Source organism: Triturus cristatus, chromosome 7, assembly GCF_964204655.1.
Source record: "Triturus cristatus chromosome 7, aTriCri1.1, whole genome shotgun sequence".
In the NCBI taxonomy this organism is placed as follows: domain Eukaryota; kingdom Metazoa; phylum Chordata; class Amphibia; order Caudata; family Salamandridae; genus Triturus; species Triturus cristatus.
The window spans coordinates 1,452,027,943-1,452,604,658 of NC_140590.1; the positions used below are offsets into that span (position 1 = coordinate 1,452,027,943).

General features: G+C 45.0%; 2 protein-coding genes across 5 annotated transcripts in view; one reads left to right on the forward strand and one right to left on the reverse strand.

The window, feature by feature from the left end:
• Positions 1-66,105: 66,105 nt before the first annotated feature.
• Positions 66,106-436,557, forward strand: VSTM2L (V-set and transmembrane domain containing 2 like). The gene is made up of 4 exons (XM_085619196.1): positions 66,106-66,417; positions 358,450-358,619; positions 408,390-408,440; positions 435,372-436,557. Exons 1-4 carry the CDS (start codon positions 66,300-66,302, stop codon positions 435,747-435,749), a joined length of 717 nt encoding a protein of 238 aa, XP_085475322.1. The 5' UTR covers positions 66,106-66,299; the 3' UTR covers positions 435,750-436,557.
• A 107,613-nt stretch (positions 436,558-544,170) lies between these two features.
• Positions 544,171-576,716, reverse strand: part of TTI1 (TELO2 interacting protein 1) — a 171,463-nt gene continuing 138,917 nt past the window's right edge. For all 4 annotated transcript variants that reach the window (XM_085619197.1, XM_085619199.1, XM_085619198.1 and 1 more), the window contains exon 8: positions 544,171-544,859. In XM_085619197.1, coding sequence (XP_085475323.1) covers positions 544,676-544,859 — 184 coding nt within the window. In that variant the 3' untranslated portion in view covers positions 544,171-544,675. The remainder of the gene's footprint in view (positions 544,860-576,716) is intronic.

Genomic DNA, 576,716 nt, shown 5'->3' on the forward strand with positions numbered 1-576,716 from the left:
TTTTAACGCAGTCCTTGATAATATGCCACAGAATTTGTTAAACTGAAATGACAGGTTTGCAGGCGATCAGTCACATAAGGCAGCGTTTATATTCCAGGAGTGAGGCCCCAATTGATGAACTTTTTGTACCCATTACAAAATTCAATACTGATGCCGAGTTTAAGTTGATCGAGTCCTTTTCTATTGACCATCATTCGATGGATCAAGCACACAGAAAACCATAAGCACCAATTATTTAACCTTGAATTATAATCATAAACTGTGGATGGCTCAGATGAAATTCTGCAAGAATTATTTGCCGCTCACTTTAGACCTTGCAGTTTAAAAAAAAAAAGCTAGCGAAAGGTACCCTTTGGGCTGGTTCGATGACGAATGTCACTTAACAAGGAAAGTCTTTAATAAGCTCCACTAGCAATTTATAAACAAGCCTTGTAGACTAGTTAATTTGTTGCGGAACCTAGAACTAATTGCAATACAATTTCTGTGAGTGGATTTTTATTGAACTTTTTCCATAGAAAACGATGGTGAAGAGTCTACCACTCTATCATGACGCGTTAATCCAATATGGCGGATTTTTCAAAATGGCTGCCCATTATTTGAGATATAGGGTATAACTGTTTATATGCCCATGTGTGGTATGATTTTATATGTTTTTAGGGACGGGAAAGTCAAAAATAACATCAAAAATTGTTTCTGATGACCATAATATCAAAAATTCGCGGAATATGTCAGATAGACAAAGTTTGTATAATTTTTTCGTTGACTTATATGACAAAGTGTGAAGGAACGTAAATATTACAATTAACTTTTGAAATAAAAAGTTTGCTATTGTTTGTGTTTTGTTTTGTAACTTTGTTGTTATTGTTTGTTTTTTTGTTAATCAAAAATGTTTCATTTATGTGTTACAGGTTCTTGCGAGTTGCTGTGAGATACAGTGAAAATGGACGTAGAAAAGTGTTTCATTTGTGATGTGGTGTTTCAAGAAGATGACGATGTATCTGTACTCACTGACGGAGGAGTGACTGGAATTCCAAAAACTTGCAAGGAGAGAAAAATATCTAAGTTTCATGTTTGTGTTGGGCAGAAAGTTCACAAGAAATGTAGAGCGCGTTTTGTTAACTTGAAAACTCCGTTCCAGGAGAAAGAATCAGATCCCACAACTTCTCGTGTTCTACGGTCGTGTGAAACCCCGTTTGATTTTAGAAAAAATTGTTTTTTCTGTGGTACTGAGTTAAGTTTATACTTCAGGGAGAGGAAAAAAATGCCTGGTTTAATGCACTAACAGTTGAATTCAAATCATCAGTTTTACAAAAATGCAACAAACACAATGATGAATGGGCAGACAAAGTTAAGAGACATATCCAAAATGTGTCTGATTTACATGCTGTAGATGCATGCTACCACAAACAGTGTTACGTCAATTTTTATACTGGAAAATTCATTCCCGGGCAGTTCACTGATAACCCTCCAATATCTTCAGGTCGACCAGAGGACTCAGTTCGCCAGGAAACTTTTCTTCAAGTAGTTAAATACATGGAGGCAAATGATGAAGAACAAACTACTGTTAAAGAACTTGTTAATAAAATGCAAGCATTACTGCCAGAAGATAGCGAACCATACAGTTCGAAGTATATGAAACAAAAACTCAAAGAGCATTTTGAAGATGAAATCTTCATAGGAACAGTTGCAGGGACTGCTGATGTCGTTACTTTTAAAAGTACAGCTGCTCATGTATTGCAAGGGTACCACAGTCATAGCCATGAAGATGTTGAAGAGGGTCGAAATAATCTCCTTATGGCAGCTGCTGAAATAATAAGAAATTATATTAAAGACATCCCTGTAGAACCAGAAACATATCTACCCATTGAAAACATGAGTAGTGTTGACTATAATGTGAGCTATATTCCTGATTCGTCAAGGCTCTTATTATCAGTTATTGTTACTGATAAAACCAACAGAGAGAAAAGTAGCCGTATTAGGATGTGATACCACCTCCAAACCATTTGGATTAGGAAAACATGACTCCATAAAGTTGCCAAGAAAATCAGGCAGCTTCAAAGAAAGTGTTGCCGTATTCCAAACTTCACAAAAATCAACAGAAGAAATTGAAAATGCTGGTCTTAATGCTATTATAGAGTTGTATGGAGGAATAACAGGAGACAGCACACTACATGATATGAGACTTCGAACTTTCACTTCAAAGGCAACAAAATCAACAATACATGTGAAACCGGAAGTCTTGCCTCCTACAGAGGATGCCTGCAAATTTCATTCACTCAGAGTATATCATCAGGTGCAGCAGTGGATGGGTATTCATATGGATCCATTACAGTGGGGATTTGAAGTAAAAGATGGAAGATTGGCTCCCATTAGAATGAGTCAAGCACCAGCACCAGATCATTTATTAAAATTTGTGAAATGTGGCTGTAGCAAGAGTCAATGTGCGACTCTGCAATGTATATGCAAAAGACAGGGAATCGTGTGCACAGATGCGTGCACGGATTGTCGAGGAATAAGCTGTTGCAATTCCATGGAAGTGGACATGGACGATGATTGAAATCAAACTATTCTTATACTGAGAAGTGCTGTTTGAATTTATCTCTTTAACAATTTTCATTTGTCAGTGTCATATTGAGAAGTGCTATATTATCTAGTTGAAATATGTTTATCCTTTTCAAATGATGTTAAAAAAATGTAAATAAAAAATAATGCCAAAACTATGTTTGGCATATTAACATATAATTATCGTTGTTTATTGTATTAATCCCAATTTGATATTATGGTCATCAGAAACAATTTTTGATGTTATTTTTTTACTTTCCCGTCCCTAAAAACATATAAAATGATACCACACATGGGCATATAAACAGTTATACCCTATATCTCAAATAATGGGCAGCCATTTTGAAAAATCCGCCATATTGGATTAACGCTTCATGATAGAGTGGAAGACTTTTCACCATCGTTTTCTATGGAAAAATTTCAATAACAATCCACTCACAGAAATTGTATTGCAATTAGTTCTAGGTTAGCCCATTTTTTTAACTAATTTGACTAGACTATTGGAAAAGCCAATATTTCGCGGATATAGAAGAGCTATTGTCTTTGGCAATGTGTTTTTGACATGTTGTACACCAGTGTGGCTCCAGTTCAGCATGGCTAAACGTTAGTGGTATGGAGTGTCTTAGAGTGGAGTGGAGGAGTAGAGTGCCGTAAAGTACAGTTGTTACAGTAGTGTGTTGTAATGTGGAGTATGGGGAGTAGAGCTGAGTAGAGGGGAGTAAAGTTCAGTGACAGAGAGTGTCACAGAGTGGAATGGCGTTAAGTGGGGTGGATTAGGTGGGGTATGTTTTAGTTGATTGAGGTAGTGGGGTAGATTGGATTGGAGTAGAGTGGGGTGGATTGCATTGTGGCAGAGTGGGGAGGAGTGTGGTGAATTGAAGTGGGTGGACTGGATGGGGTGGGCTGGATTGGAGTGGTGTGGATTGAAAAAAGATGAGGTGCATTGGTTTGGGGTAGATTGGAGTGAGGTGGATTGGATTGGAGTGGAGTACACTGGAGGTTAGTGGATTGGCTCATGGTGGATTAGACTGGAGTGAAGTGGGGTGGATTGAATTGATGTGGGGTGGGTTGAATTGGTGTGCGGTGGGGTGGATTAAGGTGGTATGAATTGGAGTGGTATGGATTGAAGTGGGTGGGTGGATTGGAGTCAGGTGTATTGGGTTGTGGTGGATTGGACTGGAGTGGGGTGGGATGGATTTGAGTGGGTAGATTGGGTGTATTGGAGTGGGTTAAATTGGATTAGATTTGAGTGGGCTGGGTTAGATTGAATTGGATGTGGTGGGTTGAATTGAAATGGGGTTGCTTGGATTGGCTTGGATTGGAGTGGGGTTTGGTGGGTTGGATTGGTGAGGGTTGCATTGGACTGGAGTGAGGTGGATTGTGGTGGATGCAGTGGAGTGGACTGGGGTGGTTTGTATTGGATTGGAGTGGATTTGAGTGGATTGGGGTGAGTTGGATTGGATTAGAGTGGGGTAGATTGGACTTGGCAGGATTGGATTGGATTGAATTGGATTGTGTGAAGTAGATGGTGGTGGATTGGAGTGGGGTGAATTGAGATGGAGTGGGGCAGACTAGAGGGGGCAAACTGTTTTGGATTGGAGTGGGCCTGATTGTCTTGGATTGGAGTGGGTCAGATTGTTTTGAATTGGAGTGGGTCAGATTGTTTTGGATTGGAGTAGGGTGGATTGGGGTGGACCGGATTAGATTGGGGTGGAGTGGGGTGAATTGGGGTGAAGTCGGATGGTGTGAGTTGGATTGGGCTGGATTGGTGTGGATTCGATTGGTGGGTGGGTTCGATTGGTGTGGAGTGGATCAGACTGGAGTGGGGCATGTTGGGATGGAGTGGGTGGATTGGATTGAGGTGAGGTGGATTGTATTGGTGCAGATTGTTTTGGATTGGAGTGGGGCAGATTGGAGTGGGACAGATTCTTTTGGATTGGAGTGGGGTAGATTGTGGTGGATTTGATGAGAGTGGAGTGGATTGGGGTGGATTAGATTGGGCCGGACTGTTGTAAAATGGGTAGATTGTATTGGGGTGAGGTGGATTGGATTGGAGTTGTGCAGATTGTATTGGAATGGAGTGGGCCAGATGGTACTGGGGAGGATTATTTTGGATTGGAGTGGGGCAAATTGGAGTGGGGCAGATTGTTTTGGATTGGAGTGGGGCAAATTGTTTTGGATTGGAGTGGGGCAAACTGTTTTGGATTGAAATGGGGCAGATTGGAGTGAACAAACTGTTTTCAATTGGAGTGGGGCAGATTGTTTTGGGTTAGAGTGGGACATGAATTGGAGTGGGGAAGATTGGAGTGGGGCAGATTGTTTGGATTAAAGTGGGGCAGATTGTATTGAATGGGGTAGATTGTTTTGGATTAGAGTGGGCAAATCGAGTGGGGACAATTGATTTGCTTTGCAATATTTAGAACAAGAAAATACTCATCTTTTGAGAACAGCGTCCATGATCAAAAACAAAACAGACCATGAGTGAGAAAAAAAGACTTGGCAAACTAAAAGAAAGTTAACAATAGAAAATAAAACTTTGCCATTTTGTTTGTCCTGCTGAGCACGTTTTTGCCCCAGACACATACAACACTGGGCACCGAAGGCTTGACAGCTTCAGGTCACAGGTCCAAGAATAAGAGAGAGTTGTGCCTACATTATTTAATAACAACACACATGCCAGTACTGATACTTGATCAACATATTACTCAATCAGATCACACGTGACACTCAATGTGACCAAATAAACTATTCTTGTTTTATTCTTTGATTTCAAAAAAGAATTTCAAATTAAATTTTTAAAGTAAATCTCATTGATTGACACAATAGTCCATTGATCAGTTTTTTAATAGACCACACATATTACATCAGATACATTACATATATTACATATAGTATTCATCACATATATTAAAACAACACTAAACATAACATAGACAACAAATTCATACAATTGATAAAACGAATACATGAAAAATAACAAAAATGAAAAGGGAAAAAAAGGGGGAGGGAAAAAGCCTAAATAGGTTGAAAATTATTTGAAAACACAGTATTTTTCCAACAAAGCAACCCTGGTCTGGGCATTGACCAAACAGTGTACCATTCAGGTAACCCAAGCAGTTTCATCAGTCTTATTTAAAAAATCAGTCCCAAGTGCAAAAGAGGGTTAGCCTGATAGTAAATGTGTGTTCACTTGTCTGGTCACTAAAAACACGAGTACTCATGTGACGTTCTCTTAACCAAATGAACAAGCAGAGATGGGGGGGTTGGGGGCACGGAACACGTGCCCTCTAAAAACAGCGTCTGACATTTGATATTGGTCTTTGAATGCTTAGCAAATGTGACCAGATAAGAACAAGATTTACAAGCTGGTTTACAGAAATAGAGCTGAGCGAGTGAAAACAGGAAAAATCATGTGATTTTCTCATCAAGAAAGAAAAAAGTAGTTCATAAAACACATGCTAAAATGTGACTGTTGGATTGATATGAGGAGAATGTATAGGAAAGCAACGACGGAGCAAGCAAATGGGAGGCCTATGGGTGGGCTGAAGCCCACAAAGTATAAACAACATGCTTATTGTGAGAATTCAAAACTTAAGGTCAATATAGATAAAATAAAAACCCTTATCTTCTCAAGAAACTAGAACAAGGTTACCGACGAGCAACTTAACTCCACCCTCACCCGAGACAACCACACCAGGGCACCCAGCGCAAACGTTGGACCCAGAGAACTTCACACCTGGATCTCCGACTGCGCAGACGCGCTCGCCCCACTACGCAACCCCGACAGACAACACCCCAGGAAAGCTGCCTGGTTCACCACCGCTCTCCAAGAAGCCAGACGCACCTGCAGACGCCTGGAGAAGAACTGGAGAAACACCAAGACAACCGAAAACCAAACCACCTACAAGAACACCATGACGGACTACCACAACCAGATCAGAGCCACCAAGAGGATCTTCATACACAATAAAATCCTAGCCAACTCCACCAACTCCAAGGGACTTTTCAGTGTCATTCAAGAACTCACCAACCCATGCAGCGAAGCCACAGACATCACCCCATCCCAAGACCTCTGCGACAAGCTTGGAACCTATTTGCACCTAAAGATCAAAAACCTCTATGACAACTTCATCGACCATCCAGCAGGCACCACAGACGGCCCCTGCCCCCCAGAAACACCAGCCAGCCCACCATCTCCAACTGGACACCAATAACGGCCAATGACACAGCCTCGACCATGAAAAGCATCAACTTGGGGGCCCCCACCGACACCTGCCCCCCTCACATCTCTCACAGAGCTGCGGCCACCATCGCACCCAAACTACAACGCACCATCAACACCACCTTCAAAACAGGCACCTTCCCAGATGACTGGAAGCACGCAGAAGTCAGACCTCTGCTCAAGAAGTCCACAGCTGACCCCAATGACCTCAAGAACTATCGGCCCATCTCAATCTTTGCAGCCAAAGTTGCAGAGAAAACAGTCAACAGGAAACTGACATGATTCACAGAAGAGAAAGCAGTCCTCTACCCATCCCAGTCCGGATTCCGAAGCAACCCCAGCACAGAGACCACCCTACTCACAGCCACAGATGACATCCGCACCCTCCTGGACCAAGGCCACTCCGCAGCCCTCATCCTACTCAACTCATCAACGACCATCAACACCGTCTCCCACCACACACTAGTCACTAGACTACACGACGCAGGCATACAAGGATCAGCCCTGGACTGGATCCGATCATTCCTCGCTGGAAGAAGCCAAAGGATCAGACTCCCATCTTTCCTCTCTGACCCCACAAAAATCACCTGCGTAGTCCCACAGGGTTCATCCCTGAGCCCCACCCTCTTCAACATCTACATGGCCCCCCTTGCAGCCATCATCCAACAACACGGCCTCAACATCGTATCCTACGACACCCAGCTCATCCTCTCCCTCACCAGACCCCACCACTGCCAAACTCAACTTGCAGAAAGGAATGCAAGACGTCGCAGTCTGGATTACCAACAGCTGCCTGAAGCTCAACGCCAAGAAGACAGAAGTCCACGTCATCGGTAGCACTCCTTCTGCCTGGGACAGCACCTGGTTGCCGACCGCCCTCGGAAGCCCACCTACCCCCTCACACCACGCCAAGAACCTCGGCATTGTACTAGAATCATCACTCACCATAAACCAACAGGTCAACGCTGTCAACTCCAGCTGCTTCAACACCCTCTGCATCCTCTGCAAGACCTTCAAGTGGATCCCCTTCAGTCACCCACGCACTATGGAAATGCACTCTCCGCCGGCATCAACGAGTCCCTACTCCGCAAACTGCAGACAATACAGAACACCGCCGCCAGACTTGTCCTCTGCATCTCCCAACACAAACACATCAGTCAACACCTACGAAGTCTCCACTGGCTCCCCGTGTAGAAAAGAGTCACTTTAAAAATCCTCACTCATGCCTACAAATGCCTACACAACAACGGACCCAAATACCTCAACAACAGAATCAACTTCCATGTACCCAACAGAAACCTCCGATCTTCCAGCCTCGCACTGGCCGAAACCCCATGCATCCACAGAGCCAGAGCAGGCGGAAGATCCTTCTCTCACATTGCAGCCAAGAACTGGAACGAGCTACCGGCAGACTTCAGACGCGCCCCCTCCCTGAACACCTACAGGAAGACCTGGCTCTTCGGCTAAACAGATCTGTGGACCCCCCCCTCAGCGCCTTGAGACCATCATGGGTGAGTAGCTTGCTTACAATTCCCTGATTGATTGATTGATTGATTGAAGAAATCCAAAGAGGATTACATGGCTTCTTAAAACGCCCCCCTGGGGCAGGTGAAGGTCTATAAGTACCTAGGTCTCTACTCTGAATATTTGCGATGGAACATATATAGGAACATCCTAAAAACTCATTATTGCCCACCACTAATGCTTTAAAAGAATTCAATGCCCAATGTGGTGGGTTATCAGCAGACCATTTAATAATGGCTACCCAAGGCAAACTCCTATACGGGACCGAGTTGTTATGTCTTGGTAAACTTGTTAGCTATGATAGCATGAAAAGGAAGGGGCAGATTTACAAGCCATATGTGCTACATTTACGCCGCCGTTGATTCACTTCTGTGACACAGCAGTGGCGTAAACCATGTGCCACATTGCGCCTTATTTACAATGTGACACATCTAGGGAGATGTGTCACGTTGTAAAGCCCTGCGCCACATGAAACCTGCGTTAGGTTTCATGTGGCCGATCCGGCGCAGGGTGGGCGTTCCGTCGCAGGAACGCCTCCTAAAAGTGACACAGTGAAATCCACAATATTTCACTGAGTCACTTTTATGTCCATGCTACGTCAAAACCCTGCGCCTGCTTGAAGCAGGCGTAAGGAGTGATGCGGCATGTTAGGCATAGGGCGCCCCTGAGCATTGCTGGAGCCGCGTTGCGCTTGCGCCACGCTGCGCCGCATTGTAAATGTGACGCATTTGTGGTGGCGCAGGGAGGGAATTGCATGTCGCATCTTTTCTGGCGCATCCCTGCTGATTTGCAGAGATGCGCCAGAACTCGTAAATAACCCTGGGTGTAGGACTACGCTACGCTCACGTAGTTTGCGTAGTTTGCGCAACTATGCGCTACGCGACTTGCACGTAGCACAGTGCAAAAACACGTAGCGTAGCAGGCATTTTTTGCTTGCTCGCGGCCCTCAACGTCAAGTTGGCGACCGCGAGCGAGCAAAATAACATCCCGGCGAGACTTTTTCCTCGTTCGCGATAAGCAACATCAAGTTGCCGATCGCGAGCGTGGAAAATAAACCTCCCGGCGAGATTCTCAACGCGGGGAGGTCAGGTTTCTCATTGCGAGTGGTCGCGTATGCTCGCAACCGCTCGTGATGAGAAACTACCAGTCCGCGTTGAGAAAGCTGCCACTTGAGTACAAATCTACTCGAGCGGCAGAAAACGACCACTTGCACTGTGCAAGATGCCTTTTGCAATGATTGCACAGTGCGGACAAGCATCCGGCACTGTGCAATCAGTGCGAACAGCATTTTGCACAGTGCACTACACAGTTTGCGTAGCTATGCATAGCTTGCGTAGTGCGAAGTGCACTTCGCGTAGCTACGCCTAGCGCTACTACACAAACTACGCCCAGGGTTACTGATGAATCTGTCACGAAATATCTTAAGAATGTATTTTTCTGCTTTGCAATGATACAAACCCTACACCATGAAATAGGCTTGACTTTATGGAACTCACTAGCTAAACCTGTGCATTGAGATTTTTACATTCTCTGGTAAAAAACAGGGATAACCCCCAATTTTTTTGTCTAATTTGTGAAGGATGTTCAGTCTCATCCAGACTGCATCTCACGCCAAATTTTTACATGTTTTTCCAATTCCTAGCTTGGGCTAGATATTTTCAATCCCAACAATCAAATGAAATAGGTAAGGTAAAAGCTTTGCCTAGTGAATCAACAAGTGTAGTAAGCCTATCTTTAAATCTGTGTTAATTACTGACTAAGAAATCTGTTTAATCGAACATTTGGGAACTGAAGGAACATTCTCTTAACCTTACTAAAGTTTAAATAAGTGATTGAGAAGCCAAATTTTGCAGATATGCACAGTCATAGACCCCATTTGGTGAATATCCCTTCTCCTAAGTAGAGTTTGTGGCAATAATGGTTTCTATCCATGTAGGCTAGGTGTGAAATATAATGTAAATCACTTGTTACTTGATTGATTGTATTTTAAAATGAGGTAACAAATCTTTCGCCCAATTTTTTAAAGCCACAGAGTTTTAGTAAGAATAAATTCACGAGGCCAGGCTTCTCCAACGAGTAGCTCACGAGCTACTGGTAGCTCTCCAGCTACCTGTAAGTAGTTCTCCTGTGTCTAGCCCAGCCTACTGAATTAGAAGCTTTTGCTCAGCTGAATTAATATATGTATACCAAAATTGAAAAGTGTGCATTCAAGACAAAAATGTATTTTTTCGGAACTCATAAGAAAATGATTGAGTTTCCAAAATGCATGTAAAGCTTACTAATAGTATTACCTTGGTGCCAGGGGCATTCAAGCTATAGTCATTATGCATTACTTATGGAAAGGCATTCCAAAGTGATAAAGCCTTTTTCCATTACTGCGGCTAATCTGCTGGATGCACTGAGGTGATCATGGCTAGCAATCTCGAATGGGATGGCTACAGTTGCAATCTTGTCTGATGTGGGGACTATTACAACACTAATAATATTGGTAGCTTGGAATGATGTCCATTGATCATAAGTAGCTCTTATCACAGAAATGGTTGGAGACCCCTGCACTAGGCACTTAATTTGGGATGAAATGTTTTGATATTTTAATAGTTCTTGAAAAATGCATTACTGCAGCTAAAAAAATGACAACCTTATAAGTATAGTTTATTTAGAGTTTGATTTGTTTTTAAGGTTAACTCTCGACATGAAGCGCTGGATCACTATGGTCTGAGATTTAATGTTAGGTTTTAGCAAAAGTAAGACTGAATTAATTTTCTGCCTATTGTAAATAGAATGAAGTCCTAAAGGTAGCGGAGCATGGTGCACTTTTCTTTTCATAGTAATGTTCTGGTTAAATCGCTTTTATCTATTACAAACATGAAATTAACTCTAGTGATTTGCAATTGGATTTTATATATGAAGATGTTACTTGTTTTATATGTAATTGTGTAATATTTCATACAAGATGAGGCATTTTATATAATGAACGTTCTCATGGTAGCTGAGCACAGTGCACTTTGTTCCCACTACTAATTTTCAGGTTAATTTGCTTTTATCTATGAGCAATCACCACAGAAAATCCTATAAAATTTAGGAGACCCTGTTTTTTTTACTCATAGACACACTGACCACCCTCCCCCGCTTGTAGCGTTGATTATTTGTTCTAATGTTTGCTTCTTTGAAAGACTATATTGATAAAACCTACTAATGTACTTGTGTTCATCCGTCATCTGACCAGTCCAACTGGATTTGGAGGCGACACTAAGGGGGTCATTAGTATAGTGGGCAGATCGCCACTGCCCGTATGGCAGTGGCGATTCGCCCCCTAAAAATCACCGCCCACTTTCAAATTCCCCCTGCCACATTACCATGGTGGGGGTGACCCCGGCGGATGGGAAAACCGTCCGCCAGTTTTCCGCTGGTAGGCAATCTGCCCGATTGCCTACCGGGCGAAAAAGCATTTTATATGGTGTCGGTGTCTGGTAGACACCGCCATTCATATTACAATGCAGGCGGGGACCTGCCTTTGCCGCCATGGAAAGGCAGGCGGTGTTTGACATTGGGGGCCCGTAGCGGACCCCCAGGGATTCTGTGGAGGGGGCTGCACATGGGGGTACCTATGGTACCCCCCTGCAGTCCCATGCACAACATGGCAGGCACCGCGCGGTGCCTGCCATGTTGTGCATTGAAGTGCTCGACATGCCTTCTTGGCATTGCGGCGGGCAGTGCTGAGAGCACCGCCCGCCGCAATGTCAGGAATGCAGGATGTGCCCGCCAGTGTGGCAGGCGCATCCTAACTTCACCTACGGGACCCCCGCACCAATGGCGGGCGGTCCCATTCCACAACAGGATGGCGGGCGGACAATCCTAATGACCCTCTTAGTGCCTGATTATAAGTTGCTCGGTACATTCCGACCTGAACGTAAACCCCTGCTCACAGAAAACGCATGTTATTCCCCAATAACTCATAATAGGTGTTATTTATTGCAGCCGATAAACCCCTGGGTATCGTTATTTACCAGGACTCATAAATAGCACCTTAACTTGCAATCAAGCCCGTAGTGTATTATATTATGCTATTATTATGTCAAATGTAATGAGTTACGGTACTTATGTATATTGTTTCTCTGTTGTAACCTCGAACAAAATTGTGCATGTGAATTTAATTCCATAAGACGGTAGGAAAAAAATGGTACCCAGAGAACACAATGTCAATAGAGGTCAAACGCAGACCGATGACTGCACGAATACTCGTGCTCTGTGCTTGTGGGATGCCAGGGAATACTTGAAGTGCGCCTGTGTTGGCTAAAATGTCTTTGTACAGATATAGCATCATAGGGGCAGATTTACAAGCCCCCTGCGCCACCACTACGTCACCTTTCGTGATGTACTAGTGGCGCACGGGGCTCCTCCATATTTACAAGGAGAGGAAAAGCCACCCTGCGTGACTTTTCCTCTCCTCGTAAATATGGCCCCTTCACATGCAGCCCTGTGCGTGGAAGGGGCGTTCCATGGGTGTTGCTGTGGGTATTCCCACCTAATACCCATGGAACAAGACACATCTCCAGATTTACGAGAAATTGTAAATCTGGAGATGCGTGTGAATGCTGCGCCACCCTAGAGGTGGCTTAGCGAGGCGCAACGAGGAGAGATGTTTTCATTTCTCCTCGTTTTTTCCTCTTTCAATGCGTGCTGCATTCTACAGCACGCATTGAAAGAAGAAAAAGCCTCTTGTGATTGTTTTTGTGCAGGAAGGTGTCCCTTCCTGCACAAACACATTTCCCCCACGACGCAGGCATCCTTGCACCTTGGTGCAAGGGTGCCTGCGCCGGCGCATGGCAGCAGTTTGTGCGCCAGCGCAGGAGAAGCACAGTGATGCGGCATATTCTTGTAAATATGTTGCATCTCTGTGCTTTCCAAACTAACGCAGCACGGCGCAGCAAAATGACTTGCTGCACCGTGCTACGTTACTTTGTTGTAAATCTGCCCCTAAGTTTCTTAGAGGTATTACTTTTAAAATCCTCTAATTGTAACATCAAAGCTCAATGACTATAACATTGTGAGTAAATTGAAAGAAAGAGCACAGTATAAACAACCTCAGCTTTGAGGAAAGGCATCTGAAGCATTTAAAAATGCAAACAGCTCATCTTTCCTAAAAGCAAATGAAGCCATTCTAAACCACTCTGTGCCATAGACCGATAGAGCAACGCAGTGCACTGTACAGGATGAAGCATCCAGTAATGCCACTGAAATGTTTGAAGGAGCAAACCAAACTAGCAAAGTGTTCAAAGTCTAACAGACCATCAAAGTAACAGAGTCCATAAAGAATCATTCTGTCCAAAAATCAGCCTTCTTGATTTTGTGATTCCTTGTCACATTCCTTTGATAATTTGTACGAGGGCAGTGGGCTCAGGGGAGTTGTTTTAGCATCTCATTCCACCCAGCTGCTTGATAGCTGCGAAAACATTCTGCCCTCCACAGTATGGACCATGAGCATGGCCAGTATACCAAAGGAGATCAGCTTTCCCTCTGTCACCTCACCTCAAGGTGCCACATTGCTTTTGCCCAATCACCAAACAAACCGAACGTCTTAAGAATTATATGCAAGATCAAAATATGGGCCATGGTATTCTAAAATGCTGATATCACAACACAATCCCATCTTTTCTTGAAGTTTTGTATAGAGCAAACTTGACATGAAGGCAGTGGAGCACTTTGCATGAGCACCAGTTAAATAACGCACGGTCACATTCATTTTTTGTAGACATGAGGAGATGAAGTGATTTGCCCGAAATCACGGGAGGTTGAGCCAACACAGAGACTCATCCTTAGTTCCCCAGTTCTAAAGTCGGTGGCTCTGGCTGTATGCCACATCCTCTCCCCTAGATGTGCTAGGATTTCAGGTCAGGAACGAATTGGAGAGGGGAGATGGAAATAATTATACCTTATTAGGCCTGTTCAGACCTATAGTTGGCAATCACAATAGTGTCAGAACAATCCATCCTTCAGCAATAGAATCACACAAACTGTTCAGACAGGGAAGGGTCTGAAGACCGATGAAGACTGGACAGTGACATATGAGGAACACTAGGCTGCCAACTGTAGCATCCTCCCCAGCCCGGTAGCATGCAAATGAATATACCACACATGGAGCTCTGCATTGTACATCTGTATTCCTCAGCATACAATCACATTCTGTTCTCTGACTACCTCATAACTGTCAATAACCACACTTGAACCCCTCCCAGCAAGTTACATACTTCCTCTATTGAATCCGCCCAGAACTGCAAGGGTCCAATCACACAGAATCGTACAACACTACATCTCCCTGTTATTTAAATAAAAAGTGCAAACAGCATGTATATTTCATTTCTTGGATGAGTCGTCGAGGGGCTCGCACTAATCGAGCAGATAAAGCGGCCTGAAGTGGTTGGGGTACACTCTGTTCAGACACTGATGGTACAAGTTCTGATGCTTGATCTGGACTGTCAGGTGGGATGGTCTCCTCTCTCAGGGTAGGAGTTAATGATCACAGGGGTAGGTGCATGAAATTTGACAAGTCTTGTGTGATAGACTGTCCGGTATGATGTGCAGTCACCATATGTCCTTTGAATGTCACAACCCTCAGAGTATCGACAGCAAATGGAGTGTCTGTTTTCTGCTTTCGCTTCTGCTTGACCAGGACTAAGTCATCTTCATTGAAAACTGCCTCCTGTGCTCCCCAACGTTGATAGGGGTATGTCTTCATCTTGCACTTTCGAGAAGCGTCTGTGACCAGAACTCTGTCAGCACTCAAATCTCCCAAATCATAAGGTGACAGGACTTTCACCTGCAGTGGAATGAGGAGTTGATGGATAAGCATGGAGGGCTTGACATAGGGCTCGCTTTATTTCAATCCTTTCATGGGTGCTTGCTGAATAACCTTTGTTAAGGTACCCATAAATCGTTCCATTACACCATTTGTTTGAGGCCACAGAGGTGTAGTCTTTTGATGCTTGATGTTCATTCTGACTAGGAACTCTCTGAACTCTTCTCTGTTGAATGGAAAAACCGTTGTCATATTTGAGAAAGGCTGGGATATCTCACGCTGCAAGAAGATGTCCAGTTGCTTAATGACCTTGTCATGGGTCATTGATGATAACTCCTCTGCCAAAGAGATATGTGAATATTCATCAATGACAACATGGAGATGATGTCTGTTTCCTAGAGGCCCACAGAAATCGACTGCAATCCTTTTCCAAGCCTTTGTAGGAAGGTCAGACATGGTCGGTGAATGTTGAGTCACTTTGGGAACAGGCAGTTGCAAAGATGACACTCTTTGAGTTCCTTCTCAACTCGCTTGTCGAAGCATCGGAACCACACTTAGTCCCTTCGGCCTCTTTTGGTGGCTACAATGCCATGATGTGCTTCATGCGCGAGTTCAATGACCCGTTGTCTTAGATTTCAAGGTATGACAATTCTTGAGCCTCACAATACAAAACTTTCTTTGGTCACAGACAGTTTATCCAGTACATTTTTTATTTCTGAAATTCAATATCATCAAGAGGTTGAACACTTCCTTTCTAGGATTGAGTCAGAAGTATGTCTTTGAGGATCTGCATATCCTTGTCAGCATTAGTGACCTAACTAATCCATTTGATTGATATGGCCACTGCCATACTGGACTTCACAATGAAGTTGATGTACTCCTTAGCTGCTTTGGATGTCGAACAATATAGCAGCACTCGTGAAAAGTAATCAGCAGGGTTCTTGGTCTTTATCCGGCTTGTGAATGATTGCATAATCATACTCTTGAAGTTCAAACCCCACCTCTTCATACAAGAGGGGCACTTTGGTTTTCGGATTTCCCAAAGATGGTGAGCAGTGCTTGGTGGTCTGTTATGATAGTGTAGCGTTTTCCACAAAGAAACACATTAAAATGTTCACAGGACTACACTACAGCCAGACTCTACTTCAAATGTTTACAGGCCTACACTACAGCCAGACTCCACTTATCCAGCTGAGAATAGACACGTTTGGTGTCAGATAGGCTCTGTCTGGCAAAGGCCATAATGTATCTCTAAGCATTCGGCCGAGCATTATGTTGAGCTAAGATTGACCCCAGCCCCACCAGTCTTGCATCCACTGCAATCTCAATCTGTAGTTTTTGGGTCAAAGAAGGCCATCTTGGTTGCACTCTCAATTGCATATTTTATTTGTTTGAAGCTTTGGTCACATTCACCAGACCAATTAAAAAGGACATTTCCTTTTGTCAACTCTCTCAATGGGGCACTTACAGTGGTAATATCACGAATGTACCTTGAGCAATAACTGACGAAGCCTAAGAAGGATCACAGCATAGTGACATCATGTGGGGGGTAAGTTGTTGAAAATGCTTTCACTTTATCAGGGTCAGGTGTCACTTCTCCATCAGAAAATATGTGTCCAAAGAATTTGAGTTTGACCCTGTGAAACTCAAATGTTGCTGCGTTCAGAGTGAGACCTGCATCAGCAAGTCACTGGTACACTGGTTTGAAAGCTTTCTCATGCTCCTTTTGCGAAGCTCCCAATACCAGTATATCATCATTGTAATTAAAAGCATTTGTAACAGTTTGAATTATGCTATGTATAACAACCTGAAATATTTCTCCAGATGACGACACCAAAACTCAAACCTTTTGTGTCTAAACAAACCAACATGAGTTGAAAAAGTAGTGATGTACCTGCAAATCTCTTCTAACTCAAGTTGATGATACCCCTTGTTCAGGTCAAGATGGGAGAAAACGTTGGCACCGTTCAGTTGAATGATCATGTCCACTATGTGTGTGGACCAGGATGTCTTTCTCTCTCAATTGATTTGCTTTTTCTTGTTGGTGGAAAGCAACACTGCGATGCCTTTGGGCAACAGGGTGAATGTCCTCATTGATGTGAAGTTGAACTTTCATTGTCCTGAGCCTGTGCAGGCTGTGAAATAATTACAGGAACTGACTCACAACTTCAGATCGAGTGTGGAGGTTCTAATTGCTAGACATCAATTGAATGTTAGCAGTGGTGTAAAAACTAAGTAGACAAACTCTGAATAAAGCTTCTTGAAGAACACGAATGGGCACATGCACTGATACTGCTTTATGTTTCAAAGCCACTGTGAATGATCCTTGACTCTGCAATGGTTTAGAAGCGGCCCATGTATATACTTTTAGGGATTGATGGGTTGAGGCGTGGCAATGGAGTTAGGGTCTTGAACTTTTTGACTGGTATGATGTTCATCGAAGCACCACTGTCTACAATGAAGGTTATGGGGCATCCATTAACCTTTACCATAATCTTGGGGCAAAGTACAAAGGCGTTTTGTTGTTTCATTTGGTGGTTGTCCTCTGTCGTTGGTTCTTTCTTGCAAGCAGCCAGACTTACATGTGCCTTTCTATTGTTGGTTGATGCCATCAGTGCACATCCATCACTGGCGTTCGATAATGACGTCAACGAGCCTCAGTAGGATGAACTTGATGACGATTGACTTTGTCTGGTTTTGACCTGTCGCAACTGATGCCGCCATTTTGTTTTGTGGGTGTGGTGAAAAGGCTTCTGGAACTCTCTGGTGTCCATTTTCATTTCTCGCTGTGACGTAGGTAGTTTCTCATTCACTTTGCAAACCTTTATGAAGTGGTTCTCCTTACCCCAGTCGTTGCACATTTGTCCTATGGCTGGATATTTGGCTTCTTGTGGAAATAAAAATCCAAATCGGAAGCACAACCTTTTCTTCTTTGTAGATGGCGACTTACATGTGTCTACTCAGGGTTTGTTCTTACTCTTAATGACCAACTCTGATTCACTTTTCACTGTTCCAGCTTCCATGTCAGTGGCTTATTGATCTGCTCTTTCCTCATCTTTGGTGGCCATTAGCACTTTCTCTAAACTGAGTGTCTCTATCATCATCCGTCTTCTGAAGGAGTCTGAGAGACATCCATTGATGACTTGAAGAGGCATGGCTTCTTCATCATTAAATTCACTAAATTTGCAGTATTTGATGAGCACATCAAGTCTTTCAACAAACTCATCCATTGTTGCACCAGCTTTCGGTCATGCTTGATTGAAAATGTACCTCTCATAGTCTACGTTCAGCATCAGATTGAACTTGGCTTGCAACGCTTCCGTGATTTGACGGTATGATACTTCTGCAGCTTGTGATATTTTCTTCAACACTTCTTTTACTTTATCCCTGGCAAGGTTATTTAGGTACTTAATGATTTTCTTATGATCTACCTCCTCTAGGGAATCTATGAAATCATAGAATGTCTCAAACCATGGAGTCCATCTGGCGCCAATATTCTGCTTTTCAGCGGTGTGGAAAGGCGGTGGTGGTTTCTGAAACAAGCCAGCACCATACTTCAGGCTTCTTTTGGCAGCTATTGAAAATGTTCACTTTTCTGAAGGCATTTCAGTGCACTGAAGCGGCTTGACCGGGCCTGGTCGGCACACGCAATTCAAGGTTGTGTGGCGCTTTCCTTGTTCTTGCTTGTAAGTAGTTTTGCACTTTTGTACCTGGTGATCACTGCCCTTAGCGTTTGCTTTGCATGGATAATAGCTCTGTGTTTTGATGCAGTGTAGTATCTCTTCTCTAGGATTTACCAGTGGTTTTCTGGTGGGCTTCAAAATTGCTCCTCATAGGGCCTTCAACAACTTCAAGGGCCATATATGGGCTGGAGTGGGGCTTTGATTTCACACACGCCAACTTTGAACTGCTTGTCATCTAAATAGGTTGACGTGGGACAAACTAGGAGTTTGCCGTAGTGTTGCTACATCCAGGGAGACAAACTAGGAGTTTGCCGTAGTGTTGCTACATCCAGGGAGAGCAGTCTTGTTTCTTCGGAGCACAGATTCCACACTCGTCACCAGTTGAAGAATCCTTCCCAACCCGGAGCATGCAAATGAATATGCCACACATGAAGGAAGCTCTGGATTGTACATCTTTACTCCTCAGCATACAATCACATTTAGTTCTCTGATTACATTGTAACCATTAATAACCACACCTTAATACCTCCCAGCAAGTTACGTACTTACTCTATTGAGTTCGCCCAGGACTGCAAGGGTCCTATCACACATAGTCTCACAACACTACCCCAACCACAGTGGTGGTTGGATTTTCCTCGATCATCGGTTCACACCCATGTCAATAATAGTAAAATCAGTACTTAACCGCACTGTACATATGTCTCTGCTGAAGGACTGGGTTATTCTTAAGACCCAGCGGTGCCAGGGGACAACACCTGAAACCTTCGTGGGTTACCTGTTCTGGCGTACCAAACACAGAGACACGGGACACTTCCAGCGACGTCAGAGATCAGCGTTTATTACTGCAGGGATACAGAGGTCACAAGAAGTACACAACGTGTAGGTTCTCGGAGACTGCTTCAAATTCGTAGAAGTGGGTCGCTCCTTTTATACACGTTTTTGCCATAGCACAGTATGGCGAACAAAGGTTACAACTCAGTTCCCACAATAAACTTCAAAAGGGTCGCATTCATGTTTCAGGAGGCCGGAACATAATTACAACAGTCCTGCCGGTTCCCAACTGTAAAAACATATCCCATCCACAATAAACACATTCCATCCTAACCATAAAAGCATTAAGGAAGGACGAAAAACAGAATGCGAGGATGCACATCAGGTTAGAAAAGAGTGTTAGGGGCAATAAAGGAAACTCGATAGAGGGGTCAAAGGCCTCGTGTCTAATGTATGCGTGACTGAAACAATAGACCGGAGCGGCAAGATGAGCCTCAAGCAGGGCCATCTGCCTTAGTCGTGTCATTTCCCTCATCATAAAAGTCACCTCAAAGGAACATGTGTCCCTCGTGTAAGCTTGAGAGTTCCAGGGTCACGAAGCGGACAAAAAGCCCGTTCGCTGGCTACCTGAGGGCAAGAAACAAAATGGACGCTGTATCTAAAATGGAACCCGAGGGTTCGGATGAACGAACCCAAAAATGAGACGAACCATACGTGGCTGCATAGCGAAACTTCGTACACCCACTATACTCGTCATTTGCGGTTCATAGATACCAAACTCATCCATATTCGTCACCACTCAAAAAGTGCCGTCCCGTCTCACACGGAACCTCAGACGCTCCTTTTGCCCTCATGTAGGCAAGCACTAGTCAAGATCGGAATCTATATCAATATTCATCAGATCGTTCAGCTGCTGCTGGAACATCATTCTATCCATCAACGTCTCCTTGGTAACAGATGGCCGCCTTATACACGTTGCAGCACATAGGCCACATAAGGCAGGACCACACTGTACACAAAGACAACACGTGAACAGAAACGCTACAACAGCCCCTACGATCATTAGAATCTTCCAACCCCAAGTTGACATCAGGCCCCAAAACCATCCTAGGAGCGTCCAATTACCTTCGTCCACGTGTATGGACTCGGAAATCTTGTGCAACTTCGAGATGGCTTGATAAACAGTTGGAGCATTGTCAGGAATAAAAATGCAACAACTCGAATGGATAATTTTACACACACCCCCTCTATCTGCAAGAACAACGTCTAGAACCATACGGTTCTGCAGCGTCATGAGTCTATCCGCCTGTAGTTCAGCTGTTAGATTACCAAGGGCATTTGCAGTAATATTAGCAGTCGACTCTACCACACGGGTCAACTGTCGTAGGTTCCTACTATTAACCATAGGTCCCCAAAACGGCAAGAAACCCTTAAAGAAGTCTCCTGCTTCTTGACCAATAGTATCCTCTTTGCTAATAACGCCTCTCACGACTCTAGTTTTGTGGTAGTCTGAAGCAACTGTGAAGGTTGGAGGCAAAAGATTCGCAATATAACAGGTACCCGAAAAATCGCGGGGTAACCATGTATATGCGCGTTCATAACACACAAAATAGGTGCCCTTAGCAGTCAGAAAAACAGGGGAGGAGAGCATCGGTAGGACATACGTTTCAGTGCAAGCACTGTTCCCAAGTTGTGCTCTCGGATTTTGACCCAAACCCTGCAAGCAGAAATTTCCAAGGTGCGGTACAATCCATATTGGGGACGAGCTCTTAAGCTGTCTATCACCCACTGATGTACTATACTCAGTCTCACTCAGATCCTTATAGGCCTGCACTTCTTCATCTGGAATGAGTGATGCATCGAAAACATCTCTGTCCAAATCTGCTATGGCTATCGCCAAAGGCTTGTGGTACGGCCCAGGACCGAAGTTGACAGACCGTGGCTCTCGACTGGGGTAGGAATCTAGTGCACTGCGGAACATAGTTTGGAATGCTCGAGCTGAACCCTGGGAGCTGTATGGAAGGACCAAATACGGAATACCCCTATCCATAGTGTGTGGCATTAACCCACATACCCAACAATTGGTGGTATTCACCACCAACTGATGCTGATGTAGGAGTTGAACAAAGGAATTATTCATGAATTCCGCACGTCTAACCTGCTCATGTTGAGGCAAAGGATGAAAGGAATGTGGGGAGACAGTGGTGAGGGAACTTGAGTCAGGAGAAGAAGTAGGTGAAACAGAAGGAAAGAATTGTGATACTCCGAAATACACTCCACCCACCAATAACATAGATACAGTTAGGAACAATAGAAACACCTGAAACAAAAAACATTTTGTTCGTACAACCCTCCATAACTCTGATCTCTGCGCTGACACCCTTTCTTCGTCCACTAGCTTAGAGATTGCCATCCTCTACAAACCGTCCGTGACGTACTTGACGCACTTCGTTCTGAGTAGCGATTATCAATCCCCAGGAGTTCCCAGAGATCGACAAAAGTAACCAACCTAACGTCAGAAACCTGCTAAGCAGAAAGAAGTACCCGCACGGCCCTACGGTAACCCGGATGGCGAGGTTTCCTTGAAACGTTCAAATTTATTACAAGTCTCTTAGCAGCGGAAAGCACAAAAACTCAAAAAGAAAGGATGTAATTGTTCATAATGTTCGTAACGTTAAAAACCACTATACTGTTAATTTTTATTAGTCCTTGAACGAAGAAAGTATCGACTTCTTCCAGGTCGAGTTTGCTCTACGAACAATTGTTCAGATGGCGCAACAGTGTTCAATGAAACAGATGACGAGTCGGACCTTGGGTTCTCTGCTACTAATGACTCCACTTGTGGATCTGACAATGACGAATCCTCCTCCACAGGTTGAGCGTCGCTAAATGGCACAAAGCGCGAAGGAGTCTCAATTTCTTCGGCCGAAATCCCAGTTCTCACCCAACCGTCGGTTGGTAAGGGGATCGGTACCTTCTTTGTGTGACTGGCATGGACCCAATTTTTCCGGCCCTCCAGTCGAACCGCTGTCCTCGTCGTCAACAAGACTAGGTGGGGTCCGACGAATCTGGGCTCCAAGTTACGCTTCCGACCGAAGTTTCGGGTGACCACCCAATCTCCTGGCCGGAGCTGATGTCCAGGACCCTCTGTCTGTGCTGGTAGAGCTTCAACGACCTGTTGATGAATTAACCGTAGTTTAGTGGTCAAATCATGCAAGTAATCAATCAACATTGGATATTCAAGACTATCAAAAGCCCTAGGTCTCGGGACTCCCCAAATATTTGCAGGGCGACCGAACACAATCTCATATGGGCTGAGCCCTACTCGAGAGTGTACAGTCGCTCTGGTCGATAGGAGAGCCAGAGGCAAGGCATCAGGCCATGACAGACCAGTCGTAGCTTGAACCTTAGCGAGTTTCAGCTTCAGGGTACCATTGTACCCTTCAACCAGACCCGCTGCCTGAGGATGATTAGCACTGTGGAATTTCTGACGAATTCCAAGGCCCTTACACACACTCTGCATTACACTTCCCACAAACTCACTCCCATTATCCGACCACACGATCCGTGGCATTCCATACCTAGGAAAGTATTCCTTCAACAGGATTTTTGCTGTGGACAGGGCAGTATTATCTTTAAGAGGATAGGCCTCAATCCATCTGGAGAACGCGCAAACCACAACCAAAACATACTTCAGATTATTGCATCTCTCCATATGGATGAAGTCCAGCTGGATAACCTCAAAGGGACAAGCAGGAGGAGCGAAATGACCAGGTGGAGTGGGGGTGCCTTTTCCGGGATTGTGCATCAAACACACCATACAATTCTTAACCACTCTTTCGGCACACTTAGCGATACCATCATTCCTCCATACAGGAGACAAGAACTTACATATTCCTTTCGCACTAATATGTGACAACCCATGAGCCATCGTCACAACAGCTAATACATACGCGTCTGGTAACATCCACCTCTGACATTCCGTCAGGTCAACCCAACATCCATGCATATCCAATTTCCCTGTACTTTCTTTCCACTTGGTCTTTTCAGCTTCAGTAGCTTCGTTCTGAATTTCTTTCACACTTTCAACAGTATTTTCACACATACCAGTCTCCGTCGGCCACCTTACTGAACTCGTGACATACATTCGAGTCGCAAGATTCTTAGCCGTTTCCTTAGCAATCTCATCCGCAAATGCATTACCACGACCAACATCATCCGTCACTTTCCGATGTGCACTACATTTGACGATCGCCACTTGTTTAGGCAACGTAAGTGCATCCAGAAGATCATTCACGAGATGCCCGTGCTGGATCTTTGTACCATGCGATGTCATAAATCCTCTTTCTCTCCACAATCTTCCAAAATTGTGCGCAACACCAAATGCATACTGACTGTCCGTAAACACATTCACTCGCTTTCCTTTCGACAGAACACAGGCTCTTGTTAATGCAATTAATTCTGCTGCTTGTGCTGAATTCTGGTTCAATCTCGCAGTTTCCACAATCGTGCTCAACGTCACCACAGCATACGCAGTCGTCACATCGCCATTCGGCAATTTAAAGCAAGAGCCATCCACATACAAAGTACCATCAGGATCTGACAAGGGGGTGTTTTTCAGGTCCACACGACCTTTTGTTTCTTCCTCAGTCCGCAAATAACAATCATGGGGCAGGACATCATCTGATCCCATATTGATCGGCAACAATGTCGCCGGATTCAGTACATTACAACGCTTGATCTGTATATGACTTGCCAAAAGGGTCAGCTCGTACCCGGACAACCTTGCACTCGTCAGATGTTGAGTCTTTGTCCGATTCAAGAGCGTATCAACTGCATGCGGAACCATTACTATGAGCATATTGTCCATGACCAGACCTGCGGACTGCCGAATAGACGCCGCAGCTGCCGCTGTCGCCCTCAAGCAACTTGGCAACGCTCTAGCCACCGGGTCTAAGGTCGAGGAGAAATATGCACACGGACGCTGCTTATCACCAAATTGTTGCGTTAGAACACTCAACGCACAACCGTCCCTCTCATGGACGTATAATGTGAAAGGCTTGCTGTAATCAGGAGTACCTAACACAGGAGCCGAACACAGCGCATCACGTAATTCAGAAAAACTTTTCTGGCATTCCTCCGTCCAAGGCAAAGGAGTTGAAACGTCCTTGCACGTGAGAGCTACCAATGGCTTCGCTAACAGTGAAAAGTTCGGGATCCACTGTCTGCAGTATGACGTGATACCTAAAAAGGCACGCACATCTCTCTGAGTTGCTGGCACAGGCATTCGAGCAATTGCTGCAATTCGTTCAGGGGTCAACCTTCTTCCCGCCTTTGACAATAAGTGACCGAGATAGGTAACTTCTTGACAACAATATTGTAATTTAGAAGGTGACACTTTATGATGTAACGCACAGAGATGCCGTAACAAAGACACTGTAGCGGCTCTACAGAGCTGTTCAGTGTCAGCAGCAACCAACAGATCATCAACGTACTGAATCAAGGCTGCACCAGCCGGTAACACAAATGCATCAAGCTGACTTTTAAGAGCTTGGCTGTAGATTGATGGACTCTCACAGTAGCCCTGTGGAGCGCGTTTGAATCTGAAGCTATGACCACCTAATGAGAAACCAAACAAGTCTCTGCTTTCCTCAGCAATCGGAATGCTAAAGAACGCATTCTTCAGATCGATGACCGAAAACCATGATGCAGTGGCTGGAATCAGAGTCAGTAAAGCTGTAATGTCTGGCACCACAGGAAACTGCGGAACAACGACTTTATTTACCTCCCGTAAGTCGATAACTAGACGATACACGGGAGGTTTGGAGGGATCCGTTCGTTTCAGAATAGGCAACACGGGACTATTGCACACATTACCTCGTGTCTCCTCAATAACATCTTTGCCGATCAGATCGTAAATGATCGCTAACAGTGCCCTTTCACCATCGAGGGAAATACGATACTGAGGTATATGTGGCAAGCGCGCACCAACTTTTAGTTGGACAACATAAGGTGGTATATCCAACAGGCCCACGTCATTGGGACCTGTCGCCCACAAGGAGTCTGGGAGAGATCTCAATTCCGATGGGAACTTATCGATCGATAAATACATAGGGGAAATCACGCTCTTACCCAACGTAAGCTCCACACCCGCAGGAGAACAGTACAAAGTCGCATGTAACCTTTTCAACAAATCTAGGCCCAAAAGATTCTCACCACAACCAGTAGTCAAAATTAAAGGAGCTTCCAGCTCATGAGACCCAATTGTAAGGGGCAAAGGGCTAGAAACTGGATTGCTAACGGGGGCGCCAGAGAATCCAACGGAAACATTCGTTAAGCCAGACAAAGGCGCGCCAGGGAGTTTCGAATGCATGATGGAACTTTTTGCTGCACCAGTGTCCAACAGAAAAGGCTCAACAACGCCCATAGTGGCTACTGCAACATATGGCCCTCTCTGATCAACCGGAACTGATACTTCTCCCTTCCTTTGTCTATGGCTGTCCTAGTAGATACCGTCCGCATCAACATCACACTCAACATAACAATCATCTACATGATACTGTGTAGACCGACCGGACGATGGTTCGCGCCGATCGAAACAATTTTGCGAATCCGAAGACGTCGCAAAGCGTTCGGCCTGATACTGGGTAACTCCGCGACCTCTACCACGAGAGACCTGTTGAGGACCGCTACGTCCTCCCCGAGCCGATACGCCATTGGCCCTATCACGGAGAACCGGACAGTCAAACTTCAGATGGCCTTCCCCACGACAATACGCGCACTGATTATATCCCAGCACAAAGCGAGGCGCAGGCGAAACATTGCGCGGCTGTGGTCTAGAGAACTGTGATTGCGATCTGTTTGGCTGCTGTGCATCACTGAAATTCGAACGCGGTGGATAGGCTTGCTGCAACAAGACCTTAGTTTTGAGATCCTTAGTTTTCTTTTCTGCACGCTCACTTTCCTCTTTTTCTCTATTTTCGTAATATTGGGCCGTAGCCAATATTTGGGCAGTGGTAGAGACAGCCCACGCACTCTCAGAATTCTTCAACTTGTTGCCAAGGTCGGGTGACAAATTTGATACAAATTTATCAACGAACAGCCGCTGACCACCCTCGGAACCCATGTCCTGACCACTATGATCAATGAACGCTTCCTCAAATCTTGTAAAGAAATCAGAAACACTTTCATCCCTCTTTTGCCTGCACGCCGATAATTTGTCCCAGTTGACGCGCATCGCTGGCATAAGTGTTTTCATGAGGGTAATTATCCTCTGGGGCAAAGCCACAATAATCTGTTCGGGTTTAGCCCCACCAACCTGCCGGGCATCTGCCGCTGTAAGGGCAGGCCAGTCACCGCCTAACTCGGCTACGTGATTCTCGTGCCGAATTTTCGCCCAAATCGGCTGAGGCACCACATTGCCGAACAACATATCAATATCGGCTAGGTTCATAACAGTAGCATCCACCAATTGGGACAGCTCCTTATAATAACCCGCAGGATTCTTACGGGGATCAGGTAAGGATTGCTTTACTTGTAACACTTCCGATCGTTTCCAAGGGAGGTGTATCCACACTCTCTGGAAATGGCCTGGGACAGGAGGGATAGCCGCAGCATCACCTGGCATCCACACCGGGGGAACTTCCCGCATAGGATATTGACCAGGTTGTGCCATCCATTCCGCGGTCGCGTCCTTAAACAGCGCACGTGGTTGCACTGTACATCGAAAGGATAACAAGCGTTCCAGAGCCTCTCGAACTTTGTCACCTACAATTATACCCGTGGCAAACCGAAGCTGTAGCTCGGAAACCTCAGGTGGTATATCATCCACTATATCATCGTCCCACTCCTCTTTCAATGACTTACACAATTCTTCGAACACGAATCGCTGCGTGGGCACATTAAACTGAGAAAACGTTTCGAACACTACACGTGGGGTGTATTTAACAGGGTTACGAATCCATCTACGTGCCGTTTTCACCAACGATTCACGTTCCCTACCATCAGGAAGCTGGCTGCGTCTTTGAGCAACGTCTGAAAGAGTTGAACCAAGTATCGGCCCAAAGAGCGGAGAATAAAGAGAAGCAACAGCAGTCATGAGACGACTACGAACAGAAGGAGAAGAGGAAGAAGATGCAGGCGTAGCAGCCATAGGGGTGGAAACAGTAGAAGTAGACGCAGCAGCAGGAGTAGCGGGAACGACAGGCTGAGGAGGGACTTGGAAAGGCGCAGTAGGGAGAGAAGCCGGGACAAGAGGATGTACGATCTGTGGCCCCAGGGGATTCGGGAGTACGGGAGGAACGGCGGGCTGACCAGCAGCCGCCAAATCAGCGGGTTGAGGAAGAGGTGGACGAGCGGGACCCATAACATCGGGAGCATAGGGAGGTGGCGATTTCATAAGATAAGACAAAAGCGAATCTTCCACCGATTCTTCTCCTGCCTTATCGATCGTAGAAGGTAGCGCCGGATAACATTTGTCCACTGCCATATGATGAAGCCGAGCACTAACTTCCTGCTCTTTCTCATCTTTGTCTAACTGATATTGTTCAGCATTTCGCATCACCGTAATAACACCTTCTCGTTTATTTTTCTTATTCTGTTTGATTTCTTTCTGTTTGGCCTCTTTCCGCCATAACCGGAAGGAATCAAACATGGCCGGCCTAGCTTTCTTTTTAAATAATTTAGCTTCCAAGTTATCTAAAATGGCAGTCTCGAAACTACCATGAGGTGGCCAACTAAGGACGCCATCCTTTTTAGTGTAACAAACCCAATATTCATTATATACGATGGGACCCACGCCATGGCGACTATAGAGCTCATAAAGCGGAGTTCCAGCCGGAGGTATCGGACATGAATCCTCCAGCCGGGAATCCATGCTGCAACATTTGAGAAACCCAAACAAAGTACTACGGCCAGGCATCGTGCACACTAGCCAAGTATACAAACTTCAAGGGCTATCGAATTACGATGTCCTCGCAAAGATGCAAGACCCTCGGTTTTTGGCAATTGCAATCGTCAAATAAAACCCAACAACGAAGAACCACGAATGCTATGGAACCATGCAAACAACAAAGCAACACTGGGAGCGACCCACAAATACTTAACTGAGAGAACAATGGCGTCACCAGGAAGGCCCGTTGATCGTCTCGCCGTACAAAGGACTACGCCAGGTGCCAAAACAGGTCGACAGTCAGGGCATCGGTCCGTCGCAGCCGTCAGGAGGCGGGGATCTTCGCGGGAAAAGACGTCGGGCCACTTATTTCGACAACTGGATCGATGAAGCGGGGTGCACCTTCCCTCGGAGATTTCACACGAAGTTCCTCACGATCGTCGGGCTTTGGACCGGTACCGTTGATGTCGCCCCACGTTGGGCGCCAACTGAAGGACTGGGTTATTCTTAAGACCCAGCGGTGCCAGGGGACAACACCTGAAACCTTCGTGGGTTACCTGTTCTGGCGTACCAAACACAGAGACACGGGACACTTCCAGCGACGTCAGAGATCAGCGTTTATTACTGCAGGGATACAGAGGTCACAAGAAGTACACAACGTGTAGGTTCTCGGAGACTGCTTCAAATTCGTAGAAGTGGGTCGCTCCTTTTATACACGTTTTTGCCATAGCACAGTATGGCGAACAAAGGTTACAACTCAGTTCCCACAATAAACTTCAAAAGGGTCGCATTCATGTTTCAGGAGGCCGGAACATAATTACAACAGTCCTGCCGGTTCCCAACTGTAAAAACATATCCCCTCCACAATAAACACATTCCATCCTAACCATAAAAGCATTAAGGAAGGACGAAAAACAGAATGCGAGGATGCACATCAGGTTAGAAAAGAGTGTTAGGGGCAATAAAGGAAACTCGATAGAGGGGTCAAAGGCCTCGTGTCTAATGTATGCGTGACTGAAACAATAGACCGGAGCGGCAAGATGAGCCTCAAGCAGGGCCATCTGCCTTAGTCGTGTCATTTCCCTCATCATAAAAGTCACCTCAAAGGAACATGTGTCCCTCGTGTAAGCTTGAGAGTTCCAGGGTCACGAAGCGGACAAAAAGCCCGTTCGCTGGCTACCTGAGGGCAAGAAACAAAATGGACGCTGTATCTAAAATGGAACCCGAGGGTTCGGATGAACGAACCCAAAAATGAGACGAACCATACGTGGCTGCATAGCGAAACTTCGTACACCCACTATACTCGTCATTTGCGGTTCATAGATACCAAACTCATCCATATTCGTCACCACTCAAAAAGTGCCGTCCCGTCTCACACGGAACCTCACTGCCTGGCAACATTTTGTGGTTTTACTTTTATTGGCTCTTTGTTTTAGCTCAATATGTACACTCAATCATATGTCTTTTCACCCTTTGTTGTTTTCCTCCTCCCCACTGCCCCCAGGGCTCTATGGGCTGGTCTTTTCTCTTTCCCTTCAGGGTTTGTTAGCTTATCTTTTTTATATGTTGTTTTGCCCACCATTTGTCTGTTGCTGTCTCGGAGTCCTCTGCTCCATGTCATTTTGAGATTCAGTGATGGTATCCTGGTTAACATATGGTCTAATTTCTGGCAGCACCACCCTGGAGCATAGCAAGCTACTCCTTCTAATTCTGGGTGACTCCTCTTTGCACATGCTCATATTTGGCATTTCGAAATCCCTCCATTCACCTCCTGTGGTCACGTCTGTACTTTATACTGTTAGCAGACATCAGTCCACGGTGGATGCTCCTGACAATGCAGCTCCCAGTAAGCACTGTCTTTTCCTTGACTTCTCTGTTTTCTCCATCTATTTATAGCGAGTTATTTGAGTTTCCATACCATCTGATAGACTCTGAGGAGGCAGGGATTCTCAATGAACCTACATCCTTTGCTCAAGCTTAACAAGATTGAACAGAGCAATAAAACATCTGTATGCTTAAATCCAGATGATTGAAGCATTCAGACTAAAAACATTAGAATGCAAGGTTCCCACCTTTGGATCTCTCTGACACTCTCTCTGAGATTCCACACAACTCAGAGCTTCTTCAAGAAATCTGGAGAACTCCCCTTTTCAATAAACTTTTCACACTCTCACTGACTTGAATTGGACACCTTCAACAGAGAGATCATTCCCTGGCAAAGACAGGCAACCCAGTTGCTATTCACACTCAGACCGCCTGCATGAGAACCATTGACCAATAAAAAATCCCTATGGTTAGTTGCCAGAGAAACAAACTTCAACCCTTGAATTATTTATATGGCTCACAAGTCTCTAAAATGTCTCTAAAATGCTAGCAAGATGACATAAGGTAGTCTTCAAAGAATGTGATTAAATAAACATTGTGACAGTTTTCCTGAATTCAAGGCCTGCCTCAAAGGAGCAACACCCATAGTCATTGTGCTTGATAGTTGTGAGTTCTGCGCTTGAGTAAATCTCTCAGCCTTTTGTCTTGTACCTTATACAGCACAGAACTCATAAGCCTCTATTAATAGCTCTATAGAATACAGTTGGGAGTAAATTATTCTATGGGGCATATTCACAATTGAATTTTGCAATTAGTACTGCAATAGTACTACTCATGTACTTGAACATGCTATTCACCAGCCTATGGGCGGAGATCTCTGCCTCTCCTATCTTTTCTCGGTGGAGACATCCACCTCACCTACCTTTTCTGTGTTAAGAGTTCCAGGACCATGGGGAGTATGGAAAATGGGGAGTACTTATTACAAAAGAGGAGGCCTTTAGGGAGGGAAAAGTAGGGGTTCAGGGAAGGTCATGTTAATATCAACACCCACCCACACAAAGAGTAAGAGAGTTGCTATTCATAAAGTTTACTTCTACTACAGCCTAAAAGGCCACAAATCAGTCAAAAATTTACTTGAGCCCAGCCTTGGACTCTGTCTAGTGCCACACAAGGCCACTCACAGGTAATGCAACACACTTCCATAAAAAAAGAGGCAAGGCCTTAAAATTACACCTCATAGGATATAACACTAAAATAATTACAGTTTTTTACCTTTAGAATAATTATGCATATAATTGTTTATAGTGTTAATAGGTTATATGACATTTAAATGTAAATAGTTTATAATTTGAAGAAATAATATTTAACTTATTTTAAAAAAAATAAGCTTTAAAACTTTTAATAAAATGTTCCATATTTGAAATTGACTTATACTTAAAATGACTACATAATAATTAAATAATAAAATGCTAGTGTTTTTTAAATATTATTTTATTCAAAAATGTAATAATGTGCTTTCATAATTACATTTTTTATGAACATATAGTTTAAGTTAATGTGCTTTAACATTTTATTTAATTAGTTCTAGGTTAACAAATATTTTAGTTTACATTCTTATGTTACATTAAAATATTGTTAATATTTATGATTATGAATTAATAATGTTTATTATTTTTCCCATAGCTTACCAAGGGGGAATCTCTGACTCAGTAACGGAGATCTCTTCCTATGTGTGCAATGTTACTAGTAGTAATTGTGCACTTGTATATTCAGTCTTAGATGTCTACATCCTCTGAACAAAGGGGGTAGGAATATATACATTTGTACTTAGGTGAAATTCTACACTCAGAAATGGTGAATAGCAAAAAAGTGTAGATGTATAGCTAAGTGCAGGAGAACATTTACTTGCAGATAATTCTATATGTGGAAACTTACCTTGAGCAATAGGGCACTATATGCATGGAGCGATGGTACCAGTTGTGAGGTATGCAGGTGGGTGTATGACACAATATTGTACAGAAATATTGTCTGACAAAAACTAAAATGAGTCTACAAAAGTGTCATCCCTTAAGTGAAGTTTGCATCAAATGAGGGGATATTTTGGAAACAATACCTGACACAATATTTATGTCAGACAATTTCTGGCAACGGAATTCTGGGACCACACATGCAGGTATCCATAATGAGGCATAGCTGCTATAATTGTTAAATAGACAATTATTTAATGGCTGCAATGAGGGCAAATATACAAATCTGCTAGTCTGTGTGTCTTATGGTTACCTAGTGACGTAATAGCAAAGGACCTTCAATATGGTGTGCTGTGGCCCAAGAACATTATTTTTAGTGCCTGTATTTCTTTACCCCAGCATCCTTTCCTGAATGCTGTGCACTGTTTGTGTCTGGCTCCTGGATGATTTGGGATCTTAACTGTTAGTTCAGTTCAAAAATAAAGCAAATAGATCAGTAAATGCATGAGTTTATTAAGATTCTTTATACGCCATTGATTGGTCCCAATAAATGTTTCATGGGATAAAATGAACAGTAATGCATCTAATTGCTCTGGGTCCTTTGCTATGCTCCAGTGTCCAGCTGCAGGACACCTGATGAAACAGTTCCTCCAAAGTGAGTAATCAGCTTAATTATAGAAAAGTAAAGAAAGCATTGTCAATGACAACTGTTTTGGCTTTTATATGCTGAAAAGATTCCCCCAGGCTTGAGTAATATCCTGTTCTTAAAGTGTGTGTGTGTGTGTGTGTGTGTGTGCATGTGTATGTGTGTGTGTGTGTGTGTGTGTGCGTGCGTGCGTGCGTGTGTGTGTGTGTGTGTGTGCGTGTGTGTGTGTGTCTGTGTGTGTGTGTGTGTGCGTGTGTGTGTGTGTGTGTGTGTGTGGGGGGGGGGGGTGTGGGTGTGGGTGTGTGGGTGTGTGTGGGTGTGGGGGGGGTGGGTGGGTGTGTGGGTGTGTGTCATGGTTTTCTGTCTGGCAATGTTTGGGAATTTAAGTAGCTGGTAGTTGCTAAGTCTCTGCCTCGAGGGCTGTGCTCTGATGAGGCTCACTTTTAAGTGACTGGCTAGCATCAGATTAAACTCTGTTCTGTTCTGCTGTCCATTGCCTCTATAGACCAGATAACTATGGGACATGTTGGATTTGTTTTGGCTAATGTGGTGAGCTCATGCAGGGTCCTGCTTCTGCCCCACAGAAGAGTTAGTGACATCTTTATCAAGGATTGCACTGCATTGGCACCATGCAACGCAGAAGTGACGCAGCCTTTTAGGATACGATTTATCGACCCATGCAAAGCCACCTTGCATGGCCCAGAGTGACTTGATAAATCCAGAGTAATGTTTGCATTACTCTGCCCCTGAGAGTCATTCCATGAGTGGTGCATGGGTTTTCTCACACAAATACCATGGATTTTTTAAGCAATCCCAGATCTATCATAAGTGTCAGTCCTGGGAATTCACCATAACTGCTACGCCTCCCCAGGGGTGGTATAACAAGGGGAGATATGTTTATTTTTCCTTGTTTTTTCATCTTTCCATGTGTGCTGCATTCTGCAGCACATATAGAAAGAGGATTGCTTTTGTGCAGGAAGGTGCCCCTTCCTGCACAAAAACAATCCTGCTAACAACGTAGACACCCTTGTACTATGGAAGCCTTGAGCAGCTCATTGTGTACCCGTGCTGGCAAAAGGCCGGAATGCACCATACAATGTTAAGTGAGGCACATTCCTGCCCTTTTCCTATCATGCAGCACACCAAGGTGACGTGCTGCACTGTGTGATATAATGATAAATATACCCCCTAGTATGTGTCAGTGGTTTCCCGGCGTCAGATGCTCTTAGATTTTGCCTCCCTGCTGCTGTGGTTTGTCGTGTGGGATAAGATCTGAAACAGTCACCTGACTGACCGCCTTTTTAAATGTTGCTGGAGAAGTTGTAAGGGTGCTGTCTGAGTTTTTGACCTTCTATGGCACTGATACTCTTTGTCCATGCATCACGATGGTGAGTTGGATCTTTCCAGAAACACCAACTGCAAGAATCACAGTGTCTGCAAAGCCTCTGGTCTGTGACATATGTTATTTCCTCAAAACTGGATAAATGTTGAAAGTGTGGCTAAATAGCCACATCTTGTAAAGCAGTTCTAGACTGACTTGCGATTATCTGTTTAGAAGATCCGCTACCCACCCCTCTTGGTTGAGATGGGAGGTCTGGGTCACAAATACTCAGTGCCATAGTTATCGAATGGTTGCGTCACTTTTGCCTCATGCAACAGGGTGCAAGCACAACGCAACCCTTAAGTGCGATTTATCAAGCCACGCAAGGCCACCTTCCGGAGTAGCTTGATAAATCCAGTCTAATGCAATGCAGTGCAAATCACTGCATTGCATTAATCTGCCCCAGGGAGGCATTCCATGGGTGGTGTGTGGGTGTCCCCACACAACACCCATGGATTTTGACGCATTTCCAGATTTACCATAAGTGGTAGACCTGGAAATGCACTTGTAAAGCAGTTCTAGACTGACTTGCGATTATCTGTTTAGACGATCCGCTACCTACCCCTCTTGGTCGAGATGGGAGGTCCGGGTCACAAATACTCAGTGCCATAGTTATCGAATAGTTGCGTCGCTCTTGCCTCACGCAACAGGGTGCAAGCACAACGCAACCCTTAAGTGCGATTTATCAAGCCACGCAAGGCCACCTTCCGGAGTGGCTTGATAAATCCAGTCTAATGCAATGCAGTGCAAATCACTGCATTGCATTAATATGCCCCAGGGAGGCATTCCAGGGGTGGTGTATGGGTGTCCCCACACAACACCCATGGATTTTGACGCAGTCCCAGATTTACCATAAGTGGTAGACCTGGAAATGTGCCAAAACTGCTACGCCTCCGCAGGTGAGGCATAACAAGGCGAAATATGTTTGTGTTTTCCTTTTTCTATGTGTGCTGCAGAATAAGAGGGAAATGCCTCAGGGAATTATTTTGTGTAGGATGGAGACCCTTACTGCACAAAAGCAATCTGCTTACAATGCAAACACCCTTGTGCAAGAGTCCCTTTGTTGGTGCTTACTGTGCACAAGCACCAAGGCAAGAAAGTGCTGTATTATGTTAAATACGGTGCATTCCTGCCCTTTCCATTTCGTGCAGCACAGCGCAGCAAGTGTGGCTTACTGCACTGGGTACCATGATAAAAATGCCCCTCACTGTGTTGCTGCACCACAGCCTTGGCAGGGGTAGAGGGTGATGACAGCAACGCCACCCTGTCTATCTGGCCTGCTGGGCTCTGACGCTGGCAGAGAGAAACGCCGGAGTCAGCATGAGCATCAGAGCCCTTGCTAATGCCTGGTTTAATGGGTTTTAAATACAATTGTGCTTCGATTGAGGATTGCAGAGGAGGATTTCAGGGCTTTTACCACATCACTAAGGGAAAGGGAATTGTTAGTGCTTACATTAGTTAAAGGCTCTGGGGAGGGAGGAGAAGATTGAGGTGTTTGTGCGCATGCGTGTGTGCATGACAAGGGCCAGGGAGATATATGTGCATGAGCATATGCATATGGTATTGCAAGAGCAGGAGTGTGCGCCTGTGTGTGTACGCTCGTGTGTGTTGTGTATGTGTGTGTATGAGCCCGAGGGGAGGGGTGTTTGTTACGTGTATGTCTAAAGAAAGCAGGAAAAGAGAGAGAGGAGCGAGAGAGAGAGAGAGAGAGAGAGAAAGAGAGAGTGGGAGAAGAGAGAGAGAGAGAGAGGGAGAAAGAAGAGAGAAGAGAGAAAGAAAGAGAGAGGGGCGAAAGAGCGAGAGAGAACGAGAGAGAGAGAGGGTGCCTCCATGCTTGGGAAAAGCCACTGGGAGGAGGTTATTTATATAACTATCCGTCTTTGTATGTGTGTCCGTTTGTGAGCATGAGGGTGTGTTTGCAAACGCATCTGGAGGTCTGTGTGTTTGTTTTTCCGTGCAGCTGCTTATATTCCTACCTGTGTATGTGTGTGTCTGTGTGGAAGGGCCTGGGTAGGGAGGTTTGTATATGTGTGTATATCTCTCTAAAGGTCCAAAATTAGGGTTGTGTGTTTGTAAATGTGTGCTTATGTGTGCGAGTATTAATCTAAAGGCCAGAAGGGAGGAGCGTGTGTGCTTGGGTGTCTGTGTATGCGCCAGGGTGGAGCAAAAGAGAGAATGTGTGTGTGTGCATTTGCGCGTGTGCGTGTGTGTGTGTCTGCGCACGCACACTCATCCTAGGACCATACGGGGAATATTTATGTACAAGTGAAAGATCAAGTGGAGGTGTGTATGTATGTGTGTTTGTGTAGGTGAGCCATGTGTGTGATAGATAAAAGGACACATTTTAAGGTAAACTAGCATACTTTAAATTCAGCAGTTGTAATGTTAGATATATTGCCGATTTCTGACAGGCACACAAAACTCTCTGTAACAAACATACTATTGCAAAGCCAAAGTTAACTTTTTTTTAAAATATATAAATATTTGCTTGATATCCAGGAAACCTCTGAAGAATTTTGGGAGCCCTGCGTCAAACACATTTTGGGGCCTCTATTCAGAACAGCTTTGAGTTTATGATTCAGCTTCAACTCTTTCCTGCTCTTTTTGGCTAGGTCACTGGCAGTGCACAGGCACACTCTTTCAAATTCTTAGGGGCAGATTTATATCGGATTTGCGCCACTTTTACACCGCTGTTGCGTCACTTTTGTGACGCAGCGACGGCGTAAGCCCTGCGCCATGTTGCGCCCCATTTACATCGTGACGCATCTATGGAGATGCGTCACGGTGTAAAGCCCTGCGCCACATGAAACCTGCATCAGGTTTCATGTGGGCGTTTCAACTCAGGGGGGGCGTTCCGTCGCAGGAACGCCCCTGAAAAGTGACTCAGTGAAATCTATAAGATTTCACTGAGTCACTTTCCCAACGCTGATGCGTCAAAACCCTGCGCCTGCTTGAAGCAGGCGTAAGGCTTGACGCACCATGTTAGGGATAGGGAAGGTGGGAACAGTGCTGGAGTTGCGTCGCCAGTGCGACGCAGCTTCAGCACTGCGCCAACCTTACGCCGGCAGATGCGTCACGTATCTGCTTGTCCTTGCGCCACGATGCGCCGCATTGTAAATGCGGCGCATCTGCGGTGGCGCAAGGGCAAACTTGCATGACGCATCTTCCCTGGCGCATCCATGCTGATTTGCAGGGATGCGCCAGGGAACATAAATCTGCCCCTAAATGTGTTTACATCTAATATTCAGGGATAGTTACATGTGTTTTCAATATTGTCACACACAGCAATTCACTAATATCACTGCAAATACTCTGTGATACCCTCCCACTTCTCAAATGTGAGGTCCTGTTTTGATCTAAAAGAAACTTTTTTATGGCTGTTGCATGAAACATAAACACATTTCTCGGCAGAATGTCTGTAACTGATGCTCACACATTACCCACATTAAAAATATTAATAAAGGAAAAGGGTATTTAAAACAATCTTTTTAAGAATTATTCAAGGTCATCAGGGCAAGAGTATTATTTTATATATAAATACTCACTATGGGGCATATCAGCAACACCCGGCGATAATTATCGCTCAGCGCTCTTAGCGTGAGGATAATTATCACCGGGTAACGTGGATTTTTATCGCTGAGATAGCATGCTATTAGCAACGCTTATCTCCTCAGCGATAAAAATCCTCACGCTAACTGCCTAACGTGAGATTCTCGCTGGAAACCCAGCAATAATCTCACGCAATGTGGCGTTAGCTTGCTGATAGGGACTCACAAACTTAGCCATGATATCCACCTTCCATAGGATATCATTGCTAAGTCAGTCCCGAAGCAGGCGTAAGGAAACCCTGTTATCGCTACTTTTCCTGCCACTATGCTTCATAGCGTGGGGCTTGATGATAGGAGAAATGTCACTTAGCAACATTTTTCCTGTCATGTTAGGTCAGGAACGCCCACTTTGCATCTCATTAGAGATGCAAAGCTGGGCGTTAGGAATCCCCACGCTAAAGCAAGGTTTCACGCGTTAGCATGGCCTCGCTAATTAGGCGATAAAATTATCGCTGCTTTTCGGCCAAAAACGTCCGCAAAAGCGGCGATAATTTTTTATCGCCAGCTTGTAAATATGCCCCTATATCCCTTAGACAAAACACTTATGGACATCAAGAAGCATCAGGATATGAGGTGAGTATGAGTGTGAGTATGTCTGCACAATATTTTTATCGGAGTATATTTTGATATTTTTAGCAATTTGCATCAAATAAATATTTTTGGGGGGCGTGGCCTGCAGCCGGAGGAAATGGCCGCACACTAGAGCGGCTCCGTAGCCCTAACCAGCAATCCGGTCAATTATCCTGGTTTTGCCTCTTGAAACAGCGCTCTCGGAAGCGGAGACACCGACCCCAATGCGTGGGGATCTGTGGTAGGGCAATAACTCCGAGTAAAAGCAGTATCCTAGTCGGAGAAAGCTCCCGGGCCTGCAGCGGTGGAAACGGCAAAATGGAGGTGGCGGACTACGCAGCCTGAAACAGCCTGGCTGGAGCCGTGAGTGAAGCCGATCACGCGGGTGTTTCCTTTGATGCGAAGCGGCGTGAGAAGTGCGGAGGCTGCCCGGGTCCCGCCGGTCAAGGGATTGGCAAGATATCTGGTTTCAAAGAGGCGCGGGGAGAAGTGCACCCTGCCGCTGCAGTGCTGGGCCGGGTTGTGGTGTCTGGAGAGGAGCCGCGGCGATATATAACTAACGTGTGGCCTATGGCGGTTGACCAGCGCCAACTGCGATATCGGCCCGGAGGTGAGCGCGACCCTGTAATTTACGGCCTGGGGCGCAAGCAGTGGAGTTGGGGCTTCTGGAAATGGCGGCCTAGAAGGTGCGGCGGGCAGGGGAGGCGCCTCCTGTGACTGGCGGGCCCTGGCGACTGGCTTGCGGGAGGAGCGGGACTAGGGCATAGCCCCGCTAAAGGACACTGCGCCTGAGTGCACTGCTCAGTGGTGAGCCAGGGAGCCGCATCCAATGTAACGGACCTGCAGCGCCAGCGAGGGGAGACAGTGTTCAGCATAGTATCACCCGCCTTGTGTCAGCTGGAATACTTTAACATGGCCCCAGGAGATGCAGCAATCAACTTGACCTGACAAGGAGGGCCCGTGCTTGAAGTGTCCGGTAAGGTGTGGGGGGTCTGACTCTTTTGCACTAATGACATGGTGTTGACGGCTGGCATCTATTGACGGGAATATAGGACTGTTGGAGGATATGACTATCCCCTCGCTGGGCCCCTGAAGATACTGGGTATACAAGTGCCTGCTGGCTCAAAGCCTCGTTGCTCAAGCCCTAGAGACAGCACCATTGCTTTCCCGGGCGGACGATTTCGGCATAGATTGGACACACTTAAGGTTCGGGGAAGACTACTATAGACTGAATTCAATTATTACGCCTGCAGCTGGCATAAAGTTTCATTAGTACCATCGAGCCGGACGTCTTACGTACCCTCTTTTTCCATTGCCACGCAGTGCCAATCTTGGGGGAAGTAGTTTGGCGCAGCTCAGGGGTGGCGACACTGTAAAACCCGACAGGCCACTGGCAGACTTCGTCCCTTGGGCAGGCGGCAGTGAGTAGCAGGTTGGACCCTCGGTCACTTGGCCCCAAGGCGCCTGCAAGTGGAGGTAATGACAGGAGGAAGGGGTGCTAAGAGTACAATGCAGAGCAAGCTGGCGAAGGTTGCATGGGACAAAACGGGGGAAGAGAAGGAACTGACTCTCCAAGAGTTGTCGGGCCAGTCAGATTCCCCCCAAGCACAGCAAGAACCAACGCTTCAGGATATCATGGTGGCGATCGACGGAGTGCGTACCTCTCTTGAATCCCGTATTGATTCCGTAAATGTGGAGGTCTCCCTTATCAGGGCTGATCTCTGGAAAATGGACAATAGAGTAAAGGAAGTGGAAGATACCACTTCTGAGCACCATAAAGATACCTCCACTCTTAAACAAAAAGTCCTTCAATTGCAAGATAAACAAGCAAAAATGGAACAGCAGCTCGACGATTATGAAGGCAGGGTGCGACGCAACAATGTGCACATCTTGGGGGTACCAGAACACGCAGAAGGTCCTGCCACTGACCTATTCATGGAATATTTCATATTAAAGCAGCTCCAACCCAAGAGCCTTTCTATCTATTTCTCCGTGGAGCGAGCTCATCGAGTCCCGGGTGGCAGACCTAGACCGGGTGCTCCCCCTCGCCCGATAATTGCTAGAATTTTTTATTTTAGGGACCGAGATGTCATCTTTCAAATGCTCAGGGCTAATCCGCCAATCAAGTTGGACGATAGTGCTGTCTGCTTTTTCCCTGACTTTACGACGAAGTCCAAGCTCAACGTCGCAGTTTTTTAGCGGTGAAAAAGGCATTGCGGGATAAGGAAGTGAAATATGCCATGATGTTTCCTGCGAAGCTACGAGTCGAGAATGGAGGCAAAGCTTGGTTCTTCTCTACACCATAGGAGGTATGGGACTGGATTGATGGCTGGCGGAGGGCGGAGAAACCCCAGAGAGGACGACCAGTGCAATCAAGACACGACATTCCAGCCCATCTTCGGGGGTCTCAGAATAACTCCCAAAATACAGCAACAGACTCGACATCTCGAAGCTAATGAAGAGATGGCTCTGGCATAAGCAGTGGACTTCGTGGATCACAGATAAGTGACTCTTGGGGGGGGTCGATTATTCTTTTCATTGGACCTAGATATAGCCTCATTGTTCCTGGAAGGGGCTCAACCGATCCATATGAGTATTCCAAGAAGTCGAACATTTGTGAACATTTGTCATTGGGATGATGATCGAAGGCAAGGTCAGGGGTCTCCCATGACAACTTTTGTCTTGGCAAAACATGTGGATTTAGTGGGGGAGGGCTAGTGACTGTAGACCAGGCACTCTCAGATGGGGGGAGGGGCGACAGGCACTCAGCCATGTTTGAGAGTGGGTAGTTCAAAATCCACAGGCAGTGGGACAGGGAGGGGGGAGTTGTGAATTGGGGGAGGGGTAGTTTCTGGGAGTGTGGAGCTGGGGGGGATATGTTTGGGGTTTTTTAATCTAGTCACATGGTTTTGTGCAGTAACGTTTTATGTTTGTTTTTTAATCACAAAGTGTCGAAAGTTAGATTTGGTTGCCCCTGTTCTCATTTCAACTGTAGGGTATGCAATCAAGTGGTTCTTTAGCTGAGCTGAGCATGACGGTCCTTCCATGCCTTTTCACCTGGTCAAGATGATGTCGAATATGGCAGCTGCCCCTCACAAGGTGCCCATAGGTTTTCACATGCTCTTTGCGTGTACTCTATGGCTGGGACTCATTTAGAAACGCCACTATCCATTTTAACATGGAACGTAAACCGGTTGTGGGACAAAATAAAGCGCGGAGTTGTGTTACAATATCTTAAGAGACAGGCCCCGATCTGGTTTTGATGCAAGAAACGCACTTAGTGGGTAATAATTGTAAGGCCCTTACGCGGTGGAGTTACAAATTGCTGGTCCATGCGAGGTTCACATCGGGCTCGAGGGGTACTGGTATTCTAGTTCGAAAAAGCCTCGGACTCACTCCCGCACGCACATGGGCAGATCCTCAGGGGAGGTTTGCAGTTCTAGAGGCCAGCTGGGAAGGGAAGCCGTTAAATGTGGTCTTGGCATATCTTCCCCCTGCATTGGGTAGGGAGGCGCTTGTGGACTTAGGGAAAATTTAGGTAGATCTCCCCTGCTGCACTCTAATTTTTGGTGGGGATTTTAATATGACTATGGACGATCAAAGAGACAGGCATCTATGACGTCCCCTGACGCGCCCCAATACGCAGATGGAGAACTTCTCGCGAGCTATGGGCCTGACAGATGTGTGGCGTGCCCTACAGCCAGACTCTACTCACTATACTTACTACTCCAATGCACACAAGAGCATGTCCCGCATAGATTACTTTCTTTCACATCTAGCAGATATCGGACTTTTTAGTCATCCACATGGTCTGCTGAGAGGCATCTCGGATCACTATCCGGTGTGGATTGAGCTTACTTATCGAAAAACATCGTAACACTAGTGTCCTCAATCCCTGGTTGCTCAAAATTCCAGACATAAAAGAGACTCTGCTTACACCGACAGACCACTATTTTAATGAAAACATTGGCTCCGTGGAGTCGGCACAGACAATATGGGAAGCCTATAAGGCGGTATAAAAAGGGCAGACCCTGGCGCTGAAAGTGGGATATGTCAAGAAACAAAATCAGCACCTTACCCAGCTGGAGAGTGAACTCCTGCAGCTGGAGGTGCTAAATGCCTCCTCACCCAGTGAGGACACCATGCATCAACTAACTTTCAAGCAGCTAGAATACAAAACACTGGCGAGGGAGATGAAGCGGGCTAGACTACTACAAACGCAGCATAGGGTCTATGAGATGGGAGACAGGGCCGGGAAATGTTAGCCTGGCTGGAGAAAAGGGAACAAGGGGAACAATGGGTACCCAGACTGACCATCAACGGGGTGGAACAGGTCTCAGATCCCCAAGACATTACCGAGGCGTTTGCTAACCATCTAGAAAAAGTCTATACCTCCTCCACTAAATATACGGCCGAGGACTCCCGTCAATTGCTGGCAGATATTCGCTTACCTACCCTGTCAGAGTCAGAAAGGAAAGTCATGGAGGAGGATCTGACAGATGAAGAAATATGCAAAGCCATATATAGTATCAAGTCAGGGAGGGCAGTGGGGCCCAACGGAGTCCCTATTGAATTTCTTAAGTCCATGGCCCAGCGGGTCGTGCCTCACCTTCACAACATGTATACCGAAAGCCTTGAGAAAGGCGTTCTGCCAGAAGATCAGTGTCTGGCTACTATTGTTGTCATTCGAAAGCCGGGTAAACTCGCTGACAGTTGCAGATCCTACCGACCGATATTGTTACTTAATGTGGAGGCAAAAGTGCTGGCAAAGGTCCTGGCTGCCCACCTGGTGTCAATAATTCCCTCATTGGTCCATGCTGACCAATCTGGTTTTATGCTGGGGAGGAATACGGCCCTAAACATTTGCCGCATTCACAATGTTCTGGGGTGCCAAACCTTTATAGAGGAAGATGCAGTTGTGCTCTCTTTAGATGCCTCCATGGCATTCGACTCTATAGAATGGCCGTATCTCTTCGAGGTGCTGGGACGCCGGGGTTTGGCCCGAAGTTTCTAGGGTGGATTAGACTCCTCTATACGGATTTGCGGGGTAAAGTGAAGGTCAACAACCGCACGTCCCAAGTGTTCCCATTAGGCAGAGGCACCAGACAAGGCTGCCCCCTATCCCCCCTGATTTTCTCCTTAATCCTTGAACCGTTGGCATCCTGGGTGAGAGGGGATGTCTCAATCAAAGGGCTGAAATGGGCGGAAGGACACAAAGATAAGATCTCGCTATATGCGGATGATATCCTGGTATATCTACCGTCCCCATATGCCTCAATACACCGCCTATTGAATATTTTTATACATTTTGGCAAATTCTGTGGGTATGCCTTCAACTGGACCAAATCGGTGATGTTTGTTCTTCGAGGTCCGGTCCCCAGGCTTCCTCCGGGATGCGAGATTGAAATAGCCTCATACGGATTCTGCTACTTAGGGGTCTATGTTACACCGGATCCCCTCCTCTTTTATGATAAAAATCTAGCCGTCCCCTTAGAACGACTGCGTAATGATGTCAAATACTGGAGAACTTTGCCTCTTTCTCTGCTAGGCAGAGCCGCCCTGATTAAAATGCTGGCTCTCCCGCGATTGTTGTATATCCTTCAAAACTGCCCTTATAAGGTCCCAGACTCTTATTTTTAAAGTATAGAAAGTGAGGTCCGATCATTGTTATGGAACGGGGGAGCACCTTGAATAGCGCTGCAAAAACTGACTAAAGGGTGGTATGATGGAAGGATCACACTTCCGGACATACGACTTTATTATTGGGTCTCCCAATTAGTGGCTATAAATCACTGGCTATACCGTTCTCCGATGGACCCAGCGTACATGTTAGACAGATACCAGATGGGAAGAGAGGGGTGCTTAGGAGCTCTCTATATGAAGGTCCGGAAAGGGAGGTACGTGGGCCCTACTGCACAAACGGTCAGAATTTGGCATCAGGTAACTAAACGTCTGGGTTGGACCGGGGTATTGACTCAGGCCACACCATTATGGTCTACTCCACAACTCGGGCTCCTGGACACACTTGGAATATCCACCATAGGCCATATAGTAAAGAAGGGCAAAATCCTTACATTTAGTGAACTACAAAAGAAATATGACTTAGCTCAGGGGGAGATATTTCGCTACCTGCAGATCCGCCACGCACTTACAACAGCACTTCCAGACCTAGGTAACCTGCCGGAATCGTCCCCCCTGGAGGACCGACTGCTCTCTGAGCCCATTCCAGACAAAGCTATATCACTGACGTATCTCAAACTCTGTAACAACTTGCCAGATTCCTTTCAGGCTCTTCGGGACAGGTGGCAGACCGACATTGGACATGTTGAGGACGAGGACCGGCAGACAGCACTGATGTCTCCAAGGGAAGCAGCCATCCCTCTTTGTTTTCGGCTAATCCAATTAAAAATTCTTCACAGAACGTATCTCACGGGGGTGACCTTAGCAAAAATGGGAACTAGACAGTGCTTTATGTCTGTGTGGCTGTCATCAAGAGGCAACCTTCTATCATACTATATGGAACTGTCCACTCCTACGCTACATATGGGATTGGGCAACGACACACATGCAGGAGGCAACTGGGAAACAAATAACACTCACACCACCGCTGGGGCTTCTTAACATTTGGGAAGCTACTGATCTCACAGAAGTGGAACAGCAATTTGCCACACTAGGGTACAGGTTAGTCAAGAGAGCAGTCGCAATGAAATGGGGGGCAGCGGAAAGACCATCGACTAGGATTTGAGCGGCTGAAATGTATAAATGCATGATTGCTGAAAAAGAAGTGTATAAATCTAGAGGATGCCCTAAGAAATAGTATAAAAAATGGGGCTGTGGAATGCGCACAGAGGTGACTTTTGTATATCCCCAACTGTCGAACTGGAAATTGCAAGGCGCAATAGACATTTATCCGGATTGCTGGACTGATTGAATATGCACTGTTTTGCCATGGCTACACAATGTAACATGCTAGAAGATATGCAGACTGATGTTTTGTAATTCTTTACAGTTTGAATTCAATAAAAAAATAAAAATACAAAAAAATATTTTAAAAATCTACTTTTTAGAATAATACACAGCATTCAACATGTTCTTTTTTATGTTTGTTATTGTTTGATTATCTCATTCAGTCAGTATTGCTGTGTTTTGTGCCCATAACTTGTTTGTGTATTCACTTGCTTAGGATGTTTTCTGAGACATCAGGGCAAGACTCTGAGGAACAGAGCTGGCTGTATAGGATGCCCCCTGAAAGGCTGGGCCGTGGGCCAGAGGCCAGTTTCCCCATGCCTTAAAACATTTCTGTTGATAAGTGCCATACAAGTGACGCTAGTGTTTGAACTTACTGGGCTAAAGTGCGATGAGGGGGCATTATAGATCAGGTATTAAATACAGGGAACATAGCCTTATTTCACACATTGATGGCTTTGCAGCAAACAACACGTGCAGGCTAGGGTTTTTGGGGCAGATTTATGTTCCCTGGCGCATCCCTGCAAATCAGCATGGATGCGCCAGGGAAGATGAGTCACGCAAGTTTACCCTTGCGCCACAATAGATGCGCCGCATTTACAATGCAGCGCATCGTGGCGCAAGGATAAACAGATGCGTGACGCATCTGATGGCAGAAGGGCGGCGCATTGCTGGAGTTGCATCGCAAGCGCGACGCAGCTCCAGCAAGGCTCGGGGGTGCCCTATCGGTACAATGCTGCCTCAATCCTTACACCTGCTTCAAGCAGGCACACGAATTTGACGCAGCATGGCCGGAAAAGTGACTGAGTGAAATCTTGTAGATTTCACTCAGCCACTTTTCGGAGGCGTTCCTGCGCCGGAACGCCCCCCCTGTGAAGGTACGCCCACATGTGGCGCAAGCTTTACAACGTAACGCATCTCCCTAGATGCGTCACATTGTAAATCTGCAGCAGCATGGCGCTGGCTTTGCGCCGCCGCTGCATCACAAAAGTGATGCAACGGCGGCGCAAAAGTGTCGCACAGGGCTTATAAATCTGCCCCAGAGTGTTCATACTTTGTAAAAGTCCGAACTACAATTCCCAGAATCATCGTGTTGTTGGCTTAGAAGCTCAAATCTCATTAACTTCCAGCTGGGTCCAACACAAATGCCTCACTTAAAAGGCCAAAAGGCCTTCTTTTATTTGAGTCTCACTATGGCTAGGAGCCATTTGGAGTCCTACAGACCTGTGCAATTGAGGGAGACAAAGGCACTCGGTGTGTTATTACTTAACAAGTGGGTGAGACAAACTATGATAAAGGGGTAGGTTTTTTACTCTATTCGACCTCTGTATGTAGGAGAACGTCAGATGTATCTGTGCGTAACAGTAATTACAATAATAATTTAAATAACACTTACTAATTCATTTAGTTATTTACTTTCTTCTACAGCGATGCTCACCCCAAATGCAAGATATTAAGGGTTTCAAGTTGTAGGAGTCTAATATCAGCTATTCTGGTATCTGCATTATATGGTAAAAGTGCTTCGTCTGGAGAAACACAAAGTTAAGATTTAAAACGTAGAAGTGGTTGAGATTGTTTGTACTAAGACTTGTTATTACCCAAATAAATCCTTTTTAACAACCTTAGAATAGTGAATGATTGAGAAAAAAACCCAATAAGGTTCTGGACCTATGCCTTGCAGTTTCCGTGTGTGGCCTTGATGCCTGTTCGTAGCACAGAATGCAATATTAAAAAGATTGGGACTTAAATGCAAGTAGAAAAAAGATCTGTGTAACACAAGCAGTAACTCACTGAGCTCTCTACATAAGATACACATTTGTAATTGATTGCTCCACGTTGTACTTTGAAGAAACATGATGAACCTAAGCTGTGACTCAACAAAACACAGATCTCTCCAGCAAGTGCTTAACCACCAGAGTTATCTTACCACTATTATTATCCATTGAAAATTGGTTGAAACAAAAAGATCTCTGCAGCAGGTGCCATAACTCCTAAAATATTTTATAATGCTTCCTGTTTATGACCAATAAAGTGAGTTGGAACAGATCTATCATCACACAAATTCTGCTTTTCATGACTCCGCCGCTCGTGGACTCACCCCCTTTGTTCGGCCACACCATGAGTTGCAATTTATTGGCTTGCAGGGAATTTTTTTTACATTTCCAGCACTTCACTTTCCAATTATATCTAGGGCTTTGCTCACAGCATTACGTACTGCAATTCTGGCCAATTCATGCACGAGTGCCGAGATTATACACACACCATGTGGTGATGAGGCTCTGATGAGGCTCTGGTCTGAGCCATGTCCACAATGCATGGTTCTGAGGCTCTAAACTGTGTTCCCTCAGAGTTTGTGGTACTGAAACTTCTGCGTTTTGTCCAGATCATATAGTCAGGGGTACTGAAATTATGTGATCTGGCGAATGCAGCGTTTTCCACGTGATTATGATTGTTTCAGCATTTGCCACATAATTCATCACCTGCTACATAATCCGCAGATTTTAACAACAAAATGATTCTAGCTCAAATGGACTAATCGTTACTAAAACATGATAAAACGTAGTGCAGTGCAGTTGAAGTTCCTTCACAAAGGTGGCCTGGTCACCTTTCTGTTGCTTGTTGCTGTATTTGAATGCCACACTCACTCAGGGGCGGCTCATCAATTATGGCGGAGGAGCGCTGCCCCACTGCTGACAGCCAGCAGAGGCAAAAGTGAAAAATAAAATGATAATAAAACAATCTTATTCTCATTTTATTTTTCTCTGAGCCAGTCTTAGGACGGCCAAACCAACATGCACACTTAGAGGCCCATTTGTCCGCCCGCCATCGCAAGGGAGCCAGGGACCGACCGCCGAAGGTGCGGCAGTCCCACCAGTGGCATTAGGATGCGCCCGCCACACTGGCGGGCACATCCCGCATTTTTTACATTGCAGCACCCGCCACAAGGTAAAAAACCTGAGTGCACCCCCCACCCCCGAACACCCTGGGGGCCCGCAAAGGGCCCGCTAAGGCAGAAACCGCATGCCTTTCCATGGTGGCAACGCGGCCATGGAAAGGCACGTCTCCGTATTCATCCTAATATGGATGGTGGTGTCTTGCAGACACCACCACCATATTGGAGCCCCTTTCCGCCCAGTCGCCTGTCCGACCGGCGGACGGTCTTTCTGTCTGCAGGTGTCCCCCCCGTCATCGTAATATGGCGGGGGGAAATGGTAGGCAGGTGGTGGGAATTGGCGGGCGTATCGCCCGCCAACCTTATCGACCCCTTAGCATTTCTCCAACCCGAGCAGTGTTGCACAGCTGGGTGGAGAACAGACACAGGCTCCCAGACCCTGTCTGAGTGCCAAACCCAGCTGCTCAGACCAATCCCAGCATTTCTCTCATGCTGGGTTATAGCATTCCCATGAGAGCAGTGTTGGGATTGGCATCTGGGAGCCTGCACAGTGTGCACCAGTCCGTGGGAGTCGAAGATTGGGAGAAGAGCAAGGCAGTGGCTGCAGTGGCAGGTAAGCACTATTTTATATATTTGTATTTGTCTGTTTTATTATCTTTGTGTTTCTCCCACGCTACCCCACTACTTCACCACTTGTTACGCTGGTAATATTGAGGTCAAATATTTGCCCAGAAAGTGGCAACCTGCATTATTTAGTCAGCACTGCCACATAATTTGGTCCTCCCCAGCCTCGTTATTCCAGTGGCCCTGCACATGGAGCAGGGTACTATCATGGTCGACTGCCCTGACTCAGCGTAGAGACGAGCACCTATTTCTACGCTCTTGCATTGTCTGAAGTGCATTTATTTTTCCTGATCCTTTCTCCGAGTTCAAGCATGATTTTCAGCCGCGACAGTGTTGAAACTATGAGCAGGGATTGCCACTTTCACCTCAGAGCTGTGCAGTCTAAAAATCATGCACTAATTGGGAGAAATATCGAGTTAAGTGAATTCCCTTTGGAAAGTGCAAGCACATAAAACAGGCTCTGCTCTGCGCTGAAGCGCTAGGCCGGCCTCTCTGCGCTACATGTGATGTCAAAGCTTTAGCTTGTGCGCTTTCCAAGCCGTGTGGTGCTAGGCCGGCCTCTCTGCGATGCATGTGATGCTGAAGTGCTCGCCTGTACGCTGTCCATGCTGTGCAGTGCTGAGGGGTTTGTACAGTGTATGCACTATCCATACCATGGGGTGCTGAAGGGCCATGTCGGGCTCTTTGCCCTGCATGTGATGATGAAGCTTTAGCTTCTGTGCTTGACAGGGCTGGTGGCGCCGAATCTCTTTGCTTAGAGATGTCCACAGCGAGAGATGCTGAGGAACAAGGCCGGGCTCTCGCCAGTGTCTGCTGAAACTCTCGCCTATGCGCTGTCCATGCCTGGTGGTGCTGAAGGGCCATGCCGGGCGCTTTGCCCTGCATTTGATGATGAAGCGTTAGCTTGTGCGCTTTCCGTGCCTTGTGGTGCCGGATCTCTTGGCTCTGAGCTCTCCACAGCGAGAGATGCAGAGGAGCTCTCCCCAGTGTGTGTTGAAACGCTCGCCTATGCACTGTCCATGCCTGCTGGCGCTGAAGCTCTTGCTCTGTGCTGTACAAGGAGGCGGGGAGCTGAGGACCAGGCCGGACTCTGTCTGCATGTAGCGCTGAAGCACTCTTTTCTTCGCTGTCCATTTCTGGTGGTGCTGAAGCTCCTGTGCCGGCTGTGCGCTCCGGTACCCACACGGTGACACGCTGAGAGGTCGGGCCTACTCTCTGTGCTGCAGTTCATGCCTAGGCGCTGTAAATTTAAAGAATAGTGTCGGATTAAATGGAAGTGGAGACACAACAAAATAGAGTAAAGAAAATGTATTTCAGAGAGGATAAAGCACCATAGAAATAGAAAAACAGAAAATCCATGAAAAGAAGCAAGAGAGAACGATGTAAACAGCAAAAAACACAGACGGTAGAGAAATCAGAATACACGCCTAAATATTCACAACAAAGTCTAATGAGTAAACAGATTATACAGAGACATTGGCAATTAGTTGAAATCGATAATGAGCAACACATGTTTTTAATCTTTGCTTACAAAATGGTGGCAAGCATCTAAAATTAGTGATAGGAAACATTACTCGGATAACAACACAATTGGCATTAAAATAACACTAAATGGCACATGAAAATTCCACACATTGTGCAAATATAAAAAAGTGAATATGTCACACACCCGAGAACTGTGAAAGAAAACCAGATAAAGATCTTTCAGTCATGTGGTAAATCTAATTCTGTTCACTTTATAAAGTGTCTATATGACAAAAGTTGTATATTAAAAATGAAAAGCTAAAAAAAATGGTGGGAACATAAATCAAACATCAGATGTAACAACGAAAATTAACTGGTGGGAACACACTTTATGGAATAACAACGTACACTAAGTCATTTTTTATCAGATTAATAAATTGTTATTACTAACTTAACAATGCAGAAAGTATGAATGATAGAACTTAGATTAAAATGCTTTAATAGTACATGGGAGTTTGTAATCTCTTCTTAAAAGTCTATCTCTAATATCCTTATTAAAGTTAAATTGTGACACCTCTAACCATTTACATTAACAAAATGACGCAGTAGCTCAATTGTAACGAAGGCGTTCAGGAGAGTTGTGATGTCATATTTCCTGCTACCAAAGGGAAAGGAAGGTTCCAGAGCATCATTGCAGCTGCAGTCTAAACAATAAATAATGATCAGCAGAAAGGAAATATTTAAGACAACCATATTATAGGTTATTCCAGGATTGATGTTTTTCATCTGATTTACTTTAAACGTATTCTAAAGCCTTTTTGGTATCTGCTTTTGGTTTGTTTTAATTTCACACAAAAACTTTGGTTTTGTTCTTTCCTCCTCAGGTCTGCAATTGCACTATCTCTTTTAGTGGGTTGTAAAAAAAAGTGATGTAGTGACCATGTATTATAAGAAATAAAATACCCTCTGGTGTACATCAAAAGGATATTGTTTGTCACCTCGGTGTTCCATGGTCATGAGCCACGACCGCCGTGTGCTCATGACGGAGTGGTTCCGTCATGCTGCGGCCGTTGGCGGCCGCTCTGCCCACGCGGCACTGATTCCCCGCCTGTGCGGGCGATCAATGCAAGTGGGCGGAGTCATGACGGAACCACGCCGTCATGAGCACAGCTCGCCTGTGACTCATGACGGCGTGGTTCCGTCATGAGCATGGCGGCGCCGCGCTGACCCCAAACCCCCCCAGCGCCCCGACGGAATTCGTGCCGCGGCGAAGGGGTTAAAAAAGAAATGAGATGCCACAACACTGCCGCATTATTAGATTTTTATGCAAGAGCTGGGATAGTGGGTGCCATCATCCTATGGCTGGATCAAACTACACACTCTCCTTCTCACTCACTGGCTTGAGTTAGCATTAAATCCTATTAGACAACTGTGGGAGCGGTTATTACTAACTGCACTAAGATGTTAAAAAAAACACAACTTTCCCATGAGGAACAAAACAAACATATACAATAATGTAAAGGTGGCTATAATGCACCCTTCCTGGTTTCCTCCAAGGGGAGAATGGGCTTTGGAGGGGTGCAACTTTCTACCAAGAGCTTCACTACATGTTGTACTTGTGCTATTTAATGAATTGTTGTTTTAATGTAATATGTTTTTTATGTAACTTTTATGGTTTTATTTCTGTGATACTGAATAAAGTTTATTTGACTTGGCCTGTATTTGATCATTGACAGGGCAATTAGCAAATGATGGTGTAATCTGTGAATTATATAGACATTTATGTATTGGAGGAAGGACTTCAGACTGTATGTTTGAGGATATTACTAGTTACCAATAGGCATTGTGACCAAATAAAGGGACTAGTGTGAAGGGTAAGTTCCTTTACACGGTCGTTGAACTTCGATGGGACTTGCAATATTTTGCATGTATTTAAAAGGTTCTTTAATTTTTATAGTGGTTTAACCCTGCCCCCCCCCACACACACACTCCCCGATTTCTCCACCCACCACATTAGGTCCTTGATTTCTTGCTCTTCCCAACCTAGGAGATATTATTGCAAGTACATTTTACTATATGTAGAATGGAGGCTTCCAGAATAAACAGATCAGTGAGCAGTTGCAATTTCATGCCCTCGATGGATCTGAGGAGGCCTGTGAGGTATGTCCAAGCAGTTCTTCTCTTCGGCTTTAGATGTAACATGCAATAAATGCTCGGTCCCCTTTAATGAACCCCTGCAGTGCAATAAATAAGCATTTTACCTAAGCAGCTAATGACTGGATTTGTAGTATAGAAAGTTAAAAAGCGGTCTGAAAAGCTAGTCTTCCTTTTAATTAAGTGATAATGAAGCGGCTTAAGAAGCTGTTTTTCACTTTGTCAGTTGGCTCTGACAGGGGGCACACTGATGCCACAACTCAACAGTAATAAACTGTTACACTAGACTAACATAATAACATAACATGTGTATTTGTAAAGCGCACGTTCACCCAGAGGTCTCTTGGTGCTGAATAACAGATGTTCATTGTTACCCAACTTAATGGTACTCATTTTATCGACCTCAGATGGATGAAAGGCTGAGTGGACCCCCCGGGATTTGAACCTGTGACCATGAGGTCAAACACAGGGCCCCTGCAATGGACGCATTAGTCCACTGAGCCACCAGACCGTAGACTAGAGGGGTCATTATCTTATTACAGGTTACTAGTGAAGTCACAAGTACACTCTAATAGGAAAACTGAAGGCATGCTTTATACAAGGATGCCAGCTATCAAATATTATAAAGAGGTTAACGCTAATAGCTGATTTACTTTGAAATAGTATTCAAATGGCTCCAATCAGTTGCCTGAGACATATGAGGCTTATCGGTTGTGTGCTGTACAATGAATACAATCATTGTATCTTGATGATGGAGAAACCAGTGGTACGCAATACAATAGCGACACATAGTACGGTGCAGCATAATAGGGGAAAATCAGTGATGTGAAATACAACAGTGAAAACCACTGGTGCATCATAGAATGTGGATAATCAGTTATGGGAAATAAAATGGGGGGAATCAATGGGGTAGTACAATAGTGATAATCAAGGTGTGAAATGGAATACAATAATCAGAGAAGTGCAGTACAATTGTGATAATCAGTGATGTGTAATACAATGGGGGTTAGTTAGTGGTGAGTATTACAATGGTGATAATCAAGGCTTGTAATAGGCTAGAGTAATCAGAAATGTGCAGTACAATGGTGATAATCCGTGACGTGTAATAGAATGGGGGTTAATCAGTGGTAGGCTTTACAATGGTGATACTCCGGGTGTGAAATTAAATGGAATAATCTATGGTGTGCAGTACAATGGTGATATTCGGTGATGTATTATAGAATTTTGCTATTCAGTCGTGGACATACTATTGTAATTATCAAAGTGTCCAACAGAACGGCGCGAATCGGTGATGGACAGTAGAATGGTGATAAACAAGGTGCTCAGTAGAATGGAATAATCAGTGGCCGTGCAGCACAATTGTGATAATCAATGGTGTGCAATAGAATGAGGCCAGTCAGTGGTGGGCAGCACAGTTATGATAAATTGAGGTGCGCAATAGATTAGAATAATCAGTGGTGGGCAGTACAATGGGTATGAACAGTGCTGTCTAATAGAATTGAGTTTCTCAGTGGTAGTCAGTCCAATGGTGATAACCAATGTGTGCAATAGAATGGAATATCAGTGGCCATGCAGCGGATTGCTGGTAATCAGTGATGTGCAATACACTGGGGATAATCAGTGGTGGGCAGTAGAATGGGTATAAACAGTGCTGTCTAATAGAATTGAGTTTATCAGTGATGATAAGTCCAATGGCGATAACCAATGTGTTCAATAGAATGGAATATCAGTGGCCATGCAGCAGATAGCTGGTAATCAGTGATGCACAATAGAATAGTGTTTTAGGTGCCCGATGCGGGCAGCCCTGTCAGGCAATGCGGTGCAGCGCAGTACGGGGGCACCACGCCGCAGTCTCCGAGAGTTACAGCAGGCTTTTTCAGGCTAGAAGCAGGATATTTGGCGGGTCGGTTGCGGATCTGACTAAGAAGTGTCTGCCGCCATCTTGGCCATGCCCCCCCAATGATGTGCAAAAGATTAGGGATAATCTGTGGTGGGCAGCAATGTGGTGATAATCATGATGTACAATAGAATGGGGATAATCTGTGGTGGGCAGTAACGTGGTAATAATCATGATGTGCAATAGATTAGGGATAATCTGTGGTGGGCAGTAATATGGTGATAATCATGATGTACAATAGAATGAGGATAATCTGTGGTGGGAAGTAATGTGGTGATAATCATGATGTACAATAGGATGGGGATAATCTGTGGTGGGAAGTAATGTGGTAATAATCATGATGTGCAATAGAGTGGGGATAATCTGTGGTGTGCAGCACAAGAGTGATAATCAAGGTGCACAGTAAAATAGTATAATCAGTGGTGTGCTCTCCAGTGGTGAGAATCAGTGATGTGTTATATACTCGAGCTAATTAGTGGTGGGCAGTACCATGGTAATTATCAAGGTGAGTAATAGAATGGGCTAATCAGTGGTGGGAAGTAAAACAGTGATAAAGTGTGCAATAGAATGGAAAATCAGTGGCTGTGCAGTGCATTGGTGCTGATCAGTGATGTGCAGCAGAATGACGGATATTCAGTGGTGGGCAGTACAGGGCTGATATTCGAGGCGTGCAGTAGAATAGAATGATTAGAGATGTGCAGTGCAATGGATATGATCAGTGATGTGCAATAGAAGGCCGCTAATCAGTGATGGGCAGTGCAATGTGATATGGTGTGCAATCAAATGGAATATCTGTGGCCGTGCAGTATATCGGTGGTAGTAATGTGCAATAGAAACGGGATAATCAGTGGTGAGCTGTACCATGGTGCTAATCACAATGTGCAATAAATAATCTGTGGAGTGCTGTGCAACAGTGATAATTAAAGTGTGCAATAGAATGAAATATCAGTGGCTGTGCAGTGCATTGGTGCTGATCAGTGATGTGCAGTAGAATGATGGATATTCAGTGGTGGGCAGTACAGTGCTGATGCTCAAGGTGTGCAGTAGAATAGAACAATTAGAGATGTGCAGTGCAATTGATATGATCAGTGATGTGCAATAGAATGTAGCTAATCGGTGATGGGCAGTGCAATGTGATAAAGTGTGCAATAGAATAGAATATCTCTGGTTGTGCAGTACATTGGTGGTACTATTGTGCAATAGAAAAGGGATAATCATTGATGACCTGTACCATGGTGCTAATCAAGATGTGCAATAGAATGTGGATAATCTGTGGAGTGCAGCTTGATAGTATAACAAGGTGTGCAAACGAATGAGGTAATCAGTGGTCGGCAGTACCATTGTAATAACCAAAAAGCGGATTAAACTGGAATAATCAATAGTTGTGTAATACAATGGTGATAATCAGTGATATACAATAGAATCAAGATAATCAGTTGTGGGTAGTACAATGGTGATTATAACGGTGGAGATTAGAAGGGAATAATCAGTGGACGTGCAGTACATTCAGGACCTGCTTTAGCGCTGGTGGCGCCCGGTGCGACAATCTTCTTCGGCACATGCTCCCTTGACCTCTTTCTCCATGAATCACCTCACCACCATCCAACAGTGCTTCTCATCTCTCCATAACCCCCCTCTCCCAAATGCTTTAATGTGTTTTGTATAGCTATTCATACCAGTGTAGGGTGTCAAAGCACTTTACATCACACATAAACTATATAGAGACAATCAATCATACATGTGTAGATCAGTCTGTTGGAAATGATACATATGGCAATGCTGATGGCAAGGTGTAGGAAGCAGATGTCATCCATACTAGTAGGCAGTATATTTCAAGAGTGTTTGGTCTGGAGAAGCACAAACTCAGGATTTAAAACATACCACAGTAGTTAGGGTTGGCTTCACTAGTAAGAATATATTTCTACCAAAACCAACCTGGGGAAAACACATAACTGTATACCTATACTATGCAGTTTGCATGTAGCTCTTTGATGGCAGTTCATAGACCACTGTGCTATATTAGGATTGTAACTTATGACCTGCAATCAGCAATAGGATATCAGTGACGGAAACAGTAACCTACTGAGCTGTCCACATAAATACAGTTCTGTGATCTGCACGGTACACGTTCTTTACAGCAGACATATTAACCATCTGCACTACATTATGATGAGTCAAAACTGCCACTAGACAACAATTCAATCTTTTTCCGGCAGGAAAATGAATCATCAACATTATCTTGACATTTTTATTGTTGCCTGACAACTGCTGGACAAACAGGTAGCTCTGCTGCAGGAACTTTTAAATCACTAAATTATTTCATAACACAGCACCCCTGAACTCAAACCCCCTCCTCACACATTCAGCGCTAGGTCCGACTGCACTGGTCACACTGCCCTAAAGCTGGCCCTGAGTACAATTGGACTAGTGATTGCACAATAGAATGGAAATATTTGGTTGTGGGCAGTGCAATGGTGAGAATCAGTGTTGCGCAATGGAATCGAGATAATCAGTGGTTGGCAGTACAATGGTGAGGTTCAGTGATGCACAGTAGAATGGAGATAATCAGTGGTGGGAAGTACAATAGTGAGAATCAGTGTGGCGCAATAGAATCGAGATAATCAGTGGTTGGCAGTACAATGGTGAGGTTCAGAGATGCACAGTAGAATGGAGATAATCAGTGGTGGGGAGTACAACGGTGAGGCTCAGTAATGCGAAGTAGAATGGAGATAATCAGTGGTGAGAAGTGCAATGGTGAGGATCAGTAATATGCAGTAGAATGAAGATAATCAGTGGTGGGCAGTACAATGGTGAGGATCAGTAATGCGCAGTAGAATTAAGATAATCAGTGGTGGGCAGTAGAATGGTGAGGTTCAGTGATGCACAGTAGAATGGAGATAATCAGTGGTGGGAAGTACAATAGTGAGAATCAGTGATGCAAAATAGAATGGAGATAATCAGTGGTGGGCAGTACAATAGTGAGAAATAGTAATGCACAGTAGAATCGAGATAATCAGTGGTGGGAAGTACAATGGTGAGGATCAGTAATGCGCAGTAGAATGGAGATAATCAGTGGTGAGAAGTACAACGATGAGGATCAGTAATACGCAGTAGAATGAAGATAATCAGTGGTGGGCAGTACAATGGTGAGGATCGGTAATGTGCAGTAGAATGGAGATAATCAGTGGCAGACAGTTCAAGGGTGAAAATCATTGATGCACAGTAGAATGGAGATTATCAGTGGTAGGCAGTGGTAGGTAGTACAATGGTGAAAATCATTGATGCACAGTAGAATGGAGATTATCAGTGGTAGGCAGTGGTAGGTAGTACAATGGTGGAAATCATTGATGTGCAGTACAATGGAGATAATCAGTGGTAGGCACTACAACGGTGAGAATCCGTAATGCACAGAGGTATGGAGATAATCAGTGGGTGGCAGTAAAAAGGTGAGAATCAGTGATGGGCAATGGAATGAAGATAATCAGTGGTGGAAGGTACAACTATGATATCCAAGGTGCGCAACTCTTTACCATTAATAGGAACATAAGTGAGGGCCCCCGCATTAGCTATGCGTTAACGTCTAATGAGCCACTCTCTAGTGCTCTATAGGAGACAGCTGCGCTGTGCTGACTAACCTTTCAATTCGGCGTGCAACGCCCTTTGGGCTCAACGGGCTTCAGCCCCCCCATCGTATGTGAGAGCCCGGGCTGAGACAGCTTCCGGGGCCGACGCACAGACAGTTTTTGAGCAGCTAGTCGCACCCGAGTACTTCACAGGTCTTTAAAAGACCATTCACTTGTTAATGAGGCTTTGGTTTTTTTTCACCCCTTCTTAGAGCCCCTGCATCTCAGCTCTGCCTATGACTGGAAGAATTAGCCCCCCCCCCCCGAAATTTTTATCAGCCCCACCCAAAATGTTGCTCTAGTTGCGCCTCTGCTTTCAATATCTCTATGTATTTATCAAGGGGGGGTGGCGCCTGAAAGCTGCTCCCCTAAGAGGCCTTGTCAAACGCTGCTCTGAGCGGTTTTCAAGTGAACCGAAAGCGCGCGCTGTCTCTGCGCACGGGGAGGCCGCGTAGCGCCCACGTGAGGACGAGGGAATTTGTCATCCCTTTATCGATAGGAAAACTGTAGACAAGTATTGAATTCCATAACGATAACAAATGGCAACAAAAAAAGGCATCACACGCCTCGCCTGTTTCGTGCCCTTCTATCTTTTTACGTGGGGGCCGGTTAGACAGCTTCCCAGTGAAGGCTCCGGGGGCAATGCAAAACTGTAGCCACTCGGAGACCACATCTTTGAATCCAAGGAACAGTGCTTTAGGTGGGCAGGTACTCACAGGCATTGAGTACCTGCATTTTTTTTTATATGAAAGGGACAGCAGTACTTTTAATGGGAGAGTACCAGCACATCTCAGTAACATTCTGTACCTCTGTAATATTGAGTACCTGCACTTTCATATTTCCATTTCAACAACTGTCTAGGACTATAACTCAGGGGCATGGTGCACCTGCGGCATAAACTTGAGGCTTAATAATGAGAGCCCTGCATCACATTTGCACTATATAAACTGGTACAAGTCAGACACAGGGCTTGCATAAAAGATTTATGAAGCCACACAAAGCCACCCGCCGTGCAAATTGCTGCGTCGCCTTACTCCACCCTAGAGGCGTTCCAAGGGCATTGCAATGTAAACCTGTAGGAAGTGCCAAATCCATATGCCTCACCTCAATCCGTACGCCTCCCGAGGTGAGCAAAAATGAGGAGAAATAACTTCATTTCTCCTCGTTTTTTCCTCTGTCCATGTGTGCTGTATCCTGCAGCACACATAGAAAATGAAAAACACCTCTTATGATAGTTTTTGTGCAAGAAGATGCCCCTTCCTGCACAAAACCAATCCTGCCTGCAACTGAGGCTAGGCTGCTGAAAAGGCGCCAGCGCAGGCAGAAAGGACAGGAATGCACCGTACTGCTTAAAAACGTGCATTGCTATTGCTGCCCTTTCACTTTGGGGTAGGGTAGCGCAGTAAGCTGCCTTGCGCTGCCTTGCGCCGTTGCCCTACGCCAAATTGCCGTAAACGAGGCCCACTGTCTGTAAGTAGGTGGCAGATCATTTGGATGAGTCATTTCAAACTCAAATAATCTTTATTTTCGATCATTTAGATCATCAAAGATATAAATATTTAACAATTATTAAAATTTAGGAGTTTCCGATATTCTAGACATTTACATGTGAACAATGACTTTCAAAAATTTCATAAAACAAACGTTTAAAAACATGAGAAAGGGTGTTCTAAAATCATTTGACATTATACAACCCCCCCCCCTCTTTTAAAAGACTAGTTCGAACATGCCACATGGCCATTAAAAACTTTGCCACTGCAAAGACAATCGGAGGTGACAAATCAGATTTTAGTATTCTAAACGCAGGCAAAAATTTCCTAAAACCAATATTTTTAAGAATGGGTAGAAGCCAATGCTTCCTCGCTCTTCGATAGGCTTTGCAAAAAAGGACCACATGTAAATCGCTTTCCTGAGGATGTGTACAGGCTGGGCATTGCTCACTTGTTGGAGGCTGGGACCAAGAGCTGGTGAAAGCCCTCAGGGTAGAGAGCCATATCTCCACTGTAGGTAGAGCTTTCTTGCCATCACAGGTGCCATGCCATCCAAAACACTTTCCATTAGGTAGGAATCTTTTAATTGTATAAATGAATTAGTCAGTGAGCCCACCCGTGTGTTGTCTAAAGCGGTGTTCAGCTTTGACTGGTAGTAAAGTTTTGAAAGTGCCTTTCGAGGGATCCTCATGCTTGAGTTTGCAGGGTCGGTCCATAATTCCGTTAGACCTAAACTTTCACAAGATCTTTTTATGTATATTAGCCATGGGATATTACTAGTGTTCGGTAAGGCCAGAAACTCCTGTAACTCACTTCTATAATCGCTTAAATCCTGGCTACTCCATAATCGTTGCCAAAAAGTTAATGGTTTTAGGCCAAGTTCCTCGGCGATGGGCCTAAGTCCTAGGTCCAATCTCAGAGGAAACAATGGCGTGCTAGGAGGGAGAGCCACCAGCTGCCTGAGAAATGTGTTCTCTGTGCTTGTTAGGTTTTTAGCAGGAGTGTGGCCCCATAATTCGCCGCCGTATGTAACTGAGCCCCGAGCTTGGGATTTCTAAATCTGTATCATGGGGCCCAGTGGGCGATATGTAGATTTGCCCACCATTCTGGTAATACCACCCGCTTTCTGTGATAGCTTCTTGTTTGCCTTAATCATATGTGTCCCCCATGTCATTTTCTCATTCAGGGTTACCCTCAAATATTCGAAAGTGGAAACCCTCTCCAATCGCACTGTACCCAACAAGGGGTTAGGACGTGTTGAGGGGGTAGGGTTCAAAATCATATATTTTGTCTTGGAGGCGTTAATTTCAAGGCCCCTCTCGTACAAAATTGCAAGAACCCATCCACTATCCGTTGAATTCCCATAGGGGATTTAGACAGCAGCAGGGTGTCATCCGCAAACATTATGGCGGGCACCCTGCTGCCATTCAATCTTGGGGCGTCGATGTCTTCTATCCTGGACAGGTGGGCGATTACCCCGTTGACAAAGAGACAGAACAGGGTGGGTGCAAGTACGCATCCCTGCTTCACCCCCCTGTCAACGGGGAATCTTTCTGTTAAGCCCCCCATCCTGCCGCACCTGACCCGTGCGTAATTGTCCTGTTGTAGTTTAATCAGGATGGCCAGGATATCTGGCGGGACTCCCAGATCCTCAAGGACATTCCAAAGTTTGGATCTAGGCACCAAGTCGAAGGCGGCACGCAAGTCCACGAACATCGTGAACAAGCTGCCCCCCTCGACAAGTGCCGTCCTCCAATAAATAAGATTAAGGCGAAAAATTTGGTCCATGGTGGATACCCCCTTTCTGAACCCAGCCTGATATGGGCTCAGAGTGGCGGTTTCCTCTATCCAGTTCTGGAGACGATCTAAAATGAGCCTCCCAAAAAGTTTTTGGGACACATCTATCAGGCTGATGGGCCTGTAGTTGGATGGGAGCAGAGGCGAGCCTTTCTTAAAAATCGGAACCACCTCTGCGCCCAGCCAAGTACAGGGCACCTCCATCCCCATTAGAACCGCATTGAACAATACCAAGAGATAAGGGGCCCATATGTCTGGCTCCTGTTTAAAAAGGTCACCAGGGAGACCATCCAGACCGGGTGCCTTGCCAGTTGACAGGCCTAATATGGCAACCCGGACCTCCTTTTCGGTGAATGGGTCCCCTTCCGGATAATTATATACAAGTGGGGTTTTACAGTCTCCATGCCCTACTTCCACTGTATAAAGAGACTGGAAGTGCTCTTGCCATGACTTAGGAGAGATATTCGGTTCTATTGCCGAGACGAGTTCCTCGGAACCTGTATTAACAATTATCCAAAACCTCCGTGAGTCCATGGAGGCTAGGGAACTAGCAAGTTCTTCCCATTTGTTCTGGTCCCACTCACTCTTGGCATTAAAAACCAACTTCTTATATTCACGTCTCCTAGCTTGAATCTCAGACCTGCTTTTGCGATTCTTAATACTCGACAAAAGATCCCTCCTTGCCCTACGGTACGCTGCATTATACCATGTGCGCTGGGTCTTACCACCCGCCCTCCTTGGTCCATTATTAAATAAATCTGCAGTCAGAGTCTTAACGACTTCTTCATGCATCAACCAGATTTGTTTATTTTTCTCCCCTGAGCTGGGTTCATCATTTAGGGTGCCCATTTTTTCCAATATGGGGATAAAATTATTATAAAACCGAGGGAGCTTAACTGTGCTTGCAGCTAATTTCTCCCACTTGATTCTCCTCCTATTACTTTCTAGGGCCAGGTCCAGGTTTATCTTAGACAATTCTCTTTCCCCATGATCCCGGCCAGGAAGGAGAAAGTCCAATTCCAAGGCATTGTGGTCGCTATCTTCTCTGTCTATTACCCTAAAGTCAATGACTTGCGACCACGAGGATAATTGTACTAAAATGTAATCTAGTCTTGACTCCCTTCCCTTCCGGTTGAACGTGGGTTTGCTCGGGATATCAGAATTAACACGCCCATTACAGGCCCTCACCCCGTGTTTCAGAGTTAGGGCAGTAATCTGGAGTGCTAGTGGAGTCCAAGCTTTGGGGGGTATAGATGCTGTCGGTGGTACCCGCCATCTTGCATCTTCCTCTAGGGAAGCCCCATCCAAGAGACCAGCTAGGGGCTCGAAGTGTGAGTTCAAGTCCCCTCCCACTACAAAAGGGGTCCCCTGGGGGAGTTCGCCCAGAACATCCGACAGTTCTTCAATGGTAGGGGACTCCTGCGAGATAGTGACCGGCCTTGAATATACATTTACCACTGCTAGTCTGCAGCAGTTGGACCATTCCAGTATAACCACGAGTATGTCCTCTGATGCCACTGGGAGACACGTGGCCTGACATCCCAAATGGACTGCGACCCAAGTTTCAAGGCCTCCCGATGGGCGCCCCCTGCCCCCCCATTTCGCAGGAATGGAAAAAACTGCGAAACCCTGCCTTGGGTGTTCCTCCCTCTCCCATGTTTCCTGGAACATGCATAAATCTTTAGAGTTAATATATTTGATCCATTCCTGACATTTGGACTTATTTCCCAGGCCTGCCACATTCCATGACAATATTTTTAGTGGGAGAGGCCTGTTGTTTGCAATAGTGGTATGGATGGAATCATTCCCTTTATCGCTGGCCATGGTCTCTGTATATGCTAGGGGGTGACTTGTTTCTTCCCCCACATTGTTTCGTGACTCGCCAGTAAAATTACCCAAATCGCAATGATGTGCTTGGGCATCGGCCGGCTCTATCTCTAAGCTATTTCCCAACTCCCCCTCCCCTGATACAGAATTGCACTGGCTGCTTCTACGTGTGGATAGTCAGTCTACCATGTCTAGTTGGCTATACCTATTCTGCATTGGGAGATAAAATGGCTGGACAAAACTCCGGAGGTGATAATCTTGCTCATTAGAGCCCCAGTTGCCTCCCCTCCTATGGCAAATTTCCCATCCCTCATCATCCGTATTCGTGGTGTAGTGGGTTTGCTGATGTCTTCTGGAGTTGGGGAGTTCTCTCCATCCATTTGCCAGCCCCGCACCCCGTCTCTCTGTGTTGGTGCACTGAGCATTGATTTCAGGGCATCCTTGATATTGGCTTCGAGGATAATAGAAATCTCCCCTTCTTTTTCTGTCTTCCCAACCAGCCAGTGTTTGTATCCGAGGCCCCCAAATCTCGTCCTCTCTGTCATAAACCCGAGGGGGGTAAAAAAAGGAAAGAGGTAAGGATTGAATAGTGGTCCCCTCATCCTCTGATATCCATCCGCATATATGCTGGACTGTCCTGTGATCTCTAAAACTGACTATAACACTATCACCGTTTATGGATTTAATTGAGCTACCCAGCCAAGGCACCCTTCGAACCATGAGAACAATGCTCGATATGCCTTCCGGGAGTGGTCTATGTGTAGATAGCCAATTTATCACCTTGTTCTTAAGTGAAGCGGTGGATTCTTTGGAGGAAATGTTCAATTCTGGTATCCCTGCTAGAACTACAGTATATGGAGCTGCCTCTGGAGGAAGGTGTACTAGTCTAGGCTTCTTCCTATCATCCTCAGTCATTTGTTCTCCAGCATTCAGTGGTCTGGTGGGGGCGGGGTTATTATCCCTGGTTTGTTTAGCACTAGTTGGAGGAGAGGATAGGTGGTTATACTGTTCTGCAGGGTTTTTAGGGACAGAAGCCTCGGGAAGAATATTAATGCTTATAGGCGGAGTAGATTTTGCCTGCTGCGCAGTGTGAGTAACACTTTTGGCCTGGTTGGTAGCCTGGGAAGGTCCCTTTGTTGTCTCTCTGGTGGCAACCTTAGCCCCACCACTGCTAGTTCCTTTAAAACTATCAGCTAATTGCACTGTCGACTTTTCTATGGCCACTAACCTGGCCTCGATTTTAATTAGCCTTTCTTCCAGGGGGTTTAAAAGGTTTCTTATAAGTACGCCTATATCAGCAAGGGTGACATCCTCCTCAGTGGGCTCGGGAAAATTCTGATTGGGATAAATGCTTTTCTCCCCCGGTAAATTTGAGAGTGAGGCCTCAGCTCTAACAGTTTGAGTTCTTCCCCTAGTGTTTAAACATGGACTATTTAATAGCGGGTGCAGGGGAGAGATATTCAGCTTCCGACCACCCTTGTTCTTAGTCCCTCCTCTATTTTTCGGGATTGCACCTTCTCTAATCCCCTTCCGCTTGTTCGCATTAGGGCCTGTAGAATTAACCTTTTCAGGGTCAGGATTGAGGGTGGTAGTAAGTATAGGGTGGGGTTGAGCTGGCGGGAGAGTTAACATACTAAGATCTACGGAATCACTAAGATCCTTCATGCTTAACTGGGAGGTGCAATTTGAAATATCCAAAGTCCCGGAGGGGTCATTTGTGCCGTCTACCCCCATATCCAACACAATGAGTTCTGGGCTTACCTCAGGAGACTTTGCCTGAGCTAAGGGACCCATAGACGATCTCCTCACCCGGTCTAGTTCCTGGGATATTCGCCTCTCGAGAAGCGTAATGTCCTCTATTAATAGGGAGCCAGCTTTCACAAAGTAATTATCCAATGTTCCCTTTGTTGTAGCAACAGCAGCCAATGCGCTTTTGCTCCTTGTTTCCCTGGTCGTCATCTCTGGGGTAAGTAAGTCAACAATAAATACCCTTTAATTTCAGATACAATCCCAAAATGGGCCAAGGGGACTGGCCCAGGCCCAGTCTCTCCCGTCCTCTAACGGCCTCAAATGGCCTGCTCTTTGCCCGGTCTTCGCCCCGGGCTACGACCCGCGCGTGTCCCGCTTGCGCGCGGAAGCAGAGCTGTGCAATGAGGACAGGAGGTCGGAAAGGGAGGGGCCGGGAAGAGGAGACAGCTGCGAACACCGCCAAGCAGCCTGGTCCTCGCAGTCCCGGTTAGGAATAATCCAAGATGTTAACAGCCCCCAAACAGCATAGCGTCCTCAGGTGGAGCCCACAATGACCCACGAAGTCCAGGAACAGCTGCCCAAGTAACGTGCAAGCAGCGACAAGCCTACGAGCGGCACCCTGAGTCATTTTACAGTGGGTCACAGGGTTAATGCACCTGCTACAGAGACCTGTCTGTTAAACGCGGGTAATATGGTGGAGTCCTTACTTAACCCTGGTGGGCGAGAAAGAGAAGATGGGCAGAAAAGGATGCCAACGGCGCTCTTCGTCTGGGATATGAATACTTATTGAGGTTTGAATCTTGCATACACCTGGGCAGACGTTTTACAATAACCTCTGGTGTAAAAACGTATAAAGTAGAATCCCAGGACCACAAACACGTCAGACCTCACGTGGCAGCGGGGAGATGGTAGGTAAGGTTTGGGGTGCCAAGAATTGAGTAGCATCGGCACCTGCTACTATTAATATTATTATTACAAAATGAAAGATATGGCAGGTCTTCCAGATTCCCGGGACACCCACTCGCTCCACCTTTATGCACACAAAAAAACGCGCCAGCTTCAAAGTTGTCATTTATGGCTTTAAAAAATGTACAGCCCTGGAAAACTTTGATGATAAATCACTCAGTCAGATCCCTCCGCCTAGTGGGGATGCGGGACGCTTCACTGGCAGGCAGAGGAATGCTTCCGCCGATGGGAAGAAGTGCAGCAGCGGCAGCAGCAGTGTGGGAGCGCGAGCGAGCGGCTCGTGGCAGCTCTGGCAGGCAGGTCTCAGCCGCAGGCTGCTCTGGGGACCCCGGCTCTCGTTCCAACTCCCCCGGCACTCACTCCTCTGCCGCCTGATGTGAGACAGCGAAGACACCTGGGAGCAAGATGGGAGCCTTCGGAGTGACGCTGGGCATCTTACACTACCTGGGACTTTACATCCAGCTGAGTGTCTCCTCCAGGCAAGGCGGGCACCCACAGTGGGACAACCAGATCTCGGCCAATGGTGAGTGCAGCCGGCTAGAGCGGGCCATACCGGGAAAGGAGGAGGGTGGGTCGCTGGGGTTCACTGGGTCTGCGGGAGAATGGGAGGGGGCTGGGTGGGCTGCTTGCTGTCAGTTGAGGTCTGAGAGGTTGGGGATCCTGACAGTGGACGTGTGGGGAGGTGGCATGCAGAGGATGAGTGTCGACGGGATGAGGCCAAGAGACACTGGGGGCTAGGATGTGGGGAAGGGGCTTGGGTGACCTGTTGACATTAACGTCTGGGGGCTGACGGGTTGGGCCTCCTGCCAGTGAACATGTGGTGAACGACCTATCTGAGGCCAGGGGCCTGGAAAGGGATGGTGTGGATATGGGGATGGATGTGGTGGGGGGTGTTGGCAGAGGTAGGATGTGGGGAGGGGGATTGACTTCAGTCCTTGCTGTCAGTTGGGGACTAGACGTGCGGGTAAGGGTCTGGCTGTGGGCATGAGATGTGCAGGGGTCGGTGTAGCCAGGGGGCCCGCAGAGGTAGGATGTGAGAGGGGCTTGGGTTGGCCGAAGAGGTCCCTGCGGGGGAGATGTGCAGGTGGTGGTCGGTGAAGCTGTCGGCGGCACTGCCGCAGCTGCCTGTCAGTTGGAGTGCTTGAAGTGATAAAACAGAGGGGTGCAGACCCCGAGAAAGAGTCTCTGTCCGTCCCTTCTCGACCCTTCACCACAGAAGCACTCTCACATTCCGTCGTCCACCTTCTGTTACTCTCCCCTCTCCATCTCTTGTTCACGGCACTCTCTCCTGCTAGCCATAGCATTCACCACTCCCGTAGAGTCCCTCTCATGTCCACCCTCTCTAAACCACCCCTCCGTCTCCTCCCAGGCTTCTCCTCTGTGCTGTCCCCACACTTCTCCGTCCATTCCCCTGGAAGGCACCCCTTTACTCCATCCATTCCTTTGGCTCCCACATCCTGCCATTTACTCCTGCCCACCACTCTACTCCTCCATCATCCCGCACTCCATACATCGTTTATCCCTCACTCCAACTACATCACCTTCTACCCTCATCCCAATCTCGACTTCACCTTGTAGCCTCATCACTTTCCACCCACTCATCCTTTCACCATCATCTTTGTGTCCCCCCCAGCGCCCCCTCACCCACTCCATGCACAATCATCCTTCACCCCATCTCCGGTGCCCTCATCCTTCCATCTGAACACCCAGCACTCCCTGCCATGGCCAGTCCTTCCTTCACCCTTCCAATACGGTATTCATTCATTGCGCCGTCTATTCATTCATCCATCTATTCATTCGCTCCACCTGTTCCCTCGTCTGATTCCTCTGCTCATCGGTTTAATCTATTCCTGCACCCTTCTTCATCATGCCCCAACACCCTTCGCCACCGCTCTTCCATTCATCCACTCCTCGAACCTCTCCTCCGCGCCACCTCTCACCACAATCGCCAGGCTGCCTTCCTTCCACACTCCCTACTCTCCACTCTCTCTGCTCTCATTTATCATTCTCACCTCCTTTCCCTCCTCCCTTCCCTCCACCCCTTCTTTCCACACTTCCCTGTATCCCTTCTTCCTCTAACCTTGGCATCATATCCCATTCAGTCTCTTCCCCCCCCCCTCTGTCCCCGCCTGCCCCTAGATCATATTACACGTCTCACCCACACATTTATTCTAGTCCCTCTCCCACCCAGCCACGCCCCCCATCCACCTTCAGCCTCACCCCTGGCCTAGACCACATCCTCCTCCGTCACCCTAGTCACCCCCTTGCACCAACTGTCCCACTCCCTGGCCAGCTCTCTCCCCCCAGTCTTACCACCCGCCCCCCATTCTCTTGTCTTCCATCACCGCTACCGTCCATACGTATCTGCCTCGCGCTTCCTCCATTTCCGGGAATCCTTCCTTCCAGCTTCGCTTTTCTACATTCTTGCCACTCTACCACCCGGGCCGGACCTCAATCGCCATCTTCTCCTCTCTCCCAATCCTCAAACCGCTCCCCATTGGACTCTCTCACCCCTTCTCTAACCACAGGCTACGAGACCTTACATATGGGCTGCCAAATGCACATAACGCAACATAACATGACGTAACACATACCGTAATGTAGCCTAGCGTGACGTAGCATAACGGAACGTAGCATAACATAGCTTACCGCAAGGTAGCGTAGCGTAAGGAAACATAGCATGGCGACACAGCACAGCACACCACAGCATAACACAACAAAGCACAACATACCATAGCATAACATAAAACCTAACTTTTAGAACGTCGGATTTGTCCGTCCTTCAATACCCGCGTATTTTCCTTCACATTCAACCGTTTCTCTACCTCCTTTGCCCCCCGTTTCCAGGCTATGCATCTCTCCCCCCTCCCCCCCCACACTGAGACATCCAACATACTAGGAGACCCCGCTAATAATTGAGTTTGGAATCTGCGGTGTATGAACATCTCCGTTGTCTCTTCTTCACCCCCGTCCCTGTAGCCCCGGGGACGAGAGCCCCTTAACGCTAGGAGAGTAGACAGCCGCCCCCCCCCCCCCTCCTTCCGGGCCACCCCCAAACACCCCGGCACCTCCATAAGCGCAACGTTGCTACCTCTTGTTTCTGGGGCGCTGTCTCAGCACAGGTGCCATTCTAACATCAGGGCACCTCTTCCAGCAGGTGTGGGGTTGCGAGTACTTCCCCCGCCCCCACACTGGCCACGTGCCTTTTAAACTAACGCAGTTCTCACAGAGAGCTCCGCGTCCTGCAGACGGAGATTACCGTGCGTTGCTGCGCACCCAGCAAACGCGAATCCCCCGTTTCTCCTCACCGTCACTTTAACGCCCTCCCCCCACCCCCTTGTTGCCCCTTTGTTGTTCGCTGTCTCCATCGTCCGAGCACCCTTTTCTCTCGCGCTTCCCCGCCAACTCTGTGGTTGCGTTCTTTCGATGTCCTTTTCTTTATTCTGGTTATATTATTTCCCATTTTTCGATTCCTCGCCGTTCCCATCTTTTCTCTTTCCCTCTCCAACCGTCTCTCCCGTTTCTCTTCCGATGCCCTTCCTCTTTCACTCTATCTCGGGCTCAGCATTCTTTTCTTTCTCTCCTTTCTCTTTGTGTGACTTCCCCTAGTCTCTCCCATTCCCTTTCTTCTCACAATTCACATATTTCACTTTCTGCTTTCTCTTCTTTTCACAGTTATCGTCCATCTCTTTCTTCTTGTCTCCTCACCTTTATCTTCATTTTCCTTTCCCTCACACTCACCTCTTTCTTTGTATTCTATTGACTCTACCTTATATTACGTTTAATCCTCACTTCCCCGTGTTTTAGGAAATCTCACCCTCATTCATTTCATCCTTCTCTACACTTTCACCTATTCTTTTCTTTGACCCGCCTCTTTCCTTTGCTTTCGACTTTCTTTCCCTCTCTTTTGCCTTTCCCGTGTTGTCAATTTCCTCATTCTCTTCTTATCGTCATTTCCCATCCTGTCTTCGTTGCCCTTCCTTTTAGCCCTATATCTTTATCCTGCACTTTTCTCCACTTTCACATTTTACTGAATTTCGCCTCTTCTTTCCTCTTCGACATCCGCCTTTTCACACTTCCTCGTTCTTTGTCTTTCACTTTTCCTTTAGTCTATTTCTTATTTTCTATTTTTTTATCTCTCTTCCGTTGTCTCTCCCTCCACACCTCTAACTTCGCTGCGTTTTCTGACATTCTCTTGCAACACCGTTCCTCCTTGTCTCATGTTGTGACCTCTTCAGCCTCTCCTTCCCCTTTTCAACTTTCTCTCCTTCCCCAATCTCACTCTTCTGCTTTCGGTGTCTTTCTTTGTTTCCACCCCTCTTTCCTGGCTTCTGCGCTTCATTTCGTGCTAACCGGTTACCCTCCAGTGTCTCACTTCTCTTCCCTTATATTTTTCTATCTTATCTGCCCTTCTCATTTTCTCCTCTCTCATTTCTCGTGATTTCAAATCTGCCCTTCCTGTCATTTATCATTTCGTTCCGCTTTCTTTCTCTTTTACCCGTCTCTACCTCTTTTCATTATCGCTATCCATTTCTCTTTTTTTCAGTCTTTTCTGTGCCTCACCTCTTTCCACCTTTTCACCTGTGCCACCCTCTTTCGCTGTATGAAATAAACCACCCCATTCTACTTAGTCGCCCTAGCTCTGGATTCACTTCTCTACGCTCTGCCACACTTCCCTCTTACATCCATCCCCCTTAATCATTGCCCCTCTCTGCCCAGTCCCGATCTGTGCTCTATTCCACCCCGCCCACCCCCTCTCTCCTGCTCTGCACTTCTTGCCTCTCTCTACCCATATCTTCCGTTCTTCCCTTCCAGTCCACCCGCCTCTACTCTTCCTCTCTCTCTCCTACATCTTCTTTACTGCCTTTCTCTACCCAATCTTCATTCCTTAACTTATTAGGGTTCTTCCCCGTCTATCACCCCATCCATAAACCCCCTCTCGCATCATAATGCCCCGCACACGACATTTATTGAGGGGCCCCAGGCATTTTAGTTTGTGACGGCCACCTCCGAGATCAAAAATAGCCTTGGCCTAGCAGGTGGTCTTTGCAGAGAGGCCCTTGGAACGTAGGGGCGGAGAGGATCCACTCTTTGCCCCTCTCACCTCTCTGTAAAGCACTTCAGTGCTCTGTAAGGGCGCCGAGTGCGTCTCTGAGGTCAGATCTCCAAGGATGGCAAGAGCCCCAAGGACCCGTCCACGCCCCAGCTCGTGTCAGGCATTGTCACGCACTGGTGCTCACTCTGATAGCGCCTGAATTAAGGAAGCTGAACCTAGCGCTTTATATTTCAAGTCCCATCTGTCGACAGGCCGACGCCGCAGCGCTTTGCTGCTCACTCTGGCAAGTCCTGAATACTGGACGCTTCATATTTTAAGTCCCAGCTGGTATCAGGCCGCGGTGGTACTCGGCGGTACTCACTCTGGTAGCGTAGCTCCTGAATATGACGCGCTGGAAGCGTTTCATATTTCACGCCCCGGCTGATGTCAGGCAGCTTTGCTACAAGTCTCCTCTCATTCTGATAGCTGGTGCATTGAAAGTGTTGCATATTTCAAGTCCCACGTGCCGGCAGGCCGCAGCGCTACTCGGCGTGCCGCACTCTCATAGCTCCTAAAGGCGGGAAGGTGCATCAAGCGCTTCGTTTTTCACGTGGACAGTGAAGTCCTGCTTCAGCGAGCGGCCGCTCAGGAGTAATCAAGCCAGCGCTCCACGACTGCACGGGAAGCAGTGAGCAGGCAGTCAATCACTCGGTGCCCGGGGGAGCCAGTGACTTCCTGAGTGACGGACTGACAACGTTTGCAAAGCGCGCTGCATAGTGCAGCAGACGTCGAGCGGGATTACGTGCTTTGCAGTGGTACAATTTCCCTTTTCATGTCCCGTCATTACACATTGCACTGCATTCTTGCCCAGGCATTTGGACTTAAAGACTAATGCAAACAAAGATATAATTGCACAGGTCACTCAGTGCATACGCCGTTTTGGACCATATCCCGTGGTGCAAACGCCAGTGCACATTTGAACCTATGCAACCTGGAGTCTAGCATTGCTTGAATGAAATCAAAGCAATCCTGCCCCAGATGCAAATATGATCACACAGTCAGTCACTGAATGCTTGTAATGCAGCCCTTGCTGCTGCCCAGCTGTCAGGTCAGGCGCAGACACGCCGCGAACAAAAACACGCTTGTCAAAGGCTTTTCTGAATGTCAGGAGCTTTGTTTATTTCGTGGCTGGTTCGTGGAAGACATACGCAGAGCATCCGTGTTTTGATCGAAACAAGAACCTTCTCTTTTTGCGTGGCAGAGGTAGTGACGAGCGACTGATGCACCTTGTAAACTGTCCAGATCAGCTCAAGTGCTTCAAACTGGACACATTCACGAGTTGAGAGTTCAGCTAGCAGGCTTGAATGCGGTTATAGAGAACGAGTGGGGAGCTGGACTGCCATTAAAGGTGTCAACAAATGTGTTGCAGACTTAATATCAACTATGCAGGAGAGTTCTCTCCAGATGCATCATGGTAGATGTAGTGCCGAAACATCTGTTTGCTCACATTATTTCATTGCATTTCCTGATAGGTTCCAGGGCTGCATGTCCTTGGCATGAGAGTGTATCACACTTTTGGTACTCACCGGAAGTGAGTAGCCTCTGTGGATGTCATGCCTCGCCCTTTCGTTTCTATAGTCTAATACCCAAATCATAGCTGGCAATTTCCCCAGATCCATGCACGTTGAATTGATTGATGCAGGCCATGTTTTCTTCTTTGAACTCGGCACTTGTGGTCCTGTTTTATAATGGAATAAACTAGACTACAAGTCTCAGAATTCAAAGAAAAAAACCTGGAACTTGAGCAGGACATCGTATATGGACCCGAGAAACTTGGCAGGGGTGCGAAAGTTGCTCAGGTGCAGACCGAGGGGTCATGCAAACATTGCAGGCTCCCCCAGTGGGGAGGAGAACACATCACAATTCTGTGGTTGGACCACACACCTATTAGCAGGCCCGCTGCAACAGTTCTCTCAGGTGCATCTTGGTAGTTGTAGTGTATAGAAGTCTTTTTACAAAGTATTCTCTGATAAGTACAGCCGTTGCTGGACATCCCTTTACACAGTTTCATGTGCTTTGTTACTCGTCAGAAATGAGCAGTTTCTGTTGAGGTGCGTGACTTTCTGCTATAGTTTTTGTGGTCAAATTCCAAACAGCACCTAGGACCAGACCACTGGCTTACACAACTTTTCTGTCTTCTCCAGCGGAGAGGAGTGTATACCGTGTCTCAAAAGATGGGTCGCACACTAAGAGACAAGCCCGCAACACTCTTTCCTAAACGCATCATAGATGATGTGCGGAGCAGGTTAACTGAGCTATGCTGGTTTAGAGAGCCAGAGTTTCTGGCGATATCAGCTCTCCTAATAATATCTGCTCTTCCGCCCCAGGAAGCGGCTGGAACCCTTCAACACAGGCATCCTGAAGCAGCTATTAAAAACAAGACAGATACTGTTTCTTCTTCTCATTCAGAGAGTCCAATAATTCAACAAGAAATCCAGAAGACTGAGTCCTGGTAGAGATTCTATTTATTTCAATTTACATTCTTGGTCATTAAAACAATATTACATACAATGCGTTTCATTCAAAAATCAAAGAGCTTCTTCAGGGCTATAAACCAAAGAACACAATTGTATCACAAAGTAAAAATCTATCTGTTTATACAAATAAAATCGCAAGGAGGACACAACAGCGCAGTCTAACCGGCAATATCTAACAGACCAATCAAACTAGATCGTGATGATCATAGTCAGAACACCAAAAAGTGTAACATACATAGGCATATGCTGATAGTAATGAATATAACTGGCTATAGGGATTATGAAATGAGAACAAGTAACCATATCTATATTGTTTTTGTTCTCTCTATACCGAGTACATAATAGATAACCTAGGCAGTCTAGTGTAGTTACATGAGTTTAGGATGCATGCCGGAGATTCAGGATATCCACAAAGATTCTCTTTACATACTTTGAGCCTAAATGAGAATTTTTGACAAAGTTGGGGGATGTTGTATAAATCCAGAATGAAAATTGATTGTTGTTAGTCAATGCTGTAAATTTATTTGCCACTTACTTATTCATGCACTAGTTTTAAAAATAGGAACTTTTGATTTCCTATTTTTATTGAGGATCTAATTTTAGCTTAATTTATATATTTATTGTTCCATGAACTCTCTAACCAATTGTGTTATCTCTGTCCAAATTTTATGTCCTAGGGTCTATGAATTTCTAAATTTGAAATTGTATGTACAATCGTATTACTCTTTTAATTGTTGTTTTATAATGTACTTTTTAGGACATTTTGTCCGAAATAAAGTTTTTTTTGACTTGACTTGTATAAATCGTCTATGGATCCAACCCGCTTGGACCAATGTTGCGGATCTACCCAGCATCATTGAAGGTTCCATGTGCCGTGATAAAGTACAGGACTGGATTTAGGATTGAGAGCAAATATTGCTAGAACTCTGAGCTATATTGTGAGATCATAGAACGTCCAACTGTGATGTATTTTTCATATAAGCAGATAAATCAAGGGAATTTGATTCACAGTACCCTTATGGTGGCAATGATATGCTTATAATGTTTTAGTTTGGAATCATTTTATTGGTATTTCAATGGCGGTTTGTCTTTAGAACATTTTAAAGAAATTTTTTAAAGGATTTGGGTTTTAAAATAGTTGTAAAAGCTGTAGCACGTGGTTATAATCTAACACGCTTGATTTGCAGGTTTGAAACAACTGGGAATCTGAAATGAAATACACAAGTTGTGGTGGTAATGTTAACACGGAAGTATAAAAATGTAGCGATATTGGAATCACTTCAGAAAAAAAGTCAGAACATTGGAAAGGCATTGCGCTGAGGGAAATTAAGGAAGATTCCTTAACTACATATTTCCTAATGCCTTTTCTGAGCAAGCTTGATTTAGGGAACTGCGTTATTCAATTAAAGTCACCATTTCTAGATGGCCCGAGACCCTGTTACTTGACTATAAATATTTGAAATTGATGTATTTTTAATGGCTTATTGAAAACCATATTGACATACTTTTTGAAGGACCTCTTTTGGCTTCAATGTTGCCCTAATGGGTTGCTCCCTTGAGGAATGTATTCGCAGAGGGTTGGTTTCATGAGAAAGCCCCATTTTCATGTTTAGATCCACTTCCGGGTAATATTACTTGCCCCGATGTATGCATAGGTAATATATATTAGCACATTTTTGGGTGCAGTGCACTGCAGATGGAAGGCTGAGTCAAAACCTTAATCCAAAAAGTCTGCTCCTGTTCTAAATAGGACGTCTTTTAGGATTGGGGTAGATGTCATTAGTGCAGCAGGTGCAGATGCATTATGCCATGGGAGCAAGCGTCCCATTAACACCAATTATGATTCTCTTTTGCTACTTACTCAAGGGGCAGGGGCCCATTTTTATTGTGTGCATCAAAGTATATAGTAGATGTAAGGTACTGTGTAGGGGGAGATGGCTGAACTGTAATCCTTACAGTCTGTATTTCAAGGTGTTTTTTTTTTCTAGACCTTTCCTTCTGTATTGTAAAGTGAACATTTTGTCTTAAGACCGTAATGTGAATTATAAGAAAGAGAGCACTTTGCAATCCCTAAATTATATGTTGTACGGCAGCGTTACCTAACCTATGGTCCTCGGACCCTATGGGGATCGTAACTCCTTCTCAGGGGGTCCGCGTCTGCTCAGAAAATTAAATACTATTAACAGATTAATACCTTTTTATAAATAAAGAAGCAAAGTTGAAAATTGAAAAATATAAAATTTTCTGTAAATGTGAATTTGAAATTGGAGGCTAATTTGGTGTCCTCGGATTGATTTTTTTGAGCAGTGCAGTGCATCAAACTGAATATAGCATGGGCGATTGGTGACCTCAGTTACATTTAGAAAAGCCACAATTTCCCATGAAAATGAAAATTTGGATCTTTTAAATATTTGTTTGTGATTTAAATGAAATATTTCATAATTCATGTATTTGATGAATGCTTGTTTGTTTATTTTTGTGTATTGTTTTGAGGTTCAATTGATCGAAATCATTTTAAAGCAGCAGTCCTCAGCTTCCATTAATGACTCAGTAGGGGTCCTAGGTTTTGAATAATGATTAAATGGGGGGGGTCCCTTGTTTCCATTAATTAGTAAAGTGAGGGTTCACTGAAGTCAAAACTTTAAGAACCACTGTTGTAAGGTGTTAAAACCCTTTACAGGGAACAAGTCCACACAATATTTTTGTCTGATTGATGGGCCTCTTTTAATTATCTGGAAGAATTTTGTTGTGACACTTTTAGATATTTGTTTTAAGGTTATTTATTTTTCTGGACTTCCTTCAAGTGATTTTCCTTAAAGTTGTTTTTATACTTATGACCCGAAATTGAACATTTGCATTGGATGTATTGATAGGAGAGTGAACTGTGAAAAGCTGGAAAGTAAGTTTGCACTCGAACATTTATGAAATTCTCAGGAATGTTTCTCTCTTAAAGTGTGTGTGATCTGTCAGGCCTCTGAACATAAAGAAGGGTGGACATGCGCAGTTACATACAAGTAATGCCTCGTAGACAAATATTCCTCCCAGGCATTGAATACATTTGTTAGATCTCAGTGAAAGACTCGGTGTAGACTTTGGTGGAGATTTATTCTTCACAAGGACATCTCTTGGCTAGATCTGGAACAGTAGTCTGACCACCTCATGTATGTTCATATGTAATGCATGACATTGTTTCTGCCTTCATATGCAAAGACGCCAATGACGTCAAGAGCAGCTGATTTGGTGTATGTTGCTAATCATAATGACCTAATTTAAATGGTTTGGATCATGGCCACAATGGCACTTGCAAGTGAAAGCTTTCCTGGGGATTTCAGATTTTTTTTTAAAAGACGTGGTGTTACTTTTTGTTTTGAATAAAATATTCAGGACGCTCCCATACCATATATTTTTCAATTCATTTTTCTATGATGCCAAATAGGAGCCTGATGTGGTCTAATTCCATGCTATTATAACGCAGCCTTACCAATCTGAGAAATGATTGTCTCCTGCCTCAGACCCTCCATGTTACAGTGACGTCACCAAGGAAAATCACTGGACCACATGGGCTGTTTAACTTCCTAGTAAATCACATCCCACATTTAACTCCTTGTGTTCTGATTCTTCCTAAACACCCCTTTCTGTAAGATCCCTATATGACAAAACAGCATGACATAAACCACGTTGGAATATCCGCTGAGAGCAATAACATCGCGAGTTATTGCCCCTCTCCACAACCATTATTGGTAAGTAATAACATATTTCTATATATATCCCACGCAGCTAGGAAAGATGAAATTCCATTTATGAGCAACCTTCCAAGATCACGCAGTACACCTCTTCAGCAATGGTCGGTACCTCCAGCTGTTTGCAGCGCACAAACTAATCCAGGAAATGGACCAATCCTTATGATGCAAAGTGAGTCCACGCAGGGCATCCGGTCCAAGTGGGTGGCAGCTTCCTCCTAATGGCCCTGTTTGATCACGTCACAGCTAAACTAAGAGCCACCTTGTGAAAGGTTCTTTGTGGCGAGGCAGTAAAAAGTAACCTCAAAAGACTCACTTCACAAAGAACTCCCAGGAATTTGCCGCCTTGGCCAAGATTGAGACCCGCTTGGTTAGTGGTGAAAGGCTCTTAACACAGTCTCAGTCATGTTGAACCACTGCAGTGTGATACCAGATGTTGCTTAAGCGTGGGAAGAGTTTGTGGAGTTCAGCTACGTGGAGCGCCGTGAAGTGATAAAACAACTGCCAAGCTATGCTGAGGTCCGCAAGCGGAGGGGCGGGTTACCTCACGCCGTTCACACTGATTTTTAGTGCCGGGTGTTTGTCCCGTGCTGAAAAATCAGCACGAACGGCATCTTGTACAGTGCAAGAGGGCGCTGCTTTTTTCTGCCACTCGAGTAGATGTTCTGCTCGAGTAGCAGCTTCCTCAACACGAACGGAAGGTTTCTCAACGCGAGTGGTAGCGACCACCCGTGACCGTCCGTGTTGAGAAATCTTGCTGGGAAGTTGTCTAGCGTTGGATTTTCCTTGCTCGCACTTGCCAACTTACCGTTGTCAAGCGCGAGCAAAGAAATAACTCTGCACTTTGCAGAGCGGAGCTTTTTAGAACACTGCGAGCTCCGCGGAGTATGAAAAACACTGCAAACTCCACAAACAGAGGGAGTTCACCGCCCTTCAAATCCCACATCTGTGTCCTCAAAGGTTAATTTAATGGGCGCTAAAGATATATTTGTGAGTGGATATCAATTCGAAGTGACAGTTGATTTTCTGGCCTTGCTCTTCACTACCCTCGAACCTTGCTTCACCTAATCACAAGGACCTAAAAAGCAGCGAGAGGAGCAGAAAGTACACCAGCTATTAATATGACTGTTTATTGTATGGAGTTTTGTGTTTGACAATTTCTTAACCTTTCAGAGGCAGACAGAAGCCAGATGAAGGCACATTTTAGGACATACGGTCAACTCAGTGATGTAATCATGGACAAAAGGTGCATTATATCACTTCTGCCACTCGAGGTATTTTAATGAATTGACAGCCACCATTTTTGTGCTACTGTTTGGAGCGGTATAGATTTAAATGTGCTTATGCTTGTTTGTGGTATACCGCCTATTTACTCATAGTCTCTAATGTAACTAGGGAACAATCAGGGACATGGTATCTGCATGGATAGTGTCATGTTCATTCAAGTGTTTTCCTTCAGAATACACAGAGGAAGCACTGTTCCAGGAAAAGTTGTTTACATCCCCATCTGCATTCTGGCAGCAACTGAGGACATTTGGGGTGCACATATACTTCAATACAAAATAAAAAATCCACCAATTGGGACCAACCCATCTTATCTTTTGAAGCTGGGGATTAACCCTCTGTTAAAAAAAATGAGATTTCTTCTTTAATGTTTTCTCATCATTCTGAGCCTGGGCCACCTTTTTTCATGACTACTTTTTCCAGTTTTATGCATTTTTTTTAGCCCCGTTAAAAGTATGTGACTTTGATGCAGAGCATGTCACTTGTTTCTCCATCAGTTACGTCATGAGGATCCACGGCAGCTTATCCTTTTCATTTAACTTTTGAGGCCCACCGGTCTAAGACTCAGTGGGCACAAAATGGAGGCCATTTTGTTTGCCAGCGGCCTCCTTCTCTAGCGGTCTTTCGAAGATCCTGCTTTACACCCTTCCCTGGCAGTGCTCATGAGCTTTGGGGTTTTACCATGGGTGAAGGGCCACACACACACACACACAGTTGTCCTAACGTTGCCACTAAACGTGACATCCAATTATTCAGAGGATTGTAGTGAGGTCGCGGCTTTTCACACTATGACCTCTGCTCCCACATCTTCCCGCGGGAGCTCTCCGACAAGATTGTTGGCGTACTTTTATGATGTCTGTTGCAATGATTCGGTTTTCTCCTGTAAGTATACTATACTGATGTATACATTATGTTTATTGTCACTTTTAGTTTTGCGTTTTATGATATTACATAAACTACTATTTATCATTTGTTGATACTTGTGATAGTGCGTATTAAATGAAGTCATGACCTACCCAACCTTGGGCAAGCTTTATCTTTGTTACCACGTGACCTCCACGTGCAGGTTGCATTTGACGTGTTCAATTGTCTCTGTGTCTGGCTGGTACAAGATTCGCTTGTGTGATACAAGATCCATTTCATGTAAACCGGTCAGGCAAAAATAGATTTCCCCCTTAGAAACGTACGTTTTTCTACATTGGTGCGGAGGGATTCTGGGAATTGAATGTGTCTCTCATTAGCTTGCTCAGGTTTTTGCTTCTGACCTTACTTTTGATATCTTTTTTTTGGTAGTACTGCTTCTCTGCTGGTGCCAGGCAGCTTCTGCTTCTGCTAAGTGGTGCCTTCTGAAGAGCAGGCCATTCCCGCTGGCAGAAAAAGACTAGCGGTCTCTTCCGTAGGTCAGCCACTGGTCTCAGTTTGATCAGCGTCGCTTTCATCGGCAAAGTTGATTTTCCGAAGGGGGGGATTTAAATGGAAAAGACCGGGGAGAACACAGCAGGGGGTAGTGAATCTTCTGGACAGCCAGCTAGAAGCGGAAAGAACAGAGAGCCATGATATTATATTCCTCAAAATGAGCAAGTTTCTTCTTCCATCCTTATAAGTCATAGAAATGGATAAGATTCTCCTTATCTAGACACTATTTTCATTGCTTCTCCCCAAGATAAATGCCCGCTACCTTCTAGTCTCCAAGTACAGGAATTGATCAATACATAAAGGTCAAAGGGCAATCACTTCAAGGTGCCAATAATGTGGTTCTACTCACTAGCAGGCTGGCACAGTCATTAAAACAGAGAACTATTGTGTCAGTGTTTAACCCCATTAATGGTTTTCTCTGCCACACTATATTTGTGTCACAATTGGCTTTTTTAAGGTTTCGCCTACGACAGCGCATGCACACTCTTGCTTATGAGAGATAATGTATACAACAATGGGCTTGCAGCCTGCCCATTGCTTAGCATTAGTTGGCTTCACTCTTAATTTTTGCTTTGTAATTGGCCAATGCATGCTGGCTTCACCTCCTCTTCTTTCGGCGGGAGCATGGACCAAGTACAGATTGCTTCAGCTTAATTGCTGTCTTTCCACTTATTGCACTGCGAATGAGGTGCTACTTCTATTGTTTCGTCTTCCCTGTTGTCTTTGTTTAACCTCTTGCCATTTGTAGCTAAGTTTTACTATGCCACACACAATTCAAAGAAGCCCTTTACTCCTTTGAAATGAATGCTTGTGACAACATATGTTATTTGCTTTTATTGTGGCAACAGATGTTATCTGCTTCCCAGTGTATTTTCAAGACATGGGCAATTGCTTTTTTAAGGTGATAGGATTTTTTGCCAAATGTCATATATCTTTTTTCTGTGCATGGGGAGATTAACTGATTTGCTCAGATTCACAGGGGTATTGTTCCGAGACCTAACAAGCAAAGTCACTAGGTCTCGCCTTTGAAACTATTGTCTCTGACTTTGCCTTGTGCTTATGCTGTACAGCATGGGCAATGTCGACTTTGGGAATTATTTGTAAAGTAGTGTGGCTGCTCTGCAGCATGGCTAAAAAAATAGTAAAAAGGTCTATGATGCTTCCAGTGTTACTGCACTTTAAATAAAAGTGCATTCGCCCTGACTGTGTTATAGCACTTTTACTAAATTTGGTTTGGCCACACTGCAAAGCATCTGCCCTGATGAGCAACGTGGATACAAAACATTTCCAAAACCAATAGCTGTTATAGGCGAGACCTATTGGATTTGCCAATGCTTGTTGACATTTAGGGTTGGTAAACATTTCTTAATAACAAAATATTTGTTGTTTAGGGCTAGTCTCTTCATAGAGGCTAGGCATATGAATTAAGATCCTTCCTCTCTGGGCACACAAACTAATATTTTCCCCTTGATGGGAAAATGAAAAGTCTTCGTCCTGCATTGTGGGCAAGGCAAAATATTTCATGCTATGTCCAGAGTGTAAAACCAAACTGGAACAAATGGAAAGTCAAAGGTCATTCCTTTTTTGGATTGATGGTATTTCATTTGCTTCATTCATACAAAATGCTCCTGAGATAGTCGCAAATAATAATAATAATAATAATAATACTGAAGCTTATAAAGCGCGACAGCTACCCCAAACAGGGTTGTCCCGGCGCTGAGACAAATCACAGATAAGCACACAAACACACAAACACAGAAGAGTAGAAGTATAGACTGAGTGAAAAACAACAAGCAATAACTAATCACTCTGTGATGTTACCACCCCCCAGGGACTGAAGTTTACCTACGTACAGAAAAAAAAATCTACCTTTTAGCCACCGGACCGGGGAAGCGACCCAGGCCACCATCAACAATAGCAAGGGCAACATTATAGAAAATGTGTTTGTCTGAAATCCCACTGATATATTTAAGAATAGAGGTTCGTAGATCTTATAATTCTGCTTTTCAAATACTACAATGGACGTATCGTGCCTTACCGACAAAAGTGCAAGAGAACCTTGAAGAGCATTCAAAAATGGTGGAAAAGTTGGAGTCGAACCGAAAAGCATAGGATAAGAAAACGATGCCTCGGACATGAAGTTAGATAGTGGTGGTGAAGATGCTGAGATGTCTGTGAGCAGGAAACACAGAGAGGAAATGATGACAAGAAGCACATCGATACTAATTCGATGGTTAGATGAATGGATTTTGGAGGTCACGATGCCTGTTTGATGTGAAGTCGGACAGGAAGTGAGTGACCAGAAGGATCAGATGCTATCGATGGTAAAAGGAACAAGAGAGTTTGCTGATGGTCTTATAGCTGGAGGTCAGATTAGAGGGAAAAAGAACTGATCTCCCATGATCTGTAGGTCACAAGGTTGAATCCTAACAAGTCTGACTCACAATTTCATCTTCTGAGGTCTGGGAACTGAGCACCATCAACATTGACAGTAGTCACAGGCATTTGTGTCTAGGTAGCAGGGGATGGTTTTGTTTCAGTTTTTGGCACAGGCTTGACCCAATGACGTCAGAGCGCTTAACATTTTAGGTGCCACGAAGATTAAGTGATTTGGCCAGAATCACAGGTTATTGAGCTGACTCTGGGTTCCAACCCTGATTCCCCAGTTCCAAAGTTGGCAACTCTAGCCCCTTGGCCACATCCCGATATGGTTGTGATAGTAAAATATAGCCCCTCCCACCCCTGAAGAGGCATTGAAGTGCCTTGTAGTGAGCAACATGCTACTCCGGAACCCGAGGTTAGGGGTGAAAAGTTAGGAGATTAGTAAAAGTGCTTTTTCTGTTTCCTTGTGGAATAGTTGTGATAAGTGTGTTAAGTTTGTACCATTGAGCTAAAACAGATTTACTGTATTGCATTAAAAGGGATATATTGATTGAAGTGGATTGGTAAAGGGAGATCTTAGGTGTTTTTGGGAATGGCCGATATGTGTCCATGTTGGTTGGGTAAATTTGATAAAGGAGGGAAGAATATAGAAAGGATGTTTGGGATTCTAAAGTAATCAGAAATGTTTGGGATGAGTCAAAGAAAGTGAAGGTCCAGGCAGGGTTGAAAGGGAAAATATATTTGTTTGTGCTTGTTTGCTTCACGTAAAGTCACTTTTAACTTCCTACAACTAGCGTGAGACAAACAAAGCAGTGCTCCTAGGTGACCCCTTAAGGGAGAATGAGGGATAGAATGATGTCTGTGGATGTGGGTTCCAAGTGTATAGGGGCCACAGGAATAGCCGTAAGTAGTCACCCTGAACTCAGAACATGCGGGTGGCAGAGGGAGAGGACATATATGTAACATTACAACTGGAGGCACCAGTTGGTGCTAGGGAGCATGGCACATGGTGGGCACCAGAGGCAGGCAAGCTACCAGACAGAATGGGGATGGAAAGATTGTACTCTGAGCATTAGAAGTTAGAACCTTTCATCTAAATCTAAGACTTGAAATTATTATTGTCTAACAATAGGTTTAGCAACACAACAAGCTGATGGACGAAGCGCTGAAACTTTTTAACCACTCACCCCCAGTCAAGAGGTCTGGGTTTAATCCATTGTTCTTATGCTCATCGCGCCACCCCAGTTTGGCCCCAGCCATATGCAAATCAGTCGACTCTTGACCCTCCTCCTTATCGGAACAGTCCAGCCCAAATTGCCAGGCCAGTTCCTCCCTGGACCGAAACAAGCATCCGGGACCGGTACGGCTCAGTCATCTTGTGTTTGCTATGACAACAGGTTCAGACAACATTCATTTCAAATCTTAGGGTGTGGTGCAAAAGCAGCAAACCAGCAAATAGGAGAAATTAAGAGGGTCCATTAGACCCTGGTGTCAGGTCTCAAAGTTGGGATACAAACAGGAACGTGAATGAGAGCTCATGATCTGTGATGGTGCATGTAGACTCCAAACTGGCCTGGCATACCTGGGAGAAGTTGGGTCCTAAATAGAGAGCTATACGTGATCAGTGAGCATAGGGGATGCAGTTCAGGCACTGCACACTAGGTGCACAGGTGAGATCAGGGGAAGGAAGGGATGTAATGATCACCGAGAAGGAACAGCACATAAACGTGCCACAGGGGACATCGACCCTGGGGGTAGGAGGAGACGAAGATGGACTAGGAAGACTCCTGATGGTGGGCAGTTAAGGAAGAGGATGGGACGGAGCAGGAACATGCCAGAGATGGAGCATTAGAGGCCTGGATATCACAGATGGTTGGGTTGACACCCAAATGGTCGACCAGAGACTGGGCTCTAGAGAGTGTGGTATGAGAAATGTGGTACTGAAAAGAATGCAAGGGATAGGGGCATTGGGAAGGGTTCCCAGGGCACGGTGAGGTCACCAGGGATGACACACTAAGCAAGTTGCCCCAGAATAAAAGATATTACATGGTGCACCAAAGAATTGTGGCAGGAGGATGGTAAGAATACCTTGTATTCAAGGCGGCAGTCTCCTGTTTACCAGGTTCCTTTCTAGCCTACTGGTTCTGTCCGCAGAGGCAGCAAAGGCATAGGAGGCTGTGGTACCAACAACATGAGGAAATCAGAGATTGGGCCTACAGGGCAACAGCAGATTATGGGTACCACAGAGTCTCATAGCTTGATGTGTGGTCAGAGGAGGGGCATGAGATGGGTGGATATGGACAGGAGGAAAGGGAGAGGGAGAGAACGCATTTGGTACTATTCCATTCAGCACCAGAAGTTAGAGTATTACAGCAATTCCACTCACACTTTCATCATTCAAAGTTGGACAAAATAAATACCATAAATACTTTGAGCTTTTAATAATCTTTCATTTGAACTAGTGGGACGAAAGGGAAGGTGTCTTCACACGCTACAACCCTTGACCTCTTCCCCAAACTGTTCTATGACAATAGTCGAGAACTTCAGGAGTGCCCTTCCAGAGGCTGCAACTGTTAAACTAATGTAAGAGAAATTTGGGCTGTTAAATGAGTGACTCTCTTTTTCAGGTTTTCTCAGTGTAGATACTGTGAAGCTACCATTGATGCAGCAGGTGCAGTGACACCTGTGCCTATTGAATCCTGTAAATTGTTGTATTTTATTATGCCACTGAAAACCAAAGGGGAAATTTTCCTTAATTGTACCAGAACCCATGGTATCTTTGCTACGCTATTACCCTGAACCTCCTTTGAGCAGTGATTCATTTGTAAAAAAAAAAGTGCCGGGACTCTCGTCAGGAGGCAGCTTGCACCAGCCCATTTCTCCTGGTATGACGCCTAAAACAGACCAGACTACTAACCATGAAAGTGGGGAGAGGATGTGGAGTAATGGCCAGAGCTGTCAACTTGGGAGAGGGAGAACCAGGTCCGAGTCTGGCATCGGCTCAACATCCTGTGATTCTGGGCAAATCCCTGAATCTCCCCGTAAATGAATGTTTCCTTAACTGGTGCTCATTTAAAGCGCCGGTGTTGATGATTAAGTGCCGGTGCTGTGCACCAGAAACCACCAGCTCAAATTAAGCACTGCCTTTGAGGAAGGCAGGCTCGCTCGCTACAGTGTGACCGAAGTGAGCGAGAGGGAGGAGAGTCATGGGAGGAGGAAGCCTTTACAGAAGAGGAGTCCTGCTTCCATGTTCATGGGAACAAAGTCAAACCTTGAGCCTTGTCTGAGTCCTTTCTATTCTAGTCGCCATACTAGCCACATTCAGCTCAGAAGAAGCATTGCACTGGTGCTGTCATTTTAATTGGTCCCCTTAAGGTGATTAGCACATTGACGAGAAAAGGCACTGAAGTCCTAAATGAGAACAGTTAACCTGTGCTTCAATGAGAATAGCAGCGTTTCTATGGAAGCCTTTAATTGCCTTAAAAGATTTCTACTCCTCATTCCACCCCAGCGCTCTCATCCCTTCCTCCTCCACAGGTATCCGGGACACCACATCCTGTCCTCATCTGCTCCCTGCAGCAGCGCAAAATCAATTCTCTCCCAGGAACTGTGGCGCAACATCCGGTGTATCTGTAAAAAATAAATAAGTGAACATGCCCAAAGGTTTTTCTTTGAAGCCAGCCACTGGTGCTGACGAATGACAGGATTACTCATAATCAAGGTTGCCTCGTTTTGATTTCAGACGTAGCCTCTTTCTTCTGCCTTCCCACAATTCCTGTTCGGCCCTGCCAACTACCACGCATCAGGCGTTAGACCAACACATTTCCGTGTGGTGGTCCGCAACAACGAACTAAAATGCAAAGTCACGCATTATAGCGCCTCCCTAGCACTGTTCGAGCAAATCTGGTGCAATCCGCGCTGCTCACGGAATGGTTGCTGGCTCCGTTGCGCTCGCTCTAGCTACATTCACCCGCAGCATTCTGATTCATGTGACGTCATGTCACGAGTGTTAGAAATGGGGGTCTCTAGTTGGCAATTGCTGGCCACTGTCCAAGTAGGGACCCTTCTTCCTAAAATAGAGTAAGCAGACTACACCCTTTGATAACCCCTGCTCAACGCTGTGGTAACGTAGCACAAGCAGCTAGGCTTATCTCTGCGGCAGTGTGTGAAGCATTTATGAACATACACAGTAACACAGTAAGGAACACTACAAAGGGACACCACACAAGTAGTTATAAAAATAAGTATCTTTATATATAGACTTACACAAGACCAATAACAGTACAAATCCACAATACTAGAAAATTAGGGTGACTCTTAAAATGCTGCAAAAATAGTTCAAGGCGTGCAAAGAGGAGTTCAGTTCAAGGCAGTGGTCTCTGCGACCCTTTTACTCACAAGATACCTGGATTCTGTAGCAAAGCAACAAAAATGTCGCTAAGGAGTTGTAGCGATCATTTTCCTTACGCTAACCAGCGATGCGTTGAATCCTTGCCGCAAGGGAGGATGATGCGCTGGTTTGTGGGCAGGACAAAGCGACAAACTTCTGCACACTAAGCCAGCGATGCGATAAAATCCTTCCCGCGAAGGGAGGATGATGCGCTGAGCCTGTTGCGTGTGCGATCTTGTTACGATTAAAGAAAATGTAGCTCCGCGAGGGAGCGGCGATCCTGATGTGATGCGATGAAAATGGCGAACGCTCGGCATCCGCTCTGCGATGTCGTGAAGGATTGAACTCGATGTGAGGATCTTTGGTTAGAGAGCGTTTTGAGGGCCGCAAACATACAATGCGATAATCTTCGGGTTAGCGAGCGTTTGGCAGCCCGCAAACAGGTGATGCGATGATCTCCGGTAGCGAGCACTCAGCGGCAGCAGCGCGACGATTTTCCTTACGCTCTTCAGTTGCAGCGGCTCGCTAACGGGCGTTAGCGACGATTTTCATCACTCTCTTCTCCACAGTAGAACTAGAGGCCCTAGAACTCATAGGAGCCTCTCCTGCAGATAGAAATCCTCGCTGGGAGGAAGCAGGAGGCTGGTGGTAAAGTCTGATGTGCCTGAGACTCCTGCAAGAGGCTAGAACTCTTCTAGCCCTTGGGTGATTGCTGTAGCAAAAATAAAAGTTCCTTCAAAGTCCTTTTCCTCTTCTTCCAAGTCCAGTAGTAACCACTGCAGGCCAGTCCAAGAAACAGCACACAAGCACAAGGATAGTCCTTCAACTGCAGATTCCTTCAGTTACACGGACAGAGGTTCTTCTTGTTGTCCAGGAGCAATACAAATTGTAGGGGTTTGGGCACAGATATTTATACCCCAAAAGTATTTGTTCTCAGAAGCTACAAGTCACTGAACCCAGCCAGAACCAGTTCTGCCCAGCCCTGGAGCACTTTGTTTACCGGGCTGCATCCTTCCTTTCAGAAAGAGGGGGTCTGCCATCAGACGCACAGTGGGAGGTGGAGCCAGCATTCACCTTGCCAGGCACAGCCCTATTCGGGTCCAGGAGCTACCCTTCCCCATACTCCAATGCAGATCTCTCTATTCAACCCAGGTCTGACTCAGCCTGCCCTGTCCCTCCAAAACCAGACAACCAATACACATAACAGCAGAGCACACTGGAAGGCTTAGGTAAGAAAATACCTACTTTCTAAAAGTGGTATTTTCAAACACAGAATATAAAAATAAACTTCACTAAAAGATGTATTTTAATATTCTGAGCTCAGGCATACTAAATTAGTGTTTGTACCATGTTCTATGGGTCAGTTAGGACTATAGAATGTAATAGCCAAACCTCCCATTCTGGCCTATGTAGAACAGGTAGCCTTACAGTAGTGAAAAACGAAATTGAGTGTAATTCACTACCAGGACATGCTACACACATCAGAGCATGTCCTACCTTACACATACAATGCACCCTACTATAGGGGTGGCTTACATGATGCCAAGGGAAGGTTCAGGGGCTGGGAGGTGGGTGCACTTCACAGCCAAGATGGCAGTTTTGGACTGCACACAGACACGGCAGCGGCAGATCATAGACACACTTTACAAGCTGCTTCTGTGGGTGGCGCAAACCAGCACTGCAGGCCCACCAGCAGCATTTGGCTTACCAGCCCTGGGCACACACAGGCCACGCTACTAGGGACTAACAGGTAAACCAAATAAGCCAATCATGGATATACCAATTCACATGTCATCTTTACACAGGGAGCATTCGCGCTGTGGCACTGAATGGCAGTGGCACAGCGCCTAGAGCATCTATTACCAGCAAAAACAGGAGGCACAGCGATAAAATGGAAGGGGACTCACGCCAATGGTGCCAGGTCTAACACGCGTCCCCTCCAGCTGATATGTGGGGAGAACTACCCATCCCCTTGGAAGTTCTCATCACTAAGGCGGAAAAATCTGGACAGACCATCGGCATTGGCGTGTTCTGTACCAGGGCGATTTTCCACCGCGAAGTCCATACCCTGTAGGGAAATGGACCACGTTAACAACTTGGGATTCTCACCCCTCAACTGCATCAACCATCTGAGGGGCCTGTGGTCTGTCTGAACCCGGAAGTGAGTCCCAAAAAGGTATGGTCTCAGCTTCTTCAGTGCCCAGACCACAGCAAATGCCTCACGCTCAATTGCACTCCACCTCTGTTCCCGTGGAAGTAACCTCCTACTGATGAAGGCTACAGGTTGGTCTAGTCCCTCCTCATTCGTCTGTGACAGAACAGTCCCCACCCCATGCTCTGAAGCTTCTGTCTGGACAATAAATTCCTTAGCAAAGTTGGGTGCCTGGAGTACTGGTGCTGTAAACATGGCAGTCTTGAGGGCATCAAAAGCTTTCTGACAGGTGTCAGTCCAGTTCACAATCTTGGGCCGCTTCTTGGAAGTCAGCTCAGTCAAGGGTGCAACAATGTTGCCATACCCCTTGACAAACCTCCTGTAGTAACCCATGAGTCCTAAGAAGGCCCTCACCTGGGTCTGGGTCCTTGGGGGCTCCCAAGCCAGGATGGCTTCAATCTTGGGCTGCAGGGGTGCCGCCTGGCCACTCCCCACCTGGTGTCCCAAGTACTCCACAGAACCCTGCCCAATCTGGCACTTACTGGCCTTGATTGTGAGGCGTGCTTTGCGCAGCGCCATCAACACTTCCCAGAGGTGGTGAAAGTGGTCCTCCCAGGAGGAACTAAACACTGCAATGTTATCCAGGTAGGCGGCACTGAAATCCTCCAGCCCAGCCAACACCTGGTTGACCAACCTCGGAAAGGTGGCAGGGGCATTCTTCATCCCCAAGGGCATCACACAGAACAGGTAGTGCCCATCTGGTGGGGAGAATGCCGACCTCTCCTTTGCCCCATCAGTCAAGGTGATCTGCCAGTACCCAGACGTTAGATCAAACGTGCTGAGGTACCGGGCAGCCCCTAACCGATCGATGAGCTAATTAGCTCTGGGGATGGGCTGCGCGTCGGTCCTCGTGACCGAATTGAGACCTCGGTAGTCCACACATAACCTAAGTTCTGGAGTGTCACCAGGCGCTGCAGCTTTTGGTACCAAGACCACCGGGCTGGACCAAGGGCTGCTAGAGGACTCAATCACCCCTAGGGCAAACATTTTGGAGACCTCCTCCTTAATGTAGGCCCTTACCCTGTCAGTCACTCTGTAAGCCTTGTGCTTGACAGGAGGACTGTCCCCGGTGTCTACCTCATGGACGCACCAATCAGTGACACCAGGCACCAGGGAAAATAAATCAGAAAATTGCCCCAACAGCTGGTGGCAATCTCTCTGCTGTTCAGGGGTCAGTGTGGTGGAGAGGACCACACCCTCCACTGACCCATCCTTCTCTCCTGCCCACAGGAGGTCAGGAAGAGGCTCACTCTCCTCCTCCATTCCAGCATCTGTGGCAAGAAGCATGCCCACTTCGGACCTCGCAAAGTGGGGCTTCAGGTGGTTCACATGCAGGACCCATAAGGGCTTCATGGGAGACTTAAAGTCCACCAAGTAGGTAACTGGACTTTTGCGCTCCACCACCTCAAATGGACCGGTCCACTTATCTTGGACCACACAAGGCTCCACTGGGGCCAGTACCCAAACCTTCTGACCAGGTTGAAACTCGACCAGAGTGGCATTCTGGTCGTGCCGTTTCATCTCCTCCTGGCTGGCTTCCAGATTTGCCTCAGCAATTTTTTCGAAACGCTGAGTCTGGTTCCTGAAGGCCAATATGTAGCTAAATACATCTTGGGGAGGTTTCCTGGGAGATTGCTCCCAGCCTTCCTTGACCAGACTCAGAGGCCCTCTTACCGATGGCCATAGAGCAGTTCAAAGGGACTGAACCCTAAGGACTTCTGTGGCACCTCACAGTATGCAAACAACAGGCATGGCAAGAGGATGTCCCACTTACGCCTCATGGGCTCTTCTAGGCCCATGATCATGCCCTTCAAGGCCCGGTTGAACCTTTCAACCAGACCATTACCTTGGGGGTGGTAAGGAGTGGTGAACTTATAAGTTACCCCACACTCCTTCCATAGAGACTTCATATACTGGGAGATGAAGTTGGTCCCCCTGTCACTCACCACCTCTCTGGGGAAACCCACACGGGAGAAGATCCCCATCAGTGCACGTCCCACCACGGGCGCCGTCACTGTCCTGAGCGGGATGGCTTCAGGGTACCAGGTGGCATGGTCCACCAAGACCAGGATGTACCTGTTGCCCATGGCTGTTTTGGGGTCCAGAGGCCCCACAATGTTAATGCCCACTCGCTCGAATGGGGTACTCACAACTGGAAAGGCCTGGAGGGGGGCTTTGATCTTCCCCCACTCTTCCCACTTGCCTGGCAAGTCTCACAGGTTCTGCAATACGTATCTGAGCTCTTGCGCATCTGGGGCCAATAAAAGTGGGTGACCAGCCTCTCAAAGGTCTTGGTCTGCCCCAGATTTCCTGCCAATGGAATGTCATGTGCCAACCCCAGTAGGAAGGCTCTGAAGCACTCGGGTACCACCAGTACACGGGCTGACCCCGGCTCAGCAGCCTTAGGCTCGCTATACAGGAGACTGTTCTCCCAATAAATCAGATGTGAACCAGACATGTCACCTGCTGCCTGGGCTGCAGCCTGTCGCTGCACACCCTCAAGAGAAGGGCAAACTCTTTGCTGCTCACAAAACTCCTACCTGGTAGGCCCTCCCTCTGGCTGTTAATGGGTCAGCTCAGGCAGGTCCCCCAGGTCGGTACTCTGCTCCCCGGTAGGCTCCAGGGCATCCCCCTCAGGGTCTGCTCCCTCCTGGGCCGTGGGAACCATGGGGGAGGGCTTCCTGCGCCACCTGCCCCTTCTCTCTAAGGCAGGGACCTGGGCCATACTCTCAGGCTCCAGGTTTTTCTCAACACCCTCTTTGGCTGCCATGGACCGAGTGGTAGCACACGCCCACTCAGGCAGACCCATCATTTCCAAGTGAGATTTCCTCTCCACCGTAGCCCACGGGGAGTTCTCTAAATCATTGCCCAACAGACAGTCTACAGGCATGGCGGGCCTCACAGCCACCTGAAGAGTTCCCGAGACCCCCCCCCCCACTCAAAGGGAACCTGAGCCACCTCACATTGGCTCTCTGAGTTGTGTGAGGACACTACTGGGTAGAATGCATGGGGAACAACCTGCTCTTTGGACACCAACCGGGAGCTGACAGCAGTTACACTGGCTCCTGTGTCCCTCAGAGCCTCCACTCTATGGCCATTGATGGTCACCCACTGCCTGTACTTCTTAGTGTTATCAGGCAGTGCAGGCTTAGGGACCATCTCAAAGTCTCCTAGTGAGACAAGGGTCAATTCTACGGGTTCCCACCCACCTTGGGCACCCATCTCCTCCCCTCCCAGGGCTACACTAGCAAGCTGGCGGGTGGTACACGGGGTGGTGCAGGAGCATCCCTTTGAGGACACTGTGTATCAAAGTATCTGTGGCCCACTTGACCACACTTAAAACAAGTAAGGGGCCCCCTCTGAACAGGCCTAACTGTTGGGGGCACTGGCTTCTAATCTTGGGGAGGCTGGGACACCACTGCTCGGTTCCCTTGGGAATTACTTTGGGGCCCTTTGTGGAACTCCCTTGGTTTACCCCTGTCCCCCCCACCTCTCTGCTGGGGACCCTGCCCACCTTTGGCGAAGTCTCCCACTGGACCCTTGCGAACCCGGGTACTCACCCAGCGGTCTGCCTCCTCGGCAAGCTTCCTAGGGTTAGTTAGCTTGCAATCTATCAGATGCTGGCGTAGCTCAGGAAAACAATTACTAGATAAATGCTCCCATGCAATCAAATCATACAGTTGCTCAAAAGTTTCTACTTTGCTACCTTTTACCCAGCGCTCCATTGTTCTGCAAAAAAAAGACACATATTCAACTCACGTGGTACCCTCTAGCTTCTTGCAGGTTCTAAATCTCTGCCTGTACATCTCAGCGGTCAAACCATAGCGGGTAATCAAAGCTTCCTTCATGTGGGCATAAACAATCCTACTTTCTGGGGGTAGGTCCAACAAGGTATCCCTCCCCTCACTCACAAAGCGTCCCCACAACCCTGCTCCCCAATCCTTCTCAGGGACCCGGTGGGACACCATAGCTAATTCATAAGCAGCAAACCATTGCCCAATATCTTCACTTATATGGAAATCCTTAATAACCTCTTTAGGTATATACACTCTACTCTCAGTGTGCACTACTGGTATGCTGCCACCAGAGGGGGAGATCTCTATACTTTTTGCTTTAATCTCCAACTCCCTCAAAATTCTCTCATGCTCAAGTTTCACTTTCATCATTTCAAATTCGAACTTCTTATTCTCTAGGTCCCTCTGACCATCCAATTTAGGCGTAGCCATCTCCATATTATGCCGCCTATCTCTCTTCCTGTCCTCCATCTCTTCTGGAGTCAGACCCCTTGAGGACACACTAGTGCCCGGGCTGGAAACTGCTTTATCCACTACCAAATCTACCACTTCATCCTGCTGCTCTCCTGCATTCTCTCCCCCCTCCACAGGCTCTTCCATATTCCTAGGGGCATCCCTGGCTTCTAACCAGGCCTTCAGCGCCTTGTAATATTCTTCCCTTCTAGTGAGACCTGTGATAGGGACTGTGAAGCATTTGCAAAAACATTTGAGCTGCTTGGCATTGTAGGTTTCTAATTTCTCTTCTTCCCAGGAGAGATCCTCAGAGGCATTGAATCTGGGCTTGCCCATTGTAGCAATTACTGGCAATATCAATCAAAAATAGAACAAAAACCTCACAAAACGTACGTGGTTATGTTATGGTCTGCACTCACTAGTAGTGTACACTATAAGTACTGTATGCAATCATAAATACAAGTCTAGATCCTCACAGCTGACCACCAATGTTAGAAATGGGGGTCTCTAGTTGGCAATGGCTGGCCACTGTCCAAGTAGGGACACTTCTTCCTAAGTTAGAGTAAGCAGACTACACCCTTTGATAACCACTGCTCAACCCTGTGGTAACGTAGCACGAGCAGCTAGGCTTATCTCAGAGGCAGTGTGTGAAGCATTTATGACCATACACAGTAACACAGTGAGGAACACTACAAAGGGACACCACACAAGTAGTTATAAAAATAAGTATCTTTATATATAGACTTAACACAAGACCAATAACAGTAAAAATCCACAATACTAGAAAATTAGGGTGACTCTTAAAATGCTGCAAAAATAGTTCAAGGTGTGCAAAGAGGAGTTCAGTTCAAGGCAGTGGTCTCTGCGACCCTTTTACTCACAAGATACCTGGATTCTGTAGCAAAGCAACAAAAATGTCGCTAAGGAGTTGTAGCGATGATTTTCCTTACGCTAACCAGCGATGCCTTGAATCCTTGCCGCAAGGGAGGATGATGCGCTGGTTTGTGGGCAGGACAAAGCGACAAACTTCTGCACACTAAGCCGGCGATGCGATAAAATCCTTGCTGCAAAGGGAGGATGATGCGCCGAGCCTGTTGCGTGTGCGATCTTGTTACGATGAAAGAAAATGGCACTCCGCGAGGGAGCGACGATCCTGATGCAATGCGATGAAAATGGCGAACACTCGGCGTCCGCTCTGCGATGTCGTGAAGCGATGAACTCGATGCGATGATCTATGGTTAGCGAGCGTTTTGAGGCTCGCAAACATACAATGCGATAATCTTTGGGTTAGCGAGCGTTTAGCAGCCCGCAGACAGGTGATGAGATGATCTCCGGTAGCGAGCACTCGGCGGCAGCAGCGCGACGATTTTCCTTACGCTCTTCAGTTGCAGCGGCTCGCTAACGGGCGTTAGCGACAATTTTCAGCACTCTCTTCTCCACAGTAGAACTAGAGGCCATGGAACTCACAGGAGCCTCACCTGCAGATAGAAATCTTCGCTGGGAGGAAACAGGAGGCTGGTGGTGGAGTCTGATGTGCCTGAGTCTCCTGCAGGAGGCTAGCTCTCTTCTAGCCCTTGAGTGATTGCTGTAGCAAAAATAAAAGTTCCTTCAAAGTCCTTTTCCTCTTCTTCCAAGTCCAGTAGTAACCACTGCAGGCCAGTCCAAGAAACAGCACATAAGCACAAAGACAGTCCTTCTCCTGCAGATTCCTTGAGTTACACGGACAGAGGTTCTTCTTGTTGTCCAGGAGCAATTCAAATTCTAGGGGTTTGGGCACAGATATTTATACCCCAAAAGTCTTTGTTCTCAGAAGCTACAAGTCACTGAACCCAGCCAGAACCAGTTCTGCCCAGCCCTGGAACACTTTGTTTACCATACTGCATCCTTCCTTTCAGAAAGAGGGGGTCTGCCATCAGACGCACAGTGGGAGGTGGAGCCAGCATTCACCTTGCCAGGCACAGTCCTATTCAGGTCCAGGAGCTATCCCTCCCCATACTCCAATGCAGATCTCTCTATTCAACCCAGGTTTGACTCAGCCTGCCCTGTCCCTCCAAAACCAGACAGCCAAAACACATAACAGCAGAGCACACTGGAAGGCTTAGGCAAGAAAAGACCTACTTTCTAAAAGTGGTATTTTCAAACACAGAATATAAAAATAAACTCCACTAAAAGATGTATTTTAATATTCTGAGCTCAGGCATACTAAATTAGTTTTTCTACCATGTTCTATGGGTCAGTTAGGACTATAGAATGTAATAGCCAAACCTCCCATTCTGGCCTATGGAGAACAGGTAGCCTTACAGTAGTGAAAAACGAAATTGGGTGTAATTCACTACCAGGACATGCTACACACATCAGAGCATGTCCTAACTTACACATACAATGCACCCTACCATAGGGGTGGCTTACATGATGCCAAGGGAAGGTTCAGGGGCTGAGAAGTGGGTGCACTGCACAGCCAAGATGGCAGTTCTGGACTGCACACAGACACTGCAGTGGCAGGTCTATGACACACTTTACAAGCTGCTTCTGTGGGTGGCACAAACCAGCGCTGCAGGCCCACCAGCAGCATTTGGTTTACCAGCCCTGGGCACACACAGGCCACGCTACTAGGGACTAACAGGTAAACCAAATAATCCAATCATGGATATACCAATTCACATGTGATCTTTACACAGGGAGCATTCACGCTGTGGCACTGAATGGCAGTGGCACAGCGCCCAGAGCATCTATTTCCAGCAAAAACAGAGGAGACACAGCGAAAAAATGGAAGGGAGACTCACGCCAATGGTGCCAGGTTTAACAACGAGAGTAACTGCAATGATTTGCCCAATGGCTGAACAGCTGAGACACACTTATAGGCGGGCCACCTGCGGTGCGAGCAGGTGGCAGTTATGTTGAGTTTGACTGCTGCAATGGAATGTAAATGGCTGAGCATCCTGAGTCCTCATGCTGTATGAGAGAGTCCTGACCCGGACCCAACCAGTGGCTGACGCGGACTGCGGCCACCGCCGGAGTGAGTGGTGGTGCCTACAGGTGAGCCTCACAAATGCCGCGCGAGTCCTGACTGGACTGCGACCGCTGTGGGAGTCGTCACGGCTCAGCTGGCCCGTACCTTGGTGGCACTCGATCTGTCACTCACACTAGTGTCAAAGTATTTTTCTGCTAATTTTATTTAATTTAGTCAGAGCTGATCATCATTCTGAGCCTGTAAGTTACAGCTCTACTCACAGTTCTGTACTGACTATGCTCAGAACTTTGGCTGTTCATTAGTTGGGTTCTGGGATCTGCAGCGGTGGTGCATTTCTTTACGAGCTCTTTTACTTCAATATTAAACCCGTTAAAACTTACCGGCATTTTGGCATTCATTTACCACTACGAGGCCCTCCTGCCAAGTTACTGCCCTTCCATTTCTGGTGTTTTGTAGCAGTTTTAAGATCTTCTAGGATTTTCTTATGAGAAACTTTCTCATTGCTCAAATCTGTGTAATTTCTGATATCTTTCCCTCATCTTCCTTGTTTGATTTTGCACACGAAAAAGTGTCACTCAAAGTCGTTGAGTGTCACTCATAATTACACTGAAATTATGAAAATGTCACAAATTAGCAATCATGAAACCTTGACAGCTATGCCTATTCTTTTTTTATATCAGTCTTGCATGTTTTTGTAATTCCTTTCTCCTGCTGTCACATTTTTGCTTTACTTCTCTTCCTCCTTCCTTCTCCCTTTGCTCCCCTTCTCTCCCTTGCTTTAACCCCTTCGACGCGCATGACGGAATGGTTCCGTCATGCACGTCGGTTGCGCTGTGCGCATGACGGAACCGTTCCGTCATGGCCCCGCGCACGGAATCTTCAGCGTGGCGCGGAAATCCGCGCCGCGCTGAAGAGGTTAATGATGAAAATGATTTCATATATATATATATATATATATATATATATATATATATATATATATACACACACACACACACAGATTCTTTATAATTGCCGATTACATTTTTGAGTCTTTAATTTTGTACTGTACATTTTTTACATTTATATTTTCACATGGTCCACTTTCTGAGTACAAGATGCCTTGAGATCTCCAAAACGAGTGGAGGAGACCTTCATTTTGAAAGCGCACCCTTAGCTGTTCATCCCAGATCCAATCAAGATACAGCTCACGATCAATATTACTTTTATTTTCTATTTATTTGGTGGAAGGACAGACTGTGCTCCTTTCTCACGGCCTCACAAACTTCTCATGTCTTTCATTGTCTTGTAACTTTACTTAGGAGCTTGTTTAAAGTTTCAGGTGGGATAAAGGCCATTTTACACTCCTTATCTCCCGCGGCTTTCTTAATTGCTGCTGTTGCTGCTGTCACTGCTGTCAGCGGAATGCCTGGATTCGAGTGTGTGCACAAATACACCATGGTGTGATTGTGATTGACAGCAGAGGGCCTGAATGGACCCTGCTCTGTCAAACACAGGTGGCGGTGAACACCCGACTTTATGCAAATGTGGTCCCGCTGAATTGTTTAGAGGTGGCTCAGCTTGGGCTAGATACGCTTTGGCTGTCAGACAGCCTCGTTCGTGCTCGTGAGCACTAGCAACAATGAGCCTACCTTTGATGAGTACTGGTACTCTCCTTGGCAGCAGAGAAGTGCCGGTACTCAGAGCGGTAAAAATGAGCGGTGCCGGTATTCAGTACCGGTGAGTACCGGCACATTTAAAGCACTGGCTTTGGGGATATTCGCGTCTCACCTTCTGCCCACTCTACTTCCCCTTCCTACGAGACGGGTTGGCATGGTAGCAGCTCCCATCCAGCCATTCATCACAACGGAATTTATTTTTCACCATTGGAACACTCAGCATCTGGCTGCCCTTATTCACGATATATATGTTTAGGCTCGTAATACGTCTGGCAGAAGGGGAGCAGCTGGTCTCTTGCTGAAGTAAAGAATTGAAGTACTTTCCTTTCATTGATTTCTCCTTTGGAAAATAAAAGGTTCAGGTAAGGTCGTTTTTTTTGTCTTTTTTTCTACTTGACTTTGTGCAGGCCTTTGGAAGCGTGTCATTTGTTAGAGCTTAGCCTTACTGGGCCTTCGCCAACCGCGTTACCAGGGAGTCAGGACCCGTTCTATCTTTATTAAGTAATTGCAATGTGTAGGGATTTTAATGATTACACCTTACACGTAGGGAGCAGAATGATGGCTGCGAGGCAGCAATGGCTAGACCGCGGCTGTTGAAGTGCCGCCATTTTATTAATTACTTAGGGGAAGTGACGCTCCTGGTGAGATTGCAGTTTTATATTAAATGACTGGCTCCAAAGGTCTGGGTGAACATATACTGCTCCTATAACTGGAGAGTCCTTAAATACACTCTTTGAATGTTTTGATCACCTTTCGAGTACTCCTGCAGCCAGTGCTTGATTTGTCAACATTTGTGCAGGGAGCTATTATATTTCTTAGGAGCTGGCCACCAATGCTGGCAGATACGCTGTTTGCCGGGATACCCAGGCTATGTAGTATTGTATTGTATTGTATATGCTCTTATATAGCGCACAATCACCCTACGGGTATCCCGGCGCTTGACAAAACAGTTGATGAAATTAAGCTGAGAGGAATAGGCAGCGACGTAGGCAATCAGGCTACTGGAAAGAGCCAGGTCTTAAGACTCTTTCTGAATTCCATTAAGGAGTCTAGCTGCCTGATCCTCGGAGGGAGCTCGTTCCATATCCGAGCACCAACCACGCTAAATGCCCTCCCCCCCAGCCTGACACGTTTAAATCTGGGTTGTGACAGCAAATTAGCGTTGGAAGAACGCAGCTGTCTCGGGGGGAGATAGCGTGAGAATCTCTCCTGCAGGGGAATTGGACCCATCCCATGTGCTGCTTTATGAATCAGACAGAGAGATTTAAAAAGGATCCTTTCTCTGACTGGCAGCCAGTGGAGCTCGCGCAGCGCCTGAGTGGAAGAGGCGTCGCGTCTACGATTTAGCGCCAACTTTGCTGCAGCCGACTGTACTCTCTGTAATCCCAGCAGAATATACTGGGGTGCGCCCAGATACAGAGAGTTACAGTAATCCATTCTGCTGAGTACTGTGCTCCTTACAATCAGTGCGCGCATATCCCCTGGCAAGAATGGAAGAATCCTGCGAAGTACCCGTATTAGTCCGAAGCACACACTGGCAGTCTTGTTCGCCTGCGAGTTCAATTGCAGATCGTTATCGAACAAGACGCCTAGATTACGAATGGTATTTGATGGAACCAGTGGAGCCTCATCTGGAGCAAGCCTAAACTCCGACTGCAGATGGTGGATCTGGTTTAGTGGTGAGTAGAACAACACCTCGGTCTTATCACCGTTAAACTGCAGGGAGTTACTTCGCAGCCAATCTGTTGTCAGGCTCATGCAGTTTTGAAATTGCTCCAGAGATACCTCCTGTTTTCCCTCCATCGAAAATACCAATTGTGTGTCATCTGCGTAGTTTACCAGCTCAACCCCAAACGCTTTGATAATTGCAAACAGTGGTTGCAGGTAAATATTAAAGAGAATGGGGCTGATGCTGGAACCCTGTGGTACTCCATAGGCCACGTGGGATTTCTCAGAGGTAAACGACCCCAGTGTCACCACCTGCTGCCTCCCTGTCAGATAAGAGCGGAGCCACTGCAGTGCTCGGCCCTTTACACCCAGATCCCTCAGTCTTGCCAGCAGGATAGTGTGACTCACTGTGTCGAATGCGGCTGACATATCCAGGAGCACTAAAACCGCAGTGCTCCCGGTGTCAGCCCGCATTCGCATGTTGTCCAGCATTGTGACCAGGGCCGACTCCGTCCCATGACCAGGGCGAAAACCAAACTGGTCCCTATCCAGTAGCTGATACTCTTCCAGAAATTCCGAAAGAGATCTACTCACGACCCTTTCCAAGATCTTGATTGGGAAGGGAAGGAGGGAGATGGGCCGAAAGTTAGCCGGGTTAGTTGGGTCTAAAGAGGGCTTCTTAATAAGAGGGGCCACCACAGCCTGCTTCCAGCTTTCTGGAACCAATCCTGTTTCCAATGATTGGTTGCAGATCTGGCGCAGCCAGGGAAGTGTGAGATGACCATAGGTCTTCCACACTTTCTGGGGAAGAGGGTCGAGGGGTGAACCGGAGGAGATGCCACTGACCAGGGAGTCGAAAATAGAGGCCGACATAACAGGAAAGGAAGCCAAGGAGTGTTGGTGGTCCATGGTCCCCTTAGATGTCTTGTTACCCGGGTTCTGGGTTGTCACCTCGTTGTCCTTAAAGCGGACGACAATCTTGGCCACTTTGTCTTTAAAATAAGTGGCAATCTCGTCGCACAGATTTTGTGAAGCTTCGACTCTATTCTCCAGACAGGATGGGGCAGAGATGGTTCTAGCAATTCTGAAGAGCTCCATAATTCTATTTGGGGCTTGCAGGATGGATTGAGCATAGAAATTGGCCTTGCTTTCCAAGATGCGCGACTTGTACCTCCTCAAGGTTAACTTAAAGGTTGCCCTATCCTTATCCAGATAGCTCTTTCTCCATGTTCTTTCTGCCTTCTTGCATTGAAGTCTGAGCTGCCTCAGATCTTCTGTGTACCAAGGCGCTGAAATTTTGTTTCTAATTTGGAGTCTTTTTATAGGGAGCACTTCGTCTAATGCAGCTGTGACGTACTGCCGGTAGGTGTTGTAATTATCCTCCACTGTACCTAAGCTCTGAAAAAGGCTCACCGAGGGCGTTGGCAGGAGAGCGCCTGTCCTTGTTAAATTGGACCAGTTTCTCCCTTTTCGATACTGCACAACGGTGTTGGATTGAGCGGTGGGAAGAACTGACCGTACTGTGAAGAATATTAGGTAGTGGTCCGTCCACATTTGGGGAGAAATATTTAGGAGTTCCACCCTTGAGTCATTTGCGAATAAAAGGTCGAGGATATGTCCTCCCTGGTGAGTCGGGGAGGTAACTAGTTGTTGTAGACCAAGAGATTGGCAGGTGTCTGTCAAATCTCTGAGTTGATTTTTTGAACTCGCATTCTCCCACCAATTAAAATCTCCCAAGATGACCATATTGGAGTGAGATAGGGATAGGTTGGCGATGGTATTTAAAAGGGGCTGTAGTGCAGTATTACTCCCCGGAGGACGATAACACAGCAAGCCTGAAAGGAGATGACCTCTAGCTTCCTGAAGCGCGAATCCCATCAGTTCAATTCCCTCTATTTTGTCTACATGTAACTGAGTAAAGTGGAGGTTTTCCCTAAAAATCAACCCCACCCCACCTCCTATGCCCTCCTCCCTAGGTATATGTATGATTTTAAAACCGTCTGGACAGGCGAGACCTATCTCCACAACTGAATCTGCTCTGATCCAGGTCTCTGTGAGAAATAAGGCATCCAGCTTCATATCTTCGATTAGGAGCGCTATTTCAAAGTGATGTTTTACTAACGACCTACTATTTATTAACCCACAATTCAGGTATCCACACATGTTAGGGCGCGGACTCGTTGCTTTACACCCCGGGGCAATAGCATAGTCCCGGATGGTGTCAGCCACAGTCCCGCTGTATGCTTTCCCACCAATCTGTAGCAGCTGTTTCCTAGAGTAGACCTGGCGTACCTTATTGGGGGCATGGTATTCATCCGTTATCTGGTACTCGTCCGGGACGCGGACGGGCGCAGACGGGCTTGCCTCTGGCGCTACCGGCGCGCCGATGGCGCGCCCGCTGCGCGCGCGCGCTGCGCGCTTGCATTGGCCTGTTTTTATGCCCCCCCTCAGCGAGCATCAGCGCGCGCACCCCAAAATGGCGCCCAGCAACTGGATCCAGCCCAATCCAAGATGGCGCTCGATGATGTGGTGAAGGATGAGGCCCCGCTCTAAGCAGCAGGTTGGTGAGCTTTGTTTTATAGTGAGGGTATGCGGAATAAAAACAACAGTTTTAAAATATAACCAACATTAAAAAGACCGCGATCCGGTCGATGATAGTAGCAGTAGCAAAATTAGCAACAAAATATAGCAGCAGTAATTATTGACCAGCGACAGTTATTTTCAATAGTTTTCAGCGAATTACAGAGCCCAGCGGACCAGCAAAAGCCTCCGAGGCCGCCTACTCCTTAGCGCGTAGTGTTAAGTCAAATGCGCGCTTGCATTGGCCTGTTTTTATGCCCCCCCTCAGCGAGCATCAGCGCGCGCACCCCAAAATGGCGCCCAGCAACTGGATCCAGCCCAATCCAAGATGGCGCTCGATGATGTGGTGAAGGATGAGGCCCCGCTCTAAGCAGCAGGTTGGTGAGCTTTGTTTTATAGTGAGGGTATGCGGAATAAAAAGAACAGTTTTAAAATATATACAACATTAAAAAGACCGCGATCCGGTCGATGATAGTAGCAGTAGCAAAATTAGCAACAAAATATAGCAGCAGTAATTATTGACCAGCGACAGTTATTTTCAATATGTAGTCTTGATTCTCATTCCCCACAAATCCCCCAACCTATACTTCCTGTCTCTTTATCTCACCACTGTATTTGTAGATTCATTTTAATCAGGTGCGCAACACCCATTGGGCTCACCGGGCTTCCGCCCCCCCCCCCCCCCCCCCCCGTCGTGTGTGACAGCCCGGCTGAGACAGCCTCGCGGGCTGGCGTCCGTCTAATTGCAGCTGCACCAGAGTACTTCATTTACTCGTTAATGAGGCTTTTGTTGTGTTTTCACCCCTTCTTACAGCCACTCTGCCTATGGCTGGAAGACGTAGCCCCCCCGAAATCTTTTTCAGCTCCCCCCCGAAATTTGCCTCTAGTTGCCCGCCTGATTTTAATCCCTTTCTCCCCTTGTCACCGTTTTCTGGATTTCTCTTGCCCCTTCTTTCACTTATTTCTTCCATTCTCTTTCTTGTTATGGGTCAAAGTCTGATGATGAAAGCCCGGTCCCCAAAAATGAGTGTTGAGTTCCAACAGCACGATTAAAGACAGCCTGAATCCATTTGCATTCTATATAACATGTTGCGATCCATGCTCAGGACTGCTTCACGCCAGATCCATAAACCCAGAGAAATTTCCAGAAGAGTAGAGTTGATACTCGAATGTCTGGTTGAGTTACGTCTTCATAATCCGGCCTACCTCGGACGGGACCCACCATTCACATACCAAGCCCTTCTTTGATGCGTGAGTGCTGCACACGCTTGATTTTCAGCCACTTTGCCTTGCTGATGGTGGATATCTGAAACGATTGCCCACTTTTGAAGGGAAGCATTGGAGGTGGTGTAAGTCATAATCTGTCTTTGGACAGTTGACACTTGGGATGCTGGTCATAATGTCTCTTCTGAAAATCCAGTGATGCTGTCGGTCAAGTGTGGTATCTTCATGTCTGCCATGCATTCTCTCCTTAGTTATATATCCCCTGCTGTTCAGCCAGTGTGAGCCAGTTTTTTTATGTCCTACGTGCCATCTTTATTTTAGTATTCTTGTCCATAGACCAGGTCTGCTACTTGCCATTCATACTGTTATGGAACCAGTAGTTATTTGCAATAAGTTCTATCCATTTAGTCTCCCTGGTCAGGACATTTCCCCTCGGCAATGAATTTGGTGAAGATTATCTGGTTCCATCCTTCTGGTCACTGAACAGTGGAAAGACCGATATTTCTTCAGGAAACTACTTTTGCATTCTATATGTTTGCTGGATGATGGATTGGATTGTGGCCAGAGTATTTACAATTGTCTGACAATAATTCAAGCAATCCACCCATCACATTTTGGTTTTCTCAGTGTGTTGGGTATGCCCGTGGTCACTGTGCCAAATGACTCAATATGCACCTTAAGGATGGGCCCCAAACACCAGAAGCCAGTCTAGAATTTCTGGTGTTCCTGTTCAGAGGGGACCTGGCCTGATAGTTTGGACCAGATTGTTAGCGTTGGAGCAGGAACAAGGGTGATTTCCATATGGCTGGCACCTGTCTGAGGTGGAATGGTTGGCAATGAATCAATGTACAGAATCGCGATATATAGTAATTACTCATGGCTAAGAATAATTCAAGCAATCCACCCTTCATATTTTTGATTTCCGCAGTGTGACGCACTAGATATGGGTTTTGCGCCACCGTGTCACAGGACTCAAGCTGCACTCTGTTGACGGTGCCCAATTAGGTCAAAACTAGCCTGGGGTTACTGGAGTTGATGAGGGGCCCTTGTCAGATGGTTTGGACTGGACTTTTCTCCTGCAGCTGGATCAAGGCTGCTTTGAATATGGCTGGTTCCTGTGTGAGGTGGCATGGTGGGGGAAAAAAAGTGGAATGGGATGAAACCCAGAGTTAATACCAGCAGTAGGGATCACTTCAAGTAATCCACCCATCACCAACCATTTGTGTTGCAGTTGATATCACACGCTCATACTGATTTGAGACAAACAATTCATTGTGTAAAGCAGTTCTCTTTGGTGCTGGTGGTTGAGGGATGGGAGAGGAGTCTCTGGTGTAGTGGAGTCATGTCCATGGCAAAAGATCTGTCTGATGAGTAGAAGCATTGAATGAAAAGTGGTCACAGTTTATCAATCACCTTTGACGTTGCTGCTCTCCTGCCCACCGGACACAAGGTGTACTCTCCCACCCGCACTTCTTGTTCATTGGGAGTTAAATGGTTAAGTTTTATAAGTCGCAGTTTTAGGCTGTGTTCCTATTGTTATAATTTCTTAACAGGCCCGTGAGGATTGGAAATCAGTTGACAGCAATTGTTGGTAATTTGTTGCACCGTTATTTCATCAGCATTAGTTTTAGAGGAACTGGTCAACTTTTTCAATGGTGCACCCTGACATTGATGCTATGGTCTGCTGGTGCTGGGATGATGGGCCTGGGCTGAAGAACAAGGTCTTTAGTTGCCAAGCAACATCCACAGCAGGATGCTGGAGGGCTCCAGATACTTCTGACTTTGCTGCCTGGATACAGTCAGACAGTGTTTGTGGTACAGACCCCAAAGCTGTAATGAAAGTACTAATAGTTTACTAATACGTCCATTTTCTCCTTTTCCTTTGGGCATGATCTTCAGTTTGTAATGGAATGTGCTACGGTTTGTGTTAAAAAAATCACAGCCTAGTTGTGCGTTCTCAGATGTACGGTCTGTCATGGCCAATATTTTATCGAGCTTCTCTTCCCTTTTTCTCGGTTTACTTATCTGTAGCCAGTTAGGGATAACAAATTGACTCTGATGTTAGGAAATCTTTAATGGCTGACAAGCGGGAGAAGATAGATTAGTGTATGTTTGTGCCCTAGAGATCTAGCATTGGAAACACGTGACATGCTGATGCAGCAGACAGTGTGTATAAGTGCACACTTCTTGCCAGTACTGATGCATCATGGAGTAGGGGACCTCAGGGCATAACGCGGGGGAGGGGCAACCTTTAATTGGCCTCGCAACCATTCCAGAGCCCCAAGATGCAGCCCAACATCAATGAATATCTGTGAGATATGGGAAACGCAGGGTCCTCTTCACATTCTGTGGTTGCATCATTTTCTATTACGCCAGTGGGGGCCTTTATAGCATGCAGAGCCGGCTAAAAATTGGAAAACATTGGTAAGGTTGATTCATTAAAGGCAGCTCAGAAGATGCGGTGGCAGCCGTCCAGATGTCAATACTTGTGTAAATTACAGTGCCTTGATTTGTCGCATCCAGTTGCGTGTTTTACGGTCTTATCACCGGTAGGCTGACTCATTCGGTACTCGAGAGATTAAGGAGCCCGAGCCTGTATACCCCAGGGTGGTTATGTTAAAATGCATTCTCCTTTGTTGGTTGTGCTGGAAATTAGAGCATCAATTATTCTTATAAAAAGGTAACTTCTCTCAGGCATACTCCCCCTCCCTCCCAGCTTTCAGCCGGGACTGTGGCGCATGCTGTGTTTTTCGTGTTTGTCTGCCCAGTGCCACCCTGTGTCACCGCCTTTAGCACCAATCCTTGACAACGGGTACAGATACTATATGCCACCCCAGGAGAGTAGAGAGTAAAAACACATCTACTTCTGGCAGAAGTGTTATATCTTTACAAAAGAGATGTTATTGCACATTGTGAAGTGGCACCGCCATGGAGTGGAGTTTTGTAGCAATCACTGCAACTGCTGAAAATGTTACCACTTTACTTGTTATTGAAGTAATGTAGCCAGTGAGTTGAGTTTCTGCAGCAGAGATCTGTGTACAGCCCTGCAGGTCTGAAACCCTACTGGTCTCATCATACCTTTCCTGCTTTCTCTCAGGTCAATAAAATGAGTATTGCTGATTTTGGCATCACTGACAACTTTATTGAAATTCCTGATAGAATTCCCTTTTTTGCTGGTTATTATTTTTGTTCTCAGGTATGGGCCGGTGGGTGGTTTCTGCTGAAGCGGTGGAGAGAGAATATATTTATGCAAACCTACCACAGACTTTCTGTTATTGACACTAACTAGCTGAATGCGTGAGACAGGTCTGAGTCAAGCCCTCAGGGCTTTACCGTTGCCAAACAGCATCCTACGGATGATGGCTGAGGGCATAATGGGGACTGTCCTGCAGAATGCTTATTGCTAAATATCTTCATCCGGGAGACGAATAGGGCCATAGGTCTTTTAATAATCAATATATTCAAATATGCATTTTTTTCCTGTCAATACCATAATAATAAAATGATAGGATGATAACAGCGAACCAGGCTTTTCTCCACTGAAGAATGGTATTGGTGGTAATTTTGGAAACAAAAAGGCTATGATGGTAACTGCTCTGTCAAAATGGTTCCTGTTCATAAATGACTAACTTGTCAACAGGGTAAGCCATGGGTACTCAGAAACATAATCCCTGGGGCTGTAAAGTTTGGTTTTTGGTGTGACCGAGGGCTGCACTAATGCCAGTGGGGGAGGGGAGGTGTAAAGTGGGTTTAGAGGAAGCGAAGAATTTACATCTACTGGCTGAACTCAATTGAGCAATGTGAAACCAGAAAACCTGGGATGAATCCAGGCTTCTCCACTTGATCAAATGTGTGACTCTGGGCAATTGTTTTATTTCAATTTCCCTCCTTTTCCTTCATTATCACATATAAAAGGACCTCAAAATAAATAACTTCAGGATGTGTGCTGTACAAAACCACCTCCTGTGCTTGGATGTAATCACTAATGGCATTGTTGTCAGGTTGGGGGCGGGGTGAGAGGAAATGAGCATTTCTAAATTCATGTTTGAAAACCATCATTTAAAAAAAGAGTACTTCTGAATGCACGTCTATATTTTGATGTATTAAGGTGAAATGGTTCTATAGGTCAATGAAATACACTTTTTGAATTTTGAAATGACTATCAGATTTTTACAAGTTTGCTGTAATTAAAAATGAAGGTGCTCCTAAAGTTAAAGGCCTGGTTACTTCCTTTGTTTAACTGCAATTACCCTTTAAATAAGTGCTTGCTGCATATTTAACTTTTTGTATGTTAGTGCTAAGTGGAGTATACAGCAGCCCAGTGCTGCTGCTGCTCAGGGAGGTAAAGGTCAGGAGGGCCGCATGTGGCCCTCGGGACGTACTTTGAGTATCACTGGTGTAGGCCATGATTGCACTGGATGATCACGTGACACAACTTGGCCAATCATCTCGTTCAGGTGTCTTTTGATAAAAATGCAGAATGCTAATGCTGTATTTTCCCGAGATGAGCTTGATTCAGAATATAACTAGACCATGAGCTGCATGAGATGCCTCCTGCCTGCAGACTGAATGGTGCTGCTGGAGAACGATGTGCGGTAATCAGTAGCCAATTTGAATGGCTCTCCTGTTCACAGTCAGCCGTGTGCACCGCTCTGACAAACTACAAAATATGCAGGATCTCAAAGGCTGCTCATGCATTTCAACAAATGTAAAGGAATGATCAATTTAGATGAATTACTGAACAAGTAACCGTTTTTAGGTTTGGATTAATGTACAAATACTTAATCTCTCCAAAACACATCTCTGTGGAATTTGGTGGTAGATAACATATTTATATAATTTTTTATCACAGAGTCCGTGATAGTGGTTGTTAGGCCCAGCAGTTTCTGGCCAGCAGTGATGCATCGAAGCCAGAAAAAAATCCATCGTCCCAGACAGGATCAGTACGATACACTGGTCCGATAACCTGTGCTCACCCTTGGGTAGCTTGGCACAGACCAGTCAGGCTTATCCTTAGGGTCAAAATGTATAGTATTGGCCCAATGTCACCCTTGCAACACACTGAGTACACCCTTCAAAAAGACTCCACACCATATGTATAAAACACTGGATTTTGTATTACTCACACACTGAAATCAAAATGACATACACATTGGATATATACATTACACTTAAATGCAATTGTTGAACTCTCCCATTAGCTGTGCATGCATGTTTTTGATAATTATCATTACAATCATCAATTTTTCCGTGACGGAGAAGAAGTCCTGAAGTCCTTAGATCAAATATGGGTCCCTCATTTGTTAAAAACAAAGTCTGCATTCCTTCAACCAAGCAAGCCTATCTTCAATGGTAGGATTTCATTATGTAGCTCAGATTTTGGAGACGGTCGAGATCATCAAGCTCATGAAACATCTCGGCTATCACAGCTTTCTGTAAGTAGTCAGACCCCAGATCTGATCATGGATTGAAGCTGCTTTACTGGTTATGAGACAAAGTCTACTGGAGGTGGTGGCCCAAGAAACACTGCCACTATTACTGCTTCTAACCCTGTCTGCTGCCTTTAATACAGTCCTGTGAGTCCCAGATTGGTATGCAGAGGCAAAAGAAAATAATACTAACGCTCTATTTGTGATAGTGTAGGTGAGCAGTTAAGCTTATTAGAGGGTAGTGCTAAGCATTTGTTGGTCTCACAGAGCCAACAAATGAGACACACACTCAAGAATAAATCAGAGACCAGTTTATAAAAATAACACCACTGATTTTTATATAATTTTTCAGACCAAGAACTTCATTCTACAGTAAGTACTTCTTATGATAGCAATTTTCAAAGTCCGCAAAATGAATTACTTTTGTCTGCAAGTACACACCATTGAAATTAATAGGAGAAAATAGAAAAATGCATCTAAAATCACACAGTTGGAACTCAATGTTGACTCTGCACCAAGACACGCATCCTGCAATGGCAGTTTGCATGGTCTTGGTGAGGGGTCTCTTGGGTGGCACAATTGGTGCTGCAGTCCCAGTGGACCCTCTTCAGTACCAATGCCCTAGGTACCAGGGGTACAATTTACTAGGGACTTATAGGGGCTGCTGAAGTTGTGCCGACTGTGGTACCGTTTTAGGGAAAGAACACTGGCACTGGTAACCTGGTTAGCAGGAACCCAGTACACCTCAGTCAAAGTTGCATTAAAAAAACAGGCATAAAATGTGGGGGGGAGTACTGCAAAAAGACCCCAGTTTCCCACACAGTGCATTTGACATCTCTACATGACCTGTCGCGTTAATGTGGAGTGAGTATCACACATGCGCCAATGCCACTCAGTGGATTGTTCTGCTCTCTAATTGTATTGAGTAGGTTTCTCTGACACTGAATGGTATCATTAGGTTTGTACAAGAGTGAATGTCTGAGAACGGGTTTGCCCCTAATACCTAAAAAATGCGCTGTTGCCTGTTGTATACGAACATGCCTCACTGGTCCTGATTAATAGAACCTGTGATCCCTGGTTTCCAGACAGTTAAAACATTATAAACTAGATTTTGTGCCAGTGTAGTGTCAAAAAATGACTCAAACCAGCTGAAAGTCTTGATTAACTATTTACTAGACAGCACAAATCCTGATTTGCCCTGGAAAGTAGCTCAAAAGGAAAGCCCTAAAGTAGTGCTACTTTGCATCAAGGGGGTGTCCCATGGGTGGTACACGGGCATCCCCATGCAACCGTCTATGTATTTTGACTCAGAACCCTATCTACTAAAAATGGTAGATAGGACTGTGCACCAAACAATTATGCCTTCTCAAAGCAAGTGTAATGTTTGAGAAAATTTTCTCTTTTCTGAAAACAATTCCCACTTTGCATGTATAGTATAGTGCGTAGTACTGTACAGCACACATGCAAGCTTGAACAAATTTAAAACTATGTCAAAGCATAGTATTTCACACAGGAAGGGTACTTTCTAGTACAAGACATGTACTAGACATAACACAGTCGCAATCTCAAGGGTTTGTGCACGGCACACTAAAGTGAGTCAGTGCACAGAGAGAAGATATGGTGCTGTCCTGCACTTTTTGTTTACCGTACACAGCGCAGCTGCTGTGGTACTGCAATGCCTTGCTTGGTGTCTTAGTAAATTTGCCCCTGGGTGCCTGGCTTTGCACACAGCTCAGAATGGAAGGACATAAACTGCTACTTCTACATAAAAAACACTTGTGAATTTACAATTTGTTTAGGTGTGGCGAACCAAAGGGGACAAATGCCTGAGCTATCAGCTCAACCCACATCTTCTACATTTCCTTCTTCATTGGAGCCTCCATACTAGGAAGTAGCTCATTTTTTTTGTTTAAATATCTTTATTAGTTTTTTTCCCAAAAATTTCCCCATTTGCTCATGGTACATATCATAACAGTTCTTCAGAAAACAAAAATTAAATAAGAGCAATGTTTCCAAATATACATTGCATTTTTGCGTCAGCATTGTTGCGAGTAAACCACTCAGACTATTGCAGATCATAGTACAATGCGTTACAACATACACATTTTTCATCGAGTGAACTAGGAAGTAGCTCATCATAAAAATGTCTAAACTCATGCAGCGGTTTAGCTGTGGGCATCACAAGTCTTGCTTGTATCTCCACAGCTTCTACTGGTTACTTTGACTGACATCTGCCAGAAAACAGATGGAGTCTATAGGGCTGGAGGTTCGGGTTTAATGGGTTTTTTCCTCATTAAGTGCAAGGCCAAGGCACTGATTCCGTGTCTCCTTTTCTGCAAAACCTATTGGACTAGAAGCAGCTGGGGCTTGCCAAGGCCTAGCTGTGGGATCTACAGGAAGAGGATAAACAATCACAAAATTGATCATAAATTACAAATAAAAATTGAAAACTCTTTAGAATCATGTGACCAGGTTCCACCAGACTAAGAAACTAGCCGAAAACCTCAATAACATTTAGGCTAAGCCACAACATAGATGTTTTGGGATTTTTAATTGGAATGTCATTAAGGAGAAAGGCCATTTTCCCAAAGGCTATGTATAGTGAGTTCTAGGGACACAGGGGCTTATTTACAAGCCCCTTGCACTGCCAGTGCACCACTTTATTTGACGCACCGGCGGCTCAGTGTGCTGGCCGATATTTACAAGGCCACGCAAAGCCACCCTGCGTGGCTCTTCATGGCCTTGTAAACACGGCCCCTTTTCAGAATCACTTTGCGTGAAAGGGGGTGCCATGGGTGTATCTGTGGGTGTTCCCACAAAACACTCATGGATTCTGCCGCATTCCGAGATTTACAATGTTTGGTAACCTGGGAATGCGTGAAAATTCTATGCCTCCTCATGTGAGGCACAAGGAGGTGCAACAAGGAGAAATACTTTTATTTCTCCTTACTTTTTCTTTCTCATTGCGTGCTGCATTTTGAAGCAGGCATAGAAAGAAGAAAACACCATCAATTATTGTTTTTGTGAAGGAAGGTGTCCCTTCCTGCACAGCAACAATCATCCCCACAATGCAGGCACCCTTGTACCATGGTGCAAGGGTGCCTGCGTTGATACATGGCAGCTAATTGTGCACCAGCGCAGGGGAAAGCACAGGGAAGCGTCACATTGTTGTAAATATGATGCATCCCATTGCTTTTAAAATGCGCAGCTCAACGCAGCAAAATGGCTTGAAAGGCTGCACTGCATCATTCTGTTGTAAATGAGGCTCATAATTTCTTGGCACCTCCATAGCCCATACTCAATGGATACTCAGGCCATCTGTAAAGGATGCAGAGTGTGACCAAATGTCATGACCTGCCCCCAGTGCTGTTCTCTGCACATGGCCAAAGCTGTGTGCAATGGGTTCTGTTCTAGGGGATGAGGGCTATGTGCATGGCACAGCGTTTGGACACAGCTAACAACCAATGTTCACTCCACATAGCTGCAATGGGTTGTAGGTACTAGCAGCACACACAGGCAATGGTCCACTTCTCATGCCCGAAAGCCACAAGCAGAGGGTTAATGGTGTACTTGTGCTGGACAATAAATGTTTGATGACCAACGCCTGCACCCAGGGCCCATTGTTCATAGCACAGGCGTCCACAGCAGGTTCTTGGTATTTGGGGGTCTGGGGACATGACAGAAGACCAGTTACAATGACTCTGCAGCCCCAGAGACTTATTATTGGTCTGGAACAAAAACCCAAGTACAAATCTTGGCTGGGCAAATATTGTGGGTAAAAATCGTAAAATATCGAATTGGAGAACACGGTGCCGCTCACCCCAAGTCCATTTTGGAGTAGAGAGGCACTGAGCACTAGCCTCATCTGCAGCCTGGAACTACTGTAAGTTCCTCCACCCCCCGCCCCCCCCCCCCCAGTGCGACGCGAGGTGCGCACATCATCTTCACACCAGATTGGGGCCTATACTGAACAATTGTAGAACGAAGCTGAGGCGTTTGGCGTTGCATAGAAAGTGTGTACTTCGCCGAGTGAGCACTGCTGAGGTGCGGGCTCTCTGTGCTGGCCTCACATCACTGGAACCTCTCATTGCTGTCTTGTGTGGCCACAACTACTGCGGCAATGGGGAAATCAGACCACAAGCAGGCAAAACTTCCATTCGAGAACAAGCGCCTCACTCGCACTAATGACACTGAACCTGACCTAGACTCGAACCAGGGCTCTAAAGAACACTTGGAGAGTCCGGAGGAAGACATCCGCGCCACCTTGCTGGATGTGCGCTCCAGCATAAAAACTGTTGACAGTAAAATAAACGCTTTTGCCTCCAGCCTTGATGTTGTCAAAAAGTGTGTAGATGCACACGAGAGCCCTCTGGACACCCTCGAAAACAGGTTGTCGGATATGCAGGATGCGACAGCAGAAGCCAGAACTCATATCCTCAACATGGGAAAAGTATTAGATGTGATTAAAGCTAAGAATGAGGACTTGGAGGCATGCTCTAGGCACAATAACCTACGCATTATTGGGCTGCCGGAATCGACTGCCATTCCAAAAATGGAACCTTTCATCGAAAACCTTCTGCGGGCCTTATTTGGGTCGGTCCTCTCGCAAGTTATGATCATTGAAAGGGCACATCGCACCTTAGGCCCTAGGCCCCCGCCAGGAGCGAAACCGCGCCCAATAATTGCACGCCTACTAAACTACAGGGACATAGACGCCACCCTCAGAGCTGCAAGGGACGAAAGACCCATAATTCATCAGGGGAACTCCCTTTCCTTTTTCCCTGACTACACACTCACGGTCCGGCAGCTCATAGGGAATTTGTGCCTGCGAAGCGCATTCTGCTTCCATTGAGTATGCTATGCTATACCCAGCTAAGCTTAAAATCACACACGATGGAACATCGCATTTTTTTACCTACGCTAAATCAGCCCTAAAGTACGCCAAACATATTGGGGCAAAGAAACCACCCTCGCTGTCCTCATAACAAGCTACTTCAGAACAAAACCTAAATGATAATGTTTGAGGTGTAGTTAATCAGCTTTATATTGTATTATGCAACTATAGATGTTGGTGCGTTGGTAAGTGTGATGTAGTATGACATCCTGCCTATTCTTATTGAAGGTGTAATACATTGAGTTTTGTGGTGGAGCGCATTCTTTGGCGGAGTTCGTATAACTAGCCAACGTCTGGTCAACCTGCCACTGGGCAGGTTACAGCCGACGTCCCTAGCCCCCGAGGGAGTTCTCCCATGGGGTGTTGTTTTGTTCAATGAGTTAGTTGTAGGTGGGAGGGTGGTCATACGTCACAACCTGATTGGGAGGTTGCTGTGGGTGAGGGGTGGGAAGGGGGATACATAGTATACTCAGGTGCATGGTCCTTAACTATACAGCATATACTGATTTGATTTTCTCCTGCAGATTGTTCAAGCCTTCACTCTTTTTGAAATGTTATGTGTGGAATTCAGCATATTTGTTAATCTCCTGTTGCTCTATCACACACTCATCATACGGGTACACATTGCTTGCACCGTATCCATTAAGAAATGACCAAGACTAAATTTCTCACCTGGAATATCCGTGGGCTTAATGATTTTAAGAAAGCTCGGCTGATACACCCATATCTAAGCAGGCATTACATAGATGTGTGCTTCCTCCAGGAAACTCATCTAAACCGTGCCTCTGAACCCAAGCTAAAAAATAAATACTGGGGGAATACACTCGGCACCCTACTCTAATTACGCTACAGGGGTCGCGATGCTGTTCTGATGTCGCCTGGGTTGGGCGACCACAAATGTTCAGCTGGATCCTGAGGGTATATAAATCATTCTCATGGGCACTCTAAAGGCCACTAAAGTCACCTTAGTGGCGATATATGGCCCAAATGTAAACGATTCACAGTTCTTTCTCACTGTATGGGCTAAGCTGGCAGCGCTGGGAGGCGACACGATTATTTGGGGTGGGGACATCAATGTCACCCTCAGCAACAATTGGGACAGAGTTGGTGCCCTTCGTAACTCGCACCGCAAGGCAACATCACAATTAAATACTATTATACTTGAACACGGTCTCACAGACACTTGGCGTAGCAGAAACAGAACCAAGGGAGAGGGAACCTGAATTACATCATACCACAATACATGGTCACGAATTGACTATTGGTTGGTCACAAGTGATATTGCGTCATGGACCATAGACACACTTCACCTCGCACGCACATTATCTGACCAAGCCCCGGTGTTGATACAATGGAAGATACTACAAACTGTGCCTCGCGCATTTAGCTGGCGTCTACCACCACATGCACTCTGAGACGCCGCCTTTAGAGAAGAAATTAGAGCTGATATTATGCAATACTTCTCCACTAATGAAGGCTCGGTAAACTCAGCATCATCCTTGTGGGAGGCTTTTAAGGTAGTAATTTGGGGGGAGTGTATTTCCAAGCAATCAGGGGTTTTTAAATCTATTCGTACTACCATAGTGAAACTGGAACAAGAGATTAAAACTGCAGAACAACTGTTTTTCCAATCCAGGGAACTCAGTCACCTGGCCACTATCAGGAGTAAAATCTCAGAATTCGAGGAAGAGGCAGATAGGGAAACTAGTTTCTTGGGCGCTAATTCGAGAGCACACAGCAATGGTGAGGGTGATAGGCCCGGTAAAACTCTAGCCAATGCATTACGTCAGCACACTTCCTTATCCTTTATAGCAGAGCTATTGGATGGTGATGATTCCCCTATAAGAGGCCAAGAGGCTACACACAAACTTCTTACTAAATATTATGCCTCATTATATACAGCAAAAGACACACAATTGATGGATGGAATGTGGAACAAATCAAAACATTCCCCCCCAGTCAAGAGATCGGGGTTAAATCCATCATTCTTTTGCTCACCATGCCACCCCAGTTTAGACCTGGCCATATTCAAATCAGTCTTGACCCTGTGCCTCATGGGAAAAGTCCAGCCCGAACTGCCAGGCCACGTCCTCCCTGGACCGGAAACAAGCATCCTAGTACCGGTTTCAGGGTTTCACCCCTCTTCAGCCAGGATAGCTTGATTCCAGTGGCACAGTGAGCCCAGGACCCACGTCTGGACATACCCGGCGCACTTAGGGCGAGAAAGCAAAAGACACACAATTGATGGACGGAATGCAGAACAAATCAAAACATTCACCTCCAGTCAAGAGATCTGGGTTAAATCCATCATTCTTTTCCTCACCATGCCACCCCAGTTTAGACCTGGCCATATGCAAATCAGTCTTGACCCTGTACCTCATGGGAACAGTCCAGCCCGAACTGCCAAGCCAGGCCCTCCCTGGACCAGAAACAAGCATCCTAGGACCCTCAGATGGGCTTGGGATGGTTTGCGGAAAAAAACGAGTGGGGACACTATCGCTTTACGCGCCCTCTACTCTGATCGCACACCACCCTAATTTCCCCTTACTTAATGATAAGGGCTCCGTGGCAGGAGCGCATAGCATGAGTGTCACCACGTTGGGGGATCTATACCCGCAGGACACCTTTTTAGAGCAGCCACAGGGGGACGCTCCAGTGCCACTTCTAAATGTATTTCTATACTTTCAGCTCTGTGCCGCTTGTAGGACACTGAATCCTGCTTGTTCAGCCCTACTAGATGCGATGAAGCCACTAGAACATCTACTAACTACACCCTCACCCGGTAGATTAATTATCAGATTGTACAATCTCACACAAACTAACACCCCTTGGGTTGCTCCCAGGGCACTAATACAATGGAGAGCAGACTTGGAAGACCTACCTACAGACGAGCAGTGGTTATTTTGCTGCTCACAGTTGAGACATCTTTCCCCAAACTATAAGCTGCGACTAATTTATTTTAAATATATACATAGGATGTATCGCACTCCCCTCCAGCTACACAGACTGGGATTACATCCTGATTCACTTTGCTGGAAATGTAGACGTGAAGCAGCTGCCTTTTTACATGCTGCGTGGAGTTGCCACCCCATTGCTGAATTTTGGAAAAAGGTATATGATACTATTTAGGAAGTCACTGGTGTGTCCCTGGAGCCTACCCCGCTGGTGGCGCTGCTGGGTTATGTGTGGGAAATCCCACCCAAGAAACGCCGCTTGGTGGCCATGATGCTGTTGCTTGCAAAGCGCAGACTAGCCATTCGATGGGGCTCCGCTAGAGCCCCCCGAGTGGCCAAGTGGATGCGGGATGTCGCTTAATGTCAAGAGCAGCTGGGACCTAATGCCGACGGCATCCCGCCCGAGGTATATATGGAAACCTTTCACCACCTGGCTCATGGGACAAGACACTGATCTCCCCAATGTTTCTAGCCCAAATGGAGTTACTTCCCCGTCCACGTAACTTCATTAATCACTTTCCAATTGGCCCAGTTTTTAGGAATGCCCTCCGCACTTAGAGGGCAGCCGAGTCTGGGACTGGAGCTGAGGCCAAGTGGGGCTCTACTTCCCTTTTCAAATCTACTGGGTTTATAATCTGTCTGTTTACTTAGCCCACTGTCGATATTGTCATTGAAACAAGCTAACAAGCATACAAGAGCTATTTGAATGTGTTCTATAAATGTACTTGTTATGACACCGTGAGGACAATCTGTAATGGAGCAATGTACCTAATATAGTTTAATACTGGTGTTACATCTCATTGTGACGTTACTGCTTAAAATTAAGCTGTATAGTACTTCCATGCGTATGTACCTATGTTTATATATGCCTGAACAAAACTTCAATAAAAAATAAAAATCAAAAACAAATCGTAAAATATAATCGGTTAGAAAATTCAATCCCCTAAAAAATTTAGTTAAACGGATGTTAAAATCCAGACCCTAAAAAGATACTGAAACTCATCACCTATTGTGTGTCTCACAATCATACATCCCCCCATTTTAGTCCCTACACATGCTGCTAAGGATAACATCATAAATGAAACCTTTGATGACATCACTGGTGGCATCACATATCATATTGTGCTGTCATGTAATTGTAGAACATTGATACCATACTACTGTTATATATATCCTTTATTTATTGTTGTCTTTCTTCAAACAAAAACTACTAAAAGTGTGTGTGTGTGTGTGTGTGTGTGCGTGTGCATGCGCACGTGCGCACTTGTGTCGGTTTGTGTGTTCTCCGTCACTGATGGTGGTACCTTCATGCTGCTAACAGAGTAGTCGGCGGGCTCGCTCTCATAGGCTAGCAGCCCTTCCATCACAGTGTTGACAATGGAACGCCCTCCCTCTTATCTCTAAATGTCTTCTGGACAGTGATGTGTGACGGCCGCGCACGCTTCTCCACTTGGACCATGTCACTCCGCGTGATATCTTCGCTGCTGCAGCCCAAACACTGTCAGCGGTTGGCACGGCTTATAGGGAAGAAATGAAAATTGCATCATGGCGGTGCTATGCATCCCCTGTACAATCTGTGTGAGGCTAGCCAAACGTGTCAACACATGTGGGGTGATTCTCAGATCTGTATAACTAAAAGGACCAAGATATAGCAGAGATTAGAACTTGTGAAAGGAGTAATGGTGCAGCTTTTACATTGTTTTCTCACAGAATGATAGAAGTCAGTTTGTATCGGCCAGAAATATGTTTTCACAGTAGATTTGAATGTATCTTAGATGTGTTGTGCTAAGAATCACACATATATGTCTTGGAGAAGTTTACCATTTTAATTTAAAGACCTAATGTGGGTTTGCAGACTCCTGTTGCTTATTGAGGGCCTCATTCATGAAAATTGTCGCATCAGTGCGTGAAAACAGCCTTTCAATAGTTTTCGCTGCGCCCTCCTTGCAACATTGAAGAGTGTTGTAAAAATGCCCCCTTCCCTCAGTAGATGATGATGGTCCCACATTTCACGGATATTCATTAGCCTAGGGCTGAATGGGGCTCCTGAAGGCAGTGATTAGTTTGTAAAAAAAAAAAAATTCCACGGCTCTTGTCAGATGCCTCTGCAGCTCGCACCACACATTGCCTCTGCCAGCGCAGCAAATGACAATACCAACACAACTGCTAACCATCACACTCCTTCAAGTGTGCCAATACATACTATTTCAGGCCCCAAAGATATAAGAATGGCTTGGGCACCAGGAAACAGTCATTTGTAACGTATATTGAATTTATAATTAACTGTTGCTGTCGCCCTCTCTAAATTCGCCAGACAGCGCCACCTTGTGGCAGACTGGTGTTGAAAATGAACTGCCGGTGTCGAGCACCGGAATCCACCGGCTCAAATTAAGCACTGCCTGTAGGACTGGAGGACCCCCTGCACTGCAGGCGCTGTGTTGCACCCCTGTACTGAAAAACGTTTGCCTAAAGCAGTGGCATATGAAACACCACTTCTGGCTGGCAGAGAGATCAGGGCAGCTGCCGGAAACTGCATATTTCTGTGCTCCATGTATTTTTAGGTGAGTTGTGTGGAGAAGACGTGCCCTTACCAATAATATGCGATTTAGAACACCACACTTAGGCGTTCATATGTATACCCAGAGCCCCTTCCCTAACTAGAAGAGAGAGCCCAGCAGTGACATCACTGAATGGTCGCCACTATTCTCAGTTACCCACTCATCTAGAATAAAATAAAAATTATAAATATCAATTGCTACCTTAAAGATTAAAGTAACCATCTGGAAACAGAAAGTCTTTGGCGCAGGAACAATGTCCGACTTCAAAGTGGGTTCTTTGTGCAGTGCATTTGTCTCGTGCATTCCCACTCCCACCACCAACGACCCCAGGCTGGTGCACTTGTCTTTTTCACCCCTATATCTGCAGAATATACCCTTTGTTGCAATTTCAGTTCTTCCACTCTTCCTCTCTCTCACTTCAGCTGTTGAGGCTGAAGGCGGTGCAAGTTTCTCATGTGTCTGTCAGTGGGTCAGAAAGATGTTCAAAATGCTTGGCCTCACTGCAGGGTGCACAGAGCAATGGTCACGTATTCCAGTTGCAGTTGTGATTCTGTGCAAATATATGTGAAGGAGGTACACAGTTGTCAACCTTTTGATAAGGCAAAAGTAAAAGAGCTTGTGCTTACAACTGGGTGGGTCCATAGAGTGTTTGGGGGGTGGAAGTGAAGGAGATGCAAGGAAGGGCATTCACGAGATGTAGAAAGAAATAGGGCACCAACATTGCACCAAAATACACCATTTTTAAAAAGGTTTCTTTGGGAAAGAACCCCCATACTCCATGATAAGCGTTAGGCTTGTTCGATTCGCTCATGCCCAAAAATAGATTCATTGCCCTTCCGCCCCCCCACTTTCAAATTCCACCAGCCACCACTGATACCTATTACTTTGAACATAACCAGTTGTCTGCTATAAATATATAGTTTGATTGCTTATATTTCACTTGATGACAAAGAGTTGTAACATTAGTTGGTGTTAGACTCCATTGGGCCCGATTCACAAAGGGCCTTCATAGTCCTGGTGGGGTCTCTGTCTCGTGGCGGGGTCCCTCACTCGTGGCAGGACCTCCGCAATGAGAAACTGCAGTTCAAAAGTCCTGCCGTGAGTGCGGGCAAAAGGAAGAGAAAGAGAAAGATACAAAAACAGTGACAAAGGGGTAAAGAAGGGGGTAAAAAAGAATCTGCAAGGGTGAGAAAAGGGCGCAGGGAGTGTAGGGCATCGAAAGAAAGAGGCATGAGGTGGAATCAAGGAGAGGCAGCCTTGGAATTCCACAAAACGGGCATTCGGCAATGAGCTTCTAAGAAAAACTTTGGGTCCCTGTGCCTATTTTGTTCACAGATTACTCACTGGTGGACAAAGGTAGAATACTTCTGCAGTTGTGCTGGTTTTGGATGACAGGTTTTTGCATAAGTTATCCTAAAAATTATGAGAAATTATGCGTATTGACGAGAAATGCGAAAATGGAATAGGACGGTATTAGTTAGTGCTAAATATGCCCTTGTTTGAGGACTCATTTGAAAACCAGCTAAAAAAACACAAGCGACACCAACAACAACCACGTGCGTTCTGTGCATTTATGTTTTTTGGATGAGCTTGCGTTAAATATTTGCTGTCAAATGCATGTGATGTGACGCACCAGCACCCCGCGGAGAATTTCGCGTAACACACACGAGGCGAAATTACGCGATATTGCGACGTCGCAATGCACATTTCACCTGAGTTTTGAGGGACATTACAGGTCTGGGATGAGAGACGAGAGAGCGAGAGAAAGAGAGGGTATGTTCGGGGAGCAATGAAGTGAATTCAGAGAGAGTAAATAGTCTGCTCCTTGACATTGTGTATTGGGAGTGGGAAGCTGAGGTTTACCTAACACAATGAACATCTCCCCAGGCTTAGAAACTGTTTTGAAGATCTGTGACGGTTGGTGAGTGGTATCCAACCACAGAAACCCTTGACATGATTCTCATAAAGCAGTGCTTTCAGCTTCTGTCGACTGTAGTAAATGGGAAATGCAAATGAGTGTAATTAAGCAGCCTGGGGCTGCAGGACATTTTCTAATTTCAAATCCTGTTTGGAGACAACAGGTGGAGAGACATACTCACACTGCCACAGGTGTTGTCTCCCCTTATCCTCTGGGTGTCCTCGCCCCTTCTGCACCCACCTATCCTCTCTGTGTAGTGCCTTCTTGCTCTCTTTCTGCTGTGCCCCCTCATTCTGTCTTCACATGCCCCCTCTAGTTTGAGCAATAGTTGTGCATTTATGCCCAGTAATGTAGCAAGAGTGCAAACAGCCCTTATGCAACCAAAACAATAGGCCCTCTGTCTGATGGTTGGATAGTAAAATACATCCTTAATTTGGGTTTAGTGGTCCCCTAAGGTCCAAGGGCCACAGGAGAACTACCCTCGCTGGCAGTTCTACCGCCATGTTTGTGTTCTATTTCCCTCTGTTCTCTCACCCCTTCTACGTCCACGTACCTGCTGTGTGCTATGCTTCCCTGTTCTTCTTCATGCCCCCTCATTTTCTCCATACTATGTCTGTGCTGTGTTCTCGCCTCCTCTGAGCCCTCACCCACTGTGCCCAATCATCGATCGTGCCCTGTCATCCCATCTGTGTCTCAATGGCAACGGGGTGGGAAGTAAACAGTCACATTCTGAAAACATTGGTACATCCCCCAATACAACAGCCACATTATGTCCAGGACAAAACAAAATTCATAACTTTCCACCCAACAATATCCCTTTATCCACTAGATACATTTTTTGGGAAATTTTGTCTTCTGACAATCTCCAAAGATGACCAGAAAAAAACTATTAAATCTATATCCTTTTCACCAAATGCTTTAGGGTTGATATCAGGTGGCAGCAGCTCTGGCGTTTGAGACCACATCCGATCAAATGTTTGATCTGATAAAATAGTAACTGGTCCCCCAGAATCCGCAATAACCTTAATGCTTCTGCATCAATTTTGGTTTGACACAATGGCCTTGATTTGAATGTTACTGGGGTTAACATACACTCCTGAGTATCATCTTGTACATCACAATCATACACATTGCTGATTTTAACTCTAATAGGAGCATAATAAACTTGACAAGTACCTTTACAAACACTTTGGAAGTGGCCATATTAATGACATTGATTGCATCTTTTACCATGAGCGGGGCACAATGGATTGTTGCTAATATGATTATTTGACCCACAAAGCTAACACACCTGATATGGAGACCGAGTCTGAGCTTGCTGACCCCTCTGTAACTGCTGGCCCCTCATTAAATGCTGTTCCTTATTACATCCAAAACTTTAAGGGGTATATTTACAGGCCCCTATAACCACAGTGATGTTTCTGTGGTGATAAACCCTTTGTCTTATTTACAAGGTGGCATCAAGCCACTTAACTTGGCTTAACGCCTCCTTGTGAATAAGGCCCCCTTTAACCCCTTGGGTGCCAGGATTTTTCCCCCTCCTGTGCCTGGCGTTTCCCTAGCGGGTGGGTTTCATGACGAGATAGTCTCGTCATGTGCTCCATGACGAGACTATCTCGTCATGGGCACAGAAGAGGTTAATGCTACACTTAGTGTAAAAGGGGCGTGCAATGGGTTGTTGTGGTGGGCGTTCTGCCGCAACACCCATTGATTTTGACGCTGCCCCCTATTTACAATGGTGGTGTAAATAGGAGACAGTGCCAAAATTAAGACCAGGGAAAACCTGGTCTTAACATGGTGAAACGAGGAGAAATGTTTTATTTCTCCTCGTATTTGCTGTCTCTATGTGTGCTGCATTGTGCAGCACACATAGAAACAGCCAATTGCCATAAATGATTGTTTATGTGCAGGAAGGTTTCCCTTCCTTCACATAAACAATCATTTGAAAAAATTACGATTCACAACTTCTATGTGTGCTGCACAATGCGGTGTGCATAGAAGTTACAAATTGACATTCTGGATTGTCTATGCGCCGGAAGGGACACCTTCTGGCACATAAAAAATCATTCCCTCAATGCAGGCACCCTATAGTGCGAGGGTTCCTGCGTTTGCGCTAGGCAGCTGAATTTATTTATTGCCAGTACAGAGAGAAACACAGGGGCGCACCATATTATTGTAAATACAATGCATCCTTACGTTTCTAAAATGACCGAGCTGGGCGTTAGCAATTTTGGAGCTAACCCGTGCACCCCCACTTTCTTCTACATATGCCCCTTAGTAAGTGCTCACTCTACAAACCTCATCTCTATCTGCCAGGTAACAAACTGGGTGCTGCCCTGAATGATTAGACATTACATGTGTGGGTATAATAGACCTTTCAAAACTCTTCGCCACATCCATTGTCTCTGACAAAGACGGATTGCGACATGTTATCAAACGTTCTTGAATTCTTTTCGCATAGCTATTAAAGACAAATTGGTCACAAATGTAAATATCTACATTGTTGTCAAAGTCACACTTAGATGCCAGTACTCTCAATGTGGCAATGTACTCCTCAACAGTTCTATCACTAGACTGTTTGCACTTGGAGAAATTAAGGGGCATATCAGCAACAACCGGCGATAATTATCGCTCAGCGCTCCTAGCGTGGGGATAATTATCGCCGGGTAACGTGGATTTTTATCGCTGAGATAGCGTGCTATTAGCAACACTTATCTCCTCAGCGATAAAAATCCTCACGCTAACTGCCTAACGTGAGATTATCGCTGGAAACCCAGCGATAATCTCACGTAGTGTGGCGTTAGCTTGCTGATAGGGGCTCACAAATTTAGCCATGATATCCACCTTCCATAGGATATCATGGCTAAGTCAGTCCTGAAGCAGGCGTAAGGAAAGTAGCGATAACAGGGGTCATTGCTATTTTTCTTGCCGCTATGCTTCATAGCGTGGGGCTTGATGATAGGAGAAATGTCGGTTAGCGACATTTCACCTGTAATGTCAGGTCAGGAACGCCCACTTTGCATCTCATTAGAGATGCAAAGCTGGGCGTTAGGAATCCCCACGCTAAAGCAAGGTTTCACGCGTTAGCGTGACCTTGCTAATTAGGGGATAAAATTATCGCCACTTTTTGGCCGAAAACGGCCGCAAAAGCGGCGATAATGTTTTATCGCCTGCTTGTAAATATGCCCCTAAATCTTTCTAAATTAACGCTGGTTTATCTGAATATTGCTTCCGAATTCTCTCCTTTCCTTCTAAATATACATTCCAAGGCACACCTTCCCCTGTGCCTTGGAATGTATGTATGTGCCAGCGCGGGTGGTAATTTGTCAAAGACTCTTTGCCCAGCTACTCCCAAGTGGTTAAATAAAAGAGCCATTTTCCTCGCTGGTCCGTATCCCTTTGCATCTATGGCAGTTAGATCATTCTCAAAAATGCGCATCCATTCACTCTATTTAATTTCAGGTTTTCCAGGTTCCTGAAGGAAAGGTTGACTTGTAGCCATGATGATGACGATGAACAATGAGAAACTTTGAAGCGTATTAAAGGAAACAAATAGAACATGCAAACGTTTCTCTACTTTGCTCTACTTCTCAGTACAGGCCAGAAGATAAATAAATAAAAATATATATACAATTGTAATTGTTGTTGCAAAATAAGAATTGTAATATATATATATATATATATACATATATATCTTCCAGTCCTTTTTACTGAGATACAAACAGGCGCTGATACTTTGGAATTTCAACACCACATTTATTTTTCAAAGAGACCCTGACGCGTTTCGACGGTCAAGCCGCCTTGCTCACATAATGGGAACCTATGATTCAGGCTTACATATGCTTTCCCACACAGACAGATCATCATGGCAACACAGTAGCAGCATGGACATAGAAGAGTCCACTTCTTTCGTGATAAACATAAAAATTGTAAATTGAATTAAATGATAAACAATTTGGAGACTTAAATTCAGTCATACATGTGCTGGTGATAGGAATCTGCAATTTTATGTCATTCAAGAGAGGTGATGGAGGTGTCCGCTAACCAAGTTAAAGACGTGTCACTAGAAAAAACAACAGGGTATAGAAGTATCGATGACTCTATATCCAGACCTACTCTGTACCCAGGACAAACATTATAAGTGTCTATTGATATAAACACATGCAAACCGATAAGTAAGTGAGTAAACATTAACTCTCAAGTGAGTTATCAAACAACAATTGTATATATAAATATATATATATATATATATGTTACTGTTTCTGAGTGAGAACTTTCACTCCCCTTTTTTAGGTCGAGCCTGGGCAGCGCATGCGCTGTGCTGCCAGGCATGCTATATTTGAGTATGGACTTGAAGCTCTGCCCACTCTCCACCCATATTTTTCAATGGCTTGTGTCATTGTCCTTTGTGCTTGTGTTCATTTGTAAACTTCCATGAGGACTGACCCTTTTACTTCTGTTGTTACATGGTATGTCTTATTTAGTCTGTGAGCACTATTTTTTTAATAAGTGTCTCTTACTGCAGGCAGGACATGCTTTCCTGCAACATTCTGCGCACCATGCACGCTTTCACTTTCCAAGAAACCCAGACAATGGTGGTCATTTCTTTGAAATGCAGTAGGTATCCCATTTACAAGAGTCTGAGCTATTGGCATTGTACATGGCAATGCCTTTTATTTGTGTGTTAATTATCAAAACATATAAATAAAAGGCATTGTCATTCACAATGCCAATAGCTTCAACTCTCACAAATTCGAGAACTATTGCATTGCAAATACTTGTTTCTTCTTTCTTTCACTATATGTTCCTCTCTTTGCTAATGCAGTCAAATGCTGGGGATATAGGAGATACGATGCCTCAGCAGGTGTTGAAAACTCACGGAGCAGCGTTGAAAATTGCTGGCTCATCGCACACAGCATTGGTTTGGCCACAAAATGGCCGACTGTGCAAAGCGTCGCCTTACATCAGAAGCGGACCGTTAGTTATTCCCTCCATGGATCCTTTCAAGCACACTGATGCGTATTAGCTCTGTGGCTGTGATGTAACAATCTCTGTCCCTCACTCCCTTCTCCCTCTGATTGCTTTCTTTCTACAGTCCCACTCCCTCTACTGTAACTTGAGGCCTCCCTGCCTGCTGCAATTAACCTCAGGGAGGTTCAAAGCCAGTCTCCAAGGGCACCAGCCAACCAGGGAAATGCCTGGTGGAATAAAAAGCCCCTCCGTCCATAGCACCTTCCTACTTTCTCCCTACTCACACCTTGTCTGTCCCATCTATATCCCTTACACACTCAGGGGCAGATTGACAAGCCCCTTGCGCCTCTTTTACGCCACCGTTGCGTCACTTCTGTGACGCAGCGGTGGCGCAAAACCAGCGCCATGCTGTGGGGTATTTACAACGTGACGCATCTGGGAGATGCGTCACGTTGTAAAGCTCTGCGCCAGAAGTAGGCATTCCTGTGCAGGGGGGGGGCATTCCATCGCAGGGACACCTCCTAAAAGTGGCTGAGTGAAATCTACAAGGTTTCACTTAGTCACTTTTGAGCCCATGCTGCGTCAAAACCCTGCGCCTGCTTGAAGCAGGCGTAAGGATTGACGCAGCATTGTAAACATAGGGCACCCCAGAGCCTTGCTGGAGCTGCGTCGTGCTTGCGACGCAACTCCAGCAATGCGCTGACTTTACGGCACAGATGCGTCCCGCATCTGTCCGTTTTTGCATTGTAAATGCGGCGCATCCATGGTGGCGGAGCCCTGACACACAATAACTGGCGCATCCCTGCTGATATGCAGGGATGCGCCAGTTATTGTAAATCTGCCCCTCAGTTCTCACCTTCAGGAGTTTTAGTGAGAGCCTATTTAACTCCAACTTACACTGAAAGTTGTTAGAATACAAAAACTTTGTCCCTGACTGCACAAAACTGGTCATAACTGATGCATAAATAAGGCTGCACAGCGACGTTTTAAGGCGTGGGCAAAGTGGGCAATTATCTAGGGACCCCGACTTCCAAAGGGCCCCAATGGAAAGTGAACTTTCTCTCTAGCTCACCTCTGTGTATTTTTGTGTCTTAACCTTTAGAGTATAATTCAATATTGTTAGGCAACATAGGGCTTGAATTAGCAAAAAAGGGTAATAAAATACAAAGATATGCCAAATGACAGCCCCCCAAAATATTTCGTGTCCAGGGCCACCAAAATCCATAACATGATACTCAGGCTGCACTAACTAACTCCATCACTACATTTTATTACATTTTTTGTGGGAAACTAGGGCATGCCTCTGGGATGAAACAGAAGATGCACTAATGGAATATACAGAAATTAAATGTTTGCTTTTTTAGCCCAGTGCACTACTGCATCTTTGGGCAGTGGCCATGCTTTTAGATGCACAGTGCTGAAAATGGTAAAAGTTTACCCTGGAAACTATCCTTAATTCAGATGCCCAAAGGTGGCAGGGATGGTGCTGGTAGGTCATGGTGACAGGCAGCAGCAGCCTCAACAGGTAAACGCGGTGGGGCGGGGCAGGGCGCAGCAGGGGTTGGAAGCCGACAGACGACAGAATAGGTATTATTTATTTATTTAATCATCCCTATTCCATCGTCTGTCGACTTCCCCTCTCCCTCCCTGTCCAGCTCCACCGCCCCACCTCCCCACGGCGTTTACCTGTGCTGGCCACCGCTGGTGACACGCTCCCAATAGGTTACCTAAGTGAGTGGTAATTCAGGAACCTATCATGTCACCACTACGTTAGTGCTTGTATATCTCATGGCCGCCATACTTTCAATGCCACATTACCAGCAGCAGGGATGTTGTAGCAGCAGTTGGCACATAGTGGCAAGAATTCTGTGAACGTGTCCCTCTGTAACGAACCTGGTGCTCATGTAAAGCGCTCAGATACCCGATGACTCGGGTCTAGTTCGCGCTATATAAAACTGTAAAAAATCAAAATAAATTCTGAACCAAGTTTTTAATCATCTACTGAGACAGGACCGAAACCTCCATGTAGGGCTGTTTATAATGGACAGTACCAGCACTTCTAACCAGGGCTGTTATATGTGTAAGGAACAGTACCAGAAAAACTAAATGGAGCTTCTGTATTTTTAGTAGGGACAGAACTGGCACTTCTCGGGACAGCACAATGCTAACGATGGACTGTATTACACCTGACAGTCAGGCACTTGATTGAGACAGTACCAACACATCACAGCAGCGTTGCCGTACTTGTAACGGTCAGCACCAGCACTTTTCAGCACGACTGATATGCCTGTATGAGGCAGTACCAACATATCATAACTGGGTGGTTGTAAATATAGTGGACAGCACCAGCACTTTCAGCAGAGCTCCTTTATTTGTTAGGGAGTGTGATGGCCCGTCTAAGCAAAATTCCTATAATTTTATTGGGAAAGTAGGAAAACGTCTCATCAGAGTAGCTACAGTGATAATGGGCGGCAGCAACAGGGCCGGACTGGCCGTAGCAGGCACCGGGCATTTTCCCGGTGGGCCGGAAGGGTGAAGCCAGTTTTGTTACAGGTGTCCGGTTTTGCAGCAAGGCTGCAGTATCGGGCGCCTGTAACAAAAGTGGCAGTCAATGGTGGTGCTTCCCACTCGCACCCACCCCGCCTGTTGGGGGCCGGTTGAACTGTTTGCCAGGGCTGGTTTCAGTTCCCAGTCCGGGCATGGGCACCAGCACTTTACAGTAGAGCCAATATACTTGTATGAGACACCACACATCTTAGAGGGGCTGCTGTAAGTGTAATGGACAGCACCAGCACTTTCATTAGGCCTGCTATACCTTTTCTGGAACAGTTCCAGCGCTTGCAGTAGCGTAGCTATTATGATGATTTTTTGAATTATTGGGTATCTTTTATGATCCATTTTTGAGATCGAATAAAGATTAATTGAATTGAGTAGCTATTCTAGGAATAGATAGATGAGGTACCCGAAGAGAAGGGCAAAGGAGCCAAGAACAAGACCCATCACAGGAAAGCATTCCTGCCCAAAAGCTGGGAAAATTAGCCCTAGGCCCAAAGTGTTTGTTTTGAGAAAGGGGAATGTCCATCACCTCTCCCACAGTTGCAAAAGCCGAAAAAGAAGTCTAGGGCACAAATGCAGGAGACAGCTGTAGGGTCACCAGGAACCAACAAGAGGCCAACTCCAAGTCTTTCCTGCCTTAAATAGGGCTTGAGTCGGATTTTGTGGTCTCTTGCGGTGTCCTCTGACTGGCCACATTTCAAAAATACCAATAGTATTGCCATTGGACACCCCTCCACCACCTGTGTTGGTCCCACACCTGTCCACCGAAGACCCCCATGTGGATGCCCCCCCTGTTTCAGAGTCCCAGCACATCTCAGCAATGATGCTGTGCTTATAAGGGATAATAGTAACATGTCTTAATGGGGTGTAGAACTTGTAGTGGGACAGAAGTAGCATTTCTCTGCACGGCTGTTATATACTTAGTAGAACTGCACAGCGCCAGTGCTTAATTTGTAAAATAATAAGTGTCAGGGCCATGACCATGAGGCCACTGTAGCTTGCACCACCCATCACCCCATCATCGAAGTCAATGACGGTACCAAAACAACTACTCACCAACTCTATCACCTGCAAGGGCAACAGTTCAGATTGTTCCAGGTCCCCAAAGCTAAAGGAATGGCTGGAGAGGCAGGTATTAGTATATTTTAAGGTATATTGTATTCATAAACAACTGCTGTTCTGCTCATCCCTAAATTAGATGAGAAGCGCCACGGCAGAGTGTCATAAGTGTGACGATGACAATTTAGTGCCGGTGCCTAGAACTGGAAAACAATTAAGTGCCAGTGCCGAGCAGCGGAAACCACCGGCTCAAATTAAGCACTGCATAGCGCTCTACACTGGGACTGTTTAAGCCAGAACTAGCACTTCTCTGCAGCACGGATATACTTTTTTTTATTGAAGAATACCAGGGCCTCTCACGGACTGTTATGCATACCAAAAGCTGCTGAACTTCTATGTGCACAGCATCCACTCCTCTAAGTCAGTGGAACTGCCCCACTACTAGATCACAGCACCTCACAGCAGGACTGGTGTACATTTAGCAAATAGCATCACAAGATCTCATGCCTGCAATACATATAACAGCATTTCACAGGAGAGTTTCTATGCATCCAGTGGGACAACAGAAACTTCTTTGCAGAGCTCAAAATATTTTAAATGGACTGTACTAACACCTCTCTGGAGGGCTGACATACTTTTTTTTATGGAGCAGTGCCAGCATTTGTTCTGCAGCAAGCAGATGTTTAGTGTACTCTTCAGCACAAAAATTATGCTTAGACATAGTTTAAAAAATGTCCCAGCTTCGTACGTGTGTGCTCTACAGTACAGCACACCTGTAATGTTTGAAAAGTTTGGTGAAAAAAGACATTGCTCCAACTTTACGCCTGCCTCGAGGAGGTATAATATTTTGGTGCAAAGGCCTATGTACAAATGAGAATTGTTAGAAACGGGGTTTCTGGTTGGCTAGGGTATGCACCTAAGCCAGGCAGAACCCACACCCAAGCTAACTCTTACTCACCCCCTTGGTAGCTTGGCCAGAGCAGTCAGGCTTACCTCAGAGGCAATGTGTAAAGCGTTTGCACAACACAGTCACACCACTGATACAATAAAGACACCACAAAAGACACTCTACACAGGAATATATAAAAATATATAGTTTGTTGTATATGTCACAAAACATCATGAAACTGTGATTACTTCGCCAACTAGGCAATTGTCAAAAACATGACAGTGCGGGCAATTAAAGAATGACTGTTATGTGGCAAAACATCGGGAAAGAAAACTTTATTGTGCATATTATACAGCCGCTGAGGTAATACTCTTTCTCCTGACTAGTGCAAGAATCAAAAACAGTGTACTTTAGAGCCTCAGGGCATGAAATGCAGCAGGCCATCAGCATCCCACATGAGTCACCACAGATTACTATACATCACCTGTACTGTACAAATTACCAAAAGTATCTCAATACTGGTCAGTCAGTAACAACATGCCTGACTCGTTTAAGGAAACATAGGGCACGGTGAACGTGTGCTCCTATTATACTCTCTACAGTGAGTAAGCACTATCTGTAGGGCACGGAAGGCACGGTGGGCCTACTACAGCAATTACAGTAGTTTCAGTGTGTTCTCCCCCCCCCCCCCCCGCTAGGGGGGATTTCGAGAGACGTCTACGAAGGAAAATTAATTACTTATTCAATTTTCCTTTGTGGTCGTCTCTTAAAATCCCTCTGCCCCCCAGCCGGCCCCACCACCCCACCGCTCTTACCTGCAGCGGCCACAGCTGGCTACACATGCAACTCCCTCTGGACAGTGCAAAGCTGTTGGTGCCTTAATTAAGTCTCTGATGGCCCAAAAAGAGCAGGGAAGGGACAAGCCAACCCTTCTCTGGAGAGCACTGGGGCACAAGCAGGAAGTAGGCGAGCACATAGAAGCAACTGGCAAAGTGGTAGTCTATCCAGCAGCCTAGTATGGTAACCAAGGAAATAGTCTCAATGGCTGTCCCTCCTGGCAAAGTGCAGCATGTACAGTCAGCAGCGTCTGGGTACAAGTCCCACGCAGTGTCTAAAATCATGGGGTCAGAGCCCCTGTACTTATACTCAAAATGTCTTTGACATGGAGAGAACCCTAGAAGTACACAAAACCTCCATTCAACCCCAGCCCTGACTCCAGACATAAGGAGGGCATAAACAAGCCCTTTGTGTGAAGAGAGGACACAGCATATAATAATGTAAGTGTGCCTGCCTCCCTCTCTCCCAGCCCAGGAAGCCCATTCAGTCTGCAGATGAGTGCAGATGCAACCCTGGAAAGTATGCATAAAGCTCAGCTGCCACTCTACGCTAGACGTGTATTGGAGTCAAAGCACAAGAATCATAAGCACAGTGAAATGCCCACTTTCTAAAAGTGCCTTTTCTACAATAGTAATAAAATATCCGCCTACAAATAAGCAGGATTTATCACCACTATTCCAAACATACCAAACATGGCAATGCCACTCCTTTGAGATCAGAAATTACCACTTACAGACATATAAGGGAATTCCGATGCTATCCTATGAGAGGAGCAGCACTCAATGTAGTGAAAAGCAAAATAGGGTGCTTGCCACTACCAGAAAATTCTTTTACCTACACAGCATCCTGGCCATAGGGCTGCCTAATGCCTACCTTAGGAGTGACCGATATGTAGTAAAAGGCAAGTTTCAGGCTTGGCGAATAACTATAAATGCAAAGTCAATGTGGTAATGTGGCAGTAAACTGTGCATGGATGCTCTTAATTGGCAGAGGCCTGAGACAGGTTTGAAAGACTACTTCTATGGGTGGTACAAGCAAGCCTGCAGGCCCACTAGTACCATTTAATTTTATAGGGCCTGGGTATATGGGATACCACTGTACAAGGGACTTACAGGTAATTTAAATATGCCAAACAGGTGTAAGCCGATCATACCATGTTTAAAGGAGAGAGCACATGCCCTTTAGTCCTAAAGCCAACAAAAACAGGTCAGAAAAATTCAGGAGGAAGGCAAAATGTTTGGGGTAGCCCTGCAAAAAGGGCCAGGGCCAACAATAGCAGATTGGTCTTTGTGGAAAAAAATCCATGTGTGGTGGCATGGGAACGCCACTGTACCACCTGTGTGTTACTCCCACTACCTTGACACAAAGGAGCGCAGAGTAACACTGCTTTTTGCTACTTTAGGGCTACTGTCCAACACAAAACAAGTTATGCACTGGAAAGCAGATCCCAATTCCGCACTTTGTGTTTGTTCGAATTAATTTTGGTGACTCTGCACCAGCACAAAGTGTTGATAAATTTGGCCCATTTATTTATCTGTCAAAGGTTCAGTGTGCTTTAATTTCTTCAGGTCACTCACATGTGATAGGGACAGAAGCTCACCTACCCGCACCACATTTCAAAGGATTCTCCTCTTCTTCCAACATCAGTGATCTCGTGATTTTATTTAACCCCCTCCCTCAACCCAGATCACACTCAGGCCCAAAGCCAGATGTGGGAAACTGCACTCAAAAGTCACCAGATTAGAGTGGATTAGCAGATATCTGTCAGCGTCCCAGATTTACAAGGCATCTTTTACTGTATTCACAAAGTTTTGCACAAGCACAAATCTGGAGATACCAGGGGTATCTTTGATATTCTTATGCACATATATTTTCACAAATATGTGTTTGATCACAGATTGTAAATATAATGGATGTGTTCTTTTGCATTTTTTAATAGACAAATCATTGAATTTGATTGACATTTACCACCCTAGCGAGTTACAGTAATTTTAATGCATGTCACCTACATGACATTCACGAGCACCAAACTGGGCAAAACATGTCTATGATTGTCGAACGTGTTTCAGTTCTATCTACTTTTGTCTCATTAGGCCACACATACACTCACAGTTCCTTTAGTTTATGGTTTTATTCTAAGCTTTACGTCTGGAAGTTTGCTTTCTACATCAATAATTAGTTAATCAACTGATGCCTCTGCCATGATTATGTGGTGAAATGTAGACGTCCAAATACCATTTATCTTTTCGACTGCATTGAATTCTCCTGCCACTTAGAAAGATGCCTGGGCTTTGAACATGGACGTCAATTCACCAAAATGCCAAGGGTAGCGGAAGTGACATTACAAGCCCTTTGACCTCCACTTTCACTCACACACACATACTTACACATATGGAGAAGTGGCTCAATGGTTAGAGCGGCAGACCTTGATGCAGAGGTCTGGCCCGGGACCAGGGTTCAATTCCCGCCTCGGCGGGTCTTGAGCTCAATTTCCTCGGACCTGTTACTTCTTGCCTCAGTGCCTATTCTAATCATGGGTCCCACTCTGCAACTCTGGGCAATAGCTTGCTTAATCTCCACAATGGCCCCAACAGCGCTGGGATGCCTGTCTTCACCTTGGGGGTGCCCAGGAGTGGACATTTCACAGGGAAAAGCCAGGAAGGGTTCCACAGCGGTATGAGTACAGCGCCAGGACACCCTAGGGTAACAGTGCGCTATACAAGTACAACACATTTACATTCACACAAATTCACACATATATGCACACTCGCACACATAAACACACTTTCACCCGCAATCATGCACACAACATACATTTGAAGCATTTTGTACTTACCTCAGCTGCCATGGATTGGCTTATTCCAGCTCATTCTACTCCATTTTTATAACACTACTCTATTAGTCAATAATATATTTTATTTATTCACTATTAGTGTAATACAAAATGGACTGAAAAGAAAGGGAGTGGAGTCCCAGCTGCTCCTGTGCTCCTGACACTGAATTTGCCTCCTCTGAGGCCAGGGGTCGCAAAGGGCAAGCCGGGTGACGCAGCCGCAACCCCTGGCGACACCCACATGATGTCCATGGTTTTGAAGGTTTAATGAATATCAGAGCAAAAATAGGGATCCATAAATAGCGTTTATAAATCGCTATTTGTGGGACAGCAAGAGTGGCAGATTCAAGTGTGAAGTGTCACTACATGCAAATTACCAGCTTCACAGCTGTACTGCAGCACGTTCGTGCCTTTAAATGTGCTGTATCTTTTTGGGGAATGAAGTCAGGGCTTCTAAAAGTGATTTTGCCATGTTATGCAAAGTGTCAATTTGCCACCAATTCTGCTTGCAAAGGGGCCACATCTGCTATTCATTGCATGGTGTTGTAATTGCATTTATATAGCGCTCACTACCCCTGGCGAGGCATTGAAGTGCTTTATGCCAAACATCACCCTGCTCTGGAGCAAAGGCTAAGGTGGCTTTTCCAGTGGTTATTTGGATGAGTTTTGTGCACTCAAGAAATGAATTCCATGCATTGACTCCTATTTATTAAGTAGATTAAATTAACAGGAGTTCAGTGTGATCTTTAGTGGGAAGTGGTTATTGGAATCCATGGAAATGGTCGGCGGTATTAATAGAGGAGCCTCGGGAGATTGGGTATTGTTAGGCTGGCTTTTAAAGGAAAGGCTGTGATCTTTAGATGAAGTGTGAGCAATTTGCTGAAATACAATAATAGAGTAAGGCAAATATTCATGTGATTTAGAGTAGGCTGTGCTCAGAGAGAGGATCCATGCGAGGATGGAAAATTAGGGGAACTTATTTTTAACGAGCAGGAGAGGTAACAATTCAAAATTTCAAATCTAGGCCAATTTTAGAGGGATGTCCAGAGATTCGCCCACCCGTTTCCCTCTAGTGCCCTGTGCAACCCATGCCCAGCCTATACCTTTTGTATTGTGATGGGGCTCTATGTCTTGCTGCAATGGGAAACAACCATTATAACGCAGTCATTACAACGCACTACCTTTACAACGCAGTTATTACAACACAACATCTTTTACATCGCATACCATTACAACGCAGCCATTACAACGCATGTCACTACAACACATGCCATCACAACTCATGCCACTACAACGCATGCCATTACAACGCATTATAAGGTAAGTAATGGGAAACATTAATTTTTACTCCTACACTATCCAACACTTACCCTACTGTTGCACTCAATGGAGTGGGAATAGTAATTTGTACCCCTACAATATCCAACACTTACCCTACCGTTGTACTCACTGGTGTTGGAATAGTAATTTTTACCCCTACACTATCCAACACGTACACTACTGTTGCCCTAAAAGTATTATGCGTTGTAATAGTATGCGTTGTAATGGTATGCGTTGTAATGGAATGCGTTGTGCGTGCAGTTTGTAAAAATGCATTGTGATGGTATGCGTTGTAAAATCATGCGTTGTAATGGATGTTGCGATGGAAAAACCGCGTTGTAATGGCATGCGTTGTAAAAGTAGGTGTTGTAACGTGTCCTGTTCGCCGCAACAGGCACCAACTAAAGAGACAGTTCTTAACACTACCTTGTGAACAGGTTTCCCAGTACAAAAGTTGTTTAAACTCTTATGATCAGAAAATGTGGTTGTAAGGCATTAATCTTGTATACTCTGCTTGCAAGGGTTTGCTTGTGGCAAGAGGCATCTGACACTATAATAGAATTCACAAATGCCATTGGTCTATGTGTATGAGCAAAGGACATATGTTGTTGCCATCAGAGATATCTTAACATTAATTAAGGAACAGTGACATTTCACAAAGGAAACCAAGACTTTTTCCATAATCTAGTCTGAAAGAGAATTGAGTTCCCCTCTGCACCAGTTTAAAAAAAAAAATATGTCAGATTTCAGTGGGTCTATTAACTTATTATTTAGAGGGTTGACATGTTTGTTGGTCAGGCCTCTCCATTTATATGTCAAAGCCTACCAGACAGCACAGTTGTCTGGTTTGCTAAAGACATCTTGGGTACATGGGGAAAGCTTCCCTGGGAATGCATTCCGCCTGTTGCTTACCATTGGCTGTGTGGCTGTAATTTATTGGTTTTCCATTTGCTGGCTTTATCAGTTTTAGAATGTCCAGTGTGAGTTTGTCCCTTCAAAGGAGCAAAGCCTTTTCCCACTACCTGAGTGTTCCTTTCTGTAAACTGACCTGTAAATCTTGTTCTTATCTTGTCATATTTGCTGTGCATTCAAAGACAGAGGAAAAATGTCAGGCTCTGTCTTCCAAGGGAGCATGGTGTTTACGTTTCTTTCTCTGACTTCAAAATGATAAGATTTATGTGACAATCTTGCTCGATACTGAGGGTACGAAAAGGTTGTTTTCTAGCACACAACACCATTTAAATGGACTGTGCAACTATTGCAGAATATATCAGCAATAGAAAAGCACAAATCAAGCACATTTTTGTTGATTCTGAAGTGTGTTGGAAGCGACTGACTTAATACAATCAAAACAAATCAATACAGTAGTTGATGCCATTTCCACACATTATCGTTTGTGCGCTGTATAGTTTTATTAGTAAAACTGTGTATGCAAATGTAATGGTCATTTCAATTGACAATGTGTAGTCTGCAATGGAGGTGTTCTACCATACCATGCATACTCCACTCTACTTTGCGCCACTCCACGACACTGCACTGTGCACCACTGTGCTCTACTTCACTCTGCACCACTCCACTCTACACCACTGCACTCTATGTCTCTCTTCTCTAGTGTGCACCACTCCGCTCTATTCAAATGCACTCAACGCCACTCTACATCACTGCACTCTTTGCCACTGCACTCTACACCACTCCAGTCTAGGCCACTCCACACTACTCTGCACTACTCCACTCTACGCAACTACACTTTACCCACTCTGCAGCACTGCGCTCTATGCCAATGCACAGTCTGTACCACTCAGTTCTTTGCCCCTGCATTCTATGCCAGTCCACTGTATGCCACTCTAATCTACTCTGCACCGCTGCACTCTACACCACTTTACTCTACACCACTTTACTCTACACCATTACACTTTACCCCACTCTATTCTATGCCACTGCACTCTACCCTGCACCACTCCACTCTACACAACTTCACTCTACTATGGAACAATCTACTCTATGCCACTGTGCTCTACGCCACTCTACGCCACTCCACTCTAAGACACTGCACCTAATGCTACTCTACACTGAAGCACTGCACTCTGCGCCAATGCACTTTATGCAGCTGCAATCTATGTCAATGCACTATATGCCACTGCAATCTACACTGCACCTGTGTTCTGAATGCTCTCTATGTCACTCACATCTACACCACTGCACTCTGCTCTAATGCAATCTACGATAATCTACTGTGCAAAACTGCCCTATCCGCCTCTCTACTCTGCATCACTGCACTCTACACAACACCAGTCTATGCCACTCAACTCTGCACCACTCTACACCACTGGACTCTCTTCCACTCTGTGCCACTCTGCACCACTCCACTTTGCACCACTGCACTCTATGCCACTGCACTTTACTATGTGCCACTCTAATCTACGCCACAGCGTTTTTGATGCTGCATTGTATGCCACTGAATTCTATGCCGCTGCACTCTACGCCACTATACTCTGTAACACTCTACACCAATGCACTCTACACCAGTCAACTCTACTCTACGCCATTCCATGCCACTGCTCGTCACTCTATGCAACTGCACTTGCATTCTACTACACTCTGCAGCACTGTACTTCACCTGCCCTCTATGCCACTGCACTCTACTCTGCATCACTGTACTCACTGCCACTGCACTCTACACCACTCTAGTCAACACCATTCTGCTCTACACCACTGCATTCTATGCCAATGAACTCTAAGCCACTCCTTACCACTGCACTCTGCAACACCCTACATTGCAACACTGCACTCTACAACCCTGAACTTTCTGCCACTCTATGCTGCACAACTTTATTCTATGCAAATGCACTCAATACAACTGCACTCTATGCCACTCTACTCTGCATCACTCCACTCTATGCCACTGCACTCTATGCCACTGCATCTACAGCGCTATACCCTATTCTGCATCACTCTATGGCACTCTACTGTGCACCACTCTACTCTATGCCACTGTATTCTACTCTGCACCACTGCACTCTACACCACCGTACTCTATGCCAATGCACTCTGCACAATCCACTCTAATCTATGCCACTGCATAGTACACCATTCTACATGGCTCCACTCCATGCCACTACAATTCACAACACTCTGAACCACTCCACTCTACGACACTCTGCTCTTTGCTATTCCACTCTACGACACTCTACCTCACTCTCTTCTCCTCTATGCTACTAACTTGTAGCCATGCTGAACAGCAGCCATGCTGGTGCACATCAAAGCCAAACACATTGGCAAAGTCAATTGTACTTGCATAGATGAGACCTATTGGCTTTGCCAAGTCTTGTTAGAAATTCACTGCTTTTGTACACATTTCCAGAGCACTGGAGGGATAATTTTTAGGTTTATGTTTTTTTGTACTGGGAATGTTTTTTTTATGCGCTTAGGTTTTTGTTTTATGGTGTTTTGTAATGTTCATAGCTTTTTCATTGAAAGCATTTTTTTGTGCATATATGCCTTGAAGCTTAGCTCTATCTGCAGGGCCTGTGCTTTTCAGGGTACAAGCTAAAACTAAACCAGGCCTATGTTTGCTGAATCCTCAGTAGCATCAGATGTTAGTTATTGTTTTACTCACGCTTGACTCTTTCAGTGGTTGTCCAAGCCTCACACAAATGCAAGAACTTGAGTCTTAACCACAATCTCTGATGATTAGAGTGTCTCTCACATTCTGTTCAGGCTTAAGTGGCTTGTACCTGATTCCCCAGACCTTGCAGAGTTGGGTGCTTAGGGCTGGCCGCGCACTATTTAGCGAGATCCCCTGTTCACCTATTCCCATTGATCCGACAGTCATGTGGGCTGTGATACAGACCAGTAAGTGCTTGAAGAAAGACACCCAGCACTTCTGGTCAGAATTGGCAAACCCATCTACTGTCATTTGCTGACTGCTAGTGGTGCCACTCCATTAACCTAGTAAATACCCTTTCTATGGCCCTACCAAACATCTTCTCATTCAGATGCGGCTTTGATTACAGTATTGGGATTTTATCTTCCACCCATATCATTTCTGCCCAACATCAGCAGCCCCAAGAAGGCTTTTTTCAAGCTATTCACAAAGCCCCACAGAAGTTCTCCCAACAGTCACTGAGAGTTAAAGATACCATCAAACACTTTATCGTCATTTTATTTTTATTTTTTTGCAGTTTTATAAAGTGCAAACTGGACCCGAAGGTATCATAGAGCTTAACATGAGCACCAATTGCATTACAAATGAACACATTCATTTTTGTAGGCACGGGGAGGTTAAGTGATTTGCCCAGAATCACAGGATGTTTGAGCCTCCCCCCAGACTCAAACCTAGTTACCCAACTTCAAAGTCTTCCCCTCTTGAAAGAGTCATGGCTAAGAGCAACTTGTCTACTTATGCCATACGACCTGTGTGCCAAGGCTATAGAGGCACCCAAGAGGTTTAATCTGAGTGTCTCATATTTCAACTATGAACATTAACTTAACAGTGAAAGACTCTTGACACAGGTGTGATAGCCCCCAACATGCAGAGTGATTTTCACTAATCTATAGGCCAGAAGGCCACTCTCGCTAGACATGTTTTCGCTGATGTTTTTGTGGCTGTCAGAAAGCACCGACCTGGCTGAGATCTCAACATGTGAGTGGATCGCCCCAAAGGGCTAAGCCCGAAAAATGTTCTTCTGAACATTGAAGCCCGATCTTCTAAACATCTGGCAGCAGCCCCTTCCCATTCTGCGGCACATGCGTTAGATTTAATAAAGTGTCCCGATGATCATCACTTCCTCATTCATCACCACATTCTTGAATATACGTCCGGGCTCCATTGAGTCCCATTGAGCAGATATTCTCAGTACTTGCTTCAAAACTCTAGAACTTGTCTTACCTCTACAGCGGAAAAGTACCAGAGGCCACCTGGGGAGCAGTTATGAACCACAACCAGACATCCTGGCCCAACTTTAATCTGTAGACCACATCCTCCAGCAATTCTCTATCCTAACTGCAAGAAGCCACTGGGATTGTGAAGAATAACACCAATGTATCTTTTTTCACGTAACATTTAATCCTACAGTCTACCATTTCTAGGGTGCTGCAAATAATAGTGAATTTGTATGTCCCAATTTAGTTGCAATCAAATAGACAATATTGGAAGTATAGAAAGCAAACTTTCCCCTGTTGGAAATTGTGCCATGTTGGTTCCACAGAGTTTTCCATGTGATTTGATTTCACTGTAGTAAAATAATATTTTACAGATTTCATTAATTTCTTCAAGATTGATATCGAAGTAATTATTACCAGTACACTGATTAATATAATTGTTTTCTTTATATTGCAGTATCAATTTCATTTTAATCCGATTTTAATTTTGTTTTCTTCTATTATCGCTTTCGCCAATACTTTACGGTTTGGGAGCAGCTCCTGTGACTCCATTCATTTTGTTTTCCTTTTTAATAACTGGGAGAGACCTCTAATCCCCTTCTCTTACATTGTCCCACCTTTCCCATTTTCCTTTCATTAACTTTAGCCTTTTTCTTAACTGTTATTACTACCTTCTTGTTGTTCAGATTTATTTTATTATTCATCTTTTTGTTGCCGAGTTTTTCTCAATTTTTTTTGTCTCCAGAAATTAAGGGGCATATTAACAAGGGCCGGCAATAAATATCGCAAAGCGCGCTTAGCGCTTGCATATTTATCGCCAGCTATCTCTGGAATGTATTACCCGGTTTGCGCGTTATTAACAACACGCATCGCCGAGGCGATAAAAATTCCAGAGATAGTTGGGATATCGCCGTTTTCCATGGTGGAAAACGGCGATATCCTAGATGATAGGGCCTGTGGTCTTAGCCACAAAATCCACCCCCATGTTAAGTATGCCTTAGTCAGGAATTTAACAGACGTTAAATTCCTACGTTAAGGCATACTTAACGCGATTTTAAAAATCGCTACCCTCCCTTGTTAATATCGCAAAGCTGCCTTTGCGATATTTTCCAAAGGGAGTCTTGTCAGGCACGCCTTCTTTGCATCTCATTAGCGATGCGATCGGAGGCGTGCTGCAAACGGGCGCTAAGTCAGCAAGACACGCGATAGCGTGTCTTTGCTGATAAGGCGATGAAATTATCGCCGCTTTTCGCCCGAAAACGGACGCAAAAGCGGCGATAATTTCATACCGCCGCCTTGTTAATATGCCCCTTAATTTCCGATTTTATGACGTCCACAGCCCACAAATGCCAAAACACAGTTTATCTCACTGCATCATCTTTGCCGGCCTGTCAAGCTCCCCAACAACTTGCTGCGGTGATGTAAACCGTTCCAGACAAGTTGCTGATGAGTACCAGCGTCGTGTCTCTTTTCTGAGGCTGTGTTTATACGTTTTTTCACTCTTCAAGAAATCCTGCAATTTGAATTTCACAGCTGCAGACTTGCGAACCATCTCTGCCGTTTATTTGTCAGCGGCGTGTGGCGACAGGTGCCTCACAGAGGGACCGGAGATGTAAATGAAAACACTTTGCTCATTAAATTGACCTCATTCCGCTAGTTTCTACAGTCCGTAGATATGTCAGTCACAGTCAGCAGAATAGAGGCTGTTTTCCACGAGGGTCCTTTTGTAGCTAGACCCGCCATTTTGCGAATGACATTTCACCTTGCTCAAAACTTTGCAGCAAAACACAAGAGGGGAATTCTAAATAGTTAATATTAAAAATCCCACGGGTTCTCGTCTTCAATCTGAGGGGAGAGGAGTTGGCCTAACGGCTAGGGTGGTGGACCTCAAATCTTGGGAACTGGGTTTGACTCTCGGCAAGGACGCGCAACATCCGGTGATTCTGGGCGAATCACTTAATTTCCCCGTGAATAACAAAAATGAATGTATCCTCATGTAACGTAATTGGTGCCTGTGTAAAGCGCTCCGATACCCTCGGGTCAAGTTTGCGCTATATAAAACTCTGTAAAAAAAACTACACTTTTTCGGATCTCCCAGCCAGGGTCTTATATCAAAGCTCAGCATCAGAATGGATCTTTCCAAGTCTAGTACAGTTTTAGAGTGTTGGTGGTTGAGGGGACTGAAGTAGACAATAGCCATCAAGACATGGTCATAGCCTAGGTAGTCATCAGTAGCTTAACAATGACACCCACAGCCCCCTGGGTGGTGGGCCTGAGTTCCAGTAATCCCCCGCCCCGCACTGGTGCATGGGAGGTGGGTCCCTGGCTTGGGAGCTCCTTAATGGGTCCGGAGCGTGAGGGGTCCCCTCCATGTACTTTGCAGGGGCGCCCCCTCAAGACAATGTTTCATATAGTAATGCAATAATGCAAGGGTAGTGGGGTGGGAGAGAGAGTAGGTGAAAGACAGCAGTACAGTACAGACATACATCACACTCTTTGGTGTCTTACTCTCTGTACAACTGCATTGGTAATAGGTTCGTAGGTGTCCGGTCATGGCCTTGTTCATAGTGCCCAGTATCTATCGTCAAGAAGGTCTAGTTATCTATTGTCTATATGGGAAAAGCCGTGAGGCCGCGAAATGGCCGTCATGCCTGATAATTGATGGTTCTGGGAGGATGGGTTGGGTATATGAGACCTATGTGCTATGTTGCTTTTGGAAAGAATACTAGGTAGGGCGGATGTGACATCTGGTGGGACATGTCAGGGGTGCACCATTTTTTGGTGGAGCAGGGGAAGGGACAACTCTATGATAGGTGCTTGTCTGTCGTCACTTTGGGCGGTATCAACAGCAGTGCCACCCAATGGAGCATCAATGGAAGAGGGAGGGAGGGGGGGCTGCGCCCCATGTCAGTTCATAGTGTTCCGAAAGAAGGGTGCTCATGTCTGAAAGAATGTTTCCACTCTGTCCTGGAGGTTGTATATGGTGCGTTTGTAGGTTGCTGCCTGAAACATCGCCGCCAGCCATTCCTCGTGTTTGGGGGGTGTAGGGCAATGCTAGTGATGGAGAATGCATACCTTGGCTGTTGTCAGGGCTGTGTGTAAGAGGTGGCACAGAGTGCTGGGGAGGTACGGGGACATCCCCTTTCGTGCTACCAATACGCCGTCAAGGATTGTTATGTCACCGTTTAGCAAGAAGATGGGCCTGTAGCTGCCACACTGGAGTGGGACTCTTCCTGACTTTGGGGAGACCGCTATCACCACTCTGTTAGATATGGAGCCTAGTGGGTCGTCCTGTTCTGCCTCTTGGAAGGCGGCATGTAGAAATTCAACTACCTCCCCTCCCGCCCATTTGTAGAATTCTGCAGGGAAGCCGTCTTCTCCCAGGGCCTTATGGTAGAGGAGTCTGGCTATGGCATGTGCTATCTCTACCTTGCTGATTTCCTCGTCAAGTAAGGCCCGTCCCTCCTCACTTTAAGCTGGAAATGTGCAAGCCTTAAAGAAGGCCTCCAGGCAGTCAGTGCTAGCCGAGGTCTCTGGAGTATAGAGCATCCGATAGAAGGGTGCAAATTCAATAACTATGTCTTGTGGGCGGGTGAGGGTCTCTCCGTCTGCAGAGTGGATTCGGGTATGGCAGTGCAGCCAGGAGGTGGCCCAGCTTTTTCACCCTACTTGTAGTGGCGGCCTTTTAGTGTCTGTAACGCATATTCTGCTTTGGATGTGTATAGCACGTTGAGATCCATATGGGCCTTCTCCAGTTGGCGGCGCACCTAAGGCAAGAGCTTTACGGTATAGAGACTTGTGGGGATCATGATCTCTGCCTCCATTTCCCTCTGACGTGTCACTCTCCTCGCATTTGCCAATGCTGCGTCTCTCATATGTCACCTTTGTGGCTGCCCATAGAGTCCTATTTGATGAGACTGAGCCGTTATTGTCGCCAAGGTATGTGAAGGCGTGCGTGTGTAGTTGCGCTTTACCCTGAGGTGTGCGGTATCGCGCTATGTTCAGGCACCAGTGTTTGCGGCCTGGGGAAGCCAGACCCAGGTCTAGGGCAAGCAGGATTGGAGCTTGGTTGGAAAGCCCGCTTTCCATGACACAGGATTTCCAGCTGATGGCCACCTGGTGGGAGATCAGAAAATAGTCCAGCCTGGATTGGGTGCCGTGTATCGGCGAGAGAAAGGTATATTTCCTGTCCTCCTGGTGAGAGTTGTCAATGGTCCACAAGTATGTGGTCAGTGGACACATCCCCCAGAAGGACCCTGTCTGCATTGTTACCCATGTCCAGTCGTTCAGTCTGGTCCAGTATCGCATCACACACCAGATTCCTGTCTCCACAAATTACACATTGTGAGGCACCAATCTCGGTGAGGAGATAGTTGAGCTTGAGGAGGAAGGGGCACTTAAAGCCCATTGGTACATACACAGATCCCACACAAAACGATTGTTCCCTGAGCTTTATTTGACAAAGACATATCGGCCCTCCGGGTCCCTTCATGACTTTGCAATTGTGAGAGGCAGTGTCTTGCGGAGGAGGATCACCACTCCACATTTCCTTGGGGAGCCATTCCTCACCTCCGTCATCATAAGGAAGCTGTTATGGACCACTCTGCCCACCCATTCCCTATGCAGCTTTTTGGATTCTAGGTTGAAGAGGTGTGTCTCCTGCAGTAGGGCTATATCCCCCCCACTTGAAATGCGAATAGGACAGTACCTTTTTTCCCGCTTTATTTAGTGCGTTGTTCCATGTGCGTTGTTCCGTTGACATTCCACACAGTAGCTCCTATTGGGGGGCGGAGGTACAGGTATTATTGTGGCCGGTAGGGCATCCCCTGGGTGTGTCTGTGGCAGGGGCAGTGAGTCCCCAGCAAGGGGGGTAGTCCGAGAGGGAAAGTCTTTACCCCGCTATGGGTGACAAGGTGGGGGGATAGGAGGATATGGATTGGGGGATGCACAGGGAGGGGAAGCTAGGCAGAGGGCGGGGTGCTTGATTCCTTCTGACACGTCCCAGGAGGAGTTTTTATGGGTGAAAGTGGGGAGGGGAAAATAAGGGGCGGGGATCAAGATAGGGCAAAACGGAGGGGGGAGGGGAAGGGGAAGGACTAGCTACCCGCACTAAACCGAGATCAGTCCTTAGACTGTGGATAGTGAGTCTAGGCTTGCGGAGCCAACACACCGTTAGAGGGCCCCACAGGGAGGGGCATTCCACTAAGTAGGTAGTGGTGTTGATGGTATTAGTAGCAGTAGTACCGTGGGGGGGGGCAGCAATCAGGGTCGATCTCTTAGGTGGGAGGAAGGAGTCAGTGAGCAGTGTGCCGGGGCGTGACCCCGGTACCCAGCCTGTAACCGGGTGTGGGAGGGGTGAGGGGGCGCCTACCAGGTTCAATGGCGCAAACACAAGTATACACAAATATATCGTCACATCTTTGAGTTGGGCGGATTGGCTTGGTTTGGTTAGGGCCTACCCTGCTCTGGGGATATAGAGAACGGTTATGGACTAACAGGCCTCTTAATGTAAAACAATCATAATATATCAACATGTATCAAGATACATCAAAATACATCACAGCATGCAATGCTGGTGTTGTTGCTTGCAGGTACATAACATGCAATACATTGCAGCAGGGAACTAAGCACAGAGCACAAAGAACAGCGCAGTGGCACTAGAATTTTCACCCAGTCTCTATGCTGTTTTAACTACACAGGATGTAAATACAAGCATGCAGCAGGTTACTCATCCATCCACATTCGACAGGTCACGGCCATCGGTATTTGCCATTCTTCCCTTGTCTCGGCCCTCAGGCTGAACAGACTTCAGCCATGACCAGGACTTGTCTCGGGCTTGCTCCTACGTGATGGCTGCCACTGCTTTGAAGGGCAAGTCTCTATTGTCCTGGGATATGGCCGTCTTCTCTGGATCTCTTCCTCTGTCTCTTTTCCCGCTGTTGTGCCATCGGCCACCGGAAGCGGCAGGGAGGGGCTGGGCATCGGGAAGACGTGGGGCTGAGTGTGAGTCCTGCGGGGCAATGTCCATTGCCTGACCAGATAGGCCCTCCAGGAATAAGCATAGGGCATCCGGGTCTAGAAAGTCTTTAGATCTGCCATCCGCTGTGATCCATAATCGGGCTGGTTCAAACAGAAGGGCCAGACTGGACATAGCGGGCACCGGGTGTTTCCCCAGTGGGACGGAGGGGTGGGGGCGGTTTTCTGGCTGTGGCGGCTGGTTTTGTCACTGGAGGCCAATTTTGCAGCAGTGCTGCAATATTGGCCCTCAGTAACAAAAGCGAGAGTGGTGCTTTTTACTAGGACCCCCGCCCCAGGGCTGGTCGAGCAGCGATCTGCCAGGGCTAGTTGCTGTTCCCAGTCCGGCTCTGTCAAACAGAATATATTCAACTGGGGCTTAAAGCCAGAACACCCTCCTGCAATCATTTGTCTCTGGTGAGAAGTCTGCAGTGAAATGGATTTTGTGCCCCTCATGGTCATACGGGCTGTGTGAGCGGGCTGTGGTTATGAGCTGCCCCGCCTGTTCGTGCAGGATGGAGCAGTACATGATCTGGCTTGGTCACACCATTTGATCATGATGAATGGGGCCCATGCAGTGCCCCTATTGAAGCTCAACGTCTGGGGTGAAGGTCAGGCCAGTGAGGGTGGGTAGAAGGCTTTTGAGGAACGTCCTGGCATCCGTGCTTTCGGCATATTCTGGGAAGCCAAAGAAACAGACATTTTCTCGGTGACTCCTGTCCTTCAAGTCAATGATATTGTTCCTTAGGTATAGTAGCTCCAGGTCCCTCTCCTTTGTAGTATTGAGACAATCTTCTATGGCCGCGAGCCATTGTTCCATCCCATTCGTTCTGTTCTGGAAGCCTGCTATGGCCAAGCATGTGGATTTAGTTTCAACCGCCAGGTCTGATATTTTAGAGTCCATTACTTCCAGTCGGTGACCTACTGCTGTGATATCCTGAAGTACGAGCTTCCCTGTCTCTGCCAGTCTCTTCTCTGGTTAGTTCCCTGCTGGCGATGCATTCCCAGGTTGAGGGGGTGGCACCCTTAGGTCCGATATCAATGTTCAGTGAGGGAGGGTGGCAACACTGGACCCTCAGTCAGGTGTGCTTCTCATCCCAGCAATCTGGGTTATTACGAGCAAGGCCAGAAGGTGAGGTGATTACTCCCTTTGATGGCCATGTCTCACCTGGGATGGCTTGGTGAGATCCACAAATCAGACGTGGTTCTGGGGAGACTGTAAAGTGGCTACTGAGCCGCCAGTCAACCCTGATTTTTTCCTACAGCTTAGGCCTCCTGAGGGGGGCGTCAGGCCTGCATCTCCATTCGGTGGTGCCTCTTCACCTTCTCACCCCCTAAGACTCCGTGTGGCTAGCAATGGCGAGTTTGCCGATTTTGCCAGTTGGCCCCAAGATGCTTACGGTGATGATAACGTTTGCAAAGCTGACAATGTTGACAATGCGCACCCCCTGTGTGCCTCTCCTGAGAAGGGAGTATCTTTTAATTTTCACTCGCCTGGTGATTTCAACCTCTCATCAGGACCCCAACTACCTGCAGCCAGGCCTAGTGGCCCTTCAGAAGATGGTGGCCTGCGTCCTCCGATCTGCCCCTCCTCAGGATCGCCTGGGTATCTTTGAGGAGCCTGGATTTCCACTGGTGTGGGCAAATGGTGGTCCCCTGGGGGCCATTAATCACAAAAGGAGAGGGATAAGGAGCAGTTTTAAGGTTCAGCACCCATGCTCCTTAGTGAAGATATATATCAACAGAAGGGGGTGGCTGTTCCGATAAAGAGTGAAAAAAGTAAACGTTTGGAATATATGAATTGGGGGGATATTCCTTATTAGGAAGTGTTGCCCTCACACACCCATATGGGTGTCATGCTTCATCATCCCGCTTTTGCTCCTTGTGGGGCTGGCGCTGCAATGCCCCACGGGCCGCGGGAGATGAAGAATGACACCCATATGGTGTGTGAGGGCAACACTTCCTAATAAGGAAGATCCCCCTCAATTCCTATATTCCAACCTTTTACTTTTTCTCTCTTTATTGGCACAGCCACCCCTTTCTGTAGATATAGGTCTCCTGGGGGCCTCATGTGCAGTATGCCTTGTGGTTCCTATATTGCCAGGGAGTGTCATGGGCTTTGCTGTCTGGAGACGTTGTGGAGTACTAGGATCTCATTTTATTTTGGATTTATGAGTAAAGCATTTATCCTGTTGAAAAGTCTCAGTGCTGTCTTCACTACATCTAACTACATCTCACTCACCTTTGCATAGGCCTCATGCCTATGGAGCCAATAATTATACCGGTAATGTTGGTGCAACCCCTTGTGCCTCAAGGGGGGAAAGGGGCCCCTTTCAGTGTCACTCTCCTGCTGGACTCCTGGTGAGGTCAGACTCTCCTCATAACTTCAGCGGGCCGCAAACAGACCCTGTGGCCTGTGTCTAAAATAGCAGCTGCCACCCTCCGGTCCGCCCCTTCCTCAGTGTGGAGACCAGAGTTGTACTTATGCGGGCAAATGCGGACTCCTGGGAGGGGAGCTTCTTATCGGGTGTCTCGTAAATCCGGAGGATGGTGGAAGCCCCAGTACTGACTCCGCTCAGGCGTGCAACGCCCATTGGGCTCAAAAGGCTTCAGCCACCCGTCATGTGTGTCAGCCCGGCTGAGACAGCTTCCCGGGCACACACACAGCCGTACCCCGAGTACTTTACAGGTCTTTAAAAGACCATTTACTTGCTAACAAGGCTTTTTTGTGTTTTCACATTCCCTTCCTAGAGCCCCTGCATCTCCACTCTGCATATAGCTGGAAGAATCTGCCCCCCCTGAAATGTTTCGTAGACCCCCACCCCCGAAATTTGGCTCTAGTTGTACCTCTGCTATGCCTCCGTCCTGCATGCGAGGGTGGCGTACCTCACCTTCCTGTAGGCCTTCCTCCTCTGAGATCCCCGCCAGGTAGTCACGCCTCCATCTTTCTCAGAGTTGGCAGGCCACAATCAATTACAAGGCCTCCATCCATGACATCCATGCCAGGGAGCAATATACGGTTTATTACTGAAGCCCCAGCAGCTTCATAAGGTCTGCCACCTCCTCTGGGGACCCACAGGCGTGCGAAGCTCCCTCCTATAGCGGCAATCTTTTCTTGTGGCCAGACCCTGACCCCGGCCCCCTCAAGTTTTGTTACGCCACTGGTGGTCATTGCCACTGAAGCTCTCACCTACACTACAGCAGCAGTCTAGGTTTTGAGAACACTTCCCGGCCAATCAGCAATTCCATGGGCCACATCAACATAAAAAAGTTCCTTATTTGTCCATGTGTAATGCCAAAGCAGCATTGGTGTTATTGGCAGAGGTGTCCCCAAGGAAGAAACTATGTTATACCTCAAGCTATTATGCTAAAATGCCCCGGAAGAGGATCATTTTCTTTCCTAGCTCCAAGTCCCTAACATGCTAAGAACTCCTGTGAGTGAATCATTTGCCAACCGCTTACCTCTATGCGCACATTCTCAATACACTCTAAGCAAAGAGGCTGCCACCTGACTGATCACATTTCCCTAAAATTCTTTAGATGCACGAGGCTGCGATCATTTTCTCCAACAAATCCATGACCATAACTTGTTCAGACGCACAGGATGTGGTATTATCCTTTCACCTTCAAGTCTAGTACATGTTCAAATGTCCCAGGAGCAGATTTTCCCCCATGCACACAAGTTCCAAGTCCATGACATGCTAATCAGCACTGGGAGTGAATCATTTCCTGCAGCAGCCTTGTGTCTAGAACATGTTCAAGTGCACTAGGGTGGATCATATATGCACCTCCACCCATATGTCCATATCACAGTCAGATGCTCTGGTAGTGGCTTGTTTGCTCCCTGTCCATATATTCGTTACATGCTCAGGTACATTGGGAGTAGACCGTCCCCAACCCCCTCAAGCTCATGGCCTAGACATGCTCAGGTACACCTGTGAGACACCAGTGCCCACATACTGCCCATCCTCAGGGGCAGTGTGTCATTCCTATCAGTTGTTCGAGCTCAGATGGGACACCTAGTATACATGATAGCAAGTGCTTCCCAAAACCCCAGTAGTTATTATAAAACCTTAAGCGAAAGAGACCCTTAAAAAAGGTAGAAATTGGGTGCGATTCAGTCTCATGATACCACTCACACATTACACTTCACCCCTGACAGCAAAGTGGTCATTATACCAACTTATGAACACAACCAAACACAAACAACCAACAAGTGTAATTGAAAGAGATTGTGTACAGTTCGACACACGTGGGCACTTAGATGAAGAAAGTACTATGATGCATAATAATAGCAGAAACTACCATTCAAATCCAACAACAAAACACAAATGAAACAGTGCTACCACATTATCCCGCAATTGACACTTTCTTCAGCCTATGCTGAGCTGTTTACAGAAATCAACAAATGTAAACAAATTAAGGGGAGTGAAGAAGTGCTGTAGAGCATGGACTAACCCTCCTCTGACACAGAACCTATTAACATTGATGCCTCACCAGCAGAAATTAGTCAGCAACATAATTGTCATGCACTGTTTCTTTCTAACTCTCTCTCGTACATCAGTGCGTTACTATGGGGCATATTATCAACGGCCAGAGATAATTATCGCTGGCCGTACATAGCGATAGAAATATTATCGCCGGCTATCGCTGAATATTATCGCCATGATAACGCTATATTTACAACGCATAGCGCTATGGCGATAATATTTCAGCGATAGCGATGTTTTCAATAGAACATCGCTGGTTTTCCAGCAATGTTCCATTGAAAACAGCGATAACATTGCTGATAGGGCCCTGTGGTCCTATCAGCATAATCCATCTCCCATTATTAGTATGCCTTCGTCAGGAATTTAACAGACGTTAAATTCCTGAGTTAAGGCTGAGGTAGCGCGATTTTTTTTATCGCTGCACCTCCTTGTTAATATCGCAAAGCTGCCTTCACGATATTAACATGTGTTGTTTTCACAGCCACGCCTTCTTTGCATCTCATTAGCGATGCGAGGCGAGGCTGTGAAAAAACGGGCTCTACATCAAGGAAACACGCGCTAGCGTGTCCTTGATGATATTGCGATATAATTATCACCGCTTTTCGCCCAAAAACAGATGCTAAAGCGGCGATAATTATATCGCCTGCCCTTGCTAATATGCCCCTATGCTTTTTCTTTCTTGGCTCCCTCTGATTACACTACTAAATGAACTTCTCATACAGAATGTTTATTTACCAAAAAGGTTGTAGCGCATTTCTACCTTTTGTATTGTCTCACCTATTCTCATCAAATTAACAACGGTTGGTAAATAATTCAAAGTGTTTAATTTATTTTGGTGTACCTTCTTTTGTCAAACAACATTTATACAATTAAAAGACAAACTATTTCACAAAAAAATATTAAAAGTCTTGGGTTCACTTTAAAGAGTGATGAAATTGTAGATTCTTGAAGAATGTTTTAGAAGTTATCCTCATGCTGACTGAGTATCCCTCGGTCAGTGTTCCCTTCACTACATAGGTGACGTTTTGTTCTACAATGGGCTATTCTCCTCTCCTGAAATAAAGCGAATGGGGGACAGTGTGTTGTAGAAGGCTCACCTTTAAGATGAAGGAATGTTATTACCAAAGCCTGTGGCACATGCATTAAAATTGACACTCTAAAGCAAGGGTTCTCAGATAAAAAAAAAAAAGTTATATAACAAAAAGAAAGTTTGCCCTTTACAACTGGCATTCAGGAAAATGGCTGTCCTTTTTTATGCTCTTTCATAAACTGCACGGTTCACATAATTCACTTTGCAGTCATACTTGTGCTAAAAGCAAACACAATTGTCAATGTTGACTCTAAAAGATTTTTAAAAAAAATGTGTCAGACAAGCCAAAAACTTATGAATGGCCAACTCAATATTGGTAAACGTTTTCATGCACAATTGAAATGTCAAATAATGTGGGTATGAAATTCAATGAAGAATGGTTAATAGTTGAAAAATGCTGTAGGAAACAGGTAAAGAGGTCTTACCTTATGTTATTAGCATTTATAAAGTACCCTCTATGATTAGTAGGATACCTTCTTGCTTTCACTTTTTGTACTGTTCTGGAATTTCCACTGACCGATTAACAGTGTTTTTGGTTGTGTATTTGTATATGGGTAGCATAGATATATTAAATGTCTAATACAGTAATGGTTTGTGTAGACCAACACGAAAGTAAATTGAGTTTAATCCTGATAAAGATTGTTGTTGTATGTTATATACACTCAATGGTATGCCAAAGTATTTTATCACTTTTAATTTATCGCCAGTTGTTTACCTGAATTATATATACTGTCTTCTACATTACTAGTAAGGTAAACAGCCATGATGTGATGAGTGCACGTGATGGACTAGTTTGTTTAATCTAATTTTATCTAAATGGCTCAAAATTGTGGAAGTAGGAAAATGACAGTACTAGAAATAGCATGATGGGAGACATTTGAGGGTACTCAAATTCACAGAGGACCGCATTTTCATGTCATAGATGTAGTGGGAACACGGAAACAGAGACTAGTAATGTGCTTCTTTCGATGTAGTGGATGGAATTGCGCCTCTTGTCAATCACATTGCTTAAAAAGTATGTTGCATGGAATAATAACAGGGCTGCATATAAATTTGGAAAAAACCATACTTAAGGATACCAGTCCTAGGGAAATGTTCTACTCAATACCGTTTCAGATGATTTTTTTCCAAGTGAATGGCAGTCTACTGCCAAGGGGCACAATGTTTATCACATCTGGTTAGTTTGTTTATTATTTGTTTGTTTGTTTATTTATCAATTAATTTATTTATGTATGTGCTATTTTTATTAATATATTTGTCTGTTTATGTATTTATTTAACTGTTTGGGAGTGTTGCAGAATGCTGTGGGACCCCTTTTGGTTACTTCAGAACCCCAATCCCATTGTTATGGTCAATGAATTAATGGTTAGCTCTACAATCTTTTATAAATATGTGTAAATACAGATGTGTGTGAGACAAGGCTTGGGTGCCTCAGAAATGGAAAAGATGGGGCCTGCTGGTGCTGTCGATGGCGTTTAAGGCAGGCATCGAGCCAATGCTTGTTTCCGCTATCATAAAGCAGACTGTGCTCTGTTGATTTCTTTGTGCATCAACTTTGTCTGTATTAGAAATTGGGAAGGCCTAATGTCTCATAGTGTAACATGCCTATGCAGTTATCCACTGTCTCTGTGTCATTGAGGCTGGTTGTACTTGCCCCAACACACACTCTTCAACACTCGTGCCTCTCTGGCATACTGAGGGTGGTGCGAGGCCCGAATTACCCAGATTCTACTGGCATAAAATGGGCTCCATATTTGATGGGGGTTCTCCATCAATGGGTCAATGACTTGAAGACCATGGAATCCCTCTGTGTGTGTCCGAGCAATCTAGAGACACAATGACAAGCATCGTCCTTGTGGGTAGACCTATTATGTCATCTTTCTGAGGACCATAAACTGTGTATCATAGCATTGATTAGTAGTAACAACGATACAAAGTCACAAGGCAGAGGAAGCAAACAGGATCAGAAAAGAAAGTTATTGTCATTAATCGACTGTGGGCTTGGCAAGACTGCAGCTCGCCCCGCATGCTGATCAAAACACTCTTGGAAACCACTTGTCTGTTGGAAAGGGGATTGGGACATCTTTATTACAAATTAAAAACGTATGTTGGAATTCCAAAATGTTTTTGAGACTAGCATTGATATCTCATAAAAAAACAGATTGCGCTGAAAGTCATATGCTGATGAACGCACACCTCAATCAATGTAGATATAAGCCATGATTGATATATAAATACCTCATATAGTATTAGTTATCTCTGGATGCTATGGATCTGTCTGAGTGAGTAATTGCCATTTTATCTGAAGTTCCTGACTATCATTATTCGACCTAATGATCGATCCTTAAAGAGAATCGGTGCACAACCATGTAGTCACGGCAGTTGTTCAATGGCAACCTTACGGTTGAGAGCAGGGAATGGCTTAGTGTCTATGGCAACCTTACAGTGACAGGGCAGAGTTTTCAGTGAATGTAGATTAACCGCAGCCTTACAGTATTAGAGCGATCAAGGAGTAATGGTCAACAGCTAGCTTGCAGCGTCCGAGCAGTCAACGATGGGTGGTCAATGCTAACCTTACACTAGCAGACCAGTCAAGGATGTCATCTATATGGCAACCCTACAATGCAGAGAGGTCATAAGAAGTGATATGCGTCAATTTTAGAATGACAGTGCAGTCAACGAAGGGCTGTCTGTGTTGCAAGCATAGATTTGAAGAGTGTTTCAAAGCGGCAAGATCTATATCAACCTTACGGTGGCAGACTGGTTAACGGCTGAGGATTTACGGCAACTTTACAGTGGCAGAGCAGTCAACGAGGGGTGATAAATGGCAACCTAACAGAGAGATGAAACATTGACAAATATGGGTACAGCAGTCAACAAGCGGCGATCTATGCAACCTTCAAGTGCACAGAGATCAATGCGTAGGGATTAAATAAAACCTTAAATTGACAATGTGATCAAGTGGTGATGGTCCTCAGCAAACTAACTGTGGCTAAGAAATAAAGAAGTGAGAATTTTGGAAATTTATGGCTAACTTACAGTACAGAGCGGTCAGCAAAGGTTCTTTGACAATCTTGTAGTGCACAGCGGTCAACAGAGGCAATCTATGGCAAGCTTACGGCACTGAGCCATTAAGGAGATGTGATATATGTTAACTTTAAAGTGGTAGCACAGACAAAGAGAGTTGATCTATGGCTACCTGAATATTGCAGATTGGTCAAAAAGGGGAGATACAAGTCAACATGATAGTGGAGGAGGTGTAATTGAGAGGCAATCTCTGCCACCCGCATTGTTTCGATGTGGTCAACAAGGAGCGATCTAAGGCAACTTTTAGTGCAAAGCAGCATCCGCTGCACATGGCCAAGGGATCCTGGTCCTCACCAATTCAGCGCAGCCCCCAATCAGGTCCCATTCGACCCTCAGGCCTGGCTTTGCACCCCCCCCGCCACAAACTTGCATTTGGGCTGACTCGATATTTCTCGAACCCTCGCATTGACACTTTCGACAAGAAAAAGATGACTACTAGCCGCTGGTGTAAATTATGTTTTAACACTGACATCTATGGTTTTACCCTTAGCATGGGCAATGCGTAAGACTCCCTTTTACGAGAAACGATTTATCTTATTATATGTGCAATTCAGTACTAACGTACTCAAGGTTATACCGTTGGTGTTAATATTACAATGATTTTAGGTAACTGCGCAAACAAATGAATAAATTCTCAAACTGTCAGTCAGCGATGGCACATTTTTTGACTATACCATCCAGTAAGTATTTTGTAGAGTTGGCATGAGTGACTTTACATGTTCAATTCACAATGTATAGGTAAGTTCCTCCAAAGTGGAGGTGTAAGAAGAGTGACCTGAGAAATGGGTCTTTAATCTTTTTTCTTACTTATATTTGTTTTATTCATTCATAGAGTACATTTATCCAAAGCGCTATATGGGATTTGAGCCTCATTTTATAACCTAACGCAGCTGGCTTGGTGATTGTGGATCCAAAGGTGTGCTCACCTTTAAAGCAATTGTTTAAATAAGGTAATAAAATCCATCACAACATCTCCTTTTGACAAGCCTACATCTCTTGTTTTCCCTCTGCAGTCTATGTTCCCATATCTATTCATGCTCTTTCAAGCCTGGTGTGCCTGCCCTGCTAAAGTAATACAATATTGACATATAAAGCGAGCTGGTTCACAGAGCGGGTCAGGCAGAATACATTAAACTCCCTTCGATCTTGTAAAATGGAAGGCGATGCGGCGCCTTCAGCGCGGGTCAGATATATTCATGTATAGTTAATGGGAGAGCTGCTCAGCGTGACACACAGGGACGAGTGAATGATTGGATAGATATGTGTACAGCTGGATGGACTTTAACATGCGAAGGTAAACAAGGGAATTTAACCTGGGGTGTGAGTGACACCTGAGTGGATAAGGATGTACTGTTGAATAAATGGATGGACTGCGGATTGACAGGATATATATAAAAGGGCACATCATGGGTAAATGAATGAGTGGGAACATGAATGCATCAATCGCTTGATTAAAGAAAGAATGACTGAATGTATTAATGAAGGTAGGTGTTAAGGAACATCAGGAACCTTGGATGCATATGTTAACTCGCATATGACTGAATCAGTTGGTGAAAAGGTTACAGATGTTTCAAAACTTTCAGCTGATTAATTCAGAGGTTCATGGGTAACTGATTTCCCAATTCCGGTACTGAGTGAATGTAGGAGTGGATTAATACTTATGGGACTGTAGGTATACAAACATACTTGTTTATGGTCCGGGATGAATAGTTGCCATTGTGTGTTGATTTCTAATTCTAATTGCATTAATATAGCGCTTACTACCCCTGAAGAAGCGTTGAAGCACTTTTTCGGCAAGTAGCACGCTACTCAGGAACCCAAAAAGGATTAGTGGTGAATTAGTATAGGGAAATATGAAATTAATTTGAGCGGTGGACATGTTACTCTGTTATTTGGATTGAAAAGGATAGTGGAGAAATAGAAGAAGGAAGGGTTTGTAGTTATATAGCGCTTGCTACCCCTGATGAGGTGTTGAAGTGCTTTTTATCAATAACAAATTAATAGATAGCTGATGAATGTGAATAAAGTAATTCATGTATGTGTGGAATTGGTGAAAGAATGAATAATGAAATGGATTCATAGAAATTGACTTCAAACCATTTTTAAGTGACCGCTGTATCGGTTACTCCATTATCATCCCTTGCTGAGATATATTTATATTGTAAAGGAACGTGTCTGATGATAGTAGGCAGAAATTTGTTTGAATGCAGTGACTGTTCATATTAGTCAGTTAGAAAGCTAGAGAAGGAATGCAGTAACATGCCAGAGTAGAGTGAGCAATAATTAGTTGGTAGACATTTTTTTGGGGGGTAGTTTTATATAGCGCAAACTAGACCCGAAGGTATCAGAGCGCTGTACATGAGCACCAGTTTTGTTACAGACAGGCACAGTTGTTTTTGTTAGGCACTGGGAGATTTAGTGATTTGCCCAGAATCACAGAATGTTGAGCGTCCCTCCCAAGACTCGAACCCGGTTCCCCAACTCCGAGGTCGACGCCCTAGCCATTAGGCCACATTCTCTCCAGGATGTGGGCAGAGTTATATCTGGTCACAGTGGACTACAATGGCTCTGGCAGAGCAACTCCCCTACAATCTCACTCTGACTTACAAAAACTTTAGGAAGTCACTGAAAACCTGGCTATTCCCTCATTAGCGACCTGCTCTTCAGTTTCTCCATCAGCTGTTTTTTCTTACCTAGTGGTTATAGAGCCAGGATATCACTTTTGGTCACAGTGCGCTTTACAAATACATCATACAATACAATACAACTGGAATTATGTGAAGGGGAGAATCAAATTATGTGGCAGGTTTATTTAAGTTATGCGACAAAGCAGAAAAATTATGCGGCATAGTGCGGCACATTTTGGGACAGTATTATTTAATTAATTATTATTATTATTTTTTACACATGTAAACATTGTCTGGGCAAATGTTCACCTCAATAATGACAGTCTAACAGTCAAATACAGCAATATCTTGCGAGAGGTTATCATTAGGATGTAACACGTGTCACTGCATTATTAGTAACTTTTGATCCGTTTGAGCTAGAAACATTTTTTTTAAAAATCTGAAAATTCTGCAGCCGGTTATGGATTATTTTGTTTCAAACGCGGCAATTGTATAACTATGCGGAAATCGCAAATTTCCAGTGGCGCTGGTTTCTGGATACAGTGGCCTGTGCCATGGACTGCAGACGGTAATGTGGCACAGCAAGGTGAAGATGGCGCGGGCAGTAATGCAATGCAGTAAATAGAGCCCAAAAGGTGCTTTATTCTAGTAGGCTGTTTGGCGTCTGGGTGTAACGGGCAGAAAATCAATTCAGCGTCTCCAGAAGTCCTTTTTATTGATAATCTATGCTGCAATTTAGGAGTGTTCTTTCAGTCTTCCTGTCACATCTCGCCGTTTGCATTGACGGCTCTTAACCTGGTTAAAAGCTGGGATCTTCTAGAGTACTTTACGTTTTCTTGAGCTTTTTTGAAACTCACCAATCCTGTTGACATTCCCTCTATCTGCAAAGAGAAAAAAGTGCACAGGGCTTGCTCAATTCCCTTAGCACAGTGGCATGAGCAGTCGAAAGTTGTTTTCCGAATGTTAATTGCAGAAAAAAACACATAAAGCACATTCAGATCACATCGGAAGACGTGATATATTTGCACAGTTTTCTTCATAGTCAACGTTCCAAAGCTGCGGCGACTTGTCATCGTTTTATGAGCTACAGTGAAATAAACGTGCGTCCCTGACAGGAATCTAAGCGCTCATAACAACTGCGAACGACGTACTTTATCTCCTTGAGCCCGCAACTGTAGTTGCTAGGTTACCTTTGGACGTGACAGTTATGGCGGTCTTTTTCAGTGGGTGCACGTGAGGCGATCATTCACCTAGTAAAAGTATTCAGACACACATTCAACAGCACGCGATGCGAGCAAACTTTCTACTAAACATACACAAACACAGCAATGCATAACGATCCAAGCACCCACCTACTAAACGTACTCAAACACAACAATGCATAACGAGGCAAGCACCCACCTACTAAACTACTCAAACACAACAATGCATAATGAGGCAAGCACCCACCTACTAAACGTACCAAACACAACAATGCATAAGGAGTCAAGCACCCACCTACTAAACGTACTCAAACACAACAATGCATAACGAGGCAAGTACCCACCTACTAAACGTACTCAAACACAACAATGCATAATGACACACATTCAACAGCACGCGATGCGAGCAAACCTTCTACTAAACATATACAAACACAGCAATGCATAACGATCCAAGCACCCACCTACTAAACGTACTCAAACACAACAATGCATAACGAGGCAAGCACCCACCTACTAAACTACTCAAACACAACAATGCATAATGAGGCAAGCACCCACCTACTAAATGTACTCAAACACAACAATGCATAAGGAGTCAAGCACCCATCTACTAAACGTACCAAACACAACAATGCATAAGGAGTCAAGCACCCACCTACTAAGCGTACTCTAACACAACAATGCATAACAAGGCAAGTACCCACCTACTAAACGTACTCAAACACAACAATGCATAACGAGGCAAGCACCCACCTACTAAATGTACTCAAACACAACAATGCATACATTTAAAAGCATGCGAGCATCCACCTACTAAATGTACTCAAACACAATAATATATATATTTAACAGCACGTGATGCGAGCAAACCTTCTACTAAACATACACAAACACAACAATGCATAATGAGGCAAGCATCTACCTACTAAACGTAGTAAAACACAACAATGCATACATTTAACCCCTTCGCTGCCAGGCCTTTTTTCCTCCTGTGCCACGCCCTTTTTTGGCTATTTGGGGTAGTGCGCGCTTAGACCCCTGTAACTTTTTGACCACATAAGGTATCCACGCCAAATTTGCGTCCTTTTTTTCCAACATCATGGGGATTCTAAAGGTACTCAGGGTTTGTGGATTCTCCCAGAGGGGTCACAGAAATGAGCCAAAATACAGCAAAATTTTGTTTTTTTTTCGGAAAAATTGGAAAAACGGGCTGCAAATGAAAGCATCTGGGTTTTTCCCTGCAAATGTTATCAAAAACGGGTTTGTGGGGTTGAAATCACCATTTTCCCAGCTTTTCGGGGATACCAGACTTTTGTCAGAAACCCAACATTTTTTACACAGTTTTGGCATTTTTCTGGGACATAGCCTAATTTTGCTATTTTTTGTGCTTTTGACCTCCTTCCAGTTAATGGCAACAATGGGTACAAAAGCAATAATGAATCCTGGAAAGCTATACATTTTCGAGAAGAAGACAAAATTCTGAATTCAGCAAGGGGTCATTTGTGTAGATCCATCAAGGTTTTTTTATAGAAACTAACAGTTAAATATAGGATAAATTGAAAATTAGTTGTAAAAAAAAGCCTTTCGTGTCAACGTTTTCACCTGTAACTTCTTCTAATTATGACAGCTCTTTGAAAGCAATATACCATTACATCCGCTGGACATTACTGGTTGTGGGGATATATAGGACTTGTAGGTTCACCAAGAACCCGACGAACCCAGAGCCAAAAACTGAGCAGCAACTTGCAATGGTTTTTTATTATGTACCGCGTATATAGTAATTTTTCTGTAAAAATGTGTACATGGAAAAATCAGTATGAAAGACACCTATGTATTTCTGAAATGGGAACAAAATATAGAGTTTAGAAACAGTAGATATTTGCACATTTCGGAAATTGGGAATACTCATACTAGCATGAGAATTATCAGTCATTTTTTAGAAATATCTTTCATTTGGAAGGCAGAAATGCATCGAAAGTCAATAGATAATAACAGTTCCTTTACAAAACTGAATTACCCTAAGTCTCCCGATAAAAATGGTACCTCACTTGTGTGGGTAGGCATAGTGCCCGCAACAGGAAACGGCGCTAAACGCAACGTGGTCACAACTCAATATCGAAGGGAAAATTTACCCTTTTTTGGCAAAGTGCCTAGCTCTAGTTTTTGAACCCTAGCTCTGCGGGCACCTTGGGAAACCTAGCAAACCTATACATTTTTTAAAACAAGACACCCAGGGGAATCCAGGATGGGGTGACTTGACTGCCTCCCACCAGGGTCTGTTACCCAGAATCCCTTGCAAACCTAAAAAATTGTCAAAAAAACCACATTTTCCACACATTTCTGTGGTGGAAAGTTCCGGAATCTGCATGGATCCACAAATTTCCACCCACCCCGTGTTCTCCAAAGTCTTACGAGAAAAACGGTACCTCACTTGTGTGGGTCGGCCTAGTGCCCGCGACAGGAAACGGTGCAAAACGCAACGTGGTCACAACTCAATATCGCAGTGAAAATTTACCCTTTTTTGGCAAAGTGCCTAGCTCTAGTTTTTGAACCCTAGCTCTACGGGCACCTTGGGAAACCTAGCAAACTATACATTTTTAAAAACTAGACACCCAGGGGAATCCAGGATGGGGTGACTTGACGGCCTCCCACCAGGGTCTGTTACCCAGAATCCCTTGCAAACCTAAAAAATTGACAAAAAACACATTTTCCCCACATTTCTGTGGTGGAAAGTTCCGGAATCTGCGTGGATCCACAAATTTCCACCCACCCCGCGTTCTCCAAAGTCTTACGAGAAAAACGGTACCTCACTTGTGTGGGTCGGCCTAGTGCCCGCGACAGGAAACGGCGCAAAACGCAACGGGGTCACACCTCAGTTTCGCAGTGAAAAATGACCCTTTTTTGGCAAAATGTCTAGCTGTAGTTTTTGAACCCTAGCTCTGCGGGCACCTTGGGAAACCTAGCAATCCTATACATTTTTGAAAACTAGACACCCAGGGGAATCCAGGATGGGGTGACTTGACTGCCTCCCACCAGGGTCTGTTACCCAGAATCCCTTTCAAACCTAAATAATTTACCAAAAAACCACATTTTCCACACACTTCTGTGGTGGAAAGTTCCGGAATCTGCGTGGATCCACAAATTTCCACCCACCCCGCGTTCCCCAAAGTCTTACGAGAAAAACGGTACCTCACTTGTGTGGGTCGGCCTAGTGCCCGCGACAGGAAACGGCGCAAAACGCAACGTGGTCACACCTCAATTTCGTAGTGAAAAATGACCTTTTTTGGCAAAATGTCTAGCTGTAGTTTTTGAACCCTAGCTCTGCGGACACCTTGGGAAACCTAGCAAACCTATACATTTTTGAAAACTAGACACCCGTATGCTTCCAGGGAGGCATGGCTTGCGTGGATCCCCCAACGTTTCCTTACCCAGAATCCCCTGCAAACCTCAATTTTAGCTGAAAAAATCACATTTTTCACACATTTTTGTGTGGGAAAGTTGAGGCATCACCGGGCTGACACAAATTTCCTACCACCCAGCGTTCCCCCAGGTCTCCCGATACAAACGGTGCATCACTCGTGTGGGAGGCCCAAGTACCCGCGACTGGCAAGGCCCCAAAACGTATTGAGGCGACATGAAAATTGCCTACCTCAAAACGACCTGGTTTCGCAAGGGGGGTCACCTGGGTTTTTGGCCCGGTGCTCGGCGGCCACCTAGGGGAACCTACCAAACCCACACATTTCTGAAAACTAGACACCCGGGGGATTCCAGGGAGGTATGGCTTGCGTGGATCCCCCAACGTTTCCTTACCCAGAATGCCCTGCAAACCTCAAATTTAGCTGAAAAAAATCACTTTTTTCACACATTTTTGTGTGGGAAAGTTGAGGCATCACTGGGCTGACACAAACTTCCTACCACCCAGCGTTCCCCCGGGTCTCCCGATAAAAACGGTGCCTCACTCGTGTGGGAGGCCCAAGTACCCGCGACAGGCAAGGCCCCAAAACATATTGAGGCGACATGAAAATTGCCTACCTCAAAACGACCTGGTTTTGCAAGGGGGGTCACCTGGGTTATTGGCCCGGTGCTCGGCGGCCACCTAGGGGAACCTACCAAACCCACACATTTCTGAAAACTAGACACCCGGGGGATTCCAGGGAGGTATGGCTTGCGTGGATCCCCCAACGTTTCCTTACCCAGAATGCCCTGCAAACCTCAAATTTAGCTGAAAACATCACCTTTTTCACACATTTTTGTGTGGGAAAGTTGAGGCATCACCGGGCTGACACAAATTTCTGACCACCCAGCATTCCCCCTGGGTCTCCCGATAAAACGGTGCCTCACTCGTGTGGGAGGCCCAAGTACCCACGACAGGCAAATGCCCAAAACGTATTGAGGCGACATGAAAATTGCCTACCTCAAAACGACCTGGTTTTGCAAGGGGGGTCACCTGGGTTTTTGGCCCGGTGCTCAGCGGCCACCTAGGGGAACCTACCAAACCCACACATTTCTGAAAACTAGACACCCGGGGGATTCCAGGGAGGTATGGCTTGCATGGATCCCCCAACGTTTCCTTACCCAGAATGCCCTGCAAACCTTAAATTTAGATGAAAAAATCACCTTTTTCACACATTTTTGTGTGGGAAAGTTGAGGCATCACCGGGCTGACACAAATTTCCTACCACCCAGCGTTTCCCCGGGTCTCCCGATAAAAACGGTGCCTCACTCGTTTGGGAGGCCCAAGCACCCGCGAGAGGCAAGGCCCCAAAACGTATTGGGGGCAGAAAGACTGACATTTTGGAGGGGAGAGTGGGGGCATTGGCGTGCCCGTTTCGGGCAGCCCACACCCTAAAAACAATTGCGCCAAAAAAATCCCTGGTGTTTAGTGAGCTTTCTGCCCCCCCGAAGGGGCAGATTAGGGGCCAATGCCCCATCTGCCCCCCGGGGGGGGCAGAAAGACTGTAATAATTGGGGGGTGGGGTGGGGTGGGGTGGGGTGGGGGTATGGGGGTGGGGGTTGGGCAGCCCCCACCCCTATTTTTTTTTAACAATTCCCTGGTGTCTAGTGGGCTTTTTGCCCGCCCGGGGGGCAGATTGGGGGCCGATGCCCCATCTGCAGAAAGACTGTAATGGTGGCGGGTGGGCGGGGGCATTGGCGTGCCCATTGCGGGCAGCCCCCACCCTAAAAATAAAACTAAAAACGAATCCCTGGTGTTTAGTGGGCTTGCTGCCCCCCGAAGGGGCAGATTAGGGGCCAATGCCCCATCTGCCCCCTGGACTGTAGTAATTGGGGGGGTGGGGGTGGGGGCATGGGCCTGCCCGTTTTGGGCAGCCCCCACCCCTATTTTTTTTTTTTTACAATTCCCTGGTGTCTAGTGGGCTTTTTGCCCCCCCCGGGGGGGGCAGCTTGGGGGCCGATGCCCCATCTGCCCCCCAGGGGGGGCAGAAAGGCTGTAATGGTGGTGGGTGGGGGCATTGGCCCCCACCCTAAAAATAAAACTAAAAACTAATACCTGGTGTTTAGTGGGCTTTCTGCCCCCCCCCGGAGGGGCAGGTTAGGGGCCAATGCCCCATCGTGTCTAGTGGGCTTTTTACCCCCCCGGGGGGGTAGATTGGGGGCTAATGCCCCCATCTGCCCCCCAGGGGGGGCAAAAAGACTAAAATGCCCAAAAATACACAGGGGGGAGCAAAGGCCCTTGCCCAAGGGGCCGCTCCCCCCTCCCTGGTGTCTAGTGGGTGGATCCCTGCTTGGGGATCGCCCTCCTTCCATTTCTCCTTTCCAACGATACCTCTCCCGTCTTTGTACGTGCTCAGGGGGCTGAGATAGCCCCCTGAGCACGTACAAAGTGAAACCTGAAATGAGCCTCTTGGCTCATTTCAGTTTCGCTTTCACTGTAATGACGTCAGCGCGACGTGCGCGCCGATCATCATTGCAGTGAAAGGGGGGGGGGCCTCGGGTGCTGGGGAAGCTCTTCCCCAGCTCCCGAGGCTATTTGTGCAGAAAGGGAATCCCTCTGGGGCCCGCACCAGAGGGATTCCCTAGGGTATGCCTCATGACGAGCTGGACTCGTCATGGGCACAGCGCGACTGTGCTCCATGACGAGTCCAGCTCGTCATGGGCATACAAGGGGTTAACAGCATGCGAGGCAAGCACCCACCTACTAAAAGTACTCAAACACAACAATGCATACATTTAACAGCATGTGAGGGGAACATCCACCTACTAAACGTAGTCAAACACAACAATGCATACATTTACCAGCATGCGAGGCAAGCATCCACCTACTAAACAACAATGTATACAATAACAGTATTAATTTCAAGCATCCACCTACTAAATGAACTAAAACACAACAATGCATACATTTAACAGCATGCGAGCACCCATCTACTAAACATACTCAAATACAACAATGTATACATTGAACAGCACGTGCGGGGAGCATCCACCTCCTAAATTAACGCAAACACAACAACAAAGCGCACGCAATGTACATTGTTTTATTTAATTATTTATTTACTTCACTCCGTTACCCCGTATGCCGGAGTTTACTACCCTCCACTCTGCCCCTCCCCCACCCACCGCCCCACAGCACACCCTCAGCGAGCCGCCACTGTACAACTTTTTTTTTTAAAAATTTTTTTATTGAGAATTCATGTTACATTATGTCAATACAATATGAATAAATTTTAACTAAATAAGGAAGCTGAATGAGATATAAGCAGATTACAGAAATAGCAAGGAAATATGGATAAAGCAAGAACAAGGCATGTAGAAATCGGTTGACAAATTACATTTCTAGTATCTAATTGAGATTGGAGGTTGTGAATCATAAAATGGTGTGGCATAAATATGATGTTAAAATTGAAATGCATATGATAAACATAATGCCAGCTGCCACAATAAAAAGAAGAAAAAGAAGAAAGAGAAGGAAGGTATAGCTAATGAAGGTATAAATATTAGAGTATAAACGTAGCCATATTCTGAAGATCAGTAAGGTTACGACAATCTACTAGTGCGCCAAGCGGCCACTGGTGCCCAAATCTTCAACCCCAATTCTCTTAATTTTTTTCCCTTATGTTGATACAGAGCCCCCTCCACATTATGTATACCCAGAAATCTGGATAGCCACATTTGAAAGGTTGGGGCCTGTGTATCTTTCCAAGCTGCTGAGATTAAGATTCTAAGTACAGCAGTAGAGATAAAAATTAGGGCTTCAGTCTCAATATTTAATTTCAATTGACTTTGACATCCAATAATCATTAGTGTTGGAGACAAGGTTATCTGGGCATCCAGCAGTCCTGACCAGAATGATTCAATCTCTATTTTAATTGATTCTAGTTTCTCGCACTTGTAGAACATGTGAATAATGTCGGCTGGGCCTTTACAGCATCTGGGACAGTTGCTATCCTCCCGCTTGCCCCAATCATGAAGTTTAGAGGGGGTGTAATAAAGATTGAATAATGTTTTGTAGTGTTGAGCTTTTAAATTGGAGGAGCGTAGAAATCTTCTATCCAATTCAAGAGCTCTATCCAGGTCGATATCCGGATCTTCCAGCTTTGCAGCCCAGGCTGCCTCGGTTTTACCGATATCGTCCTGGGATTCCTGCAAAAACAACCTGTACACACCATTTATTCTAGGATCGCCAACCTTCAAATAATCCAATAGCTTACACCTCTCCCTTAAAACGATTCGGGGCCTTATTGATCTGATAATACTGACCACCTGAGCATATTTATAATCTTGTATACCCTGAAGGGAGTGCCTTAGTCTTAATTCTTCCAAAGTTCTACACTCATCTCTAAGAATTACTTGCCCCAGTGTCAGGATACCTTTTCCTGCCCAGTGTCTCCAGGACCCATCGTTGCTTAGATTGGGAAAGAGGCCAGAATTCCAGAGTGGGGTATGGTGATTATATTTGGGGATTGAAAATACTTTCTGAGTCGCGGCCCAGACCCCCCATATTCCTTCGAGTATCTTAAGTCTCGACTTGCTATAATATTTCCTTTCAGTTCTTCTTAGTAGAACACCAGTAGCCTCACTGCCGAGTAGTAATTCAAAGATAGATGGGATCGCGTCTTGTCCTCTCGGGAGGTTTGAGCTTCTTCCCACTGGTTCAAATAAGATAGCCATCTGTGTAAGAAGACAGGACCAATGATAGTATCTAACATTTGGCATTCCCAGACCACCCCTTTCCTGAGGTAGTGACATATGTTTTAAAGATCTTCTGACCTTACCATATTGCCACAGGAAATTCATAAAGATAGATTCTATTTACTTAATGATTTTCCCCTTTATTTTAAAGGGGATCGACCGAAATTTGTATAACACCTTGGGGAGCATAGTCATTTTGATTACATTGACGCGGCCAATTATTGAGAGTTGTAGTGTGTCCATTCTTTTCAAATTCTCCTTCATGGATTCCATGAGAGGGATGAAATTGTCTCTAATTATTAACTCCGGCTGTGCGTTGATCGTTATCCCCAAATAAACCACAGAGTCAACAAATCTGGCGTCTAGCTTATTTATGTTCTTGGAGCAGAGTACCTGTGTCTTGTCCACATTTAGACGATAGCCGGATTGTTCGCCAAACTTGCTCGTGGTATCCACTACTTCGCGCATAGCTGTTTCGGGATCAGTAGTAATGACAGCAAGATCATCTGCATATGCCAAAATTTTTGTTTGAAATCCATTTGTAACTACCGGTCTAATTGCTGTGTTGTTGATTATTTGGCGTATTAGGGGGTCGATGTATAGTGCGAATAATATGGGTGAGCATGGACAACCCTGCCTTGCCCCCCTCGTAATAAAGATCTTATCTGAACTCTCGCCCATCATTTGAATTTTCGCCACTGGGGTGGCATACATGGCTTGAATAGCCTTCATAAACCTTGGTCCAAACCCCAATTCGACGAGCACTCGCCACAGGAATTCCCATCTGACGCGGTCGAAAGCTTTCTCCGCATCTAGGAGGATCATTGCGACCCCTCCTTCCCCGGCAGCATGGATATCGAACAGCGTGATAGCACGTCTGATATGATCTGTGGTTCCCCTACCAGGAATGAAACCGTGTTGCCAAGGGGAGACCAGGGACCCAACGATCCGTCCTAGGCGGGTTGCCAAGATTTTAGCATATAATTTATTATCGGCATTTATTAAGGATATGGGTCTGTATGAGCCCGGATTTTCCGTGGGCTTACCTTTTTTATGAAACACCACTATATTGGTGTTCATCCATGACTCAGGGATTAAACCTGTATTTATTACCCCATTAAAAAGGTCTAGCAAGAGTATTGATGTTTCTTCGAAAAAGCTTTTGTAAAGTTCGATTGGTAGGCCATCAGGGCCTGCGGCCTTCCCTGCTGCTAGATCTTGTAAGGCATCTGAAAGTTCATCCATAGTGACAGGTTGTTCTAGATTTTCTCTGTCGTCATGGGCCACTTTGATCCCTGAACCTGTCCACTCAGCCAATGGCTCCACTCTCACCATATCTTCCCGATACAATATTTGGTAGTATCTTTTGAAGACATCTATAATATCCTTTGGCTGCTCATAAATCCTGCCAAGCTCTGCTATGCGTGGAATAATATTTTTTGACGTCGCTTGTCTGATACGTAGTGCCAGAGCTTTCCCAGCTTGCTCCCCGTCTCATAAATCTTCCTTCTCTGTGTTTGGTATTCAGAAGCAGCTTTTTCGGCTAATTGCTTTTGTATCTCAGCTTTGATAGTACTCACTTTTTCTAAGCTTATAATGTCCGACCTTCTGTCCAGTATATCTTTCCTATGCTGTTCCTCTGCTGCTATTAATTTATTCATTAATTGCTCTCTTTCTGAGTTAAGTCGTTTCCAGTTACGAGAGGTGTAGCTACTGGTTTCTCCCCTTAAGGCAGCTTTATAACAGTCCCAGACAGAGTTTCGCGATGCACTATATCTGTTAGCATCAAAAAAGGCCTGTGACCAATTCTTGATATATGCTATATATGTACTATCGGTTAAGAGCTTCTTATCAAAAGTCCATGGCCTCAATGATTTAGCCGCCACTGTACAACAATGCATACATTTAATACCACCCGAGGGTAGCATCTATCTTCTAAATGAGCTCAAACATAACAGCTTTTATACATTTAAAAGTAAGCGAGGCGAGCACTTATCTAGTAAACATACTCAAAACACAACAATGCATACATTTAACAGCACGCGAGGCAAGCATCCACCTACTAAACATACTCAAAACACAACAATGCATACATTTAACAGCACGCGAGGCAAGCATCCAACTACTAAACAAACTCAAACATGACAGCTTTTATACATTTAACATACGGGAGGCGAGCACTTACCTTGTAAATATACTGAATCACATCAATGTATACATTTAACTCCACGTGAAGTGAGCATCCGCCTACTAAACAAACTCAAACACAACAATGCATACATTTAACAGCACACGAGGCAAGCACTCACCTTGTAAAAGTACTCACACAGCAAGGCACACATTTACTAGCATGTGTCGCCAGCATCCACCTACTAAACATACTGAGACACAACAATGCATACGTTTAACAGCACACGAGGTGAGCATCCACCTACTAAGCGTGCTCAAACAATGCATACATTTAACAGTATGCGAGCATCCACCTACTAAACATACTCAAACAATGCATACATTTAACAGCAGGTGAGGTGAGCATCCACCTGCTAAACGTACTCAAACACAACAATGCATACACTTAACAGCATGAGAGGCAAGCACCCACCTACTAAACGTACTCAAGCACAACAATACATACATTTAACAGCATGAGATGCAAGCACTTACCTTATAAAAGTACTCACACAGCAATGCATACATTTAACAGTACGCGAGCATACTCCTACTAAACGTAATCAAACAATGTATACATTTAACAGCAGGTGAGGCGAGCATCCACCTGCTAAACGTACTCAAACACAACAATGCATACATTTAACAGCACGCGAGGCACGCACCCACCTTGTAAAAGTACTCACACAGCAATGCACACATTTACCAGCATGTGTCGCCACATCCACCTACTAAACATACTGAGACACAACAATGCATACGTTTAACAGCACACGAGGTGAGCATCCACCTACTAAGCGTGCTCAAACAGTGCATACATTTAACAGTACACGAGCATACTCCTACTAAACGTAATCAAACAATGCATACATTTAACAGCAGGTGAGGTGAGCATCCACCTGCTAAATGTACTCAAACACAACAATGCATACACTTAACAGCTTGCGAGTCAAGCACTTACCTTATAAAGGTACTCACACAGCAATACCTACATTTAACAGCACGTGAGGTGAGCATCCACCTACTAAACATACTCAGAGGCAACAATGCATACATTTAACAGCACGCGAGGCAAGCATCCACCTACTAAACAAACTCAAACATGACAGCTTTTATACATTTAACAGTTGGGATGCGAGCACTTACCTTGTAAATATACTGAAACACATCAATGCATACATTTAACACCACGTGAGACGAGCATCCACCTACTAATCAAACTCAAACACAACAATGCATACATTTAACAGCACACGAGGGAAGTACTCACCTAGTAAAAGTACTCACACAGCAATGCACACATTTACCAGCATGTGTCGCCAGCATCCACCTACTAAACATACGGAGACACAACAATGCATACGTTTAACAGCACGCGAGGTGAGCATCCACCTACTAAGCGTTCTCAAACAATGCATTCATTTAACAGTATGCGAGTATCCACCTACTAAATATACTCGAACAATGCATACATTTAACAGCAGGTGAGGTGAGCATCCACCTGCTAAACGTACTCAAACACAACAATGCATACACTTAACAGCATGAGAGGCAAGCACCCACCTACTAAACGTACTCAAACACAACAATGCATACACTTAACAGCATGAGAGGCATGCACTTACCGTATAAAAGCACTCACACAGCAATGCATACATTTAACAGCACGTGAGGTGAGCATCCACCTACTAAAAACATACTCAGACACAACAATGCATACATTTAACAGCACTCGAGGTGAGCATCCACCTACTAAACGAACTCAAACACAACAATGCATCCACTTAACAGCATGCAAGACGAATACTCAACAAAGCAATAATTTAACAGCACAGGAAGCGAGTACATACCTAGTGAACATACTCAAAACATAAAATGCATACATAACAGCACACGAGGCAAGCACTCATCTAGGAAAAGACCTCAAACACAACATGCTTATATTTAACAGCACGTGAGGTGAGCATCCACCTACTAAACGTACTTAAACACAGCAGTGCATACATTTAACAGTACACAAGGCAAGCATCTACCTACTAAACTTACTCAAACATAGCAATGCATACATTTAACAGCTCAGGAGGAGAGCACTTAATTAGTAAACAAACTCAAAACACAACAATGCACACATTTAACAGCACATAATCCGAACACTCACCTAGTAAACACAATCAAATGCAACAATGCATAGAGTTTAACAGTAGGCACACAAAATACTCACCATGTAAATGTACTCAAACGCACTCCAAAGCAACAACGCAACAATGCAACGCAACTGTGAATGCATGTAAGAGCAAATGAGGCGAGGCGTCACCTTGTAAAAATACTCAAAACAAAAATAAAACAGTGCACTCATTCAACAGCATGCATAGAGAGCACTAAGCTAGTCGACATACTCCAAAACACAAAAATGCATACGTTTAAGAACACACAAGGCAAGAACTTCTATTGCAAACGCAGACAAACAGAGCAATTCATTAACCTAGCAGCACAAGAGGGGGGGGGCATTCGCTTAGTAAACTTACTCAAACACAAGAATGCATTCATTTAGCAGAACTCAATGCAAGCATTCCTCTACTAAACATACTCAAACACAAGGCATACATTTAACAGCATATGGGGCATTACTAACCTAGTAAACGCCAACGTACTCAAACACAGATATGCATACTTTAAACAGACCTCAACAGATGACTCAGCTTCTACACCCCCACCCGCCAGCTCCGCTCTACCGGCCTCGCCCTCGCCACAGTCCCCCGCATCCAAAGAGCGACCTCCTGTGGCAGATCGTACTCCCACCTCGCCGCCAAGACCTGGAACACCCTCCCCACCCACCTACGGCAGACCCAAGACCTGCTGACCTTCAGAAGACTCCTCAAGACCTGGCTTTTCGAGCAGAAGCAACCTTCCCTTCTCCCCAGCGCCTTGAGACCCTCACGGGTAAGTAGTGCGCTTTACAAATTATATGATTGATTGATTGATTAAACAGCATGCGATGCAAACATTCAACTACTAAAGGTACACAAACACAAAAATGCATATATTTATCAGCACACGAGGCGAACACTAACCTAGCAAACATACTCAAAACAGAACAATGCACACATTTAACAGAAGACACTGTGCAGATTTACTCAAGCCCAGCTATGCATGCCTTTGACAACACACGAGGCGAGCACTCGCCGTGCAAATACAATCATAACAGAACAATGCGCACATTTAACAGCATGCAAAGTGAACACTCACCTGGTAAACACAGGGGTGTAGCTACCATTGGAGTGACCGGTGTAATGCACTGGGCCCAGTTGATGCATTTCAAAATCTGCCTGTTCTGATGTGTTTTTTAGGCACAGTGCATGCCAGTGGCTTAGCAGCGTTTACTTTTCTGGGTAGGGGTACAGAGGGAGTAGAGATAAGGGGGGGGGAAAAGAACAGAGAGGAAAAAGATTAAAGAAAAGGAGAGGGTGAAAGGAGGGCAGAATAAAAGGCATAGTGGGAGGATTAAGGTTGAGGAAGAAAGTGGAAGAAAAAAAGGATGAGCAAAGCGTGCAAGGGAAAAAGGAAGAGAAAGGAACCAGAAATAAGGAGAGAAGGGAGGAAGGCGATGAGGATGAGTGAGAGACTGAAGAGGGGGAAGAGACAGATAGAGGAAGATGATAGAGGGGAGAGCATTAAAAGGATGAAGGAGAGGAGAGAAGGGGAGAGATAGAGAGGAGAGATGAAGAGACGAGTAGAATGAGGAACTTAGCCCCACGTAGATTACATTAGTATGGCCACACTGGGGTCCAGGAGTGTGATGGGCGGGCGGCACCTCATTCATAGCAGTTTTTTAATGCCAGCTGGAGAGCCTGCGTTCATTGCTTGCACTAGGGCACATGACCCCCAAACTACGCCACTGAGTGTACATTCTCAAAAACACAACAATGCTTATATCTAGCAAAACACAAGGCTGTCACTTCCCTAGTAAATGTAGACAAACGCAACAATGCCTAGGAGGGGAGCATTCACTCAAAATACTCAAAAACACAACAACACATGCAATTAACCACAAGTGAGGCTAGCACTCACATAGAATACATGCCAAAACACTATAATACACACATTTGACAGCACATGAGACAAGCACTCCTTTCATATCCATGCCTAAAATACACTCAACAACACATTGAGCAACCACTCACCCAGTAAACATACCCTTTGATCTAGTAACAACCTGATAGCATGTCAAGCAGTGATACCCAGACCTCAAGGGCCATATTTACGAGTTTTGTTGTGCAGGGCAGTGCAGCAAGTCACTTTGCTGCCCTTCAACAGAGGGAATGGGCAGTAATGTTCCGTATTTATCCAATACTGCACATTACTGGACTTTACCCTTGCACCGATTTTGCAACCTAGTGCCAATGCAGGCACCCTTGCGTCATGGTGCAAGGGTGCCTGTGTTGTGGGCAAAATTGTTTTTGTGAAGGCACAAAACAATACTGAGAGGCTTTACCACACATAGAAAGAGGAAAATACTAGGAGAAATATGCACATTTCCCTCGTTACGCCTCCTTGGTGTATGTTTTTGGACCATTCCCAGGTTTACATGGTCTTATAAATCTGGGAATGCGTCAAATACCATGGGAGTAGCGAGGGAGCACTCATGCAACACCTACGGAACGCCTGCCCAGGGCAGATTAACGCAGCGATGTTGAGTTACTCCATATTTTTGGAGCCACTCAAAGTCACGCAAAGTAGCTTTGCGTGGCTTCAAAAATATGACTTAGAGTTTGTGCCACTCTTCCACCACATTGTGTGGTGTAAGATCAACACAAACCGGATCCAAAATATGACCCAAGAGTATCCAAAAGTCGCCTTTTTAGAGCTGTTCCTCTTGAAAAGCGTGTTCCATTTTCTCCCTGGCACGATAGAGGGAGGGATGCTGTTCATGTTTCTGGGACTACTTAAACTCTATTTTGGGTATTTGGTATAGCAGAAACCAAACATCCAGGACCAACAGAGCACTTGAAAGATCAAATATATATTGCAGGTGGAGCATTAACCACATACTGTATACTGGATCTTGTGTGAGGGAGGACATTCAGAGGTACATTTGAAACCAGATTAAATCTGATAGGATGTGATTAGGAGAGCACAAAACATCACAGCTGTTTTAGTTTGGCACGTATTTGTAGAAAATTACACCCACTTTTTATAACTTGAAACAAACAGTGATTATGTGCTTTGTCCAAAATCCCATGACTTTGATCATGATCTGTCCCTCTCCCCTCCTCTCCTCTCCTCTCCTCTCCTCTCTTTCCCATCATTTCCTTTCCTCCCTCCCCCTCTTTGTTTTCCTTCCTCTACCCCTCTAATGCTCCCTATCCTTTTACTCCTTCTCCTCTTTGATCACCTTCTTTTTCTTCTTTCCTTCATCTCCTCTCCTTTCCGGACACTGTTCTCTAATCCCACTCAGGACGGGATTGAAATCTTAATTTTCTGTGTTCATGCCAACTTCCTACTGCGGCCAGCTCTTTCCGGAGGCAAAGGTCGGTTTATTGAGGTTGAAGATGTGAGATTTATTGAGGGTGGAAGCTCGGATTCCATCGCTCAGAGGAGGTGCCATTGCAGCCAGTGCCCGGTGCGAGCTGCCAGCGAGTGCCCTTCATTTCACAGAGGGAACTGGCAGCGGCTCAGAACGAAGTGGATTGCTTTACCCAGGCACCCTTCCAGCAGCAGAGCTAAACAAGAGAGACCAGATGGCGGGCATCGCAAGCTTGGACCATCAGTCTGTCAGGGGGCAGAGCTCGCCACCACTGATAGGCAAATACACTACCTGCTGAGCAATGCCAACTCTTTCCTGCGAGGCTGGGTTGGCACAGTGGAGGGTCTGCTGCCTCAGATGCAACGAACCCTGGGCATGTGAGATGGAGCTGGTACCTATCAGCTGGAAAGCAGAGCAGTGCAAACCAGGTTAATGGGACAGAGATGGTGCCCAAGGAGGTAGTGCCAAAGCAATGGAATCCACAACAGAACTGGTACCTAGTAACGTAAGCTGTGTGCAAGAAGGCAGAACTTTTACCTAGGTCAATGTGAGTTCCGAAAGGTGAGGGAGAACTGTTACCCGGGACAAAGTAAACTCTTTGCAACGAGTCAAAACTGGTGCCAGGGCAACGTAAACTCTTTGCAGTGAGGCAGAACTGGTGGCTAGGGCAATGTGAGCTGCACGCAGTGAGGCAGAACTGGTGCCAGTGCATCGTAAACTCTTTGCAATGTGGCAGAACTGGTACCTGGGCAACGTAAACTCTGCAGTGGGGCAAAACGGGTACCTAGGACAACGTGAGCTGCACGTAGTGAGGCAGACCTGGTACCTAGGGCACTATGAGCTGCATACAGTGAGGCAGAACTGGTGCCAGTGCAACGTAAACTCTTTGCAATGTGGCAGAACTGGTACCTGGGCAATGTAAACTCTGCAGTGGGGCAAAACGGGTACCTAGGACAACGTGAGCTGCACGCAGTGAGGCAGAACTGGTATCTAGGGCACTATGAGCTGCGTACAGTGAGGCAGAACTGGTGCCAGTGCAACGTAAACTCTATGCAGTGAGTCAGAACTGGTGCCAAGGGCAAAGTGAGCTGAGTGCAGTGGGGCACAACTGGTACCTAGGGCACTATGAGCTGAGTGCAGTGTGGCAAAGCAGGTACCCAGGGCAACGTGAGCTGCACGCAGTGAGGCAGAACTGGTACCTAGGACACTATGAGCTGGGTGTAGTGGGGCAAAGCGGGTACCTAGGGCAACGTGAGCTGCACGCAGTGAGGCAGAAATAGTACCTAGGGCACTATGAGCTGCGTGCACTGAGGCAGAACTGGTGCCAGTGCAATGTAAACTCTTTGGAATGTGGCAGAACTGGTACCAGGGCAACGTAAACTCTTTGCAGTGAGCAGAACTGGTACAAGGGCAATGAAAACTCTTTGCAATGTGGCAGAACTGGTACCAGGGCAACGTAAACTCTTTGCAGTGTGGCAGAACTGGTACCAGGGCAACTTAAACTCTTTGCAGTGAGATAGAACTGGTGCCAGTGCATCGTAAACTCTTTGCAATGTGGCAGAACTGGTACCAGGGCAACGTAAACTCTTTGCAGTGAGGCAGAACTGGTGCCTAGGGCACTGTGAGCTGAGTGCAGTGGGGCAAAACGGGTACCTAGGGCAACGTGAGCTGCACGCAGTGAGGCAGAACAGGTGCCTAGGGCACTATGAGCTGCGTGCAGTGAGGCAGAACAGGTGCCTAGGGCACTATGAGCTATGTGCAGTGAGGCAGAACTGGTGCCAGTGCAACGTAAACTCTTTGCAGTGAGGCATGTGCCAGAGCAACGTAAACTCTTTGCAGTGAGGCAGAACTGGTGCCAGTGGAACGTAAACTCTTTGCAATGAGGCAGAACTGGTGCCAGGGCAACGTGAGCTGAATGCACTGAGACAGAACTGGTACCTAGGGCAATACGGGCTACGCGCAGTGAGGCAGAACTGGTACCTAGAGAAATATGAGCAACATGCAGTAAGGCAGAACTGGTTCACAGGGAACAATGAACACTATGCATTGAGGCAGAACTGGTACCTAGGAAATGTAAACTTTGCATTATGAGGCAGACCTGGTACCCAGAGCAACGTGATCACTGCAGTGAGGCAGAACTGGTACCCAGGGTTACGTGAGCTGTGTGCAGTGAGGCAGAACTGGTACCCGATGGCAACGTGAGCTGTATGCAGTGAGGCAGAACTGGTACCCAGGGAAGTGGGAATGCTAAAAAATGAGTCAGAACTGGTGCCAGGGCAACGTGGGCTGTATGCAGTGAGGCCGAACTGGCAGTCTGGCACCTAGGACAACATGCCTCAATGCAGTGAGGCAGAACTGGTGCCATGACAACATAAGCTGTGTGCAGTGAGGCAGAACTGGTACTTAGGGCAACATGCGCTCAATGCAGTGAGGCAGAACTAGTGCCATGGCAACGTGAGCCCTATGCAGTGTGGTAGAACTGGTGCCTAGGGCAACGTGAACTGTATGCAGTGAGGCAAAACCAGAGTCCAAGACTATATAAACTCTATACAATGAGGCAGAACTGCTGCCAGGGCAACGTGAGCTTTATGCAGTGAGGTAGAACCAGAGTCCAAGACTATATGAACTCTATACAACGAGGCAGAACTGCTGCCAGGGCAATGTGAGCTGTATGCAGTGAGGTAGAACTGGTGCCTAGGGCAATGTTGGCCATATACAGTGAGGCCCAACTAGTGCCAGGGCAACGTGAGCTAGATGCACTGGGGCAGAACTGGCTCCTAGGGCAACGTGAGCTGCGTTCCGCGGGACATAACTGGTGCCCAGGGCAATGCAGCACTGCACAGTGAAACAGGACTGGTGTCAGAGTATGCTTGGACGTGCAATCTCTGTTTAAAGGACAGTGATAGAACCACGAATTCGGTGTAAAGGTGATGCAATCCGTGACAGAGCTTGAGTTAGGGGAATACCATCTACGCAATGAGGCAGACTGGTACCAAGTGCAAAGCAAATTCAGTGTAATGAGGTAGAACTGTTTCTAAAGGCCAATGTGAAATCTGTGCAATGAGGTGGAATTGGCACACATGGCAATGCAGACTATGCAATGTAGAAGAACTAGTGCGGGCAATGCCAGCTCTGTGCAATGAGGTAGAAGTAGTACACATGGCAATGCAAACTCTGTGTCATGAGGCGGAAAGGGTGCCCAGGGCAATAGAAGCTCTATAAATTGAGGCAGATCAGGTACCAAGGGTAAGCAAAATTCTGTACAGTGAGGCACAACTGGCACTCAGGTTAATGAAAATTCTGTGCAGTGATGCAGAACCGATACACAGGTCAAAGCAAATTCCATGGGGCCGATTCACAGAACTAATGTGAGACAAAATCCTAAACGTAGTACTTATGGTATTCACAGAATGTACTTATGACTACTAACTTTACGTCCGCCCTCGGGCCGGAATTTCCACACCCGGAGCGGAAATTCCACACCGGGAACAGAAATCCCGCAATTGTTCCGGAATTTCTGCCTTTGGGCCAGAATCTCTGCTTCCAGGCCTGAATACCCACAATCTGGTGTTAATTGACTATATCTGATGCATGGTGGAGATGGTAGGCACTTGGACCAGTGATTAGCATTGAGGTAGATGCTCAACCGGCCACAATGCGGGTATTCCGGCCCGGGAGCAGAGATTCTGGCACAAGTGCGGGATTTGTGCTCCGGGTGCGGAATTTCCACTCCGGGTGCGGAAATTCCAGCCCGAGTGCGGACGTAAAGTTAGTAGTCGTGAGTGCAGTCGTAAATGCATTCTTTTAATACCATATGTAGTAAGTTTAGGATTTTGTCTCAGATTAGTTCTGTGAATCGGCCCCATGCAGTGAGGCAGAACTGGTACTCTGTGCATCCAATCTCTGTACAAGCTTGCATTGAGACAATGCAAACATCTTGAAATGTACAAATCTAGACCCAAGCTTACTCAAAGTCTACTCAGTGAGACAAAGCTGGTACACCACACTCTCTGCGATATTGCAAGGACTGCAAATTGTGCAGTATAAGGGAATGATACACAAAGGAGTGGCAAAGGGAGCACTGTGCCATCTGAGGGAGCTCAATCCCAGCCCAATGCAAAGTCTGTGCAATAAGATAGAGCAGTAACCAGAGCATGACCAATGAAATAAGGTGAAATTAGATGGACCTGGTTCTCGGTGCAATATGCGCTCTGTGTAATGAGACAGGCGTGGTACCCAAGGCAAATAAACCTCTGTGCATTATTGAGACAAAGCAGGTCCACTGACAGTCCAAACTGTATGAAATAAGTCAGAAGTATAAACTCTACAGCCTAAGCAGCCAATACTCAGAGCAATGAGAATGAGAACTCTATGCAGTGACGTGGTACTGATAGTTAATCCAAATGCAAAAATGTTTTCAACTCCACAACTATGATATGTGACTGACCATGTCATTAGTGATGTAATATGTGAGGTCGTAAGCAGTGCATTAAGGAGGCTTAAGTAATAGGTACCTCAGGTAACTATAACTTCTGAATTTCTAAGGTCTTGTGTGTGTAAAATCGGAGCCTAACTATTGCATTCAGTGAATTTCTAAGGTTTTTTAAATTCTGTTCCTTAACTAAAACATCCCTGTAACCTTTGTTTTTTTTCAGTGAATTTCTACGATTTTTTAATGTTATTTTCTAACTATAATGTGCCTGTAACATTTGTTTATTTTGTGAATTTCGAAGGTTTTAACATTGTATTTCCTAACTGTAGGTTGTAACCTTTGAGAGTGGGTGTGTGAGTGGGCTGTATGGGTCTGTATCTGGGTCTATGTATGGGTGTGTGAGTGTCTAAGTGGGTTAGTGAGTGTTTGTGAGAATGTCTGAGTGGGTCTGTGAGTGGGTGAAAGAGTGTCTGAGTGGGTTTGGGAGTGAGTATTTTAATGTCAGAGTGGGTGTGACCGTGTCTGAGTGAATCTGTGAATGGTTGTGACAGTGTCTGAGTGGGTCTGTGGATGGGTGTAAGAGTGTATGAGTGGGTCAGTCAGTGGGTGTGTCAGTGTCTGAGTGGGTCTGTGAGTGGGCATGTGAGTGTCTAAGTGGGTATTTGAGTGGGTGTAAGAGTATCTGAGTGAGTATGTGAGTGGGTGTTTGACTGTCAGAGTGGGTGTGTGAGTGGGTGTGACAGTGTCTCAGTGAGTGTGTCAGTGTCTGAGTGGGTTAGTGAGTAGGTTGGGGGAGTGAGTGGGTTTAAGAGTGTCTGAGTGGGTCTGTGAGTGGCCGTAACAGAGTTTAAGACGGTGTGTGAGTATCTGAGTGAATCTCTAAGTGGGTGTGTAATTGTCTCAGTGGGCCTGTGATTGGGTGTGAGATGGTCTAAGTGAGCCTACCAGTGGGTGTGTGAGTGTCTGAGTGGGTCTGTGAGTGGGTGTGTGAGTGTCTGAGTGGTCGGTGAGTGGGTTTGAGAGTTATGAGTGCATCTCTGAGTGGGTTTAAGAGTATCTGAGTGGTTCTGTGAGTGGCTGTGACAGTGTGTGTGTGAGTGTGTGTGTGAGTGTCTGAGTGGGTCTCGAGTGGGTGTGCAATTGGATCTGTGAGTGAGTGCGAGATGGTTTAGGTGAGTCTACCAGAGAGTATTTGAGTGTCTGAGTGGGTCTGTGAGATGGTTTAAGGGAGTCTACCAGAGGGTATTTGAGTGTCTGAGTGTGTCGGTGAGTGGGTGTGAGTGTGTCTCAGTGGATCTGTGAGTGGGTGTAAGAGTGTCTGAGCAAATATGTGAGTGGGTGCGTGAATGTGTGAGTGGGTACGTGAGCATCTAAGTCGGTCAGTGAGTGGGTATGAGAGTGTCTCAGTGGGTCTGTGAGTGTGTAAGAGAGTGTGTGTGTTTTTTTGGCAGAATTTGTGAATCTGCAGCAATCTTACATGGGGACCGTGCTGAGCATCGGGGCAGATTTGTAAACCCTTTCACATGAAAAAAAACATTTTGGGGTATTTTCTAACCCATCTGGGGCTCCATCGCAGGCCCCTATATTGTACTCATGGGGTCAGGGTAGCTCTACCCTGACCCCTTCTACTTCATTACATCTAATTTTTTCCAACTGGGGACAATTTTCCGATATCTGAAATGGCGGGCACAACTTTCTATTCAACTTGCGGCAGACTAATCACGGCAGTGCTGTTGGTGTGTGGATTCGCCAAGTGCTGTGAAGGATTCTTGTCCCTAGACATCTCTATTTATTTTTCAATTAATATCTAAAAAACCACTGAACAGATTTACACCAAGTCACAAAAAGATTTCTTACTTGACCAAGATCTAGCTTTCACCCTAATTTGGGGTCATTCCGTTCAGCGATTCCGGCGGTAGTCGTGTTTAAATTCACTATGGAAATTAACATGGGAAACACACTTTTTTTAATCCCCCCTTTTTCTCGACCCCCGCTTGACAGATCACCCCAAAACTTTCCATTCACAACTAGACAAAGTGGAGCACCTGTTTGGGGAATATTTTGTGAAGATCTGTCAAATGGCAAGCCAAAAAATGCTTTTTCTATGGGAACTAGGTCCTAACAATAACTGCCTACTGCCAGTGTGTGTGTGTGTGTGAAGTTAAGAATAGTAATTTTACACATATCTATATATATTTATCTTCACAATATTCTAGTGGTTGATATTTTGGCTTTGAAATTTTGATAGTACAGTATTTAAAACCAATATGCTTGTTGTTTTCCACCCAGGGCAATGCAAGGTTTGTTGAAATGAGACACAGCCGGTACTAAGGACACTGCAAATTCTGTGAAGAGACAGATCTTGCATTCAGGATGTTGCAAATCTGTGCAGGCAGTGCAAAATCTGTTCAATGCAAAAAGATGGTATTTAGGAAACAAATATCAAGCGATCTAAACACCAAGGAGTTTTCTTATTCAATGAGAATGAGCGGAGACCCAAGTCAATATCAGCTCACTGCAGTGAGAATCCTTTTGTTGCTAGGAAGCACTGTGCATTGTGAAGAATCTGGCACACAATACAATGTAATCTCGGATATGAAAAATATTTGTTACCAAGGGAAATATATATATATTATGCAATGGGCAGACCTGCCAACCCTGCATTTAGAAGATACTATAAAGCTGTGAAAATCATATCTGTGAATGGGGAGGAGCTGGTGCCATGGGCACCGCAGGGTCTGTGCAGAGCTCTTCAGGCTTTGTCCATTGCCGCTAAGTTGGCATGCTCTGGGTCTTCCTCAATGAATGCTTTGACTGAAACAAACAACAACATGGTAGAAGGAATGCTAGAACTAATCTCAGCCACTGGCAATTACTTTGGTTCACATTGAAATCCATTGCTTTTTACTCAATATGCCGGTCTAGACCGTGATTGGTCATATGCAGATCAGTCTTGGTCCTGCTCCTACAGGGACAGTTCATCTCATGCTTCAAGGCCCAGTTGACTCTGGATGGGAACACAAGCACATGTATTTGGCATGTTTGTCCCTCATCAGTGAGGTGCAGCTTAAGTCACAGAGAGAAAGGGACCCAAGTCTGGGCATAGCCATTACACTTTGGATGTCTGCTAAGGAATGCTTGAGTTCATCTGATCCACGGGTGATGGCTCGAGTTACATAAGAGACAACTGTTCTAACCCGCTGTGCCACTCTAGACAGAAACCAACCATACACAAATTAGTCATGGTCTTGCTCGTTGTTGGGCTCTGTTTTGGTTTTGTTCATCTCCCAGTCACTCTCAATGATGACAATGATGAGGTCAAAGGGAATTGTAAACTCTGGCGTGGGTGTAAGATCCACACACTTTGGAAATTCATAAGAGCCCACTAGAGCAAGGACCATGACAGGGGCCGAAAAAGGGATCTCCCGGGGTAACAACAATAATCACTAGTTAGCCCTAATCAGTGCTAAGTTTGTTAAATAAAAAATTTAAAAGAGTAAGTACAGGGGCCCAAACTGTTTCTCAGGTATTCGCCGCCAGCACTGCCGAAAGCAGTCTTGATTCCACCTCATGTCTCTTTCTTTCGCCGCCCTACACTTCATGACTCTTTATTGCACTCTGGCGGATTCTTTTTCATCCATGCCCTCTCCCTTCGTCACTGTTTTCCCACCTTTCTCCTTCTCCTTCCTTCTTCCATGTCTGCCTGTATCTCTCTTGCACTCAGCCAAAGCCTGTTCAAAAATAAGTCCCAGTTTTCAGGAATGAGTGCTGCTCCCCACAACTTGCAGCCACCGGCTCAAATTAAGCACTGCCCCTAATAGACATCGAAAAGTGGTCACAAAAGCATCATTGTTGCAATCTACAAAAAAAATTAAAAATGGATCATTAGTGTTTCTAATTGATGTCCATTGGGATGACTGTAAGGAGTGGGATCTGTGGGTGGGTGGAGATCCACTTACTGTCATGTTTTATGTTCCTTATGCAAATGCATAACCTCATTGTGCCAACCATTCAGCATACACTCTGAAATAAAGAACTGTGCACCAATTCACTGGGTTCTGTGCATTTAGTCTGTTCATGTGTGTTGGTGAGAAACAGTTGTGGAAGCCCTCTCATCTTCATTCGGTGCTGGGGTGTGTCTTAAAATAAAAGACTCTCTCTAACAGTCTTACATGAAATACCACTGGATTTCTTATTTGCAAGTCCTGTTATCCATTTTACTTTTTTAATTTTTGGTTCTTCATCCGTCTACAGCCTAATCTTATTAAATTTGACACTTTCAGAGACTGCCTCTAAATCCAGCTTTCCTTGTCCTTCTCATCATAGGAATAAAAGAGACTTAGTTTGTAGACCGTGAGGGATAATCTCCTGTACATTACATATTACAAACGAGAACATTTTATCACCTTACAAGGGATAATAGCCCTCGAAACACAGACAAGCAGGGACACCAAATGAAACATCCCAAAGCACGATAAATATATTCATGAAAAAAATTAATGTGTCCGAACCTCAGACATCCAATTAAAATATGCATAAATCACAAACCTGGGACTTATGCACAGTCAGCATTACCAGCAAAGATGATATTCGGTGTCCCCAGTGTATAAAAATCCACGTGGAAATACGTGCTGTCCATTCCAATTCTATAAGGCCAATTTAGATCAAACAAAAGCTTGAAAATTTGAAATTTAGATGTGAGGTGGGATTTGGGGCTCCTTAGTTTTTATAGTTAAAGCTGAAAAAAGAAAAATACAGGTGAACCCGTGACAGGATATGCGGCTGCCTGTGCACCCCGCCATTATATACTTCCTTCCATTACCTTGTCGCACTTTTGAGCCACTTTGGAGGGCATAAGATATTGGCTACCGATACATCCGTTGCCTACCTGGCGGACTTTAAAATGTCACCCCATCTGATAATGTGCTACACAATTTCTGTGCTTCAAGTGCTTGGCTTTGCCACACTCCAGCCCTGGTTCTAAGTATCTCTGCAGTAGGTGCTCTCCCCACTCAGCTACCCAAGCTGCCTCCTTTGGTCTTAATTCACCTTCTTTCATTGTTTCTGGATCATTGTCCAAAATGGCCTCTTGGGAGGGAGAAGTTTCATTGCAGGCACAGCTAGACTGTGGAACTCACTTCCAATATCATTGAAAACAGAAAAGAATCTCCTGGCTTTTCCTAAAGCCTTAAAAACTCAGGGGCAGATTTACGACTTCTGGCGCATCTCTGCTGAGTAGGGGCCCACCCGTGCGCCCCTACTGATGCGCCGCATTTACAATGCGGCGCACCGTGGCGCTCGGATGGGCAGATGCATGACGCATCCCCCGTCGGAAAGGTGGCGCATTGCTGGAGTTGCATCGCAAGCGCGACGCAGCTCCAGCAAGGCTCGGGGGTGCCCTATCCCTAACATGCTGCGTCAATCCTTACGCCTGCTTCAAGCAGGCGCAGGGTTTTGACGCAGCATGGCCTTAAAAGTGACTGAGTGAAATCTTGTAGATTTCACTCAGCCATTTTTAGGAGGCGTTCCTGCACCGGAACGCCCCCCTTGCGCCGGAACACCTACATGTGGCGCAGGGCTTTACAACTCCCAGATGCGTCACGTTGTAAATACCCCGCAGCATGGCGCTGGCTTTACGCTGCCGCTGCGTCACAAAAGTGATGCAACGGCGGCGTAAAAGAGGCGCAAGGGGCTTGTAAATCTGCCCCTCGGCTTTTTAACAACTAGCCCCTCCTCACTTTCCGCACTCCCTGCGCAGGCTTATAGATCACGAAGAGCCGCCGTGCCTAGGCACCACCGGGTATTAGCGTGCGTTATAAATCTAAATTTCATTTCATTTAATTTCTTCTTTTTGCCCTTTGACCATTTAATGGAGCATTATCAACCATCAGTAAGCACCTGCTGCATTCATTTCTTATTTTCAAGAGGACCACTAGCTATGCAAATGATTCCCTTTAAGAATGAGTGCATGTCAGTTTACCGGAGTGAATATCTTTGAAATCTGTGCAGGCTCCAGCCAAGATTGGACACCTCTGATCTAATAACTTACACAATCCACAATTACTTTCTCCCCTCGCTCCACTTTCCTTCTCTCCTTCATTTTTTCTCATTTCTTTTTTCTCCATCTCCGTTATTCCGTCTCTCCTTTTTAGTGATCCACCCTTTCCGGTCTATTTAGCCCTCCTTCATCCCCCCCTCTATATTCCCCACCCCCTTTTCTCATCACGAATTCAAAGTTTTCTGAGCAATAAGATCTGAAATTGCACTGGGGAACCATCTGAAATCTCACAACGTTTCCAGAGCCAGACTGACCGAGTATATTTTCTCCCCTCTTAAATCTCCCTAGATTTGTAATTCCGCTGCTGTCCTATCCAATCTTCCTGCAGCTGCTGAGAGGGCTGGTTTTGCTTTCCTTGCAGCTGGCAGGTGGGGGAGGGGTGGCTGGCGGAAGGGGGTGCACACACTGTAGAGGATCATCAAAATTTAACCATCCGCGGGGAAATTGGGACAATTTAAGCTTGGCAGGTGCTGCTGAGAGGCTGCCATGTCTGGGTAGATTTACTCACAGGCAGATGTGGGCCAGATACAGACAGGGCAGAGCCGAGCAGGAGCTGAACCAGGACTGGCCTTTCCTTAGGAGCCGAAGCAGCAACCAAGCCACTGAAAGGCCTACTAGGTCAACCACACCTTGGATGACGTAGAAAAAAAACACTGCAAGTTCAGTAGGAGGAGGAATAGACACGTTTTTATTATATTCTAAGTGGTAATGTGAGCAGCACCTTTCCTTCACTTTTCAGACTGTAGCTTGCTTAACCCCTTCGCTGCGGCGCGAATTCCGCCGCAGCGCTGGGGGGGTTTGGGGTGAGCGCGACGCCGCCATGCTTATGATGGAACCACGCCGTCATGAGTCACAGGCGAGCTGTGCTCATGACGGCGTGGTTCCGTCATGACTCCACCCACTTGCGCTGATCGCCCGCACAGGCGGGGAAACAGCGCCGCGTGGGCGGAGCGGCCGCCAACGGCCGCAGCATGACGGAACCACTCCATCATGAGCACACGGCGCCCGTGGCTCATGACGGAGTGGTTCCGTCAGAAGAATGCAAGGGGTTAAATCTGTATGAAGGAAGGAGAGAGAAGGCAGTGGCCTGACTCATCGGGGGCTCATCTTTTAATAGGGGCCTAGAGTCGGGCTACAGCCACATCAGGTTCGAGCCTACCATGCAAGCATGGTCTGTACAGGTAAGCACGGTGGGCGGCGGGGCGGGAATGGGGGGTGGAAGACGACATACGACGAGCAAGTAAACATAAAATAAATAAATAAAAACCACTTACCTTGCGCTCGCCGCATCGCGGCATCGCCGAGTCGGCGATGCTGCGAGCGCAAGGTACTTGGTTTTATTTATTTATTTTATGTTTACTAACCCATTGTATGTTGCCTTCCACCCACTGCGCTCACCTGCACGGACCGCGCCTGCTACCATGACTTGCTCACCTATAATACCAAGCTACCCCCTGACATGCAAGTGCTTCCCTCTCAGCATTTCAGTGGTATCAGTCACCATCTTTCTCTTCAGGACATTCCGCCTCTGGACATCCGAACAGGACTTCCCACCAGCAACATCAAGAAAACCTCCCTTTCCCGGATTCTAAGTCCTAAGCACCAGGCAGTGTTTCAACTCACAGCGTGCACTCTATAGATTGTCTTATGGAATATTGAGGCTAGAAATATCATACTTCACTTACTTCATGGTTGGAATATCCAGGGGCAAAATATCGAAAAGTGAATGCATATAGAGGAAGTGTAGATTAAATATATATATGTAAATACTATCAAGGTACATACAAGTGGAGTTAGGTATAGAAAATCTATGCTTACTTACCCTTTGATGTGTTGTCCTTCCATATTGTGGCCACGATACTTGGTGCCATGAAGATGTCTACCTTGATATTCCTCGGGCACACCAGCTCTATGCAAAAGGATACTCTATTACTTGTATTTTTCCCTTTTTGCTGTATAATGCAGACGCCAAGACCAGCCCAGGGGACTGCTTATCCATTCCCTTTGCACTGCTCCGCTGTGTCTGATTAACTGATCCCTACTACCCCATTCTAAACTTCCCATGATCTTGCTAAATCCAATATCATATTACACTGGTGCTGAAGGACGAAGGCTACACACCAAGTAGCAAACACAATTGGCTATCCTACCTAGAGAAAATTCCTGCTTAGGAGTAACACTGGGTAGAAAGAAACACAGGTTTCTTATGGGCGATTTATATCCATGGCAACTCAAAGTGGAAGCCATTACCTGGTCCAGATGACTTCAGATAGCCACAACCTTTGTGCTGTGTGTCCAGTATATCCTCCCACAATGGACGGTCGCTATATCATCGCATCAGTACGACATTGGCTCTTCGGTTAAAGTCCTTTATTTTCCCCATATACTGTACTGGCTGTAGGTTAATGTTACCAGGTGGCTATAGGTTATCAGGCGCCCCATATTCCGGTCCACTATTCTTTTTAACAATGCACTGCAGTCTAGTCTAAAAATATAGTCCAATTGATGCATCAGCAATACTTCTCCTAAAGTGCAGTTGGGTTGGCAAATGGAAGCCTAGTATCGGATCATGCCATAATTACAACATGATCACGTGGAGCTATCTTGTAGCCTTCCTTTTGGTGCTGTGCTTCTTCTAATTCACATCCTTCCTGTCCACAACTACAGCCTTTTGTGGAACAACTTTGATGCCATAATTGGTCTCTCGGTCCAACACTGTCTGCTTGGAGGTGAATAGGGCACCATGACATATTTGTGGCCACATGACCAACGGGAAAAGCTTCATTTTTCAGTTTCAAGGAAGCCCTGCAGGATAGCAGTGACTTTTTGATATTCAACATCAAGTGAGGCCTACAAGAAAATAGTCTGGAAGAGAAAATTGGCATCCTGTTGTCACAACTTGACGTCTGGACCTGATTACATATAGGGCTCTTCATGCTTTGACAGGTATTTTAACTAATGACAAAGGACCTCTCACTCACTTACCTAATGAAAAGAAGAAGCCCAGTATTTAAAAGGCCGAAACATGTTGAGCACTTAAAATGGCCACACTCACAAGTTTCTGCTCTAGTCCTCACAGTAACTTGAACAACTCTAAATGTATGAGTTACATGTCAGGCAAACAAATTGACTTATCTAGCATGTACAGCAAGGGACTAGGTGGAGGTCTACCTCGGGAGTACATGGACTTACAGCCAATTCAATGTGGTCGGCATTGTTATCTAAACTATAACAACGACTTGTGTGGCTCTCCTTAAAAGGAGCAATCTGTTAGACCTGGCATCTTTGCCGGTATTTTTCGTGTCTTTTTGCTTCAGACCTCCTGTTTAGGTTTCGCCTGACCCAGAGCATGCGCTGGTCTGGCGAGACTTATTGAGAGGGCTCCAAAAAGTGCTACCAGGCCAGCCTAGAGCTACAGTGCATGTGCGTGGGCGCGCGCGCCACTTTTACCGCGATTACTTTCACTTTCGCGATTAGGTCTCACGTTTTGGGACCTTATAAGTGTTTAGTTATGCTGTTGCATGGCTAAACACTTATAAGATCCCAAAGGCGAGACCTATTGGCTATGCCAATGCTTGTTTTAACTGTGTGCTGCATTTCGTTTTTCCTGTTTTAAGGACTCTCGGCACTTTACCACTGCTGACCAGTGCTAAAGTGCAAGTGCTCCCTTTGTAAAATGTATTGGTGATTGGTTTATCTATGATTGGCATATTTGATTTACTATTAAGTCCCTAGTAAAGTGCACGAGGTATGCTCAGGGCCTGCAAATCACATTCTACTAGTTGGCCTGCAGTACTGATCGTGCTACCCACTGATAGAGCCCTGCAAACATGTCTCAGACCTGCCACTGCAGTGTCTGTGTGTGTAGTTTTAAACTGCCATTTCGACCTGGCAAGTGCACCCACTTGCCAGACCCAAACCTGTAAGTCACCCCAAACATAGGCCTAAGGCAGCCCCATGGGCCGCATGCAGCGCATTTTAAAGCAGTGCTTAATTTGAGCAGCCGGTTTCCGGTGCTCGGCACTGGCACTTAACTGTCAGCACCTGGGCCTGTGACATTCTGGCACAAGTTGGCGCTGTCTGTCTAATTTAGAGAGATGACCACGATAACGGCTAAATTTTAACTCAAAATACTTTTAAAATGAATATATGACCTGTCACCCAAGCCATTCTTATAGCTTTGGGGGCCTGAAAAAGTCTGATTTGTCACACTTGTAGGAGTGTGAATGTTAGTACTTGTGTTGTTACTATCACTTACAGGACTGGCAGGGGCAATGTGTGGCACAAGGTGCTGTGGCCCTGGCACTTATGTTTTGCAAAGTAAGAACTGTTTTAAAAGGTAGAACATGTACTGGTGTGTTTTACATGTCCTAATAGTGAAATACTGCTAATTTTGTTTTTCACTATTGCAAGGACTATCTCTACCATCGGGTAACATAGGGATTACCTTGACATATCCTTTAAGCATAATTTCCCATTGGGAGCAGATAAGATTTGGAGTTTGGGGTCTCTGAACTCTCAATTTAAATGTACTTTTTTTGGTGAAGTTGTTTTTTAAATTGCATCTTTAAAAATGCCACTTTTAGAAAGTGGGCCTTTTCCTGCTTAAACATTCTATGCCTTTGCCTGTCTATAAAATACACGTCTGATTTGGCTGACAGTTGGGCTTTTGTGCAGTCACTCTACACTGTCACACAAAGGGAGCTGGGGTGTGCCTTGCATGTCCTCTTGGGCCATCACCAAGCTGACGGGCTTCCTGAGCTAGAGTGGTGGGAGGAATTATCACTGACACCTGAATAGGACTGTGCCTGTCCTCACACAAAGCTGTCTCCACCTCCCTGTAGTGTGTCTAGATCCAGGTCAGGGAAAGGCAGGGTCTTGTGCACTGCAAGGTCTTTCCTTTGAGGTTTGCCTACTTCAAAACCAGAAAGCGGTATAAGTATTGGACCTCTGACACCCAAACACTAGAACACTTCTGGACTGAGGACATTCTGCCAGGAAGAAGAGCAGGATGCTGTAGGAGGGCCTGCCACTCTTCCTGTTGCTTTGTTGTGTTGGCCTTCTGCTTCTGTTTTGAGAGTGAAAGGACCGGACTTTGCTTTCTACATCCTGCTTCCAAGGTTTTCCAAATGCTGGTGTGTGCTTGCCTCCTGTTAAGAAGTCTCAGAGCCATCAAAGTCGTCACCTACCAGTGCCTGGGCTCTTCTGCTGAGAGCCCTGACTCCTTATCGACACCGCAATGCAGTAAGGAACCAAGGCCGCGTGCCCTGAAACTGACTTATCACCACCCCTACCAGTAAGAAACCAATGCATCACCTCCCCTACCAGTAAGGAGCCAAAGCATCACCTCCCCTGCCCGGCAGTAGGGAACCGACTCATTACCTCCCCTGCCAGTAAGGAGCGGACACATCACCTCCCCTGTGTAGTAAGAAAACCAACTCATCCCCTTGATTTTCAGGCGCCACACTGCTCGCGGAGCAGGGTAAAAGAAAAAAGAAAATGATAATAAAGTAAGTTATTATCATCATATTTTTAATATCACTAGGTTAGGACGGGGCTTGGCTTTGCTCCCGTGATGTTCGGGAGGAAGAGTGGTTGCTGCACTCTAAAGTGCCCATGATGGTTTGGCCGGCTGTCTTGGCCCGGCCAAACCATCATGCACATTTTACATATTCTCCACCCAGGCTGCATTACAGCCTGGGTGGAGAACATGCTCAGGCTTCCATTCCCCGTCTGAGCGACGAGCCATGGCGCTCAGACTAATCACAATGTTGCATTGAGGCATTGTGATTGGCTTTGGGGAGCCTGGGTGCTTCCTGGTTGAGGAGCGGAGGAGAGACGACGTGGGAGAGATGGAGGAGAGACTTGGTGAACAGGTAAGTGCCACCCACTCTCACCACCCCATACCGTACCAGCCGCCACTGATTCTCTGAGTAAAACACCAAGGAGTAGGTAGGTCATGATGGCACATAAAAACATAACCAAACTCTTAAAGGATCTAAGAGTTACAAAATTTTGTTTCGGAAATCATGTCTTTGTTTTGCTCTCTTTGATGAAAAAGGAACACTTTCCAAAGAATCATAATTTGAGGGGTGAAGTTGCGTAGTTTTTCCGTCAAGAAGTACACGTATTTATATAGCGAGAAATATGAGTTTATATTCAGTTTGACTGTACTTACAAAACATTTCCTCTCGAATAAAGTCTTCTGTCGAAACCCATAAAATCTTCATATGACGTACAGTGCTAGCGAAATGCAACTCAAGTGACACATCATTTTTTACTGTTGCTTGGAGACATTTTCCTCTCCAACATGGCCGTGTGTCTAAACCTATCCATTTTCGGCAATGCAGCTTACGCAACATGCATCTGGCTTCTCTTTAACTGCAACACTTTTCTTCTCCAGTCAAGTCTTGCAGCACCAAACCTAGACTGCTGAAAACAACCAGTGGCAAAGCCAATAGCTCTCGCCTTTTAGTAACGTGCTACAGCAACCCTAGATGCTGTGCAACATGGTTTACAAAGACTAAATTAAAGGCTATGACGTGATTATGGGACATTTTGTGGTGTGCACACCTCGTACGACACATATGTACGCCAACATAATGAAGAGGGTGCTTTTATTTCCTTTTTTAACCATGTGTTGGATCAGACAATAAAAAGAAAAATACACACAAAGTCATTTTTTTTTATTTGAAAGGAGGTCGGGTAAGCAACATGGGGTGGTGAAGGAAACAACACGAGGGAGAACCAACACAGGGACAAAGGTGAGGTGCAAGCAACACAGGAGGTGAGATTGAGGGAAAGCAACACGAGTGTGGGTGGAGAAAAGCAAACAAATGAAATAAAGCAATATGGAGCTCGGAGGTGAGGACAGCAAATAGGTGAGAGAGACAGAATGCATGAACAATGTGAAGCTGAGTGGGGAGAAGCAAATGGGCAATAAAGAAATGAGGGAGAGAAAAATACAAGCATGAGCACATCAAGGGGCGGGGTGGTAGGAAGCACACAGACGAGAGAGAGCAACATGGAGCATGGGGCTGGAAAGAGAAGCACCCGAGAGAGAGAGTCGGAAGACACAAGCACTCTCATGGAGTGCTTAAGACAAAAGAAACAAGCATTGGCATAGCCAATAGGTCTCGCCTTTGGGACTTTATAAGTGTTTAGCCATGCAACAGTTGCTTAACTAAATACTTATAAGGTCCCAAAGCGAGACCTATTGGCTATGCCAAGCGGCCGTGCGGCCGCAAAAGTGAAAGTAATCGTGGTAAAGCGCGGCGCGCGCGCACATGCACTGTAGCTCTAGGCTGGCCTAGTAGCACTTTTTGGAGCCCTCTCAATAAGTCCCGCCAGACCAGCGCATGCGCTGGGTCAGGCGAGACCTAAAAAGTAGTTCCCTAGAACTGAGCAATGGAAGGATACAAGTACATTGATAATGGTCCAGGGAGGGACAGACACAAAAAGGACATGGCAAGCCTTTCTGATTTATTTTAAATGTTTTTGCTGGGCGAAACAGAAGCTGAGACAGGATCCTGTTCTTCAGAGCCCAGTGCCTAATTTTACGGCAAGGCAGTCCTGACACCAGTAAGAGTCCATACTAGGCGGGCCTCAGTCAATCAACTGCCTACATGAGGCCACCACAGATATAAAGAGTCCATAGCAGGCGGGTCTCAGTCAGTAGACTGGCTACATGAGGCCACCAATGATATAAAAAGTCCATAGCAGGCGGGTCTCAGTCAATCGACTGGCTACATGAGGCTACCAATGATATAAAGAGTCTAGGCGGATCTGAGTCATGCCAAACAATAGCAAGGAATGGGTGGGCTGCAGGCCCCTCTATGTTGTTGGTAATCCCACAAGAAGTCTTTTGCAAGCAGACGGGTGAGCTGTCCGGCTGTCCGGCAGACTCGACCTAAACAGGATGATTACACAAAATATGAGGGTCACAAAAATGTTGTACTGTGCTAGATTTGTCACTCCAAATAAAAGCAGTGCACACAGTACTAGCATTTACCATACAAGCAGCATGTCGTGCTACAGAAAAACACAAAAATGAATACATAAATAAGTCAGGGCAGATTTACAAGCCCCTTGCGACACATTTACGCCGCCGTTGCGTCACTTCTGTGACGCAGCTGCGGTGTAAATCATGCGCCACGTTGCGCCGTATTTACAATGTGATGCATCTAGGGAGATGCGTCACGTTGTAAACCCCTGCGCCACATAAAACCTGCGTCAGGTTTCATGTGTGCGTTCCAGCGCACGGTGGGCGTTGCCTCGCAGGTATGCCTCGTAAAAGTGATGCAGTGAAATCTACAAGATTTCACTGAGTCACTTTTACAGCCATGCTGCGTCAAAACCCTGCGCCTGCTTGAAGCAGGCGTAAGGATTTCCGCAGCATGTTCGCCATAGGGCACACCGAAGCCTTGCTGGAGCCGCATCGCGCCTGCGACACGACTCCAGCAATGTGCCACATTTCCGCCGAGGGATGTGACACGCATCTGCCCATCCATGCGCCACGGCGCGCCACATTCTAAATGCGGCGCATCAGTGCTGGCGCACGGGTGGTTTTGCGGGTCGCAAGTGTTATGGTGCATCCTTGCTGATTTGCAGAAATGCGCCAGACCTTGTAAATCTGCCCCATTATGTCCACATCAAAACACTTCCCAAATATGTGTCCTTGTCATTTCAACACTCTTACAACCAACACCTCCTACGGAGTAGCGTGCAGCTTATCCACTAATGTATTTTGACAGTGACACCTCACCAAGGGCATAAAGCGCTATATAAATAAAACAATACAACATGCAAATGCTGAATCTATTGTTCCATGAAAAACCAAGCAACACCAGTTTCTAGCAGAAGAAGATACACTCAGACAGCTACAAGATCATGGGCATTGATCAGTGGCATTGTGAACCCTCTGCTTTCACAGCTATTAACATTTATAGTTATTTATGAGCCTGTTCAGTCTGCAGCCCTGCAGACAAAAGCTCTTAAAAATACACCTTGAGGGAGAATCATAACAGAGTTTGGGATGCAAAGTCAATCACTGTAATGGAGGACCAGAACCTGAAATGATGAGAAAAAGAGAGGAAAATAGAGAGAGCGGGGGCAGGGTGGAAGAGTGAATGGAAGGACAAATAAAAAGAAGGAAAAAAGTGTGGCAAGAAGGAAGGGTCAAAAGGATGAAAGGTTGGCTGCTGGGGTGAAAGAACTGATGGATGGTTGGATAGAACAACATTTTCATGAGTGGGTGAAAGGATGGCTAGAATGATGAAAGATCAGATGAATGGGTGGATGGATGGGCAGAAACCTGGATGGAAGGGTGAATTGGTAAAAGGAGGGTGAAATGATGGATGAATACAAAAAGAATGGCTGTCTGGAAGGGAAAAGGGTGGATGAATGGCTGAAAGTGTAAACGAAGGATAAAAGGATGGCAAGAAGACTGTTATGATTAAACGGTGGATCGAAAGAATGGTAAAGGAAGGATGAATGGATGAAATGGTGAAGGAATAGATAAATAGAAACTTGACAATATTGATAGAGGGTTCGATGCATTAAAGGCTTAAAAGATAGAGAGATAGATGGACGGAATGTGGGATGAAGGACCTTATCTATGGTGGATAGGAATTACGTGCTTCACTCACTTAATAGCGTTCGAGGTATGGATCAAAGTGGGGGGTATTTTATTTTCTGGCTACTTTCTTCGAAGAGACCCAAGATGGCCGCTGGCTTTTTGTTGCATGGACATGTCATGCGATCAGCAGTGCCTTCGTTGGTTAGACGGGCTGATTAGGCTAATGAACACTATTGCTCAGAAATTCAACTCCCACACGGAGATCCTGCTCCACTCAACAGAATGTCTGCTGAATGTACTGCCCATCGAACCAGAAGGACTCTGCGGCTTCATTTCAAGCACACAGAAATTAACTTTTGTCTTTTTCAAAATCGATTTGTACAGCATCCACCTCCTTTGACAAAGGAGAACATCGCCGTCCTTGATCCCTCACGCGGGTTTGTGTTTGTCTTGCTTTGTGTTTATGTTTGGATTTTGACAATCCCAGTAAATCCATTTTCAGCCTCTCCCTGTGTGTGAAGCCAGCATGCACTCTGAAACCTCTGGGCTTGGTGAGCAGTCTGCCAGTTAAACTGCTTCCAGCTCTTTTCCTCTTCTCACCATGATCCCCGGAAGCATGGCACTTTGATTTATTTTAAATGTTATTGTTGGGTGAAACAGGAGCTGAGACAGGATCCTGTTAGTTAGAGCCCACTGCCTAAATGTAATGCAAGGCAGTCCTGACACTAAGAAGAGTCCATACTAGGCAGATATCAGTCAATCGACTAGCTGCATGAGGCCACCAGTGATATAAAGAGTCCATAATAGGCGAATCTCAGTCAATCGACTGACTGCATGAGGCTACCAGTGATATAAAGAGTACATACCAGGTGGATCTCAGTCAATCGACTGGCTGCATGAGGCCACCAGTGATATAAAGAGTCCATACCAGGCAGATCTCAGTTAATCGACTGACAACATTAGGCTATCAATTATATAAAGAGTACATACCAGGTGGAGCTCAGTCAATTGACTAACTACATGAGGCTACCAATGATATAAGGAATCAATAGTAGGCAGATCTCAGTCAATCGACTGACTACATGAGGCTACCAATGATATGAAGAGTACATACAAGGTGGAGCTCAGTCAATCGACTGGCTACATGAGGCTACCAATGATATAAGGAATCCATACTAGTCTGATCTCAGTCAATTGACTGACTACATGAGGCTACCGAAGATATAAAGAGTCCATGCCATGTTGGTCTTAGTCAATCGACTGACTACATGAGGTTACCAATGATATAAAGAGTACATACCAGGTGGAGCTCAGTCAGTCGACTGACTACATGAGGCTACCAATGTTATAAAGAATCCATACTAGGCGGATCTCAGTCAATTGACTGACTACATGAGGCTACCAATGATATAAAGAGTCCATATCAGGCAGGTCTCAGTCAAGCTACTGGCTTTATGCGGCTACCTCTGGTCTAAAGAGTCTGTACCAGCTGGTCTCAGCTAAGCGACTCACTTCACAAAGCCATTAATGGTATAAAGAGTCAATATGGGGCAGGTCTGTGTCAAGCAACTCACTGCAAAAAGCTACTCAAGTTATAAAGAGTATCCATACCCAGCGGGTCTCAGTCAAGTGACTCACTGCAAGAGACTTCCTGTGTTATAAAGAGTCCATATTGGGAGGATCTCAGCCAAAGCTGCTGAAGGTATAAAGAGTCTCTCTGTGCCGGTCTGATCTCAGGCGAGTGACTCACTACATGAGGCTATCCGTAGTCTAAAGTCTGTACCAGTCGGGTCTTCCCATAGCGACTCACTGTATGAGGCTATCCATGGCCTAAGCAGTCTGATACAGTTCGGTCTCAGTGAAGCTATTTGCTGCTTTGGGATATCCTTAGTCTAAAGAGTCCGCACTGATCACGTCTCAATGATGCTCCTTGCTGAATGAGGCTACCCATGGTCTAAAGAGTCTACATGTGGTTGAGTCTCAGCGATTAAACCGCCTACTCGTGGTGTAAAGAGTCGTAGTTATCAGGTCTCAGCGAAGTGACTCACTGCATGATGCTACCTTTGGTATATAGAGTCCGTACCGGTCGGGTCTTAGTGAAGCGACTCATTGTATGAGCATACCCATGGTCTAAAGAGTCCACATGTGGTTGAGTCTCAGCGATTAAACCGCCTACTCGTGGTGTAAAGAGTCGTAGTTATCAGGTCTCAGCGAAGTGACTCACTGCATGATGCTACCTTTGGTATATAGAGTCCGTACCGGTCGGGTCTTAGTGAAGCGACTCATTGTATGAGCATACCCATGGTCTAAAGAGTCCACATGTGGTTGAGTCTCAGCGATTAAACCGCCTACCCGTGGTGTAAAGAGTCGTAGTGTTCAGGTCTCAGCGAAGTGACTCACTGCATGATGCTACCTTTGGTATAAAGAGTCTGTACCGGTCGGGTCTTAGTGAAGCGACTCACTGTATGAGCATACCCATGGCATAAAGAGTCCATACCGGTCAGGTTTTAGTGAAGCAACTCGTACATCAATCTACCCATTGTATAAAGGCTCCATACTGGTCGTATCTCAACGATGCGACTCACTACATGTAGCTACACGTGGAATAAAAAGTACATACTGGTTGGGGCTTAGTGAAACGACTCTCACACTTGAGGATACCAGTTGTATAAAAAGTCTATAACTATCAATTCTTAGCGAACTGACTTGCTGCATTAGAGTACTCATGGGGTAAAGAGTCCATACCTGTTGGGTCTTATTAGTGAAGTGACTTGCTCCATGAAGCTACCTTTGGAATAAATAGCAATGTCCAGTGTAAAATCATCATGATGCTGTGGCATGCTTCGCAGTGATGTATCAGGCGTCTTCACTGCACTAAAACCCTAATGTTGTTTCCAAGCACTTTTGAGTGGGAACTTATTTTATTTACAGAAGCCCGCTGAGTTGATTTTTAAGAGTTTTCCAAAGTATTTATTTCAGGTAGCTGGGCCCGGTCTCCAGAGGGATGGGTCCTGGTGGAAAAGGTATAATGATGGAACTAGTGTATGGGAATCGTTCAGCCAATAAAGAATGACAAACGGGAGGGCAACCAATAATACAGTAGTCAGAGGTATGAAGCACTATACCTATGCAACTACAATTCTATGCAATACCTGGCTACTTCATCATGTTTCTGACCTCAAATACTTCCTATTTTACCTGAATTAGACTATCTATCATGTCTCCTGGTACGTAAACTGGCAGTGGCGTGGAAAGGATGCAACATGCCCTAGTGGAAGCTAAATACAGCCACAATTGGGGTGCAAACAGCTACTCGTACAACACAACACTGGTATAATTGGGGTGCAGACAGCAACTCAGATCAACGGGTACTGGCGCCACTGCACTTGCTGAGCTTGTGACGCCTTCAGGGCACAAACGTGCAGATGGCGTCGGGCCTGCCTTGGCGTATTGCTCTCCCCAAGCCCTCAAGACACCAGCGTTTCTATGTTCGTACATCCAGTCCTTTCCAGGCCGGTGCCTGCTGCCTACCTACAACATCTTTCATTCTGATTAAAGGAGAGCGGCGCGGAATCAACGAGGGAACGGCACATAAAGCGGCTGATGACAGCCGGGCCGGTTATTACCACTCAAACCTGGTCACACTCAGGCGCGCGAGGAAGCCAGCTCTGACAGAGGCGCGCGAGGCCTGTCACATCCGATCCCTCTGCCGCGCTTCCGGCGCCACGGTCCTGTCTGTACCTCACTGCTTGTAAATGGATTCCTTTCCCGGTAAATGATAGCGCTTCGCCTCCTTTGGGGAGTGGCAAGAAACGTGGCAGGTGGCTAGCAAATAAACAAAAATAATAAAATGGAAAAAAAATATTTAAAGCACATGTGTATATATTTAATATGCAGAATGTAATATATTACTTATTCTCAGTACGGAGGGAGGGTAGGGCCCTTACTCAGGAGAGGCGGTGCGCCGAGTGGGTCACGCTGCTCCTCCACAACAGTAAAAACATGGGGGCATATTTACAATAACTGGCGCATCCCTGCATATCAGCAGGGATGCGCCAGTTATAGTGCGCCACAGCTCCGCCACCATGGATGCTCCGCATTTATAATGCGGCGTACCATGGGGCAAAAACGGCACAGATGCGTGACACATCTGTGCCGTAAAAGTGGCGCATTGCTGGAGTTGCGTCGCAAGCGCGACACAGCTCTAGCAATGCTCTGGGGGGCCCTATCTTGTTCATGCTGCGTCAATCCTTACGCCTGCTTCAGGCAGGCGCAGGGTTTTGCCGCAGCATGGGCCTAAAAGTGACTGAGTGAAATCTTGTAGATTTCACTCAGCCTCTTTTAGGAGGCGTTCCTGCGCCGGAACGCCCCACCCTGCACAGGAACGCCTACATGTGGCGCAGGGCTTTACAACGTGACGCATCTCCCAGATGCGTCACGTTGTAAGTACCCCGCACCATGGCGCAGGATTTGCGCCACCGCTGCGTCACAAAAGTGACGCAACGGCGGCGTAAATGAGGCGCAAGGGGCTTGTAAATCTGCCCCCATGGCCTTTTACACTCTGTACATCTGCATTCATGGTTTATGCCAAGGCACATTGTATTGTGGATTTGCTTTAGAACTCGATTTCTAACAAAAAGCAGGATTTGACTGGTTACAATTGTGCAGGACAAAAAAGAAGTCACATGGAACAGGCAGTGACCACCAGGGGAGTTATTTTTCAGTGTCAAGTAATTTTTAATATTCAGTCTGAGCGGGAGTAAACAGTGTTTTACGGAACTCTGATAATAATATGGCATTTGATCTTTTGGGCAGTAGAAATAAATGTTTAAATGTGCTTTTATTAGTGCTGTTTCTCTAAATAACACGTTATCGGGACACATTTACCTTCACTGCCATACATAAGAGATTGCTGCGATAAAATGACCCACTATTGCTACGGAAGGGTTTTGTTGACATTAGTAACAATGAAGGATGAAGGCCAAGAATGTTGGAACTATGCGGTAAAGAGGTTGGGCGTGCGCCAAGTGAAGAAGTCCAAGGAATCAGTCCTTAGTTTTCAGTTAAATCTTTATTTGCAATCAGTTAATTCACTTCAAATTGGTGATTTGGCCGTAAAATCACCAATTTGAAGTGAATTAACTGATTGCAAATAAAGATTGAACTGAAAACTAAGAGCTGATTCCTTGGACTTCTTCACTTGGCGCACGTCCAACCTCTTTACTGCTTATGAACTGAACGACAGAGGCATCAATTGACGGCTGATGCCAGGGCTTGTTGCGCAAGGACATTCGATATATATGAAACTAATGTGAGGTGCAGAAACAGCAGTCCGCCGTCAAAGTATCTCTGGTAACAATGTTGGAACTATCATCAGAACCCGGTGATGGCAATATAGGATAATATTAAACTTGTTACCCATTTATTATCATTGCTGAGCATGAGGCGGGACCACAACTCAGGCGAGGCGAGGCCTAAAGTGAGTCGTGATGCCCAGGGCCGGCGCTAGGCATGGGCAGTGAGGGCAGCTGTCCAGGGCCTCGCACTCTGCCTACGAGCATGGGGCCCGCACAATTGCAACTCCCCACCAGTCGCCGTATACCCCTGCCGATCAAAATGAACGAAAGGCGTCTCTTTACAATTGGGCTCATGGGAGAGGGCCCTCTCCTTGGGCCTCTAAGGAATGGCATGAGAAGGTCTAGGTGAGGGGGACACCTCTCCGGCTGCCCATTCAGAGACTCCGCAGGACGCCCATTGTCAGCACTTTAGCCCACACAGGTTTAGGTTTAACTCTCAGCCCCCAAGCAATTCTCACACCTTCAGTCCGAAATGGGCTGTAAAATAGGAGCTTGAGGGTGGCTGAGAGGAGGAGCTGCGGCCCAGGTGGAGTCTGCACAAAGCAGCTTCCTAAGCCCAGAAGGTGTAACTTATGTAAATTTCAGGGGCCTCGCACATTCCCTTTGGCCCAGGGCCCCGAAACTCCTAGAACAGGCCCTGGTGATGCCCCTCGACTCCCTCAGCACTGGTAATAAATAACACTTTACACTCTGAACATCTTCATATATGGTTTATCCCATGGCATTTCAGCATGTGAGTTTGTTTTTAAACAGAGGTATTTTGCCAAAACTAGGATGCAAGGACTGACATTTGTGCAGTAAATTAAAATCACGTTGAAGGGGCCTTGTGGCTATTGAGAGAGTTGTTGCCATGTAGAAAGTAACTGTAGCATGGAATCTGGGAGGAAGCAAACATTTTTTCTCCTGTCAGTTTCTCGCTACTGTGCTAAACTGGAATATAAACTTTGCACCGTATTAATAAATGTGTAAATGTATATTATTGGGTCGCATTTCTATTCATTTTCAATATATTTATGCCCTGGCAGTGAAAATGGATGTGATCAAATATAACATTACTTGGGGCAAGTGTATCAATAAACACATGCTGAGGGATGCTTTACTACATTTGTATAGGTCAAAACCAATGTTTTTACCACAGTTAAGGGGAGTTTCTTCTGATGTTCTTCTGGCTCCTCATCCTCTAGGATCTTCACTGTTGCACATTATGGGCCTGTGCAATGAGATTCCAGCCCTGCCAAGTTTCCCAGGTCTATGCATGATGTGCTGCACAAGTCCAGGTTTTTCTTTGAATTCTGGGACTTGTAGTATTGTTTATTTCATTATAAAACAGGACTACAAGTCACAGAAGTCAAAGGAAAAAGTCTGGACTGGAGCAGTACATCACACATGAACCTGGGAAACTTGGCAGCTAAGAGAATCTGTTCTGGTTCTGATAAAATAGAGAGTAATATATGTTTATTACCATTGTTGAGGTGGGGAAGCAGCATAATTACCCTTTGAGGGTTCCCCCTCTCATGAGTACCATTGTTGAGGTGGGGAAGTAGCATAATTACCCTTTGAGGGTTCCACCTCTCATGAGTACCATTGTTGAGGTGGGGAAGCAGCATAATTACCCTTTGAGGGTTCCCCCTCTCATGAGTACCATTGTTGAGGTGGGGAAGCAGCATAATTACCCTTTGAAGGTTCCACCTCTCATGAGTCTTGCATATATATTATACTTAGCTATATAGCTATGAATATATGTTTTTTTAATAGTTTTGTTACCACATAATATTACCTCTGTGCTGTGCAGCCTGAAATGTTGCAGATATACACATACACCAAATACCCAGTAACTTTCATGCTTTTCAATGGCATTGATTGGAAGAAACATTGGAGTGAGAGGAACATTTTTAATGAGTTGAAGTACACATCAGTGGCGCAGTTAGGCCTATTGCCGCCCAGGGCGAATCCTGAGTTTGCTGCCAGGTGCAGGTAAGAGCAGAAGGGGGGTGGTGTGGGGGCGTGGATGACAGACTAGTTGTTTCAGGTGGGTGGGGGGGTGTCGACAGACAACTTGTTCTCAGGGGGGGGTCATAGTCGACAGATGACTTGCTTACCTCCACCACCCTCAAAAACAGTGTCGCCCGGGGCGGAATGCCCCCACCCATCTCCCCCCAGCTACGCCCACTGGTACACATCCTCCAGAGCTAACAATAAATTGGACTCACAGTTAACTCGCCCTAAAAGCCCTGGACCAGCAGAGTACAACTTGGTTTGACTTGTCCAGTGGGAAATTACACTATAGACCTACAGGCCAACTACAGCCATTAGCACAATTAGCACTTAACATACATAGAGGCACCGCATTTTTCTCAAGAAGGCCTCCCGCCACCTTAGTGAAAGAGGAGGGTCCTCCACCCAGTCGCCTAGGACTTTCTGAGGAATGTTTCAATCAGACAGGCCAAAACCCAGTAGATAACAGCTGTATGGGAGAAGACATGGCTTCATGGAACAAAAAATCCCTCATGCATCTAACGCCGACCTAGCCTTTTTTAATCCCATGAAAAACAAAGCTGGTGCTGCCACCAACCTTCTAGATCCAACCTCCTTCCCTGCAGTGTGTAGAGTATAAGCCTTTCAAGCTGGATGCAGAGCAGACCTAACCACTCAGCCACAAGCATAGGGTGAACCATTGAGCCAAGGAAGACCGTCCCCTGGTATCTGTACTCTGGACATACGTTACCAGCCAACTGGGCAGCAATACACACCAGTTCCACCTACGTCCTGTTGAAAGTGTGTGACATCGGTGGCTATTAACGTCCACAGAAGCATGTTGGCTTCTACAAGGTGAATTGCAAGACTCTTTTTATAAACTTGTGAGTTTGGGGATACAGAATAAAGTCAAGTTTCTCCATCCTTGCACAATTTTAAATCCCTACAGGTGAATGTTTGCTCTCTAACTCGCCTTGAGATGCTGAATGTGAGGATTAAGTTCAAAGTCCTCTGTATCACCCACAAGGCCTATGCCGAAAAAGGGCCAGGATACCTACAAAACCTGGCATCCCACTGTGGCCCAACACAAGCCTTCGTTCAATAACTGCAAATATCACCACCTAAAATTCCTTCAAGTAGCCGTAACCTGTAGGAAGACTTCTAGGAGTCTAGAGCCCCCAGGTTTGGAATGTAATGAACCTACATCTGAGATTAGATCCAAAACACAAGCAGTTCAGAAAAAGCCTAATATCTGAACTGTTTCTGACCCCCTATGCTGAACTCTTTGCAAATTAATATTGGACTATGGCTTCCTGGAGCCTACTGGACTCCAACTTCTGCATTATCACAGTAATAGACTGCTACTCGCACCCAGTGCTTTGAAGTATCTGAAATGTGACGTACTGCGCAATGAACATTTCTGATCTATAGAAAAATGAGCACACAACTGGTTATCCCTGGTAGGCCACACACCACCAGAAGCCCAAATCTGGCTGGAACCCAGCATTAAATCTGCAAGAAAGAATATACTCATAACAAGGTGACTTAGTGTATGCTCTGTGCCTCTGGAACAATATCCACCCCTTACACCAGAGCCACACCGCTAACTCTTACGATTGAGAAAAGAGCTAAGTGTATCCGCCATGGCTCTAAAATCTATCCTTCCCTTCCCGGTATTCCACCACAATGCAGACATTTTAATGTTGAGGCTCAAATGACTACTACTATGTTATTAAGGTATCATTCTATTTAGGTAACCAGCCGCCGCCCGTGCAGGTAAATGCGGTGGGGCCGCGAGGGAAAAATAATGATTAATTTAATTTTCCCTCATCATCGGCTGCCTAAATCCACCCCCCACCGGCCCCGCCGCTCTTACCTGCATGTGACGCGACTGTAGGTAACGGGTATAATGCAGGCCACCTACAGCCTCTCTGGCTCCGGAAGCCCCCAACCCTTGGGGGACCCTCTACCAGCCTTTACCGGCCCCCCAGTCTGCCCAAGTCCAATAAATATCCGTGAGATATGACAGACTCCGACACCTCTTCGCATTCTGTAGCGAGGCCTATCATTTTGTGTTGCTCCACTGAACGGTAAGTACAGATTTACTATTCTTAACTCCACATCTGCAAACCTTGAAGAGATATATCAGCAAGTTACATGTATACAGATTTACACACAGTAATTCCATACAGACCTATGCATAGCTGACTTCACAGCATTCGGTAGCCAATATTTTGCCCATTATATTTTAGTAGATCGATAGTAAGATCTTGATATTCTGACATGCAACCCCTGTCTCTGGCCACTGTCCCTTACAATAGAAGAATCTCCCCCTCACTGATATGCCCGGCCCCAAACATAGTACTCTCTCTCTCCACATTATAACCAGGGTTGGACTGGCCTATAGGACAAAGTGGCAGTGCCAGAAACGGTAGGCTGACAGCTGGCTTTGACTTTGTAGGCCTGTTTTATAGTCTTGTGGTGGGGGTTTTACTGCTGATCTCTGTGATATTACGACAAAAATTGCCGTCAGGAAGCACAAATTCATGCATTCTCCATTGCTCTGTAAAACACCTTTACAGCATATCTTTACAAGCTCAAAACTGCCCTGATTTGCCAATGAGGACCATATTTTGGGCTGTCTAATTCTCTAATTGTGCTACTTTTATTTTGGTGCCCAGGCCTATATTGTGTCTCATTCTGACCCTGATTATTACTGTATACAAACCTCTGAAGTTTTCCTGTACATTGTCCAACCCAACCAGCGAGCACAGCGCTCCCTTGCTGTAGCAGCTAGATTAGCTTAATTTAATTAACCTACCGGATTGCCATGCACCGTAATTACGGTAGCAAACACAGGGGGATGATGGACGGAGCACTGAAACTTTTCAGACACTCACCCCCAGTCACAGATCTGGGTTGAATCCATCATCATTCTTTAGCTCACATCGCCACCTCAGTTCAGACCCAGCTATATGCAAATCAGTCTTGACCCTGTGTCTCATGGGAACAGTCCAGCCGGAACTACCAAGCCAGGTCTTCATGGACCGGTAACAAGCATTCCTGGGACCGGTTTCAGGGTAACACCCCTCATCAGCCAGGCTAGCTTGAATCCAGTGGCAGAGTGAGCAAGGGACCCATGTCTGGGCATACCCTGCCAATTTAAGGAGAACAAAGCAAACACAAGGGGATTATGGACGGAGTGCTGAGACTTTTCAGACACTCACCCCCAGTCACAGATCCTGGTTGAATCCATCATCATTCTTTAGCTCACATCGCCACCTCAGTTCAGACCCAGCTATATGCAAAACAGTCTTGACCCTGTGTCTCATGGGAACTACCAAGCCAGGTCTTCATGGACCGGTAGCAAGCATTCCTAGGACCGGTTTCAGGGTAACACCCCTCATCAGCCTGGCTACCTTGAATCCAGAGGCAAAGTGAGCAAGGGACCCATGTCTGGGCATACCCTGCCAATTTAGGGAGAACAAAGCGAACACAAGGTGATGATGGACGGAGTGCTGACACTTTTCAGACACTCACCCCCAGTCACAGATCCTGGTTGAATCCATCATCTTTCTTTAGCTAATTACGGTAACCATTATTGTTATTACTTTGTTAGCCATTTATACCACAAGCAACAAGTCGTACTATCAACCAGCAGAGCTGGGTTCATTTTATCGACTTCGGAAACATGAAGGTCTTAGCGGGCTTGCCAGATAAAAAAGTGTAAGGTGCAAGTTATACACAGATCTCTGCATTTGCCAAGCTATTTTACAAGCTAAGCAAAATCTCGGCTGAAAAAATATCCCTCATCAAAATAATCCCTGCTAGAAATCTAGCGCTTTCATCGTATTTGCTCTTTTTTCAGCACTAACATTCTATGTATATTTTATGCAAAAAATAAATTCAAAGCGAACCGCCCTGCTATAATTACAAGGCTGCGTTTAGTAAGGAGAACCAAAAAACAAACAGGAAACTAATTCAGACTCCTGGGGATTCCTCCGAACCGTGTTACTCTAAATTTGCACATCTGTGCCGCTGCAAGGGAATAACATTAGCATATCAAGTGTCTTAAAACGGTGTGTACTTTATGCTTCAATCTATAAAATATGGAATATAAAATGCACAGGCTACATGAATATTTACCATAAAAATAAAATATGTCAGCACGCTACCGCTGTTTTCTGATGTCACATCTGCGTGGCACATTTTACATGGTGTGCGGGGGAGGCAGGATGTAATTTTTTATTTTTTTGTTTATTGCGCATATTTCTAGAGGTGGGGCTAGGTCAGGCATCCGAGTGTTCTGCAAGTTGTACAGTGCGTCATTGCCAGGCAAGTGTGAATTGCATTTGGAAAAAAAAGAGTGCAAATATTATTTGTGTTGAGTTTTGGAGTTATTTGCATCCGATTTGTAAAATAATTAAATGATTGCAAAATACAATACGTATCCTACCCACTGGTAATTGCCTATGCCAACGATGGCACTAGAAGTAAAAAAAATGAGGGCAAACACATGTAATACTGTTGGTGTGTTATTCAAGGCCATTTTACACTTATGTGTACGTTGGGCTCAAATTAGATCTGCATCATGGGACAAATGTTATTGGCGCTGACCTGATTTTGTGTCTGGTACACCTTGATATGCATTACCCTGTATTTGGCAGTGTTTCCATCCTGGACACTACTACGAATTCCTAATACACACCTCCCTTTTAACGATCTCTCGAGTCCCTTTCTCTGTCCCAGTTGCTGCCAGGGGCGACTCCTCCATTAGGGAGGAGGAGCAACGCCCCACTGCTTGAATACCATTTTATGTTTCTGCTTCTCGCGCTGCGAGAAAGCAGAATGGTATGCCTGGTTGGGGGTGGGCGGGAGGGTGAGCGGGTTGGGGAGGAGTAGCTTGCCCAAGCTGTGGGACCCGACTGTTTGGTCAGCCCTCTGGGGCCAACCAAACCAGTCATGGGCACTTGCATTTTCTCTATGTAGGCTGACCTACATAGAGTAAATGGCTTCCCTACAGGCACCTGGCTTGGCGCCGTCCTCAGCAATCACAGCGCTGCCAGTGCAGCGTTGTGATTGGCTTAGGGGAGGGGAGGAAGGATGCCTGCTACCTGTTACTGCTGAATGCAGGACCCAGCCAGGAGCGGATGTGGCGCGGAACCCGGTAAGGTAAGCTTTATTTTTTTTTAAATCGCCCCCGTGCGACCCCCTCCCCCCACCCGCGAGTAATGCGAGCCGCAACTGGTTGCTACTATAAATCCACATTGTGCACATGTGATCAATCGGCCGCGGAAAGATAATGGTAAAACTGGCCAATCGCTGTTCAAACCTGTGATCTGCAGATTAGACAAAGTTGCTTGTAGCAGCTGCATTAACCCACTGAGCTTTATTCAGTCTTGACTACTAGATAGCTCCAGTTGTCAGTTGGAGGACAGACCTACTGTGTGTCACCTTACAGTGGACTTCCAGCCTCCCCAGTGCTTACCATTGCGAGGCTTCATTGTCACTCTGATTTGCTTGCTTTTCATTCGTCAGCTTGTGTGGACTCTACTTCTTCGGTACTGTACCTCCCATAATACGCATGCTTTACGTCGCATGCCATTACAGCGTGGTTGTTACAACAACCGCATTGTTACATCGCGAACCATTACATCGCAAGTCTATTACAACGACTTGCTGTAGGGGGCGTGCTGGATTTAGAATTAGTATAATTTATTATTCCCACTACAGTTTTTGCAACAGCAGGGAAGGTGTTGGATTGTAAATCCAACACTTTCGGCCCCCTACAGCAAGTCGTCGTAGCGATTTGTGATGTAATGGTTCAGGGATGTAACAACACTGTTGTTGTAACAACCGCGTTGTAGTGGCATGCGATGTAAAGCATGCAATGTAAATGCTGTTTCCCCCGTCCCATAGAGCAGGCTGCATTATTGCATGGACGCATGACTTCTGCCCTCCCAGTGCTTACTTTTGGAGGTCTATTTCTATTTTTTATTTTGGTTAAGCACTCCACGAGAGTGCATGAGTCTTTCAGCTGTCTCCCTGGTTTACTACTATTCCACCTTCCTCCATTCTCCATGTCAAGGCCAGCTTTAGCGCTGGAGGTGCCTTGTGCGGCATTCTTTTTTGGCACCCTCCCACCCAATGTGACCTCCTCTTAGGATTCCAAAACTATCACCTAGCAAATGTGTCCCTCATCTTTACATAGCCGCTCTTCATCATACATTTAGTTTGTTTTAAAGCACTGGTAAAGGCTGGCTTTACTAATCCACTCAGCTGTCCACATAAATCTTTTCTTTGCAGCGATCATATTAACCCACTGCGCTACTACACGATGAGTTAAAACTGCCAATAGGCAAAACTCTGCTCTCTCTCTCTCTCTAGCAGGAACATTAATCATAAGATTTATCGTGGCATTTGTATTGCTGCCTGAAAGCTGGATGCACAAGTAACACTGCAGCAGGTCCTTTTAAATTGTATGTTATTGCTACACTTAGGGGCACATCTATAAGCAACTATCGCCACCACAGCGCCACTTTCAGTGATGTTGTGATGGCGATACGGGCCTTGCCTTATTCACAAGGCAGTGTTAAGCTTAACGTGGCTTAACGCTGCCTTGGGAAAAAGGCACCCTTTCACGCTGTATTTAGTGTGAAAGGGGAGGGTAATGGGTGTTGCGGTGGGCGTTCCACTGCAACATCCATTGATTTTGACGCTGCCCCCTATTCACAAGGGCAGCGTAAATTGGAGGCAGCACCAAAATTAAGACCGGGAAAATCCTGATCTTAAACAGGCGAAACGAGGAGAAATGCTTTATTTCACCTTGTTTTTGCTTTTTCCATGTGTGCTGCCTTGTGCAATGGTTTGTGTATGTACAGGAAGGTGTCCCTTTCTGTACATAACAAACCTTTTTTTTAAAATGCCATTCTGTTCCTTTCATGTGTGCTGCATAAAGCAGCACACATGAAAGTGAGAGAATTGCATTTAGAATTGTTTATGTGCAGGAAGAGACACCTTCCTACACATGAATAATCCTCCCCTGCACACAGACACCCTTGCACTCTGGTGCAAGGGTGCCTGCGTTGGCGCTAAGTTGTGAAACTTAGCGCCATCGCAGGGGGAAACGCAAGGATGCACCATATCCTTGTGAATAGGGTGCAGCCTTGCGTTTCAGAAGTGGCGGAGAGAGGAGTTAAGCCAAGAAGGCTAACGCCTCTCTCCGCCACTTCCTTGTGAATATCCCCTTTCATGCCCCCCACCCCCTAGGTCAGTGCCCCCAATCCTGGTCAGTGCCCAGAGCAGCCGCACTGGTCACACCGCCCCAGTGCTCCATGTTCCTCTCCCTTAACAAATCCAACTCAGATAAGTAAATAAAAAGACAAAAAGGCACCTGCGTCATTTTGTAAATACGAACATACTTGATCTGCAAGCCTACAAAATGATTTGGGCAAAAACGTTGTAGCACTCTTTTTCACTTTGGGACCACTGTACAGCAGAGCCAAAACCATTGACAAAGCAAAGGCAAACACCTTTTAACTTTGCCAATGCTTGTCATGTTTTCCATTCACCTTTACTTGCCAGGATCATATTTTTGCTTCTTATTTCTGGCTCTCGTTATATGAAACACTTTTCCACGTCCACCCCTGTTCTAAGTGCTTGCAGCTGATTAAATCAGACAAGGGGTGAGGTCAATGTGCCAGGAATCACACATTGATGTTTCCACTACTTGAATTTATGAATCACACACACTCCCATTCATGACCCTCAAAAAGAAGTACTGGGAAATGTTTAATTGCAGCCATATATTTCATTGGAGAACCATAGATAGCAGATTACAAAAACAGGCTAGGAAGAAACTGCTCCATGGAAACGCCGGCAAGGCACGATAAGGCAAGAAAAAAACAATACTCGATAGAGATTGATGGCAACCTGAGAAACAAAGGAACCACTAGGCTAGAGGATTATCTCAACCCCATGGAACCCCTACACCAAATTCCTAGCTTAAATATCTAATTGCCTACTGGGTTTTAGTATAATACTGTGTTCGTTTTGCGTCAGTTGCGCCTCAAATTTATAATGTAAAAAATTCAAGTCACCTCCTATTAAGTCGGAAAGATTCCAGATAAGATGATATAGTGTTCCAGGATCATCTACCATGAGGCTGTCGTATCGCACACAGCTATACCCTTGCTGTCCTACCTCAAGAGGGACTATTGACCAGCCGCCTGTGAATCACCTGTTATTGGCTGAAAGCCAAAATGGAGATTCTCATAAAACAATATGGCCACTACTCGAGAGTCCGCTTAAGTAGAGGAGAACAACAAATTAACCTAGCCAAGAGCTTTAAAGCATGGTCTCCTCTCTTCCGAAGGGGAATATCCCATAACATAACAACAGAAGGTTCTGATCCCTCAGCCATTGCAATATAGAATTGCGCTTGCACCTATTATTGATTTCATTCATGTTTAGGATTATTATTCAAAAAATTTCCATTTGCCCTCTGTCTTCGGGAGATATGGCCAGCTCTTCATACTTATCCCTACCTGGGGTTAATATCTAATTTGTACCAATTTTTCTTTTCCCTGCATCACACCACACAAATTATCATCATCAACCTGACACCCTTATTCCTTGCATTTCTGCTGTCCCCATCATAGTGCTTACAACTCTGCTCTGGGAGCTGCATCTTCAGGTCACCACCCCTTCCCTGTGCTGCTGTGGCATTGCTCCCAGTATTCTTACCTGACAGCTGTTGCAAAATGTCTAGGTTGGTGCCTAGATGGCGCTTGGATAAAACAGTTCTTATACCTAAAGAGACCTTTAGTAGTATTAGAGAAGAGAATTTACTTTTCTTACAAAAATATAGAAAGCACAGATCCCTCAGTAGTGTGGGAGGCATTTGAAGCTACAATTAGAGGGCAGCTGATATCTCACAAAGCCAGTCAAGATGCAATAAATGGACAGGCTACTCCGCATGTGCAGGAAACAGTAGATGTGAGTGATCAGCTGCGTACTTAAAAATAGAAATGCAGAAACGTATCAATCAATCTGATCAAAATAGGTAATTGCCGGCACGGCATTCATCTACGAATATTCATTATTTAACTGCAGTGACCGATTACTATTACACAACATGAACATCAGCCAATCTTATACTTTTGGATGGGGAGTAGGCGTTTGACCTTGTGAGCTGGGAATTTACTATCTTGATGTTTTATATATCACCCTCCAAGCTCTTGGTGGTGATCCCTTCTCTGTGTAGACAATCCACTGCTGCTTTGATTATTAACGGTTGCGCTACCGGTCCTATTTATATATCAAGGAGGATGTGACAGGACTGTCCTTTCCTACATTTTATGTGCGTTATTTATTGAATCACTGGCAGCCTTTATTAGTGCTTCTTCATTTTTTGCTCGCCTAGTTGCAAGAACATCTGATGTTAATTTAGATACTGACATCATTGTCTTATTTCTGTGGGCCGACTGAGAAGTGACTGAAGAAAGGATACCATCCATTCAATCATACCCTAAACTAGAAGGCTATAAAATAAATGGAAACAAGATACAGGCTCTGTGATGAATACTATTCAATCCCCTTACATTTGCCCATTAGCTAGGAAGGGCTGTGGTTGCCAAACCTATGTGTATATTCTTCTGCATTTGCAACACAGACTGTCTGTATTAGCAAATTTAATGCTGCAATTTTAGATATTTTCTATTTTGGATGTTTAGTGAAGGTCGATCTGCTCTTGATCTTTAAAGATTCACTTAATACCCAAAAAAGTTTAAGACTCTATGATACATGAGTGTAATACATTATTCTAATTGTCTTTTGAGAATTTCCGTGATGCAGGCCATAATTACCTTTTTTAGAAAGTGGTACCATTTGTACGGCTATCTTTGGGGCCACCGTACATAGGTGGTCTAGAATTGGTGTGAACAAGGTTGGTGATTTCTTTACTGATGGCTCACTGTGTCACTGGATTCAAGCTAGCCTGGCTGATGAGGAGTGATGCCTCAAAACCGGTCCCAGGATGCTTGGTTCCGATCCAGGGAGGACCTGGCTTGGCAGTTCGGGCTGGACTGTTCCCATGAGGCACAGGGTCAAGACTTATTTGCATATGGCTGAGTCTAAGCTGGGGTGAGAAAGTAGGCTAAAAAACGATGGATTTAATCCAGATCTCTTGACTGGGGGTGAATGTTTGATTTGCCCTGCATCCCGTCCATCATCTGCATGTCTTTTGCCTTCTTTACTGATGGTCACCTTAAAAATGTTGACAGCCTTCCACATCGAGGAGTTTGCCCTTTTCAGCTGGTACCGGTTCTCTTATATCAAGATTTCTCATGTATTCTCCAATTAACAAGCACAGACATAGATGAAACCACTGACTCAGTAGCAGCCCTTTGTCCATCTGGCTCAGGTGGAATGAAGCATGGGATGTAGTACTTGCTAACAAGGAATGAAATAGACGTTAGCTCTTTTATTAGAAGCAAATGGAAAGAGGAGACCAGGATCAATTTTAGTTCAAACGAATGACAAACCCTCTGCTCTTTGCCCATGAAACTGTGAAAAGATGCAATTTGAGGCGAATGCATCTCTACAGTTGCTGAATGTTGCATTATACACCAACAGTACTGGATCAGTTCAGAGATTGCGTTCCCTTTAATTGTCCGCGTTGTCAAGGTGCGCAAGGCGAAAGAGGCTCCAAATGTTTTGGGCTGATTTCCACCTTGAACAATATCAGTGCTCTATTTTTCCTTTTTTTATGGTCTCAACATCCTTATAAAATTTAATTTTATCTGAAACTTTTTTATCTGTGACTTTTAAGAAATAATGAATACATATTCTGTTAAAGACCAATGACCACTGTTTATGCCATGATTGTTGCCATATTCTTGTTTACTATCGGGCCGATTCACAGAACTAATCTGAGATAAAATCCTAAACGTACTACTTTCGGTATTCACAGAAGGCATTTAGTACTAGTAAAGTTTGGACTCCTAACTTTACTACTATTAAACTGAGACAAAATCCTAACTTTACGACTTTTGGTATTTACAAAAGGCATTTAGTAGTAGTAAAGTTAGGAGTCCTAAGTTTACTACTACTAAATGCCTTCTGTGAATACCAAAAGTAGTACATTTAGGATTTTATCTCAGTTTAGTAGTAGTAAAGTTAGGAGTCCGAACTTTACTACTACTAAATGCCTTCTGTGAATACCAAAAGTAGTACATTTAGGATTTTATCTCAGTTTAGTAGTAGTAAAGTTAGGAGTCCGAACTTTACTACTACTAAATGCCTTCTGTGAATATCAAAAGTAGTAAGTTTAGGATTTTATCTCAGATTAGTTCTGTGAATCGGCCCGATAGTAACCAAGAATATGGCAACAATCATGGCATAAATGAATCGGCCCCAAAATACTGAGAATCGAACTGCCCGCGCGCTTGTTGGTTCGTTGAGACGTTTAGAACCCTTACGAGGGGTTAGTGGTAATATTTGCATGTGAATATCCAGTGCAAAGACTTCCTTGAGTGAGAAGCTTCCAAGAATACTGTGATAAATCCTGATTAGTTGGGTAGGACTTCACTTCCTTGGGGAAAATTAGGATTTGAATTTTATTAATGACTGTTATGAACTCCTATATTATGTCCTGGGATAAGAGCCAGACCATTCTGACATTTTTTTGCATGTGTTTTTTAATACAGTGGGGAATTAATTAGAATTTGGAATCATGAACTTAACATTTTCAAAATTTTGTACTAGTTAAATATTATGTATTTCTGCATTAAAAATTAAGAAAAATAGACTATATTCTCAGTACACCAAATTGTGGTAAAACATAAAGTAAAATGCCAATCTTTTAGAAGAAGTTTTGTACTCAGGCACTACTGCTTCGGGCTAACCATCTATATCAGACACCCAGCAGCTGTAAAATTCCTAATTCTCAGACATTTAAAACCAACCATATCTTTTCTAAGATATAAACCTTGTAGCAAAATTTATTGTTTTTGGCAAACCATCCGCCACACAAATTATAATATGTTGCATTGGAAAAACCTGCAACAATAATATTTGCTGCTTTTTTTGGAGTAGAACGAAGACTAAGGGCCCTATTATGAGGTTGGGCAGAGGACACTCCGCCTGACATCGTCTCGGTCATGGGACTGACCGACACCCAGTCGGCGTTTGCGACCGACTGATTAGGATGTGACCGAACAATGTTCAGTTGCATTCCTATACTTTACAATGGGAGCATCTATTACGGCCAGAATGCATGCTCCCATTGTAAAATAGGAGGTGCAGTTCATCCCTGCACCCCGTGGCAGGCACCTCAAGGTGCCTGCCACGGGGTGCAGCGATCAACGGGGGGCACCATAGGCTCCCCCTCGACATCCAACAGGAGGCAGTGGACCCAAGGGGGCCCTGCTCAAGGCCCCCAAAGTCGAGATCCAGGCCAGCACGGAAAGGCTGCCAAAACCCAACATCCAGCCGCGGCCCGTGGAGGGAGTTCCGTGGGGCGGTAAGGCGGGGCGGGGGAGGTGCAGGGTGGGGGGTTCTAAAAACCGGAATATGGATAATTGCAGGTAAGTAAACAATTAAATAACTAAAACGAATTTCGTAGCGTGCGCTACGAAATTCGTTTTATTTATTTAATTGTTTACTTACCTGCAATTATCCATATTCCGGTTTTTAGAACCCCCACCCTGCCCCTCCCCCCCCGCCTTACCACCCCACGGAACTCCCTCCACGGGGCGCGGCTGCCAACATCGTAATCCCAAGGGTGGAAAGAGCCGCCCTTCGGATTACTCGCTGCAGACCAACTGGCGGACGGGCTCTCCGAGCCTGTCGGAAGCCAATCGGAATGACCATTCAGATCCCTTTACAACCGCCTCCATCGTAATGAGGCGGTCGGAAAGACTTCAACACGCATATTATGATGCGATACACAGACTCCAACCAACAGTCGGAGCCTTTTCCAACCGCATCGTAATAGGGCCCAAAATTTTCATAATTCAACAAATATTATAATTACCGAAAATTCCTGACCCTTCAGCTGCCTATTAAAGCCTCAAAGAAATTAGAAGCTTTGGCAACCTTTATAGTGTCTTCAATTCCCACATAGAACATCATATCTTCTTCTAATATCTCTTAGAGCTCTAATGCCTCTGATTGATGCATATGAACTTTCAGCCGTGCTTAATTTGTGCCAGTGTCTTGTGGTTATTTATAAACTGTGGCATGAATTTATGAGAATCCACCACATGGGTGGCACTGTTTTTTGTTTTTGTTTTTTTAGCAAAACATGATAAGACTAGGATCTAACCCTACAGTTTTAACGTGACATGTGGGTAGTGCCAGCTGCAGTGGCCCCATGTGAAATATCTTGGGACCTGGCATTGGTTTTTACAAATTACTTACTGACTTCAAGGTAAGTTCAGAATACTCCCACCAAGTCCGAAATTTTCCTCGGTGTTTTACAGGACCCATTAGATTGCGCAAATCAGACCAAGAAATTCAATCAGACTTTGCAGACCAAAATGTAAAATAATAGCCCCATAGTTATCTCCAGAGCCGGACTGATCACTTTTTTCAATATGGCATTTCCCTGGTTGGCTGGAGCAATAGGAGACTGCTGCTGGCACCTCTGCCACTTTCTCCAGCCTCCCCAGGTATTTACAGGAGTCATGTGGGGTGGAGAGGAGGGCTTCTTGAAAGAGAGAGAGAGAGAGAGAGAGAGAGAGAGAGAGAGAGAGAGAGAGAGAGGGAGGAGGAGGAAGAGAGCGAAGCCGGGCACAACATTTTATCCAGGGCTGATTTTGTATGTATGTATGTATGTATGTATGTATGTATGTATGTATGTATGTATGCATGCATGTATGTATGTATGTGTATGTATGTACGTATAAATGTAATAATGAATAGGTGCATAGGTATTACTGGAGAGTGGGGCTAGCGAGAGAGCAGCATAAAGGGCAGAAACCCCTATTTACTGTTTACAAGCAAGCAGGGTGTTTCAGGATGATGGCTCGGATCTTGCGCAGAGGGGTGCTAGGAACAACTTACATGCAACGGGGTACTGAAAATTCGCCACGAACAAGGACATGTTGAATTGGTCAAGAAGTGTTAGGGAGAGGTGTGTGGTCTCACGCGCCCTTACGCAGGTGCATATGTGCGTGCCTATACACACCTTCAAACACACCCACTTTCACTCCTTTTTAAATCAACTCACCTTCATTATTATCACCAGAGAACTCTTTCCATCTTTTACTTTCTCTCCCCGCTCTCTTTTCCCCTTCTCCATAGCGCCCGGACTCTCTCACTCTTCTAACTCTCGCGTGATCTCCTTCCGCTGGTAGTATCCAGGCCTGGGATATTTTTAGTGAAACAGAACGCCCTGTCTCTGGGGGGAGGGGTCGGGCATGGACACACATCATCCTCATCTGTTCAATTAGACTCGGATGTTGAGGGTGGTTTATTGAGGTGAAAAGTTCTCAGGCCAGAGAAATAATGGCAGCCGTTTACCTATGGACAGTGTTTTCATCAATTCTACAGTCCATAATTGTTTTGCATATAGATAATAACTATTGGACTTTAAATTGTTTTTGTGCACCTACAGATAAGCTATTGAATTTTACGCGTGGTGGTAATTTGACACTATGACATCACCTCTACTCTGCCCCAGAAATGTTCCTTTTTTAATGAAAATGTTGTTCACCTGTTCACAGAGGGGCTGTAAATAGCAATATATGCTATGCCAGCACATTAAGTGATGGATGGAATGCTTGAATTTCAGTCACTAGCAACGCTCGACTGCATTCCATTCTGCCGTTTTGAAGTTGCCTACGCCATTACTGATAGGGACAATCAGTCTTGGCTGACCCCAAAAGGAACAGCCTAACCCAAATACCTCGGGCATGTGTGCTCTGAGAAGGGACACAAACAGCCCCAGATCTGTGCATCTCTGTTAGGAGTCCGACGGGACTCTTCCAATGTAGATAGCCCCACGTAGAGAGCCCAGAAAGCAAAGAATGGAATGTCTGCATCAATCTACGCCACTGAGAAGTACATTGAGCCACATTCCATTCCATCCTTATTAAGCTGACCTGTCCCGTTACAAATTAGGGGAAGGAAGTGCACCACCTGGAACTCAAACTTCGCTCCACTTCAATACACAGTATGCATTGTTTTTGTATAAGTGTGAAGCTAGGCGCGTTTGATTTCACCTGCATGAATTCATCCAAAATAATGTCTGAATCTGAATAATTTTAATGCTGCATAAATAGGTGTGAGGTGAAAAACCCCATCATATAAATACTTTGAGCATAAAGTACATCAAAACCTGGGGCAATTACATAGGGGATGTCTGGTGAATTTGAGAAACCAGACACAGAGAACATGATAAGTAAATAATACAAATAAATCACAGTATGACAAAGAAGCACACATTATTGGCATAGTTTTCAAACTGACACTAAAAGAGCTAGATTTACTTGTTATGTGTCTCCTTGTTAAGTAGGTGTGATGTGAGGATCTGTTCTAGATTCACTGAGCAGAGGTGGCTCTGGTGTGGCACACAAGAGCAGTCCAAGCAGTTGGAGGATCTGAACTTTGAGGACCAATATTCCTTTCCTCGCCACATATTTGTCCCAAACTTTTTATCATTTTTTTAAACATGATATATCTGATACAATCACACTCAAAGCTTCTTTGTCAAACATCTTACGTGAAGCTGCACAAAGGTATCTGCATCTGTTACCCAGTGTTACTCATAGATTGCAACTCACAGTTGCTGTAGTGGAGACATCTCCAAGGTGCAGCAATAGATTCCCAATTACCCAAGGTCATGGGGGTCGCCTTTACTCTCTCCTGGTCTTTTAAGTCTGACTGCAGACAGCTTTAGCTGTCCATTGTGAAGACTTATGCTATTAAGGCCACGGCATTCTGCAGATGGTTACATTGTGTCATTTACTTTATATTATGGTAATTGCGATGTGGCAAATTACTTCCTCGCTGCACACACAGTCAGTGCAGATCTGTCAGTCGCAGAAGCAACTTCTCTGGTCCTGGTATGTGCGTCATACTGGAAACTCTCTGCCCCGGTAGCTGCACTGGCCAAGCCTCCTATCTCTAAAGCCAGCTCTGCCGAAGTAACATTTCCCAGGGCTCTGTGCTAAGTGCAAGCCAAATGCATTTGATTTGCCAATGCTTGTTTGGTTGGAATGCACACAATTTTAGATTTGCAGGCAAAAACCCTCCTTATGGAGTTCAACAAGCTAGGAAACTTGGAAACTTTGACAAATGTGACTGGGGTTCAAGTTTTCATTTGAATATGCTTTTGTGGTAGAATTTCCATGCAAAAGGGGAACATTTCACCAAAAACCAATATATGTGGTGAAATTCTCAGCCTAAAAAGTAGGCTTGTTGGGGGTTTCGACCTAAAAAAATGGCCTAAGGTAAAATTGCCAGCATCGTAAAGCTGGTGAAGTTTAAAACTTTACAAAGTTGAATTAGAAAAAGTTTCACAACGGTGGTGACCTCTTCTTTGAGCCAACACGGTTGTGCTGTCTGGGACATGTGGTTATTCTTCAGAGGCCTGAGGGCTAAAATTTCAAAAGTAGCAGAAACTGACACACCCAAGATAGTCTAAGGTCGCAGACATTCTAGAGGGTTCTTTCTAATTTATGTGAAAAGTCTCTGTTAGCTACAAAGTTCTACATGTATTTTTATGTTACTTATTATAACTAGAATATACTAATATCTAGCATCAGCACTTTAAAATGTAGTCTTGTCCAAGTTCTGCCTTCCTTCTATTGTAAACTTTGAACACTGAAAAAAATAATAACCTTAAAGTGTGATATTATTCTTGGTTTTACACCTTGTCATACCTTTGCTAATACCATTTTAAAGCTCCGTGTACGGATCGTCTTACCAAATTCAGGAAGGAGAACATGCCAACAATATGCTAATTCATTTAATTTAATATACAAATCCAACGTGGGCTGCAGATGTTGACAGGCCCGAACTTACCTGATATTGACTGGAGTATTATAGGGCAACAAGAAAGGGCACACCTCTGACAGCTATTAACAGAGCCCACTTCTGACAGGAAGGCGTTTATTATCACCTAGGCATCAATTTTCCCTTTTATACAGAAATATGAAATGCTGAAATATAGTCTTCTTATACTACATATCTTTTGTGACTCTAATAAAACTTTACAACTAAAAGAGATCGGATTCTAGTAGGTAATGCAATATGAGTCAGCAAGGAATATGTGACGTTACAACGCGATCAAAATGATCGCAGAACGTTACATCGCAGTTTTTACAACGCAAGCCGTTACAATGACTTGCCCTGGAGGGCGCTGGACTTAGGAATAGTATGATTCACTATTCCAACACCAGTCTACGTACAGTAGGGAAGGTGTTGGAATAGTAAATCATACTAATCCTAAGGTTAGAGCGCCATCCAGCGCAAGTCGTTGTAAAGACTTGCGTTGTATTACCCGCGATGTAAAGGCATTGCGATGCAATGCCCGCGTGGTAATGGATGTTTCCCGTCAGCAAGATGGATGAGTGAGGTGAGTGGTGACATCTTGGTAAATCTCAGGTTTCATGTTGAAATCCTGACAGAACCAACTTGGGCCAACATTTACAAAACATTTAGCAGCATTAACTGAAAAACTCTAGTGCTGCATTGCGAAAATAGGGAAATTTTTCAGCGCCATATTTACAGCGAGTGTCGCACTGATGATGTTATCGGCTGCAAGTTCGAAAAATGCCATTTTATGATTACCTTAGGCATTGCACCATTATGCAAAGGTGAGTGTGTGGTATCTTCCAATAGATACGAACTTGAGATATATAAATTTGTACGTGATGACAAGCAGGAAGAGCCATGTAAAGTATGTAATTTCAGAGAAACTAACCTGCTATGGATTAGAATATCATATGAATCTGCTTGATCATTGTTTACATTTGGTTTCATTTAGTGCTAGGATACAATGCAAAGGCAGGTAACGTTAGCTTTGTGGATATGACCTTGCTTAAGTTGGGACAGAGGAAAGTCCCCTGCAGGGCTCCAGAGAACATGCCTTGAACTCACTACTAGAACGCTGTAGCTTTTTCTGCACACACGATGATCACACATTTCAGCTGGAAGTACTGTCAAGACACACATTGAGACCCAGTGTATGGCTCTGTGGTTTAGAGAGGAAAATCATGTGAGCTCTATTTTGCGAATGTGACTACTGTAATTTCACTGGCCTGTAGAAGACCAACATAGGTGGCAGTGATAATGTGTATTGAGGCAAAGCAAGCCTTTTTAGTTTTTGCCAGCACAACGCTTGCGCTGTGCTTGTGAAATCTACTGTATTCAATATAAATCTTAAAAGGGGTTTACATCCCGTCCCATTACTTCTCACTGGTTCTTGTGCTTGCCACTTACTTTTCTTCTGTTTCTATTGGCTGTGGCATACTATTTCCTGTTGTTTCTCATGTGTTTGCTCTTATCAATGTCCCGAGGCCCAAGTACTGTATTCATGTGCCTTAGGGGAACTTTTTAAAATGTGTTTCAAAGTTTCGTTCTCCCTTGTTTTTTAAAGTCCACACCCCTTCCTCCTGCTCTTAGTTGTTTTTAAACCCATCCCGCCCTCCCTGTTTATTGACTGTAGCTTCAATTGCACGTGCACAGTAACAGCATGGAATGTGTGAAAAGGATTATATTTATGGCAACTAAGCAATGGATGCGGACTGGACTCCTAATTTCATGGAAAATATTAATGTGTTCAAATACGAGGTTTCACCTGCACAGGCTCTAGCTGGTACTTTAAAAACAAATTTCCGACATGCACTCTTAGTCTCGAAGAGTGCATGTCTGTAGTCTGTCTACTGCCCCTCAGTACCTCCTTCCCCCAACTTCCTAGTGTTGCTACCCCTTGTTTCTTTTCCTTTCCCTCCTCCCATGCGGCTTGTTGTTTTATTAACCCCTTCCCCCACTGTTTTTACATGGCTTAAAGGAAAACAAATGCTATGATGTTTTTTTTTTTAGTTTCTGGATGATCTTACGATCCGAAGGAGCTTTCCTTTAGGTTTTGTGCTCGCAAGATGTGTCATTTTCTCACGAAAAGACTGAAGGGTGGAAGTAGCCCACGATGAGCGCTGTAACCATGAAACTTATATCTAAATAAATCTCCCCACCAGCCCACTGTGAGCCTGATAATGTTTTCCAAACAGGATGTGGTGTGTTCCATTGTTGAGCCCATACAGAGCAGCGAGGCGTACCAGCGCTTCTGCACCACCTATTCCTGGTGGTATTCAAACCCATTGACTGGTAGGTTTATAATGACACTTAATTTTAAAAGGTGACACACAATGCTTTCCCAACTCGCTGCCTTCATTTTACGATTATGTTTTATCAATAACAAACACTGGCCACAGACAGAGAAGAGTTTTGTATCACCTGCTTGAAAACAGAGATCTGATTTCAAATTAAATGGATGCAGCGACCTCACAGATCATCAGTGAATTCTACTGACGCGTTGGAAAAATGTCCACAGTGTGCCATCCGTACATATAATCACTGAAATGAAAAAACAGGAGGATGGGGATTGAACGATCCCTTTTCAGTTTCAGTTCTGTGTTTAAAGCACATGTAGAGTGATGTATCTCTTCCATCGTGTTTATTTACTTGTGTACTTTTTAGATGAACAGGAGAAAATTGGAACCGCTGTATATTTTTTTGTTTCACCAGGAACTATTTGTATGCTTTTTATACTTGCTGTAACAGTGGTAGTTTTAACATCTTCAATAAATTACATTGTTTAAGCGTTATATTTTTGGGATGGGAGGCAGGGGCAGAGGAACTTCATTTTATTTCGCCATGTTTCCCAAGTATATAAGGAATGCGATTTTTAAAAATAATTTATTGAAAAAGTGCGTCATTTTAGTTATTCGTTGACTTGATCTTCCGTTACATTTTTGGTGATTAGTCTGATAAAAGGATTGTGCTGAAAATCAAGAGTCTAATGGCTTAAGGCTGCCGCGGCCGTGTTCCTTGATGCACCCAGTGTATTGCGTGCTGCTGTATACTTCTCTAGTCTGAGTTTTAAATTGAGCTTTTTTTTGTGTTTTGGTAGTTGAGAGAGGTTTCTTTTCAGAGGATGTGTGAGGAATGACTGGCTACAAACTTTTGCGACTGGTGTTTTGATATTTTTTTCCATCCCACCAATAACACAATTTGGATTTGTTTGCAGTGGAATTGTTTCCCTCGTGGTCAGTTTGAGTTGGTGTTCATGGGAGTGGCAGAGAGGACGCACTACTTTTTTTTGGTCAATTGTTGGTAAAAGTGACAGTGCTGAATACATTTGCACCTGGCTGGTACCTAAATTACATGCTGTAACTCTAATGGGGCTTTTCATTAAACCATGGATGACGTAATGCTGGAGGCGGGTAGATGGCAGACGAAAACTAGCAGGGTTAGCTCAATGCCACAGTTTTCTAGTTTTCATTGTGCCTACAACGGAGATTGTTTCTTTTCTGTTGAAGTGCATTTTTTATGATGCTCGACAGTGGGTTCCTACCATACGCAGGTAGTGTTTTCCTTACTACATTAATACAGGGGTCAAACACGGGAAAATGGGGTAGGTGAAAATGAGGACCCAAGTCTCCGAGTCAGGAACATGGGCCCAGTTCCTTCTTCCTGCTGCTGTGCAAAACAGCATAAGTGCCAGGGCTCTCGTCAGGAGGCCACTGCAACTTGTCCATACCACGTTGCCAATGATAGTAACAACACAACTACTAACTATTACCCTGTTACAAGCGTGACAATTCAGACTATTTTAGGCCCTCAAAGCTATGGCTTGGGCGGCTGGTAATAGTCCGTTTTAGCACATATTGAATTATTAATTAACTGTTGTTGTGGCCATCTTTAAATTAGCCAGACAGCACCACCTTGTGGCAGACTGTTACAAGCGCCGGTTTTGACAATTAAGTGGCGGTGTGGAGTACAGGAAACCACCGGCTCAAATTAAGCACTGGCTAAGTGGAAATCAGCTCTGAATGTCCAGCAGAAGACCGAGGCAGTGGCCACAAGAAAAGCAGATTCTTGAAACATTTTCTGAAGTATCAGGCAATATTGACAGTCTGCAGTTTTGTTCCTGTCTAACACTGCACTCCACCTGTCTCCACGGGTGCTTTACTGCTTTAACTTGTTTTGGGAGTTTAAATCCAGAAAGTGTGCATTCATGTCTTCTGCAGGTGAGATAGTTTTTGTATTGCCAGGCAGTGCTTCGCGTATCCCTGTGAATGCTTGTCAGAAGAGTAAGCTCTGTGGGATCTCTGAAACCTCCTTTTCATGCTAAAGTATATAGTTGATTTAAGTGAGGTGTTGAGACACTTCTCAAATGGTTGAGTTTCAGTCTTTCATTGCTATTCTCAAAGTAATTTATGGGGCGAAAAGGTCTCTTCCCAGGAAATATAAAGAAGATCGGACAACCCAGTGCATTTTCAGCACAATCTTCTTAAAATTATGTATGTCAATAAGAAATTTGTGTGCCCAGTACAAAATACTCAAGTTACCAATCAGGATTATATTTTGTGTGTATGCACTGGATGCAGTGTGGGGGGGATGGGCACTTTCACAATTTTCTCACCATTCTTTCGTTATTTTAACAAACCCTTCCCCCCTGCCCTTTACCTAATTTCCCTGCTTTATACTACCACCAGTAAACAGCACAATATATTGCCTTTCTCAATAAACAAGTCATAACACTAACAGAGTTTCAGTAACTTATATTGCACAACTGCTCACCAAGCTACAATTTACCACAAAAACAGCTTAATATTAATCATATAGGCGAAACCTATTGCATTTACCAATGCTTGTTTTTTAAGGTCACAGTTGTCTGTTTTGTTAAAGACGTCTTGGGGACATTCAGAAAGTTGACACAGGAATGCATTCCGCCGTTGCTTACCATTGGCTTTGTGGTTTGTCACTCACATTTTCTGGCTTTCGACTGTCCAGCTTGAGTAAGTCTCTCCCATTGCCCAAACTGTGTTTACTGTATTCTTACACAAACTTGCTTTCTGTAAACAGGCCTTTAAATTGTGTTCTTATCTTGTCACATTTGCTGTGAATTCAAAGACAGGGGGTCATATGTCCGGCTGTCTTTCCCAGGGACTTTGGTATTTATTTTTCCTTCTCTGAATTCAAAGTGAGAGGATTTATGTGACAATCATGCAAGTAACTGGGGCTGCTTGAGAAAGGTTGTACAATGATCTTTTTTCTAGCAAACAACAATTTAAATGTCTGTAAATTAACTGTGCTCATGATCAAATCAAAACATTGGATGATGACATTATCGTTTGTGGGCTCTATACTTGTATCAGTAAAACTGCATGTGAGTGCAAATGTAATGGTCATTTCAATTGAAGGCGTATTGTCTATAATGACAGTATGCTACTATACCATGTATACTCCATATTACCACTTCATTGCACTCTACGCCACCTCACACTGTGCCACTCCACACTCTTATCTGTAGGGGTGGGCGGAATTTGCGAAAGCGACTTTCGCAAATTATCGCGAAAATGTTTAAAATCTCCGCAAACACGCGGAAATATCGCGAAGATGCGGAAGTTTTTTTCCCGCCCGTTCGCGGTATTTTCTGCGTGTTCGCGGCTCACCAACTTACCCATGCGGTTGCTTGCGGGCGCGGCCATCTTGTTTTCACTCTTCTCGCGGTGCATGATCGCGAGAAGAAAGACGTGATCGCGTGACGCATGACGTCACTGCGGGCGCGAACTGTCGCGAGACAGCGCAAATGGCTAAAACAATACAACATCTCATGGAGAACGCGACCGGATCGGGAAAACTTGTCGGCGAACGCGGGGATTCAGGTAAGGCGATCGTGCGGGCGCGAGAATGTATTATTTCACAGCGCGAGCAAGAACCAAATTATCGCAAAGCTGCGGAATGCGGAAATTTTGACATTTCCGCGCTCTCCGCGGAACGCGGAAATGCCAAATTATCGCAAATTCCGCGAACGGAACGGAAATTTTGCCCAGGCCTAATCTGCACACAACTTCCCCTCTATGCCACTACTCTATGCCACTGAACTCAGTGCCACTCCACTCTATGCAAATACACTCTACACCACTTTACTCAAAACCAATGTACTCTATGCCAATGTACACTGCAATCTACACCACTATACTCTACACCATTGTACTCTGTCACTGCATTCTAGACCACCCTATTCTACTCTTCATAACTGTACTCTATGCCACTGCTCTCTATGCCACTCACTTTGCACCACTGCACTCTACACCTCTACTCTGCATCGCTTCAGTCTATGCCTCTACTCTGCATCGCTCCAGTTCTATGCCAATCCACTCTACGCCACTATTCCACTCTGTGACACTATTCCACTCTGCGCCATGTCACTCCACACCACTCTATTCTACATCGCTGCACTGTACCCTGCACCACTCCACTCTACAATCTACTCTATGCCACTGCACTCTGCCACTCCACCCTGCATCACAGTACTCTATGACAGGTCTCTGCACCACTATACGCCATTGGACACTACGTCACTGCACCTCTATATGCTACAGCACTGCTCTCTGCACCATTATATGCCACTGTACTATATGGCACGGCTGTCTCCACCATACTCTACGGCACTGCTCTCTGCACCACTATATGTCACTGTACTCTTTGGCACTGTCCTCTGCACCACTATATGCCACTGCAATTTACTCTGAAATAATCTACTCTGCACAACTACTCTATACCACTTCACCGCACTTTATTCTACACAATGCTCTCTACACCACTGTACTGTATGCCACACCATTGCACTCCAACTTTACTCTGCGTCTCTCTACTCTGTGGTGCACCACTGGACTCTATACCACTTCAGTCTAAGCAACTCCGCACCATTCCACACCCCGCCACTCCACTCTGCAACACTGCACTCTACACCACTACTCTATACTACTCCACTCTTCCCTGCACCACTCCACTCTAACACAATATACTCTAAGCCACTGCACTGTACCCCACTCCACTCTACCCTGCACCACTCTACACCATTTCACTCTACCTTGAACCACTCCAAACCAGTTCAATCTACTCTGAAAAAATACACTCTGCACCAGTCAACTCTATGCCACTGCAATCAACTCTATGCCACTGTAATCAACTCTATGCCACTGCATTCTACCCTGCACCACTGTACTCTACCCTGCAATACTATACTCTACCCTGCACCACTCTACACCACTTCACTCTACCCTGAACCACTCCAATCTATTCTGCGCCAGTCAACTCTATGCCACTGTAAACAACCCAATGCCACTGCATTCTACCCTGCACCTCTATACTCTACCCTGCACCACTATACTCTACTCTGCACTACTATACTCGACCATGTACCAAATTACTCTACCCTGCACAATTTCACTGCACTCTGAAACAATCTACACCACTTTACTCCACTGCACTATAATCTGTGCCACTCTACACCTCTGCAGGTTACGTTATGCCACTGTACTCTAAACCACTACCCTTTATGCCTCTATACCCTACAACATTCTATGCCACTGTTCTCTATACCATTGCACTCTATCTCACTACTCTCTACACCATTGCATTCTATATCACTGCTCTCTACGCCACTCTACACCATTACACTCTATGCCACTGCTCTCTATGCCGCAGAACCTTACACCACTTCACTCTAGGCTGCACTAATCCACTCTAGTTTACTCCACAACACTCTAAGAGGCACTTCTCCATTAAACTCTGCTCCACTGACTACAGCACTCTACTCCAGTATGCCATTCTACAACACTACTCCACTCTACGACGATCTACGCAACTCCCTCTATGCTACTTTACTCCACTCTGTTCTTCAACACTACTCCGCTCTATGCCACTTTACAATACTCTACTAGACACCCTCTATGCCATGACACAATTCTGACACTGTACTTTATGCCACTCAACTCTGTGCTCCTGCCACCCAACTCTATACCTTGCCACTCTACTCACTCCATGACATTCAACATTGTACGCTACTCCACTCCACACTATTCATCACTAACTTGTAGCCATGCTAAACAGCAGCCACTCTGGTGTACAGCATTGCTAAAGCATATTGGCAAAGTCAATAACTCTTGCATAGGGGTTTGATGGCAGGGAGAGACATTTGACGAAGTAAGTAACGCGGAGGAGGTATGGAGTTTCCTCTTCTACCCCCTGTTATCTTTTCCTAGAGATTTAAAAAGATACCCACTTCCTTTCTAGTGTGTGATTACAGGGCTCCCCTTAACTCTTCCATATAAGCCCTCTTGACCACTAGCATGTCTATATGGGTATTGGCATGGTTTAACCTCTTCTGCGCCCATGACGAGATGGTCTCGTCATGGAGCACAGTCGCGCTGTACCCATGACGAGACTATCTCGTCATGACACCCACCCACTAGGGAAGCGCCAGGCACAGGAGGGGGAAAAGGCCTGGCACCCAAAGGGTTAAAAGCTCTTTTACACAATAGAGAGTGAGGGAAGAGCCGATCAGTTGCAATCTCCCAATTACAGTCTCATCGCATATAAGCAACCGCTGCCTTGTGAATTCTCCTTAGGACTCCCATTACATCTATAGTTGAGTCCGCCCGGGTAGTACCATCTTACCCGGGTGTGCCTAGACGCCAATGATGAAGCATGTCACGATAAGTGAGTGTGGCGTCTACTTCAATATCTTTGGATATCCCAAACTACCAAAGATAAAGGGGGGGATATTACCACATCTTGTCAGAATCCTTGTTCTTCTTTTTTTTTTTTGTTAAATGCCTGAATTCCTAAGGAGAATTCACAGGGCAGCAGATGCTTATATGTGATAAGATGGTTTAAAAGCTAGCACGTTTGTCTACCAGTTTGCAGAGGCTTGCAGTGATGACTCACTGCGTTGATTTGTTTGCAGTGACACACAGGTTATACAGCATGTTTTAAACAGAAGACTTTTACCCCCCCCCCCCTCTCTTTTGTGCATGGCCTATATGCTGTCGTCAGAGATGTTGCATAATCAGTGAATGTTTGTCCTCTGACAGAAACATACTACTAGTACTGTAGGTATGTATGCTGGTGATGTATGTATGTAGTCAAGGAGTCAACTTAAGGAAACTTAGGGACCCCGGTTCTTGATAAAGTGCAGGACCCCCTGAAGGGGCACATACAAGGGCTGAAACATGTTGCCCGACCTGCTTTATGTAGGAGCAATAACCTCCCCAGTACATCCAGTCTGTTTTTAACAACCTCACTGCCATCCCATCATTAAAAGGAAAGTCTCCATTATAGGCCGTCGAGGCCTTCATCTCTTTCCTGTCTGGATCCTTTCCCTGCAAAGTACCCTCAATATCTTGGAAGGCCCGCCCGCCCGCCACACTAGAGGATTCTTTGGCGAGCTTGGGGTGACCAATGATGAAGCAGGACACCGAGGGCAGTATGTGAGATCAGCACATACAATTTTGAATGAAGTGAGGGTTCTAGTTGATGGCATTAGGGCGTACTTGGGTTCTCAATAATAGGGCATTTACCCGCACAGAGGACCCTGAGGTTCTCGTAGCCTCATTCATTCACATTTGCCATTTGTGGTTGCCATCTGGAGTCGCCGGATTACTGCATCTCTCTGTTTTTTATGCCACTGGTTTGATAAAGAGTCTGTAAAGCATCCAAAATGCGGCAGCCCGATTGGCTCTTGGTCTTTCGTGGCTCTCATCTGCTGCTATACACTGGCTTTCGGTATAGGAAATAATTGTTTTCTAATCTCTGTGCCATGTCTTTAAAGCTGTACACCAGACAGGTCCTCATTTGTGAGAGAACCAGGCGGTCTGGCTCTGGCGGCAAATAATTTTCAGTAATGGCTGACAATCTTTGAAACTAACTGCCCATCTCTCTTTGTAAGATCCATCTGCTGTTACATTTCAGGAAAGCCCTGATGGCCTGGCTTTTTAGGAGTTAAGGGGCTCTTTTTTGCTCCTGTGAATTACTCTCAGGCTCTGTCAGTGCCAGGAGGACATCAGCATAGGCAATTGCAGTGCTTAATAATTATTAAAAAAGGGGCGTCACCATCTATTACAAAAAAATCCTAAGCCAATAATTTAATTCAAAGAAACAAAGGGATGCCAGTATAAATTACAAAGAACTTCATTGGCCCCTTTAAGAGCAGGTAGGATCTGTCAATTTAATTCTTAATATGATTCACCCTTTTTAATTGGCAAGAAAGAGTGACCCCCAAATAACTGTATGAAATAAGTTCTACGGTCTGGCTAGAAAATTGTTTTTTTTTCTAGACCAAGGGTACCTGGATCATTGCTTTATCGCCAAAACTTAGATGCTGTTCTAAAACGTGCAAAGCTCTACTATATGCAGCAACCTCTACAAAGCTATTCCAGCAGCATCTAATAAAACAGTTATGTCAATATAAAAAATTTGAATATATATAAGAGTTTTCAATGTACCTAATTGCAACAGTGGCGGTTGGGGACATACAAAAATGGTGAGGCGCTTTACGAGCATAAATTAAAAAAAACATTTTACAAAGAAAAAATAAAAGTTTACCTTACCTTAGCTTGTAGCACGTCCTTGATGTTCTCCACTCACTGGCTCCAGACTCCTCCGGGCGCCTGATCCCAAAGACAACTCCCTTATCCAATCCAGACGCTGCTCTTAAGCTGTCAACAATGTTAAGAAGAATGAGTTAAGCGTCTAGATTGGCTGGAGAGGGGTGGCCTGCGCTCCAAAAGCACTGGAGGCCTTAGCCGCCTCTCCATGCCGCTGTCCATGACAGATGGGTTAGAGCGGTTTGAATTGCGCATGTCAGGCTGGCTATAGCAAGATAGCCAGCCAAACCGACATGCTCACTTCAAACAGAAGCGGCCACTCCTCACTGCTGCCAATCAGCAGCTATGATGCACTGTCCCCGCCCCTCCCCACACACACTCATTCGGCTGGCAGAGAGTAAAAAATTAAATGGCAATAAAATAGATGTATTACCATTTTATTTTTCACGCTTTCTGCGCAGCAGTGTGGCATGGGGTGACGCTCCTATGGAGGAACCGCTGCTGAATTGCGGCCAAAATAACCTAGATTGTTTAGATCTTCTCTTCTGGTAAGTGAAACGTAAAATTAACAAAAGAGCCACTATGGATCAGATTTGGACTGTGATGATAGGCCCTAAAAATAAATACTTTAGAAATAGCTGTGGTAATATTAGCATTACCCGCAACCACTATTACCACACATTACAGATGTTCGGACTATAGAACGACTAACAAGCGGCAACGATGTTTCTGTGATATCCATATCTTCACACCAGCGACCTTAACAGAAAAAAATCAAGAAATGGTGCAATGCTCTTCAAAAGTTATATTTCTGTGGCAAAAAGGCACAGGGGTGGCCATTCCTAGTGCATGTTTTATTCTCAGTGTAGAGTAGCTCTATGGTCCTGAGTGAGAAAAGTAACGATTGTTGGCAGACATTGCCGGCTCTCCTTAACCTAAAACCCCTGGATGCGCTAAACCTAGAATCGGTCAAGGTGTCGATATACCTCCTTTTATTCAGAACACCTACTAAATGGTGCAATTTCGTCAAATTTTAAAATCCTATGAGCAAAATTTGAAATGATCAGAATCAATATGTGCAAAGGAATGGTTTCTCCCAGGCTTTGCTCAAGGCATACATAAATACATTTTTAACATAATTTCTGCTCCCAGGACCGCTCATTTCGAATTACATCTTTATAATGTTCCTACATTGAACTGGGCACTGCTAATCGCCCGCTCTGCCATGCAGAGGCGTGCTCTATTCAAAATCTCATTCTCCAATTAAAATTGGATTGTCTCTTCGTAATAGAAACACGGATGACTGATGCCTGCATGCCTATATTAAATCATTTTATCCCTGATGGCTACGGCGTAAAAGGCTTTCACGAACACATAAAAGTAGACCGTGAATTAACTATCATTTTAAAAATCATTTAAAAATGGCCGAAATACGGTTACAGGATTACACTGGGAAAGTGGAATACTTGGTGGTTGCAGTTAATATTCATATAATTGATGAAATTGTTCTAAAACCCTGTTTTATGGACCTCTTTGCCCATTTATTGAGTTCTGTGCATCACTCTCAGGCATTCATTTCATCTCGTCCTGGTGTCTGTCGCTTGAACTGGGTGATCTAAAAATCTGTTCTAATGCCCAAGTGACAATTAGCTTGTAAGACTTATTTTTGGTTCCATAAACAATCTTTCCTTTCTTAGGGCTCCTCCACTCTCAAGGGTTATCTATCTTTTTAGTGATCTATAAGGTGGTCATCCTGAGGGGTCTTGATGAAAGACACTGGATGGTCATGAAACAACACGACATAGCAAGTGCCTAAACATTCCTTTTCCACCCCATCCCCAAGCCGTCTGGTACCAACCCCAGCAATTTACAAAAAAAATATAATATTAATGAAACAAGCCATTTCGCAGAGATTGTTCTGTCTGGAAACCTCACGTTGGTGGATACGTTTCCGCTTATTTTACGGACTGAGAATACCACCACCATTTTGTCCACCATATCCGTATAATTTGTGGTCCATTTTTTTACAGAAAAGGAAACTCCTCAGAAATTAAATTAAATATCTGATAATCCACCAGGGTCTTCCCTTTTAGTAAAATACAACCTGTTCAAACAAATTTAGATATTTCAATCTTAGAAAGTGTGCTAAGATAAAAGTACGTTTACGGAATGGTTGTTCACCTCTAGTGATTCAACATGCTTTAATGACATACTTGTAGCGAGCAGTGGAATGATTGGCAAAGCTTGAAAACTATTAGAAGAAATCTAAAACACCTATATTTTGATTTCTAGGTATTTATTTTATGTGTAGGTGGCACATGAGAGGCTAATGAAGTGCTTTACAATGTAACATTTAATGCTAAAGGAGAAGGAGAAAAAGGGGAGAAAAGAGTCACCTATGTTTAGGAAAAGATAGAGCACCTGAATATGCTAGATGGGATACAGTTATCTAGTGAGTACAGCTAAGATGACCTTGCTGAAGGTAAGTTGGGAGCTATTTAGCGAGGACATACGTCTTTAGTAGGTCACGTAGCAGGAAAAACGTTTGCAGAAGATGTTCTTTTTTAAAGAGAGGTATGAGGAGTTTTTCCTGTGGAATTTGAGGGTCAACCCAAAATACAGAGGGCCTTATTTAGAGTTGGTGGACAGAGTACTCTGTCACAAATGTGACGGATGTCCCGTCTGCTGTACTACAAGTGCATGATAGATTATGGCACTTGTGATGGTGGGTGGGATGTCCACCACCTTTTGATGGAGTATCCAGTCCACCAAACTATATATATGTCCTAGAGTTTGGAAGCCATTCAATGTGGTTTTTGAAATTTATCCGGTGGAAAGGTGATGCAAGATATTTAGGGAAGGATAAGAGCTATGCGGTAAGTCAGTGCAGATCTCGTAGAGGATCGGCAAAGTGGTCATAGCCTTAGACTGTAAATGAGGCAAGTGGCAAAGTGAAGCATGGCTTTTCTGAAGGAGGAACAAACAATCATGGCTACAAGTTAGGAGTGCATTTCCATAGTCAGAAAATGTTCAAGGCTTGGACTTAAAAACAGTAATGACATGTTGGTACAAAACATTAGATTTTGCACTAGGCATAGTTATGGAGAAGCCAGGATTTATAAGTCCTTCCAATGTTCAATGTTTACTTCGGCCAGTCACCAGTGACTTCAAAACATAACTTTCTTTTGCTCAGCAGGTTTTCTGGTGACTTATAATTAACATAGCACTGAATTAACTAAAAGATATTTGTTTGAGTGAGGCAAGCTTACATGGTGCCAACCTGCAGTCAACCTGAAACATTATTCACAGGAGATTTCTGAGTGCTTAAACCAGCAGTCTCAAAGTTTCAAAGGGTAATGGCGTGCAAATGACAAAAAATAGCCAATTACAGAAATGATGATCCTCAACCTGCTCAAAGAGCATGTGGTCCACTTAGATGTTTTGTCACGCGGTCTCTTTTCGTCAGGTAGACACTAGGACCTTGTTTAATATATGGCAGGCAGTACTCTGCTACACCACGCCAGAAGAGAGATGTACTCCATTGTCCTGGCGGAGAACATCTTGACATATTTAGAGATATCCACCAGGAAGGTAGACATCTCTGTGCCTTCCTCAGAGCTACTGCCACGTGACTCCTCATAAGGGCACTGTCAGTTTCCTTTATGGGTGCAGTGCTCAATGCACCCCGACAACAACGTTTGTTTCTCAAAAACAAACTCCCAAAGGAGGAGATGTTTTTAAAAACATAAAATTAATGGACTGGCTTGCTTAGAGTTTTCCCAAGTGCATGGGGGTCATTCATTATTTTTCTTGTTTGGGAATGCCATACTTTCCCTTGCAGTCCCAAACAGGAACTAATGATGTATGAGCCTAAGCCCTAAACAAGGCAGACTGTCTGATGTCAGTTGCCCGGGGGCACAATGTCAGTCAGGTCAAAGACTTCCATCTGCGGAACTACCATAGGGTCCGCCATCAGAAACATGCCTGTACTCCCAGTTCTAAAGAGTGCTGGATTTCCAGCGATAATCGCACATTTTGCAGCTATCGCTGGATTATATATCGCATTGGAGATAAGCGTTGCTGATAGCGCGCTATCTCAGCGATATAATCCAGCGATAGCCGGCGATATTTATCCTCGCACTAAGCGTGCTTAGCGATAATTATCGCTGACTGTTGCTGATATGCCCCTAAGTGTCTCACTAAAACAGATATTTATGTATATGTGTCTGTGTGTATGCATGTATATGCGATTTAAACATTTGCATTTCAGAGTAGTTTAGGAAGGGGAACTCCAGTTGTGTTTTTTAAAGCAAAAAGATTTTCCCTCCTGTGGCATCCCTCAGGTTCTTATTCGCTTTATACTTAAAAAGCCAAGGGGAGGGGTCACGGCTCTGCAGGGGCGGACTGGAGAGAGCTTTGGAATCCACTATAGGTCCCACGGCCCATGAATCTTGCCACCTACACTTCTCAACAACAACTGCTGACTGGGGTAGGCCCTATACAGACACTGACTACATTTTGTAACTTTAGAATGAACTATTAAGCCCACATCAACTGCAATTTTGCAAAGCATTTCACTGATATTGTATTAAGAAGTTCTTCATTCGGGAGCAACGTGTGTTCACCATACAAAAAAAGTACAACCACATAATGCCTTTCCAAGGAACCTTGACTGACTGCCTAACAAAGCCTAGATCCCAAAGCTTAATTTTTGCTGATGTTTACCAGTGCTTGGCACTGGCACTTAAATTGTGTAACTGACACATATTTTTGAGGCACTGTCAGTCTATTTAGTAAAAAGCACATGAGCAAAGCGTTTAACAATTCAGTATCTGATGAATGACGTGTAAAGCACTCTGCTGTACAATGGGTGTCCCGGCATGATTAAAAACAGAATCTCAGGGTGCTCAGACCATTCTCACAACTTTGGGTCACCTTCTATAGTCCAAATTGTTGCATTTTCATTTATAGGACTGTAATGGTAAGCAGGTGTCGTCGATAGTGGTATTTGGCAGCAATGGCAGGGACCCCAGGAAGTGCAACTGCTGTGACCTCTGGCACTTTTTATTTTTACAAAGTAAGCACTTTTGAATCTGCTTTAAAGTATGCATCCTTGCTCACTAAGGGGCTGATTACAACTTTGGCGGTGCCGACAACCTGCCGTCTGCCAGATTAGGAGTTTTCTCCTGGTCTGGCGGGCAGAGTTTTGGCGTTCCCACGTCGGTGCCTTTGGAAAGGCACCGCAATGGGAACGTCAAAGGCAGAACCTGCATGGCCTGGACTGGTGCAGTCCACGTTGTGTAGGTACTGGGGTTCATGCACAGAGGGGGGAACAACATGTGCCCCCTGCATGCACGCTATGGCCCTGAGGCAACACGGGGTCCTGCAGGGAACTTTCCGGCATGGTTTTCATGAAGTAGGAACCGTCATGAAAACCGTGGCAGAGAGGAAACTCGTAATACGCTTGGGGGGAATGCAGCGGTCCCGCCAAGCATATTGTGGCCTCAAGACTGCCGCGCCACCACCAGTGTGCTCTGATGCGTGGCGGTTGCGCCGGTGAAATGGTGGTCTGACCGCCACCTCCGCGCCAACTTGAGAATTATAATCCAGCCCTAAGTCACCCATGGCAATAGCCCACTCTGCCTGGTGGTCTTACTCTGCATTTCAGGAGGATCTAAAAGATTGAGAAGATTCCATGCTCCTGAAGTTCCCAAACTACTAATAGGAATGTAGACGTTTTGGGGCCACTACAAGTGCTCTTGTAAAAGAGTACTTCATTAGTATCATTTCCTGTAGTCATTCATGCTATAATGAATCGACCCATAAATCCCTACTTCAAAAAGTGCAAAGTAATTTTAGGACATTAACAAAAGATATTACAATATTTGAAAGAAGTGCGCTGAAATGGAGACATAAGGGATTAAAAATGCTTCATTTGAACTGTGTATGGTCATGAACTATATGGATGATAAAGGTACATTTCCTCAGAATTAAATAGATACCACAGCCATACTTTGTCAAACCCATACAGATACTGTAGGCACGATGTCACAAACATATGGATTAGAATGCAAGAATATTTTGGCAGAACCATATAGAAACATTGGGCAGAGTCTGACATGATCATATAGATGCTGTAGGTAGTCACTCTCTGAATAATGTAGATGCTTTGTACCTGCTCTCTCAAAACTGTGGCACTACTGCGGGCATGCTCCTTTATCACTAATCACATACTGAAAACCGGGGGTATCCAATATACATCCTCTGGGTAGGGTCTGATTCAGTTTTTCAGCCTGCATTACAATGTTCCCCCAGCTCATCCCAGTCGATCAGAATAAATTGATTGGCCAAAATGAAAAACATATCAACCAATCAGGTTGGCCTAAATGAAGAAACTCACGAAGAAACAAAGAACAAACTGGAGTATAACCACGATAAGGCCACCGTAGGTAGATGCCATACGTGGCCACTACAAGAGGACGCAATGGTGAGCCAGATTCCAAAAATGACCTTGTTAGTTGGTCGGTGAGAAGGAATGATCAAATGTCAAAGTGCTTCTTTGTCTGGGCATCAGAAAGCCATGCTCAGGGCTTCCCCACCCATGTTCTGAAAATCTGTATGCCTAGCCCTGGCTTTGGGAATGAGCTCTTAGATTCATAGACATAGCCTTGGCTTGGCCTCTCAGGATCAGTCAGATGCTGCTGACAACCTTTCGCAGACCTCTGTATATGCAGTGTCCATGCGGTTTAAGTTCATTGCCCTCACTCCCTTTGCATCCCCATCTGCTCTCGCTTCTGCTTCCTTTCAGCCTGGTCTAGCTCCCAAACGCCCTGAAGCCACCAGGCGAAGTTCAAACATGGCATTGATTCCTAAGTAAAAACCTATTACTATCCAATCATAACATGTTGACTCAGAATTTTCAAAGAAATGCTCCAATAGGGATCACCATAATGAGCTCAGAGGTGCTAATGAAATGCATTTCACATGGTGAAAGCACAGGCTACCATTTCTTCCTTTGTGCCTGTCTCATAAAGCATCTTCTAATGTTCATGTGTACTCCTCACTCGTCACGCACCGGGACTTTCATCATCAGGCACGCAGAACATCTAGGAGGGATAGCCTACTGGGTATGCTATGGGATCCAAGTAGATAGACGTTAATTTGGAGTAGCGATGAGTCGCAGCTTCTATTGGTGGCTTGCCATTGGGTACAAAAGCGTTGCTGTAGGAAGTCCCGTCTGCATTAATTAGTGTATAGTACCTCGATGGACTCTTAATAGAGTGTATGGTGCATCTGTCACAAAACTCTAAATAAAGTCTGCTGTATTTCCAGTCTTTGCCTTTGCAAATCGCTGCGTCCCCTTCCTCGCCCGGGAGGCGTTCAATGGGCGTTGCAGTGGGTTTTTCCATGCTACACCCATGGATTTCGATGCTGCTCCAGATATACAAAATCATGTAAACCTGTGGCAGCACCAAGTCTGTACGCCTCCCGAGGTAAAGCATAATGACGAGAAATATGTTTATTTCTCATTGTTGTTTCCTCTTTCTATGTGTGCTGCAAACATCTCTTTGGGGTTGTTGTTGCGCAGGAAGGTATCCTTTCCCGCACAAAAACAATCCTGCATGCAACGTAGGCAACGTTGCACCGTGGTGTAAGGGTGCCTACGTTGGCACTAGGTGTCGAAAGTGCGCCAGCACAGAGAGAAAGTACAGGAATGAACCATGTTGCATAAATAGGGTGCATTCCTGCCCTTTGACGTTGGGGTAGGGCAGCGCTACCCTACTCCAAAATCCCATAAATGAGGGCCAAAGTGCCTAGTTTTGTGTTGACTCTTGCTGGTTAAAGTGAAAGTAAAAAGGATTTCATCCAGATAAGTATGTAGTATATTACCTATATGAATGATGCGATGGAGAACATGATGCGCTGAAGAATATGATGCTAGGGCTTTGGTCAACAGGACCCCATTAAATTCTTACATATGTGAAAGCTCATGTTACGGCACAAATTGAAATTATGATTACTGCGGTCATTACGAACCCTACTGTATTTTTCCCAGATACATTTTATCAGGTCAAACCAGCCAAAATTTAACTGGGAAAAATGCCTAGAAAATTCTGATGCATGAGGAATTTAATTCCATGATTCTCTTGAGGGAAAATTGGAGCAAGTGAGATTTACAGCACCTGGTAAATACCTAACCCCTAGGTAATGATGTTTTTCAGTTGTGGTAAATGCATCTGGTGTATCTGGTGAACTCATACTCAGGCCCTTTGAGACACAAATCATTGTGCTCTCTGCCCTTTCAAATATCAACAAGTTAAATAGTTTATTCTGATTTGCAATATCAGGGCCAGATTTAATACAGTTTCATGTAACACAACACAGCAAGGAAATTGTTTTGAGTGAAAACAGAAAGAGGAGAGAAATATGTCATAACTACTGAGTTTTGGCGCACTTATGTTCCCTCCTTGTGCTGGTGCACTGTGCGCTGCCTTAGCCAATGCATGCACCCTTGCACCATGGTTTAAGAGAGCTTGCGTTACAGGCTGGATTGTTTTTGTGCAGAAAAGGATACTTTCCTGTACAAGAGCAATCCTAAGAGGCAATTTCCTCTTTCTAGGTGAGATATGGAATGCATAATGTATAGAAAGAATAAGTAACGAGGAGATATAAAAATATTTCACCTCATTATGCCATTTTCAGAAGAAACACCATTTTAGCGAAATCTAGGTTTTACTGATTTTAGTCAATCTTGGATTGCGGCAAGTTCCATAGGTGGATGCACGGGAATGCCCATGCGCCAACCATGGAATGCCTACCACTGCTGCGTTTGTGTTAAATATTTTCACAAAGTCACGCAAGGTGGCTCGAATCGCCCCTTGCACGGCTCAGTAGTTATCACTTAAGGGCCTGCGTTGCCTTGCATCGACTTCGGTGAGACAAGGACGACGCAAGGCCTTAGTAAATCCGGGTCCTAGTTTTTTGCATATGAAGCATCTTTGTTGTATTTGTTGTCCCATTTGTTGTCTCTTTTCAATGAAAGAGAGTTGTTTTCTTTATCTTGTAGGCGAATGCTGCTAGCTGCCTGTTAGTGACTCCCTAATTAAACATGGACGCCATGAAGCTAGACGTATGCGAAAAGACAGGGCAGGAGGTTACCTGATAAAAGTCACTGCAGAAAGGATAATTGGAAGAGGGGAAGCTTCCCTGTGAGGAAAGCTGTCTCGTCTCCTGTTGAAGTCTACAGTGATAAAACCTAACAAAGACAGGAAGACAGACAGGGCTTATAAACCTTTCACGCTGTCAATGTTTAAGTCTCAATTGCCTGTAAAAAAACAAACCAATGAAAGGGAACTTTCCTTATGCACAAGGTCACTGAATTATGCAAATCCATGGCTTAATACCTTTTACATAATTAAAGGTTTGTACTATTAGACCCATGATCCCCTGTATTAAATATAATCTTCAGATTTCGTGGAATTTTTTGTGATTCAATAAATCCATAAATCAACATCTATGTATTCACCTACATTAAGCACTCCAGTACCTTGTTTTTTGCAGTGTTTGATATTCCTCACCATTCAGGTCACCAGAATCCACAATATTCAGGCACCATCCACAATCAAACATTAGCAAAGCCAAATGGACTGGCCTTGGCAAGCTTATTTTGTTGTACTTATTTACATTTTTTTTAACAAACATGCAATTGACACTAAAAGTGTAAAAGTAATAAAAAATAAAAATAAACCACACACATCTAAAGGTGGCATGCATATGTTTCCAGCAAAAAGTGAATACAAACTGATACATCACAAAAAAGAAATGAATGAAAGCAGAGATTTTACCACCAGCCCTGGCGATAAAGCGAACTACTTTCTAGTTGGATGTGCACAAGTTCAAGGGCAAAATATTGTTACTCACAAGAGAGGCAATGTATGGAGTGGGTTGACCAGTTGCAATACAGTAGGCTGTTTTGGGAGGAAGCAAAATGTGAATGAAAGTTTAACAGATCAGTGATGAAGAGGGCTCACTGAAAGCCCCTCTGTATTTATGTATGACATATTTTTATTAGTATTTTCTTGAAGACATGAGGCTGGTTTGACAGCTAAAGCTGTATCTATGCCAGACCTGAAAGTACCACACAAGCCCACACAAGTACATATTGATTTCAAATCATTGTTATTTTCTGTCATGTGTTATCATTGGTACCGAATCATCAAGAAATCCAACAATGGATTGAAAAATGCCAATCAATGAACAACGCTATATGACTCCAAAGAAATTGATGAAGATTTGAGGTCAGTGCATATATACCTATGTGGGCTTGTGCAGTATAAAACAGTACTAAGTGCAGCTTTTGGAGAATTTCGTGGGAGTAATTGAGGGATTACTGTTTCGCCCACTGTTAGAAATAGGGGTATATAGTTGGCAGGTTGTTACTCTGTCCAAGTCGGGCCCTTCTTCATAGCCAGGGTAAGGGGGATACACTTCCAAAATAACCCCTGCTCACCCCCTAGGTAGCTTGGCACGAGCAGTCAGGCTTACCTCAGAGGTTGTGTGTAAAGCATTTGCACATAACCAGCAGTAATACAATGAAAACACTACAAAAGTACACTACACCAGTTTAAGAAAAATATCCAACATTTTATCTGTGCAGACCACGGTGCAAGCAGCGGCGTTGATGGAAGAGTGGAGTGTCGTCGCCGGGGATACCAGGGCGGTGGTGTAAAGCAAGGCAGGCAAACTGCGGTGCCCACAGGTCAAGGTGCAAGCAGCGGCTCAGTGGCGGCAGTGTTGTGACCAGGATTGCTGTGTGAAGTGTGTTGGTGCCCTCTGCGGTACCTTCAGGTCACAGAGGCAGCAGCGGCGCCGTTTATAGCATCACGTTGTTTTTTTCTTCTGTTCCAGCACAAAGCACCCAGTTACCTGTGCTGTTAGCAGATGAACTTGAAGTCTTTGATGTTCTTGAGACTTCTTGAAAAGGGGGCAAGCTCTACCTCATGCCCTTGGAGAAACTCAAACAAAGAAGTTGCAGGAAGTTTAGTCCAGTTCTTTCTCTGCTCAAGACAGAAGCAGCCACTGCAGACCAACACAGCAAAGCGCACATCAAAGTGGTAGTTCCACCTCACAGCTTCTCCAGCTCTTTTTCTTGGCAGGTTCCTTGATCCAAAAGAGTTCTAACGTCCTGGGATAAGGGTCTCAATATTTATACCACATCTTCTCTTTGTTCCCTTTGTGTCTGAGCTCAGTCCGAACCAGTTTGGCCCTCTCTGGCCCGGCTTCAATTTTGGAGGTGGAGACAGCATTGTACAGAGGGGACATTGCATATTCAGGTGCTAGTGAAAACTCCTCCCACCACTCTAAATGCAGACCAGGCCTATTCAGCCAACTATGAGTCACCTAGGAAAGGCAGGACACACCTCAACCCCACTCGTGGATGTCTACAGTGAATGCACATCCCTAGCCCCTGTCACTCCAAAACCAGACAGTCAATAAACAAACCAGCAGATGAGCACAGAATGGTTAAACAAGAAAATGCCCACTTTCTAAAGGTGGCCTTTTCAAACTCTCAGTTTAAAAACCATCTCCCTAAAAAGCTGTGTTATTAAAATCTGAGTTCGGAGAGTCTAAGCTCCATTCCCCTATCTTGTCCCAATGGAAAGTTGTACTTGTAAGATATCACAAAGCAACTCTGGGATAGCTAGCCTTTCAATAGTGAAAAACAGAATTGGCAGCATTTCACGATCAGGACACGTCACACACCAGGACATTTCATACCTTTCACATTAACTGCACACTGCGCATGGGGGTACCTTGGGCCTACCTGAGGGATGCCTTACATGTAAGAAAGGCGAAGGTTTGGGCCTGGCAGGTGGGAGTACTTGACAAGTCGACATGTCAGGAACAATTGCGCACAGGCACTGAAGTGGCAGGTCTGAGCCTCATTTGAAAGGTTGTTTGTGTGGGTGGCACAATCAGTGCTGCAGGCCCACTAGCAACAGTTGATTTACAGGCCCTGGGCACACACAGTGCACTATACTAGAGACTTAGTAGTAAAACAAATAAGCCAAACATGGAAACACCAATCCATAAACACAATTTACAAGAGGAGCACTTGCACTTTAACACTGAACAGCAGTGAGAACACGCGCAGAGACACTAAACCAGCAAAACAAAGTCCAACATACCATTAGTAACAGGAGGCCAGAAAGCAAAAAGACAGGGGAAACATGCCAAAAGATGCCAGGTCTAAAACCCATCTACATTTTTCTGGAATATTTCTAACTTAAAGAGATCAAAGTCTCCCAAGAATGCAGCCTATAGAATGAAATGTAGCTCCTGACACTGGAAGACATGTGCTTGACATATTTTAGAAGTCTGTGAGCACTTTGACCAGATGCCAATGTCCTTACAAATAGATTGGGGAAAGTCCTTTACTCTGCAGAAAGAAAGGGAAGTTCTCCATAGTTTTATATAGTTGGGGAACGAGGGAGAGAATCATGTGTTCTTTGTCAGTAGTCCAGGGGCGGCTCCTCCGTTGTGGGAGAGAAACATCGCCCCACTGCTGGAACCAGCAGAAGCATGTAAAATAAAATGATAATAAAGGACTTCATAAAACTGCTTTATTATCATTTTATTTTACTCCAGAGCCTCATCTGAGTCTTGGAATCAGGACTTCCGGCAGCAGGAGGAGTGGTGGGCTTAGGGCACTGCCAGTGAGCATGTCAGTTTGGCTGGCATTCTTAGGACGGCCAAACCGACATGCGCACTTGGATAACTCCAGGCTGCAGCGCTCAGAAGCATAGGCTCCCAGTCCCTGCTGGAGTGTGGAAACAGCCCACTCCACCCAATCCCGACGCTTCTCTCATGCTGGGTAATACCAGCATGAGAATAGTGTCTGGATTGGCGCAGTGGAGTCTGGGAGCCTGTGTCAGCATCATCGGAGCTCAAGAAGCAGCGAGGCTGTGGACACCAAGATGCAGATAAGTTTTGTTTTTATTAATTTTTCCCCCACGCTGTCCCACAGATTTCCCCAGCTAGTGGCCGCCACTGCAGTAGTCTAAGTGGGCCATGGTCTGCCAGGACTGAGCCTAGGAAAAGCAAGCAAAATAGACATTGAACCGCTGTTCGCGGAGACCTTCTATTTCTATACTTCACAGGCTGTAGGAAAAACCTGCCTGTCACAGGCTGGAACTGCAATGCAAAGCATCCCCTGAAGTGTGGTTTATGACACAGGGATGATGTGACATGGTGGACACTGTAATTTAACATTGATTGCCCAGGGGCTAGGACACTGCGCCATTCCAACTGAATAACCAAGTTGCTGTTTTCTTTTCAATTTATTGTGTCAAAGATTTCAACATATATGGCCCATAATAATGGGGTTATGGAAGTTTTAAATAAATCCCTCATTGCTTCCTGGTTTTTGGCAGAGACAACAGTATTAATAAAGGGATGCTATACTTTCCTATACATACTTAATTTCAAGAAATTTAGATGGATATTTGGGGCGCAGTATTTTTGTTCTCGAAATACCACCTTTTCATTTAAGCCACCCTTCTGCATCCCCCATCCCTCTTCTATCATCTCTCGATGCGCTGTATCCCCACACATCAGTACATCCCTCCAGTGTGCGCTGTAGAAGTTCACCTACATAAGATAAAAAGCCACGGACATACATAAATGAACGTACTAATTGGGGGCAATGGTTTTCCTGTATAACATTCTAATGGAATCAGGGCTGAGAAAGATGACGTTGAATTCTTCAAACTTTTTTTTCACAAATTAAGTAGTGCCTGATACCCATGCAAACCCTCTCTAAATTGAAGAGACACAATGGTAAATTATCATATCTCCCTTATTGTTGATGTTTAGATCCCTACTGCCAGTTCCATTAGGGGGGAAATATCACGAGACTTCAGTAACCCCACCACCGGATGTTACACTGCATTGGTCACCTAAAAGGTGAACTTTTGCAAATAGTCGGCCACTGCACACCACTCAGAGGCGTAACACAGGTCCCCGCATCCCCCGCGGTGCGGGGGGCCCGTGAGCTGCAGGGGGCCCCGCAGCCTAGTACTAAGGCCTTCAAGCGGGGGCCCTCCATGTACCTTGCAGGGGGGGCCCCTGAGCTTTTGTTACGCCACTGCACACCACTTTACCTTTGCAAGTAACTTTTGGTTCGTTTGAACATCCAGCATTTTTTGCTGAAATCTGCAAATTATTTTGCAAGTAGTGGAATATGTGGCAAGTGTGGTAAATCAATGATTATATCTAACATATCACAACCACAGAATTATGTGGTTTCTGTGTACAAGTATAAGACATTGTGTCCTACTCTGTCACTCATTCTGCACCTAAACTTTATTTAATTTTCCCAGGACACATTGTAGCTCAAAAGGCAAGGGCTCTTTCGCAGTTAAGGAACTGACACAATCGAATATGTTCACCAATCCAAAACAAACCAGCAGACATCAAAAAATAAAAAAAGTAATACATTCCTCTTCAAGCTTTGGCGTCAAACACATCTTTAGCCAGGAACTGCCTAGATGGTCTGGTGGTCTGTTGTGTGGTGCCTCAGGTGTCTTATTACCAACTCACTTTACAAGTATAATATTGGAATAAAAGTCAGAAAATCACAGAACATGTCCACATAGTTGATCATTTTAAAAGCCTACCGCTGTGATTTTGCTGTTCGACTTGTAACGTGAGTGTAGGACAAACATGGCGGCCAAATGAGCGCATTGGTTGGATGAGCTCTGCTCCGCATGGCCTCTCACTCCCTCTTTCAAAGGATATGTAATGAATATTATAAAATTTGACCTCTAGGACACTGTTTCACGCTCTGGCTGTACTGCTGCTCCGTTTATTTGATGTAAATTACCAGTCTGGTAATGGCGCTCCCGCAATGGCTGCCGCGCTTGGATCCGCGCGGGTGGTTGCTAAGCACGGCTTCTCCTTGTATACAGCTATTCCCAAGCTACCACAGAGCCCTGATTAAATTGCTATCTGCGGTGGGCGACATGCTGTTTCTTGCAGATGGGTTCAAAATAGCTGGCTGCTCTGCCAGGTAGCAGCACGCTACATGCGCACTCCCAGGAGCAGGTTTTCCACCGCGTTTGCATCCTTTAATAGTTGCTCTCACTTCATGCATCCAAGGTGCTACCTTGCAGAAGTGGCAAGGCCACTGGCCATTGGGAGCTCTCCCCCCCCAAACATTTGATCAGCATGATCGCAGCGGCCTCCTGAGGAAGTATGCTTGGACCAAAGTCTAAAAATAGCCAGCGGCAGAGTGGCCCCATTTCCGAGCTATCTTAAATGAGCCCCGCCCAGATCCATTTGGCCTGCTTGAATTTTTTTTGTATATTCTGATTGGTTGTATGTCAGAATATCGAGGTCATAAATAGCAAACCTACAAGAATATTGACTACAGACTATTGACTACAACTATGGTCCAGATTGTAAGGGGCCTGTTAACTCCGCGGGAGATACTGGGGCCAGAATTAATGATGCCAGGCAGTGGCTTCATGGAAGATAATGGGGATTAAAAAACATTTCCCCATTAATATAGCGGTTTAGCCTGCCGTAGTAGGCTATACCAGCCATTAGAGGCCTGCTCCAGCTTTCGACTTGGGCCTTCAACAAGGGGGCGGGAATTCAATGCCAGTATAGCCCATCTACAGAGGGCTATAAGGCTGTTAGAACATTCTGCCGCATTGTATGCAGCTTACATTTTAGGTTGTAATAAGAGCAATGTGAGGATAAGAACTCACAGTGGTGGCTGCTGCAATTCTTAAGTGGTGTGGTGGGGTGTGAGGGGGTCTTAGGGGAATAATAATATATATTTATTTTTTAAACTTACCTGTCTCTGACGCTGCCAGCCGCTTCGATGCTCCTCTCCTCCCAGCAGTCACTGAGGCGCAAAGCACAGCCTGCCCACCCAATCCAGAAGCTGCTCTCATGCTATAACAACCATAAGAGAAGTGGCTTGAGTGGGCTGGTCTGATGCTTGCTCAGGCAAAGGGAGCCTGTGCCATTTCTCCATGCCGGATGTGAAACACAACGGGGTTGGAGAAATATAAGTGCGCATGTGGGTGTGGCCATCCTAAGATGGCCGGTCAAACCGACATGCACACTTAGAGTGCCCATCACTCCTCCTCCCTGCTATGGCCCGACCCTGCCCTAGATTCCATGGCCCAGTCAGTCAGTGGAAAATGAAATGCTAATATTATTTTATTATCATTTTTATTTTTCGCTTACTGACTCTGAGCCGTGGGGCGATGCTCCTCCCCCATTACGGAGGAGATGCCCCTGAGATCGCAAACAGCATGTAGAAGCAAGTCATTGGTTGGACAATAGGTTTACGTTGAGACCTTTAATTGGCAAAAGCAAGCTCTTAATTTCTCTTCTGACTTCTCAATGATTTTGTTTGTCTGCTAGCCCCAAAGCTACTTCTCAGGTATATGCACTACATGAAATGGGTCAAACATTATTCTATTCAGGAACTCCCAGGCCTAGCTCTGAAGACTCCTAGGAGCAGAGAGAATCGGGGAAGGCGAAGGAGTGCCTTAAATGAGTGAGCGGCGACTGGAGAATCTTGAATACATTGGGGTATAAATAGCTGGCCCTAATATCATGGAGGGCAAGAAAGCGGTGCAAATATTCTCAGTGTGCAGTTTGACATTGTTGGCTATCATTTTTGCTACATATCTATAGCATCTTGCTTCACTTGCTTTCATTTTTCCTCCATACCAGTTCTAAATAGATTCATGCTCATATTTTATGACTGAGAATTAAAGGGGCAGGATGGAAGATAAATGAAAAATAACTAATCTCACAATCACAGTCCAAAGAAAGCAAAGATATTGACAGATTTAGAAACAAATCTCATAATTACTTGAGATACAGCTCAGGGAAGAGAACTCACCAGTTAAGCCTGCAAACATATCCCTTAGGTTACACAAATCCTAAACATTTAAGTTTCTTCCATCCCTAGTAATAATGTCCTAAACAACTATGTGATTATAAATAATGTAGTGGCACCACGCAAGCCTTAACAGAACTGCCACAACAGTAAAAACCCAATGTCACAAAGGAATTCATATGAGCACTAAATGTATCATACTGAGATAAAATATTAAACTGCAATATATAATAGCAATGCACTCAGCTTGCTCCGAAACACCAGATTGCCATTTTCATAAATGCAACCTTTATGACCTGAAACACGTATTTTTCGGATTTTTTTTTTTGCTAAGTAATTTAAATTCAATTTAAGCGGCAATTTGTTATTTTCTGAAAATGCACACACTTTACTCCCAAACGTCTGCTCATTTGGAGCCAACAAACTCAGTTCCTCCTACACAATCTTACCATGTACTGCAAACATCTTTTTGCACTCAAATGCTACATTTCATTTAGGTAAATACACAGGATTGGTCCCTGCGGTGTCATTTTTATCAAGTACTCACTTGTGCCACTGCCCACATGGACAGATCCTGCCACACGTGCCCACTTACCACCATCACTTGAAACAAATATCCATTTTACGTCAGGGTTTGCTACCAGATGGGGCTGTGCCTACTTGATGTCAGGGATGGCCAACAGAAGCGGTGAATTGACCCTATATCCAAGGGCTTGAAATCATTATGCAAAGGATAGCCACTGCAATGTCTAGGATGACCACAATTAGGTCATAGACACACACATGACTTAGAACCTGGCTTGCAAATGACCCTCGGACCTGTGTGGCAAGTGATCCCATAAAGCCAGTAGTGCTAAAACGACCATAACAATGATAGGCTGTGCTCTATACAGTTACCAGTATCATAACTTAATGGGACAAAATGTCAAGAATGGTCACCTTATTCCAGAACCACTATTTAGGCTAGGAATAACCACCAGTACCCTTTAGGATGGCTACCATTATGACATGGCTGCACACAATATGCCAAGCATTACTGCATTATGCCTTCCTGCCACTATGCCAGGAATGGCAACCATCAGTTCAGGAATACTCCCTATGCCTGAGTTAGACATCATTATGCCAGCGATAGTAACCAGAATGCACAGGATGTTATGTTATGTTAATTTAATTTATTAAATGCATGAATCAGCCCGAGGGGTATCTCGGCGCAACCAAGAGGTAAGGGAACAAGAGCAGCTAGATCAGAACAAGAATGTCTTAAGTACTTTCCTAAAACGAGAATGATACGAACAAATCTGAATATGGTGTGGCAATTTGTTTCAGTAATAGGGAGCCAGATAGGAAAAGGACCTGCCGTCAGATAAGGCACTTTTGACACAAGCAATGATTAACAATGTTTTATCACTCAATCTCAAAAGTCTCAACAGGCTTTAGTGTCTAAGTCTGGTAGCTAAATAACCAGGGCCATTACCAGTTAGAGCTTTATGTGTTAGACAACATATTTTAAAAATTATTCTCTTACGAACTGGGAGCCGATACAAGGTCTGCAGAAGGGGAGTGGAGGCAGCCCCAGATGGCAAATTGCAAATGAGGTGAGCCGCGGTGTTCTGTACCATCTGCAATTTTGATAGCAATATCTTGTTTGCCGACGCCAACTTACAAGGGCCTGGACCACCGTTTTCCTTGCTGAAAGTGGAGGGAAGGGAAAGGCTATTCTTAATAAGGGCAGGATATGGAAACAGGAACCTGAAATTGACATCACCTGCTCTTTCATAGTAAGAGGTTTGTCAAGGTGGACTCCCAAGTTCTTGACCATCCGCTTGGGTGTGGGAACAATCCCAAGTTCTGCTGGCCGCCAGTCAGCAGTCCATAGTTGTTGGGCCTTGCCAAACAGCACAATCCAATTGGAGACAGTTTTCTGTTATCCATGTGGAAATTGCTATAATCCCTTCTAAAAAGCTTTGTTTAGTTTTGACTAAATCTTTCTCAAATAATATATCAGCAAAATCATCAAGCTGTTATATCCTCCATATTGCCATGGAAGACCACAATATGCTACGGGTGGGGGTTGCAATTTAAGCCCAGGACAGCACAGCCACTCTTATTGCCACCGTGGCAAAATACTTATGCCAAGGATGCCTGAATACATGAACATTGATCACATTGTTTCGGGGCTCCTGTGACAGCAGAGAAGGCCATCTTTGCATTAGGGGTAAGCACCAGTATCTCCAGGATGGACATTATCATTCCAGTGATGAGTGTGATAATGCTATGAAGGCACCCAAAATACTAGGGCCCCCCAAGAAAGTTCACAATATACCATTTATGACCACCTTAGTCAGAGCCACAGTTTTACCAGTTATGGACACCGTGGTGCCACATTAAAACAAAGATGCTCACAATGTGCTAAGAATGCTCACAATGTGGCAGGGCACATGATGACAGGGTTGAGCACCAGAAAGCCCTAAATCCCCCCAATATGGTAGGAGGCTGTCAAAATGGCGGAGACAACGACAATATGCCATAGATCCCTACAATAAACTTGACACATTATTATGCCAGGGATGGTCACCATCGACAGGAGGAGGTCCTCAAAGGGCAAGGCTGGTTACTTGTTCATTGGAACCACCCGTAACTGCCTCCCAAAGGGTAGAGACGTGTCTACCGGACTGACAGAGTAAAAATCCATCTACACACATGCTCTACACATATAGAAAAACATATCATCCCTTCTAGACCTTACTTGCTATATGCATTCATCACTCACATGTTTACTGTGCGCTCCACAGACATGGAAGCTCTAAAGCAGCTCACCATCTAACCCCAACCCCCAAGTCACATGGCAGGGTGCTTGCCATCCCCTGAACTCTGGATACTCATGCTTGAAATCTTCAAATCTCTGCCTCTTTGGCACCAGGATGACTTGCACATCACCAAGGCAAGTCAGGTGACTAGGCAGATCAGATAAGCAGAGGACTGGAGCGTGACATGAAGATGGTGGCCACAAGAAGGCAGGGCGGGAACCATTGACTAATGAAGGAATCAATGTCTTCTGCATGTTCACTGTCCGACTGCAGCCCCAGCCTCTTCCTCTCATTGGATGAGTTTTTGTGAGATCATCCAATGAGCAGAGCAGAATGGAACGTATGAGAAAAGCTAAGCACCCAGTCCTCACCTCTCTCTCTTTATTCTACACACGCACGCACACACACGCACACACACACACACACACACACTGACAAACACACACACACATATGCACCCCCAGTCCTCACCTCTCTCCCTTTCTCTCTCTCACTCACACACACACACATATTCACCAGATAGTATCAAGTTGTACAAAGGGATCTTGAGTAATGACTTATTAGTATGCACACCCCATCATTCTGATTTGCATAAACCCAAAAGTGTCCTTGGGTTTGAACCTTAATAGCCAACGCCACAACCTTAGATGAAAGGACTGAAGTATTAACTTAAATAAAAGTTCAGCTTCTATAGAACTGGCCAGATCAGTCATTAACTTAAATAAATGCTAAGGTTCTATAGAACTGGCCCGATCAGGCCCTACGTAGAGTGGTATAGATCAGGTGTTCAGAAGGATAGGATACACTCCTGACTTCCTACCTCTTGTAGTGTTCATCTGTAGGCTCTCCGTGCCACCGCCCTCAGCCCATTACCTTAATATCTTTGAATCCAGCTAAAAAGACACATCTCTTATACAAATTAGGCAAGTTCCCTGGCGGTATCCCAGGATGCTTTGCGGCTAGAAAGGCACAGAAGCCAAACACTATTGAGAGCAGTTACAGCAGCCCTGAAAGTCCTTCCCATCTTTGAGGACAGCTGTGGCCTGTGGCATCACTTGCAGTGCAGCCTTCATAGTTAAGCCACAGGCATGGCCCAAAGCGCAGTTAAGACTTTTGCATGAAGATATTTCTTTACTGCAGTGGCCCTGGGGAAATTTCTTATTTATTCAGCAAGTAGAGGACGATGCACTATTGGGGCTGAGGACAATCTGGTTCTCTGAGATACAGCTGAGTTGACAGTGGTCAGATGGGACTGTGTAGAGGTTATTTTAGTACAGCCCAAACCCATTGCCTGTAACCTGGGGTAATGATGTGGACCCATAGCTGTTCTAGGCAATAACATAATATTCCTCAGTTCGCCAGGCTACCTCAGTGCTTCCCCGCCATATATTTTGTGTGTGTGTTCATTTCGGCCATATGTGCCTAAAATGTTTCTCTACGAAAGCTTTTGTTAAATCATAAAAGGGTTATTTGTAGAGCTCTGTGTGTACATGGCAACCAATACTTACCGGTGATCGAAGGTGGGGCCCACCAGCACTAATTTTTAGGGGACCAGCACATATTTTTCCTGAACAGACATTGATAGAGACAGAGAAAACCACAAAAGAGTGGAAAAAGGAGGGAAAAAAGATAGGGAAACTGTGGAAAAGAAAGAAATGCAGGGGGGGAAAAAGACCCCGAAAGAGTGAAATAAAGAGGCAGGGCGTGCCTGATGGTGGTTGAAAGAGGCATGAGGTGTAATCGAGACTACACAGTCTTGGTGTTCGGCCCCACAACCTTCCATAATGTCAGTTGCAGTCTTTTGAGCAAAACCTTGGGCCCTGGCACTTATTATTGTATAAACCAAGTACTGCAGGTATCTTAGCCATTTGAAAGGGTTCTCGAGCTATCCAGGGCTTCTGACATTTCTAGAACACTCCCAGGTCCTAAATGCAGTGTCATACAATGCCCACCACTTTTTAAAATATTCAAATGATGTAAAATGATTCACCAAAGCTTGGAGCTCAGAACATCTTTTAAACAATGGTATGTATTGCCTTGTTTGGCAGGGATATGGTAAACTGCCTTCTAGACACCACCACTACAATTGCAGAAAAATAAAGGGAAAATTAGAGGCTAGGGTCACCACTTTTGCTGCCAACCCAAAGTAAAGTCCTCTTTACAACTAATCAATGCTTAATTTGTGCCGGTAGTTGCTGACAGTGGGCACCGGCATTTATCTTTGGGTACCAGGCCTTATTTATCATCAACAATCTTTCACCCAGCAAGTGAAAGACAGAAAAGGGAGAAACGGGGAGTAATTGAAAGATAGAAAAACAGTGACAAAGAAAAAAAGCAGGGATGAAAAGGAGCCAGCAAGATCTCGATAACGAGACAGGAGTGCTGGTCCGTATAACAGTTTTTTAAAAGTTGAAGCAGAACAACCCAATTTAAAGAGAGCGCTTCAGAAGTGGAGAGAGGAGGAGAAATTATAGTTTGATGAGCTCATTTTTAATGTGTAAGATGGGGACCTTCCCAGGCTCTGCATGCTGGTGTCAAGGAAAGCCTCTGTGTTGCAGGATGAGGCCTGAAATTGGTCAAACGTTTTACTAGACTTGTCCAGTGGCAGAGGTGACCAGAAATTGAGGATCCTTGGTGGCAAAGGTGGATATTGTCACTGATGATGGAGCATGAATTGAAATATTGTTGTGAAGTGTGCTTATGTCTGTGATAAAAAAAAATGCAACATATAGCAATAATTGCCAAGATAGCTAATCCGCCATATTGTCTTTCAATCTCATAATGAAGGAGAAGACTGCTTTGTTTGTGCTGGGAGTTGATCAAATCCAAGAAGTAGAGTAAGTCTCTCTCTATCTCTCTCTCTCTCTCTCTCTCTCTCTCTCTCTCTCTCTCTCTCTCTCTCTCTCTCTCTCTCTCTCTCTCTCTATATATATATATATATATATATATATATATATATATATATATATATATATATATATATATATATATATATATATATATATATATGTCGTAAAAAGTTCCACTCTGCCTATATTCAGCAGAACCAGCAGGCACGGACTTCAGCCACACTCATGGACGGACATCCAGACAAAGTCTTGTGGAAGAAAGCAGTGTAGTTTATTGCAGTAATCCACGGAAATACACAGGCATAGTGCCTGCCATTATATATTTACACATATAGATATATGTATATATTTATATATTTATATATGTATAATGTCTTGTGACGTTTAGTTGCAGGAAGTCGGTTGAATGAGTTGATTGATCTCATTATATTCTTGGTGTTTTCTTGTATTTCTGGGCATTGATGATTCTGTGGTAAATTATTTTCTCCTGCTTTCTTTGATTCAGATCTTGCATTCATAGTTTCTAAAGAGATCAGTCTGGTTCAAGAGGAGAAAACTTACACCTTGGTGAGACAGAAGTGTGGTCTACTTAGAGATTTGTTTTCAGTTTAGTAAAGTGCTTCAGCAGAACATAGTGTTGGATAGTAAAAAGTCTAATCGATAAAATCAGATTCCATGGGAAAGTCAGTTGATGCTTATTTGTCTGATTACTCTTAATTCCTCACGATTGTTCTGCAGGCAAAGCGTAGCCTTCCAGTAACTGCTATCAAAATAAAGGTTGAAATCAAAGAACATCATTAGAAGAAAGCGGAGTATCATTAATTTGTGATATGGTATAATAATTCCGTTTGTATGCATATCTCGAAGAAGGCCGGTGGGGGTTCCAGTGTTAGTCTTGCGAACGCAGTTCCTCAGGGCAGTCTCCAACCATACTGATGAGGGACTTTGTTGAGAATATTTACCTTACACCAGTGTGCTAGTATATGGTGTACAGCTATCAGCTTCGCTATCTTTAGATCCGTAGGCCTCAATAGATTGATAAATGTGAGTGGGAATCCAGTAATCCACCAACGATATTGAAATTTGAAATATCCTAAAAACAGTCTTATGGTAGCATTTAAGATATTGTATGTTTATATTGTGATCTTGTGAGCCTTATGCTGCACTGCGGCTGTGCAAACTATTCAAGAACCGCTTGTAAAACATGCATTGGAAAAGCTAGCAAATTTCGCACTTAAATTTATTCAAGGGAGTAATTGGAGTTATGGGTAGTTTAACAAAGGGGGAGATGTGCTGGTTAAAGGGGCAATGGTACTACAGCACAATACAGGTATCATGAGAGAAGGGTTAGGAAAGTGAGTACAGAAGCAGGAGTTCTATGCTTCGTATTACCCAAATCATACAGGTTTAGGCTTCAAATACCAGATCAGACCCTCAGGTCACACAGATCTTAGAGTTCCAGCAGCTTTTACTACATCTGTCACTCGGGTTACTGAGATCTTACAGACCAAAGCCAGAGGCGGAAAGAGCTACCTCAGCATCCATGCACCCTACTGTGAGGTGTCTGGCTTCAAAGCTTTGTCTCAGACAGTTGAGCTTCAACACGCTCAGGCTCCAAAAAGCAGCTACACTTATGCATTAGCAGAAAGAGTACGGGCTCAACCCCCTTTCTGCAGAGCTATCCCATGCTCTCTCTCTTGCTCAAAAAGTTTGAGACTTTTACAAATTCTGTGCCAACCACAATCACTTACTGTCACACAATGTAACTCGTACAAACTGTCTCACACATTCTCTCAGGTTTCAGGTGGCACTGAGCATATTTCCTAACCATATGTGCGGATTCCTGGATCTTGAACCTGTTGTGATTTGGAACAAAGAAAGGCTTATGGTAGCACCCAAAAAAGTGATGCTTGTTATACCTATGAACAGTCTATTAGTAAAACAATTGCATTGTCAATTTGCCTTGTGGTGATTCAGTGGACAATGCATTCATTCCAGGATCTCTGTTTGACCGTATGGTCACAGGTTTGAATCCTGGTGAGACCTTCAGTGTTTCATGTAACGCATGGGTACTCACAAATTTTTCCCAGGGGCCACAAAGTTTGGTATGCGATGTGACCGAGGGCTGCATTGATGCTAGCAGGGTGGCAGTCGGGCAGTGGGGGCAAAGTGGGAGAGGGGTTATGGCAAGGTGGGTGTAGGGGAAGTGGAGCATATACATCTAGTGTCTGAATTGCACAATGTGAAACCAAATGCTATGGATAAATCGCAGCTTCTCCACTTAACCAAACTGTGTGATCTTAGGCAGCTGTTTTATTTCTCTTTTCTACCTTTTTCTTCATTATCATATACATGACTTCAGGATGTGTCACAAAACCTGTTTTTGATTTAATAAACTATAATGGTCATGTATTTTAGATTCCTAGGCCAACCAAAGAGTTCTCATAATGACTGACCTGGCTCTTAGTTAACTATTGGCACTACTCTTAGGGTAGGGGGAGATTAAGTGATTTGCCCAGAATCACAGGATGTTGAGCGTTGTTGCCGAGACTCGAACCCGGTTCCCCAGCTTCCAGGTCGACCGCTCTAACCGTAAGACTACTATTGAGTTGGGTAACAATAAGCATCTGTTATTTCAGCTCCAAGAAACCCCAAAACTTGGGTGAATGAGCACTTTACAAAAACACATGTTATGTAACCACCTGGCCTTTCGAGATAATTTCTATGGCAAGTAACAGCTTATTGTCTGGAGTCCACTAAATGGCAATGCTGTGCCAACACAGAAATGGATTGCACAGTTTAGGCCTAATGTGTCAAAGTTCATTGTAGAAGTTACATTTCTGAACTCGAGGATGCATAATAAAGGCAGCTAAACCACTGAAGTGCTGTTCCTTGGCTGTCTTTTGGCTTTCAACTGTCTTTTGGTTGGTGCAGCAAGGCAACCAATGCTGAAGCAGTCTCACAACTCTTTGGTCCATCCCACCTTTATGTTTGATAGAGGGCGGAGAGTCACTTGTCCAGCCTCTGTCCGTGCAAACACTTTTACTAATTACACATGACCACTAACAATATGTATAATATGCATTGTCAATGCCAATAGGTCTGGTTTTAAAAGAAGGTTGTATTGTATTGTGACACATTACAACTAAATACCATTGGAATGAATATGTATTTGTGTTGAAGCAAAAAAACTGTAGAATAATATTGGTGTACGTTAAAAGATCAGGTAACAGTTGTGTTGTCAAGCCAGGCCTAAAACTCCATGTAGGCTGATGGCTGCTCTTCTTCCATCCATGCTGCTGCCAGGGAAAAACAACATAAATTATCCAGTTATCTAAGACACTTTAATATAAAATTACAGAGTCATGCATGTGTGGCTGGTAAATTAAACAAAATGATCACAGCTGTGCGGAGGGCAAGCACTCTTTTGTGGAAGAACACAGCTTCTGCCCATTCAAAACATGCACTGCTGACTCCCAACAGGTGGGTGGAGCCAAAGCCCCTCTCTAGCGATGCTCACATCATTGTCAAGCCAGCTCATAAAATGGATCAGTCTGCCATGCTTACACCCATATGTACCACAGCAGGGAACACTCTTGAATCTGGAGGAAGAATGTAGAGCTTGCTATGCACGGTAAAGTGAACAACACCACTGTTAAAAAAAATCCTCAATCTAGTTAGGGCAGATAAAAAATCTTAAAATCCATGCAAAAATATAACCACTGCTGAAGCAGGCTTGAGAATATATACTGCTATGTAAATTTAGTTATTTGATGACTTGCTTGGTTTTGAGAGAGGGATGCTACAGTGCCTTACAGTTATAGTTTCAGGGAACAGGAGATAGTGCGCGGCACCTTTTTTTCTGAAAATGACCAGTAATTTAGGGCACGCTATCGGAACCATTCTTTGTATCATACTGAAATAATAGGGCAGATCCTTCAACTGCAAGGCACTGAAAGAGAGTCCTACTTTTATCACTGACCACATCAAACAGATCAGATTCCGAATTAGCCCTTGCGCGATAAAAACATATTTATATGTTGTTTTCTAAAGGGTTATGTGGTCTCCAGTACAATCTTCAATGCCTTCTCCAGGCCCAAGTCCAAAATTGAGTCTACTGCATTGATATTTCAATTGTAGGTCGATGGTACACAGATTGATTCAAAAGGGGGCATGGTACTGGTCACCAGAACATGATTGTTTAGCTGATTTATTGATTTCAACGCCTCATCAGGGGTAGTATGCGCTATATAAATGAATGCAATTAATGATATATTGACTGATTGATTGATTGACTGATAATGAGCAAGTCCCTACCACTCTAAGAGAAACACAAGGTTTAAACATATGTGCAGGGCCACTGGAATGATGCGATTGTTTCAACTGGGGCGATTTTTGCATAATTATAGATTTGCCGCATAGGCCACACAACCCATCATCTCCTGCATAATCTGCAGATATTAACAAAAAAACATTTTTTCTAGCTCAAATGGTTCTAAAGTTACTAAAAAAATGCAGCGACACATGTGCATGGTACTAATGAGGTGCAATCAAAGCCCAGACATTGTTACAAAGTTTTAAAATGATGAAATAATGAAGTAATACTATTACAAAATGTGCAGCATTGTGCTGCATATTTTGCCTTTTCTTGCTGCATAATTTACTCAACCTTGCCTCATAATTTGGCCCTCTCCTGCCGCATAATTCCAGTGGCCCTGCATCTGTGCCACCTAATGACATAAGTAGTAATAATAGTGATTACATTGAAGAAGATTGTGAAAGTGCCATTGTATGGATGAGGATAAGACAAAGTCAAAAGTCAACATGAAAAAACAAACATAAACATATACATGTTGTGCATCATATAACATTCTTTAGCTGATGTGACTAGTTAATTTTCAGGATTGAAGAGATCTGGTTGTACTATTCAATTTTTTGCGGGGTGCCATTGATGGAGGTAGAATTAATGGACCAGATGTACGACGATTGCATTTTGAGACTCGCAATTTGCGAGTCGCAAAATGCAATGTACAACAGTGTCTCAGACACTGTTCGCGATTCCCAATGGGCTCGTAAATTGCATGCCTCATCAATATTCATGAGGCAAGCACAATTTGCGACCCCATTGGGAATGGCCAGCACTCACAGGGATGGTAGCCTGCTGGAGTCAGCAGACCACCATGTCTGTGACTGCTTTTTCAATAAAGCAGGTCTGTTTTTTTAAATGCATCCTGTTTTCCTTAAAGGAAAACGGGATGCATTTAAAAAACAAAAATGCTACTTTTCAGTTTCATTTTTTAAGGGCAGGCAGTGGTCCCTGGGACCACTGTCTGCTCTGAAAAAATATTTCCGCACACACTCACAAAGGGGAAGGGGTGCCCTGGGGACCCCTTCTTGTTTGCGAGTGGTTTACCACCTTCTTGAAGAGGGTGATAACTGTGAGTGTTTTGCCACCGCAAATGCAGTCGAAAAACAACAGTACATTGCACGGTGACTCACTATTAGGATGGGATACCCCTTCCTAATAGCGAGAGTCGTAAAATGCTATTTTGCGAGTCAGTGACTCGCAAAATAGCATTTGTACATGCCTGGAACCTTTTTTGCGGCGCAAACAGACCGATCTCCTGTTTGCAGCCGCAAAAAAGGGTTGTACATCTTGCCCTTAGAGCCTTGTTAGTTGGGATGCAGGTAATGGCTCTTGCACAGTCAGGTTAGGGTACTCTAGCTCCGAAGGCGAGAGAGACCGAAGGATCCATATCTGGAAGAAGTAAAGTAAGTTTGACGCAAAATAAGATCTCTCCTAGCCAATCGAAGTGTTCTCGAGGTAGTACAGCAGGGTAAATTCTCACTAATGTAAACGTGAGAGGGTCTGTAGAATGATTAAAGTACTAGTGGCAGTAGTTTTTCACCTGGTGCTTTCAGTCTCAGATAGACTTCCAAACTGTTGCCAATAGTGACAAGTATGTACATATCTGTAAAGACTTAACAATGTACAGGTAGCAAAACTGATTATATTGTCAGAGGTGGTGAATACCAATAGTGTTCAGCCAACCCCTAGACTGGTGCAGTAGTCTATTTTACTCATGCCATGCCTATTGGCATTCTTCCACTACTTACCCCAGCAAAGCAAGTCCCCACAGCCTTTCATCATTTTTGATTTTTCACGCTGGTCTTCCATTTTCAATTTTTCCTGATCGTTTAGATACCCTTAACATCATGTTAGTCATCTTTGTATTCTCTCCGGTTACTTTTCTCTTTTATTTTTGCTACTCCTCGACAGATTTCCTGTTCTCTAGCTTACTTTACATACATGTTTTCCTAGATCTAGATGGCGATAGCAAAGGATAATGGAGACGAAATGGAAGAAAGGCTAATTGTGTTATTTTTATTTTGTTTTCCGTACTAGCAATGTATCACTTTTCTTAGAGACACTAAAGAGAAATTGATAGACAGAACAAGAAGACCAAGACAGAACAAGCATTGTCAAAGCCAGAAGCTATGTCTGGGTTTAAATGCGCTACCGCATGCAGCACACATGGTAGGGAATCTGTAGGACCAGAGAAAGAGATCTACAATTGTGAAGTAGTCCTTCATGCACGTCAATGCAAGCACTTGTGTGGAGGCGGAAGGATACATCCAAACAGCCATTGGCGTTACATGAGCGATGAATATTCCACTAGGGTCAACCAAGATGTGAATGGCAAAGTCTTAAGCCAATGGCTGAAAGAGGCTGGTCAAAGAAAGCCAAAGATTGGAGAGTGGTGACCCACAGCTCACTCTGTATATTGCAAACAATAGGTCGGTTTGACAAAAGCAGCACTGTGCAAACCCAGATCTAAAAATAAGAATAACACGAGAAAAGATGAAAGGAAAGATTTAGAGGACAGGGTGTGAAGGAAAGAAAATACTATTTATTTTCTGTCTACCTGCTCTCCCTCTCTGTCGCTCTCCTCCCAGTTCACTTTTAGCTTCTCTCTATTCCTTACCGTCCTTACATGTTGCTTTTGATGCAGAGAAGAAAGCTCCCCCACCACAGCCTGTTTACATCGCGTCCTTGATGGTCTTGTTGACAGATGGAGCTCGGCAGCCTTTAAGGGATCAGAACAGACTGTGCTGAATCCGAGCACCAGTAAACGAGAACCTGACAAGGGAGAATGAGGCGGGAAGAGAGCGAGAGAGAGAGAGAGAGAGGGAGAGAGAAGCTCAGGAAGACAAAGAAGGAAACATAGCTCCAGGCAAGGTAGATTGGAGGCACTCCAACAGCGACCACTGGGGACATCAATGACGAGCACTCTACTTGCAAGAGCTAGGGGCAGAAAGAGGTCCGAGAGACAACCAACATAGGAGAAGGAGGCGGGAAGAGCGAGAGAGGCAAGCTTAGCATCTTAGAAAGACAAAGAAGAAAACATACCTCCAGGCAATAGAGCATGGAGGCACTCCAACTGCTGGGAATAAACCTGGGAACATCAGTGACAAGTGCGGTCCGTGGATGAGCCAAGGGAAAAATGGACCATTCGCAAACCCTCTTGGTGGCTGGCATGCATTGCTTCAGTGAACTTATCTCAAGTGTCTGGGTCTGGCCTAGAGACGGCTCTCACTGCATTGCCAGCCGGTTTAATTAAAAAACATAAAAACTAAAAAAAATGCATTTGTGTACATACAAAAGGGGTGTGAGTCAGCTCTTTTTGTTCACTGGTCTGTTCAAGTGTCCTTCGCATTTCACTTATGCCCATCACAAGTTGTGCAATGGCAATGGCTGAGCCCCGTCTATCCACTGGTTGTACTGCACTGCGAGTGAGGGCATTTCTCCTCGATACGTGCACTGCTGCACAAAAAGAAGTGCTCTTCACCGGCCCAACCTTCCAAAGGTGGGTAGACAGCGCACTGGCAGACATCCCAGCACCAGGTTCACTCAGATGCATTATGGTAAATGTATTGCATGATAACACTTACTCCAATTAAAAGTAATTTGTTTTCACCGTAGGTAGTGCAACCAGTGCTAGGTAACACTAGACATGTTTCAGGAGAATTTTCCTTCTTCAGTAGAGCAACTCGTCATTTGTTCTGGCAAATGCAGCGCACACTCTTCGGTCTGTGTACCACTCGCTGAGCACAGCTGCACCAACCAATGCTCGTCGTCTCCCAGCTTCAAGGAGACTAATCAGACAAAGGGTTAGGGAGCACACTGCCTGACCTCCCAGCATCCAGTCCGCTCAGATGCATCATGGTAAATGCAGTGCATGGTAACACTTACTTCAATTAAAAGTGTTTGGTTTTCACCATAGTCGGTGCAGCCAATGCTGTGGATCTTCTGCAGACAGAGGCCCATCCCATAGTCTCTAGGAAAACGATATTACCGCAAAATACGCCAAATGCTAATCTCTTTAAGACCTGATCACGAATGTATGTCGATACTTCGCATACCATTACTTTGCATGATTTTAGTGCGATGTTTTTACTTAGCACAAACCATTACTTCGCACTAAAATCATGCTTACACTACACTACCTTACACTACTTAAACATCACTACTCTACCCGAAACCCTAAAACACTACCCCCTTGATGACCTTCCCCTTTCCCCCTGCCTGGACCCTACACTCTAACACTACACTTCACCCCCGACACTACCCTAAACCCTAATACACTACCCTACACTACACAAACACCACACCACTACCCTAAACCCTAAAACACTACTCCCTGCACGACCCTCACCCTTCCCCCAGTCCGCTCCCTACACTACAACACTACCCTGCATGACACTCCACCACTACCCTAAACCCTAAAACACTACCCTACACTACACAAACACCACAACACTACCCTAAACCCTAAAACACTACCCCCTGCACAACCCTCCCCCAACCCCCAGTCCTGTTCCTACACCCAAACACTACCCTGTACTACATCCCGACACTACCCTAAACCCTAATACATTACCCTACACTACACTAACACCACAACACTACCCTAAACCCTAACACACTACCCCCAGCACAACCCTGCCCCTACCCCGAGTCCATTCCCTACACTGAAACACTACCCTGCACGACCCCCCAACACTACCCTAAAACACTACCCTACACTACACATACACCACATCACTGCCCTAAACCCTAAAACACTAGCCCCAGCACGACCCTACACTACTCAAACACAACCCTACAACCTAAAAGACTACCCCTGCACGACACAAATAAACTACACTTACCTCTCTCTCCTCTGTGGTTCCTCTCTTCTCCGCCTTCCAGTGGCTTCCAGCGACGTCAGATCTGCACGTCGTTGTTTGGAAGCGGAAGCTCCTTCCAAACAACGATGTGAATAGCGCATACCATTACAACGCATGCGTTGTAACAAGGCTTACGATGTTACAACTTGCGTACTAATGCTACGCGTTGTAACATCGCAAGCGTAGTACCACCTGCGAAGTAATGGTATGCGCACTAGCAACCGCTCACTAAAGGCTGTTTACCCCTGATCACAGCTATCATCAACAGAAATGTCACTAGTTAACATATGCAATTACCTGGTGCTGCTCTGTGCAGCGTTTTGGTAACTTTTTTTTGCTGGAGCTTGAAACAGTTGTTGGGAAATGTGCAAAGAGAGGAGCAACTGTGGATAATGTGATGAATTCAGCAAATCCATAATTATGTGGAAAATGCTTTGACAGCAGAAATTCGTTATTTCATCGGCTCTGATCCCAGTAGTGCGCTATCTCAGTGGTGGTACACAAAATGGTAGTCCCCCCCTCCCAGCAGAATGGGATGAAGGGCCCATAAGTCTCCCATTATCCATATCTAAGCAGTGGCGTAGCAAAGTGGGAGGGGGCGGTGCGCCCTGGACGGCACGAGTTTTGGGGCATTAGCTCTCCCACCTGTTCTTGCCCGGGTCGGCAAACGCTGCATTTGTTCGCCTGCACCTCCCCCGCTCTTACGGGCGCCGCAGGGTGGCAAAGCCTGGAACCGCCACGGGTGGCAGAAGGCCTAGCTACGCCACTGTATGTAAGGGGCATATTAGCAAGGGCTGGCAATATAATTATCGCCTCTTTAGCGTCCGTTTTTAGGTGAAAAGCGGCGATAATTATATCGCAATATCATCAAGGACACGCTAGCGCGTGTTTCCTTGATGTAGAGCCCGTTTTTCACAGCCTCGCCTCGCATCTCTAATGAGATGCAAAGAAGGCGTGGCTGAGAAAACAACACATGTTAATATCGTGAAGGCAGCTTCGTGATATTAACAAGGAGGTGCAGCGATAAAAAAAATCACGCTACCTCAGCCTTAACTCAGGAATTTAACGTCTGTTAAATTCCTGACTAAGGCATACTAATAATGGGAGATGGATTATGCTGATAGGACCACAGGGCCCTATCAGCAATGTTATCGCTCTTTTCAATGGAACATCGCTAGAAAACCAGCGATGTTCCATTGAAAACACCGCTATCGCTGAAATATTATCGCCATAGCGCTATGCGTTGTAAATATAGCGTTATCATGGCGATAATATTCAGCGATAGCTGGCGATAATATTTCTGTTGCTATGTACGGCCAGCGATAATTATCGCTGGCCATTGATAATATGCCCCTAAATATCTAAGAGATACCCATTCACCTTGGCATAAAAGGGGGGCATCTTTTTTTTTTGGTAGATTTATATATCGCAAACTCGACTGAAGGTATTGGAGCACTTTACACGAGCACCAGTTACATTACACAAGGACACTTTTTTTTTTTTTTTACTATGCACGGGGAGATTAAATGATTTGCCCAGAATCACAGGATGCAGAGCAGACTCGAACCTGGTTCCCAGCTCCAAAATCGGCATGGGACCCCCCACCCCGCCTCTCGCCCCGCCTCATCCTTTTCCGTTTACCCGCATCCCTTCCTTTCCTGTCTCTCCCTATCTCTCTCCTTTTGATTGTTGTTCTATCCCTCTCCCTCTGTGCCTCGCCCTGGTCGCTCTCCCTCCATTCTTTTGCTTCTCCTCTACTCCCCCTTTCTCTTTACCTCACTCCCATCCCCCCTTTTGCTCCATTATTTCCCGCCTCCCCATCTTCTCGTATCAGTAATTTTTTGTCGCCTGTTTCTTCCGCTCTCTCTGATGCCTTCCCTGAGATGGTTTTATGAGCTGTCTCTGATAACTTGCCCGGCTGTCAATCACGCAGGGCCCGCCTCCCGCGCTCTGGGACTCCGGTCAGAGGACTTTAAGAGCTGCGCAGGGCGGCAGGGGAAAGGGAGGGGGCAGCGTCAAATGAATTATTCAACAGCGATAATTGAGTGATATATCTTCATTATTTATCCATCAGGTTGTCAGCAGTGGGACCTGGTTGTCCTTAGAATGGTCTCAGGGTACTAGTAATATGTTATTTTTACACTCTAACTCACCTCAACACTAGGCCTGCGCGAAATTCAAATAACGCTGGCATAATTGGTGTTATTTAAGATTTTTTTGTGTTACGCTTTTTACGCAATCAATCTAAAACTACGATATTACACCAGTTTGCACAATTATGCGCCATTCCCTCTAAAAACGGACCACAAACCCATGGGAACAACAGAATATGAGCGGTTGTTGTTTGTGGTGCTTTCCTGTTTTGTTCACACTTCTTAAAGTGTAAAATGCGTCCTTGTGTCAAAATTTGACGCACGGACACATTTCAGCTAAAAAACGGATTTGCATTTTGAATGATTAAATAATTTGGCATAGTTTTTCAAAATATTTCAATTATTATGTGCAAGAAAATTACACAAATTTCACACACTCCTACACAACACACACACACAGCACAATAAAAAACACATAATGATTGGCATAACAAACACATGAACTCAAGAACAAACGAGTAAAGACATGCCAACCCACACAGTATCCTCATGGTGTCAGTCGCGGCTGCCAAAATAAAGAGGTGGTGGGCGGGTTGAGAGGGCCCGGGGGAGAGCGGGAGGCAGAGCGCGTGGGGGGGGGGGGGGGGGAGCGTTATAGCAAAAAAGAAATTAAAAAGAAAAACTTACCTGGAGCTGCCTCCCGCCTCCTGGGTTGCGCTCGGCATAGTTCTTCCTGGTCCCAGCAGGCACTGGGGCCAAGTCAAGGACTCCCTGCAATCCCCGCGCCGCGGTCATGAGAGCAGCAAGGGGATTGGTCTGAGCGGGCAGGAAAGACGCTCTGCTCAGACCAGGGAGTCTGTGGGGTTTCTCAAGCCCGGCTGCTCAATGCAGCCGGGCGGGAGAAACCTAAGTGCACATGTGTGTTTTGGACAGCCGGCCATATAATTATGTGCACTTACAGAGTGCATATAGCACTCCCCCTCCCCTTGCCCCGCCCCTCCCTTTGCAAGCTGGCTCAGAGCCGGAAAATGAAAAATAAAACAATGACATTGTTTTAATTTTCATTTACTGGCTCTAAGCCAGGCAGTGGGGCTACGCCCCTTCACCATTGTGGAGGAGCCGCCACTGCCTCATGTGCCATGCAATATCAGTTCATTAACTTGGCCACCCGCTGAAGAGCCGATATCACATAGTGAGCTGGAAAGCCCTCAACAGGGCTCGTGCTGGCAGGCTCGCCACAGCTGAGATAGAATATTGAGTTTTGTAACCCACCCAGGACATGAGAAGACTGTGTTTTAAGGACAGTAGGAGGGGTTGCTCAGGCAGTCAGGGCCATAAGGCCCTGCCCTTCTTGGCCACACAGTGGCTGCTGAGGCCATGAAAGCCTCCAAGTCCCACCATCTCCAAGCCACCCCCACCCAAAGCCACACCTTCTTTCTCACACAGTGAAATTTGAAAAACATGCACGGTTGGCAGGTTTATAGGTTTTTTGACAAGGATTAATAGATTTTGGTGAGTAGCTCAGACCGGAAGGAGCCCATGACCACTGGTCCCATGAAAGCCAACACACAACCCCCATCTTTCAGATGACAATTCCTGACTCATAGAAACCTTACAGTTGTCACATGTTTTATCAGCTAGGCCGCATCGTGGATGGTATGTTTGCACACACCGGGCCTGATCTTTACACTTGGCCAAATGTACCAATTTTTCAGCTCACACCGGGGGCCGCAGAGACACACATACATTGTATCTCAACTGTTTTCATGATGCAGGGTGTTTCCAGCCAATTCTCGTGACCAGCTGCAAATGCAGAGATGGAGGCCTTTGAAGAACAACAGAGATCCATGTTTACATTTTCATGGAGCTGATATTGCAACGCCTGCACATTAAAGTAACAAGTTGCAATAACAGAAAAGTAGCTTTTGGAATAAGGGGCATGATGGGGGCAATGGGCATTTAGTTCTGTAAGTGACCGCTGTCTGCTCCCCTGATACCCACTACCTTCCTATACATAGTAGGAGCAGTTACCACATAGAAGCTTCCACCCAGCGGCACAGTGTGGGTTGCCAGCACCCTGGGCAAGGCAACTATTGCGCCCCTAGCCAGTTGACCGTTAGCACTTTCTGGTGCAAAATGTTAAAGAAAAAATATTAGTAATACCAATTTTTTGTCTTTTAAAAATTTTGCTCCCCCTAAGAATTTAGCACCCAGGGCAACCGCCCCTGTGCGCACCCCCCCCCCCCCCAACGCTACGCCATTGCTTCCACCCAGTGGCTTAATGTAGAATGATGGTGCCCCCCTGACACCTGACTCTCCGTGTCTCATAGAGATTTATGGATTTAGCCTGCATGGGCATCATTTAAAGGGGGGGACACCAGGGCTGGACTGGCCTTAGCGGGCACCGGGCGTTTCCCTGAGGGCTGGTTTTGTTCCCCCGGGGGCCAGCAATATCGCCCCCCTGTAACAAAATCAGCAGAAACCGGTCCTAGCAAACATCTCGCCCCCCCCCCCCCCTTTCCTGTCAGGGTGGCCGGTCGAGCAGAGTGCCGGGGGCGGTTTCGGTTCCCAGTCTGGCCCTGGGGGACACACTGCACTGTAAGGGGTGCAGTAGCCCGAGTTACAACCGTGCTTCTACCCTGTGAATGACTGCTGACTGACTAGGCCAGTTGGCAACCATTCAATGCTTAGCGACCACAACTCACAAGGAATTTCACACATTTCTTTGCAAATCTCAAAGTCATGCCCCTTTGCCACCTCCATTTCCTTGTTCTTTACAAAGAATGGCATGTGGGGGGCGAGTAATTAAGACAAGTGTCAATGGCAGCTATATCTGCCAATACACACGAAATACTTTTACTATTAAGAAACCTGCTCACATAAAAATGACAGAAACGAAACGTGAAAAAGTTATTTTAAAGATATTCTGGCTTACCTTTTTTATTCACAAATAGACTATGTTTTAACATAGCTTAGAAGGCTAAGGCTCCTGCTGTAGATGTCTGGGTGTATCCAGGGCGTGTCAGGATCTAATACTGGTCAAATAGCTCAGGTGGTAAATACACTTACCATAGAAATTCTTGTGTAATCTGTTTAAAGTTTTGAATCTTCATAAAGTAGATTAGAGGATTTATGTGCCTGCTGCATAGCACCGCGTTTAGGCAGGATATAACAGGCTTTAGTCTATGTAGGACAGCTGAGCGGGTTAATGCATTTGCTGCATGGCTCTTTGTAGGGATTATGCATTCATTGCACATAGCTTCATGTAATCTGTAACACATATATTTGAAAAGAGGTTCCGAATACACTCCCTTGCAGGCTGGTCCCGTGCTCTGCACACGCTTGCCAATGCACCTCGTATCCTGGCACAAGGCGAGGATTACCTTTAGAATGGGTGAAGAACTCGGTTCCAGAAAAAAACTATCTTTTCAGACCAGGTCTGGTGGGTTCCTGCTCTATGCCAGCACTGGACAGGAAGCAGAAGTGAAAGAATTCCTTATAAATGGAACCCAGTTCCAGAATAAAAATATATGTTGAGACCAGAGCTGGTGAGTTGCCACTCTATTCCTACACTGGCACAGGCAGCTGCAGTGTAAATTTCCTTATAAACAGATCATGTACTACACTGATGGGCACAGTGTCTGTGACATATGTCACGTAATGAGCAACACAGGCAGAGACTTGACTAGACTGGGGTAAAGGTGGATCCAAGAGGCTGGCACACTGGAGACTGATGACAGGCAGGCGGCACAAGCAAAAAGAACAAATGATGGGCGGAATGCTAAACAAATCAAACATTCACCCCCAGTCACAGATCTTGGTTTCATCCATTGTTTTTTTGCTCACCCTGGCTTAGATCCATCCATATGCAAATCAGTCTTGATTCTGTTCCCCATGGGACCAGTCCAGCCTGAACTGCCGAGCCAGGTCCTCCTTGGACCAGAAACAAGCATCCTGGGACCGGTTTCGGGGTATCAACCCTCATCAGCCAGGCAAGGTTAATTCCAGTGGTATAGCAAGCAATGTACCTACATCTGGGCATAACCTTCCCACTTACGGTGACAAAAGCAAAAAGAACAAATGATGGACAGAAGGCTGAACAAATCAAACATTCACCCCCAGAAACAGATCTGGGTTTAATCCATCATATTTTTGCTCACCATGCCAGCCCAGTTTGGACCCAGCCATATGCACATCTGTCTTGACCTGCTCCCTATGGGAACAGTCCAGCCAGAACTGCCAGTCCAGGTCCTTTCTGGACCATTTACAAGCATCCTGGGACCGGTTTCAAGGTTTCAGCCCTCATCAGCCAGGCTAGCTTGAATCCAGTGGCATAGTAAGCACGTGACCCATGTCTGGGCATACCCTTCTCACTTAGTGTGACGAAAGAAAAAAGAACAAATGATGGGCAGAACGCTGAACAAATCAAACATTCACCCCAATCACAGAACTGGGTTTAATTCATTGAATTTTTGCTCACCACCCCACCCCAGTATGGACCCAGCATTATGCACATCAGTCTTGACCTGCTTAATATGGGAACAGTCCAGCCTGAACGGCCAGGCCCTTTCTGGACCGTAACAAGCATTCCGGGACTGGTTTCAGGGCACTAGCATTTTCGAGACAATATCAATTAAGGCTAGCTTTCGACTCATCCAACTCAAAATTGTTCATCAAATATATTATGCCAGGGACCTTATGCACAAGTTTGGTAAGGCTAAAGGTGGTACAAGCTTGCAAAGATGTGAGGAAATGGATAGTCTATGGGACTTTCCATTAATAAAAACTACTGGTGAGAGATACACAAAACAATTGCTGGGCATAGAGCAGAGGGCACGCAGAGTGCTTGTGGGGACCAGGGACATAACAGACCTCCAGAGGTATAAAAATATATTGGCCAATCGGGGTTGGCAATAGCCAAGAGATAGGTTGGGTCACTAGAATTATGCAGCCGGGAGGACCAAATTACGGATCAGTGCTTACTAGGGGGCTCGTCTAAATCTCAGCAGAGCGGTAACTCCTGATGGAGTTCCCTCCTCCTCCACGTTATGGTCTGTCCGCCCAATTTAAATTCAGGCGGACCATAGTTTGATGACAGTGGAGACTACTCCGTCTCCACCGTGACCAAACTCCTGTGACGCTATGACGGAATAGGGCCATCAGAGGTTTAGCTGTATGTCCGCGCAGCTAATTGGTGGACATACAGCCATTTTTCAATGCCCGTCACCGTCCGCTAAAACCTGCAGTAAGGGGCATTGAAAAGTGCATAATGCTGTCATGGTCAGGAAGGGCATTGCTTTTTTTTATTTTCAAAAAGAAAAAAAAAAAGCGGGATTTTCTTTTGGAAAATAGAACAAAAGTTGTAAGCTTAACGTTCGGCTCCACATTGACAGGAACTGCAGTGACGGGTTACTTGCCAGGAATGTAATGAGACCCTAATTATGAATCAAGAAAAGGCAAATTATGTGGCACAATGTGGCATATTTTGTGATAGTATCACTTCATTATTTTGACACAGTTTGACACTGTCAGGGTAAAGGTTTCACCTCAGTACCAGTATAACATCCAAATATAGAAAAAAGTAACAGCAACCAGTCAACCTTTGCAAAGTACCTTCCTATTTTTTATTTTTTTTATTGCCAAAGAAGGAGCACAGCATCAATTACAATTACAAATTCATACCAACAGTACATTTCATGGGAGGCAGAAGTGATAAAAAGGAAGAAAAAAATCCATCCAGGCATATTTACTAACACTAATAGGCTGAATTACCGTACTTTTTACGAACTCTGCGACCTCTTAGCTAAGAGTAGGCTAGGCTACAGCGCCATCCGTCCACCCCCTCAATAAAGACCGAATCACCCTTCCCCACCTACCCGCCTCCTCCCCTTTACAATCATCTAGAGCACTCTCCAAGTTATACATATTCAACAAACGGACAAACCACTGTTGTACTGTGGGGGGGGGTTCGCTATCTTTCCATGCCGTCGCAATCAGCAGGCGTGCCACTGCCGTAGATAGAATCATAAAATAAAGCTGCCTAACAGTCCCAGAAAAAAGATGAATCCATCCCTAAAAACATTAGAGTAGGACTGATACAATCTCTCACTCCTAAAATCTTATCCCACCAATCTTCAATACCCTCTTTCAGAGCCTGCAACTTTCAGCAGCTATAACAAAGGGCCTTCCTTTGGGCTGCAACATGCATAGAGGAAGCCCCTTTCAGTAACTTTTCTTTCATTTATTTGACCTAAAAACAATGTTTTTTTGCTAAATTCTGTAGCTTATACAGCAGTTGGTCGATGATGTGGCAAATGCAGTAAATTCCTAATTATGCAGAAAATGCCGCTGTGGCAAAATCACATACTTCCAGTGCCCCCAGATATAGCTATAAACAGGATCAGCCCTGGTTTGCTCACATTCTGTGAATGGGATAGGGGCATTGATTGGCTCATGGCTGCAGAGTGAGTGGGGTACAAGGGCTAGTGAGTGCCCCAAAAGTTTGGAAAGGGGAGGGGCTTTTGGTCAGCATAAATAAGCACTGGCAGAGTATAATGAGGAAAACTTACTTACTTGTTCATTACCTGCAGCTGCAATCCTGGGGCCCATGAGACAGAAAGACAAACTGTATGGGGGAAACATGTAGAAATTAGACTCTACGTCAGTCCATATGTTCCTACTTTCCTGCCTGATAAAGCCCAGCCAGTATTCCAATAGTTTATCACCCACATTAGCAATCGCTTATAGAATGTGACAATTGTGTTTTTATCAGAGGTTGAAGTGGATGAAAAAAGTATGGGAACTATGGTGAGTGCAATGTGGGTGGGGTCAGTGAATTTGTGGGTGAGGCAACAATAGGTATGGGAACTGATAGTGTAAAAATGAAAAATAAATTGGGAACGTTCTGCCTAGTAGGTCCCGCCCACTTCAACCACTGTATACCATAACATTTTTTTTTTTTTTTAAAGAAAAAAAAAACAGAACAGGGAAAACAATTTCATTGCAATGTGGAGTACACTGACAGAGGAAGAAAATATATTCATGCTAGGAAACGCATGTACTGAGACACCAGCACCCACATGGTAGGCAAGCTCTTCAGCGCCCCCACATAGAGGTGGTAAGCGCTATATAAATGCTGCAATACAATAAAACACTATAACAAATCTTAAACAGATATCCTGGTCAGACTACTAAGACAGGGAAAGCACATTAGTGAGGAATCCATGGGCACAACAAGTTGGGCACAACGGGCCTGGCGAAACAGCAACACTGGGGCACAGAATGCTCCTACCTGGTGCAGGAAACACATTGGCACTTTAACATGGGTACGGTAACACTGTGTCAAGAAATACTCTGATTTGGGGTCAGGGAGACACCAGAATATGCATGGCCACCAACAATATATCACTATTCTGAACAAGACAACATGGTGGGAGTACTAGGGCAGGTAAAAACGCCGGGTCTGGAACAACTGGCACCGAGGGGTTCATACACCAGGACAGGGTGAACGCTGGCACAGGGTCAGGGAGGCACCTAGACTGCAAGAGGGAATACCCTGACACTGGTACAGGCACACAAAGACACATTCTGGGCTAGGGCACTCACTGACTTTGGGTAAGGGAGCACACTAACCCCGAAACAAGTGGTACACTGACACTGAGATAATGAGGGTGCGGGCACTGGGGCAGATAATCCGCTGGCACTGAGACTGAATGACAAATACATTGGGAAGGGCGCAGCAAGTGACTGCATACCCCATGCATGTAGACCCCCGTGTGCTCCTCATAAATGGCGCCCTTCGGGGTGCACTGACTGTGCACCACGTGTATGTGGCACACTATCAGTGTGCCTCCTGGTGGCTTATTTGCCTGCACACCCATGTCTTTAATATGGCGCAGGCGCAAAGGCAGAGGATTCCCTCAGTGCATGGAAGAAATCCCTTGAAAATGAGGGAATCCTTCCCCTGGCCAAATGATGAAACACTACCTTTAGATTGCAACAGTGCTACGTGTGCATCAGTGAGTTCTGCATCACCGAAGGGGTAGCACAAGCCTCTGCAACCCCCTTCTATTACACAAAAGTGCCCTTGGTGCGCGTAAGGGGCCACACACTCCCTTTGAACCCCCAGAGCACTTCTGGTACCCTAGCCCTAGGTTTTGCAACGCACATACCACGGCGTGGAGAACATATAAAGACAGAAAATATATTGATAACTGGATAGAACAAGCATTTGAAATGAAATAGGTCTCGCATTTTCGAGCGAGCGTTTAAGCTATTGGCATTGTAAGGACAATGCCGTTTATTTATCTGTTTTGATAATTAACACATAAGTAAAAGGCATTGTCATTTACAATCCCAATAGCTCACACTCTTGTAAATGCGAGACCTATTTCACTTCAAAGAAGCAGCCGCCATTGTTCCAGGCTGCTTGGAAAGTGAAACCGGGCATGGCGCACTGAATGTTGCAGGAAAGCATGTGGTGCCTGAAGGCGAAACTCATTAAACAAAATAGTGCTTACAGACTAAATAAGACATACCGTGTAACAACAGAAGTAAAAGGGTCAGTCCTCATTGGGAGGTTACAAATGAAGACAAGGCGGTACTAAGGAGGGACTAACAAGCCTATTAACGAACCAGAAGCCAGCATTTAGAAAGGACAATGACACAAACCTATGACAAATATGGGCGGGGAGTGGGCAGAGCTTCAAGTCCATACTCGAGTACAGCATGCCTCACAGAGCAGCAGATGCCCTGCCTAGGCTCGACCTAAAAAGCATGGATAGTGGGACAGTGCAACACAATGACTTGAGAGATAGGAAAAACACAGACACCTGGACATGTAAACATGTTAACTGGGGGAGGGACTTCATCGACACTGAGGAAGTAAATGTATTGCCACTAGCACAGTGAAAACAGTGGCACTGAAATGGAGTGGGGTGAGTATTGACACACGACAAATTAAACACTTACAAAAAGGATGATTGTACAAACGCCACAACAATGTGCCACGCCACTTGTCCATGGAGTTAATGACAATGGCGTGGCGGCTTGACATCTGTTGTGGCTTTTGTACGATCCTCCTTTTTTGAGTAATTAATTTGTTGTGTTATTGTCTTCACACAATGTGTTGATTGTTTATATATTTATAGTGTCACCCTAGTGATTATTTGCTTTAAGGTATGGATGTGGAAGAATAATTTGTCATTAAAATGAGGCTTGTATAGGGATTATTTTGTAGCGTCTTAAGGTTTTTGATGTGTTATATAACAATAAACATAAGACATTAAACATAAGACATTCGAGTACTTTAGGACAATGTCGGCACTGGGGTTCCCTCCAGTGGAGTTACAATAGCTCCCACATCCCCAACAGTGTGGGGGGGGCCGAATTACAGGGGGCCCTTCCGGCACTGTGCACGGGCTGTGGGGCCTGTTGCCTGAAAGCTCCTGAATGGTGTGGGTTGTGTGGGAGGCCCCTCTGTAAACTTTGCGGGGGGGCTCAAATCCAGTGCTTGAAATGAAACAAATAGAAGTGCTGGTACTCTGTACCAGAGTATCTGATTGTTTCTGAGAAGTGCCGGTACTCTCCAATTCAAAGTATTGCATTTCTCTTAAAAAGTTCCGGTACTGTCCCTTACAAAATAAAAAAGTACCGGTACTCCGTACCGGACAGTACCGGCCCATTTAAAGCACTGCTCAAATCTCGTTATGCACTGGTTCCCTCGGACTGTAAGTGCTGCATAAACCTTTGTGGGCGGCCCTGGCTACTGTGGAAGCTTAGGTGGAGACTAAGAAGTAGCTACCAATAGTGCAGCAGGTGTAGTGGCATCGGTGTACAAGAGGGTAAAGGGCTCGCTGCACCCCAATTCCAGCTCTGTCTTGAATTCCTAGCCCGGTTTGGGAGTCTCGTTTCACTTCGTGCGTTAGGTCCCACGAGAGCCTTGCTGGGCCACTCGTTACCTGAGGCAGCGCTTCCCGATGCTGCAGTTACAGCTTCTGGCCGACAGAGGGCCTCAGAGGGACCTTACATTGGCATGAGTGACCAATCAAATGAAGGAGCGAACTGTTTTTAACACTGGCCCTTGCCTGACTGGGAGAATCTACTGATGGTTGTAGGAGACTGACAAGCGAGTGAGCGAATTAATAAATAGGTGAGCTCTATGGGGCAGATTTACAAGCCCCGTGCGCCACTTTTGCGCTGCCGTTGCGTCACTTTTGTGACGCAGTGGCAGTGCAAAGCTAGCGCCATGCTGCGACAGATTTACAACGTGACGCATCTAGGGAGATGCGTCACGTTGTAAAGCCCTGCGCCACATTAAACCCGTGTCAGGTTTAATGTATGCAGGGTAGGCGTTACGTCGGAAAAAGATTCGGAAAAGTGACGCAGTGAAATCTACAAGATTTCACGCAGTCACTTTTCCGATGCTGGTGCGTCAAATCCTTATGCCTGCTTCAAGCAGGCATAAGGTGTGACGCACCATGCTAGGGATAGGCCAGGTTGGAACAGTGCTGGAGTTGCGTTGCGCTTGCGACACAACTTCAGCACTGCGCCAGCCTTACGCCGGCAGATGCGTCATGCATCTGCTTGTCCTTGCGCTATAATGCACCGCTTTGTAAATGCGGGGCATCGGCAGAGGGGAAAGGGCAAACTTGCGTGACACATCTTCCTTGGCGCATCCCTGCTGATTTGCAGGGATGCGCCAGGGAACGTAAATGTGCCCCTATGTGCGTTTGTCGAGGCACTTAAAACAGATATGAACAACAAACTAACAGACACAGGGAGACAGAGACACGAGGGCAAATTAGAATAAACTGGAAGAGGAGAACATGTACACTGGGACACTGAGGGAGCGTGTGCACTAGGACAGTAAGAGTGTCACATTCAGGCACAGAATACACAGGCACTGGAAATAAACAGGGACACGCTGACACAGGGACAGGGAATGCTTTGGCACAGAGTGGCATTGGGGCAAGGAATGCTGCAACACACGGACAGGTGCATACTGGTACTGGGACAAGGAATGCTGTGGCACAGAGATAAGAACAGAGTGACACTGGGACAGGGAATGCTGTGGCACAGAGACAGGAGGTCACTGACACTGGGGCAAGGAATGCTGCGGGTCAATGACAGGAGCACACTGACACTGACATTGGGACAGGGGATGCTGCGGCACAGAGACAGGAACACATTGGCACTGGGACAGGGAATGCTGTGGCACAGAGACAGGAGGTCATTGACACTGGGGCAGGGAATGTTGCGGGTCAATGACAGGCGCACACTGACACTGACATTGGGACAGGGGATGCTGCGGCACAGAGACAGGAACACATTGGCACTGGGACAGGGAATGCTGTGGCACAGAGACAGGAGGTCACTGACACTGGGGCAGGGAATGCTGCGGGTCAATGACAGGCGCACACTGACACTGACATTGGGACAGGGGATGCTGCGGCACAGAGACAGGAACACATTGGCACTGGGACAGGGAATGCTGTGGCACAGAGACAGGAGGTCACTGACACTGGGGCAGGGAATGCTGCGGGTCAATGACAGGCGCACACTGACACTGACATTGGGACAGGGGATGCTGCGGCACAGAGACAGGAACACATTGGCACTGGGACAGGGAATGCTGTGGCACAGAGACAGGAGGTCATTGACACTGGGGCAGGGAATGCTGCGGGTCAATGATAGGAGCACACTGACACTGACATTGGGACAGGGGATGCTGCGGCACAGAGACAGGAACACATTGGCACTGGGACAGGGAATGCTGTGGCACAGAGACAGGAGGTCATTGACACTGGGGCAGGGAATGCTGCGGGTCAATGATAGGAGCACACTGACACTGACATTGGGACAGGGGATGCTGCGGCACAGAGACAGGAACATATTGGCACTGGGACAGGGAATGCTGTGGCACAGAGACAGGAGGTCACTGACACTGGGGCAGGGAATGCTGCGGGTCAATGACAGGCGCACACTGACACTGACATTGGGACAGGGGATGCTGCGGCACAGAGATAAGAACAGAGTGACACTGGGACAGGGAATGCTGTGGCACAGAGACAGGAGGTCACTGACACTGGGGCAAGGAATGCTGCGGGTCAATGACAGGAGCACACTGACACTGACATTGGGACAGGGGATGCTGCGGCACAGAGACAGGAACACATTGGCACTGGGACAGGGAATGCTGTGGCACAGAGACAGGAGGTCATTGACACTGGGGCAGGGAATGCTGCGGGTCAATGACAGGCGCACACTGACACTGACATTGGGACAGGGGATGCTGCGGCACAGAGACAGGAACACATTGGCACTGGGACAGGGAATGCTGTGGCACAGAGACAGGAGGTCACTGACACTGGGGCAGGGAATGCTGCGGGTCAATGACAGGCGCACACTGACACTGACATTGGGACAGGGGATGCTGCGGCACAGAGACAGGAACACATTGGCACTGGGACAGGGAATGCTGTGGCACAGAGACAGGAGGTCACTGACACTGGGGCAGGGAATGCTGCGGGTCAATGACAGGCGCACACTGACACTGACATTGGGACAGGGGATGCTGCGGCACAGAGACAGGAACACATTGGCACTGGGACAGGGAATGCTGTGGCACAGAGACAGGAGGTCATTGACACTGGGGCAGGGAATGCTGCGGGTCAATGATAGGAGCACACTGACACTGACATTGGGACAGGGGATGCTGCGGCACAGAGACAGGAACACATTGGCACTGGGACAGGGAATGCTGTGGCACAGAGACAGGAGGTCATTGACACTGGGGCAGGGAATGCTGCGGGTCAATGATAGGAGCACACTGACACTGACATTGGGACAGGGGATGCTGCGGCACAGAGACAGGAACATATTGGCACTGGGACAGGGAATGCTGTGGCACAGAGACAGGAGGTCATTGACACTGGGGCAGGGAATGCTGCGGGTCAATGACAGGCGCACACTGACACTGACATTGGGACAGGGGATGCTGCGGCACAGAGACAGGAACATATTGGCACTGGGACAGGGAATGCTGTGGCACAGAGACAGGAGGTCACTGACACTGGGGCAGGGAATGCTGCGGGTCAATGACAGGCGCACACTGACACTGACATTGGGACAGGGGATGCTGCGGCACAGAGACAGGAACACATTGGCACTGGGACAGGGAATGCTGTGGCACAGAGACAGGGGGTCACTGACACTGGGGCAAGGAATGCTGCGGGTCAATGACAGGCGCACACTGACACTGACATTGGGACAGGGGATGCTGCGGCACAGAGACAGGAACACATTGGCACTGGGACAGGGAATGCTGTGGCACAGAGACAGGAGGTCACTGACACTGGGGCAGGGAATGCTGCTGGTCAATGACAGGAGCACACTGACACTGACATTGGGACAGGGGATGCTGCGGCACAGAGACAGGAACACATTGGCACTGGGACAGGGAATGCTGTGGCACAGAGACAGGAGGTCACTGACACTGGGGCAGGGAATGCTGCGGGTCAATGACAGGCGCACACTGACACTGACATTGGGACAGGGGATGCTGCGGCACAGAGACAGGAACACATTGGCACTGGGACAGGGAATGCTGTGGCACAGAGACAGGGGGTCACTGACACTGGGGCAAGGAATGCTGCGGGTCAATGACAGGAGCACACTGACACTGACATTGGGACAGGGGATGCTGCGGCACAGAGACAGGAACACATTGGCACTGGGACAGGGAATGCTGTGGCACAGAGACAGGAGGTCACTGACACTGGGGCAGGGAATGCTGCGGGTCAATGACAGGCGCACACTGACACTGACATTGGGACAGGGGATGCTGCGGCACAGAGACAGGAACACATTGGCACTGGGACAGGGAATGCTGTGTCACAGAGACAGGAGGTCACTGACACTGGGGCAGGGAATGCTGTGGGTCAATGACAGGCGCACACTGACACTGACACTGGGACAGGGAATGCTGTGGCACACGGACAGGTGCATACTGATACCTGGGCATGGAACGCTGTGGCACGGAGATAGGAACACACAGAAAATAGGACAGATTACACACTGACCAATGTTTGGGCCCTCCCTCCTTTCTCTCTTCACACGTCCCTTTCACTTTCATTTCTGTGCTGGAAACAAGACTAACTAAAAGAAAATGTTAATTTACAGAGTTTCATTGCAGTACTTCCGTAGGAAAAGAAATGCAAACGACTGAAAATCTACCTCATCTTCCTGCTAATTCAATTAAACATCTCGGAAGTAGTTCCTGTCCATAACATTTCCTAGGCAGGGCATGAGATGTAAACATAGAAGTGCAGGTATTCACTATGCCAGAGTACCTGCTTGTTCCAGAGAAGTACTGGAACTCACTCATTTAAAGTACTGACTGATGGGATGTGCAGTTACTCGCTATGCCAGAGTACCTGTTTGTTCCTGAGAAGTGCTGCTACTTTCCCATTTAAAGTACTGACTGATGGGATGTGCAGTTACTCACTATGCCAGAGTACCTGTTTGTTCCTGAGAAGTGCTAATACTTTCCCATTTAAAGTATTGACTGGTGGAAAGTGCAGTTACTCACTATGCCAGAGTACCTGTTTGTGCCAGAGAAGTGCTGGTACCTTCCCATTTAAAGTATTGACTGGTGGAAAGTGCAGTTACTCACTATGCCAGAGTACCTGCTTGTTCCAGGGAAGTAATGGAACTCTCTCATTTAAAGTACTGACTGATGGGATGTGCCATTACTCATTATGCCAGAGTACCTGTCTGTTCCAGAGAAGTGCTGGTACTTTCCCATTTAAAGTATTGACTGGTGGAAAGTGCAGGTGCTTACCATGTCAGAGTACCTGCTTGTTCCAGAGAAGTACTGGAACTCTCTCATTTAAAGTACTGACTGATTGGGATGTGCAGTTACTGACTATAAACCAAATGAAGCGTATCCTAGAGTTAGGAGACGTCCCCCTGTGCACAGCTCGAGGCCCCTATAATTGTTCTGAAACAATTTTGAACATCTTTATCGTTTTTGTACAATGTGAGCTATTTTCGTTTTCAATGACTTCCTGACTCTAGTGTTTTGTTATTATTCATAGATATGTCCCCTGACGAAGGTCCGTCCGGGACCGAAATGCATTGGGCTATTTTCCGAAATGTTTAACGTTTGGATGTAAAACGGATGAATATTCATTTGATATGATTTACTAAACATCAATTGAAAGACCTGACCAAAGCTTCGCTGCATCTTATTTTCTTACAATTTATGAACATTCAATGACTTAACTTTATCAACCCCGGTTTATAGGGGCCTCGAGCTGTGCACAGGGGGACGTCTCCTAACTCTAGGATACGCTTCATTTGGTTTATACGTTTCAACACTCCGGATCAGAGAGTGATACCCCAGTAGCACGCCACAGCTTCACAAACTGCTATAATTCCAGTTGTGCGCTTATCCATATCTTCGTTTGTACAGTTACTGACTATGCCAGAGTACCTGTTTGTTCCAGAGAAGTGCTGGTACTTTCCCATTTTAAGTATTGACTGGTGGAAAGTGCAGGTACTCACTATGCTGTAGTACCTCTCTGTTCCAGAGAAGTGCTGGTACTCTCTCATTTAAAACATTGTACTGTGATGGGAAGTGCAGGTACCCTGGACCTGACAGTGCCTGCCCCTTTAAAGTACGGCTCCCAGTACCGTCCGGGGGAACGCTCCCCCGCGCCTCGCCGGGAGTACGGCCAAGCATAGCTGCCCTTCCCCCGGTCACCTTGCTCCTCATAGGTGGCTCCTGTGCCAACTGAAAAAACCTTCCAAACTCGATAATAAATCACAATTTAGAGGGAACTCATGCGTTGTGGCTGAAGAATCAAAGTGTTGCCAAACATCACCCCTGAGTCTAACGAGTGGAATACCAAATGATCTGTAATATATTCAGGTTTCTGGCATACTCGCTCAGAAAAAGCAGCAGCTTTTTCTTTCTAGACCTTACATAACTTTGCAACTTTACCAAGCATTGATTTTCATTGCCCTGATGTTGTGTTTAATGAATCAGGCGCGCTGCCTGCACCGTCTGCACCCAGGTGTCCGGAACAGTGTGTCTCAATATTAACACCAGTACTACGGTTATAGTGGGACTATTTAGGAGCACTCGGAACAGCCCAGTTTAATTATTTCCACACCACTCTAATTGCACAATTCACAAAGGGCCTCCATACTCATGGCAGATGCCCCGCCCTCAAGGCAGAACCTCCGGAATGAGAAACTGCAATGCGAAGTTCCCGCCACAAATGCAGGCCCCAGCCACGAGTGCAGGCCCCAGCCACGAGTGCAGGCCCCAGCCACAAGTGGGGTCTCCGGTCATGAGTGCGGTTCTCCGGCCACGAGTGCAGGCCCCAGCCACAAGTGGGGTCTCCGGCCACGAGTGCGGTTCTCCGGCCACGAGTGCAGGCCCCAGCCACAAGTGGGGTCTCCGGCCACGAGTGCGGTTTTCCGGCCACGAGTGCAGGCCCCAGCCACAAGTGGGGTCTCCGGCCACGAGTGCGGTTCTCCGGCCACGAGTGCAGGCCCCAGCCACAAGTGGGGTCTCCGGCCACGAGTGCGGGTCTCCGGCCACGAGTGTGGGTCTTGGGCCACAAGTGTGGGTCTCCGGCCACAAGTGCTGGACCCCACCACGAGTGTTGGCCCCCGCCAGGAGTGCGGGCCCCCTGCCACGACTGCAGAGTGCAGAGGACCTTTGTGAATTGGGCCCACGGTGAACATGTTTAGATGAATGTTTTCATACGGTGATTCATATTTAACTCATTGCACATATGCAAGCTTAGTTTGTAAAATATAAGTGCCGGGGGTACAAAGTTTGCTAAAGAGCCCGAGTCTAGCTCTATTGAAATTCAGGTGTGACGAAACAGTAAGATAGCCTAGACATTTAAGTTTGGAAAGTGAATGTTTTGTGTTGCGCTAGTACATAGGTACTCCCAACATTTTCCCTAGGGCCACAAAGTTTGGTCTTTGGTGTGACCAAGGGCCGCACGGATGCCAGTGGAGGAGGGGGTTGTAAAGTGGGTGTAGAGAAAGCAAAGCATGTAAATCTACTGGTTGAACTCAATTGTGCAACGTGAAACCAGAAAACCTGGTATGAATCCCGGCTTCTCCACTTGACCAAATTGTGTGACCCTGGGCAATTGTTTTATTTCAATTTCCCTCCTTTTTCGTAATTATTATATATAAGAGGACTTTGAAATACAGAACTTCAGGATGCGTGCTGTACAAAACCATCTCCTGTGCTTAGATGTAATCACTAATGGCAATGTTGTCAGGGTGGGGGGGGAGGGTGGGGGGTTTGGAAGCATGAAAGTTTCTGAATACATGTTTGGAAGCCATCACTTTAAAAAAATACTTCTGAATGCACTGCTATAATTTAATTTACTAAGGAGAAATGGTTCTACAGGGTGATGAAATACACTTTTTGAAAGACTATCGTATTTTTACATGTTTGCTGTCTTTAAAAATGAAGGTGTTCCAAACGTTATGGGCCTAAATACTTCCTTTTGTTTAACTGCAATTAACCTTTAAATAAGTGCCTGCTGTATATTGCATTGGGCTATTTTCCGAAATGTTTAACGTTTGGATGTAAAACGGATGAATATTCATTTGATATGATTTACTAAACATCAATTGAAAGACCTGACCAAAGCTTCGCTGCATCTTATTTTCTTACAATTTATGAACATTCAATGACTTAACTTTATCAACCCCGGTTTATAGGGGCCTCGAGCTGTGCACAGGGGGACGTCTCCTAACTCTAGGATATGCTTCATTTGGTTTATACGTTTCAACACTCCGGATCAGAGAGTGATACCCCAGTAGCACGCCACAGCTTCACAAACTGCTATAATTCCAGTTGTGCGCTTATCCATATCTTCGTTTGTACAGTTACTGACTATGCCAGAGTACCTGTTTGTTCCAGAGAAGTGCAGGTACTTTCCCATTTTAAGTATTGACTGGTGGAAAGTGCAGGTACTCACTATGCTGTAGTACCTCTCTGTTCCAGAGAAGTGCTGGTACTCTCTCATTTAAAACATTGTACTGTGATGGGAAGTGCAGGTACCCTGGACCTGACAGTGCCTGCCCCTTTAAAGTACGTCTCCCAGTACCGTCCGGGGGAACGCTCCCCCGCGCCTCGCCGGGAGTACGGCCAAGCATAGCTGCCCTTCCCCCGGTCACCTTGCTCCTCATAGGTGGCTCCTGTGCCAGCTGAAAAAACCTTCCAAACTCGATAATAAATCACAATTTAGAGGGAACTCATGCGTTGTGGCTGAAGAATCAAAGTGTTGCCAAACATCACCCCTGAGTCTAACGAGTGGAATACCAAATGATCTGTAATATATTCAGGTTTCTGGCATACTCGCTCAGAAAAAGCAGCAGCTTTTTCTTTCTAGACCTTACATAACTTTGCAATTTTACCAAGCATTGATTTTCATTGCCCTGATGTTGTGTTCAATGAATCAGGCGCGCTGCCTGCACCGTCTGCACCCAGGTGTCCGGAACAGTGTGTCTCAATATTAACACCAGTACTACGGTTATAGTGGGACTATTTAGGAGCACTCGGAACAGCCCAGTTTAATTATTTCCACACCACTCTAATTGCACAATTCACAAAGGGCCTCCATACTCATGGCAGATGCCCCGCCCTCAAGGCAGAACCTCCGGAATGAGAAACTGCAATGCGAAGTTCCCGCCACAAATGCAGGCCCCAGCCACGAGTGCAGGCCCCAGCCACGAGTGCAGGCCCCAGCCACGAGTGCAGGCCCCAGCCACAAGTGGGGTCTCCGGCCACGAGTGCGGTTCTCCGGCCACGAGTGCAGGCCCCAGCCACAAGTGGGGTCTCCGGTCATGAGTGCGGTTCTCCGGCCACGAGTGCAGGCCCCAGCCACAAGTGGGGTCTCCGGCCACGAGTGCGGTTCTCCGGCCACGAGTGCAGGCCCCAGCCACAAGTGGGGTCTCCGGCCACGAGTGCGGTTTTCCGGCCACGAGTGCAGGCCCCAGCCACAAGTGGGGTCTCCGGCCACGAGTGCGGTTCTCCGGCCACGAGTGCAGGCCCCAGCCACAAGTGGGGTCTCCGGCCACGAGTGTGGGTCTTGGGCCACAAGTGTGGGTCTCCGGCCACAAGTGCTGGACCCCACCACGAGTGTTGGCCCCCGCCAGGAGTGCGGGCCCCCTGCCACGACTGCAGAGTGCAGAGGACCTTTGTGAATTGGGCCCACGGTGAACATGTTTAGATGAATGTTTTCATACGGTGATTCATATTTAACTCATTGCACATATGCAAGCTTAGTTTGTAAAATATAAGTGCCGGGGGTACAAAGATTGCTAAAGAGCCCGAGTCTAGCTCTATTGAAATTCAGGTGTGACGAAACAGTAAGATAGCCTAGACATTTAAGTTTGGAAAGTGAATGTTTTGTGTTGCGCTAGTACATAGGTACTCCTAACATTTTCCCTAGGGCCACAAAGTTTGGTCTTTGGTGTGACCAAGGGCCGCACGGATGCCAGTGGAGGAGGGGGTTGTAAAGTGGGTGTAGAGAAAGCAAAGCATGTAAATCTACTGGTTGAACTCAATTGTGCAACGTGAAACCAGAAAACCTGGTATGAATCCCGGCTTCTCCACTTGACCAAATTGTGTGACCCTGGGCAATTGTTTTATTTCAATTTCCCTCCTTTTTCGTAATTATTATATATAAGAGGACTTTGAAATACAGAACTTCAGGATGCGTGCTGTACAAAACCATCTCCTGTGCTTAGATGTAATCACTAATGGCAATGTTGTCAGGGTGGGGGGGAGGGTGGGGGGTTTGGAAGCATGAAAGTTTCTGAATACATGTTTGGAAGCCATCACTTTAAAAAAATACTTCTGAATGCACTGCTATAATTTAATTTACTAAGGAGAAATGGTTCTACAGGGTGATGAAATACACTTTTTGAAAGACTATCGTATTTTTACATGTTTGCTGTCTTTAAAAATGAAGGTGTTCCAAACGTTATGGGCCTAAATACTTCCTTTTGTTTAACTGCAATTAACCTTTAAATAAGTGCCTGCTGTATATTTAACATTTTTTTAATGTTAATGCTGAGTGGAATAAACATCACCCCAGTGCTGCTGCTGCTCAGGGGGCTGCATGTATAGGTCAGGAGGGCCGCATGCGCCCCCCCCCCGGGCCGTACTTTGAGTGCTTCATTTTTAGCAAGGACACAGCGTCAGCTTTTTGGGGGGCTTTGCTTCTTACTCTGATGCAGTATTGAGAATATCTTAATGATGAAATGCTGTACCTACTCAAACTTTCACTTATAACGCAAGTCCACTGCAGCTAGAACTGCCCACTGCTGCTTCCACAGCTGCCAAATGCCAGCAACGGCACTATCTATGTGCTTGTTGTGTCAGATGTTAAAAAGTATACTAAATTGTTAAACGTGTCGTTGATAGGGGTGGGCGGAACTTGCTGAGTTTTACTCCTCAGAATTCCGCAGAGTTACATGCAAACTCTGCGAGGTTCTGCTGAATTCCGTGTGTGGAGCAATTTTGACATGTTGCACTTTTTTAGCGCCAGGAGCTTTTTCCGTGCTGTAAAATCTGCGCGAATGGCACCACGTGCCATGCCAGAGGGCGCTTCTTTTTTGTGCTACTCGAGTAGATTTACTACTTGAGCAGCAGCATTCTCAATGCAAACAGTAGCGGCCAGACGCGACCGCCCGCATTGAGAATTCACACCAGCACTCGTCCTAGAGCTCAATTTTTCTTGCTTGTGCTCGCCAACTTAAAATTTGTGAGTCGCGCATGAGAAAAACTCTGCCACGTGTCGGTTCACAGAGTTTTTCTGGAACTCTGCGCACTGCAGGTGGAGCAGAGTTTACCGTCCATCCCTAGTTATTGATGAATTCTGCTAAAATAATAGACACATAGTGCCCCAATCTTGAGGATAAATATGTGCCCTTGTTTAGAAATAAGTGCCAGGGCGGAGCCTGGCAAAGACCGCCACAAATTGATCACTGCCTTGAGTTGAATTTATAGTTTAATAATGTATTGTTTAGTAGCTACACTAATCATGATCCTCTGTTTGGGGATGAAAGCGACATATCACATGACACCCAGTACTATGAAGTGGACTTAGAGTTCGCTAGATACAGGACAAACTTACGGACACATACAGACTATCACTCATTCATGCACAAGCAGATATGAGCACCTCAATGTACAATCTATTTCTCATTCTCTTTCTCTCGCTTTTTACTTCTCTCTTTTTCTCCCTATTTTTCTTATTCTCTCTCTTTCTCTAGACTGTTTATTTCTTGAAAGATTACGTTTGCCTCTGGGATCTAAAAGCAAGAATTTCTATTTTTATCAGTGTTCTAGTTGTACTCCACGCTCTGATTTGCATAAAAAGGGATCCGTGTTCCCTGCTTACAGGGTGTGCCCCCTGAGTATTCAATAAACAATATGGAACAGAATAGCGAATGAAAGAATATTGAAAATAAAATATCAACAGGTAAGAAAGTCTAGATTTTCTATACCTAACTCCACATACATGTGCCTGTGTGTACATATATTTTCAAGGTACGTAGATGTGGGGTATGGGATAGTAAATCTATGCTTACCTATATGCTCTTACGTTTTCATATTTTGTCCCGCAGATATTCTGTCCTCGAGATTGGCATGCTACAATGTTGCTGGAGTCAATATTCAGTAGTACAAACCCTTACAGCAATTCATAGGGATGCACAGCAATGGCTACACTTTTTGTAAGAGCCATAAATATGCAGATTGATGTTTTCCTCTTCCCCTACTACCCACACCACTGTAGTAGTTGCCTCTATTAGAGCGTATATGCCATTAAACCACAAATAAATACTGGAACTGCCTAACAGGTGAGAGCGAAACATTAGAAAATTTGAAATTTCATCCACAACAGCATCTTTTGCTTCTCAATGTCAACTTAAAGGACAAAGGGATGACTGTCACAATGTGCTAATATATAAGGTTCATTTACTATTAAAATGCAAGATCCAACCCTTCAGTGTGAAACATAAGGTCTGGTCTTGTTCTCCGGGTTTGGGAAGCAGGACCTCTTTCCTGGGCCATCGATATACCTTAATTCGTTTACCAGTGCTCAGCACCCGTACTTAGTTTTATAAAGCGGTACCTGTTTATGAGAGTACACCGCACAGTGCCTGTCTCAACCCATGTTTTTAACACATTATGAGTGTTTATCAAATCAATGTATTAATAAAAAAAAAACTCACCCTTCCGAGCCATCTCTACAGCTCGGGGTGGCCTTCAATAGTCCAAAATGTCACAGTTGTTTAAGTATGATGGTTGGTAGGCAAGCTGGCATTGCCATTTGGTAACAGTGCCAGGAGCTGAGTGTGGTGCCGGCTATAGTGGAAAAACTTGGGCCCTGGCACTTATGTTTTTACAAATTAAGCACCAGCTATCTATTGAGAAGAAGAAAACAACTGATATTTGGTATGGTTCTGCTATAGGGTACAATGAGGTGCTTCTGAAATGCAGAACTCACACTGATGTCAGCTGTCTAACTGACAAGGGAGACCTATACGACAGGGCCAGACTGGCCGTAGCGGGCATCGGGCATTTTCCCGGGAAGCTGGAAGTCTGGGGTCCGTTTTTTTTTAATACTGGGTGCTGGTTTTTCAGCGTTGCTGCAATGTCAGCCCCCAGTACCTAAAGCAGCCGTGCTTCACACTTGTACCCCTACCTGACCCCCTCCCCCTGGGGGGAGGGGGAGCCGTCCTACAAAATTGCCAGGGCTGCTTGGGGTTTCCAGTCTGGCCCTACTCTACGAGCAGAAGGCATACCTGGCAGCAATTTGAGCATCAGATGGTACAAACAAGAGCGGCCCATCTCATCCCACGCACATACACCTGCTGCCAACAGGTGTCCTCCGGCCTTGGGTCTCCATGATTTGCGCACTCACTGCTGACATCTTTATCACCTGTAGGACACAACTTTGAATTCAAGCTAAGAGAACTCAACCTTCGGAGATTTAAAACGGGCATCATATTAAATAAGGATAATACGGAGACCTGCAATGCTTAGCAAAGGCAGAACTGAGGTAGTGAGCAATACATAAAAACATTTTTTATTATCACTATAATCTCATGTCAAGCAAGAAAGCCAGATGAATAAACTCATCATGTGGATTAATCGGTTAGTGCATCAGTTAGCAGCAGGGGTGGCTCCTCCGCAAGGGCGGAGGAGCGTCGCCCCACTGCTCTCAGAGCAGTGGAAAAAGGAAAAATAAAATGATAATAATAACAATATTATTATCATTTTATTTTTCATAGTTACAGGTCTAGGTTAGGGTGGGGCGGATCTGGTGTCACAGGAAGGAGAAGTGGTTTGTGCACAATAAGTGCGCATGATGGTTTGGTCGGTCGTCTTGGGCCAGCCAAACAGTCATGCGCATTTTGCATGCTCTCCACCAGGCTGTATTGCACAGCCTGGGTGGAGAACATGCACAGGCCCCCACTCCCAGTCTGAGCACCGAACCACCACGCTCAGACTAATCATGACGCTGCTTTCATGGTGATGGACACAAGAAAGACAGTCACCCAAGCCCTCGTCAGCAGCAGACTCGACTACGGAAACGCTCTCTACACGAGAGCCCCGACCAAACTCATCAAACAACTACAACTCATCCAAAACTCCTCAGCACGACTGATCCTTGACATACCACGCCACAGCCACATCACCCCCCACCTGAGAAACCTGCACTGGCTCCCCGTCAGCAAGAGGATATCCTTCAAGCTCCTCATCCACGCACACAAGGCACTCCACAAGACCGGCCCACCCTACCTCAACAGTCGACTCTCCTTCTACATCCCCAACCGCCAGCTACGATCCGCCGACCTCGCACTTGCCACCGTTCCACGCATCCAAAGAACTACCACCGGCGGGAGATCCTTCTCCCACCACGCCGCCAAAACATGGCACATCCTACCGCTGAGCCTACGACAGACCCAAGACCTGCTGACCTTCAGGAGAACACTCAAGACCTGGCTCTTCGATCAGTAGCAGCCTCCCCCCCCGCGCCTTGAGACCCTCGCTGGTATGTAGTGCGCTTTACAAATGTTTGATTGATTGATTGACAGCAGCATCCTGATTGGCTTAGGGGAGCCTGTGTGCTTCCTGCTTCCGGACTCGGCGTCAGGAAGAGAAGCGGAGAGATGATGGAGGATAGACGGGGAACAGGTAAGTGGGTTTTACAAAATAATTTTTGTTTTCAACCCCCCCCGCTTCACCCTGTCCTGTCACACCAATTCCCCACCAGCCACCACTGGTTGTCAGACGTATGGGGCAGAGATATAACTGCATGGATGATTTGATGGATTTGACTGTGATGAATGTACACATCTACTCAGCGGTTTCTTGCCATATCCTTGTTCCTCCATGCCTCCAACCCCTCGCCCCCAAAACGCTGCCCGTCTGTTTTTTACGTGCCCAAACCTATTTGAAAATCTGACCCCTGACGTTTTATTTCTGCGTCGACATATTGTGTGCTGAAACCACTGCAATGTATTTTCAATGGGCAGTTGGATTCCATTGTGCAGCCAGATGAATGCACATTTGGGGCAATGCTTAGCCATGGAAACCTTCATGTGGTTTCACTCGATCCACGACTAAAAGGTACTTTGAAGTAATCTCTTCCGATTTAGGACTTTGATTGCTCTTATGGTTGGTGGCGCCACACCTATAGACTGCACCCTTCTGTGCATCAGTGGCCAGCTCTTAAGCCCACAGGGCCAGATTAGCAGTGCAGAGAAAGGACTCCACAGTGATGATGTCATCAAAGAAAAGGCTTATAAAATGGTGGATAATATTTATGAGCTGAAGTACTCCTGCCCTATTTTACGAGGATATTGCAAGTCACCAAGGAGTTCCTTGACAAATCAGAGGACTGAGGCCAAAATCTGAGCTCCTTTATAAGGTCACAACACTACACAGGCGGTTGCAATGCCCCTTTTACCAGCAATTGGAGGCATTTCAGCCCTTATAAAATATTGTCGCAACCTCCCTGGCCCTTAAATATCAAGTAATACATTTGTTTTTAGCTTTTTCTAATCAAATATATATATAATATATAGGAACATGTGGTAAATGTACTAAAAAAATACCCACATCATCAATCAGCCTGTAACGTCTTTCAAAGACGAACTCTCAAGCAGTTTCATGTAAGTCAGCATCAAAGCTCCTTTTCTGCTTTAGAAGTGTGTGGCATGCAGATAGATTCCGGCAGCATGTGTTGAACTCCAGCAGTGCATTATATTATATTTTACCATAAACAGATAATGGCTGTGGATTTTAAGGATACAATGAATAAAAGAATGTGGTTAGAAAAGCAAGAAGTTCCTCTAATTAAAAGATAGCTAGGTGGTCTGCAGGCTATGGCTTATAGTATTGTGAAGACACAACTACACTGTAATAACTTATTACGGTAGAGTAATGTTGTCGTTTTCTTATTATAGCAAACTAAGCAAAACCATAACTAGACAGTAATAAAAACATTCAGGCAGGTTTTACACAGGTATTGTAGACTTATATTTTTTATAATAGCATTACATGAAAATTAAACAAACTCTTGCCAGAAGAAACACCATAAGGTAATTCAGAAGAAACCATTTGCCCTACCTTGTCTGTCTGGTTACGGCATGCTCTGCCTCTGCTTTCAAAGTTGGTCTGGTGCCTTTGGACTCATGAGTCTGTGCTTAACATGGTGCCCTCAGGTTTGCATGATCAGCCTTTTGTTCTTTGGAAGTAATAGAACAAGCGCAATTAAAATTGATAAGCATAAAAATATGCTGTAAGCACCAATGATCCATTTTGTTGAAGAAAATATACAAGATATGCTGTTATTTTATATTAAACTAAATTAGAGACTGCAGGAAATAATAGCAGATGTTCTTTGACTTATTTACCATTGTTGGTTTGTTTCATCCGCCATTTTCTGACCCAAAATAATATTGCAATAATCACCAGAAACATGCACATGTGACATTATTTATTAGGATATAGTAAGGCAATTGACACTCATTCGACCTAATTTGTAAAAAAAAAATAGATATTCGAGAATTAAAATAATTCTAATGTTCTGTTTTATGAATAAAAGAGTATAAATCTTTCAAGAATAATTAATTAAAAGAGGGTGGGCGAGGAGACAAGGCAGGGGTGTAAGACTTCAAAACATCATAATTAATAGTGGCAATTAATTATTTGTTCATTAAAACTTCAGAAGACAATATAAAACCTCTCAAAGAATGTCTGATGATTTACCATAAATAAGTGACAATGCTTAAAAACGTTCCCAGGTTTCTCTAGAAGAGATTATTCGTGTATACGAATGAAACAGCATAATCCATCTACCACTTAAACTATTTGTAATTGCAACACCACGGAAGACAAGGAGGCAAAATGATGTAGACCTTCTATTGTTGGGTACACATGTTCTGGGTATCTTATCTGATGTCAGGTTATTTTATGTTATGCTATGTTACATTAGGTTATGTTGTGGTGTCTTGTGTTCAGGGTCGGACAGGGAACCAAAACCGGCCTTGGTAAAGTGCTCACCCCCCCCAACCCGGGCGTTGGCGGTGCGGCCAAGCTGTTTGCCAGGGCCGGTTTCGGCTGACTTTGTTACAGGGGGCCAATATTGCAGCTTCGCTGCAAAAACAGCCCTGTAACAAAAATGTCCCCCCATGGACCCAAAACCGGTCCCCACCCGGCGGCCCACCGGGGAAACGCCCGGTGCCCGCTACGGCCCATCCGGCCCTGGTTTTGCTATGTTATGTTGTGTTATGTTATGGTATGGTATTGTATGGTATTGCATGGTATGGTATGTATGGTATGGTATGTTATGGAATGTCATTATGTTAAGTTTGATATATTATGGTATAATATGTATTATATTTGGTGATATGGTACGTGTTTTGCTTTATGTTACCTTTATAGGTTATGTTTTGTATTGTGTGTCGTGAGTGTAGTATGGTGTGTTGTTATGTTAACTGCTCCTGGGACGCTGCTTCTTCTGATCCATAAATTCCATGAGTGTTGGGCAGTTATGGCCTTTAATATCTATATATTTTACACAAGTTTCATTAATTTGTCATTTTCATTGAATCAGATTTTCATTCTTGGAGTAGTTACTAGCAAACTACCCTAGAAGGACGTGAATTGTGTAGCGCAAAAGTGTAATATCAATGCGCAGGTTTAATGTCTACCTCAAGGGATACCCACCCAGTGATCTATTGCAGAATAATTTTAATTCTACACTATCCATGCTGGTTAAAATCACTTCATTATTCAAATGTAGGCCCTAATTATGAGTGGTACAGTAAATGAGCCAGATTTTCCCCACGCCCGGAGTCACCGATAGAGGGTGTACTGGTAACTCCAATAGGAACTACAATATGGGCCATTACGAATTGGACTCAGTGGCCCACTGATAAATGAGGAATTACCCGGCAATCAGAAATTCTGGAGTAATTCCATGGCAATACCTCAGTTTGGGCCAGGCTTTCACACAGAGATTTCCACAGCTACAAACTGCAGTGTTTTAGCAGATCTCATAATTCTGATGGAGCCGGTAACTGCTGAAATGCTGGATCCCGCCACCACACAGGCCGCTGGTTTCTTACTTGTCCTTCAACCCCCCCCCTCCTCTTTTTTCCCTCATTTGTTGCTTGTGCTGAGCGCTGTTCGCTGTTACTATTTTTATTGCCCAAGGAAGTAATCATAAAAATGATGAATTATCTAGCACAAGACACAAATTGAATTGTGTCCCAGCCTTACATTGACAGGTGTTTTTTAAGCAAGTCAAATTGTAATCTTTTTATTTGCTTTGAAACTGTAAAGACTGAGAGAAACTTTGACCTGCAGGCTGTACACCAATGTTCCCTTGCTCTATCCACAGAGCTGTTTTAAAAGCCGAACAGGAGCAGATTTAAAGTTTCAGCCTGTAATTGAGTGCAGTAAATGTCTCCTCTTGGATGTTCTATTTTGGTCTTGCCTGCTAGGCAGTGCGTGCACTGTCTATTGTGAGACGTATTGTTAACTGACTTGTGGCCTCTAGCCCGCCCATTGTTTACCATTGGCTGGCTTCATTGCCATTCTCATATAATTGCTTCCAGGGCTTTAAGTGGGATGAAAAAACTGGGGGGGTCTCTCAAAGGGGCGTGGCCGACGTCATTAAGGTCGTGGTTTATAAACACTTAAGCTAAAAATCTGTGCTTGACATAGTGTGCCGCCCGACTTGTAGTTTGCGGTTTCTGTTATTGCATCCAGATATATGATACAACAAGTAACATCATACCCATAACAAGTCAGGACTATTGGGTTTGTCAATGGTTGTTAGTTGCATAAGCTACATAAACAGCAACTATAGTATTGAAAATGCTTCCACTTAAATTCCTGGCAGTGGTAACACAACGACAATATTGCTGCTCCTGAGTTTCAAAAAGAGAAGGGAAATCCAGAGAGAAAACGACTCTCTTTAAAGGATTTCCCTTCCCCCTACAGCGCTCACCTAGCATGACGTCGTAACCTCCACTAGCGAGAAGGGAGCAGTGTGATCATGCGCACATCGATGTGTCTGCTGTCACTGCAGACCGGAAAAAAACAGACCGCCTGTGCCAGGGCACGAAGCAAAGCCTGATAGAGACCTGTTTCGAGGCCCCCTTTAAAAAACTGCCGGTGCTCAGCACCAGTCAGACCCGGCCCACTTAAAGCCCTGCTTGCTTCTTGTTCAGTATCTGTGTGGGCGTTACTGCTTCTTCATGCATTTGTCCCTCCCCCTGGAGCATTGGGGGATTACCTGTGTCCTAACATTGCTCACTTTTAAGGTGCTATTTATTTTCTTTTTGGTCAAGCACTCTATGAGAGTACATGGATTTTCTAGCTATCTCCCTTATGCACACTTCACCCTCCGCTCCATGGGGCATATCAGCAAGGCCAGGCGATAGAATTATCGTCACTTTTGCGGCCGAAAAGCGTCGATAATTTTATCGCCTAATTAGCAAGCTCACGCTAACGCGTGAATACTTGCGTTAGCGTAGGAATTCCTAACGTCCAGCTTTGCATCTCTAATGAGATGCAAAGTGGGCATTCCTGACAAGCCCCACGCTATGAAGCATAGCTGCAAGAAAAGAAGTGATAACCCCTGTTATCTCTACTATCCTTACGCCTGCTTCAGGACTGACTTAGCCATGATATCCTATGGAAGGTGGATATCCTGGCTAAGTTTGTGGGGCCCTATCAACAAGCTAACGCCTCATTGCGTGATTGCGTGCCTCATTGAGATTATCGCTGAGTTTCCAGCGATAATCTCACGTTAGGCAGTTAGCGTGAGGATTTTTATCGCTTTTGAGATAAGCGTTGCTAATAGCACTCTATCTCAGCGATGAAAATCCACGCTAGCCGGCGATAATTATCCTAGCGCTAAGTGCGCTTAGCGATAATTATCGCCGGTTGTTGCTGATATGCCCCCATGTTCTTTCCTATTGCCCTTGTGCTTCTTCCTCACTACCCCGCATTGTTTTCTCAGAAGGGTGCATCTTCCACCTCCTCCACATTGCTCTTTCGCCTGTTTGCTCTCACCAATCAACTGTGTTGCCTGTATGTCATTTGCTTTCCCCCACGTGTTGCTTCTCCCACCCATGCTCCGATTTTGCTTTTGCGTCCCAACCAGTGGCTCCCATGCTGTCTCCGCCCCCAACCATGCGTCTGTGTTGTTTCCACTCACAGTTGCTTCTCCCCCTGTGTTGTTTCCTATCATCGCCTTAAAAAAAAAAAAAAAAAAAATCAATTATTTTTAGTCATTGATCCAACTTGGATCAGTAACTCAAAAAAGAAGCAACCATGGTGTGGCCATTTGCATCGGAGGCTTTTTTGTCATTATTTAGCCATGCTGCACAGCATCATAGATGCATTTATTTTTTATAGCAACTAATCAGTGAGTCTAGCCCAGAGTCCCAGGTTTGAACCCCCTCCCATTCTCAAATCGGTTTACTAGCCTGAGAAAAGGAGTGATTTAGGCTGCATGATAAATGTTTATTGACAGCCTCTTGAGATCCGCATAGATATAAAAGATTTGTTCAAACTCACCCAAGAAAGTGACCTCGTCTGTCTTGCAGAGGTGTGCCGCAGCGGCCAGGGCAGCTGACTTCGGAGCACAGGGTTCACGGTTCGATCCCCGGCTCCGGCGGCAGCTCAGCTCTGCGCCATGTGACTCTGGGCAACAGCTCACTTAATTTCCACGACGGTCCCCAGCGCCTTGAGACCCGTAAGGGTGAGTTGTTTGCGCTTTACAAATACGGATTTTTTTTTAACTCTGAATGGGCATTTATTTAGCTTAGCATTCAGTCATAAAAAAATGTATTCGGCCAATTACGGCTATAAAAGTACAGATTATAAAAACATTCCATAAATAGATATGGCAGCATTACATGTTTCAAGCTACATTCGGGGATAATGCAATTATTATTAAAAAAGACACAACATAGAATACATATCTGTGATAAGATGCATAAAACATATAAAAAGGGCAGATGGGTCAAATACTAGAGGCTAACAAGTTTAAAAGAGTTACAAATGAGTTCAGATACTAAACATACACATATAACAGCTTAGCAGTCACTTTGGAGGGAGTGTCTAGCAGCTGATATGTGAAACGAGGCCTGGCATGAAGAAGAGTTTGCGTTTCATGCTTGTGAGACCCCCGACAGTTGAGTGCATTAGAAAGGTCTGTTTATTTGGGACGGAGTTAATAATGCCTGATGAATGATGAATTTGAAATATTCCCGGACACATTGGCGCCTTGGAAACGTTGTTACGGCTGGGGAACAGTCATCATCGTAGAGGGGGGAGGGGGAGTCAGAAAATGTCATGGCCAGTTTGACTTTCAGAAAGGCTGGTAATGCTGGATGCAGAAGTAAAGAGATTTCCTAGTATGCCTGCACATCTGAAAGTCGGGAGGACGGAGACAGAGTCAGTCATGTGTCAGGCGAAGACAAAATTATACCTACAGTGCTGCTGTCTATGCTTTAAATCTGGGCTGCTTTTGCCCATTTTATACCCTTTGTGTTTGTGTTACTGAAGCACGAGCTTGTCAGTGCCTGTTTTTTTTATTTTACATATTGGTGTCTAATGCCACTAATATAAAGTACTAAATTGGTGTCGTCCATAGGCACTAGAGTGACAAATTGGATCCTGTATCAGTGTGGGCATGTGGAGTGCGACTTCATCACATGCATTATGGCAATACTCAATCAGTCCTTCCAACTGCAGAGCCTGTAACAGGTTAAATACTGAGATAGTGAGATAGAGGATTGTTCCATTCATTGTGACATCACACAGTCAATTCCTAGAACTGCAGATGCTGTGACAGAAGAGTACGTGCGCAATGACATCACAGAATTAATCGCCCGAACACCACAGGAAAACACAGGACAATTGGGTGTATTATTACATCACTCAATCAGCCCTTCCAACTGCAAAGCCTGTGACAGGCTAAATGCAGAGATAGTGAGACAAGAGAAAAGCTCCATTCATTATGACATCACTCAATAAATTCTTAGAGCCAGGGCTGGACAGGACTTTTATTCCAACAGGCATTTCCCCAGTGGGCTGGAGCCTTTTGATGTTGGTTTAGAAAACCAAGAACCACACCTGGTGCCTCTGACACTTTCTCCAGGTCACCAGGGTTAATTGAATCCATCAGGGGCTTCAAGAGAGAGAGAGGGAGAGAGAGAAAGAGAGTTATGGAGGGGGGTGGCGCAGAGAAAGTGGCAGAGCGAGATGAGCAAGTGGATCGATGGATGCAAAGAGAAAGATAGCACAAGGTGACAAAGGCTGGTTTGAACATTTTTGCCAGCGCTGCTTTTGTTTCCCCGTCTGGCCATGCTTACAGTTCTAGAGTCTGTGACAGAAAAAAGAGTACTTGCAATATGACATCATAGAATCGTCAATTCTGAGTGGACAGATAGTCCACGAGCTGAATTTCCACTGCCTGTGACATCACACAACCAGATCTTCTGCATGCATATGAAACGTGACAGAGGATGATTAGGTACATTATGACATCTGACAATCATTCTAGCAGCAGGGAGGGGGGCAGAGAAACATTAAGGCCTCGCAAGGGGGCGCAAGGGAGATGCAGCACTAAAGTTAGATCTACCAAGCCTCGCAAGACCACAGATTTATCAAGCCAAGCAGGGCCACACAAGTGGGCCTTGGATGGCCCTGCATGACTTGATTAATCTGGGGGGAGCATGGGTGTTCCCAGGTATCTATTCATGAATGTTGGCGCATTCCCAGATTTACCATTAGTGGTAGACCCGAGAATGCGTCAAAATCTTTATTTCTCTTAATTTCTTCCTCTTTCTATGTGTGCTGCATTGAAGAGGAAACTTCCTTTCAGGATTGTTTTTGTGTGCAGGAAGGTGTCCCTTCCTGCATAATAATAATAACAATCCTGCTTACATCCATGGTGCAAGGGTGCTTGCGCTGGCGCTAGGCAGCCAAAATTGCGCCAGTGCAAGGAAAGGACAGGAACGTGCCGTATGATGTTAAATACGATGCATTTCTGCCTTTTCATGCAGGGCAGAGCAGTAAGGCGGCTTGCTGCTTTACGCTGCGTGAAAGTATGATAAATATGCCCCTAAATATTTGATGACATCACTCAATGACTCATTCTGGCTGTACACGAAGCAAATGCCCAAACATCACATGCATTATAGGAACTCTGACATAAACGTTCTAACTGCGCAACCTACATGGCAGGAGAAAACCCCCATCTTTTGAGTTTTTAAATGCACAGGCATAGAAATGAAGCCAAGGAGAGGCCAAGTAAAACACAGAGAATAGGATGAAAGAAAATTAGAGTAAAATGTTTATTTTCTATAGCGATAGAATAAAGAAACAAAATAGGTCCAAAATCAAGGGATGCAATGTCTGCACAGGTGTTCCATGACTGTGGAGCAATCCTCGGGTAATATCTGGGAGTATTTGTTCCAGTAGCTAGACCTTTTGTCGCCCATGGCGGCCCCTGCGTTTTCTGCCCCACGGCGGCTGCAAGTAAGAGCAGGGGGGAGGCCGCCACCCCTAAAACTCGCACCCCACTTTGCTACGCCACTGATTTGTTCAGCGACATTCTGTGCAGTTGGTGGGAAATTATTCAATACATTTGATTGTTAGCATGAATATTTTTGCTATCACCGTGCGAGGACTGGGAGAAAGGGAAACATGTGGGACACTTTTTAACAGAATTCACAATATTCTTTAATTACAGCTAACCGCAGCCAGAGACTTTTTTACTTCATTGTACTCAGGCTCTCATTCCTATTTACGTTTATTTTCCAACTATCACCTTTCATCCCCTCTGGGTGGTGTGTGTCTGTGAAAGTAAGATGTGTACTATGAGGGGTCATCATTTGACATTGTGTGTTGCTGGCATTTAGCCAGGGCTTTAAGTGGACCGAGACCCAAGTTTCAGACCCATCAGTAATTAAAAAAAGACCAAAAATCAGGGTTGTTATCCCTTAACTTTACTGGCAAATAACAACTATATATTTTTCAACAATTAATGTAAAATGTTTAGGACCAGGTGTCTCCAACCAGTTGATCACGAGCTACCAATAGTCCCAGACATATCACCTTCAAAATAGTTTGCACCCTTGAGTTCATTTTTAAATAAGCACAGGGTCACATTTTTCCTTTAACATTGAGAAAAGGCTGTGTTTACTTTACATTATTATTAATTAGAAACGCCCTCCAACCGGGAAAGGACGAACTCACTGTAGCACTCTGTTGATGGCGCTATATGCGCGTAAAGTGTGTAAATTGAGAAAATGTAAACAATTACGGCCATGTAAAATAGTATTTGAAAATGTAATAGATTGTTTTTCATTCCAAATGTTTCTCCTTCATATGATGCTTCTCATATGGTAAAATACTTCATCATCATATAGTAAATGGAATGCCGAATCACATTAACTCCCCGATGCATTTTGGGTCTTTGCCCTTCGTCAGGGAAAATTCTCTGCTTCGGTTACCGTCCTAGAGCGTATACCATGAATGTGAAGCACTGAAGTATTTATCTCTTGAATAAAAGTCCTTGTCAAATCAATTATGAAGCTTGAGAAAAACAATGATGTTTCTGAATGTTTTTAAATGGGAGAACATTAGAATGAAATATTACCTAAACGATTAACTCTTTATTTTAATTTTGTCTCATTTCAAAGTGTTGCATTTACATGCAGCAGGCCTTTTGCTCCCAGTAGACCGTAGACACTGTTGCATATTTATAACTGAAAATGTTTCATTTTTTTTCAAATGGGAGAAAACAACTATTTGGAAGGAAGTTAAAGCGAAGAAATATTTTTATAAAATATTTAGAGGCTTATTTACCAGGCCCTTGTGCCGCCGGTGCATCACGTTTTCCCATATAAGAAGTGATGCAACGGCGGTGCAAGGGGCTTGTAAATAAGCCCCTTAGTATTAAAGTCTTTCTCTACTTTCTATTAACCAAATTAATCTTCATGTTTTACGAAGCAGGTTTATTCACATAAAATTCCTCCCATTCAAGCAAATATATTAAATAAATAAATAAATGTAACAATAAATAAAATGTATTAAATATGGCATCATGTCTACAAGCCGCAGGGCGCAAGATGCTTGGTGTTTGTAAAACTGACACTTAGAAATGGGGGGAAATTTAAATGATGAGTTTAATGGAATCCATATAAACAAAGTTAACTCTTCAGTTTAATTTTCTCAAAACGGTGCCATATTTACAAGTGAAAGATACAGCCATTATTTTAATTTGGAGAAATTTGAAGTGCAGAAAATTGTTCTATATTCTGAACATTTTTGCAGAACATTTTTCTGCGCTTTAAATTTCTTTCCATTTGTGTTGTACATGTAACAGTGTCACATATGGTGAAAGGTATGTCCTGTGCCAGAAGTACATTCAACACAGTCTCTCAATCACACATATACTAATATTCCTTTCACGCACACACAGGCTTAAGGTCAATTAGGATGGGTGTGGAGACATCTGGAAACAATACACGATTTGCTTAGCCTTCAGTCCCTCATGATGATTTTCACTGAACAGAAATATTCATATCAAAATGTATTGTTTACTTAATTAAAACCATAACAATCATTTATCACAATAAAACATAAAACACGATAAAAGGAATTAATTGTGAAGAGAAGGTTAACAATATTACAGAAGTAGCTCTTACTACAGGAAAGGTTGGAGACCCCTAGTTTAGGTAATCCATGTTAGAGATGTAGTTCCTGCTTATATTTCACATGTTTTACTTAATCTTGTACAAAAATACCAGTCAGGAGGCACACTATAGGGAATACAAAATGTAGTTAGTGTGTTTAAGCCACGTCCCTAATTATCTAGGCCACACCCCCTTGCGAGGTCCCTTCTTTGTGCATCCCCCAGAAAGCCCTGCCTCAAGCTGAGTTGCTCCGAGGAGGGCCACCCGTTGGCTCAGGCTGTCCCTCATCAGTCGAGGAGGGATGTGCCTTGCCAGATTTTCGGGATATCCACATGCAATTAATTTGCTCACAATGAGTCTAGTTTGATTCCATTGACATAGTGAGTAGTCATCTTGAATACCTGGCATGGATCTAAGGATTCTAAAACAACAAATGGATTTTACTCAGAGCTCTACCATGTTCTGCTTCATATGACCATTTTGCTGTTCAATTTTGACAACATTTTGTAAAAACAATGGTTTTTATATAGCATGTCGATTTTCTTCATTGATGGAAAGGTATGGAATGGCAGAGCCTGGCGTTAACTCGGATTTAGAATTACCAATGTGTTTTCTTTATGGAAGTGAACATGTCCTTGGCTGTAAACTATAAAGCAGATCTATTTATGATTCAGGGAGTGAGTATCCTCCGAGTTACAAAGCCAGCATGAAAAAAATTTAAGCATACATCAAGGTTGGGCAAAGTAAGCTGCCTATAGTGACCATAATATAGCACCAGGCTGGCGTAAATATGTGCTTGAGTCATGCCCAATTAAACAATGGAAGTATTTGAAAGTCTAAAAAGGTCCGTCTCATGAACAAAAGCCCAAGAAATGTGCAGCCGACCACAGTACGATCTCCTCAGCCCATTGGTTTAAGTATCTAAAAAAATATGGAGTACATTTATACAGTAATAACCCAAAGAACCTGAGTATGCCATCCCCCCATCTCTTCCAAAACCAAAACAGGTGTAGAGTCCAGCATCCCATAACCCTCTCCTCTATGAGTGACCCTATGAGTGGATCCTGTTCTCTTTTTATCCACCTCTACTGGTCCATCATATTTTCAGCACACACATTCTCCTTTAACCACTTCTGGGAGGTTAAATTGGTCGATAGTCTTCTCCAACTTAGCTTGAGAGTCTGGTCTTAGCACCTCTTCCCCACCTTACACCACCGACTCACTAGCTCCACCCATACCCGTCGTGGGAGACATAGCCATATGTTTGTATCCTAGCAACCACCTGCTTCCTTTCTCTCAGCTCTTCAGTATATGGTCATGGTCATGCATTTACCACACGCACAGACAAGGTTTTGGTCATTTGTTTCTCCTCGCTCAATGTCTCTTCGAAGACGAGGCCTCCAGGGCTTCAGGGAGGCACCAATTGCATTGATCGGCCTGCGACACCACTGTGCTTTTATTGTTGATTGATTTCACTGTTCAATCACCTCATTCACGCCACCTTAAAGATATCGCCTCCAAATCCCTGTCTACTAGGTAGTTGTCAACAAATGGCTTCCAGCTGTGCATGTTCCCTTGTGTTCCACACCAGATGCATCAGTCTGCACTGATGAGCCTTAAATCCTAATTGCCTGTGATTTATTCCATTTTATTCTGATATATATGGAAGAGAGCAGCCATTCAAACCTGGCTTAAGGGCTGGCTCATATTCAGCTGTATTTTTGTGTCTGTTTTCTTAGGAAAGGTTGACTGAACTCAAATACACTGGAAGATCTGGTGGCAGTTTTGCTCCTTGAACTAATTTTTGTTGTTTTTCAGAATATTATGACATAAATACTGTGCTACCACTGTATCGTAGCCAGAGTATTGACTACCAAAATATCACCAATATAAGTATTAAGACGCAAATATAAATGTATTACTCTTTTAAATGTGATCACCAACCAAAGTAATAAACTCACCTGCATCTACCATTTGATTAAACTCATAGCAATAGTGAATATTTCTGAAATTAATACACATACATGAAAAATCTATTTTTAGAAGCACAAAGTAAAATCACCAACCCAGTTCTTGTGGTTATAGGTATAATAAACCTATAGTTAGTGTCACAATCTTTCAGCAGTCAATAGTTTTGCTACAATATGTTTCCCACAATTTGCTGACACTAGACCCTCATGGTTGCAGCAAGGAGAAACGCTGCAAACAAATTGACCGATTGCAGGAAGGATGATTTGCCAGCGGAGAGGTTCATCCATATTTCAGAGGCCGAAACCAGGCCTTGAAGCGGCGGGAGTCGCCGGCTTCTTGTAGCGGGGATCGTGATTCACGAGGACAGCGAGTGATGGCCCCATGCGATTCCAGATGACTTGTGTTGTGAGGAATGGTTGGAACAGGGACCCTGAACGGAACTAACACCCAGTTTTGTAAATCTTGGATGAGCAAGCTATTCATAATCCCCGTGGACAGAAAGGACAGGACTATCCGTCTTGGGCGTGTCCTGTATCCAGTGCTTAATGACTCCAGAAGGCGGAAATCGAGAGGGGTGTGTATGTGATTGGGAGCCATTCCATTATTATGCGTGATAATTGTGTGCTGCGGAGAGACAGTTTAATACACAGAGAGAGAGGGAAGGAGTAAAAGAGAGAGACAGTTTTAGGTGGGCATTCGCTTACAATGTGTGACACATGGACCGATAGTTCAAGAGAGAGAGAGGAAGTAAGGAATTAGTTGTGTGCTGATTTAATAGGGTTGAGGGACACAGATCAGAGGAGAGGCAGGAGAAGAAGAAGAGACAAAGTGAGAGAGAAGGAGGACTGCAGTCTAGAATATATAAGTTGGATTAGAACATTGGAATGTGGAGCACTCCATTGTAGACAATGGAGTGCTCCATGCTTCTAGGGTCCGGTAAAGGCCCGCAGAGCAACATTCCAATGTTTTACAAAAGCCTCTCGAAGCTCGAGGGGATTTAAATCCCCTCGAGCTTCGAGAAGCCTTTGTTTAATTTGTTAGGTCATTCTGCCCTCTAGTGGCAGAATGTTCTAATAGCCTTATAGACCTTCGTAGCAGGGCTATACCGCTATTAAAGTCCCGCTGCTTTTGTTAAAGTCCCTCGCCTTCGGCTCGGGCCTTTAACGCTGCAGCGGGCCTTTAATAGCCGGTATAGCCCGCTACGGCGGGCTATAAGGCTATAATATTGAGTGGTCACAATATCTTGACCAAAAGACTGAAACTCAAAATATCAAGGAGGTGAGTGCACAGAGAAAGGTATATATTTACTGTTATTAACTCCACATCTGGGTACTTTGAAGAAATATATACATATCATCAAGTTACATATATATAGAGTTAGGTATAGAAAATCTATACATTCTTACCTTTTGAGTTTTGATATTCTGCTCACGACATTGTGAACACTACGTTTCCACTTTGATATTCATAACCCACACCAGTAGGTGGGAAAGATTCAAGCCGTGCCAATGGACAAGGAAGTTGCCACCAATGGTGCAACTGGTGTAGGGGCACTAGGGCCCAGATGCATGAGGGGCCCACTAAACCCTGATTATTGCTGCATTTTACTACCTAAACAACAGCCACGGAGACCATTGTCCTTGAATGTGTGAGGACCTATGGCACCATTGCTACACCACTGCTAATACATAGCTGAAAGTCTAGTGTGTACTGCTGTGCTAGGGTTGAGAGAAATTAATAGGAGAGAGAGAGTGGTAGAGGGCAGGGATGGAGAGAGGAGGAGAAAGAGAGAGAGATGTTGGTAAGTGCTCTGCTACTGTGAGCCAGTTTGTAAACTTGAGGGCCACCCCTAGTGCCCCTGTGACTTTCCGCAGCTCCCAGAGGATAACTGCAGCAGTCACAGTAGCTTTATAAGAGGGAGAGAAGGGAGGAGAATGTAAAGATAAAGGAGAGAGAGGAGAGAAGCGGAGGGAGGAAATGAGTGGATGGAAAGAGAGAGATTGTGTGAGGAGATGAAGGGACAGGCTGTGTTGAACATTTTTGCCCACACTGCTTTCGGTTCGCCAATCCGGCCCTGGGGTTGTTGCAAGTGATACGGAAGTGCACTTGCAGGGCAGTGTCGGTACAGTAGTAGAATGGAAGGGAATGCTGGAGGTCTGTTGTGTGCATTGCAACATCAAGTAAAGCACATGGGTACTTTCTGGGTGTGGTGCCAGAGATTTTTCTGAGACCCAGTATTAGAAATGCAGAGTGCTGTAGGTCAGGACTTAGGTACACTGGAATGGTTGTGTTGGGCTCAAAAGTAGAATTGCAAACATAGCTATGGTTAGGTTTTGGGGGCATTGTCAGGTCTGTGTGTGTGAGTACCAGCACTGTACTTTCTGGTGGGGTTGTGAGGTTGATCTGTTGATGCAATGACAGGATTTATTTTAGAGCTTAGTACTGGAATAGAACAGGCACCATGGAGAGGGTTTGACATTACAGACTGAGCTGCCAACTTTGGAACTGAGTCTGGTGTCTACTAAACATCCTGTGATTCTGGGCAAATCACTTAATCTCTCCGTGCCTATAAAAGATGAATGTGTCCTTGTGTAATGTAACTAGTGCTCATGTAAAGCGCTCCAAAACCATTGGGTCGAGTTTGCGCGATATAAAACTGTTAAAAAACACTGAATAAATAAATGAGCACTTTCCTGTCTTCTATCAAATTTGGCTGGACTATACCATTCACTCGCAGATCTCGGATTCTTTTGGAGAAATCATAGCACATTTTTTTCCAGTTTGCAATCCCTTAGGAACTCATTTAGAAATTGAAATTTTTAAGTAAATAGTTTGATTTTCATATATTCAATTAATTGTACAATCGATTATATAACCAATGCGTTCCTTTGGTCATTAATGCCTGCACCATTCCTTTTGACTTCAGGTTATCCATTTAGTCAGTCAATAGCTCCCTGGCTGACTCATCCTCCTTGCTTCCATTGGGATGCCACCACTGAGATCTTTAAGGAAGAGCTGCACAAGCTTATTTATAGTTTGTTCCAAAACAGCTTCTTAAATTGTTGAAATAAAGAAGGACTGATGGAATGAAAGAAGATCTGTAAGAAAGAAGTGAAAAAAGCCAATCAAAACAAAGATCTGAGAGCCCTCTTGAAATAATTGGCAATTTGAAATCAGTAATCTAAGCATGACTATTCATGAATACATATTTAGTGCAAAGAAAGAATAATTTAACACCCTGTTTGAATGATATTCAGTCGGTCAGACACAAAAACTTTATTCGTCCAAATTCGGCCATAAAAGTACGGATTTTAAAAACAATTACATTTAAACATGTAGCTTTTTCTGTTGAACTTACATTAAATTATACTACTTCCCTTGGCCATTCATTCGGGCATCTCACCGTCTTGGCACACCTTTGCAGTGCTTGCTAACAGCTGTCAATAGCAGTAGGGGACAGATGAACATCTGAATTCTCAAGAGCAGTGTTGTGTAATTTTCACTATAAACTACGAGCTAGAAACAATTTGGGTTGAAATCAGCAGATTAAACAGCATCTATGTACTAAATGAGGAAAATCTGTAACTTTGTTTAGAATTGTGTGACCATAAATCACATAATTCCAGCGCAGCGCTTAATTTGAGCCTGTGGTTTCTGGTGCTCGGCACCGGCACTTCTCAGCACTGGCGCTTATGACAGCCTGCCACATGGTGGCACTGTCTGCCTGATTTAGGTATGAGCACAATAAATAGCTTTGTGCCTGGAATAATATGAATTGTCACACCAGTAAGAGTGTGACGTTTAGTAGTTGTGTTGGTACTGTCACTGGTAGAGCTGGCAGGGGCACTGGATGGTGCAAGCTGCAGTGTCCTCCTGACTAGGGCCCTGGCACTTATTGTTTTACAAATTAAGCTCCAGCGCCTCTAAATACACGCTTTCACTCACTCAAAAAACGGTTTTATATGTTGCAGATCCCACATTCCTTAATTATTTGAAAGTTTCCATCTTTTTAGGATAGTGTGGATAGTTTCAAACGTATGGTAAAGAATTGTTTGCAGTTTACAGAAGTATAATTTGGGTGGAAACAGATTCAATGTTTGGGTGGTGGTTCTGTGCTTAGATAAAAGAGTCGTTTCTGTTGTTTTCACCGACTGGGCAATTCCTTTGGTTGGTCTAAGTGTAGAGAAGTTTAATCAGCCCAGAATGGTCACTCAGGCCCACATCAACCTCCATCACTATGACTGCAACAGGTCTGTCCCATGCATTCAATCTAGGATACTAGCTAGAAATAAAGCGTTAAGAAAATAAGTAGAGTGCAGAATGAAAGTGAACATCTGAGAGTTTTGAGGGACATTTATAAAATCTGTCACAAAAGATTGCCATAAGAGGTGTAAGTACATCTTTCCGTTCAAGTTTGAAATCTAGCATATTAGTAGAGTGTATTCCTGCTACTCCCATATTCAGTAAGTGCAGAGGGCTACCTTGACTGAAAAAGTGCGTTTGTGCCTGGGACAAGAGTTTATGAAGGTTTATCACCATTAGGCACCAGTTGGGTGAGTCTGGTAATGAGTTTAAAGATATTGACCAAATAGCCTTGGTCGGACAGTAAGTAGTTTAAGAACAAGAGGATTTAGGGCAAGTGTTACCTGCAGCCAAAATAACGTACCCACAATCCAGCGCCACTTAATTGTTTGTAGAGTATGATAAAAAATGGGACAGAAGCCAAACATTTAGGTAAGCCAGAACCATAGATGGATAAAGAATGTGAGATATTTGGACAATGTGAATATTGTATTTGGTCTGTTTATATAATGCAGACATGAATCTCTTGGGCGGCCGGCATAGCCCATTAAGTATTACCAGGAGATATGTGGTCGGTCTTTGGACTACAATAATGCTTGCAGCGATATGTAAATAGTTTATGAGGAACAAGACCACAATATAATTTCAGAGGTGGCTAAAGTGATGGGGGTGAGTGGACAGGTACTGCAGTGACAAGAAGGCGCCTCTAAATTGAACACTCAACCGTTAACGTGAGGAAAACGAAACAACATAAAAAATTGCTTTACGTTTGCTAGAATTCACAGAAGCAACAGTTTTTGATTTCGTATTGAGAGATTTGGACTAGAGTATCATCAAAAAACATTCATTTGAGATTAAATAAAGGGTTTTTAGATTTACAGTCACTTCTTTTGAGTGACTTTGAATTAAATGCCGGAATTTGGTAGCAGAAAAGGACCAACACTCTCATGCAGTCTACTGGTGTCCTGCCTACTTATGGAATACAGGCCAAAAAGATTTACAGGTTTATTATTGCTTTCTCCCCACTGTTTTGCCCGCTTCTGTTTTGGCCTTTTTTGTTTTTTTACTGTATTTGTCTGCAAATCCTGAAATCAAGAATATTTCATCTCACTCACCTTTTTTCAGACTCATATGGTGACTTGCTGAAAGCATTTCCCTCAACTTTGGGATCATTTTATTATAATGGGAAAACATATCACCCCTGTTAGACATAATCCCTATATCCCAGGACCTCAATGAGATGCGCGACTCCATAAGGTGTTTGACTGCAATACAAATACCATTTTAAAGTGAAGGAAGTCAGATATATTTTCATTATATCATGCTGAGTTACATAATTCCTACTAATACTTGTTCCCCTGCAACACCCTAGTAGCTTGGTTCCATCCTCAGTCCATTAATTTGAATGTTATATTTCTGCCGCCCAAATAGTAAATATTATACTCTCAATAATTTACAGTTTTGTGCTGACATTTGTAATCCTTTCCCTCTATCTATGTTGTTTTTATGGTTTCTTCTTATGACTTCTTTGCATATTTGTGTTCTTATTTCTGTGCAGTCCAAACCACCAATAAAAAGCTTGTATTTTATGTTTATGTTTTATTTTTATATCCTCTGCACGGGAAAATCATTGAAGGTTATTTTTCATGTTTTCTGCGAACAACCATACCTTATTGTGAGCTCGCGGGGCATTCGTGCGAAAGGCCGCTCGCGAGAACATGGCGGGCGCTTGGTTGGTTGCTCTTTGTGTGTTGTCAACCGACAGAGAAACAAGCCCACTCTCTATGCCAGCGGCGCGCTCAGAATGTAGTGTACCGAACACCTGCATTGCTCTCAGATAGGTTACTGAAAAGATGTTGAGATCTGGGAGGTCACGTTTGAGCAGGACAATTGTGACGTCGCTAGTCACTGGCAATACGGTACTATAAGTGGCCAATGCCACAACGTTCTACTTTGATCTTAGAGAAAACTATGGACAACTCTTTATAATACAAAATACACAAGAAGAGTGATTATTAACCTTTTTGCCTTCTGTGAATCCCCACTGGATTACTACTGGATGCCTGGGACCCCGGCCTAAGCAATTACTACCACTTGAACCTCAAAACAAGACACTAAAATGCACAAATAAGACTACATCAAATAAATATACAAATGATGAAACATTTTATTCAATTCACAAACGAAACTATATGCAAAGGAAAGACTTTTTTTAGAAGGTTGGAGCGTTCCAATATTTACGTTTATTTTTGAAACATGAGTCAATATTCTAGACTCCAGCATATCACTTTGCCTCGTTTGTTCCAGGTGCATTCTCTCTTTTTTCGGTGCCTACCAGTGCTTAGTTTGTGGTCACCAGTCTTCTCTGCTTATATTGTTTCCATCAAGCACACTAAGGATACCAACTTAATTTTTCACTCCAATTTGAAATTCTTTCACATTTACAGATTATTTTATAATTTTCAATTTCACAAATAGTTTTTTATGTACATATAATATCTTAATTTTTTTAATTCTTTAATTTTTCAAACAGCCATTGACTCCCTAAATCACGTACCCCACATATTAAGAACCGCTGCTCTAAACTATGATCTGGTTCAAAGACCCCCAAAATAGAGTTAATCCATCTCCCTTCCGTATGTTGCTCTGGAGTTTATTGCTGCCATTCCAAACCTTACTTTCTATTATAAATACTGAAAAAAGCATGAGGATATTTAATTGAGTTTTAGCACATAATAAATGGCTTGGATGTTCTGTTAATACCAAGTTGGAAAGTTTGGTAGAGTATGAATGGAAAGTTGGAAAGTTTGGACGGGTGGTGAATGACAGTTGCAATATTTTGTGGGAGGGGAGAGTGGGAAGTTAAAATTGTGGGTGGTGGTATATAATGGACGTGCAATAGTTTACATTCGGTATGTATGGAAAATTGAATAGTTTTAGAGGGGTAAGCAAAACATAGGAGGGGTTTAAAGGATTTGGATAGGGTGTGTGGGGGTATGAAGGGGAAATTGAATAGGTGTGGATGGGAAGCTGATTGGTTTGGGTGGGTTATAAATGGAAATTTGAATCTTGTGTGTGGGTTATCAATGATCATTTGAAGAGTTTGAACTGGGTACGAATAAGAACTGTTTATGTGGGGCGTGAATGGGAAAGTTCATAGTTTATCTGAAAAGCAAATTAGCTTGTGTGGGATATAAATGGTAAGCTAGAGAGTGTGGGAGCTTGCAACTGCACATTTGAAAGGTTTTGAAGTGGGGTTAATATAGAGTTGATATGTTAAGAGGAAGACAGAGTTAAATTGTTAAATGGATTTTAACTCATAAGTTGAATACTGTGGGTGGAATGATGATTGAAAACTGAGTAGTTTTAATTGGGTACACATACAAAGTTCAATAGTTCGGTTAGGTGGAATATGAATGCAAATATGGGGGAATATCATCAACGAGGCGATAAAAAATTATTGCCGCTTTTGCGTCCGTTTTCGGACAAAAAGCAGCAATAATGTTATCGCCTAATCAGCAAGGTCATGCTATCGCGTGAATCCTTGCATTAGCGCCTGTTTTCTGAACGCCCAGCTTTGCATCTCTAATGAGATGCAAAGTGAGCGTTCCTGCCCTGACATAACTGGAGAAATGTCGCTAAGTGACATTTCTCCAATTATCAATGGGCACGCTAACCTGCAGAGCGGCAAGCAGAGTAGCGATAACCTCTGTTATCACTACTTTCCTTATCCCTGCTTCAAGACTGACTTAGCCATGATATCCTATGTGAGGTGGATATCATGGCTAAGTAAGCCTTGCCCTATCATCAAGCTATCGCCAAACTTTGTGAGAGTATCGCTGGAATCTCACATTCGGCAGTTAGCGCTTGGAATTTTATCGCTTTTGAGATAAGCGTTGCAATTAGCACGCTATCTCAGCAATAAAATTCCACGTTACCCGGCGATAATTATCCTAGCGCTAAGTGCGCTTAGCGATAATTATCGCCGGTCCTTGATGATATACACCATGAAAGGTATGGGTGTAGCACGCATGGGGGATGTTAAGTGGTCTGGAATGAGAACCTGAAGGGTCTGGGTGGACTATGAGAATGACATGAATATTTTGTATTGTGTATTTATCGAGACGTTGAATACGTTAAAGACGTGAATGAGAAGACAAATGATATGGCTGGACTACAAGAATGAAAGTGAACACTTTCGATGGTGTAAAATTGAGTTGTTGAATAGTTTTACCGGACTATGAATAAATGTTAGAACTGCCTGGCATAGGGATGCATGTTACGTTACACTGAATGAGAAGAGGATACACTGAAAGCTGAAAAGTTTGCACAGATTATGAATGAGATTTACATTAATATGAAGCGGTGAATGGATATATGTATTTGTGGTGTAGGTTCTGAATATCGAAGCTGGGAGATTGTCTGGTCACAATGTCATGATCAGAATATCGAAACCCAAAATATATAGACAGGCAAGTATGTATAGATTTTATATAACGAAATCCATATGTATGTACCTTGACGATGTATATATCTTCAAGCGACGTCGATATGGAGTTAAGAATAGTAAATCGATACCTTACTCTGTGCACTTACCTCCTCGATATTTTGAGTTTCAGTATTTTGGTCACAATATTGTGTCCACTCGATATTCCTGCTGCAATCACATTTCTGGCAGAATATGTATGGGAAGTTAGAATTCCTGCAGAGGCTAGGGCTTTTTAAACAGAAAGAGATACTATGTAGGTCACTGTTTGGACAGGAAGCACAACTATTTATAACTTGATATTTTAGCTCAGTATTGAATTGCACTACACACGCTGCGCAGATTGTAGGCGCATTATTAGCTTTCTGCTGAGAGGTTATGAATCCATATTTCTGGATCCTCTTGTCACATTACAGCTCTGCATGTGTCCCGCAGCTTTCTACAAAAATAATGATATCGTCAATTACTAAACAAGATGATGTGAATTCAAGTATCATTTACATATTGACGAAACACATAGCCCACATTTAATAACACTGCAATGTGAAAGATTTTAATTAATTTCACATGGATGGGGTTTCTCTTTAATACCTGTGATTCGTTTGAAATGACTTTTCTTTTACTGGATATTGAGCATGCCTGCATGAAAAAACCCGCCTATTTTAAGCACGGGAATTCGAATTGTATAAATCCACACCTATCTGAGCTCTCTATATCCTATTGATGAACTTTGCACATCAGGCCAGATGTACAAAGCCTTTTTGTGGTCAGAAACCAGGATCCAAATTATTTACTTCAACAATATCATGAATATAGGTAAATGTAGGATTATTAAGCTGACTCGTATATAAATATATTAAGGACATATGTGTGTGTGCCCGTGTGTGTGTGTGAGTGAGTGTGTGTGTATATATATTTTTTAATCAGTGGAGGTCAACACTGTGTAGTTATAGTTAGGGTTGAGATTCAATTGGAAGAGTGTTTTATGTTTGAATAATTTTGGCACTGTTTGACGAATCTTCATAAAACAGTTTTAAAAAATAGGCATGCGGGGTAATGGCATGCGTTGTAATGGCATACAACCCTACGGAATACCATCACAAGGGCAGGGAGGGGCTGATCTCTCCCCAGCAACACATGATTTATCAAAGCTCAGAAGCCGCCACACAGTGCAAGATCAAAAACAAAAAAGTAGAGACCTCTCCCAATGGGCAAGTTCTAGGGAGAGATACAAAGCGAGCTTGGCAGACGAGAATGACCTATAAAAGGATTGCGCTCTGCATTTTCTTCGCTCGATTAGAAGTCTACTATCTTTGAAAAATTGCAAATAAAGTTGTTTGACCTGCAATTTATCTTCTTTTTTAATGCTTGAGGGAGAGGAGAAGAAAGAAGACAACCCCAGAGCCTGTAAAGATTCTGACATATAACTCAGCCATGGTATAACATAGCCATTATCCATGCTGATGCAGCCATTGTGACGTCTCTGCAAAACTTTGCATGAGGATTGACCGATACACTATTCCATAACACCAATGGAGCCAATGGACCCAATCCGCAATGTACTGCTGATTTAACTCTGCATGGACAATATAACTAGGGGTGGTTGGTGAGAGCTGTAAAAACCTCCGACAAATGCGATTTTCCTCAGTCTGGAGCAAAGAGCCATTATGATAGCCCTAGATCCCTGCCCCGTACACAGCTACCGAGACACATCGGGCATTATACTCTTTTAAAAAGGGCGAGATGGTACCCGGAATTGTAGGGCTCAAAAGATTAAAAACAGCTCCCGCCAAGCTACTAAGCTTGAGATGAGAGGAGGTCAACTGGGAATGGCAGGGACCAAGGGAGTTAAAGATATCTCCCAAATAGCTAAACTCTCTTACACAATCCAAAGGCTGGCCCTTAATTACAAATCTGCTTACGTTTTTTTGCTGGACCCACAGGCCATGATCTGCGATTTACCATCGGAGGCTAATAAATCAAGATTGCTCATAGAAAGAATGAAGCGGTCCACAAGCTCTCGTCAGGCATTGGGGGTTCGAGCCAGTAGGACCGCGTCATCCACGCAGATGTAAATGTTTAGGAACTAGTAGCGAGAAGGAACAAAAGCGAGATCTGTGTGGTGATTGGGAGATGACAGGAGAAATTGTGAAGGAAAGTGTAGATGCATATGGGAATATTAGAGATACGTTGCAAAACATAAGAAAGGCGCAAACAGGTGATGAAAATATTTGAAAATAATAGGCAAGAAACAAAATAAAAGACATAGTAAAATGGAAGTTACCACAAAGCAAAAAGGGAGGGGGTAAGAAGGCTGCAAGAGGGGAGGGAAAGGAGACGACAGATAGCTGAACTGGAGTTGGAGGGGAGAGTAGGGAGATAATATTTAAGGAGGGCAAAATAGAGGGAGAAAGTATCAACATAAAAATTACAAGGAAATTCAAAGGATGGAATTGGTGATGGGACCTATAAATAAAAGGCACAGACCCAGGTCAGTTCTTTGTAAACTTCGTTGTTTCTCAGTAATCCCACATTAATTCAAAACCTCCTTGTTTGCATGCTTGTATGTATGTTTTGGTATTTCTAAAGCGTGAATCTAGGTGCCTATCAACAGAATGCTGGACTGGGGCATGTTCCTTCTCCGTCATGTGGAAATTACAGTCCTACATGTCCTCATGTGGAATTTACAGTACTAAACCAAAAAATATCTAAAACAAATACTATCGAAAGTAAATAATCAAAATATTCAGGTATCAACGATATAGATCCTTTCTGTGTCACTAATGCCAGGAACTGGATGCATTACTTTTAAGATCTTTTATAGGCTGGTTGTACGTATATTTCAAAAAACGCCATCTGATGATACAGAGCAAGGCTCAACTGCTAGACCACAGGGCGTTGAGAGGGTGGAGGAAATGGCGGGAACGGAAAAGGTGGTGAAAGGGGAGAGCGCGGGGGGCCCTGGGGGGCCCTGGGCATAGAGGCCGGGTAATAGTGACGGCGCAAAGTGGGCATATACCTAGAAGTTACGACACATTGAAACTGGAACTGATGGGGGAGCACACTGGGGGAGGGATAGGGGGGGAGGGGTAGTAATTTTGTTGGGGGGGAAAGTTGAGGGTAATAGTTACCAGAGTGGGGAGGCTGTTAACAGCCAATGAGAGACGGGAAATAGGAACTTGGATAATACCGTACACTCTTATGGATATGTTGCCTGATAATATTGTATGTGAACTCAAGAGAGCAATATATTACTATGTATTGTATGCACCTGTTGTGGAAAGGATGACGGTATGAAGGCGGTTGCGAATAATAAATTTTTTTATGAAAAATGATACAGAGCAAGGCTCTGGACTTCTCAGAAGCCTTGAAAATCATAACATCGAAGTCAAAAATATCGACCTGTAGCTATGTCAATTGTCAAATATTGATGAGTGTAGATTTACTATTCTTAACTCCACATCTACTTCCGTTTATAATAGAGTGAAAGTGAACACATTCAATGATTCCAAATGGATATCATTTGCAAAGGCATTGGTTGGCATGGAAATCTGGCATGACCCCAGCCTTCATGCACCTACGTTGTACACGACTGATGCAAATGGTCCCTTTTATTACGATTGGCCCACACTCGCTCCCGCATGAGTTACCTTTGCAGACACATAGACACTGCACTGAGCTGTTATCCTGTTAGAACGCTACGCTAACTTTCAGGGCCGGCTCCTCCGTAATGGCAGAGTCAGTCAGCAGAAAATAAAATAACATTATAACAATATCATAATTTTCTTCCGCTGACTGACTGAGCCAGGGAGTTTTGGGCAGGGCCGGGCCAGGCAGGGAAGAGAGTGTAGTGGGCACTGTAAAGTGTGCATGTCGGTTTAGCTAGCCGTGTTAGGCTGGCCAAACAGACATGTGCATTTAGGTTTCTCCAACCCGGCTGTGTTGCACAGTCGGGTTGGAGAAATGCAACAGGTACTAAGGCACTGTCTGAGTGGCAAACGAGGCCGCTCAGCCCAATCCTGGCACTGCTTTCATGCTATGAGAGCAGCATCTGGATTGGGTGGGGAGCCTGTGCTGGTGTCCCAGGGACTGCTGGGACACCATCAGGAGTGAAGAGGAGCACGGACGCGTCAGCTGCAGGACAGGTACGTTTTTAAAAATTATTATATCTCTCTTGCCCCCCCATGGAGTTTTGTTGCATCCGCCATTGCTGCCTTCTGACTTGGCTCACGCTTTACAAATACCACATGCAGACATGTATGCAGTGCACATTTGTAATAATACAAGTTGGGGTGATGGGTGAGGTGTCGATGAACCTGCTGAGACCTAGCCTTACTTCCTCTGCCACTATGCGCTGGGTTACATGTGCATCATTATGCGAAAATGCCGAGTACCACAGCTAACAAAATAGGCTTACAAACGCACTGTGGTCATGTCCTTCTCCCTTTAGTGTCACATGATCATTTGCCTGTGCATTCAAAACACATGTGCATGTGAGACATTGGGAGTGTATGAGTGTGCAATTTGAATTATGCGGCACTAGGCTAATGGCTTTGTCTCAGTATCGTTGTGACATATTTAATTCACTTTGATGGCTCCAGGCAAGTGATGGTGGAATGCTGTTAGGTTACTTCAAGGCCTGTCTGACAGAGTGATGTTTTGAAAGGACCGGGTGATATTTTGAAGGTATGTGTATTCCTGTGAGCTGACTTTGAGATGTCCAGCTGTGATTAGTACCACGCACACAGTGGGCCTCCAGTGGCTCCCAACGCTCCTGCTTGTGATTTAAAAAATTAATTTTTATAGCATGCATACCTGATACCTTTGATGGAACTGCATGTTATCGTGTGCACACCGGCATTGGCCATATTTAATCCTAGTGTAATTATGCCATTCCACAGCTGCACCATTTTCTACATAATTATAGATTTACCACACTTGCCACATAATCAACTACTTGCTGCATATTCAACGAGGCTTCAGCAAAAAAAACGCTTCTAGCTCAAACAGATCAAAAGTACCATTTTCACAGCACTCTGAGAGAGTGTCAGATGTAATGCAGTATGTACAGGTGATGCCAATGTTATGTTAAGCGACTGTACCTCTCTACATGCCTGTTCTATTTCTCTCTTGTTTCACCACTAATTTTTCTGTCCTTTCCTTCTTACCTCTCTTTCACTATCAAAGTACAAGCATTAGGGGCTAGCTATATATTCGCTATTGTACAAACGACTACTACCACTCTTGGCTAACCCTGCAACAGTGATTGTGATTGTATTCTTTATATAAAAATACAATATTTAAAAAAAAGAAAAAAACAAAAGTTACCTGAAGAAACACTGCACATGGTGCCACACAATGTCGGACCCATTGCCAAGGTTAACTGATCACCTTGCAGTTCTTGATTGGTGAATTCAAGTACTAAACTAGAACTAATTATGTAAAATGTTAGCCAGGACAGTAAGTGAATATAGCAAGGTAACACTGGGACAGAATGTGCCGCAAATATGCAGCATAATTTGCTTTTTGTAGCATGTAGTACAGTCAACCCTGCTGCCTAATTTGGTCTTCCACTACCACATATTTCGAGTGGCCCTGCCTACAGTACAATGATGGTCTCATCACATGGGTGCACCACTGTGATCACGTGATGCTTGCATTATGTGGGTGGTCCAATGACGTCATCAGATAAGGTACTGGATGAAGGTGTCTGGGTTCATGTGTTCCATGGGGATGGAGTAGTGTGGTCACTGTCACTACAACATAAAGGCATGGACAGTAATTTCCTACTGGTTGCTGACACTGAAGCATGAAGTGTCCCAGAACTATCAGAAGACGTGATGCAAAGTATGGCATGTGGACTCATGCATGGGTCAAGGTGGCTGACGTGTACTGTGTGTGTCACCCACTGTCTGGTGCATGCAGGAGACAATGCTTGGGTATTCTGGAATGTGAATAGGATGAAACCATCGACAGATGCCAACTCACACGGTGTCACCGTCAGAAGCCGATATCACACGGTGGTAGGGAAAACAGGTTGAAAACCACTGTAAACAGTGGTTTTCCAGCTCGTTTTCCGAAGCTTTGAACTGCTGACGTCCATTAAAGGGTGGGAAAACACCCCAGGACATCGGTACCAGCCTCAGCAAGCTTTTCTTTTGGGGGGGGGGGGAGGGTGTTTGGGGCAGGTTGGGGTTCAAAAATGCCTGGTAGGTACTTCTCTGCACGAGGCTCCGCCCCTTTCAAGACCCTGCCCCTTCTTTACAGATGAGATAGTCCTGCAAGTTGGCAGGTATGGCTTAAAAGTCCATCAAAAAGAGTTGCGAAATTACATGTCTGCCCTGTACCCTGAAGAGGGCATACAATAGTCAAGGTCACTTTATAACCTAAAGGTCAAAAGACGACTTTAGCAACCTTCCAAATGATGGATGAAGAACAAAGTAATAAATGCAAAGTTCGTAGATTTGAATCCAGTATTTAATCCATAGGAACTGAGTACAACAGGGACAAGCAGCTCACACAGCACAACGGATAATCAGTACAGAACATCCCTTCAAGCCATAACATTCCAATTACATGTGTAGGTTCTAGATCTACCCCACGAACCCACTTAAAGCGATACACCATCGCTAATCTCTCATTGCGTTTTTCCAACGACGGAAAAACATCCATCCACCAATAGTCTCTTCTCCCCTCTGAGATACAATTTTTTGCTATACCAAGATCATTTGAAAGAGCAATGCGACTCATATGATGAATACTGCCATCATCGAGCTGCACCGTGTTCCTCATGACCTTTGTAATGGTTTTAGGATCCGAAAATCTGGGTTGTAACTTGCTTCATTTTTTTGCATGTTTAACCCTTACGCTTTGTCCTACGTGGACACAGGGCTCTTTCGTACCATGTTTATTGTCAAAATAAACCTTATTCTTTCCTTGTGAAATCTTCATATTTTCTCTTATAAAATCAGCATCCGAGTCATATTTCCTGCTTCTGCCAATCCATCCAGGATTAATTTTACAATAGGGAAATCTTCCACGCATTAAACCAAATGGACTCTCCCCAATTGTGTCATGGGCGGTAATTCTATATGACCAAATCAACTTGTCCAATTCATCATCCCAATTTTTATCACCTTTCTTTGCTAATTGTAAAATGCCTTTCAAAACTCTATTAACCCTTTCCACTACTGAATTACCTCTCGGAGGATACAACGCTGTGAACTTCTGCTCAATACCCGTGTTTTCCATAAATTTTCTCATCAAGTCAGACTTGAATTGAACACCATTGTCATTCAGGATGCATACTGGAAAACCCTCTCTCAAAAAGCATTTCTGCAAAAAACAAATAACTGTTTCTGTGTTCACTTTCGTAACCACTTCAACCTCAATCCATCTTGAAAATAGATCCACAAGAACCACCATGTACTTGGTAACGCCATCCTGCCATTCTAAAGGGCCCATAATATCTAAGGCGACTTCTTCCCAAGGTAAATTTGGACAAGGAAGTGATGACATAGGGGGATTAAGTGTTTTCTGTGCTTTATCAGAAGATTCACAATTAATACACTCCCTTATAAATCGTTCAATTTCCAAGTCAATTCTCGGCCACCAATACAGTGCTTTAATGTTCCTCTTAGTACGAGAAACTCCCGGGTGTCCTTCGTGACCAATAACTATAATTTTATTTCTCATACCAAGTGGTGGTATAACTTTCCCACCTCTACAAACAAATTCCCCATCAAGGCTCAACTCATCACGCACTTCCCAAAAAGCTCTCAGTGCCATATCCCGTTTGCAATCATTTGACCAACCTTGGATGACTCTATTTCTAACGGTCTCCAAAATTTTGTCTCTGCTACACTCCTGGTGCCAATCCTCCTTACGTAGACCCATTGTGTCGTCGAATACACCTGCTACTGAGAATTCGCACCAAGGATCCAAGTCAATTTCCTTCATGGGTAAAGGAAGTCTACTAAGGAAATCCGCTATGATATTCTTTGCGCCAGGTACATACTTCACCTCATACACAAAATCTTGGAGTCGCATAGACATCCTTGCAATTCTGGCAGAAGCTCTAGACAAACCCTCCGTCGTCAATAGTTTCATCAGAGGCTTATGGTCTGAGCGTAACAAAAATTTCTTTCCCCATATGAACTTCCAAAAGTGTTCCATTGCCCAAACACAGGCTAAAGCTTCACGTTCTATTACTGAATACTTCTCTTCCGTTGGAGAAAGAGAACGAGACTCGAACGCTATAATTACTTCTTGCCCATCATCCGATAATTGAGATAATACTCCCCCTAGACCAGTACCGCTGGCATCAGTCGTGACGATAGAGAACGCCTGTGGATCAAAACCCTGTAAGGTGGGAGCATGAGCAATCACCTCTCTAATGCTAATGAATGTACTATGACATGCAGGCGTCCACTCAAATACAACTTTGTTTTTCAATAAAGTACGCATTTCGTACGTTTTTTTTGCAAAATTATAGACAAACTTGGATTAAAATTCGGCCAAACCAAGAAAAGAACGGAGTTCATCCTTTGATTTAGGTGGAGGAGCATTAAGAATGGCTTCAACCAAACTTCATTTGGGTTTTATACCAGAACAACTAATTTCATGGCCAAAATATGTAACTGATTTTTCAGCAAACCTACATTTGCTGCCTTCAGCCACTAAACCATTTTCACGGAGAATGGACAATACCTCTCTTAAGATCATATCATGGTGTGTTCTATCCTTCCCCATGATTAAAATGTCATCCTGGAAGACTGCAACTTCTTGGATGTGTTTGAAAAGGTTTGTCATGAGCCTCTGAAATACTGCAGCGGCTGATGCCAATCCAAACGGCATGCGTTTAAATCTGTAGCACCCAAATGGGGTGCAGAAAGTGGTAAGATGCCTGCTACTCTTCTCTAAGACAACTTGATGATAAGCTGCTGATAGGTCTAAAGTGGAGAACCACTTTGCATTCCTTGTTACTGACAGCATTTCATCAATCCTCGGAAGAGGAAACTGGTTCACTAGTATGTTATCGTTGAGGTATCTCAAGTCCACGCATAAACGGGCTTTGCCATTCGATTTGCGTGCTACGACTAATGGAGAAACCCATTCGGCAGCTTCCACCGTTTCGATGACATTATTTTTAACATTTTCTGCAACTCTGCTTTCACTTCAACTCTTGCAATAAAAGGAATGTTCCTTGCCTTGTGAATTTTGGGAATGGCCCCTTCTTTTAAGTGAATGCGATGTATAAATCCCTTTAATTTGCCTATACTATTTGTGAAAACTTCTGGAAATTCTTGTAAAACCCACTTCTTAGTGTCTTCCCCATCACAAGAGACTAAAACTTGTTCTTTGCTATTCGGGTTCAGGATGATGTCTAAAGACTTCTGATCCTTCCACCCCAGGACTGATGGGCCTTCTCTGGCTACGTATAGTTTACCCACTGCTTCTCTTTCTTTAAACCTGAAGATTAGTGTTCTAAAACCTAACATGTCTATTTTGTCCCCTGTGAAACTTTCAGCAGATACATCATTAGGTTCTAACCATTCACCAATTTTACCAATGAACAGGTTGTTCCATATCTCTTGTGAGACTATAGTGAATGGAGATCCCGAATCAGCAGCCAATTCGACTAAAATACCACCTAAGGAGACCATGCATAACGGTTTGGAAGATGAACTACCAGTTATATTCAGTACCACTTTCTTTCTTTGGATGCAATTCACCTGTATATCTGTATCGCTGGCAGTTGAGGAGCTATCATCATCCCCTTCTTGAACACACTTCACTTTACCTTTAGAATTTAATTATTTTTTCCGTCTGCAAACTCTAGAGAAATGTCCTATAAGCCCGCATTCTAAACACTTAGCCAACTTCGCTGGACACTTCTCGTAACCCGCAGAGTGTGAATAGCTCCCACATCTATAACAAATTAAATTTCCAAACTTTCTATTTTCTACATTATCCATTTTCTTTTTTGCAGTGAAATCTGATTTGCCTTTCTCGAACCTTGCGTTAGCGTTATTTATGTACACACTTTTTTTTTCACTTACTTTGCCTACCATTTCACCGGTGCTCGTTTTGTCATTCGAGAGCGTGGCTTTCGCACAACGCTCTGATAGTTCACCTTTCTTAACAATTGCAATCATGTCTTTAAGACAGCTTTCCCCTTCAATCCACAATTTATCTTGTAACGTCTTATTCTTTGTATATATGACAACCTGGTCACGGATAAACTCGTCATGCAGTTGAGCAAACCTGCACTTGCTCGCTAATTTCCTTAGTACAGACACATATTCCTCTATGGTTTCCTGTTTATCCTGTTTCTTGTGGAAGAAAGCATGTCTAGTAACAGCAATACATACAGAAGGAGAAAAATAATCATCCAGATCTAATATAGCTGATTTAAAAACGTCCATATCCCCCTCTGATCTTTCAACCTTGACCATTTCATTAAAAATACGTAAACCTTCAGGGCCTAAAGAGTACAACAACATCCTCTTTTTCCTTTCAGGAGAAAATGTTCCACTGATGTCCTCTAAATTAGCAATATAATTGATGAAGTACTCCTTCCAGACCAGCCATGCTACAACTGGTTCGCCAGGCGAAGATAAAAAATTATTTTGGCGAATTGATGTGTGGATTGGAAAAGTTTCCATCCCCTGCAGTGGCATTCCTCGTGTCAGTGGATGAGGTGTTGGTCGGCATGTTGGTGAAGAACGAGGCAAAGACAAAAAAAAAATAATGAATCTGAATTACACTGTAAACTATGTGACTTAATCACTACTTCCAGTCTGTTCCTCTGGTGCTCTTGTGAATGGATCCCCACTTACAGTATTCAATGCTGCGCAATTGTAAATTATGCACTTCAAGAAAACTTCCCTGATGTACTCAGTGAAACATCGTCTTTAGAGCTGCTTAAATAGGGAGGAAGTAAGTGGAGGATTAACATTCAACACGTTCAATAGGTTCCACCTTTTTTTTAAATACCTTTATCCCCTTATTCTTTTCAGGCGGTTGACTTTAAGTTGCTGTGAAAATCATGCATTTGTTTTGCACACACTTGAAATGTAAGCTTCACCGTATAAAATTGCTCCGTCCGTGATGCGCTGTCATGGCAACCAAAACAGCCTGCCGATGGTATCCTGTGGGCGTTTCGCAACGTAACGTGGTGACGTTTTATTTCGTCTTCTCCACGTGCACTCTGCCAATCATAAACGTCGAGATGCGAAGTCGCGTTGGTTGCCGTACGGTCGTTGCAGACCGAGCGCGGGAGTTTAGGTTCTTGGAATGGACTCGCGAACCCAAGAAGCATTCTTAGCGACTTTTAAATGTAAGTCAATTTACTCAATATTGAAACACAGTCACGTACCTTGGCAAATCTTACAAAGTAGAGGTTATGCTTACCGCAATACAGGCGGTCCTCAGGTTGGAATGGAGAACCAATCGAGGTACAGCGATTTTTAGTGGCTTTTGAAGCGGTTGCAGAAGAGAAAAAAAAATATACGTCCGTTTCGCTTCCTCTGTGGATTCCAAATGAAGCTGATCCGTCGATCAATAGGAGGATAAAGTTGCTTTTTACCGCTTTCTTTGTCCTTTTTTTACTTCTTCTGCTTTATATTAATTTTTTTTTAAGATGATCCCAAATCGTCGCCAAATTTGTGTAGCAACCTTCCAAATGATGGATGAGGAACAAAGTAATAAATGCAAAGTTCGTAGATTTGAATCCAGTATTTAATCCATAAGAACTGAGTACAACAGGGACAAGCAGCTCACACAGCACAACGGATAATCAGTACAGAACATCCCTTCAAGCCATAACATTCCAATTACATGTGTAGGTTCTAGTCCTACCCCACGAACCCACTTAAAGCGATACACCATCGCTACAATGACCTCATACAAGTCAGATTGAAGTGACATCAATTTCCTTGGCCTTGAACAACCCCAATGCCTGCTTGTTGTGGAAGACTGGTTGGCCCCAATACATAGGAGACCATTGGATGCGCATGACTTTAGGCAGCCATGAAACCAGGCGAAGCCTGCCTTTAGAAACCTCAATCAAAATTAAACTTTGATCTGAAAGCAATTAATTGGCCTGGAGTATATATGGAGTCATGTAATCCATGTTCAAATGTGTCACATGAACTTGAAAAGTGAGAAAGAATCTCCTTTAACCCCTTCTGTGCCCCGCCCTTTCCACGCCCTGTGCCGGGCGTTTCATTAGTGGGTGGGGTTCATGACGAGATAGTCTCGTCATGGGCACAGCGCAACCGCGCTCCATGACGAGACTATCTCGTCATGGGCACTGAAGGGGTTAAGCCAACCCTTGTTTTTGTTGAACAAGAACTTACAGCTTTCAAGATGGCCGGCTAGTAAAGAGTTTGCCATGGCATATGGCCACAAAACAATCCTGTGATCGATAATTTGAGCACCACTACATTTGTAGGGAGCAACACGTTATTAAATCGACACCATACTGATCACATGAGCTCAGAGAAAACACTATAACACGGGGGCGGGGCAATAAAGAATGTTTAAGATGTACCCCTAACTAAGGCTGAGCTTCAGACACACAGATCTGAAGGTTTACACCTGCCAAACAAGCAAACATATCAAGCTCTGTGCCCTGGAGGGTAAGGACCATTAACAAAAAGACATTGAATGGTTCAACGAAGTACTTAACGTGTTCCTGTAGTTACAGATACTAGAAGCTACCACCTTACATGACTATTTATCTGCTTAGATTGTCCTACTATTAAAGTTTTATTTTTACTAGAGATATCAACTATCGCATTAGCAACTCCATGCTGTACTTATGATTGGTCCATGTATTCAAGAGTTATATGTTGATATTGGTAACAACCTTTTTCTGAATACTTCATTGTTTACATTCAAGTGATCGGTCCTTGTGTCACACCGCATTGTGCATCTTTTACCGCCCCATATAGAAGTTCTACCCTTTGGGTTATAACAACCTCACATTGGGGTGAAATACAAGATGTTGGAAGAGGGAAAAATAAATGGTGTCTGAATTAAAGAGAACAATCTAGTCACATAGAGAATGGAGGAAAAGTAGGAAGAAGATGGAAAAGTGTGTGTGAGAGAAACAGAACAATATACAGGGAGAGCCAAAGAAACTGGGCTACCTATGGAACAGGGAAGGGCCCACCGCATCCCAATGATGGCAGTTCTTACTACCAAGCTTCTGATAGAGCCCATTCTCCTTGCTTGCGATAAGGCCGAAGCACTCTACAAATTAGCGATGGGGCCAGGAAAACGGATATCTATAAAGAGACTGATGGAACAATATGGTGTGAAAGAGAAAATGAGAGATGGGAAAATTGAGAAAAGAGTGGTATAGAGAGAGAAATATATGAAGGAACTGCAGAAAGATAACTGCAGAACTAGGAGAGAGAGAGACGGAGACAGAGATGGTTGGAAATGAGAGCAGATAGGAAACGAGATGAAGAAGCAAAGCTGCTGAGAGCATAGTGACTATATGCCTGGCTAAGGGAGTTGTGCAGAAACCAATATGCATTGGATGGCCCATAGACACCTCTGAAAAAAATAGTCCAGTCCTTCGACACAGCCACCTGTAAACATAACACACTATAAAGATTATGAGAATTAACAATCTTACTTTCTAAACTAGACATATAAATACATGCCAATAGACCTGATTTCGACGGGAGATTCCCGATTTGTGATCCTAAAATGGCTTAATTTTAGGAGCCTCGCGCCTGAAACTGCTTCAATATAAACCAATGGGGGAAATGCGTTCTGCCCAAAAATAAATTATCCAAATCTCCCACTTGCCAGTTTGAAAAAGTTGTCATTCAAGTATTAAAGTACCACACACAACAGATTTATAGAAACACCATAAGATTACGAAAAGCTATAGGGCATTAAGATTAAACGGTCCATCTTGCGAATAGTATCACAAACAGGTTAGTCCAGCCAGATTACTTCAACAAAGGGATATTAAAGAACCCTCAATGTGGGAGATTATTGTAAGAAGGCGAGCGCTCTACTTTTCACTGGGTGGCCGCTTTAAGAAAGGGAGCACTGTGTTTCCTCTGTGTCCTTCGGGTGCTGTCTTGCAGTGAAACAAGGCGCGTGCGTTGAGCACGCGCTCCTCGGTAATGGACAGCAGCTGGGCTGTGAGGGCTGTGCCGGAAAAAGCTCTTTCCGCCTCTGACCCTCAGCCGCGCGGACAATGTTAGCGAGGCAGCAGAATTAGATTATCCGACCTCGGCCCTACGCCTGCCGGCACCAGACAGCTGGACCCGCAGGGCAGCACCTACCTGCCCTAGGACTCACGGTTAGCCAGGCATACACCCAATGCAGGCACGCATACAGCCAAACACACAGGCGCTTTACAGGTGTACTTAGTACTTACAGCCAGAGGCATGCACATAAACACAGTCTCTACCTACCTGTGCACGCGCAGCCACCCCTTCCACACACACACACACACACTTCATGCAGCCACACACACATGCACAGTGACGTAACCAGTGTCACGGGCCCTAGTGGAAGGAAGGAAATGGGCTCCTGACCGCTGCCTAAACTGTGAAATACAGCAATAATCAAGGCCGCTGGGCCCCTCGGGCCCCTGGGCCTCAGTGCACTAGGGGGAAGTGCAGGCACTTACCCCACGCACACGTTATACAGCCACACATAGACACTTTATAGAGGGGCACACACTGCCAGAGACATACATTTACATAAATACACACTTGATACAGGGACACGTGCATCCCTTTATCCCCACACTTCATGCAGGCACAACCAAACACTGACACACAACTTTATACTGGAGCACACACTGCCTGAGACAGACAAATAAATAAACACAAACACACGGTCAGGGACATCCTACGGATTCTGGGGGCCCTGGGCTAAACGTATTTTGGGGGCGCTGTTCAGAACAGCTTTGAATTTATGATCCATTTTCAGCTCTTTCATGCCTGCTTTGACCAGGTCACTGACAGTGAACAGGCACACTGGTCCAAATTCTGAATGTGTTTACATATATTATTTAGGGATAATGAGGTGTGTTTTCAATATTGTAAACACAGCCGCAGCTCACAAATATTCATAAATAATCTCTGTGACATATGAATATGTGAGGTCCTGCTTTGATCTGAAAGAATGAAACATAAATGCAACATTTTTATGCAAAATGTCTATTTCAAATACAGTTTTCCTTTAATTTATTTTGAAACTGGGTGATGGGTGAGACCCTATTACAATTTGTTTATGAATTATTCAAGGTCATCAGGGCAGGATTCTCTGCAGAACAGAGCTGGCTCTATCAGGCTTTGCCCATGCCTCAAAACGTCTCTGCACACGGTCCATGTGAACTCACACACTTCATACAGCCACACGTGCACACACACACACTGTTCCTGCAGGCCCACATATTGCCACGAGCACACACACACTTTATGCAGGTGCCCATGCTTCCAGAGTCTGACATACATAAATACACACTTCATATAAGTACACATGCTACTCCCCACACACACACCGTTCATGCAAACACAGATACAGAAACACACACACGCTCTATGCAGGTGCATATCATTCCAGAGAACGACGGACATATACAGAATCACACACACATTATACAAGGGCACGTGCAAACCCACCACAGGCACACATTCTTTATGTAGATGCAGATATAGCCACAAGTTCACAAACACTTCTCATACTAATACACATAAAGGCAAAGACAGATAGACATATGCACACACAAACTCTTTTCAGGCAGAAACACATTCACACACACACACACATGCAATCTCTTCATACTGGCACACAGAAACCTTATTATCCTTGCATGTCTAGGAGCACAGACATGCACCCACTTCATAAATAAAGATACTGATATATATATATATACGCAAACACACGCTCTTCATGTACAGTTAGAAACACATATACCGGCATACACACAGACACACATCTCATATAGCCAGGGATAGAAAGACAGACACAAACACTCTTCATAGAGGCACACAAACAACCCGAGAAACAACTATTCACAAAGGCAGGCATTCAGCAAGACACATATACACCTTTCTCACACAGCTGCACCCAAGTGGACACAAACACACATATTGCAGATATAATGACCCTCCTGTTGACGCTCATGCTCATTAGAAGCATGCACAACATAGAAATGCACACACACATACACACACCAAAACGCATTCAGACATAGAACAGAGACAAAGAGAAAGGAACGGACACACAAACTGAAACAAACACTAGCGAGAAGACGAGCCACACACACACGCACACACATTCAGACACAGAACAGAGACAAAGAGACAGAACAAAACACATGCAAACACTCACAAACACAACTTAATACAAGTATATAACTTCCGTTGCTGCAGAACGTGCAGTGGTACCGGGGCCCAGATGCTTGAGGGGCCCACTGAACTCTGATTATTACTATATTTCATAGTTCAAAGAGTGAGCAGGTGGCCATTTTCCTTCCTTGCACTAGGGCCCATGATACACTGGCTACGCCACTGTTTTAAAGGACCGATATAGACACATACACAAACTCTGACATTTTATGAAAAGACACATACCTCAATCGTGCATACAGACACACAAATTGCCTCCTTTATAGAGTTCACAAATGCCTAAGGGCCTTATTACAATGTCAGTCGGAAATGCTCCGAATGGCAGTTGGATATTCCTAACCCGTGTCAAAACCCATGTTTCCGACCGACTCGAAAACCTTTACAACCGATCGATTATGATAGAAGGTAACCATTCGGTCTTTCCGACTCGGTTCCGACCGGCATTTGGAGAAACCGAGTTGGTCGGAGCCAAATCGTACAGCTGAATGGACAGCGTTTCTGACCAACCAATTATGATGTCGGATTATGACAGCCTTTCCGAGTCGTACTGTCTGACACAAAAAGTCTGTCGGAAACTGACTTTGTGAGCCCGTAGCAGGCCCCCCTTCATCATGAAGCCACGGGTTTGGGGCCGAGGGGGTACCCAAGGGACCCCCCGTCGAACCATGCACAGTGTTACAGGCACCATGGAGCGCCCACCACAGGGTGCTAGGTATTTCGCAATCACCCCTTTCTTCAATGGGAGTCTGTGTTGTCGGTCGGAACACAGGCTCCCATTGAAGTCAACGGGAGTTAACCGAACGGTGTAAGGAACCCTCGTAACCGGTCGGTCGGACTCCCCGAACCCGAGTCAGTTGGAAACGATTCCGACAAGGGGTCGGTCGGAATGCTTTCTGACCTACATCGTAATAAGTCCCTAATTCGTATATGCACATACGACTGCATGCATGCAGACAGCCTTTTACACCTCGATTTTACAATTAACTCAAACTTACACACATTTATGTGTGCATACCGCATGAACACCAACAAATCCATGCCAACAGTCAGTGGTTAACTTGTAAAAGAAATACGTGCCAAGGTTCTCGTCAGGAGACAGCTTGCACTGCCCATTTCTCCTATAAGCACTGCCTTAAACAAAACCAAATACCAACCATAAAAATGGAGAGAGGATGTGGTGTAATGGCCACAGCTGCTGACTTTGGAGCTTGGGAACTAGGTTTGAGTTTCAGCCTTAGGCTCAACAGCCTGTGATTTTGGACAAATCACTTAATCTCCCCGTGCCTACCATAAATAAATGTGTCCTTAACTCATGAAAAGCACCGGTGTTGATGATTAAGTGCCAGTGCTGAGCACCGTAAATCACTGGCTCAAATTAAGCACTACCAACAGTATATGCTTCCAGCCACAGAAACAGGTTCATCAAAAGTTATTGTGCAATAACTTCTCAAATATTAAATGTTCCGTTACTAACCTAAAGCTTGATTGAACCACCAATAAAGACAGGCAGGCAGATATTTCGACAAATATACATACCTGGAATTAATCAGAAATGCAAACACAAAGGAACAAACACTCATACAGATATAGATAGCAAGAAGCAGCCCACACATTCTCTAGCACCATTTTAACTAATAAATGAACACAAAGAGATTTGCAAAAACATACACCATTGAGACATTTATATCAAAAGACAGATAAAGAAACAGAGACAGAAAAGCAGACACAAACACCAACCCAGGCTTAAAAATGAAAACAGAGGAATGAGATTCATGTAGACATACTCGTAGAGACAGAGACACATCAACTCAGATGGAAGTGTGAATATCGGACACACATGCAGCAACACAAACACAGACATCTATTATATGTTTATGCATACAGGCTGACACACCAGACGCGCCCACACCAATGCCCACATTAGATCAGCACACCAAAACAATTCAGACATACTGCCAGAAGCATGGTTTCAACTCCCAAATAGAGATGAGTGAAATTCTCGTACTTGGCTTTTGTGTGATTAAGTGAAATTTTGGAAAAATTCTGCTATGTTGTGTAATTATGTGAACTTCAAAACAACATATTTGGTGCTATATTTTAGTTCAAAATGCACCCTCACGTCAGGTTTAGTCGTGAGGGCGAATTGTATGCTAATGAGGTAGCTCAAAAACCAGAAGTGCCACAAAGATCAGCCCTTTGCATTCTGATAGATTATGTTTGCGCCTGCTCTCATTTTTTGCTGCGCCCAGTGTGTAATTATGTGACGTGGCACAATAGTTTAATTTCTGTAATTTCATGTAAGAATTGTAATATGAAATTACAGAAATTATGCAAGATTACACTGGCATAACAGAAACTTTGTCCAGATGTACTTGACAAGCACAGATAAATGAACATAGTTTAAACAAATGTATAGATATGCATGCAGACAATACAGACGTACAAGCCATACTGACAAGCAGAAAACCTTAATCCTGCATACAGACCAGCAAAAAGCCCTAGTCCCCATACAGACAAGCAGAAAACCATAGTTCACCCTATAGCAACTTTGTTTTGAATACGCAGCTGTGTGCATGCAAAGTTATAGCAAAATCTTACCTATGCAGGACATAGTGTATAAGAACGTGCGTGCACGCACTCACCTAGAGGTACTTAATAAATTCAATAGATTTATATCACTTGGTTTCTATCACAAATTCACCTAAGTCGGGTTCCTGTGGCCCTAAGCATTCTAAAATGTCTTGTATTATGGTCGGCTCAAATTCCCTACTTAGTACTTATACATTTTCTTACTTGGGTGCGACTTTTAGTTCAACAGGTTCCTGGGCCCCACATATCGCACAAAGTAGGGCTAAGTTAGCAAGAGCAACTGGTTCTCTGTTAAGCCTTCCATCCCCCCCACCCCCTCCCCAGTGGTTGGGTACTGGCCCCAATGTTACAAATCTACGCTGCACAATGCGCCCCAGGGCCGGACAGGGAACCAAAACCGGCCCTGGCAAATTGCTCGGCCAGCCCCCCGTGGTTTGTCGGTGCCGCCGAGCTCTTTGCCAGGGCCGGTTTTCGCCCGATTTTGTTACAGGGCCGATTTTGCCGCTATGCTGCAAAAACGGCCCCTAGGGGCCCAAAACCGGCCCCCACCAGTGCGGCGCACTGCTGAGGGATTGCCCGGTGCCCGCTACGGCCAGTTCGGCCCTGGCCCCAACAGCTGCTTATGGGACGGGAATTTGGGGCACAGCAGATTGCCTGATCTTACAAAGAGAAGAAAAAATATTTTGTAGAACAATTGTGGGCACTCCCATATTGACTTCTCATTACATCTGTTATAAAGAGCTGGGCCTGACTTATCTGAGTGCTTTTAAAAGCACTACTGCTATGGCTATCAATCTGGTAGCCAGAGGAAGCTAGGTTAACGAGAGACATAATTATGGACAGCCGCGGCCGTTGCAGATAAGAGCGGAGGGACGGTGGGGCCGGGTGGTGGGGGGGGGGGGGGTTCGAGAGATGACCACTAGGGGAAATTAAATAAATAATGTATTTTCCCTCGTGGTCGTCTATCGAAATCCCTCCCTACCCGGCCCCACCTCCCCACCGCTCTTACTTGCAGCGGCCGCGGCTGCTTAAGGACTCTTTAGGCTGCAGTAAGGGTTTATCAGTCCCATGGCAGGCAAACGTAAAACGATCATTGGATGGGATTGGTAATGGTCAAGTATTCTCAGATGCCACCCTACGAGCGGATGCTGATAAAAAAGCATGTGTGTTCACTCCTTTCAGCCCATCTGCAAGAAGAAAGGCTAAAGGTCGAATCCTTGAAACCCACTGTTGAATCCTTTTTTAATCTCAATTTAGTTATCTGGGGCAGAATAGAGGGAATTGGAAGCGCTCCTTGTTATTTCGTTTTAAGACTGATACAACCAAGGAGTATATTATCAACAAACGGCGTTAAAATTATCGCCGCTTTAGTGGCAGAAAACTGCCGCTAAAGAGGCGATAATGGGCTTGATATTATGCCCTTGAGAATTCCCATAGAAGCCCATGTTCTGGTGTCAACATGGGCTTCTATGGGAATTCTCTGCGGCATGTTATCAAGCCCATTATCGCCGCTTTAGCGGCAGTTTTCTGCCGCTAAAGCGGCGATAATTTTTAACGCAGTGTTTGATAATATGCCCCCAAATTCCTACTCTACTTTCCTCGTGGGCACCAACACGATCTCAAAGAGAGTCTATGGGGCATATTCTCAAGCCCCTATTGCCACGGGAACGTCACTTTTGTTGACGTTCTCGTGGCAATATTCTCAAGGCAGCATTAACCCACTTAACGTGGCTTAAAGCCATGTTACGTGGCTTAACGCTGCCTTGAGAATAGGGCCCCTTTTAATCTAAACTTAGCGTGAAAGGGGGCGTGCAGTGGGTGTTGCGATGGGCGTACCACCGCAACACCCATTGAATTCGACGCTGCCACCTATTATCAAGGGGGGGGCGATAATAGGTGGCAACGCCGAACTTAAGACCAGAAAAATCCCGGTCTTAAGGTGACGAAACAACGAGAAATGCTTAATTTCTCCTTGTTTTTGCTATTTCCATGTGGGCTGCCTTGTGCAGCACACATGGAAATAGCAAAATGCCATGGTTTGTTTATGTACAGGAAGGCGTCCCTTCCTGTACATGACAAACCTTTAAAAAAATGCAGTTTTGTAACTTACATGTGTGCTGCATGAAGCAGCACACATGTAAGTGACTAAACGACATTTTAGGTTTGTTTATGTGCAAAAAGAGACACCTTCCTGTACATAAACAAACCTCCCTGCTCGCGGACACCCTTGCACTCTGCTGCAAGGGTGCCTGTGTTGGCGTTAAGTCGTGAGACTTAGTGCCGTCGCAGGGGTGCAGCCTGGCGTTTCCAAAGCGGCGGTGAGCGGCGTTAAGCCAAGGAGGCTAGCGCCTCTCACCGCCACTTCCTTGTAAATATGCCCCTATGTCCCTGTAATTGGCCCTCCAAACAATCTATGCTCCACTTTTTATTCTTTTGTAATTTTTGTAAACTGCATACAAAGACTTTTCTAGTCCCTTTCGGGAAATCAAGAAATCTGTGTCCGGGCTTAGTATTACCTTCAACAACCACCGGTTGAAGAGAAACGTTTCACCTTAAGCTAATTTCTTTATTCAGCTGTCTGTTCACGTGGCACTTGGCGTTGGGGGGGTTTGGGGGCAGTGCGGCGCCGCCGTGCTCGTGACGGAACCACTCCCTCATGAGTCACGGGCGAGCTGTGCTGGTTCCGTCACAACTCCGCCCACTGCGCTAATCGCCCGCACAGGCGGGGAATTAGCGCCGCGTGGGCGGAGCGGCCGCCAACGGCCGCAGCATGACGGAGCCACTCCGTCATGAGCACACGGCGCCCGTGGCTCATGACGGAGTGGTTCCGTCATGAGCACGGAACGGGTTAAAACAAATCAGTTTTATTCATGTTTTAGGCATGGGGTATACTCTATGGGCTTTCTGGTCTTTGTAATTGTGGTTTATTTGATCTACAGACCTTTTCCTGTTCTGATATATTTTAGGTGCCCTATTGCGTTTTTTCAGCAGTACGGCCAATGAGCTTCTGTTTAATTGTTGTATTTTGTATTTATTGCAGGTATGCTTTTATGGTTGTTTGTTAACCCAACAAAGTTTAATAAACAGAAACTGAAGTCGATTTCTGAGTTCATTTGAAAAAAAGCGCACGAAGGAGGGACTGCACAAATTAACATTTTTTACCGCAGAGATGAGCCATATGTTGTGCATTAAACAGGAGAAGTGAAGAAGCAGATTGTCAGCTATAAACACACACACAGAGCAACATACACAAAACACTGCCAGCCTAGCTCAGCGATACACCAGTACCCACAGTGAGACAGGCATCACACTGGGTACATTGAAATCACAATAGAAGCATATTTATTATTTTTATTTATTTATAAAAGCTTATTTATTCGTTATATTTATTCATTACAGTGTTATATTAGCAAAGAGAGTCCAACAGGGTGTTAGAGAGCTGTATATTATCCAGATCATGCCTTGCTGGACAGAAATTAAACAATATAAGAATTATTGTAGTGCATAGCATGTTCACAATCTGAAAGGCAAGAACATAACCACACTTATTAAAGCCCTAGACAACAGATATGATGATCTGGAATTAAAAAGTTTTACTATTATAAATGATTGATATGGAGGTGGTCAGGTGAACTTGTGCGATCAGTTTGTGCCTGAGATGTGGTTGCTGTGAGAGGTGATTTTTCAAGGTACACTTAGGGGGATGTTCTCAAGAACGAGCGCTAATTATCGCCAACCTAGGTTAACGCAATTTTACATAACGCTGTCTATCGCGGGAAACTAACGCCGTGTCAACGGCGTTTTCTCAATATGCCGGTGGAAGGCGATAGTTTCCCGATAACGCATCAAATGTCCGCATTAAAATTACCGGGACGCCAATAAAAAAGGAAAGCCGAACGTGAAAAAAGTGCCGATGGGCCCAACAGCGATAAAAATATCAGCGATAAGCAGCGCCAGGCTTGCTATTCCCACGTCAGGCAAGTAAAACTTACACAACCTATACTACACAACGTCTTCTGCGATCGTCTTCAGCGAACTATCTGATAGTCCCTAGTTACCGACTGAAAACAAAAGGGGGCAAAACCATAGCTGTTCTAGGTACAAAAGCCTGGAACAGCTTGCCGCTCCAGTTGAGATTGGCCCAATCAGAATGCCTCTTTAGGAAGCTTCTAAAAATTTGGATTTTTTCTGTCTCCGACAGCACTGTGTTCTCCTTGATATGATATAGATATGAACTCATAGCCCCACTCTTTTCCTCCATCCCACTACTGCCTCTGTTCTGGTCTCACGGTCTGTTAGCGCCAAGATGCTCCTTGGAGTGAACGTAGAGCTTTATAAAGAAACTCATTCATTCATTCAAAAATCACCATAAAAGCTGGGGGGGAAAAAAAACACAAACTGAGAAGCACCATGGAGGAAGCTGGAGCAACAACAGAGGCCAACCAGAACCCCACAAACCCCCTGGAGGACCAGCCAGGGACCTCGGGGATGGAGAAGGGCAAGGAGAAGACGAAGAAGAGGAACCCGCAATTCAGTCCGCAGGAAAACAAGATCCTGATTACGGAGGTGACAGAACACCAACAACAACTGTTCATCACCTCCACTGTGTCATTGGCAACTAAAAATGCAATATGGCAGTCCATCTTGGCCAAGGTGAATGCAGTCAGTGTGAACTGCCAAGAAGCGCTGGAATGATGTGAAGCGCAAAATCAAGCTGAAACTCGCTAACAACCGCAAAGCAGCAATGCAGACTGGAGGTGGGAGTCCCGCGCCACTGGAGGAGCTGGATGAGATGGAGGAAATGGTGTCCACAGTCATCAGTGGGGAGACGGTGGCAGGAGTTGGGGGCCCGGACACTGCTCAACATGACATGACCCAACAGCAATAGGGTGAGTAACGACCAGGGACTGGGGGGACGGGGGGAGATGGTCACAATGGCACACATGCACAATTAAGTATAGCACAGTGCACACCCACAATGACTCTGGATCATGTCCCTGATCTCCTTGGCATACTGCAGCACACATAGAAACAGCAATTAGGCCCCCGTCAACAATGTGCCCAGAGCGAGCCCTCCCCACACATCACTAATCTCACAACAAACCCATGAACATGTGCTGAACCCAGCGAAGCTGCGGGTCCATGGGCCACCTGAAAATGCAAGTGACACTGCATGACGATAAGCATGGCTGCAGTCCAATTATCATGACATGGTGCACGCCAAGACACTGAGGTGGCTGAGTGTGGGCCACATCCGTAAAGGAGCAGGTCACACTGTGACACATCCACGTGCACAAACAACCCCTGATGTCATTCCCTCTTACGTCCATGTTGCTCATGTTGTGGGACTTGAGTCACAGGGTGCATCTCTGCATCAGGGTGGTTCATATTTGACCCCAAATGACACCCAAAATTTCTTTTTTTGAACACCAATGACAGCCTTCATGTCATGTTTTTGTACACATGCGGTACGCTGAAGAGAGGGATTACATACTACATTTGACACCCTGAAATGGCATTTCGAATACGTGACACCCTAAACAGCTTCTCTGTACAGAGGTGACATACCCACCATCTATTAGCTATTCGTGACATTGTCAGCACTTAATGTTGCACTTACACTTGTCAGAGTGGTGTGCTAATGCAGAGGACTGACATGCACACAGGGAATGTGTGTTGCAATGAATTTATTTGCACATGCTGTTCATGTGGTCATTTTGTACTGTTCCATGATTGCTAAGGACAGTCACAATGTGACATGCTCATGCGAAGAAATTGTTAATGATTGTGTTAATTCGGGCTATTCCTGCCTCATCTTCCTCATCATCGTCCGGTGCATCTGGCACTTGGATCCATGGGGCATTGGTGCGTACACATATGTTGTGCAATACACAACATGCAATGATCATCTTGCACACTATTTCTGGGCTGTACAGGAATCTTCCACCTGTGATGTCCAGGCACCTGAAACGTGACTTTAACACGCCAAATGTGCGCTTAACAATGCCCCTGGTGCATTGGTGGGTCACATTGTACTGCCTCTGGGCCGAGGTGTTCGGGCTCGGAGGGGTGTCATCATCCACGGGCAGAGTGCATATCCTTGATCACCTGTGAGAGGTAAGTGAGATTAGTGTAAATTGGTGGTTCTGCATGCTGTGTTGGCAGACTTACAAGTTTTGTGGCGTGTGATTTGTGCGACTTTGAGATTCATGTTTGCCATGTATTGCTTCTGTCAAATGTGCGGGATCAATGTGTATTACGTAGCCTCACAGCTGCTCCTCCCTCCCCTGAGCCTATTTACTTGTGTGGGCTGCGCGGTTGCATCACTTGCACTCCTATGGCCCACCATTGTCATGCCTGTCTGCGCATGTCCGCAAGCCTGACAACAACACTGTAATGTTGGCCGTTGAAAGTGGCCGGCCACGTGTGTGAAGGCCTATGGTAAGGATAGGGCGGACACAGATGTAGAGTTCAGGCCTGGCTGAGCTCACGCTGCGATTGAGGGTAGGCCCTTGGTTTATGCTGTGGCAATGAAGATACACACACAACAGTTGGCATGTATGAGCCAAGACCCCGAGCGGTCTTGCGCTCCTTTATTTATCCATTTGGGCGAGCCCGCCCTCCAGGTGCATGCTACATTGCAACACTGTCAATTAAGGGCCGGGTGGCGCTGACACTACAACAGAGACACACGCCTTAGTTACTTTTGTGGCCAGCCCGGAACTGAACCTCGCCCAGAGCCCAGAACTGAACCACGCCCAGAGCCCCGGCCCATTTCTTCACACTCCTCACACGCCTACGCGTGGGCCGCGGCGGCAGTGATGGGATGTCGTGCACTTCGGAGTACGTCTCCAGACGTTCCACCCAGGCTTTCCAGCAGCCTGCCTGGGACGGGGGTGGCCCAGTGACTGTGAAGGGCTCCAGTGGCGTTACCGAGGACATGCTGTTGGTTGCTAGAGGCGGACTTGTGGGGTAGCCCCATGTGATGATGACTTGTGGTGCACAGAGGTAGGGGCACCTTAGGCACTGTGCCCGGCACGGGCCTACCGCCCCATGGCGATGACTTGCGATGCACTGAGGTAGGCCCACCTGAAGAGCTGAGAGGGTGTGCTGCCTGCGATGATGCAGTAGGCCTGGAGGTCTGGCCTGGATTTGATTTGTGTGAGACCTGCTGGATCGCAGTGTAGGCTGAAGGGAGCAGTCAGCATACACAGAACTCCGCGGTGCGGTGCCGCTGAGTGCGCTGGGGGCCTGTTGCGCGGAAGCCAGCGATCGGCTGAGGAGGCTGCCAAGCTCGCGGGCCTCGGGCTTGAAGATTGCACCGGCACGTGGTGGGCCCTCTTGGAGACACGCCGGTGATGGCAGGTGAGCAGTGAGGCCTGGGGGCGCAGGGGCGGGCAATCACAGCTCGGCGCCGGATGGGGATGGGGACCAGCGGGCTGGGGTGCAGCAGGCGCACAGGATCGCGCAGGCACCACCAGTCACGGCAGCGGCATCGTGGCAGGCTGAGACACACACAGTAGTTAGTTTGGTGGCCATCCCGAAGCGAACCACGCCCAGAGCCCCGGGCTATTTATTCACACTCCTACGCTGGACTGGCGTACGCCCGCCCAGCCCACTACGCTTACGCTTACAGGGGGGGCTACATAGCTGCATGTCCAAGGTTTTCCCCATTGCCTGAGGGAACATGGTTGCGTCCACTGTCCACAACACTACAAACACCAGCAGTATATGTCCACATGGACATGTCTGTGCTCTGCATACTCAAGACTGTCCAGCACATAACCGCCACACTTGGCATTGTGTACATTCTTATTCATGGGTCACTTGCCTCCTTCGCACATTCTTGGTTCCCACCTCTCCCCACATTCTGCAATTGTGTGGCAGAGGGGCTATGCCTTTGTGGATGGTTTGTCTACATGTCTGGCCCCTGTTACCACAGTTACTTGTGTTGTCGTGTCTGGTAGGTGGGCATGTTGTTTGGCATGCTGTATGTGATTTTGTTACGTGTGCATTCCCACATTTGTGAGTTGTATGATTGTGGAGTTGAGGTGTGTGGTGTGTTCCGTTGGTACTTACCAACGAGCAGTCCATTTCCATAGGTGCCATCCTGAAAGCACTGGTTGATGATGGACTGTCGTAAGATGTATGAATCATGCACACTGCCTGGGAAGATGGCGACAACATTGGTGAACAGTCCCCGGTGGTCCACTATTGCCTGCACATTGATAGAATGCATGTGCTTTCTGTTGCAGTAATTGTGTGCAGTGTTGGCAGGAGGCACAAGTAGGACATGTGTACAGTCAATTGCCCCCAACACGTGCGGGAAGCCAGCTATGGCGTAGAAGCCTTGCTTGGTCTCCAGCTGTTCCTGCGCAGTGTGGGGCAAGTGAAGATGCTGGGGTATCCAGCTGATGATGGCATCCAAGACAGGTGTGAAGAACTTTGATAAGGCTGGCTGGGAGACTCCTCCGATTCTGGCAGTTGGTGGTTGTAAGGTACCAGAGGCCAACAAGTGCAGCACAGCCAGCAGCTTTGTCTGCGGAGGGATGTTGGTTGTCCACTGTGTTGGTACCGTCAGCCTGTGGGCAATGTGGGTCAGGATGCGGAGGATGGTTGTCCTTTTGAGCCTGCAGTGGGCAACGACATCCTCTGACGTTAAGTCTCTGAGGCTGGTGCGTTTTCAGAAGGTCCGCTGTCTTGTTCTGCGCTGCCTTGGTGGTAGTCCGGGGGGGGTGGTGGTCCTGGGGTGTGGGTGGTCCTGGGGGTGGTGGCGGTGGGTGTTGTGGCCCTCTTGGGTCTCCAAGCTGCCTGATTAGTAGCTCCATGGCATCTGTTGGTCTTCAGATGTGGCTCTGGGCTGGGCTCCCTTTGTACTGCAGGTTTTCTTCCTACTTAAGACCAGGAAAAAGTAGGCCTAAAGTCCCTGCTGCTAACGTGCCTTATTGCCTGTTTTTGGACCGCATCGCCGATCTGGCTGGTCGTTGAGAATATCGTGAAGTGGTGTTATCGTGAGTTTTTGGACGGGAACGTCTACTCTGCATATGATTAGCGTTAGTTGTCGCCGTCAGCCTTGGCGATGTTTTTAGCGGCAGCTATCGCAGGTAAACTGATGATGTCGGCTGTTAGCGCAGGCTTGTGAATAGGGCGATAAATCTATCGCCACTTTCGTGGCGGAAAAACGCCGCTAAATCGGCAATGAGTCCTTGAGAATATGCCCCTGAGAGTATGCGAGAAGGGGAGAAAACCTTGTCCGTTTGACTGTGGTAACTTGTTCCACATCCTTGGAGCATTACCAGAGAAAGCTTGAGAGAGACAATCGTGGGCACACAGACAGACATAAATACTAAGAAAGGCAGAGGCAAAAAACAAATCACACAGAGCAACAGATAAGGACACATCAGCATCCTCAAGACATTGTGGTCCTGTCCATTTTAATAGTGGCTAGATCACCCTTGAGGGCAGTGGTGGCTGGTGACTTTTTAAAGTGGTGTACGTAAATATGGGATGCGAGTTTGGGTTGCCAAAGTGACCCCTGATGACATAAGGAGGGTTTGGTGAGATGCTCCCTGTGAAAACATTTGAAAAGCAAAAGAGGGGCAAGTAATAGATGTAAGGCAAATTTTGATTAATGCACAAAATAAAATCATTGGTTGGTCTATGTTAATACTTATGCAGTCTTTACCAAATCCCAAAACTACCGCTAGGAATCCATGAAAACATGTTACTTCTTTAACTTACAAATAACTAAGGTGGCTAATTTGCAATTTAATTAAATGCCTTTCCTGTTTCTACTGTGGAACCAGGAAGTCAGGGTGCTAACCATCCTTCGAGGTTGGTTAAAGGATTAAAATTCAGCATACATAGGACGGGCTTAAGCTAGAGACTGTAGTAAGTGGCTGTATTGATTATTGAAAGGACGACGCTATGTCAGATGTGCTCAAGCATTTTGAACAGTTGTCTTTAAAAAAGTACAAGGCTCTAAATCTAGTCCACCCTAGTAGATGATTTAATGCAATTAGGAATGATCAGTCTACATTCAGAAAGATCGTTCAACAGTCACATAAGATAGCACAGAGGGTTTAGCACCTGCTGCTGACATTTGCTTCTAACACTGAGGGCCTCATTACGATGCCGGAGGAAGGCCATCCGACAGCTCCTCGGTGGTGTATCTGCCAGACATAGGAGGCATCGGTCCGACCGTCATATTGTGATACAGGCAGTCCAGCCGAGGCCTGCAGGGATAATCCCCCAAATGGAGCCGTGGGGATTACAATGCACATTTCATGTCGGCTCTGCCGCTATAAAAACTCTGGCCGAAAGGGTCTTTTTAGGCCCCTAAAAGGGCCCCTGTCCCCCATGGCCCCCCACTATGGCCCCCCACTATGGCACCTGTGCTGCCCCCCTAAACATCCATGCATGGTGTGGCAGGCACCATATGCATGGTGTGGCAGGCACCGCATGGTGCCTGCCACACGGTGCATGGATGTTTCAAAAGTGAATTTTTCCTATTGCGGCTTGTGCCGCACAAGCCGCAATAGGAGAAATACACTTTCCGACTGCCGTGAAGGCGGTCGCATCCTAATCATGGTAGCGGGACTGCCGACTCCTTGTCGGGCGGTCCCGTTTCTGCTACGATGCTGGTCAGACGCTCATCCGACCGGCATCGTAATGAGGCCCTGACCCTCAGCTATGCATGTTAGTGGGCCCATTCAACTTCCACAGTGGTCTGTTGCTCCACAAAATGCAACTTTGACTATATTATTTTCAGAAAATATGAGTTACATTGTCTTTTAGGGGCTCTTGAACAGAATGTTCTCATACTGAGAAGAGAGCAATTAGGAGTCACTAGACCCACCCACGCTCTTTCTCCACGCACAAGCCTTTAAAAATCTATAGTTTTATCCCGTGTTCACTCCACTCTGAAGAACTTGTTATTGACAGTGCAGTCAGGCAGTTGCAAAACATATGTCACACCTTCGCATTTTCCTCGTCTGCGATTGGTCACCCGGTGCATTTTCATTTAAGCTGGGCAGCATAGCGAAAAAAACACGACCGCCATCCATCGCAAAGACATGTCAGGAACTGAAACAAATGGTGTCCTCTTGTATTTAATCTTTCATTTGATACCACAAATCACAACTGCTTAAATGTGTGGTATAACAAACCATTTAGAGGGGGGATGAATTTTAAAAGCGGGTAAAAGAAAAAAAATGAACAGCAAAAGTGAGATGTGTTTTCCCCTGGAAAGTAATTTATAAAGAGGGAACATGTCCATTAATACATTGCGCTGGGCATGTTTATACGTGAGAGCCCGCAGGAAAAGAAGAGCCAGTTTCAGCAGAAGTGCTTCCAGAATCGAGGATAATGTGTACACGGGGCACCAAGTAATGCGACACCACCTTGTGAACGACCTTCACATCTGAATAAATAACTGCGCAACTGCACAGCTCGCGCATTGACTGGCCTGCTGTCACTCATCCGTGGTCTCAACTACGGTACTCAGGGACATGCTGGCCGGTCTTGCACAGGCAGAAAATGGGGGCTGGGCACGGCTCTGGCAGCCCCACATTTGCCAACTTCATACATCTCCAATAGTGCTTAATTTGAGGCGGTGGTTTCTGGTGCTCAGCACCGGCATTGAATTGCCAACACCAAGTCTTATAACACTCTGCCACATGGTGGCGCTGTTTGTGTTTTTAGAGTTGAGCACAACAGCAATTGTTTATTAATTCAATCTACATTAAAATGACTAATGTCGGCCACCCAAGCCATTCTTATAGCTTTGGTAGCCTGAAATAGTCTGAAGCGCCACACTTGAAGAAGTGTGATGCTTGTAGGTGTGTTTGTACTGTCACTGGTATAGCTGGCCGGGGCAATAAGTGGTGCAAGCTGCGGAGGCATCCTGACGGCAGCCCTGACACTTCTGTTTTTTTTTTTACAAATTAAACACTGATCTCCAAGTACCAAAACAGGCATCTGCAAAGAGGTGTTTGGGGCAGATGGTAGCTATGCCCCCTCATTCACAATAAAATCACTGGGATTTCTAAGGGTGTCTGATGGATTTCTGAGTAAGCTAGAATATGCTGCTTGCCTGCACGAGGAGAAGTACAACACCATAGTTCAGCTGAAATAACTAACATCTCTACTAAGGAGCCAATCTGGCTTTTTTACTCAGATGCCAGGCCTGGGTCGCCCCTCTCAGGTAGCCACCCCCACCCCGATCACTTGATTGTTCTTGACTTGCAGAAGCGTCTGCATGTCATCCACATACGCCTAGTAGCTGATTGGAAGATCAACTGAGGAAGTCAATTGGGGACCCTATAGACTGTGCTGGAGGTAATCGGGTTCCATGGTGCACTCTGTATTGCAGCCTTGGTTAAAGAAGTATGAATTCATGGAGGTTTTTGGGGATAGGTCCTTCAGAGAACAAGTACATCATTTCACAGCCATGAAGGAAGCACTGATCACAGCGCTCAGTCTGTCCAGTGTGTCAAGAGTTTCACCCTTGGTAAAGGATGCTCACTGAGGTTACAGGCACCTCATCGACCACCCACTGTGCCCCACCAACCCTTCAATAAGGATAGTTCCCTCTTTTCTTTGGCTCTGAACCCAGAGATCACCTGTACTGGCATTTTCTAATGTTTCCAAATTTCGCTGCAGTTTGTTTCTTTTGCTTGAGTTGGCATCTTGGTGACTGGGGATGCACTTATTTACTGTCTTGTGATCAATAAGGTATTTTATTTAGAATATTTTTACAAATGCTAAGTTCATAAAAAACACAATAATATTTACTTGTTCGTTCATCAGTCATGCTCTACGAATTATTTTATTGGCCAATACGAACTCTGTTGGCGTAGCAATTTACGGATGGATCTGGCACATATCTGCCCCATGTCCTTATATGGGAGTTCAGTGTGGTCCTCTTTATGACCTATGTCTATGTGCCTGTGTGTTGCGGTGGGTGGATGAGATGACGCGTCCTCAATCTTCTCCTTGTCAGATCATTATAATGTAAGGATTCAATGATCATCTAAAATGCCCGCGTGCCCACCATGACGGAATGGCTGAGGAGCACCACTGGGCTTTTCAATAAGGGACAGAGCATTCTCCTTTGCACATCCAATAGTCTTGGTCAGTGATGCCCATATGGGACTCAACAAGGGGCTTAAATTTTAATGTATTTATTTATTTATTCATTTATGAGAAGTTTGCTGCCTTTTCAATCAGAAATGGTGTGCAAAAGGGTAGAAGTGGTACATAGCACGACATGTAGCTGTGGTGGGGAACATAAACCAGAGTAGACGATTGAAGTATTTACACCTAGAGGCTGATTTCTGAGCAGTAGTCTGTGATTAAAAAAAAAAAACAGAAATTGACAGGCGATGTAATAAGTGTCTAAAACATTTTGACAGTGGGGTTTTAATTCAGTATGTTTCTCTTTAAATGTACAAGGCATTGTGTGTATTATTCATTTTAAAATTGCATAGATTAGATCTATTCTCTCCCCTCTTCATTTCTAGAGGGGTATGTATGTCCATATATTCCTATGCCAGGAGGGTGCCACATAGGTCCTGGAATACCAGACAGATCAATACCAGATTTGAAGAGTAGTCAAATAAGATAGCTTTACTAACCAAGGAACTCATTTATGAAGTCAGGGGTTAGCCTAGAAATAAGATATGGCTTTCGCTTTTCTGGGCATATGCTGGACACCACTGTTGTGTGCCCTTTGACATCTCCTGGAGGCCTGGATGAATTGTCTCAGAAAAAGTGAGATGATAGCACATCCACTGTGCCTCATTTCAACTAAAATATAACATGATTAGATGTACCTGTCACAGCCTACGTCAGCCAAGGGTGAAGCACATCAGATGGTAGCCAGTGTGATGTGAATTTAGCAGCGCAGCACGGGTTATGCTGCAGTGTCAGACTGGCCTATACGGTAATCTGCCCATGCCAGAAAAGCTGGTCTGACAGTTCAGTGTGAGGACTGTTCTTTGCTGTTTGTGGGCCAGTTTTATGGTCTGTTGGGCCTTGGCTCACTATTGATTTTCCTGATATTATCATACACATTTCCCTCAGCAAGCACAAATACAAACAGACTCAAATACCGTGCAACACGCCTATACAGTATGCTTTCACAAGTTCAAAACTGCCCCATTTGCAAATGTGGCCCATTTATTTTAGCTATTGGATTCTCTAATGGATGACGCTTCTAGTTGGTGCCGACGCCTATTTTCTGTCCCAGTCTGAAACTGTTACAGTACACATCCAGGTCTTCCTGGCACGTGTCTTTGTTCTTTGTCCTGCTAGGCGTTTCAGTTTTTCTAATAGCGCATAGTTTACCTTTGTGCCATATAGTGGTCACTGCACCTGCCATGTTTAGCTCAATGCAGTGCTATGCCTGCCTAGGCCTCATTTCAATCATCACTGAAGCTGAAAGACTCTCACATACCTGGACAGCTGGGAAGGAAATGGGGTCTACTGAAAAAACTCCAGCAACCACACTGTTGTGTTATATCACAAAGGTGCTTCGTCAGCACTGCCAACCGTCGCTCATGTCATCACTTCCAGTAAGAGGTCACTCATTTATAAGCCAGGAAGTGGACACAAAATGTCTGTGCTCTCTCCTTTAAAGCTATGAAGACTTCCATCGTCATTGTAAGATTGATAACCGTGTGATGGGTGGCAGTATTTCTCCATACAGTTGATTTTGCATTTTTAGTTTTTGCTTTCATAGAGGTTGCCTAGAGGCAGGTGTTTTTGTAATGTGACCATATAACTATATACATTAATAAATAGCGGTGGAGCTGGATAAGATAGACGCATTGTTGGAGGTGTTCATAGTTTATCTGAGATGGCTCCTCATCCATTTCTATTTTCTCTAAAAATGCCTCCGTCTTGTGCTGAATTTTGAGTGTATTTTAGGATTGTTGCTCATGCTCATCACACCAGCGGTGCCCTGCTTAATTTGAGCCTGTGTGTGCCAGTGCTCAGTGCAGGCACTTATTCAGAAAAAGCGGTTGATGTTTCTGACAGCCCACCACATGGTGGCACTGTCAGTATATTTTTTAAAGATTACAGGAGCAGACTGTTTAATAATCTAATATACCATTAAAAGTAGTAATACCACCATGCCTAGTCCATTCTATACTTTTAGGTCATCGGGTATACATTAAATTGTCACATTTGTAGGAGTGTGATGGTTAGTAGGCGGCATTAGTACTGGTATTTGGCAGCATTGGCAGGGCTTATGGGCGGGTGCAGGCTGCAGTGTCCTCCCGAAGAATATTTCGGGTACTAGCACTTATTTGTTTTTACAAATTAAATATTGTAAGATTTTAATTTTTTCTAAGACTCAGAGTGGTTCTTTACCATCTAATGGTGCTTTTTTTTTTTTTTAAGAATTCTAAGAAAAGATGCCTTACATATATAGCAATCCTTTTCATAAAACTTTCTTGAAATTTATTCAAAAATACTCAGGTTAGTGTTGAATTGATGCTAACGTTATCTGGATTAGTCTACGGGGTATATTTACAAGCCCCTATCGCCACTACAACGTCACTCTTAGTGATGTTGTGGTGGCGACAGGGGCTTCGCCTTATTTACAAGCAGCGTTAAGCCACTTAATGTGGCTTAACTCTGGCTTGTAAATAAGGCACCCTTTTCACGCTGTACTTAGCATGAAAGGGAAGGGCAGTGGGTGTTGCGGTGTACGTTCCAACACAATACCCATGATTTTGACGCTGCCCCCTATTTACAGGAGTGGCGTAAATAGGAGGCAGCGCCGAAATTAAGATCAGGGAAAACCTGGTCTTAAACTGGTGAAACGAGGAGAAATGCTTTATTTCTCCTCGCTTTTGCTGTTTCTATGTGTGCTGGCTTGTGCAGCACACATAAAAACAGAGAAAAGCCATTGATTGTTTATGTGCGGGAAGATGTCCCTTCCTGCACATAAACAATAAAAAAATGATGTTTTGCAACTTCTATGTGTGCTGCATTAAGCAGCACACATAAAAGTTACAAAGTGCCATTTAAAGATTGTTTGTGTGCAGGAAGGGACACCTTCCTGCACATAAACAATCCTTCCCTCAATGTAGACATCCTTGTACTATGGTGCAAGGATGGTGCTAGGCTGCTAAATTTAGCGCCAGAGCAGGGGGAAACCCAGGGCTGCACCATATTGGTGTAAATATGGTGCAGCCCTGAGTTCCTGAAGTGGCGGAGTGTGGTGTTAAGCCAAGGAGGCTAACGCCTTTGTTGTAAATATGCCTCTAAATTCTGAATAAATGAGAGTTGAACAACATGCATCTCCTCCCTTGTCACTGATGTGTACGGCATGCACGCTCACCTTTGTGGAATGTCAGTGCGTCTTTCTTTGAGGTATTATCAGAGCCTTTGTCGTGCTTTCATCTGCGATTGCCAGGCAGATGCAAATGCAGCTTTCAAAAAGAGATCAGCCTTATAGCGCATTGTGTCTTTCACTTTAAGGCAGCGCCTATTTTTTGATCGAAGAGGCAACGCTTTTACGGATCCTAAAATCTATGATACGTGTCTTGACTTACCTAGACAGCATATGTTGTCACAGTGGCTCTTTCTCCAGTCTCATCCATACAACCAACAAACAGCAACAAAATGGAGGCCTAATGAGAATGACCACTCATCCTGGCATGCACATCACTTGCGAGTCAGTGACAGGATTTTTGTAATTCAACATTTTTGCTGCCACAAAGTGTTTCACATTTTCACATTTAATTCTTGGATTTCTATTTCTCCCCCTTTCACCTTGTCATGGGTAGTAAGTGCTGTATGAATAGTTAGTTTGTAGATTTATATAGCACGGCTTATCACCCGTGAGGGTATCCAGGCGCTATTTCTGGGCACGGGGAGATTAAGTGATTTGCCCAGAATCACAGGATGTGCGCCGACATCGAGACTCAAACCTGAATCCCCAGCTCCCGAGTCGGCAGCTCAGCCCGCTGCGACACATCCTCTCCGCATCTATCTGAATGAGAATACAACAATATCTAAGCCTCCTGTCCCACACTAATGCCATAACGGTCAGTTGTCGGCTGTCGACTGTATTTCATACAGCCTGCAAAATTCCCTTATACTGCTTGACACACTTAACACTCACAAAAAACAAAACTGCTGTGGCTCATGTTTATCTCCCACCAGTGTTCCCGTTGATCCAGCGGCGTACCAACAACAGATACTCCACTACCATATATTCATCTGGGCCCATAAACACACACAATGTCGAGTAAACCGCTGGACTGGTTTATAAGTTTTTCACAATGTTTAGGATTAGTCTAAAATACCTTTACTAACCCTTCACAGATCAAAAAGTTCTTTCCTCTGGTCGATGGACCATTAGTTGAACTAATTAATGATGATAATTAACATAGTTCCAACTTTTCCATACTTTGAAGTAAATAACCACAGATTCGGGAAAGTTTTTTAATCTTTATCTAAATTAAATGCATGTGAACCACTTCAAAAAGACAGTACAGTCACCATCATCCACTAGGAGAGAAAATTCAATTGATTAAACACGAAGCATATACTTCGGACTCATGCAATGATCAATGCTCAGAAAGGGAGACGACAGAGAGAAAAGAACATCTGCAAATAGCGAGAAAATATAATTACCAAGGATAGTGTGAAAGACCAACCCCCTGGCCAAGGAGCTGGTAAGGGTCCCCGGGATAGGTCAGGCGACAAAGACTTCAGGACAGGAATCAGGACAGGATAGTTGACCTCTCTAGAATACCGACGATTGCGCTGCACCCCTCTTTAGCACTCTCTTCCTCCTCGAGATTCTTCTGCGATCTTCTGATCTAACTCAATTAAATTAGGATAGAAAGTTCTGCTTAAGGTTCTGCATTCGATTCTTCTTCAGTATCTCACAGCATCTCTCCCAACATCAGCATCTCCCACAACATCTGCACCACACACAGCATCTCCGTCTCATCATCTAACTAACTAAAGCTACCTTAATTATACCTTCGTATCTTCATAATCTACCCACTAAAGTTTCAATATCGTAAAATTCGAAATCTAATTGGTCAGGCAAGGGGGAGACTCCATCACACCATGCTTACATGATATTAAATTCTATTTAACCATTGTTCGCAAACCCCTCGCCTTGATTTTTATTCATAAGTTTTAGTTCACACACATATTCAAATTTCATTTGACACATTTTTAGATCAATCTGTATGCAAGTCCACATAGTTGAACTTTTCACCATCCATTCCCAGGGTAAAGCACGTTGCGACCTTGGCTTCCATTCAACCTCTATGTCATCATTCCGAGTTAACTTTCAGTAGACATGCGCAGTCGTCACATGACTCAGCTTACTTCAGTTATACATGAGAGGCCCAAATGCGCACTAGTGATAAAGTCAGAAAGACAAACTTTAATTTCACAAATAAATTGGTCACACTGTATACCACCCACCTCTACTCTAATCCCCTTTACATATTAATACTTTTCCCGCATTAGCATTAGTATAATAGCTTGTTTTCTTTTCAGCAAAGCAGATGACATGCACGCGAGTCTTCAAGACTCTATTTTAGTGCCTTCTGCTCATGCGCAAGAATTTCCCTCCAAGCGACAGCTCGTCATACTACGTAGATGTAGTTGACACATGCCAGTAAAGATTCCCAGTTGAAAGTGGATTTAGTCCTTCGTTCATGTTATTCACGTTATTAAACACATAAACAAGCTTCACTAACCCACGTGTTCATGTGGTGCGCATTAGTTTTACACGAAATACATTTAGTAACTTGTTAGTAAGTTAAAGGAGCAGATCGCTTCAGAGCAAGTCTCTTTTCTACGAGTCCTTGCTCCATCACCGTCTACAACAATAAATCATCCATCACCAACTGAACAGGCATGGAATAACTCCAGAGATCTGCCACATGTGGCTAACCAAAAGAGGACTTTAATTTAGTCCACCACTGCAGGTCCCAACAAGCTACATACTATTGCCTCTTCACAGGAGAGGTTGTGACTTAACAGCTAGGGAGGTTGATCTTAAATCTGGGGAACCGGGTTCGAGCCTTGGCAAGGACACTCAACATCCTGTGATTGTAGGCAAATCACTTAATCTCCCCATGCCTAACTAAAATTAATGTGTCCTTGTGTAATGCTACTGGTGCTCATATAAAGCGCTCTGATACAGGAAACCTTCGGGTCAAGTTTGCGCTATATAAAACTGCAAAAAAAAGATTTTACTCCATGACATGTCACAGTGACAATCAGGGATGGGATGATATTAACAATGACTGTCCCTCCAGATCCCTCCACCATTTCTCCCTCCAACCGCTATCTGTTCAGGACCACAAACTTTAAGCAAAATATCTCATAGTGGAGAAGCTTTTGAAGGAACCAGCTAGGGGGACTATGATCATAGAAGATACCATAAAGGCACCTGCAGATCTGCTGAAAGCTGCCACCTTACTGAAAACCATAAAGTATGTGACTCTGTCTCACATGTCTCTTCATCCACTACAGTGCTAAGTGCTGCGTCCCTTAAAATGATAACATGATAACAGCACCCTGAGGTCTGTCGGCACGACATGGAAACACTTACCAAAGAGAAGTGTAGAGTGCTACTTAGTTTTAGCAACCCACATAGAGGTTGGAAGCGTTATATAAATGTTGCACCACAATACGGTAACAAGATCATACATACCAACTTCAAGTAGAGTCCCACCATCACCCTTCTCGTTCTTTGTATCCGGCCACAAATGTTGTGCCAAGGTGAGGGTGATGCAAGAGACCACTGGCAGGAGAGCTGCATTTTTAGCTTTTGCTTTCATAGAGGTTGCCTAGAGGCAGGTGTTTTTGTAATGTGACCATATAACTATATACATTAATAAATAGCGGTGGAGCTGAATAAGAAATGATGCATTGTTGGAGGTGTTCATAGTTTATCTGAGATGGCTCCTCATCCATTTCTATTTTCTGTAAAAATGTCTCCCTCTTGTCCCCCTCTTGTGCTGAATTTTAAGTGTATTTTAGGATTGTTTCTCATGCTCATCACACCAGCGGTGCCCTGCTTAATTTGAGCCTGTGTGTGCCAGTGCTCAGTGCAGGCACTTATTCAGTAAAAGCGGTTGGTGTTTCTGACAGCCCACCACATGGTGGCACTGTCAGTATATTTTTTAAAGATTACAGGAGAAGACTGTTTAATAATCTAATATACCATTAAAAGTAGTAATACCACCATGCCTAGTCCATTTTATACCTTTAGGTCATCGGGTATACATTAAATTGTCACATTTGTAGGAGTGTGATGGTTAGTAGGCGGCATTAGTACTGGTATTTGGCAGCATTGGCAGGGCCTATACCGGGTGCAGGCTGCAGAGTCCTCCCGAAGAATATTTTGGGTACTGGCACTTATTTGTTTTTACAAATTAAATATTGTAAGATTTTAATTTTTGCTAAGACTCAGGGTGGCTCTTTACCATCGAATGGTGCTTTGCTGGTGCTTTTTTTTTTTTTAAAGAATTCTAAGAAAAGTTGCCTTACATATAGCAATCCTTTTCATAAAACTTTCTTTAAATGTATTTAAAAATACTCAGGTTAGTGTTGAATTGATGCTAACGTTATCTGGATTAGTCTATGGGGTATATTTACAAGCCCCTATCGCCACTACAACGTCACTTTTAGTGACGTTGTGGTGGCGACAGGGGCTTCGCCTTATTTACAAGCAGCGTTAAGCCACTTAATGTGGCTTAACTCTGGCGTGTAAATAAGGCACCCTTTTCACGCTGTGCTTAGCATGAAAGGGGAGGGCAGTGTGTGCTGCGGTGTACGTTCCAACGCAATACCCATGATTTTGACGCTGCCCCCTATTTACAAGAGTGGCGTAAATAGGAGGCAGCGCCGAAATTAATATCAGGGAAAACCTGGTCTTAAACTGGTGAAACGAGGAGAAATGCTTTATTTCTCCTCGCTTTTGCTGTTTCTATGTGTGCTGGCTTGTGCAGCACACATAAAAACAGAGAAAAGCCATTGATTGTTTATGTGCGGGAAGATGTCCCTTCCTGCACATAAACAATAAAAAAAATGATGTTTTGCAACTTCTATGTGTGCTGCATTAAGCAGCACACATAAAAGTTACAAAGCGCCATTTAAATATTGTTTGTGTGCAGGAAGGGACACCTTCCTGCACATAAACAATCCTTCCCTCAATGTAGACATCCTTGTACTATGGTGCAAGGATGGTGCTAGGCTGCTAAATTTAGCGCCAGCGCAGGGGGAAACCCAGGGCTGCACCATATTGGTGTAAATATGGTGCAGCCCTGAGTTCCTGAAGTGGCGGAGTGTGGTGTTAAGCCAAGGAGGCTAACGCCTTTGTTGTAAATATGCCTCTAAATTCTGAATAAATGAGAGTTGAACAACATGCATCTGCTCCCTTGTCACTGATGTGTACGGCATGCACGCTACCCTCTGTGGAATGTCAGTGCGTCTTTCTTTGAGGTATTATCAGAGCCTTTGTCGTGCTTTCATCTGCGATTGCCAGGCAGATGCAAATGCAGCTTTCAAAAAGAGATCAGCCTTATAGCGCATTGTGTCTTTCATTTTAAGGCAGCGCCTATTTTTTGATCGAAGAGGCAACGCTTTTACGGATCCTAAAATCTATGATACGTGTCTTGAATTACCTAGACAGCATATGTTGTCACAGTGGCTCTTTCTCCAGTCTCATCCATACAACCAACAGACAGCAACAAAATGGAGGCCTAATGAGAATGACCACTCATCCTGGCATGCACATCACTTGCGAGTCAGTGACAGGATTTTTGTAATTCAACATTTTTACTGCCACAAAGTGTTTCACATTTTCACATTTAACTCTTGGATTTCTATTTCTCCCCCTTTCACCTTGTCATGGGTAGTAAGTGCTGTATGAATAGTTAGTTTGTAGATTTATATAGCGCGGCTTATCACCCGTGAGGGTATCGAGGCGCTATTTCTGGGCACGGGGAGATTAAGTGATTTGCCCAGAATCACAGGATGTGCGCCGACATCGAGACTCAAACCTGAATCCCCAGCTCCCGAGTCGGCAGCTCAGCCCGCTGCGACACATCCTCTCCGCATCTATCTGAATGAGAATACAACAATATCTAAGCCTCCTGTCCCACACTAATGCCATAACGGTCAGTTGTCGGCAGTCGATTGTATTTCATACAGCCTGCAAAATAATTCCCTTATACTGCTTGACACACTTTACACTCACATAAAACAAAACTGCTGTGGCTCATGTTTATCTCCCACCAGTGTTCCCGTTGATCCAGCGGCGTACCAACAACAGATACTCCACTACCATATATTCATCTGGGCCCATAAACACACACAATGTCGAGTAAACCGCTGGACTGGTTTATAAGTTTTTCACAATGTTTAGGATTAGTCTAAAATACCTTTACTAACCCTTCACAGATAAAAAAGTTATTTTCTCTGGTCGATGGACCATTAGTTGAACTAATTGATGGTGATAATTAACATAGTTCCAACTTTTCCATACTTTGAAGTAAATAACCACAGATTCGGGAAAGTTTTTTAATCTTTATCTAAATTAAATGCATGTGAACCACTTCAAAAAGACAGTACAGTCACCATCATCCACTAGGAGAGAAAATTCAATTGATTAAACACCAAGCATATTCTTCGGACTCATGCAATGATCAATGCTCAGAAAGGGAGACGACAGAGAGAAAAGAACATCTGCAAATAGCGAGAAAATATAATTACCAAGGATAGTGTGAAAGACCAACCCCCTGGCCAAGGAGCTGGTAAGGGTCCCCGGGATAGGTCAGGCAACAAAGACTTCAGGACAGGAATCAGGACAGGATAGTTGACCTCTCTAGAATACCGACGATTGCGCTGCACCCCTCTTTGACACTCTCTACCTCCTCGAGATTCTTCTGTGATCTTCTGATCTAACTCAATTAAATTAGGATAGAAAGTTCTGCTTAAGGTTCTGCATTCGATTCTTCATCAGCATCTCACAGCATCTCTCCCAACATCAGCATCTCCCACAACATCTGCGCCACGCACAGCATCTCCGTCTCATCATCTAACTAACTAACTAAAGCTACCTTAATTATACCTTCGTATTTTCATAATCAACCCACTAAAGTTTCAATATCGTAAAATTCGAAATCTAATTGGTCAGGCAAGAGGGAGACTCCATCACACCATGCTTACATGATATTAAATTCTATTTAACAATTGTTCGCAAGCCCATCCCCTTGATTTTTATTCATAAGTATTAGTTCACACACATATTCACATTTCATTTGACACATTTTTAGATCAATCTGTATGCAAGTCCACATTGTTGAACTTTTCACCATCCATTCCCAGGGTAAAGCACGTTGCGACCTTGGCTTCCATTCAACCTCTATGTCATCATTCCGAGTTAACTTTCAGAAGACATGCGCTGTCGTCACATGACTCAGCTTACTTCAGTTATACATGAGAGGCCCAAATGCGCACTAGTGATAAAGTCAGAAAGACAAACATTAATTTCACAAATAAAGTGGTCGCACTGTATACCACCCACCTCTACTGTAATCCCCTTTACTTATTAATACTTTTCCCGCATTAGCATTAGTATAATAGCTTGTTTTCTTTTCAGCAAAGCAGATGCCATGCACGCGAGTCTTCAAGAATCCATTTTAGTGCCTTCTGCTCATGCGCAAGAATTTCCCTCCAAGCGACAGCTCGTCATACTACGTAGATGTAGTTGACGCATGCGCAGTAAAGATTCCCAGTTTAAAGTGGATTTAGTCCTTCGTTCATGTTATTCACGTTATTAAACACATAAACAAGCTTCACTAACCCACGTGTTCATGTGGTGCGCATTAGTTTTACATGAAATACATTTAGTAACTTGTTAGTAAGTTAAAGGAGCAGATCGCTTCAGAGCAAGTCTCTTTTCTACGAGTCCTTGCTCCATCACCGTCTACAACAATAAATCATCCATCACCAACTGAACAGGCATAGAATAACTCCAGAGATCTGCCACATGTGGCTAACCAAAAGAGGACTTTAATTTAGTCCACCACTGCAGGTCCCAACAACACTTCACGGGAGAGGTTGTGGCTTAACGGCTAGGGAGGTTGATCTTAAATCTGGGGAACCGGGTTCGAGCCTTGGCAAGGACGCTCAACATCCTGTGATTGTAGGCAAATCACTTAATCTCCCCATGCCTAAGTAAAATGAATGTGTCCTTGTGTAATGCTACTGGTGCTCATATAAAGCGCTCTGATACAGGAAACCTTCGGGTCAAGTTTGCGCTATATAAAACTGCGGAAAAAATATTATACTCCATGACATGTCACAGTAACAATCAGGGATGGGATGATATTAACAATGACTGTCCCTCCAGATTCCTCCACCATTTCCCCCTCCAACCGCTATCTGTTCAGGACCACAAACTTTAAACAAAATATCTCATAGTGGAGAAGCTTTTGAAGGAACCAGCTAAGTGGACTATGATCATAGAAAATACCATAAAGGGACCTGCAGAGCTGCTGAAAGCTGCCACCTTACTGAAAACCATAAAGTATGCGACTCTGTCTCACATGTCTCTTCATCCACTACAGTGCTAAGTGCTGCGCCCCTTAAAATTATAACATGATGACAGCACCCTGAGGTCTGTCGGCACGACATGGAAACACTTACCAAAGAGAAGTGTAGAGTGCTACTTAGTTTTAGCAACCCACCTAGAGGTTGTAAGCGTTATATAAATGCCGCACCACAATAAGGTTACAAGATCATACATACCAACTTCAAGCAGAGTCCCACCATCACCCTTCTCGTTCTTTGTATCCGGCCACAAATGTGGTGCCAAGGTGAGGGTGATGCAAGAGACCACTGGCAGGAAAGCTGCCTTGGGAAATATTATACCTACTTATGTCTCTGGCCAACCCTATTGGCCCAGAAACTGACACAGTCATCACTTAAATCCAGCCTAACTATGCTCAAAAACTCCTATTACAAGAGAGGAGAGCATGATAGGTGTCACAATGGGGAATGTTATAAGAAAGGCGTTTAGACGCATGCTCAGTAGAAATTTTCACAGCATATGGTAAAAGTGATCTGAAAAATTCAGATTTCCAATATTGCAGTAAAGCTCATTTTTCATTCTGATAGTCCTTCGTAATATTATCTATGATCCTTATTCAACAATTCAACCAATCGGCTTTCACTTCGTCTGACAGTCACAACCCTTGCTCCTCCCACCACCCTGTATTCTTCTTTACAGTCCAAACCTGTAATGTTTTGCACAGGAACTCTGCGTTTGTTGAAAGATTCGTGGTGGGGAATGTCTAAGTGAAACCGGAAGGAGAGTGATTTAGGCCAAGTTCAACGGCTTAATACGGAAAAAGAAAAACTAGGAGCATTGTATGGACATACTCTAATTCTGATATTGGGAGACTTCAATATGTGTCTGCCTCCTTATTGGAATATGGTATATGGACATAATTTAGGGGTAGCCAGCGGGCGCTGCTTCAACCCCGGCATGCACCTTGTGACCCCTGGCACTGCCTTTGCAACCCATAGTGTCAGCAGTGGCAAAATCAGTGGCGGAAACAGAAGAAGCTCATCCTTATTGAAGTCAGTGGGGGCTTCACTCACCTCATTTTTTGTCAATTTTTTATGATACTAATAGTCAATATTATTACATTATTTGCTATTAGATTAATAAAAAATGGAGTACAAATAGCTGGAATATGACTTTCCCTGGCAGCCGAGGTAAGTAAAAAAAAAGTTCTAAAATGAATGTATTTAAAATGTATGTATGTTGTGTGTGGTTGCAGGTTTCTAGTATGTTTATGTAAGAGAGAGTGTACATGAATGTGTGAATGTGTGCGCATGTGTAGGCAGAGTGTGTGTGTGTGTCTATGTGTGGATGCATGTGCATGTACAAGCATATGTATGTGTGAGTGAAAGTGAAGTTCAAGGGTCATGTGAAGTCACTTCCGCTACCCCAGACATTTTGGTGAATTGACTGTCATGATATGGTACTAGGATTTGTGTAAGAAAAAGTGTTTAAGTATTATTTAATTTTTCAAATATCTGTAAAGGTAGGCCTCTAAATCTGTGGGGTTGATCTTGGATTTGTGTGCGTTTCCATAACTATTTCCTTTCCTGTTTTCACTTTAACAAGCACCCCCTACAGCAAATGAATTAAAGGAACATATTGACATAATGTTCTGTGGTGTACATATTTTGTAATGCTTTGAGGGAAATTGTTTTGAATTTAAATTGCGTATTTTAGGTATGGGGTTTATGTGCCTTGCTCTAAATAAATGTCATTGATTAGCGCGTTTTTTTTTGTCTGACCATCTTATATTTAACGCGGCCATATTGGTCCACTTGAACAGTACACGTTTCCGGCCTCTCCGTCTGACAAACCAGTGCATCCTGGTAGTTGTTATATTTATTGATAATTGAATCAATCAGAATTCAACATTACAATGGTGTCCAAAGTCGAAACCCCAAAATGGAAACATGTCCCACTGATAAGAAACCATGTGCCCCCCCAAGATACAATACAATACCATACAATAGGTCACACGTGCTGTACTTCCGTTATCTGCCTTGATGGACATTAAAGCTTTGGCACCCTAACTCATGCCTTTGAGGTAGGTCTAAATTCAATAATAAGCAGAGGAACCAGTGTGAAAAATACAACGAATGGTGCCAGGTTCCAGCTCCACATGTTCGCCCCAAATATGGGAGTGGTTGTATGTCGAAATATCAACTACAGAAACATTGTGCTCCCAAACCATCATGGTCAAGGTAACAAGGACCAAAATAATGCGATGGTAAGCGTATATTGGGAAGTATAGATTTACTATTCCTAACTCCACACCTACATACCTTCTAAACATATAGATCATACCAAGATAGATCACAGATATGCAGCGGCGTCACTATGTGGGTGCGGGGGGTGACACCCTCACATGGGGTGACAGCCAGCAGGGCACAAGGGGAGGGCGAAGGCAGTGCGGAGCGAGGTTGCCTGCCTTTGATCACCGAGTTGTGGGCCCATCTTTTGAGCTGTCGGGAGGCCTGCGAAGACGACTTTCAGGCACACCAGCTCTGTGTACAAGCTGAGGCCTCTCGCCTGCTAGCCCGGCAGTTCTTCCCTTACTGAAGACAGTGGCTGCAAGACGGGGTTCTCACTCTCACTCTCTTTCCTCTCCTTTCTTTTATTTGCTCCCCTGTGAAATGGATCCAAAAAAGAAAATCACTTTTGCTGGAAAATCAATGTCGTATTTTTCTGACATTTAATTCCAAAGAGCAGCATCGGGAATAAAAGTTTAAAAATATGCAAAATAAATAACTAAATAAAGTAAGACAGAGGGGTAGCAAACTGGCCAGATTGATTTTATTCACATCCAAACACATTAGCGCCACTTTTACAGAGTTTGCCAGTGAAGCGCTATTTTTGTTGTCTTGGCTTTGTTTTCCCTGGGCTTGGAACTAGTGCACCAATCCTGGAGGTACTGCAATGTGAGGATTGAAAAACAAAATTTGTACTGTTGCTCTGCATCTAGGGATGTTGTCTATTTTTTACCATACTGCTTACGTATTGTAAGGATATAAGCAATGGTCATTGAAATGGGTCCATTCAGGGCCCTGTTGTCATGTCCTTAACTTTTCAGGCAAAAGCACTCACTGATTTCAGAACAGTGAGTGTAAAAGTGTTAAGGTAACCATGTTGTTCCAGCTTACATTTCACATGGTTTGCAAAATTTTGCATTCCCTATGATTGTTTGCTTTTTCCAGGATGCTGTCACTTGTTTCTTGTAGGCCACATATTTCTCTTGCCCAGTGCGTAATTTAAATTGAGCCGCATCCAGGTGTTTATAGCTGGCAACAATTGGGTTGTAGTTGAAGGCAGTCTGAGATTTTCTCAGTGGGGCAGTATGGTATTCAGTGGGGGAGAGGATGTGGCACTATGGCCAGAGCTGCTGAATTTGGAACTGGAGAACCAGGTTCAGCCTTAATAACCAGTCCACCAGACCACTCTCCTGAGAGAGCACTATCTCATGCTAGACCTTAGAAGGCTTCGCAAGATATTAGAATCCCTGGTGTCGTAGCACCAGCAGGTGCACCCTAGCATGACAAGTGTAGGTTAACCTTCAAGGCTTGTCCACCACTATTCATACTGAAGTTCACCTCCAGTCTTGCGGGCAGGCCTATGAAGCAGCACACCCTAGAACAACAGTGACCCTGTCACTGAGATCACAGGACCCTTGAGAAGGGCCAGCTCTAGGGCGGTGCAACCGGTGTGACCGCACCAGGTGCTGACTTTAGGTGGAGGTATCATTTTTGCAAGTCTATTATGGTTTTAAAAGCGCTTACTGCCTCCTTCCTGGCCTCCAGCAAATTTTCGGTAACAATAAAAATGTTATGATGACTCTGGTGATTAATGTTCTTCCTAGAGAGAGATCGGAAGTTTGTCTAATGGAATATTTGACTCATGGAAAGGTAGCTCAGAGGGTTAATGTACCTGCTGCAAAGAACATGTACCATGCAGATCACAAAGTGCGCATAATGTAAATAGGCTAGTGGGTTACTGCTTTTGTCAGAGAGATCCTTTTGTTACTTGCAGTTTATAAGTTAAAATCCTAACATAGAACAGTGAGCTATTAACTGTCATCTACTCCGCAGCAGCACAAGTCACATTTTTTATTAACTTTTGATACGTTTGAGCTACAAACAATTTATTAGTTGAAATGGTCAGATCATGCTGCAGATCTTGCATTATGAGGCAAATATGGCAGAGCCGTTATTATTTAGAAAACATTTGCAAACTAGGATTTTTAGCCATTCATGTTTGAACTGCTGTTGTGGAAAAGGGAGAAGTGCTGATGACAGAAACTCCATGGCTCGGAGACAAATGGCTTGTGCTTTTTATCGTATTTGGGGACATTCTGTGATTAGAAGTATATCCTACTTTGTGAATACATTTTACTGTCAATAACTCATTATAACCTTAAATAATCATGTGTATCCATTGATTGATAAAACTGGGCAGTGAAACCAAACAAATACAAAAAATTGTGATGTTTGTGCATTTTGGCCACACCTCTGGCTCCGCCCACTGATCCAATCCTTGGATTATTCCTGCCCTCTGATTCTACGCCCACAGTTCCCCTACTTTTTTCCCCCCACTTCGACCACTGATATATCGTGTTGCTGGATAGTGGGAACACCACACCAGTACAAAGTACCATACCAATGATATTATCAATTCCAATAAACTGTTGACCAGCAGGTAGCCCACTGTACAACCTGATGAATGAGTTATTATCACACAGTTGTTAACAGGCACATTTTGTAAATATAGGACCTACATTTACAAACGTTACTAAGGATTCTGTATGGTCCCGTTATTTGCCAACTGTGTCCACTGACGGATTCGGAGCGGAGGAGGTCCATGCGGTAAGTCGTGAGGGGGTGACACCATAAGTTACCCGCACCGGGTGACACCAACCCTAGTGACGCCACTGCAGATATGTGGAGGTAAGTAAAGTAGACCCGTACTCACCTAAATATGCTTACCTTGTCGATATTTTGGTCTGCAATGTTTTGTCCACAGAATTCTGGTAGAATGGCATTCTGGATTGATATTAAGGTGGAATACCTGTGGAAGCGCCATGTCTGAGACACCTGCCTTGAGTCACATATGATGTGCCCTCTTCAACCTACAGCTTTAACTGAGGGTTATTTCCTTGTCCCCACAGCCGTGTTCACAGAAGCCCCTCACGACATGACGACCCGGGCCGGCGAAGATGTAGAGATGGCGTGCTCCTACCGCGGCAGCAGCCCTCTGCCCTACTCCCTGGAGATCCAGTGGTGGTACGTTCGGAGCCACAAGGAATGGGCAGGAAAGAAGGCCTGGGCTTCCAACCAGGTAACTCGTCTCCTTGTTGCGCGTCACTATATAAAACGCACTACTGCTAACCTTGAACGTTCTTAAATTTCACTGACTTTCGGATTTCACTCTTTTTCATCCTTTTTTATTTGCCCTTTTATCTATCGCCTATGTTCTTTCATACTTAACTATATCTGTATTTTCATCTTCCTTCTAGTTCCCCTTATCATTTTCATGTCTAGCATTCTTATTACTTCCAGTATCTTACACCATCCTCTAACCCTCCCATCTATCTTTCCCTCGACCACATTTGTTTCTGCTTCTATTTCCCTGTCACAGTTTTCCCCTTCTTTATTATTTGCCTCTCTCTTTTTCCCTGCTCTGAGTTTCTCTTTCAGTTATTTTTACACTCTGTCTCCCTGTAACCCTCCCAACACACATTTTCTCTCCTTTGTACCCGTCCCCACTCCCCACTCGCATTTCTCTCAATCTGCCATTTTCCCTGCTATGACACCTCCATCTCCTCACCTTGTCTCCCTTTTTCTCCCACCAGGCCGCTCCTTCCCCTCTCTGCCAAACCCCTCGTTCTCCTTTCCCTCCATTTCCCATCTCTATCGCTCAATCTCACTTCACCAACTCCCCCCTCTCTTTCTGTTTCTGTTCACACAGAGATAAGCGCGCAAATAATTGAAATGCAGCGCCCAGGGTTTTAATGAGACTTGATTGTGTCTCTGGCAATACACATTGCAACTGGCATTACCATAAATTGAGCAAAGGTGTCATATGGATGTCATAAATCCGGGGCCGCGTTCAAGAGCCTCGGGAGGAAGAAATATGGCCGAGAGGAGGCAGCTGCCGTCGACCGGCGGGAACGGGTCTGCGTGCTCAAGGGGTGGCGTGGCGCTTCCCTCGTGCCCACCTCGCCAGTCCTGAGCCCACAGGGTTACCAGCGCACTCTGTTGGCCTGACAAGATAAAACCGCCTTCCGGGAGGCGCGCTTTTCTCTTCTTCTCATCTGTAACGATGCCCAATGGCGCAGTTTCCTGTCGGACGGTGCCAGGAAACACAGTTGTTGCTTTGAGGGAACAGGATCTTGGCATGGGATTGAAGTAAAACGTGGACATCAACAAATACAGTCTCCTCCCTACACCCTTGGCGGGTCCAAGCGAACGACCGCTCCTCTTTCGCGCCAAAAACAAAGTGAGCTGTTCATTTACAGGCTTTGTTCCCCAAACTGCGCTCTACCTTTCCAAGTAAGCAGCGGGTGCGGGGGAGGATGACATTCACAATATGGCCGTCAGTTGCTTCCGATTCTGCCGATTGCACTGGGCGTTAGACACCACACCGCATTTCATGTGCAACGAACAGGGAGTTACACACAGGGCCGGATTGGGAACAGCAACCAGCCCTAGCAGATTGTTGCTCGCTGACCCTGGGGGAGAGTGTGGGGGGTGCTAGCAAGAAGCACTGCTCCCCCACTTTTGTTACAGGGGTCGATATTGCAGCACTGCTGTAAAGCCACCCCCCAGTGACAAAATGGGCCCCCACAGTCACAAACCGGCCCTCACCCCTGCAGCCCTTTGGGGAAATGCCTGGTGCCTGCTACAGCCAGACCGGCCCTGGTTACACAGTCATTTTTTAGCTGGCTTACAACAGTGCCTATGGCCGACCGCTTTCCCTTTCTCTTCAGCGATAGACGCATTTGTCTAAAAAGGAAATATATGACAATAAAGAGTGTAATCATTTTGTGGCCAGGATATTGACTACCACAACATTGTGAAGATAAGCAATGCATATATAGAGAAAAGTCATTCTAATTGCATTTATATAGCGCCTACTACCCCTGATGAAGTGTTGAAGCGCTATTTGGCAAGCAGCACGCTACTCCCAAACCCAAAGGCAGATTAGTGATGGATTAGTAGAGAGAAATATATATGGGATAATGTACTCCCTGAGTCAAAAAAAGGAGAGGGGGACCAGGAGCTGGTTGTGGTCCAATGTCCACTAGGACACGGACAGATTGTTCACTTATGCTCTGAGCCATCATTTTTATCACTACTCGTCACTCACGAGCATAGTGGGACCGTACCCGTGTTCTGTGGACTCCATACGCTGGTTGACCTTTGTGTTATCATCCATATTTTTAACATTATCACTTTCCATGCTCTCAAACTGTTCACTCACAACGTGCTTTTCGGTCTGGCTTTGATATTGCCCCTTCACAATGTGTTTCTTTGTTTGGCATTTATTTCGATCCACATTTTACGTGCCTTGTTCATCTCTTACACCGCCGCCCAACCCATGGGCGACACTCTACCACCCGGTTAGAAGTGTGTGTCTGACACCGATGCAGTACGACTGACTTGGCATCTGTGTATGTTCCTTTGGACACGATTACTGGTGTGACTGCACAACTACGATGTGGATGGCAATCGGGGGCACAGACAGTCCTTTGCTGTGTTCTCTCGATAAACTGTTATTTAGTTTTGTACCAGTTCTGTCTAAACCACCCATGTGTGTCTGTCACCCCCCCCCCTTCCCCCTCTTTCCCTCTTTCTTTTAACCCCAACTTCCTCCCCCCCCGTTTATTTCCCCTTACAGGTTACACTAGCTTGGTACGCTTTTTCTGTTTCTGCTGACTAGGTCACTGTACCCCGCAGCCCCGTACCGCTCTTTACCTTTCCCAGACGCAGGTTACCTTTCCAATCACTGGAACCCTCGTCTTCACCGTGCACAACCTCTCACTTTAGTTTGGTCCTGATGAAACGCCACTGACCCTCCTGGGCAAACTAGGCGTGAAACATGTCGACCTTTTTATAAGTCACACTAGCACCTTGCGCTTACAAGTGACCCTGTGACCTTTTGGTCTTTTTATTTTGCCAGGGGCCCCACAACATTAAAATAATATTTTTTGGACACCCCTAGGCATTTTTATTCACACACTCTGCACGCACGCAACCACTTACCTCTCGGATCCACCATTAATATTTTTTAGCCCACATACCCCCACTCACCTTACGGCTTTTCTCTTTAAAAGACCTCCAACAAAGAGACCCTTCGGGGGACCGTCGGGCATTGCAGCACCGGCCCGACGAGGAGCAACAACAAGCCCAATGATGAAGCAAGACATCCTTCGGGGTGTGTGAGGGCTAACAAGAGGCTACATTGAGTCCTCCCCTTCGGGATTGGATCCTTGAGACTGGCGAAATTTCTCTCTGCCTCTTTTCACCTCCCTTCTACCTCCCTTCCCCCTCTACACTTTCTCTTCTCTTTCTACTTGTGTTGAGCAGGTGATCGCTATTTTTGTTTCACCGCCAACATGGAACAATGTCCTCATTGATTATAATGTACTCCCTGCCATACATTGTAAGGATTTTGCAGGTCACCGAGGAGTTCCATAACCAAGTTGCCATGGGCGAGTTCCTTTTGAAAATTATGGAGCTCCGAGGTGACTTGAAATATCCTTATCATGTATGCCAGGGGGTACTTTATGTCATATAATACATGGTCATTCCATCACCTTTCTCACAAACCACTTAAAACCTTGGTGCATAACTCTTTCAAATGAGAGAGCAAGCATGTTTGCAAACATGAACAATAAAAATAAAACCTCTATTGCAAAATGAAATACTTCAAAAACTCATTAGATATATAGGTAAACAGCTACTACAAACAGTTCAATCCAAGTCAGTTTAAAAAAAAAAATCTGGAGCAGCTCAGAATTTGTTGAAACATGCAGAAAGATTCTAGTTTTTCCACTATCTAAGGAGTGCAAAAATACTCTCTCTGCTAGTCATAGTAAGATATTAAAAAAGAGATGGCGAAAGAAAAGCAACGCTTCGTTTATGTTGCTTTAAACAGCTGCGTGAGTTATGCTCCGTGACCTGACCTGCCTTTCATCTCGGCTGCTGGTCAGTGGTTAAGCTTGCACCAGCCCATTGCCCCTTTTAGCACCACCTATAAAAAAACTAATAACTAACCATGTAAACCTAAAAGTGTGTATAAGATGTGTCGTAACAGATAGAACTGCCGACTTTGGAGCTGGGGAACTAGGTTTGAGTCAGGGCACAGGTTCGCTATCCTGTAATTCTGGGAAATCACATAATCTTCCCGTGCCTACAAAAAATTAATGTTTCCTTAACTGGTGCTGTTGAAAAGTGCTCCAATACCTTTGGGTCAAGTTCTCGCAATAAGTACAGGTGTTGACAATTAAGTGCCGGTGTAGAGCACCGGGATCCACAGGCTGAAATTAAGCATTGCTGCTGGTTCCGGCAGCAGGCTTTGTGACATCAGAACTCAACTGTAATAAATTGTAATAGTTGAGTTCAGGCGTCTTTGCTTTATAATCTGCCACTGAGTGAGTCACAATTCACCGATTATAAAGACATCAGACTGCCTTTTATACAGGGATTAACGTAATCCCATGTATTACAAATTGTTATTGGGAGTGGTAGACATGTGAGTCTGTTAGTAAGATGAATAGGAAAGAGGATGGATAGAGGAGGCAGGAATTTAGAAAAGATTCTTTGGGGGTTCATAATAATTAATGAAGTTCGGTATGTGTGAGAGAGTCATAGTGGGGGATATTTTGAAACAGGAATATGATGAGTCATAGTGCCGTGGTTTGGGGAGATTAGTAAACTTTTTGTTTCTCTGCAGTGGAAGTAAAATATATTAATATGTAGATACATAACCACACATAGAGATTTTAGCATGATAACCATATGGAAAATAACCAGGAGACGTACAATTGTACTAGATAAAGTCCAATATATACATGCATGGCTAAATATTTACAAACTCAAATTTCCATTTTTGTTGTAAATTAAGATTTTTTTAAATTTTATTTATTATGATGTTTCAAAAACAATGGTGGTTGTACCCAATATTTCAGTAAGGAAGCACTTATAGATACAATTGTTATAATCATATTTACACATTGTGACAGATATGTGTAATTATAGGAAAATAAAATCATAAGAATACTCTCATCACTTTATATGTTATTGATGTATTGATCTATTTGTATATGGATATAATGATAAAGTTGTATTGGGCAGAAGGCACAGTATGCTTTAAAGTATACCAGACACCAGGTACGGTATGTCACAATTATGTCAGAATATAAGCCACGCATTACAACATGACACTGGCAGCCATCAATCTATGTGCCAATTAGGTCAGACAGCAAGCACAGCTTATGACAGTTATCTCAGGCGGTTCCACAGGTATGTCATGCAGTGAGGATAACATTAACATTAACATTAACATTAACATTAACATTAATTAACATCATTCTATCAAGTGACTTGGATTCTGTCCTGTTTCTTTGGGTCTGTGTGTGTCCTTGAGAATCAAAAGTGTATTCAGCACCTATTAAGTTAGTCCGTCCATACTCCGACAGAACCATTGTTTTTGCACATAATATGCAGTGAGGATAGTCCTTAACTGGTGTATATGGACCCAAAGACATTCATCTTTCACAGTCGCATCAGGTAGCAGGAATGGTACGGGACAGGTCAGTCACATGTACAGTGCATCACAACGATTTCAGACCGGAAGCCATTAAACAGTAACAGTATGGGTCCTGTTTATCGGTCACAAGGTACAGTGACTGTCAATTGTATCAGTCAGATCGCACAGTGTGTGACACAGTAATGAACATCTGCATGCATATTCAGTTCAGTTCAGTTCATAAACTTTATTCGGATAAGCATTGTATCCATAAATGTACAAAACAGTATGAATGACAGGAGAAGAGTAACAATACATATTAATAAAAATTCAATTACAAAACACAATATTACAAACTTGAGGTTGTAAGTAAATAACAATTTTTAGACTTAACCATTCAAGTATTAAAAACTCAGGGATTAAGCATTGTTTTACGAGCCCTGGTAGCAATTCTCAAGAATGAACTTATTCATTATGTCTGATTACATGCACTGTATGAGCTTGTAATAAATAAGTGGGAAGCATTTTGCATCAAATGCATGCCTGGATGTTAAGTAAGAACATCACGTTTCTCATTCGTGTCAGGCTGTAGATTTATAGCAGAATCAAAATAATTCACCAAATATTCACATTTGATTTATAGGTTGTATGTGCCACATCCATGGCAAGCAATTATACACAAATGGAATATGGTTTACTGAAGAAAAGCAAAGATCTCCTACACATGATGTAATATAATATTCCACTGTCAACTCAAACTTATGCATTTCATAAAATCCCTCAGGATCACCAGCGTTTTCTACCTTTATCTTCAGGTTCTCAAACCTTCTACCCCACCCCGTCACTTTTCCTGTTTCTTTCTTCAACCTCTTCTCTCTCTCTCCCTCCAAAACCCTTAATTTCTCAAGTCTGTACAATCTCTGTCCTCGGGCCCTAATCTAGTCACTTTCCCAAGCATCAACTCCCTCTGACTCTGCCCAGCAAACCCCACACTCAACTTTCTCATCATCCTCTGCTTCATTCAAGCAGCCCGGCATCCCTTTCTTTCCTTTTTCGTCTAGCCAACTCATCAGCCCTGCACACTTCTCGCCTCTTCCTCATCCATGCACCCCCATATATATTTCTCTATAACTCTGCTCAAGTTCTCCACAGCTTCTAATGTTGCTGATGTCCTCTGAACTCTGGCGCCCCAACCTCTGTATCTTTGGATCTACTAAACCTTTTTACCCCTAGGAACTCCACCTTCTAAGTCTATCCTCAACCTGTCTCCTAAAGCATCTTAACTCATTCTCGACACTTCTTCTCTCTCCCCACCCACTCCTCTCTCTCTCCTCAGCATTCCCCCTCTCCATTCAGCTGTCAGCATCTGCTCTGCCATTACTTATTTCATCCTCTCTTCCCTTCCCTTTCTCGGCCACTCCCATTCCAGACCTTCTTCATTTCCCCACTCACCACATCAGCCAGTCCATGGCGGCTCGTCTGCTCCAGTCTCAGCCATGGTCCGACCAGGAGTAAACGCAAAACAGCAAGCCCCTCTCCTACATTTACTGTTTTATATTGATACCCACGTGCCATGAATATATACACTTAATTATATTTACTATCACAATATTATGGTAGTCAATATTCTGAATGCAATATTTTGGCAGGACAATATTATCTTAGAACGCCTTCTAATAAACAGCAGGATCAGAATCCCTCTCATTCAAAATCACTGGTGCTTGATCACTCCATGCCACTTTGTTGAGTGTCTTCTTGCACGCCTTTGCCATTAATGCATAGCTCTACCATCGACCCTTCCACCAAGTCCTCCAATCTGCTTGTTTGATTTGTACAATGGAGACTGAAGGGCTCACCAATAGGTGGTACTGCTTATCATATATTCTTTATTCTGGCATGCTTTTCCTGTACACTCAAGCCTCAATTTCTGGGGGAGCTTGGCTGCTCGCACACAGTTACATTCATACCATAATCATGTCTGCCTCCAGTCACCCCACTTCATGCAAATTCCCCCCAACAGGAAGTGGTGTTCTATGTCTTTCCAGTGAGTAGAGAGAGTCCACTTCTCAACACGTCAATGGTTAAATCACTTAGAAGTAGCTTGTAATTACTCAGAGCAGTAAAACAATGGAAGGAAGTGTTTAGAAGGCAAGAAACTTGGATTACCACCTTGTCCATAGTCATGTAGTCAGGAATGATTTTTTTGGTCAAGATATTTAGGGGCATATGTACGAGGACTGGCAATAACTACCGCAAACGCTAGATAGCGGCAGTTTTCTTACCCCCATGTACTGCTGCAAACGATCGCCTTGTTAGCAACGTATTTGCAAGACGTCGCTACATGGTGATAGCTTCTGGGATCAGTTGTAAAAATTGCCGGTAACATTAGACTGATTGCAATAGGAATTCTGGCGATAATGGGCGAAAACTAACGAAAGGCCCATTAGCGGCAAAAAAACGCATGTTAGTCAGCTCAACGTGAGTTTCTTTGCCTCTATTGGAAAAAAATAGCCCTTCAGTCGAACTCCAGGAGAAAAATAGGCAAAAAAACACAATGAAATGCAGAATGGAGCAGCCAGGGCCAAGTGCAGCACACATCAAAAACCCCCACAAGCCATCCAACATCCAGGATGACCAAGATGAGAGCCTGGATGCCTCGCTGGACCTGCGTCTGGAGCCTGGATGCCTCGCTGGAACTGCATCTGGAGCCTGGATGCCTCGCTGGACCTGCGTCTGGAGCCTGGATGATTCGCTGGACCTGCGTCTGGAGCCTGGATGCCTCGCTGGACCTGCGTCTGGAGCCTGTATGCCTCGCTGGACCTGCGTCTGGAGCCTGGAGTGGGATGCGGAGGAGCTGTGGAGTCGATGAGCCCTGGCGGTAGACATTGAGGCACAGCGATCACCCGTACCTGGTGGTGAAGTCTGGCAGGTCGCATGGAGACTAGTTGATGACCTGTGTGAGAAGACCGCCTTGAGCCCCTTGGAGCTGTGAATGGTAGAGGCGCTCCTGCGCACCAACGTAGGGAGGTCTGCATCGCATACTACAATCCACCCCTACACCGGGGTGCATGGAGGTGATTACCAATGGTGGGCGGCGCCTCTCTGCATCACAGGCCAGATGATGTTACCCTGGCCGGATGCTGTGGAGGGTGAGGCCCCTTAGCTGCACCGAACTTGTGTGGCAGGAGCGCTACAACTGCTCGCCTAAGAGGGCCCTGCTGCATCAATTGTAGCGGGAGGCTCACCAATGGATCTGTCGGCTACTGCTGTCCCAAGGCTTGTGAAATCCCACCTGGCTGAGGCTCCTGCTGGCTGAGCCACAGATTTGGAGAGAGTGCTGCGGCCCCTGGCTGAACGTCTTGCCCCGACGCCAATGAGCAAACCCAACGTCGCATTGCAGCATTGTGATTGGCTTAGGGGAGGGAGCCTGCCTGCCTACTTCCTGTTCCTGGAAGCAGACTCAGAAGAGCAGGAGCAACAAAGGCACAGGACCCGGCCTCGAGGTAAGATTTCTCTCATTTAAATATTTACAACACTCGCTCACACACACACCCGTGTCCACACCTCATCCAGTGTCCTTTCCAAAGTTTCCCACCTCCCAGCTGTCCAGTCCCCCCCACAGCACTTCTCAATGGCGGCTGCTGTGCGGCCATGCGCAGCGGGCTTACCACTGGTGTGCCAAAGGTATATATGAAGTTACGATGCATACTATTACATCGCAATCCATTACAATGCACGCTAACACTAGGCATATTGCAACAGTAGGAAAGGTGTTGGACAGCGGAGATGAAAACATTACTATTCCCACTTCAGTGAGTGCAACGCTAAAACTAACCCTTGCACCCCAAAGCAAACCCTGAACCCTAAAATTCATCTTTGAGCCCCAAAAACACACCCTAAAAATCATATTTGGCCCAAATGCACACCCCAATTTTCATAATTGACCCCAAAACACCTCAAATTTCAGATTTTACCCCAAAACACACACCAAATTTCAAATTTGACCCCATAATACACCCCAAATGTAATCTTTGACATTCAAAACCCATACCCATCCTTAAACTTAAAAATATCCCATTACTGACCTCACAGTGTGGTGTAATGGAATGCGATGTAATCGCACCTGTGTTGTTGGGGTTGCGTTGTAAAGGCATTACGATGTATTGCCTGCATTGTAATGGACGTCTCCCGTGCCAAAGGCAAGCCGTAGGCAAGCCCTTCTGCATCCGTCTGCCCCTGAAATGCGCTCAACACCAAGCATCCGTCCTCTCGGCCACTCCACCGCTACAACACCAGCACCCTCCTCGCCATCAACCCTGGACGCCACATCACCTGCCAAGAGCAACCTCTGTTCTGGATCGGACATCGCCATCGCCATTACTAACGGCTATGAAATCACCCACAAGGACCACCCCGACTGTCCAGGAGGCATTGCCATCACCTACAGAAGCACACTCTGACTGACCACGTACTCTAATGACCCAACGGTGACCATGGAACACCCCAACTTCCAGATCCGGACTAGCCCCAAGTCCATCCTCTGCGGCACCCTCATTTGCAGGCCGCTCAGGCCATGGACCCCCATTCTCCGATACCATTGTAGATCTCATTGCACCCCAGGCTCTCCCGTTCTCCAACGACATCCTACTCGGTAAACTCAAGTTCCACCTGGACAACCCCAGTGACCAGAACACCACCCCCTCCTGAGGAAGCTCCCCAACATCAGACTCAAGCAGCTAATCACCACAGCAAGCCACATAGCAGGAAACACGACCGAGCACGTCTCCTCCACCAGCGGCAACTTCAACTACAGCCACACCACCAGACTCTCCTGGACAGACCATCAGTGTCTACATCACGTCTTCACCATGCCCACCGTACACCACCGCCATCATCGCCGCCCCTCGCAGCTGGATCAAGGCCACCAATGAACGTCTCGTCAACTCCCTCAGCACCACCACTCCGCCAACGCTTACAGACGATGACACCGCAGCATGCAACCGCCGCTGATGGATCTCCAACTGGCACCCCTCAAGAATTGCACTGCGTCAGTACCTTACGCCTGTCTGATAGCAGGTGTAAGGGGTATGCAGTGCCACAGGGATAGGCTGGTCCCATGCATTGCTGGAGTTGCGTTATGCTTGTGACACAATTGCAGCAATGCGTGACTTTAGTGCAGACAGATACGTCAGGATTCCAGACGTATCTGTCATTACTTGCGTCATGGAGCGCTGTCCAGTAAATACAGCATATCCATGGTGTCGCAAGAAGGGCATAGTGAAAAGTATTGCAACGCTTTCTTGCCGCAGTGCTGCAACATTTTTCATGACTGAGGCCAAGGAATGCGCACTTATTGATGGTGTGCATTCCTGCCCTGTAGTTTTGTCACAGGGCAGCGAAGCAACATTGCTTGCAGCGCTGTCCAGCACCAAAACATGCTGGAATGAGGCCCCATATGTTATCTCCATTTTTAAGACCAGCTATTTTCTGGTCTTAAAAAACTACCTCTATCTGCAGTTAGAGACAGTTTTTTTGGTACTCCTACCTTCAAGAATTCCCTTGTAAATATCGCGAAGTGGGGTTAGCGGCCGTTTTTGCACGGGAACGCCTCCCTTGCATGTCATTATCACTAACAGAAGTGGCGATCTTTCCTATGGACGTTTTTGCAGGTAAACTGCCGCTAACAGAGGTTTGCGACAGCTTGTACATATAGCGATAAAAATATCGCCGCAAAACCGTCGGAAAAGTGCCGCTGAGGCGGTGTTAACTCCTTGTACATATGCCCCTTAGCTTCTTTTTTTTCTTTTACATAAAGGCTGAACATTACTGCACTCACTAGAATGGTTGAGTAATAGCTCACTATATACACCCACCATTTCATATTTAATTCTTACTCTCACTTGGTACCAGCTAATTAAGGAATAACCTTTGGGTCTACCTTGAGTTAATTCAGGATCCCTCTTATATTCAATAGCTCAAATAAAGAAGTTACCAAAGGTTGGGACCTCCATAATAGTACTATCGTATCAGGGTGGGGTGAGGTCGCCTAAGATGAAGCCACTACAATGGGGTTGAGGCTTCCTAACCCAAAAACCATTGTGTTTGGCAAATAATTTGGATGTTGTATTTATTACTATTGGATCATCACATTATTTGTGGTTTAGTGGTACCTTAGTGTATGTCTGATGTCCAGGGCCTATGATCAGATTTTGTTTAAATTGAGTAGCCAAGTTCTTACTGGTAATTTTTGTTTAAATGTAACTTGTTCAGTTTGTCACAACTTATGACACAGGGTAATAGTGCTATATAAGCTGTTAGATATATTTGCTAATGATTTTTGTTATTTTTCCTCCAGTAATCTACTTTTAGAGCCCAGTACCTTATTCATCACACTATAAAGCACTGGTGAGGGTGGGGAGGTGCATTCATTACATTATGCATGACAGCTCCTATGATGGCACTTGTACTTTGGCTAATGCATGATGTTTGGGTTTCTTCTAAAGGAACAGACCCATGAGATATCTTATATTACCGACAGATGGGTCTAATAGCAGCCTATAAACAGTTCTTAGCTAAACAGACTTGTATTAAAAGAGGCTCAGGATGTGAGACAGGAAACAGGAAGTTGTAAAGGAATACTGCAGGATGTTGAATGTTCTAGAGGTTTTCAAAGCTCAGTTGATCTAAGACTATTCAAAAATGGCATATATGGACTTTAAAGCATAACATTCACAAAGGGAGGCCGGGTTGAAGATACACACCACGGCTGTCCATTGTTATCGCAAGTTACCGGCATAACATGAAGTTAAGTATTTGTTAAATAGGTATGTTCACCCTCAGTATTATACCAAGCACCTGGTTTGATAGGAAGTGTTTTCTGTGTTCAGGACTTATCATACATACTATGTTTGCTTCCAAATGGTCTTTATTTCTAAATTACGATCTTGAATTCACAGGGATACAGGAATCAGCCAGTACGTGTTTTACTCTGTGTGGTGTGAAGACCTATGGCTTTCTCAAGGCTATATTAGGCTGATGTAGTTGTGTTGGTGTGGATCCTGCAAGAGGTCTAGACCATAATTTACTGTTGTGAATTTACGTTGTTTGTGACTAAAGAAATAAAGACCATTTAGAAACATGTGCTAGGCCTTCTCACAAAAGGTGAGTACTGTTAGAACTAAGTTTAGGCAAGTTTTTGCCACAGTTTGGGGTTTACAGGTGTCCAAAATAGTCAAAATCTGTAGTAGCATTATTTAACCACCTACAATCAATCAATCAGGGGTTGGTAAAGCGCAGCTACTGACCCGCGAGAGTCTCAAGGCACTGGAGGGGGGAGGAGGGGCGGTGGCTATGTTGACTGCTGTGGTCATCCGAAGTGCCAGGTCTTGAGGTCCTTCCTGAACTGGAGCAGTGTGGGGACTTGCCAGAGGTGGAGGGGGAGGTCATTCCAGGTCTTAGACACTGGGGTATGATTCTTTGTCACAGGCACTTTCAATGCATCTACTGCTTTTGGCTGGAAATATAGTAGCATTTGTTGACATATCTAGAGTAAATAACAGAACACACGAGAAGAGCATGCACAATTGAACTGAGCCACACAATAAAAACATAAAAAAGCACATTATAACAAAAAAATAAAAACAGAAACACAACAGCTGCAACAAAATTCCATTGCAATAATGCAGCATAAATACACAATGGCACAAAAAATAACAGAACACTTTGCTATCACAAGAAAATGCCACACAGCAAATATGCGCAAACGTTCTTGTCACACATTAACACTTCCTGAATACAATTTCATAATACAGGGCTAAAAGGTATTTAGAGGAAGCACAGCCTTACTTATCTCCAAGGGCATAAAATAGCATCACTCTAAAATGTTTTGGGATCCGGCCCATAGTGTGGGACATCCTGCAAACAGAAAAAGAAACCTACATTTACTCTAAAACCAATTGATTGGATCTATGATCGGGGTGTACATATCCACGTCACAAATATGCTATTTAACTTATGGTTAAGAGGGTCCTGCCTGTTCTCAAGGTGTATGTATACCACCCAACGGATTTCCACATAATTCCAGAAAGAGGAAATTGCAGTGGGAAGGTAAAGTTAGACTACATTTGCATGACATTAAATCGCGAACAAACACAAATAAATAGTGGGGAAAGAGGGAGTTGGATTTTAATAACTTGTTTGCGTCTTGGCGTGCAATGAAGGTTATTTTCTCTAAAGTGTTGGCTTTATACTAAAAACAGAAGTGAAAATTAAATGTAACCTTGCTGAAAAAAAATAATAGATTAAAGTGCAACGAAAGTGGGTGTTACCCTCCTGGTTAAGGAATACGCGCCTCTAGGCACTTTGTTTTCCAAACTCTTAAGAACTCTCAAGCTTTGTTACAGCATTATCATTTGTATTTCTGTGACCGGTACTTACAATAGCGGCTGCACTGACTATATTACCTTATATACTTCAGTGCTGCAAAGTTTGTGGCCAACATTAGAGTAACGTGTTTCATTAAAACATCTGCCGAGCATATCAATACATTACAAAGGAGAACGCGCTATCCCTGTTATCGCACATTCTGGGCGGCCATTTTAGCCATGAATCTCTTAATGAAGGAGAGAGCTGACTTAATGTATCCCATTGAATGGACTCTCATTTATTATTTAGGGATTCTTCGCAGATTGTTTTCCATATAACTATCTCTAAGATGTTGGTGATTTGTCTAGCACAGATATAGCTTCCATTGCTGATCCAGTGTCCAAAGATCCTCCTAGAGTTCTTGCCTCTTTTGATGCTCAGTTAGCTATGCAAATATTGTTATTTAACACAGGGTCGTTTGCAGTGCTGTTCAATCTTTCTTTATTCTTTAGTAAGAGCTCCTCTTAAGATGGATAGAACACATTGTCAGTCTCCTCCAGTTCTCTAATGCAACTTGCTCCCTAATCCCTTCGACACCGTATCGAATTCTAGTGCAGATCAAAAAAAATATAATTGAAAAATACTTGTATGAATGTCTTGAAGAACTTAACCAGGGAGCTTGTAGGATTAAGCGTATCCCCAAATTACAAAGATCTTTCCTCTTCAAACGCAACCACGATACGTCTTCTGCCGCATCGCCGGCCCATGAATCTCTTTAAGCTGTCCTTTCGAAGGAGTCGGCAGATGTTTTCAGAAGGATCCAACCTCCTCTATCACCTTTTGCTACATTAACTACTTAAAGATGCTGGGAAATTCTGTCCACATCCGACCAAGATTGAATCTGTGCTTTGCAATTTAACCAAGAGGCCATCAGTGGCTAATGAAGATGTGGCTGTGCCTACAGATGGCCCGGATTTGAGGCTCGATTGTAATCGCAAGTGATTTTGCACGGCTCTCTCTTATTCCCTTCTGACTGATTGGTATGCAGCCCAAAGTGCCCGTCTGTCCTTCAAGGATGCTCATCACATTCAGAGATTTCCTTCTCCGGGGAGGTGAGCCCTAACACCATCCCCTGATGAAGGGCGTCATTAGGCAGGTGCAGTTAATGTCAGAATGCTATCTGTGTGTGTGTGTGTCTGTGTGTGTGAGAGAGATCACATGGACGCCTCCTGAAACTTCCTTTTTGCTTGAATTAAAACTGAATTGAAGACAGAGCCCCGAACTATTGTTCTGGCTGGAAATGTAGCAGCATTTGTTGACATATGTAGAGTAAATAACTGAGCACAAGAGAAAAGCATGTACAAAGAACTTAGCCACACAATTAACACATAAACATGCACATTACAATAACACAATACCAGTGTTTTGGCATGTTCAGTAAATCGTATTTGTATAGCACACAGTGTGCCACTAATACGACTTTGTGGCACTGATGGCTGCTTGAATGAGTACACCTATTTTGATTTCAGAATGAAGCTCACTATTACAAACTCAATCCTTCCAGAATTGAGATATCCAGAAATAAGACTTAGAGGCATGTTTACAACGAAGTGACGGAGTGCGGAGTTAGCCTTCCTGGATTAACACCGCACTCCACCACTTCAGAAACGCAGGGCTGCACCATATTTACAACAATATGGCAATAATATGGTGCAGCCCTGCATTTCCCCATGCGCTGGCGCTAAACTTAGCAGCCTAGTGCCAACGCAGGCACCCCTGCACCATAGTGCAAGGGTGCCTGTGTTGAGGGGAAGATTGTTTGTGTGCTGGAAGGTCTCCCTTCCTGTACATAAACAATGTTTAAATTACGTTTTGTAACTTTTATGTGTGCTGCTTAATGCAGCACACAGAGAACAATTTTTTTTTATTTTTTTATTGTTTATTTGCAAGAAGGGTCACCTTCCTGCACACAAACAATCAATCGCAATTTGCTGTTTCTATGTGTGCTGCACAACGCAGCACACATGGAAACAGCAAAAACGAGGAGAAATAAAGCATTTCTCCTCGTTCCACATGTTTAAGACCAGGTTTTCCATGGTCTTAATTTTGGTGCTGTTTCCTATTTACGCTACCCTTATAAATAGGGGGCAGCATCAAAATCCATGGGTGTTGCGGTGGAGCGCAAAGTACAGCGTGAAAGGGTGCCTTATTTACAAGGAAGCGTTAAGCCATGTTAAGTGGCTTAGCGCTGCCTTGTAAGTAAGGTCAAGCCCTATATCACCACCACAGTAGCAATAGGGACTTGTAAATATGCCCCTTAGTGTATTGCTACAACATTCCTACAATGTCGCTCTGGAGCATAAAGATATTTTAGAATGTTGCAATATCACCTATATGTGGTTGTATGACACTATTTTACAGCACATAACAATGACCAACAATAATACTGCATTCACTACATCCACATAACCACTAAAGTGCTAAGTAAGCATATCATTGCTGTTCTTAACTTTAGAAAGTAATTTATAGGGTCTACATAATCAGTATTTTTTACTCCTAATCACTACATTGCTCTGGATCACAGTCATTCCTCCCCACTCCCGTCCTTAAGCGCCACTCTGCAATGCCTCTCTGCATCAATGTAAAAAAGAACAAAGAAGCTGGTCTGCCTGCTTTTCAATGCAAGATCTACGAATAAGAATCACATGAACATCTTTGACCTACTCTTGGTAGCAGCTCAGGACCTCACCTTCATCACAAAACCTTGCACAGCTCCGCCACTGCCCCACATGTCATGAAGCCATTTCCCATGAATACAGCATCACCAACAGACACCACTAACTGAACAGGAGAAGGCTTGGCTATCATCTTTAAGAAGTCCTTGAAAATCACACATAGCGAACACTTCGTCATAACTTATTAAAAGTCCAAGGTAGTAAGGTGCTACCATGCTTCAACCTTATCCTGGTCCTTCCTCTTCATCTGTAGACCATGTCCAAGTACCAGAAAATGTAAGGATGCCATACTGAATGCAGTGATACAAATTCTGCTAAAACACCCAAACCTGTACATCATAGCAAGTTTTAAGATTTATTTCTATAACCAGCATCTAATAACATCTGCATTCATCACATCAAGCCTTTAGGGCCTCAACTTACAACATATGTTATCTGAAGCTGGTCATTCCTCTGAGCACACACTAGATGTCCTTTTCTCGCCTCGTGGTCATGCCACAGTAATCTGGTGGGACCATCATGGCATTGCCTTCAAGATCAACCTTTCAGTCTCTGAACAAACATAAAGGTAATACATAACCTGCACTGCCAGATTCACCTGATTTACATTACGTACATCATGGCGAATAGAGTACGTAGAGCAGCAGATGACATAGTCAGAGGGGAAGAAGGATAAATTGTGTACATACTAGAAAATTAAACACACTGATCAAAGCCAGGCCATAAATTGTTATGCCCCTTAAACTATGAATGAGATTCTGGAGAAGATTGTCACCAGTGGCCACCATTCAACATTTCTTAGAGGTATGATTTATGACTATATAAAGGAGAAAGTGAAAGCTAAATGAGCTATATGATCCTGTGAGTTTGCATTGGATACCACTTTAGGAGCCTACTTACAGTTCAACCTTTCGAAAATCATCCAAAGACAACTAGAGCACATTGAAAGCAATGGGACGTCTGGAAGCCATGTATTGTTCTTGTTTAGTGAATGGTACAAAAAATAGCCAGATTGAATACGTTTGGGGTCTTCACAGCATTTGCATGATATGTTTCCAGGTAACTGTCTGATGTAGACCCAACACGGAAATAGGGAGATTCTCAAAATAGTTTCTGAGGGCTAAATGACTCCCAGAGGGTATGTTAGCAAGAGAACTGTAAGTACCTAGGATGTTGGATTAGAATGTGAAGGTATGTGAGATTAGCGAGCCTGTCGTGCTATCGTGAAAGACAGATCTTCACTGTTTCTCTTGAGCGCAATCTGATGTTCCCCCTGACTATTCTAAACTGCTCTATTAAATGCTTCCAGTTTTCTTCATCATGCACGTCCCAAGAACTGACCTCTATTCTCATTTACAAGACCTCACCACGGCTTTTAACATCATGTATCCCCCTACTCTTCTGGCTTCTCTTTCTTCATTAGACCTCTCTGCTTCTGCTTGAGATTTGTTTTACTTCTCATGTCTGGGTGTGCATTTTAGGCTATAACAGAAAAGTCTCCAGAGATACAAATCATTATCCTAGCTTCCTGAGTCAATAAAGAAACAGATAATTAATCAACATTTTTTTTTATTTCTACCCACATGCTTTGAATCTTAATTCTAGTAGTCAGAGATATCCCTAATATCATAAACTCTAATGCTGGAGTAAATGTTACTTTCACAGTGTCACTAATCTTGACAAATGCGCCCTGCTATTGCATTTTTAAGAAAGCTGGCAAGAAAGTAATTATGGCATATAAAGCGTGGATCTTGGAACAGTCACGCACACTTGCCCCCTTTTCCACTAAATCCAGGACATACACTCCAGGGTTTAATAAAAAAAACATGGCTATCTGGAAATTGGTGAGTTATAGCTTATTGTCCCTGGATTCTATTGCTATTTGTTGTATTTTGTACATACGTCGCTATTCACTGCTAAATCTGAATATATTTATGTGCATCTTTCTATGAAAAAATCAACATCTCACACTTTTATTACAATGTTCTCAGTCAACTTAAAACTGACTCTCAAAGGATCTTAGCTAATGTGAACCTTACTCTATAAGAAGTTCAATGAGAAATATTCGAACATTGGAATGTTGAGCACTCCATTGAAGACAGTGGAGTGATCTGGGATTCTAAAGGCTGATAGAAGCCCGGAGAATCAACATTCCAATCTTTGATCACAGCAACAGCTGTGAACAAAGGCTTCAAGGAGCCGAAGGGGATTTAGACCCGCTCAGGCTCAGTGAGGCCTTTGTTTTACAAATTAGAACATTCTGCCCTCTAAGGGTGAAATGTTCTTTTACCCTCAGACCCCTTCGTAGCGGGCCCAACAGGCCATTAAAGGACTGCTTCCTTGTTAAAGGCCCTCACCTTCCGCTAGGGCCTTTAACACTGGGGCGGGCCTTTAATGGACAGTAGAGTCCACTACGGCGGGCTCTAATGCTATATTAGAACATTGGAATGTTGAACGCTGCATTGAAGACAATGGAGTGCTCCAAGATTCTTAAGGCTGGTAGAAGCCCGGAGAGCAACATTCCAATGCTTTTCTCATTTCACAGCTGTTTCTGTGAACAAAGGCCTTTTGGAACCCAAGGGGATTTAAACCTCCTAAGGCTCCGAGAGCTTACTTTTTTGACAAATTAGAGCATTCTGCCCTATAGGGGCGGAGCGGTCGAATAGCCTTAGAGCCCCCGTAGCGGGCTCTGCCAAGCATTAAAGGCCCGCTCCCTTGTTAAAGGCCTGAGCTGTGAGCGGGTCTGAGCCGTACGCGGTTCTTTAATGGCCAGTAGAGCCTGCTTCGTAGTGCTCTAAGGCTATATTAGACACCCATGTAAGATTTGGCAGTCAGCATATAAATCAAAATGGTATGGTAGAACAGAAGACAAAAACTGGATGAAAAGTAAAACCCAGTATGAGACGAGGGATCCTTCTATGTGCCAGCCCATGTGCTACTTGCTTAAACAAATTATTGAAATAATATCACAATACAAAAGATGCCACTGCAATTACGAGACAGCATTAGGTGAAACAACCAAACTGCCCAGTAATTGAATTAACAGAATATTTACATGATTTTATTCCTTCATCACAGAGAAATATCTACAAACGATAATTAAAGTCGGCCTTCTTATAGAATGACTTCCCTCATATTAATCTCCACTAGATGCGTTTTTAATCCATCATGTTAATTTCATGCAAATTGTTTTCCTTAAGAGTTTACTTCATAATTACACACAATGTTTTTACCCGGACAGCAGAATTAATAGGTTTTGTGTAGCATGTGTGATGCCAACATTCTTGAATATCGCTATCAGTCTTTGTATGGAAATTCTTAAAATGGTTAGACATTAAATTACTATATGGTAAAAATTACGAAATAGTAATGTCACCCAAGGCCACTCCCAGGGGCTTGTACTAGTTTTTGTGTTTGTGGCTCCTGCTTGTCTGTAGTAATGTGGCATGTATTGTCCTGTGTGACAGGAATGAGATGATGTTGTGTCTCACGATATCATCCCTTTCCTGTCACACAAGACAACAATAATGTTTATCCTGCGTGTAAGGAAAGGGAATGATGCAGTGATGGGTTCCCCCAATGACAGAAACACCTCCCTTTTTAGGTCTCGCCTGAGCCAGCGCATGCGTTGGCCTGGCGAGACATTTAGTAAGTGGGCTTTAAAAATCCGACCACACGCTTTTGCTTGTGGACTAAAGCTTGCGGTTACGAGCAGAGGTACCATCTGGCTTTCCTCACATCGCTCGCGGGCACCCTTACAGCACGTGATCAGGTGCCATCTGGCTTTCCTCTCGCTTGCTCTACCAAGCGCACGCTTCAACGCTCCTCCCCCTCCCCCACCACAAAGCGCGTCTCACAGCCACACGTCTTGCTCTGCGTTCTTGCATCAACTATTTGGATAAGAACAACCCAGACCGGCCTCTACACGTCATCAAGGTACTGGCATATGTTTTTGTGTAATGCACTTCAACAGAACAAATTAGTAATCTGTTTTGAAGCCCCCCGTGGACCTTTTGCTTGCTTTGATTTAAGCTTCACTACTTCACAAACAGTTTGTGATGCTCTCGACTTGCCTGTTGTTCGCCTCTGAGTGTTTCTTATATATCGGACGCTGCCATCTGGCGGTCTTGCTGGAAACCGCTTCTCAAAGCTACAACGTAAAGTACATCTGACACTGCTACTGCTCTCGCTTTTATCGCCTCCTAGAATCCTCACTACTCTCCCTAAACTACAAGGAAAGGGCACGGCATAAGGCCTCAGGTGCACGACAAATGTGCCCGGGGTAGCACGTTCGGTTGGTGGTTACAGAGCTCCGCCACTTTAGTGGCGGTGACTGCATATTTACGTCTCAGTTTTGTTTTACCAGAATTGGGAAAATATAGCTGGTCGAGCAGGAGAATCTGTATTGCTTTCGGGTTACGCTGCCTGTCCTTTTCTCAATAATGAATGCACGCGGCATGTCCCCTACAAACTCCATGTTGCTTTAGACGTTTATTGGTCCAGGAGGGGGAAGGGAACAGCAACTCTTCTTACAGAAGTGCTAATAAAAGACCACTCCTATAAACAACGTCTGGTGCCAATAGACTGGAGCAGAGTGTTTGCAGTGCTTCTCTTTTAATTACCCGCTCTTCTGTCTTGGGTGAAAGGCTGACCCAACCACCAGAACTGAACCTTAGTGCATCATTAACTGTGTGGCATTCACATTAACCCACTGAGCTACCTTAGATGTTCATTTACTTTCATAGAGCGCTGATGCCAATTGCTGTGGTTTTATGCGCAATGAACATCTACATGACTTGAACTGCCTATTAAAGACCTTTCATGCTAAGTCTTTCTCTCCATGAGAATGTATCTTAATGTTTTTGTTATAATTCTAAATACTATACAAATTTTAATGCTTTAACTTAATGTTTTTTTTTTGTGGGATTGAAAAAGATTTGGAAACAATCCTAATGGTAAACAGAGTGAGATCTATCAAAAGAGCAGTTTTGTAGCAAAACATTGTGTGAGGGTATTTTTTTTTTACCTGAGATGTTATGTTTGTGAAAACACACGTAAAAGGGAAATCATGTTTTATAGGTACTTGCGGAATCCAACAGACCCTATAAATCACTATCCGTTACAACACCTGCCAATGACACCCCAAACTATCTCTAGAGACCAACCAAAGTATCCCTGACAATGTCCCATAAATGCCACCCAAGCAGTTCCTACAGACCACCTAAGCACCCTCAACCCTAATTCAACACCAGACCGCCCTTTATAGAACACCAGTACGCCCTCTACACAGAGCTGGCTTTAGCGCTGGGGCATAGCCAATAGGACGGGCCTTTGGGACCTTATAAGTGTTCAGCCATGCAACAGTTGATGCACCAAGGATATTGTGCTGCATAACTAAATACTTATAAGATCCCAAAGGCAAGACCTATTGGCTATGCCAATGCTTGTTACTTTTTAGCTCTGATAAAACCAAAGCTTAATCTTTTTCACAGTTCTCTCCTTACTTTCATTATTACAATATTTTAGGCCTGCCATCCCATCTGTATATAGTACCCACTTAGTGAAAATATACTGCGAGACAGTGTTGTAACTAGCATCCCAACAGGCATATGTAAATTTCCGAAAAGCATTGTCAGCCCATCTCAATTATCTGTGTGCAATTTTAAGAAGACTGCTATTTCCAGCCAATTTTATGTTTAAAACGTGTCACTAACTTTATGACACAGATCCAAGCAATTACAAATTCTTACATATGTCCATCCATCACTTGTCATTATATGTAAAGAGTCTGCCGATCTCCGTGAAGCACCTGATCGAGGGCGTGTCGAAATGGCGGCGCTCAGCAGTCGGTGGCAATCTATAAACTTCAAACTCCAGCTCCCAGATAAAACCAGACATTGACACAGCAGACACGGTCAGAATTAAGCACTGTTTAAATATGCGCTGGTACGCGTTTCGGCTGTTACGCGTTTCGGCAGTATGTTCCATGATAGGGTCTTGACACTTGAGCCTGACTTTTTCTAGCTTAGCCATCTGTGATGTCAGCACCGGCAATAACATGTTTTACCAACTCCTACTTCACAACTGGATGTCTCAACATGTCCGCAAAAATCTCCTCAACCGCGAGGTAACTCAACACCATTGCACACATTTTCAGAAAGAAGGTCATTATAACGTTGCCTATTGGGGATCTTGTCCACTTGTGAAATTAGAATTGCATCCTTCTCTGAGGTTACATGGGCACCATCTTTGGTAGCTTTGTTGGGAATGGTACATCCAGGATAGCACTGCAAAACTGACATCGCATACTTCCTGTCTGGCACTCCACATCCAAGTCAAGTTAAAGAGTTTTGTTGGGTTCACCTGCTCCCTAGTAAACTTGTCTGATAAATGACTCAAAGAAAGCCAATCTTCCACTGAGCTAGATATACCTAGATATACCTAACATTGGTCTATATCAGCAAGAGCGGTTCCTTCCAACAACAAAAGAGAATTTCTTTTTTTATCTTAATTATTTTTATTTTCATCATCAGAAAGGGCACAATTATACAGTAAAACATAAACTGGAGTTTTAGGATTTATACATCAGGCAAAAACCATAAAAATGAAAATTACAAGAGAGGAGAAGTCATAGGAGACGCAAATTATTTCATATAGTACTAACAAATACTAAATTATTCCATCCAAAGCCATAGGTCTCCATAGCGCTTCTAACTTGGCTAAGGAGTGAATTCCCCTTGCCTTCGCAAAGGCTGCCTCTAAGCCATAAATTTCTCTAATGATAGCCCAACATTCCTCGACCGAGGGCGGTGCCGAGGAGACCCGTACCCTGGCAATAGCCAGTCTAGCAGAAGCCATCAGGATTGAAAAGAGGCGTGCGACAGCTGGATTATCCTCCTTATACCCCAACATAATTTCAAGATCAGTAAGTGGATGATCCAGACCAAGTTTAGACTGGAGTAGCTGTTCCATTTTCTGCCAATAACCCCTCAGTACTGGGCATGCAATAAACATATGTAGTAGACTAGCAGCATATAGTCCACATTTAGGGCAGTTTATCTTATCCCCCGTCATATTGCCCTGAGCCCATTTGGCTATTTTAGCCGGGGTATAGTACAGCATACAGGTAGTACGTAGTTGCTGAAATTGCAAACTAGTAGAGTGAACCGAATCCTTGACGTAACCTAAGGCTTGTTTGATCATTTTAGATGAAACCGCTATACCCAGTGTTTGGCTCCAGCGCTCTGCTAATTTCTCGCTGCCGTCTGATCTAAAACTATGTAAATATACATACATTAGCACTATCAAAGATTTGGTTTTCCCTCCATATATACAGTCCCAGATGTTTGAATGCATTATTTCTGTTACGGCCAAATTAGGAACAAAATAATCTCTAATCTGTAGATATTTAAAGAAAAAATGAGCAGGAAGTTTATACGCTAGGTTCAGATTTTCAAATGTTATGTTATGTTATGTTATGTTATGTTAGGGGCATTTGTATTGCGCACAGCTGCCCCAGCTAAGGGGCGTCCTGGCGCATGACAAGGTAAGCTTAGCCGCACCTAACAGAACAGAGGGAACAACACAACAAGCAGGACCAGAAATTAAGATGGTTAAAATAGCACAGTCTTAACAGCTTTTCGGAATAAAAAGAGATCGTCCAAAAGGCGAATCTCCAACGGGAGAGAATTCCACAAGATAGCTGCTTTCACCCGGAAAGATCGACCTGAATTGATTCCTGAATTGATTCCTCTCTCATTGTACATTTCGCCCAAGCAAGTAACTCCATACTCCATAACTCCATACTTCGCCCAAGATTTGCTTGCTTGGTCCTGAAACACCTCAGGGAGCAGAGGATTCCCCCATAGTGGAAATGTTTCGTGAAATATTGGTAATTTACACCTAGCGGACATATCTCTCCAAATATATACGGTATCTCTAACAGTCTTAAACTTCACTCGCTTGAAATAGTTTTGGTCCCTTATTCCATATAGAAACATGTCCCTCTGGTTTCCTAAAATAAACTCAAATACTGAGTCTGTCTGATCCAGACCCAGCAAACAACAGAAACGACCCGTGAATGAAGCCCAGAAATAAATTTTGAAATCCGGAAAGCTAAGTCCGCCTTGTTCAAATGGAGATTTCAGCAGCTCAATTGCTCTCCTAGGTTTTTTATAACCCTAATTAAGGCTGCTACAAATCCCCTCAAGTTAAAAAAAATATATATTAGGAACTTTTATGTTTAAATCTTTTATTGGCATTTCAAGACATTCCATAACAAATACCGCAATCAGAAACATGGATAGCATTCCGTGCAAACTCAAGTGGATGCTTAAGTCTCTCAGTTCTATAGTGCACACTGCGGCAAGCGCACAACCACTATGGGAGTGCCATAGAGCTCTCCAGAAGGATGCCATAATACAAAAGGAAAACAGTAGGACCCCCCCCACCACCCATTCCCCCCCTCCCCTCCCTCCGTTCCGCGTCTGACAAACCAAGGTTCTTGTGGTTCCAGTAGTGCCCTGTCATCATTCTTCCTTCTGTGTCTCAGATAGCCTCAGTAACCGAAGGTAGCGGGGACAGGTCACCTCCCTAAACTCGGTAGCCAACAGGGACAGGAAGGGCCTCCACAATTCCCCATACTTGGATCCCTCCCCGGCAAGCGTCAATGTGAGTTTCTCCATGCCCAGGACGTGCCACAGGCGATGCAGCCAACCTGTGAAGGTCGGTGAGGCGTGGGAGTGCCAGTGAGTAAGTATATTCTGAGTCGCTGAACCCAGCGCTATGGCCATCAGCCTACCTCTGCGTGACTTGAGTGGGTAGGTTAAAGGGTTGGGGAGACCTAACAGCACATATGCCGGAAATCGCGGGATCGCCGTGTTGAGATGTTTATCGATTTCGTCAAGCACCTGGGTCCAGTACGCCCGGACTCCCTCGCAATCCCAAAGCAAATGAGTCAGGGTACCTATCTGCCCACACCCCCTCCAACAATACGCCTCCCTCTTCTTATCCATTGCGTGTAGACGTTCTGGGGTGTAGTACCAATAGGTCGCCACTTTTGTTAGGGTATCTGTGAGACCCATATGGTACGCGGAATGTCGGGCCCTGTAAGATATGCCCTCCCACTCCTCATGAGACAACGATCTACCCAATTCCCTCTCCCAACGGAGCCGTCCTGCATTGTATGTGTGTGTGAAGCGACGCTGAAGTGTTCTGTAGAGGTCTGTAATCAATTGCTTGTCGGAGGTGCGCGTTAGTAACCACCGCTCGTAGGGAGAGAGGCGCCTGTCTGCCCCCGGTCGAACCCTCCCGTCTAGCGCCCAGTGTCGCACCTGGAGGTAGCGGATGCGTTCCCCCTCCGGCAAATCGTATTCCTGCCGGAACTGCCAGAACGGACGGACCCCCTCCGCGTCGTACATGTGATGTAGACAGCGACACCCAGCCGGCTTCCATCTATGAAAGTCTGCCGAGACCATACCGGGGGAAAAATCCGGGTTGTCCAACAGAGGGGTAAGCGGGGATGGGAGCGTGGTGAGCTCATGGGCCACACTAGTTCGATCCCAGATCTCCATCGGGACGCGCGTAATATGGGAGGCGTAGAGATTGGTGGGCCTGTGTTGTCTCCGCAGAAATGGGATTTCCTGTAAAGGTCGAGCCGCCACCGCCTGGTCCTGAAACAACCAGTGCTTTTCCGACTCCCAGCGACTCCACTCTACCAGGTAGCGTAGTTGCGTGGCCTGGAAATACAGTTGGAGATCCGGGATCCCAAGTCCCCCGTTTTCGGGGGTCAGAGTGGACAATTGCCTCTTCATGCGGGGCTTCCGTCCGCTCCATATAAATTGGGCTAGCTCCGACTGCGTCTGTTGAATCCAGCCCGCTGGCGGGTACAGGGGTATGGTGCGGAAAAGGTACAGGATCTGTGGAAGAATGGTCATTTTGACCGCCGCAATCTTGCCTACCCACGAGAGGGGATAATGTTTCCACTGCCCAAGCTCTCTGCGGATCTTCTGGCGCAAAGCAGTATAATTAACGGTCACGATCCGAGGGAGCGTGGAGGCCAGCTGAATCCCCAGGTAGGGAATCGAGTCCGTAGCCCACTGAAAGGGAAGCGAAGTTTCCAAATACTGACGCGTGGAAGAGTTCAACGAGAGGTCCAGCGCCATTGATTTGTCCGCATTAACCCTGAACCCCGCCACCCGTGCAAAGGCGTCAAGATCCGCAATGCACGCCGGTAGCGCCACCCTAGGGTTTGATAGGGAGAGCAACACATCGTCTGCGTATAGGCTGATGGTGTGAGTGTATCCCCCGAACTTAATCCCGGTGATTCCCGGATTTTGCCTGATCTTTTGGGCCAAAGGCTCAATGTAGGCCGCGAAGAGCAGCGGCGACAGCGGGCATCCCTGCCTCGTGCCCCGCGTGATGGGGAAGCTAGCCGACGTGTGGCCGTTGACCCGGACCATGGCTGACGGGAACTTATAGCAATTGAAGATGTGGGTGCGGAACTTCTCCCCCAACCCCATCCGCGACAGAACCTGCTCCAGGTAGGGCCAGTGGACCCGGTCGAACGCTTTTTCGGCGTCGATCGCCAGGAACATATATTCACCCGACGTGCGGGAGGCCTTCTCAACCAGATGCATAACCCGTTTCGTGTTGTCCGGGGCTTGCCGTTCCGGTATGAACCCCGCCTGATCCGGATCAATAAGATTTGGCATGCAGGGTGCTAATCGACTAGCCAGGATCCCGGAGTAGAGTTTAAGATCAACATTCAACAGGGAGATGGGCCGGTACGCTCCGCAGCGGGTCCGGTCCTTCCCCGGTTTGGGGATCACTGCTATGTGAGCCCTCAAGAGGTCCGGGGGAATCGCCCCCATAACCGAGAAGGAATTGAAAAGCCGGGTGTGCGTGGGGACCAGGAGAGCGCAGAATTTTTTATAGAAAATGGCGGTGAAGCCATCGGGTCCTGGGGCCTTCGCCAGCTTTAACCGGGAGATAGCGGCAATCACCTCCTCCGGGCGTATATCCCCGTCTAGTCGGGCCGCCTCGGCCCCCCGTCAAAGCGGGTAGTTCGATGGAGTCCAGAAAGGCCGCCCCATCGCCTCCCACCAACCCCGACTCGTCGTACAGGGCTGCATAATAGGCCCGGAACGAGTCAGCTATATCCCTATCGTCTGTTACTCTCGTGCCATCCTCCCTGCAGATCTCGGGTACCCCCTGCCTCCTCCGGACCTCCCGGAGTTTGTGTGCAAGTAAGCGACCGCATCGATCGCCCCCGGTATAGTAAGCATGTTTTAAACGGAGGGCAGCGTATTCCGCCCTATCCTGATCGAGGGCCGTCAACTGCTGCCGAACGGCCCGCAGCTGGCGCCACGTCCTGGGGGCACCTGTCCTCTGATGCATTTGTTCCAGCTCCTTAGTTTGCTGTGTGAGCACCTCCCGTTTTTTCTGCCGCTCAGCGTTATCGGCAGCCGCTATGGAGATAAACTCCCCCCGGAGAACCGCTTTCAACGCCGCCCACTGCGTCGCAAGTGTCGTGTCAGCGTTACCGTTATGCGTAAAAAAATCCTTGATCTTCCCAGTGATCTGCTGCATCACATCTTCCCGGTGCAGCAGAGAGTCCCGAAGACGCCATACCCTATCCGGCTGTACCAACGGTGGCAGTGACAATTCGACATGCACCGGGGCATGGTCTGAGATGGAGATTGCTCCTATTTCGACCGCCACTGCCATTTCTCGAACCGCGGCCGATGTTAGAAGATAGTCTAGTCGTGCGTACGTCTTATGCGCGTGGGAGTAATAGGAATACTCCCGATCCTGCGGGTGGGAGCTGCGCCAAATATCCTCTAGCCCCAGCTCACGCACTCTAGCAAGCCCGGCCGCTGAAATCGCCCCCATTTGGTGTGTACGCTGGCAGGACCTGTCGCGCACGTTGTCGAAGACAAGATTGAGATCGCCCCCCAGAAAAATGAGTCTATCGCTCGTCGCCGTTATCTCCGTGAGTGCGGATTGCAAAAATCGCTCTTGCCCTTCATTGGGAGCATAGATGGAGCCTATGGTGAAGGTTAAGGCCCCCAAAGCAAACCTGTATATCAAAAGCCGTCCTCTAATTTCGGCTTCCTTCTGCAGGACCTCCCCACGAAAGCGCTGGGCTACCAAGATCGCGACTCCCGCAGTCTTAGTAAGACTAGAGGAAAAGAGCTGGACCGGGAACTTGCGGGAACGAAGCCGATGACAGTCCCGAGCGAGTAGGTGGGTCTCCTGAAGGAGGCAGATGTCGGCCCGCGAGCTCTCAAGGCACGACAGCACCGCTTTACGCTTAACGGGGTTGTTGAGGCCCCGAACATTGAGTGTTAGTACCTTAAGTGTAGGAGGCGCCATGTGATCCCTCCCTGATCAGTAAGCTGTGTCGTGCTGGGGATGCCGCTTGTATCCGGGAACTGCCCACCGATCGTCGCCCCTCCCGCCCCTCCCGCTGGCCACCCGCTGTGTTCCCCTCCCTGACAGACGCGGAACCCCATCCCCTATGCGAACCCCCCCAACCCCCCCTCCCCCCAAACAGCCCAACATCAAAACCACTATAGTCCAGAACCAGTGTCCTCCACTTTCCAGTGGATGGTATCGAAAGGGCGTAAGGAACAGTAGTACCACCAAGAGGCCCCTCTCCCGCAGACAACCCCTTCACGGAGCCAGCAGAAGGGCCCGCAACAGACATTATACTGCCTCCCCAGGCAGAGAGCTACCCAAGCCGCCGGAGACAGTCTCTAATGCATCCTGCCGCCCTCTGAGGATCTCCGCCGCTGGGGGTTTCTTCGTACGTTTACGACGGCCCTGTCGACGCCAGCTGGGTCCCGCCTTTGCGGCCACCGGCGGTTCTCCGTCCTCCTCACTGTCCTCCTGTGGTAAGGTCACCCCCAACAACTGTGCTGCTTCCGACAGGGACTTCAGTTGATAGAGAGTACTGTCAATGCGGAACACCAGTCGGAACGGGTGGCCCCAGCTGTATCGGATGTTGCGTTGTTGGAGGTGTGTTGTGATGGGCTTGAACAACCTGCGTTTATGGAGCGTAAGCCCCGATAAGTCTTGATATAGGACTGGTGTGTGGTCCCGAAACCTCACGGGATGCTGCCGGCGGGCATTACGCAGGATCTCTTCTTTGGTGCGGTAATCCTGAACACACACCAGGATATCTGCCGGGCCGGCCGCCGCGGCTCGCGGGGAGCCCACTCTATGCGCTCGGTCAATGCGCAGCTCCGACTCCAGTGGGCGCTCCAAAATGTGATTGAAAAGTTCCCTCGTGAAGGTAAAGAGATCCTTCGAGTCCTCCGAGGTAGGCACCCCTCGGATCCGTATATTATGGCGCCGGGACCGGTTTTCGAGGTCTTCCACGTGCGCCTGTAGGTCCACCTGCTGGTCGTGTATCCGGAGGACTTCCTGTTGGAGTGCCGCCAGCTCCGATTTGCGGCCGTCTCCTTTATCTTCTAGCACAGCAACCCGTTCCCCAATGCTGTCCACATCTCTGCGCACGTCCTTAAGCTCCGCTGCGAATTCCTTTTGGAGGTTCTGAATGTCTGTCCGCAGACCGGTGAACATTGATTCCAAAAACGACTTGGTGATGGGCTCTGACCCCTCCGGTTGTCTGAGTGGGCTGCCCGCCGTGGTCGACGCCATGGTGCCAGTCGTGGGCCCGGCCTGGGGCTTAGCAAATAGCTCCTTCAAGGTCTTGTCACGGCGGCCCTTCGGGGGGACCATAACGGGCCTCAAGTCCACCTTTCTCCCATCCGGGGTCCTCCGTACCTCCCGACCCCCAACCAGGCCTGCTCCGTGTCCTCTCTCCTGGCTCCGCTACCCCCAACGTCCGGGCAAGGCTGGCGTGTCTCACCGGTCAGGGACACCCCGGGTCCGCTGCTTCTTCAGCCCTCCTCTCGAGGGGCCACGCGGCTCCGTCTCTCCCCCAGCGGCTCCGAGGCGCTCGTCCGCTGGCATCCGGAGTGGTTCAATCGTTCAGTACAGCGCTCAGACCCGCACCCAAACTCCCTTCCTCACGGCTGTCTCTGCCTGCGTCTCTGCCAGAGCCCTCTCGGGGGGCCCCCAGCCGGAGGCCCCACACCAACCACGCACCGCTCCAATCTCACCGCCAGCTCCGCTACCCCCAACGTCCGGGCAAGGCTGGCGTGTCTCACCTGTCAGGGACACCCCGGGTCCGCTGCTTCTTCAGCCCTCCTCTCGAGGGGCCACGCGGCTCCGTCTCTCCCCCAGCGGCTCCGAGGCGCTCGTCCGCTGGCATCCGGAGTGGTTCAATCGTTCAGTACAGCGCTCAGACCCGCACCCAAACTCCCTTCCTCACGGCTGTCTCTGCCTGCGTCTCTGCCAGAGCCCTCTCGGGGGGCCCCCAGCCGGAGGCCCCGCACCAACCACGCACCGCTCCAATCTCACCGCCAGCACCGACCAGGGCCTTGCTCCACTCCGGTCTTTTCGTGCCCCAGGCTACCTCCTCTGTCCCCGCGCAGGTGTTTCGCTCTCGGGGGAGGGCCGATCCGGGGGGCCCCCCATCCGCAGGGTCACCGGCTCCGAGAGTCCACCAGGCCTGGCCCGCACCGCCTCTGCCTCCGCAGGCCCGCCGGCGTGCACGTGGGAGTTCCTCAAAGTGTAATCCGCGCCCCCGGGGGTCGGCGCCGCTCTGCCGTGGTCCTCCCGCCTCCGCCGGATCCGCCGTACGCCCCGCTGGCACTCGGGCTCCCCGGGCCCCCTTCTGGTAACTGCGCCTGGTGGCTGGCCTCTGGCGGTCTCCGGGGGGATGTCACACTTTTGCCCCGGGCCCCCACCGGCAGCGCCAGCAGCGCGCTCACTTGCCTGCTCGGCGTCTGCCCCCCGGCAGGGGCCTCCGGGCTCCGCTCCGATCTGGGGTCCGCCGCACCTCCGGGCCGCTGGTCCCCTCTCCTCCGCCGTCCGGACTGTCACGTTGGGCCGCTCTGTTCCGCCGGATCTTTCGCTTCTCCGATGTCCCCGCCAGAGGTTAGGTGCCGGTCTCGCTCCCTTCAGGACCGCCTCAGCTCAGCGACCGCGGGCCCCACTCCGCTCTCCGCTGCGTCAGCCCGGAGTGCCTCCAGAGCCGTCCGTCCCCCTGCCTGGCAGGCCCCTCGTGCGCCGGGCCGCCCTCGGATCCGCAGCGCGGGCTCAGCAGTGCTCCGCCGGATAACACCGACACTCCCTCCGTCTCTGTCTCGGCGGGCACCCTCTGGGCTATTTACTGGGGTGCCGGCCGGCTGGAAACGGCCGTGCACCGTGCTTTTTGCGAGGTGCCCGCGGGAGAGGGGAAACCACACGTCCGCCTAGTCCGCCATCTTGGCCACGCCCCCTTCAGGAACTTTTAAAGGAATCGATCGAAACAAATATAAGAACTTAGGGAGTATTTTCATTGTAATTAAGTTACATCTGCCAAGCAGTCCTAAAGGAAGCCTATACCAAATTTTGAACAGTTTGATAGTTGCATTTAGGAGTGGTACGTAATGTAAGTCAATAATCTGATTAACTTTGCGCATTCTAGAATTAAGGCTTTTTCCAGTAGAGTCTATACCATAATCTATGACGCAATTAAAATCCCCCATAATCAATTTTTCACCCTCCCAATTTAACAATTCTAAATTAAGATATTCAAAAATAGCGGGATCATCCACCTTAGAACCATATATTACACAGGCCACACATTTTTTACCCCACAACTCAAGCTGAGCCAATGCCCAACGTCCCCATTGATCGTACTGGCTTTTGATCACTCTGCAATTAAACCTCTTGTCTTTTAAAATAGCCACTCCTTTTATAAATACTGATTGAGTGGTACAAATAATAGTATCATACCCTAAGTGCTCTAGCATGTTTCGATCTTTGTAAGCAAGATGTGTTTCTGTTAAAAAAAACAGTTGAGGCTGATACATTCGCAGCTCTTCGCGAACTAACTGTCGCTTAGTTGCGCTATTGAGACCAGCCACATTGCAGGCCATACATTTAATCCAATTCATGGTACAATTTCTAGCTTTTGAATAGGCCCTCTTTTCCTGCCTCCAATGTCCCCTAGAAGATAATGATTACTAATATACCGCCTGCTGATCCAAAAAAAGAAGGCTGGAAACCTTCCATTTACCCTAACCCAGCAGTGCCCTAATGATGATGATTTTTTTTGCCCCATTTTCCCACCCTTACCCTTTCCACCCCCATCAAACTCTGACAGCCACCCACCACCCTGTCCCTTAGAAGAAAACTCCCCCCTTTTACCAGCTGCCAAATTTCAACACAAGAAAGCTCATAGACATCTCAGACATCTTCTTGCTAAGCAACTTTTATGATCGATGGAGAAAGATATCAAATATGAGGGATCAGAATGGATAGACAGAACAGACAGCAATCCTCGGGAGCAGCATTTCTCAAACCTCTACAACAGAGCTCTCCAAACTGTGTGTCCTGACACAGAACTGTGTCGCCTGCAAATGGTGGGTGTGTCGCGGGATGACACTGGTATTAACGGGCACTTAGCACATAACTGCTGCTAATTAAGAGGCATTCCTTTGAAAGCTTTGTTCTCACTATGCCTCATCCATTGCATAACGTCTCCCAGTAAGTGGTCTTTTAAAGACCTGCGAAGTACTCGGGTGCTGCTGTGTGTGTGTATGTATGTATGTATGTATTTCTTTCTTGTTAAGCGCGGCTGTCACCCAAAGGGTATGCTGGCGCTGAGACCCTATTAAACCATCGGAAGGAATATTTTACATTGCTCTTGGGAACAGATAGGTCTTAAGATCCCTTTTAAAGGAGAGCAGATCTTGACTATCCCTCAGGGTGCCCGGGAAGCTGGAGTGAGGTGACAGAGGGTGACAGACAGAGGGAGACAGACAGAGGGAGACAGACAGAGGAAGACAGAGGGAGGGAGACAGAGGGAGGGAGATAGAGGGAGACAGAGAGAGAGGGAGACAGAGAGAGAGGGAGACAGAGAGAGAGGGAGACAGAGAGAGGGAGACAGAGAGGGAGAGAGGGAGGGAGAGAGGGAGGGAGACAGAGGGGGAGACAGAGGGGGAGACAGAGGGCGACAGAGGGAAACAGAGGGAGGAGGGTGACAGAGTGAGGGAGACAGACAGAGGGAGGGAGGGAGACCAATAGAGGGAGACAGAGGGAGGGAGACAGACAGAGGGAGGGAGCCCGATAGAGGGAGACAGAGGGACGGAGACAGAGGGACAGAGGGAGACAGAGGGAGGGAGACAGAGGGAGGGAGGGAGGGAGACAGAGGGAGGGAGACAGAGGGAGGGAGACAGATAAGAGGGAGACAGACAAGAGGGAGACAGACAAGAGGGAGGCAGAGGGAAAGAGAGGGAGGGAGACAGAGGGAGACAGAGAGAGAGGGAGGGAGGGAGGGAGACAGAGAGAGAGGAAGACAGAGAGAGAGAGGGAGAGAGAGATAGGGAGAGGGAGGGAGACAGAGAGAGAGGGGAAGGGAGATAGCGAGAGAGAGAGAGAGAGGGAGGGAGACAGACAGACAGAGATAGAGACAGACAGACAGGGACAGACAGAGACAGATAGAGGCAGAGACAGGGACAGGGGCAGACAGATAGAGGCAGAGACGGACAGAGACAGAGAGACGGAGAGGGAGACAGAGGGAGGAAGACTGCGACATACAGGGACAGACAGAGACAGGGACAGACAGACAGATAGAGGAAGAGACAGGAACTGACAGATAGAGGCAGAGACTGAGACAGAGAGAGGTAGAGAGACAGAGAGGGAGATGGAGAGGGAGACAGAGGGAGAGAGAGAGAGGGTGACAGAGGGAGGGAGAGGGAGGGAGACAGTGGGAGACCGAGAGAGAGGGAGACAGAGGGAGGGAGGCAGAGGGAGACAGAGTGAGGGAGACAGAGAGGGAGACAGAGGGAGAGACAGAGGGAGAGACAGAGGGAGAGAGACAGAGGGAGAGAGACAGAGGGAGAGAGACACAGAGGGAGAGAGACAGAGGGTGAAAGAGGGAGAGCAAGAGGGAGACAGAGGGAGAGAGAGAGGGAGAGGGAGGGAGGGAGACAGAGGGAGGGAGACAGAAGGACGGAGACAGAGGGAGGGCGACAGAGGGACCGAAACAGAGGGAGACAGAGGGCGGGAGACAGAGGGAGGGAGACAGAGGGAGCGAGACCGATAGAGGGAGACAGAGGGAGGGAGACAGAGGGAGAGAGTGGAAGGGAGAGGGAGGGAGACAGAGGGAGGGAGACAGAGAGGAAGTCAGAGAGAGGGAGGGAGAGAGAGACAGAGAGAGAGACAGAGAGAGGGAGGGAGACAGAGGGAGAGAGGGAGGCAGAGAGAGGGAGGGAGAGATAGAGAAAGGGAGTGAGACAGAGAGAGGGAGGGAGACAGAGAGAGAGAGAGAGAGAGAGAGAGATGTGTGTATGCCGGGTCTGGAGGCTCAGTGGATGAAGGCATCTGCTGCAGGGGCCTGTGTTCAACCTCATGGTCTCAAATTTGCTTGAAAATGCACCATTTGCCCACTTTTATTTCAAAATTTTCTTCAGGATCCTTAAGTGGTTCGGGCTTGCTTGCTACACTCGCTCGCTACACTGCCTTACTGTGTCCCAAAATTATGCATCTTCAAAAAGTGTGTCACCAACATGAAAAGTTTGGAAAGCTGTGCTCTACAAGGTCTAGAAAAGTGAACCACCCACACTATACCAGATAGCAGTGGTTACTTGTTTACTAGGATGTAAGAGTGGTGCCCCCACCTCTCTTTGTAGACACTGGTGTTAGCATCCATACTGGAAGTTTAAGGTATTTGAGAGCACAGGCGTACATATGCAAACTGTGTGTGTGTGTGAGATGGACGGGCTAAGGCAATGCCACCCTCCTACATATATAAAGTGCGCATTTGAAATCAAGGGCAGAACGTGTCTGCACCTTTAATCCACACAGAGCCATACCCTTGTCCCCATCTCCTCCTTTATTAAATGGCTAAAATCTGCTAGGCAAAACAGCCATCCAAAGAGGGGAGATGATGACCTGAGAGTGAGAGAGCAGAAGAATACACTATGGTCATAAATGCTGCACTGCCTCAAATCCCAGATTCCCCCAATTTCTGTGACTGCTCGCCTCAGTTTCTCACAGCAACTGGATTAGCGCCCCACTGTGACTGCATGGAGAAAGACTTTGTGGCGGTGTTCAGTGACATTCCTGTGTGTCCCCTGTCCTTGCCACCATGCAGAACAGAGAAGCCACTACCAGCTGATACATACCAGATATACAGGAAGGAAGAATAGCACATAGTCTGCCTTCTGAGTTGGATATGGAAGTTTTGTGAGCATGTGTGCTAGTCAAGAATGCAGACGTTGCGCATGCATGTGTAAGAATGTGTGCGCCGGTGAGCATCTCTTTGTGTAAGCATGTCACCTAAGCATGTCTGCGTGTGTGTGTGTGTGAGTGTGCGACTTAGTCTGGGCCTACATGTGAGCGTGCAGGGCCTACCTCCCCTGTGTACCATAAAAGTGGACATCCATGGAAATCCATGATATATTGGAGGCCCTCCTTGACATACTTATGGCGTCATTGGGAAAAAAGGTGTCCCTCTCTCGCAAAAATGGTGGTCCTTCCTGGCGTAAGGACCTCACAGGTGGAAATATGGCCGTCTCTATCATGATGCCGACCCTCCCTAATACAATGGAAGACACCCAATGCAGATTGGAGACCCTCTCTGGAACCAGCCGTGGGCTGTGTTGGTAAGAGTGGTCGGGCATTGTGGCAGGCTGGGGGGGGGGGGGGGGATATTTCAATGGACGATGACGAGGGAAAATTAATTATCTATTTAATTTTCCCTCATCATCGTCTGTCAAAATCCCCCCACCCAGCCTGCCCCACCATCCCGCCGCTCTTACCTGCACGGGCTACGGCTGTCTGGAACACTTGCGTCTTGCATTGGCAAAATGATGGCCCTCAATAGTAGAGTGTTCATTAACTGAATGCCGTTTTGGTACAGGTGAACATAATGCTGGACCTCCTTGGCATAATAGAGGCACTCACAAGCACAATAGTGACCCTGTGTGGTGCAACAGAGATACTCTCTAGCATAATGCTCTGGCTTACAGAAATATTGGATGCAGCCACCCTCCTCAGGGAACTGAAGATTATGGACTGAACATAAATTTACATAAAATGGATAAATGGTTTGATGTTTTGTTCTCGGCGAAAAATATTAGTTCATAAGAATGGAAAACCTTTTCTGGGGGTAGATTCGAGTTCGTGGACCTAAACTGAACATATTTTGATTCAAAATGTTGCATTTTCAGAAACTGACAAACCTCATGTATCAGCATAAAAGTCTTCCTTTTCCCCAAAAAAACATTTAAAGTGACACTTGAATATAGCCTTATAGCCCGCCGTAGCGGGCTATACCGGCTATTAAAGGCCCGCTGCAGCGTTAAAGGCCCGAGCCGAAGGCGAGGGACTTTAACAAAGCAGCGGGACTTTAATTGCCGGTATAGCCCTGCTACGAAGGGCTATAAGGCTATTAGACCATTCTGCCACTAGAGGGCAGAATGTTCTAACAAATTAAACCAAGCCTTCAGGGAGCGCGAGGGGATTGAAAACCCCTCAGGTTCCTTGAAGTCTTTGTTCACAGCCAGAGCTGTGAACAAAGAAACATTGGAATATTGGAGCTCCGGGCTTATATCAGCCATTATAAGCCCGGAGCACTCCATTGTTTTCAATGGAGTTACCAACATTCCAATGTTCTAATAATGTTTGGTGCAATGTTAATGGGATATTTGGCTGACATTATTTCCTCGGTACCTGAGGGCAATTGTTATTATGGTGTAGATTTTAATGACAATAAATGGCCTCAGCCCCAGCCTCAGACTCAGTTGCTGAAAGTTGCCGTTTTGATTTATGCCATACCACTTTCAAATTTCACATTTTACCAGTGACAAACATCATCGATTCCCGAGCAAATTGTAAAGCATAATTGAAGACTTTCTTTATCCTGCAGACACCCCACTGACAATAACAAAGGCACAGAAGCAACAAAGAATCATAAAACAAGGAAAATCACCCAGAACAAATACAATACTTAACTTCAGTGGACAAATAGGGGACACTCACACTGCAGCCAGCATGGATACATGTATATATTCTGGTATATCCCCCAAAATGTGGTTGGAGGAGCTTCAGGCCAATAGTCGTATAAATGGGGACTACCTGCATCCAACAGCTGTGTTGGATCCAGGCGGTCCTGACTAACAGGAGAACTGCTTTTTGTGTCACCTTGAACCAAAGAATCCAGACATACATCTGAATGCATAGAGATTGAGTACAATGAACAAAGGGAAGGTTTCTCCTATCACATAAGCCACAGTGACATTTACACATTAGAGCAGTATGCATTAATAAATACAAACTTTACTGGATTACATAAGGGAAATACATATTTATCCAAGTCATAAACTGAGAACCAAAAGGTTTTTAGCTGTATCTACATAAAGAACTTCTATAAAGCGTTTAAACATGTTACCAGAAGCAAGCTACATAATCTAATCAAAGGAATATACTCGAAGCGAGTGTAAAAATAAGCAAAACTTTGAAAGACTCCTTCAAGGGAAAGAAGCGTGAAATGGGAATGCTGCCTCAGCCAAACTCCAGTCAAGAAACATTTGGAAGACTTAGAAGTCAGCCTCAGAGACTCAGAGGAAGGTAGATAGATGAACTGCCTGCCTTCCCAGACAATCTGGCTCTGTAACATACATACGGCAAAGCCTTAACGTGCAGCTCAACTGCTGCAAGAAAGTAAACAAAACAGAACAAACAGAATCGTTCACATTCAAATTTTATTCCTGGAGTGCATAGTTAATTAAAACCATTACACTTTTTTCTATACATTAAGAAAATAAATAATAAAAGTGACCAACGAACGAAGGAAAACAAAATACTACTATTCACTAACATTACAGGAGGAGCACAAAATACCTGTTGTGGAATGACACTGTACTTAAAAAATAATAAAACCATGAAGGGTGAACTAAACGTCTATCTCCATCCATGGCTTCCTTTGCTGACTGCAATATCATACTGTGCCTCTCATTTCGAAAGTGCCTATGCTAAGTTTACTAAAGTGACAGTGCTTCCTGTGATGTCCCATATCCCACCATGGACCATTAGCCTAGGCAGTCATTATGGCTGCCAGTCCTCACATTGGACTTTATTCGAGCTGCGAGGAGATCTGTGGACCCCCCCCTCCCCCCCCCCAGCGCCTTGAGACCCTCACAGGTGAGTAGCGGCTTACAATTCCCTGATTGATTGATTGATTGATTGAGGAGTGGCATAGCTGGGGAAAGTGTCTGCCCCGGGCTGCACGCTTTTGGGGGCAGCGGAGAGCGCAAGGTAAGTTTTCATTTTTATTTTATTGTATTTTCCCTCATCGCTGTCTGCTGCTACCCCTTCACCTGCTCGTAGTCTGTCGCCAGCACCAGCCCTCACCCGGCTCTCACCTGCACTGAGCGGCAAACTCAGGGATCGCCACGGGTGGCAAAAGCTCTAGCTATGCCACTGGCTTCGAATAATTCTATGAATTTACCACACCGAATGTTTAGGCGCGCGTTTTTCGGATTGAGGGCAGTATTGATTGCCTCCCTGCATATACGCACAAGAACTTGATTAAAGGGTCCCCGTAGTAACCACCTACGCTCGGGTAGCATCGCCGAACAAATGCAGAGTACATGTATTAGGGTCTTATCTATGCCACACAGACTGCACTCTGAGGGCTCCGCGTGTTTGACCCAAGCCAGGAGACAGTCCAAAGTTGGTTGGATTCCTAGGCGAAGGCGCATAAACTTGAGCTTAATATAAAATGGGTAGCCTGGATTGAAGTAGGGTTGTGGTTTTAAGAGCTTATTAGAATTTATCACTTGCCAAGCATTGGCCCGCCTCGCCAGTATTGCTTTATCTTCCAGCATAGACAGTGATCTTGTTGCTTTATTTAGTATCCTTTTGAACTCACCACCTTCTACCAGTGTGGGCCATAGTGACTTGGAGCGATGACAAGGCGTCATGTAAGCAGCGGCTAAATGGCGAGATTGAATTCTGCTTCTCTATTTCATGGCAAACATATGCAGCAAGTGTATTTTCCTCAGCTGATTTAAAGCTATGGCACATCTTTATAAATTAACTTTTTGAGGTCAGAGTCTGTTTTGTTAGGCCTAGCTCTAATTGGATCTGCGCTGGTGAAAAAATGAAATTGGAAGCTTGAAGACTGATCAATAGGCTTTTGCAATTAGGCAGTCTAATAGCCTTGCTGCCTTTCCAACAATGACCTCACATCCATACACGATTGTGGGGAGCAGTTTTGCTGCCATGAGATAGGGCCCTTCAGTCACCTTGTAAGTGTACATAAACATAGGATCAAGGAGCTAGCCTGGATCTCAATAATGAGGATTGAGGGTTACCTCTTGAATTGAAAACCATCCCAGAGTATTTATAATTTCGTTAGATTGTTTGTTGGATCCTGTCAATACTCCATGATCCCATTGTTTTTAATATTTTTTACCAAATGTTACTATTTTTGTTTTCTTATAGTTGATTTCAAGCTAACAACATTTTGTGAAGGCGTGCAGGGCATTCAGAAGCCTTTGTAGCCAAACAGCTGTTATACTCATTAGGACTAGATCGGCAGCATATAGGATGCAGATGAGGGGATAATCCTTCATCTAGGAGGGTGTGCATTTATGAAGTTTAGCTTTGTGGACAAACTTGATATATAGATGTTAAACAGTACTGGTGCTGAAACACAGACTTGTTTTAGGCCGACCGTGGTGTAAAAAGTCTTGGACAGCTTTATACCATCTCCCAATTTAGCACGAGTCTTGAATTTGGTGTATAGGAGGTGGATGGCTCTCCAAATTTTATGGAAATCCCCAAACTGGTACATTTCTGCCCAAGAAAATCACATGGAACCTTACCGAATGCAGCCTTAAAGTCAATAAAACAGGCATGAAGTGTTGATTTTGCCTTGAAGGCTTTTTCCATGTAGAGGGTTAGGACTGCCAAGTTTAAAAGTGTGCTATGGCTGCTCGGAACCCAGTTTGGCTGCATGGGATCGATGCTTGTCTGTCTACTCATGTCTGGGGATCTTTAAATACTAGACTTGCAAAGTACTTGTCTTCAGTGTCCAGTAGTGCAATTACTCGATAATTTGCTGGATCACTTCTGTTGCCCCTGTAAAGATTGGATGGATTGTAGATCCTCACCATGAATGTGGTAAAGTCTGTTGAAAGCACACCATTCTGTGAAGTAAGTTTAGTTTCTTTTTTGCCCAGAACCCTGGGGATGCCTTGAATAGGGTGGCCGGTAGCCCATTGGGTCCAGGTGCTCCATTTGTTCGGCTATTCCTTATGATAGACTCAAAGGGGATTGATTTTTGCTCTACCATCAATTTTTGCTCATTAAGTGGCTTGAGTATGATTTTTTTTTACACCAGGTTTTGTGCTGAGCATGTCCAGTCTTCCTCCTTGGCTTCTTCTGTATTTACACCCTGTGGTGCCGATTCCCAGAACTAACTTAAGACAAAATCCTCCAGAACTAACTTAAGACAAAATCCTAAACTTACTACTTTTGGTATTCACAGAAGGCATTTAGTAGTAGTAAAGTTAGTATTTTGTCTTAAGTTTGACTTAAGACAAACTTAAGACAATTTTAAGACAGACTTAAGACAGACTTAAGACAAACTTAAGACAAAATCCTAATTTAAGTCTGTCTGAAGTCTGTCTTAAGTCTGTCTTAAGTTTGTCTTAAGTTTGTCTTAAGTTTGTCTTAAGTCTGTCTAAAGTCTGTCTTAAGACAAAATCCTAACTTTACTACTACTAAATGCCTTCTGTGAATACCAAAAGTAGTAAGTTTAGGATTTTGTCTTAAGTTAGTTCTGTGAATCAGGCCCTGTTCGTCTGGTCATTTTGGTGACAGTGTTGTTATCTAAACAACTGTCTCTTCGGGGCCGACCCGTCATTTATACTATCATTTACACATGGCACATCAAGTTGCAAGTTTATTTATTTATTTATGTTACGGAATTTCGAAGAGGTCCACATAAGATCTCAAAATTACATGCATATAAATAAAATTAAAATTCTAATTTACAATTGAATACACCAACCCGCCCAAAGGTATAACATTCATAGAAACTATCCAGGGTTCTAAAATCTTTCATTTAACAAAAATCAAAGCAAGGAGCAACATGTTATACAAAACGGGATATAAAGTATCTTTCGTGCCATCAGGGCAAGGATTTAAGAATTATATAAAATATTTGTTTGTATACAACAAAGTAGCAATAAAACAATTCAAATAGCTGATACATAAGAGGTAAAGAATGCCCACTTGGGAAACACCATCAAACTCTACGATGTACAAACTAGTAAACCTTAATATAACTTTAAAAAAAACACTTTGAAAAGTTAAAAATTCTATCACAAAATATTTTATTTGGAGGAACATAAAGTGATTGTAATACTGCTGAAGCTGAGAGAATAGACAACTGCAAACATATTGGCCTCAGCCATTTTCGCTGACATAATAGCAAAGCAGGGCAAATAAATGGAACATGGTTAATACTGTGAGAACCATTTTTACACAGGTTACAGACCGCTGATGAACCATAGCATTTTAACAAGACGGGATTTAAAGGGAGCATGTCCTGCCTCCGCAGTATACAGAAACGGTGCACTCTTTGAGGCAGATTCCATGAAATAGAAGCATGTACTTTAATTATCAAACAGCATTCAACAGCCAGATGGTGACCCCTCTTTAAAATACAGATCTCCTTGTCCTTACGAAAGACGTAAGGGCCTGGTGGCCAGTTTTAGAGTAACTTTTAGTTGCTGCGGCGTCAAAGTAAAATTCAGAGGAGAGTCTAATTGCAGCATATCTGCTGCAGTCACAAAATATCTGTAAATTAATGAATTTTCTTTTGGGCCATCTAAAAAAAAATTTCGTGGCCAGAACCTAAGTGTTCCATAGTCGCTTTTTATTGGCCACAAGGCCCAGCGTACTACCCCTGTGAGGCCCTGTGCCAAAGCACTTCTCAACTCAAATTCTAGCCTTGAAGCAGCCACAGAATGAGCTGGGTTACCTGAGGCCCACCATCCACTGTATTTAAAAAGCCCCATTTCAATACATCAATCAATTCTGTGCCATATAATAAGTAGGCAGGAATATTAGCACGATAAACCCCCAGTAAAAGTGCAAAATGTGTTCTCAATGTGGCCCCACAAAGGGTGCCTAGACAATTAGCCTGGAAAGTCGTTTTAGACATATTATTTTCTATTTGAGCTTCATCACTTAGATTTCTGCACACTATCTTCCCCAGAAAAGTATCCGATTTTACAGTTTCCAATTTTTGAGCACCCAATGAGCATGCACAATTTCCATATTTCTGCTTCTTTCTACCATGCGTACACATAATATTACTTGTAGATACATTGACCTTTAGATAGTGAGCCTCAGCACATTTTTGGAGTGCCTGCAGACATCTTTTTAAACCTTTCATGGAAGATAAAAAAGTATTAAGTCGTCTACATCGAGTAGACACACAATAGGCTTTCCCCCAACTAGCAGAACATTACCCATACTTCGGGCCAAATGAACACGAACATCTGAAATATGTAGGGAGAAGAGAAGGGGGCAAGCAGACACCCTTGTTTTAACCCATTAGGGGTAGGGGTAGGGGTAGGGGTAGGGGTAGGGATAGCTTGTTATAAACCCCTATCCCCACCCAATAATACTCCACACTAAGTATCAGTATGGAGGGCGTGAACTAACTCTAAAAGGGTGCCACATCCAGTGATGCAGCTGCGATTGGCTGTACCCTTGGATGGAGGTTGGTAACTTTGCACAAACCTGTTTATGATGTTTCTGTTTGCTCGATGATGTGATGATTACATTGATTGCGTGGCACCGTTTCCATTGATTTTGTTTGCGGAATAGAGTAATGATTGTGCACGAAAAAGTGCCCAACCCTCCTCGCTTATGTTTGCAATATAAGTAGCAGTTGAGTCCTTATTTACCTAATTGATTATTGCTCAGAAATCTCTGGGGTTTCTGGAGTTGCTTGTGTGGAGCAGAATCTAGATATTTCCAGAAAAAGTCCATATTAAAAACAAATCACGAAAGTTTAAGATAAACCAAAAAAATTATTGACTATATAGTTAATTGTGCTTACTTGAAAATTACACTAAACTGCTGGGAAAACTTCACACAACTCAGGCAAAATTATCTGAAACAGTCATGCATGTGTTCTATGTTGCCTCAATGTCCCCAGACCCCTGAAATACTGAGAATATGACTAGTAACTTAGTTTATAGTTCCATTTCTGAGCAACACATAGGGACAAAGGCCCAGATTTATCGAACTTTCACGCAACACAATGCAGCAAGCCACCTTGCTCTGCCATGCTACTCTGCATGAAATGGAGAGGGCAGGGATGCATCATATTTAATTTTATATGGCGTATTCCTATCTTCTCCTTGCACTGGCATGCAATGTGCTTTATTGTGCTAACACAGACACCCTTGCACCATGGTTCAAGGGTGCCTGAATTGTAGGCAGTATTTTGGGCACAGGAAGGGTCACCTTCCTGCACAAAAACAATCCTCTAGGACATTTTCCTCTTTCTACGTTCAGCACATTTAGAAAGAGGGGAAAAAACGAGGAGAAATAAACACCTTCTCCTAGTTACGCCTCACCTGGGAAGGCGTAGCATTTTGACACACTCCCAGGTCTAACACTCATGGTAACTCTGGAAATGTGCCAAAATTCATGGGTGGATCATTCTTTTGCTCACCATGCCACCTCAGTTTGGACCCAGACATTGGACCCTGCTTCAATGGAAGCTGTCCAGACCAAACTGTCAGGTCAGTTTCTCCCAGAACCAGAAAGTAAGCAGCCCAGGACCGGGTTTGCCCTTGTTATGGGTTCATCAGCTACATATAGCTTGGTTCCAGAGACAGTATGAACAGGACCCACTTCTAGGCATACCCCGTCCTAATAGGGCGACACACAAAAGTATACTACAAACATATGGATGGAATGCTTGAATTAATTTCAGCCACTGTTAATCACTCGCGCCGCATCCTAGTCCATCATTATTTTGCACACCATGTCGCCTCATGCACTCAGCCATATGAATGTCAGTGCTGACCCTGCTCCAATGGGAACAATCCAGCCTTAACTTCCAGGCCAGGTTCTCTCTGAACCGGAACCCAACACAATCAACCCAGGATTGGTTTTGCCCTTGTTATGGGCTCATCAGCCGGGTATAGCTTAGTTTCAATGACAAAGTGTGCATGGGACCTACATCGGGGTATACCCATCCCAATTAGGGTGACGGACAAAAGTATACAAAAAAGTAATCAGTCCCAGCTATTGGTAATCACTCGGGCTGTATCGCAGTCCATCTTTATTTTGCACACCATCCCACTCCAGTTTGGATCCAGCCATATGCAAATCAGTCTTGACCCCGCTCTACTGGGAGCAGTCCAGCCTGAACTGCCAAGCCAGGTCCTCCCTGAACATGAACACAGGACTGGTTTCACCCTTGTTGTGGGGTTTCCAGACAGGCATAGTTTGGTCCCAGGGACACTGTACTCACAGGGCCCACTTCTGGGCATACCCGTCCCACTTTGGGCAACACACAAATGTATACAGAATAGTGATGGATGGAATGCTTGAATTAATCTCAGCCAATGGTAATCACAAGGGGCGCATCTCATTCCATCATAATTTTGCACACCATGCCTCCTTAGTTTGGACCCAGCCATATGCAAATCAGTCCTGGCCCTGCTACAATGGGTCCAATCCAGCCCAAATGGCCAGGCCAGGACCTCCTTGAATCAGACATAAGCAACCCAAGAACGGTTTCTGCCTTGTTAGGGGCTCATCAGCTGGGGATTGCTTGGTTCCTGTGACATAGTGTGCACTGGACCCTCATCTGGGCATACCTTACCCACTTTGCAATGCGGACATGAGCGATTGTCAGTGGCTGAGATCAATTCAAGCATTCCATCCATCACCTTGTTGTTTTAGCATTTGATGCCCTAAATGCAAAGGGTAAGCCCAAATATGGGTCCCGGGCTCACTGTGCCACTGTAACCAAGCTATACCAAGATGAAGAGCCCTAATGAGGTGAAATCGGTCTTGGGTAATTTTTGATTCAGGAAGGACCTGGCCTGGCAGTCAGAGCTAGACTGTTTTCATGAAGGTCAAGACTGATTTGCATATGGCTGGGTCCTAACTGAGGTGGTATGCTGGGCAAAAAACATTGGATTGGAATGACCCAAGCAATTGTCCGTGGGTGAGATTAATCCAACCATACCCTCCATCACCTTGTTGTTTTTGCATTTGATTCTGTAGGCTCAGCAAAAGAAGACAGCAACCATCCAGTCGTTGGAGAAAATCTCCACACACTAGAGGCTGAGACACCAACTTCTTATAAAAATAAACACTTAAACCTGCTACCTAAAGAATCGGACAAAGACCTATAACCAAGTAGAAAACGTACCACTGACAACAAAGCAAAATGTAAAATTTGGATAACTTCCTTTTGGCAAATTATGCAAAATTTCTGAAACAAATTACATGAAATTCAAATCTGGCATTCATAGCAGAAAAACAAGTGCTGCGAACACCAGCCACTGGCGATCCATTTATTTATATATTTCCCGTCAGTGGCGGTTGCTCCCAAATAGCATTAGTTGGGCGTGGGTAGAAATACTCAACTACGGGCCGGCTAGCCGACTAGCCAGCCGCCTCTCCTCGGTCCTCTGTGTCCTCTTCCTTCGTTCTGCTTAACAGGAACAGGAAGCACCCACCCAGGCTCCCCTGACCAATCACAACTCTGCAATGCAGCGTTTTAATTTGTCTGAGTGCCGTGGTTCAGCGCTCATCCAGGAAATGGGAGTCTGGGGCATGTTCTCCAACCAGGCTATAATGCAGCCTGGATGGACAAAATGCAAAGTGCACATGAGTGTTTGGCCGGCCCAAAAGGGCCGGCCTAACAGTCATGATCATTTGGAGTGGGCAAACCACTTTTCCCCTGCCCTGCTCTGTGAGCAGAGTAGAGCAGCCCCACCCCACCCAGAAAACTGCAGCAGCACAGAAAAATAAAATAATAATAACATTGCGATATTATTTTCTTTTTCGTTTTTTTTTGTAGTGCTGAAGGAAGTGGGGTGACGCTCCTCTGCCTTAGCGGAGGAGCTGCCCCTGCTTCCCATACACCTTTGATAGGATTTTCACCCCAATGGACTTGAAATTATGACATGTGGCCTAATGGCATAATGTCGGGCTTTCTGTGTAAGAAGAGTATAGCAAAATGCAGGAAATTCCAGAGAGATCACACCGACATACCTAAAGTTTCACTCAAGCGTAAAAAGCTCTCATTTTAGAAAGCAAGCTATCACATGAAAAACATCAATACTAAGTGATATTTATGGACTGCCTCAAGAAATATCTATTGAAAGTGTAGAACCCCAAACAGAGGCTACTAATGACCATGTATATAGTTATCGATTACCAACAGCAGAGCAAAAGAGGGTTGCGCAGGGAGACCAGAAAAGTAGAAGCTGACAACATTATTACCAATTTGCCCTAAACCTGGTATAAAATAAGATACACTGAGTAATAAAGGAGGAAACACATAGTTACTGCCATGAGAAATTCCCCTGCAGGTTCACTGACTTCCCAAGGCTTGAAGATAAGTCCAAGATCTCCATTCTGCATGCCAGAGATGGATCAAAAGGCAGCAGATTTGTGTAAGCTCGTAACACAATCAGAAACGTAAACAATCCTTATGTATAACGTTTGCAAGGTTTTTTTGTACACCTATATGCCATCCCAATGACGTGTATTGAAATTTATGCTATTCTGCCTAATTTGTGCCGATGGTGGCCGTTATTGGGATCGGCACTCATTTTTGGAGACCAGGACATATTTTGAACATCAGACTTTGACCCACAACAGAAGAGAAAAAGGCATAAAGGAAGCAAAAAGGAGGAAGAGAAATAAAGGAAAACAGTGAGAAGGGGAGAGGGCAGGGATGATAAAGAATCTGCAAGAGTGAGATACAGAGACAGGAAGTGTTGGGTGATGGAAGAGAGAGGCATGCGGTGGAATCAAGACTAGACTATTGGTATTTGCCAACCATGGCTTATGGGAGCAAACCCATAAGAAAAATGGCTGGAGAGAAAATCTTTTACTAAATGCTTAGAATTTGAGTTGTTGGGTGGTATTGTTATGCAACTAGTCTTGTCTTGTCTGAAGCCTTGAGAGACACTGAAAGACTGCAGAGCTGACTGGGTCGCCAGGATGGTTACAATACCTAGGCATCTGTTTTAACGTCTGTCTCAAACTGCACGCATGTACCACCAGAACCAGGCCGTGATTCAGTCGATGTGTGGCATAGCACACTTTAACACCCCAAGTGTGTCTCTATCCACTGGGGTAAAACTAAAGGATGTTGGATCTTCAAAAATGTGCTCCACGGAGAACACAGCGCAGTCTGAGCCTTTCCAGATGGCGTACCATTGTGTATCTTCTTTTCTCTGAAGGGGCTAGGCCAATGGCTGATTGGGATCACCTGCCCAACCAGTCATTGACCTCTTTGCTGAGGCGGTCAAGAGAAATACTTTGAAACTGCATCCCTACCACTAACATGCAATTCGCACAAAGACATCAGAACTGGAGGACAGACTGCAACACTGTTTGATCAATACCCACCTCAGAGGATTCTGAATCGGTGTCTAAGAGGCGATGGGAGGATGACCTTGTGCAAAAACACTGCATCACTGAGCCAATGAGAGAGCTCACCACCCAGGGAAGTATAGATTTTCTGGAGTCAGAGAGAGGTTAATGCTGAATGCAGAGAACCATGCAAACCTAATCTTCCATTAATTCCTTCAGTAATACCCGCTGATTGTGGAGTTTATTGTCCATGCTCGCCCAATCCTTTCATTTTCACCCTCGACAGGATACATAAGCTTCATTTCCAAAGATTATCCTCTGGGTTAAGACAGCCTGAAACTGTTTTAAGCTAGAAATGACACACATAATAATGTCTTCAGTCAACTAAAAACATCTTAAATCTGTCTTAAGCTAGGAATTACAGGTTTTAGACAAACCACTGGTTAATTGTAGCCTTTTTCCCCAGAAGATTGTCTTACAGAAAAATCTGTAAATTCAAGGCCTGTGTTTTTTGTTGTTTTTTCGTACAACAAATACGGTCTAAAATATAGTGAAAGCAAGAGAGTCAATGAGACCTTGAGAGGTAGGCACGGACAGCCCAAGAAATGCTAATGTATCATCTCCTTAAAGTAAACTTGTTTTTTCTATAAAGTAACAATGCCTCACCATGTGCACCAGGAGGAAGCATCAGAGAAGATTTCTCATGATGACCAAATATTCCAACTGAGTCTAATTGTACCCGAAGCGCCACTAGAGTGGGAGCAGCTGACAGGAAGTGGTCGTGGCAGCTTCCGCTTTGTGGGGGGCGGGGAAAACACCACAGGAAGTATGAAAGCCCTATTGCTGTTTTAATTGTATTAAAACTTACTTGGATAAGTAAACTATGGCTGTTCATTGGAGTTATCGCTCATAGGGTAAAGAACTGTGACGAGGAAGACATTGACTCGGAGTAATGAAGATTACCGGTAAGTAACGCAGTCACGTCTCTTGAAATGTATGTTTTGTTAACTTCACAGACATTTTCCTGATGCTCAGATCCGCATATAAAAGCAGATTATGGCACGTGTATGGAGAAACAAATTGTGGCATTTAGAGGCACTTATAAACTGTCTGCAGAAAAGTTTAGCCCTCCATTTTGTAAGAGCCTTTTACTCATTGAACGAGTGTACCCTTTACTCCCACCTCTCCCTAATTCAAGACTAATGGCCTAGTTGCTAAATTGGCATTACCCGCTGTGATTCGTGGCATTTCAAAGTATGCCTTTTCCCTTCCTCTTGTGTAATGCACAGGTTGTCACCACTCCTGAAAAGGCGCTTTCACCTGCCCCCTCGAATGCCCCTTGCTGCGCAATGCAGCCTTTCAGGTCATTTACCTGGCAGGCGGCCCGTCAAGAGCACATCGCTCTCTGGAGTGTGCGTGCACGCGACGGGCACCCCCTTTGAGAATTTATTTAGCGCTGTACTTTGAGTTGCACTAATGGATTTCTCCCTCTCTCTTCTTCCCGCCCCATTCTCCTTTTCTTCCCCCACAGCTAAAAGCATCACAACAGGAGGACGCCGAGAAGGACGCCACGAAAATAAGCGTGAGTCTTGCTAATGGCTTCTTGCGTTGGCTCTAATCGAAGTCACAGCTGCAAACTTCCCGTCCCACGGTGTCAGCCACAAAAGCACACGGCATGGGCCTCTTCCACAGACCGAACCGCCCTCCTCCTACCACGCACAACACACAGATACAGGCTTTTAACCTTCAGGATTCAAACAGAAGTTTCTGCGTGATCTGGGCATAACCTGTTGACAAAAGAAATAAATTGGCCATTCTCATGATATATATGTATATATGTAGAGAGAGAGAGAGCGAGAGCGTATGTGTGTGTGTGTTAAAGTTTGGGAGGTTATGAGGTCAGGTGAGTGTGTCTAAGACCCACTGATGGGTAGCCCAGAAGCCTGCAAAGGTTGTGCTTTATACCATAACGTGTACAGGCTCACATCATGCCCTACATCATAGCCTGGATCTAAATAAATTTAAATCAGCAGTCCCCAATGGGCTAAATGAAAATCTTAGCAGGCGTTAACTCAGGAATGAGTGAGTCCCCCCCTGACATTCCACATCCTCAACTCTTGTCTCTCTAAGGCCATTTCAAGTGGGCCAGTAATTGGCCGCTGTTTCCAGCCACCCCGAGCACCCTTTATACAGCATTCATTGAAAAGTCTGAGGGTGAGTGGGAATGACCTCTATTTGCAAGTTAATGGATAGTAAAATTCCTCACAAATACTCCCCTTTTTTATCCATTTTTGGACTTAGTTTCACTCTCAGATTTCACCTGTTGTGTCCAATTAAAAATCGTGCACAAAGTCACCTGGCTGCGCTGCGTGATAGGGAACGGGCAGGAATGCGCTGTATCTAACATCATACAGCGCATTTCTGTCTTTTCCTAGGCCTGGCGCATCATGTGTTACCTAGTGCCAATGCAGACACCCATGCACCATGTTGCAAAGGTGCCTAAGTTGTAAGTGGAATTGTTTTTGTTCAGGAAGGGACACCTTCCTGCACAAAAGCAATCCTGAGAGGCATTTTCCCTTCTCTATGTGTGCTGCAGAAGGCAGCACACATAAAATAGGAAGTAACAAGGAGAAATAATGATATTTCGCATGGTTACGCCTCACCTGGGGTGATGTACCATTCCCAGGTCTGCCAGTAATGGCAAATCTGGGAATGCACCAAAATGCATGGGTGGATGCGTGGGAGCACCCACACTCCACCCATGGAAATCCTCCCTGGGGCAGAATTTTGCGATACAGTGATTTGTGCTGCGTTGTGTTACTCTAGATTTATCAAGAGACGCAGGTGGACTTGCGTGGCTTGATAAATTTAATTTAAGAGTTGCGTCACTCTTGCGTCCGCTTGCATGGCGCAAGGGCAATGCGACTCTTTAAAATTTTTTATCCCCGCAGTGTTCCTTTTCATCTTGAGATCCAAGTGGAGCCGGTTACTGCCACATTTGAGATTTACAGAGCACTCATAATAAGGGCCATATGTATATCTAATTCTCTTGGGCTTCCTTTTGAAATATAAATACTCAATTCGCAGAACGTCTTAATTTGGGAAAGTACTTGTGAGTCTGACATATAGAAAACGGCTATGGACTGATTACTGGACTCACATTGCGCAAGTATTGTTCAGTGTATCAGACCTGCCAACTCACATGGTGCCACTGTGACACCAATTCTCTTCTCAGGGTCTCCAGGTGGAGAGCCGATATCGCATAAAGAGCACAAGGTCGGTCAGAAACGAATACACAGAGTAGCTTCCCAGCTCGCAGATTACATGTGGAGCTCTGCATAGTTTAAATCCACGCAAAGACACAGCTGCAAAATCCTTTTGTCTTAGTTTTTGGCAGCTTAAGATTGGCTGCACTTGTACAGAACCCCACTCTCTCCAATCTACACACTACACCACTCCCTAGCTGCTCCGGCTGTAAAGCCAAAACCCCGTTCCAGCCCTGCCCCTCCTCTTCTGAGACAGTAGAAACATTTTCAAAGTTGGCTAGCCTGGTGCATCCAGACACAACCTAAAGTGTTTATTGGGATACTTGTAGCACAGGGGTCCTGCAAACACAAGGTAAACCTGTGCCTTCCCAAAAGAGTTTTCGCTCTTGGAGCCTAATTTAGAGTTTGGAGGACAGGTTACTCCATCACAAATGTGACAGGTATCTCTTCTGCTTTAATACAAGTGACATAAGATATAATACATGCATAATAAGGCGTACAGGATATCCGTCACAGTTGTGATTCAGTAGCCGTCCACCAAATTCTGGCTGACAGATGGTATCCTAAAATCTCAAAAAATCGCAAAATCGACCGTGATTTGTTGCAAAATCTTTTAGTGACTGTTTACTGATTCAAACCTTTCACATACTAACAAATACACCCTGCATCTGTTACATGATCACTGTGACCTACTGACCAATGCAGCACATATCACATGCAAAATCTAGCCGAGATTTCCAGCAATCTCTACCCAAATATTTAATAGAATCTACTCCAATCTGTGGAAAACACTATTTCTAATCGCTACATTATCACTGCTGTGTGCCGAATTAAGGAGCCCGGCCTGATGGCCCCACCACCTTCCAAGTCTGCCTTTGATCTACCACAGAATTGGCTTCTGATTGGCTGAAAATAAATCAACTGCTAAATCTGTTCCACTGCATGATCCATTCTTAGTCTACGGCAAGATCTTCTCCAATCTTCCAGAGCTTCTACCCATGACTGCTATCTAATCTCACTTTGCACCAATATTTTATTAGGTATGTCTCTGAATGGTTTCTCACCATTGTTTCAGAATTGGCCTCTTTTACCCCCCAGGATCACTCGAATCGGCTGCAAAGTAATCCATGTTTTACTAAAGAATTTTCACCTGATTTCCTGCAGGATTTAACCACACTAGCAGATTAATCTTCAAATGACCTAACAGAATCTTCCCTAATCTATTCCCAAACATTTGTAGACCATCTGCTTCAGAAATTACCCAAGATTTATTGATAAATCCACTATTAATCTTCTAGAAACGATACAATCATTGTGGTTCAAATCTAGAATTTTTATTCCATATAATGTATCAATCTGCCAATGATGTGCTATAGAATCTACCTCCTACACGTTGTACAGAATCCAAAGGTAATGTGCTACAGAATCTCCCAGTGCTCCGGCATAGATATTTCTTGACTTTATCAGGGATTGGGCATAGAATTTGCTATGAACCTGTCATAGAATCTACCAATGATCTGGGATCAAAATGACCAACCACATGCTACACAATATACTCTGGATGTTTTGAAGAATCTACACTTGCTGTACCAAATTTCTATCATAAAAACTACATATGATCTTCCACACAAGCTACTTATTACTTTCGTTATAATCTACCCCCGATCTGCTGTAGAAACCTGACCCTAACTGCAAAATATTTGCTTTTTGCTATGACACAGAATCTGCCATAGATCTCCTACAAAATGAAGCCTTGATAAGCCACAAAAAAATCCATAGTCTGTTGCTGGACTACGATATCTGTTGCTAAATCTTTCCTGATCCGCTCTATGATTTATTTTAGTGTTACTAAAAGCCTTGCTTTATAGAACCTGTTCCTTATTCAAGACAATATTTACTTCTTCTCTACCAAGCACTCTACCCTTATCCGCCACATGGTTTGCCCCACATCAGGCAGACAGTCGTCTCTTCTCTTGCTGTCTAGTCTATCCTTGATTTGTTGCCAACCAAGCCTACGTTTTGTATCATTTAATAGAGGACTTTAGTTAAAGTGTTTGAAATGGATGCTGACAGAACAAAGAGAAACCTAACAGTGATACGGCTGTAACCTTGTGAAAAAACACAAGAGTTCCTCAAATTAATTGTGCGACTCTTTTAGATTAAAAAGGAGCCTTGTCATTACTTTCATCATTTTAATATTTATTTTAATTGGGGAGAGGGTGTGGCCTAAAGGCTAAAGCGGTATACCTCGAAGCTGGCGATCCGTGTTCGAGTCTCGGCAGGGACGCTCAACATCCTGTGATTCTGGGCAAATCACTTAATCTCCCCGTGCCTAAGAAAAAATTAATGTGTCCATCTGTACCGCAACTGGTGCTCATGTAAAGCGCTCTGAAACCTTCGGGTCAAGTTTGCGCTATATAAAACTCCGGGGGGAAAAAGTAACTATTTCATCCTTTGAAGAGTACTCGATCATCAATATTTTCTCAGCACTTCCATTTTAGCATTTAGCACATCCAATCCCTATCTTATTCGAATCTTTTTGACTTTCTGATAAGTTAAGTTATAGTCCTTATGAAGTGCGCAGCTGCCCTCACAGATGCCCTGGCGCTGAAAAAATGGAGCACATGAAAACGAGCTAAAGGTTGTTGAGCCAAGAGCCAGGTCTTCAAGGCTTTTCTTGAGTGCATCAAGCTCTGCATTTTGCAGAGAGATGCCAGAAGAGTGTTCCACAGTTTGGATGCCAAGACTGAAAAGGCCCCGCCACCATTCTTTACTCCAATACTTTGTACAAGGAATGCCTTGAAGAGGGCAGAAAAATGGAGCACACACACACACAGAAGTTATCACTGCTGCCATTTTGGCAGTGCAAAAGGCTTTTACTCAACAGTGTAAGGTGGTCTACGGACTCACTTATGGCGATGAAGATGATCCAATGCCTTCTGTGTAGCATGCAGTGCAATTCATGTCAATCCATTATGTTGTGATGACTATGATCATGTTGCTGTCTCCTCTCCCAGTCGGGTTGTTTGTTGAAATCGGAATATCTGGGGCATATTTACAAGCCCCTATCGCGACCACAACGTCACATTCAGTGATGCTGTGATGGCGATAGGTGCTTTAACGTGGCTTAAGGCTGCCTTGTAAATAAGTCACCCTTTCGTGCGGTATTAAGCATGAAAGGGTGGGCAATTGGTGTTGATTTCGAAGCTGCCCCCTATTTACAAGGGCAGCGTAAAACGGAGACAGCACCAAAATTAAGACCAGGGAAAACCTGGTCTTAAACAGGCAAAAAGAGAAGAAATGCTTTATTTCTCCTCGTTTTTGCTGTTTCCATGTGTGCTGCCTTCTGCAGCACACATAGAAGCAGCAAATTGCCCATGATTGTTTATGTGCAGGAAGGTCACCCCTTCCTGCACATAAACAATCATTTTTAAAAAATGCTGTTTTGCATCTTCTATGTGTGCTGCATTAAGTAGCACACATAGAAGTTTCAAAACGGCATTAAAAAGATTGTTTATGGGCAGGAAGGGGGACATTTCTACACATAAACAATCTTCCCCTCTACACAGACACCCGTGCACTATGTTGCAAGGGTGCCTGCGTTGGTGCTAGGCTGCTACGTTTAGCACCAGTGCAGGGGGAAACGCAGGGCTGCACCATATTTTTGTAAATATGGTGCTGCCCCGCGTTTCTGAAGTGGCGGAGTTCAGCATTAAGCCAGGAAGGCCAACGCTGCGCTCCATCATTTCATTGTAAAAAAGCCCCTCAGTGTCTTGTTTTCCTACTGCCACGATTACATGTTTCTTGGGAGTACTTCTCAGTACTCCTTTTGTTACTCTTCACAAAAATCTAAATAAAAAAAGTTTGAAGAAAAGAAAAATAACAGTTTACTGTGGTTCCACTTCCTCTTGTAAATGTTGTTGTCTCTAGTCGGTCAGCGTTTCCATGCTGCTTGCCCTTTTCTCTGCGTTTCCAGTTTTTAGGTCTCGGCTAGCAAAGGCTGCGCTTGCGCAGTCTCGCTCGCGAGAGATAATGACTTGGAGTAGAAGGGCTTGAACCCGCCCCTCTTCTCCCCTGTTCTCCATTGGCTGGCCTCTTGAATGCTGGCCAGCCATTGGAGAAGAGGTCCGTCACTCCGAACAGGCCCCGTCCTTTTCGGATTCGGGGGCGTGTTTTTTTCAACTTTTCTCATTATCTCCTCCAGCCAATGGCAAGAGGAGAGAAAAGCAAAACACGCCCCCGAATCCGGAAACGTCGCTGCCTTTCTCCGAGGCATTTCTGCTTCGCCTCGGAGAAAGGCAGTGGTGTGCTCATCCTCTCCCCCACTCCTTTCCGGAACAAAAGAATCTAATGCATGAATGAAATCGGCAGGCTACAATGAAATTCACGCACACTCACATTTCAAGCTTTCTGTGGAAACTTCAGAATTGTATACTTTGTAACTTCCCAATACTACTGGATTATTATTTATATATTTAAATGACTCATCAAGAACCGAGAGAAAGTGTAGCAGAGTATCAAGCGATCGCTTTCGGTCAGACATACTTATTTGTTCGGTTGTTTTTTTTTCTCGGGCTAAATTTGCTTTGCATGGGAATTTGACATGCTCCAGGGCCCGTCCACAAAGAAGTGCAGACAAAAGGGTAGGAAGTGTGTCCTCGCGGCACTTTCCCGGGTGCAAATATGTGGCACGGAAAGGGCTAGTGCAAGCAGACTCAACTCCACACTTTCCTTGCAAAGGGTGTTTGCTTTAAACGCAGTTTGCACCAATGAAACTCAAAGACACGGACACACACCTACACGGGAGGCCCGCGGCGCCATAATTATAAACGTACAGCCCGTGTCTTTCACTTGAGGGTTGTTTTGAGTCAGCTCAAGCGTGGCACGCCCACCAACACGCCCGAATGTGGCTCTGTAGGGGCAGTGGGTGTTCATGTGAAGGAAGAAACACTTTGCGGAGAAGACCCTTCCCCCCCCACCCCACCCACCAAGAGGTTTATGTTATTGAAAGAATGCTCTAGTTTGGAGGGGGAAATGCAGCTCGAAAATGGCCAGCGCAAGCCCTTGGAAGGCATTTCTGAGCTCGTATTTGTTCCTTATTTAGGACAGAGGCATGGTAATTTATAAGGCGGCGTTTACGTGTTAAGAAGTGTTATGACAAGCTGTTTCGGATTCCAGGGAAGAGCGCCTCTGTGCACGCGGAGTGGGAGGACAGACACGGATCTGATGATCTGCGCTTTGCAGCCTTCTCTGTCGTCGTGTTTCACGGCATCCTGTAAATCTCGCCATTGTGGCCACCTCAACTCACTGGAGTTCCTGCATTTTGATGGTGTGAGTTAACTGAGAGTTCTGACCCGCTACGGCAGCCTTCCGGAGGCCTGGCCCGGTCGTGCTGCTCGGTGCCTTCTCATCATCGGATTGTTGAACTGTGAGTATATCGTGGTCTTTTGGTGAATGTTCTGGTGTTTGCAGATATTTCATGTTTTCTAGCTCCGTGCGCGAGTAGTAAACTTAGTTCAGGGTTTTGCTTTGCACTCTGGGACTTGTAGTCCTTGCTATTATAGGGGGGGAAAAAAGGTCAGCTCAAATAATACAAAAGCTGGACTGGGTAAGAGGGACCTCAGAGACCCGAGTTCTGCATTTATTTAGCGCACAGCTCTGGTCGTTTGTATAGCTTCTTTGTGATACCCCCAAACCATGTCCGGTGCATGCACACTCTGACGTTTGTGAAAACTTTAGAGGTGATGTGGGCGTAACCCGAGGCTTTTCATTCACCCATTGTAGAAGCGGACATCTGAAGCTCGTAGGACTGGCATGTATGCAAAGTAAGCTTTGGCAACTAGTTTGCCATCACAAGTGTTTCTCTTTAGCAAGTTTAGCCGTGCATGTGACCGATTAACCCACGCCTGGCCTTGCATGCGGGGACTTCAAGGCCCTTTAACATCCTAACGTGAAATGTAAAACGAAGTCATCTAGAAAACTACAGCCCGGAAGTGGTTCATTGCCTTACGAAGGGTTGCTCCATTGGAAAGCAGTCATGGTGCACTATCGGTGTTACCTCTTACAACGTCGTTCTCCTACCTGCGTAGTGGTATCGTTCCATATCTCCGCCTGCAATCCGTGTTGGAGTTTTAAACACAGAGTCTGAGTCGTCCCTCCGCTACAACAGTCAATTGTTGCATTATAAATGTGCACAACTGTATCGGCCCACTTTCATGGAATACTGCTCCGTATGACTGGTGTTAACAAAGACATTACTAAGGCTATATGTATTCCAGTCAACCGTTTTCATCCATTGGTCTATTATTGTGTCATTCACATTTTTGTTCCACTCACCACATCATGGGATGATGGATGAGCCCCCTTCACTGTGAGTGACAATAATTTTCCCTTTCACAAGGAGCACGCATACAAATTAGCTCCCTGTGCCGGGGGCTGTGATTTGTGTTTGATTAAGGTGCCAAGCAGTTTACCCTACAATACAGTTTGCAAAGACCATCTCAAAATGAGCATTGACAGCACCAACGTTCTGGAGGCCAACGTAGACCTATTGGCTTTGCCAATGCTTGTTTGCGGTGGGTTACGCAAAAAAGTGTAAACTTAAGCTGATATTTTTTCTAGAAGAATTTTCTTTTAATTTGCCCTTTAAACCAGGACAAAGCTCCTTGAAACAGCCTAATGTGTTTTGTGGAATAAGGTGTTTGTTTACTCGGCATTGTTAAAGTTAGAGCTATTGGCATTGCTCATGACAATGCCGTTTCTTTAAATGTTTTAAAAACAAAAACATAAACAAAAATAATGTCATGAGCAATGCCAATAGCTCTAACTTTACCAATGCCGAGACCATTGCATTGTAAATGCTTGTTCTCTGATGTTTTCCTGCCTTGCTTCTTCCTCCATGTCTCACTTACCACAGTGTCTCTCTCTGTGTATCAGGGCTGCAGCTGATGTTATGGCTGGACTCCAGCCCAAAATCCACACACTGTAAAATCCTCAGCTAACAAACACCGGCAAGTGGGAAAATGGCCTTTAACTCTGAAAGTGATTACCGGGACGGCGGCCAGAGCCTCCGGGCACGGCATAAATCTGATTTATTGGCCTCACCCTTTGGCTTGTAGTGTGTGGGTCTTACATTTCATGGGGTGATAAATAGTCAGAGTGAATCAATTTGGTAGGAAAGCTAATTGGCCCATGTGATTTTACAATGGGTTTTGCACACCTCTGGCTGGTGAGTCTTTGCAGTTAAAACTGCAGGTGAAGGAGAGAGGGACAGGTTACAGAGGAGGAAATGTTCAGGAACATCTTTGGGAATAATGGAAGGGCAGGTGGAAGCAGCAGCAGGGTCTTGAAAATGGGAGCAGCATTTTTTCGCTGAGTACCAGAGCTCCAGCGGACGCATAGAGGGGTATCCATCTCCAGGATAAACAAGCCTTTGGCAAAGCAAACACACCTGGCTTGCCTTTTATCACACAACGTAAACACAAGGTGGTGCTATTATTCAATGCATTTGAAGTTGATAAGCAGAAATCGACTATCACTGCTTCACCTGTGACATGGGTAAAATGTAAATATCTGCATAAGCCAGAGTTGCGGTAGTATGGATCTTCTTAACACTGCCAGCTAAGGTGCCTAGCTCACTCAATGCCATTAAGAATACCATTTTAAACCCTGGGTGTTTGTGTGTCAGCCTAATGCATTCTGGGTATTGTAGTCTTAGTTTGCTTCCATTGGACAAATTACACTAACTCTGATGATAGTAATGCCGTGTTAGTGAAAAGTAAGGGACTGAAAACAATGTCCACTACCGCTGTCTACAGTCAGACTCTAAAACGCAGGCTGCATACCTGATCCCCTAGATAAGCACCAGCACTGGGTTGAAGTGAGGAAACTCCCCCACCAGGAAGAGGAAGGGACCTTTTTAACCATCTAAGAAGAAGTGTGTCATCATCAGATGACTCCGCGAGATCATGAACGCATCAAAGTAGAGCTGTTGGAAGCAACGTTTGGAGGTTATCAGCGTTTGGTGGGGGAATGTTTGTCCCACTGCTCTTATAGAATCCTATGGTCTCACCAAATTTATGGCGAGGCTAAAAAACTATCTCTTCTAATCCTCTTGCTTTCTCTTTTGATTGAGCCAGTATCTGGTTACCTTAGGGTTGGTTGACTCCTGTAATTGACCCTGAAGTGACCAATTGCATAATGCAAAATGAAGCCCCCCTGCAGAATGTGAAGAGGGGTCCCTGAGTCTCCCATATGTCATAGAAATTAATTGGCATTCTACTGATGAGGGGGCACCCTGACGGGTTGGAGGGCCCCTCAAGGGCTGGGGGGGCGGGTACACTACAAGGTCTGCAGGGGCCTGCGTTACACCCTGGACTTAAATACACCAAGCTATGATTCTAAACGACAGGTCATTTATTGAGATAATCAGAAGAATGCATTTTATTGTGTCTCTTAGCACGCTCCCTATCAATATTTTTTATACTCAGATTGTTAAAAGAAAAATTGAAGGGACGTAAGTGTGGACTGCAATGGTAGGCCTCACCGATAGGAGTGTGTTCACATAACAAAACATACTACTGATCTCCGGTGACTGGCATCGTGATATTTTTCATCTTAACATATTCAAAGTTTTAGTTTAACTCTACTTGTATCTGTGCATCTTCTTAAAGAAAAGACTGTTTTGTTTTTTTCCGTCACAATATGATATTGTCAATTTAGAGTAGGTTTGGAACTTTTAGTAAATGCAATACAAAGAGGTGTAAACAGGGATGCCAATGAAAAGCGCGAGATCTCGGTGAGCGCGCCCTTAGGGCCCGGCCCCCTGGACCCAAGCCACACCCCCATAGTCCAGTCCAGTAGCCCGACTGGCTACTGGCCGGAGGAAGTACTTCCGGGTCGGCCGTGACGTGTGTCCGGCCAGGAGCGGGTAGCAGAAGGGGTGGAGCCGGGGAGGGTGCTATTCAGGCCCTGGGTCCACCGGCCCACATCCTCTTTTTCCCGCACTTGACCCCAGGTTCTTCGGAATTAATCGTAGCTTTTGCTGGCTTTTTAATGCACGGCGGGGGGTTCAATTAATGCAGCTTCATAGTATGAGCGGGTAAATATTGGCACGATTAAGCGCTCAAGGCCCGGTGTTGCAGTGTGCGGCGCCCGGCATTGCGGGCCTTGGCAGTAGCGCTGATATATTTTCGCGTGTCTCCTGGTCGGTTGGTAGCGCGTGGAAGGGAGCTGGGGAAGCGTGTCATACGCGCACGGTGCAAGCGATCTAATTTCTGGTTTGGTTGAACGCGGGGTTATTTCAGTTAAACGCGCATGTTGCATAGGGATCTAGAGGCAGCATTACTTTACCCATTTTTATCCTGTACTGTTATTAACGCCAGGAGTGGGAGAGTTTTCCCCAGGTTAGACATCACAAACTGGTATGTGAGCTGGTCAAGAAGCACAGAATGCCACCCAAGTGCAACCAGAAGAGAAAGGAAGGCGAGTCAGAAATAGCACAGCTATTGAAGCTAGTGCTAGCCAAATTGGGCAGAGATGACGATAGTGAAGAGGAGCACGGGGCGAGGCCCCGGTGTCAGATAGTGAGGAGGTCCCTGAGCCAGTAGCTGGGGTTCTCCCTCGTTGAACCATAGTCCCGCCAAAGGCGGCATTTCCTCCGCTAGTAAAGAAGCCCAGGGTGAGTGATAAAGGAAGGGGGGCAGGGAACCGGATGAGCAACCTCCTGCACCTGCTCCCCCTGTAACCCCCCCTGAAGCCGGTACTCCTGCTGCCTAGTGGGCCCCCAGCACCAATGCCCAATTTGCCAGAACCAGTGCTTCCATTGCCTCCAAGGCCCCCAGCGCCAGTGCCTATTGTTCCAATACCCATCGTACCTTCAGTACCAGTGCCCAACTCGTCCCCTCAACCTCCTCCAGATGTACCCTCGCAGCCTGTCAGTGTGCCACCGGTAGAGGGGCGGGATGATGTGGGCACAATATTCACAGAGATTAGAGGGGTTTAGAAGACCTTGACGCCAGCCCCCAATCCCCGTAATACCAGAAGTAGTGCCAGTGGTAGCGCCAATCCCGCAGAGGGGGCTCCAAGTGAGGTAGTTTCCACCACCCCAGGACAACCGGGAGCAGCAGCGGAGGGAGGGCAAGCTGCCACAGCGAGTATATTGGCTACAGTAGCAACGCTTTCGGCACAATTGGGTGCACCCGCAGTAGGGAGCCCGATTGGCGGCGCGACGGTAGCGCCATGGGTTTCACCGACGGGCACAGGTGGTGTGCTCGGTGAGTTAAGTAAACAGAATGCCCTCTTGGGCAGTGCAGGAAAAGGATGTGAACACGCCCCTCCAGGCAGCGGGTCAAGCGGCCCCCGCTCAACCAGTGACGACAGGGTCTGCTGCAGGTAAGGCAGTGGAGTGCTCAGGCAAAGAGGTAGGTAATGGGTCTAAAGCAATTGGTGGTCATGATTCTGTGTTATCCAAGCATGGTAAGTTAGCAGCGCATGTTACGCTGGACACAAGAGAGAAGATTTGGAAGGGGAAATTTGTTGATCTATTCTCCTTAATTAGACCAAAGAGGAGAGAAGTGGAGTCTAGCGAGAAGGAAGGCAAAGAAGGTTCCTTCAGTGACAGGAAACCAAGGGTAGAAGAATCAATCACTAACTGGTTTTTGGTTTCAATGTTTTATCCATAGTAATGTTGGAAAAGAAGCCGAAATTGGCGATACCCCTGATATGCTACGCAAATAAGATTTTAAAGGCACAGACAATGTATGGGGGGGATAGCTTGGTTGGATTATGATAGGGACTTCAGATGGCCCAAAGAAGATGATCCTGACATGGGCTGGGACCAAACAGAGGTAAATGTATGGTTAGAGAGCGTCAATAACAAAGCGCCCATGAAACAGCCCTTTCGGACTTCCCAGGGGGTGCAGGGGAGAAAAAAGGAACGTGTTGGGAGTTTAACCGAAAAACGTGTACCGGGGCATGTAAGTTCAAACATGCTTGTGCATACTGCGGCCACCCTTCCCATCCGGAGATTAAGTGCATTAAGAAGTCCAAAGAAAGAGGGAAGGAGTCTAAACCACCGCAACAATAAGCTACCCACACCAGTAGATATAGGGAGGCTGATTTTCTGGCTGAATCAGTACTCTGACAGGAAGGCAGCCAAGACATTGTATGAAGGGTTTTCCACAGGCTTCCGCATTCCAGCACAAGGGGTGCCACCAGTGGGATATTGCAATAATCTATTGTCTGCGCTCATGCACCCTACAGTGGTGTCACAGAAGGTAGATACGGAAAGGTTGCTGGGGCGGGTGGCTGGCCCGTTCACTGCTCCCCCATTGCCAGGATATGTGTGTTCACCTCTGGGCGTGGTTCCTAAAAAGGAGCTAGGCCAGTTTAGGATGATTCATAACTTGTCAGCGCCAAGGGGGGCATCGGTGAACGATGCCATAGATCCTTCCCTGTGCTCAGTGACATATTCTTCCTTTGACACAGCACTAAAGAGGCTGCGCGACTTAGGGTCCAATGCCTTCATGGCAAAGACTGACATTGAGTCAGCTTTCCGGCTCTTGCCGGTGCACCCCGAGGATTATCATTTGCTAGGCTTTCAGCTGAACTACCAATTTTATTATGACAGGTGTATGCCAATGGGTTGTGCAGTGTCATGCATGTATTTTGAGATGTTGAGCTCTATGCTTCAGTGGTTGTTTGTCTTCAGAACAGGGCACAAGGACATAGTACACTACTTAGATGACTTTATGATCATGGGCCCTCCAGCATCAGGAAAGTGTGGTCAAGCCTTGAGCGAGCTGATAGCTATGTTGGAAGAGCTGGGAGTGCCATTGGCCCCTGGTAAGATGGTGGGTCCGGCTACTAGTGTATCTTTCTTGGGCATTGAGATAGACACAGTAATGGGGGAATGCAGGTTGCCAATGGACAAGGTACAGGCTTTCTCGCAAGCAATAGATTCTGCTCTGGCTGGTCCCAAAGTTACGCTGCATCAACTTCAGGTTTTAGTGGGCCAGTTGAATTTTGACTTAAGGATCATCCCGATGGGACGCCCCTTCTCAAGGTCAATTGCACGGGCAATGGTGGGTTTGACTCAAAAGCATCATTACGTCCGACTGCAGTCAGATGTGAGGGAGGACCTGAGGGTATGGCGTAGTTTCCTGAGTGAATTCAATGGTAAGGTAATCTGGCCAGAGCCGACAATATCCAGCTCGGACTTGGGCTTGCTCACTGACTCAGCAGGTAGCGTTGGTTTTGGAGCAGTGCTGGGGTCCCAGTGGTGCAGGGGCGATAGGCCAGCATCCTGGCATGAAAGTGGCTTGACCAGGAACATAGCCTTTATGGAACTGTTTCCAATCATAGTGTTAGTTGACATTTGGGCTGGATTCTTTAAGAACAAATCAGTAATTTTTTGGTCAGACAACATGGCGGTGGTAGAAGTTATCAATAGGCAGGGAGCTACTTATAAACATGTTTTGAGGCTGTTAAAATACTTAGTTTTGGCTTGCTTAAAGCTCACTCTCCTGTTCAAAGCGGCACATATTCCAGGTGTAGAGAATCAGGCTGCTGATGCTTTGTCTCGCTCCAAGTTGCAGGATTTCCGAAGGTACCACCCTCAGGCAGAGGAGCAGGTGACTGTGTTCCCGACATCTCTGTGGAGGATTGGAGCCCCGGTCTAGCAGGGCTGGTGGGAGCTTCATTGAGCAAATGCACTAGAAGAACTTACCAGCAACAGTTCAAAGCATACAGGATATTTGCTAAGCGCACAGTCCGGGTGGCCCTTTTTTCCACAGGGGCGCTCTGCGAATTCTTACTAGCTCTAAAAGATCAGGGAAGGCCAGCGTCCTATGCTAGGGCACACGTGACGGCGATAGGCTTCTTTGCTAAATTAGCGGGGGAACGCGACCCCGGCGCAGCTCTTGTGGTGAGGAAAGCGCTGTCAGGTGGGGCTGGGCTAGAAGGGGTCAAAAAAGATAGTAGCAGGCCATTGGATGTGATAACCCTGGGGAACATTCTGGGGGTATTCTCCCCTTATTACGAGAGCATCCTATTTGGGGCTGCATTTACCGTAGCCTTTTATGGTGCTTTTTTCGATTGGGGGAATTGGTGAGGTCCTCCAAATTAGATCACGCAGGGGGCTCCAGTGGCAGGACACAAATTTAGTTCAGGAGGGCCTGGTGGTGGCTCTGAGGATATTCAAGACGGATCCGTTGGGTAGGGGGGCCACGAGTCGCTTGTGCCCTGTGCCTGGGGAGGATGTTTGCCCAGTAGCCAGGATGAAAACATACTTGGCGATTCATCCATCAGGAGGTGGACAGGCCCTGTTCATACATAAACAGGGTGACTGCTTGTCGCAGTATCAATACAGGGCCATGTTTGGGTGGGCGCTGGTGTGTCTGGGCCTGGATTCTAAGGGGTATTCTTCACACTCGTTCAGATTTGGGGCGGCAACACTGGCAGCAGGCGTCGGCTTACCAGCTGAGGCGGACAAAAAGGTGGGGCGCTGGTCATCGGCCTGTTTTAAGCGTTATGTGCGGCCCGAATTACTGTAAGACACCGGACCGATATGTGGGTATGACCATCCTGACGTTTCATTTCTCTTCCTACTACTAGTATGTCCTCAAAGGTGATATGGGTGTTGGGACACTCATTTGTGCGGCATGCCACGGTCCAGCTACGGCAGAAGCGAGTGTCGAAACAACCAGGTATAAAGAGGATGTTGTTCCTATGGCGAGGCGTTGGCGGCCTGCGAACTCGGCAGCTGCGACAGCTGATTGAGGAGACGGGGCACACGAGGGACATCAGTCCCCGGATTTGGTTATCCTGCATTTGGGTGGCAACAACATGGTGGAGTTGGGATGCATGGCAGTCAGGGAAGCCTTATTGACCGAATTCGCCTAGATAGGGAGAGCATTTCCTCATGCCCGGATTGCATGGTCTTGTATGATACCACGCCGGACATGGGCCACTCGAGTCAGATCTCGAGCTTTGAACGTGTCGATGAGGTGCCAAGTTGTGCTCAGGACCGGGCCGCTTGTGTCATATTCCGCATAGACTAATCACAGGGGACATGATGTTTCATCAAGACGGCGTGCATTTGTTGGACATTGGCACAGACGTGTGGATCAAAGGGATCTGGTCTTTTGTTCAGAACTTGTTTGCAGGTGGGGAGGGTGAAGGACCTGTTGGCCCTGGTCACCCTAGTGGTGGAAAAGAGGCCACAGAACATTGATTTTCAGGGTTAACGGGAGGCCTGCTTACATACTACCGAGGCCAGCACTGAGGGGAGAGACAATAAGCTCTCCGCAGGAAGAATGAGGACACCGGCTGGGGAGGCAAGGGCGCCAGGTCACACGAGCCTTCTTGGCAGCCTGGTGGTAGAGGGGTGGGCCCCAGAAATGACGGACAAGGACCGAGGGCTGGGGGCTCACAGCTCAAGGACGCAGGTGGGTTGTACCTTGCGTGGTTCTCAGATAGGAGATGCGAGCCAGAGGGCCCCTTGGTGCTGGAGTAGGTAGATATTGCATAACCGGTGGTTATGATCAGTGATAATACTTGTAAATGTTAAAAGTCTAAATATTGAATTTCTAGATGTAAATTTTAGAAATGCAATTTGTCATGTTTATGAATGTTTGATGGTTATTAAACATGACCGTTTTACCCACACTCTTGGACTAGCAAGTTTTGATTGTGGTATTGCATGAGGTTGGGGCAGGGGACATCCTGGGGGGTCCGGGCTCTATGGTCTCTTGCACCCAAAGGGGCAGATTTACAAGAACTGGTGCATCTCTGCATATTAGCAGAGATGCGCCAGTTCATTTGCGACACTTAAAAAACCCCTTGCGCCACCATGGACGCGTCATTTCCAATGCGGCGCACCGTGGCGCAAGGATAGACAGATGCGTGACACATCTTTTGGCGTAAGGGCAGCACATTGCTGGAGTCGTGTCGCAAGCACGACGCAACTCAAGCAATGCTTCGGAATGCCTATTCCTATCATGCTGCGTCACTCCTTACGCCTGCTTCAAGCAGGCGCAAGGTTTTGACGCAGTGGCGTCGTAAAAGTGACTCCGTGAAATCTTGTAGATTTCACTGCATCACTTTTACGAGGCTTTCTTGCGTCAGAACGCCCACCCTGCATACATTATACCTGACGCAGGTATAATGTAGCGCAGGGCTTTACAACGTGACGCATCTGTAAATATGTTGCAATGTGGCACATAGTTTACGATGCTGCTGCATCACAGAAGTGATGCAATGGTGGCATAAGTTGTCGCAAGGGGCTTGTAAATCTGCCTCTAAGTTTTTTTGCACCGAGTGGCGATGCTAGGCCCCGTGGCTGCATTGAAGAGCGGAGGTGCTGGTGATGATTCCTGCATTTGCCGTCCCTACGTAAAACTTATGTGAGAGTGGGGGCGGGGGCATGGAGGGGATACGCCGCCCCCAAAACTCGTGCCACTCAGGGCGGACCATAATCCCCCCACCCCCCCCTTGCTACCCACTGTTTGCACCAGAAAGTTGCAGCGACCGGCATTGCGTAAGGATTGTGCTAAACCCCTGTTCATGTACGCAAAGGGGGCATACCAGGGATAAAATAGCACACATATTCTAGGATTCCATCTAAAGCCAAATAGACGAATGCAGCACGAACGATCTTGCCTTATATGTTATCATAGCGACAAATGAAAGCATGTGCAATCAACAGGGTAAACAGAAATTGGGTATTTTTCCTTTGCGTAATTTACACCAAATGACACATGACTCGCCCATGGGGGTTTTTTCCGTGTAGAAACTTGGGCGCATATCTACAAGGTGGCGATAAAAAATCATCGCCGAAAAGCAGTGATAATTTTATCGCTATATCAGCAAGGTGCCTTAGCGCCTGTTTACTGAACGCCCAGCTTTGCATCTCTAATGAGATGCAAAGTGGGCGTTCCTTCCTGAAATAACTGGAGAAATGTCGCTAACCGACAATTCTCCAATTATCAAGGGAATCGCTAAAACGCATAGCGATAAGAAAAGTAGCACAAACCATGGTTACCGCTACTTTCCTTACGCCTGCTTTAGTTCTGACTTAGCCATGTAATCCAATGGGAGGTGGATTACATGGCTAAGACCACCCTGCCCTATCAGCAAGATATCGCCGGTCACAGTGCGATTATCGCTGGATTTCCAGCGATAATCACACTGTTTTCCAGCTAACGCTTGCATCCCTTTCGCTTTGGAGATAAGCGTTGCTGATAGCATGCTATCTCCATGATAAAAATCAGTGATAGCCGGCGATAATTAACCTAGCGCTAAGTGCGCTTAGCGATAATTATCGCCAGCCCTTGCTGATATGCCCCCCTGACTGAAGGATATCTCTCAGGGAGAGATCTGTCCATGACACTTCTCACTCACACACCTTTGAGTGTGTGTGGGACAAACACCTTTGCTGAGAAAATATTGATGACCGAGTAGGATTTAAAGGGTGAAATAGGGTGTGCCAACACAATGGTGAATGTAATGACAAGGCTCTTTCGTTTCAGTCTAAAGGGTCCGCACAGTTATTTTGAGGAACTCTTTCTTTTTTTCAACAGACCTTTATTGCTTTCAGACAGTGATAAACTGTGCACTGTTGGCCAAGGGCCAAGGTACAGAGTAGAGGTTATAGCATAAGAGTACATTTATTTTGGCTCATGTATAAACATTGCTTGCCTTGAATAATGCTCCGTACATAACACAGACTGGAAATCAACCCGCTCGAAATACAGTTATTAAATCGCCCCCCCACACATTTCCTGCCTCACATCCGTTTCGGGATCACAGTGCTGTTTATCTCCCCCGCACGGTAGGGACCAGTCTTCTGTATTGTCTCAGATATGCATACAACCCAGTTCTCCCCATATTCATGTCTAACAAAGTTTAGGTATCCCTTGGGTCTTGGTCTTAAAGGCATTCCACGAAGGTGTCCCAGACCCTGGCTTTGTCAAAAGTGCTGTGTCCCCTCCTCACCTCCTGGAGCAATACTGCGCTTTCATATTCACCCATTGAGTAAGGACCTCCCGCCATTTATTTACCTGAGGGCTTGTGGCGGCATTCAATTTCTGTGTAATCTCTCTCTTTGCGAGCACTAGAGCTAAATCTACAAACTTGATAGTCACTTAACATTTGGCTGGTGAAGGGAATCCCCCCAATAGGCACTCCAGCGAGGCGCAAGGAATCATTCACTCAGTTACCCAATAGTCGCATAGATTAGGGCAGCTCCACACCATGTGGAGCAATTCTGGTCCTTGTTCCCCACATCTGGGGCAGCCCTCAGCTCGTCTTCCAAATGCTCACATGATTTACCCCGGTGTAAGGTATGCTCTATGTAAGAATTAGAAAGGGATTAGATTAAATCTGGGATTGTGGAAGACTTTGTGGATATTAGCTAGGATTGAAGTCCATTGCATGTCTGGGATTGGAAGTGTCATGTCCTCCTCCTCCCATTTCAGGCACAGTTCTTCCAGGTTTCTGATTATGCCCGCAAATAGCGCTTAGGGCATAGAAGATCTATGGCTTGGGCATTGCCCGCAGTTGTACAGAGAACCAAGCTACCGTAATGTACCAGGGGCTCTGCTGCTCCATTGTCCCAGTGGTTCTGCAGGGACATTACAGTTGCGCAGTGTAATATACATTTTCCCTGGGGTAGTTCAAATGTTTCTGAAAAATCTTCAAATGGCATTCGTTCGCCATCTCTGTAAAGGTCTCCCACTCGGATTATGCCATATTTTGCCCATTCCATCGCTCCTCTCAGGGTCCCTTTTGTGTTGTATATCTACAAGCTTTGCAATGGCATGGCCGTGCTGTAGGCAGCACCACCAGCAGCGTTGGACAGTTAGCAATTCCAGGGATCTCCCTATGACAGGGCGCTTGTGAGTCAGGAGAATTCGGGGCAGCACGTGTAGCTCTGGGACTCCATCATGGACTTCCCCAAGGGCATAGCTGGGTGTGCAACCATTGATCCAGGCGAGCAGAGGAGGGTAGGTCTGTTGCGCTCTCCACGCTGAAGCCACTTAGCAGCTGTGCACTGACCTCTGCTTTTTAACCTATGGGGCATTTCTGACTGATTTATAGAGTTGGACAGGCACCTTTTTAACTCTCATTGAACCAGATATCTTTTTTAGGGGAATACCTACATTGCACATCACGTGTTAGGTGTGGGGTAGTGTTACATAATCCTTTCTTTTAGGTCCTGAAGAAGCGCCTCAGATCCTTTTTGGGCCATCAACAGTGAAACATGTTGACCTGACCATACTCACTGTTTCAGGCTGATGGGATACATCATCCGCCAAGAGTAGCCTAATCTTATCATGTTTTTATATCCTGCCAAGAGAACCAGCATATTACATTTTAACTCGGTATCTCCTACACAGTTTTAACCTCCTTCATTTGACTAGATGCACTCGCTCCACCTCACATATTCTTGACGCCCTTGCCTGCATATCTTTCATCATACGGCAAACAAGTAAAAAGATCTCCACTAAAGCGACCCTTTGTGAGGTCTGTAGGGCATTGCAGCACCGGCCCCACAAGGAGCACACCCGATGATGAAGCATGACATCCCCTGGGATGTGCGAGGGCAACAAGAAGTAATCCTTAGGATTCCCATTTCTCCCTTTCTTTTCTTGATTTCTCTACTTTGCTCTCTGATAGGAACAGTACCCCCACGATTTGTTGTTTCAACCATTGATTGAGCCATCAGATTTTGGCTGCCAGATAATATATTTCGACGTCAGGTGCTGCTAGGCCCCGTCAGTAAAATTCTGCGTAATTTGGTCGTAGCTACCCTACATCTGATAAGCTCCACCAGTAATGAGTCCATTTCCTTGAAAAGTCTGCGAGGGATTATTATTGGCAGCTTAGCGAACAAGCAAAGCAGGCACGTGAGTGCTACCATATTGGAGATCGATGTTCGGCCTACCATGGATAGGAGGAGAGTTTTCCAGAAGGTCACACTTGCACGAAACACCTGAGAGCCACCCCAGTGTTAATGTATAGCACGTCCCTTGATTTATGATATATTTTGACCCTAAGGTAATTAATGCAAGATCCCTCGCATGCAAGCCTGTGTAAATCCTGGGGTTGTTTCATATCATGCTTTTGGGGGAACATAATTGGTTTTTGCCAGTTTATACTGAGGCCTGATCCATTATCGAATTGTTACAACAGCAAGATTGCTCCGGGCAGCCCCTCTTCCACATTGGTGAAGAACAGTAGCATGTCATCAGCATACAGTGCTATCCTGTGGGATATTCCTTGATGGTTCAGTCCATGGTAGGATGTCCCGGCCCATGCTCTACTGGCCAGCAGCTCAACAGCAATGGCAAGCAAAAGTGGGGAGAGGAGACAACCTTGTCTGGTGTCCCTTCCCACCAGGTAAGAATTGGAGATTACTCTGCCAGTGTGGATCCACTCAGTGGGTTCCTTGTAGAGAAGCCTGGTCCATTGGAGGAAACATACTCCCAGTCCCAGTCTGTCCATCCCCTGGTACAATTAGTCCCACCGTAGGCTATCAAATGCCTTTTCAATGTTGACCATCACTGCATTGTCCTCATCTGGGCCTGCAGTTTCCATGAGGGAGAGGAGTCTGCAGATATTTAGCGCTGTGTTCCGTGCCCGGAGTGAATCCAGTTTGGTCAGAGTGTATAAGGATGGACATGCAGGGAAGGAGGCGGGAGGCCAGTATGTGACTCAGAATTTTATAGTCCATATTGAGCATTTATAATGAGTGATATGCTTGAACATCCTAAGGGGGCAGCCCCAGCTTCAACAGGGGGACCACAAGAGCCTCTCCAGTGGTGTCTGGCAGTCGACCACCCATTCGAACTGCGGGGTATAATTCTACTAATTTAGGAGCTAGCTCCTCAATGTAGGTGGCTTAAAACTCTACTGGGAAACTGTCAGTCCCAGGCACCTTACCTCATGCCATTGCCCTAATGGCAGCCCACATTTCCTACAAAGTTATGGGGCCTCCTATGTGTTTAGCGTCCTCCGCACCCAAGCGCAGCAGCTCTGCAGGTCCCAAATAGTAGGTCTAGGTTTCCCGTGGTGGTTCGAGGGAAGGGTGGGAATACAAAGTTGTGTAAAAATAATACTCAAATCGTAGATTGATATCATTCTGACTATAGAGGCTCACTCCTGTGGCCAATTCTACCTCCAGTATCAGGAGTTTCTTTAAGTGGGGTTAGCAAGCCATGCCAGTAGCGTTCCGGCTTTGTCTCGTTTTGAGTGGTCACTAATCATATATTCTCGATGGTCAAAACATCTAACCTTCTCCATGCATACCATAGGTTGTTCTTTTATCTAGAAGCTGCTGTTGTAGCCCCGGCATATCTTTTAGGGCTTGCTCCTGGGTCTCTATTCCCCATATCCGAAATTGCCAGACACCCACTACTTCAGCAATACATTTGCCCCTTATCTCTGCTTTGGAAGCATCCCACTCAGTCAGAGGAGATGCCGTCAAGTGTGTATTGTCCACAAAATAGTTTCTGATAGCTTCTCCTATAGACTGTTTGGTTACTGGGGAACTCTAGGGTCTCCACACGGAGGCACCAGTCCGGGATCCGGGGCCGCTCTTTGTGCCAGTCTAGTGTAAGCAGTATCGAGTTATAGCAAGAGACCGTGCAGCAGAGATATTTTGCGTGGGGGACATAGAAATGCACCCAACCTAACACGCAGGTCGTGCAGTCCCGAAAAGAACGAATAGTCCTTAGCTCCCATGTGCAGCTGTCTCCAGGAATCCAGTAGGCCCTACTTTAGCTAACAGTCCTTAAAATTTGTGTGACAGCCGTATTACAGGGGAATCCCTCAGGGGTGGGTGGGGCCGATCTAATGTGGGGTCAGTCACGCTATTATAGTCCCTGCCAAGTATGACAGGTTGTGTCAGGTGTAGAGCCAGTGTTAGAGACAAGTCATTGAAAAACTTCCCTTGGTCCAAATAAGGGGCATAGAACTTGATCTTAGGACATACCTCCTGTTAGGGTCAATTAGTTTCCGGGTCTGTTGGAATGGGACCCCAGGGCGGAACCAAATCAGATCCCTGCCAAATGCAGAATATGTTGTTGCATATATCTGTCCTCACCATCGCTTGTGAGGTGCATCCCTCCACCGGGGCAGTGAGGTGGGTCTCCTGCAATAGGGCGATGTGGGATCCCCACCTCTTTACGTATGCACGTACCTTGTACCGTTTTGCCCTACTATTCAAGCCCCTTACGTTCCAGCTGATGAAAGTATAGGTCAAGGGAGTTGTCATAGTGAGGAACTGAAGTGATACCCAGGAACCATCTTCCTCAGGTCTTGGCCCATGGGAGGGCAAGTGGCTTCAACCCACAGTGCAGAGGGTTCAACAGGGGTGGAATAAAACACAGTCCCCATAAACCAAACAACAAAAACACCCCAACCCCAGAACAACAAGTGAATTCACCCCATCCAAACTAGCAAACAATGTATCATCATTCATGCACTTTTCATATGCACAACTTAAAGCAGCGGGTAGGCTCAATTGAGCTCTTCCACGCCTGGCTGCACACCATCTAGGTAACATAGAAGGGGCTATTGCAAACCAGTCTCTCCTCATCTGTCTATACTCACTGTCACAGCACCAGCGAGGCTTAGAAACAGTACCACACCTAGTGTAGGCTAACTTCCCACATCTTGTGCAGTAGCCTTAAATACGTTCATTTGCAGTGGCAGGGGTGGCCTGTGGAAGGAAGATATCAGAATTACGGGAGGAGATCGAGCCATGCTCTGAGTCCGAATCCTCCAGTGCACCTTCAACAAGGTGCAAGGGAGGAATAGATCCCACCCCACTTATGGTTATCACCACCTCCTTATGCTCTTTGGCAGTCCTGTAAGGCTTAGGAATGGGACAAGATCACTGTCATGCCAGTTTTAACCCTTTTTCTTGGAGTTTTTTGGGTGGTTCGTCAGTTGCTGATGACTGGGCTGCCTTCCCAAAGGGAAAGTTGTTCAATCCATCTCCAAAGCTGGGATGGAGGGGTGAAAAACTGTACTGAGTTTTGGTAGGTCACTCGGAACCGGGCAGGGAACAGTATGGCATATGTGATACCTAATTTCCTGAGTCTTTTTTTAGCCTCCATGAATGAGGCTGTTTGCTGCTGCACTTCCTTGCTAAAATCAGGGAAAATCATTACTTTTCGGTTTTCCACCATTATATCCCCTTTGACTCGAGCTTGGATCAGAATATGGTCTTTCTATTTAAAGTGTAGGACTTTGGCTACCACAGATCGGGTCCTGCTCCAGGCAGTGGGTGCCATGAGGGTACACGGTAGGTGCATTCGAGTGCATACAATGGGGAGAGGCCCTCAGGCACTATCTTGGTGAGAATTCATTCCTTCAAGAAGGCAGTCATGTCGGCGCCAGGCCCCTCAATGCGCTCAGGCAAGCAGTTAATTTGGAGGTTATTCCTTCTTGCCCTGTTCTCCATGTCCTCTGCCCACAACTCAAGTTTCTTTACTCTGACCATCATGCTTGTCATTCATTCCTGCATAGTGTTTAGCTCAGAGTTTAGGTCTTCCAGTGTTTGCTCAGTAGTGCTAACCCTCTCTGCCAGCCATCTATGGTCGTCACGAAGCATCCCGAAATTGGTGACTATGGGGTCAATTGTGAACTCAAGTGCTTCATGTGATACAGCTATTGCATGAAGGTTGGTATCCAGAGTTGCTCCACTGTACCCTTCCTGTGAGTGCCTCTCCATCGTGGCCACAGTTGCTGGTGGATTATCCTGGGACTGGCAGGGATCACTGGTGTCCTTTTTCCTTTGAGTATTTTCCCATTGTATCGTGGCCCTTGGGTATAGGGCCAACGCCGCCTGAGATTTACCTCACGTAGGGGCAAGTCTGTTGACAGCGAGTGCCGTCTGCTGGGTGTTGGGGCAAGAAGAGGCCAAATGCGCTGTTGGTGTCTTATTTCCTCATTTACACAGTAGCCGGGCTCCCAACTTGTGTCATGAAGATCATGGAGGGTGCTCTCTGCTGTACAAAGTGACAGGACACCCAATGTATCAGGGGACAGCTGTGCACAGCAAGATGGGGCTTTTCTACTGTCATTAGACAAGCATGCAGTTCCGGAGCGGGCAACCAGTCTCAGTTCTTCAGAGAGTCTCTGTACAACAGGCAGGCAGTGTTCTCACTCCTGCTAGTAAGTTTGCCAGGAGGACTTCTGTGCAGGCCCTCCACTGATGGTTTAACAAAAGGGATTGTCCAGGGTTGTGTTCAGCAAATTATTAGCCCATGCTTCACAGCCCAAGCACCTCTCCCAAAGATGTCTGGCCAGGTGCTGTTGTCGGTAGCCCCCCCAGTATTTTAGTTTGTGGTCATCGTGCATGCCAGTGGATGAGATGGTGTGGGGGCATGTACAGGGGCATTTGCAGTAGAACAAGAGGTGGTAAGTAGCGAATATACAGTTTGTAAGGAGGTGGTGATCTGGTCTCAGTGCGCAGCCTTCCTCATATAGTTCATGTATGTATCATCTCAGGGGGGACGATAATGTTTTCCCCTGTATGGAAGTTTTGGATCAGCAGTACAATCCCCGCTGGGGCTGTATTTTTGCCAAGAGTGCTCCAACAGGGTAGGGCCCTCCAGGGAAGCAATCATCATTTAACCCTTCACCACACAACCACTCTGGTGAGTGCTCACGCCCTCCGCGTGGCCCATCACATAATGAGGCCTCCGTGAAGCGCAGGGGTGGGAGAGGCCATCTCATTAGTCTCCGTGCTCGCAGTTGGCAGTTTTGATGTGGCGCAGCAGGGAAACAGTCGGGAGGGTTTATCACACTTACTGCAAAGCCAGGTAAGTCCACTCTTGGCATCTGGCAACCGCTCTAACTGGGAGCCTGTCTGTCACTCTCATTACCATTGTAGCCCCCCCCCAGGCCCTCGTAATGGAGCACAGCACTCCATGTCGGAGCCCCACCAGAATAAGTGACCCTCCTCTGCAGGGTGACACAGTTCGAGGAGCCCTCTGAAGTCACCTGCTGGGATGTGGTGGGGCCCACAGTCTCAGTCGCTGACAGTTGGGCTGGGTCAAAGTCTTCCATGCACCACCATTTCGAAATAGGCAGCCTCGCTGTGAGCCACGGTGCTCTCTTTCCCATCCCCACAGCAAGCCGCTAAATCCCTCCAGTCCTGATCTGGCTACCCGTGGACACATTGATCTTGATCCCTGCTGTGAGGATGAGGGGCGAAATTGGTGTGCACCACTCATGGTCGGCCTAGATGGCGGACCTCGACCAGGAGCTCCACGTTCTCATGTCCTACTTCATTGGCAGTTAGCCACACCAATTTTGAGGAACTCCTACTCTGTTTTTTTCACAAGATTACAGTATCAGTGTTAGATTCCTCATTGTTCTGTCAACATCCATTTCAAACACTGTATCCAAAGTCCTGGGTTAAATGATACAAAGCTCAGGTAGGGTTGACAACAAATCAGAGATAAACTATTCAGCAAGTCAGGAGATGATTGTTTGTCGTGTGTGGGGTAGACTGTGTAGTGAATAGGACAGATGGTTTGTTAGACAAGAGGTAAATCATTTACATTATAAGGAATAGGTTCTGAAAAAGACAGGCTGCTAATTAGACTGAAATACATTCTAGAGCTGATCGTAGAAGGTGTGGCATCAGATACACTGGTCCAGCAAAAGACTATAGGCTATTTTGAGGCTGTATACTTTTGTTCACCATTCATAAAACACAGCGCTGCAGATTTTCATGCAATACTATGCAAATGGTAGTAAATCTGGACCCAGATTCTTGGTATAGAATTCTGCTACTAATTAACCGAAGGGATTGGATATATATTCATAACTCCACAATAGGTGCTTCATCCTCTGTAACTGCACCTTCCTTCAGCTATTACCTGGAATGTATTGAGTATGGAGTGTGTAAGCATGTTCTTTGCTGGAGCATGGGCAATGTGGGTACCTGAGGTCTAAAGATGGAAAGAAGCAGCAAGATTACAGTCCCTGAGTCCCTGAGAAGAAACAAACATATATTTCGATATTTAGATTCATGAAAACTATGGGCCACCACATGTGTCACTTAGAATATAGAGGCAAGATTCAATATGTGTGTTAAAATATATGAATGCAGCACTGGATCGCCCAGAATATGTAAATCATAATTTCATTTATCCAATAGTACTTCATCAATATTATTAAATTACAACATTAGTTTTTAATCGCACTTGGTTTTGTTCTCATTGCAGGTCGTCAAGGTGGTGGGGAGTAACATCTCCCACAAGTTGCGGCTGTCCCGAGTGAAGATGTCCGATGAAGGGACATACGAATGTAGGGTCATCGACTTCAGTGATGGCAAGGCACGACACCACAAGGTCAAGGCATATCTTCGTGTAGAGCCAGATAAGTCTGAGCTTTATCTCCATGGTGTCTCCACTTCCTCGTCTTCTCAGCTGCAGGATACTCAGCTGTCCGGGTCCAACACCGGCGACCTTCCACCTGACCAAGCAAAGCTCTCTGGCACTCATCAACAGGCACAGAGCCCTCACCACCACCATCAGAAAGGAGGCAAAGAGCTGAAGAAGCGCTCTGCTGATGCCTCTTGCCCAGACAGTTGTGCTCTGTAGACTTTAGCATCTGCGTGTGGTTGGACTAAGTCAGCCTAAGTTCTCCCCTTCCCCAACTCTTGATACATTGTACAGAGATGTGCATGAAAAGTAAGATGCTGGGTGTACCAGCTTTGCCACTATTATCATTGCTGCTGCCAGGTGCCAGGAACGCCTCTGCGCGAAGTATAACTGGAGAGCAAACCACACTGAAACAGACTGCAGACATACCAAGGACCGTGCCAGCATTATCTTTGCTCTATTCACTTATGCCTCTGGCCTCCCGCCCTTTTGTGCTGAGTTTCTCTTGTCTTTATTTGCTATTGGAAATGCTTTGAACTGGGTGAAAGGATGCTGATTTAACCAAGCACACTGGATTTATCTTGAAGGGATCATGTTTGAGGTACAAAAGGGAAGAGGTGGTGCCATCAATCTTGAACCATGGCAGATTGGAAACAGGAGGGTGTAGAAGTCTAAAGGAAGGTAATATTTGGGAAATAGAACTTGTTTTCAAACATGAATCTCCAGAAGTACAAAACAAAGCAGGTGGATTGCTCAACTTGCTTAATATTCCTGTATATGGACAGCATACTGGAAGCATAAGGCCACAGAACGTTCTACCCACCTCTACTCCACAGTTTATGTCAATCCCATGACTCACTAGCCCTCAACCTGTTGTTTCTGCTACAGACTTGTATTTTGCTGTATATAATGTTTGAAACATGTTAACAAACAATCTGCGTTCCTCTCCTTGAGCTCAACAAATGTGATATTGTGTTACAGTAATTTCTAATTGCATGAAGCAACATGATCCCCATTTATGCATCAACTGGCGCCTTGTGTTTTCTTAATGCCTTCTTCAGGGGTCACAGAGCAGGTGCCTTCCACTTTGTATCATGTCTTTATAGTTTCCTCACTCTCCTCCTTGTAACTCAACTTTACCGAGTAATTTGTCTCCCTAGCTTCTTTCCTGATCTTTCACTACATTAAATGTTACCTCCTTGTCTCTTGGGGCCTGATGTTAGCTAACCAAGGACAGACAGGGAGAAATATGCAAATTTTGAAATCAGTGAACATTTGCCTGGCTAAACTGGAATAAGGGTTGCGGGGGGGGAGGGGTGTAGAGGTGTGGTTTAAAGCAGGGATTCTGATGTAGTCAGCAATGATGAAGCTTTGGAAATTTCGATTGGGATCAAATCGGCATCATTGATCATTACAAATGAATGGTCTGACTGCAGGTGGAAGTCGAACACCCTCCAAAACACCTAGGCCCTACACTAAATCCTGGTGAAGTGGAAACGCAAGATACATAGATGTAGACTACTTCTGTAGTATTAAAGGTAATTACAACTGAATAATTGTTCATGACTAGTACGATTGACGAGTAGTAGATGGTAATATTAATTTAGCTTGAGTGACATGCAAACTTTAGGAATCCTCTTTCTTCAGTACTAGTTTCTGTTCCTAATCATTATAAATACAATTAACAATACTTTGAGTTCGCTAAAAGGTATCCCAATGATATGAGTTCTATTCTGTATTAGGGGCCCCATAAAAAGAGATCACAGGATGGGAAGGAGGGTTAGAGGGAGAGAAAGATGGGGAAACTATTTGGAACCTATGCTTCATGTTAAGAATGAGGTCACATACTCACAGACTTATTTTGTAGTTCTATAAAAAAGTTGAAGCAGTATGAAAGATGAAAAAAGGTATGATAATGCTCCTACAATTATTTAGGAATTACATGAATTTTTCCATCTCTGAACCTGATACCAATAATTGATAAATACGAAACCAAGTGAGAGGAGGGTCTAAGGGAAGAGTTTAAAGACCTGCGTGGACAAATCCCCACTACATATACAAAGTCCGCAGGTCTAGTGGAGAGCGCAAACAGTACAACCAGCAAAGCAACAGGGAAAAGAGACAAACCAGGGAAGTCCTATTTAAGAGGACGGAATCCCATCACCCGCCGAAGTGGCATGCTTCATCATCTGGGATCTCCTCTTGGCTGCAAGCCTAGTGCAGCCAAGGAGCTACAACTCCTTTCTCGTGTTGGAGTAGCTCGCGGATGTTTTATTTAAATCCAAATGCTAGATCTCCTAAGATCAATGGAGCATGGAAAAAGTGTGAGTGAGTGTGCAATATGCAGGGTACGTAGTGAAAAGTTAAAATTGGCTACCAGGAGAATTTTTTTTTATTTGATATCTTGTGGTGTCAAAGGTTAAAAAACAGTGCAAGCGCGGTCTGATAAAATTTACGAGTGCGCTGGTCAAATCAGGAGGGTCCGTCCTGATTTGACCAGCGCGCTTGTAAATTTTATCAGACCGCGCTTACACTGTTTTTTAACCTTTGACACCACGAGATATCAAACTAAAAAAAATTCTCCTAGAAGCCAAATTTTATTATTTGATATCTCGTGGTGTCAAAGGTTAAAAACAGTGCAAGTGCAGTCTAATAAAATTTACGAGCGATAAACCATACACTTGTACGCCGTTAATGCATCAGACTAGTCATTACGTTTATTCTCAGTGCTACACAAGTACATAACAGTGAAAGTGACAATGCAGTGACATGGGTAAATGAGGAATTTTATGCACAACTCAATGACATCCTCTGTCAAATGAGAATGTTTAATCTTCAGTTTTTAAAGATGTTTAAACTTGTCTGGGTATATCTTTCTACTGCACTTAAAGAAGTAGCTCCTTCTTTGCTCTATGAACTAGGCAATCACACCAGGCCTGCTAGAATTAAGGTCTGATGAATTCCAAGTTTCGGACCAGAAACAGATATTGCTTATGGATTAACACTTCCCTTCTGGCCCTGCACAAGCAGTGCTATTTTTGGTTAGCTACAACTCAGTGTTCCTCTGGCCACAATCTCCAGGGATCCTAGTGCAGGGAACCAGGGTCAACGGAGGTTCAAGAGTGCTGGATCGGCAACAGATTTCCTTGATAATCTCTGACTATGTAAATGTATTCGATATAGATTTATTCTATGCACATTTATAATGTGTGGAAATCCTGAACATCTGCCATGGATCCTGCAACCCTCGCATCTACTACATAGGACGTCTCTGTCCTAGTATAGCACAAGAGAAATGAAATTATACTAGGCTCACAGTAAACAAGCATCCTTGGAATCAGTATATCTGCTTTAGGAGATGCAGGGAGGGTTCTCCAAAGCAATAGAGCTGATCCTTATGTCACTGCATCCACTATCATGGCAGGCACAGCTCAATAAATGACTCTGTGTGAGTTTGGGTAACAGAAACTAGGCTACGATGGGAAGGAATGGTAGTTTGAACATGAAACCAGGAGAATAATAAACAAGTCTTAGTAAAGTTGGTCACATATTTCCCTTCACATTTTGTAGTTTGAGACACTTGGACATAAAGTGATTTACTCAAAATCACAGTATTGGTCAAGTCCTGAAGCCTTGATTAGAGTCCAAGTAGCAGATCTTCAAGATCAGCAGCTTGCTACTAACCACATTTTCTTTTTTACATATTCACACTACTATCACACATCTTTAGGATTTGAGGAGCTCATGAGTGTGGACTTAAACACAAACAACCTTCCACTGATCAGGAAAATATATGTTCTCTTATGCCTTACATCATCAAGGCTCTCTCACAAAGCCCCCTTCAGTCTATCAACATTTACAAGATTTACAAGATGACACCCAGCAAGACAACTGTCACTCCAAGACGTTTCATCCTTGCCTATGATTTCCAAAAGAAACAAGTTAATTCTGGAGAAGAATGGGAGACAGATCTACTCAGAAGATGTTTATTTTGACTGCAGAATGGAACTGTGAACAGCAGGCAGTTGTAGTTTTGATTATACAGAAACTATTACGACATATGTATAGAAGACTAATGCTTTCATATCTACTGTCTTCCAAACAATTCTGGCCAAGCTATACATAAGGGTCAGACTTAGAGTGTGGGTGGTAACAGAAAATTCCCCCAATTCTGTAGGTAGAGCCAAATTCTTTGGTAACAGAAAATCCCCCAATTCTGTAGGTAGAGCCAAATCCTTTGTTTTCCACCAATTTGACAACAGGGTCAATGGAATCCCTGTAGTATATCCATAGATCAATTGCTGAACTGCTTATTGCTTTTCTATTGGTAATTTCAACCCAGAATGATTTTTCGGCCCAACACCCTTCACATACATTGAGCTTTTTGCCATGCAGCACAGAGTGGATGGCCCTGTATATAAAAGAAGGATTCAGCTTCAACACAGAATCAATGTAGAAACAGCAATGTAGAGCTGAGAGGATGGTGGATGTGTTGGCCCGAGATCAGGTGTGCTGGTGTGTGCTGCATTTAACTTAAGGCAAAGTTAAGGTGGGGAAGATTTCAGTCCTTCAGCCTTAAGTGCATAAAAAACTTAATGTAAATAGTGCCTGCCCGTTCGTGTGACAGTTGTGTGGATGTTGTAAAAAAGAAATTTCAAGAGTTGGAGCTTGAACTTGTCTACTGTGTTTCTAATATGGCGGTCAATGAAGGTTTTAATGGTGAGGCCTAAGGACATTGTGTTATTTATTAATAAAGGCGTAATCTCATTTACTACTAGTGCAGTCATTAGTGACTGCAAAGGGTGTTGAGAGGAAATGTACTAAAGAGCTGGGTGAGCTTTAGCTTGTGCTATTTATTTATGATATTGTTATATTGAAATATATCCTTAGGTGCTGACACTTCTGTCCTGTGTGTAGTCTTTTGCTGCACAGTGATGGACATCTGTCATCCATGACTCCCAAAAGCTCAATGTACTGGTTCAAGTATGTTGCAGGTAACTTCCTGGTATAAAGCATTATCCATTGACTCAATGCAGCACCTTCATCTGATCCCTCGAGCTGTTGGTACCCTTGCACCTGACCACAAAAAACAATAGGATGCCTCATCATTCATGTTGATGGAAAATTAATTTACCTTGAATAAACAATAGACAAGAGACGTTTGGCAAACAGGAAAAGCTGGCTTAATTAAATGTTTTGGCCAGGAACCATCCACAGAAACGGGTCTGAGGACTGTCTCAACATAAATTCGTTCTGAGCGCCATTATATACAGTCTTTGGAGCGTCACAAAACAATTAAGATCTTATTTTAGAGAAAGGAATGCAGGCCTAGTCATGGGGTGTAAATCAGGCCACCTGATAGTGAATGCAGGTGAGTCTCGACCTTGTGTGGATGCAAAGAGGGCCAGTGGGTGAAGTGTCCAAATGTCCATTATGGGGATATCGGGAGCGCATGATCGCTGTGTGTGCTGTGCTCTGATTGGCTGAGTGTTCCTAACTTCCTGTGCATCTAACTTTATGGTGTTTTGTGAACTGTCAATCAGTAGCCTTAGGCCTAGGTTGCAGGGCCTGCCTGACCACGTATTTCTTACTCGGGGTTGATGGAGAGGTCATCTTGTGAGATTTCGACAATAGTGACTTGATCTCAATTTTGAATATACATATATTGATGCGTAGATTGACTTCAGTATTAGCATGCCTACATGAGTTAAAAACCCTCTGTGCCACCTAATGAGAGCTCATCTTCCTCCAGGCCATGCTACGCTGTAAAGAGGCATGTGTTGTCCAGCCAACCTGTTGAGAACAGAGAACCCATCTAAACACAATATATTGGCAAGGGGATGCTTCTCCTACATCTCTTTTGTTTGAAATGTATACAAGTGATGAATTGAGATAAAGGAAACAAAGGACATTTTTAGATCTAGTTTATTGTGGGCTATGCGAAACAATGATAATTAAATTAAAAAGGAACAAAAAGATGGCGAGTGGAGTGGTTACATTAACCTCAGCCACTGTGTGCTTCTTCAGTGAGGTTCTGTTTGGGCCCTGTAGCACAGTGAGCGCAGAACCCATGTATGTGTAAATTATAGTGACCTAGGGTGTCACATCGAAACAAACCGAAAAGAGATCTGTAGAATTCTTGCATTTGTCTCAGCCACTGGCAATCATTCGGGCTGTGTCCCAGTCATTTCTTTTGCTCACTAGTTATGCAAATTATATATGGGCCTGATCCAATACCAACAGTCCGACTAAAACTGCTGAGGTAAGTCCCTTATGAATTGGAACACAAATAACCCCAGACTAGTTATTGCCTTGTTGGTGCTCATTTGTCAAATGCACAGAACCCATGTTTGTGAGTACCTAATGGTCAGTTTGCCTTTTTGGGTCAAAGGAAATGCCCTAATATGTGGCAATGGAAACGAGATTTATTTTCTAAGTGAGATGCCCTAAGTTGACAGGTATGTCCAGATGTGCTTTCCATGTTCTCTGTGCCACTGGAGTTAGGCTTAACCCCACTGATGAGGTCCAACAAGGCTAACACATTATGTTGCAAAGGTGATGTGGGGTATCAGTTCGAGCTGGACGGCTCATATTAGGTGAGTGCGAAGAATCATTTGCTTAGTTAACACAATAATTACTAATGGCTGAGATTAATTCTAGAATTGCACCCATTGCTGTTTATTTTTATTTTTTTCTCACTGGTGAAGGGGTAATCACATTATTCATTGCATTGGGGGTGCAAAAGTATTTCTTTAATGTCATGATTTTGGATATTTAAAAAAAAAAAGCAAACTGTATATTAGACACTGTACAGCATAGGCTGATGATCTATTAAGCACGTTGGATAAGTCGATGAACCTAACCGGGCAATCAAGGAGAATTTCTCACAGAATCTTAGTAGCTTCGAGAAACAAATGTAACTTTCTTAGCTACACTGCTAGTTGTAAACTGAAGCCACATTTGATGGTAGAAGACATATTGTATACTGTAAATAAAGCTTATGATTTTCTCCCAAGAGATCAATCTTCAAGTCATTTTTTGGGGGAGGGGGGTGCTGTAAAGTCACTAAAGACAGTTTTACTTGTTTTTAAATCCTGATTACTTTGTTTAAATTCCTGATTCCTCTTTACATTTCCCCCCATTGCTGGCCCGCTTACCTTATTGGGCATTACTCCTCGGTCCTATGCGGGCTCATCCTGTTTGTGTGGAGGTAGATTAGGGCGATTAGGGCGATTTCCGGTTGAGAGGGAGGTTGGCGGTCTAGCTGCCTAATGCCCTCCACATATCCGGATGCCAGTTAAGACGCAGAGAGGACGCGCGCAGTGGGCAGCCGACGGCACACCAAAGGCGCGCCAAAGGCAAGCCCGTCTGCGCCCGTCCGCGCCCAGCCGTCTCCAGGAGCCAGAACCCCTGCTTGTTTCCAGTCAGAACGGGACCCTTGTCATAAACTGACCTACTCAAGTAAGAACCTACTGGATATTAGTAAAGGTCTATCATCCCCGTGCTTTCATTACACATGGGACAGGGCTAGGACTCTGCCAGCTATGGAGGGACCTTTCTCCTGTAACTTCTGTCAGTTCCAAAGCATTAAGATAGAAACCGAAACAGAGCAGAGCGATCCAGGTGGCTCTCTCTGGGCTAAACGATATTGTAGCTCTAACAAGGCTAATCCTCCTTCCTACGGACTTAAAGAAGCCTTTAAATAACCCTAGCCACAGTTGGAAATGTTTTCTGAGTAACGTTAGATACCTGCCTAAACATGGGGTTGAGGTGTGGGACCTACTTACCTATGAGAACCCAGACATAGGATTCCTAACGGAAACATGGCTTTAATCCATCTCCACCCCAACCATTACAGTAGCACTCCCTGACGGCTACCAGATCCAAAGACTGGACAGACAGCTTAAAGTGCGGGGGGGTGGGTTAGCCATTGTCCATAAAGATAACATCAAAGTATCTATATTGGAGCAACAGTGTGATGATGAGATTGAAATCTTAGTCTTCCGTAAGGATCTACTCCCACAATACAATTGGAAGGGTGCCTTCGTCTACCGGCCCCATGGTCCTATTGTGGACTTCTCACTTCAACTCATGGAACTGATAGCTCCCCATGTCATTTACACCAAAAATGTCTTATTGCTGGGAGACTTCAACGTGCATAGTGAGTGCACCTCAAATTCAGACGCGTCGTTGCTCCTGGCAGTTTTGGCTTCTCTACACCTAGCCAAGATCAACGACGGCCCAACACATGGGCCCAACACTGGACATTCTTTTCACTAACTCACCCAGTATCTTATGCGAGTCCCCCCGCCCACTGGTCTGGTCTGACCATGTATTAATTGACTTCCACATTAAGGGCCCTAGGGTGTATGATGCACTCTGACCTACCTCCCACCATTTTAGGAGACAATGGCATAAAATCACTCCGGATCTTTTCCAGGCTGCTTTCTCCACTTCATGGAATGGGGAGATAAACAACATTGAGGATGGTCTAGCCCGCTATAATTCTTCTGTAAAAACTGCCATAGATCAGCTCGCCCCTCTGAAATTGCTTCGCAATACGGCCAAGCGCCCCCTGACAGCATGGTTCTCTCCCGATTTGCGCACAGAAAAATGGCAGTGCAAAAATCTGGAGCGGCACTGGCGTCGTACCCACGATGGGAACAATAAGGAGAGATACAAGATTGCTCTCACTCAGTACCACAAAAATTTTAAAGTTGCACGGAAAGCCTTTATCACACTACAGCTTGATCAGGCAGGGAACGCTCCCAAAGCGCTTTTTCAGATCCTCAATTCTTTCACCAACCCTAAGGCCTGTGACAACAAGGAGACTCCCTTCCAAGCACTCTGTGATAAAATTGCACTGCACTTCACACAGAAAATTGAGTTAATTTATGACAAGATTACTTTAGCGGGGAGCCTGCAGTAGGCTGCCACGACTCACAGTCCACCGATACTCACGAAGTGACAGCTGTTGGAGAACTTCCCTCCTCTGAGCTGTGCGGACGTGGAATTATTACAACGTATAGTAAAATCAGGCTCCCCCTTGACATTATTCCAGCCAAAATCTCCTCTTTACTCTCTAAACAACGCTCCATGCCCATCTGCTCACTTCTCAATCTTTCTATAAGAGAGGGTTATCTCCCCATTGAATGGAAGGAGCACTGGTCATTCCTATCTGCAAAAACACTAAGGCCCCTATGCAACACCTCTCCAATTTCCGGGCCATTTCCTTACTTCCCCTCCTGAGCAAGCTATTGGAAAAGTACATAAATAAACATCTGTCTGACCACGTTGAATCTACCGGTGGCCTTGATCCTTCTCAATCTGGATTGAGGTCCAAGCATAGCAAGGAGTCAGCGCTGGTGGCTGTCACAGACAACATCAGGCTATCGCTGGACAGCGGTCACTCCACACTATTCGGGTTGCTTGACCTCGCGGCTGCATTCGACACGGTCTCCCACCAGATCCAGGAGACTGGAAGAAATTGGTCTCAGAGGTCTAGCCCTTCAGTGGATGGCAAGCTTCCTCTCCTCACGCTCCCAGACCGTTAACCTAGGCCCATTCCGGTCAAAGACTATGGAGCTGACAAAAGGTGTGCCTCAGGGCTCATGTTTGAGCCCCACCTTGTTTAACATATATGTAGCTCCCTTGGCTGTCCTCCTTAGGACACTTGGTTTCATTCCAAATCATATGCTGATGATACTCAGCTTCTTTTTTCATTCAACAAATCCACTCCTGCAGCTCAGTCCACTTTCTCCACAGGTATGATAGCCATCTCCAATTGGATGAGGAGTAATTTCCTCCAACTTATCGCAGGGAAGACTGAGATCATGCTCTTCGGAGATGCACCTCTGCTGTGGTCACAGGATTGGTGGCCGGTGGAGCTCGGCGATCCCCCTGTACCCAAGACAGTTGTAAAGAATCTTGGCATATGCCTGGAGCAGGCACTGACAATGAAAGAAGATCTGGTCTTCACGGCCGGCTCTTGTTTTCACGTGCTTGGTCTGTTACGACGAGTCTTCCCTGTTAGTCCAGAATCCACACGAAAACTCTCATTCAGACACTGGTATTAAGCTGATTAGACTACTGTAACGCTCTCCTGGTCTCAGCTAATGAGTCCTCACAGTGCAGATTGCAGGTAGTCCAGAACACTGCGGTGCACCTTGTCTCAAATGCTCCACCCAGAACGGCTTCATTTCCCCTTCTTCAACAGCTTCACTGGGTCCCGGTGCACAAGCGAATTAAGTTTAAAATCTGCTGCATCGTCCACAAGGCCGTGTTTGGCAAGGGTCCCACTTACCTTGCTAAGAAACTTAATCAGTATATTCCTACCAGGGCTCTACGCTCAGGCACCAAATCCCGTCTCCTGGTTCCCCCGGTTTAAGAAATCATGGATGGGTGGGAAAGCTTTCTCTCACTTTGCTCCGCTTTACTGGAACCAGCTCCCCACCCATCTGAGACAATGCCCTGACCATCTTCAATTTAGATGGCTACTCAAAACTGTTCTGTTTTAATCTTTGCCTTCCGTCAGTTTTCTGCTGCAGGTCCGCAGCGCAGAGATACCCCTTCGGGGGTGATTCAGGCACTTTACAAAACACCTAAATAAATAAATAAACGTTCTTGATCAATAAACAATTAAGCAATTCATAAATGTCAGAAGTTCTTGAGTGTGTATTGCACAGCTCTCAAGATATCATACATTGTACAACATAACTTGTGTGGTAACTGGTCGCACCCTGGGGTTTAGCACTGTTATCCATGTGTAACATGCAGCTTTTGAGGTGTACATTGTTTCTATGTGGATACCAGAACTATATGGGAGTGAGGGGATAATGTAAATAACCCTCAGAGCTTTGGGGAGTCCAACTGCTGATCTTTGTATGCAGCAGATCCGTCGAAGTGCCAGAATCTAATCAGTGAACTTACTCTGGAACTGTACACTTATTGTTAATTGGTACTGCACAGATTTGCATGTATTTCAAATATGATCTCTACTACATAGCTCCAGAGCAAAATTTATCGCTTGATGGCATCTCCAGATTTATATAAAATGGTTTATAAAAGCACAAGGCATTACTGTCATTAATTTCAGTTTTAGTTACCAGTGAGGTTGATTACAAAAGAAAATGTTAAGTTGCATGGTGGTGAAGGTATAGGTGAACTTTTAAGCAAGAGGCTAAGAAAGACGCCCAGTCTCCAACATGTCTCCTCCCAGATCCCAGGGAAGTTTGCAGGAGGAAAAGCACCCCCACACTGTACTAGTTTCCCAATCAAAGGAAATCTTTTTATCATACAATATTTTATTGAACACATCTCAATCAGCATTAATACGCATATTTGTATTTCTCAGTAGCCTGGTACAGAGCACCTAGTGAAAGCCCCTGAAATTTTGTGCCACCTCTATAATCATCTAAAGATATTTCACAAACTCATACGTGCACACTCATTCATAGCATCTAACCCAAATGCGTTCATTCCCGTAATCTAAGGATAACTCGGGTCAGATGGTCAAGATCCTTGTACTTGTTGTACTCAATAGGATTGCTACAACCACTGATGAGGATAAAAACACAACCAAGTGCAAGAGTATGAGGGGGATTGTGGAGAGGTATCATGCAGCTCTGGAACTGCATCATTTTCACAATCTGGAGACCAGAAATCAAAAAGCATCATAGAGTTGGAAAAACCACTCATTACAAGGCATTAGAAAACCTGTGAACATGGAAAGTGCTTCGGAGTGCTAGCGAGGGCAATGGTGGGAGTTAAAGTTACTATTATTCACCAGTCATATAGCTAGGCACACACAGTGGGTGCTTTTTGAGCACCTAAATATTAGTTACCAATGTCACCCAATGCAATAATAGTGATGTAATTGACTTCAAATAGGAGAAAAGACAAAGGGCCGACCACCCTTTTTCAAGTAGGACGGTCGCGCCACCATGGGACTGCTGCTGCTGGTACGGATCCGCGATCCCTGCAGTCTTACAGTGGTCTTAGGCCCTTAAAATGCTGGTGCTGCCGCTGCAGCACTCCAAGCATATTAGGAGTTTCCTCACCGCCACAGTTTTCATGCCCGTGAAACAAAGGAGGCCTTACAGGGCTCCCTTTTGCCTCTGCGGCAGGGTATGTATGAAGGGGGGCACATGGTGTGCCCCCTGTATGCATGCACCCCCAGTTCCTGCAGGGCATGGACTTGACAGTCCATGCCTTGTAGAAACGTGCAAATGGTGTTCCCATTGCGGTTCCTTGCTAAAGCTCACATATGAGCCTTAGCACTGCACCACAGCGGGCCAGCCGCCGCAAGACCGCCCAACCAGGATTTCAGTCATAATCTGGCAGGTGGTCTCAATATGGCTTTGGTGGTGTGGAAGCAGGGTGCTGGCGTACCGCTGCCACACCGCCAAAGTCATAATAAGGCCCGAAGCCCAATTTACAACAAACGTCCTTCAGGCACCTGAATCCATGCATGTCATTAAGCTAACACTGAGGATGCAAACTGGTGTAACAATATTCTAGCATTCAATATTATTATGAACAACAAACGCCCTGAAGCTTTCAAAAGGAGCACTCGACCATGCTCCTGACCATCAGGTCACTTCTGCCTCTCCGCAGCCTGCCCCTCCTTTCGCCATGAAATTTCATTCACTGATGCCGACGCGTTTCGAGGCATTGCGCCTCTTCATCTAGGGCACAAACAGCCATTGAAAACTTAACTCCATTCCCCTTTCCGGTTTTTATTCAAATTGCCCCCAGTGGGCTTGGCTTCACATTGAGTTCTTCCGAGCATGATGGACTTTGTAGTCCTGTGGGTTAAGCTTAGTAACATCCTTTAGTAGGTTCAATGTCTTATTTGCCATTATTTTCCGTTATTTATTTTCCTTAGTAGGATGGGGCATTTTTGTTGAACATTCAATATTATTACTACATTTTGTGAATAGGAATAGCAAAGAAGTCAACTTGCCACTGTCTCCCTTAGATTTCAGTTTTGTGGCGATATTTGTACAAATTGACTAATCGTTTACAAGTAGTAAACATCAGATCATTTAAAACCATTAAGTATAAACGCTAAAAGAAATGGAAAATAGAGAACAGAGAAAAGAAAGGAAAGGAAAGGGAGGTGGAAATAGATTTGTAGCATGGAGAATGGAGATTTAAATGTTGCCAAAAAAGCTAATGCGCGTGTCAAGGTAGTGATTCAGCAATCAGCAAGACTAAAAGATGAGAAGCAAGTAATGTAGTGTATAATTGAGCATACCAAGTGCCATTGTTTGAGTTTCTAATTGGGAGCATTGGACACAGACTTTTATTAGAAACCAGCAATTACTGTCTGTACAGCCGACAAGGCATTGCATGGCCTTTGGCCCACGCTACCGTAAAGAAATGTTCAGATGGTATCTTCCGGGTACGACTCTATGTCACAGTTCTGCCGAGGACTTGGCAACCCCCAAGTGCAGATTGACCACCTGAGGTGGCAGGAGAATTATCCTTTGCACGGCTCGAAACGGCATTCGCCAGCCATTTGAGCTAAAACTGGCACCTCCCTTATCAAGTTCAGGAAGGCCTTTAAAACCTGGCTTTTTAGACAAGACTAGTTTTTTAACCATCTAATTCCCAGGTACTTGTCTTGAGCAGACCCAAGACGCTCCTGGGCATTCGTTTGCACTTTATGAAAAGTCAAATCAAATCACGTAGGATAATCCGCTATTTCTCGGGTACACCTCCAGATTTTTTCATTCTAGGCTCTGATTTCGAGAATTGTGGACCTCTGGGTCTCACCTCTCACCACATGGGGCCCACATGGTGATTGATTGTTAAGTACTAATTGGTACATCTGAATTTTATGTAAGACCAGTATAAAATTGCACACAAAAAATGCCCAAGGAGCATGAGACTCAGTGCACCCTCCCAGATTTACTTTTGGGAAGCAGCCCTGTGACGCTGCAAACATTGCTGCAGTGTTGGCATATCAAACTAAACCATGGTGACATTTTTATGCCTGCAACTGGCATGAAATAGGTCAACTTTGATGTGTAGCACGAAGCCCCCAAGGACCAATTGCATAATACTCAGAAGTGAAAGTTATGCTAATTTATACATTTTGACAGCAACATGGCAGCAAAGTCCTAATATATTCCATTTTGATATTATCAATGGGGTATCCCAGTAACCTGCAGAATCTGGGGACTATCAACAATATGTGCACTGTGGTTCTGCCATGGGGAAAAAAGTGTATTTAACAAAATCGTTTTGTCCTCTCAAACGGACCAACAATTAATGATACACACACTGACCGTAAACAACGGGCATATCAATATTAATAAAAACATGACTAATACACATTAAACAAGACATAACACTACAGATACATAAGATTTTAGTGACATAGAAAAGTGACTCCAAAAAGAAAAAATGTTACACATGAATAACACGTAAACAGAGAATCTTAGCAGCGTCCCAATGTCTTAACAAGCCCTAAATAAACATGCGATTCTCATTTTCTTCCTATAGATAAGAGCTCCTGATAAATTCCTCAATATTGGATCAAGTAGGTCATATAAAGATACGACCTCCTGCAAGATTCTTCTTCCAGCAAAACTGTATTTGCAATGTGTAGTCTTCTAGAAGTGACATGCATATGGTTACCTAATGATTGTGTGTATACCAACAAAGTGTTTGAAGAAAAGGGGCCCAATGTCTAGATGGACACTGGAAATGGCCACTGATATTAGCAGGTAAAAAGATGTCCATGTTATTACCAGTGTTCCCAATCATTGGAAGATAAATATTGGCATAAAACCTTACATTGAATGTGTATTAAATACTCATTCAATGTAAGGTTTTATGTCAGCTGGCACGATTAATTCCTGAGCATACGGAATATTACTGTATTATAAGATCTTTATCGATATTGTCAACTCAATGGAATGCATTATAACTTTCTGTGCATGTTCCATACGATATTTTCAAGTATTGACAATGTAATCAACACTGATGTATCACACGTAACGAGTCATGCCTGCTTGTTATATTAAACTTCATATATCATATGTGATTTAAAAGCATATCAATATTAATAGAAAACATGTCAAAGGAGATCTGAGATCTCTCTGCCGGTTGTACTTCTGTCCTGGCTGGTCTGGTAAAAGGATGCAGTACTTCGGAACTAATGTTAGAACCATAGGGACGGTAATTCGCTCCGAACCGGTTTGGATTCCCAGACACTGCGACGGATTTTGGAGGACCAGCGCACTCGCTGGTTAAGCCGAGCTACTCCTCTGGCCTCTTCCTGAACTACTTTCTCCAGCAGTCTCGACGGACCCCTATTGTGTCCGCACTGCCTGATCATCATTCCCCGTGAACCAGGTTGGAGCGCATTACCGTCCCTACGGTTCTAACATTATTTCCGAAGTACTGCATACTTTTACCATGCAGACCAGCCGGGATGGAAGTACAACCGGCAGAGAGATTTCAGATCTCCTTTGTATTTGCCTCCAGCCCTGATGAAGTCTTGGGTTCACTCCCCAGACGAAACACATGTTGGCTGGGCAACCTTCCAAGATTAAAGAAGAACATAAAAGAACTTCTGAAATGTTTATTGTTTCTTAAAGTATTTGCATCATTTGTATATGTTGGTTGGATCTCAGAGTACTTACTCTGTTGCATAATCTAGACGTGTGCACAGGCTCTGTTCTATTTGTATCAGACCTCTGGTCCGTAATTCAGGGGATTCAGGGTCAACCCCTTCCTGGAGGCACCGTCCAAACACAGATATAAGGTGACTGGCGTACACTCAGTGGCTGCTCTGTTTTTCCTACCTACTCATATAAACCCTGGTCCTAGTTTCACATCACTAGGAGACTGTTCCCCCATAAAAGCCTGAATTCCAGCTGAGAATGGAGGATTATGTTGCACATGTGGATATTGTGTTTTGCTGTCCAATGCATATTTGTGAAAAACACATCTGTGAACGAACATAAGTCAACATTCCGTAATGTGCTGCACATCGGTGTGCAAAATATGTGAGCGGCGACTGCACACAGACATGCGGATATTGTCACTCCAAAAGTTTCTATACGTACCCAAAACGAAACTATGGGAAGGCCTCATGGAGGAGTACGACGGGGGTGACCTTGTAAGCAAACACTGAAACAGAAAAATAGCACTAAAGATCATGCATTCACAAAATATTGTAGAAAGCCTATGATAAGCAAAATTCATTAATCACAACGTCAAAGGTTGCACCCTGCTTTCCCACCTACTATGGTGTCTGTCTTCTCCCAACAATGTGAGGGGAAGGGAAACGCCAGTAGAACTAGAGAGCCACGTAGGCTTGTGTGTGCATGCGGTCACGTGATCCAAGAATTGTAGCTTCTATAGTTCTGGATCCAAACCCCAAATCCTCATCCATATCTGCTCCTTAAAGACTCACAGTTGAGCCAGCCCACCAGTAGAACAATTCTCTAGGGAGCAAGGATGGCTGATGATGAAGCATGACACCCAGAGGGTATATTTAAATTATTTTAATTGACTCCCAGAGTATAAAAGGAATACTGATATACTATGTCTTCATTATTGACTCCCAAAACAGCCATAGCTTGGTCTTTGGCAATAGGGAAAGTATCCAGATGTTGACCTCTAGTTCCCCCAACCCCCAGATAAGCGGGGTGTCACAATTGAGTGTAGTGGTGTGGCGGATCAGCAGTGGGAACTTCATCATTTGGGCATTAACACCACGTTTCGAAAGCACAAAGTGCACTTGTTAGCACTTAGGTAAATACATTTTGAGTCACACAAAACCTTAAAACTTTTTCATACGCAAGTGGATTTTCTTCAAATAGGACACAGCAGCTTCCACTTTCAAATATGGCGGAACCAACCGATCTAGCATTTGATGATGATGCAGTATCTAGCATCCTATCGGATACACCATTACGAGGAGATATTAATATCACACAGTATTAGCCCAAATAGATGATTGTCAATCCCTGTCACAACTGAAACACAACAAAGTCAAAACAGCACCACATAGTGTTATTATGACTGAATATCTGCAGACCAAAGCAGTGCTGAGGGGCTTAATTGTGACGAATGAACCATACATTGTCCTTGCCGATTTAACCTTCTGCAAAGAATTGTCATTTATCTCTTGGAAATGAAAAATAGATTGGCTAGTACTGATTATTAACACAGCCAAAAGGATTTGTCATGCAATGTTAATACAGATCCACACCAGTGAAAATACATTTAAAACCTTTGTACAGATTTCTGCATATGAAAAAAGATTGGATGAAATCACCAACAAAATGACACAGCACAAATACTTTCTTACAGAATCCAAAAATCAATAAAATACAATAAAATATCAAAAAATGAAGTCACACAACTACTTACGCCTACACAACTGATGATTATACCCCAGCCCCAACAAATCCTTTCACACAAAAACAGAACCCAAGACGAAGAACTACACCACAGATTTGGACATTTATTTCAGATGATCGCAGCAGTAGCGGTAATGAAAGTGACAAGGGAAGTTACCAATCATTTTTAGCTCACAAGACACCACAGCCAGGATACCCATTCGAGTCTTGGCCCAACCCTTATCAGCAATTTCCACCAAGATTTCCTTTTCCCCAAAGGAGACCTCCTTTTTTTAGGGAGAGGCAAAGGAAGGGATATGGGCACATAAACAGAAAACACCAGGGTCCAATGGACAGATGAACCACACATAGTGGCATGGAGCGGGGGAAGGGCAATCAGCCCAGCACCCGCGGGCAGGCAATCTAGTGGTAAATCTAGGCACATCTACCCTGACCAAAATCGAGCTTCAAGTCCTCAAAAGGGTCTAGGATTTGTACCCACACCCCGAACCAGACATATTTGAACTCAGATGTGACCTAGCACACTTTTTCAGGGTGATTTGATTGACAGCCGTCTTTCAAAACAACCCAAAAACAATAAGTACTGACTCTTACACACAGGATTGAGAGCTAAGTCCATCTTTCAGCCACCACCTTGTATACCGATAGATGTATTCACGTTTGAGAAAGAAGTCACCCAGGAAATTGAATCCATTGATATTTGGGGAGAAGACATTTTTGATATCTTCTCCACAAACTGCTTAAAAGAGAACCCAGCAATAGTAATAAAAACTGCCAATAATGGTGGAGCAATGGTGGTTATGAATAGGAATGTGTATGTCTCCATCCGACAACAACAGCTATGAAGGTCTCAGCACTAGCCCTACTGAAAAACTCTGCAGCACGATTTGTAAAATGTTCGGAGAAATTTAGCACCAAGTTGGATCACAAAACATGAACGTGAGTTTCTGGTTTCCAAGGAACACTGTATAGCACAATTCTTCATCATCCCAAAGATACATACAAAAAAAGGTTTACACCCACAGGAAGACCTATAGTGCCTGGGATTGGCTAACATGCTATCATACCTGAAGGACACTAAAGATGTCAAGGTCCTTCTCAGAGACTTGAACATTGATAACACCAGCACTTTTCTCACTACTATGAATATTGAAGGTCTTTACCCCTGTTTTTGGCAGAACATACTTTTTTCCCTTTTTTGAGTATAATGGTATAATATACCATCAAATACAAGGGACTTCTTTGGGCAGTACTTTTACCCAAGTCTGGCCTACTTACATGTAGACCAGTTTTAGTTCGACCATATCAATTCACCTACTAACTCATTCCCAGAACAGATTGTCATCTTGCGCAGATACATAGACGACGTCCTCATCATTTAAAAGGGCAAGGAGAATTCTGCCCTTGAATTTACCACATCAGTTAGCACTATTGAGCCCTTCCTCCGGTTTACTCATACCATTGAACATAAAAGCATTACACTTCCTAATTTCAATATCATAGTGAGGGATAATCAATTTATTACAAAGGTCTTTGAAAAACTAACAGATAAGGATGATCTATCATGATTCAATAGTTTCCACCCACGAAGAATGAGCGAGAAACTCATGTTCGTACAATATATATCTGATTTAGACATAACTGATCAGAGGTAGAAACAAATAATAAACAGGCAAGGTTTGACCAACAAACTTACAACTAGACTATACCACATCAAAATACTGAAAAAAGCGGAACAACTTGTAAGGAACAACATTAGAGAATATTTACTTGAAACCATTCCAAAACCCCCTACAGACAGAATCAGTGTGCAACCACTTTTAACACCGATTCCATTCAAGTCAGGAGGATTGTTTCAGAAAATTGCAGAGTCCTACTTAGCACAGGCAATGATTGGGCCCCAACCTGTTCTCTTTGAAAAAACATACACCAGCATCAGGGAGCATTTGATACACACTAAACAAATCAAACAGAATCCTATCTCAGGTTATGACATTATGGGGTCTCCCTCTGGTTACAGGACTCATGTGGGAGAAGCTCAGTTTGCAATTTGATCAATACTTATAAGGAGATTGATATTGAAAATGACCACCCTTGGATTATCAGACCTCAAAGTAACTGTAACACAGAGAACGTTGTGTATATGATCACATCCCCTTTTGGCCTTAGATATGTGGGTATGACCTCAAGCACAGTCTGTATCAGTATCAATAAACACAGAAGCAATGTCAGGTGCAAGAAGGATGTACAAAAATTATGACACACTTGTTAGATGCCAAACACAGTGAGGACGAGATCAGATGTGTAGTACTGGAGAAAGTACATACACACGCCAGGGGACATAAATTACAAACTTTGCTCAGTAGGGAAAAACATGAGTTCATCTCCTTAAGACTCACATAGAGGGACTGAATGATGACATTCCTTGGCTAAAGATCACATAAAGGAACTGTTAGAAATGAGGGTCTCTAGTTGGCAGTGGCTTGCACCCTTCAAGTAGGGACCCTTATTCCAGTTTGGATAAGGGGATCACACCTCTAAAATAATCCCTGCTCACACCCTTGGTAGCTTGGCACAAGCAGCCAGGCTTATCTCAGAGGCAATTGTAAAGCATTGGTAGTTATACACTTTGTAACACAGTAAAAACACTACAAATGGACACCACAACAGTTTAGAAAAATAACCAATCTTAATCTAAATAAAACAAGACCAAAACAACAGAAGTCCAACATACACAAGCAAAGATATCAGTTTTAAAAGGTCAAAATAGCTCAGTTCATAGAAAACGATGGATGCGTCACTGTTTATTGCAAAGTACCTGGAATGCATCACAATCAAAAGGCGAAAACAGGCGCAGGTGAGATGAGGCACTGAATACACAGTGATGCGTCGATTCCTTACTCTCAGGGGAGGTGATGCGTCAATTCCTTACTGCCAGGGGAGGCGATGCATCAATTTCTTGCTGTGGTGCAGAGGCAGTGATGCATCAATTCCTTTCTGTCAGGAGAGGTGAAGCGTCAATTCCCTTCTGCGAGGGAAGGTGATGCTTAGAATTTCAGACATGCAGCCTCGGTTCCTTACTGCTAGGCAACGTCGATGAAAATGTGGCACCCATGTGTGATGCGTGGAAAATCCGGTCTTGCTGGGTCGATGCATTGGCGGAAAAACAGGCGCTGCATTGATTTCCCAGCCACAATGCAGGTGATGAGTCAAAAAACTTCAGCCGCACAGCAGGGCCAGCGTCGGGGTTGGAGTGGGTGCCTCAGACATTGGAGACACGGTTCTTAGGACTCCGGCTGCAGCAATCTTCTGGCTACACGGCAGGCAATGCGCTGATTCTTCTGCCGGACCGCAGTGATGGGTTGGTTTTTCAACTGCACGGCAAGACTGTGGAGGGAAAAACAGGCGCTGAGGGTCGATGCGTGGAGTTTTTTCTCGCCTTGCAGCTGAGGCCACCTCCAAGGGCCCAGAACTGGAATTAGCCCAACATGGCAGATCATAACTCCCAGCAGAGGTGTTCAGGGGCTACAGATGAAGTCTTTGATGCCCCTGAGGCTTCTTAACAGGAAGCAAGCCCACACAAGCTCTTGGGGAACTGTTAGACTTGGGGGTCTCTAGTTGGCACAGGTATGCACTTGTGACAAATAGGAACCCTCGCCTCTAGTCAGGGTAAGGGGGTACACTCCTAAAATAACCCATGCACACCCCCTTGGTAGCTTGGCACGAGCAGACAGGCTTATCTCAGAGGCAGTGTGTAAAGCATTTGTGAGCACATACAGTAATCAAGTGACAACACTACAGATGGACACCACACAGGTTTTATATAAAAAATAAGTATTCTTTATATAGATTTGCCACAAGATCATTAAACGACAAAAATCCACAATATGGTTACTTTAAGATGGTAGAATTTAGCTTAGTTCTCTTTAGTTCTTAAATGCGACACTTTAAGTCAATGTACTTTTAGATGCGACACGCAGGGCAACGAAAGTGTTGCAACGATGTTGATGCGTTGAAGATTTTGGTGCAAAGAAATAAAGACATGAAGATCTTCCAGATGCTGCACGCTTCTCCGATGTCGCGAGAAGACTCGACTCGATGCGTCAGCTACAGCGGCGACATCCCTTTACGCGATGCAACAACAGCAGCTCTGACGGCGGCACGCTTCTCCGTGGATGCATGGCGCTTTTCTTGATACGGTGCAATGCGACAACTACGATGGCTGCGATGGCGACACGCTTCTTCCTCGATGCGAGACTCTTCTCTTGATGCGGTGCAATGCGTAAGCTACGATGGCTGCGATGGTGACATGCTTCTTCGGCGTTGCAAGACACTTCTTCGATGATGCGAGACGCTTCCGCTTGATGCGATGCTGCAGCGGCAACACCCCTTTACGCGATGCGACGACAACAGCTCCGACGGCGGCAAGCTTCTCCTTCTTGAGTGGCGCTTCCAGCTCCTTGCGACACGCAGTCCCTCAGAAGGCCCAAACAGCAGCAGCAGGCACTTCCAAAGGACTCTGGGGAGCTGGGGGGTGAAGTCTGTTGTTCCTGAGACTTCAGCAGGAGGCAAGCTCTTTTCCAAGCCCTTGGAGATCATTCACAAGTTGAGCAAAAGTACACACACAGTTCCTTTTTCCTCCCTTTGGCAGTAAGGCAACCATTGCAGGCCAATCCCCCAGTTTCAGGGATAGTTTCTCCTCAGCTTCTTCTTGGTTCCTCTCCTCAGCAGAGTTTTCTTCTTGTTTGCCAAAGTGATCTAAATTCTTGGGATCAGGGTCCCAATACTTATACCCCAAAATCCTTTGTCCTCTGAGGGCAGAGGGGCCTTTACCTTGTTCAAACCAGTTCTGGTCAGTCCTGGAGCACTTTGTTTACCTGGCTCCTTCTTTCCTTTCAGAGTGCAGGGCAGAGACATCAGATGCACCACAGGGGGTGGAGCCAGCATCGTGGAGGGAAGGCACAGCCCTATTCAGGTCCCAGGTGCAGCTCCTCCCTCCCATCTAGATGCACATGTATCTATTCACCACTGGGACACCTCACCCTGTCTCCTGGAATTCCCCAGTCCTGTCACTCAAACTCCAGACAAGGAATACACAGACTAGCAGAGGCTGGTTTGAATGGTTAGACAAGAAAATACCTACTTTTTAAAAGTGGTATTTTCACACACAAAATGTTAAAACCAACTTCACTAAAAGATGTATTTTATCATTCTGAGTTCAGGCATACTAAATTTGAATTTCCACCATGGTCCCTGAGTCAGTTAGGATTAAAAAATGTAATAACCAAACTACCTATTCTGGCCTATGGAGAACAGGTAGCCTTGCAATAGTGAAAAATGAAAATGGCTGTAATTCACTATTAGAACATGCCACACACACCAGGGCATGGCCTACCTTATCCTTACAATGCACCCTGCCCTTGGGTCTACCATAGGGGTGTCTGATATGAAGAAAAGGGAAGGTTTAGGGACTGGCAAGTGGGTGCACTTGCCCAGTCAGCATGACAGTACCAGACTGCACACAGGCTCTACAATGGCAGACCTTAGACACACTTTTACAGGCTGCTTCTGTGGGTGGCACAACCAGTGCTGCAAGCCCACCAGCAGAATTTGGATATACAAGCCCTGGGCACTCCTGGCGCACTGTACTAGGGTCTGACAGGTAAAGCAAGCCAACCAATCCTGGAATCACAAATTCATACATTAATTTATAATAGGGAGAGCATATGCACTTTAGCACTGGTCAGCAGTGGTAAAGTGCCCAGAGTCATAAAACAGCCAACAACAGGTCAGAAAAAATTTAGGAGGAAGGCAAAAAGTTCAGGGATGAAAAAAGGGCCAAGTCCAACAGGAACCTTGGCAAGCAGGATGGTGAAAACAAAGTCCAATCCTTTCACTGTCCAAGACAGAAGCAGCAAGCAGTAGGCCAGCACAACACAGCAACAATCAGAGTGACAGTTCCCCTCCTACAGCTTCTCCACCTCTTCTTGGCATTATCTCCTCTTAGTCCAGAAGTGTTCTAAAATGTGGGGTCACAGGTCCAATACTTATACTCTTTTCAACCTTTGAAGTAGGCATACTGCAAAGGATAGTCTTTGTAGTGCACACAATCCTGTCTTGCCCAGGCCTGGCTCTAGACACACTACAGGGGGGTTTAGACAGCTTTGTGTGAGGACAGGCACAGCCCTATGCAGGTGTCAATAACAACTTCTCTCAACACTCTAGCTCAGGAAGGGTCGTCAGCCTGCTGATGGGCTGCCAGGATATGCAGGGCATACTTCAGCTCCCTTTGTGTGACTGTCTAGAGTGAATGCACAGACAACCCAACTGTTTGTCTAAACCAGACTTTGATTGCGCAGGCAGCAGAGACACCGAATGGTAAAGGAAGAAAATGGCCACTTTCTAAAATTGGCATTTTCAAACACACGATTTAAAAACCAACTTCACTATAAGATATATTTTTTTATTCTTAGTTTAGGGAGCCCAAACTCCAAATCTCTATCCCGTCCCAATTGAAAGTTACACTTGTATGATTATACAAGGCAGCTCCAATGTTACCCTATGGGAGAGATAGTACTTGCAATAGTGAATAACGAAATTGGCACTATTTCACTATCAGTACATGTACAACACACCAGCACATGTCCTACTTTCACATACACTGCACCCTGCCAATGGGGCTACCCTTGGGCCTACCTTGGGGGTGCCTTACATGTAGTAAAATGAAGGTTTGGGCCTAGCAAGTGAGTACACATGTCAGGTTGACATGGCAGTTTAAAATCTGCACTCATTGACACTGCAGTGGCAGGTATGAGACATGTTTGCAGGGCTACTCATGTGGGTGGCACAATCTGTGCTGCAGGTCCACTAGTAGCATTTAATTTACAGATCCTGGGGATATGCAGTGCGCTTTGCTAGGGACTTACCAGTAACTCAAACATGCCAATCATGGATCACCAATCGAAATCACAATTTACACAGGAAGAAGTTGTACTTTAGCACTGAACAGCAGTGGTAAATTGCCCAGAGTTAAAAAAAAACACAGTCAAAAACAGGAGGTCAAAAGCAAAAAGGCAGGAGACAAACATGACAAAGATGCCAGGTCTAACAGTAACATAGGGTGTTTCAAGGGATGTTAAGTGGACATAATCCTTACTACTGTACATAATATATTGCATCAAGAGACAAGCATCACCCTGACTAGAACACACAATCAATGTACAATCACCAAGTCATGTTTGTTTTGCTGGTTCTTCTTTTCACTATGATTCATGTACATACCAGTAGGTGAATGGGACACAGTTTTGCCCAAAAAAACACCTGTTGAGTCTTAACTAGCCAGCACTATGATAATTCCATTCCTTTTTTAAAATATCTAGTACCAAATAATAGTAAAATCTTCATTGGTGCATATACCAAAGAATAACCCACAGCAGGTCTAAAAACAGACACAAGGGACTCCAATTCCCATGAGTCTGATGTATCACATGACTCTGTACGGCTCTCTTCTGCCGGCATTTCCCTTCCCCTCACATTGTCAGGAGGAAAAAAGAAACCATAGTAGGTAGGACAGCAGGGTGCACTCTTTGATGCTGTGAGTAATAGTATATTGCTTATCATAGGCTTTTCCACCATTTTTTGTGACTGCATGATCTTTAGTGCTTTTTTCCGTTTCAGTGTTTGACTAGAAGGCCACCCTCATCAGACTCCTCCATGAGTCCTTCCCATTGTTTAGTCTTGGGAACGTGAAGGAACTTTTGATGTGACAATATCTGCATGCCTGTATATGATCACCACTCACATATTTTGCACACCGATGTGCAGCGCATTACAGAATGCTCACTTATGTCCCTTCACAGATGTGTTTTTCACAAATATGCATTGTACTGCAAAACCCAATATCCAAGTGTGCAGCATGATCCTCCATTCTCATCTGGAATTCAGTTTATTACAGGGGGCACAGACTCCAAGAGCTATTTTTTGGTTAAGTTTTGTTTGTCTAGTTCATTTTTTTCACTGTCTCATTGTCTATGTCATTACAGGACCTCCTAAATATATGCTGATGAAGCGTTCTTCAATTTAGCAGGGAAAGGATACATATATTAGAGAGTATTGTGTTGGTATGCCCTCTGTACATATAGTTGGCTTGTACTAATAATCTAGGAAATAAGAGATTTCTAGTCCTGGTGAAAGCCACAGAACCTGTTTGGGGCATAGGCTGAAACATGTCAACTCACAGATGCAGGAGTAATTGCAACTTCTAGACATCGCTTTAGCTTTTAACTATCTTGTTTCCTCCAGAACTGAATAAAGGCAGTTCCTGATTGAAGGTCATTGAGATTTTTAGCTCTTGTAGACCTGGATCCCAGTCCCCAATCTTCCTCCATATGTACTCCCTATAGACTCACAGGTGAGCCGGCCCGCCACTAGAAAAAGTTCTCTGGTGAACAAGAATGAGCGATGATGAAGGATGACACCCGGGGGGTGTGTGAAGCCATGCCTCTCAATTTGTTTAATTGACTCCTAGAGCACAATAGGAATATTGATATACTGTGGGTCCTTTGTTGGCCAACAAAAACAGTCATAACTTGGCCTTCTGAAATAGGGACTGTATCTCGCTATTGACCTTAGGGTGTCTCATTTGCCTTGTGGGGTGGTGCCTCTTAAAGAATACCCTGTCACGTTTGCCCCAGTATTATTGACGCCACACCTGGAAAATCACACTAGGTCTAAAAGTGAATGTACCCTTTTCAGAGCAATGGAAAGTGACAGATAACTCTCCCCCCCTCTGCTAATGAGTTACGCTGTGATAGGAAAGGAGTGTTAGGAGTCAGACAAACCTGTCAAAAAATCCAGAATCTGCAGATGATGATGAAAAGGACCACCTCCCATGATACCTGATTCAATACACACGTACAATGTTTGGTATTTCACATTTCTATGGTTATTTAATATTCAGTATTTTTCTACAGAATGAGTATATCAGTTTGATCATGATTATCATAAAACCTCAGCAGATAATATGCAAATTATGTCCAAGGTTAAGAAAGCCCCAACCATAGTCTATCACACATCCCTATCTTATCAGTCTATACTCTTACCTGTGTATTTATTATGGTTTCAGCCATCTGATCTAAATGGCTGTATTAGCTCATTGAGTTCCATTATGCCAACCCTCGATCAGTATTCCTGTGCACCCTATGATGTCATCAGTTCACCAGTCGGAATTTGGGTCTTCCCTTCAGCAACCAGTCCATGTGTCTAACCTCGCCTCTGCAGCAGTACCTAATTTACTTGTTACTCGCCCTCTGCTCTTTTTTTATTAGCTGCAGAAGCAGCAGCAAAAAACAAGACTGAGGGCTAGGAGCTCTGGGGGTTTATTATGTGGGAATTCTAATTTCTATATTCTTTAAAGGACCCGCTGGAGTAGTGGCATTAGGATGTTGCATAATATTAGCCTTCGTGTCTTTAATAAAATCGAGATTTTAAGCCCACCAGGCTATTGAACATCTACATTTTCACATTTTCTTCCAGGACAGATCTCAGCAAGGAAATTTTCCCCCTGCAGCTGCAATACCATATAAGTGCACCAGAGAAGTGGAACATTTTCCTTTTCTGTCCTGTTAATATGAACAGTGACACAAAACATGGAGCTTCTAAACTGAAAACTTGATGATCGAGCACACATTGAAACAGTTAATGCATTTGCCTAGGCTTTATGCCTAGACACACATCCTCTAAAAGAGCAGAGGATATGAACATCAAGTCCTCCTGCTACAAGAAGGATAACCTTCTGGTGCTTGCACCAGAGATATTCTCTTTTTAAGCTTCCAGTTCAAGGAGTGAAGGAAGAGCTTTCCTCCTAGCCTGGGATTTTCTTTACTATGACAAGCGACACTTCATAGGCACTGAAGTTACAGTGTGTGGAAGTAAAAAAGGAGTTGGAGCTTGCTGCTTTCATTGTGGCAGGTGCTTACTTGGGGGTTTGTTCGGAAGTGTTTCACCAGTGCGGGGGGCACTTCCCATGGAGGCGGGGAAGATATATGTGAAAACGGCGGCATTTACCTTCCGACTAATGTTTGACTACAGGGGAGGGTGCCTCCTCACTGACGATACAATCCGAAACAAACCCTAAGTAAGGGTGCTCCCTAAAGGAGATGTACTACAGGTATGAGAGTGTTCGGCCTCATTTGTGTGCATGGTACATTTGTTTAATTAGGCAGGGAGCGTAGGAGCCCTGAAGAAGGCCATTGACCCGAATGGGCTTTGAATCCAGCCGAAAAGTGCTTGCTTTATCTATATGGGTAGTTGTCCCATTGTAGTTCTATCACTAACCGACTATTTTATTTCTGACCCTATTTGGGGTTCACAATGCTCCAAGCCTTCAATCTGGTTCACCAAACCGAAAGTCTGCTTCCTACTGATCCATCCACTACCTTCAAATTGTCATCACTGACACCACTAAAACCGCCATACATTGTATATACATATTATGAATTGTCAAGGTGTATGTGGTGTTTGTCTTCATCACCATAATTCACCAGACTAAATTAAATTAAATGTATTTTCTTCATTCAGGTCACTCCTCCATACATTTCAACACTTGGAAAGAGAGAAAAGGGAGATTTTGAAAAAATCAGGGGGATGTGTTTTACCCATTGACTTACAATGAAATCGAGGCAATTTTAGGAAAGAGTCTGCTAAAATAAGTGGAAGTCCCACGGACACTTGAATTCTTAAGGAGCGTCCTCCTTACATGGAAAAAAAATGGCTTATTCCAGTTCTAGATGCTTTTATGAAGTTTAGGCTGGACTATGCCTGCACCATTAATCATCTATCTTTCTACCATAAGAAAATAAACTTCTTTACCGCCTCCAACTACAACTAGATCTCAGTATTGACCAAAAAATTGTGCATCACTACAGTCAATGTGTTTTTTACACCCAGATTCCTGGCCTATCAACCTATCAGAGCCCCTCACTCTGTGAATCAGTTTCTGTTATTACTCTTCCATACCATGCAGTTGCGTTCAGAGCTGGGGCTGTCTCACCTGCAGCGGCCATCTTGCTCCCTGATACCATTCGATCCGAACCCTCACCCACTAAGATTCGAAAAGCCATTAAAACCTGGTTGGCCTAATCTTGTCTCTGCTTCCCACAACTTAACTATATTGTTACCTCTTCATTGCCATGGATCCCATAGATTGTTTGTGTTTTATAAATTAATATAATACATCACACACAACATAAAAACAACACAACATAACATAGCATTATGCACAATAAAACTGAATTTGGGGTAAGGGGTGTTCTGCTCACACAAACACCATAACTAAACCTTTCCTTTTTCCAATGTATTTACATCCTTCTTTTGATACTTTGCTGCTACATTATTACAGTAGAAATGTCCAGGGAGGTTCAATACTTGGGGTGATTGGTAAAAAGCTATCTTAACCATGCCACTGCTTTCTCGAATGCCTAGAAGACATCCGAAGCGTCCCTAGGCTCTATACCGATGCATCAATCATCTATGGCTCTTCTAATCCTATTGAATAAAATCCCCATTTTCAGTCTTTGCAGTTGAGTTCCTACTACATAATTTGTAAATCTTCATACCAGGATTTCCATTTTTTCCAGTTTTTCCAGTGCTACGAGGAACATTTGTGGTCTAACATTTCGCATAGCAAAATAGAATTATATTTATTTATTTATTTATTTTTTAACATTTCATAAAGCGCGAACAAATGCCCGCAGGCGTCTCGGCGCTGTACTATGTGAACTCTCCTTTGCTTGGCTTCTAGCTCTTAGAGGTTAAACAACCATGTTTTCAGCATTTTTCTAAATGACAGGAGATTTGGGCTAGATCTAATGGATTGTGGCAGTGTGTTCCAAAGTTTCGGGGCGGCCACCAGGAAACGTCTGTCTCCCCAGTTGACTAATCTGGTCCGAGGTATCACTATATCGTTCAGTTTGGCTGAACGAAGTGGTCGAGGAGGACAATACGGAGTAAGCTGATCTTTCAGGAATTGAGGGGCTTGCGAGTGTAGCGATTTGTAAACTATACATAATGTTTTAAATTTGATTCTGTTCCTGATAGGGAGCCAATGGAGGCTTCTCAAGGTGTCAGTTATGGGTTCAAACTTAGGGATGTCCAAGAGGAGTCTGGCCGCTGCGTTCTGTACTGTCTGCATTTTCTTAATGACACTGGTCTGAGCATTGATAAACAGGCCATTGCAGTAATCCAATGCAGACAGGACTAGGGCACTTACTAAAGTCTTGCCTACACTCTTGGGAAGAAATGGAAGGATCTTTTTTACCAGGCGTAATTTATAGAACGCTGTGGACGCCGTCTGGTTTGCATGAGCCATAAAATTCAATTTATCGTCAAAAATGACGCCTAAATTTCTCACCTTCGTGGTCGGTTTAGGCAAGGCTCCAAAAGATACCGGCCACCATACCGAGGACCAATTAGGGTTAAGATGACCAAAGGTTACCACCTCAGTTTTGTCGGAGTTCAGTTTCAAGCAGTTTGCTGACATCCACTGTCCAATGGCCTGCATACCTGTTCTAAAACTCTCCGCTACTGTTTCCCCATCGTCCCTGATGGACAGGATCAACTGGGTGTCATCCGCATATGAGGTAAGGTTCATCCCATGTGCTTTGATCGTCTTAGCAAGGTCCGACACATAGATGTTAAATAGTGTCGGACTAAGGGATGAACCTTGAGGTACCCCACATGGCAAGGACAACTCTGCTGACTCGAATTGTCCCAGGATGACTGCCTGTGATCTATCCGTCAAGAATGATGTTAGTAGTTTTTTCGCTAGGCCTCGCACGCCCATGCCTTCAACACGATCGACCAAGATCTTATGGTCGACCGTGTCGAAGGCGGCCGATAAATCTAGAAGCACCAGCAATGCTGAGCCTCCTTGATCTCGTATTAGACGAATATCATCCACTACTTTGATCAGTGCCGTTTCTGTTCCATGAAACTTGCGGAATCCAAATTGGGTTTCATCGAGCAGATGGTATTGCTCGATAAATTCCGCAAGTTGAGTATTCATGGCCTTTTCTACTATTTTGGCTAGAAACGGGAGGTTGGCTATAGGCCTGTAATTTTTTAACTCTGTTTTATTCAGGCCGGCTTTTTTCAGAAGTGGCTTTAGCAAGGTCTTTTTTAAAGGGAAGGGAAGATACCTGTGCGAAACAGCAGATTACAGATTTGAGTTATAACTGGCACCACTGTGTCAAATAATGGGAGGAGAGTTTTCACGGGACAAGGATCTAGTGCTGAGCCGGACTTAATGGATTTGATGATGTCCTGAATTTGGTTTTCTGTGATTTCCGCAAACTGTGGAAGGGTGTTTTCAGTATGTGGTGTTAGTATGTTTTTTTTTTTTTTGTTTTTTTTGTTGAAACCGTTTATTACAGAATCCAAAAGATATACAAAGATGGGCCTACAACCTTCAGGCCGGCCGCTAGCAGACAGAAAGAGCATATAATACAAACAGTAAAACACACGCTGCGGCAGAAGAGAGATCACAGGAGTTGAAAGAAGCGTTGGCAGCCACACCATCCGGACCCCACACAACGGTTTCATTTTTATATAAATAATGAAGAAAACAAGTCCACAAGGCAACCCACAATCGGAAACAATAGCATGTGCTCCCCTGGGGGGGACCCTACCGGTCCACAGGAATATCAAGGGGGGGGATAGGTCGGGACGGAGACAAAGTGGACTCAAGCCCAGAACCAGGAAGACAAGCAGGCTAAGGAGACGGGGCCGGTGACGGATCAGGCGTCAGCGGCGGGGTACAGATTCCCCCACGGTAGGCGTTCCAGGGGCCCCACACTTTCACCCATTTCCCAGGCTTACCTCTCGCAACATACACCACCTTTTCCCGAAACATACATCAATCCATGTTGTCCTTCCACGCCGAGACAGTCGGTGACCTCTGGGAACCCCACAATTGCGCAATATCACGCTTGGCCACCATATATCCCAGAGTCACCCACCACGTCTGCGGCACTGAGTAGTCGGTTGGCTCCCACACATTCAGGAGACATCTCCTCGCCTCGGGCAGCAGCGGCACATGCGTAACTGCCTGCAAGACCTCGTGCACACCACGCCAGAATCGCGCCACCTCCGGGCATTCCCACAATATATGGAGAAAGGTCCCCAAAGAACCACACCCACGCTTACACAACCCGTCCACAGCATAGCCCATACGCATCAGACTCGGCCCCGTAACATAGACCCTATGGAGTATCTTGAGCTGGACGAAGCGAAGGCGAGCCGGTATGGCCACCTCTTTCGGGGAGGCCACCGCAGACACCCAGTCCTCGTCATCCAGCTCCAATCCATCAGCCCCCCACGCCTCACGAAGGCCAGTCAGCAGTCCCGAGCGATCATTGATGAGTTTTTTGTAAATTAATGAAATCGTGGCGTCCGGTACATGCCCATCTAGCACTCTATCCTCCAGAGGGGAGTACTCCGGGATGGAGGCAACGTCCGGGAATACGGAGCACAACGCATGACGGATCTGCATATATCGAAAGTACTCCCTGTCCTGCAACTGGAATTCCGTCTGCAGCACATCGAACGTTTTGAATCCCCCCCTCGTCCAGAGATCGCCCACCCTGCTGATGCCTATCATGTCCCACTTCTCAAAGCCCTTCGAGGTCCACAGGGAGCCCAGCCGCTCAGATGCGTATAGTGGCGTCGCCCGGGTCAAACGATCCTTCCACCCCATCGCCAAGTTAGCCGCGTGCCACACTCGCACCATGACCCGCGTGGGGCCCGTCAGACGTGCGTCGAGCGAGCTAGAATAAAGCGCCCGATTATAGTCGCCGCCCGGCAGTAACATTTTATCCATCTCAAAGGCCGGGTTTAGAGCGGGCTGGTGTTAGTATGTTATCTGTGTTTTGAGTATCAGTAGAGTTGAATACTGAGAAGATATCATTCACTTTAGTGAAAAAGAAGGATGCTAGTGAGTCACAGACACTTTGTGAACAAGGGGGGTTCAAGTCAGGAACACCTCCTACAAGCTGTTTAGTTATGTTATAGAGCTTTTTATTAGAGTTTTTAGCACTTTCAATTTGCTCGCTGTCGTACTTTTTTTTGGCCTCTATGATCAGGAGTTTATACTGAATTTGAAGCTTTTTATACATATGTTTGCTTTCATCGTCATAGCTTTTCCTCCAGTGTCTTTCTTTGTTTCTACATAGCTGTTTGTGTTTTCTAAGTTCTTTTGTGTACCAGGGTGCTGAAGGGGAGCTTCTGTTACTGGACATTCGTTTGACTGGTACTAATTTATTAGTAGCCTGGTCCAGCCAAACTTGGTATTGGTTTGTGGCTATTTCTGGATCAGTAGACAGGGTGGGCTTAGAATTATCTAATGCTACCTTAAGGTTCGGAATATTGATGTCTTTCCATACCTTAAAAGGTTCCTGTCTGGGAGTGGGTGTTTTAACAGTGGAGGTATCACTAATTTCTATAGTACTTAGTACCAGGTGGTGGTCAGTCCAAGTAATTGGGAGGACGTCAGTGATTAGGAGATTATCTAGATTGGTGTATATTCCATCTAATGTATGCCCAGCATTGTGGGTAGGTCCTGTCACCAATTGTGACAGGCCAAAGACGTCCATTGCCGACTGTAGGGATATAGTGTCTTTGTCTCCATTACAGTCCAGATGGAAATTAAAATCTCCTAACAGTGTTATGGATTTCTCGATTGCAAATGTTTCTAAGATGGTGGCAATTTCTGTGAGAAATCCCAACCGGGTTTCTGGTCGTCTATATAATAGTATGCCTCTGAAGTTATAAGAAGGCGATAAATAGATATTAAAGTGAAGCGCCTCACATGTAGTAGTAGGTATTGCCTTGATGTGAATTTTGAGGGTGTCCCGTGCAATGATTGCTATCCCACCTCCTCTTTTGTTAGTTCTGTCCAGCCTATATACTTTGAATCCCTTTGGGACGGCTATAACAAGATCTGGGTCCGATGTTTTTTCCATCCAGGTCTCTATCAGGAACATTATATCGATGTTCCTGTCCAGAAGCAAATCAGCAATTTCTTGCCTGTGTTTAGCCAACGAGCGAACGTTGATAAGGGCAGTTATAAAATTTTGTGTTATCTGATTTTGATAGCCGTTTCCCACCAATTTATTTAAAAGGGGGATGGCCGCCTGACAGTGCTCACATTTCAGGATTGTATTGGGAAATATGGATTCCGGACTATATCTAATACATCCTTCCATGGCTCGTGGACGTAGATCGGTTAGTGAGGAGCGAGTGTAGGGTGGAGGGCGGGCGGATTCGATAGAGCCAGGGGTGGTGGCCCTAGGCCCGTGTGTGGCGCGGACGGGCGCAGACGGGCTTGCCTTTGGCGCGCCTTCGGCGCGCTGCCGGCGCGCCCGCTGCGCCCGCCCGCTGCGCGGACGGGAAGACCCCATTTTTTTATACTGTGCCAAGGAGGGTGGGAGGTGTCCTGCCACTGGACCGCCAACCCTTTCTCCCTCCAAGATGGCGCCTTTACCCCGCGTCGTCAGCCCCTAATCGGCCACGGCGGGACGAAAGGTGAGAGGAGCGCGCCTCGGTGCTAGGCAAATCTTGCACTCACTAGGCGCGGTAGTTCACTGATTAAAAACACCACAATTAAGATATTTACAATTGTTAAAATTAGCCCAGTAATATCGCAAAGGAATAGAGTAGAACCCCCGGCTTCCGCCTCAGGGGAGAGTAACTAGTACGCAGAGCGATGGGCACTTACTGCTTAAATATCCGGGAGGGCGGGAGGCGTCCTGCCACTGGACCGCCAACCCTTTCTCCCTCCAAGATGGCGCCTTTACCCCGCGTCGTCAGCCCCTAATCGGCCACGGCGGGAGGAAAGGTGAGAGGAGCGCGCCTCGGTGCTAGGCAAATCTTGCACTCACTAGGCGCGGTAGTTCACTGATTAAAAACACCACAATTAAGATATTTACAATTGTTAAAATTAGCCCAGTAATATCGCAAAGGAATAGAGTAGAACCCCCGGCTTCCGCCTCAGGGGAGAGTAACTAGTACCACAAATGAAGCTGTGCACCCCAGCTGAAAGTCGTGCTGCTCATTAGAAGAATGCACCAGTAACACTGACAAATCATCTTATACCTGAATACCTGGAGCACTCTTCCCACTGTGCCATACCTACTTACGCCTGTGGTACAGCTTACTCCTCAATGGCAGGCGTATGACACAATTAGAAAGTGTTCCATCCAAGTTCACATGGACTTTCTCTAAATATATGTCTTGTCATGTACATTTTTTAAAATTATTACATGATGCTAAACCTTGGCAGTTAATTAGCAATAAAATCAATTAAAAGTGTCCTTAGTCTATGGACTGCCTGAGGAAATGCTTTAATATGTTTGACCAAACAGCTGCTTCTACAAACACTGTGCACTGAATGATAAACACACCACTAACATCTGTGTGTACAATGTAAAACAGAGCACTGTTGGCCCTCAGAACATGCACACTGAACTGGATTGGATATTCTAGACCAGAGTGAGCTCTGCCGTACCTCTGTCCCTCGATACACAAGGCGCCCAGTGCATTCTGGTAAGTATCTCAATGCTGAAGATTTCACACCTAACATGGCCGTCCTACAACTGCAAGTTGGCACACAAGCCTATAACAATGACCAACTGATGTTGACACTGTTAAGATGGCTTCTAAGCGGGAACGAGACTTGCGTTTCAACCAAATGAGAGGGCTTCATTTGCCACCTTAAGTTGGAAGTCCAAACATTTCACTGCAACAGCTTCAGTGATTGCTGGTGGTCCAAGCATTTCCCAGGTTCTTAATTGTAGTACTCGTGTGGGGGTGTGCACAGCAATCATGGCCACAGAATTGCAAGAGGCGGAGGCATATTGGCTCCCCAGCAAACCTTCTGTTTTCCCCTCAAATGAAGGTCGGCCTACTCCAAGCATCCCCGTCCTAGGCTTCAGGTGGGAGGATTGGGTACTTATTTCCCCTGCGGCCATTTTCCATAGGGGCCATTAGCTGAATATCATTAGAATACATTTGGTAGCTAAGAAAAAACACCATAGCTACTCTAGGAAGTAAACCCATTAAAAAGAATGGGACGATTAGTAGTTTGGAACCCGTACCTTGGTTTTCTAGATTCAGAAAAAAATGCACCAAATATAACTTGTTAAAAGAGCCTAGCCAAAAAATAAAAACCAGGTCTTGTGGGTCCACCTGAACCACAGTATTGAAGCAAGACTCTCAGACCGAATCTGATGTTCTACAGTGTTGAATGACGCAGACTGATCTGATAAAACAAGATCTGGTGGGTGCCTCCATCTCTTACCCATAGTCGTTTTTAAGGACATCTGCCAGAGCTGAGTCTATACCATGTTTTAACCAAATGTCCAACTGAAAATCAGATCACCGTGTAGCATCATATCCAGGAAATTTTGCTGGACATGCTTCTGCACCATTTCTCCAGGATATTGCCCAGAACAAAACCATAAGATCCAAAATTAGCCTAAAATTGTTAGTAACGGTGGAAAAACAAATTCGCTTTTTAATGCATGGTAACTGGTATGCTTTGACTGAGATGAAGCTACACCTTATGTTAATAATCATCTCTACCAATGAAGCTTTGGCTGAAATTTCCACACTAACCAGGGCAGGGATATTAGGGGGATCAATGCATTTTTAAAAGACTGGATTCTGCCAGCTACACTGTGTCATGTGGTCACATAGGTCTCAGGCAGGCAACACTACCATTTTACATGTTCACGTATTGAGCTGACTCTTGACACATATTTGCTTGTGCATCCATATGGAATAGTATTCTCTGAAATGGATTTGCTTTCATTGAACCATCTTCATAGGTAGATTATTAGAGCCTTGAACATCCTGTACCAGGACTAAGTTGACTGTGCAAAATGTTGATGTTTGTTGTTGTCTACTCGGCAACAGCACTACAAGGGTAGAATCAATAATGGCCTGATTATAGCTTGGGTAACATGGGTGATGTTTAATATATAAGCTACATCACTCAAGGGAGTAGCTAACAAATTAAAATACCCCCAATTTGACCATTACCTCGAATGCCATTGGGTGAGCGAAGCTTGTAAGCCCTACCCACTCTAGATGATTATTAACGCCTTCCGTTCATCTTTAAGCTTTCATATATAGATCCATCTTTTCATACTTTCATCCATCCTTTCACCATTCCATCCATCCACCCATTTGTTATTAGTTTTCTATTCATATATCCCTCCACTCACACATTCAATCATTCATACATTTTTACCCATCCATTCTTGTTCATCCATCCACCAATTATCCCTCCTTTAACAATCCAGTAATCCATCCTTCCACACCTCCATCCAGACTTTTATCATTCCAACCACTTTATTTCTCTCACTCATGCAAATATTGTTTTATCCTTACATCAATCAGTCTATTTGCTCTAGCATCCACCCATTCATCCTTTTTAAACTTCCTTCTCGTCAAAGTTTCTTCCTTATTTTCATATGCTCTTCATTTCATTTTTCCTTCCAGCCCCCTCTCGCCCCATCTCGCCCTCTCTTTTCCTCTTCATTTCTAAGTTGTAATTAACTTTCCTAGCTTGACCTCTGTTCTCATTGTCCCATATTTTCAAGAGCTCTGGACTGCAAAGCTGCAAACAAGGAAAGGCTCATAAATAAAGTTAAGTGTTAACACCACCCCCGCTGCAAAAGGGGGGCTGGGTTCACAACGCCACTGACACCACTCCCTTGTTTAGAGAAGGGCGATGGCCTGCTCTGCACAAGAACGGCCTCCCAGTTGAAACATACCCAGAGGTAACTGGGTAGTAAGAGCACTCAACAGTATACTAGCAGACCTGCACACCCTATGCATATTAGAATAGAAAGCGTTAGGTAGGAGTATAGATATAATTATATGTAATCATATAATCAATGTAACAGCGCAATGTTTGAATTGTTTATTTTCTTTACCATTCTCGTAATACTGACTACTCTGTTTTGTTTCCCACTATTAATCATTGCAGTACACACATTTTACACAAGAATTATAGTGCTTCAATAAATGTTTGAAATGTCAATTTGAGTATTTCTTTTGTGTTTCCCTTCAGGCATGCCTGAGTTACTAACGAAAGGGTTAGATCTGTTGCCACGATTTCCTTGGGGAGTTAGGGTTGTTGCTGTATCTCAGCAATGAGTTGACTAGAATGTAAGGTGATGTAGGGGAATTCCAAGTCAGTGATGACTTATGACTATAATTTTATTATTGTCAGTTGGTGCTAGACTTGGAGGTTATCTGGTCTGTGGATGGGATGCTCTTGAACAAAGTACCTAATTGGATTATAAAGGAGTTTCATCATTATTACACAGGTGATGAGTGGGCAAGAGCATCACAACATCTGACCTTTCATAAGTATTTTGGATTGTTTTTTCTGTATGCGCATTGTCAAGCAAACTCATGGAAATCTGAAAGGGAAAGTACACTAGTTTCTTGGATGACGTATTTGGGCTAAGCACTTAATTGTATGTGATCTTAGGCCTTTGAATGTCATTACAACTTTAAGGCAGAATGTTCAAAAACCAGCGCGTGTACCTGTGTGGCAGTTGGTCAGGCCCATAGCCATAGGAGGGGCATTTGAGGGCAGGGCCAGCCCATAAGAATCATTAACCCCCAAAACACAATCACCTACACTCAACTATGCCTACCTGTCTTGCTGGTCGATGTCTAATGAAGGACTTTTTTTGTACAACACCTTTCCCACAATCTGCCTGTATGAGGGTATATGTCAACATCAGAGCCCGCTTCAAGTCCATGCAGTTTTATATGATGATTTTGATGAAATGTAATTGAGCTATCCATCTTTTGTCACAGCATTACAGTGAAATTGTGGGACCTCCCCAACTTCCCCTGTAAAATGACATCTAAGTTTTATTTAGTTTTCACCAATGTTGCATACCTAAAATATTTAAAACACAATAAGTTTTTGTTCTCCATTATGTCCTTGATAGATATGTTGATCTTGATGGATCCAAGGTCTCTGTAAAGTTATTTTAAATTAGTGGCAAATTAACTTAAAACTCAACAGTTTAGGAAGCAGATGAAGTTTCGTAACTTGATGTGAGGTTTATACTTTTGGGCCTTCAAGGTGTGATGATTTCCTGAGCAAAAAGTCTCACGTAAGACATCCTCCAGCAAAAAAAAGCTTTAGTGTTGAGTTTGTACATCCAACACCTCAGGGAAGAGGTTTGGTAGGAAGAGCTCTGAGCCGAGGCCAGCTTATTTTTCTTTTAAAATAATTTGATAAGTCTTGCATTACACAAAGCCTGAACAGTTTAGAAGATACACAAAGCTGCCAGTCAGACTACTTTACAACTTTACATCCTTCTACTTCAAATCCCATCTAATTCATAAGATTTAATGATAGATTGTGAAGAGCTTCACATAGAATCACACTATGTGCACCCTGAATATCAAAACAAGAATATCAATGACAGACTACTAATATATATCACCAATACCTCCTCCTCACGGACAGAGCAGAGGCCACACAGAGGAGAACCATGAAAACACTATATTACGGCGAATGCATTTCGGCCAGTCGGCCTTCGTCAGCGCCAAACAATATTCAGGAGGTTTCAAGGCACCACTTACTATAAGTCCTGCTTCTTTGTTATTGGGCAAATATATATGCTTGAAGGTCCTCACTGACGCAGCCCCGCTGTGCCAGAAGAAAAGTGACCGCACTCCAGGTAAGTCCAACAGAGATTTATTAAGATAGCTGATGCGTTTCGACCAGGAGGTCTTTGTCAAAGCTGTATATATCTTCCAGGTTAGGAACAGTAAATCTATACTTCCCTATATGCACTTTTCCTTTCAATATTTTGGCCTTGATATTCTTATATCACGATATTCTGGGGGTTGTTTTTTAGTAGTACAACCAGTATTTGGGAAAGAATGTGCCTATAGAGCACAGCTTTATTGTTTGGTCATAGCTGTTGGCCATGCTCTCCTAAAAATATACTTCTGGATACGGGCCTGCGGCTGGTATCTCTCAGGCACTGTCTTTCTTTGGACTGTTTCTGGCGTAATCGGCTCTTAAGGCTCGAATACTGCCCATGTAAAGAGAAGTTTGTGAGGTGGTGAGAGCACGTAACAGGCATGTGAAGTGAGGAGCACGCGATCCTGCACGTAAAGAGAAGACGCTTGTAACATGCACGTGAATAGAGAAGCACGCATAGCAATCTGACGGGAGCAGGCATGTGCACGTAAATGAAACTGACGTGATGAGGCACGTGAAAGAATCCGACATGCAGTCCTTGCTGGAACTGGTGTGTTTCTGGCGTGATAATGTCACATGCCAACACACATGAGGTGTGAGTATTTTTAGGCCAAAAAACCCAACTGAAGCGGTTTTGCTGTTACAGGGATTAAGTGTGGCAGATGGTGATGTCGCCACGTGGCAGAGTGTATCTCTGCAATCAGCAGGAGGTGCACGTTCTGCAGTGACAGTGAACGTACAGTGAAGCACAACCTTTTAACTGTTTAACTGTTGCCTTTTGTAGCACTCTAATGTCTTTTGTAGCTCTATTTCTACAGTGCAGCACAACCTTTTAATTTTTTGGCTCAACTGCTGTGCTAAACATTTTTCTATTTTCATTATGCAGCACAGTAATTTCTTTTGCTGCCCTATTGCTATGGGAGATATTCTATGCAAACTGATTGGCTCTATCTTATCTGGTCTTATGGACTACAGTTGTATTACAGTAAGGTCTGTCAGGATTTTTGCTTAGTAAGGGGATTTTGAAACTTAATTTGAAACATATTTATGCTAATCACTTTTTGTTACAGGATCCACTATGCAGAATGTCATTACTCCACCATTTTTCCTCACGTCACCGGGTGAGACACCGATTTAGTGGTCAAAATGAAAAAATACTTTTATGCATTACTCAAGGGTGTATGGTTCAAATCTTACATCGGAAAGGGGACTACTTTATTGTTGCATTGTCTGGGGTGTGAGGGACAAGAAGGGTCTGGGAACCTGCCAGATTTGGAAGAGGATGAGGAGTTAAATGAGTTTGCAACTTGCATTAATAAATTGGATTAACATTACTTGCCAAAAATCAGTACCATATTGGAACAGTATAATTTTGGCATGAAAAAGCAAAATTGTAGTGTGGAGAAATTTATAACTAGTCTCAGGAGGTTAGCTTACACATGTACGTTTGGTGCTACTTTAGAGGAACATATTAGAGACCAGTTTATGTTGAGGTGTCATTCAGATAAGATTAGGCAAGAGTTATGGTTGAAGGATGATCCCACACTGAATGAAGTCATCTCTATAGTCAAACGTGTGGAGCATTCAATGGCTTGTGTTGAGGAGTCTGACAAAAATAAGAACATTTCTACAACTAATGTTGAGATATAAGAGAAAGAGAGTAAAAGCAAAGGAGCACAATTTCACCAGACTAAATTTAAGGGTGTCTGTTTCACATGTGTCAATCTAGGTCATGTAGCCTCTTTTAAAAAATGTCCTGCGTGGAATGTTACTTGTAAGCTTTGCAATAAGAAGGGGCATTTTGCAAAGTGCTGTCGCTCTAGCAGAAGCAATGTCCAAGAACTGTGAAAATGGTTGAAGATTGTATTTTGTCTGTGTACACCTTAGATGATGGAGAGAAAAAACACCCTAAAGATCACGCTTGTATAGAAGGACTAGACATGGAAACTTTACTTGAGCTTGGCTTACTTTAGTGTCTAATTATGCTTTTGACAGTGAGCTTAGCAACAGGATTGAAATAAAGGACCCTGATGTAATTCCTGATGGGTATGGGGTACAAACTATTGATCTCAGAGGGTATTTTGTGGCAGACATAAAGTTCAAATCAGCATGATCCATGGAAAAGTGCAGTGTATAAAATTGGAATTATCAAACAGATCTAGGGATTATTCTCGACCCTAATTGGCTATTTCCAGTTCAACTGAGGGAAGATTTTATAAAGGAATTGCAATCAAGTTCTGTACAGAAACTTGCTACAGAACATATTGGAGACAATTTTAAATTTGTTGATGACGTTCCTGTTGTATTCAGTGGTGAGATGGGGTGTTTAAAAAGGAATGTTCATCAAATAAAAATAATACATAACTCCACACCCCTGGTGGCAAAGGTGTGCTCCATTCCTTGAGATAATTAGCTGAGGTAGAATTAAAAAGGCTATGCAAAGAAGGAATAATTAAACCAGTGGATAGTTCAGAATGGGTTTCCCCCATTGTTATAGCTTAGAAACATTCAGGAGACATCAGATTGTGCGTTTACTTCTGTGTGATTGTTGATCTTTTCCCTCTGCCCAACATCACAGAGATGTTTCTTTGTTACATGGGACAAACATTTTTACAACACTGGACCTACCAGCAGAGTTTCACCGAATTAGATTAACCCCTTTTGAACATACTGGTTTGTGCGTATGGCTCTTGGATTAGTATCAGTAGCAGTTGTTTTCCAACACATGAAATTTTTTCAAGATTAGATTTTAATCCATGGGGATTCTTTGCAAATCCATGATGAAAGAGTGAAGCAAGTGCTGAACATTCTGCAACAAATTGGTCTGGAACTGAAATTGAGTAATTGTGTTTTTGGTAAGCAAGACATTGAATATGTAGGAAATTGTGTCAATAGTAAAGGGATGTTTCCAATGAAAGATTTGGTGAACAAAGTTTTGAGCTTGCGTAGTCCAGATAAGAAAGATGAACTAATGTACTTTCTAGGAATGTTAAAGTTTCATGTAACATCATACCTGACTGAGCAGCCAAAACACTTAACATGAGGCAGTTGCTCAAGAAAAGAGCAGAATTTGTGTGGAACAAAGAATGTGAAAAAGACATTTGTTAATATTAAAAAAGAATCAGAAAATGTCATTAATTTGAAATAGTTTGACTCCTCCAAGAAATGTTACATCATGACAGATTCCAGCGACAAGTGGTTGGGAGTTAAAACCGGTTGTATATATTTCCAGGTCCCTGAGAGTTGCAGAGTCAAACTATTGAGAGGGAGGCACTAATCCCGATCCCGAGTTTGGTGGTGTGGGAGCGGGCCGCCATGCCACCGTTCCACTCCCACACCACCAAACAGGGCTGCCACCTACCCACCAGATTATGAGTGAAATAATGGTCTGGCGGATAGGCGGCATGGTGGTCCCGTGGCAGTGCATTAAAAAGGCTAAATGTGAGCCTTAATTCTGCATTTCCACGGGACCACCACAGTGCGTTCCAGCACGGCATACATTTTGAAGTCCATTTCATGCTGGAACTGGGGGTGCATGCACGCAGGGGGGCACAACATGTGGCCCCCTGCATGCATCAACATGCATGTGGCAAGGGGAGCCCTGTAGGGCCCCTTTGTTGCCTGACCACCAGCAGTTTCATGGAGTAAGAACCTCCATGAGACCACTGGCGGTCAGGAAATTCATGGCACTGCCAGCACATTGTGAGCCCCTGACTGCCACACCACCGCCAGAGAACATGGTTCCCTGGCGGTTGAGGTGGTACAATGGCTGTCTGACTGCCAAAGTTGTAATACAGCAGTCAGACTGCCGGTGCAGCAATAGCTGGACCACCACACTGTAAAGTCGGGCCTCAGGCCCACATGATGATAATGACAGAGACGGACACCAGGATCTGTGGTATAGTAACTGACCACGAGCACGTGCACCCGGGCCTTTTTATTAGCGGGGCCACGTCACTCGTGACACCCGTGATGGATGGGTGTCGGGTGCAGTGTGTCCAGCCCTCGAGGGAGTGGCTGGGGTTACAGCTTCCTGTGAGACACTAGAGCGTGTCTCGCAGGACACTACATTCCTCCCCAACTTTATTGAAGGACAAAATCAAGGAGTCAAGTCCAACCTGTGGGGAAAAACACAGTTGATGAAATACCACAGGGTCCATCAGCTTCGCGAGTCAGGTGGCAGGACGACATCAGACGTGGGCTGGTGACCTTGGCTTGCAGCAGAACCTTCTCCGCGGGCACTCGTAATTTAACCTGAGGGACTCAGGGCACGACCGCTGGCTTGGAGACGTCCGCTGCATACCGTCCGTTCGCTGACAATGAAGTGTCTGGCATGGCTTCCTCGTGGCTGACGGTCTGTGGTGAGATATACTAGTTCTTTTGGTGGGCTGCGTCATGACCATGGACGGGGTCTAACGTGAGAGTTCACGGAGGTGTTGCTGGACCGACTGTCCCTGTGGAACACTTGGCTGTGACCGGTACCCTGTCGGTGGGGCAATGTCTTTTCTCGATCTCCCGCCTGGGGAGGCCCGTCGTCGGGGTTGCTGCGGGACTGTAGGAAGGCTGCGCTGGAGCCGTTGCTTGTGTGCCGTCTGGGGGCAGCTGCAGGACCGCCGAGGAGCCGTTGCTCGGTCGCACGCACAACCCTCACGGGTGGAGGGGTGTTGGTCAAGACTTGCACTCGCTGTCGCTGTTCTGGTGTAGGCCAGGTTCACAGGTGGTTTTGGGTTCCATTTGGTCGGCTTGTGTGGCAACGGTTTCGGACTCCAGTCCATCCGTACTCAGGGAGTGGTGCTTGATGCATGTGTTGCTGGCTGGCGTGGTGATGGCTGCCAGCCACGTGGTAAGTCGGAATTACAGGTGGTGGTGGCTTGCTGAGAGAGTTCGGATGTCAGGATGGACCTGGGCAGCCACGTGCCTCCGCCTTGCTGATGTTGAGCGTCCGTGGCGGTTTAACACGTAGAGTGTGTTGATCCTCTCTTGCCGGGCTTGGGAGCCACTGCCGACTCCAACTTGAGGCGGTGTGAGGACGGACACTCCGAGGAGATCTTCACCCGGGCATCTGCGGACAGGAGCAGGGATGCCACTTGACTCGGACTTCCGACACTTGGGAAGCGGTCGTTCACCTGGGGAGGCGTTGTGGAGAGACGAGGTTCGCGACTGCTGCGACTTACATTCGGTTCTCCTGTGAGGCCGTGTCCAGGGACGGTGGTCCGCCTTGGTGGCTGTCCGATGTGTCAGGGTGAGCTCTTGGCTTGCTGTGAGTCCCTGGTCTTCTCCTTTTTTGGTCTGTTCCGTCTACCTGTGTCTTCCGGTTTTCCAGGGCGACAGGGCTGTCACTCTTCTGTCTTCGAGGGCATTGCGCGTGGCCCTCGAGGCGGCGCTGTCATGGGGCCGGCTTCTGATGTCGTTTAGGCGAGCTCCTTGCTTGCCGGGCGACGTGATGTCCAGTCGCGTGTCGCTGGCGTTGGAGCGCCCGTTGCTGTGGTGGCCTGCCACGTGGAGTGTGCGACTCCTCTCTTGCCTGTCGTGGGTCACCGCCGACTCCATCCTGAGGCTGTGTTGAGGAGGACACTGTGTCGCTTTCGGGCCGCTGCGGGTGCGACTCTTCTCTTGCCTGTCGTGTGTCACCGCCGACTCCATCCTGAGGCTGTGTTGAGGAGAACCTTGTTGCTTTTCGGCCCGCTGCGGGGCTTCGCTGGCGCAGTGGAGAAGTAGTCGTTCTCTGTGCTGCGTTCAGCTATGTTTCTTTGTTGAGATGTCTCGTTCTTGGATACTTCCCTCTGGCACTTGGGGTGCCTGTGGTGTGGTTGGCGATTGTGCCTGTTTGTCAGTAGGGGCGGGTGATGCGACCTCTTCCCTGGCGGTGGCGTTGGGCAGCCACGTGTGGTGCGTGATCCGCATCAGTTTTCCTTGCGCTGTTGCTGGGAGCAGTTCCCTGGAGACGTTGCTGTCTTGCCTGGCCCTCCACTTCTTGTTCGTGGTGGTGGTTGTCTGTGTGTGGCTCCAAGTTACTTGCCGCTCTTTGTGGGGTCTGTCAGCCTCTCCCTGTACTTTGCCGAGGCGGCAGGCTGTGCGCTGGCTTTGATGATGCCGGGTTTCACTGGTGTGGCTGGGGCCACTTTGGGGCTGGAGTGTGGCTCGCTTTCTTCACAAACCTCCTGGCTGCTCGCACGTGCAGGGCGCAGAGGGCCGCTCTCTGAGTATTCCTCTCTGAGGGCACGTCGTACTGTGTCTGGCGCAATCCGTCTCTGCTACTGGGCGTGAGCTGGCAGGTTTCCTGGTGACCGCGGTGCGTGCTCTGGGATCTGCTGGCTGCTGTTGACGGTTGATTCGCCAGGCGCTGGGCAGTGCCCTGGTGCGGCTGGTCTGTGGGGTGCAGTGCCGCTCCGCTCGTCGTAGGTCTGCAGACAGCGGCCGCGGTGAGCAGGTAGTGTGCTGAACGCTCTTTGAATGCGCTGGTGCAGACCCTCCTGCTAGGATCCTGTTGCAGTCTCTTTTGCTGATCCAGTCCCTTCCGGCAGGGTAGCGGGGTGTTAGGGCCTCTCCCCCGGTCTATGGTGCTGCCTGGGCTGACCGTCGAGGGGCCTGGCTAGCTATCTGCTCCGGCCTGGCAGTAAGTCCGTCCTTCAGCGCGTTGTGCCTGGAGAGCCACCAGTTGGCGCTGTGGTCGTTTTGATACGCGTTACAACAAACAATTGATGGACGGAATGCTGACAATGCAGACATTCTCCCCCAGTCAAGAGATTTGGGTTAAATCCATCGTTCTTTTGCCCACTACACCACCCCAGTTTAGACATGGCCATATGCAAATCAGTCTTGACCCTGTGCCTCATGGGAACAGTCCAGCCCGAACTGCCAAACCATGTCTTCCCTGGACCGGAATCAAGCATCCTAGGACCGGTTTCTAGCTATCAGCCGTCATCAGCCAGGATAGCTTGACTCCAGTGGCGTAGTGAGCACGGGTCCCACGTCTGGGAATACCCATCCCACTTAGGGCGAAAAGCGTTACAACAAACAATTGATGGACGGAATGCTGACAATGCAGACATTCTCCCCCAGTCAAGAGATCTGGGTTAAATCCATCGTTCTTTTGCCCACTACACCACCCCAGTTTAGACATGGCCATATGCAAATCAGTCTTGACCCTGTGCCTCATGGGAACAGTCCAGCCCGAACTGCCAAGCCATGTCTTCCCTGGACCGGAATCAAGCATCCTAGGACCGGTTTCTGGCTATCAGCCGTCATCAGCCAGGATAGCTTGACTCCAGTGGCGTAGTGAGCATGGGTCCCACGTCTGGGAATACCCATCCCACTTAGGGCGAAAAGCGTTACAACAAACAATTGATGGACGGAATGCTGACAATGCAGACATTCTCCCCCAGTCAAGAGATCTGGGTTAAATCCATCGTTCTTTTGCCCACTACACCACCCCAGTTTAGACATGGCCATATGCAAATCAGTCTTGACCCTGTGCCTCATGGGAACAGTCCAGCCCGAACTGCCAAGCCATGTCTTCCCTGGACCGGAATCAAGCATCCTAGGACCGGTTTCTGGCTATCAGCCGTCATCAGCCAGGATAGCTTGACTCCAGTGGCGTAGTGAGCACGGGTCCCACGTCTGGGAATACCCATCCCACTTAGGGCGAAAAGCGTTACAACAAACAAATGATGGACGGAATGCTGACAATACAAACATTCTCCCCCAGTCAAGAGATCTGGGTTAAATCCATCGTTCTTTTGCCCACTACACCACCCCAGTTTAGACATGGCCATATGCAAATCAGTCTTGACCCTGTGCCTCATGGGAACAGTCCAGCCCGAACTGCCAAGCCATGTCTTCCCTGGACCGGAATCAAGCATCCTAGGACCGGTTTCTGGCTATCAGCCGTCATCAGCCAGGATAGCTTGACTCCAGTGGCGTAGTGAGCACGGGTCCCACGTCTGGGAATACCCATCCCACTTAGGGCGAAAAGCGTTACAACAAACAAATGATGGACGGAATGCTGACAATGCAGACATTCTCCCCCAGTCAAGAGATCTGGGTTAAATCCATCGGTCTTTTGCCCACTACATGGGAACAGCACAGGGTCAAGACTGATTTGCATATGGCCATGTCTGAACTGGGGTGGCGTAGTGGGCAAAAGAACGATGGATTTAACCCAGATCTCTTGACTGGGGGAGAATTTCTGCATTGTCAGCATTCCGTCCATCATTTGTTTGTTGTAACGCTTTTCGCCCTAAGTGGGATGGGTATTCCCAGACGTGGGACCCGTGCTCACTACGCCACTGGAGTCAAGCTATCCTGGCTGATGACGGCTGATAGCCAGAAACCGGTCCTAGGATGCTTGATTCCGGTCCAGGGAAGACATGGCTTGGCAGTTCGGGCTGGACTGTTCCCATGAGGCACAGGGTCAAGACTGATTTGCATATGGCCATGTCTGAACTGGGGTGGCGTAGTGGGCAAAAGAACGATGGATTTAACCCAGATCTCTTGACTGGGGGAGAATGTCTGCATTGTCAGCATTCCGTCCTTCATTTGTTTGTTGTAACGCTTTTCGCCCTAAGTGGGATGGGTATTCCCAGACGTGGGACCCGTGCTCACTACGCCACTGGAGTCAAGCTATCCTGGCTGATGACGGCTGATAGCCAGAAACCGGTCCTAGGATGCTTGATTCCGGTCCAGGGAAGACATGGCTTGGCAGTTCGGGCTGGACTGTTCCCATGAGGCACAGGGTCAAGACTGATTTGCATATGGCCATGTCTGAACTGGGGTGGCGTAGTGGGCAAAAGAACAATGGATTTAACCCAGATCTCTTGACTGGGGGAGAATGTCTGCATTGTCAGCATTCCGTCCATCATTTGTTTGTTGTAACGCTTTTCGCCCTAAGTGGGATGGGTATTCCCAGACGTGGGACCCGTGCTCACTACGCCACTGGAGTCAAGCTATCCTGGCTGATGACGGCTGATAGCCAGAAACCGGTCCTAGGATGCTTGATTCCGGTCCAGGGAAGACATGGCTTGGCAGTTCGGGCTGGACTGTTCCCATGAGGCACAGGGACAAGACTGATTTGCATATGGCCATGTCTGAACTGGGGTGGCGTAGTGGGTAAAAGAACGATGGATTTAACCCAGATCTCTTGACTGGGGGAGAATGTCTGCATTGTCAGCATTCCGTCCATCATTTGTTTGTTGTAACGGTGGTCGTTTTGATGGCTTGCCCTGGTTTTCGCAGGTTTTGAGCGCTGGAGCAGTGCGCGCAACGTTCTGTGTGTTGTCGACGCGTGGCGCTACTGGCCTGTGTGCAGAGGTGGGTCTGGCGTGTACTGTTGGCCACCGGGTGGCGCTGACATCTATGCTGGTGGTAGCGACGGCTGAAGCGGAGTCTTCGGTTGGTAGCGTCGCATGGATCGGCATCCGTCCCAGGGCTCAGGGATGATGGGACAGCTCCAGCCAGGGCTTTATATACGGTTGTGCGCATAGATTGGGGCAGCGTTTTACCTTCTTGTGGTGGGCAACGCTAACGATGTCCTTCCTGGGTGTGCCCTCGGTGCTGTGATGGCAGCATTGGACTCTCCATTGTCCAGGGATGACCTCCTCTCTTGTTGAGTGCTGTGTTCCACTTGCCAGACGCCTCCGGCTTGTGCCACCCTGAGGTGGTGTGTGGTCCATTTACTCATGCCAGTGACTGTCCTGTCCTGGGGTCACAGGGTGCAGTCAGTGCCCTGCTGGCATACGTGCTTGCAGGGTGCCGATATGCAAACAAGTGTGATGTGGCACCTTGACCACCAGGTAGCGCTGTTGCTATTCGCTGGGCTATGGCACCTTCGTGCTGCAGCGGGCCCGGGGGATGTCTGCTCAGGGACAGTAACTTCTGCGAGTGTTCCTTACTACTTTTCGTTGGAGGTGCGGTGCCGCTCGTGTCCACCAGGTGGCGCTGTTGGCACCTCATAAGCCCGGGTTCTCCTCGCTGATGCCACGCTCACTTCGAGCTGTCAATGCGGGGCATATAGGGCTGGAAAGCTGCTCATCTCAGCCCCGATCCGGTTGGTCTCTGGAATGGCCTCGGTGAGTGCCGGGTCTACCGCTTTCATTCCTGTCGAGACAGCCGTGCTAGTACGGCGGGCTGCTTCGGGCTGCGCAGAGCTGGCCTTGCAAACAGATTGCGTGGAGCATGTCCATTCTCCCTGAGCACTGCCGATAGGCTTTAGGAGATGGCAGGGGTACTCTTGTGTTCTCTCACTGCTGCGGAGGTCGCTGCGGATACCCCTCGACGCTGGAAGCAGGGTCCGCCTGTATTTCCCTACCGCAACGGAGGCCCCTCCGCTGGCAGTCTCGTCTGTAGCCTCGGTGCAGTCAGCACCGTCTCGCCGGCGCTCTTCTCACCTGCTCACAGCTCCAGCGGCGCCTGTTATACCCCTCCTCCCTCCGGCGGCAGTGACGGAGTGCGGTACCTTCAGCTCCGGTGAGTCCTCGTAGTGCCGGTTAATGCAGGGTGCAGCGTGGCATGCGGGCCCGAGGGTGTCGCGGCTCCTTCCCGTCGTGCAGCAGGCGCAGGGAGTGCAGTCTGAGGGACCGTGCTTTGCTCACAGGAGGTGGGGATGCTCTTGGGGCACTGCGTGGTGAGGGTCGCGGGCTCTCACCTTCCGGTGGCGATTGCTTGAGTCTGGTGGCGGCACTATCGCCAGGATGGGAAGGGACTTACGCTCTCTCGGGCATTCCGGTGGCTGCTGCGGGGTGTCCGCCCGCGTCCCCATTCTTGCCAGCACCGCCATGGGTGGATGGTATCCAGCCTTTGTGTCGCCCACCTGACACCGTCCCAGCAGTCACGGATGGCAGCTCCTTTCCCCCTCCCGAGGGACGACAGAGCACAGAGCGGCAGGTGTGCGGGGTCAGACCCGCCTCGTCGCCATTGTAAAGTCGGGCCTCAGGCCCACATGATGATAATGACAGAGACGGACACCAGGATCTGTGGTATAGTAACAGACCACGAGCACGTGCACCCGGGCCTTTTTATTAGCGGGGCCAGGTCACTCGTGACACCCGTGATGGATGGGTGTCGGGTGCAGTGTGTCCAGCCCTCGAGGGAGTAGCTGGGGTTACAGCTTCCTGTGAGACACTAGAGCGTGTCTCGCAGGACACTACACACACCACTGTGAGTTTGGCGGTCCACGGACTGCCAAACTCATAATCAGTGCCTTAATGTTTCTTGGGCTGTGAGAAAATTCTGAAACTTCATGTGGGGAAAGCAATTTGTCATCTTGACGGACCACAAACCTTTTGTAGAAGTCGTAACTAAAAAGGGATTTGATATGATTTTCATGAGTATTTGCAAATGGATTCTTGGATTACAGGAGTTCAATTTTGATGTTAGCTATGTTCCAGGAGCAAGAAACAAAGTAGCAGATTGTCTGTCTAGATTTAGGGCCTTATTTAGATCTTGCCAGATGGGTTACTCCATAACAACTGTGACGGATATACCGTCCACAAAAATAAAAATCACATAGGATATAATGGGATTTATATTTCAGCAGATGGTGACGGAGTAATCCGTCTGCCGGGATCTAAATACGGCCTGTTAGTGCTGTAGTTGAAGAAGAAGAGTTTGATGTAAATTAAAGTGTGCAATGTTACGGAAGGGATTGTGTCACAAGAGGATTGGATGAGTGCTGTTGTGGAGGACTGTATTCTACAGAAGGTGTGAGATGCTATGCTGAATGGTTGGAAATCAGAGTTGAAGAAGGATCCCATATTGGAAGGGTATTCGAAGGTGGAAGATGACCTATTGTGTGAGAATAGTTTCATTTTGCTTGGTTTGATTTGGTTGTTCCTACAGAGTTAAGAGGAAAACTTGTGAAACTGGGACATAAGGGGCATCAGGGTATGAGTGAAAACAAAGCAAGAGTGCGATTGAACTACTGGTGGCATGGAATGGACATCATGATTGAAAGAATGGTCAGAGAATGTCCAGACTGCATGATGAGTGATAAAGTGTAGAATGTCATCCTCTGATGGTTTGTAGGGATGTACCCACCATACCATGGGATGTAGTAGCTATAGTTATTGTTGGACCATTGCAGCAAAGGGGTGGCTAATTATCTTCTAGTTTTGGTATATCAATTCTCCTGTTGGCTTGAAATTGGCTTCGTCCAGAACGCCACAGCCAGACTGATCCTAGACATCCCCCATCACAACCACATCGTCCAATACCTCCCTGATCTCCACTGGCTTCCCATCAAAAACAAAATAACCTTCAAGTTCCTCATGCACGCCTAAAAGGCCTTCCACAACATCTTACCAGCATACCTAAACAACCGCCTCTCCTTGCACCCATGAGAAACCTCAGATCAGCCGACCTCTCTCTAGCCACCATCCCACGGATCAGAACGGGAGTAAAGTCCTTCTTCTACCTCACAGCCAAGACCTGGAAAGACCTCCACTGCCCCAGTTCAGGAAGGACCTCAAGACCTGGCTCTTCAGTTGACCCCAGCACCCTACAGAGCCGCTCTTCCCCCTCCAGTGACTTGTGAACCCTCACAGGTGAGTAGTTGTGCTTTACAAACCCCTGATTGATTGATTGATTGATTGATTGATTAATTGAAATGGTATAAAGGCAAGAAGAATAACATATTTCTTTTTGTGAAGGTTTACCTAATACTATGCTGAAGGATAATGAGCCACATTTGTTTCAGTGGAAATGTGATCGATTTTGCATCAAAAAGGAATTAAACACAGAAAATGTGCACTCTATCATCCCAAAGGAAATGGGACAGTTGAAAGACTTAACAGGGCTATAAAGGAATGTATCCAGTTGCAATTGGGTGCAGGAAGGAATTGGAAAGAAGGGTTGAAGAACTTTTTGTTTGCATACAGATTTTCTCCACACTCCACAGCAGGAAAAGTACCTTTTGCATTGTTCTGAGGAAAAAAAGCTAACATTGAGTTATCCCCTAGATGGTTTCATTGGGGCAAAAACTACAGTGTGAAATGGGAGTCCCTGGATGGGGGTGTTGCAAAAGAGTTAAGATGCATGGAGAGGCAGAAATTGAATTATGATGTCAGGAAGGGAGTGAAGCAGTTTGACTTTTCTTTTGGCAATCAAGTTATGATAAAACAAATGGTAAACTAAATAGACAATTTCAATTTCTCTCAGAATAATTAAACATTTCTGTAAAGCATTTAAAGTAGAAGGAGGGAGGGTCTTGAATCTCAAGTAGTGGCATACAAAATGCAGTAGATATGTTTTTTTACTAGTACACTTTGTCATTCAAATGTGTTGGTTATATACATGTTTCTTGTGTTCTCTTGAATGAATTTATGTATGCGTTTTTATTTAATTTGTAAGGAGGAGTGTGTGTGGTATACTAGGGACGGGTTGACTAGAATGTAAGGTGATTATAATGTTGGGGCATTCCAAGTCTGTGATGACATATGACTGTAATTCTAATATTGTCAATTGATGCTACACCTGGATGTTACCTGACCTGTGGATAGGATGCTCTTGACTAAAGAATCGACTTGGATTAGAAAGGAGTTTCGTCATTATTACATTTGTCATGTTCTGAGGTTGCACATGCCATCTCGTCCCTTGCAGGGTTTGTGGACCCAGATGGTGCACTGTGAGCTAGCCAGGACTAAGGTCAACATATCCTGATGGTGTGCACAGACTCAGTGCTGCATATTTTTGAAGTTTATGTTGTCCAAACGCACAGTCTTACTGAAATAGTATGAACCGTATGACTACTGAAATTAATGAGAAAGCCATAAATACATTGCCAACTAGGGCATCACGAAGGGACAGCCTTATAGGGTTCGGAGTTGGGGGAGAGCTTGATCTGAACCAAGCACTTTTCAATATTCTTCTCAAAGAATGACCTCAGTTTATCTACCAGAATCTATGATGCGGGCATTTTGGAGCTCATTCATTCTGTGTTTGTGTTTTTAAAGATCTCAAAGAGAACTGATGTGTTCCACTACCAGACACCACACCATGTCTGTGCCATTTAGGCAGAAGGGTGACCAACACATGGTCCCACACTGTCTTTTCGAACTACAAAGTCAGCCCAGGAAGGCAACTCAGTTGCAGTCTGTCTGAGTGTCTGCTACACACAAACATATTTGACTAAATGAAGAAGCCCATTCTGAATGATGACAGTCATAATCATCGATTATCCAAGATTCCAGTGGTAGTAGAGGTGACATCACACACCATTTGACCTTAATGACATCACTGAAAGTGACCTGTGACCCTGAATCTTCCCAGAAAGTGATGTCCCATGACCTTAACCCTGATGATTGCACAATGATTGTCATCCCATAATAATGGCATAATTAGTATACCAACACAACACAGATAGACGCTTGTGTTAGATAACACCTATATTTTAAGTAGGGCACTGAAATGATGCGCAGAGGAATATTACTCATTTCTCATTGTCTTATGAAAAATTATGTGTTCCTATTAAAAGGCGAATACAGTGCAATAAAACACAGAACAATGCTGGGAACCTAAATTATTTATAACACAAAATGTGGATTTAAATCTCTCTCTTGGGGAATATCGCAACTTGAAATGTATTCATAAATCATAAGGTGGAAAATAGAGATTACAACATAGTAGTTATGTTCACCTATTCATTGAATTGGACCACTGGGCCTATTCACAAAAGTACATTTGGTCATAAACATACGTTTATGATCAAATTTAGCTTACTTACGCTAGCCAGGAAATCACACAGGGATTCCTCCTGGGATGTGTAAAACCTGTAACAGATGCTGAGTTCTCTACCACTAGTGCAGAGTTTTATCACACTCTTAAATCCAACATTCAAGACGTGGGATTGAGGGTATTCTTTCGTGTTCCAAGGCTGGCTTTAGAAGTTTGTGAATGCCCAAAAAGTATTACATTTGTGGAAATTGACAAATTTGTGTCATTCCCTTTTCCAGTCTAGAAAGGGTCATGATTTTACTCCAGCCAGAGGCTGGTTTAAATCCCTTACCAAAGTTCGAATGGGAATAAATCACATTAAGGATTTGGGGAACCTACAGAAGACTTCTTTTGGGTGCCCCGTAGGAGACAAATTAAAATTTTATTGGTCATTGCATGCCAATTCAAGCCTGCATGATGCAAAACAATATTAATATCAGGGGCACTGGAATTATGCAGCAGGGTAGGGTGAAATTACATGTCAGGAAGGGGTACATTATGCAGCAAGAAAAAGCCAATTATGCAACGTTATTAGGCACATTTTGTGATAATAATAATATATTGTTTTGTAATTTTTATGCTTGTTAACACTGTCTGGGTGTTTGTTATACCTCTTTTGTACTAGTTTAAAATCCAAATATAGCAATAAGCAACAGAAAGGTGGCCAGTAAATCTTTGCAAAAGGCTGTCCACTGTGTGGCTAAATGTGTCACTGTGTTGTTAGTAACTTTTAAATCATTTGATCTAGAAACAAAACATTTTTTGTTAAAATCTGCAGGCGATGCAACAGATGATGGATTATGTGGCAAATGCGGCAAATCTATAAATTTGTAAAAAAAGTTTGCAGCTGCACAATAGCATAATTCCAGTGCCCCTGTTTAAAATATATGTTAAACGTTTGCAACATTACAAAAAACTGTTAAAATATGTATGGCCCAGAGTTATAAATTGGGTTTCTGGTTCGCAGAGGTATGCACCCTGTCCAAGCAGATTTCTCCGCACAAGGGGGGGTGATGCGCCGGTTCTGAGGCTCCAGGAGTGTTCTGATTTGATGGTGTTATAGGTTCAGTACTTATATTCAGTTGGTCCTTTGATGTTGGGAGACTTCAAAGAGAAGTTTTGAAGTGCACAGAGTTCCTTTCATTCCTGCCCTGGCTCTATGCTAACTACAGGGGGTATGCAACCCTTTGTTTAGGGACAAGACACAGTCCTTTCAGGTGTGTCAGCTCCTTCCTCCAATGCTGCGCTCCTTCCTCCAATGCTTCTCAGGATGACCAGCGACACCAATTTGGAGGTTTCCAATTCTTCCCAAATGGAAATGACACTTTTAAATTGTGTAATAAGGCAATCCCAATGTTATCCTAAATGAGAGCTAGGCCTTGCAGTAGAGAAAAACAAATTTAAGAGTATTTCACTAACAGGACATGGGAAACAAGTACATGTTCTACTTTTTAAATACACGGCATCCTGCTCATGGGCTGTCCAGGGCCTACATTAGGAGTGACCTATATGTAATAAAAAGAATGTTTGGTTTGGCAAGTAGGTTAACTTGCCAGGTCAAAATGACAGTTTAAAACTGAACACAGAGGCTCTTTAGTGGCAGGCTGGATACATGTTTAAAGTGCTACTTAAGTGGGTGGCACAATCAGTGCCGCAGGACGACTAGTAGCATTTCATGTACAGGCCCTGGGCACATGGAGTGCAATTTACTAGGGCCTTACAAGTAAATTAAATATGACAATTGTGGATAAGTCAATGTTCCCATGTTATAAGTAAAGAGCATATACACTTTAGAACTGGTTAGCAGTGATAAAGTGCCCAGAGACCTAAAGCCAGCAACAACAAAGTCAGTAAAACAGTAAAAAAAAGTCAGTTTTTCGTTTCCTTGATCAATATTGATCAGAGTCTTCTACTCACTTCAGGTTCCTCCTGAGCTTTGAACCTTTGTCCCTGCCGTGGGACATGGACCAAGTACAGCTACCTGTTTGCGCCCAGTGTCCTTCCACTGGCCGCAGGTTCCTCCAATAACTATTTTTTTACTTTTGGATGTGCACTGTTATAGAGCGCATGTCTCAGCAGTCCCTCTCCGTTACTCTCGCCCTACTCCCACTGCCCTTCTGTTTCCTCACCCCGCTTGTTCTGTTGAACCAACCCCATCCTCCTCCCACTGTCCGTTCTTCTTAAGCCACATCCATCTTTCTCCCGCCACCAATTTTTCTTAACCCACATCCCACCCACCTCTCACGTTCATTCTTTTTAACCTCCTTCTGTTGTCACATTCTTGGTTCCCCACTGTCTTCCCTCGTGTTGCTTCCCACCTCCAAACACCACACGCTGTTTTAAGACATATTGCACAGCAGAACGGGCTGCAGTGCAACATAGTTTAAAATGTAAAAAGTGCTATGATGTGGTCAAGGATGGCCGCATCATAGCATTTTTAAATTTGTTACCTTAATCCATGTTGCTAAACATTGACAAAGCCAATAGATCATGCATAGGTGAAACTTATTGGCTTTGCCAATGCTAGTTGATATAGCGTGATCTTGGTCCAAGGTCATAAGACTGCTTTCCAAGAGAAATATTTTAGGCACAGCAGATTATATGGTTTGCCCATAATGGCAAGATATTGAGTGAGCCTGGTATTCAAACCTAGTTCCCAAATTTCAGTCAGCAGCTCCATGCATTAGGCCACATTACCACCCTGTAGCAATGCCAAAAACAAGAGCGGGCATGGGCACTCAACATGCACTATTGCTGAAGCCTTACAAAGGGCTAGTCTTAACTGATGTCACATTTTTTTGTTAGTTACAAAAACATTCCCAAGCAAGAACTCTTTTCATTGCTTCCCTCAAAGGCAAAACAGAAGCCAATTGTAGCCAAAATGGACACAGACTCTAATCCCTGTTTTCCCACCAGATCCCAAATCCGAAGGTAAGTACAAACAAGCATTGACATAGCTAATAGGTCTCGCCTTTGGGACCTTATAAGTGTTTAGCCATGCAATACTTGATGTTGTTGCACCAAGGATATTGTGCTGGATAACTAAACACTTATAAGGTCCCAAAAGCGAGGCCTATTGGCTATGCCAATGCTTGTTTTCTTCATTTCCCAAAACAGAAGTCAGATTTTAGTATCGAAAGTTTCCGGACTGTATGTCATCCACCCTTGCCCTGGGTCTATTGCCCAGGGCCATTCGTTTTTAGAAAGTCACATCTTTCGGTGCAGGAAGATTTAGAGACCGGATGAATAAACTAAGGAGGACAGACTCCAAAAATATCACTTGGAAAATGTCTTGAAGGGGTGCTTAAATATGAGCATTGTGGTCCATACTGAACGGATATAGCGATTCAGCTGATAGAATGGGCAATTGGTGAGGTCAGGCAACTTTGGCTGGAAAATAAATAAAAAATAATATACTTCCAGACGCCACAAATTGGAGGTGAAGGGGTGGGAACAGAAAGGGGGCGGAGTCACAATGGACAGAGCCATGAGGAGCGGAGTCTGACACTCAAATTACACATATGTTTTAAATCCTGGGAATCTGTTCTTTCTTCCTTGATTAGACACAAACAGACTGGGTTAGGGCGCCTGCTGCAGGGATCTTTGTTCCCAGCAATTTCCGGGTGTAATAACAGTAAGATAACTTGGGTTGTTAATACACTTGATGGAAAAATTTGGTGCTGTCTGGTTGCAGGCTTGACTCATCATGAAACAGAGGGTTAAGTGCCTGCCAGAAAGCAGAAGGTCTAACATGCAGGACACAGATGTGTATTTAACCCAGACATCTCAGTGGGTTACTGCTTTCGCTGCAGAGACCCCCATGTCACCTTCATGTCACAAGTTAAAATACTTGCATTACAGCTCTGTGTATTTTGAACCAGAACAAGATAAGGATTCCTGGTCTTCGTTGTTTTCCACACCCATCTGTGTTCGGCAAACCTTTTAATAGTGTTTGATCTGTTGCGTTTTCTGAGGCAGATCTGACATCTTGCGCATGGAACACACGCCACCTCGCCCCAACACTGACTATAGGCAACCCAGCACGGGAGAAATGCTTATTTAGTCAGAACATATTTCCTCTCAGGCATGGGGATGCCTCTCGTCTGGTTAAAGGAGCCTGCTTGGAGCACTGGAAAATAGAAATTCACGTTTTCTGACAAACCAGAGAGAAAAGAGCAGTGCTTACAAAATAGCGGGTTGCACCAGAGGCAGCCAGTTCAAAGTTCAGAGTACGATATAGTTAAAATTCTATTTTAGGATTAAACAACAAACACTACGTGGTGCAGTAGGACACCATGCAACAGATAACCACATGACCGTGAAGTAAAAGACACGCATAGATGACCAAAAAAGTAAAACAATGAAATATAAATCCATACTTCTGCCTACGCTGCCTTGACGTTATTTTTACAATCTGTGCTGGCATCTACAAAGTTACTTTCTGAGTTTCTTTGACTTGAAAGGGATCCCGGCTGAACGCAATAAAGCCATGTTTCCATGAGCGCAGCACAGTAAATGGAAAGCCATAATGGTGTGCCCGTTTCAAAGCCTAGATATTTACCACTTTACAGCGGGCTGACTCTATTCACAGTGCACCGATGTGACCTTTGTTCAATTCCTATTCATATTTTACTGGGGCCGTTACAGAGATAACCGGCTCATTTATCAAAATGAAATCTCCATAGTAACATATAGCCTCGAGATATTCTGTTGCTTTACACAAATCCAACAATCCATTCAAACTGCTGAATGCAAGACCCGGTCTCCATGGCGACGGGGAAGCACACAGTTAGATCATTGCTTATGTTAGCAAAGTTTTGTTGTGTCTTTCTTTGAAGCCCTGGCGAGATAGTGCCGTGCAGGGCGCACAACACGGCTCGGCCTTTGCCGCTACAACTGCCGCCTGTTTACACCTGCAAAGTGTAGGCCTTTGTAAATAAGGCTATGAAAGACGGGCACCATTGGCTACACTTTTCAACAAGCATTGGCCGTGCTCTGGAAGGTAAACAAACAGCGGAGGCAGCGGGATCGCTCATGGGAGGGGGTGCCTGCTGCACTCAGTGCACGGAGGGTTTGTTGAAACAGCGGAGGCAGCGGGATCGCTCATGGAAGGGGGTGTCTGCTGCACTCTACTCGTGCTGGCCAGCAAACGGCAATGCGCACGTCGCGCACGCACAAGACAGCAAAAGTGAAAGCAGCTGCACACACAGCATCAAGAGGACGTCCAGACATCACGAAAGTGAAAGTGATCGCGCGCTGCGAGCGATGCGCTTAATGAGCATGACGAGGAAAGCCAGATGGCGCCTCTGCTCGTAAGCGCGTACCCGCGCGCGTAACCGCAAGCTCTAGGCCACAGTGGTAGCATTTTCTGAAGCCCTTACTAAAAGTCTCGCCTGAGCAGCGCCTGCGCTGGCTCAGGCGAGACCTTAAAAAAACGACATTAAGAAAACTATTTTAGTCTCTTGTGCTTTCATTATGAAGTTCAGTTTCTACAACAAAAACATGTTTAAAATGTCCCTAGAGAAAAGAAGGAGGTTTGGTAGCCTTATTGCCATAAGTGGCAAAAATATCGAATCACAGCTTCTCTAGTGGAACAAACTGAGTGATCCTGGGCTAATTACGTTCTATCCTCTTTTTCATTTACCATGTTACCTGATGTGTAGGGCACTTAAAAACGAGCATTAAATGCTGGGCGCACATGCAAAACTCTAGAGTACAACATTTATTGAAATTTAATTGTCAAAAACCCACATGAGTCTGAGCTCAAGGGAGTCTCGCACTGAACAACACACTGCTAGTCATTCTCCTGAACTGTAGCTAATGGTAATTCAGTGCGCTGGGGACTCTCATAAAAAGAATTGCAACTAATATGCCAGGGTCCGCAGACTCAAACACACACATCCAATTACAGCTAGTCTTTCTCTCTCTCCCTCCCGCTCTCTCTCTCTCTTTCTCTCTCCCCCCTTTCTCTTTCTCTTCCTCCTAATCTCTACCCTTACCTTGATAATATCATTTCCATTCTTTTAATCTATAGCGGGCACCTTCAGAAATACTGCGCCGAGTCAAAATGCAGGTGCCAGAAAAGCAGGTTGAACAGCATGGTTGGTTTTCCGAAGAGAAAGATCTTCCTTAAACCTTTGCCCAGCCTCTGAAAAGGCTGCAAGCTACAGCCCTATTGAAGCTGGGAGATAGACTGGGGGCACCAACCCTGTTCCTCTCTCTGGATTTCTGCTGGGGTTAGGAACCCATTGATCACTGCCCTGACTGCTCTATTCTAGCAGATGTACTGTGCTGCCTGAGGCATGCGCAGTACATCTGCTAAAGAATATAGATTGTACCTGTGTATGGGATGTGGTTGAATTACGCCCCTCACACATGAGCAATACAGACTTCCATCTTAGAACTTTAAAACGCACAACAGATTTCAGATAGATCATTAGCATACCAGGTTGAGCCCTTTTCTTTGCTAGGTCACTGGGCTTGGCATGCACACATTGGGCAGTCACCTTCCATGAATTCACGATCTGACAATATTGTGTGTTCATGTAAACTGGCTCGCGGAGGCCGCTGAGTAGGTAGCAGCCTTCAATGCCTTAAATGTGGGTTCTGTGTGGAAGTGCTGACATTGGGTGGTAGGTCGCAGCCCCAAAGCCCTTGAACAGGAGCCGCCACTGTTGCTGGACGTTCAAAAATCTTTGCGACTCAAGCTAAACATGTTCAGCACCATTCATTATTGAGGAAAGGTGGTCTATTTCCAATATGTCCCATAATGTCAATAGGCCTGCCATGCGCAACTAATCTAATGAGAAAGAAGGGGTCATCAGTTATGCCAAGATGACACAAAACAGCCATTAGTTCCTCCGTAGACAGCTCAGTGAAAACATCAGTTCAGCAAGAGGACTTTGTCCGCCATAAGTAGCGCTTCCGCTCCAGGGCGTGATGAATGTTTAATCTGTTGCTCATCCAGTTCGCCTGGAGTAGCTGCTCATAGTTTTGGATCTGTCATTGATGCTGGTGGTTTCTCCTTGCAGTTCCGCCTGTTAGTCTTCTTGGCAACCCAAGGCAAGGCTAATCAAATCCTGAACAAGCTTGAGGTCCCTTCTATTATTCATCTGATTCCATCATATGCCTTATATGGAACATAGCATTTGATGTTTAAAACGAGAGGGGGGAGGAATCACACATTTTTTCAATTGCATAAATCTAGGGCCATCCGACCTCATTCTATGACAAATAACTTTTCTGTGTGATATGGAGCGCCAATGCACATAGGCGTAGCAATGGTTCACCGCAGCTCCTGCTTCCCATAAACACTTGCAGCATAAGGTCTCCCACACTGGTGTTGAGATGTTCCAAGAGGAACTGTGAAACAGACTTTCCACCTCAACATTTTGGACAAAGAAAGGCAGGATGGGATTGGACTTGTGCTGTTTTTAGTTTTCCAAAGCTGAAATCCGGGGCACGTCAGCAACACAGAAGAAGGACTTCAACCAGGCCAGCAGCATGAAAGAAGGACTAAAATATGGCAGAAAACATAGAACATGGTATAGTTTGAGTTTTAAAATACTTTATTGAGACATTCAAGTCAATTAAAGAGCAAAACAGAAGATACAAAGCAGTGTACAAGCATAAATGTTTTTGAATATAAAATGTGCGCAAATAAACAAATTCACGTTGTGCTGAGCATTTGATGGGTGTAAGGCAAAAGACAGAGGGAGCTTGTAGCATAATATCATTAAGATTTTAGCAAGCTGTAGCCATAAAGTTAGTAACAGGCTATATATATATATATATATATATATTATGCAAAAAAGAAGTAGAGAACTCTGGGTAGTTCTCAAGTTTAGGTGGAATGCAGCTCCTCTATAGAGCACTCTCAACACCAGCGACACTCTAGATCTGCTCATCTCAAATGTCTGCTTTTCTATCAAAGTCTTTAAGCATAGGATTAGCACAGTGCTATCCACGCCGAGATAGAAATGGACAAAGTCTTTTGCCATTTCTACAGCAAAGTCTTTAAGCATAGGACTAGCACAGTTCTGTCCTTGCGGAGCTGTAAAATGACAAAAGCCATTTACCACTCCAGGTACAATATTACAGCTTTGAATTGGTAAAATACCAACCATGTCAACCTGAAATGAGTAAAAGCAACCCATGACCCAGTGTTTTGCTCTAATTTAGAGCTCTTCAGAGAGGTATAGCTTTGTCCAGACACAAGAGAGCACCCAGTATAAGTAAAAAAAATACCCTTTTAGGCATAGAGTGACGAATAAATTATGCAAAAACGAAGTAGAGAACTCGGGGTAGTTCTCAAGTTTAGATGGAAAGCAGCTCCTGTATAGAGCACTCTCAACACCAGCGACACTCTAGATCTGCTCACCTCAAATGTCTGCTTTTCTATCAAAGTCTTTAAGCATAGGACTAGCACAGTTCTGTACTTGCCGAGCTGTAAAATGGCAAAAGACTTTGTCCATTTCTATCTCTGCGTGGATGGTACTGTGCTAATCCTATGCTTAAAGACTTTGATATAAAAGCAGACATTTGAGGTGAGCAGATCTAGAGTGTTGCTGGTGTTGAGAGTGCTCTATACAGGAGCTGCTTTCCACCTAAACTTGAGAACTACCCAGAGTTCTCTGCTTCTTTTTTGCATATATATATATTTATACATATATATTTATATGCCAGAAACTGACATGGGACGAAGAGTTTCGGTGGTCACTACCACCTTGATCACAATATATATACCAGAGATTTGTCCGACTCCTAAAATTTGTATGTCCTAAAAATGGGCTGATCTTGTTTGCAATTTACAAAGATTCTGAGCTTTTTGAGAAAAAAATAATGACCCAACAGTGCCATTGATGCATCTACATGGTATACATACAAGAATACCCGAAAATGCAAGCTAAATTGCTGTGGACATTTTAAAAAGCGAAATGCAAAAAATATTTGAACACCATTTGATCACCAAAAGTACTGTGGAAATTACATTTTAAACTGATTAACAAAAATTCGAGAGGATAGGTAGTGGTTCTTGTGGATCCAAATCATTATCCCGTGTCAACCCAGATTGAAATATCTGTGATTGCCTAGCAGACTCCATTTTATCCCTGTTCAAAATTCGAGCTTTTACTGTACAAGGAACAAGGTGACCTGACAGTGTTTATTCAGCTCTTTAGAAGTCCTGAGGGGCAATCATAATTAACACTACTCAGGAGACCAAAAGTTATGATGCCAAACAATGGAGAGTCTTTACCAATAATGTTCCTTTTCATTGGCAAACAATTTATGAACGGTTGGAATCCCTCTGTGATAACCATGTGGAGTTTTGAGCCGAATATATGCTATTTAGGACAGTTTTTTTGTGTCCGACAGTTGATAGTGAAGCATCCACTTTCGAGGGGTCTAGAACCAAGACTGAAGTCCAGAGTTTCTTGTCCACTATATCCAGGGATTTTACGAGGCCAATAAGTGCTTGAGGATAAGCTTTGTTCAAAAGAAAATTGACAGCCGCCAATATTGACAGTGTTCTTTGTTTGATTAATAGGAGGCGTAACAATCTTCTGCGCTTGTCTAATAAGGAGGGGCAAATGCAAACCAAGTGAGCTAGTGATTCCTGGAACTGGCCGCATAAGCGGCATATATTGATGGCGGGTTGACGTATCCAGGGAGGTAAAAAATCCAGTGATGAGTAACAACCCAGCCGAAGTTGGCAAAACTTCACTTTATAATACACCGAGAATGTTTCGGTGATATATGTTTGGGCCCCTCTGTTAGTGTAGCTCTCGATGGTATAGCATAGAATACTCGTTACATGCTGTTCTATAACTCTATTCTCAAACACTTAGGTGTCAAGGTAAAATACCATTACATATAAAAAAAGATCTTTAATATCCAGTTTTGCTGTGAAAAGTAGTCAAGGGCAAAGAAGACAGAAGCTTGAATGTACCCTATAATAATAGTTATGCTGAAGCGTCACTTATTCTGTTTGGGTCATAGAAAACAGAAATGCAGTGCATTCCTGCAACATAACAAGAGATAGAGCAATTGGACAGTCCATTATCAATTTATTGGTGGGTTTGCTGCATTATTGTGCGATTTGTTATGGTCGCCCAAAACCTCTAATATTCTATTGGGCTTCATAGCTTTGAGGAGGTTCAAAAAAAGCACACATGTATCAGGATTTGCACTCAAAATATTTTTTGTAGTCCAATGACCGTAACGAACTGGCATGGGCTACTGAGCCCAACGATTGGATAATTAAGTCTTGAAAGATGAACTATATGACCCATAACTACGCAGAACTACAAATTCCATAATCCAACGTAAGACAAGAACTAAAGGGCTAATTAAACCATGAACTGGAAGGAGCGGCACAGGCACAGGAAAGGGGCTCATTTTCATTCTGCACATTTTTGGCAACAGGGAATGTTGTAGGGTGAGTGGGCTGCTGAAGTTAAGGGTAGATGGTGTGGGGCAGGCACCAGGCTTTGTAGTGAGAGCTGCAATTTAGATACATACATTGCTATGTTGGCATAAGCGCGTTAGATGTTAGAAAGCCATCTTGCCACTTTTGCTGCTTTTGCACACGACACTGCAGATACATGTTATGATTTGAAAACTGCTTGCTCGCCTTTTCTTCACATGAGAACTGTCTGTTGTTCACATCCCTAGACGTGCGCTGCGACCTTGGTCTGAACATTGTGTAAAGAAACAGTCTGGGTCGCCAGACAATGCATGTTTTTGAGTTCAGGTTGATCGGCCCACTATTTAGCCATAACACGCACACAGCTGCAAATACCTGAAAGTCGAGAGCCTTTAATATTACAGTCTGCATGCCTTACACACACATTCTGAAGAAGAGCTTTCCCAGGATCAGAGCACACCTGATCCTGTGATGTGATTCAACTAAGCTGATCTTTACGGTATGGGGTTCCCCATTCAAGCCTAGAGACCATCTACTAGTCTAATAATACTAGTTTACTAGCGAAAGGAAGGTGGCTGTATTCCACTGTCATTTATATTATGATTTCTCCTTTCATTTTCTATGGTATTGTAACAATGCTGATGGTTTTGATTTTAATCATTTGTCTGCTTATGTTAGCCAAAGTACTGCATCTTAGGACACGTAGTTTATAAAATAAACCTTTTAAACTTTACCGTGTCTGTGATTACTCTTGTTGTGGACTGATATGAGAATAATAGCGAACAGGCATCTCTGATTCCCACCATTCCTGAGAGTACTCTAAGTCGCTTGTTCTGGGTTGTCTATACATTGGGACCTCCGATAGAATACGGATAACGAATGGGACACTGATGCTTGTCGGATAGGGGTTCTGGGTTCTGAGGTGAGTTTTTGGTACACCACAATTCACTGAGGTCCTGGTTTCCTGCGCATAGTTCTGTGCATGAGCAGAATCCCTGCAACAGCTTGAGATTATGGGGGCAGAGAAAACTGCAGGATCCTTGAGAGTCTGTTGCTGAAGCCTGGATAAGGATAAAGACTGTGGGTGCTTTGCGGGTAGGATTCCTGGGGAGCCTGAATAAAGGGGGTACTACTGAAGCCTGCACAAAGGGAATAATGCAGGAATCTGATGGAATAAATCTCTGGGGGATCCTGAAGAGGAGGCTAGAGTGCTGCAAGCACCTGAGAGTAATTCAATGCTGCAAATGCCTGAATAGATACTGAAGGCAAAGAGCACACCAGGAGGCTGGGAGCTTGGGTAGTGTGAGGTCGTATCGTCAGACACAGAGAGCGAATTTTTTGAGACATGAGGGAGAGGATTTCTGGAACTTAAAGAGATTGCACCACCATTCTGTTACAGTTGAGACAATTCCACTGCTGGGGAAATATCTGCAAATGTTGGAGACATTTCCTCTGCGTGAGGCTCAGAGACCATACCACTGAGGCGGATGTGATGCTCACAGTCCATAATTAAGTTTGTGATAAAGTGTTAACCACAGTGTCACAAGTCAGACGTGACATTGCTATATATCAGCACTTGCAAAACCAGAAATCTGATAGATAAAAAGGTGAAAAACCTAACAGCCATGCTCAGCAGGGAGAAACGGCAGTAACCTCCAACCAAGAGTGAATGCATGAGTAAAATGCAGGGATGCCACGAAACAGAGTGAGGCCACAACTAGCTAAGGCCAAAACCAGTGGCCAGGATTGCCATCATTCTCAGAAATAAATAGTGGCACTTTGTTTACATTTTGCTAGCTTTGATGGGCTAGGAGCTTCCAGCTGAACAAGTGGTTATGTGAAATTAGTGGTATTCTTGTTCAAACGTAAAGTTCGTCCACTATTTACTTTAATAGTAATTTAGAAATAGCTTTTACTGTTCTGAAATTCTTTTAAACTGATTGCTTCTTGTATTCACCGTCTTGAACTTATAATTTAATGGGGAGGGCGGACACTGGATTTCCACATTTTATGTACAAACCTTTACCTAAAACTGCTGGTCAGGCTGCTAAACTACTGGCCAGGTGGCAATCTGATCCAAGGCAAAAGGCCAGGACTGTCTTCTCATCCTGCACGAAGTCCACAGTTTAGGAGCAAGGTGTCAACTTCAATGAAGAGCAGAGCTAGTTCCTCCACATAACTGAAGGGCGGCACAGGCCTCCACGAGTGGGCTGAAAGCAGGAAGGGTCCCTTCCCATGGCTGATGGGCAGAACGGCCTCTTACTAAAGGCTAGGAGCAAGACTGACCAATAGCCAAGCTGAACTGCAAGAATGACTCACCAAAACGTCAAGGATAACGGAAGTGACATCACATGCCTTTTGACCCTAATGACATCATAGGAAATAACATCATATGACATCACACAACCTTAAACTTTGATTTGCACAGATTGTTCCGAGAAAGGGATACCACAGAAGTTAAAAACGTGCAACAAGAACAAGGCTGTTGAAGACACACCATTTGAAAAGTATCTAAATGTCTATTTTAGTCCCCACGTATATATTTAACTATGGTGGCATTAAGATATGCTAGGGGCACTGCTGTCATTTACCATGGTACAGCCATCGTGCTCCTAAGGCGGGCATATCAAATTAAAGAATATAATGTCCGGCACTATTGGATGTCGATTTAACACCATTCATTGGGAAAGAAGGACCATCAATTGCTCTTCCTGTACAAAAAAAGTGCAAGAAGAGAAAACACAGACCTTTAACTACAGTGATAGTGCATTTTTAGGTAGTATGATAAAAAACAGACGGGAGGCCTCCACAAAACAGTGGCAGTGTGTTGCTTGTTGATAGCCTTTGTAATTTCTCTTACTGCAGACTGCTCTACGACCCATTCCCATCCTGGATCATGACAGAAAATGACACCAACCAAGTGCAGGAGTAAAATATTTTACAGGGGAAAGTTGGGTCAGAACAACGCAAAATTGTTGCGAGAATAGACGGAGAGTTTCTTCTCAGGGAAAATTATTTTCGCCACGGAGAATAAAGAATAAAGGGGCATATTATCAAGCACCGCGTTAAAATTATCGCTGCTTTAGCGGCAGAAAACTGCCGCTAAAGCGGCGATAATGGGCTTGATAATATGCCGCAGAGAATTCCCATAGAAGCCCATGTTGACACCAGAACATTGGCTTCTATTGGAATTCTCTGCGGCATATTATCAAGCCCATTATCGCCGTTTTAGCGGCAGTTTTCTACCGCTAAAGCGGCGATAATTTTAACGCCGTTTCTTGATAATATGCCCCAAAGTTAGCAAGTAAAATGTAAATGTGGCAGGAGTGTATCTGTAAATCTGGGACTCTCATAAGACTCCAGGGATACTTCTAGAATATTTTGGAAATGTATATAAGCAAACATTAGGGGTCACTGATCTGTGGGTACAGATATATGGCGGTCTTTAAAAAATGGGCGCATAGCTATCAAGTATCCTCAAGTCATATATGACACCATGAAATAATCCTGTCTTTTTGAATGCCCCATTTGTAGACTTTTAATTTTGTATTTAACATTGTTAACATTGATTTAAAAACAGCAGCATGACAGCTTGACTGGCTAAAAAGCTAGAACTGGCTGAATATCTCCCAATGGACAAGGGGTTGCTTGACTTCTGTAGAGGGAGCTTAGATCCAATGACAGATGTTGCAGCGTAAAACAATATGTAAAATTCAGTTAGTGTATGCTTACTCTCCTTGCTACGCTAACCGTACTGGACCCTCTACGAAAAAGGCAGTCTTTAGAACTTCCATTTACCACAGGGCCAATGAACCTCTGGTGAATCTTTCTTCGCCGATAGGAGTGGTGGAAATTAGGGTGAATAAACTCCATGTTAGCTGTGTAATGAGCACCATTAAATGACAGACAACTTACAGGTTTGAAATCAGATTTAGATAGACCACTCTTAAGACCAAGCTGGTCTTCCAGTCGAAAAGAATAGCGACTGGAAGACCAAACCTCCTAAAGATGTTAAGTCGAGTGAGAATTATTCAAACCAAGAGCTCAGCAATTTCAACACAAAATAGGAGAAGTAAAACCTGATGTTCTGATAAGGCTCTCTGATTCTCTCTGCAACACTAATCACAGTCAAAATGGAAAAATAAATAGGAATCAATGATAGACCAAGACAAATTTAGATTACTTTGATTAATGTATTAAGGAATTAAGATTTGTCAGAATGAGCAGTTTCTTAAGGACCTCAGTCAAGAATATCACAGCTTGCATTAACGCATCAAGCATTTAGGCAAATCTTAAAAGATGGTTATTAAATTTAGAGTGCAAAGTCCCACTACCCTAAGGCAGAAGATGGTTCGAATTTCTATGAGTTCAGGTCCTACAAGGCAAAGGGAAAAGTTCAGATTTAAAGTCCATTAAGGCCGAGTCCATTAACCTAAAGCTTAAAGATAAAAAAAGGAATTTGATAAAATAGAAATGGTTCCGCAAAGAGTTTATCAGCTACCGATTGTAGCATCGACAAACAGTCCAAACGAAAATATCAATCAGCATAGCATCTGGATACAAGTAGGAAAAAATCTGAATGGCGGTTGTTGCCCCTCTTTTGGGGTTTCTACTTTTACAGAACTTTTGCAAAGTTAAGTGGCGTATCATCACATCACCATCGAAAGACTATCATATGTCCTAGTTCTTATTAAATCACCTAATATGATTTGAAACATACTGGTTTCCCATGCTAGTCATGAGAAACGAAAGTTTGTGAGTCCTCCCACGCCGAACATTGGTAGAAAAGAAATACAATGTTACAATTTAGAACCATACCTGAACTTTTGTAAAAAGCATTGAAGGATGTCAGAGTGTAGAAGTGTGCAGGACAAAATATGCAACATTTTACTTGCAAAGAACGATCCATTGTATTCAATCAGGGGTAAGGTCAGCATTAGAAAAACATTTTGTGAAGGTTTTTAAGTTAGCATTGTACGTTTAAATGAAATAAGCTCTGACTTTACTTAAAATATAATGAAATTAAATCAGTTCAAATTAAAGAATGTATACATTTCACACAATATTATTACAAAAGAATAACTGTTAGAAATAACCCACTACACAAAATTTGTCAATATTAATATAATGCCAGTTTTTAAAGTTTTACTCTACTAAACCGGCCTCAGCACAAGATCCAATGGAGAAATGGGAGCTTCTGTTAATCCCTGCACCGCGTGGCACGCAGTGCAGGGATTAACAGGGGGGCTTCATAGGTGACCCCTCGGCCCCCAACCAGAGGCCACTAAGGGATGGGGGCCCTGCTAGGGGCCTCCAAAGTTGCTTTCCAACGGGCTTCTCATGTCGAAAAACCCAACCTGAAAAGCCTGTTAGAAACCGACATCATAATCCTGACGGCGCAAACACCGTCCATAGGGGATTATGAAAGGTTTCCAATTGGTCGACGGGCTCCTTGAGCCCATCGGAAGCCAGTCTATAAGACCGGCTGGTTTACACTTTGACCGCCTACATTATAATTGGGCGGTCGGACTGTAAACCTACCATGTTGGTGGTAAATCTCCAACGAGCGGTCGGAGGCTTACCGACTGACAGCGTAATCGGCCATAGTCTCTTGTATCAATTTGACAAATCTCTAACCAGTACTTCATTGCAACATATTTTTACACCTACTTTTCTCGAACTGGCGCCTTTTCAAGAAAAAGAATAAAAACCATTAAGCCACTTCACATAGCATAAAAATTTTAATCAATATACGCGTATAAGCAACATGTGCATTTGAGCATTTAGAATTTATTATCTCAATTTGTTTATGTGTATTTGTGTTACCTTATGGATCTGTTTTCTTCATCTCACGTCTTAAAGCATGCTTTTACGGTGCCTTTAACTACACTTGTCGCTGTCTCATGTTTTACTACATCTATCATTTGCAACAAGTACGTTCAGCCTTTTGTGTTTTCTGTGTATAAATGTATCATGTGTTATGATTTTTTAAATCCTGCTGGATCACATGTAATATTTCAGTGTGGCTACATATCAATATAAAGTATGCCTCGTCTGCCTGCTGTTCTGCATCCAATGGAAGCCTCACATTCCTCCTGCTGAGCTTTCAACCTGCACCGACAGATGACAAGTCATTCTTCTCACCTCCTTGTCTACACACAGGGCCATGCAAAGCCATATGGGCTGTGATAAATAAACAATGTAACTGCGCCTGTGGCTGGGAAGGAGATTGGGCCTGGTGCATTTCTAAAACAAATCATTGATTAACTGCTGAGGAGCCAGGCCCTCCCACCTTTACCGTGAATTAAGTGTGTGTGCATCTTAATGGTGGCCTGTTAATTTCTGGTGCTGTGTGACACCAGTTCAAGGAGCCTGCTGGGTTTGGGATCAGGAAGCCCCCGGGAGGCTTGTTGCCAAGTAACAAGTGGGCGGTCCCAGTTAAAATGGCAACAGCCTGGATTGTAAACTGTGCGCGCTGTCTGCAGCAAGCTTAGCCTCAGGCTGCTGCTTTTTTTGAACGAAGTGTAGAAAAAACAATCATTTCTCCACACTTTCACTGCCTTGCCCCCCTGGGGTCGCAATAGCAGTTCCATGGGTCGCAACTGGGAAAGCAGGGGTCGCAACTGCGACATCTAGTGAGCCCTAAATGATGTGCATGGTATTACCCACATTTGGCAGGTGCCACTCGCTTTTTGTGTCTATTCAACTGCACCAGACAAAATACCTCCATCGACTCGAATGGAGTCACCCACCTCTTAAACCTGTATCACTCTCCGCAGAAGGGCTCTTTCGCCATTGACTGTAATGGGGTCACCCTCTTAAACGCCGGCTTTCACCACATTTTTGAGGCAAGAGGTAGACAGGTATGGGTAGAGGTAGGGATCATTATCTTTTTTTAAAGTACTCTGGTAAAGTAACATTGTTGAAACTAAGCGGATAGGTGTCAACGATCATTTTAGAGGAAGATTTAGGTGATATCCTGAAAGAAGATTTGTGGTCAAACGATGACAATGTGTCAGTTTTAAAGTAAACTAGGCCAGCAATACTGACCAAAGCCTGATAGGGCCTGGATCTCACCATCATGGACATTTGGTGGCTCTTCTAGAAGACATTTCATTTTTTAAATGTGCAAAACTAAGCATTTAACAGGGACTGGGTGTAACTAGAACTCCATAGCAGTGATGGGGAAGGGTATTGTCCACTATGCTTTTTACCAGTCTCCGCATGCAGAGGGGCCGTGTTCCATTTCCAGTAACAGGGGTGAGAAGTGGTCCGTTTGCTTGGGAGACCATGGGTAGAAGCAAGGTGACATGATAGTATTAGTCAGTAAAATGTGATGGCTCTGGGTGAAGTCTTCAAACGTGTCTGTGTTTTGGGTGCCAGGCCACAACAATCCACATAAATGCACAAGATGATTTGAAAAACATGCAGGAAAAGAAGACATAACTCAGTGGCAATTCTGACATGTTGGTGAATTTCCAAAATGAAGAAAGTCAGCCTGAGAAAACCAGACTAACAAAATGTAATTTTTGAGAAATGTCCAAATGATAAAATAACATTTCCATGAAACTATAATGTTTTCATAGAAAAAGTGAAGATAAGAAAGTAAAAGGGGTCGGTATAGAGAGGATAATGAGTGAGGTACATGGGATGTGGGTGGTGGGGGGGATTGTTATTGGGAGTTGAAATAAACAGGAGCAGTACAGCAGGAGGGACAACAGCACTGGTGGTGGGGTGAATCGGGGAGGGGAGAAAAGGAGAAGCCCCCAGAAAAGAAAGAGATAAAAGAGCAATGGTTTTAAGTGCTAGTGAGTGGATCCCCATTAAAAGTCTCAAAACTAAGTTTAAAATGAAGAAACAATTCTTTCTTCAAAAAAAGATTCCATAAGGTGGGTTTTGCTAGGGTGAAAACCATTCATAAAGATAAATTAATCTGGAACGATTCGACAACAAACAGCCCCTGGGAAACATTTTCTTCACGTTCGTTTTTCCCCAACAGTACATATTCAAGTCGGCGGGCTGGACCTGAAGCGACGAAATTAGGCGGGACATGTGGAGTCTACTAGAGACTAGAAAGAATCGCGTGCCTCAAGAAAAGAGAGGCTGGCGCTGACCCACGATAAGCAAGAATCTGTTCACTGAATTTGATTCTAAATTTGCAGTTTCGAAGCTCTGTAGCTGAAGCTTGGGGTTTTACTGCCACCTGCCGGATATACTTGCTCCTGCATGTACTTTTATTCTATGGATTCTAGGCGGTGCTGGAATTGGAACGAAATTACACCGGGAACCCATAAATTGGGGTGTCAAAGTGTGGCAGATAAAAGAGGGTGGCGTCGCCAGGGCGGAGCTTAAAAAGCAGTCTCTGACATTCAACTTCTGCATTAAAAAAAAAAATCTATTACAAACAAATTGACAAGGACTAATGAGACAGTAAATAAGTTCCAGTTTACTTAATAGGTTAGAAAGAGGCTGCATTTTAAAATATCTGACAACTGCTGCAGGGATCCTTGTGTGCCCAGCAGTTTCAGGGGATAGCAGTAAGATAACTGGTGCTAAATGTAATTTTGGGCGAGTTCTGTGTTTTGTCCAGTTGCAATATTGACTCGTGAAGTAGCATAAAGAGTTAACGTGCCTGCTGTAAAAGACATTTGTATTTTATGGAGATAGGGTAAGTAGTTTATTGCTTTTGACACTGGGATTATTTTGTTACTTCTAGTTCGTAAGATGCACGCTACTAATATAGCACAGCGATCTATTAACTGGCATCAAGTAGCTGCATGTAAGTCATGGGTTTAGACCCTAATATTTTTTTTCCAGTCTTCTGTTATTCTAGGATTGCAAAGAAAGGTTCCTTTGGGAAATAATAAAGTCTTGTTAGTACAGACAACTCCATTCAATTCAATTCAATTCATTTAGTCTTTATTCGATTAAAAATCATAAAAGACACAGCGTCACAAATATATAAGCCACATCAATAAATTAGATAAAAAGGTATTAAATACACCAAGACTAATGTAATAACAGTAGATCAATAATAACAGTATACTCTCATAAAACCCAATAATAGCTTGTAAGTTTGCAGATGATTCCTCCTTATAACCCAGCACGTGGACCAGAACTTTGCCATAGCAACCACAATCACCTCCTTGGTATCACACTTAAAGATACGCAGAGCTGTTTGCGCTGAACTTATGCCTAACTGTTTACACAGGGGCTTGATCCATTTCATGCGGGGAGCTCTATATGCTGGGCAAACACATAGCACATGCGGAATAGTCTCAGGAAACCCTGGGCAACAGTGACAGGAGGTATCCGTGTTTGGGCCCTGATTATTGCCCCATTTTTTTGTAAAATTTTTTAGGGGTAAGCATCCAACTCTAAATTGATGGTACAACTTCCTGTCAACGGTTCCAATAATAATGTCCCAATAGGGTTCCAATGAATAATCGACCTTGTGGTCCATAAAGAGATCAGATAGTGAATCCCTGGGAGTCTGAGCGTGGGACCTAAATTGGAGCATCTCAACAGACAGTGTCTTAAGATCACTCTTCGATGGAAAGGGAGTTCCTTCTGGATCTAACCAAAGATGACCTAAATTCAAAGCCATTAGGACTGCTCTAATGTTATATAACCAAGAAATCTGACGGGACTTGTCCACCCCTATGAGATATTTAAGGGCCAAAGCGTAAGGAGCTAACTCTGGGGTGATCCACAAGCGTCTCCAGTACGCCAATGGTCTAAACCCTGCTATCTCTTCAAAGGACACACACCCCAAATCCTGCAACAATGGTTTTAAAGGTGTAGATTGGGGTAAACCAGTAAGAGATCGCAAAAACTTGTTTTGGGCAAGTACCAGGGGACGCAAGTTTTCAAAACATCAGAGTTCCGCACCATAGAGTATTGACACTCTAACCTTCCCATGATACAGCTTCTTGACTGGAGCTATAGGTTTTGTTAGGGAGGATCTATGTTTTTTTAAAAGGGCTCCCCCCAATTGATTATGTTTAGTTACTGAGAGATCCAACTGATGATTCCAATTAAGTCTCCGACCCAGAGTCACCCCTAAATATGCAAAAAAATCAGTTTGCTCAATAGGGGCATTATTCATTCTGAGTGTAGTACTAATTTTTTTCCTCTTATGAAGGACCATAAATTTTGTCTTACCAATGTTAACCTCCAACTCATTGTCACTACAAAAGAGTTGGAAGCGATCCAGAGCACGTTGGAGGCCGGGTTTAGTTTTGGACAATAAAAGGGTGTCGTCTGCAAACATTAAAATCGGGACTCTTAATCCATCAAGTGTGGGGACAACTCCATTCACTCCGTTTTGTTTTATATCCACACTTTGTGCTTCTCTGACCTTTCACTGTTAACATAGAATGCCTTCTAGTGCGGATGATATGTGATTCCTACACCTTCTAACCCAAAGTAGAAAATTACACCAGAATAAATACACCATATTTCTCTGGATTGGGTGGAACCCAGATGTGACCCAGAAATAACTGGCAGAACTGTGATAGCCCAGTTTTCCCCTCCTTTCCAACACTGATTCAGCACTTCCGTTTCGGACAAGGGATCTAATGTGGGTTGCAGGACTGAGAGGGGATGGGGAGGGTTCCAGTGTGAGGGGAGGCGGAACATTTGCTGGAGCCTGGAGGAGTGTTATAAGATCCACTCGACAAATTGAAGGCACCAAGTGAAGGGCAGCTGTGAAGATGCCCGTATCCTCTACCGATGGACGGTTTGGTTGAGCACCCATATGCCATGATGGAACCAGGCCCGGACTCAGAGTGCGGGAATTTCGCACCCTAGGTGCGTGAAAACTAAGTACCTGATAGATTCACCCAGATCTGTGACTGAGGGTGAAGTGTCTGAAAAGTTTCAGCGCTTCGTCCATCATCTCCTTGTGTCTGTTTTATCCTCCACATCATCACATTCTGCTTATGTTTTTTGTAATCGGCTTTCAACTGGCCCTCAACACACAATATAGTTGTCTGGGCAGCATCGTAAAAGTGAGGTGCTCCTCTTGACAAACAAATGTTCTCTGTAAAAGTCTCCATGGGTAATTGGACAAGGAACAAATCTAAATCTAAAAAAACTGTGAAGTAATGTACACCGTTAGACATCAGATGCATCAATCCACTATGCCCTCTTACTGTTAGGATCTAGGGACAGGGACTGGCGTGTTCAGGTTTACACCTTAATGGTGTGAGTTGGGAATATCAAAGGGTCACAATATCATGACCAGAATATCGAACGACGAAACATCAAAAGGTAAGGTTGTATAGTTTTTCTATTCATAACTCCACATATACGTACGTACCTTGGTGATATATATAGATATATATATATATATATTCACTGAAAAAAACATAGGTTTCAGAGACATTATAGTCAGAAATTAGCATTTATAAAACCTTAGAAATTCACAGAAAAATCATAGGTTTCAGGGGTGTTATAGTTAGCTGGCCATTTCAGTCGCACAAAACCATAGAAATTGCTTCGTTATAGTTAGTTCTGCTAACTATAACTCGTGCACCCGCAATGCACTGCTGATGATGTCACATATTGCATCATTCATGACATGGTCAGTGACATCACTGATGACATCACTGATGACATCTCAAATGACATCACTGATGACATCATCCAGTGAATGTGGTTCAGTTTGGAATTTAAATATGTAATATATATATACCAATCTGTATTGAAGATTGAGTGGATATATAACTGTCTGGATGGAGGATTTAGTAGCTGTCTGACTGTCTGTTTAAGTGAGTAATTAAAAGTGTCTCACTTAATACATGGATTAGTAACTAAACTATGTGAATGTGTGCATCACTGTCTCTGTTGTTGTATAACATGCTGAATCAGTTGGTCACTAACTACATGAGTGTGTATATTAGTTATTGATTAGTTGGGTGAGTATTTGTATGGGACACTGAGTTTGTGTGTGGTTGGATGGGGTGTGTGTAACTCTATGCATAGATGTGTGAGTGGTTGATTGACTAGGTGTATAGGTTTAAGAATACATGTGGAAACAGTTGTTTGGGTGAATGAGTGTATTTATTTGTGTGTTGGTGAGCGAATATATGTTTTAGTTGTACATCTTCAACAAAGTAAAAAAATAAAAGGCATTGTATGTGAGAGTTGGTGTATATAAATAAGTATGTGTAAGAGTCAGTGATTGTGAGAGTAACTATATGAATGAGTATATAATTGTAATGGTGATTTCTTAACATATTAACTATGAGTTACTATGTGTTTGAATAAATGAGGTGTTGTTGGATAATTGTGTAAGTGAGTAAATGTAAGTGTGATTAATTTTTTTCATAAGTGAGTAGGATGACTGCATAACCGACTACGATGACTGCTGATGTGTCAATGTCTATAAATGTGTATAAGTGCATTTGATAGTGTTCTATTAATTAGTGACTGCATGTATAAATGATTCTGTTGTTGAATGGGTAGTTGTGTGTGTAGACTTTGGAATCAGTGAGTGAGTATGTAGTAACTGGTATGTCAATGGTTTCACATATGGTGCTCTGTATTTTACAGTGAGTGATGAAAGGTTATACTAGTGTATGATGAGGTGTATCAGATTGTCACGTGGATGATCTCATCAGTGATGTCATCAGTGATGTCATTTGAGATGTCACCAGTGATGTCACTGACCATGTCATGAATGATGCAATATGTGACATCATCAGCAGTGCATTGCGGGCGCGTGAGTTATAGTTAGCAGAACTAACTATAACGGAGGAATTTCTATGGTTTTGTACGAGTGAAATGGACAGTTAACTATAACACCCCTGAAATCTATGTTTTTTCTGTGAATTTCTAAGGATTTTTAAAATGCTAATTTCTAACTATAACGTCTCTGAAACCTATGGTAAGTGTGAAAGTAGTTATACCTATTTTTTTGTACTGATTTTCTACAATTTTTTAAACTATTTATTTATAAATATTTTCTTCATTAAATAACATTATATATTTTCATAAAAAATTGCAACAAAAAAAACATTTAAATTCAAACTGCAATATTGATTAATTTTTTTGATTTCATTTTTTATTTTAATATATTTATATTATTTTCTTTAAAAAAAATCCCACTTTTTTTTCGGAGTGGCGCACTCAAAGCGTACTCATCACGGTGGGTGCATGGATTCTAGCCGCCATTTTAGAAAAGTCGTGAAGGATATGTGTACGGTGTGCGACGGCTGCGTATTTTTCAGTTACATCATATACATTTAATATTACGTGATGTGCGCGATTGGTATGCGACCAGTCCGCGACTCCTGCTCCCGCGCATTCGCGTCACATGCGCATTTCGGTACGCGATGCTTGCGCGGTGGTGGGTCCCGCGTGACGACATAAACATGCTGGGGCGCGCTTGGTGCGCAACTCCCACAAAAAAATGTTATGTTCCAAAATGATATGTATGTGTCTTTAATATACATATTAGGGCAAGAGATTATCGAAGATATTCATAAGAATAATATATTTGTACTTCTAATAAACTTATACTATTTTTAAATATATTTTCGCGAAGTCGGGTGCATGCATCGTGAGTGCAGAGAACCAGGTCAGCAGAGCTGCTGTAGAGCCAGAGAACCAGGTCAGCAGAGCTGCTCTAGCGCCTAAGAAGCAGGTCAGCAGAGCTGCCCTAGAACCAGAGACCCAGGTCAGCAGAGCTGCTCTACAGCCAGAGACCCAGGTCAGCAGAGTTGCTCTAGAGGCCGAGAACCAGGTCAGCAGAGCTGCTGTAGAGCCAGAGAAACCAGGTCAGCAGAGCTGCTTTAGAGGGAGAGACCCAGGTCAGCAGAACTGCTTTAGAGCCAGAGAACCAGGTCAGCAGAGCTGCTCTAGAGCCAGAGAACCAGGTCAGCAGAGCTGCTTTAGAGCCATAGAACCAGGTCAGCAGAACTGCTTTAGAGTCAGAGAACCAGGTCAGCAGAGCTCTTTAGAGGGAGAGAACCAGGTCAGCAAAGCTGCTTTAGAGCCAGAGAACGAGGTCAGCAGAGCTGCTCTAGAGCCAGAGAACCAGGTCAGCAGAGCTGCTTTAGAGCCATAGAACCAGATCAGCAGAGCTGCTTTAGAGACAGAGAACCAGGTCAGCAGAGCTGCTTTAGAGCCAGAGAACCAGGTCAGCAGAGCTACTCTAGAGCCAGAGAAACCAGGTCAGCAGAGCTGCATTAGAGGGAGAGAACCAGGTCAGCAGAGCTGCTTTAGAGCCAGAGAACCAGGTCAGCAGAGCTGCTCTAGAGCCAGAGAACCAGGTCAGCAGAGCTGATTTACAGCCATAGAACCAGGTCAGCAGAGCTGCTCTAGAGGCAGAGAACCAGGTCAGCAGAGCTGATTTAGAGGGAGAGAACCTGGTCAGCAGAGCTGCTTTAGAGCCAGAGACCAAGGTCAGCAGAGCTGCTCTACAGCCAGAGACCCAGGTCAGCAGAGTTGCTCTAGAGGCCGAGAACCAGGTCAGCAGAGCTGCTGTAGAGCCAGAGAACCAGGTCAGCAGAGCTGCTTTAGAGCCATAGAACCAGGTCAGCAGAACTGCTTTAGAGTCAGAGAACCAGGTCAGCAGAGCTCTTTAGAGGGAGAGAACCAGGTCAGCAAAGCTGCTTTAGAGCCAGAGAACCAGGTCAGCAGAGCTGCTCTAGAGCCAGAGAACCAGGTCAGCAGAGCTGCTTTAGAGCCATAGAACCAGATCAGCAGAGCTGCTTTAGAGCCAGAGAACCAGGTCAGCAGAGCTGCTTTAGAGCCAGAGAACCAGGTCAGCAGAGCTACTCTAGAGCCAGAGAAACCAGGTCAGCAGAGCTGCATTAGAGGGAGAGAACCAGGTCAGCAGAGCTGCTTTAGAGCCAGAGAACCAGGTCAGCAGAGCTGCTCTACAGCCAGAGAATCAGGTCAGCAGAGCTGCTTTAGAGCCATAGAACCAGGTCAGCAGAGCTGCTCTAGAGGCAGAGAACCAGGTCAGCAGAGCTGATTTAGAGGTAGAGAACCAGGTCAGCAGAGCTGCTTTAGAGCCAGAGAACCAGGTCAGCAGAGCTGCTCTATTGCCAGAGAACCAGGTCAGCAGAGCTGCTTTAGAGCCATAGAACCAGGTCAGCAGAGCTGCTTTAGAGCCAGAGAACCAGGTCAACAGAGCTGCTCTAGAGCCTAAGAACCAGGTCAGCAGAGCTTCTCTAGAGCCAGAGAACCAGGTCAGCAGAGCTGCTGTAGAGCCAGAGAAACCAGGTCAGCAGAGCTGCTTTAGAGCGAAAGAACCAGGTCAGCAGAGCTGCTTTAGAGGGAGAGAATCAGGTCAGCAGAGCTGCTTTAGAGCCAAGGGACCAGGTTAGCAGAGCTGCGCTAGAGCCAGAGAACCAGGTCAGCAGAACTGCTTTAGCGCCATAGAACCGGGTCAGCAGAGCTGCTTTAGAGCCAGAGAACCAGGTCAGCAGAGCTGTTGTAGAGCCAGAGAACCAGGTCAGCAGAGCTGCTCTAGACCTAAGAACTAGGTCAGCAGAGCTGCTCTAGAGCCAGAGAACCAGGTCAGCAGAGCTTCTGTAGAGCCAGAGAAACCAGGTGAGCAGAGCTGCTTTAGAGGGAGAGAACCAGGTCAGCAGAGCTGCTTTAGAGCCATAGAACCAGGCCAGCAGAGCTGATTTAGAGGTAGAGAACCAGGTCAGCAGAGCTGCTTTAGAGCCAGAGAACCAGGTCAGCAGAGCTGCTCTATTGCCAGAGAACCAGGTCAGCAGAGCTGCTTTAGAGCCATAGAACCAGGTCAGCAGAGCTGCTTTAGAGCCAGAGAACCAGGTCAACAGAGCTGCTCTAGAGCCTAAGAACCAGGTCAGCAGAGCTTCTCTAGAGCCAGAGAACCAGGTCAGCAGAGCTGCTGTAGAGCCAGAGAAACCAGGTCAGCAGAGCTGCTTTAGAGCGAAAGAACCAGGTCAGCAGAGCTGCTTTAGAGGGAGAGAATCAGGTCAGCAGAGCTGCTTTAGAGCCAAGGGACCAGGTTAGCAGAGCTGCGCTAGAGCCAGAGAACCAGGTCAGCAGAACTGCTTTAGCGCCATAGAACCGGGTCAGCAGAGCTGCTTTAGAGCCAGAGAACCAGGTCAGCAGAGCTGTTGTAGAGCCAGAGAACCAGGTCAGCAGAGCTGCTCTAGAGCCTAAGAACTAGGTCAGCAGAGCTGCTCTAGAGCCAGAGAACCAGGTCAGCAGAGCTTCTGTAGAGCCAGAGAAACCAGGTGAGCAGAGCTGCTTTAGAGGGAGAGAACCAGGTCAGCAGAGCTGCTTTAGAGCCATAGAACCAGGCCAGCAGAGCTGCTTTAGAGCCAGAGAACCAGGTCAGCAGAGCTGCTCTAGAGCCAGAGAACCAAGTCAGCAGAGCTGCTTTAGAGCCAGAGAACCAGGTCAGCAGAGCTACTTTAGAGCCTAAGAACCAGGTCAGCAGAGCTGCTGTAGAGACAGAGAACCAGGTCAGCAGAGCTGCTGTAGAGCCAGAGAAACCAGGTCAGTAGAGCTGCTTTAGAGGGAGAAAACCGGGTCAGCAGAGCTGCTCTAGAGTCAGAGAACCAGGTCAGCAGAGATGCTCTAGAGCCATAGAACTGGGTCAGCAGAGTTGCTTTAGAGCCAGAGAATCAGGTCAGCAGAGCCGTTGTAGAGCCAGAGAACCAGATCAGCAGAGCTGCTGTGTAGCCTAAGAACTAGGTCAGCAGAGCTGCTCTAGAGCCAGAGAACCAGGTCAGCAGACCTGCTGTAGAGCCAGAGAAACCAGGTCAGCAGAGCTGCTTTAGAGGGAGAGAACCAGGTCAGCAGAGCTGCTTTAGAGCCAGAGAACCAGGTCAGCAGAGCTGCTCTAGCTGACACTGACTGACTGATACTGACTGATTGACACTGACTGATTGACACTGACTGACACTGATTGACTGACAATGACTGACACTGATTGACTGACACTGACTGATACTGATTGACACTGACTGACACTGATTGACTGACACTCATTGACTGACACTGACTGACTGACACTGACTGACTACTCTCTACTACTCTCTACTACTCTACTACTCACTCTCAACTACTCTCTCTCTCTACTACTCACTCTCTACTACTCCACTACTCTCTACTACTCACTCTCTACTACTCTCTCTCTACTACTCACTGACTACTACCCTCTACTATTCACTCTCTACTACTCACTCTCTACTACTCTCTCACTTCTCTCTACTACTCTCTCTACTACTCACTATACTACTCTCTACTACTCACTCTCTACTACTCTCTCTCTACTATTCACTCTCTACTAATCACTCTACTACTCTCTACTACTCACTCTCTACTACTCCCTCTCTACTACTCACTACTACTCTCTACTACTCACTCTCTACTACCCTCTATTACTCACTCTACTACTCTCTACCACTCACTCTCTACTAGTCTACTACTCACTCTCTACTACTCTCTCTCTACTACTCTACTACTCTCTACTACTCACTCTCCACTACTCGCTACTACTCACTCTCTACTACTCACTCCCTACTACTCACTCACTATTACTCGCTCTCTACTACTCTCTACTGCTCACTCTCCACTACTCACTCTCTACTACTCGTTCTCAACTACGCTCTTCTACTCACTGTACTACTCACTCTCTACTACTCTCTACTACTCTATGTACTTCTCACTCTCTACTACTCTCTCTACTACTCACTCTCTACTACTCTCTACTACTCACTCTCTACTACACGCTCTCTACCACTTGCTCTCTACTACTCGCTCTCTAGTACGCTCTACTACTCACTCTCTACTACTCACTCTACTACTCTCTACTATTCACTCTCTACTACTCCACTACTCTCTACTACTCTACTACTCTCTAATACTACTCACTCTCTACTATTCTCTACTACACACTCTCTACTACTCACTCTCTACTACTCTCTACTACTCTCTCTCTCTACTACTCACTCTCTACTACTCACTCTCTACTACTCAGTCTCTACTACTCTCTACTACTCTCTCTCTACTACTCTCTACTACTCACTCTCTACTACTCAATCTCTACTACTCACTCTCTACTACTCTCTCTCTGGTACTCACTCTCTACTACTCACTCTCTACTACTCACTCTCTACTACTCTCTCTCTCTACTACTCTCTCTATTCTACTCACTCTCTACTACTCTCTACTACTCACTCTACTACTCACTCTCTGCTACTCTGTACTCTCTACTACTCACTCTCTACTACTCACTCTATCCTACTCTCTCTATTACTCTCTACTACTCTCTACTACTCACTCTCTACTCTCTATTACTCACTATCTACTCTCTGCCTCTCTACCACTCCCTCTCTACCTCTACACCTCTACCTCCCTACCTCTCTCTACATGCACACATATATATGCATATATATGCATATGCATTTATATATATGTATGTGTATATATATATATATATATATATATATATATACACATATATAAAGATATATATAATCTGCATATCTATATAAATACAAATATAAATGCATGCATACATATGCATGTTATGTACATGAAACTTTGAAAAACACATACAAGCAAAGCTAAAAAGTCACCTAATTACAAACAGAATGCTTTAACTTAAACGAGGGTGAGACCTATTGCATTTTCAATGCTTGTTTACTTTGGTTCCATCAAGAAGGCATTCAGATGTGTCACACATTTGCCATAAATTCTGAATGGTAGCACTCTAGTTGCTCATTAGATCACTGTAGTAAAGCTGCTGCTCACCAGGGAAGTCTGCTGCTGGTATTCAAAGTGCATGTTTCAGTCTGCATGTCAGAATTTTTTAATGAAATAGAAGAGGATTTGAGAAGTCAAAATGTGCCCTAATTTTTCTTTTTTCAGCACTAATCATAATTTCTATGGCAAAATGAACCCCTTCATTGTGTTCCTTTTAAATTAAACTACTCACTCTCTACTACTCACTCGCTACTACTCTCTACTACTCACTCTCTACTACTCTCTACTACTACTCTCTACTACTCACTCTCTACTACTCTACCACTCTCTTTCTACTACTCCCTCTCTACTATTGACTCTGCTACTCTCTACTACTCACTCTCTACTACTCTCTCTACTATTCACTCTCTACTACTCCCTCTCCACTACTCACTCTCCACTACTCACTCTCTACTACTCTACTACTCTCTACTACTACTCACTCTCTACTACTCTACTCACTCTCTACTACTCTCTACCACTCACTCTCTACTACTCTACTACTCACTCTCTACTACTCTCTACTACTCACTCTCTACTACTCTCTAATACTCAGTCTCCACTACTCGCTCTCTACTACTCACTCTACTACTCACTCTCTACCACTCTCTACTGCGCTCTATCTACTACTCACTCTCTAGTACTCTCTACTACTCGCTCTCTACTACTCACTCTCTACTACATACTACTCACTCTACTACTCACTCTCTACTACTCTCCTACTCACTCTCTACTACTCCACTACTCTCTCTACTACTCACTCTCTACTACTCACTCTCTACTACTCCACTACTCTCTACTACTCGCTCTACTACTCACTCTCTACTGCTCTCTCTCTACTACTCACTACTACTCACTCTACTACTCACTCTCTACTACTCTCTACTACTCTCTCTCTGCTACTCACCCTCTACTACTCTCTACTACTCACTCTCTATTACCCACTCTCTACTACTCACTCTCTACTACTCATTCTCTACTACTCACTCTCTGCTACTCACTCTCTACTCTCTATTACTCATCCTCTACTCTCTACCTCTCTCTACCTCTCTCTCTACTACTCTCTACCTCTACACCTCTACCTCTCTCTACCTCTCTCTACATGCACACATATGCTCATATATATATATGCATATGCATTTATATTTATGTGTGTATGTATGTATACATACATATATATAATCTGCATATCTATATAAATACAAATATAAATGCATGCATACATATACATATATGCATACATATGCATGTTATGTACATGAAAGTTTGAAAAACACTAATAAAAGCAAAGCTAAAAGCCACCTAATTACAAACAGAATTGCTATCACTTAAACGAGGGCGAGACCTATTGCATTTTCAATGCTTCTTTACTTTGGTTCCATCAAGAAGGCATTCAGAGTGTCACACATTTGCCATAAATTCTGAATGTTAGCACTCTAGTTGCTCATTAGATCACTGTAGTAAAGCTACTGCTCACCAGGGAAGTCTGCTGCTGGTATTCAAAGTGCATGTTTCAATCTGCATGTCAGAATATTTTTTAATGAAATAGAAGAGGATTTGAGAAGTCAAAATGTGCCCTAATTTTTCTTTCTGCAGCACTAATCATAATTTCTATGGCTGAATGAACACCCTCATTTTGTTCCTTTGCAAATTAAATGTTTTAAGTGTTACCACTTCATTCTAATCAAGATGGCTTCAGGTGTGCCATACCTTTGTCATAAATAAGACTGTTAGCGCTCTAGTTGTTCTTTAGAACACTCTGGGACATTCTGTCATTGGGCTATACTTGGGCTACATCTGGGTGATATTTGTGCTACATTTGGGCTCTTTTGTCTCTGGTGGCCATCTTGGGAGACTTATTTGTTATGAAGTTTCCTAATTTCCTCATTTACTACAGTCCCTCAGTAGGAATACTTTCAGTTTTTTACTTTGATTCCATCAAGAAGGCATTCAGATTTGTCACACATTTGCCATATATTCAGAATGTTAGCACTCTAGTTGCTCATTAGATCACTGTAGTAAAGCTACTGCTCACCAGGGAAGTCTGCTGCTGGTATTGAAAGTGCATGTTTCAGTCTGCATGTCAGAATATTTTAATGAAATAGAGGAGGATTTGAGAAGTCACTCAAAATATGCCCTAATTTTTCTTTCTGCAGCACTAATCATACTTTCGATGGCAAAAGGAACCCCCTCGTTTTGTCCCTTTTTTGTTTTAAGAGTTACCACTTTATTCCAATCAAGATGGCTTCAGGTATGCCATACGTTTGTCATAAGTAGGACTGTTAGCGCTCTAGTTGTTCTTTAGAACACTCTGGGAAGCTGCAGTAGAACACAAAGGAATCAACTGACAGTCTCTGACCTTGTTGGATGTACATGTTTTACTGAGAATGTTAGACTTCATTCTCACATGACTGAGAAAGATAATGTGAATCTATAGAAAATATGCTCTCAGTTTAGCTTATAGATCACCTTCCATACATCTGTGGGAAAAGCATGAGAAAATAGTTTTCTCTCAAACATAATTTATGATATCCCAGCAGAAGGCTTTTTCACATGGTAAAATCCTCTTAGAACACACCACAATTCCTAAAATTAGTATGGTAGCATCAACAAATGATTTATAATGTAACTAAAGTCTTAAAACCTTCTATTAACTGCAATGCTTTTTAATGAGGTGCTATCATGTATATTGGTCCCAAGATGGCTGCCAACACTTCTTGGATGAAGTGCTGACAGCCAATCAGATCTCACGATGAGATGTGTGGTTAGGCTCCGCCCAGATATATCTATGATTTAACTTTTGATTTTCTCAGGAACTACTGAACGGATTTACACCATTGAACCAAAAGGCATGAGTATGAACCAAGGGCCACCTTTTTGCCAAATTTAGTGTAATTCCGTTCAGCAGTTCGGGCTGTAGCTGCGATTAAAAGTTCCTATGGAAAATTGCATGGGGAAAACACATTTTGAGACCCCCTTTTTTCTCGGCCCCCGCTTGACGAATCACCCCGAGTCTTTCAGGATAGGAGCGGACCGGGGCGCCCCACCAGTTTTGAAAATTTCGCCAAGATTCGTCAACTGGCGCCAAAGTTATTCCAAATAGAATGTTGCGGATTTCCGATGGTTAATAGGTTCTAACTATAACTACCTACTGGCGACCGCCAGTAGGTAATATATATATATATATATATATATATATATATATATATATATATATATATATATATCTATATATATTCACTGAAAAAACCATAGGTTTTACACATGTTATAGTTAGCTGAACATTTTACTGATAAAAAACCATTGAAATTCCCCCGTTATAGTTAGTGCAGGCAACTATAACTCACGCGACCACAATCCTCTGCTGATGCTAATACTGTATTTAGACACTTATTTGCCCATGTCTTCTTCCATAAAATTTTAGCTAAACATATATTACAAATATTTTTTTTTCATAAAGACACATATGTCATGAGCAGAGGATTGCGGTCACGTGAGTTATAGTTGCCTGCACTAACTATAACGGGGGAATTTCAATGGTTTTTTATCAGTAAAATGTCCAGCTAACTATAACATGTGTAAAACCTATGGTTTTTTCAGTGAATTTGTAAGGTTTTTTAAATGCTAATTCCTAACTATAACGTGTGTGAAACCTATGTTTTTTTCAGTGAATTTGTACGGTTTTTTAAATGCTAAGTTACTTTACGCCATTCGTGGCGTGCGCGCCCACTTAACGCAGTTCGTTCCGTGCGCGCGGTGCGCTTCGCGCGCCCACTTTACGCAGTTAGTGCCGTGCACGCACGGTGGGCACGCGGTGCGCTACGCGCACCCACGCTACGCTGGATGGGCCATGTACGCACGATGCGCTTCACGCACCGTGCGCACATGGAGGACATATTATGCGCTTCTTTGTAAAAGGTAATGTTTGAATTTTTACTTTCGTTGATATGCCATGCTCAAATGGTGCCCATCGGGCACCATTTGCACACGGGGTGTGGAGAGTGTGGATAATTTTTTTTTTTTAATTTTTTTTTACCCTACGCGTACGGTAAGCGTAATCGGCGATTTTTAAAAAAAAATTAAAATTGAATTTTTTGCCTTGGGGGTTCTTAGGGGACACCTTCATCATGGCTAGGTGGTTGGGAGCAGTCTAAACAGCCCCTTTACATGTTTTTTGCCTTTGTTTTTCCTCCTCCCCCTCAGAGTGCGAGATAGAAAATGGCGGCCGCCGCTTCCTGGTTTCGACCGATTCGAATGTTTACTAAGATCTAACAGCCAACCAGAATCGCGCTCGCGCACGGCACCGTACGCGTACGGTAAGCTTACCGTAAGCGCACGGTAAGCGCACCGTAAGCTGCCACAGATATATATATTGATTTAAAGGCTATTTTCTCAGGATCTACTGAACAGATTTACACCAAACCTACAAAAGGCACTTCCTTGACCTGTAGACTACCTCTCTGCCAAATTTCAAGTAACTCTGTTCAGCCGCTCGGTCTGTAGCTGTGTCTAAAGGTCCTATGGAAAAATGCATGGGAAAAACGCGTTTTGGGACCCCCCTTTTTTCTCAGCCCCCGCTTGACGAATCCCCCCGAGACTTTCAGGGTAGGAGCGGAGCATAGCGCCCCACCTATTTTGAAACTTTCGCGAGGATTCGTCGACCGGCGCCAAAGTTATTCCAAATAGAATGTTGCGGATTTCCTATGGAAACGTGGTCATAACTATAACTATCTACTGGCGACCGCCAGTAGATAATATATATATATATATATACCAATTCCACTCCCAAGCGAAGAAGCAGGCGCCGTCTCCATGGATAGTGAAACACCAACATTTTATTGCACAAAGAGTCACTGTGTATATATTTATATATAGCGAGAGAGAGAGTTAAGAATAGTAAATCTATATCACCTTCTGTGCACTTCCTGCTTCAGTATTTTGTCCATCAATATTCTGGTCACGATATTGTGACCCTCCAATATTATGCCTTTGATATTGCCTACTGCAATCAACCTTGCCTCCACACAAGGCCACCGGCATTTTATTAACCAATCCAGCCACAATGTACTGGTCTCTGGATGCATATCTCTTAATACTATTGCCATTAGCTGTATACTACCTTGAAATGCTTTGCACAAACTGGGGTATTAATCGCATAATTGCCCTTAATTCCTGTGTGCCATTTTTACAGCATGTCTTATTAACCGTGCAACTACTGTTCTATGTTGATATGCTACTATGCACTTTAATCCAATGCCTTTTCCTTTTTCCTTCTTTGTTTACTATTGCAATTTACTTCTGTATTCTGTGCCTTCTAATCGCTGTGATATTTACTGACTAACGATTGCAACTAAACTGCTGTTTCTGCATTTCATCCTCTACTTTTACGGCTTCATGACAATTTTTTTTTTTTAACTACTACCACCAGCCAATTCTTACATCACATGGGTTGTAAGGGAAACAGCCTTTACAACGTAAGCGTTACAACGTATGTCGTTACATTGCAAAAGGCTTGTTTCAGGGGGTAGAAGGTGTTGGAGTTAACTCCAACACCTTCCCTACTGTTACACACATTGGAGTTGGAATAGAAAATTATACTATTCCAACTTCCAGCGCTCCCCCGACAGCAAGTCGGGGTAAAGGTATGCATTGTAACGGCAAATGGCATGCGTTGTAACGTCATACTGCCGGGTTGTTATGCCACTCACTGGTGCTTGGTACGGCACAGGGTATCCTGTGTTGTGCCCTGTAAATGATAGCCAGGTGGCGGGATCTTGTTAAGGGAAGCTACTGTCACTATATTCCAACAATGTGAAGGACAAATTTTCACTGCCCCCATATTTGAATTTCTCAAGCTATTTTTAAGACGCACACAGATCCCTCAAAGCATGGATCGCTTGGAATGTCTTCAAGAATGTTTTTTTTATTTTCCAAAATATTGTTTTTCCTGCCACTGATTCCCAAACAATCAATCAACCCAGTTCCCTCCTAACACCATCACTCGCTGCTTGTTGGACCATGTTTTATGCTACCTACAACAAGGTGATTGTTGGGAAAACTCAGGCTCACACTCTCCCAATCGTACTGACCAAGATACGCCCCTGGATCAACTGCTGATGAGTACGTGTAAAGTCACTGACAGAACAAACCTTGCTCGTCTGCCGCAGAAAGGTGAATATATTCAATAAAGCCTATTTCGCTACATCCTCATGAGTGAAATGACCATTTCCAAACTTTTGAACAATTTTCTGGTTAAAGGTATAGCCGTAAATTTTTCTTTTTAACAGAGATTCATGCTAGACAGCAGCACTGCATTGCTACGAGTACCATTTCTACAAAGTGAAAAACACAGACCGTAAGGTATTTGTGTAATCCTGTGTATACCATATTACAGTAATAAAAGCCTAGTTTCTCCAGAGCGCACACAGACTGTATTCCATCTGCAACATTTATGGGTGGGTCAATTCTCGGCCACACGAATAGTTGGGAGTTGACGCCTTAGACATCAATATTGACTAACGCTAGGAAAGAGATCTTCATTAAAGATGCTTTCTTGGTTTCTACTTCAGTTGTGTAGGAGGCTAGTTTTGTCTGGCCTACCAACCTCAATAGTAAAATTTCACATTTCCCACTATTTATCCTAGGGAAATTTCTATGCATCCAGGGATAGCTGAGATCTATAAATTGGGCACTGTCAGTCTGTCACCCTGGTCATTCGCCACTTGGATTTGGAATTCAATTTTGTCAACCTGTGTTTGAAAGTGCAGATGATACTGCTCCAGCACCTGCAGAAGAGGGCAAATGAGTACATTATACTATAAGGGCATAGTGAGGACCCCAGGGGCATTTAATATTGTACAACCCAGGTAGATGTTTCCATCAGCCCAAAGCAAAATTCCTGACTATGCTCTAATAGGAAGACAGGTGGTCAAATCGAAGGCAGTTCCGAATACTCCTGTCAATTCTTTCAACATGGGCAACAGTATTTCATGGTTCACCATCTCATAATCTACAGAGAAATCAAGGAGAATGAGAGAAACTTGTCAGCCATCATCAAGGTCGAATGAGGAAATTCTCTCTGCTGCTAGACAAGGTAGATCCTTTTCCTCCACTTGACCTATTATTGGAAACACTTTTTCTCCAAGTGGCTTGACTCCCTTTTTTTGTGACTGTTTTTCCAGTAATCTTCTATTTGCCTTTAATTAGGCCATGGTCACTATGATATAATACAGAAAAAATATTTCAAATCTTTTTTTATTTTAGATAAGACCATGCCAGAACTCATAATAAACAGGAAGGCACACCGAGATGTTCAATAAGATAGCAGAGCCAAGCAACTGCCCGCGTTCAATCACCGCTGTTTGCAAAAATTTTGCTATACTGGAGATAGAAATAGAAAACGAACACCTAATGGATGACATTTTTGTAAATGGTATTTAGGACACATTATTCCTATCACATGATATTTATTCTAATGAGACTGTGAGATCATCCAGAGCTTTACTCCAAATCAATGACTCCCCCAGTTACAGAAGAATATGTTTGGTGGTCAAAAACTCAGCTTGTTTCAAAATCCTACTAAGGCTTCCTACCTCTTCAGCTTCAGTTTTTGAAGGATGGAAGGGGGGTTGAATGTTATCTTGACATGACAGACTTGTCCGGTACCAATAACTTGTCCAGTATTCTGTGTTTTGGAATGCTTCCCCAAGCAGCCTTCTCCAATGATTGAAGTAGCAACCAAACACTTTCAAATCGTTGTCTCTCAGACACCGACAAAGCAGGATTTCCGGAAAGCAAAAGTCTGTGTAAAAAAATTGGTTAGCTCTTATCTTGAAACTACATGGAGGAAAACACCTCTCTGGAAGCTATAATACCGGGTAAATCAGCTGCCATTGAACAGCTATTTCATGCAGTGTCAAAAATTTCAATACAACTGTTCGTCATTTCTGAATTTACTATTCACTCTTTCTTGCTGTGGTGTTAATGATGCAATAGGTTAAATTGATCAGGTAAAGATCTTAGCAAGGTTAACTTTTATGCTTCTAAACAGGACTATTCTGGGTCACAGGCTCTTTGGACAGATGGTGTGGAAACTATGAAACAGGCATGTGGGTCACAAAATGCAGTGCACAATTTGAAACATGACCATCCACCATGGAAGGAGGTATTTTCTCCACCTCTCTCCCAATCCCCCTCCCCCCGCCAATTTAGCTTTGTGGTTCACTTGTTCCATGAATATGATCATAAAGACACTGGCATCTTTGGTGGCCTGTTGCAAGTCAGTGTTCTAGATTATTGAAGAGTTTTGAGCTTGCTTAGCCGGGTGTGAAGCCCATGATACTCGAGTTATTTCAGTCTGATGGCTAGCCTGTTTAAGACTTAGTAGGACACTCTCCTTAAACATCTAATGGCTGGTGGTTGCCCTCATATCTGTCAGGCTAGCTGGTGAACTGAGCAATGCATCTCTGCAGTGAAACGTATCTGGCTATGGGAAAGGCTGTACTTAATTTCATTGCAAACACAGTTTTTGTCATGCTTCAGAAGGCTCGTGTCACCTATGGCCCTCGCCACATGGGACTGAAGCCTGCTGCTCCCTCAATATGTGGCTTTGTATAATGGTCTTCTTGACAGACTGTCTGCCTTTCTATTTTAGAGTCAAGAGTAGATAGTCCAGGGATTTGGCTTCCTCCAGGAAGGAAAACAAGGGTGTTCTATAACACCAGAGGTGCAGCAGCATGGCCTTTATGCAATATTTTCATTACTCATAATGTAAGCTGAATGTGTCTGTGGCTGCTTCTACCATTGGTGCTGCTGTTCTCAATGTGGCTTCTCCTCCTATCAGTGTGTTGAAAGCCCTTGTGTGGCACTGCATTAGTTTGTGTGGAACCAACCAGTTAGCGAAGTAGAAAGGGGCCCATATATCAAAACACCGTCTACATAGCATTAGGGCTTGAATTCAACCCATTATTTGGCCTGGAACTAGCGGAGATAATGGTGCACAGAAATGCTGGTGGTGCACTTCTTGCCAAAGTTGAGATGTGCTCCAAAGTTTAGCTCCGTCTCGAGCTTGGCAATTGTCTTTGCAGGAAGACATCTCACATATTTTGTTGCATTGATCGAGTCTGGAGTAGATTTGGGCAAGTCACAACATTTATAGGGAGATCTGAGCCAGGGGTCTGGGTTGAACCTACTAGCCAAAGAATGGATCAAACCACTGAAAGACCCACCATGTAAATCTCACTCTAGATAACATGTAAAAAAAGCCCTGCAAGGTTAGTGAACAAAATGTTTATTATATCCATGCTCCTCCTGAGTTGCAGCAGCTTGCTTCCAATTTGCCGAATAAAGATTGTTTATGGATCCTTGTATACTGAATAAAGGATGGGGACAGAAGGCAGTGGCCTGGCTCGCCCTTTAATTGGAGCCAAGAGCTGGGCTATAGGCACCATGTTTAGCACTAGCCAGGCTTAAGCTGGCCAAGTCTCGCTTACCTATCTATGTTAGAGAGATCACAACCACTAGCATCAGAGAGATCCTTTGGGTTCCTCAAATGACACGTAGATAATAAAAACGTTTGCAGCGTTGTTTACCTGTATCTCATTTATAGATTTTCATCAAAAACAGCAACTGGGTTACGGATATGTATGCTTTGGTGGCTCCTCCGTAATGGCGGAGAAGCATCGCACCACTGCAGATGAAGAATAAAACGATAATAAAACAATGTTATTATTGTTTTATTTTTCACTGACAGCAGTTATTTCTACACAGCACTCAGAATTGAGAACATTTTTCAATTAATTCTACGGTGTAGTTTCTTGAACTTTACAGTGTCACCCAGCAAATATAGCACAGAGGTAATGTGCAATACTACTCAGTAGAACTGTTTCTTGTTGGAGAGGCTGCCTCCAGAAGCCACCCAGAAGAAATCTGACAGTGAGATGTGGCGCGGGTGATATTTTATAACCTAGCTGGTACATACAGAATTAAAGTCCTTTTATTACCAGAGTCTATATTTAGCATCCTGATCTGGTACGCTAAAGAGAACTTCAAGTCAAAATCATGAATTATCAGTAAATAACATATTGGCAGGGCCTCTAGCTTTGTTTACCTCCATTTCTAATGCGCCTCTATTTATTAAAGCATTATCTAATAGCAAAATAATAATGCAGCAGAATGTTCATTATAATTTCCCTTTAAACATATATTATTACCCATAATTCAGCCAATTGTGCTGCATCATTGTGTCCTACATTGCCGAATGGCTCCCTGTGGTCCTGCATGTATTAGAAAGTAATCTTAACGCACAGCAGTCATAAGCATCATGATTTTATATGAGCACCAGTCAACTATGGTGCCAGGCACAGCAGGACTCCTGTCACCAGGACTCAACTTCCACAAACAAGCAGCAACGTCGTTCCAGCAGAGACCTGAAGATCAGTTAATCCTATTTGTTTTCAGCAGGTTGCTTAGCTGCTGAAAGGATGTGTGGAATAGTGCGGTCTTCAGGTATTGAAGACACGCACTCCACCCTCTTGTTATAATCCTAACATATCCCATGACTATTTATGCAGCATTAAACGCATACACATGTCCATAGTTGTGCACATGGACAGGACAGTGCATACATACTATCTCCATGACAGGCATCAAAAGTCCAGCGCCTGCATCTAATCCTTCCTGCAGCCATTTGCTTCCACTCTACCCTCCTACATTAAAGACAGTAAAGATTTCTCCAGAGAGTCTATGATATTCCATGAGACAATGATTACCTCTTGATCACCTTAGATATTAGTAGTCTTTATACCAGAATCAGGCACACAGATGGGATACAAGCTTGTAGGTATTTTCTAAGGGCCAGATCCTTAACCTTGTTGTTTCACACTTAGATGGTTCTCACTATGATCGAATTTTGCCTTGAGAACAATTTCGGTCTGCTTGATAAACTATACACAGACACAAGGTACGGGATGGGCACCTGCTTTGCTTCCAGTATGCCAACCTCCTGATGGGGTGGTGGGAGCAACAGGCATCCAGAGCCATACATGATTACAATCATCACATTGTTCTTTTGACATGCTATATCAATGACCTGTTTTTGATCTGGAAGGATGCTAGCGAACAGGCATCCAAATGTATAGCTGAACTTAAACTAATAAACTGAACCTAACATTTGAGGGTGAGATCAGTAACGAAAGTGTTTTTTTGGACTTTAAGGTGACAGTGGAGGATAACAAATTGACATCCAAATTAAACAGAAGGAACACTGCGGGTAATACCATACTACATGTGCAGAGTAGTCACCCAAAAGGTTTTATCAATTGCTTCCCATTGCAGCAACTACAGCTCAGATAAGACATTCCAGCTGGAATGTAAAACCATGCTCACTCGATTTAAGGAACATGGGTACAGTGATTGCACAATTAAGACGGCTCTTACTAAGGCCCAGAATGTGGGCAGAGAGGAGTTGTTGGCCTTTAAATCAGTCACCAGCACTCACACTTCCAAGCAGGTAAGATTCATTACCATGTTCAATCACAAAACCAGAGAAGTGAGAACATTTTTGAACAAGAATTGGGAATTCCTGAAAACAGAAGACACATTAACTGAGGTATTAGACAGCCACCCTAATATTACATACAGGAGAAGGGTATCTTTGAAGGACAGATTTAGCAGGAATGAAGTAACATTGAAATCCTGGCATCCTGCTGTACGGGTCCGAGGTTTTGTGAAACGTGCAAAGTGTAAGGCATGTAAATCAAACCATATTGTTAAACACTACTTTTCACCACTCTTGGGCACAGAGAATCAGATTGACAAATGTTTAAATTGTAATTCTGATTACTGCATGTATCCTTTTGTTTGGCAGTGATAAGATGTACATTGGCAGCACTACTCATCCTGTCAAGAAACGCGTATTGCAACACATAGTGTCAGGAACGCTCCCGTTTATGCTAGGCATCATGATGACAAGGAAAGACATGTCTCCATAAAGATCCCGGCAGCCAAGTATCCGCGTTGGAGGAGAATTAGTCCTGGTTGGAGGTCCTTCTTGTGCGCAGTTATTGGCAATTTGAAGCACCCCTTAGCAGGGGATCGAGACTCGACTGTGTCCACTTTCAGTGGTGGTGCGCGGTCTAGTAGTACGCCCTCGAGACGCTTCGGAAGAACTGATGCGCATGCGCGAAGATCGCGCGGCGCACTTCAACGATTTGAAAACCGTTGACAGGAGCGTTCTTCCTCAGCGCTTCCCGTCAACCAAGTGAAGTACCTCAGAGAACTTATAAGACGACTCAAAGTTATTAGTAGGGAAGTAGCGAATGCTATCTTGTAATTCTTGCATGTATATTAGTTTTCTCAAGCCTTTTCTGAAATTCTTTACCAGAGAAACAAGGTGAAAACCAGAGCAGCTTCTGACCTCCGTCGAGGGAAAAAGGCAAGAGTCGAAGTTTGGTAAGGGGAGTTGCTTCTGTGAAGAGAAGAGCCCCCCGTTTCACAAGTAAGAGTGTTCAAGTGAATTTCAAAGTCCACGTTTGCAGACTAAGAGACTGTTGGTGATTGAGAGTAGCAGTAACAAGGAATCATTCAACCTAGAGCTCTAGAGGTTATCAAGAACTGAACCAAAAAAGAACTAAGTTATGGTTGGACTTCCAAATTGATTGAGAACTACTCCTGAGGAACTCAGTATATTCTTCTATTTAACCTTGAGGGATATACATGTTATCTATGTGAGAAACTTCCTAAAAGCAAGGTGACATTCAAGCTCTTGGGAGTTTCCTTCCAGTCGGTCAGATAATTACACAATCCAGACAAGGCATATAGAGAGGAGCTAGCCTCAGCTGGGACTCAGGTAAATAGGTATAAAATAGAAAGAGAGAGAGCAAGAGAGGTAATTGAGAACTTTGGGCAAGTTTATGTTGTGTTCTCTTTTGCAGGTGACTTTCTTTCTGAACATAGAAGTGAGGAGAGCGACCTGAGTCAAGAGGCAGTCTCTCTTGTTTTGTCTTCCACTTCCCCTTTCCCCCGGGCTGAAGTCAGTGACAGTTGTCTTCACCTGTCGCTGGCTTTGGCAGGAAGGAATTGGGACTAGTCATCTGCCTCCGAGGGAATCGACCCCCTGCCGTTTAAGCAGTTCTGACAGATTGAAGTGCCCGCCTCTTAATTGAGGATTGCAGATTTCCTCCTGGGCAGTATGGCTGAGGGTATAGATTTAAAATCCTTGACTAGTATTTTGACCAATATGCAGGAACAATTAAATAGTGCCCTAGACGATAACAAATCCCTGAGGGAGGAAGTTAAGAGGTCTAGTCATGAATCCATGCAAACAAGGCAGAAATTAGATGAGTTGGTGGCTTCAGGGTCAGTTCTTAAGGGTTCCCTACCTACGTCAAGTTACCCCTCCTCTGCAGACATTTCCACTCAAGTCATTCACGCAATCTCGCCAATCATTCCTTTGGCGCCCCCAGAAAGATTTGGTGGAGATCCTCTTAAGGCGCAAATATTTTTGACCCAGTGCTCGTTGCACTTTTTATGTCGCCCAGTGATCTTTGCTGAAGATCAATCTAAAGTGGCCTTTATCCTGTCGTATCTGAATGGCGATGCAGCTGCCTGGTCTATGTCTCTGGTCACCCGGAATGATCCAGTTTTGTATGATTTTGAAGGTTTCAAAAAAGAATTTTCAAGGATTTTCGATCGACGCTCTGCATCCCAAGCTACGGATAATGAGTTGTTAGAACTCAAGCAAGGATCTCGAGACCTTGTAGGATATCTGGCGCAGTTTAATAAATTGATTGTAGAGACCAATTGGCCAGAAGAAAAAAGAGCAGCCATATTTTATAGAGGATTGAAGGATGACCTAAAAGATGCGCTCGCCCAAATTCCTCGAAGACCCACAGAAATTTCAGAACTGATAGATCTAGTGCTACAGCTCGATCACAGACTGAGTGAGCGACGCAGTGAAAAGAAAAAAGACTTTCGACCTTTTCCTCCTCGCTTTGACCGAGTTAAGACGGAAACTCACAAGCCTTCAGACGGGGCTTCCACCGAAGAACCAATGCAAATTGGATCCGTCAGAGGGCCCCTGACTAAAGAAGAAAAAGAGCGTCGACGAAGTGCACAACTCTGTTTATATTGTGGATCAGCAGGGCATTTTGTAAAAGAGTGTCCAAAAAGACCAAAGGTTTCTCAGCAGGGAAAAGACAAGCTTCACCCGTAGAAGGAGCTGCGCGGGTGGAAGCAACTACTAAGTCAGCTCAAGAACCTCAGCAAGTTGTGAACACTTTACAGTCTGCCGCTCCCCATTTGGTAGTCTCCTTTACCATAAGTTTTCGAGGATTGGAAATAAAGAAGGTCTCAGTGATGTTAGATTCAGGGGCTACCGGAAATTTTTGTGACATCAATTATGCCCGCCAGCAAGGAATCAAGTTTGTCAAAAAAGAAATTCTGGAGGCAGTGAGGGCTGTGGATGGTACAAATCTATCTTCAGGACCTATCACCCACGAAACTGAATTAGTTCAATTAAAAGGACTAAATGGTCATTCGGAGTACATGACGTTCAATCTAATTGATGCTCCTCAGTTTCAATTAATTTTAGGACTTCCTTGGCTGACAGAGCACAATCCAAGCATAAATTGGAGTAAGAGAACAGTTGTCATGGACTCCCCCTTCTGTAAGGAAAATTGTTTCAATGATCAGATCCAATCTAAAGAAGAATCGCCAGTTCAAGGTCTGGTCCACCATCCAGTTCAAATTTGTTCAGTGGAAACCAAAGAAATTCCATTTGAGTACAAGGATCTATCATCAGTATTTGACAAAAAAGAGGCCGAAAAACTCCCCCCTCATCGCCCATATGACTGCAAGATTGAACTAGAGCCTGGGGCAGTGCTCCCGTGCAGTCGTATATATGCCCTTACCGAAACTGAGAATCAATTTTTGAAATCTTATCTAGATCAATATCTAGCAAATGGATTCATACGCCCCTCCCAGTCCCCAGTTTCCTCTCCCCTATTTTTTATCCCCAAGAAAGATGGAGATCTTCGAGCATGTGTGGATTACAGAGCCTTGAATCAAGTGACTGTAAAAAACCGTTACCCTCTTCCTTTGATTTCAGTGTTACTGGATCAAGTAAAAGATGCCAAGGTGTACACTAAATTGGATTTAAGAGGGGCATATCATCTGATTAGAGTGGCAGCTGGCGATGAGTGGAAGACAGCGTTTCGCACCCGTTATGGATTGTTCGAATATCAAGTAATGCCATATGGGTTGTGCAACGCTCCCGCAGCCTTTCAGCATTTTGTAAATGATATCCTCGGAGAATTTTTGGACCGAGTGGCGGTGGTGTACATCGATGACATTTTGATTTTTTCACAAAACAAGGATGAGCATGTGCAACATGTGCGAGCAATTCTCACCAGGCTGTTTGAAAATCACCTTTACGTAAAATTGGAGAAGTGTGCGTTCCATGTTGAAAGGGTTGAGTTTTTGGGTTTTGTGCTCACCCCTCAAGGCGTCAGTATGGATACCACCAAGGTGAAGGCAGTGCAAGAGTGGCCATCTCCAACGAATGTCAAAGAGATTCAAAGTTTTTTGGGATTCTCCAATTTCTATCGAAGATTCATCCCAAATTTTTCCCGCGTGGTAACCCCCATTACTTGTCTCTTGAAGAAAGGAGTGAAGTTTGTCTGGGGAAAAGAAGCTGAAGAGGCCTTTCAATTTTTAAAGAAATCTTTTACTCAGTCTCCAGTTTTACTGCATCCCAAGACGGAAGATCCATTCTATGTTGAAGCAGATGCTTCGGATGTCGCCATTGGGGGAATTCTCTCTCAACGCCATGCAGACACCGGACAACTTCACCCAGTAGCCTATTTCTCCAGAAAGTTGACTCCACCAGAGTGTAATTATTCAATTGCCGACAAGGAGTTGTTGGCAGTGAAATGCGCTTTTATCGAGTGGCGACATTACTTGATGGGAGCTAAGCACAAAGTCACAGTGTTCACTGACCATCGAAACTTGCAATTTTTAAAGTCTGCTCGCACTCTGACTTCCAGGCAATTGCGATGGTCCTTGTTTTTTGCGGACTTCAATTTTGTGATCACTTTCCGGCCAGGGGCCAGTAATGCTAAAGCAGATGCACTCTCCAGAATCGACTCCAATTCCCAAGAAAAGATCCAAGAGTCTCAATTTATTATCCCGGAGGAGAAAATTATATCAGCCACAAACCTTTCAGATTTTTCAACTGAGATTAAGAGATCAATGACAAAAACAGAAATGGATCAATGGGCCTTGGAGGAAGAAGGTAGAGAACTAAAGAATGAATTACCTTACTATGAAAATCGTCTTTTCCTTCCAACAAAGGCTCTCCAGGAAAAGGCCCTGAAGTCCTGCCATGACAATCTGTTAGCGGGTCATAAAGGAATTTGCAAGACAGTTGAATTGGTGGAAAGAAATTTTTGGTGGCCAGGGATGAGACCGCAGATACGACAGTTTGTGTCCACTTGTGAAAGATGTTTAAAAGGGAAATCAGACCGTAAGGCCCCGCAAGGGTTGTTAATGCCATTGTCCACTCCACCACATCCTTGGCATACGGTTTCTATGGATCTAATTGTAGATCTCCCTCCAAGTCAAGGATTTAATACCATCCTTGTAATGGTAGATACCTTTTCTAAGATGGCTCATTTTGTCCCACTTAAGAAAATTCCCAATGCTCCAAGTTTAGCTCAGTTGTTTTCCCAACACGTTGTGAGGTTACATGGGATTCCAAAAGTTTTGATTTCAGATCGAGGCTCGCAATTTGTTTCCCATTTTTGGAAGGCCTTCACTAAGAGGTTAGGAATAGATGCCCGCTATTCCACTAGTTTTCACCCGGAAACAGATGGGCAGACAGAAAGGGTGAATCAAGACCTAGAACAGTACCTTCGGCTTTATCTCTTAGATCAAGGGGCAGAGTGGTCAGAGTTGGTGTGGGCAGCAGAATTCGCCTATAACAATGCCAAGCATTCTTCCACGGGAAATTCACCATTCTATCTAAACTATGGTAGACATCCTAGTTTAATATTAGACAAGGAAGAAAGTCCAGTCCCTGCAGTAGAGGTTTATGTAAAAGAAGTTCAAGATTCTTTAGCTCAAGTAAAAGAAAATCTAACCAAGGCTAAGACTTCTTATAAAACTCAGGCAGATAAGAAAAGGAGAATCAGTCCAGTTTTTAGCCCAGGAGATAAAGTGTGGCTATCCACTAGGAACCTCAGGTTAAAAGAAAATCGAAAGTTTCAGCCTCGCTTTATTGGTCCTTTCCAAGTAGACAAGATGCTAAATCCAGTGACAGTCAGAATCCATTTGCCTTCCTATCTCAAGGTCCATCCAACGTTTCATGTATCCCTGCTAAAAAAGAGTCCACCTAATTTGAGATGTCAGGCACCTACTAAACCAGTTTTGATTGATGGAGAAGAGGAGTTTGAGGTACATAAAATTTTAGACTCTATGTTTAGGAAGGGCAAATTGTGTTATCTGATTGACTGGAAGAACTTTGGTCCAGAGGAAAGATCATGGGAGCCTCACACCAGCATTCATGCTCCAAGATTGATCCGTGAATTTCATAAAGCCAATCCAGCAAAGCCTAGATTGAGGGAGCGCTTTTTGGTGGGAAGTACTGTCAGGAACGCTCCCGTTTATGCTAGGCATCATGATGACAAGGAAAGACATGTCTCCATAAAGATCCCGGCAGCCAAGTATCCGCGTTGGAGGAGAATTAGTCCTGGTTGGAGGTCCTTCTTGTGCGCAGTTATTGGCAATTTGAAGCACCCCTTAGCAGGGGATCGAGACTCGACTGTGTCCACTTTCAGTGGTGGTGCGCGGTCTAGTAGTACGCCCTCGAGACGCTTCGGAAGAACTGATGCGCATGCGCGAAGATCGCGCGGCGCACTTCAACGATTTGAAAACCGTTGACAGGAGCGTTCTTCCTCAGCGCTTCCCGTCAACCAAGTGAAGTACCTCAGAGAACTTATAAGACGACTCAAAGTTATTAGTAGGGAAGTAGCGAATGCTATCTTGTAATTCTTGCATGTATATTAGTTTTCTCAAGCCTTTTCTGAAATTCCTTACCAGAGAAACAAGGTGAAAACCAGAGCAGCTTCTGACCTCCGTCGAGGGAAAAAGGCAAGAGTCGAAGTTTGGTAAGGGGAGTTGCTTCTGTGAAGAGAAGAGCCCCCCGTTTCACAAGTAAGAGTGTTCAAGTGAATTTCAAAGTCCACGTTTGCAGACTAAGAGACTGTTGGTGATTGAGAGCAGCAGTAACAAGGAATCATTCAACCTAGAGCTCTAGAGGTTATCAAGAACTGAACCAAAAAAGAACTAAGTTATGGTTGGACTTCCAAATTGATTGAGAACTACTCCTGAGGAACTCAGTATATTCTTCTATTTAACCTTGAGGGATATACATGTTATCTATGTGAGAAACTTCCTAAAAGCAAGGTGACATTCAAGCTCTTGGGAGTTTCCTTCCAGTCGGTCAGATAATTACACAATCCAGACAAGGCATATAGAGAGGAGCTAGCCTCAGCTGGGACTCAGGTAAATAGGTATAAAATAGAAAGAGAGAGAGCAAGAGAGGTAATTGAGAACTTTGGGCAAGTTTATGTTGTGTTCTCTTTTGCAGGTGACTTTCTTTCTGAACATAGAAGTGAGGAGAGCGACCTGAGTCAAGAGGCAGTCTCTCTTGTTTTGTCTTCCACTTCCCCTTTCCCCCGGGCTGAAGTCAGTGACAGTTGTCTTCACCTGTCGCTGGCTTTGGCAGGAAGGAATTGGGACTAGTCATCTGCCTCCGAGGGAATCGACCCCCTGCCGTTTAAGCAGTTCTGACACATAGGTACCATAAAGAACTGTGACAGACTATACCCTGTACAATGCAAATTTGGTATGCCACATAATGGGGAGAGTGACCTCTTGAGATTCTTTGTTGTTGACAGGGTGCCAGCCTCAAATAGAGGACGCAACCACATTCATATTTTGAGACAACTTGAATCCAAATACATTTTAGAATTGAATACTAAAATCCTGAATGGTTTGAACACGGGTGAAGAAATGTCTATCCATTTGGGCGATTCATTTTTCCTCCCAGAGTTCTCTGATAGGTTTCTGGCTGTGATCATATGCTGTATATAACCAGGCGGTATGGAAGAAGGGGGGTAGACCTGTACCTCACATTTTTTTAAAAAGCATTAACAATTCCGCTTTATAGCCAAACACATTCTTTTTTTGTTTGTACCGGTATTTTATTTATACCTTTTACATTTCTACTTTTTGTTTTTCATTAATTGGTTTCAACATGAAAAAGACAATTGTCCGATCATATCTACATTCTATATATAAACATTTTACAAAACATTCTGAATCCACATAAATGGTAAAACATACTATACATAATACATCACAATACACCTTTATACACAAAGAGTGAAAAAAATACGAAACATAAAGACATCCAATACATGTATCTTTTTCCACCAATTATGGTGGACAAATTAGTGATCGTAGACTTACTTTTAGTGTCTATATCAGGTATCCTTATTTGCACAGGGAAAAACGTTTGTAATTTATTTTTTGGAAGAGAAATTAGTCCTTAATTCTCAGGCTGGAATTTAATTTGTCATTCATTTGTGCTTTGTTGATGTGCCAACGCCTTTCGAATCCTAGGCGTTGAGTACCAGGATTCTCGTCAGGGCTTTTTAATTTTCTGTAAAGGATGTGTGACATAAAAGAAACGTTTTAATTTTAATTTTTGGGGCTCCTTCCTTTTCTCATTTGATTTTGCTAGCATTTTCTCATTTTATTGACAACTATACCTGAGAGGTATTGTTTGTCTTCCCATCAAGTTTTAAATGGCTGCACCACGAGTTGTCTCTTGTTTTGGGGACTTTCTGTTAAAAGACCGAGAGGCCTGTCAGTAATATTCATGTGGGATGTCTCATCTAAGTAGGGACTTTCATTTACTGTTTCCTACCTTTTGTACTTCCTTCTGATTCTTTACTGGCCATTTATATGTATCGCGCCCTGCAAAACATATATACATGTTTTGGTCTTTTATAATGAAATTTGTGTTTCACGTGTCTGCCCACTGTAAGATTTTAGCATTTATAAGTACCTGTTTGTGGGACGATCTCTTCTTGGACCGCTCGTGCCACTGGATTATTTTGTACCGGCGCTTGTTTTCTGCGGGGAATAAACTCTATTTACTATATATTCCCTTGCAACAATGTATCTCTGTTAGCGGTTACAAAGAATCGTGCGCATACCTCTTTTGGCAATGTTCGTGGAGTTCGCTGATTCTAGTCCTCGCATTCGAGTTCTCTCGCTTGCGCGTTCTGTAAGACAGTGTGAAAATCCGATCTAATCTGGCTATTGCTTCTTTAGCGATCTCTCGGTTGTGTTGTGTATCGCCTTACGCTTACCTCAATTTCACTTGTGGTTTAGCTGCATTCCATGTCGTCTTCCTGGATACCATTATTAGCGGTAGACATTTTGGGCAAAGGCTTCGCCTAGTATGGTTTCTTCAGGATTTCTGGGGGTTGTAGTTTCACTTGTATTTACCAATCAGACAGTGTTCATTCGATTGACCACTGTAATGCATTGTGGATTACGAAGTTTTAAGTTTTAGTCAACTCTGTCATACTGTTGAATCCTGTCATGGCACTATTGAACTTTAGAATTAAATATGCCTCTTTTTGAAGCAACGCACTAAAATGCTCAACCATTGGGGCAGTCGGACAGATTTATTCTCGATCTGTGTTGTATGATTCGGATATTTACCTGTTGATTTGTCTTCCCTATATAGATTTTCTTGCAGGGGCATATTATGGCATAGACTACGTTCTTGGTTTTACAATTAGTAAAGTCAGAGTGTTTCCATTTGACACTGTTGTGATTAAATTCTGTACCTTCTATGGTGCTATTGCAGGCCACACAATTGCCACACTTGTGATGGCCTTCAATTGGTTTTAAATTCCATTGTGATAGTAGGTCACTTTTTGGCTTAGGTAGAGAAATGTCTGCGCACAATATTTGTTGTCCTATGCTCTGGTTCTTTTTCATAGCAAATAATGGTTTTGGAAAAGGACATTCAAGATTCTCAAGGAGGTGCCAGTTTTCAGGTCTCGGCTAGCGAAGGGTGCGCTTGCGCAGTCTCGCTGGCGAGATTTTATGTTTTCCAGTAGTGGGGCTTGAACCCGCCCCTCTTCTCCATTGGCTGGCCTCTTAAATGCTGGTCAGCCATTGGAGAAGAGCTTTGTCTGTCAATTCAAGCCCCGTCTTTTTCGGATTCGGTGGTGTGTTTTTTCGCTTCTTTCTCTTTTTTAAGCCCAGTCCCTTTTACACTGGTGGGCGTGTTGTTTTTTTTCTTTTTTTTTTTACAGGGACGTTCTCGTGTTTATTCATGTCTCTTGCTGGGATGTACAGAGCGATTTCCGAACATCTAAGGTAAGCTATCTTTGTTTATTTACATTTCTTGTTTCTTAGGGTCACAAAGCACTTCAGCGGGAAGCTGGGATCAGAGCTTGGTTCTCGCACTTTCAGTACTGGCCCGCATCCTCCCCGGTGTTCACAGCTGCCCTCGCCTGCAGAACTCTGTTCGTGTTGCATTCTGCAGGCTGAGATGTGGGTATCCGCTGGTGGAAGGCTGAAGTCAGCTCCGCCCGCTACTGTGCCGACGAGATTGACTGGAAAACCAGCAGCCTGCGCGGCACAACGCAGGACTCTTTGCAGATCTGCCCGGAGACCCCTCCAGGTGCTCCTGCCACGGCTGGGTGGCCAATCCTCCCTCACTCCAACAGTCACACCCGGATCAGCTGCAGAAACGCACTCTTACCCACTCTTTTTCACTCACTTTCATTCTACTTCGGAAACGTGGTCTCTTCATTCCTTCATCTCTCGGTTACTTTAAATCTTCCACCCTCTGCCCCCCTTTTTTTTTTATTGTTCTAACATCGTAGTTTCAATTTTGCATTTATGTGCAATCACATAAACGTGTCTTGAGGTTGTGATGCTAAGGATTAGGTGCACGTGTTTCACCATTTACTTATAGGACACCGACTTCTTTAATATTTTTCGTTTGTGAAACGTGCGACAGGGGTCTCCCAAGCACACATTTACCAGCAGGGTAGAGGGAAAATTCAGCCATGTCACGTCCTCGCAACTAAAATGTCAAACTGTGACAAAGGTTATAGTTCCGTCTATGAAACATTTGTCTATGTGTTGCCGTTAGGTCCCGTGTATGGATAGGGTGCTCTTTGGAGGTCTGATGTATGGCGCAGCTTACTTCACGCCTGTCAGTAAAGCCAAATGCAACCACAAATGGCTACGTACTTGGGAAGATACTGGTGCACTTTCTTATCTTTATGGGGCCATGTGTTTAAACACATCGCCCAATAAAGACAAGAGATCGAGGCTTGTAAATAATGTCCCGCCCACCCCGACCCCAAAGAGCCCGCCCAACTCCTGAATCAGGGACCGCCCAACTGCTCCGGAAGAGCAAGGACCTTCCTACGGCTGCACCAGAAAGCCTCACACAGGTGTTGATGCAATCTATGGACCAGCCGCTCGAGATCCGGCACTGTTGTAGGCAGTTACGCTGAAAGGTGCCAGAAGATGATGCCTCTTGGCCTCTGGTGTTATAAGATGGGAGAGTATCGGGGAGTGCGCCACACGGCACGCCGAGAGGGCGGAAAAGTCAGGGTCTGTCAGCAACCTTTAAGCTAAGCTCCAGTGTCATTACTCAGGCGAGTCTCCCGATTATTAAAGCAAACAAGCATTGGCATAGCCAATAGGTCTCGCCTTTGGGACCTTGTACGTGTTTAGCCACGCAACAGTTGATGTTGTTGCACCAAGGATATTGTACTGCATAACTAAATACTTATAAGGTTCCAAAGGCGAGACCTATTGGCTATGCCAATGCTTGTTTAGTATAATTTGCCTGAATTTATTTGTATCAGGAACAAATGTTGTCACGCATACTAGTCTGTCAAGATGTTTTTTCTCTTTCACTTGAAGGAGACTTTCTCGGGGTGTGAATCGAGCTCTTTTAGTTGAGTGCTTTAATAGCTTTTTTGGGTAGCCCCTTTTGGTCATTTCTTTGCAAAAGGTAGCTGCGTGTTTTTCAAAGTCCCTAATCTCAGTACAGTTTCTCCTGATTCTTATTAGCTGCCCATACGGGAGGTTTTCTTTAAGGCTTCTGGGGTGAGTGCTTTTATGGTGCAAGATTGTATTTTTGTCTGTCTCTTTTCTATAGAGAGATGTTATCAATTGATTCGCTACTGGAGTGATCTCAACATCTAGGAAAGTCATTTTAGTTTTACTGGACTGCACAGAAAACTTGATGTCTTTGTGTCGGGCATTAAGCCATTCATGGAACGACTTCAGCTCTATCTGGCTCCCCTGCCACAGGAGCCAGATATTGTCGATGTATCATAGCCACTGTATTATTTTGCCTCTGAAGGGATTGTTGTTTTCGATAAATCTTTCTTCATATTGGGCCATATAGAGTACCGCCATTTCTGGGGCATAAGGACATCCCATAGCGGTACCTTTGACTTGTACAAAGAATTGGTCTTCAAATCTAAAGTAATTCTTTTTGAGAGCTACCTCTGCTAGTTGTAAGATTAATGTTGTAGGGACCCTATGGGGTACAATTGTCTTTTTTATGTTGAAACAAATTAATGAAAAACTAAAAGTAGAAAAGTAAAAGGTATAAATAAAATATCGGTACAAACAAAGAAAGAATGTGTTTGGCCATAAAGCTGAATTGTTAATACTTTTTTTTAAAAACGTGAGGTACAGGCCTAGCCCCCTTCTTCCTCTTATATATTGTAATACGGCCCTGCTAGTCCTCGTCCCTTCGGCCTAACTCCCTTTTTTCAAAAGTATATAACCAGGCAGCATTATGTATATGGGTACAGTTGTAAGCTTTTATCTCTTATGACCGCTACTCCACATCTGTATATATTGCTTTTAACTTTATATTTTGTTTGTACAGGTTTGGCCCTTTGTCAAGGATTGGCAAGAATAACTTGATATTTCCCTGTCCTGTTTGGCCTTGGGGCTGGACTCTATTCTCTTCTCACCTCTGTTGAATCCAAGGAGCATAGATGTAACTTATCACCTTTTCTCTATTTTTCTCTATTATATCTTCTTTTTCTAAATGTTCTTGTTTTGTGAACTTTTCATATCTTCTTGCCTTCAATGTTGGTTGAGGCATATGACTGTATACTCAGGTGACTATTTAAGGGGACCGTGATTTTCCTGTTTTTTCCAGTTTGCATTTGTTAGATACGTGTGTGTTTTTCCATGTAATACTATGGCTATTTGCAATGTATTTGCTATGCAGTCAGCGTATATTTTGCTAACTAGGGCTTGATGGTTTAGGGGTTTCATATTCATATCTTTAACCACTGCATGCCAATGTACTTCCTTGTGCACTCTGGGGCATACATACGCCCACTTGGGTGTCATGAAATCTGCTATTTCACTTACTATTGCTATGTGGGTATTGTATGTGCTGCCCACTGGGACTTGATGTATCAGTTTGTTTTTTAAATATATTCATTTTATGCCAGGCTTTGATCTTGCGTATTTTGAGGAGTACATTTGTCCACTTGACATCATGAAATGTGGTGTACAACGTACGAGAACTCAATGTAACACTATATTTTACTTCCTCCTACACTGCAAAACCAGTGGCTATTTTGCCACATTCAGTTGAGCATTTATATTGCCTTGCTGCTGTTTTGTTGTGCACATTCTGTCGTTGGCAGGCTGACCACATTCCTATGTTTTTGTGTACATTACACCGGTTGATGATCACAGCATCTTCTATTGCCATTTGGCAACTGTTATTTTAATCTCCGAGGACTGATGTTTTATCAACATTACACAGGCTTTCCAATTTATGGATTATACTGGATGATGCATGTTCCCGTTTTCCTATATATTTACGGTACCAGTAGTCATGCCAAGATGGTAGAATTTTATCTTACTGTTGGACTGGGCTCATGCTGTCGTTTTTTTTACTCACACTTGTTTTTTGTTTATATTGGTGCTGATAACAATGTCTTCCACCTGTGTCCAAGGTGTTTGCAATGCCGAAATGCATTGGGTGTTTTGTCACATGACTGCACTTCAATAAATCATGCTTTTCTAGTTATCAAAAGCCGAATGGATTTTCTTGCACTGAAGTGTTTTAGAGTGGTGTTTGTCTTCATGGGTTCCTCACCCGTACGTGCACCTTTTACCGCTGGGTCCTGGTGACGAGGAACTGGGACATTGGTGTACACACAAACACACACTCCACTAGCTATTCAATCATACTTTTAGGTGCATGACCTCACTGTACTAGGCACAAAACCTCTCTCCATTGCATTCCGCTATTCTTCAAGGTATGGACTTCACTTTCCATACCATGGTTCACTATACTGTGTAGAGTGTAAGCACCTACTCGCCCAGTGCTGGCTTGCACTCTACCGTCCCATGTGCACTTCAGCCCCTGACACTTGACTCTCTTAAAAATCGGTGCCTACAATAAGAATACAGGCTTAACACTGGTTCAACAAATTTAACATTCGCTATGGCTTTTTTAATTTCTTCCTCAAATACAGTTTTATAAATAAGCATTTCTCGTTCACATCCTATGAACGACTACAGTGGGAAAGTACTTTTAAAAAATCAGAGGCTTAGATTTTATGCATTGTAAGTAAGCTAAAATCATCTAGGAGCACAAACAAAAAAATTCTCTTTACAATGTACAGTTTGTGATTTTTCTAAACACAGCAGCTGGAGTAAGAGTGACGCACAGCTATTTCTCTGCATAAGTAAAGAGAATCTGAAGATTTCCTGGCGGAGCCTGTAATCTGAAAGAATATTCCTTCGAACAGCAGAAAACCCAGGGTGACTTATCCATGAAGGTTAACAGATGATGATGTGTTGGAGACCTTGCCGTCCCATTGCAGCTGGTCATGGAAGATGATCTTTGTGAACCAGCCATGGTGGCATCAGCATTCGCGTGTAGAGCAGTAGCAGTAAAGGCTCCAGGTTCAGGGTGTCCTTGACCTCAGGTCAGATGGTCAAGAAGTAGCTGTACATTATCCGTGAATTCATTCCTTTTCTGTCCCATTCCTTGGAGTGTCACCTGTCGGAGAGATTCGTGGGGTGGTTCATATGAGACAGGACAATACTTCTCATTCAGCACCAGCCAGGCAGCATCAGGATCTACGCGGATGAGGCTATGGAAAGTACTAATGGGGCAAAAACAAAGCAACATGTAAGCAGCGGAGCACTTTGTTTCAAACAAACCATTACATGTTCAGTCCCTACACTCTTTCCCAGGACAACACCATGCCTGGGGGAGCTTGGATAGTGCTAAAAGCTCCTAATACATTTGAACCCTCTAAGACCATATTTCCTCAGTGATCAAACAAGGCTTCCCCATCTTTCTCTTTTCTTTGACCCTCCATTCCCACTCTACGTTCCTTCTGTCCTATCTCAGCATATAGGACGACCTAAGGTTGGCCTATAGTGTTTAACATACAGCCAACCTAAAATCCTGCCGTCTGCAAATAATGGGCCAATAACTAGAATGGGGCGTGGGGGATAGTGATAAGGAATGGTGAAAGTGAAACATTACAATTGGTTACAATGTTGCATTACTTTTGCGGTGCATCCACAGTCCAAATCCCAGAGACAACCCACTTCCGAAACACTTCTTTTTTTTATTTATTTTTTATTTTGTGACTCCTGAAGCTGAGACTGAATGTCCTAGAAAAGCTACAGTTTTGTAATTTATGTACACAGATGTGTTTCCACAAAGTGCAAAACTGAAATAATACTGCTTTATTACGTGGGTCGTATTCTTTTTTAAACAATTCGGAAAGCTATTAATGGTAAGGCCAAAAGAATGTAATGTGTGATGATTGAGTGTACTTTTGAAATGTACAATAGTCCTGCATAAATTTCAAAGAAAGCAGTCCATAGGAGGTGGAATGACACATCAAACAATTAACAGCAATGGTGAGAGAGAAATACTTCTCTGGGTGGTGCCAAAGCCTACGTCACAAAGAATTGACAGTGATGCAGAAAGATGTGTTATCAATCTAGATTTAAAAATGTTTTATAGGAATACAGTGATATTCAGAACATAGAACTGACAATTAGTGGCACGAAGCTCCATATAAGATAATGGACCTGAAGCAAATCACTCTTCTGGGGGCTTCATACAGTGATTTCCCGTTGTGGACCACTGCTACCATTGTTCTAGCTCTTTTCCCATATGTGTAGATTCCATTAAGTGATTTACTGGTGGTGTAACAGTGCCTCCAGGGTATGGGTTATTTTTATGCCAGACTGACTCTGTCCATAACCATTTGGGGTGCACATTTCCCTTGTTCAGACATGAAAACCTTAGAACTAAAATCCATAAAGAATAATAATTGCCAAAGCCATTGATTTCCTGATCAGGAACAAAGACTTTGACAAATGATTTTAGTTTGTATACGTTCCCTTTGAAGCATTACATCACACTCAATCTTGCATACCGAATCATGGGCCAGATGTATGACCATTTTTAGTGGTCGCAAATGGAAAACCAGGCCATGTGCGACTGCTAAAAAGAGTTATAGCATGTACAAACTGGATTTTGCAAGTCGGTAACCTATTACCAAATCACAAAATAGGGTTTGCCGGTCGCTATTAGGAAAGGGTGTGCCAAGGGCATCCCTTCCTAATAGCGAGTCACAGGGAGATGTACAATTGTTTTACGACCACAAATGCGGTTGCAAAACAGTCACCATTACCACCAATTTCAAATTGGCGGTAAGCCAATCCCAAATGGGAAGGGGTCCCCAGGAGATCCCTTTCCTGTTGTGTTTGGCAGCAAACATACTTTTAAGAGCAGGTAGTGGTCCCATGGACCACTGCCTGCCCTTAAAAAATGAAAAAAAACTTGCGACCCACAAAATGGAATGGTGGTACATCTGGCCTCCATGTCTATAACAGTGCTAAACACTGCTGTAACTAGTTCAGAGCACACCCGTTTGACAGTCACTCGTAACAGGAAGAAAAACTCCCCTTTGTATGCAACCAACACCTTCCTTCATCCATGCACGGGAAGATTGGACCCTTTCTAGTCAAGTAAGTACTATACAGTTAATCAGCCAGACACAACATTATGAGCCCCATTTCATCTCCTCTATATCATACAATGTTATTATGATCACTTCACCCTTTCAACATGTTCTAATAGTGGCTTTTATGCAGACATCTGAAAACTGGTGATATATTATTCCTTTTATGATTGATCCTTAATAAATGTCATACTAAAGATTTTTTTCGCACCCCTCTGAGAAATGTCAGCCTTTCAAGCTCAGTTATATATTCTTTTGTAGTTTTATGCAATTGTGCAGAAGCACAGCTGCCAAATACCAAGAGACTTCATGAAAACCAGGTTCTGTGACTATATGGAGGGGAGAAGACAAAGTCCGAGCTCCTTTCTAAGGTCACGGAACTGCTATATATATTTATTAGCCCATCAACAGGCCAGCTCCGCTTTTTCAGTCATACTATGTGTGCTTTTAGCCTCTTTAAACATTTGTGATGTGAATGCCATATCTCTTTTAACACCATCCTTTTCTTGCATTAACAATTCACCCATACCATCTCCCAGGTCAGATACGTCCGATGATTCTGCCGATGTGTCAGAGAAGGCAACCAGTGTGTTGCGTTTGTTGAATCTACCCCAAGGAAGTGTATTATGGGGGTTAGTGTAGTTCCTATTCAGGTATAAGTCTGTTACAAATATGGCGCGATCACTCACGTCATAGATTTTTTACTCAAATACTTACTGAGAATCAGCTCACTCTTTTTCCCCCAAAGGTTATCTAGTTATACGTGAGGACGTGTTGTGCTAGTGGGGTATCACCTCCTGAACGTAGGTATGTTTAAACATTGATGAGTTTGCAATGTTACTTCTCTGGGACAGTGTCTCCCCTCTACACAACTAATATTCCTGATAGAACAAATACAAGGAGGAACCTTATTTCAATAAAGTTTCTCCTCAAAAATATGATTACTTTTACACTGTTATTTGGTATATGCAACGTCGACAAAAATTACACACTGCTTCAAAATAATCCTTCCAAAATTTTGTGTGTATATTAGTTTGATCAAAAATGTATTCATAGTGCATATTGCAATACTTCTTTCATATTACATCAGTCCCCAATGCATTTTAAACTCCGATTAGTCCTTCTGCAGGGGGTTTATTTCCCTGAAATAAACAAAACAATAAACTGTATAAACCAAAGGAACGTGAGAAAGCATTTTCGCTGTAATTACTCATTAGCATATTCTGATCATTCATGTTCTTCATGTTAGTGTCATAACAATACAAACAACAAATCAGTAAATTCAGTAAATCCCTTCCTCCAAAGTATACATCAGGTGGAAACTACAAAAACAACACTGAAAGTGATATGTAGTTCCTATGCCCATACTCCATGACCATAAGTGGCCGATTCCGATGTCCTCCAACCCGTTCTCTCTGGTACAAAATAATGTCGAATGTAGATTGTTTTTCGTGCTGCCATATTCCATCATGACCATAAGCAGCCCATTCCGATACCCTCCACACCGTTCTCTCAGGTACCGAATGTAGGCTCTTTATATATTGGACCAAAATGAAGTACACTGTTTAAAGAGTCCAAGCAAACCCCAAATGGTTTACAGCAGCACAAATGACACCCCAAATGCTCTCTTTTGTGGTAGTGTGAGTGAGCAGTTAGGCATATCAGAGGATAGTGCTAATTATTTATTGTACACACAAAGGCAATGAGACACACACTCAATAAAGAAATCTGACACCAATTTATAAAAATAACACATACCTTTATATGAATTTAGATACCAGGATTATCGGAATCAGGTAAGTACTTTTCGAGATATGAAGTTTTTCAGTTTTCAAAAGTGACAGTGCAATTTTTTGATAGCGGTAATGTAATCCTATGGGGAAAACGTGTACTGCATTGGGGCACTTAACAGCGACTTACAGGACTGTTCTTCTGGACTTAAGGTGAGTATGGGGCAAGGTCCAATGCCACACCAACAGGTCACCTTGGGAGGCTCTAGGGCGCCCGAGTGCGGAGGTGTATTACGGCGCCAAGTGTCCCATTCACTTTAATAGGGAATGGTCTAGTCAGAAAGAGGCTGCCAGCTGGCACTGGGGGACCAGACCAGGGGAACCAATAGGGGGACTCAACCCTTGAGATGTTTGGGCACGTAGGGACACTGTTGGTAGACTTCTCCTTGGGCTATGGGGATTGGGTGAAGTGATGTCTTTTGACGTCGGGTTTGGTACTGAAGTCTCTCGCGATTGGAGGTGGCCTGCAGAAAGAGGCTGCAGGCGGTGACTGGAAGTCCAGTCTTGCCAAACCCAAGGGTGGGCTGAGCCTTAGAGGGTCTCGGGACCTCCCTTGAACTCAAGTTTTGTCTTGGTTTCTGCTAAAGAGGGGCAAACAGGACAGCTGGCTCACTCACGATGTGGGTCTCACTGTCCCTGAAGTCCCTCGTTTGCAGATCGGTTTTCCTTGGCGTTGGTGTCCGGACTGGACACAGCAGGCCTTGGTTGCTGCTAGGGGTAAGTACTGTGCAGCTCAGGTCGGTCCTGGCATCCCCACACTTGGAGAAAGGACAGATCTGACCTGTAGGAGCATTGCTACCTTTTCCTGAGCAGCTGCAGTAGTCCCGGTAGGTGGCAGTACGGTGAACCGCACCTCGCTTCATTTGGTGCCGGTGGCTGCAGGGGAGTAGCTTCTTTGGCAACTGGCGGTCCTCTAAATACTCAATTTAGGGGTGTTAAGGGGAGTGAGGGGTAGAAGCCAATGGGCTACTTATACCTGGGGCCACTACACCCCCTAGATGATCGCTTATTTTGGTGTGTGTGCATCATCCTGTCCCAGAATTCCTAATTCCCCCACAGACAAGATGTTGTAATTTCTAATTTTGTGTTCACTTCCGTCTGTTCACTCTAGAGGCGTGTCCAGCCTGGCAGTGCAACATGCCTCCTGCATTGCTAATTTTCCCACCTATCCTGGTGCCAGATGGGCCCAGGACAGGGGTTGGCATTTCCCCAGTCTCTGGAAGTCTTGGGTTGCATATGAAAGGCATGAGAGGCCTTTGAAGCTTCCTGCCTTGATATGTAGATCACCAGTCATCCTGCTTGGAAAAGGTGTAAACACCTCCTGCCAGGGTAATCATTATTTCTGTCCTCTGAGAGCAGAATAAGTGTGGATTTAATCATACGTGGTGCTTGATATCAAACACCATAAGTTTCAGTGAAGTCATTATAGTTTTGACTACTGCCCAGTACATATCTTAAGATGGCTTCCCTATTTGCTCACTTTTAATATCTAGTAATAGAACTAGACATCACAGGGGCATATATGCTCATGCAGACATGTCCTCACATTAAATATATTGCACCTTACCTTAGGGCTTAAAGGCCGGTTGTAGGGGCGACTTACATATATTAGATGCAGTGACTTTGGCATGACTGGAGTGTGTCATGTCATGCTTTCACTCAGGGTTTGCACCATGTCACTCAGGCCGCAATAGCAGTCTGTGTGGAATTTGTAGGGTGGCATAAGATATGCTGCAGCCCTTAGGGACCTTCTTTAACACATATGTCCTAGGTACCCGGGGTACCATTAACTAGGGGCTTACAGGGACCTGGGTTACCATTTACTAGGGACTTACAGGCGTGCTAAAGTCCTTAGCCAATTGTAGAACAATGTAACTTTAGCTTGTTTTTAGGGAAGGAGGACTAAGGCTGAGGTCTGGTTAGCATGCCTCAGTGCACTGTCAGAGTCACAACCCCTGCATCGAAAACCGGCACTTTGAATATCTATAATGCTCATTCCAATAAGGTGCCCAATTTTAGGGACAGCGATAGATATGCACTTGACTAGCACGTTAGTATTTAATGAGTTCTTTTAAACACAGACCTTGATGGACACATTGGTATTCAAGTATACAGTAAAGACACATATATAACAGGACCGTTTTAAGGATTCAACCCTCTTTAGACTTCTTTTAATCGAATGGAATAATATTTGTAAACAAGTTGACACTTTTTCATATAAATGTATTACTTCAATTAACTTAATTTAAACCGATCACATCTTTAAATCGATTCTTAACCACATCTCTCATATCGGAAATGTGAAAATGTACCAAACACAGGAGAGTAAGTCCTCTCTCAGTGATCACGGTTTTTGAGACATAAATAGGGAACCAACATGGCAACAGCTCAATACACAAGACAACCTGTCCTGTTACCTCGCGTAATTCCAGAGGGTAAGCTTTGTATTAACAATACACAATTTTGATTACAAATAGATGATGAGATAGGAGAATGTATTTTGTCAAAATATATTAGTGCATTTGGATATCATTTTCCAGGGCCACACACCGGCAGTGAGAGTGTAGATCATTGACTTGGGAAGGGAGTTGATTAACAGCTAGGCATTTGTATTAAAATGAAGTCTGTAAGTGAGAGAACAGTGTGGAGGGCATGGATATGGGCCGATTATGGTCATGATGGAATGTGGGAACACGAACCCCATACCATGTTCGAAATTGTTTTGTACCAGAGAGAACAGGTTGGAGGGTATTGAACGGGCCACTTATGGTCATGATGGAGTATGGGAATATGAACTACGTATCATGTTCGATGTTGTTTTGTAGATCACTCCTGATGTATACTTTGGAGGAAGAGATTTACTGGATTTACCAATTCATCATTTGTATTGTTCTGACACTAACATGACGTACATGAATGATCAGAATATGAAAATTAGTAATTAGCAAAAGTGCTTTTTCACATTCGTTTTGTTTATCAAGTTTGTTGTTTTGTTTCTTTCAGGGAAATAAACCCCCTGATGAAGGACCAATAAGGGTCTGCAATGCATTAGGGACTGATGTAATGTGAAAGAAATATTGCATTTATGCACTATAAGTTTTTTGACAAACACTAACATTTTCTTAAGGATTATTCTGAAGCAATGTGTAATTTTGTCACCATTATGTATACACCAAACAGTATAAAAGTAATCATATTTCTGAGTAACTGTATTGAAAATAACAAATACAAGGAGGATCCATATCGGGAATATTAGTTGTGCAGGGGGTGGGGGGAGAAGTCACCGCCCAGAGAAGGAACAGTGCAAACTAATCATAAGTTTTTTACTCCACAGTATTCACAATACAAGTTTTATACTGAGCAAATCTGTTCTTACAAGCCTGGAAACACTCAAAGGTGGCATTTTTAATAATGCCTTCAGCACTATTGCTTTATCTGACAAACGATCCACAAATGGCAATCTGCCATTCCAAGGAACAAATGGAACTGTTCTTTGTATTCAGGTGTTGGTGTCCATTCGATTGCCGTGACTAACTTCATCTTTGACTTTATTCAAATGCCAGATATCGATTGGCCCAAATATTCCACTTTGTGTAGAGTAAACATGCACCTATTGACGACAATAGTCAAACCTGCCTCACTGAAAACCTTCACAACCTTGTGCAATACAGCAGTAAGTTCTTCTTCCCTCAAACCAAGATATCATCCTGAAAATATCTCACCCACTGTATTGCCTCAAATAAACTTGGCAAAGCCTTCTGAAAAACAGTACAGTGAAGGCAAGCCCAAAAGGCATTTACACGAGCCTTTAAATACGTTCTAGAGTTATGCAAATAAGATACTGCAAATATGGTTGTAACCTATTTTTAATCAACAATCGAGAACACTTTTCCTTCTCCCATTGTGGCCATCATCTCATTGGGCAGCGGGTGTCTGTCGGCCCAAATTGCATTATTTAAATTTTGGAGATCTATGCACATTCTAATCTTGCCATCTGGCTTCCTCACAATATCAATGTGACTCATATATTCTTCTTACTCAAGAGACTCAATTCCACAATTGATAAATGGACTGAATTCATCAAATGCAGGACTCCAGGCTAAAGACACACCTCACAACCTATGTTCACAAGGTGTGGCACCTTCTTTTGCATAGATCTTGTGACAAAAACCTCTAAACACACAAGTGCTTCAGAAAAAAATTAAGGAAGCTAATTCTTCCACTTAAACATCTGACTCAAAAGTAAGCAGAACTTGATCTGGGTAAATGAAATCCAACAGAATACCCTGCTCTTTTTGTTATTTCCAACCTAAAGGATTCTTCCTTGACTCACTACATGCACCATGCCTATCAGGCAGCATTATACGAATCTTATCCATGACTCTAAACATCTTCTAAACATGACAGGTACACCACAACACACAGATTTTAAATATGTCTCAAAATATCCCTCCAGTCTCCCCATGACATTGAGGGTGACCCTGGTATAGGGGGAAAGGTTAGGGGAGCTATGACCAAATCCATATTGCATAAGCACACAATGCAGGTACACACACACACAACAGTGGAACCTGGATAGAAAACCAATTATAGAACCAATAAATGAACATAAATAATATAGTCACCACTGCCCCATGTGGACAGAGAAAGAAAGAGCCATCACATCAAATTGACAAACTAAAAAAAATGAGGTCATAGTTGTCACACGTGGGTAGGGAGTTGATGCTTTTAAATGTAACCGCAATTGGCCAGATGGTCTTAATTTTTTTATCTTCATTATAATTATCATTACAAATTGGCACTATTTGGCATTAAATTAATCCTTTGAATGCACCTTTCCAGCTGCGTTGTGAGATTCATTAAGGTAGCAGTAGACTCCTACCTGCATGCTAATGAGCTTTTAAGTACGCAATGTGCAGTCATAAAGTGTGTTACATGCCACCTTTTGATTGCCGGTTGTACGTCAACACGGATTATGCTATATGCAAACAAATCCCTTGAGTCTACTTAGTGACGTAATGCCACTGCATCACATTACAATTGCATCCGATTACAGGCAGGCCTCTTTGTCGACACACATACATACTTGTCTAGCCTGTCCCCGCAACACATGTGTCAGGCTTACCAGCACCACTTCAAAGGCTTTTGATGCCAATAACTACCAGATGCTACAGGTAGGAGCTTGCATCTTCCTCACAGCCAGACAAGTGTTTCGTCTTCACTCTGTCAATGATCCAGAGTGTGCCCCTGTTGGAAACAGCCCACTCCCACTCCGCAGGGTGGTGGTGGACCTTCCCGACACAACGGGGTAGCTTGGCTCGAGTGGTCAGGAAACAGGCGCAGTGCTAAGCATACAATATACCCATACAATAACCATGCGTGCATCCGTTCCAAAAACGACTCTACACCGTAAAAATTATGAAAATATGCTTTCTTTATCTTTCTTCTCTTAGTTGCTGATTGGGAAAATAAATAACAATCACAGTATATACATTTTAAATAGAGCAGGTCAAATAAATACTGGCTGTTTGCTGAAATAAATAGGGGTGATCATAAATAACAGGGCATAAATACAAGTGCAATATATACAGTCAATTAAATACTTTGAGGTAATAAATACTGTACTAATAAATACTGTCCCAATAAATACTGTACACCAACAAGTCCTGTGGACCTATAAATTCAGTGCAGCAATAAATAGATAAGAACGTAATAAATACAGTATCCCCAATAAATAATTAGAAGTATACAGTACACTTTGTGAATCAGATGGAACTTCAATTCTTAAGGGCTGATTTGGCCCAGGTACAGCTTGTAGGGTGTGGAAGGCTTGAGGGGGGCTACTCCCTGGCTGAGGCAAAGGCTGAGGCCTAAACTGAGGTAGATCAAAAGGGGGGAAATTCCAATGCCCTGGCTTCCCTCTCCACACAACCTCTCTAGGTTAGTCCCAGTTCACCCCAGGCACAGTCAGGTGGGTTTCAGCACCTCCCTAGCCCCTTAGAGTAGTCTCTCAGGTCTCCACAGGGCCTTAGGCGCCCTCTACTCCACTTACTGCCCTTTTCTGATGTTCCGACGCCGCTGGAGTCGTGTCGACGCCGTGAGGCGGTTCCGGTTCGGTCTCGGCGGCCTCGGCACAGTGTCAGTTCTTTGACGACGCCGGTAGGCGGTTCCGGTCCGATGTCGGTGGCCTCGGTTCGAACTCGACCTCCGATTCGACGGCGTCGGGCAGTCTCTTCACACGATGTCGACTTCGGGCGGCCCCGGTCCGATGGCGCTCTCGGCTCCGATGACGTCGGCCGGCCTGGCCTCGCTGTCGACTTCCGGCGACTCCGGGGTGCGATCCTCACCCCCGACCTCCGGTGTTCCTCCTTACAGGTTCCGGGCGACTCCGGAGTGCGATCCTCACTCCCGACCTCCGGTGCTCCTCTACCTCGGTCTCCGACGACTCCGGAGGGCGGACTTCACCCTTCCGATGACGCCGCTCACTCGACCTCGGTTCACCTCCTTCTCGACCCTTGGTATTCCACTCGACCTCCGCCGGCGCCCTCTTACGACCTCAGGCGGCTCCGGGTACGACGTCTGCTACCTCAGTCAGCGCCGCTTCTTCACCTCGGGCTCCAGGTCTTCGGCTACTCGACGCCAGGCTCCAGGGAAACCAGTTCTCAGGTCAGAATCTTGCTGTCTTCTTGTTTCTAAGGCCTGTTCCTGCTGTCCAGGTCCTTAGGATGGTTTTCTTCTGACTTCTTCCCACACAGGGCTATAGGCTGGGATCCATCAGTAGGGACAAGTATCAAGGGTGGGTTTATGGACCCCACTCCAGGCACAAGTTTCCACCCCTGCTGCTTCACTCCTTCCTCCTTCACTGTTGTGCTCCTCTCTCTTCACCAGTCAGGTGCCAACTGCCAGCTCCAACTGCCAACTGCCTCTCTTATCCTCCCAACATTCTAAACGGTTTCCAACTGTCACACAGTTCTGGAATCTCCTGGAAGGTTCTGGAAGGTGCTGGTAGGTTCCAGTGGATGCTGGTGATGTCATGGGAGGCCACCATTTTGTGCTTCAGGCCCTCAGACAGAAGTTTCAGGGGTAGCTAAAATGGTTCCCTGAATCTGTAGCAACACGAAAAAGTCTGGTGGTTCCCAAAAAGGAAAAATTCAAACAGGGTTTGAGGCAAAAGTGGGACAAAATAAATAATGATGAGGAGGGACCACCCAAAGGGCTGACAGGTCTAACACGCGTCCCCCCCAGCTGAAAGTGGGGAGAGCTACCCAACCCCTTGGGAGTTCTCATCACTAAGGCGGAAATACCTTGAGAGACCGTCTGCGTTGGCGTGGTCCACTCCAGGCCGATGTTCCACCTGAAAGTCCATCCCCTGTAGGGAAATAGACCACCTCAACAACTTGGGATTCTCCCCCTTCATTTGCATCAGCCAACGAAGGGGTCGGTGGTCGGTCTGAACTAGGAAGTGCGAGCCAAACAGGTATGGCCGCAACTTCTTCAGAGCCCATACCACTGCAAAGGCTTCACGCTCTATTGCACTCCACTTCTGTTCCCTGGGAAGTAGTCTCCAGGATAGGAAGACCACGGGTTGATCCAGACCCTCTTCGTTGAGTTGCGATAACACTGCCCCAATGCCATGTTCTGATGCATCTGTCTGGACAATGAACTCCTTGGAAAAGTCTGGGGCCCTTAAGACCGGGGCCTCGCACATGGCTTTCTTCAATTTCTCAAAGGCTTGCTGACAAGCCTCCGTCCAGACTACCCGTCGAGGTTGTTTCTTGGACGTGAGCTCCGTGAGAGGGGCTACGATGGTACCGTACCCCTTCACGAAGCGGCGATAGTATCCCGTGAGGCCCAAAAATGCTCGGACCTCAGTCTGTGTCTTGGGGGGTTCCCAGGCCATGATGGCCTCGATCTTCGCCTGGAGGGGTTGCACCGTTCCCCTACCCACCAAGTGTCCAAGGTACACTACCGACCCCTGCCCGATCTGGCACTTGCTGGCCTTGATCGTCAATCCAGCTTGTCTCAGGGCCTGGAGAACAGCTTGCAGGTGACGCAAGTGATCCTCCCAGCTGTTACTGAAGACGGCTATGTCATCCAGATAAGCAGCAGAGAAACTCTCCATTCCGGTGAGGATCTGGTTTACCAGGCGCTGAAACGTGGCAGGTGCGTTCTTGAGCCCAAAGGGCATCACACAGAACTGGTAGTGGCCATTGGGCGTGGAGAAGGCTGACCTTTCCCTTGCTCCATCAGTCAGAGAGATCTGCCAGTACCCTGAAGTAAGGTCAAAGGTACTTAGATATTGGGCAGCTCCCAGCCGGTCAATCAATTCATCCGCCCTAGGGATCGGATGTGCATCAGTCTTTGTCACTGAATTCAGTCCCCGGTAGTCCACACAGAACCTCAGTTCTGGTTGGGCACCCGGTGGTGCAGCTTTTGGTACTAACACCACCGGACTAGACCAGGGGCTGCTAGAAGGTTCAACCACTCCTAGCTCCAGCATCTTAGTGACTTCACTATGAATGCTGGCCTTCACCTTGTCTGACATCCGGTAGATCTTGGACTTCACAGGTGGGCTGTCTCCTGTGTCCACGTCATGGACGCACAGGTGAGTCCTACCCGGGACAAGGGAGAACAACGAGGAGTACTGCCCCAGGACCTGGCGACAGTCCTCCTGCTGTTCAGGAGTTAGAGATGGGGAGAGAATCACTCCCTCCACCGACCCATCCTTTTCTTGAGACGCAAACAGATCAGGGAGAGGCTCGCTTTCCACGTCCTCTCCTCCGTCAGTCACCATCATCAAGATGACTTCGGGCCTCTCGTGGTGGGGTTTGAGGCGGTTGGCATGCAGCACCCGCAGGGGCTGACGAGGGGTCTTCAGGTCCACCAAGTAGGTAGCCTTACCCTTCTTCTCCAACACCTCAAAGGGTCCTGACCAGCGATCCTGGAGGGCACTAAGCTCTCCAGGTTCGATCACCCACACCTTCTGGCCAGGCTCCAACTCCACCGGGTGAGCGTTGTGGTCATACCACGCCTTCATTACTGCTTGGCTGGCTTCCAAGTTGTCAGAAGCTTGCTTCCACAACTTAGCCATTTGGCTCCGGAAGGCCAGCATGTAGCTCACCACATCCTGGGGGAGCTTTCTGGGAGTTCTTTCCCATCCGTCTCTCACCAGGTTAAGAGGTCCGCGTACAGGGTGCCCATACAGAAGCTCGAAGGGGCTGAAGCCCACTCCCTTCTGTGGCACTTCCCTGTAAGAAAAGAGTAAACAGGGTAGGAGGACGTCCCATTTCCTCCGCAGGCTTTCAGGCAGACTTCTGATCATGCCTTTCAAGGTTTTATTAAACCTCTCCACCAGACCATTGGTCTGGGGGTGGTAAGGAGTTGTGAACCGGTAGGTCACTCCACACTCCTTCCACATTGCCCGCATATATGCTGACATGAAGTTGGTCCCCCTGTCGGACACAACTTCCTTGGGAAAACCCACTCGGGTAAAGATTCCCATCAGGGCCCTAGCCACAACAGGTGCTGTTATGGTCCTCAGAGGTATTGCCTCTGGGTACCGTGTGGCATGATCCACCAGAACCAGGATAAACCTGTGACCAGCTGTAGTTGGTGGATCTAATGGACCCACAATGTCGATGCCCACCCTTTCAAAGGGGGTGCTAACGACAGGAAGTGGTTCCAGGGGAGCTTTCAGCTTCACCCCTGTTTTCCCACTGGCTTGGCAAGACACACATGTCCGGCAGTAGGTATCGGACGACACTTTCATCTGAGGCCAATAAAAGTGTGGGACAAGACGGGCGAAGGTCTTGTCTTGCCCCAGGTGTCCTGCCAATGGTATCTCGTGAGCCAACTCTAAAAGGAAGGCTCGATAACGTTGAGGGACTACCAAGGCTCGTGACGATCCATGTAGGGGTGCCTTGGGTTCACTGTAGAGGAGGCCATCCTCCCAGTAAACACTGTAGTTCCCTTCAACGTTCCCTGCTGCCTGGGCTTCGGCCTGTCGCCTCAGCCCCTCAAGGGTAGGGCACTCCCTCTGGCCCTGGCAGAATTCCTCCCTGGACGGGCCTCCCTCCACGTGCCACTCGGCCGGGATGGGTAGGTCCTCCAGGTTGGTAACGTCCCCCTCCGCAGACTCCTGGTCCACCACCTCCGGTGGCCTATCCGTCCTACGGGGTGGAGACGCCGAGGCAGGCTCCTCCTGTCCTCGGTTCTTCCCTTGACTGGCAGCTGGCTGGGCCTTTGTTCCAGGCTCCAGCCGGAATGAGCTCCCTCTTCGGGTAGTCTCGGACCTTGTGCTAACACAGGCCCAGTCAGGTGTACCCAGCATCTCGGTGTGAGTCCGGTATTCCACCTCCTTCCAAGCGTTGTGCTCCATGTCATTGCCCAGCAGACAATCGACTGGCACGGCAGGGCTTACGGCAACTCGAAGTGAACCTGCAACCCCCCCCCATTCAAAGGGAACCTCAGCCACGGGATAGTGGCCGGTTCTGCCGTCAGCCATCGCGGCTGGGTGGAGTACATCGGGAATGACTTGCTCTGGAGACACCAGTTGGCTACGTACCATAGTCATACTGGCTCCTGTGTCTCTCAGAGCCTCCCCTCTTTGGCCATTGATGGTGATCCACTGCCCATACTTTGCAGTATTTGCGGGCACCTGGATCTTAGGAACCATCTCCCGTTCTCCCAGGGACACTAAAGTGACACCCGCCCACTCCCTTCCCTTAGTTAAGGGCATCTCCTCCCCGAGCACTACACTAGCTACTCCGGGGGGCTTTCCTCCAGTGGGAGGGGGTGAGCGTTTCTGACACTTCGGATCTCCTTTATAGTGTCCAACGCCACCGCACTCGTAGCAATGGACAACCCTTGGCTGCTGACTCTGGCCAGGATTAGGGTTTCTGGGAGGGTTAGCCTTAGAGGTGAATCCTGTTCCCTTCCCTTGGAAGTTATTTTGGGGGCCTTTGGAGAACTCCTTTTTCTTTTCCCCTCCTTCTTTCTTCTGGGGGGCGCCCTGTCCGGTCTTTTGAGTATCCCCTCCAGTCCCCCTTGTGGACACCCGGGTACTAGCCCAAATGTCCGCCTCCTCAGCAAGCTTCCGGGGACTGGTCAGCTTGCTATCCACCAGGTGTTGCCGCAGTTCAGGGAAACATTTCTCGAGTAGGTGTTCCTTCAACACTAGGTCAAACAGCTCCTCGTAGTTCCTTACTTCACTGCCCTGAATCCAACCTTCCAGTGCCTTCTTTGCATAGTCCAGGAAGTCCACCCAATTCTGCGTGCCCAGCTTGTGACTACCCCTGAACTTCTGTCTGTACTTTTCCGGAGTAAGTCCAAACTTCCTGATGAGCGCCAGTTTCATGGTGGGGTAGTGGGTTTGCTCATCCTCTTCGAGGGCCAATAAAGCATCCCTACCAGCTGGAGGCATGTATTTATACAGTCCCCCTCCCCAATACTTCGCTGGAACCCCATGGGCCCTCAATGAGACCTCATAGGCTGCTAGCCACTTGGCGATGTCGTCACCTGTCCCATAGCTCGCTACAATGTCCTTTGGCAGGTAAGGTTTGGATTCCCTGGTGGACTCTTGGTTTTGGCTGCCACCATTGGGAACAGGTTGTGCCCCGATTCGCAAAATCTGAAGATCTATTTCTTTCAGGCGCAATTCATGGGCCATCCTCTGCTCCTCCTTTTCCTTCTCCAGCTTTGCTAAGTCCCATGTGAGCTGTCTTTTCTCCCTCCGGTCTGCTAACTCCACTTCAGACAAGCCCCCGCTAGAGGCACGGCTGCCCCCCCTAGAAAGTGTCCTGGGCCCTGCGGACAGGTTCCCCACCTCAGGTTGGTACATCTCAGCCCCCTCGGGGTCAGGCTCTCCATCCCTGTCTTCTTCCTCAGCCTTGCTTTCCCTGCGTGCCTCCCCCCAAGCCCTTAAGCTGGTTTGAAGTGCACCCTTCTTTGCTCCTGGGGGACAGTACACCCCCTCTCGCTGGCAAAACTCCCTGAGTTGGGCCACAGTGTACGTGTCTAGATTTTCAAGAACAAACTCCATCTTGCCCACTCAGGTTAGAGGACAGGTTTTGTGCAGTAACAATGCAGGGGGGTACCTTTAATAATACCTCCTCCCACCACCAGAGTAAATTTGGAAAAAACAAAAACCCACAATTAGGAAGGCCGCTGTGAGAAAACTCCCGGTGTAGGCCTATGGACTACCCACAGTTATTGTTGAGTATATGTAGGCACAGCTCTATCCCACCACTGAACACCAATTTATGTTGGAAACAGCCCACTCCCACTCCGCAGGGTGGTGGTGGACCTTCCCGACACAACGGGGTAGCTTGGCTCGAGTGGTCAGGAAACAGGCGCAGTGCTAAGCATACAATATACCCATACAATAACCATGCGTGCATCCGTTCCAAAAACGACTCTACACCGTAAAAATTATGAAAATATGCTTTCTTTATCTTTCTTCTCTTAGTTGCTGATTGGGAAAATAAATAACAATCACAGTATATACATTTTAAATAGAGCAGGTCAAATAAATACTGGCTGTTTGCTGAAATAAATAGGGGTGATCATAAATAACAGGGCATAAATACAAGTGCAATATATACAGTCAATTAAATACTTTGAGGTAATAAATACTGTACTAATAAATACTGTCCCAATAAATACTGTACACCAACAAGTCCTGTGGACCTATAAATTCAGTGCAGCAATAAATAGATAAGAACGTAATAAATACAGTATCCCCAATAAATAATTAGAAGTATACAGTACACTTTGTGAATCAGATGGAACTTCAATTCTTAAGGGCTGATTTGGCCCAGGTACAGCTTGTAGGGTGTGGAAGGCTTGAGGGGGGCTACTCCCTGGCTGAGGCAAAGGCTGAGGCCTAAACTGAGGTAGATCAAAAGGGGGGAAATTCCAATGCCCTGGCTTCCCTCTCCACACAACCTCTCTAGGTTAGTCCCAGTTCACCCCAGGCACAGTCAGGTGGGTTTCAGCACCTCCCTAGCCCCTTAGAGTAGTCTCTCAGGTCTCCACAGGGCCTTAGGCGCCCTCTACTCCACTTACTGCCCTTTTCTGATGTTCCGACGCCGCTGGAGTCGTGTCGACGCCGTGAGGCGGTTCCGGTTCGGTCTCGGCGGCCTCGGCACAGTGTCAGTTCTTTGACGACGCCGGTAGGCGGTTCCGGTCCGATGTCGGTGGCCTCGGTTCGAACTCGACCTCCGATTCGACGGCGTCGGGCAGTCTCTTCACACGATGTCGACTTCGGGCGGCCCCGGTCCGATGGCGCTCTCGGCTCCGATGACGTCGGCCGGCCTGGCCTCGCTGTCGACTTCCGGCGACTCCGGGGTGCGATCCTCACCCCCGACCTCCGGTGTTCCTCCTTACAGGTTCCGGGCGACTCCGGAGTGCGATCCTCACTCCCGACCTCCGGTGCTCCTCTACCTCGGTCTCCGACGACTCCGGAGGGCGGACTTCACCCTTCCGATGACGCCGCTCACTCGACCTCGGTTCACCTCCTTCTCGACCCTTGGTATTCCACTCGACCTCCGCCGGCGCCCTCTTACGACCTCAGGCGGCTCCGGGTACGACGTCTGCTACCTCAGTCAGCGCCGCTTCTTCACCTCGGGCTCCAGGTCTTCGGCTACTCGACGCCAGGCTCCAGGGAAACCAGTTCTCAGGTCAGAATCTTGCTGTCTTCTTGTTTCTAAGGCCTGTTCCTGCTGTCCAGGTCCTTAGGATGGTTTTCTTCTGACTTCTTCCCACACAGGGCTATAGGCTGGGATCCATCAGTAGGGACAAGTATCAAGGGTGGGTTTATGGACCCCACTCCAGGCACAAGTTTCCACCCCTGCTGCTTCACTCCTTCCTCCTTCACTGTTGTGCTCCTCTCTCTTCACCAGTCAGGTGCCAACTGCCAGCTCCAACTGCCAACTGCCTCTCTTATCCTCCCAACATTCTAAACGGTTTCCAACTGTCACACAGTTCTGGAATCTCCTGGAAGGTTCTGGAAGGTGCTGGTAGGTTCCAGTGGATGCTGGTGATGTCATGGGAGGCCACCATTTTGTGCTTCAGGCCCTCAGACAGAAGTTTCAGGGGTAGCTAAAATGGTTCCCTGAATCTGTAGCAACACGAAAAAGTCTGGTGGTTCCCAAAAAGGAAAAATTCAAACAGGGTTTGAGGCAAAAGTGGGACAAAATAAATAATGATGAGGAGGGACCACCCAAAGGGCTGACAGGTCTAACAGCCCCTCACCCACCTTGACCAGAAGCAGCACCACTGACGATATAAACGGGATGCACGCCCAAGTGGTATATCAATGAATAGAGGTCTAATGTTACAGTTGTAGAGTAATTTGTCACGAGTAATAACACTGCTGCCAAGCAAGAAAAGTATATTTAATTGCGACTGACTTGTTTTGAATTTCCCTTAATCTGGTTTCATTGCTATGAAACAAGAACACATTCACAAATCAGTTTTCTAATATGCTAAATGCAACAGTAGATACTTTATTTTTTCTTCTACCTGCCTTATTTTCATTGGTCATTCCCTCTGTTAGTGAAATCATTTTGATTGGACAGTCATGATTGTTTATTAAATCAAGCAAATGTTGATTTTTCCACCTACCAGGAACTGTGCAATGGAAATAAGGCACAGAGAAGAAATCTAGAGCTCGGTCTGTAACTATTTTTCTGAGTTTTATTTTCATTGTTCTTTATTTGGACTTCACACAGCAGATTTATCTTTCAAGTGAAAGAAATCTAGGGGCTAGAATTAGTCACCAGAGCATCTGCATGACAGACAGAGACTGAAGTCTGACAACAGACAGCCATGCTGGCAAGCGCTCAGCTTACAAATGACTTTGGCTCGGTCGAGCCTTGGGCAGCAAAGCTATCCCTAAGCTGACACAAGTCACAAGAACAGGTTACAGGCAGCAGAGCTATCTCATAAACACCAGCCTCAGTCTTTACAGATGGGTCACACAGACCTGACAGCAGGACTCTACCTCTGGCTACACAGTCCACCCGCCTCGAGGTTAAAGTAGTATATCTGTCCCTCAGGAAACATGGAACCCATGGCCTTTGGCCTCACACAGCAGAACTACACGTGGGTTCCAGAGACCTACGCTTTGGGTCCCTATCTCTAGACCATGCAGCTCAGTCCTGGGGTAGCACAGCTATTTCACAAGCCAGGCAGATCTGATGATCAGAGACCCAAGGCAACAATGCAACCGCTAAGGTTGCACTACTTCCATTCCATGACTCATTAAACAGAACATACTTCAAACATATGAGCTGCTCAGGATCTAAGTCTCAGCAGAGTTGAGACCTCATCACTGTAGCAAAGTCCCTCTGCTGCCGGTCTGCTTTTCACCCATCAGTGCTAGCCCTCAGGAGACACACAACTCTGGAACTCAGGCCTCATACAGCAAGGCCAGCCCTCCGGTTACACGGGGTTTACAGACATCATGACAAATGTTACGAATCATGCAGGACACAGTGTAACTGTCCTTGAAGTAACATACCGCACATATTTTGGATGTAGGTTGTAGACTTATTGCCCAGGTTGCAGACTTGTTACGGGTGTTTGCTTTAGAAAGCCAGAACAGCAGAGGTTGAAGTGGGCGGGATATGTGGAGCCCTATGCTCCTATACTCCGGAATTATGAGGCAGGGGAGTGCCAAATTATGCGGCAGGGTCGAGTAAATAACCCGCCAAGAAAATCTAAATTATGAGGTGTAATGCAGTACATTTTGTAATAGTATTTTGTCATTTTTATCCTTACTAATCATTGCCTGGGATTTAGTTGCACCTCATTAGTGCCAATTTAATTTTCAAATACAGTAAAAAGCAACAGAAAGGTGACCAGCCAACTTTTGCAAAGGTCCTTCTACTGCGCAGCAACACGTGTCACTGCGCTTTTAGTAACTTTAGAACCATTTGAACTAGAAACTATTTTTTTTGTTAAAATCTGCAGATTATGCAGCAGATGATGGATTATGTGGCAAACAAGGCAAATCCATAACAATGCAAAATTGCTGCAGTTGCACAATCACATATTTCCAGTGGCCCTGCCTATACTTTTTTAATTTATACACAGAGTTCCCCTACTTTTTGTTAACAGACAACCGCCGGAGATGGTGGATTCTGACAACTGAAATGGAAAGGAGGGAGGGACAACTACTAAACAAGACAAAAGGCTTCTCTCCAGGGTGCCTGGTGGCTGAAAGAAATATCAAAGTGTGTAACAGGTCAATCTGCAAACGCAAAGGGTGGTTTGAATCCGGCATTGTCTTCAACTGATTGAGTCAGTGGAAGCTTTGTGATCGCAAAGATTTATTATTTTCGAGAGGTACTGCAAGTTTAAAGTAATGGCTTCTATATTCACAGTACTTTCTGTCACAAACTGGACCCTCGTAGCATTAAAAATACACAAGTCGTTATTTCCCATTGCACCAGCAGGATTCAATTCTGTGGCTCTCGGGTTAAAGACAAGCACATCTGCAGTCACTGCATTAAGCAATGGAGGTTTTATTGCGTTAAGTAGTATTTCCCCACTGATTAGTTAAACTAAATATCTGAAGGGGGAAGATCAACAAAATAGTTACAGAATATTTTTTTTGCCAGGAATTTGACTCCACCCCTACTTTCACTGGTCTCGCCCTCAGTTCCCATACCTTTCTTTATGCCAAGCGCGACCATCGGAAAGAGCGCCCTTAGGACCCGGCTCCCCCCGCCCCCTGTGACACACCCCCTTGGTAGCGCTAGCATGGCCGGCAACCTGATTGGTTGCCGGCCGGCGGTAGTCCTTCCGGGGCACCGCGTCGTAGGCTCAACGCATACTTCCTGTGGGGATGAGTGGAGGTGGGGCTTAGGGGCTATTTAGGCCCGGATCTCACCTCCACTCATTCTCTTTTTTCCTGCCCGGACGACGGCTACTTTCTGATATCCCACCCACCCGTCCCTTGAGTTTAGGGGTTAGGGTGGTTAAGTTAGGGAAAGGGTTTTGCGGAACGGGGGTCACAGGGTTGTGATTTTTAAGACAACGGGAGGCCTGCTGGCATACTCCTGAGGCCAGCACTGAGGGGAGAGATGGTAAGCTCTCCGCAGGGAGAATGGGGACACAGGCTGCTGGGGAGGTAAGGGCGATAGGTCACACGAGCCTCCTTGGGCAGCCTGGTGGCGAGGGGTGGGCCCCCCGGGAAATAGACGGATAAGGACCAAGGGCTGGGGGGCTCATCACTCAAGGACGCAGGTGGGTTGCGCCTTGCGTGGTTCTCAAGCGGCGGGGATGCGAGCCTGGAGGCCCCTTAGTGCTGGAGGGTATTAGGGACAAGAAAAAGAAAATTAGGTTATGAATTCTGAACACTAGGAAATTAAAAAATGTGTTATGCAAGAATTTATAGCCTAGCAATTTATCAATGTTATTGATTGTCATGTTTGTGAATAACTTGTTTTGTATTAAACATGGCCTAATTTTCCCACACCTTGGAGTAAGGATTGGTTTGTGGGTACTCTTGGGGTGGAGCGGGGGCGATATGGGGGGGGGGGGTCCGGGTTCTATGCACTTCGACCGCTGCTCTACAGAACCTACAGGCTCGGGACTCAAATATCTTTGCTAACCCTCGTGAGAGGAGTGAAGTGGTAAGGCCTCATACAGAAAAGATATCAGACCTCTCAAACATATCTGACAATGTGAGGCATTAGTAAAGCAATACGTGTGTCGGGTTGCATTACTGGTAACTAAGGAAACATAAGATAGATAGCTATGTAAGACACTCGGAGCTAGGAGTGTGTCTCTTTGCTGAATTTCAGGATGAAGGTTTCACTTTGATTTTTCAATGTTCATTAGTTGCAGTTAGGAGTGGGTGTACAGAGGATTTGAGGAAAAAGGCGAGAGTGAGCCAGAGTTCTAAGAGCCAAAGCACAAGGCGAGCCTGCAATATCCCTGCCATGGAGGGGTGGTTTGTCCTGGTGCAGGGGAAGGCAGTGGCAGAATGACCCACTGCTGGTAGATATGGGCATGCAGTGACACACCAGTGCCCTTTACCGGCCGCTCAGTCACATGTCACACTATTGACTCTGCCCCAGCACCACCTCGTTTTCACATCAGTCTAGCTGTCTCACCCCTCTTCCATGGTTTGTCTTTACCCCCTAAATCCTCAATTTTTCAGCACTTCCCATGCCCAATTTCCTCTTCTTTTAACTATCAAGGGGCCCTCGCCAGACTGTCACCTTTCCCCTTCTCTGTCGCCTTCCTCTGCCTGCCTCGCTTCCTGTCCCTGCCCCGATTCTTCCCCTCCAGTCTCTCTTCCCTTCCGTGCTGGAGAAGTCAGCCGCTCACTCACTGCTCAGCTTTTGGCTCGAGTGCCTCACTCAGCAAGGGACCTCGGGTCGAGCCAGAGCCTATCATCTGCTCGAGCCAGGCTCGAGTCTTCAGTGGCTTGCCCGCCTCTAGTTTCAGCTGCGTAGAAAAGCCTGGCCTGTGTATTGATTGGAACGGGGTAATTTACACCACTGCCGTAATAACCGGTGCAAAGACATCCTAGTGAGAAGTACATTTGAGCCGATGGCCTAAACGATGGGGAGCAATTCGTGCAAATAGGCGTGGACCCATTCTGAGTGTTTCCCCATAGTCACTGGTATTCGTGAGTAATTAACCTCACGTAAAAGATGGCAGTAAGTGCCCACTCTAACACTAAATAACCTCCAAACACGCACAAGGGGTAAAACTGGAGCAAATTTCATTTTGCGCCAATTTTACAACTTGCACTCGGGTATAATTAAGCAGGTACCCCTTCATGCTGAACCTATCACTGACCAACCTATCTGTTTTCTCACTTCTATTTCCACTCTTTACTGGTTTGTCTCTCGTGCTTTTACGCTGAATCGCATTCTCAGTAATCCCAACACTGTGCTGTCAAAGGGGGGTTTGTTACAACGTGAAAACCCTCAAGTAATGGTGGCTGGTGGATATTGCAAGGGGTGAGTCGTAATCCTAGGCTTGAATTCCAGTGGGCAGGACTGACTCACTTATTTGGGCGGTTCGGGGAGTTTGCTCACGCTTGCTTGCGCGCACGCAGTCTTAATCTCTCACTCATTCTCATTTACTTACTCTCATTTGCTCTTGCACTCACTTTTACTCCTTCTGACTCATGCTGTACCACTCATTCTCACTCTGACCAGCTGTCTCACTCATTCATAGTTCCTCGCACTCAGTCCCACTCATTCTCATGACTTCTGATTCACTCAGTTTCACTGTGACTCACGCATTCCCACTCAGTCTTACTCTTTCTTAAGGACGGCCCTTTCTAGTGTATGTATACAGCCAACCAGTAACACTCGAAAGATGTATTAGAACAATTCAGAGATCAATCTCGAACGCTATTTTGAGAAAGCACCCAGCAAAAACCTCACCAATGCCTGCATATGTAAGATCCTATTTGTTTACATGTTGGTAGCCTGTTCAATCGTGTGGATGTGCTCACTCAATGAAAACAAGCTTTGACAAAGCCAACAGGTCTCGCCTATGCGAGATTCATTGGCTTTGTCAATGTTTTTTTTTTGCCAAATGATACAGTAGGTGTGGCATTAGTGCAGCATGGCTGCAAGTGAAAAAGAAAAAAAAACGTGCTATGACACGGACATAAGCTGTGTCATCCAGCTTTTTTTCCTTTACTTTCAGCGATGTTGCAACATGGCTAAGAAACATTGACAAAGCCAATAGATCTCACATAGGCTAGACCTACTGACTTTGCCAATGCTTGTTACACATGTTTACAGAGTCTGAGCAAAGGTTTTGTCTCATTAGTACCAGATTAACACCCAAATACAGCAAAAAGCAACTGAAAGGTGACCAGTCGACTTTTTTAGAGTGATTTCCACTGTGAAGCAATATGTGATGCAGCGTTTTAGTAACTTTTGATCGTTTAAGGTAGAATACAAATTTTTCTTTTTTGAACTCTGCAAATTATATAGCAGAGGATGGATTAGGAATTAAAATTGCAGCAAATCCATAATCGTGCAGAAAATGCTGTTCGTGCAGAATTGCCTAATTCCTGTGGCCCTGCTTATATTAATGATCCTGTGTCGCCTACATGTAAAAATATGAATTATTTTTAAAAGCTTGAGCTCTGACTTGACATTTTATTATGCACTGTTACTGTTGTCTACCTTATTAACTTCCCAATCTACAACTGCCTCCTGATGTAAGCTGTGACTACTTGACCTCACTGCCGCTGGAGAGCTAGGCCAAATGTACGAGTGCAGTAACTTGATTGCAGCATCTGTGGCACTGGAACACAAGCTGTAACCACAATCCACACCAGATGCAGCCCTGTAAACACAGAAGGTGTAGCATCTGTGGCACTGGAACACAAGCTGTAACCACAATCCACACCAGATGCAGCCCTGTAAACACAGAAGGTGTAGCATCTGTGGCACTGGAACACAAGCTGTAACCACAATCCACACCAGATGCAGCCCTGTAAACACAGAAGGTGTAGCATCTGTGGCACTGGAACACAAGCTGTAACCACAATCCACACCAGATGAAGCCCTGTAAACACAGAAGGTGTAGCATCTGTGGCACTGGAACACAAGCTGTAACCACAATCCACACCAGATGCAGCCCTGTAAATACAGAAGGTGTAGCATCTGTGGCACTGGAACACAAGCTGTAACCACAATCCACACCAGATGCAGCCCTGTAAATACAGAAGGTGTAGCATCTGTGGCACTGGAACACAAGCTGTAACCACAATCCACACCAGATGCAGCCCTGTAAACACAGAAGGTCCCAGAATTTACACCATACAAGCCCATTTGATCTCATGTCATTGTTCGACCTATAACCGCCTCACGAATGAAGGACGCCTTCTATCCATTGCTACACTCACCCGCAGGATTGAAGGGATCCTCTAAAACTGATCTTCGTAAAATTAAATATTAGCAGATTCATAAAATATATAAACATAAGGAAAATTGAAAGTTTTAAAATGTTCTGTACACGTGAAAAAATTAGAAGTTAAAAATGAAGTTGGAATCGTTATCTTGATTTGTGGGAGCAGCGCAAGTACAGCTAATCGATCTAGTATGGCCTATTGGAGGCCTCAATTGCGGCAGCTATGGGATGCACCAACAAAAAGAGAACATGCTTTAGGAGAAAAAAAGAAAAAACGATAGGTTAGAATCTAGCATATCACTTATTATTTTTAGAAACTAAACTGGATTTTGAACAACTTTAATTTTCCCATGAATGATAACTTTTCAATTTTCAAGCATTTTTGCGTGAATCGAAAAGCATAATTTGCGTATCTGTTTGATATATACATGTTTTTGTGTAGTGGTTTGAGGTTCAAGTCATAAAAATTGCTTAGGCTAGGGTCCCAAGATTCCAGTAGGAATTCACTGAGAGTCCACTGAAGTCAAAGGGAACCACTGCTCTAGGACACTCTTATTTGAGTCCTTCAATGGCCTTCGCAGCTGTGCATGTCAATAGAGGAATACATCTGAATACAGCGGAGAAAGAAGGTGGAGAAGCCTAGACGCTCAAGCCAGCGCGGATCGTCTTCCAGCAAATGCAACTCATACCATCAAGGCGCCTCGTAGGGATACGAGGCAAACACGACAAGCTCATTAACAAGAGCAATTAGGAGGGATCCAAGCATCCTGCGGGAAATCTGCTTAAAGCAAAGAGCCCATACGTCGATCAACACAAGACAAAAGTCAATATACTAAGCAGGGTAATATTGACAGGCCGCGCGCCGAGGGTGAGGAGCCGGCTGGGATCTATCAGGCGTAGATGTATCGTTCTCCATTAGTGAAGGGGTTTCCGCAGTGAGAAGGCCAGAGATGGGAGCGGAAGGATCACAGGCACTACGATCAGTGCTGGACTGAGGGGGAAGGAGCTGGATCCGGCAGCTATTAATGAGCAGGATTGGGGGTCTGTCTAGCCCCTGTGAAATATGCTGAATTGGTCCTGGTGTAATTTGCAAACACAGGGAAACAATTCAGCAGCTCCCACACACTGTCTGCTTTCTGTTTGGAGTAGCAACATGCAGGCAGCATTGAGGGGGCTTTTTTTATTTTCTCTTCCAGCTGTGCCCAAAACAAATAGCAAATTCAAGGGGCCAGCAGCACTCCTTTTGTTCCAGTATAATCCTGGCTGGAAGCTATCTGCAGACTAACACCTAGATGCCAATGCAAGGGGGAAACAAAGACACACAGCTTGTAATCTCTTCACAAGTACTTACGAGAAACTACTATTTGGAGGCATGTGTTTTTCCTTGTGCAACCCCTATAAGTAAGAGATATGCATGCACTGTAAGAATGCTAGATGTATTAGTATGTATGACTATTTCCAGGAATAACAATTTAAATTGCACGTACTAATTTCTTTAATTTAATATTTTGATAGCGCTGCTCATCTCACTGTAGGATGTCAGAGTGCTTTGCATCCAATGCACACTTCATATGCTAACAATACATCATATAAATGTGTGAATCAATGTACAGGATGTCACATAAGACACAGAGGGTGTCAAGGTGTTGGGAGACACACATCATCTTTATTGGTAGGGATTATATGCTAAGAGTGCATGGCTGGGAGAAACACAAACTAAGGATTAAAAACGAATGCAGTGCTTGGGGTTATCTGTACTAATAAGACTTTAATACTACCCATATAAACCATTTTAGTAGCCCAATGATAACAGATTGAGAAAAACAATAAGTTTCTAAACCCATGTCTTGTGAAGTGCATGCATGGCCTTGATGTTGGTTTATAGCTCACTGTGCTATATTACAAGGACTGAAATGTATGAACTGCAAGTAATAAAATAATAGCTGTGTCAAAAGCAGTGACCCTCTTACCTATCAACATAACATAAAAATCTGTCATCTTCATGTTACATGATGTGCTTTGCAGGAGACATATTAACCCTCTATGCTACTTTAGGAGTCCAAACTGTGACCAAACAAAACACAGATCTCTCTCAGAACTGCATTAAACACGAGAGTTATGCTACCATTATTATTTTTCCTTTAGATTTACCAGGGAAACAAAGCTCTCTGCCCCAGGTGTCTAAACCCCATAAGATATTTTAATATGTAACCAAATAAGCCAAAACAGATTAACTGTCACATTTCTCCTTGGTGCCAATTTCTTTGTGACAGAGTTTAAAAAAAATATATATATATATATATATATATATATATATATATATATATATATATATATATATATATATATATATATATATATATATATATATATGTTGTTTAAAATACTCAGTGAAAGACGTGTATTTAAACTTTATGAAGCAATTGTCGCATTGACATTGACGAAGGCCATCATGGCCGAAATGCGTTTGTCAAGCCATGGGACAGAAATAAAGTAGTTTGATATTAAAAGACTCGAGTGTGCGCCACGCTTTGTGTTACAGAGGATTGGAGGAAAAAAATAAATATATATTATATACATATATATATACACACATACTTTCAGACTGCTTTTCATGTGTCCGCCCTTCGTGAATCCACCCCCTTAATTGTTGCCACACCTTTACGGGTTCACAGAGTAACGTTTTTCCAATTCCAGCACTGGCTACGATGATTGAATAGGGGGTTACATGTTGTGTGAATGTGGTCCCAGGAACTGCAGATTGACAGGTTTTACAGTCTCCTTGTCTTGGCATTAGCGTAGCAGAGGAGATAAGACTCCCTCGCCCTACGATGTCCTGAAAAGACCTTGTTAAGGAGGGTGCTGTATATAGGACAAGTAGAAAAGGAATGTGTAGATAAGGAAATCATCAAGTGTGCAGGGGCGTAACTACCATTGGTGCAGCAGGTGCAGTGGGACCGGGGCCTGGAGCCCTGAGGGGTCCAATGAACCCTGATAATTACTGTGTTTTACCACCTACAGCAGTGCCAGAGGTCGTTTTCTATGCTTGCACCAACGACCAATGGCATCCTGGCCAAGCTACTACAAAGACGAAATACAACAGAACACCAGTGGGGTTATTATATACGTGCAACGATGCTGCCGTTCAATGCCCACTGACAGCCAAAGGTGAAGTGAAAGGGTTAATTTTATGAAGTGAGATTAGATCCACGGCTGACACAGCCTGTAGGCATGTAAAAATAGAACCTCGTGCACGGTTAAAAAACATGAAGCAAGCTGGGTGAGGGCCTCTGTACGAGAACAGCTCAAGGGGCCTGCGGGGGCAGAAGTCACTTGGCAGCGTTGTAAAAGCATGGTGGAGGTGGGTGGAAGGAAAATGTGGAAAAAGTAAACTGACGGGGGAGGAAGTAGGTGCCTATTAGAGGGCTCTGGAAGACCTCTGGGAGCGCCGGTGAAGGAGGGATTTCTGTTAAGCCAACTAGAAGATTCAATGCCACCACAGGAGAATTGCTCTAGCCATGATTTGTTTTGGTTAATAAAACAATGCATTCTGGGAGTTGTAGTCCAGGTTCACACGAGTCAACATTTAACGGAATCATTCCATTATCGTCAAGTATTCATTATCCATAAAACAGTCCTTTTATTCTTTGATGAATGCCACCTGTTAAGACGTTCAAATTAAAAGGCAAATAAAATATATGTATTTTAGAACAACGTTTATTGTACCCCAGAACAGTCACCGTCCAAATTTAAATACGAATAATATAGATATATATATTGATAAAACAGTAACGTTTGAGTTTATATCAGAACAGCCAACATTTGTTTCATCCTCACCTGAGTCTTTTTCAAGGCAATATGGTTCAACAGTCACAACTGAGTAGGGAGGTGTGTAAATACATGTTAATTATCACTCGCTAATATTGCTGTCTGTATGTATATCCAGAAAGTTTCTCGAAGCGTGCTGATCACGTAATTCTGTGCCTTTGAAAATTGTTTTTTCTATTTTGTAGAGAGTACCTATGGCTTTGATTTCTGAGTAAAGTTAAAAATGGGGTAGTGGTCTGCAGGAGAGCGGTCTATGACTGGATCATGTAGGGTAGGCAATAAACTAGTTAACGCACCCCGCCTCACGACTAACAGCCGATACAGTGGTAGCAAGGTGTTACAGGGTTAAAGCACCCTTTCATTACTGTGAAAAAATACCTATAATATAATGTCTATGACATAACTTGCAGATGTGCCACAACAACTGTCCCACAGCTAACCTTGTTTTAGTTTCCAGGTTCACGTAAGTTGATCCAATTAAAATAATGCTTTTCAAAACCATGAATTGCAAAGGAAAAACTGTGGACAGGGAAACTACATCTTTGCTAACTTGGATGGAGACATCTTGGCACTTTTACAATTGAGCTACTGCGTGTGGGGATAGGAGCATGAGGCTCGGGTGGTGGGATGGCCATTAAGGAGTTGGGAAAAGTGCATCTGCTTCCAGGATAGAAGGGATGATGCAAGTCTGCGTGGACGGCCATAGAGCAGTATTATTATTATATACGCAATGGGAGAGTTGCCAAGCGCCAGTCAATCTGGAGAAATTCTAACCAAGATCGCCAGATTAAGCTAAGATTTTCATTATGAAGCACGTAAGGTAAAAAACATGGACAAACCAAAACTAAACAAGCATTGAACATGCAACAGGTCTCGCCTTTGGTTAAGTTAAAGCTATTTGCTTTGCTAATGGTATTGTATAGCAAAGCAAAAGGCTTTAACTTAATCAAAGGCGAGACCTATTGCATTTTCAATGCTTGTTTTTTAGTTTTATATAGCGCAAACTCGACCCGTCGGTATCAGAACGCTTTACATGAGCACCAGTTGCATTACAGAAGGACACATTCATTTTTTGTGAGGTACGGGGAGATTAGTGATTTGCCCAGAATCACAGGATGTTGAGTGTCCCTACCGAGATACTTATAAGGCCCAAAGGCGAGACCTATTGGCTATGCCAATGCTTGTTTATGTACCCATCAACTCTTCATACACTGCTGCCCATCTTCTTTTGTATGAACCTACCTTTATGTTTTTTTTGTATGTCCAATAAATGTGTGGCGAGCTACGAGACATGGGTCAGCTGAGAGAAAAGACTAAGAAACTTTTTTAAAGGAAAAAGGAAAAAAAATAACTGCATGAGACCGTTATTCACGTTATTAAGTTTTATAAGATGACAGTTCCTCATCAGATAACTGGTCAATACAGGTAACTCCCATCTCATACTTTGAACAATATTTATATTTTTATTTTTATTATAGTATGTACACTGATGCACCCATCAAGACGGCGTGCCTCATGAGTAGTCATGTCGAGTGTAGGTATAACTGCGCCCATGTAAGGAAGTGACTCATACGTGGTCTCTCATTTATTCCATGACAGTGAAAGGTTTTAAAGCAGCCATGTGTTGGCCTGAGGGACTACTAATTCTATAGAGATCGGATACTTTAATTTGGACCATCAGAAATCACATTCGGACGCACAAAAACGATGTGATTTCTTCATCAGAGTAAAGCAGTCACTTCTCAGATTTCACGTCCAATTGTAGAATTATTGCAAAGGCACCTTGTACTGAATATACAGATAATGTCAACACTAATAGTACGGTAGAAAGAAAAATCAATAATGCGGCTGTTAACATTAAGTCAATGTGGCGTAAAAACAATACATTCTGAGATTTAAAATCGGGAATACTTTATACTATCAGCTAGTGCAACGTAAGTGTTTTTAAAACCCAGAATGCCACCTTCGTGTACTACCTACAACTTAAAATCTAAGTTATTACAATGCAAGTCAGTGACCATATACAACTCCAGCTGTCATAAATTACCGCTCTTGGGTGTCATCAAATATTGGATGTATGTTTTAAACCTCGAGTACTGAGCGGCAATTGTTTGCAGGTGTGAGTTTAAACAAATGGCCAACCCCCAGCAGAGAATAACAGGACATTTAAAGAAGTACCACTATTTTTAATTTGCTTTCTAATGAAGTCCCACTGGTTTACTCTTCCCCTCGCCTGGCAACAAGTCATGCACAAACACATCCGAGGCGCACACCCAGCAGTGACCGGCACGACCCTGCAGGCACACTATTGCGGGCTGAGGTGTGGGTGTCAGAGGGGATTCTCAGTACTGGCTGCGGGAAAGTACGAGGCCTGACCCGGCTCAGCTCAGAGCCCCCGTCCCCGCTGCACCCCAGAGACACTGCCCAGCCCAGCAGCCTGTGCCATGCTGCACCCCACTTCTGCTTACCTCTCCAGACCTGAGCGAGGCAGGCGAGAGCCAGGAGCAAGGGCGCGGGCGAAGCCATGGTGACCCGGGGTAGATGCGAGGTGGCTCCTAGGCAGAGGGGACAGTGGAGTCAGAGGGATCCGGAGGCACCAGGGTTCAGGGTAACATTTAGAGGCAGGCTATGAGGAATGGCGACACTGCACTAGGTGACCACCGGGAGGGAGGGGCCATGGAGGGGAGAGCGGGGCATGGAAGAGGGGGGAAGGGGCCTACGCGGAGGGTAGGAGGGGCCCTTGTCTGTCAGCAGCTGGATGGAGAGACAGAAAGGGAAGGAGGCTGCGAAAGACAGAGGAAAGTGAGCTAATGAGGAGGCAGCCAGCGGGAGGATGGGGCTGATGGGGAAAAAAAAAACGGCCGTGAAAGTAAAAGCGATCGCTAAAGTGAAAGCGATCACGCAAAGGTCACGCTAAACTCATCAAACTCCGGCAAGCTGCGTACAGGAAGCAGTATTTCCGTTGCTATGACACCAAAATGTCGTCGGACTGTCCACAGTCCCTATGGACACGCGCATGCTGTTTGCTTTAGACAAATGGCAAGAGCAGCCATCTTTGTCCATGCAGACGCGTGCATGCAAGCGTTAGGGAGAATTGATTACAAAAGGCACTCGCATGGCGAGAGCAGCGCATGCGCTGCTATCACCAGGAGAGACCTAAAAATGCTGAAACAGTAGACACAAAGTCTCCCATCATTTGAACAGGCAGGAACGTAAAGTTTTTCTGAAAGTGATGTAATTGCGTATTTGTCTTAAAAACTAAGGGCAATCGTTCCAGAGTTGGAAGCTTGAGGGCGAAAACTGCAACCCCCAATATAGATTTACTTTATTCTGGAGATGGGCAGTGGAAATTGATTTGTTGATCTAGGTGTCTCTTGAGGGCATTAGTGTTTCATTTGGAGATTTAAGCCTGAAGTATCTTCATTGAAATAGGTTCTACTGAGCCAGGCATTGG

What these genes read in the sequence shown, in the direction of transcription:
- VSTM2L (XM_085619196.1), top strand. Translation starts at nt 66,300, where the DNA reads ATGGGAGCCTTCGGAGTGACGCTGGGCATCTTACACTACCTGGGACTT. An exon ending in CAACCAGATCTCGGCCAATG is followed by an intron (nt 66,418 to 358,449) that starts GTGAGTGCAGCC and finishes TTGTCCCCACAG; the next exon opens with CCGTGTTCACAGAAGCCCCT. An exon ending in AGGACGCCACGAAAATAAGC is followed by an intron (nt 408,441 to 435,371) that starts GTGAGTCTTGCT and finishes TTCTCATTGCAG; the next exon opens with GTCGTCAAGGTGGTGGGGAG.